The sequence below is a fragment of the Panthera pardus genome, unplaced genomic scaffold, assembly GCF_024362965.1.
Source record: "Panthera pardus isolate Hobbes unplaced genomic scaffold, ASM2436296v1 HiC_scaffold_17, whole genome shotgun sequence".
NCBI classification, from domain to species: domain Eukaryota; kingdom Metazoa; phylum Chordata; class Mammalia; order Carnivora; family Felidae; genus Panthera; species Panthera pardus.
In genome coordinates, this window is record NW_026526732.1 from 141976758 (window position 1) to 142553473 (window position 576716).

The 576716-nt window shown below is 43.8% G+C and overlaps 4 protein-coding genes across 6 annotated transcripts; all 4 read left to right on the top strand.

The window, feature by feature from the left end:
* Window positions 1-33384: 33384 nt before the first annotated feature.
* Window positions 33385-419300, top strand: KIF6 (kinesin family member 6). 3 transcript variants are annotated; one of them, XM_019457020.2, is made up of 22 exons: window positions 33386-33552; window positions 37719-37828; window positions 43900-43974; window positions 112480-112627; window positions 117396-117505; window positions 138287-138416; window positions 158909-159115; window positions 167028-167171; window positions 168118-168204; window positions 174252-174355; window positions 211929-212034; window positions 213136-213274; window positions 217865-218080; window positions 321736-321844; window positions 331120-331175; window positions 374525-374575; window positions 395998-396082; window positions 397730-397865; window positions 400705-400802; window positions 408253-408342; window positions 410767-410873; window positions 416420-419300. In XM_019457020.2, the coding sequence occupies exons 1-22, from the start codon at window positions 33487-33489 to the stop codon at window positions 416428-416430; spliced, it is 2385 nt and encodes a 794-aa protein (XP_019312565.2). In that variant the 5' UTR covers window positions 33386-33486; the 3' UTR covers window positions 416431-419300. The 3 variants fall into 3 exon arrangements, with proteins under 3 accessions (XP_019312566.2, XP_019312565.2, XP_053761032.1); XM_019457021.2 differs by lacking the exon at window positions 43900-43974 and having other exon boundaries at window positions 33385-33552; XM_053905057.1 differs by lacking the exons at window positions 33386-33552; window positions 37719-37828; window positions 43900-43974 and adding an exon at window positions 81437-81682.
* Window positions 419301-428795: 9495 nt separating this feature from the next.
* Window positions 428796-436427, top strand: KCNK16 (potassium two pore domain channel subfamily K member 16). Its single transcript, XM_019457019.2, has 5 exons — window positions 428796-429100; window positions 432155-432269; window positions 433095-433261; window positions 434113-434278; window positions 434553-436427. The coding sequence occupies exons 1-5, from the start codon at window positions 428888-428890 to the stop codon at window positions 434774-434776; spliced, it is 885 nt and encodes a 294-aa protein (XP_019312564.1). The 5' UTR covers window positions 428796-428887; the 3' UTR covers window positions 434777-436427.
* An 82-nt stretch (window positions 436428-436509) lies between these two features.
* Window positions 436510-450549, top strand: KCNK17 (potassium two pore domain channel subfamily K member 17). Its single transcript, XM_019457018.2, has 5 exons — window positions 436510-436884; window positions 440015-440129; window positions 444948-445108; window positions 445526-445700; window positions 449823-450549. Exons 1-5 carry the CDS (start codon window positions 436612-436614, stop codon window positions 450131-450133), a joined length of 1035 nt encoding a protein of 344 aa, XP_019312563.1. The 5' UTR covers window positions 436510-436611; the 3' UTR covers window positions 450134-450549.
* Window positions 450550-503542: 52993 nt separating this feature from the next.
* On the top strand, window positions 503543-541668 carry KCNK5 (potassium two pore domain channel subfamily K member 5). The gene is made up of 5 exons (XM_019457017.2): window positions 503543-504132; window positions 534900-535011; window positions 536194-536360; window positions 536630-536798; window positions 538959-541668. The coding sequence occupies exons 1-5, from the start codon at window positions 503947-503949 to the stop codon at window positions 539822-539824; spliced, it is 1500 nt and encodes a 499-aa protein (XP_019312562.1). The 5' UTR covers window positions 503543-503946; the 3' UTR covers window positions 539825-541668.
* Window positions 541669-576716: the final 35048 nt, after the last annotated feature.

Consider the following 576716-nt stretch of genomic DNA (forward strand, 5'->3'; position numbering starts at 1 on the left):
TGGGGCCACCTGGATAATCCTGGATACTCCATTTTAAAAGGGCCATGACTGGGGCGCCTGGGTGGTTCAGTCAGTTAGGCATCCAACTCTTGGTTCTGGCTCAGGTTGTGATCTCATGGTTCATGAGATCAAGCCCCATGATGGGCTCTGCACTGACACTTCCTCTCTCTGCACCTCCCCTGCTCACTCGCTCTCTCTCTTTCAATAAATAAACAAACAAACATACAAACAAACATTTTAAAGGGCCATGACCCTAATCACATCTGCAAAGCCCCTTTTGCTGTGTCAGTGTAAGATATTCACAGACCTCAGGGATTAGGGTGTGGTCATTTTGGGGGGACTGCTCTGCCTACCATACCACGCCTAGGACTGAAAATGCTAAAGGAGGGCACTGTTACCAGAATGCAGCAAAGACTGTAGCCCTGGTAGAGATAGGAGCTGGGGCCATACGTAGAGTGAACAACTATTGCCAAACTGCACCCCAGCAGGGGTGGGTGGGAGTAAGCACCCTGAGATCTCTCTCTGCTCACTCTCTGATGTCCTGTCACTACCTTTCATTGCCTAGGCCCAGCTGGCCTTCAGAGGGCAAGGAAACCCAGGTATTGGAGTTCACAGGGTTCAGTCTCCCCAGGTTCAGATTGGGACAGATAAGAGCAGCATGGGTCTCTAGAGACAAAGGTAGACTAGCCGGCATATAACGGTATCAAGTGAATCTAAGCTATATTCCCCTTGGGATCCAGACATTTCTAGGCAGGTCTGGAAGAACAGATAACAGGACAGCCAAACAGGGCACAGTTTACATGAGCAACCTGACTCCTGAGAAAGAACACTTTGCAGGGGAAGGATAAATACAGGTGGGGAAGTTGGCTTAAGGACAAGGGGCTAATGAACCAAAGGGAAGCCTGATTCTAAGATTGGTACATTATCTGTCACTCCGATTAAACCCAGAGCCATTCTACTGGGCTCATGCTAAAGTCTTTGGCCAAAAGGGCTCTGATAAAGATAAAGAATATCATCTTCATGGAACATTGAGAGGGTGAGGAGCAGAGCGTGGCTGTGGCAACCTGGATTGGTGCCGGCTGCTGCAGTCTGTAAGTCGCTATGTATTAATTGTGGAGGTGCTTTCAGTTTCCCTCCAGGGACCTTGGCCCAAACACTCTGCAGCAGCTGAACTAGGGAAACCATGAGGGATTTGCAGCTGGCACTGCTGCCTTTTGAGGTGGCTAGAGCTGTCAGCACACTGAGCTGGTGCAGGAAGGGAAGAAGGTAGTGCATCCAGTGGGTCACATCAAGGGAACTTGCTGTTGGGGCAAGGAGCGTTGGGGAGGGGAAACGAAAATAGTCTTTTGTGTCTCTTATTATAGTTTGGGAAATGTGGAGTTACATATAAAGAGGATGTGGAGAAAGTAAAACCCTGTTGCACTGCTGGTGGGAATGCAAACTGGTGCAGCCATTCTGGAAAACAGTATGGAGGTTCCTCAAAAAATTGAAAATGGAACTACCCTGTGACCCAGCAATTGCACTACTAGGTGTTTATCTGAAGGATGCAAAAAATGCTGATTCAAAGGGGCACATGCACCCCAATGTTTACAGCAGCACTATCAACAATAGCCAAATTATGGAAAGAGCCCAAATGTCCACTGACTAGTGAATGGATAAAGAAGATACACACACACACACACACACACACACACACACTGGAATATTACTCAGTGATCGAAAAGAATGAAATTGTGCCTCTTGCAACAACATGGATGGAACTAGAGTGTATTACGCTAAGCAAAATAAGTCAGGCAGAGAAAGACAAGTATCATATGATTTCTCTCATATGTGGAGTTTAAGAAACACAACAGATGAACATAGGGGAAGGGAAGGAAAAGTAAGATAAAAATAGAGAGGGAGGCAAACCATTAGAGACTCTTAACTACAGAGAACAAACTAAGGACTGCTAGATGGGAGGTGGGTGGGGGGATGGGCCAAATAGGTGATGGGCATTAAGGAGGGCATTTGTTGGGATGAGCACTGGGTGTTGTATGTAAGTGATGAGTCACTGGGGTCTACTCCTGAAACCAATACTGTACTGTATGTTCACTAACTTGAACTTAAATTAAAAAATAGTAAAAATAATAAAAAGAGAGATGGAGATAAGTCTGTGTGTTCGCCAGGGTTCCAGCAGGAAACAGGTTATCACACTCAAACCGAGTTATTTAAGGTTGGCTTAATGAAGAGGCTACTTCCAAAGGTGTGAGTGGGTGGAAGAATCCACAAAAGGTAGTGCTATATCCTGGGGGCTAGCCACAGCAGGGAGCTATCACAATTCCTTGGCCTGAAAGGTTGAAGCCAGAGAGTGGTTACCAGAAGCCAGAAGACAGAGTGAGCTGCAGACTTCAGTAAAGGGGAGTGGCTACCACAGGGTAGGAACCAGGGGTGGGAGGGGCAAATCTGATCTCCCTCGCTTTGAGTCTCCCAGTGCTGGTGCCCCTGCATGGGGCAAATCTAAGATCAGTCTCCCAGGGCATAGAGGAGAATGGAAGGGAGTAGGGAATGGATGTAAAGGGGAAAGTTAAAGGTATGCAGAGCAGTCACTACAGAGAAATATATTCTACCACCAGCTGCCTGGCACTCTATAGCCAGGAGATAAACTCAGTATGGTTTGGTCTATCACACAGATCCCTCCACTGGTCTTGGGAAATGGGTCAGAAAACACCCCATCCACCCCAATGTCATTAGCATTACCACCGTGGAGTTTTCCTAAGTTTTGGTGAGCTTCTTAGCATGACCCGATTTAGATATCTGCTTACCAAGGCAAATGATAGTATTAAAAGGTAGTGTCAGGTCACTGCATTCAGTGTAAAGGGTTATGATACCTGAACTGCATTTGAATTTGCCACAGAAAGATCAGGTATGATGTCCCATGTGCTGTAGGAGGTCCATGGGAACTGAATCAGTGCCATGAACTAAAAAGTCACTAAACAGTTCCCTAGTGACCTGAGTTAATCAGATTTCACCAAATGCTTAACCATATTGTGGAAAAGAGTTTACATATGGGAGATGCTGGCTTGTTGCATCAACATTTGATCTCTTTCTCCTTTGAAGCAACATAGTTCCTAAAGGGTGACTTTTTAAAACTCTAACCGTTTAATTTGGGGGAACAAAAAAAAATTTATAAAGGAAAAACTCAACTTTGTGTTTTCCTCCAGATCCCCTGACTTTCTGAGATTATGTATTTTGCTGTTGGGGAGCTTTTTCCTCCTCAGTTATACAATAAACTCTTTGTTGTTTAACATTCTATTAACCACAGCCCTCTAGTAACCAGCACATCTGTAAATCTCCAGTACAATAATTGTTGTTCATAATCATGACCCTGGGGCTCTGCATGGTCTCAAATGCCTTCCAAGCCATCAAAGAGAATGCACTAAAATGAGTTTGCGTTCCCAGAGCACACATCAACCAACCACAAAGGGCAAGAATCCAGATAAGTGCTAGGTAGAAGAAGAAATAAAGTGGGGATTTCAAATTTGTCACAGGTAATTCAATGTTCAGATAATAAAAATCTGTCCTACATCTGTTAGAGCTTCCCCCTCTCAGTGACTCTCTTCATGGTCAACATGAACTCAACTAAAATACTCAGGCACAACTTTCGGTCTGTAAAAGCAGATGTCAATGTACCCAATTAAATCACTGCTGTTTGTGCCTAATCTGTATTAGCCATTGACAAATTAGAAGAGGTTAAAAAGCTTTTAAAATTTAAAACTTTCTGAGCTTAAGAGTGGGTGAGACACACTCTCTCCTTTTGGCTGCTACTACATTATGATTCCCATCTGCTGACCACACAGCAGCAAACTCTTAAGCCATTTCCAGGCCTCAGGATGGACAATACCAAGCTTCACATGGAATGCTCCCCTGCCTCTGAGAAAATCTCTTCATTAGTCATGGCCACATACAAGAATTAAAGCATAAAAAGAAAGGAGAAGAAAGAGATTGAAGTTGGGATGGGGCAGTTTTCTGAGTAGACCGATTAGGACTCCCAAACTCCAGCTCACTCCTTAGATAGAGCACTGCAAGAGTATGTTTCTACAGCATGGAATGAATTTCATTCTGGAGAAGAACCAATTCATTGTACCCCATGTAAGGTTTTTGATATGTCAGGTTCAACTACCATCAAACATTGGATATGACAGACAATGCATAACTAGTTGATTTGTATAGAGGAAAACTCCAGTGCATCAGGGAAGAATAAAATGCGCTTCCATACATACTTTGCAGAAACTTCTCTTCAAAGCAAAATGAACATATTTGGTTTTAAACAAGACAGCAAAAATAGGACACCATGATTTCCACAAATGGAGAGAAGCCAATCCTTAGAAGGAAGTGTTCACAAGATTATGGTAGGTACAGTCTTATTTCCATAAAAAAATTAGAACCTTTCTTGATTCTCCATTTAACATTTCAGAAGGGTTGCAATAGTGGGAAAATGCATGTTTCCAATGGTGGCATGTTTTGGTATGTGACCTAAAGTTTGTATCTTCCATAGTCACCATACCTCTTATAATTTAGCATCATGCTTGACTCTGGTCTTACCAGAAGACAACAGCCTAATGGGATCTCACAGTCCTGGCATCTTCCAAACCCCATATTTTCCACCCAATTATTCCATATCAGCCCAGTTCTCTACGTCAGTGTTTCTCAACTGTGATGCTGCTGGCGTTTTGGCTGGAACAGTTCTCCCCAAGTGTGCGTTAAGCATATCTGGCCCTTATCCACCAAATGCCGGTAGCACGCTTACACCACCACCACCACCTTTAGGATGACTACATTTACAAGTACTCCCTAGGAGGGTACTTCTGTCTTCCTGATGAGAACAATTGGCTACCTCATGTGAAGGCTCAAAAGCAGCAATGAGGAGGTCAACTGCAACCAGGACAGAGCCAGGCAACTGATTGCTTCTCTGGCCCCATCTTTTCTGGCCTCATCTCCCTGTTCCTTGCCTAAAGTCACAAGCTGAGAGTCGTCGGTGATACAAAGATGATACAAAAGGGCCTGCATTTACATAGACATTTAACTTTTTTTTTAAGCCACGGTTTTATGGCAAATCTGATTCAAGTTAGTATAGTTTTCCTGGCTCCCTTTCTCCGGTCCCCTGGAATTCCTCTGAACTTCTACCTGAAGTTCGGTGCCAAACTTCCCAAGCTTTAAAAAGCTTCACATACCACCTTTGCCTCCAGATAGGGCTCTCCCCTGCTTAGCCTGATTTCATTCTCTCTCCAAAAACTGTTCACTGCCAGGCCCACCTTCCCAGACTATGGTAGAGACTCTCCCAAGAGAGCTGTCATCAATTCTTTCCTCCTTGTATGCACATGCTACTCCATCAAGATGAGGGATCTATTTCTCTTTCCTTTGAATTTGGGCTGGCCTTTTGTCTTGCTTTGACCAATAGAATGCAACAGGAATGATGAGTCGTAACTTCTGAGACCTTGCAAAACCATGTTAGAAGCTGGACTACTCTGAGACCACCATGCTGCAGGGAAGACCAAGCTAAGCACATGGAGAGGTGACCAGAAGGAGCACCAACTCAGCAGACCTGTGAGCATAGCTTTCCTAAACCTGCCAGCCCAAGCACCAGCTGGATGCTAAGTATCCCAGCTCACACCACATGGAGAAGAACACTGCTCAAGTGAGTCCAAAATCATGAAAAATAAATTGTTGTTTTTAGTCACTAAGTTTTGGGATAATTTGTTATGCAGCAATAAATAACTAAAACACAGACTGTGGTTAAAAAATGTCTCTGTCCCAGGCTGCATTTGGGGCTGTGCTTTTACCTCTTAATTTGGCCAGGATTCTGTTCAACAGCCTGGCAGCTCACACCAGGAAAGGAGAGGTCTTGCCGCTGCTATGCTAGCTGCGGCACTAGCCCTCAGCCACTGGCACTTCTTAAACTCCTTTTGGTAGGATTCTACTTACTGGCTGCGTTTCATCCAAGAAAGAAGTTTCTTCCTGTCAGCCCAACCCTTCTTTTTATACAAAGGACACAAGAATCAGCTGTTGCTAAGCTTCCTAGGAATTAGGAAGAGTGTTCCACTCTTATGGGTGTTACTCCATCCTAGTTTCATCTACTAGGTGCAATTTTTCTTCAAGGGTTGTCTTGGCAACCACATTGAGAATTCCATTCTATTCCTCCAGAAATCATTTTTCCCTGAAGTATAGACTCATGTTTAAATAAATCAATCATATAATTTGTATGATTTATTTCACCTTTGACCATAAATTGCTTATCTAGCAAATTTTTAGAATATTCCAGCATTTTCACTCTCTATGCCAAGAAGCTTTTGTTACATCTCTATTTCTATGTTTTATTAACTTGCAGGAGTTCACCATCACACTTAAAAAATTGCAGAAAGGTTATGAACTGCCTATTACTATCTCTGCATAATCCTGCCCTTCACCTCACAAAGCTTTCAAGTACTTTTCAATCCATTTTCAGGGACCAACTTTCTCTTTAAGTTTAGAAGTCTGTATGATGTAAATTTTGATTTGCAATCACTGTTATATAACCTTACTCCATAGCAAATCCCTTGAAAACCAGGATGGAAAGAACAATTCTAAATTAGGCACCACTTTGGCAACTATTTTAAGAAATGTTTTAATTTTTTAAAAAATAAAACTTATACTAACCAGTTTATACATTCCTTTGAAATTTGGACACATCAAAGTCGAAAACATATTAGCCTGCTTAAAAAAGATTATTTTACCAACGACTGCTGCTTTGGTAATATTCCTTACTGTCTTGTTCCAAAGTTCACTTTGGAAACTTTGAAAACACTTTGAAGACTTGTTTATAAGGCCATATGTGCTCAACATAGAGGCAGAGAGCAAGAATTCAAAATCATGTTGATGAAACCAAAGCCAATGTTTGGGGAAATAGTTGGGTCTGTTGAGCTGAGATGTATTTCTATCAGTATTTTTAAATGGCCCTGGAACTGCCACCCCAAGATTGTAGGAGTAAATGATAAGGCAATATTAGAATAAGGAGTAGGAAGTCCCACGTACCATAGGAACATCAGAAGTGAAGATGGATATTTGAGTTATAGATCTGGCAATTTGGGGAAGCCTTTTGGTTTTTTTTTTAACTCTGCCCTTACAGAGATACAGCTGGGCTCATCCAGGCTCTGGGGGGTGGGTTAGCTTAAAGAATAAAACAAGGTGGCACAGCTATTTCTCCAGCCCCTACCATGTGCTTCAAGTACAGACATCATCTCAGCTAAGCTTCCCAATAGCCCAGACATGTAGAAAACATTCAGAAATTAAGGAAACAAAAGCTCAGAGAGCTTAAACAATTTGCTCAAGGTCATTCCCTACTCTAATGAGATACCCTGGGATTTGAACTCTGATCTGATGACTCAGACACTCTTTCCTATACACATGAGAGTCTCTCTGAAGCCAAGATCAAAGACTATTAGTTTGTCTCTGCACCAACACAGACCCCACTTTTAATCTTGGTGGATTGCTGCCAAATGTGTGCCCTGGGTGATGGAAATGAGATAGAAGAAAGTGGATGGGTAAGAAAAAAACTTGTGAGTTGTAAGCAGATGGTAGGTCTTGTTTGTTTCTATATCCTAGCCCTACCCTCACAAAAACACAGTCTCTCTATACTGGAAACTCGCGTAAATACTGGCAGGTACTCATGATCTTTGCTGAATTCAATCTGTTACTAATGAGAATGATGATGACGATAAAAACAATAATAAAAAGTTAAATTTAATGAGTGTTTGCATGACAGACACTGTCCTATACACTCTGTAACCATTAACTGTTTGGGTGCTCATAGTCACCTACGCAGGAGGCAATATTCATTATCGCATTTTATAGGTAAGAAAACTAATGCACAGAAATGCTAAGGAACTTGCCCAAGACTACACAGCTAGCAAAGGTCAGAATCAAAACTCAAATTGAATTAGGCTGACTTTGTACACATCCATGTTCTTAATCATTCTAAAATTGTTTCTCAAACATCTCAAGAATTACTTGAAGCACTTGTTAAACATACTTTTCCCAGTGCCTTTCTCTGAAAAGTGTAGTCTAGAAGGTTTGAGTTGGGCCTCAGAGCCTTATAATTTAAGAATCCCATGAGATTTAGGGTGCCTGGGTGACTCAGTTGGTTAAGCGTCTGACTCTTTGTTTTGGCTCAGGTCATGATCTCCTGGTTCGTGGGATCAAGCTCCAAGTGGGGCTCCACACTTACAGCATGGGGCCTTCTTGGGAATCTCTCTCTCTCCTTCTTTTCCCCTCCCCCTGCACTCATGTGCATGCTCTCTCTCTCTCTCAAAATAAAGAAATAAACCTTAAAATAAAGAAGAGCCCCATGAGATTCTTACAATAATAAACACTTCACTTCCCTCTACTGTCTCTCAGTGCTGAAGAAACCCCTCCAACAGCACAGTTGAGCACTGACAGAAGCATCATTTTTGCAAGGAAGAGTGAATTTATCTAAGGGTATGGGGAGAAAAAAAATGACCTTTTTTTCCCTTCCAACACTCATGGCTCAAAGAAGGTGCTGGGGGTATAGATAAGGGAAGGGCCTGAGTTTTCCTTAGAGTCTCTGTTCTTCCTACTCACACAAGGCTTTCTTGGCACATTATTATAGCCTTTCCAATATTGCAGATTGATCTTTCCTCTGCTGCCTCAGGAGCTTGAGCAAAAGAGAGGGACTCTTGGATGAAGCAGAGGAAGCCCTTTTCCCTTCATGGCCATAGTATTTGGGAAGGGTAGACACGGATGACTGACAATTGAGGAGTCAGCAAGATTGCAGTGGGGGCTGGATCAAGAATGGCTCTACCTTTTGCGCCAGTTAGGGTCTTCTGAGAAGCAGATGTAGACATAAGATTAGACATGCAGAGATTTATTGGGTAAAACGCCTGTACGGATACAGGGAAAGGAAGTAGGCAAAGGCTAGGGGAGCCTGTGGATTGTAATGTAGGTTTGACACCCGTGAAAGGAAAGAGGGAGGAGGGATTGGGTCGGAAAGCCTTCTGACTGCAACAAAGTCCGAAGAAAGACTTGGAAAGGCTCATTAGGAGTTCCGGAGCAAAGGTTTCCTGCACTGTGTGGGCTGGCTTGGTTCTAGTCTTGCCACCATGCTCAGTCATTGCCTAGATGCAGTCTGGAGCAACAGCGGCCTTGGAGTGAGTACTATGGTTGACCCACAGCTGTGGTAGCTAGAGGTTCTCAGCCAGATATGTTCTCTGCAGCAGGTTCTTTGGGAAGAGATCTGAGGGTGCCCCTCCACAGATGTCACATATGCATGGCTAAGAAATTTATGTGTAATCGTGCAAGCAAAGGGCATCTTAGAAAATGCACTGTGGTGATAAAGAGACTAGTCAGTAGGCTACTGTAGAAATCCAGCCGAGAATGAAAAAGAGCTGAACTTGAAGTGACTGTGGGAAGGGAGGCATGAGCTAGATCCAAAAAAGCTAAGAAGTTTAAAAATTTTGACTCTTCAAAAGACAATATTCTGAAGATGAAAAGGCAAGTCAGAGACTGTGCAAAAATATTGCAAAACATGTATACCTGATAATTATACCCAGAAAATGTAACTCTTACAACTCTGTGATTAGAAACAAACAACTCAACAAAAAAGAGAAAAAAAATTATCAAATAGATACCACATCAAAAAAGATAAATGGATGGCAAATATCTTGAAAAGATAATCAACGTCATTAGTCATTAGAGAAATACAAATTCCATAATGAAATGCCCCATTATTCCTATTAGAATGGATACTATTAAAAGCTAGACTATGCCAAGTGTTGATGAGAATGTATAAAACCTGGAACCTAAATACACTGCTGGTCAGAATATAAAAGATAACCTTTCATTTGCAAAACAATTTGACAGTTTCTTAAAAAATTGGACCCACTTAGCACGTAAACCAGCAATTCCAGGCTTAGGTGCCTACTCAAGAGAAATGAAAACCTATATCCACACTAAGGTTTGTATGAGAATGTTCATAGCAAAATGAGTCATAACAGCCAAAAACTGGAAAGGCAACCCAAATATCCATAGATAAGCCAAGTGTGGTATACTCATATGATGGAATACTATCAATTATAAAAAGAAACTAACCATTGATACATACAAGATGGATGAATCTGAAAAATATCATGGTAAATGAAAGAAGCCAGACATGAAAGACTTCATATTATATGATTCCACGTATAGGAAATTTCTAGAGAAGCAAAACTGTAGAAACAAGTAAACGATTATTTGAGGCCAGGGTGGGAGTGCAAAAAGGTATAAAGATTTTTTTGGTGTAATGAGAGTATTATAATACTGGGTTGTGTTGATGGTCGCACAACTGTGTACATTTATTAAGACACCTTGAAGAACATATTTAACATGAGTGAATTTTATGGAATATAAATTAAATCTCAAATAACTTAAAAATAAAAAGAGCTAGGAAGGCAAACAAGATGGGATTTGGGAATTGATTGAATCACTGGAGAGTAAGATTGAAAGAAATGTCATGAACAATGACAAGATTTCATTGGCTAAAGTCCAGAAGGAAGAATAAAGTTATAAAATAATATTTGGAATATAAGGAGGAGCAGATTTGGAATTTAGCTTTGTACATACTAATTTGAGCTGGCTGTTGAACACTCAAGTGGAGATTTCCAATGAAGAGTTGGAATGAGTGGTGAAAAGGTCATGAAAGGGAGTTGCATAGTGATTTGAGAATCATATGGCTGAAGCTGTATGAGTGGCTGAGACCATATAGGGAGAATGTTTGGTGTGAGGGATCCTAGTTCAACTGAAATACATTTTCAACTAATTATGAGTAGTCCAATGAACGTTGGTTTCCCTAGAGAGTGTTTCACTAGTTATGTGCTGATAGGAAGGAATTTCCCTGTATTTCATATATTTTTCTGGTAGCTCAAGACCTTGGAAATTCTGCTTCTGAATGTCAGAACTATTATGCAGAGGTAATTTAATCCAGCCTGTGTTGTCAAATATTTATATTATGTCACATCACTAGAAACTGAACTATAGCAAATTAACAGTATCTGAGGATTTAACATCTGCATGACAACGGACTAAGCACTCTAAGCATTGTAAGGGAATTTAAGTCTCAGAAACTAATCTCAAGTTTACAGTCTGGTCCTGTAGATTCTACACTATTTCAGGGTGTGGATCCTAGGTTGGGCAGGGAATGGTGGAAAAGGGACTGGAGAACTCATTGCCCTACCAGGATAAAGAAAAGTCTACAAGGATCTGTTGGGTTGTTTGTCTCTAAAATCAGCCTTGACTGGATGTAAATTTGAGGAAGTTGCTCAGGCCAAAAGGGCTTCTGTTTTGTTTCAAAAAAGTCAGTTCTTGTGGGTTTCTTTTTTAAGCTCACATTGGTCATTTTATTTGAAGTGAATTTTATCCTGATTTTCCAAGAGGTATGGTAAGCATTATTTTCAGAAGCCATTAATATGTTGTGCAATTCCTTGCAAAATGGGTGTGTTCCAGACAACGGGAAAATGGGGCCTTGGCCCTTTCATAAACAACCTTCCTACATGGAAAGACATATTCAGGAGCTTGAGCTGAGTCCGACAAGTGAGTTGAGTTATGAAAGAGAAAGGCAGCTCTATAAAACTCTAGCCAGAGGGAAGCAGCTTATTGGCTGAGATTGACAAATGGGTAATGTAGCCTCTGAAAGCCATTGAGGAGGGAAAAAAAGAAGCAACCATTAAGAAGTGGGAACACAGAGAGAGAATATGTTCTGACAACTTTGGTTAGCATTCCCCTGCAGTACATTATGTGGACAGCTTCAGTCATGCTCACAATGACCCACTATGGCCAGGTGACAGAGGGCGGGTATGGAGCATTGGTTTCACGGTCAGACAAGAGAAGGAACCCACATACTGTGTTCGGTCCATGTCAACTCTGTGTAAGCTTGAAATAAAAGTCATCGAGCTTTCTTCCAAAGAATAGCATGTCCCTGCTGTTCTCCAATTGAGTATCAGCCAAGACCTCCAGGATGACCTGGAGTAAAGAACATGAAACCACATCAGTATCCACAGCTTGTGCTGCAGTGGGACCCAGGCCCAATGCCCCATTAAGCTAGATATGTCTCTGAACTGTCTCTGGCAATTGAATATCATTGTAAAACAGCAAAATGTATAAGCATCCTTTGGAAGTTTCTTTTTCCTTTTGCGTGAAAAATGTGGGGGTTTTCCTCCAAATCCAAGTTTTTCAGCTTAAGCTATATTTTTAAATTATTTAAAATCACTTCCAAGAGGAAAAATTTTATATAGTTACCCTCTATTGTTTTCTTTTTACTCACATGTAAATTTGGATTTACTTCTGGCTTACACAAGCTTTATTAAATTATATTCTCAGAATTTCTTTAATGCTTACAAATCTTTAATGGACTCCTCCCACCATAAAAGAAAACCTACATGACTTCAAAAAATAGGCAGATGATCATTGTATAATCTTGCCTAAATCTTGGAGAAATAACAGGGATGCACAGAGATTCTTACATAGTTATTGTAATCACCACATCAGTATTGTCATTGTTATTGTTCTTAAAGGTATTGCAACCATGATATAAGAGACAAAAAAAACTTGGTGTGAGGTGAAGGAGCTCACACTAGGGCTTGGGTTGACGTGAGCAGGGATCCAGCAAGAGGTCCCAAGTCTTCCTGGTCCTCCCTCCCACTCTCTAAGTTGTACATCTACTGAGGCTCCCATAAAGCATTCAGCCCCACCCACACAGTTACCTGCTCTGGATCAGACTTTACATTCTTGTGTCTATGTCTGGATTTGATACCTCTGAGTTCTATAATTATGATCGTTTTCTTCAAGAAGAATCTTGCTAGTGGCTCACAAGTGCTTTTGTACACCTGAGGACTTGGGTTTTATTTTTTAATACATATTGATTTTCTTCCTAAAAAACGTTTCTTGAGCCTGTTTGGTTTTTCTTTTTTTTTTATTTTTTAATTTTTTTTTTCAACGTTTTTTATTTATTTTTGGGACAGAGAGAGACAGAGCATGAACGGGGGAGGGGCAGAGAGAGAGGGAGACACAGAATCGGAAATAGGCTCCAGGCTCCGAGCCATCAGCCCAGAGCCTGACGCCGGGCTCCAACTCACGGACCGCGAGATCGTGACCTGGCTGAAGTCGGACGCTTAACCGACTGCGCCACCCAGGCGCCCCAGAGCCTGTTTGGTTTTTCAAAATTTGTACCGTCTTATCAGATACATAATAAGACAGAGATGATCTAAGAGTGGTGGCATCACCTTCTGAGACACGGTGGAGATTCACAGACAGGCTTCTTTTTAGCCATTCAGGCTTTACATTTGACCTTAAAACCAGAATCCTAAGGAAAGCCAGCAAGCACAGAATATTCTTTGATACTTCAGGCTTTTTCGATGCCATACCGAAAAGCCACAATATGTCATAATCTGTTGGTTTGTTATAGGTGTCAGTTTCATCTCATAAATAAAACACCTTACCTGGTCTTATTGACCACTTTTGTTGAAAGATCATATTTGTTTCTCTTAAATTTCATCTTTTGTTGCCCATTGCTTTTCAATGACACTGAAGACCCATTTTATGTTTTCCAAAGTGCCTGTCTGTGTCATAATTTACACTTGAGGACCATATTGCCACTGAAGATATGCCCTTGATATCAAATAATCTGCTTGCTTGATGAAAAACATTGTCCCACAACTGCACTCTGTTTGGTGCTTGGGTGGGAAGATCAGTCATTACATGTAAAATCACATTTTTTTCTTCCTTCAGAATGAGTGTCTTACTGTAACATATTGGAATGCATTTTATAAATTATTCAAGATATATTCATAAGGATTGTTAGTTTTCAGTCATTCGCATTTATGTAAATTAATATATTTATTTGCTATTTCTCTAGGTGAAGATGCATATTTTTGTTAACTGTATTTTTAAGTTAAAAAAGAATATCATTCACATTATATGAGTGCCTAAATCATCACTTTTATTTCTATTGGCTTCAGTGCAACACAGAAATGAACTTTTGTATGTTCCTTCTGAGGCATATTATATTTTCCAGTATATATTCCATCTTGTATTGTTTTCTTACGATGTGACTGTCCCTCCTTTGAACCTGCATGGGATCTTGTTATTGCTTCAATTAACATAAATATGGCAGAAAAGATGCTATAGGACTTCCCAGCTAGGTTGTAATCGTTTCAGCCTTATTCTTACTCTCTATCTCTTTATCTTTCTCTCTGTCTCTCTAAAAGTGTTGGCTCTGGAGGAAGCCAACTCTTGGCTATGAGAAAGCTCAAAGTACCCTATGAGGAAAGTCTCACAGGGAGGTCCTCATGGAGAGTTGCTGAGACTCCCAGCTAATGGTCATCATCAATGGCCAGACATGTGGATGAAAGAGAAAGAAGTAGCCTTCAGATGATTACATGATTTCTATCTCCAGCTCCAGGTTATCCCACTGAGATCCTAGACATCATGAAGCAGAGAAAAGCTCACTCTACCCTCTCTGAATTCCTGATTCACAGAATCCACGAGCAAATAAATGATTGGTTTATGCCAATAAGCCTTAGATGATTTGTTACACATCCATAGTACCTAGAACACCTTCTTTTTCTCTTCCCATCTTTCTTCTCCTAGTCCTCTAATGTTAGTAGAGAATGGCACTGGGAACATCAAGAAAGACGTGATAGTAAGACTGGTAGAGGTATACTTCTTAATACTTTTGTTTTATTTTTCTTTCCTGCTTCCTTTTTTTTCATAAAGCAATAGTTCAGAAAGTGAAGGCTGGAGCTACACTGCTTGTGTTAGAATCCTGTCCATGTGCCTTATTAATTGTGACCATAGAAAAGTTATTTAACACTTTGTATCTCAACTTTCTCATCTACAAAATAGTACTGATAATTATACCTATCAAAGAGGGTTGCTGAGATAGCTAAATGAACTAATACATTTGAAGAGCTTAGAATAGGACCTGGTACATAGTAAGAGCTCACTAAAATATTAGCTATCATTGGGGTGCCTGTGTGGCTCAGTAAGTTCAGCATCTCACTCTTGATTTCAACTCAAGTCATGATCTCACAGCGCATGAGATCAAGCCCCACGTGGGGCTCTGCACTGACAGCACAGAGCCTGCTTGGGATTGTCTCCCTCCCTCTCTCTCTGACCCTTCCCTGCTTGTGCATGCTGTCTCTCTCAAAATAAATAAATAAACTTAAAAATATATTAGCTATTGGGGCGCCTGGGTGGCTCAGTCGGTTGAGTGACCGACTTCGGCTCAGGTCATGATCTCACAGTTTGTGGGTTCAAGCCCCGCGTCGGGCTCTATGCTGACAGCTCAGAGCCTGGAGCCTGCTTCTGATTCTGTGTCTCCCTCTCTCTCTGCCCCTCCCCCACTCATGCTCTGTTTCTCTCTGTCTCAGAAATAAACATTAAAAAAATTAAAAAAATATATATTAGCTATTACCATTTTAGCTTTACCTTAATGCTTCATTTTGTTTTTTGTGATTTATATTTAAGGCACAAATATATTTCAATATAAATAGAAAATTTAAACACACACAATGCCAATACCCTATCAATTTATTTCATTTTTCCATGTTTTGTTCAAGAACCCATCTATACACAACATTATTTTTTAAAGTTAAAATCATTGCAAAGATGCAATAGGACAGATATAATTACTTAGGGTCCACTCTGTGAGATAACTATCATTGTGAGCCAGGCAGCTGTTCCAAGAGGTGGGACTATCCCATCTTACAGATGCTCCCATTCAAGGAGCTTACTGAATCAAGAACAAGGTAAATAAAGGAAATTCACACAGGAGTTAATTAGGGGAAACTATAGAAAACCAAGACAAATATATATAATATATATAACTGTGTATATACATATATATGTCTTAAAACTAGCCAGGGGAAAAAAAGAGATTACCTTCAAATGAGGTCTAGTTAGACTGACATCTGACTTCTCAACAGCAGCAATGGAAGCCAGAAGCCAATGGGTTGATGTCACTGGTGTGTTGAAAAAAATAAGTAACTGCTAACCTAGAGTTTTTCACCAAGAAAAATATTCTTCAGGAAAGATATTTTCTTGCAAACATTAAGATATGTCATCACTAATTGATCACAGTGAAGGATTTTCTAAAGTTTATCTGTAGATAGAAGGAAATAATCCAAAATTTCAAACTAAATAATCTGAATGGTCAAGTAAAATTTTAAATGTAGTCTTTTAATCTGATCTTTAGTTTTTTTAGGAAGAGAAGGAGGGAGAATTTTTCACTATATGCCATTTTTGTTCCTCTTGATTTTATTCCTGATTTAAGAAGCCTATACAGAAAGTATTTCTCTTAGTACACTCTGTATGTTAACATTAGATTAAAGGAAATTTAACCCAAAAGTTGCTGTGGTCAGACGATAGAAAAGGAAATATCAAGCACCTTTCAGGATCGCTATGGGAATTAGTACATTAACATCTCAGCTGTAAAGACATACATATGTTTGTCTCTAGACAGTGTAGATCAGGCTGTGAGTATAATGAAAAATTAGCCAACAGAATACAAAGAAGTGGAATGCTTTCTATCTTAAATATTATGTTTTAATTTGGAGTCCACAGAAGCTAGGGGTGTTCTGAAGGATGTACTGGGTTCAAGACTACAAATTCTGCTTGTCTTTTCCATTTGACCATAGAATCATAAAAATGTTATGGTCCATGTTATCCCACACTGTACAAACATTCATTATTAATGAAGTGCAGAGAGTCAAATAGATCAAATCAGGGTATTTTAGAGTTGGAAATCACTCAGAAACATTAAGTATTGTATCTTCATGATGCCTGAGAAACTTGAACATATCTACTGACAAGGAAGTCACTGCTTTCTGTTTTATTACTGGGCATTAGCAATTGTCTGAAAGATTTGTAATTAAGCCCAAATTTCCCTCTTACGACTTGTCCTTATTTGTGTACCCCTGTTCTTTCTAAGGCAACACAGGATGAACACACTCTCTCTTCCGCATGACAGACCACCAAATATTTTAAGGTGACTCTGATGTCCCCCTTTAGTATTTACTTTTGTAAAAGGCTAAACATCTCTCATGCATTTAAGCCTTGCCCAGTCTGCATGTGTTTGGCTAGTCAGAAGAGAAACAATCTGATTCAAGGAAGGGAGGCGATGAGAAAGAATGGTGGGATAAGAAGCAGAAAAGGTCAAGGCAGAGAGGGGGAGGTGAACTTTGAGAAAATGAATGAAGCCAACACATGTTCTATCATGCTAAATGTAACGTTTATGTTCTTGGCAAATTTTTTTGAAAATTCAGGGCTCCTCTTAAAAGTAGGAAGACTATTTTTGGCCATGTTGCAAAGATGCAAATCTGGGATTCAAGGTGGCCTGCAAACTTTCTGCTGGGAAGATGATGGCATGTTATTCTGAGCTATGCTTCTAAAGGGAGTATCAATCTATGGCCTTAAATTTTGAAACAGCACACTATAATAAAAGATTTCAATTAAAATTATCTAGCTAAATATCTAGGTGTAAAGAAATATACTTGTGAGGCCTGGCCAACCCCAGTAATATAACTGCAAAATGTACCAGTATCCATGGAGCAAGGAATTACAGAAAATGAGTTTCTTTGGGGATATAGGTAAAACAATGGACAGCCTGTCATTTCATGTCGATGCCCACTGAGCACTGCAATGGGCACTTTAACAATAACTAACGATCAGAGATTGTTAATGTTCTTGGGGAAATGCTGAATTTTAATGGCTTTTCCTGTTGCCAAGAAACTTGGCTGTTACAGCTCAAAACCCATGCCATCGCTCATGCATAAATCATAACATAACAACTTGATAGACACTGCAGTTGTTGGGACTTTGCACTGGTGAGGACAACTAACAACTGATAAGCTTTATATTCTATAATTCTATACAGACTGATCCTATTGAAGGATACTCAGAAAATCAGCTCAGAGCAGATGCTTGAAGAATGGGCTAAGCTGGAAAAAATCCATGAGAAGATGGTAACCTGTCTGATCCATGGCTGTAAATATTCCTTTATGTGTTCATCTTAGCAAATTAACAATTTGTGCTGGGTTTTACACTGACTCTACTATCCATGGGAAACGTGACTGAAAGATGGGTAACTTTATCAGCCAGCCATTGCTGTAATATGTCGTGTAACAAAACTCAGTGGCTTATAAACAATAAGCATTTTATTTTTTCTTACTCACTGGTCTTGGACTGGCCAGGACAGCTCTGCTTTATTTGCATGTTGGCTAGGGTAGGTTAGGTTTCGGGCAACTTAATGTGTTACATTCTGGGCCCAAACCGAAGGATTAGAAGCTAGCTGGGCCCTGCTCTTCCTATGGTTATCACAGGAGTGCAAGCATGTGATCCAATCCACGGAGGCACGCATAAAGCCTCTGGTCATGTCATTTCCACTCCATTCCATTGGTCAAGTCAATTGCCAACAAAGTGGAGTTTGGAGGGACCTCCCTCCACTGCTGCATTGTCCTGGGTGGGGGCAGTGCCAAGATGCAAGGGGTAGGCTGTAGATGTATAATCCTATTGCAGGGGGGTAAAGAGTTGGAGCAAATAGTCCAAACCTCCAGTGTGTGTGTGTGTGTGTGTGTGTGTGTGTGTGTGTGTGTCTGACTGTTTGGTGTATTTTTATAAAAGTTGGCCTAGATAACTGCTTTTTAAAAAATGTTTATTTATCTTTGAGAGAAAGAGAGATAGACAGAGCATGAGTGGGGCAGGGGCACAGAGAGAGACAGAGACACAGAGACGCAGGCTCCAGGCTCTGAGATGGCAGCACAGAGCCCAGTGCAGGGCTTGAACTCACAAACCATGAGATCAGGACCTAAACTGAAGTCGGACCCTTAACTGACAGAGTCACCCAGGCGCTCCTAGATAACTGCTTTTTTAACGCAAAGATAGCATTTTAGGCTAAATCCTGACAGTATTATATTAAGTGAGCCCTTAAACACCAAAGAATTGACAATGGTGAGAAAGTCATTAGTCCTAAATCCAAGAAATTTAAAATGCTCCCAGCTCTGTGTGAAGCTCTCATAATGCACAGAGGTGATGGGGATGCCTCAGGCCTCAAAACTCGGCAGGCTTAGCAGAGAAGTCACACTGTCATTCTGGCTGGTTCAGGGCAGGGCAATTGCACTCAAGCTTCTTAACACTGCCAGCAGCTCAAAAGAGATGTGCTGATTGCCAGCAAAAGTGCCATTAAAAAATGGAAGTGAAATATGAAACAAGGGTAAGTTGGGATAAAATGTCGAAGTGTGTTTATGGAAAGACCTATCCATTTCTGAGTGATGTAATGGAAAACCCATCTTTGGTCTACCCAAGTCAAGGACATTTTATAAACTGAATAATGTTTGTCACAGCTTGTGACAAACTCTAAAGCCACTAACCAAAATCTCCTGCCTCTGGGAAAAGAGTAGCTGGAATTACTGGATAAGTAAAATTATGGCTTAAAGCTCTAGGGAGAAGCAATGCCTCAGAAATATTTGAGACTGCATAGATGTGTGTGTGTGTGTGTGTGTGTGTGTGAATTAATTGATGCATACATATAAACGCACATACTGTATGTTGATTTTGCCAACCCATTCTTACCAAAGCAAGGACTAGATATCTCAGTATCTTTGCTGTTTATTCTTTTATATTAAGACTTGTTGTAGTCACCTTGTCTGATTAAAATTAAACTTTCTTCAGTTCAAAGTTGCCCAGCCTCAAAGATCCTCCTACAGTTATAACCTTGATGTAAGAAAATACATTTTAAGGCTTGCACTGGTCGAACTGAAAGCAGGGTGTTCTAAGGTAAAGGCAAATGTCTCCAAAGGCACCCAATTCAATTCAGTGTACTTCACACCTTATATAAAAATGCATTTAAATGTATCAGAACGCATGATAGGCTTAAACATAAAGCTATTGATGTAAAACTATAAAACTTGTCAGAAAAAAAAACAGGAGAAAAGTCTTCACGACCATGAATTAGAGAGAGTTCTTGGCTGTAACACCAAAAGAATGAGACATAAAAGAAAAACATGATAAGTTTGACTTCATTAACATCTCGAAAACTTTTGCTATGTGAAAGACCACTGTTCAGAGAATGAGAAGATAAGTTACAGGGGCACCTGGGTGGCTCAGTCAGTTGAGCGGCCAACTTCAGCTCAGGTCCTGATCTCACAGTTCATGAGTTCTAGCCCTGCGTCAGGGTCTGTGCTGACAGCTTGGAGCCTGGAGCCTGCTTCAGATTCTGTGTCTCCCTCTCTCTCTGCTCCTCCCCTGCCCACATCCTGTCTCTGTCTCTCAAAAACAAATAAATAAATAAGATTAAAAAAATAAAATAAAAATAAATTTTAAAAATTCAGTTCAAGAAACATTTAATGTTTGAGTATTATGTGCAAGTGACTCTGCTAATGTAGTATAGGATCCGAGAGAGAGAGTCTGAGCTCCTGTCCTGGAGGGAACTTAAATATTGAATAGCAAGAACTTCAGGCTAGGGTAGAGAATGACACATTGTCACTAAGAACTGTGCTGGAGAGAGGGCCATATAAAGAGCTTCAAGAGAAGTACACACAGGGACAAGGTGCTTCAACGCAGGAAAGTGGAGATAGCACTTTGTAGACATGGTGAGAAATGAAAACTTAGGGAAGTTAAGATGGACCTTAGAATACAAGCACCTTTTAGGAGACAGGGGTCAGAGATGGGATAGAAGAGAGTTCAGGTCAGAAGGAAGCACAAAAGCATGGGTATAGGTAGGTAAGCAGGCTGTGTGGAGGGAACAGTGAGTGACTCAGCGTGGAGAAAAAGTGGCAGGTGTTGGAGCTAATTTGTGGGATGTCTTGAATGGCTTGGTAACATGTTCTTAATTCAATAGACGGTGGAAAACCATCGAAACCTTTTTAGAGGGGTTGACTTCAGCATAAAATTTCCTCAGATTGTTTGACCATGGGGCACTTAAAATGTATACTGTATAGATGGAATACCAGCCTGGTGCTTGGAAGGGAAAGGTTAGCTTTTTGTTAAAAGACACTTGATTTAGCAACTGATCCATAGAAAAAATGTGTAGCACGGATGTTTAGCATACAAAACCATTGAATATTAGCCTAAGTGTATGTTGACTTATAAAACAGGTGCAGACAAAGACCAGAGATTATCAAGTAGGTGAGTAATACCAAGGGTATGATTGGTTGGTAAAGGTGACCTATAAGCATCTATTTATTTATTTATTTATTTATTTTTAATTTTTTTTCAACGTTTTTTACTTATTTTTGGGACAGAGAGAGACAGAGCATTAACGGGGGAGGGGCAGAGAGAGAGGGAGACACAGAATCGGAAACAGGCTCCAGGCTCCGAGCCATCAGCCCAGAGCCTGACGCGGAGCTCGAACTCACAGACCGCGAGATCGTGACCTGGCTGAAGTGGGACGCTTAACCGACTGTGCCACCCAGGCGCCCCTATAAGCATCTATTTAAAGATTGGACATCATGTGTTCCTATATAAGATGAATCTCATGTGGTCTCCTGTGACTCTGTAAGATACTGTATATACAGTAATACCTTGGTTTGTGAGCATAATTCATTCTGGAAACATGATTGTAATCCAAAGCACTTGTGTGTGTATCAAAGTTAATTTCCCCACAAGAAATAATGGAAACTCAAATCATTCATTCCACCACCCAAAAATATTCATATAAAAGTGATTACAATACTGTAGTATAATACAACATAATAAAGGAAATACAAAATATAATGAAAAATAAACAAATTAACCTGCACTTACCTTTGAAAACCTTTGAGGGAGACAAAAGAGAGGAGGGTTATTGTGCAGGATGACTTTCATTATCACTAATAGAATCACTACTATCTGTTGGCTCAGTGGAATCTTTCTCTGCTCAGAGGTCATTGTACATGCTTGCACGGATGTTGACTCTAGTACAGTGTTAATAAACTCTTGTCATATAGTGTATTTAATGTCACTGGTGATCAGGCAGCAGAGGAAAGTGTCTGTATCTGTAGGCAGCCTGATCTGGAATGAAACAAAGCATTCCTAAGCTTACTCTTGTATGGAAGAGCAAAGGACTGTCCATAGGTACTTTGAAGAGACAAAACATACACTAGTGCCAGTTGTGGGCACCTTCCAAATATTCTGGAAAATCACTGATTTCTGCCAAACACCATGGCTTGAGACTGAGCATCATCAGAGCATGGGAGACGATCACCCACAATCCCACAACGAGAGAGAGAGAGAGAGAGAGAGAGAGAACCATTGGCTCAGTTGTGATCATGTGACGTTCGGCGTCACATACTACTCATATTGCAAGACATCTCTTGTTTATCAAGTAAAAATTTATTAGAAATGTTTGCTCGTCTTGTGGAACACTCGCAGAACAAGTTACTTGCAATCCAAGGGTATACTGTGCTTTTAGAAGTAGATCCCGTTACTTGGTGGTAGGTAATTATGTGAGATTTAGAACTGTACGGACGTGTTTGGTAATTTTCTAATATACATTTTAAAAAATGAAATTTAGAAGAAAAACATTAATAGCGGAGCAGCCCCCCCCCCCCCCCCCCCCCAGAATAGGAACAAGAGCTGCAGGATAAATACTCAAGCTACCTCACCCCTCAGGGGAACAAGCCTGCCTTGTGTTATGCACAGCCTTTCAGAAGGTCCTGGGTGACATTGTGCCCTAGTGGTGACAATCCACCCATAACTGCACTTGCCATTGGTTTTCCTCCCTTCTCAAATGAACTTCTTACACTCAAATCCTTGTCTCACAGTCTGAGAGGTGAAGGCAGGTCTAAGACCATGTTGATTCCTTTCCCCTGCCAAGGCATCTTTTCATCAATTCTATAAATACATCACTTTATCAGCTATGTATTTATTAAGCACTTGCTCTGTACATAGACTGACAATCGGATGGTGAGTACGTAGAGTCTGTTGTAAGCAACAATGATAAAGTGGTGTATGTTTAACAATAGGGGTGGACATGGTGCTAACGAACATGGAGCTAGAGCTCTGGATATAGTCTGAGAAGATCAGGAGAAGCTTCTCAGAGAAAGAGATTTCCCCTGGGGCCTGAACAATGAGCAAGGACTGGGGAGAGAGGATGGAGTAAAGTGCAACAGGCTGTGTAATTTAGGAAACATTCTTTTAGTGTTTAGGGGAATAAAACTCATGGAAGAGGAAGAAGAACAGTTGATTGCTGTACCAAAGACTGCTTTGTCAAACTCGGGGGAAAAAGCCTTTTATAACGTGAAACAAAAGAAGGTGAGTAACATTTAATTGGTCGGTTGTAAATGGTGCATTCTTTTTAAGTGAAAAACAAGTTCATTCCTAGATTCATTAAATGGGTCCCAGACATCCTGGATGCAACTCACTAATTTAACAATGGGCCCCTTTGCCTCTATACTTATTCTGTTTCTGTTATCTTCCACTGATACAAATGTTAAGGTGGGGCTCCCTCTATCATCCTGGGAAATTTGTAGCCATCTTTTCGTGCCTAAAGAAAGAGAGTTCAGAAATTGAAACAATGATGCCGTATGTGTTTCCAACTCTTTCTCTTGTTCCTGTCTACTCAGTCCGTAAATGATCTTCGTTCTCTTGGGCCAGAGGAGAAAATAATTTTCACCATGGAAATAAGAACCTCACATACTTCATTGATTTCTCGCAACAAGTTATGAACCCACTCAGTCATTCACCAGACATGTAGAAATCTCTGGTATGAGCCCCCAAACCTTGTTAGTCCCTGGGGATACAGAGAGATAAACAGGAAAGAGCCAAAGACCTTAAATAAGTGATGGCCTGGTGGGGAGACAGATGCATACAGGAAACACTAACAGGACAATAAGTGCTATTACAAACGAACATGTAAGATGTAGCTGCAGAGAGGAATCGCTAACTCTGACTAGGGGACATGGGGTTTACGGTCTTTTCAGAACAAGTGACGTTTGATTTGGATCTTGAAAGGTGGGTTGAATTTTCCTAATGGACAATGTGGAAAATGGCACTGAACACATAAGGAACAGCATGGACAAAGGCATCGAGACGTGCAAACGCATGGCATGTGTAGGAACTGCAGAAAACCAGGGGCTGGAGTACAGGCTCAGGAAAGGTAGGGTGGAGAATGTGATAACGGCTATGAAATTGATGTAAAGACAGTTTGGGACCAGGTTGTGAAGGCTCTTTGGACTAGATTCTATTTGTAATGGGGGATGTTTTGGAGGTTCTCAAACAAGGAGTGACATAAACTGATTTGCACTGCATAAAGTAATCAAGAAACAGGTATAAAAGATGAGGTAAAGGGAAGGGCCAGCTAAGAGGAAAGGAAAGCAGTCAGGAGATGTTTGTTAGTGCTGGCAGACATGAAAAGCCAGACTCTGGCAATAAGCACTGGGCATGGAGTTGATGAGGAAGAGACAAAAACTATTTGGGAGACGAGATCCTCGGGACTTGGAAACTGAACACAGCTATCTAAGGGGCAGGAGGTAGCAAGGGGGCAGCTGTGAGGTCAAGCCTGGACGACTGGGTTGATCATGATGTCATTCCAGGGCATCCAGACAGAAGGTATCACTCTGGAGGTGCAAAGCTTAAACAGGTTCCATGGAGTGTGGGAGACAAAAGCCGGACCGCGGGAGGTTGAGAAGGGAACAGAAGTTGAGGAAGAGTCTGGTTGCTGAGTAGCCAGATTCAGGTTGGCTAAGATGTGGTTGGATTTTGCGGCAATAATAATGAGTTAGATAAGGGGACTCTGCTACGTGAGCCATTTTCTTTTATGTCTTAAGTTATGCTATTTGTTGGTAAGCGTTTCCTGTAATTGTGAAATATGCAGGGAAACACATTAAACACCCAGAGAAGATAGGACAGGGTGGGTAATTTACTTAGAAGAGAGGCACTCCGGATCTATTTTTAACTCAGCCCCTCCCTTGCTTCATTGGGATGTTGGTGAAACATTCAGGTTGTTTATGAGGAGCCTGTGTATAAATACACAAAGAGTCATATTTTCCATTCAAAACTGGAGGCCTTACCAGCCTTCCCTCTTTGCCATGGCACTGTCATTTGATTCATATGCTACACTCTGTAATCCGGCGAGAGCCTGGGCTGTAATTCCATATGGCTGGCCACCAGCTTCCAGCCATAAATGACTTTGATGTTGCTATTCACGAGGAGGCCCAGGAGGGCTGCAGGAAGAGGTTCAGACAAAGCCAGAAAGAAGGAGCCCCTGCCTCTCAGCCAAAGATGGGATGAACCCAAAGGAGAGAGAACCCGGTGTGGTGTGCAAAATCTGCATCCACCCTCTGATAGGAAAATGGGAGGTAGCGTGAGTTTACCAAAACCATTGGTTCCCACTGTGATCCTGTAAACCCAAATGCTGGTAAAGTTGTATGAATTCCACTCTGCTATGTGTGCAAAGATGGTTATGTTAATGAAATTATGCTTTAAATTAGCTGAACGTGTTCTCAAAAGAAAATTCTTTGCTGAAATTATACATTACAGATTTTGTGGTACCCTTGCTTTGCAATTTAACAGAATGTTGTTATTATTTAGCATTTAATGAGTACCAGAAAATGCTCTGTGTATTCTCCACTCAATTCAGAAACAATGGAATAAGTGTGTTTTTTTTTTTTTTTTGAGGAATAAGGGGATCCCTCTGGTACTGACCACTCATAAAACTGATGAAAAGGGACTCAGATGAGAAGGGGATTCCCAAGGAAGTCATCGTCCTCATCTTTTAAAATCCTCAATCAGGTGGGCGCCTGGATGGCTCAGTCAGTTGAATGTCTGGCTGTTGATTTCAGCTTAGGTCGTGATCTTGCAGTTTGGGGACTGAGTCCCACATGGGGCTCCACGCTGACAGCATGGAGCCTGCTTGGGATTCTCTCTCTCTCCCTCTCTTTCTCTCCACCCTTCCCCTGCTCATATGCTCTCTCCTTCTCTCTTTCTCTCAAAATAAATAAATAAACATGAAAAAAAAAATCCTCAATCAGGGACATTTAGGAGTCCTGCCTGATGTCCTATTGATTATCCCCAAACATATTCTTACTGTGGATCAGAACAGCTTTCATGAGAGTGCAGAGACAGTTTACATCAGTTGATTTTTATTCTACTAATATTGCTATTTGCCAATAAGCAGCAGAGTTCTGGTTACAGGTCTTGCTTCTTGGAGTAAACTAACTGGAGAAGACTGCAGTCAAATGCTTTCTGTCCTATTAGTGAGGGGTCTATGACCCCTGTCTGAACACACTTGTTCACCTGATAATAAGGTGGGGGGGGGGGAGTGTCATGTTATAGCAATGAAAGATTTTAGAACAAACTATCATAAATCCTCCAAAGCCAAGGATAAAATAGGGGAGGGGAAATATACTGCAATTAGGTAATTTTATGTACATATTCTATAATATCAAAATTACCAGCCCATAAAATTTAACTGGTCCCGTCAGACTTACAAAGAAAAAATATGCATTTTATAGTTGTAGCACCAACAGCTAAAGAGGTAATAGAAGACTAGTACTGGAGCACGGTTTCAATATTTCTTTAAAAACATGCAAACAAAACCCAACTAACTTGCCTATAGACTAATTCACTTCAGGCACAGCTTAATTTCTTTCAGATTTGAGGCCTTATAAACCCTGGCTAATTTGTGTGGTACAATTATACATTATTTTGGCAACTACAGAGCTCAGGAATCCTTTAAACAATTTAAAGGCATCTTAAGTCCCACACTTAAGCAAGTAGATAAGGCGTAAATAATAATACTGAATATATATCCAGTTATGGGAAAGACATTGTAACTTAGAGATTTAATCTCAGTACTTATTTAATACCCATTAGGGCCATCTGTTTGAGATTTAGGTAAACCTGTCAGAGGCATTGGCCTGGGAGTTACTGAAGTCGGCTTTACCAGGAACAGAAACAGAGGTTGTAAACCGGGGCTCACAAGTGTACTTTATTTAGGCAGCCTTGTGCTTTAACTGTTTCGAATGTGAATGCTTTTAGTTAAGGACACGCAGTCTCCAGTTCACAGTGTGACGACTCCCTATTGTCATAGACCTGCCTGTTTGACACACTTACACCATAAGTCTGGCCCCAGGAAATATTTGAGTTTGTAATCTTCAGTATGTCTTGTATACATATGCATGCCAGAGTTTCTGCCTCTGAGGAGGTGTTTAGAGGCAAAAGAATACAGTCCAGAGAGCAGAACCCTTTGGATACGGAGTATCTCTTATTCACCAGACAGCAGGGTAACATTTTTACATGCATGTCTGCAGATAACCTGCATGCAAACATTATGAGGTAGCTGCTGCCTATTCTCCTTCCCATGACTTGCCCAAGGTCACACCTTCAGGTGTGATACAAACAGGATTTGAAACCACATTTCCACCCCCTGAATGCCTTTGATCATATAACCTGGGGCTTAAGACAGGAAGTATAAAGTTCCCATATCCAGGCCCCACAGATTTCCCTCCTAACCTCACACCACACCTGCATGTCAAAGGCCTGCATGGTTAGGCAGCCTGGACCTCATGATGCAACACTTAAAATGGTCTTTTGCGAAGACCCATGGTCTTTTGCCTTCCCCATTGCATTCTCTTGATATAATGACGATTGTTTGAGACACACATCCATTCTCTTTTCCCTTTCCTGTACCTTCAGCCTCCCCTTAGATATGAACAAAAGACCCTTCCTTACCCTGGGCTCTTCAAGCTTTTACCCTGCATTTTGCTTCTTTGCAACTCTACTAACCCACCACTTCCTCCTTCTCCAATGGTCCCTTTCCCTTGGCTTCTATGACAACAGCATTCTCCTTCCTCCCTCCAACCTCTCCAGCTGTTCCTCTTTTTGTCCTTTTTGCTGCTTCTCCTCCACCTCCAAACATCAGCACTAGGACTGAGGGCTCATTCCTCATCAGGGACTTGATCACTTTCTGGGGAAAAAACTCTCTGATGACTCCCAAATCCGCATTTTCAGCCAGAGCTTTCTCCTAACCTTTATCCAACTACCCACCGAAGTCCCATAGGCACGTGACATCTAACGTGTCCCCAGCTCCTTGTTTCTCTCTCCACTCTTGGTATAATATTTACCTATCTGAGTAAATATCTCCACCGTATGCTCAACTCCCCAATCTTCCCCCCACCCAGCTTTAATTGAAAAATAAAATTGTATATATTTAAAGTGTACAGTGCGATGACTTAATATACACATACATTGTGAAATATTTACCACAGTCAGGCTAATTAACACATGCATTACCTCATGTAGTTACCTTTTACATTTTTTTGTGGTGAGAACACTTAAGATTGACTCTCCTGGCAGCTGTCAAATACAATACAGTATTATTAACTATAGTCTGCATGCTGTACTTCAGGTCCTCAGAATGTATTGTCTCATAACTGAACATTTGCACACTTTCATGAACATTTCCCCATTTTGCTCCACTCCCCAGTCCCTGGCAACCACCACTCCACTCTTTCTATAAGCTTGATTTTTTCTCCCTTGATTCTACCCATGAGTGAGATGCACAGCATTTTTCTTCTAACTTATGTCACTTAACATAATGGCCTAAAGTACATCTATATTGTCACAAATGGCAAGATTTTCTTCTTTTTATGGCTGAATACTAGTGTGTGTGTGTGTGTGTGTGTGTGTGTGTATGGGAGTATATATATATATATATATATATGGGAATATATATATACATATTCCACATTTTCTTTATCCATTCATCCATAGACATGTTGTCTCACTTCTGAGGGAAAAGAGATTAGTATCTTGAAGAGATTTCTGCACTCCCACATTCACTACACCATTACTCACAATAGCCAAGGAACGGATATTGCCCGATATATATATATATTTTAAATTAATATCTACTTATTTATTTTTGAGAGGGAGAGAGAGGGACAGAGTGAGAGCAGGGGAGGGTCAGAGAGAGAGGGAGAGACAGAATCCAAAGCAGGCTCCAGGCTCTGAGCCATCAGCACAGAGCCTGACGTGGGGCTCAAACTCATGGACCGCAAGATCATGACCTGAGCTAAAGTCGGCTGCTTAACTGACTGAGCCACCCAGGCACCCCTGGATATTGGCTGACCTTAAATCATCTCTTCCTCACCACCCAGGGCCAGGTGAAAAAGCCCTTAAAGTCTGTTTCATAAGTGCCTGGTTCTCCCCCCTTCTTCATACTTGCTACTGTAACATCTGTTCATACCCCATCCTCTTTTTTTTTTTTTTTGACCTTTCTTAGAATAGTATAATGTGCATACAGTGTAATTCACACTTGTAAGCATGCAGATAGTTCTATGGGTTTTGACAAATGCATATAGTCACATAGCCACAACTACAATGTAGATGTGAAACAGCCCTATCACATCCCCAAACTCTCCCATGCCCATTTGCAGTCAGCTCTTTCCCTATCCTCAGCCCTGGCAACCACTGATCTGTTTTTCTCTCTGTATAGTTTTGTCTTTTCTAGAATGTCATAGAAATGGAATTACACTGCGTGTAACTTTGAGTCTGACATCTTTCAAATAATAAATTTGAGATTCAACTATATTCTTGCAGGCATCAGCTGTCTATTCCTTTTTATCGTGTATATGATAAACTCTTGTTTATCTGTCCTGTTGAAGAACACTTACCTTGTTTCTAGTTTAGGGGCAAGTGTGAATAAACCCACAACAGTCGTTCATGTGTACCTCTTTGGGGGAACATTAGTTTTCATTGCACTGGGTACATGGAGGAGTGGGATTGCTGGGTGATATGGTAAGTGTATGTATAACTTTATATAATAAGCAACGATGACACTGTTTTTCAAAGTGACTGGTCCATCTCTGCGCATGTTTGAGAGTTCAAAATGCTCTCTATCTGTGCCAGCTTTTGGTATTGCCAGTCTCGTTTTCTTATTTTTAGCCATTCTAAGAGGTGTGTAGTAGTATCTCATTGTGGTTTTAATTTGCATTTTGTTAATAATGATTGTGTTAAAAATTATGTTAACATTTTATGCTAATTTTTTTAAATGTTTATTTTTGAGAGAGAGAGAGAGAGAGAGAGAGAGACAGAGTGTGAGCGAGGGAGGGTCTGAGAGAGAAGAGACACAAAATCAGAAGTAGGCTCCAGGCTCCAGCTATGAGCACAGAGCCCAACGTGAGGCTTGACCACACGAACCCGTGAGATCATGACCTGAGCTGATGTCGGACACTTAACTAACTGAGCCACCCAGGCGCCCTATGTTAACATCTTATGTTAAACGTGCTTATTTGCCATCCATATAGTGGGACGTGTCTGTTCAAATCTTTGATCCCCCTCTTTAAAAAAATAAATTGAGTTGTTTTCCTATTTTTTATTGGGTTTTAAGAGTTTTTAGGTGTTCTAGATACAAGTCCTTTACCAGATATGTGTTTTTGCAAAACTGTTCTCACAGTTTGCGGCTTGTCTTTTTATTCTCTAGGAGTTTCTTTTTAAAAACTTTGTGTTTTGAGATAATTGTAGATTCACACGCAGTTATAAGAAATAATACGGAGAGTTTTGCTTTCCCTTCCCCCAGTGTTCCCCAATGGTAACATGTTGTGTAACTATAGTGCAACACCACAACCAAGGAATGGACATTGATACAATCTATCCATCTTATTTACTCTTATTCAACTTCCACCAGCTTTATATGCATTCATTTGTGTGTGTGTGTGTGTGTGTGTGTGTGTGCATGTGTTTTGTTCTATGCAATTCTATCACATGTATAGATTTCTGTGACCACTGCCACAGTCAAGATACAAACAGTCCATCATCACCAGGATCCTTTTATAGCCATAGCCACCTCACCCCCTCCCTTCCTTCCTAACCCCTGGAAACCACTAATCTCCTCTTCATCTCTATAATTTTGTCATTTCAAGAATGTTATATAAATGGAATCATACAGTATTTGATTTCGAGTCTGGCTTCTTTCACTTAGCACAATTCCCTGGAAATTCATCCAAGTTGTTATATGTACTAGTAATCCTTTTCATTTTTATTGCTGAATACTATTCCACAGTTTTGTTTTGTTTTTTAATCCATTCAGCAGTTCAAGGACATCTGGGTTATTTTCAGCTTGGAGCTATTACAAACAAAGCTGCTATGTACATTTAAGTACAGATTTTTTGTGTGTGTGAGCACAAGTTTTCATTTCTCTGGGATAAATGCCCATGAGCATAATTGCTGGATGTTATAGTAGTTGCATCGTTAGTTTTGTAAAAAAAAAACCTGCCAAACTGGTTTCTAGAATACCACTATCCTTGATACGTTTCACATTGTATATTCTCACTAGTATATATGAGTGATTCAGTTTCTCTGTACCCCAGTCAGCACCTGGTTTTGTTGCTATTTTTTTATTTTAGCCATTCTGATAGACATGTGGTGACACCCCATTGTGGTTTTAATGTGTATTTTCCTGGTGGATAATGATGTTGAACATCTTTTCATGTGCTAACAGTGTCTTCTGAGGTACTCATCCTTCCTTATGTATGTATTTTCCATATTTATTGAGATATAATTGACATATAAGTTTAAGGTGTACAATTGATAATTTGATCCACATATATGAAGATCGTTCTCCACTAATGATTGGGTTATGTCTCAATAAACCTATCTTGAGGTGAAAATATCACATTGAAAATGCAGTCAATACACTTAACCTATCAATCAACCACAGGTTAGCCTAGCCTATCTTAAATGTGCTCAGAACACTTACATTGTATGCCTAGAGTTGGAAAAAATCACCTAACACAAAGCCTATTTTATAATAAAGTATTGACCAACTCATGTTAACTTATTGAATACTGTACTGAAAGTGAAAAATAAAATGGTTGTCTGGGTGAGTGTGTAGATTATTTAACCTTGTGATCACATGGATGATTGGGAGCCGTGGTTCCCTGCTACTGCCCAGCATTATAAGATAGTATGATATTGCGTATTGTCAGCCTGGGAAAAGATCAACATTCAGAATTCTAAGTACAGTTTTCTACTGAATGCATATTGCTTTTGCACCACGATAAAGTTGAAAAATTATTGGTCAAACCATCATAAGTCAGGGACCATCTGTATTATGAAGTGGTTATCACAGTAAGGTTAGTTAACACCTCCATCACTTTACATAATTGCCATTTATTTTTCTGGTGAGAATACTTAAGATTTACTGTCTATGTAATTTTCAAGTATATAATACAATATTGTTAACTATAGTCACTGTGCTGTACATTAGATTCCCGGAACTTATTTGTCTTATGACTGGAAGTTTGTGCCCTCTGACCACTATCTCCTCATTATCCCTACCCCCAGCCTCTGGAAACCTATTCTAGTCTCTGTTTCTGTGAGTTCAGTTCGTTTAGATTTTACAGATAAGTGAGATCATACACTATTTGCCTTTCTCCCTTTTAAGTTATTTCACTTAGCACAATGCCCTCCAGTTTCCTCTGTGTAGTTGCAAATGGTAGGATTTCTTTGTTACTTTTTTTATGGCAGAAAAATATTCTATTGTATATGTACATATTCCATTACATGTAGAAGATAAATAATATATAAAAATCATATATACACGTCACATTTTTCTTTATCCATTCATCCACTGATGAGTACATAAGTTGTTTCCATGTCTTGGCTGCAGAGAATGTGGGAGTGCAATGATCTCTTTGGCAACCAGATTTCAAATCTTTTGGATATATTTCCAGAGGAGGAGTTGCTGGATCATATGGCAGTTCTATTTTTAATTTTTTGAGAAACCTCCATCCTGTTTTCCATAGTGGCCGCACAAATTTACATTCCCACTAACAGTGCACAAGGAAGCCCATCCATTCTTGACAGGGCCATTGCATAGGAAATAGTCCCTCTCTCTTCCAGGCTTGGCCTCTTCCCAAACAGAGATAGAAGAGGTGCCTTCCACAGAATCCCATGCCCAACCCCGGGTAACTTGTAACTTCCTGCTGAAAAGCTGCCTCCTTCATCAGACCCTCATCTCTAAGTGGGCAGAGGCAGTTTTGCTCAGCTCGGAATCATCCCCAGCCAACATATTGCTTGTCACAGATCAAGTGACATTTCTTCAATGAATGAATAATAAAAAACAGAATACTTCAGTGTTAAAAAGAGGTGTTGGCACAGAGAAAGAATGGATTAAGGAACCGGGCGAGGCATGGTGGTTGTCACCCCATTAACCACTCTGTAGGCCAGCTGTGGAGCTAAACCTGGTGCCCAGAACTTGACCCGGCGCGTGCGCAGCGCTCTCCGCTCGGCCCCGCCCCAACCCCGCCCCTCAGTACTTCTCTTCAGGCCCCTCTACGGTCAGCAACCAATTAGGGAGAGGAGGCGGTCCCGGTTGGCGCGGTGCTCCTTGGGTAGTGTCCATAGTTACTGTTGCTAAGGCTCCCGCTCGCCGGAAGTGGTGGGATTCAGAAGTTTTGGGAACCTGAGCCTGAGAGAGGTCAAGGGTCAGTGCAGAGCCTGGAGGAGATGGTGAAGCAGACCATCCAGATTTTCGCGAGGGTGAAGCCTACTGTCCGGAAGCAGCAACAAGGGGTATGGGCAGCGAGGGCGCCGGCGCGGCGGGGCCTCCCAGGCAGGGGAGGGACGGCACGCGGGGCGCTAGGCTGGGGCGGGGGGGTCGCCTCAAGAGTCCTGCACACTCTGCCGAGGCGCCCGGGCCGCCAAGCAGACACCAGTGTCCCGCTGTCAGGGTAGACACCCAGGTCACTCTCGCCCAGCAGAGCACCCCCCCCCCCCCCCCACCTCGGGCGCGGACGCCGTGCACAGACCCCCTACGGGCCCCTGGGCACGTGTATTCACGCAGGGCCAACGAGTGCGTTTGCGTGTTCGTGCGCGCACACAGGGACCGCGCCTCAACCCGGTGGCCTTATCGCACCTTTCCTGGGAGCGGTGACGCAGCTCTGTATACTCTGCGCAAAGATGCGCCCAAACGTATGTTTCTCACCCGGGCAGAACGTGTCATCAAGAGATGCGTGTCCATACATGTCTGAGATGTTACAGATAATGTAGGTAGATACACACCAAAAACATATCTCTGTGGCCCTGCGCACAGTGGACCCTTAGGAATTTGTTGCCTAACTACATTGCATTGTGCAACACAATCATGAACCTGTGACGTATGCTTATTGCAGATGTAGATATTTTTGCATCCCTAAACAACGAATACACATACACTCTTCATTCTGAAAACGTTAACTGAGCATTTACTTGGTGCTTCCTCTAGTGTGCTAAACTCAGAGGTATGGAGAAGGTTAAGTCATTGCCCTTGCCATGAGCAGGGATGTTTGGTGTGCTTCTTAAATGCTTCAAAACCTGGTTTTTTTTCTCCCGAGAAAGAGCATGGTTGTTCTCACCACTCAGGTGTTTTGTCTACATTATCTCTGATTCTCAGGAGAATCCTGCAAGGTTGATGTCATTTTCCTCATTTTGTAGATGAGGAAAGAGAGTCTCAGGTAGATTAAATAATGTGGCCAAGCCATCCACTCAATGAGAGACAGAACACTGATTTTAATTAAGGACTTTTTATTCTAAAGTTCTTAGCTCTTCAGACAAAACTTTTTTTTGCCTCCCAAAGTGGAATAGGTAAGGGCAATCTGGGTCTTACTCATGAGTGCCTAGAATGGGTATATTATTAATAATATTTTATATCTACCCATATGTACAATGTGTATATGTGTAACAGTATATCATAATGTAGCATTTGCCTTGTGAAATTTATGTATTTAAAGCAAGAAATAGACATCTTTGTCATCATTGTCATGAACAGTTTTTCTACTCATAGAATACTTTAAGATGCATGAGAAAAGTCCAAAGAAAATACGTGGCTTTTTTTTTAAGGAATAAAACAGTGTAGAAAGAAACCATTGATATCTTCCCATTTTCTCTTCTATTATATTCACTTACAAGAAGGTTTTTAAAAGTGCATCATCCATACCAAGTGTTTTATATGTAAAGTCCCTATGTACTTCTTCAGACTCTTAGCCAAAAATATGGGGCTTGTCTACATAGATTCAGCAGTGGGAAGCAGGTGCTTCAAGATTGGGGGGAGGGGTGGGAGTGAAGGTGGGGAGGGGGTTGATAGAGAATCTTGGAGGTAACTTTGAACTTTCCCTTTTTTTAAAGTTCAGTGTTTGGGTATTTTACTGTGCCTTCTTTTGCATTTTTTTAAAAATGTTTATTTATTTATTTTGAGAGACAGAGACAGAGCATGAACAGGGGAGGAGCAGAGAGAGAGACACAGAATCCAAAACAGGCTCCAGGCTCCGACCTGTCAGCACAGAGCCCGACGCGGGGCTCGAACTCACAAACCGTGAGATCATGACCTGAGCCGAAGCCGGACGCTCAACCGACTGAGCCACCCAGGCGCCCCTCTTTTGCATTTTTTTAAGTTTATTTATTTATTTTGAGAGAGACCGAGAGCGTGAGTGGGGGAGGGGCAGGGAGAGAGGGAGAGGGAGAATCCCAAGCAGGCTCTGTGCTGTCAGCCCAGAGCCCGATGCAGGGTTCAAACTCAGGAAACTGTGAGATCATGACCTGAGCTGAAACCAAGGATGCCTAACTGACTGAGCCACCCAGGTGCCCCTTCTGCATTTCTTTGGTGAGGTCCTGTGGAGTGGATTGCTCAATACTCCAGGGAGTATTTGTGGGTCTCGTACTGTATTTTTATAATGGCATATTCTTACCAAGTTGCAACATTATGCACATACACAAAAATAAGAGAACACAGATGAATGCATTTTGAGTTAGTGTATCCCTGCTTTCCCTTAGACATCCCACTTTTTAGCACCCTTTTTGCTCCTGAGAGATGTATGGTTATGCAGCCTGTAACATTCACCCAAGAGAAATTCAAAGGTATTTTTCTTTCTTTCCTCTTCATTTTGGGGCTCCATGACTTCATTAGTCTTTTTCCTTCAGGCACTATAAAGTAAATGGTAATAATTTATGGAATGGTAACTTAGAAGCTACATTAGACAAACATCTGATAATTTTAGCAATCGCCATGCTTTTAATTTGTATAGTGCTTTTAATACATTTAAAAACATGGTTACATTTGTCCTTGCATTTCTTCTAATTGTCTTCTAGGTATAAAAATCCCACTGTGTCTCAAATTTAAGTATCGTTATGACTAAATGTAGAAAGTCCCTTTCTGGCTGAAAGGGACTTTTCTTTAATGCCTCAAAGAATGGCTTAATCAGAGAGGTAGAGGGTCACTCTTCTTATTGTAGTCGATGGTCCTTTCTGTCTTGTGAGCACTGAGTGTTACAGAATTTTTGAAAACGTGTGACTCACATTATAAGGAGTGCCTCACTCTTGTATGTTTCATGTCTTACACACCCCTTTCACTCACCTGTGTAGCCATTAACTTTTTTTTTCTTTAAGTGTAGTGCCCCACAGGATATAATTTTTAAGTGTCTCTTGAGAAAATCTAGCCATGGAAAGTCTCAGACCTGATGCCATTACTTTCTACAAATAATTTTATTTTACAGGATGACTTTTCTGCATGAATTCTTCACGTTTTAAGTGAGAGGGTTCAATAAAAATCTGCTTAGGAACATTATTTAGACTTTTGGGAGATTCAGGCAGGCTTTTACTTGTTTAAGAATATGACTTTTCCCCCATAATCAAGCATCTAAATGAGTCTTAAACAGGAAATATTGCCTGTCAGAAAGAATTTTATTTCCTGGTGAAAGACAAGAAGTCTTTTTTCAAAAAAAACGCTAAATCTAATGACTAACATTTTTTATGGTGCATTACAAAATGCTTCCATTTCCATGACATCATTTATCCCCACAGCAATCTTGTAAGGGAGGCAATTCTGTTTTCCTCATTTTATGAATAAAGGAACTGAGATTCGGAACGTGGTGGCTGGTCATGCAGCTGGTAAATTGAGCTCAGTGTTGGATGCAAGTCTGTGGGTACCAAATCTTACACTATTCTTTATTCCACATGACTTCTTTATAGGCTTGAGTCTTGATTTTCCTGGCCAGTAAATAAAGGAGTAGGTAACCAAGAAGAGAATCAGAGCATTTACGGTTGTAAGGGGGTTGGTGGAGACCCTTCATTTCCATATCACTTTAGAGAGGTTAAGTGATTCCTCCCAGGTCCCTTACTAATTAGTGGCTGAACTGGGAGGAGAACCTTGAAGGTGACATCAAAGACATGAATTACATATGTCTTTTGAAACCACATGTCTTTTATCAAATGCCTGAATATGTCTCACGGAAACTTGGGCTGCTTTGAATATAACTTGAATTAGAGCATTCTTGTGAGCTCCCTGAGAAGTCCCAGACCCAGTCCTTTGATCTGCCTCGGCCACTTTGTAAATGCTCAGAAATGCTTGTTGGTTGTAGTAAGATGTTAATTGCTGGCACATAATTCCAGAGCAGTACTTAGATTGATGTCCTGCTTTCAGAACTATTAGACAGAGACACTCAAATGCTCAAATTGGAATATTAGATCATTCAAAGGTGAGCTGAGCTTGGGTAGAGCACCAATTTAGGTTTTACTTCTTTTCCAGTTCTGTATATTTGTTTGAGTCTGCACACAATTCAGAGGCGAAGTATCCAAATTATACTATGCTATGGTCTATCTTGAAAGTATAATTTTTGTACAATCACAGTGCCTATCATGATAACATGTTCATAGTTCAAGCCTTAATTTTACCGTGATATGTTCATTGGTTGTCTTCATGTTTGCAGATTTATTCCATAGATGAAGATGAAAAATTAACACCTAGCTTGGAAATTATCGTACCTCACGATTTGGCAGATGGATTTGTGAATAATAAGCGAGAAAGCTACAAATTTAAGTAAGTTTATCGTTCTCTTTCATTTGTGTTTCACTATGGAACTCTTGTGGTGCATTAATATGCACCGTGAAAGCATTAGTACCATTTCTCAGGGGAGAGTGTAGTGTGGTTCTCGATCTCCTCCAGTAGGTAGATTTCAAATTGTCTTTTCATTGCTGTGCCTACAGTTGAAAAGAGGGTGTATTTCTCTATCCAAGATGCTGTCCCAAGATCCCAGCCTTTCTTTGCTGCATCTGCTTATCTAGTGTTGTCCTTTTCCTATGTGGCCTATTATGGTTTGACACTTACAGGAAGCTCAGTGTAGGACTAAACTTTATTAAAGTCAAGGACTTATGTGCCCTGTATAGATGAACCTTCTTCACAACATAAATGATATGTGGACCTCATATGCCCGTATGTATGCTCCATATCGGTATTGTCTAAGGTAGTGACCACTAGCCCACAGGTAGCTCTTAAGCACTTGAAATGTAGCTGTTGCCTGAATTGGGATGTGCTCTAAGTATAAAATAGATCAAGGAGTTTTGAAGGCTTAGTGTGAAAAAAAAAAAAAAAAGAAGAATGTAAAACATCTCAAGAATTTTTTCATATTGATTGCCTATTAAAATGATAACACTTTGGGAGGCGCCTGGGTAGCTCAGTCGGTTAAGCGTCAGACTTTGTCTCAGGTCATGATTTCGCGGTTTGTGGGTTCGAGCCCCGCATCAGGCTCTGTGCTGACAGCCCAGAGCCTGGAGCCTACTTCGGATTCTGTGTCTGTCTCTCTCTCTACCCCTCCCCACTTGTGCTCTGTGTCTCTCTCTCTCATGAAATGAATGAACATTAAAAAAAAATGGTAACGTTTTGGCATATATTGGATTCAAAGCAGATTATTAAAATTAACTTTACGTGTTTCTTTCTTAAGAAAACAGTGGCTACTGGAAAATTTTAAATTACATATATACTCACATTTATGGATTGCATGATATTTCTTTTGGACACTGCTGAACTGTAGGGATCAGGTGCAACGTACCCAACAGCCACCCCTAGATTGTCATCAGTGCCTTTGGTCCAGATTCTCTTTGAGTAGCCAGTCTTTGAATTGGGGCGGGGGGGGGCGGGGGGGTTGGTGTGGTTTGGGCTACTTCGTGCTGCCTTTATTCTGTAGTTTCAGATTGTGCTGGTTTCTTTCATGCCTACTTTTGACTTTTAAAGCAGTTTGAGCCCAAGTTAAAGCCATATTTGATCTCTGCCTGAATTTAGAGAGTGGATTTCTGGGTCCTGCTGAAAGAATCCTAATTGCTGTCTTGCATTTCTCTCCAGGCTGCTTTTTTTTTTTTTAATGTTTATTTATTTATTTTGAGAGACAAAGAGAGTGGGGGGAGGGGCAGAGAGAGAGGGAGAGAGAGAATCCTAAGCAGGCTCAGTGCTGTCAGCGCAGAGCCCAACATGGGGTTTGATCTCATGAACCATGAGATTATGACCTGAGCTGAAACCAAGAGTCAGACGCTTAACCAACTGAGCCCCCCAGGTGCCCCTCTTCCCAGGCTATTTGCACGGGCCCTGTTTTAATAGTTTCTGCTCCTGAGCTTTGCATAAAACCCATCCAGATATTGTTTATGGTTCTCTCTTTCTCTAATTCTTATTTATTCCTCTTTATTTATGTATGTCTCGTGTAAGTTCTCTTTGGTCTTGACAGCTTACCCTTTGTGCCTCATTTATATATTTCTCCTCCCACCTGTACCCCATCTGCTTGTGTCTCCTTGTATCATAAGCAAAGGTGGGATCACTAGCACGTGGTTGCAGAGTGAGGTGGTCCTCACCCTGTCTTTTTGGCTTCCTGTTGCCTTTCGTTGTCTTCTTTAAGGAGTAGGGTTATAAAACATGACTTATTTTTTGTGAAGCGGGCCATTTCCCACTGATGTAAGCATGCTGTAAGCCTACTTGGGCTTTCATGACAGCTGGGCAAAGACCGTCTCTAAAAAGCCACAGTTTGCTGAAACAGTTTATTCAGCATGATTCTATGTGATTGTTAGGAAGCGATTGGCCATGTCTCTATCTATGCGCCCTTTCCAAAGTATTTTTTATATTATGTAGGTACAAATAGTGCCTTTAAACATGTTCATTGAAAAAGTGTTATTTGCTGGGGCACCAGCTCAGGTCATGATCTCCTGGTTCATGAGTTTGAGCCCTGCATTGGGCTCTGTGTGGGACAGCATGGAGCCTGCTTGGGATTCTCTCTCTCCCTTTCTCTGCCCCTTCCCCACTTGCACACACTCACTTGCACTTTCTCTCAAAATAAATAACAAATAAGCTTTTTAAAAAAGAAAAAGTGGGGCACCTGGGTGGCTCAGTCGGTTAAGCGTCCGACTTCAACTCAGGTCACGATCTCGTGGTCTGTGAGTTCAAGCCCTGCGTCGGGGTCTGGGCTGATGGCTCAGAGCCTGGAACCTGCTTCGGATTCTGTGTCTCCCTCTCTTTCTGACCCTCCCCTGTTCATGCTCTGTCTCTGTCTGTCTCAAAAATAAATAAACGTTAAAAAAAATTAAAAAAAAAAACAAAAAAAGAAAAAGTGTTATTTGCTTATTTTTAAAGTTTATTTACTTCAAAGGAGAGAGTGAGAGAGAGCATGAGTGGGGGAGGGGCAGAGAGAGAGAGAGAGAGAGAGAGGGAGAGAGAGAGAATCCCAAGCAGGCTCCACAGTGTCAGTGCAGAGCCCAATGTGAGGCTCAAACTCACAACTGTGAGATCATGACCTGAGCTGAAATCAGAGTGAGGTGCTGAACTGACTAAGCCACCCAGATGTCCCTATTTGCTTATTTTTAATCCTCTTATTCATTCTTTCTAAGTCTCTAGATTAAAGATATTGGCTTTAGTATTTTAAATAAAGAGATTAATCAAGTATTTAACTTTAACCCATGTTCGGAGGTAAATATTTCAGCATTTTAAGGGTGTTTTTTCCCCAGAAAATTCATTCATTCAATCAACCAATATTTATTGACCCTCCACTGTATGCCTTATAATGGCTAGGAATACAGCAGGGAGCGCAGCAAAAGCCCTGCTCCCATGGTGCTTACATTTTAATGCGAGGAGATGGTTAGGCAGATCAGAAGTGCAGTATATATCAGAAAGTGTAAAGTGCCATGGAGAAAACGTATGTCAGGCTGGGGAATAAGGAGTGCCGGGAAGAGGGGCAGCAAAGGGGAGGGATGGTTCCAGTGTTCATAGGGCAGTCAGGGAAGGTGTTATAGGAAGCTGCTAGTTGAGCTTGAAGGAGGGGAGGAAGTCAGACATTCAGCTAACTGAGGGATTGGGATTCCAGGCAAAGGAGATGCGAAGAGTGAAGAGCGAGTCCCTGAGGTGGGAGAGTGCTGGCATGTCTGAGGCAGAGTAAAGGGATCTGTGTGGCTGCAGGAGAGTGAGCAAGGGGAAGAAAGGGGAAGAAGAAGGTTAAAGGGGCGACAGAGTGACCAGATCGTAGGGAGCCCTGTAAGTCACTGTAAGGATTCTTTTGGGGGAGAAGTCATCGTAAGCTTTTTCTTCCCAAAACGTTATGGGAAGGTAATGGAGGGTTTTGAGCAGAAGAATGAAATAATTTCACTTACATTTTAGCAGGATCATTTCTCCTGGCATGTGAAAATAGACCGTAAGATTCTACTCAGACAGCTGTTTCAAGAGAGACCAGGCAAGAAACTATGGTAGCTTGGGCTGGAGTAGTAGCAAGTGGAAATGTTGAGAAATAGGTGGATGCTAGATGTATTTTGAAGGTTAGAGCTGACAGAGTTGGCCGATGGGTTGGATATAGAGTGTAATGGAAGGAGAGGGGTCAAGGGTGCCCTAAGGGTTTTGGACTGAATTTTCGGAAGGATGGAGTTGTTGTTTGCTAGGATGAGGAGGGTCAGTAAGAGCAAGTTTGGGACGGGAAGAGATGAGCATGTGCCAGATTTGCCCTGAAATTTACAAAGAGCCTACGCAACTTCCTGGTAAGTGAAAGGACCTCCAAGGAATCAGGACACTTAAGGTTTGTCTCAGGGAGCATTATTGATTAGCTCCAGGGCCATGCGTAAATTGCTTTATCTCCCTGGGCCTCAGGTTCCTCCTCTGTAAAAGATTCCACCGAACTTCTTAAGCTCTGTGGTTCTATTTTGTTCTTCCGTGGTTTTCAGAAGCTAGTTGATCATAATGGCTCTTCAAATTACTATGTAACTACATTATATAAAATAAAATATTTTGGGATGATGATATTTGGTCTTTAATTAACATTGTATGATTTATTGAAATGCCTGCCATCTCTTTGCATGGCGGTGGATGTAATTCCTATTAGGGAGGTGGAGTTGGGAATGGCTGATTGATTCCCTCAGGCATCACCAGCCTGGTTAAAGAAGCAAATTGGCCTTATCATCATCATCCTCAAAAGCGCTGTTGGGTCTGTGCTCAGGTGAGCATTTGAACAGCCATGTCCCCGGTGTTAGGTCAGCATTCATATCCGAAGGGGTGCACCTCATGGGTTTTGAGTATTCTGGGCACAGTTGGTAAGTACTACTGTCTAAGATAAAATCTTGCCTGCAAAATGACATGGTAGCCAGAGGGTCTGACAGTCTCTCTTTGTATGGTTTCATTGTTTGCTTCTTCAAAAGGGAGGTTGAGAAGCTCTAAGGAACTTTTGAAGTTAACGTTGATTAAAGACAATGAATTTCATTCCATTTAGATTTCCCACCCATCTCCAGGCATCCTTCTGAACTCCTTCATAGTGCAAATAGTCCCACATTTCATGTAGTCTCTACTGTAATTGAACATGTGTCCGACTCACTTGTGAGTCACAAGTGAGACACGTAGACCAAAGGTTCCTAAGCCACTCTGAAAGCTGCTTCAGATGCCCTCAACATGTTTGTTTTACAGGTTTTGCTTAAAGCCACACCACCCCTAATTTTGATTTTGAACAAATTTAAATACGCAGGAGAGGTAGAAGAATAATGTGATTGCCTCTCCTCTACGCTTGGTGGAGGATTCACCAATTGTTAACATTTTGCCCTATTTGTTTATGCTTCTCTTCTTTCTCTCCCTTACTCCCCCTCCTCCTTTCCTTCCCCATTTCTCTCTCTCTTACTTTCTTTGTGATCTTTTTTTAATGTTTATTTATTTTTGAGAGAGAGAGTGCGAGTGGGAGAGGGACAAGAGAAAGAGGAAGAGAGAGAATCCCAAATGGGCTCCACGCTGACAGCAGAGAGCCTAATGCGGAGCTTGAACTCACAAACTGAGATCATGACCTGAGCCAAAATCAGGAGTCAGACGCTTAACCCACTGAGACACCCGGCACCCCTGTTCATGATCTTGTAATGAGGACCATACTTGCTGGTAGCACCTTCCCACACTATAAAAGAATATTGTGTGTCTCCTACCCAGGTTTCCCACTGTGCCTGTGCCCCTGTACCAAGCTCAGTGCCATTGGGAGAAGAGCAGCATTGACACCATTCTACCTCCCCGAGGCCCTGGCCTGGCCAATCTGATAAAGCCTTTTCTTTGCAGGACAGGTCTGTCTTCATTTACTTTTTGACTTTTGATTCACCATCAACCAAATGGGACAAAACTATCCTGCAAATTAAGTCACTGAGGCAGCGCCCATTAATGGAAAATCAACTTCAGTTCACGATTTTAAAACTAAGTTCTATAATCATACATTTCACAGCTGTGTTCTTCCCTTACAGGTCAGACATCAGAAGTTCTTTGGGTGTTTACATCCTGTTCTTGGGTTTCCATTTCACGCACTTATCTGGATTTGAATTTGATGCCAGTTGCAGACACTGTCCCTCTTGAGACCTAAAGAACACACAGTTTATTATTTGGTTCAAAGCTGCTGCAGTTTTTCAGAGGGATTTATTGTGCAGATCTTGTCAAAGCAATACTGTTTACCCACCATGTGTATACAGGGGTACAACAGTGCAGTGTAGTTGGGACTACAGGGCAAACATTGTGTTAGGTTAGGTAAGCCCAGTGATGTAAATATGGGGTCATTTACAAAGCTTTTGGGAAAAAAGTATTAATCCAATTGTGTTTGAAGCTCAGCCTTGAAATAATCACCACTCTCATATTTGCAGATTTCAAAGAATTTTTGATCAGGGTGCAAACCAGGAGACCATTTTTGAAAACATTGCCAAACCAGTTGCCGAGAGGTAGGATTTCCTATGTTTTGTTCGATGGGTTAGTGGTTTTCATCTTGTCTTCAATTTTCAGATAATTGTGGTAATGTCCTTTGGTGTATCAATTATATACTCAGGCTACAGGGCATGTCATGATGATAGTATTAATACCTTCTATCCATGTAGCTGTTTGTTTTAGATTTAGAAGCTGAGCCTCAAGACAAACCAGTGAGGTAGACAGAATAGCCATTATTACTCCCATTTTTTTTTTTTTTAACGTTTATTTATTTTTGAAACAGAGAGAGACAGAGTATGAACAGGGGAGGAGCAGAGAGAGAGGGAGACACAGAATCCGAAACAGGCTCCAGGCTCTGAGCGGTCAGCACAGAGCCTGACACGGGGCTTGAACTCACGGACCGTGAGATCATGACCTGAGCCAAAGTCGGACGCTTAACCGACCGAGCCACCCAGGTGCCCTTATTACTCCCATTTTAAAAGATACATACCTCTCTGAGGATTGGAGAGATTAAGTGACGTGCTCAGGATTGCATGGCTAGTGGTGGTGGACTCCTGGGTGGTTTTCTGTTAACTGCAGGGCTCTTTCATCAATACAGCATTTCAAACATATGGTTGGAGGGATGAAGGATGAGGTATGGGTGACACGTGGGAGGCCTACTAATGGTTGACCCAGCTGTACCTCAGTGTAATAACTACTTTTCAAAGCTTGGTCCTTAGTTCTTACATCCCTTGTGTTTCTACGTATTTAGACAGTTCTAGGCTACTGACCGTTGGAACCAAGCTCACATGAGAATACCCAATAAATCAGAATGCCATTGTATTAGTATATATTGGCAAAGTCTCTTTGGGACCAGACGCTCAAAGTCTCTTTGGGACCTTTGGTAAGCACGGTCTCCTCTTGTAGGGAATCTGTATGGGAAACTACTACTACTTAAGGTTATTTTCTGATCCTGACATTAGTTGGATAATTTTGATGATCTCATAATCCCCAAATACATCTGTCTTTATGCTTACAATAAAAAATGTACAGACAGTCCCCAACTTAGGATGGTTCAGTTAATGATTGGTCAACTTTAGGGTGGTGTGAAAGTGATAGGCATTCAGTAGAAATCCTATTCTGAATTTCGAATTTTGACCTTTTCCCGGGCTGGGGATACACAGCACAGTGCTCTCTCATGATGCTGGGCAGAGGCAGCGAGCAGAGCTCCCTGTCAGCCACATGATCACAAGGGTCAGCAACCAATGCTCTTACAACCATTCTGTCCCCATATAACCATTTTGTTTTTCACTTTCAGCACAGTATTGAATAAATTACATGAGGTGTTCAACACTTTAGTATAAAACAGGCTTTGTGGTAGATGTTTTTAGCCACCTGTAGGCTAATTAAGGTTCTGGGCACACTGAAGGTGGGCTAAGCTGAGCTATGATGCTCGGCAAGCTAGGTGTATTAAGTGCATCTTCAACTTAGGGTATTTTCAACTTACTGTGGGTTTATCGGATGGAACCTCATTGTAGGTGGAGGAAGATCTATACCTGCTAAATAGACCCATTTTTAATTCCACTAATCGGTGTACCCTCTCCCACAGACATTGCTGGAAACTCATTGTCACCTTTTGTCTTTCAAACTCCTTTGTTTTATGAATCTTAAACTAAGTCTGTCTCTTTTAATACAATCTTTCTCCACGGTGGGTGAAATACAGTTGAGTAGGCTTCGGCTATTTTAGTTGCAGTCACAGTTCAATAACCTCTTTAGGTTAAATTCAGATCTCCTTGGCGTGCCTGGGTGGCTCAGTTGGTTAAGCCTCTGACTCTTGATTTTGGCCCAGATTATGATCTCGTGGTTCAGGAGTTGAGCCCCACATTGGGGCTGTCAGTGCGGAACCTGCTTGGGTTTCTTCTCATCTCCTTTCTCTGCCCTTCCCCTGCTCATGCTTGTGCGCGCGCGCGCTCTCTCTCTCTCTCTCTCTCTCTCGCAAAACAAATAAACTTGAAAAAAAATTCAGGATGTCACACTTGTCTAAAATTCTCTTCCTTTTAGTCATCTTTTGGGTTATGTCATTTTTCAGATAGCTGACCTTATTTTGAAATTTCCTAAAATCATTCAGGGAGGGAGCCTTCATTTCGGTTTCCTGGATGTCTGGTATTTCTTCTCATTACTAATGAGCTCTTCCATCTTGAGCCCACCTCCCCTCCAGCTCTTGTTGGGTCTCTGGGCCTGGAATCATCTTCCTTCAGAGATCTGCATGGTTGTCCTTGAAGTCTTGCTCCTTTGTCAGCTTCTCAGGAAGGCCTTCCTTTATTAGCTGCATTTGAAATTGCACTCCCTTTCACCCTTCCCCATTTTATTTTTTTTAGCACTTATCACCATCTGACATACTACCTAGTTGGGTTGTTTATTAGTGTTCTGGTCCATCCTCCTCTAGAACAAAAGCTCCACAAAGGCTGGGATTTGTTTTGTTCACTGACTGGACAATGACACCCAATCCGATGATGATGAGATTTCAAGAATGACAGGCATTTTCATCCAGGCTGCCCAAGTTGTTCCTAGTGGAGCCTGTCTTTCAGCAATAGGAAACATTCCTCTTTGTCCTTTTTAGTACTTACCTCCTTGTATCCCATTTTTCCTGAAAATATTTTTGCTATTTTATTTTTTTCTGTTAGCCTTTATCTAGTTTATCTTTCTCGATCTCTTAATTCAACTTCCCTGTGACCTTTTGTTTTACTCTCTAAGTAAAAAATAGCTGGCCTTTGCTTTTCAGCCACACTCAGAGCCCCTGACCTGTACTTGGCTATTTGAACCTGTTTGTATCTGTTATGATTATGATAATGATGTTTGGAGCCATTCTTCCGATTTTAATTTATTTTTTCCACTTACCATACTTTCCATTTTTTCCTCTTTTGCTGTTTGCTGGTTTGACTGTACTTGCCACTGCTGCTGATATCCATTTTCTCCCTCAAGGTGTACGTTGTACTTCAGCCACTCCAGTGTTGTTGAAGTTCAGATATTTAAACTCATTCTTTTGTTTTGTTTTGTTTTTTGTTTTCCCCTCAATATCTAAAGTTTCTCCCCTTGTCTGTCTCTCACTTCGCACACTTTCACTTTGCCTTTCCTCCTTTTACAATCTCCAGTGTTGGGACCAGCTGGTAACTGCATTCTGGATTGTTGTTAATCATTTTTATCATCAGCCTTTATTCGTATTTATCTCTGAGTGAATATTTGTTTCTTTGCTTATCACTGTTTCTTATACTTATGTCTACTTCTTGGATTCCTTTTGAGTATGGCTGGTAATCATCCTCTAATAATTTCTTAGAGAGTTCAAGACTGGGGAACTTTTGGAAGCTTTTCATCCCCTTTCACAGTTAAAATGGAATTTGGGTATACAATAATTCTAGCTTAAACATTCCCTTCTCGTGGGGCGCCTGGGTGGCTCAGTCGGTTAAGCGTCCGACTTCAGCTCAGGTCATGATCTCATGGTTCATAGGTTTGAGATCCACGTCGGGCTCTGTGCTGACAGCACAGAGCCTGCTTGGGATGCTCTTTCTCCCTCTGTCTCTATCCTTCCCCCACTTGCTCGCTCTCTCTCAAAATAAATAAATAAACTTAAAAACAATTTCCTTTCTCTTGTAACTGTGAAGACACTGCTCTATTGCCTCTTTGCCAGCAGTGTTGCTGAAGAGATGTCAGTGTCAATCTGTATCTTAGTTCTTAGGAAATGCCTTTTTTTTTTTTTTTTTTTTTTTCCCTTTTCTGGAAGTTTTTAGGATGTTTGGATTTTGTTCTTTTTTTAATGGAATTTCATATCAGTGAATCCCTTGATAGTCTAGGTATGGCTCTTTTTTCATGTATTCATGTATTTTTGTCTCATTCAGCCATTTCTGTCTGAAAACTCTTTACATATTCAAGCTCGAGTGTTAGGTTATCACACTGTTAATATCTTTAATAATTAACACAATAATTCCCTTCCCTCCAACTTATTTTTGGAACTTGCTTCTATAACTAGCACTTCTCTCCTCCCAATATTATAACTGTCCATTCATAGTCCCCATCTCTTTGTTTTTTGGTTCTGAGTCCTGAAAGAATTTGTTAGCTCAGTGTTTTATCATGGTAATTTCCTTTTCAGCTGTGCTTTTCATTCTTTGTCACCTGCCTCTCACATTTTTAATTTTAGCAATTTTATTTTTCACTTCTAGGAGATAGAAACAAAGTCTGTTCTTGTTTATTGATATGATATCCTTCCTTTTCACTCTGAAGACAATTATTATCTTCCTTTGAATTGGCTTTTTTTCTATATACCTTTTTTTTTTAATGTTTATGCTCTACTATTGCTTTCCTCATATTTCATATTTCCCTCAGATACGTATTTCCCTCAGGTACATATTTCCCTCAGATATTTGATGCTTTTAAGAAATACTTGCTATTCCCCCATGAAGATTAGTCTTCAGGAATACATGCTCAACAAAAATCCAGCCACTCAACTCGGCCCTTTGAAGGCTGTTCTGTTGGGTTAACCCATTGTAGCTTAATCCTGGTACTGTATACAATTAAAGCTAAATAAAATTAGTGCTATTTCTTTCCAAAGTTGTGTAATTCAGGAGCCTTACTAATTTAGACTCATCTTTTCCTACTTAAGTCAAAAAGTGACGTGATTGCATGACTCCAGAACTGCATGCCAGTGGTGAGAAGTTATAAAACTTTACATTTGTGTCACTGGAAATTAAGTAAAAGAATCCTTGTGGTTAGTTGTTTATTATTTAGTACATCCCCCCTAGGAAGCATTTTATCATTCTTCCTCTTTTGAACTTTGATTTTTCTGAAATATATCCTATGCAAAATCAGCCTTTTATCATATTAATTCACTCATTGGTTTTGGACTAATTTTTTATAAAGATAAAATTTAGTAGGTGTGCAAGTGTGTGTAGTATATGGTATTGCACCATATGACAGAGCTTGTAGTTTTTTGTTTTTAATTTTATTATTGAAGTATAGTTGACATACAATATTATATTCATTTCAGGTGTAAGGAACTTGTGATTTTATTTGATATCTCACTCAGTGTTATTCTTCTCAAGCTGGGGTGCATCTATCTTGGGAGGATGTGGTGGTCTATCAGGGGATGCCTGAAGCCACAAGCCAAACCTGGCATATCATCCTGGAGGGTGAATCATCACCTGGAGGGTGAATTTTAGTGAAAAATTTAAGGAGAGAATGTTGAAGTCTAAACTTTTCTGAGGTCCCATCATATGCACTTGAAATTCAAAAGAATCCCAGGTCTTTGTGGTGCCTGGGTGGCTCAGTTGGTTAAGCGCCCGACTTCGGCTGGGGTCATGATCTCATAGTTCGTGGGTTCGAGCCCCATGTCAGGCTCTGTGCTGACAGCTCAGAGCCTGGAGCCTGTTTCAGATTCTGTGTCTCCCTCTCTCTCTCTGCCCCTCCCCTGTTCACTCTGTCTCAAAAATAAATAAACAGCAAAACAAAAACAAAAACACACAAACAAACAAACAAAAAGAATCCCAGGTCTTCAGCCAATCTTATGTGTTACCTAAAAGCTTGGGGTGTGGGAAATTTTATGTGCAGTGAGTGCTTTTGGAGCAATCTGGAAGTCTAGTGTTTTAGAGGAACGCGGTTTGACCAAAACGAATAGGGTGCACACCGTGAGGGGGACTGGTTGTACCAAAGACAGAGGGCCCCATAGCTGGGCCTGGATAGCCGTAGCACCTGCAGTGCAAAAAGTCCAGCCAGGCTCGTTTCGGAAACGCTATTAGTCACTCTGAACCAGTTCTTCTAACCTTTGATTTCACCAGGGTTGAACAACACCAAGTGCAGCCTTTCAGTTTGAGTAGAGGTTGAAGGGAAAAAGCAACCTCCCAGGGTTACAACCACAGACTTAGAGAAGGACTTTTGAGAGTACTTGAACCTGCTGGGGTTGGGGGGGGGGGGGGGGGTTGGGCGGGGCAGGGCTTGGGAGAGGGCATTTTCTTGTGGGAGGGACAGCCCACACTCCCTCCCAGTAGGGCCAGGGCCACGCCCCTCAGGGCTGTAGCTGTGGCTCTAAGAAATAGGTCCTGGTGCCGATGCTGTTGGTTGTATAGCTTGCCCAGTCCTGCTGCATGAGCAGAGGCAGGGAGGCCAGAATGGGGTAGAAGAGAAGGCGCAAAAGAGTACTTACACACACAAACTGAAATCTTATTGTGGACTCATGCTTCTTCCCCCTCTGGCTCAAACAATGTGGCATCAGTGGAATAATCTGATTCCGGCCTCAGCCCTGTGACAAACTTACCCTGAGACTCTGGGTCAGACCTGTCACTTCTGAATCAGTCATCCCTCGGAGAAAGGGAGTGCAGAACACTCAAGTTTACAGGATTATTTTGAGGCTGAAAGAAATATGTACTATGTGAACTTCGACACCTTCTTCAGTCTAAGTGTTGAAAAAATTAGACATATGTACTCTTCCACTTTAAAAATATGTCCAGTAGCTTATGGCTTCAGACCAAGATGAAGTAAACACACTTCTCTCTACTCCTTTCACTAAGTGTAAGTAAAAACTCTCGGCATTATATGTAAAAGAAATATAAGAAGATTCTGAGAAGGTAGACTGGCCAGGGGACCTCCAGACCTGAGGAATGACATGGGTGTGTGTGTGCGTGTGTGTGTGTGTGTGTTTTGCCTCATGTGTCCCAGACTAGATGCTGGCTAAACTGGCAACCCAGAAACACCAACAGGCTCAGACAAAAATGGAAAGAAGTCTGTTCTCTATACCCAGGGGACCAGGAAAGGGACAGCCTAGTGAGACAGAAACTTTTTGAGACTAGTTGCCCTGCTCCACCCAGATACCATGGAAAAATCCCGCCGCCCTACCCCAACAGCAAAGGCCTGGCTACTCGAGGCACCCCATCCCCCACTGTCAGGGTGGTATCAGAGGAGTGGGAAGACTCATCCCCATGTGGAGGTAACAGCTTCTCCCTCTCCCTCTCCCTCCCCCAAGTTGTCATTGGAAGACACATGAGATCCTGGGGTTCACCACCAACCAGCAGTAACAAGGCCTCCCTCACCCTGCTGTGGTATCAGTGAGCAGCAACCAGGTGCCCCTCCCTGTCCTATCCAGGGGCGTGACAGATGAGGCCTAGAAGGGAGCCTGAATTCTCGCCTCCACCCACAGGAATGAGGGCCCCCCACAAGTGTGAAGACTGGGTGGGGAGCCTGGGCCTTCACCCCTACCTGGCAGTGGTGAGGTAGCACCTTGCTGCTCCCACTATCATGTTGTCAGAGGAGGCATGCCAAAAGAAGATTTAAGTATATTCGGGAATCTCATTAACATCATACCTAAGCTACCCAGGATACGTCGAAAATCATTTATCAGATAGGAGATATCAGGAATCTGGAAAATATCAATTTGCATAAGAAGAAATAATCAACAGATGCCAGTATGTAGATAACATAGGTCTGGAATAATCTAGCAAGGATTTTAAGCAGCTATCACAAAAATGCTTCCATGAGCAGTTATAAACATGCTTGAAACACATGAAAAGATTTAAAATCTCAGCAAAAAAATAGAAGATCTAAAGGAGAACCAAATGGGAATTTAGAACTGAAAAGTACAATAACCGAAATAAAAAGTTTGATGGATAGCTAACCAGCAGGAGGGAGAGGTCAGAGAAAAGAATCAATGAATTTGAAGCGGTAACAATAGACATTACCCAATATGGACAATAGAAAGAAAATAGGCTGGAAAACAAAATGAAAAACCAAACCAAAGTGAACAAACCCTCAGGGACCCGTGAGAACTCTAGCAAAAATCTAATATTCATGTCATCAGAGTCCCCAAGGAGAGGAGAAAGAGAGCAGGGTTGAAAAGTATTCAAAGAAGCAATGGCTGAAAATTCCCCAAATTTGGCAAAAGGCCTAAATCTAGAGCTTTAAGAAACTGAGCAAATCCCAAACAGGATCAACTCAAATCCATTCTAGGACAAGTTATAGTTAAACTTCAGAACACTCAAGACAAAGGAAAAAAACCTGAAAGCAAAGAGAAAGAAATGATACCTTACCTATAGGGGGAAAAGTTGAATTATGGAGGCTTTCTCTCTCAAAATAAATAAACTTTATGTTTTTTAATTAAAAAAATTTTTTTAATGTTTAGTTTTGAGAGAGAGATACACACAGAGTGTGAGTGGGGGAGGGATAGAGAGAGAGGAGGACACAGAATCCAATGGAACTCAAGAGCGATGGGATCGTGACCTGCACCGAAGCTGGATGCTTAACGGACTGAGCCACCCAGGTGCCCCAAGTAAACTTTGATAAAAAGAGAAAACTTTAGTGTCATTTGTTCTTCTATTTAGTAGATTTGGTAATCTAAATCATTAGACTAGAACTTCTCCCCCAAGGGACTCAATAAAGTTAATTCCATTAGACATTCACCAAAACATCCCTGCCAGTAAACACTTTATTTTTCTCAATATTGGCTTTCAAGCAGCAAACATTGGTTACCACCAAATTAGACAAGAACCCACTGGCTCCCACAGATCTGTTCAACTTCTGGCCACAGTTTTACTTCACCAGATGTGTTGTTCACAAACACGTACCTGTGCTTGGTGCCATTTCTTGCTATGCTGAAATTTCCTGGTAACATTACGTTTCTAGCTTTTGTGATTTCACCATTATTCTTAAATTCAAACTTTTAGCTGTAGCACTTTTAAAATTTTATCCGCAACTGAGAACATGACTTTGTGCTTAAAACCAGGAACACGTGTCAGCTTTTAAAACCCACTGAAATTATAGAAGGTGATGATCTTGAGGTGCTCCACCGAAATCTTAATAAGGGAGAGGGTAATAGTGCCGTGCCACCTGCATTTAGTGAGCTTGCAGAGAGCATGGTAGTCCACCGGATAGGCATAGGTTATATACCAAAGATGCACGTTTAAAATAATGAAATTTACTACTGGAGGTAAAACAAATGAGTCTAAATCCGGATGTCTCTTCTTAGGAGTGACCATACAAGAAATTGCATGAAGCCATTATTTTGCACTGATGACTGTAAGTTAAAGCTATTTGTGATTCACTTGATATGATACCACTAAAAATGGTCTGAGAGTTATATGAAGCACTTTGGCTGTGGGGAGTCTGAGTTCTCTGACAGAGCAGAGACATGTGATGAAAATCACTGGGTCTGTGGTAAAATAAATAGCATTGCTTAAATTAAAAAGATGATAAAAGACACTGACCAGTGGATCAGAGGTGCTCTCGCAGTGATGTGTTTCCTTAGCTAGAAGATACGTGTCTTATGCTGGCAGGCCTCCTACTAACACAGATCTTGAGGGGCGCCTGGATGGCTCAGTTGGTTAAGCGACTGACTCTTGATTTCGGCTCAGGTCATGATCTCATGGTTCATGAGAGAGAGCCCCTTGGGCTCTGTGCTGACAGTGTGGAGCGTGCTTGGGATTCTGTCTCCCTCTCTGTCCCTCCTCTGCTTGTGCCTTCTCTAAACAAACAAACAAACAAATATTTAGAAAACTTAAAAAAAAAAAAAAAATAAAGCAGATCCTGAGGCTAAGATTCGTGTGAAGGTAGTGTATTTGGGAGGAGAGCCCAGGACACATGAGCAGGGGAGGAGGGAAGTGAGACAGTGAAGGAAAGGAAGCCATCATTAGGTATGTGAAAAGAGTAGGTGACCACTTTGGGCAGTGGGGACTCAAACCCACTGGTGTTCTCTGGGAGACTGCAAAGAACATGCTTCAGGGCTGTCCCACCCAAGAGCCAAAGCAGCTCCTCTGTGTGTAACCACGCCCATCCATTATTGGCTGAGGGCCACTTCCGGGGTGCTAACACCTCGGCCCTTGTAGCTTCACCCGTACATGAATTAAACAAGCATGGCACACAGGGTAAGTGTGTGGGCAGAGAGCCACAGGCTCTCGAGGTAAGAAGCCATTTGCGTGAATGGGCACAGGGAGCCTTGAGTAGATAAGGGTGCGGGTACTGCTAACTTCTGCACTGCCCACCCACATTTGTGCTCATCGTGGCCTGGAAATGTCTGGGCTGCTCTCCTCAGAAATCACCCGAACAGGGAAACAGATTAAAACGACACCCAAAAGGGACACAAAAACTGGTGTTAATTGTGACTACATTTTATGTAAGATTGAGTTCTGAAAACATTGTGGCACCAGAATGGAGAAATTACCTGTGTGTGTTCTTCCCAGGATTCCAAAGTTCACATACTCAGTATCATTTTGTGCATCAGTCCTTGAGGAGAGTAGAAAAATTGCCTTGTCCAGAAGTAATAAAAAACATTCTTTTTTATATTGTTCTTTCTCAGACACAAGCGTGTTCCTGGCTCAGGGCCTTTGCACTTGCTCCTCCCGCTGCCCGGAACTCTCAATCGCTCCTGTCTTTACCTCCCTGTCCTGCAGGTCTCTGCTCAAATGTCTTCTCAGTGAGGCCTTCAGTGACTACACTATGTAAGATGACAGCCCCAGCGGCCCCATGCTTACCCATCCTGTGCTCTCTTTTTCTTTGTAGCGTGTAACACCGACACAGACTAGACACAGTGTTTACTTGTTACATTTGTTTATTGCCTGCCTCTGCCCACTCAAATGTGAGCTTTGTAAAGGCGAGGACTCTTCGTCTATGTTTGCTGCTGTGTCCCTGGCTCCTAGCACACCATCAAGTATATATTGGATACTCAACGAATAATTGTTGAGTGAGAGGATCGGTATGTAGAGGATTATCCTTCAGGGGCTGTAGCCTTCCGTTTCTTGCTGAATATGATGTGATGAGCTTTGTTTCTTGTAAATGGGTTTTACTTTTGGTTCCTTCCTGCGGTGTTTCTTGGACAGAGGCCTTTTCAGTGAAATGAAAATAACCCGATGGATAACTGCTTTTTTCTTGAGTCTGGTGGTTCTCAAAGTGGCCCCTGGACCGGCAGCATCCATATCACCTAGGAACTTGTTAGGAATGCAGATTCTCCGGCCTCACCCAGACCTTCTGAATCAGAAGGTTTTGGTTTTTGTTTGTTTATAAAGGTTTGTTTATTTTTGAGAGAGACAAAGAGAGAAAAAGCGTGAGCAGGGGAGGGGCAGAGAGAGAGAAGGACAGAGGATACGAAGCAGGCTCTGCTCTGAGCGCAGAGCCTGGTGTGGGGCTCGAACTCACAAACCACAAGGATCATGACCTGAGCTGAAGTCAGACGCTTAACTGACCGAGCCCAGAGCATTCTGTTTTAACAAGGCCTCTAAGTGCTTCTGTTATACTAACTAAAACTCAGGTTGGAGATTTCATGACCTAAGGGTACTCATTGCTATCTTTCTTTAGTGGTATCTTTCTCAGACACCTGAGATGTACTCCAAACAACTTTACAGTTCTGAAATTTTGGCGTTTGTTTATAATTTAGACCCCACTTATTTCTAAAATAAGTGGAAGCACCTTATCCTAATGCCAGGGCAGGCTTCCTGGGTGTGAGCTCCCGGGGGCAGGGCCCCCTGCTTAGAAGGATGCCCGTCTTGGTTTAACACTCTGTTGTCAACACTTACAAGACAATTAAAAAGTAACAGGGAAATCAGAAACTATTTGGCTAAGGTAATTAATTAGTTATGATTAGTTTTCAGGAATTTAAACACTTTCTGTAAAGCAATAGTTGTGGGAGACTGTGTAACACATCAAGACTGGGGACTTTGTCTTCCAACTTTAATACTTGGTAGCTGTGTAGGTTTGGGCAACTTACTGATTCCGTGTCTGTTTTTCATCTGTACCTGGGGAAATGGCACCGTAATAGCTACTTCATTTGCCCTGATGATCAAATGAACTGGACACAAAAAACACATGCCCCAGGACACAGTGTGTGCTCAGGAAGTATTAACTATCATCCGTTTTTGGCTCCTCACCAGCATTTTTCTAGACAAAGATTTTTCATTCCAGTTCAGGATTTTACCAAGTTATGAAGCTTTTCTTTATGGATTTCCCCCCCCCTCCCCCGACTCTTGTTAGATTTGGTTTCTCCTGATCACAAATTGGCAATTTTCTCAGAGATCTTTACTTCAGGACTTGAGAATGCAGTCACAGATGATCCAAAGATATTTCTAGTTATTATTATTCACCTTCTTATCCTCCCAAAGAATGATCTACAAAGAACGCGAATGGAATGCAAAGCCTTCTGGAAAGTCCTGCCTACACAAATGTGTAGTGATTGATTACAGCTGGCAAGATCTTTACTGTAGTTATTTGAATTTACAATTGACTGTCAGAAAGCACAACCATAATTAAAATATGTTGTTTAAATTGTTGGGGAAAATAGGGCAATAAATTTATTCAGTGCATGATCTAAATATCTTCTTCATTTGAAAGTCGCTTTACTTGGAGTACAACTCTTTTAGCAGAAATGTCTGTCATTCTCAGTGAATTTGGCTACCCTTGTGCTTGGCCAGGTGTTTTTGGTCAGATTTTTAATGTACTTCTGGCTAAATAACATGAACAAACTTATTGTTATTTGATAACCACGAGAATACGCTTGATCCCATACAGAGATTTGCTAATCTTACAGCAGATGCACATGTATTCTCTCACTTAGTTTTTACAGCCCTCTGGGTGGACAGATCTGGTTATTCCCCTTTTAGATGAGAAAACTGGGGCTCAGAGCATTTAATTGACTTCTTCAGGGTCATCCAGTAGTAAGGTTGTGGAGCTGACACCAGAGTATGTCTTTCTTTCATAGTCTTTTGAGCCTCAGATTGCTGTATCTCAGAGCAATGGGTTTGTGTATTTCATTGCATTTCACTGAGATTACCCTTGCTAAATTCACCAGTGATGTTCGTGTCACTGAGTCAGTGGGCAGTTTTCAGTCCTCATCCTATTTGACTTTCATGAACATTGGACAGTGTTGACTCTTTCCTCCTGGTTGTTATAAACAGGCAGAACTGAGATGTCAATTCTGTCTCAGCCACTCTTAGGGTTGGAGGTAGGCAGGTGTGGGAAGTGAACTGTGCCTTCCCTTTTACTTCCCACCTCCTGGATTTTTTCTTACTGTACTCCAGAATCCATGATCTTTGTGTGGCCCTTTAACCACCACTGTGCCTTTTTCCTGTGCATTGTCAAATATTCACGTCCTCCAGATGACGTTTCTTTCTTTTGTCCATAAAATGTCTTCGCTCAATGTAGCTATTCTCCGAGGAAAACAATTATGTTAAATTAACCATTATTCATCACTCATTCAGCTAACATTTATTGAGTGCTAGCTATATATCAGGCACTACAAGTAAATCTTAACTGTCTTGGAGGAATTTTTGTTATACAAAAAGATCCTTGTTTACCAAAATCAGGCCAAGACTGATAGCATTTCAGGCATGGTGATATACTGAAATGAAAGATGTTAAGCTGTGTGTCAGAAGACATTTTCAGCAAGCGTTCAGTCATGTCGTTTCCAAGCCTGTCATCCCCACAGATGCTGATCAGGGAAGACTATCCTACCCATAGTTTCTTAATGGTTGTGACATTGTTCCTGGCAGCTGTGGCCGATGGGGTCAGAAGAAGGAATCTGAGTCAAGGGCCACGATGCAAGGCTTCCCATGGCTTAGCAGGTGGATCTAGGCTAAAAGTGTTACCCAAATAGAAATGGACTGGGGCTGTTTGAGTACCACTCTTGGCAGAATAAACTGGGCAAATATGGACAAAGCAGACTGCTGGAGCAGGAGCAGAAGCTGGAAGACTGAGGTAGAGAATGAGAGTCTGAAGGGGTCACTGTCGACCACACGTTGGTGACAGTTGTGGGTCATCATAGCCTCTGCCAATTTGTAACTGACACATAAGGAGAAGGTCCCAAGTGGTCTAGAGGCCTGGTGGAAATCCCTGCTTCTTTATGTTTTCATTCTCTCATAGTTACCCTGCTTCCCTTAGTTTTTGTTCATTGTGGCCAAATGTATCTAATTAAATCAAGGTCACATTTTATGAATAGACTTGATCTACTTTGTTTAGACCTAATGTTGGCCTGAATAAAAGATTTAGAAATTAGTTTTTCTTCTAGTTTCATTGAGATGTGACTGACAAAATAAAAACTATGTATATTTAGATTGTACAAGATAATGTTTTTTAAAAAATTACTTTTTGATGATACTGAATGTCAAAAGCAACATGATGGTTGTGTAAGTCACGTTTAATGCTTGAATCTGAGGAGTCGGAGTCCAGTTCTCTAGTGTGAAGTGCAAACTTATATTCTTCACTAGTAACTGCAAGGGAAATGTATCGTGTCATTTCTATGCTCAAAGCCCTTCAATGGCTCCCTCCTTCATTCGGAGAAAAAGCCCAACTCTTTATGACGGCCTAGAACCAGCTCTGGCTGGCTTCATGGACCTTGGCTTTGCAGTCAGTATGTCCTACGCTGAGAAGGGCCCCATGCTGGGTTTAACCCCCCACTGTTGCCATCTTGAAGTTCCTAATAATTTTATCTTTGAACTAGCATTTTGTAAGTGATGTCCAGTGGGAAAAGGAACACATACCTGAAGAGAGGAGGCCCCTGGAGCAGCATGATGTGCACGTGCTTGTGGTCCAGGTGACAGTTGGTATGCACATGGACTTGGGCGTAGCACGCAGCACCCACCCAGTAGCATTTGGCCAGCTGCACACCTGAGAGCAGTCCAGGGTGCTACAGGACCCCGAGGGGGTGGTCACGCTGGGATACGGACCTAGATGGCGGGAGTGACCACCGTAACATCAGCAGAACGGCATCATAGCAGAACAGCGGGGTCTTCCCAGGGGCTTCTCTGGGAGGCTGGCTGTCCTATGTGTCCCCAGAGCTGGCCCTGGCGGCGTCTGATATTTAACGCTCCGGCCTGAGCACCAGAACAGGAACTGCTGGCACTCAGCGTCCAAACTATATCAGTAAGCTATTACAAAATAAAAGTGGACATAAAGCATATCACAGAGTTGGTAGAATTCTTCAAATAGGTTAGAATTTTCAGCTTTGAAAATGCTGCAAGTAAAGCACATGTCCACAGCCTTAGAAACAAATTAAATTTAAGATCTATTCAACAGAAAAGGACGCTATTTGGTTATGAAGCTTCAGATGAATGAATTAATGAGGGAGATAGTTTTAAAATTAAATTCTTCCTTGTAATCAGAGATACAGAGATAAAACATATAAATAGGTGTTTGGGAGTATGCACAAATTATGAAGCTACTTTTAGTTTCTTGTTCTTACCTTCACTAGTTACAGGAGATGTCAGCAAATATTAAAATGCATTGGGTAGGGGCACCTGGGTGGCTCAGTTGGTTGAGCGTCCAACTTAGCTCAGGTCATGATCTCACTGTCCGTGAGTTCGAGCCCCATGTCGTGCTCTGTGCTGACAGCTCAGAGCCTGGAGCCTGCTTCAGATAGATTCTGTGTCTCACTCTCTCTCTGTTCCTCCCCCACTCAGGCTCTGTCTCTCAAAAATGAATAGACGTTAAAAAATAAAAATACAAAAAATAAATGCATTGAGTATATTTGCATTTAAAATTACATTCAAACTTACATGAGACTGATTTGTATGAAGAGGTCAGTCTTTTTAGAGACATATTTGTGAGATTTGTCAGCTTGGATGTACTAAAATTTGTATTTTGAAATAATTTATAAGAAATTTATTTCAGTGTTTTCATAGTCTGTAAAATACTCGTAATAGCTCCAGTAACAGTTGTATCAGCAGAAAGATCTTTCTCAAAAGTAAAAATCATCAAAAATTATTTGTATATTATACCTCCATGACTTACTTATTTTATAACTGGAAATTATTTTGACCGCCTCTGCCCACCATGGTGACGATAGTTAATGGTACTGTATTGTATATTTAAAAGTTGCTAAGAGAATAGATGCAAAAAGTCCTCATCGCAAGAAAAATAACTTTCAGAAAGAAAAACTATGATTTTGCATTTGCTAACAGCTTTCAGTTATATCAATTGAAAATGAAGTTGCTACAAATCAAAACCACACTGAGATACCACTTCACGCCGGTCAGAGTGGCTAAAATGAACAAATCAGGAGACTATAGATGCTGGAGAGGATGTGGAGAAACAGGAACTCTCTTGCACTGTTGGTGGGAATGCAAACTGGTGCAGCCACTCTGGAAAATGGTATGGAGGTTCCTCAAAAAATTAAAAATAGATCTACCCTATGACCCAGCAATAGCACTACTAGGAATTTACCCAAGGGATACAGGAGTGCTGATGCATAAGGGCACTAATACCCCAATGTTTACAGCAGCACTTTCGACAATAGCCAAATTATGGAAAGAGCCTAAATGTCCATCAACTGCCGAATGGATAAAGAAGATGTGGTTTATATATACAATGGAATACTACTTGGCAATGATAAAGAACGAAATATGGCCTTTTGTAGCAATGTGGATAGAACTGAAGAGTGTTATGCTAAGTGAAATAAGTCAGGCAGAGAAAGACAGATACCATATGTTTTCACTCATATGTGGATCCTGAGAAACTTAACAGAAGACCAGGCGGGGAGGGGAAGGGGGTTAAAAAAAAAAGTTACAGAGAGGCAACAAGGCAAACCATAAGAGACTCTTAAATACTGAGAACAAATTGAGGGTTGGGGGGCGGTGGGGGAGAGGGGAAGGTGGGTGATGGGCATTGAGGAGGGCTCCTGTTGGGATGAGCACTGGGTGTTGTATGGAAACCAACTTGACAATAAATTATATATAATAAAACATAAATAAATAAATAATCCTTAAAAAAAGAAAATGAGGTTGCTAAAGATATAAATTTTGATGACCTAATAAATGAATATGTAGTAAAAGCAAGCCAGGAAAATTATATGATCGATCAAGACATATTAATAAAGTATTATCATATAAATTATCTTATATAAACGTTATATAGTAAAGTGTTATATGTATAAAATTATAATGCCAATTTATTATTTTTTTTCAAGTTGAAAGTTTATCATTACTCGTGTAATACCATTCTCCCTTGAATTATAAATAATCCCTCTAAGTACTAAAATATTTTTGAGGAAAAAAGCTTTATATTTTAATACCCCTGACAGCACTTTTTCTCCTTTTGAACAAAGGGGCTCTGCATTTTCATTGTGCACTAGGCCTCACAAAGAATGTAATCAGCTCTACCCAAAACAGTCTTCCAAGATTTGTTTCTCCCTTGTAAGCAAAGGGGCACTTACCTTAAAGCGTTTTTCTTTTTTTGTTATATTCTCCCCTTTGCTGTTTCAGGTTTTAACCCTCCAGAAATCTTCAGCCTCAGATAGGGCTTTTGCTTTGGCTGTTTTTTTCTGCCTGGAATGATCTTCTCCCACATACCCATGTTTAGTTCACGCTGTCACCTTTTTAAAGTTTTTGCTCAAATGTCACCTTCTTATTGAGGCACATGCTGATGATCCTGATTAAAACTGCATCCCGTCCCTCTCCCCAGCTGTCACTGACCCTCTTATCTTACTCTGCTTTTTCCTTTTTTTTTTCTATAGAACTTACCACCTTCTGACATATATAATTTTCCAGTGTATTATGTCTGTTGTACATTATCCATCTACATTCTATCTGCTAGAATGTCAGAATTAGAATGTAGAATTTCTGTTCTGTTGATGACTCCCAAGCACTAGTAAGCTGTAGATACCCGGTGTTTGTGGAATGAGTGAAGTCTGAAATTGTTAGATAAATGTGCAGTCGCTCTGCAAGCCAAAATTATTCACATTACTGCAGTGCGTTTTTCTTTGTTGTGCAATAGGCAAATTAGATTCTTGATTCCTCAAATTGTTTACAGCAAATGCTTTTGTATTTCCAGCTATTTTAATTAATGAAAATCCCCATTATAGAATCATATACTCATGCATGCTAATTAAATTGTGTTGTTCATATAATTGTAGCCATAAAAGGCTTCCAGAACACTAAAAACTTTGTTATAAAAGCTTAAACAGTTGAAAATAAAGGAAAACCCCAGTGGCTGAATTCTTTATTTGCTTGTTAAGAATATTTATCTCCTGTGAGACCCTGTTTAGCCTCAATCTAAATGATAATAGAAGTACAGTATGTTTTCACTTAGGAGTGTCTGTATTTTCATTCTTAATTTAGGTGAGTAGGCAATTGTGTCAGGAATTACTCTTATTCAGAGATAAAATATTCTTCATAGCTCTGTAGAAATGCATTTACTAGCTTGTGCTCACTCTCAAGCACTAGGATCTTTGAAAACCAGTATTCCTTTTACTTCTGATTTAATTTCGGTTTATTGTGAGAACACTAAATTGTTTTCTCATTGAGACAAAGTCAGAGTTGTTATTAAACTAGGAAGTATCCTTTTTTTTTTTTTTAATAGCAAACTTGTGCTGCATGCTACCTTAAAAAATGGAATTGCTCCTTTAATGGGAGAAATTGTTACTCAAAGTTGCTGTGCTATCAGTATGTTTCTGGTAGAGGGAGTATTTATATCAGGACAATAAAATTTGAATTTCCAAAGAAGCCACCAGAATAACAAAATGCTTAAATAGCACACTGAAACTAATTTCTCAATGTTGATATGACATAAAAACTTGATTACTTCTTTTTTTTTATTTTTTATTTTTTATTTTTTAAATTTTTTTTTTTCAACGTTTATTTATTTTTGGGACAGAGAGAGACAGAGCATGAACGGGGGAGGGACAGAGAGAGAGGGAGACACAGAATCGGAAACAGGCTCCAGGCTCTGAGCCATCAGCCCAGAGCCTGACGCGGGGCTCGAACTCACGGACCGTGAGATCGTGACCTGGCTGAAGTCGGACGCTTAACCGACTGCGCCACCCAGGCGCCCAAAACTTGATTACTTCTTTAAGTACAATTAGAAGGTTGAAAATCATGACAGTAATTTCATATCTGTATTAGATGAAGACATGTCTCCAAAGATTTCTCAGTTTCCATGTGATACTCATAATATTATATGAGTAATGTGAATTAAAATTTCATGAAACTAGAAAGATCCTAAGATGGATACTAGAAAGTTTTTTCTTAAGTTTATTTATTTATTTTGAGAGAGTGACAGAGCAAGAGAGCACACATGCAGGTGTGGGGGAGGGGCAGAGAGAGATGGAGAGACAGAATCCTAGCACAGAGCCTGATGTGGGGCTTGAACTTGCAAACCATGAGAGCGTGACCTGAGCCGAAACCAAGATTTGGATGTTTAACGACTGAGCCACCCAGGTGCCCCTAAAAAGTTGTTGATTCCCAATCTATTTTATCTTTAATATCATTGAACCATGGAAAAATGACCAGTCTACTGTTAGTCTCCAGAACTTTCTCAATGACAAGACATATAAACCTACCTCAAATCCTAGAAAAAGGAATTTACGGGCTTATGTTACTAGTCTCAGTTTCCTCCTTGTGGCTGGCAGCTCCAAATTAACAGGCCTGGAGAACCCCAACCCTCAAAATAGGACACTGATCTTTCCTACTAGCTTCAGTAGAATGATCATGTGAAGGTCTGGAGTTGCATGGCCAGTCCCAGACAAATCACTATCACTAGATGATGGGGGTACTCTTTTTTACCCAGATCTCCCCAACCTGATTGGTAGCTCTACCCATAGCACTTGGAGATGGGGAGAAGTTCTGCCAAAGGACAGGATACTGGTGATCTGAGAATAAGGTAAGAAAACAAACTGGACAGATCAATCTCTGCCTTGAATAAACAGGCAAAGTAAACAAAACCATAAAAAAAACAAAGTAAAACAACAACAACAACAATGTGAAGATAGCTGTGAGACCTTTAAGGCTTGAGGACATTCAAGGGTAACTATAGAAAGTGAAGAACAAGAACGGGGCTTGTTTACATTTTGGCCCTGTCCTTCTATGGTATCTAACGATTAGTTCATCTGTCTAATAATGGATTTCTGGTATCTGTATGTTTGGGGTTGATTGTAGTTATACTAGATAAAGAAGAACTAACATGCAGTAGGTTTCTACTACGTGTTAGGCTGTAAACACTTTGTAATATTTTGCATATATATGCATGCATTCTAGTTGAATCATGAGGCATTGATACATCTGTGAGTAACAGAAAAACTTAATAGTGGTTTAAAGAGATGAGTGTTTATTATCTCACATAAAAGAAACCTGAATGTAGGCAGTCCAAGGCCGTCTTGGAAACTCCAGGACCACCGGAGACCCAGGCACCTTCTCTCTTGTCCTGCCATCCTTATTTTACACCACCCTGTGGCACAAGATGGCTGCTTGAGCTCCAGTGCAAAGATGTTCCTTGTAGACAGCAAGAAGGAGAGAGGAGAAGAGGGTTGTAGCTGTTCTTTAGTGAAGAGAATAATTGCCAGTCCCACACACCATTTCCACTCAGATCTCAAGCCTTAACTTAGTCACATGGCCACACCATGCGGGAAGTGAGGAAGGAAATGTCATTCTTGTAGTTGGCTATGTACCCAGCTAAAATCTGGGGTTTGCCTGCTAAGAAAGAAGGGGGGGGGAGTGACCACTAGGAGGCAACCAGGAGTCTCTGCCTCATACTTGATCTCCTAAGATGTACAGCAGACATTGGTTATGGAACCAGAAGACCACGTGATCCAACTTAGGAAGAGTCTTAATATTTCTGGATTTATGCTAGTTTGGTACCCTTAAGAGCTCCGTTCCTTCTCTTACATAAGGCCTCAGACATGCTATAAAGTGGCTCTTGGTAGATCTTCTCAGAGTCCTGTGTGTACTGACTTTCCAGGGGTCTGTGTGCATGTTGACTTGGGCAGTGTGGCTCTGCACTGATACCACGTGTGACCACTGTTCTCACAGATGCCATCTGTTACTTCTACCATTCTTCCCAAAATGAATTGGTGGGTGAGAGTTGATGATAGCCCTCCTGATGCTGACAGGCTGTTTCATTTCTGTCCTAACTAGCTGGTGCATTGTTGTGTCTCTTTTAAAAGTGAGGCTTACATATATTAAGTACAGCACACTCTTTTCTTATGAAAAGAAATTGTTGAGTATAACTCTTCTGTTTCACCTCACATACTGCAAATCCTTTAAGGAACAGTAAGAACACAATAGAGTTGTATATTAAGTAGCCTCAAGTAAATTTATTAAAGTGTGGCTATGGTAAAAATATTTCCCCTTAGAGATTACTTGACAAAATAATGAACAGAGGTTCAGAAATATCTCAGTGATATAACCATCAGTCTTCTTTGTTAGACATATAAAACCACATAACATGTTTTATTTGAACTGTAAACATGTTCAAATGTGGTTAAAGCCTCACGGTGATGAGTTGTATATCATAATTTTATATTGCAAAAGTTGTGTGGCAATTTACCTGATGTTTTCAACCTCTCTGAGATTAGAAGGACAGACAAGAAAGCAAGTGTGAAACTTCCTTAATAAAATTCTTCTAGAGCATGATTCTGAGTGGCCTAGTCCAGTGACCTTACATTAAACCAAAATGCCGCGTGTCTCCTTACGGCCATCATGTTATGAAAAGGATGGCAACGGCTACTTTGGGGAAATTAGGTGGTTTAAAAAAAAATCAAGCATAGAAAGTCTCATTTTCCTTAGTTTTAAGTTTGGGTTTCTCTTAACTAAATTTACCACACAGGCCTCTGTCTCTAGTTCAGTCTGCCTCTCGAAGAAGCTTGTCTCCTAATTCACATCCAACTAGCATTGCTGGATTTAGCAAATGAAAATACAAGGTGCCCAGTTAAATTTGAATTTCAGATAAGTAACGAATAAAGTTTTCATATATGTCCGAAATGTGGCATGGGTCATACTTATACTAAAAAAATTATTTGTACTTATCTAAATTCAAATTTAATGGGGTGTCCTCTATTTTAACTGGAAATCCTACTTCCAGCCCTTATCGCTATGATACTGTCTGTATATTTTCTTCGCTGAAGTTCACGTCTCCGTCTATGGATTAAACTATGCAGATGGCCTTCTGTCCCTGCGTCTTCTCCTGCTTATGGCCTTTTCCATCGGGATGGCCTTCTCTTCTCCCTTTGTTGGCTTATCACCTTAATGCAGTCATCCCCCACCTGCCCTTCCTCCTGATCTCTCTCCCAAATGTCATGGCATTGTTCATGCTTGACATCTTGAGGTCATCTCGAGCCACCTTTACCCTTGTCCTCCATATTCAGTCAGTCAGTCCTGTCCATTCTTCCTTCACAGTCTGTTTTTCCCTCCCTTCTTCCTGGCTTTCCCTGTGCCTCACTCACTCTCTCTTTCTGGTTGCCCTTGTCTGTCCACTCACCACGCTGGCTGCAGTTTAGGCCTGCCCTCCTGCTCCTCCAGCTGGCGTCCAGCCCTAACTCCTCCCTTCCCCTGGTCATTCTGCAGTTTGGGTTCACGGTCCAAACAATCAGAGCTGAAAACCTTCAGTGACTTGCTGTTGTCTACAGATTGAAGTTTAAGCCCCTTATTCGAGGCCTCCCATGTAAGACTTTCCAGAACTGCCTTCTGCCTATTTCCCTAGTCTTGGTTGTATCAGTACCTTATATCAGTGTTTACCACCTGTTTAGATTCACTTCTCTTTCACCATAATATAGCACTGAAACCCCCCTTAGAGATGCTTTTGTGTAATCATTTGGCATATAGATTAAAAGGAAGTATTATCTTAGTTTATATCAGTGTATTAGTAAATGTTACCTTATAAAGTACCTAATAAAAATTTAATAATATTCTAATTGTATAAATACAAAGATATGTTTTGACCTTTCCCCATTTGCTAAATGATGCATGCTGTCCTGTGGTTGGAATTAATTAGATAATAAAAATGTGATTTGTTAACATTTAAAATGGCACCTTATGTTTGGCTTTGTGACCAAAAGTATATGGAAATGTGTATTATTATTAAACTATGTGACAGCAGCATTTCATGACCTGATATTTAATTCTTACATTTTGCACTTAAAAATAAACTTTTTCATAATTTCAGTATTTTTATATCTTGTTTATAGTATATTTCTCAGTGATAAGAAAGTGTGTGTCAGGTTGCTATTTCCAAGCATTTCCTGCAGGGAATATATTTCAGAATTAGATAGTCTTTATTCATGATAAATAAAAAGCCCAATTATACAGTCGTTTGCTTTCTCATGACTCCATTTGTTCTGCTGGAGAAGCCCAAAGCTCTGGAGAATATATCTCAGACGTGGGTTTGGCTTGGTCATGAGATACTGTCGCAGCTTCCTGTGGGCGCAATCTGAGAAAGCCTACAACTAGTTCCTGTGATATTTCTTTTCTCATTCTGTTCTCCTGGGTCATAATAAGTTGAGTAAATAATGAGTTTCTGGTCTCTGGTCTATATCAAAATGAAAATAAGGTGATAGGAATCTTGAGCTGCAGTCTAGCTGGAATTAATCTTAGGATTGGTACTGATTGGTATGATATAATAAATTACAGTTAATGTGACTCGTAGAAGCAAAGAAGCATCAAATCATCAGATAGTTTTAGTACGTAGGAGTGCTTGAGCTAGATTTCTTCTTTTCCTCTCCCAGATCTCCTGTCTTCCCTTTCTCACCTGGTCTCGCCCCATCGTGGGGCCTGTGTGGTGGGCTCATCAACCTGCTTCCTGCCCTCCAGCTTCTGTGTGGTGTCAGCCAATGGAAAGGCCCAGCAAGAGATCAGAGGGGAAGGGACAGAGAGGTCAGACATTCCCCCCAGTACTTTCCTCCCTGCAAGCTCACCTTGGGTTGGCTGTTTTCTTTAGACTGAAGAAGATCAATTACTTCTCAAGGCAGCCTACTCTCTGTAACTCTCTTTCCTTCTGGGTTGCAGAATCTTTCTTTTCCTTTGTACTTGAAAGCCCGGAGGTGATGTCAGATACTTGACTACAAGTCCCACGTTTCAGTAACTCTTTCTTGTGCCCCACATCTCTTTAAACAGGACCTCAGTGAATGGAGTGTACCATCTATCTCCTGTTGGGATCCTCACTTACATGGACTAATTATTTTAATCCCTTCATGTATACAATTAAGTAATCACAAATGGTATCCTTATTCTAGAGGAAGAGAAAGTGAAACACAGAAACACTCAGTGACCTGCAAAGATGGCTAATATGTGATAGAGCCAGGATTAAAGCTTGGCCCCAGACTACACGATCTTAACCACCACGCTATACCCACGTATGATAATATGAGCAATAGTGATTTCATCAGTTTTGGAAGTATTCATAATAACAAAATATATTAACATTAACTCATGTTGTTGACACATATAGATTGATCAAATTACTGCCAGTGCTCTCTCCCCACCTGGAACTTTTATCTGACTACTTCAAAAGATAGTGATTTTTTTTTTTTTCTGTTACCCAGGAAAGATTGGAAGAATGATATCCTTTGATGTTAAGAAATAAGAAGTTCAAATTTTACTTATTATCCTCAGCCCTATTAGAAAAAAATTCTTTGCCCACAACTAAGTTGTCTCTTTAAAATAGGAACTCATCAAAGGCTCACATTTAGCTTCTTTTCTTCTTAAGAGCCTGACATTAGGAGTTAGTATTCATTTCTCACAGTGACCTAGTTTTTACATAATTTTGGTCCTGTCAGTTCGTTCCCAGAGCTGACATGGTCATCGTTTTATTGTCTGCTTTGTGCTGGGGATGTGTCTTCTTCTGCCCTGCCCCCTGCAGTCACCACCCATTATTCATTGTTCATTGTCCTCCAGCCTCTTCTGTGGTGTAACCTGTCACATTTTCCATCCTCTTGGCCTTGTGTTGTGGAGCTGCTATTGAGTGCAGCTGCAGTGTGTTGATTCTGGACTCTTAGGTACCCTCAGTTGCTACACTATGCTGCTTCTGGATTGACTTATTTGGCAGTTCACGTTTTTTCCAACACAGCAGCTTCCCAAAGTGTAGACTCATTTCTTCATGCTAAAATAGTGAGAATAAAGAAACAGCTCTCTTACAGTCTCTTTGGGATTCTTGGATCATTGAAACTTCACAGGACGATAGCCTGTAATTACGCTGGTCTCAGGTATATGCAAACTTGAAAAATGCATTTGGTTTTTAGGAGTCAAAGAAGAAAAACACACAATTTGTGATTCAGGTGCTCTTGTTAAAAATAGTGCTTTTGAATGAGTGGCTGTTTATAGTTCGGGTTTTGGGTGGTTATTCTGTAGTGAAGGTCCTGTTCTTGACAAATTTGCTTCCCAGTCATTTTTTCTAATGTGGGCGGTTGGGTCATGAGAGAAGGCCAGAGTTTCTTGGCAGTTTTCTCTTCTTGTTGCCTGGAACCCCATTATTATCGCGGACTTCAACTGCCAAACTAGGGAATTTGATCAGAAATTCAAATCTGTGAGCACAAGCAATCATTTATATTCTCTCCAACTGCTTACCTTGGTGTTGTATCTATTCTGAAACAAATTGTGGCTTTAAGACTGTGAGAGAGAGCTGCTTATTGAAAAATTTCAGATTGGCCACGTGACTGACTGGTGTAGGTAGCATCTTTCTGGTCAAATGTTTTTGTGTGAAGAGGGTGTATCTTTTTCTTTTTTTAATTTTTAAAAATGTTTCATTTATTCTTGAGATTGAGAGACAGAGACAGAGCACGAGCAGGGGAGGGGCAGAGCGAGAGAGGGACACAGAATTGGAAGCAGCTCTGAGCTGTCAGCACAGAGCCCGATACGGGGCTTGAACTCAGAAGCCATGAGATCATGACCTGAGCCAAAGTCGGATGCTTTACCGACCAAGCCACCCAGGCGCCCTGAAGAGGGTATATCTTCAGTGCATTTTCAAAGATTTGCTCAAATAGGGAAATTCTGGTTGCACCTACTTTTGGGGGCAAATTGCCAGGAAAAGATCAATGTGTGGTATCTTTTCTTTAAAAAAATTACCATTTTACGTACGTTTGAGATCTAGACAGAGCTGTTAAGCTAAACATCTTACCAAATATGATTTACTCCATTGTCCTGGCAAAGGCTTAAGAAGAAAATGTCATGTTGAGCTAATTTGTTTATTTTCATTGAAGGGCTCTTTTGTCTGCCATCCAAATGAGGGGTATTTAAATTCAGTGATGTTTTAGAACCCAACCCTCGTTCTAAAATAACAAAATTTCCAAAAAAAAAAAAGTCATTAAAATCAATTAAAACAAGCACTTATACAGCAGACTTTTGCATTACATTTTGTTATCTCTGAGTTCACTTAGCAACAAAGGAAGAGTAAGTACGGAGATTGCCGAAATGGAGGAGAAGAAAAGGAGTAGAAGTTTTTCTAAGGGTCTGGAAGGTTGAAAGAGCTATAGCCATTCAACCAGTATACCTGCCATCAGTTTTACCTGTTTACAACTGCTGAGCCCCGTGTAGGGTGGGGTCCATGGCCAAGAAACGCACTTATCTTTCCACCTCTTTCTCTGCCATGTACTCAGCAAAACCCCTTCTCTTGTTGAACCTAAACCATCTACCTACGCCATGCCTATGCTTAGGCCTCTGACACTGCTAGAGAAAAACATCGCAGTGGTTGGTCTCACCATAAACTCATGCCACACACCTCAAGTAGGCACTTGGTGTACCTGAGAGTCCTACTACACTTTCCTGGTACGTTAGCTTTCTCACTCTCAGAGATGACCGCTTCCCAGTTTAATTCTTCTCAAGCTTCCTATATTCCTTTCCCTCTTCCTTCTCTCAGCTTCTTCATACTTCACTGAGTAAATAGACCCAATGAGACACGCACTATCCTCCTACCACCATATCTACCAGCATCTGTAGCCAACTCTGTGACTTCCTTCCTGTTATGGTAGACAGAGCTCCCCTCTCCCTGCCAGAGGTCGGTCAGCCCTCCATTGGTTTCCTGAGGTCTTCTTCTCTTGTCTTCTCCAGCATATTGTATTCACAGCTTTCTTTTTTGTGCAGCATCGTTGATTTTTCAAATCTGTGGGATCATTCTCCTCAGTATTTTCTAGTATCTTCTATCTTAAAATAAAACAATGCCCTCACTTACCCATATCCCTTCTAGCCTTTTCTCATTTTTTCTGCTCTTTTTTCTCAGCATAACTACCTGAAAAGAGTTATCTGTCCTCTTGATTATACTCCTTCACTTTCTGTTCATTCTCTGACCCTCTGCAGATGGGCTTCTGTCTTCTCTGCCCTTCTGAGACTACTCTGGTCAAGGTCATTAGTGACCTCCGTGTTGTCAGAAACAATGACCATATGCCCATCCGTGTGTTATTTGATCTTTAAGCAGCATTTGACAGGGCAAACTTCTTCCTGCTCTTTGAAACACTCTTTTACTGTTGGTTTATCTAACGTCACACTGTGGTGGCTGTGGAGGCATATCATTTAGGTCTTCCTTCATGAGAATCTTCTACAGGGTTATAGCTGACTTGAAGCCTTCAGCTATCATACCCTTAGATCCAACACAGTGGAAACACAGTCCAGACTTCCTTGGAATGCTCCCAGAGAATAACTGAGCATGACAGGGGTACTAGAACTGGAACTGGAACATTCTTTTGCTACGTGAAATTCCTCCAGTAGATACATTGGATCAGAAAGTCCCCACTGGCCAGGCCAAATCTCTCTTAAAACTGAGCTGTGGTCTGAAGCACTTCCTCTGCAATTCTCCCATCCCTCTCCTGTTCATAGATGTCAAACCTACATAAGGTCTGAAACTCTCTTCATCTACTCCTGCCCCTCCTCCTTTATATTTCTCTTGTATGTCTAATCTCACCTTGGTATCACCTTCCCAGAGGGCCCAAATGGACTCACATACTATCCTGCTCCCTCACCCACTTGGCAGTTCCTTATCTTCTTCACCTCCTTTTCTCCGCCAGCCCTTAACACTGATGGGCTCCATCTTTGGACCAGTTCTTCTCTTGATTCCTTTAGAATCTCATTCGATTCCATGGCTTTGAATATAGTCTTTATATTTCTGACTATCAAATCTGTATCTCTAGCTCTGATCTTTCCTCAGAACTCCAGACTTTTATATCTGATCATGTTCTTGACATCTCCACTTGAATATTTAGTGGTCATCTGAAAGGTACCATGTTTTAGGGAAGTCTTGATCCTCATCCAGATCCATCCTCCTTCAGCTGCTCTTGTTTCAGTAAATGGCTCCAGTCATTCCCAATGGTTTCTTTTCCTCATGTCCCATCATCAAGCCCCAGCCACTGACCTTGAGAGTATCTCCCAGATCAATCGTTTTTCTTCGTCTTCACAGACGCTGCCCTAAGCACTGTTGCAGCAGCTCTCCGATTCTTTGCACTCTTGCTCACTCATAGTCCATTCACCACTCGGTAGCCAAAATGGACTTTTAAAGATGTGGATCAGGTCCAGCCAGTTCCCTGTTTACAGTACTACAAAGGCTCTTCATTGAACTTTGGACAAAACCCAGTTCCCTTACATTGCTTATAAAACCCTCCTTAATTGGCCTGTGCTGGCTCCCTCAGATCTACTTCCTTCTCCTTGCTTCAACCACAGTGGCCTTCTTTCTGTCCCTGGGATAAGTCAATGTCATTCTTGCCTTCGGACCCATTATCTCATGCCTCAGTGTTCTTCCTCCTTGTCACACGGATCTCAGCTTAAATGTTACCTCCTCTGAGAGGCCTCCCAACCTAAAGTTCTGTATCTAATTCCTTTCTAGTGTGTCGCCTTATTTTCATTCTCTTCATAGTGCTGACACTTTCTTAGCTTTTTTGTTTTACTTACTGTTGGTCTCCCCTCAACTGGAACGGAAGCTCCATGAGAACAGGGCCCCTTTCTCTTTTGTTCGTTGCTGCATTCCCTGTGCCTCAGGCAGTGTCAGGTATGTAGTAGGCATTCGTAAATGGCTGTGGAATGAGAGAATTGACAGAGCTTCATTAATTCACCTCTGTGAACATATTTTTTTCCCTTTGAAAGAAAAGAGGAGTGAATTTTCTTAACTCCATACTTCTAAATTGTAGCTTTTTCGATATTCACTGTTCCCCGGGATGTAGTTTTCCTTGAATTTATACATAATGCCAATACAGTTAAAATCCCATTATAGTGAATTCCATGGGGCATGCTATTGGCTTTGCTACAGTGGACTTTGTCACAGAGCCATAAATTGCATTTCCAGTCTACGGAACTGGGGATGAAACAGCTGATTGTCCATTTCTCTGCAGAACTGGGAAAGGAAGGGAGGGAGTGAGGTGTAGCAAATCTCCTGCCTGCCTTGCCCAGGCTCTCTGATATTCTACATGGAACATTGGCTTTGGGTGTTTTGTGTATTTCTTGCTGGGTGATTCAGGTGCTGGGAGAAGAAGGGGTAGTTGAGGAAGGGAGAAAAATGAAAAGACAATTACTCTTTGGGGATGGAAAGATTCTAGACTCACCTTTTTAAAGTTTTAGCTAAACAGTGTCCTCTCCTACTTTTTGTAGCATGAAAAGGTGCATCATCAGGGGCTGTTTTTACATGTGAGAAGATACGTGAACAAGGGCCAGGAAATGAAACAAGACAAAACAGAACACAGTTCCTAGGATGAAGTATTTAGTGTTGACAGTTTGTTGTAAACAGAGCAGTGAAGGTTTCTTTTTTTGTTTTTGTTTTTAATTGCATAGCCGTCTGAAATATGGCAACAGCTTAGTTACATTATGAAGATCTTTCTTCCGTTATTACGGTAATTGTGTTCAAATCAGATGATCAGATTTTTGTTTCAATGCTCAAATGTTATGAGCCATATAAATGTTATGTTATTTGAAAACGTCTTGAGTTACTTTTTAAAGTCATTTATTAAGAGCTTTTTCTTGCTCTCTCAGACAGCAGTATATATACCCTTTGCTTGCACCTGTGATACTTGATACATGGCACTTCTCATGTTGTAATTGTGTTTATCTGTCTGTGTCCTGTACAGCGAACGGAAATATGAAGGACAAGGTCTGTGTTTTACTCATTTGCGCATTCCTCATCTATAGTGTCCCCTGTCTTCCTCACCTTACCTGATGGAATGGTGCCGGCAAGAAATGGCTTTAAATACATGTTTATGGATTGGCAGTGTCTATTTCTATAGTTACCTCAGCCCGTTACTTATATCGGCCGTCTCTTCTTACCCTGCTCTTGTTAACAAAGCTGCTTGCCTAATGGGCAATTATTTCTAGACTTTGTCAAGGTATCAAGCAGGCTGGGACGTTTGCTTGTCCCCAGCCTGGTTTATTGCATTCTCCGTCTTTTAGTTTTTAGAGTAATGTCTTCTTTGGTAAGCCCATCTGGTCTTCCTCTACCAAGAACCACAATCTGCCCACTAAATAATACCTGACCGTTTCCTTTCTACGGTTTTACGTATGCTTCTATGGATCTTCTGTTGGTGTTATCTTATTCATCTTTTATCCCCAGTTATTTATCTTATTAAACTCTAAGTTTTTTGAAGGCCAGTCTACTAAACCAGTTAGTGCATACCCACTGAAAGCATTGTCACCCGTACAGTGGGGAAACGGACAAATATTCATATGCTATGTGTGCTCCCAAAGAACTGATGGTTTCCTTGGAGAATTAAAACCAACTATGTTTGCTTTATTTGAGATGCCAGAACTTCGTCAAATATACTATTATGTTATTAATAGCTTCCATGTAGGAGAAGAAACCCTGCCACGTGATACCTATAGAATGATTGTAAAACTAATCTCAAATTCACAAACGTGGGCATTCTGGATGGTATTCCAGAGAGACGACACAATGTATAAAAGCCTGAAGACATTTAAGATGTAGAAAGGATCTAGAAGCTCATGAGATAGATGATTCTTCTGTTAACTTTTCTTCCATCCTCCTTGCCTTCTTCCCACCATTGCCCTCTCCGCCCCCCACCCCTTGGTGGTAAGGTAAACATCAGTGAAGATAATACCTCCCTAATGCTTCCCTTAAAAATGATATAAGGTAAACAAACTAATTGGACTTTCTAAAAAGGGACACTGAGATATCATAAATTTGTAAATGTAAATTCATACATCAGCACACAGCACTATTTTCCACACAAGTAGGTACAGTATGAACCAATTAAATGATGGCTCCCTTTTGTCCTTATCTGTTTTTATAACAGTAGAACTATAATTGTATATACAGACTGATGTTTGGGCCAAGTCTGTCGTTACAAAGATGTTAGTTGTAAATTTAGCCCATTATATTATTTCAACATGTGCTTTGTTATTTATTTTTCCTTCTAGAATGCTGCTGTCATTTGTTTGTTGAACAGCAATACGCAAATTCTTTTTTGTTTCCCCATGGTGAATGCCTGAGAGGAAATATTGCTGCCTGGCAGAGGGGACTGGGGCCTTGTATGATTTATTTCTTCTAATTTTATTCCATTGTAAAAACTCCAAAATGATGTATTATAAAGACTCCAAAATGTTACAGAAACTTGAATAGTTTCAAGTTAATTCTTTTGAAATGTAGTTTTTTGCTCATCTTTCAAAATGAACAGTGCCTTGACATGTCTGAGGTTTAGGAAAATTTGGCTTCGGTTGATGAGGAGGGTCTAATGTAGGTCTTTGTTGCTGAGTGAAATTTGGTGGTTTGGCTCATGGGAATTTGTGCAGAATTGTTGGTTTGTTTGATTTGGTTCCCTTTGGACTACACCCCTGAAGTTTTCTTTGGGTTTAGCTTGGTGATCCCCACCCCACACCAAACTCAAAGTGGAAAACAGTGGGAATGTTGAGGTTTATACCTCAAGCTATAACTCATCCTAGAGCTTTACCCACTTCTGAAAAAAAAGAAACAAAAAGCCTCGATTTTAAATCTTTGAATGAAATATTTATTGAAACTAGACTAAACAATCCCAGAGTTAGTTGGGATCTTAGAGGTCGTTTGACCCGACTCTCCACCTGATGCACAATTCCAACGATCAATTTTAGATTGTTTAAAGTCTTAAAAGCTAATTAACTTCCATTCTGGAGTCCATATTTGCCCTTTGATTCAAGCTTGTTGACATTGTGGTCCAAGTTTGCTATATCTGTATGATTTTTTTTTTTCTTTTTGATCTATCAAGAACCAAGGGAAGTGTGTAAAAACTTCCAGATGTGTGTATTTCTACTTGTAATTCTGTCAATTTGTGCCTTATATATTTGGAGATTATGTTGTTTAGAATTGCTTCATTTTCCTGAGAAGCTTTCCTTTGATCCTATGTAGTGATTTATTTTATCTCTAACAATTCTTTATATCCTAAAGCCTATTTGAAAAACAAAACAAAACAAAACAAAACAACAACTCATCTGGGCCCATATTAAAAGCCCACAGTACATGTACAGAATATTATATAACAGCACCAAAGGATCTGGGCCGGCATGCAGTAATCAAGCACATTGATATAATAACAACAAAATGTGTGAATATTTACACTAAGTGGGATATATAAAAATATATTTTTCACCTTTTTACTTTCAAATTTTCTATGTTCTTATATCTCGGTTATGTTCCTTAATAAATGACATATGGATGACTTTTACTTTGTCATCCAAGTTGTAGTCAATTTAGTGATTACTGCTATTTGCAGTTGTGTCTGTCATCTTGACATTCTATTTATCTTGTCTTTTTTCTGTGCCTTTTTCTTTGTCCTCCTCTTTTTCTTTTTTTAATTAAAAATTTTTTTAATGTTTTTTTATTTATTTTTGAAGCAGAGAGAGAGAGAGACAGAGCATGAGTGGGGGGTGGGGGGAGCAGAGAGAGAGGGAGACACAGAATCTGAAACAGGCTCCAGGCCCTGAGCTGTCAGCACAGAGCCCGATGCAGGGCTTGAACCCATGGACCGTGAGATCATGACCTGAGCCGAAGTCAGACGCTTAACAACTAAGCCACCCAGACACACCTGTCCTCCTCTTTTTCTGACTTCTCTTTTGCTACTCAACTTGTCCTTACTCATTCTCTACTTCTTATCTGGAAATTTTATATTGTCTTTCTTTTCTTTTAGTAGTTATCAATAAAAGTTTATAAGCATACTTCATAAAGTCTGTAATTAATATTTCTCATCTCCTGATCTGCATGATTAACTTTAATCATATCTCCCCTCCATTTTATCTTCTCATTGTTAAATGTTTTAATTCTACCTTGTTTTTATATGATTCAAATTAGTCCTCATTAATGTTATTTATAAAAAAAAAATACAGAATTTCCCCATATTTTCCCAGTTTCTTTGCTCGGTGTTGTTTTCTTTCACTTCTTTCTGGTATGAATTTCCTTTTTCCTGAAGTACATCATTTGGTAATTCTTTCACAAGGGTCTATGAATGGTTCCCACTTTCAGTGTTAATTTCATTTGATTTGTGTAGTAGCTGAGTATGGAATTCTTGGTCAACAGCTCTGTTTCTCAGTATTTTGAAGATAATCATTCCATCACTTTTTAACTTTTGCTTTTCAGAAGTCTGTCTTAGTCTAACTGGTCTTTTTCAGGAAATGTCTTTTCTTGCATTGTTTTTGAGAGCTTTTCTTTGTATATATGTTCTGTGGTTTCATAATGGTGTCCCTCCATGTGGACATGGAGGACATGTGGAACCTCTTCACCCATGTGGAACCTGTTTAACCCTTCCACTGAGTTTTTAAAATTTCAATGATTATATCTTCATTTTTAGAAGTACTACACAGTCATCTTTTCCTATCTGTTCTTGCTTTTCATAGTGTCTTGCTATTTTAATATTTTTTATTACTTAAGTATTTAGTAGTTTGAACACATTTATTGCATAGTCTGTATGTCTAAAGCTCTTGTAGGTGGGGACCTGCCTTTTGGTACATCCACTGACTCTTTCCTGGCAGATTGTATTCTTGTGGGCTTTGTTGTTTTGGATTGTGAGCTCATATTCAGTGGAGTTTTGTTCATTGGAATCCTGTACTACAGTATGAAAGGCATGTCACTCTAGGTTAGATTTATTTTTGCCCCTTCCTGCTGCCCCGGGGCTATCATCAGTTTCAAACCACTTTTTGTGTTAGTTTCAGGAATTGAGATTTACAGACCAGTTGGGTAGTGTAAATTATACCTCTTTTATGTACATGAATAGGTCAGTGATTACAAATGTTGAAGGAAGACTTTTCTCTTCCTACTCATAGTTCAGGCAGAGATAGACAAGTTTCCTTACCATTTCCTATTCTGTTAGGTGAATATGAATTTTTTTTCTTGTTTGTTATTTTAGTGATGGGCCCAGGTTTATAAGGAATCTCATTTCCAAATACCCACTTCCTAGTGTTTGCCTAAACCCTGGTTACCGATACCAGCATTCTTTTCCTACCCCCACACTCCTGGGGTCACCCCAGCTCATGTACTTTTATTTTGTTTTTCATTTACTTTTTTGTTTTTGGTCCCTGGGGATATTTTCCTTACTTTTTTTTTTCTTTTTTGCAAATTTAGCTGTGCTTTTAAAAGGGTTTGTATTATATTTTATCCAAAATTTCTAAGTAGGTTTTAGAAGGAGCGATTTCAAGCACTCTGGGTAGCCATAATGGCAGAATTGGAGGTCTTAGTCCTTTTACATTTCCCTGTCCTGTACTAATACCAGGGGTTTGTTTGTTGTTATTATTGAACTGCAGGACTTCTATTGATCTCTGTTGTTTTTATAGTTATTGTCATTAAGTGTGGTCCCTCTTTTCAGCTTTTTTTTTTTTTTTTAAATCCTGACTCTGTTATCTAGTATGTTAGCTTTACTGCTCAGACCCAAGTCATTAGTGTGTTTCATGTACGTACCATCTTGATTTTCTGTATTTGGTAAAAATATTAAAACTGGAACAATCCATGCATATAGCCCAGGGATACACCACTAGAGGTCTGTGTGTCAGTGGATATTAAACACATCTCTTTGAAATTACTTACAGATATGTCCAACTCTGTTACTCAGTTCAGCTTACATTTCAACTTGGCTCACAAGGTTTGTTCCTAATGAGCTTGCTCAGTTCAGCTCAGTCTAATTTATTTCCACCAATATCTCTGAAGTACACCCTATGTGCCATTCTGTGTACTGTGTATACCATAGACATATGAAAGAATAAGTCGTAGCTCCTTCCTTCATGATGCTCATACCTGGTAGAGGAAAAAATTCAGGGAAGCAAATAACCAGCCATATGGTAATCTCTTTCTGCATTTTGCTCAGGATCAACCTCTTTCTCACTGATTGCTAGTTTATGACACCTACCCTCTTTGCTTTTTTGTTGTTCTTGTTGTGCCATAGGCATGTTGGTTGAGTTTATATTATTGATTTGTGGGAAAAATTTTATAGGCTAATTTCCACATTTCTTTTCTCTGTAATCTTTTGTGAATAAATTCATTTTGGTATATTCCTAAATTTTCAGAATATTAAATCAATAAAGAATTACTAAAACTATTGGACAAATGTTAAGTTAATTTCATATTTTATTTACTTTTTATTTTTATTCTATTTATCCCGTTGGTTAAAATTTTTCTCAAGTTTTCTTTTCTCCAAACTTCCTGTTTCCTAGAAAGACAGTGCATTATACATGTCTGATATCAATTTTATGTTTTTTGGCCTGGCCCCTTGTGTTGACTTTTTCACCCTGGCTTTCCTCCCTGGTCTAAGACTTCAGCTAACTTTTTATTGTTAGTCTTCGAAAATTTGTTAGGCAGACTAATGATGTAACCACATTTTCAGTGAAAGAGCTTAATTTAATTAAGGGATAAGTTTTTATCTGACTAGAAATTTTAGATTTGATCTTTATTCTTTTTTTTTCTCTGTAACCCCAATCAACATTCATTAAGCGGGAGGTCCTGTCCGTGTTTCCCTCTGAAGCATTTCATATCTGCTCCTGGTGTCTTAGTCCCACGTCTAGTGTCCTAGCTGACACTTTTATCCTTTCTCACTGATAATTGGGTCACTTCCTAAATGTTTTTCATTTCTCCTGACTGTAATTTTACTCCTGTGTTTTTCATCTGGCAATTCCTGATCTAGTAAGTTATAAAATCAATTTACTTGTGTATGATCAGAATTTTTTAAAGATGTAAAATAGAAGAGAGAGACAGTATTAGAGTCCATGGCTATAATCAAAATGTTTTTTCATTAAACTTTTGTTGAAAAAAATTTTTTTTAACGTTTAGTTATTTTTGAGAAGAGAGAGACAGAGCACAGGTGGGGGAGGGATAGAGAGATTGGGAGACACAGAATCTGAAGCAGGTTCCAGGCTCTGAGCTGTCAGCACAGAGCTCCACACGGGGCTGGAACTCACGGACCACGAGATCATGACCTGAGCCGAAGTCGGACGCTTAACCGACTGAGACACCCAGGCGCCCCTAAACTTTTGTTTTAATTATGTATATACTCCAACCATTAACTTACCATCTGTAATAGGAAATAATAATTGCTTGGGTTTTTGCCATTTGGAGGAGTGTTATTTGAACCTTTTCCTTACGTCTAGAGAACTGTGAATCATCTGAGTCTTGGTAGGAGGCAGGACCTGTGTTGTATTACAGATAAAGAAAAAATGCCACATCTTGCCTTTTCAGCATCCCTCTCAGCGAGGGTGCTGGCTTCTGACCTAGGCTTACTTAACCAGATATCTGGGATGTTGAACTGGGACTGACAGAGGCAGGAAAAGTGAGCACCGTGGCTGATGGTGGTGACAGTAGACACGACATCAGAATTTGGTTTTCTAGGCCACATAGGCCAATAACCCCAGCTGTGGCATCCGGTGGTAGCAGTGGGAACATCGTCAAAATGGTTTTGGGCGTAGTTTGGGAATGTTTCTGCATGTGTAGCTTCCGTTTACTTCTCTGCCTAGTTTGTCAGTCTGCTACTCCAAAATTTTTGGAGATTTTATGAGCTGCTTCATTTCCATTCAATCCATTTCTTGTCTACTGCGATGGACTGAATTGTGTACCCTTCCTTCATCTGTTGAGCCTTAACTGCCATGTGACTGTATCTAGAGATAGGGTTTGTAGGAGGAAAGTGAGCTTAAAGGAGGTCATAAGAGTGGGACCCTAATGTGATAGGACTCTGGCCTTGTCAGAAGAGGAGGAGAGGGAGATCTTTCTCTCTTGGCCATGTGAGGACATGGGGCAGAGGCAGAGAGATCTGCAAGCCAGGAAAAGAGCTTTCACCTGAAACCAAACCCTGTTGGACCTTGATCCTGCACTTTCAGCTTCCAGAACTGTGAGAAATAAATGTTTGTTGTGTAAGCCAACCAGTGTGTGGTATTTTGTTACGGTGGCCCGAGCTGACAAATACAGACTTGGGTGCAGGGAAGCGGGCAACAACCACACACTGTCATGAAAAGAGGGAGGCAGAGCCCCATGGACTTCCCAGAGCGTTGCCACGGAGTGGGACTTTCTTCCTGCCTAAGCTGGGGCCGGGGCTTGCTTTTTCCACTAAAGGACCCCTTCTCAGTGTCTCCAGGAGAGTGGCTCATCTGCTTTTCACCTCACTCCTGCCTGGGCTAGGCAGAAAGGCACTTTTAAGGGCAGAGAAGCAAACAACATGTAGTTTGCCATCAATGGCAATATTTGCACAAGTCTGAGTGTGCTGGGTCCGGGCCCAGGTGCCCAGGAGCCCGCTCAGCCGGCACCTGCCACCTATGCCCTGGCCTGGCCTGACCACCAGCTGCCCCTGCAGGCTCCCCGCTGCTTGGCCGGAGGGGGCCGGCACACCTCTGAGCACATCTAGTCTGTTCCTGGGAACTGTACCTCCTAACATCTTGTTTGAGGCACAGAGCCTGAGTGCCCCGCAGGACAGAGATAAGTCACGCTACAGAAGAAACTCCTGAGGGTTTATTGCTACAATTAAAGTTTTAAAAGCAGCTGACTAGGAATGAACAGCAACATTTTCAAACGAAAATAAACTGAGAATGGACCTGTGTGAGATGTGGAAAATATTTTAAAGCAAAGGAAATGATTCAGCACCTCCGCGATGTGGCACAGAGATGAATTACGCAGGTCAGTTTTAACTTCTGTGGAGAGCCTCTACGTCTCGGATAAATCTGTGCGGGGGTGCTTCGCAAAACGCTCACGGAGGAGTATTTAATGTTAGAATTCGGAAAGAGAGGAGCCCCTCCGAGTGATTTCAGCCTTTCCTCTCAGAATCAGAATGGTGGAAGGGGGCATACGTAGCATGTCTTGTGGGGCAGAGCTTTATTTACATAATGGACGCTTTGTAAAGTAATTTAAAAAGTGACCTTTGAAAGGTTTAACTCGGTTTGTTTTGTTAGATTTTCTCATTTATTTTTTTTTCCCCAGGTCTGTTTTCGCAACTTCTTGTAACATCTAAGCGAATGCTTTAAGAGAATATATTTCCCCTCTATTTCATAAATCAAACGTACAGGTGTTAAGTAAAAATAAATAAATTATTTTGAAAAGTAAATATTCAAGTTACTTTGTAGACATTAACTAAAATAAGGATTTTTATGGTGCAGTCCCAAGTGCTAAATGTTTAATCTTAGGAATAAATGTTTCAGTGTTTTTTTAATTTTAGGTATTTTTCCAAGCAAATTTGGTTTTTAGTAGATTCCATTTTTCATTACTGAAAAGGAGCTTAACTAATGTGTATTTCCAGAATTGTTTTACTACATTGAGATCAATATTAAATATTACCTAAGACTGTAGTGGAAGAGGGTTAGAACTGCATCTGTGTTTAAAAGAAAATTTTTTTTTAATGTTTATTTATTTTTGAGAGAGAGAGAGTGTGCGCACGCAAGTGAGCGAGCAGGGAGGGCAAAGAGAGAGGGAGACACAGAATCTGAAGCAGGCTCCAGGCTCTGAGCTGTCAGCACAGAGCCCCACGCAGGTTTCAAACTCACGAGCCAAGAGATCATGACCTGAGCCGAAGTCGGATGTTCAACCGACTGAGCCACCCAGGCGCCCCACATTTGTGTTTCTTATTTGAGAGATTTAAGGAATAATTACTTTAATTTGGAGGACCTGATGATTAGGGAGAGTTTCCAAGAGGTGTCCCTGCAGTTTTGGGTATGGAAGGCTTGTGTAGTGATGAAATTTGACACAAAGTGAAATGGATGTTTTGTGAGGTTATGAGCTTCTCATCGCAGGAAGTATTCAAGCAGAGGCTGAATGACTTACTGTCAGGGATCCTAGAGTTACTGGGTCTCTGCACTCTGTGGGAAGGTATGGTGTTCAGTAGGGAGAGACTTCTGAGGGCCCTTTGCATTCTAGAGCAAAAGTTCTAAATAGTTTAGTTTGTCAGAGTCACATGCTTTTGTTGGATGAGTCATTGTTTGAACTCATCCAGTGATCACTCAAAATTTGAAGACGCGACTTAAAGGAAATTGCTTTTGGTTATTTAAGATGCTGTTGAATGCTTAGCTTTTCTAATTTTCTAAGCTTAAAATAAATCACACAGGGGACAAAGGATTTATTCAGGTTTTGAAAGGCAATGCAAAAAGGTCTCTCTGATTAGTTACCCTCACAACTTCAACTCAAGCTAGAGAAGAGGAAAAGAAATGTGGTTTAGCTATTTTTTTTCCTTTAGATTTCTTGTGCTTGTAATTGATCTTGTTCCTAGCCAGCTCACGTTTCTTCTGTATATAACTAACCCACTGCCAAACATGTTTCACATACTTTTATGTGAAGTCGACTGGCATGAAAAACATGGTGCATTTGGGGTCCAGAGGACCCAGATTTATTTAAGAATGCCTGGAGAGGACCTGTAACGGTGGTTCTTTCCACATGCGACCATCTGAGATGCTAAGGGGGTAAAAAAGAAGCCGTTTAGTTTTTAGTCTCAGAATCAAGGCTGCCATCAAGTGGGGGAAATTAGAGGTAATTGTCATGCCATTGTCTGAGGCAGAGTGAGATTTCCAGAGACCATGATTTCCAGGATCCCCAGCATCCTCTCTCCTTTCTCAGCTTTCTGTCTCCCACTGCCCGAAATGCCAGCCGGACTCTCTGATCTGTTCCTCCTTGTCCCAACAATCTTAAGAAATCCTTTCATTCTTTGTCTCCTTCCTCTGCTTTATTATGTGTCTGTATCTCACCACATGGAATTATATTGTATACAGCACTTATTTTACTTTTTAAATTGGTGTTAGTTCTGATGCTAATCATTTCCTCTAGAACATAAGCCCCATGCAGACAGGGGACCTGTCTGTCTTGGTCACTGCTGTATCTTCAGCTCATAGAATAAGTAGTACCTAGTATATACCAGGTACCAGGGATGAATCTTTCAACATTTTTATTGGCTCATTTGTGGAAGTTTCTAGCAGCTTTCACTGAATTGACTTAGATTTCTTTTGTAAAACTGTGCTTCCTCATCTGATGTAATTTCCTCGCCTCCCCCTCATCCTCTTTTGCAGTCATTAGAAAATGTTCTCCTCAGTCTGCATCCTTAAGAGAAGCCAAATCTCACAACTTAAACAAGAAAATAAAAGGCAGTTACTTCTTCAGACTTTTGTCTCCAACTTTTTACTTACCATTCCTTGTCATTACTTCCCTTCCTGGTTCAGGTCTTGGAGGTGATGGTCTACTCTGCTGTCTCAGCCCCGTCCCCTTCAAAACCCTCTGCAGCTTGCTTTGTGCTATCTTTATATTTCATAAATTCCTCTCATCAGCGTACTTTTTCCTAGGGCTTCTCACAGCCATATCTAAAACTGACTATGTTGCACTCATTACGACCTTTTCTACGTGTCCAATGCCATGCAGCTGGCCACATTTCCGCTTTGGTGTCAGTCGCCCGTGGGCCATCCTTCCGGGAGAACCCTGAGGCTGGTTAGCTTTATTTCTGACTCTGCAATGTACAGCCCAGCTCCCTGCTTCTGTGTTTCCCCATCATCCATCTCCAGTCATTGGTCAGGGAACAAATTCTTACAGTCCCATACTCAGAGTCCTTATTTCCCCCAGCGTCCCTTGGCAATCTTGTTCCAACATTTGCATTTCCTTACATCTGCATATCCTAGAACACAGGCTTTGCCACCAGTGTCGGCATGACTGGTTGCTCTAATTGGATCTTCTGAGTGATACCAAGTTGAGGTTTAAGAAACTGCAGATGGATTCCCAGCTCAAATCCTACATGCATGTATTCATTTGACAAACATTTCCGACTGCCCGCTATTTGCAGACATTGGTTTAGGCTCTGAGGTCACCGGGGTAAACACGGCAGAGAAAATCCCTGCTCTCTTGGAGCTTACTTTCAGTTTGAGCCTTTTATTGTCCAAGAGGAATTTTTAAAAGGGACTTCTGACATTTAATTGGGTTTTAAATTAATTTTTAATTTATTAAAGCTGTGCATTCAGAAACCTACTTCAACCTACAAATCTTATGACTATTTTTAAATCAAGTCATTATTGTGTAAAAATAAGAACAGGCTCTTTCATATTGTATTTTACTAACATTTGGTTAATTCAAGTTTAAAAGTTGAAATTTCTCTCAACGATTAGTTCTGATCCCACTTTAGGTAACTCAGTTCCCTTCAACATTTTAAACCTCTTTTACACATTTAATCTTTCTGATTTCTCAAGTAGCTCAACTGCCTAGTGGGGCAGACTTTCAAACCTAACAAGCAAATCATTCTAAGAACATAAGCAGCTTAAAAAAAATAATGATCAAACATATACATGTAGAAACTCAACCTCTGTTAAACATTTCCACACTGTTTCCAAAATTAAATCAAATGTTCTTACACCTTCCAATTTAATATCACAAGTCTGAAATCAATTGCATGTGTCAAATTGAAATCATAATCTCTAAGTATTTCATACCCTTTAAATAAACATACCTAGAATAGCCCAGTGATGTGAAAATTACCTTTAAACATATTCCATAAAAAGTACAAAGAGTGTGGGTTTGATTTACTTTGTTATCTCTGCTCTTATTTATTAAATCTTTCCTGGGGTGGCAAAATCACCAACACAATTAAGGTAAGGAGTTGTACTATCTTTGGATGACTGGGGTTACTAGGTTGACAAATCAAAATACTCCTATGGTGAATGATTGCTAAGAGGTTGGCCTGATTTGTGTTTTTCAAAGATGGCTCCTGGTCTGTATGGTGAAGGATTGAGGGGGGTGGTCAGATGATATCAGTCTGTCAGTGACTCGTGGGTCTGTCTGACTCTTCATCAGCCTCTTCATGGGAGGGGACTTTATCTGTTAAGATACTCTTCTTAGTTTCCACATCTCTGCTGCCTCTTGTACCCTTCTCTTTTATTCTTTCCCCTGCTGCGTGTCTCTCTAATTCCTTTCCTGGTCCTTTAATTTTCACTTGCTCCCAGTTCTATTGGAGGTGAGGTGAGATGTTTTAGGTTCTAGGAAGGGAGGAAAATAAGGCCCCCCCACAGAAACGGGTTGGGGGTTGGACTTAGCAGAGGAAAAAAATAAGAAAGAAAACATTCCTGACACAGACACATAGTCAAAAATCTAGAGGTATACACAACATATGTCAACCTGGGTTATCTTTGTGGGACATGGTTATGGAGGACCCTGAGTTTCTACTCTCTTCCATGTTTTTGACAAGAAACATACTGTTTCTATAATCAGAGAAATTAAATAAATAAATAAGTAAGTAAATAAATAAATAAATAAAAAGTAGATGCAAATCAAGGGGATTAGCATGGCAATAGAATCACAAAAGGCTTTATAAAGAGGATGGAAGTGAATCTTGAAGAATTGAGGCTTCCCACTTAAAACAATCCTATTGTTATTAAATCTTCTTTCAGTATATCATTGTAGTGTAAGAATGGCTTTTGAAATGGCAGATTGTGATGTATCTTATCAGATGGAATGTGAACAAAAGTCACCATGTGTAGGTTCCTGTATTTATCAGCAATTTGGGGGTGATTGTTTTCATAGTTTAATAGTCGCAGTGAATATAAGACCACTTTGTATCTTGCAGCTCTCACTGACGGAGCAGCAGTACAAGAAACAAATATGTGAACACCAGCTTTATGTTTGAGGCACTACAAGGTGCCTTCATGGGATTTACAGGGAATGAAAAGGGAATTATCACTTGCCTTAGAAAACTTGATGTAATTATGGAATCATGCATAATGTCCTCTCTGACCAGAAAAACTATATTTTAATTTTGTACTTATTTGAAAAGATAATGGAAGCTTCTGATCATACTAACCTACTTTGATAATGTTATTATCTCATGCTAAGTGTTAGTATTTTGAAATTGCTGTAAAGTTCTTTTATGAGGGGCACAGTGCTGTGTATGTTTAGACTGATGACATTCATATAATTGAATAGAATAAACTGAATACTCGGGCTCCTTAGCTCAGTAAAATTTGGCTCTTTAAAGCCCGTTTTAGGAGTACCTGGGTGGTTCAGTTGGTTAAACATCCGACTCTTGATGTCGGCTCAGGTTGTGATCTCATGGTTGTGAGATCGAGCCCCACGTTGGGCTCTGTGTGGAGTGTGACACCTCCTTGGAATTCTCTCTCTCCCTTTCTCTCTGCCCTTGATCACATATGCGCTCTCTCTCTCAAAATAAGTAAACTTTAAAGCCTGTTTTAGAATTTTACTTATTTGTATTATATTGTACATAGAACACTGCAGTGGAAGAATGGAAATAATCAATGTTTGCTGGAATGAATGCACAAAAAAATGGATGAATGAAGGGATAGATAATAGGCCTTCAATACATTTTTGATTGTCAGTTTTGATGGCCATGCACATGAACTTATGGGCAAATATGATATGGCTAAGTTGGCCAGTTTCCAGCACAGCCAAGTTTAAGCCATTTCTTTGAGGCTAAGTCATACAAAATACAACTTTATTGACTCAGATCATTGTATAGTTGAGCTGATCAATAACCATGAAAATTGGCCAAAAAAAAAAAAAAAAAGCCAGTTTGCTGAATGACCAGTGCAGTAATAATGTATAGAACTGGTCTTTTTCTGTGATTAGCTGCTTTGTTGGCCTTAGACTTGTGGCCACATTTAAGGAGAAGGAAACCCAGATTAATGAGATGATATTCCAAATACTGAAACAAAATAGGACATATATTTTCTATATGTAACACTTTCTTGGCCCAGATATTCTTAAGTAACTGTTGGGAAATTGCTGTAAAATACATAGAGAATTGGTCCTATTGTGTGAGCCTTTATGGTACAATATAACCTCCAGCTTAAGGGACCACATGTTAAAGTCACATTGGGGCTGGTTTTCCGGTTTAGATTTCAGCACAAAGGATTTACTGGAGATACTGGGAAGATTTCTTGACAGAGCTATTTAATGCTAGAATGAGTTATTAGGAGCAATTGTGGATTCTCTTGGCGGCCTCTAAATATAGTTCCATTTCTCCTCTGTCCAGGATGGGGTAGGTAGGCCTACCTGAGAACAGAAGGACAAACCAGACTGGTCCTGCTAGCCCAAAGTTTTGGTAATTCATTACAACCCAAAAGGAAGCCGGCAGTTCTTAAATGATTTAGTGGTTCTGTTTCATGTATTCAAGTAAGAGCCACACACTATGTTGGATTTTTACGCTCTAGCTTGGCTGACTGCCCCTGTGTGAAGACCTTCATTATTGAGTTTTATTTTCATTCACTCTAAACTTTTCCCCTTGGGTGGAAATACGTGTGCTTGGCCTCAGCTCATAGGGAAATTATTTAATGTATAACTCTGAACTTAATATACTAAGTCAAGCAGTAGTAGAGCAAAATACGATTTTTTTTTTCTCATTTGTGAAACAAATTATGCTCTTCAAGAGCAGTAGATGCTTATTTCCAAACTGACAGAATTCTTTCCAAAAGTCCTGCTTAAAAAGAGTTTGGCGGGGTGGGGTGGGGGGGGCGGGAAACAAAATACTAAATGGAATAAAAAAGGTGTGGTAAGACCATCACGTATAATTTTTTTGCTCTTTCAACCATTACAGAATTTTCAAGATACCTAATAAGATCGTGTACTTCTCTTACTTTGTAGATAGGTGCTCTTTATATTTTTGTTTCAATTTTCTAAACTAAAAATATACTAAAAATGCATAGCATTTTTAAAATGCACTGTAGAGATGTTTTTAATGCAGTGTGAATATTCAACTTTAAACCTCCTGAATATTTTAATGAAATCGGCTCAGTTCCAACTCCTCTCTGCATGTATCCATTATGTATATGGAAAATAGATCATATCAGTGTGTAGTTCTCTGAAAATAAAAGTAGACATCCTAAGCAACATGAGAGTTTGGACTGTTTATTATGTATGTGTCCTTTTTGTGTTCCAGCTCAGTGCTTAACCTTTTAGTATCTAAACTTAACGCATGTAGAATATAGACGGTGGGTGAGTTAAAGTTGTTATGAGGGCCGTAACTTTTCAGTTTCCTGTATGCTTAAACTTGAAACCTTAATGTCGTATTAATGGAATTTTGAGTCTTATGTGTACATGCACAAATCTTCTAGACAGATGCTAAAAATGCCAAAATGAGATGAATACAACTAAGAATACAACTAAAAATGTTCTATAAATGTGATTATAGGGTTTAGGCATCTTGTTGAGATCACTTTTTTGTTTTCTGACAAAGCTGGCGTAGCTGATTGACCTTTAATGTGCGAGAAGAATGTGCCAATTATTTGTGTACAGGTTGTCTTAACTTGACAGACTGCTTAAGAACTGTGGGCAAAGCAAATATTTGTATATTTAATCATTTATTACCATCAAATTCCTTTATTATTTTAGACATAAAAATTTAAAAATATATTGGCTACAAGGCCAAATAACCTTAGGAACTTTCAATTTAGAGAGAATTTGTGGCATTGCACAATGAGTTTGCCAGAGAAATAATTATGTGATTGTGTCCACACTATTTGTTAGAATAGAGGACAAGGTTAATTCCACCCTCTCCTTGGGGATCGAGCTGATAGTCATGTGACAATGCTACTAATTTAAATAGTGATTAGACACATATGTGGCTCTAACCTCCCCAAGGTTAGTTAGAGGCAGTGATTGACTCATCAAACTCTCCCTCCCACCAACCCTCTCTCCAGTCTTTTCCTTCATTCCATAGGTGTTATTGAATGTTTGTAGACTTCTAGTTACCCTGCCCTAGGCTTAGGAGACAGTGACTTGATTAAGATAGGATTTCTGCCCGCAAGGAGAACACAGTCATGGGTCAAACAGACAAGAAAATCAGTCACTTAATTGACTCAGCGGAAGGTATAATGAGTAGAGAAGGGACACAGTAGAACCTCCGTTCTTCCCTTGGGATGGTGGTGGGAAGGTGAAAGTGCCAGTGGAGAAGCAGTCAGGAAGAACTATACAGAGCAGCTAGTAATGGAGTTGCGTCTGCGACTTGGAGATGTAGGTGTTATATAAGCAAATGCATGTGAGGAAAAAGAAATTTGATTGGGGCAGAGGGTTAGAGGGTGAAGTTTATGGCTGGTGGGTTCACTTGACCTTCCACACAGAAGAACTCAAATTCAAGTGGGAAATCTTTTGGGAACTGTAGACAGGTCCACAATGGCTAGAGAAAAGGAGAAATAATGGGAAATGACAGGTGAAAAATATTTCAGGTGATGACAAGCCTCATATGACCCACAGAGAAAACTGGATCTTGCCAAATAATTTAAATCAGAGCAGTGGCCCAGTTATATATGCTACAGAAAAATCATTCTGATGGCAATATAGAGAAAGGATGAATTGGAGGGACACAAGACTATTTAGGAAGGCATTACTGTAATGCAGGGTTCTCAGAGGCAAAAGCTGTCTAGAGTCTAGGCAGAGAACACAAATAAGTAAATGGGCCAAGTTCAGAAACTGGAGAACTTGGACATAGGGCCTAAGTAAATAAAAGGAGCCGTCACTACTTGGCTCCAGCCCGTTGTTGCCCTTTGGGAAAGCAAAGATACCCCACCACACACATGCACACACCCTGTTGCACATTCATTATTTACTTTTGGCTCTCAGATGGGTGTCAAACGTTTTTAAAAACATGAACAGGTCAACACTATACTGACCAAACAAAATAAATCATTGGGCCACATACAACCTAAGCCAATGTGTCACTGAAGTGTGTTCTTTTGAACACTGATCTTTGAAAAATGAGTTCTGTGGTCAAATAAATTAGAGGCAATTGGAACTTGACAAAACTGATTTTAAAATTCACAAGGAAAAGAAAGTGTGCAGGAATAGCCAAGATCATTCTGTAGAAGAACAAAGATGAGACGATGTCCTACCAGATATCAAACCATATTATAAATCTGTGATAATTAAAGGAGCATAGTTATCAGCACAAAGATGACAGATAAATTAAGATAGAATGAATATTTCAGAAACAGTCTCATGTATATATGAAAATTTAGTTTATGATAAGGGTAGCATTTTAAATGAGTCGAGGAACGATGGGTCATTTAAGAACTGATACTGGGGAAGCTAGCTATTAACTTAGCAAAAACAAAGTTAGGTTCTAACTCATGCCCTGAACAAAAAATAAACATAAGGTAAATTGAATAACTAGTTAAAAAAATAAAGCAATAAATATCAGGAAATGGAGGAAACATTTCTATGATGTTGGAAAATAGAAGGCCCGTTCAATGACATGAAATGCAGAAAACAAATTTGACTTGATCAAAAAACCCCCAAACATTTGGGCAATATAAGCCACCATAAACAATATTAAAAGGTAGGCTACTATCTGGAAAAAGATATACAAATATAACAGTAATATATATGCAATAATATACAATAATATATATCATGCTATCCATAACATGGAAATAACCCCTCCCAATTAAGAAAGAGACAAATAATTTATTACAAAATTATTCAAAGGACATGAACACAGTTAGTTCCCTGAAGAGGGGAGATAATTGGTCAGTAAACATATGAAAATATACTTAATCACATTGCAATCAGATACATGAAAATTAGAGATACGGGAGACTTCTTCCCCTCCCTAAATTGGCAAAATAAAAATTTGGTAATATCAAGAGTGAGAGTCTGGGAAAATAGGAAGGAACTCTTTCATTACAGATGAGCATAAACATTGGTATGGTCACTTTAGAGCACATCATTGTGAGTGTCAGAACTACTGCTCTGTGATCCAGAAATTTCACTTCAAAGCATCTACTGCGGAGAAATGGTAAAGGCTGTCATCCCTCCCAGCATTGTCTACAATGGCAAGCAATTGGAAAGAATCCAGCTGTTCATCTGTAGAGGACTGGTTAAGTCACATATTTACACTGTGACATGCTATACAGACTTAGGTTAAAAAATAATGAGGTGGATCGGCTGATGTGACAAGACCTACTGAGTAAACAGAACAAATTACCCCAAACAAAATACATATAGTATGAAACCAGTTCTTTAAAAAGGGAAAAAGACATAAAACAATGCTATGTGTTAAAAAAAGAGCAGAAGTGTGCATGCAAAAGAGATAACGGTAATTAATTAAGGTGAAAGTTTGAGGATGGGGAAGGGAATTATGTTCAAGTGGGACTCAACTTCATGGTAATTTAAAAATTTTTAACAAGCATGTATGCGTGCATTTATGAGCTACTTGTATAATCAAAGATAAATGAGGGGAACCTGGGTGGCTCAGTAAGTTGAGCGTGTGACTCCAGCTTAGGTCATGATCTCGAGGTTCATGAGTTTGAGCCCCACATTCGACTTCAGCTCAGGTCACGATCTCGAGGTTCATGAATTTGAGCCCCACATCAGGCTCGCTGCTGTCAGCCTGTCAGCGTGGAACCCACTTTGGATCCTCTAGTTCCCCTTTCTTTGTCCCTCCCCACTTGCACTCTCCCTAAAATAAATAAATAATAAAAAATTAAAATATTTTCCACGATGGGAGAAACTTGAGCCTGCTTATATTCTAAGGAGGAAGCAATCAATAGAAAGGAACAAGTCAGAAGTACAGGGGACAAGTTAATTGATGGAGAAAGGTCCCTAGGGAGGTTAACAGAAAGAACAGTCTAGAACTTAGTTGGAAAAGATTTGCTTTGGATAGAAGGACCAATCTCTAGGACCAGAGAGGAGGAAGTGATGGGGCTAATGGAGATAAATTTATATATGTGCAGGCGGAGGTCGGGGGTAGAGAGCTGAGGAATTTCCTGTATGATGGACCTCTGTTTTCTCTTTGAAGTAGCAACTTGTCCCTACCACCCTCATGTCCTGTTATCCTCACTGTGGATATCAGTAAATGTGACTGCCTGGCCTCCACCTGTTCGCCTCAAACACATTTAATGTTATTAGTATCTCATTGCTTTTGAACTCTATCCTCTTGTCATCTTTGTAAAGAACAGCTTGTTACTGCCATTGCATAGGCTCCCACAAGCCCTGCAAACCCTGAACACTAGGTCACAATAATGGGCCATATCAATGAACCAATTCCTGTTGTTGGAAAGAACCCGGGGGATTGTTTCAAAATGTCTTGCTTTAATTCCTAGTGTATCCCAAGAGTTTTTCTCTTTCCTGTGCATTCAGAGGACCATGTTCCCAGCTTTCTCCCCAGAGAAATCTGTGAAACCACCCCGCACCGAAATTCTCTGGAATTTCTTTTCTTGCAGCCTCACAAAGCCCTCTGTTGTTCCTCTGTAACAGTCAGCTAACTGTGAACTTGGGAAGAAGTGGCTCTGCCCTTCCCTCTCTTTTAGATTTTAAGAGCCTACCAACAGCCTGACCTTACCTTTTATGTAAAATATATTTAGCCACTCATTGCAAGTTTCAATTCCTTTGTGATCCTTGGGTTCCAGATAGGGAATTGAAAAGAGTTTTTAGATCAGGCCTCAAAAGACATTAAGGAAAATATCCAAGTCCTTTTTTCTGCTCTAAAACTTTTCTGCCTTTCCTAGAGGCTGTTCCCCAAGTTTCTGGTACTTTCTGTCTTTGATAGCTTCATCCAGGAGGGAAACCTTGAACAGATTAGCCATTCTGTTCTGTTTTCTATGCTATTATGAACATAAAAGCACATCTTTTGTTTCTCTCTCAAATGGGTGATACAGATTTTTTGCTGTTAATTTTCTGTCCTTACCTTTATCCATCCTAGTTACTAATAAGTGTTCTGAAATACTACTTTGCAGGATTTTGCTGTGTACTCAGGATACAAATCATGGTACTCAGGATGAAAGGATTGTAAATTTGCACTATATTCATACCTGTAAGATGCTCACTACATGTAGTGTGAGCATAAAGATGTGGCTTTAAGATGAGAACAAATGAAAAGTATTGGAAAGGATAATTTAATTGTATATAACTCAATCTGTTGTATTAATCTTTTTATTCTAATTAGCCCTCACATTTATTGTTTAAATGAAGTCAGTAGACTTAATCTCTATGACTTACATATTTGTATTTTTTCCTATGAACTTTTGAAGAAAGCAACTTTAAGATGAATATTTCACTGGATATGATTCTATCGAATGCACCGATTATTAAGTTTAGAGAAGAAGGTGGTCAGATTCATTGTATAATTTAATTAGGCAGTAGAAAAACTATTATATTTGGAATCAGACCTTGATTTTAGTCTTATTTACTAAGCGTGACCATGATGTACTTAACTTCTCTAAGGCTCTGTGTTGTTGTTTTGTTTTGTTTTGTTTTGTGTTCCATCTTAAAGTGGGGATAATAAAGAGAAGGCTCAGGAGAAGTTCCCTAGAGAATGAGGGAGGAGGACTGTGTTGGAGAGGAAAAAATAATGACTTCAGTTTTGATCAAACAGAGTTTGAAGTGCGGCAGAAAAATGTCGATACGTAAATTTTGATTGACTGCTTTAAGACTAGAGAGGCTTTAGTTTATTGAGACCATGCTGTTAATAGCATTTGATAAGATGGTATTTCAACTACTGTTCATAAACTAATAGTAGAAACTTTGTTTCTCACAAAAGTTTTTGAACTATTCCCTCGTGGTCTCTTCATGTCTCATCTCACAGCGTGCTCCTAGAAGGGCCCTGGTATGATGGCTTCCCAGCCTCTCGTATCTGCTCTCCTGCCACCGTAGTGACCACGAGTCACCAGTCGGCCACCTCTCACCTGTAGAAACCCTTCAACAGCTCTCCATGGCCTGCGGGATGAGCTTGACATTACTCATCACGACAGTCAGCTAAATAATGATCTGGCCCCCACATTCTGCCTCATGTTCTGCCCCTTCCCCTCCTTCCTCTGTGAGTGATCCCAATCAGCTCAAGTCTTTCTGCCTCAGACTCTTGGCTCTTAAATCTCATTAGACAATTGTGTATGCATGATATAACGAAAGCCACAGTGAAGGGTGATTAGCAACTTCGTGAGATGTATCTTTCTGTCCTTGACGGCATTCCCCCCCCCACCTTAATTATTGTCCATTGAAATCAAAGTGTGTTTAGATTTTCCCAAGAATGTGAAAGTTGTCTTCTGTTTCACACAAAATTGAAACCAAATTAGATGGTCTTATTTCAGAGACTCCACATATAAAGAAAAAGGCTTGTAACTCACGTATAAACTATAGCTCCATGTGGTCCAGTCTGTGTACACCTTCACCTTTGAAGAAACACCAAAGTCAGGCCTATTAAGGGCTCTCAAGGAAGTGCTCAAGGCAGTGGGGTCCGTTTGTAATGCCTTGCACTCATTTCTGTACCCGTTCTCCATTGCCGCTTCTCTTGGCATCTTCCACACCCATGGCCACCCCCTTGCCGCCTCCCCTGCTCTCTTGCAGCTCTGTTTCCCACCCTCCACCTCTTTCAGAACTGTTTAGACAACTCTTCCCAGAATGTAGGCCCCTGTGTCCCTTCTTTCCTGTGCCTATCTTCCCCATTTCTCGGGTTCCTGCATTTCTGTTGAGACCTGCTCATACAGCCTGTGAGCCCCAAAGCTCTATTCAGCCTAGTGAGGAAAAGAATAGAATCCCCAGGGAATCCTCACAGAGGACTCTTATCTCTCCACAGATATGTTTACAAATAAACCATGTGGGGTTTTTTTTTGTTAAAGATTAATGTGTAAATTAAAAGATTATGTAGGCATAATGTATGCACATCTTCATGTATTTAAAGATACTTATCTTGTTAATAATTTTCTTTTTACCTTGCATTGCCCCCCCCCCCCCCCCCCGCCATAAACTCCCACAGAACATAGTACCAGGCTTCTAATAGAGGATAATAGGTGCTTTAAAAATGTGGTTGATTAATTTACTGATGGAAAACCCAGTGCTACAATTTTAGGGAAAAGTGTTTTCTATTTTCTTTTGTCTCCCTACAAAGGAAACGTGAAATGAAAGTTCAGAATTTATGCAAGATTCTACTGAAATAAATTTCTGTAGACAGTGGATTTTTCCACATTACTGTATAAAAAAAAACTCTTGTTGCTTCGTTTGAGTTGCCTCCTTAGATGGTCATCTGAAAATGATTATGTATTTAATGAATCTAAGTGTTTATTCTCAAGGGTCACAAAAAAAAATCTGTCAGAAATGCTGTAGTAAATGCATTTTTCATAATGTAAATAAGATAAAAACGCAGCCCTTACTTTCTAATATAGTCTACTGGACTTCAGACTGAAACATTTCAGAGCTGGATCATGTTCAGAAGGGCTCATTTTCTTCTATTGAAGTTCCATGCATCTCTGTTATGTTTCCAGATTTAAGCTGCTTATTATTAATACTAAAACAAAATGGTTTCTTCTGGAACTTGGGAAATAATAAACAGCCTCATTTGGAGAGCACTTTGGCCTGGATTTGGTCCATGAACTTATGGATGTGAAGTTGTTTAGTGTGCTTAAGATCTCGAGGATCCTTTTAAGGGAGACTGTTTGGATTATGTACCCCATGATGTGTTTGCCTCTTGCAAAGTTTGGTTTGTAGCTGGGACAAGACTGTGAACAAATCCCTGAGAATCATAGAGCTGAAAGGAAACTCAGAAGGTCCTCTTTCTTAGCCCCTGTATCCAAGGAGGAGAATTTGCAAATCAGTCAAGACAGGCGGTTGCTGATCCTGTTTTTGTGACACATCCAAGAGGGGAAGTCTTGATTGTGCCAAAGTGACTGTTTGAGAAGAGTGCACCCCAAATTCCTGTGTTCCTATACCATTTTGAAACTTAGAAAATGTGAGCAGTGATGGGAGAGATACCTGAGCTGTCTCTTAGGCTCTGGACAGTATGAGGGGATTGCCTATGAGATTTTAAATGTGAACATCTGTCCTTATTCATATCATTCTTAGAGGTTAGCTTAGTTTCCTTTTTTTTTTTCTCTTAATCATTGTGTTACTCTCTTAGCGTTTATCTGAGGTACTTTCTCCCAGGGATTGCAAAACTCAAAATTCCATAGAAGGTGGGCAGCTAGTCTGTAGTAAGCCAGTGAGGGCAGTTGGGAGTAGTGGTGTCTGTGTCTGACTTGGGGAGCACAGGTCTTGGGGGCTAAGAGCATTCAGTTTTCATTTCTTTAAGCATGACAGTGCTGGGCAAACAAATGTTCTACTGGCTAAATTTGGTATGTGGGCCTCGGATTTGTGACCCTAGTCTGATAACCAGTTTGCCCATAGGCACTTACCAAAAAGCATTAAATGATGATCCCAAGTATATCAGTTACCACTTAACCTACATTTGCAGTTTCATTTTTCTGACAAAAACATATTTTGGATGTGTAGTAAATTGTTTCTAATCTGGATACCCTTGCGCTGGATATTCCCTTTCCCCAAATAGCTAATAATTTGAATTGGGCCAGCTGAGGTTAGCTATGTCACCTACTTTATTTCTGCATCAGGATTTACAACTCGATCAGTATATCATACAAGTGAAGCTCCCAAGACCTCAGAATGATATTGCCAGAACATACCTTTCGAAGGGAGATCTAAACCCCCTCCCAGGGGAACTATACTCAGGTGCCTTTAACCAGAACTCCCACCCTACCTACCTCAAGAGGGTGTGATTCACTGGAGCCTATGTGAATGACTAATCACTGCAGCTCTGGGGAGCAGTGGCGGCCATGTGGACTACACCGAGATTGGCACTTCCTCAGTGTGCAGCGATGCAGCCCCACCTTCAAGTCTAGACGGGTATCATGCGTTTGGGAAGCAAGTGAGTCTAAGACAATAGGGAGTTTGGAGGACAGTGGCCAATGGGGGAACACATGTCCCACTTAAAACCATTCACATTTAGGTAAGTTTAAACATTCCTATAGGCAAGATTCACTGCCAGCTTGAGACCTATGGTCTAAGCCAAGGTTCAAAAGATGTTTTGCAGAAACTTTGCATTAGTTACGACTTTTTTGGTTATATATAACAGAATTCCAACTCAAAGAAAAGAGAGGAGTTCTTGGCTCACATACCTGGGTGAGCTCAGAGAATTGGAGGTGCTTTCAGAATCAGGGTTGTTGCGACTTAAACTAAGTACCCGACACAGCCAAGATTTCTTCTCCACCCATCTGACCTTTGCTTGGCCCTGCTTCCTTGTACAGAAGGGCAGGAGACATGGCCTCTGGCAGCCTTAATTTAAAGACCCCCGCAAAAATCTATACAGGAAGGATTCTTATTTGCTCTGCTTGAGGCACATCATCTTGGAATAGCAGCTGTTCAGATGGGGACATGGTTGGCGGGGGGGGGGGGGGGGGGGGGACCATGGTGGAAGGAGGTAGCATGATTGACCATGTCTGAATCAGCACACATCAGTCTGCTCCTCAGGAGCTGAAAGAATGGAGTGGGGGCAGGACTGTTACTGGAAGAAGAAGGACTAAGAAAGCTTGGTGGACATAAGACTCCAGCTCTCCAAGTCTGCTGCCCTCTCTACCTCCCCAGAAGGGTAGGTTCCCCTCCTCCCGCCCATACTTCTTTTCTCCCTCCCTCTCCTTTATAGCAAAGGGAATGCCCCATGACCAAAATTTGCTGGAAATTTTCCAAGTTGCATGCTCATTTGGCTGAACGGGTGGGAAGATTATTTTTATATTTGGCAAAACTGAGTTGTAGTAATTGTGTTAATGATGAGTTGCTATTGTTTTGGGTTCAAATTCCTCTTAAAAAATTTAGGCTGGTGAATTATGTACTCCGAGATATTCTGAAAGTGAAATAATTAAGAGTCTCCTTTCCATATTCTCTATGAAAGATACTGGGCTACACCAAAGAACTGCTGAGGCTGTGTAAGAGGGATTTTATTCTAGGAATTGAGCAGCAGAGGAGAGCAATGAACTGTTCTGAGGATCAAAAAGAAATCAAACTAAGTGAATTTCAGCTACTTGGGCTTTTAGAACTGTCTGAAAGGCAAGATGGAGTAATAGGGTAATTATACATTTAAAATAGAGGGCTTGGGGCACCTGGGTGGCTCAGTTGGTTAAGCCTCCAGCTCTTGATTTGGGCTCAGGTCATGATCTCACAGTCCATGAGTTCGAGACCTGCATCAGGCCCTGCACTGGCAGCTCAGAGCCTGCTTGGGATTCTCTCTCTCTCTCTCTCTCTCTCTCTCTCTCCCTCTGTCCCTCTCTCCCTCTCTCTCCCTCTCTCTCCCTCTCTCTCCCTCTCTCTCCCTCTCTCTCTCTCCCTCTCTCTCCCTCCCCTGCTCGTGCTCTGTCTCTCTCAAAATAAATAAATAAACATTAAAAATAATAATAATAAAATAAAATAGAGGCCTTAATTTTGATAATTCTATTCCTGGTGAGTCTCGTTGACATTGGCAAAGATTTTTAGTCAAGGTGAATATAAATATAGTATAATTTCTATTAGCTTAAAAAATTCTGTTCTTCGTGTTGTTTGATTTATTTGCATTTTCTGAGTGAATAAATTTGTTCCAAAAAATGGCTTTTAAAAATATAGATATGTATTTTTTTCTGGGATTCTTAGTGTTTCTAGGGCTAAACTGCATTATCTTTTAAATAATTTTTTTTTAACGTTTATTTATTTTTGAGACAGAGAGAGACAAAGGATGAATGGGGGAGGGGCAGAGAGAGAGGGAGACACAGAATCGGAAGCAGCCTCCAGGCTCCGAGCCGTCAGCCCAGAGCCCGACGCAGGGCTTGAACTCATGGACCGTGAGATCGTGACCTGAGCTGAAGTCGGACGCTTAACCGACTGAGCCACCCAGGCGCCCCTGCATTATCTTTTAAAGTACCACCTCACCTCTTCCTCTTCCCTGAAAAATGAATCCACCTGGATTCTCCAATTCTATCCTGCTCCTGAATCTAACAGCTCTTTAAGCAGAGCTCATATATCTGGTTTTCAGAAATACCCTAGAAGGGAATCTTCTGTTGGACAAAAAGTGGTTAGAAGGCCCTCCATGATACCAGTTATAAAATCCATGATCCCATTGCTTTGCTGTCTTCAGCAATGCTGTCTTCAGATTTGAGAGACTAAAATATCATGTTTGTTTTTCAGTGAACTAAATTATCATCACAATAATAATTTTTTGCTGGTTACTTTGATTTAGACACTGTATATGGAGATTCTTAAAGCCTTCTCATCTGGGTAAACAAAATGAGGTCTCACTTTATTGCAGATACTTCTAGACAGCGTTCCTCTACTTGGAGTCTAGTTAAACAAACAAAGAGTAATAAAAGTGAAAAACTCAACTTAAATGGTTTGTATTTTTTCTGACATGCACGTGTGATGTTTGTGGAGTAAGACTTCAATTTATAATTTCCAAGAGGGTAGAAGCTTTTATTTTTGTTTTATTCATGCAAATATTAAGAGATAAGAAATGACAAAGTATCTCAGCTTTGTAATTTAAATTTCTAGGGAAAATGCATTTTGCAAAAGGAAGGAGAGGATTTCTACTCTGGAGATTTCATCTGATCATCAAACACTGGTTTATAAAACATTGATTTATTTACATATCAGAACTGCCTCTAGCTTGGGATGTATTAGGGAGTCGCCTGCACTGTTGATTTTAGAAAGTTGAGAAATATTGCTCACCAAAAATGTCCATCCCATTTTTCAGTGCTGAAATGTATCATTAGCTTTTCATTTCTTTTATTAATTACTATTCCATCTTTTACAAATGCTACTGCTAAGGTGTTGAAACACATCTAATTGTACCGATTTGGAATAGATTCTTTATTATGTTATTGTTACCACATTTTGTTGAGAGATTATTCACATATCAAAGAATTCACTTTAAAGTGTACATTTAGTAGTTTTTAGTACAAGTGTGCAACTATCAGTGACCATGATCTAATTTTAGAACATTTTCATCACCCCGAAAGAAGCCCTATACCATACCCATTAGCATTCATTCCTCTACTTTGCCCGTATCCCAACCTCTGGCAACCACTAATTGATTTTCCATTTCTATGGATTTGCTTTTACTAGACATTTCATATAAATGGAATCACACAGTATATGACCTTTTGTGACTGGCTTATTTCACTTAACATGCTGTGAAGATTGATCAGACACTGTAGCATGTATCAGCACTTTATTCTTTTTTCATTGCCAAATAGTATCCTATGGTATGGATATGACCCATTTTGTTTATCCACTCATCAGCTGATGAACATTTGGGTTGTTTTCACTTCTTGGCCATAACGAATGATGCTACTATGAGCATTCGTTACAAGTTTCTGTGTGGACACCTTTTCCATTCTACTGGGCATGTACTTAGGAGCTCTGGGTCTTCTGGTAACTCTGTGTTTACATTTTGAGGAGCTGCAAAACTGTTTTTAAGCAGCTGCACCATTTATATTCTCACCAGTAATGTATGAGGTTTCCAATTTTTTCAGATCCTCGGCAACACATGTAGTTATCTTTTTTTTTTTAAGGTATCTTAGAGTGAGTATAAAATGAGTATCCCATTGTGGTTTCGACTTACATTTCCCTAGTGACTAATGATGTTGAGTATCTTTTCATGTGCTATTGGCCATCTATATACTGTCTTTAGAGATATGTCTATTCAAATCCTTTGCCTACTTTTTACTCTCAGAATTTCTGATGTATTCTTTTTAATTTAAAATTTTATTGCAGTATAATCAGCATACAAAGTTCTATTAGTTTCAAAGTTGTATATTAGTATACAACACATCGATTTGTCAGCTCTACACATTACTCAGTGCTTGCCACAAGTGTAGCCACCATTTGTCACCATACAACATTATTACAGTGTTATTGACTACGTTTCCTTTGCTGTACTTATCATCTCTATGACTTACTTATTTTATGACTGGTAGTTTGTACCTCTCAATCAATCCCCTTAATCTCTTTTGCCCCATCCCATACCATCTCCCCTCTAGAAACCATCAGTTTGTTATCTGTATTTAAGAGTCTGTTTTTTTGTCTGTTTGTTCATTTCTTTTGTTTTGAGATTCTGCTTATAAGTGAAATCTTATGGTATTTATCTTGTGCTGTCTGACTTACTTCACTTAGTGTAATACCCACTATGTCCATCCATGTTGCAAATGGCAAGATCTCATTCCTTTTTAATGTCTAAGTAATATTCTGGTTGTGTGTGTGTGTGTGTGTGTGTGTGTGTGTGTGTGCGCGCGTGTGGTGTATATGTATTTGTCAGTAGCCAGCCTTGTCAAAAATCAACTGATTGTAAACATAAGGGTCTATTTCTAGACTCACAATTCTATTCCATTCATGCGTATGTTTATCCTTATGCCTGTATCCCACTGTCTTGGTTACTGTTACTGTAGTAGGTTTTGAATTAAGAAGCGTGAGTCCTCTACCTTTGTTATTGTTTAGGATGTTTTGTCTATTCTTGGTCCCTTGAATTTCCATATAAATTTCAGGAGAAATTGGTTGACTTTTGCAAAGAAGCCAGTTCTAATTTTGAGGGACTTTTCAGGAACCTACTGATGAGAGGGGAGAGTCCTGCCATTTCACATTAAGTCTTACACCCTACAACCTTGCTGAACTTGTTTATTATTTTTAATAGTTCTATAATAGATTCCTGGGAATTTCTGTATATGTACAAGACCATGCCACTTGCAAATAGAGTCTTCTGTATCTGTAAAAAGTCATTCTTCAAAAGTGAAGGAGAAATGGACATTCCTGGGTAAACAAAAGCTGAGAGAATTTGTCACTAGCCAGTGCATTAAAAAGACATCTAGATTAGAAAGGAAGAAGTAAAAGTATGCTTATTTACAGATGACATGATTTTGTGTATACAAATCTAAGGCAATCCACTGTTAGATGACAAGAGGTAATAAACAAGTTCAGCAAAAGTTTCAGGGTTCAAGATCAACATAGAAAAATCTATTATGTTTCTGCACAGTAACAATAAACACTGAAAACAAAATTAAAATATAAATTTTGGGAGCCTTGTTAATTTTTGCAAAGCAAGATCTCCCAACTAGTCTTCAAGCATTTTGAATATATTATTACATTATCTTCTGGCCTCCACGATTCCTCATGAGAAAGCCATTGTTGATCTTGTGGAAGATTCCTTGTGTGTGATCAGTCACTTATTTCTTGCTACTTCCATGATTTCTTTGTCTTTAGACAGTTTGATTATCATGTGTTTAGATTTGGATAACTTTGAGCTTATCAAGTTTCTTAGATATGTAGATTAATGTTTTTCATCAAATTGGGGAAGTCTTTGGGCATTATTTTTTTAAACATTCTCTCCCTTTACCATCTGGGACTTTATACACACGTTGATCTCCGAGTTCTCTGTTCATTTTTCTTCTTTCTTTATAATTTCTGTTGTGCAGACGGGATAATCTTAGTTGATCTGTCTTGAAATTTACTTTCTTCTACCAACTCAAATTGGCTATTGTAGTGAATTGTTTCTCAATTATCTTACCTTTCAACTCCGGAATTTCTGTTTTATTCTTTTTTTTAAATAATTTGTGTCTTTTTATTCATATTTCTTTTCTGTGAAACATCATCTTCGTACTTCCCTTTAATCCTTTAAACATGTTTTACATTTATTCTTCAAACCTATTTATAATACCTAACTTAAACTCTTTTTCTAGAAGTCAAAATCTAGGCTTCCTCAAGAGCTGTTTCTATTAATTTTTTAATTTCCTGTGCCTAGGAAATACTTTGCTGTTTGTGCATCTCATAATTTTTGTTGTTGTTGTTGTAGTACATTTTGAGTAATATAATATGACAGCTCTGAAAATCAGATTCCAGCCTTCCCCAAGGTTTGTTGTTGTTACCATTGGTGCAGCTGCTTGTTTGTTTAGTAAGTTTTGGGGACTCATTCTACAAAGCTTATATGGTTTGTTGTATGAGGCTTCTGAAATCTCTGTTCAGTAAGCTCAGTGGTCAGGTAGTGAGTGGACAGAGAGATTTTTTAAAATATGCCTTGAACCAGGGGCTCTTGGTACGTGTTGATCTCAGTGCTCCATAAATTTATAATTTTGTCTCAGCTTTCACTTCCTGCTTCTTTAGGCCTACAAGGTGAGCCAGAGGTGAGATATAAGGACCTTCTCTCATCTCTCTTGGGTATGCACATAGTCCTGTATATGTATGTGGTCTTCTAGAGTCCCCAAAATATGTCATAACTTTTCAACCCCTCTTATAGACGTCCTTTTCTGCAGGTTTTTATTTCAAGTTTTTGTTCACCCTCTTGCTGGCCTTCCTGGTACCGCATGCAGCCTAGGGCAACTGTGATGGTGAACACTTGCAACTGATCTGTTTTCAACAAACACCATGGGGATATGGCTTCTTTTCACTGAATAAACCAAGTCAGGTCACCAAAGCCAAGTACTGTGAGTGGGGCTTTTCCAGGGAGCTGTCAGACAGGTCAGAGAAGTACAATTCTGTGGACTTTTTGGGTTGCTCCCAACCTATCCTACCTCTTCCAGTGGTTGCTGTGCTTCTGTTTTTCGGTTTTGTGGTTGCAAGTCTGTTATTTTTCAAGGCCGTTATGGGACCGGGGAGAGGGAGGTGGGAATGGTCAAGTTAACATGTCACAAAGCTCACTGTTCTTACTGAGATTCAGCCATTTTACTTGAGTAAACACCCCTTGGATTGTTGTGAGCCTTTGGAGAACTTCCAGGATTTTGAAAAACTTGATTTTGACAATTTTTGTCCCTGTTCTCATTATTATTGTGGAGGAGTGGATTCTCAGAGGTCCTGACTCCACCATTTTTCTTTATTTTTCGTTAGTACTTTCTCTTAGGATGGATGAGACTACAAGCATATGAAATTGCCCAGTGTTCAATGGAGAGGAGGGACAAGATGGAATTGGGATGAGAATGCTCTACAGAAAAGAACTGGAGATAAATGTTTCCCATTTAATTTTTTATTGTAACTATGTAATAAATAGCCACAGAGTATGTATGGGTAGAACTGACATACTTTTTTTTTTTAATGTTTATTCATTTTTGAGAGACAGAGACAGAGTGTGAGTGGGGGAGAGGCAGAGAAAGAGAGAAAGACACAGCATCCGAAGAGGCTCCAGGCTCTGAACTGTCAGCACAGAGCCCAAGCCGTGAGATCATGACCTGAGCCGAAGTCGGATGCTTAACCGACTGAGCCACCCAGGCACTCTAAAGGTTTATTCTTAAAGTTATCAACTTCATATACCTAGAGCATTTGTGGTCAAGAGATATTATGGAATCAAATGATAATTGCTAATAGAACATTGCTATATCATTGGCAACAAATGTTGAGCAGGAAGATTCTGTTATCATCTAGCTAATTCATCATTGTAGTTCTAACTCCATGTGAAGACACATGGAGAAAACTTAACTGAGTGTCTCAGAAAGGGAAAGTTGAACCACACAGTAGTAATCCATTTTCATTCACTTAATGTGCTAAGTCCTTTAAGTTTGTAAGTACTGGTAACACCTTCTACCTACATAGCAAAAGATGCGTTGAATTGTTGCTATAGATGTTATTCTTAGCTTAATTAGTTGTATAAGGTGCCCACCCAGGACTTAACAGATTACTTCACAATAAACTCTAAGCAAAACCTGTGTGTTTAGAGAGGGCATGGAGATGATAAATCACTTAACATACAATCATGAAAGCATGGCGAAAGCATAGAACTGTGGGCAGTATCTCAACAGAAGTATTACAGCAGGAATACCAGCGTAAACAGTGAGGGGTGATTCTCGGAGGATCCTTCTATCAAACATCTGTTCACAATGAGGTTACCATTAGCTGACAACTTCATAATTCGTTGGATTAAAACATCTCCGAGATGAAGGGGCTACTTGTAACAAAAAAGAATGTAATGCTATAATAGTTTGCTATTCTGTACAGTGTAGAGGAAAGATCCATTTGTGAAAGTCTGAATCATGTCAGGTGTACTATGAAAAGCCTATATGGTGAGGAGAGAGATAGGGAGAAGGAAAAGGAGAGAAGGGGAGGGGAGGGGGCAAGAAGGGATGGGAGGAGAAGAGTAGAGAGAGACAGAAGAGAGTTGGTGGCTGAGAAGATCCAGTGTTCTTTTTTTTTTTCTTTTTAACATTCTTAAATTGTATTTTTTCATCATGATAAGTATGCTTTTTAATCCTCATCGTCTCTTTCACCCATCCCTTCTCCTACCTCCCCTCTGGTAACCATCAGTTTGTTCTCTGTAGTTAAGAATTTGTTTCTGGGGTGCCTAGGTGGCTCAGTCAGTTGAGTGTCCGACTTCGGCCCAGGTCATGATCTCGCCGTTCATGAGTTCAAGCCCCGCATCGGGCTCTGTGCTGACCACTCAGAACCTGGAGCCTGCTTCAGATTCTGTGTCTCCCTCTCTCTCTGTCCCTCCCCAGCCCATGCTCTGTCTCTCTATCTCTCAAAAATAAATAAAAACATTTATAAAATAAAAAAAAGAATTTGTTTCTTGGTTTTTCTTTCTCTCTTTCTTTTTCCTTTGCTTGTTTGTTTTGTATCTTAAATTCCACATAAGTGGAATCATATGGTATTTGTCTTTCTCTGACTGACTTATTTTATTCGGCATTATACTCTCTGGCTGCATCCATGTTGTCGCAAATGGCAAGGTTTCATTCTTTTTGATGGCTGAATAAAATTCCATTGTATGTATATGCCGCATCTTCTTTATCCATTTCTTTATTGTTGGATACTTGTGCTGCTTCCATAATTTGGCTATTATAAATACTGTTATAAACGTAGGGGTGCATGTATCTCTTTGAATCAGTGTTTTTGTGTTTTGGGGGTAAATACCCAATAGTACAATTACTGAATCATAGGGGAGTTCATTTTTTACTTTTTGAATAATCTCCATACCATTTTCCACAGTGGCTACATCAGTTTGCATTCTCACCAACAGTGCACAAGTGCTCCTTTTTCACCACATCCTTGCCAATACTTGTTTCTTATGTTATTGATTTTAACCATTCTGACAGATGGTTAGTGATATTTCATTGTAGTTTTGATCTGCATTTCCCTGATGATGAGTGATGTTGAGCATCTTTTCATGTGTCTGCTGCCATCTGTATGTCTCTTTTGGAGACATGTCTGTCATGCCTTCTGCCCATTTTTCAATCAGATTATTTGTTTTTTAGATGTTAAATTGTATCAGTTCTTTCTATATTTTGGATACTAAACCTTTATTGAATGTATCATTTGCAACCATCTTCTCTCATCCCATAGGTTGATTTTTAGTTTTGTTGATTGTTTCCTTCACTGTGCAAATGCTTTTTACTTTGATGTAGTCCTAATAGTTTATTTTTGCTTTTTTTGCCCTCCATCAGGAGACATATCCAGAAAAATGTTGCTATGGCTGATGTTGGAGAAATTGCTGCCTGTGTTGTCTTCAAGGATATTTGTGATTTCAGGTCTCACGTTTGGGTCCTTGATCCATTTTGAGTTTTTTTGTGTGTGTATGCCATAAGAAAGTGGCCTAGTTTCATTCTTTTGCATGTTATTGTCCAGTTTTCCCAACATCATTTGTTGAAGATACTGTCTTTTCCCCATTGCATATTCTTTCCCCCCTATTGTAGATTAATTGACCATATAAGTGTGGGTTAGTTCTTGGTTTTCTATTCTATCCCATTGATCTGTGTGCCTATTTTTGTGCCAGTACCATACTGTCTTGATCACTACAGCTTTGTAATATCACTTAAAATCTGGAAGACCCATGATTCTTAAGATCACCATTAAATCAAAAGCTGCTCTGTAGGACTAAAGAACACATATGGATTAGTATCTTCTACCAAAAAATCATTACAAGAAAATTGAAGAGGGAAATTCTTAGAGGATTTACAGTTGGTGCTGACTATTAAATTAGGGAATTACACTACAAGGTACGTAGTGGCAAACATTCTGTACCTGGTATTCTAGGAGGTGACCATGTGTTGTATTTGCCACATGAAGTGCCAGGTGTCGGGTTTGCAGTTTCCAAATTATACATATGCTTTCCTCAGAACTTTTATCTTCAACATATTATTTGATTCAAGCCCAGTATACCAAAGATGAAGAAAGTACTTAATTAGGAGAGCAACTTCAGCAGAATGGTAGTATAGAAATTTCTAGCACCTGTTCCCTCCCAGAAACATCAATTTGAATAACTACCAAGCCTGAAAATACCTTAGCAAAAGCTAAGGATTCCAGGTGAGGAATTACAGCATTGGGATGGGATAAAAAAAGAAGACACATTGAGGAGGGTAGGAAAGATAGTGCCATTACTGCATTAGAGGGTAGAAAAGATAGATTGACATTACCTCATTACTCCTCCCCCAAGCATGGGCATCCTAGCAGCTGAGAGAGACACCCTCCCCTTGGGAGGAGAATGACATGAGGAACTGACTTTATCGTGGTTACCAGTGCTGGCCTATCCCACCATCAGCTGACTCCAGTGGCCCCAGGCAGTTCCCATGGTCCCAGGTAACTTCCATAACACCAGGTGATTTCTTGGTCCTGGACTCTTGGCAGGCTATGAGAATCCAATCCCCCGGCCCACCCTAGCACCTTCCTGTTCCTGTAGCCCCAAGCAGCTCCTACAGCAGTAAGCTACCAACATGCTCCCATAAAACCAAGCTCCTGATTACCCTGGGGCTGGGTAGCTTCCATAGCCCCAGGCAGCTCCCATGACATCAGGCTCCCTGCAGACTCTAGCAAATTCAGGATCCCAACCCATCCCTGTTTGGCCAGCTTCCATGGCCTCAGGTGGCTCCTATAGTTCTAGTATCTGGTTGGTTCCCACCAAACCCACAAGGCCAGCCCTCTCCAATGCCAGCCCAAGCCGTGAAGCCTGAGCTTTGAGGCTGGCTTCCACAGACCCAGGTTCCTGACCTGCCCAGCATCACACTGGTCACTGCAGGCCAACTTGGCCCCTCATGCCCTATGGTGTAAGCCAACTCCCTTGGCCTAAGACTACAGGCTGGTCCTAATGCCAGGTTGGCCCCTGGACCCCAGCCTCCAGGCTGGCTCCCATGAAACCAGGCTCCCAGCCCATCCTCGCACTGGACTGGCCCCTGTAGATCCAGATGCTGGACCTACCCCAGTGATCCCCAGTACCTGGTCAGCCACTGTGGACCCAGTGTCCATATCCACCCATGTAGGCATGAGCTCACCAAAGGAAACTAATAAAGCTACAGTAACTGACCCTGAAGAAATGGAGATCTATGAGCTATCTGACAAAGAATTTAGAATAATCCTCTAAAGGAAATTCAGTGAATTACAAGAAAACACAACTAAATGAAATTAGGAAAAAAATACATGAACAAAATGAGAAGTTCAACAAAGGAATAGAAACCATTAAAAAAAAAACAACAAGCAAAGCCAATCCTAGAGTTAAAAAATACAGTGATTGAATTGACAATTCAATAGAAAGCTTCAAAGCAGACTCAATCAAGTAGAATAAAAAATTAGTTAACTAGAAACCATATCATTTGATATTATCTAGTCAGAGAAGCAAGGAACAAATGCAAAGAGTGAAGAGAACCTTTCTGAATTATGGGATACCATTAAAGGAAACAATCTCACATTATTAAAGTCTCAGGAGAAGAGAGGGATAAAGGGGCAGAAAGCATGTTTAAAGAAATGGTGGATTAGAATTCTCAATCTGGGGAGAGGTTTGGACATCCATGTTCATACAGCTAATAGGTGACCCTATAATTTCAAACCAAAATGATCTTTTATAAGACACATTAAAATAAAATTGGTAAAATCAAATACAAGGAGAGAATTTTAAAAGCAACAAGAGAAAAACATACCTGTATAATAAGGGTATCAGCAGATTTCTCAGCAGAAACCTTATAGGCCTGGAGAGAATGGGACAGTATACTCAGATTTCTGGAAAAAGAAAAAAAAGAAACTGCCAACAAAGAATACTTTACCCAGCATAGCTGTCTTTCGGAAATGAAGGAGAAACAAAGATTTTTTCCCAAACAAACAACACCTGAGGGAGTTCATCACCACTAGACCTGCTTTATAAGAACTACTGAAACATGAAAATATATGAAAATATAAAGCATACTGGTAAAGGCAAGTCTAAGCAATTCATAATACTCTAATACTATATAATATGGTGTTATGCTAATTACTTAATGTAGTATAAAGATTAAAGGACAAAAGTATTAACAATTATAGCTACAATAATTTGTTAATGAAGACATGATATTAAAAGAGGTAAATTGTGACGTCAAAGATACAAAAAATGGGACTAATAGTAAAAATGAATAGTAGATACACAAAAGATAAAGAGGAGGGAATCAAAGTATACCACAGGGAAAATCACTTCACAAAGAAAGACAAAAAAAGGGGCGCCTGGATGGCTGAGCCGGCTAAGTGTCCGTCTTTGGCTCAGGTCATGATCTCAGGGTCCATGAGTTCGAGCCCCACGTCAGGCTCTGTGCTGTCAGCTCAGAGCCTGGAACCTGCTTCAGGTTCTATGTCTCCGTCTCTCTCTGCTCTTCCCCCACCCGCTTGTGCTGTCTCTCTCTCTCTCAAAAATAAATAAACATTAAAAAAAAAAAAAAGACAATAAAATTGGAAGAAGGGAACAAAGGAACTACAAAGCTAGGAAACAATGAATAAGTTGGTATTAGTTAAGTCCTTACTTTGCCTTAGTTCTTTTTAATGTAAATGGATTAAATTCTCCAATCAAAAGGCATAGAGTGGCTAATGGATTAAAAACAAGACCCATCTATATGCTGCCTACAGGAGACTCACTTCAGCTTTAAGGGCACACAGAGACTTAAGGGAAAAGGATGCAAAAAGATACCCTATGCAAATGGAAACCAAAAGAAAGCAAGAGTAGCTATACTTCTATCACACAAAATAGACTTTAAGCCAAAACGATAATGAGACAAAGAAGGCCATTTTATAATGATAAAAGGGTCAATTTATCACAAGGGTATAACAATATATATGCATCCTAGATCACAGCACCTAAACATATTAGGCAAATATTTACAGATCTGAAGGGAGAAATAGACAACAATACAATAATAGTAGTGGAATCTGATACCCCACTTTCAACAATGGATGGATCATCCAGATAGAAAATCAATCAGGAAACGCTGGATGTGAACTATACCTTAAGCCAAATGGACCTACCAGACATATATGTAACATTTCACCCAACAGCAGCAGATTACAGACTCTACTCAAGCACACGTGAAACATTCTCCTGGATAGATCACATGTTAAGTCACAAATCTAATCAAGAAATGGGCAGAGGACTTGAATAGAAATTTCCCCAAAGAAGATATATAAATGGCCCAAACAGATACATGAAAGGGTGTTCAGTACTTCTAATCCTCTGGGGAATGCAAACCAAAGGCATGAGATATGTCCTCATATCTGTTAGAATGGCTATTATCTAAATGCCAAGAGACACCAAGTGCCGTCAAGGATGTGAAGAAAAGGGAATTCTTATGCACTAGTGGTGAGGATGTAAATTGGTACAGCCACTATGGAAAACGGTATGGAGTTTCCTTAAAAAAAAAAATTAAAGATAGAACGACCATATCCAGCAATGCCACTTCTGTGTATATGTCAAAGGAAATGAAATCTCTCAGAGATATCTGCATTCCCATGTTCATTGCAGCATGTTCCCAATAGCCAAGGCATGGAAAAACCTAAATGTCTACTGATGGATGAATGGATACAGAAGATGTGGTTTATGTACAATGGAATATTATTCAGCCATAGAAAGAAGAAAATTCTGCTGTTTGCAACAACATAGATGGGCCTTGAGAGCACAATGCTAAGTGAAATAGGACAGAGAAAGACAAATACTGTATGTTCTCCTTCACATGTGAAATCTGAAAAACTGAACTCACAGATATAAAGAAAGGAATGGTGGATGCCAGAGGCTAGTGGGTAGGGGAAAATGTGGAGATGTTGATCAAAGGGTAAAAACTTCCTGTTATTAGATGTGTAAGTTCCACAGATTAATGTATAGCACAGTGACTATATATTATATATTTGAAAGTTGTCAAGAGTATAGATCTTATATGTTCTCACCACCTACAAAAATGATAATTATGTGAGGTGATGGATGTCTTATCTAACCTTTTTGTGGGGCTCATTTCTTGGTATATTTGTGTATCACATAATCACATTTTACACCTTAAAGTTACATTTGTTATATGTCATTTATATCTCAGTAAAGCTGGAAAAAAATAAAAAGACATTATGTAAAAACAAAAGGCATTTTAATACAATTTATAATACATCAATATTGATTCTTTAGCTGTGGCAGATGTACAATACTAATGTAATAACAATAGGGGAAACTAGGTGTAGGGTATGTGTTAACTCTGTACTACCTTTGCAACTTTTCTGTAAATACAAAAGTATTCTAAATAAAAATTTTATTCAAATTAACAAAAGGAACTATTTAAGATGACTGGACTCCATTTGAGTTATAGGTCCTTTCTTAGAAAAAAGGATTGGTGTCTGATACTGTTGCCTGAAAAAACAGTCAGTTATTTCAGCTATATACTCATATATAGAAATTTCTATAAATGTCGTTTCAATCGTGTTGAATAAGATTGCTATTAGAATAGAAGCCATTTGATACAAGTGCAATTAGCCATTTGGATATTAAAAGTGTGCCATTTCTTTAGTGTCTTGGCAGGTTACAATGGTACCATCTTTGCATATGGGCAAACAGGCAGTGGTAAGACATTCACCATCACGGGTGGAGCAGAACGCTACAGTGACAGAGGCATTATCCCAAGGACACTGTCATACATTTTTGAGCAATTACAAAAGGTATGAAACTTTAACTTCATTTTCTGTTTGATATATTCAGCAGAAATTTACAGTGGGTAAAAAATTTATTGTGACATTTTATTATATTATATCTAAATGAGGAAGTATTATTGTGTAATAACTCTGGCCTTTATATTTAAGGAAAGTTTGGGATTTTGCTGAAGAAGTAGAAATTAAGGTGCTTCTCATTAAAGGGATGCTGTTTCAGCAAAGGCTGAAAGAGAGTTCCTTCTGATACATCCATGGAGGTTAAAAGAACAGAGAACACATTTTCCCAACTAACATCTTATATTTCCCATTAAGAAACTGGATGTCCTTTTACCAAGACATTTTTATTTCAGCTACTAAAGCACTGAGTAAGATGATATGCTTGTACCTTTTTCACAATTGTGACAGAAGCCCAGAAGAGTTTACCAGAGTAAATATCCTATTGCAATTAATATTATTATGAAGAGTTCTTTATATTATATGCATCATTTATGTGTGTGTCTAAGTGCCTGTTGCCTTATTAGTATTGAATACGACATATAATACAATTAACAAGGCAGGTATCTTTATCCCAATTTTATAGTTGGGAAAACTGAGTCTAAATATCTTTCCCTGGGTCCTTATAAGTAGCCGGTCTGGTGGTCCATCCCAGGTCTGTGTGATGTCAAACCCTGTGCTTTTCACCACTACATACACTGCCTCTGTATCTCAGACTGGCTTTATTTTGTTGGTTGTATTTAAACAATAATGAGTGAAGGAACTTCTCTGAACTTGGATTTCAGTTTTCCCTTAACTTTTCTAGGTTTCAGTTTTTCCCTCTGTGGAAGTAAGAATTGAATTGTACTAGAGGATCTCCAGCATCCCTACTCACTCCTACACTTACTTGGTTGTATTAATTCTGTATAACAAATGTCCTAACTAGGTCAGTGTAACAGCTATTCCAAATTTTCTTGACTGTATGCTTTTTGCATTTTGAGTTGCAAAGATGAGAAGAAATCGCTGAGATCTGCATAATTCTAATTTCCATCCATAAAGTAGCAATTACCCATTAGTTCAGCTCATCTCTCACTAGCTCAAACATGCCAACACTGCATGCCAGAAAATGTAGAAGAGAAAGAGTTGAGTATAGTGTGTATGTTGGATTCAGATCCTGTCTTTTCATTTACTCATTTATTTCTGACATTAGCTGCTTTGTTTTGCTCCCAGATTTCACAGACTGGGAACATAATTTCTAATAGTTTTTGCTGCTGTGGCCCAATGTGGAAGTATGTTGTCTTGGAAAGTTCATTGAAGTTGGTGCAGACCAACCTTGTTCTGAGAAAGTGTGCTACTTACAGCATGTGGCCTTGAGGTGGTTACTTAATGTCTCAGGCTTATGGAGTTGCTTCTGAGGGTTGAACATACTCTATCTATAAAGATATTGTCCTGGCACATAGTACATGGTCAATGTATGAGCTCAGTTACTATAGCCATTAATATTTATATCCATATATATGTGTGTGTGTGTGTGTATGTGTGTGTGTGTGTGTGTGTATGTATGTAGAGAGAGAGAGACAAATGATCCTGATTAATTTCAAAGAATCCTTTGAAACTTAGGACAAATGAAGCCAATTTCCCTGATTAAGTTAAACAGAATAAATAAATCCTTTCCTAATGGAAAATATATTTGTCCCTTTTAAAATTTTGTCTGTGAATACCAAAATGTAGTTCTAAAAGTCTAAATGTTTTCCAAGTACCTACCGTCTGCCCAGTTCATTGTTTTCATATCTGTTTGTCATTGACATTATTCTAAACCACATTTCAGTTTGAATTATCCTAAATCACTTCCTGGACTGGAGAGAACCCCTTGGACCAATTTATAGTCAGGACAGCTCTTTGTAAAAGGACAGATCTCCATGATGGGCACAACATATTCGTTCTAATCAAATTGAACTGCTGCAAAACTAGTAAGAGACAGCTTGAGGTTCATCATTAAGTTTGTCCACATTGTGTAGCTGAAAAATGCAGACAGGTACTCGGATACCCCCAGTCGATTGCTTGAGAGGGGCACATGGAGTTCTCTAGAATTCTTAAAGGACATACTTGACTTATGCAAAGTAATTATTTCAAGATAAACCAAGAGCAAGTGCATACTGGCTCCTAAAATGCCTGTGAGTGTGATAGGAGCACATTTGCAGTAATTTTAAAGGAAGACAATTGATTCCATTTATTTTAGAAATCATAGCTCATTATTTTTGAGTACTGTGAGGTTCAGACTTGTTTTGGGGCAAGAGAAAAGGCTGTCTGCAGGGAACATGTGTGTTACATTACAGTCTGGCAATCCTAGACACTAAAAAAGGAATAATAAGGAAAGGTAGCTTGCCACATTGCTCAGTGACTTTTAAGTGTGTATTCTAATAAAAGTCCAGAAAATGCAGAAACTGGAGGAGCCAAAGGCATTATCCCTATCATCTCAGGGGAGTAGTCTTGCCATTTTCCTGACTTATGATTCCTTCTACTTTCTGGAAGAAGAGAGTTTCTCCACTGCAGATGAACATACAAATTGGCTGTTGTTTTGCCTTTCTTTTACTTTCCTTTTATATTCTTGCTGAATTCTCTATTTGGGGGCTTTTAGAAATAATGGTAAAAACAATAACATTAGCAATAATAATAACAGTAGCAACAGCAACAACTTATTGGTCCTTACTACAGGGACACACATTTCTAGTCAGATTTTAAATACAGAACCCTATTTCTCTGTTACAACAGTTCTACAAGATAAGAGTTATCCACAATTTCATAATTAAACAGCTGACGATAGTGCAGGATCACTCAGTTATAAATGGCAGATCCCGTATTCAAACCCAGCTTTTTCTGATGCTAAGATGAGCTCAGAACTGTATGCTAAAATCTCAAACTATAACATATGGGATATTTCAGTTATGTTCAGATAAGTTTTAGAAGTATGTTGCTCTTAAACTTGCTGAGAGGTTGCTAAATGATCCCCCATGGCCTTCAACTTGGTCTGAGAATCTTGCTCTGAGAATCTTCTAGAGAGGACAGCATATATGTTCATTGTGGAACACTTTTTTCACAAGTATTTCATAGGATACTTGAGGGAAAACTGGATTAGACTAAAGACCACACAGAATCTGTCTAGAATATATGATCTCTGATACCTGTGCCATAACCGAAAGGATGATGTTGAATGATGCCTTTGCTAAACTAGGACACTAATCTAATCAGCAGGGGGTTTGTTAGGATAAACAGAGTCGCCTACATCAGCAGGACTTCAGCATTTGGTGGGGATAAATTTATTTAGTAGAGACTCAGTCCATGCTGTCACCTTCCCAGACCACCAAAACATGACATTTCAGGTGTAGCTTGAGAGTTTTGCTCTGGTCATGTGCTGCCTGAGAATTGCCTTAATTTTTCAGGTGTTATTTTGTTCTTATGAAATATTGGTGTTTTTATTTGGATAGTTTGAGCCACTTTAGAACCAGACAATCATATTAATTTTAATCTGAAGAACGCATTAGGAATTCATTATTCAATTTCCTCACTAATCAGTGTGGAAACTGAGGCCTGACACAGTAGGGTATTATAGCAAGTAGGACTAGGATTCCAGCCCTGGATATGCAGGCCTTTGTTCTCTCTTCCATCTCTGTGAACTTGATCGTCTCTCCCTTTAAATAGTATCTGTCAAATGGATTGTCTTGGATATGGGTAAGAATCAGTCAGGAAGGTCATCCTAAGGAAAATCTCTTTGTGAGTATTGACTCTGACAATCTGCTGACCTTCTTGCCATGAGACACAAATATATTCTGTTATGAGAAGTAGGACTCTTATTTGCTGAAATGCAAGCATCTGTATTTTGGGAGAAACAAGAAGAAAGTGCTATCAATTGATATTTGGTCTTGAAAACTGAAAAAAAAATTTCAGTTTTCTTGAGACCTGAAAAAATTCCATTTTATTCTATCTCAGAGGGAGTGGGTCCTTTTTATCTGCTAGCAGAACTGAGACAGGACCAGTTGCCTGGGCTTTTATCCTAATTGCATTGATGCCTGTGTCATTGCATTTCAGTATTAACCCCCACAAAGTACCTCTCTCAAATGAATAGCTCAATATCCCTGATTGCCACGTGGGCCAGGAAGATTAACCCAAGAGAGAAGTTATAGGCAGTGAGCTGTGAATGTCTACTCTTACTGTTACCTGATTGATCTAAACTATTTCTGTCCCCTGGGATTCATTTTACATTATCTACTATTGTCTGTTATCTATATCACCAGAAATTTTGCATATTGGAAAAATTTTTAAAAGAATTATGATGAAAGCTGGAAACTCTTTTGCTACTGAAGGTTTTAAACAGAAGTAATGATACTGTTTTCTTTTATGAATAGGCTATTCACAGAATGTAAGTTTATTTTTTCACAGTAACCTTTTTTTTTTTTTGGAGGGGGGTCTGGAAAGTAAAAACTGGTGTGTTATACATTTCTGCAACCAAGTTGGCTCATTTTAAGTGTATATTGACTCTTTATGTATAACGTGGAACCAATAAAAAAAACAACAGACTAAAGTTGCTTGTAATCATGGGTGTTGGCTATTAAAAAAAAAAAAAAGCTTCATGCATATGGTTACTGGCAACTTGAAAGTGTCACGAACTGAAAATGGAAACCATACAAAGTGAGGAGGGTAAAGAAGAGAAGCTGTGAGGAAACTATAATGATAAATGTGTTCATCCTCCTCTGAGCTGAATCGTTATTTATAGCCATTAAATAATGTCTTCCCCTTTTCCAATCAGGACAGCAGCACAATATATACAACACGCATTTCCTATTTGGAAATCTACAATGAATGTGGTTATGATCTGTTGGATCCAAGACATGAAGCCTCCAGTTTGGAAGATTTGCCGTGAGTAGCAGAACAACAAAGAATGGGGGAAATTACTTTCAGATGTTCCTTTCAATTGTTTTCTTTGAAACTTTGTATGTTTCTGGTCTCAGTCATAATTAACAAATACTGGATAACAGAATCTTTTTTGTAATATAATGGATATTTTTTTTCAGTTATGACAAATAGACAGCAATGATGGGAACTAAAATTGCTTGAAACCCATTTCTTGGGAAAATCTCTTTTGGAGTTGGTACAAGAGAGTGCACTGAATGTTCTCGGACCCGGGGTAGAGTGGACTAGTGGGATATGCTGGTACTGCTTTACCTCTGCGGAATCAGACCCTTTCCTCCTTCATTTGTGGCCTTTGTCTGAAGAGGGAGTTCAAATTAGGGCTCAAGCAGCAATGAGAGACTGAAAGAGAGAAAATAAAACTTTGTTTTCCCCGTTGCTTCTCTATTGTAAGACTGACACTGAAAATCATTTGGTCAGATTGGCACTGATTGCTGCATGACTGAAATATAAACAGAGTCTTCAGAGCTTACCTACTGAGTAAGTTACCCTGCCAGCATTTATTACTCACTGCTTATTTGAATATCTGCCTAAATTACATATTAATTGGTAATATTTCATATCCTTTTGTCCAGACATCTTCATATATCAGAAGTTGGTAGGGATGCCTGGGTGGTTCAGTTGGCTAAGCCTCCAACTTGTGATTTTGGCTCAGGTCTTGATCTCATGGTTCATGAAATCAACCCCCGCATCAGGCTCTGTGCTGACAATGCAGAGCCTGCTTGGGATTCTCTGTCCCCCTCTTTCTGCCCCTCTCCTTCTCTCTCTCTCTCTCTCTCTCTCTCTCTCAAAAATAAATAAATGAATAATAAAAATAAATAAAATAAATTTAAAAAGTTGGTACAGCCAAGAAAATGTATTTTAATTTTCTTAATATTCTAAAGCAATTTAAAAACACATATTAATCCTCTACCACAAAGATCAACAACCAATTGCTGGCTTGTTCTGGTTTGCAAAAGAAATAAGGAAATAATAAAGAAAATAAATTATACTCTTTACATCATCTTTATATGTATTCTTCCTTTAATATTGACAGGGAGTTTTTACGTATCTCTTTTATGCCAGTTGTATTCATTAGAGGGAGTTAGGAAAGGGGATTATTGTTGGTTTCTAAATATGTTAATTAAAGAATATAAGAAGAGAAAGGAAAGATCTGACTCCATGGAAGAAATTGGTCTTAAGGAAACTATTGGAATTAAGTTTACAGAGAGGTAAAATGTTCCTCAGAGGAAGGTTAGAAACAGCAACATTAAAAATATGAAGATGTAGTCAGAAAGGCCATGTGTTGAGGAGTCATGTGAGATAAAAGCAGAAAGGCTAACAGAAGCCAGCTTTTGAGGTACTTGAATGGTGGGCTTTTGCTGTGAGATTGATTATTACTCTAATAGGCTTTTAAATTAATTTTCTAGCCTCCAGTCTAACCTGTGTACCTCTAGGCTAAATCCGGATTAAAATTGCTTTAACAAGTCATATCTACACTGAAGAACTTGAAACCTGCTTAACAATATTCCAGAAATGAAAGTCTTGGCTATGACAAACATGGAGGAAGAGAAAGAAGTTTGAGAGATATGCATAAAAAAAATAAATAGATGATAACTAGCTAGCTAGTTAGATAGAAATCAAATAAATTGATTATGCCTCTTACCTTGGATTTGATTGGATTTGAAACAAAGGTGAATTACAGCAGGTTGGTTCTCTGTATTTTACTGATTGAGAAGAGTAAACTCAGAGAGGTATGACTTTTCCAGGGTGTCAAAACTAATCTGTTAATTGTAGAGCAAGAATTAAAAACCACAAAGGCGGGGCGCCTGGGTGGCTCAGTCGGTTGAGCGTCCGACTTCGGCTCAGGTCACAATCTCGCGGTCCCTGAGTTCGAGCCCCGAGTCGGGCTCTGGGCTGGTGGCTCAGAGCCTGGAGCCTGCTTCCGATTCTGTGTCTCCCTCTCTCTCTGCCCCTCCCCCGTTCATGCTCTGTCTCTCTCTGTCTCAAAAATAAATAAATGTTAAAAAAAAAAATTAAAAAAAAAAAAACAACACAAGGGCATCTGGGTGGCTCACTCAGTTGAGCATCCGACTTTGGCTCAAGTCATGATCTCACTTTTGGTGAGTTTGAGCCCTGTGTTGGGTTCTGTGCGGACAGCTTAGAGCCTGGAGCCTAGTTCAGATTCTCTCTCTCTCTCTCTCTCTCTCTGTCAATCTCTCACAAAAAATAAATAAACATTAAAAAAAATTGAAAACTACATACTCTGACTTTCATGCCAGAGTAGCAAAAATAGCTTCAGGATTTTACCATGGGGCCCAGAGAATTGGAGTCATTGACTAAAAAGGTGATTTCTGTTAGAACACTTGATTGGGTGGTGGTATTGAGTTTCATATACATAACTTTGGTGGCTAAGAGTACCTTACTAGATGTTTACAATAACTTCCTCAAAGGTAGGAAGTATGCCTTACCTGAGTTGGTAGTCTCTCTACCACTAGGCCAAAGTAAGTTCTCAAGATTTAAAAAAATTATCTATTAAATTGAAACTATAAAGTAGAATTTTTGAAGATGAGAGTATAAAGGAACAACAGCATGAGCTCTGTGAATCAGAGTCTAATGGACATAATTGGGTGCAACCTGACTATGAGAACTAGGAATGAGAAAAGTCGTTGACTTCTAAGAGAGGCAGTGTAATATATAGTCAAGAGCACTTGATTACAAGTCAGGACATTTGGGTTCTAGTCCCAACCCCTCAATCTTAGATACATTTTTTCACTTTTCTGGGTTTCTCATGGTCTGTAAAATGTGGGCATCGGGTTATATAATATTTAACAGCCTTTTAGAGGTCAAAGATTGACGACCTCACAGAATAGGACTTCTTTGGTGACTCTTTTCCCCTTCACAAAAAAATAAGAAGTGATGTAGATATCTTGTATTTTCCTCCTAGAAAGGAGCCTTCTGCCTCTTGAAAGCAAGGACAATGCTTTTAATTCACTCCATGTCTCTGTGTTTCCTGATATGCCTTGCATTTAGTGGTGGATCTCAAGGTCAATCAGATTGTCTCGGTAGATGTCACTAGCCTTCTACCTTAAACTACTGCTCTTCTTTGGTAACTTCATCCTCTTGTTGGAGAATGAGTTCACTGACTGAAGTCAGAAGTGACCTCAATTACAAAACCGATGTTTTCAGTGAACTACTGCCCTCCCCCATACAAAAGTGGACAGAAGGATGTTCTTCTTACATTTTGGAATATAATTACATGAAAACAAACCCATTAAAATAAAAATGAAAAGATTCTCATTATGAAAGAAGACTCCCATATCCCAGGAGTATAGCTTATTTACTTCAAATATATTCAGTACAATAGAATTCCAAAACAACTCAAGAACAGCATAGTCTTTTGGGGTAGGGATGATGGGATTTGACTGGTATTGAGTCTGCTGGTTTTCTGGGGATTTTAGAGAGTTTGCCTTTTACTAAGATTATCAAGTAATTATTTATAATGGAATGTGACTTTTGCTGTACCTGGATTAGATTAAGAGTATGTACTGTTAATCTGGTTTCATACACTCTTGAACTGGGACGAGGTCTAACCCCACAATCTTATCCATCTGATTGACTGGTTTCATTGTTGTGAGCTGGAATGTCCCAAATACTCTGACTGTGATCCAAAAATAATAGGCAAAGTGTCTGTTGACTTTGGTTCTCTGTTGTGGTCATCCATTTGAGGGACAATGGCAAGATACACATTGTATCCCTTTGACATTCTTATACGTGGCATAACCATGTCTAATCAAATTCAAGGTCAATTTGATGTTGCACAACAATAGCCATCAGTAACAGGTTTCTTACTACTGAGCAACACAGCTTCCTCCAAATCACCTGCTGGACGTTCTTCTCATGGGGCACTCTGTCTTTTCTGATCCTTGTTTTTTACACTCTAATGAGTTCCAACTCTGCTGTTACTGAAGCAATTGCCTATAGACTGCCTGTGGACTTTGTATATATAATGTCAGGGGATTGGACTAAAGTCAATTGCTTCTTTCAAATGTTGCTGTAGTCATTTGGCAAGGAGTTTTTAGATACAACATTAAAAGCATGATCTGTGAAAGAAGAAATAGATGCGCTGAGATTCATTAAAATTAAAAACTTCTGCTCTCTGAAAGACACTGTCAAGAGAATAAAAAGACAACCCAGAGACTGAGAGCAAATATTTACCAAACACATATCTGATAAAGGACTTACATCTAAAATATACAAAGAGCTCTTAAAACTCAGCAACTAGAAAACTAACAAGCCAATGAAGAAATGAGAAAAAGCTCTGAACAGACAGCTCACCAAAGAAGCTAAGCATCTGAGAAGATGCTCCACATCATCTGTCATTTGGGAATTGCTAATTAAAACTATGTACCTACTAGAATGGCAAAAATCTAAAAAACTGGCAATACCAAATGCTGACAAGAATGTAGAGCAGCTGGAATGCTCATTCATTGCTGGAGGAAATGCAGTATGCTACATTTTATTTATTTATTTATTTATTTATTTATTTATTTATTTATTTATTTGAGAGAGAGAGAGCGTGCACATGCATGCCCAAGTGAGGGAAGGGCAGAGGGAGAGGGAGAGAACCTCGAGCAGGCTCTACACTCCACGCAGAACCTGATGCAGGACTCAGTCCCATGGCCCTGGGGTCACTATCTGAGCTGAAATAAAGAGTCAGACAGATGCTCAACCAACTGACCCACCCAGGTGCCCTGGTATAGCTATTTTAAAAGATGACGTCAGTTTCTTAAAAAACAAACATAGTTCTTAGGATAGGATCCACCAGTTATACTTCTGGGTATTTAACCAAATAAATTGAAAACTTATGTCAGTACAGAAACCTGCCCATGAATGGATATATCAGCCTTATTCATAATTGCCAAGAGCTGGAAGCAACCAAGATGTCCTACATTAGGCGAATAGAAGAACAAACTGTGATACATCCATGCAGTGGAACATTATTTGGCAATAAAAGGAAAAGTGCTATTAAGCCACAGAAGACACACAAAGTCTATATACTGTATGATTCCAAGTATTTGACATTGTGGAAAAGGAAGAACTATAGATACAGTAGGAAGAGCACTAGTTGCTGGTGGTTGGGATGGGGAGAGAGAGATACAGGGATGAATAGGTGAAGCACAGGGGACTTTTTGGGCAGTGAAACTATTCTATCTGATAGTATAATGGTGGGTCACTTGTCCAAACTCGTAGAATATATACCACCTAGAGTGAACCCTAATAGAAGCTATGGGACTTTAGTTAACAAAACAACAGTAGCGAAAAGGAACGAACTATTCATACATTTAACAGCTTGGATGAATCTCCAGGGAATTGTACCGAGTGAAAAAAGCCAATCCCAAAAGGTCATATGATGTATGATTTATTTATATAATATTTTTTAAATGACAAAATTATAGAACTAGATAACAGATGAGTGGTTGACAGGAGTTAGGGAGGGAAGTGGGGATGGTTACACAAGGCCAGTGAGAGATCCTTATGGTCATGGACTGTTCTGTTTCTCAACTGTGACTGTGGATACACAAAACTACTCATGTGATTAAATCCCATAGAACTAAACACACACACACACACACACACACACACACACACACACAACTGGGACATCTGAATAAGATCAGTGGATTCTATCAATGTCAGTGTCCTAGTAGTGATATTTTAATATAGTTTTACATGATGTTATCATTGGGAAAAACTGGGTAATGGGTACATTATTTCTTATAGCTGCATGCAAATCTACAATTTTCACAAAACAAGTTTAATTAAAAAATTATTGTCTATATATTTGTGTGTATATATATATATATGCACACACACACATGTATTCAATGCATTCTGTATTTAGCAATTTAAATGAAAACAAAACATCTATTTTTGAAAGTCTTTATGTCATATGCTATAAAGAGAATATAGTTAGAATCTAAGTATGTCTTATGGAGTAAAACAGTATAACTACTGGTCTTAACCATAGGGAAAATAGTCACCTTACTTAAGTGTAATTTTAGTATTCCTAAATAGGGATGCATAATGCATTTAAGTTTCCAAAGATGGTCATGGTTATTACCGTTAGCAAAAAGTCAGTAAACTCCAGCATCCAGTATTGCAATCTTGGCTTTGTTGTAAAATAATTTGTTGCCAAAGGAAAACAAATAGATGGATGTTAAATTTAATTCACCAAATTGCTATGCCCACTGGATATGAAACACTCTTAAGTGTTGCAGGAGTTACAAAAAAAGATGAATGCAGTGTCTGCCCTCATGGCTTACATTCTAGTCATGTGGAATCATTCATTTATTCAACAAACATTTATAGAGATCCATCTTGATTCCACATACTGTGCTAGGTAGGCACTGACTTTACTGACATAGTCTTTACTTTTCCTGGACCTCACAGCAGAGTGGGGAAAACTAGTATAAAATAGCATAAGGTAGAATATGAAAAACATCATAAGAAAGGCACAAAGAATGACTAGGGCTTAAAGGAGGAAGAAATGACATCAGGTCAAGTGATACGGAAGAGATTCCCAGAGAAGGTGGTACATGAGATAGTCCTTGAGGGAAGGTGTAAGACTTGGGGCAGTGGAGTGTGGCCTTCATGTGGAAACAAAGGTAGGGAAGAGCACTGAGCTTGTTCTGTGACAGTTAGTAGACCTGTTTGACTGGACCCCAGGAAGGGAGTAGGTGAGAACATTGAGACAGAAAAGTAGGAATGCCAGGATTTGTCAGGAAGGTGTAGCCCTCAGAGATTTTTATTCAAGGGTAGAGCAGCTTGGAACTGCCTTTTAGGAAGAAAAATCACTCAGTAGCATGTAAGGCTAGAATGAGATGGATGGGAGTCAGACCGCAGAGCATTGTGGGAAGTTATTAGGATCATCCTGGTGGCAGTGGGAGTAAAAAGGAGGGACAGAATTGGAATACATAATCCAGTGGCTTGAAATTTAACTATGTGTGAGAATATAACTATGTAGGAGAATCACCTAGATGTTGTTTAAAAAAGCAGATTGTTGGCCCCCACCTCCAGAAAATTCAAATATGTTTGAATTAGCAGCCCAGGTGATTCCAGTGCAGGTGGTCTGTATTAATCCCTTCCTTCATCCACCTAGGAAAAGTTCTTTTTAGAGATACCAGAAAAAATCTCTCCATGAGGGAAATGGGCACCTCTTGTGTGCTGGTCCCTATCCTAGGGACTTTAAATGCAGTATCTCATTTGAGGAGGTAGGTATCATAATCTATGCTTTATGGATGACTAACCTGAGGTTCACTTAGATAGTGTGATATTTCCCTAAGATTCCACGTCTGCCAAGAGATGGACCAGGATATTTACCTCCGTCCATCAAACATCAGACCTGGGGGTTCTGGTGCTCTTGGCCAGGAGATCCATGTTGTATCCTGGCATTCCATCTGAGCTCTGAGAAGACTGTGTTTCTGGGCTTCTTCAGGGCTCTGGAACCTCTTGTGTGAGCCACAACTTTGAGTCCTTCTCAGCTCTGTCTGTTTTGTGTCGGACACTCTGCAAGGCTCTGAGAGTACCTCAAAGGGGGCTAGTTTAGTAGAACAGACTCATAAAATGATCATTTCAGACTTACATAGTAAGTGATAAGATGCCCTGGGTTCTTTAAGGGCATGAGGGAGGATACCGATTTCCACCTGGGAGTTCAGAGAAGGCTGGAGAAAAACTCTGCCTCATTATGGTCTTCAACCTCAGCTAAGCCCTCAGCCTGCTAAGCAGTGTCTTCATACACCCAGTGATTTTTCTCCCAGTCCCCACAATAGCTACATCAAATGTCCGTCTCTTTTGTCACACACTGTGTGCCCCAATCCTCTTCCACACCACTTGTATCCTCACCTCAGACAGACTATCGAAGCTGCCAAATAGGAATTACCCCAACTTGCTGCCTCCTACCCACCTCCTTCCCTCTAGCCCCAGGAAACTGTCCTTTTGAAAGCCAATCTTTCCACTTATGCCTAGGACTCTCCTTGGATTGGCCACAAATCTACTTTATTTGGCCTACACATTTCATGTTTAAAATTTTTGAATTTAGTGCCTTTAGCTGAAGCATATATCCTTCAGTTCTTATTCCTACCTGTTGTATTATGTTTTTTTCATTTGTGTTATTTTTCTGGTCCCATTGAGCATTTGAACAGATTCTGGACCTATAAGCATAGATCTCAAAGTTAAAACGAACTCCAGTCTTTTCTTCAGCTAATTTCATTACTGATACAGCTGGGAGGCAACTTCTTGAGAAGCAGCGGTGCTGTTCTCCGGGATGATCTGAGCAAGTGACCAGTGACTTATACTCTGTGTATAAGTCACTTATACTGTGTATGGTCACTTATACTCTGTGTCCTTCATGGATTGGCCAGGAACTGTGTTTCTTAGAGAAATGGGACATTGTCAGTGACCATAGCTAAGGAATAGAGAGCCTTTCCAGCCTGAAAATGACACACTTCTACCCAAAGCCTGTCCTTCTAGCGTAATCTCAAAAGGCAAGTTGACTTCCCCTACTGTGAATGGCTGGTTGAAAGAAATCATTCTCAACATCTGAAATGTCTTATATAGGAGGCTGTCTTTGTCAGCTCAGCTACGAGAACAATGTACCATAGACTAGGTGGCTTAAACAACAGACACTTATTTCTTACAGTTCTAGAGACTGGGAAGTCCCATATCAAGGAACTGGCAGATTTGGTTCCTGCTGAGAGCTGTCTTCCTGGGTAATAGTTTTCTTCTTGTTATGTCCTTACATGGTGGAGAGAGAGAGAGAGAGAGAGAGCACGCATGTGCTCTAGTCTCTTTCTCTTCTTATAAGGGCACTGATCCCATCATGGGAACCCCATCCTTGTGACCTTATCTAAACCTCATTTGGTGTAGTCTGATAATTTTCCAATCTGTTTTAAATTTTGAGTATAAAAGCAAAACCATAGGATTACCTAAAAAAGTGTTGAATAATTTTGGCTTGCTTGGTCACTCTGTTCCATCACTCTGAAGAACACACGGGGTTTGGAAACACATCTGACTATTACAGCTCAACTAATAGAGAAAAAGTAATTAAAATTATTTGAGATTGTCAATATCATATATACCGAGCATTTACTAGATGCCAGAAATCTCAGTGAGCTCTTTGAGGCATTATAAGGAATTTAAACTGTATGCTTACCCTCAACTTAACATTTAGTTGGAAAATGCAGCATGCACATGAAACACCTCAGGAAACTTTTACAAATACAACTGCTGTCAACTGTCCAGTTAATAATGTGTGTACATGCAAAAAAGGCATACAAGTCATTTAGAGTTACAGTAGTCTTATGAATAGAGCCGCGTCAACCAATAATCCCCTGTCATAGCCCACTTCCTCAGTGATTTCCTAATTTTATTGGCATAAGCCAAGACCAAAGTTCTGACTGCGCTAAGATCTGGCCGTGCTGCTGAGGTGGGAGTAGTGCTGAGTCAGCCTAGAGGGAGGACACATGGGGAAGAACCTTTTGAATGAAATCTAGGTGAGGGAGGGGAAGAGGTTCCATTAGAAAGCTAGAGGGCTCATCTGGACCAGATGATAAGTGTCGCAGGTAGTGTATTAATCTCCCAGCTCTGAAACTTCTATAGCAGTTAGCCTACATATTATAATTATTTTTTAATATAATTTATTGTCAAATTAGCTAACATACAGCGTATACAGTGTGCTCTTGGCTTCGAGAATAGATTCCCATGATTCATCGCTTACATACAACACCCAGTGCTCATCCCAACAAGTGCCCTCTCAATACCCATCACCTATTTTCCCCTCTCCCTCCCAGCCCATCAACCCTCAGTTTGCTGTCTGTATTTAAGAGTCTCTTGTGGTTTGCCTCCCTCCCTCTCTGTTTGAAACTAATTTTTCTCCTTGCCCCATGGTCCTCTGTTAAGTTTCTCAAATTACACGTAGGAGTAAAAACATATGATATCTGTCTTTCTCTGACTGACTTATTTCATTTAGCATAATACTCTTCAGTTCCATCCAGGTTGTTGCAAATGGCAGGATTTCATTCTTTGTCATTGCCAAGTAGTATTCCATTGTATATGTAAACCACATCTTCTTTATCCATTCATTGCTTGATGGGCATTAGAGCTCTTTCCATAATTTGGCTATTGTTGCTCTGGAAAGCAGTGTGAAGTTTCCTCAAAAAATTAAAATAGAATTACCCTATGACCCGACAATGGTACTACTAGGAATTTATCCAAAGCCTATGTATTGTTTGGCTAACTATAATTGACCTTGTGTCTTCAGATTGAGTTCTGGGACAGTTGAAGACATTTTTCAAAGTGAAAGTTACTGTGAACCAGAGATCAGACTGATGCTACTCAGGCTGGCTGATCACCTATTATCTTTGAGTACATATCTGACTTGATCTAAGAAGGAAGCCCTAGGAATAACCCAGTTACAATAGCAAAAGAAGGTAAAACACTCAGGAAATGTTCAGGGTCTTTGTGAAGACAATGCATTTTTTGGTGAGAAATGAAAGAAGTTTGAAGATAAATGGAGAGCTGTTAATCTGGTTCTGAAGGAGAAGTGTGAATACCTTGAAGAGGTCAGTTCTTCCCATAGGTAGAGGTTCAGTGAAATTGCGAGCAAAATCTTAAAGACTTGAAAAAACAGAAAGGAGTCCAGAGTTTATCTGAAAGGATAAACTACCAAGAAGAGCAAAGAAATGCCGGAAACATAGAGAAATAAAAGAGGACTAGTGATGCCATGTATTCAAATTAGGTAAAACTCTAATTAAATGAGATCGTGTTGTACCACTTTGGAATTAGATGAAGACGTGAGAACAGATAAACCACAATCAGATCCTGTACCATGTCACTATTTAATGTGGACAAAAGGAAGTTATTCAGTCACTGGTATTGAACATTTTTGTTAGTAAACTAACAACTGCTTATGACAACAGACCAATTTACAGTGGCTTAACCAAATTGTCTGTCTGCCCCCACCCTGCCCCAACCCTGCACACACACGTAAGGGTTCTCAAGTTTGGAGCCACAGCTGCTGTGGAAGCTCCAGGATGCACTAGGCCTTCCTTTTATCATTCAGCTGAGCCGTTCTCAGCAGTAACTCTAGTCCTGCTGCAGAATGACTACCGTGCTTCAGCATCACATCCACGTTTCTGGAAGAAAAAAATAAGGAAAAGGGCATGTGTTAGTTGAGGCTGCCCCTTTAAGAGTCTTCCCCAGAAGCTCTATCCTTTGACTTCATCTTTACTAGTCACTGACCAGAATTATGTTACATGGCCAGTTGTAGTTGCAAGGGAGTCTGGGAAAGTCTAGTCTTTTAAAATAATTCCCTGAACACAAATCAGAGCTTAATATTTACACAGAAGGGGAGGACAGATCCCATACAGTCAGCCTGCAATGTGAGTTGCAATTAGTTACCTGGAAGAAAAAAAAAATTCATGTGGATCCCTTATTTCTTTCTCTGCACCTGCATCCTAAAAAATAGAGGAAAATATATTCTTAATATTAAAGGATATAATATATGTGCACTTATACCACAAATCTGCAACATATGCATAAGAAAATAGCTTTAAAGAAATACATCAATGTATTATCATTATCCTTGTGATGGGACTCTGTTTTTGTCTTTTAAAACTCTACTTTTTAGAATTTTCAAACATTTTTACAGAAGCATGTATAACTTTTATAGTTGGAAAAATAATGAACTTTATGTTAAAATGAAAATAAATAATGATAAATAAACTCAGAACTGGTCAAATGCAATAGCATAATCTTAGAGGTGTATAAAGCTGTTTACCTGACAGAGGAAGTGCTATGGTTTTCCAAAATTAGAAATCCATGGCCTCTAAATCCATTTACTCCTATAATTTACCCAAATGTGGACAACTTGACCACATAATTTTGATGATACAACCATGCAATCTGAATGAGAAAGCAAGTATTAGGGAAAACGAGAGGAGAAATATCTTCTTTGGAAACAGAAAAAAGTTGGTAGCTCTGAAAAAGACACATTTTTTCGTGTGTGGCTCTACAGTAACTATACGGAATTAGGTCAAAGAAGACATTTATTAAGTGATGAGTTATTTGAGTCTGGAGCACCAGAAGGAACATGATATATATGACTGAATATAATTGGAAATTAGCAAAGGGTACTGGTGTAAGAAGGAGAATAGCAAGCATAGTATTTGACGCGTAAGATATTATCTTTTGTACAATTGTGCAAATGATGATTGCCTATAAGCAATAAAACACAGTAAACCCTGGTTATGTACATTAGATTTGGGGGCCATTGGTTTATTGGTGGTTGCACAGTGATATTGTTTGGGGGTGAGGAGAGTTTGGTTAGTTTAATAAAATACAGAAAAGTGACCTTATCAAGTTATTAACAGTCTAAAAATTTATCATATTTGGATACAATTTTGGAAAAAAAATAGAAATGAAAGAATGTTTCATGTATATACTAAATCTTAGTGAAATAGTTAAATGACAGTAACCAATAAATAAATGCATATAACCATCTGTGAGCAGAGTGTTGGTTCTCCCACACGGTAATTGTAGCTGGCATGATTCTGCCTTTGCCTATCATGGGTAATTCTCATTTTGGTCTTCCTTCTCCACAGCAGTGGCCAACAGCTTCCAGTTCTCTGTCTCGAGTTCTTTTGATGATATTTGTTTTCATAGCATTTGAAAGCACGAGCACAGTATTAGATTACATTAAATGACTTAATCCTTGCTCATTTTCAGACAGGGACTGAGTCATGTACAGGTGTTGGCATCTCAGAAATGGCAGACCTATGGAAGTAGAATAACATTAGGGTGTTGGTTAGGTTCTTTGGGAAATCAAATGGATAGGAGTTCAAATCTAATAATGTTACAATTTAACAACATGGGTAAATTAGAAACAGTAATAATAGGATTTAGGAGAGGATATGTACCAGCTGAAATAAAAGACATTGATATGGATAGAAAGCATTCATCACAACATTCACTCACAATACTTTGCAGCTTTGAATTTGGATTTATTCTTTTTCTGATAAAGCATTTCATTTGTTAGTATACCACGTGTCTCTTTTAAAAAGTTAAAACCAAGTTTTTTTTCTTAAAGACTTAATTTTTAAAAGCAGTTTCAAGTTTACAACAAAATTGAGAAGAAGGCACAGAAAATTTCCATACACCTCTGCCTTTACACATGCATCGCCTTCCCCACCACTCACCAGCATGATATATTTGTTACAAAGAATGAACTTAAATGGACACATCAAAATCACCCAAAGTCCATAGTTTACCTTAGGTTCCACTCTTGGTATTGTATGTTCTGAGAGTTTGGACAAATGTATAATGGCATATATCCATTATGATAATAACATACAGAGCATTGTCACTGCACTAAAAATCCTCTGTGCTCTGACTAGTTATCCTTCCCCTGCTACCTCTTACCCCTGGCAACCAATGACATTTTTACTGTCTCCATAGTTTTGCCTTTGCCAAAATGTCATATAGTTGGAATCATACAGAATGTAGCCTTTTCTTACTGATTCCTTTCACTTAGTAATATGTATTTAAGGTGCCTCCATGTGTTTTCATGACATGATGGCTCATTTCTTTTCAGTGCTTAATTATATTCCATTGTCTGGATGTACCAAAATTGATTTATCCCTTCATCTACTAAAGGACATTTTGGTGGCTTCCAAGTTTTGACAGTTATGAATAAAGCTGCTACAAACATCCATGTGCAGGTTTTTGTGTGAACATAAGTTTTCATCCCTTTGGAGTAAATACCAAGGAACATGATTGCTGGATTGGCGGTCATGATGCATATGGTAAGAGCATGTTTAATTTTATAAGAAATAGCCAAAGTGTCTTCCAAAGTGACTGTACCATTCTGCATCCCCACTAGCAGTGAATGAGATCACTGCACATTACTGATAAGGGCCAGCATTTGATGTTATTAATGTTCTAGATTTGGGCCATTCTGTTAGGTGTGTAGTGGTATCTCATTTTAATCTGTGTTTCTTTGATGAAATAAGATGTGGATCATGATTTCATATGCCTTATTTTCCATCTGTATATCTTGTTGGAGAAGGCATCTGTTAAGGTCTTTGGCCCATTTTTGAATTAGATTTTCTGTTTGCTTATTGCTGAGTTTTCAAAGTACTTTGTATATTTTGGATAACAGTTCTTTTTCAGACATTATCTTTTGTAGTGTAAAAGTTTTTAATTTTAATGAAGTCCAATTTATCAATTATTTCCTTCATGAATCATGCCTTTGGTGTTGCATATAAAAAAAAATCACCATACCGAAGGTCATCTAGGTTTTCTCCTATGTTATTTTTTAGGAGTTTTATAGTTTTGTATGTTACATTTAAGTACACGAACCATTTGGAGTTTACTTTTGTGAAGGGTGTAAAGTCTGTGTCTAGTTTCGTTTTTGTTTTCTTAGATGTGGATGTCCAATTGTTGCAGCACCATTTGTTAAAGAGACAATTTTTGCTCCATGGTATTGTCTTTCCTCCTTTGCCACACATCAACTTACTATATCCATGTGGGTCTATTTCTGGGCTCTCTATTTTGTTCCATTTATCTGTTTGTCTTTGCTTTTACCATATCACACTGTCCTGATTACTGTAGCTTTATAGTAAATCTTGAAATCAGGTAATATTGGTCATCCAACTTTGTTTTCCTTCAATATTATTTTTGCTATCTGGGGTCCTTTGTGTCTCCATATAAACTGTAGAATTACCTTTTTGATATCCACAAACAACTAGGATTTTATTGGGATTGCACTGAATCTATAGAATATTTGGGAAGAACTGACATCTGGACAATATTGAGTCTTCCTATCCATGAACATGGAATACCTCTTCTTTTATTTAGTTCTTTGGTTTCTTTCATCAAAGTTTTGTAGTTTTCCTCATATAGATCTTGAGTGCATTATTTTAGATTTGTACTTAAGTATTTTTTTTAGATGCTAAATGTAAATGGTATTGTATTTTCAATTTCAAATTCTCTTTATTCATTTCTGGTGTATAATAAAGGAACTGACTTTTGTATATTAACCTTATTAGTTTAGGAGTTGTTTTGTCAATTCTTTCACTATTCTACATAGATGATCATGTCATCTGTGAACAGAAATAGCTTTAGGTCTTTCTTCCCAATCTGTTTACCTTTTATTCCCTTTTCTTGCATTATTGCATTCACAAGGATTTCCAGTACAATATTGAAAAGCAGTGGTAAGAGGGACACCTTTGCCTTGTATCTGATCTTAGTGGAAATGCCTTGACTTTCTCACCATTAATTACGATGTTAGCTGTAAGTTTGGGGAAGTAGTCTTTATTAGTTGAGACGGTTCCCCTCTATTACTTGTTTATTGAGAGTTTTTATAGTAAATAGGTGTTGGATTTTGTCACTTTTTGTGTCCTGTTGATATGATCATGTGGTTTTTTGTTTTTAGCCTTTATATAATGGATTACATGAATTGACTTTTGAATGTTGAACTGACCATACATACTTGGGATATATGCCACTTGGTTGTGGCATATAATTCTTTTTACACTTTGTTGGATTTGATTTGCTAAAATTTTGTTGAGGATTTTTGCATCTGTGTTTATGAGAGATATTAGTCTATAGTTTTCTTGCAATGTTTTTGTATATTTTTGTTATTAGGTAATGCTGACCTCATAAAATGAGGTAGGAAATATTTCTTCTGCTTCTGTCCTCTGAAAGAGATTGTAGAAAATTGGTATAATTTCTTCCTTAAATATTTGCTAGAGAACCTGGTATTTTTAGTAGGTAGAATTAAAATAACTTAATTTCTAAAATGTCATGTGATTGGCTATATTCTTCATTATCAGTAAAAAAATATAATGTTAGATAAAACTATAAAGAAAAGATATATTTTTCAAGCTCCTAGAAAAAATTTTCAAATGTCTTAATAATGATTAAATATGAGAAATATCAATTACTTTTAGCCCATTCTGCCTAGGTTAAGACCTATGCAAAAATGAATTGAATGTTTCTGAAACTTTCTCCAGGGATATGTTTCAACTATTTTATGTAGCAACTATTTTATAACAGATGAAATCTTTTAGATTTATAATCAATCAATTTAAAATTGTTTAAATGCAGGAAGGACCACTCCCCTTACATATGTTTCCTAAAAATGTGCATCTTCTGTTTTTGTCAAATCTTTACCATAAAGAGCTTCTGAGAATGTGTATTGGGGTGGGGGGAAAAGGGAGGTTGAAAACCACTGAACTAGAGAGTAGTCTCTTCATTAAAATGAACAGTATAACTATGCTTATAACATGTGAAACATATCCATTTATTTAGAAGACCCTGACCGGATCCCCTTCCATTTTCATGAGGCCTGCCTGCTATCGACGTTTCTCTAAGTTAAGGTCACTAACTAGACAGGGCTGCTTCTTTTCGGGATAGCATCTTCATGTGAATTATTAAAAGGCACCCCTGCCATCTGTTGGAAAATTGTTATAATATGCTAATTTTGTTCGAAGATGCTCCATTGCCCTCTGACAGACATTTTTCATGATAAATACATAAACTCATGGTGTGAACTGCACCCTCTTGAACACGTTACCATCGTACAGTGCATGGCCTGCACAATCACATGGTGGATTTGCAAGTAGGAAAACATAGAAATCACCATGGCAACACTTGTTTGCAAAGTGAAAATGAGAAGCCAGATTCATTGCAGTAACTCCTGGAAAGTTCCTGTTCAGCAAGTTGGTGGTATTGGAATGTTGTGGAGGTAGGGTGTGGAGAGGGGACGGTTCTTTCATTGATGGCTCCCATTATTGAGAACAAGAGCTTGGCTATTGCTCTTCCTCTGTCTTCCAGCCAGTTAGAAAAAGCCTACAAATTCCAACTACTTAGCCAAATGGAAAAGATTCTCTGTTTACAGAGAAAACACAAAGCCTGCTTCTTCCCCATCATTAAGCAGGCCGAGTATACTTAGCAGAACTTTTCCACTTAGGTGTCCAAGTTAAGGCTATCAGTAACTTTTTGCTTGAAATCTAAACATTTTAGAAACATTTTGTAGGGAAAACTATTCACAGGCCCTTTCAAAAAAAATCAAATAAATAGTTTGGGGGGTTTCCATCTTGGAATTAGGATGTTTATTTAAGAAACTCTAATAAAGCCCTCTTTCAGGCCCATGAAAATTATAGTCAGAATTGAGTGGCAGACTAAGGATTCAGGGAATAGCTATTGATTTGTGAGAGAGAGAGAGAAAGAAAAGGCCGAGCAAGGAAGCAACTTGATGAGAAACTTTTGCTAATGGTTCTTATTTCCTCCAGCTTTGAAAACGCATTCTACCAGCAGCAAAGTCTAAAACATTCTCACTCCCTGATTAGTCCACCTAGGCAGGAGTTAGTTCCCAGGGCATGGCTCAGGCTGGGCTTCTGTGAGCAAAGGCATGAGAATGGGTGGGGCTGAGTGGACGCATTGCCTGTCAGACTGATTGCAAAAGGGATTTTCAGTGAGGGCAGGCAGGGCTAGGAAGGAAAATACAAAGCCTCATGCCCGAGGGATTGGGCAGAAACCGGGAAAGAATCTGAGGAGAAGAACTGGCAAAGGAGATCCTGACTGGAGAGAGCAAGTTGCACCGCAGAAGATTCCAGAAGGATGCCAGAGATAGAGCCTTTTATAGGGTGGCCACAGATGAGCCCTAAGTCGAGAGACAACCATGAAAGAAGCCAAACTAAATTGGACACCAACCTGCTATTTTATTTACTGTTCAAAATCTCCATGGGCAAGAAATCAGAGAGTTGTGAGGAAAACATAGTATCAGAAAAGCATGAGAGAGATGCATAGTGATGGGTCACAAAAGACAGCTGACAGTTCTATACAGAAAAACCGGGGGCACGTGCAAATTGCCATTTTGATCAAAGTGACAAAGCCGGGCAAGCACCTGGAAGTAAATATGGAAGTGTGATAATTCTGAAGTAGCCACGCTGGAGATCAAAGGCTCTGAATGATTTAGAAGAAAAAAGTAGCTTAGCCAAATCCCCCTGATGACATTTCACAAGCACTTCCTGTCTTATGCTTCTATTCTGTGTAAATACAATCCCAAATCAGTGACCCATTTAGGCTGTCTAACAAATTAACACTTTCAGAATTCCAACCTTGCTTGTTTTCTGCATTTCTTATTCCAGTGAAGTAATGGTGAGAGATGTATGTATGTTGAGTCCCTACCAGCACTTGGGTTTTTTGATTTGGCAATGTTGTAAGGCCTATGGGATGGGAGTTTAGGTAGATAATAATCCCCAGTTAAGTTATTGTTGTGGCTGATGAGTGGCTTAGCTTACCCATCAGCAGCATGGGAGGTCAGGGAGGTGGGCAAGAAACTTCCCGTGAAAAGACTAGCTTTTTAAAATTCACAGTGACCTCGCCTGTTAGTAGATGTAGCGCAAGAAGAACTTCAGCTGCAACCAGTAAAATGAGTAACTTTCCCCTTTGGGCACCGGGTGGAACTGGGTGGGAAGTAGAGATAAAGAAACCAGAAATCCCCACCCCATATATCTACCTTGTAGGATTATTCAAGATGAAGTCAATGGCTTTCCGCCTCGACCACACACTGGAATCACCTGGAGCTTTTACGAACTCCGATACCCAGACCGGGCCCCCAGCACACTGAAATCAAAACCTTTTAGGATGGGACCTGGCACCAGCATTTGCTGTTTTCTTTTAGTTCTACAGGTTGTTCCTTTGTGCGGTCAGGGTAAGAACAACTGGGTTAGGTGAAACAATGTGGGCGCCCGGCATGCTTTTGGTGCCCAGTGAGTGTGCGCGTCCTCCTCTTTGAATAAGTTCCTGCTCTTCGTCCCTCTCCCTTTTCTGCACGTGCACAAGGTCGTGCTGTATCTGGCTTGGCCCTTCAGTGTGTATCACAGATGACTGTGCCTCAGAGTTGGGGGATTTGTTTTTATCTTCATGTTGACAAAGAACTCTCTTCGATTTTCACTTTTAATGTACCATCTCGTCACTTGTTTCACGTTTTTATCTTCCTTCCAATGTTACTTAATTTCTTGCACCCTGAGGCCCCAGAATCTTTGGCTTCAGGAAGAATTCTGACTTCTGTGTCCCTTGTGATTGACTTTAGCTAAATCTTCTCAAGCACCCTAGAAGATCAGGGTGGCTATGAAGTTTAAGGAATAAAGAGGGTTCCTAAAAAGAGATAGAATTCATCCATTTCACTTAAAAATGCCTTCATGTTTTCCAAGCATTTTTGAACTCTTAAGCATTTTTAATAAGCTCACTTATGAGTCTTGTTGAAAAAGAAATAAAATAACACTTGTTTTCATTAAGGGAAAAGATCTTTTTCCATCTTAGTTGGTATTGTTGAAGGAGACAAAAAGGAGTCCAAAACTTGGCAACACAGTACATTATTAGTGACATATTGGTCACAGATGTGCTGGTAGAGTTACATTTTCTTCCGGCCATTAGTATTTTAAGTACCCACAAATTACATATGAAAGCCCAGATAACCTCCTTCCCAAAAGGGAAGGATGAAAAATTATGATATTTGCAAAATCTTCATTTTTAAGGTATTCTAAATATGTTATTATAAATAGGCAAGTGACACATGTCCAAGTAAAAACACATCACCAGTAACGCTAGATGATGCCAGCCTTTACTTACTACCTTCAATTCCAAATGCCTTAAACAAGTGCAGATACGCAGAGATACTTTTTGGCAATTCTTGTGAATTATAAGATTTTCTTTACTTAACAATTCTTGAAAAAAATTCAAGAAGGCAAAATTCAAGAGGCAGAAGGGAAATCTCTCTAGTAATTTTATTGCTTGAATCTGTAGGCCTTTGAAGCAGAGTATAAGGAGTTCACATTGCATTCAGTTGCAGAAAGTCCTAAAAGGACTCCAAGGAGAGTATTGATAAGCCAACTCTGGAAACAGGGTTAAGATTCACTTGGGGAGGAAATGGTGTTGGCATCCCATGAAGGCAGTTGTAATAGATGAACGTAATTCCAGACCTAAAGCTTTGACTGTAAGGATGTAATGGAATGAAAAGGTGTGTTGTTTAAAAAAAAAAAAAAAAGGATCAAGAAACACATTTGATGGACATGAAAATAATGACAAACTAAAACTATTATAAGACTTCTTGAGAATTTTAAAACTCACCTTGATAAGAAAACTAGACAAGGTAATAACTCCTGGAGGGATGACAGACACTTCAGTCTCCATCAGTCTCCATCGTGTTTAAATTGATGAGCTAACCAGTTTGAAAGGTCATGTAAATTGAAAGTGATATAAAATTGAACAAAGGGGAAAAATTAGGAGAAGAAGAATTAGTGCATTCCCTATGTAAGAAACTGAATTATGACATAGAAAAAATAATAGGGCCAGCTTTACTGATATATAGGTAGAAGGTTATCTATTTGCATTTTTAATTTAGTAAAAATACGTATGATTTAGTGATCTGATGATTGCAAAGACAGATGGCTTTAAATCAGGAGCTTGTGATATACTTTTCAGCCCCCGAACTATTTAATAGCACTGTCAAGGGAATGTCAGTGTTTGATGCGGATCCAGTACTGCCTCGTGTCTTGTGTATCATTTGATTTTGTAAGTTCAAGACGTAGTACTATACAGCTTTTTAAAAATAAACCCATAAGAAGACTAAACGTTCTTTTGATTCTCAAAGTATCTTGTTTTTGTTGCCTCCCATTTCCCTAGGAAAGTGACAGTGTTTGAGGACCCTGACCAGAATATTCACCTGAAAAACCTGTCTCTCCATCAGGCAGCCACAGAGGAGGAAGCTCTGAATCTGCTTTTCTTAGGAGACACCAACAGAATGATTGCAGAGGTAATGGACTCTCCTCCGTGAGCTGCTTTTTCCATATTATAAGATACAATAGAATTTTAGGGGCAGTAATGACCTTAAAAATAATCTCATCCAAATCTCATGGTATAGGTTAAAAAAAAAAAAAAAAAAAAAAGACCAGATTCAAAAAAAGAAAAGAGAGAAAGAAAACTTAGATTCAGAGAATTGAAGAGACTTTCCTAAGGTCATTCAGGTAGTTAATGGGCAGCAACTGAAATCTCGGCTTTTTTAACTTTTATGTTTTCAGTCTGATGCAAATTAGTTTGCAGATAATTGATGAAAACTCATGAAATATTTTAATTATAGGAATTTTTGCATCATTTTTGAAATTTAAAAATACACAGTTCATTATTCCTAACCTCAGATCATCCATGTGTCGGTGTATTGTTTTCATATCCATGTATTTAGGGAATTGTTACTTATAAGGCATTTAGAACAATCCACCGGACATAAGAAGTGCTCCGTGTATTTACAGCTCTTGTTGGCAGTGTCACAAACACTGCCATGGTGTGTAGTGTAAGCCTCAGTGCAATATTTTGGATATATTGACACTAAAACTTATTTATTGTTAATCTCACATTTGCACCTGTACAAATGGGTGTCTGTATTTCACCTGGGACCCCTAGGCAGGAGCCAGGACTGACTATGCTTGGTCAAAGGCCCTGACCTTAACCAGTTACTGACCGGAGACAGAGAGTCGCAAAGCTGTCATTCAGCGACGCTGCAGTAAAGGAATGGAGTGGCCGTAGTGGTGTGGGAACAGTTCCCCAAATGAACAGCTTGCTGCTATCACTGGCACTTCTGTTTTTGGTTTTGTTTTTAACTGAAGTATAAGTAACATCCAGTGTTATATTAGTTTCAGGCGTACAACACAGTGATTTGCCAAGTCTATACAATATTCAGGGCTTGCCTCAATAAGTATAGTCACCATTGTCACCAAGCAATGTTACCACAGTGCTATTCTCTATGCTGTACTTTCCATCTCCGTCACTTACTTATTTTATAACTCTAAGTTTATGCCTCTTAATCCCCTCTATCTACATTGTCCATCCTCCATCTGTGTCCTCTCTGGCAACCACTAGTTTGTTGTCCGTATTTAAGAGTCTGGTTTTGTTTGTTTTGTGTTTTATTTTCCACATGTAAGTGAGATCACATACTATTTGTCTTTCTCTGTCTGACTTATTTCGCTTAGCATGATCCCCTCTAGGTCCATCCATGTTGTCGCAAGTGGCAAAATCTCATTCTTTTTAATGACTTGAGTGATATTCCATTGCTTGTGTATACCACGTCTTCTTCATCCATTCATCTTCGGGTGGACATTTGGGTTGCTTCCATACCTTGGCTGTTATAAATAATGCTGCAAGAAACATATATCTTTTTGAATTAGTGTTTTCATGTTCTTTAGGGAAATACTCAGTAGTGGACTTACTGGATCATACGGTAATCCTGTTTAGAATTTTTCAAGGAACCTCCATATTGTTTTTCACAGTGGCTGCACCAATTTATGTTCCCACCAATAGTGCACGAAGGTTCCCTTTTCCCCATATCCTTGCTAACACTTGTTATTTCTTGTCTTTTTAATACTAGCTTTTCTGACTAGTATGAGTTGATATCTCATTGTGATTTTCATTTCCATTTCCCTGGTGATTAGTGATGTTGAGCATTTTTTCATGTGTCTGTTGGCCATCTGGATGTCTTATTTAAAAATATGTCTGTTCAGGTTGTCTGCTTATTTTTTAATCAGATTATTTGGGTTTTTTGGTGTTGACTTGTATAAGTTTTTATATATTTTAGATTTATCATTTACAAATATCTTCTCCCATTCACTAGATTGCCTTTTTGTTTTGTTGATGGTTTCTTTTGCTGTGCAAAAGCTTTTTTATTTTGGTGTAGTCCCAATAGTTTATTTTTGCTTTTGTTTCTCTGGCCGGAGAAGACATATCCATAAATATGTTGCTAAGGGCAATGTCCAAGAGATTACTGCCTGTGTTTTCTTTTAGGAGTTTTATGGTTTCAGGTCTCACATTTAGGTCTGTAATCCTTTTTGAGTTTATTTTTGTGTATGGTGTAAGAAAGGTGTCCAGTTTTGTCCTTTTGCGTGTACTGTCCAGTTTTCCCAGTACCATTTATTGAAGAAGAGACTGTCTTTTCCCCATTGCATAATCTTGGCACTTTCCTTTTTAAACCATGCTCCCAGAGTTCTGTGTTTTACCTTGTCTCTGATAACAGAGGTAAAGTAGGTGAAGATATTAAGCTGGCAGGGATAACTAGTCTGAGAAAATCCCTATCAAGTGACTTTTTTCTCTGCCCCATTTCTACTCTCCAGAATGTACCAACGCATGTTGCTGGTATCTGTTATTGTTCTGGGCCCTTACTTTTGTTGTTTTTTACCAGTTCTGTGTGATTGCTTTTCAGTAGACTAACATATAAGTTGAATTTATGTATGACATGAAACACGGATTTGAGAACCCTGGAATTATTATTTCCAGTAAAAGAAAGTTTTATGTAGTTCTTAATTTCTGAATATCTTGTTTGGCTTTCCAATGTTCTGCATTTGTGTTTTGCTTCCACAGTAATTGCTCATGTGATCATCCATGATGTTCTTATTTGTCATGATAGTTGAAGATTAAGAAATAAAGCAGATTAAGAATTAGGGAGTATAATGGCAAAAGATTCAGCATGCCCAACTAAAGATCCTTTTCTATACATAGTTTAATAAAGAGCAAACCTAGAGATGCAGGGTAGAGCTGAGTCCTGGCCACCAGTGGAATATGAAAGAGAGAAAAGTAGACTCATAAATGCTATTAGAAAACAAGTAGAGAAACCTGTCCCTGCCTCAATGCTAACCTTCCTCCAGAGGTGACTCATCTCTAGAGAAACCTTGCCCTCTAGGCCTTGCCCTCACAAATTATATTTCCTCATCTTGAATGGGTCATGGAGGGCTCCTGACCATGGTTCTCTATGACCTCTATTAGCTTAAAAGCTTGGTCATTTGATATTTCAAAGTTATGTGTTAACTTTAGCTGGGTGCATACTTTCACACTATTGTTTTGTAAAGTTTTGAGGAGTTTAAGCTTCTTTGTGCCAAAGTATCTGTCATGTTCTACCACCTCACAGAATTCCAACCGTCTTTTCCTATTACTACTGAGCATCTAATAATAGTATCATAAATAGCTAAAACCTGACAGGTTTCAATCCTAATAATGCTGGTTGTACATTATTTTTTTATTCATTTTTTTCTTTGTAAAGCCCAATTTCTTTTAAACCAAGTCTAACAGGTTTTTGGATGTTTCTCTGCTTGCTTTTGATTTTTTTCTTTGGTAGTAGCTACCATGTTATATTGAGAACCTGCTCAATAGACTTGGCATTGTTGCAGAGATTTTCTATGCACCTCTCTCTCTCTCTCTCTCTCGATATTATTTTTGATTCTTATTTTATAAATGGAAACTGAGGCTCAAAGAGTTGAACTACTTGCCCAAAGCCGCATAACTAACAAGTGGCAGAGCCAGGGTTCAGCTGCGAGATGACTGATTCAGAAGCTTGTGCTCTTTCTGTATATTACATTTCACGATTACAATAATCATGTCAGTAACATGTCAAATTTTTCAAGGGAGGATATATTTCTGAGTTACTTAAGAAGTATAGTAAGTATTTAGCACTTCAGTTTATCTCTTGAATTCATTGAAAGCAAATAAATACATCAGAGTATAAATGAAGACTAACTATCAATCCCTGGAAATACTTTATTATTTAGAGCCTCTAATAAGGTATGTTTTAGATTACAGCCTAGCTGTCAGAATGTAATTTGTCAGCACAGAACGAGCTAACCAGGATAAAAAGAACATACTAATCGTTTTTTAAAAAATGAGGTCCCCAATTTCCCATTTACATAGAGCTGTCCAGAAGTTGCCATGGTAACCAGAAAACATTTGCAAAACAGTCTGAATATGTGGGACACAAAGTGGAGCTCTCTTCCTTTTAGTGTTTTCTACCCAGAGCCAGCATTCTGAGGAAAATAAGAGTAGTTTCATCCTCTTCTTATTCATTCAGAAATCTTCAATAATTTCTGTGATCCTACTAATGCTTTGAATAAAACCTGATTATGTCCTTAGGGTAAGTTTTTTAAAACAGTTGAATTGCTGTGCCAAAGAGAATAAATTGTAAGAGCTCAACTGTGTGTGACCCAGGGTCAAAGCCCACCGGTAGCAAACATGACTTGATACTTCTCTATCTTATCATTGAAATGTTTCTCTCAATTAATCAAATCTAATTGACCAAGACATTCTGCATTCGACTGTGAGGCCCTGCAGTGTCCTGTTGCTGGGACCCTTTGCTTAGACCCACCCATGGTCTAGAACACTCTGTGCCCAAGTGTGGCCTGAGGGTATCTTGCATTAGAATATCCTGTGATAGTAAAGAGACAGTTTCCTGGATCCCACTTCTGATCGATGGATTCAGAACCTCTGTGGTGGAGCCCAGGAATATGCATTTTAGCATTTCATTTTATTCCTTTTGGTTAGAACATGTACGAAATGGTATTTTAAAAAATTACATTTGTCTCTCTGTCTAGAGTAAGCTCTTTCAGGGCCAGGATCTTACTGGATTTTCTTCATCTTGGGGTCCCTAGCACCTTGACCAGTGCCTGGCCCACAGTAAGCACCTGCAGAAATGCTTAATGAATGCAAAACCTACAAATCTAAATTTTTTAAATTAAATTAAATTAAATTAAATTAAGTTAAATTAAATTAAGTTAAATTAAATTTTGATTCCATTATAGTTACCACAGTGTTATATTAGTTTCAGGTGTACAATATAAGTGATTCAACACCTCCATACATCACCCAGTGCTGATAGTGACAAGTGCACTCCTTAATCCCCATCACCTGTTTCATCCATCACCACACTCACCTCCCCTCTGGTAACCATCAAATTCTTCTCTATAGTTAAGAGTTTGTTTCTTGGTTTGTCTCTCTCTTTTTTTTTTTCCCCTTGGCTCATTTGTTTTGTTTCTTAAATTTCACATTTGAATGCGATCGTATGGCATTTGTCTTTATCTGACTAACTTATTTCACTTAGCATAATACACTCTAAGTTCCATCCATGTCATTGCAGATGGCAAGATTTCATCCTCTTTTAGGGCTGAGTAATATTCCATTGTGTGTATATACCACATCTTCATCCATTCCTCAGTCAGTGGACTTTTGAGATCTCACCATAGGTTTGACTAATGTAAATAATGCTGCAGTAAACATAGGGGTGCATGTCTTATCCCTTTGAATTAGTGTTTTTGTATTTGGGGGTAAATACCCAGTAGTGCAATTACTGGTTGATATTGTAATTCTATTTTTAACTTTTTGAGGAACCCCTGTACTGTTTTCCACAGTGGCTGCACCAGTTTGCATTCCCACCAGCAGTGCGAGAGGGTTCCCCTTTCTCCACATCCTTGCCAATACCTGTTGTTTCTTGTGTTGTTGATTTTAACTATTCTGACAGGTGTAAGGTGGTATCTCATTGTGGTTTTTGATTTGTATTTCCCTGATGAGGAGTGACGTTGGGCATCTTTTCATGTGTCTGTTGGCCAATCTGGACATCTTCTTTGCAGTGTTGAGTTGTATCAATTCTTTATATATTTTGGATACCAGTCTTTTACTGGATACATCATTTGCCATTTTAGCATTTTAAATGTGCTTTGGCTAAACCTGAAGGCAGTTTGGTTTTTCATTAACATGCTGATTGAAACCCACTCACAGAGAAGTTTTTGAGCACATCCATATTCTGCACCCTGCACATATTCAGTACCACAAAATTTGAAAGTTCTGCTAATTTGGGAGGCAAAAAAATTGTTGTAATTTATTTACCATTTGCATTTCTGTTTTTGTTTATGTCTTCTAATTGTTTTTCTCCAGCAGTGTTAGGGTAGGTCCGGTTGATTTGTTGAGTGCATGAGGGCTGGGACTTGGTCTTGTTCATATCTGTCATACCTAGAAACAAAGCCTGACATATAGTAGGTGCTCAGTAAATAATTATTGAATGAATGAACATTAAAGATAAAAATTTTTGTTTTTGTCATGCATTTAGCAAATATTTTAAAATTTTATAGATTTTCTTTTCATTGTACTTTCTTTCCTTTAATATAGCTAAGTCAATTTTTTATTTTATGGTTTCTGCTTTGGATGCCATGCTTAGAGATGCAATAGCTCACTGATAAATAATCCTACATATTAGAAAGTGTTTTGTTTTTTTGAATTGAAATTTGATGCCCAGTAGCATCTACTTCATTATTCACACATTCACATGGAAAGGGACGGTCATCATCAGGTTGGGGTGGATCTTATCAGAGATTTCTGGGGCATGGGAATTTTACCTGAATCTTGAAAAAGGCTATCCTGAATTAACAAAATCAGGGTTCATTTTGAATCCTCCCTCTAGAAATAGCTTCCATTGGTAAAAGCTCAATTTAAATATTCATTTTAAGGAATTGTAGTGCTGCTCAGAGTGAATCATTAGACTAACACAAGCCTCTTTTACAAGCCAGTTTGGAAAAGAGAATAGTGTCTTCTCCAAAGACACTGGGGTGTCTTCTACCAAAACTTCATAGTAATGTCTGTTATGGGTTAAATTGTGTCTTTCCCCCTCCTCCTCATTCATAGGTTGAAGTCCTAACCCCTCAGTACCTCAGAATGTGACCTTCTTAATTAAGAAGTAGAGTCTTTATAGAAGCCACCAAGTTAAAATGAGGTCATAAGGGTGAGCCCTAATCCCATATGACTGGTGTCCTTATAAAATGAGGAAATTTGGAGACAGATACATACACATGGAAATGCTATATGAACACAAAAATGTTCATCTATAAGCCAAGGAGAGAGGCTTGGAACAGATCCCTCCCTCACAGCCCTCAGAGGGAAGAACCAACACCTTCATTTTGGATTTCTAGCCTTAAGGACTGTGAGATGATAAATTTCTGGTATTTAAGCCCCCCGGTTTGTTATACTTTGTTATGGCAACCCTGGAAAACTGATCCAGTGTCCAGATAACCTAGAATATAATTTCTCATATGATTGATACCAAGTGTAGCTCTTGACCTTGACGAGTTCAAGAGGAATAATATGCTTTAGCTAGTAGATAGCACTGGTTATGAAACTGGTTGAAGGGGACCTTTGGTGAGAACAGAACACTTTGTGCCAACATTGGGAGAGTCCAGGGTCCTTTTGGTGGGTGGTGTGCTTTCTTCCCACCTGTCTTCCTTTCCTGAGTGAACCATCAGGTGAGTTCTTCCAGTCAGTGTTGATGGCCACTCTGTGGCTTCCTCACCATCACTATGCATTCCTGCCAGGCAGAGGTGAAGAGCACGAGCTTTGGAGATGATCTCCTATTCTGCTCCTGGCTCCACCTTGAGAGGTGTATGTCCTTGGCCGAGTCACTGACCCAGTGTGAACCACACTTCTAACTTGTACGATGGGCAGAATGATACCTACTTTCCAGGGTTATAGTAAGAACTAAGTTAAGTGACATTTGGAAATACCCTAAAATTTTCGGCTAGCAATTATTTATTTAAAGATAAGACTATTGTCCTATTCAGCTCTGTTCTTTCAGCACCTGGCAACTAGTTGGCCAGTCATTAATTAATAATTTGGTCACATTGCTGGGGAGAGGAAGATTTGGAGAGAAGACCTACAATCTCAAGCCCAGAATCAAAAGTGGCCTTATGATACACTGTGCCTGTTGGTGACTCCAGAGTACATCCCAGACATTTTGACATTTTATTTTATTAAAAACATTTTTAAATGTTTATTTTTGAGAGAGAGAGAGCGAGCACATGAGTGGAGGAGGGGCAGAGAGAGGGAGACACAGAATCCAAAGCAGGCTCCAGGCTCTGAGCTGTCAGCACAGAGCCCGACGCAGGGCTCGAAAGCACGAGCTGTGAGATCATGACCTGAGTGGAAATCAGACATTTAACCAGATGAGCCACCCAGGCACCCCAACTTTGACATTTTAAAATTTGTGATACTCCATACATTTTGGAAGAGGTTACTTTCCAAATAATCAGTCTATCAACCTATTAGTTCTTTCTACCTGACTCTTTGCTTGAAATAAAAAACCTAGTAAGATTTATCTGAGTTGTGCTGATGTGTTTTGTAATTTCTTAGACTTGCACATTATCAAACTTATGGAGTGACGGTGTGGCCCTGTAGAAGTGCAAACACAGCTGGGAGACAGGGCATGAGTGGAGTTGGTAGGTTTATGCCACCTGTAGGAACAACTGTCATTGGACACGTGACCTAATAGCATAAGGACAACACAGGAAGGACAGAGCAGCTTTACTGTGTGACTATGTTTGTTAACAACACTAAGCCTTGATCTTGTGTGGTGTGTGTGGGAAACCAGAAGATTTGGGTAGCAGTTAGTATTCCAGGATCCTATTCCAGAAGACGATTAGAAGGACACTGAATAGGGGCGCCTGGGTGGCTCAGTCAGTTAAGTGTCTGACTCCTGATTTCAGCTCAGGTCATGATCCCAGAGTCGTGGGATCAAGCCCTGCATCAAGCTCCACACTGAGTGTGGAGCCTGCTTAGAATTCTCTCTCTCTCTCTCTCTCTCTCTCTCTCTCTCTCTCTGCCCCTCTCCCATGCTCGTGTACTCTCTTTCTCTCCCCCTCTCTTTCCCAAATAAAAAAAAATTGTTTTAAAGAGAGATATATTAATTGTATGTAATTAACAAGTTTATTCCAAGATTTTTGAGCCTGGGAAGAGCAAAATACACAGCACGCAAAATACATGTTGGCCCTGCTGTTATTACAATAAGAATAGTATCTTTTATTATTAGGTCTCAGTAGGCAGCTAGAATACTTAGCAGATGTGTTGACAATTCTAATCTCTTTTCTTAATCTACTGAAGGAAGGAAATTTCAATTTAAAAAAAAAAAATTTTTAACGTTTATTTATTTTTTTTGAGACAGAGAGACAGAGCATGAACAGGGGAGGAGCAGAGGGAGAGGGAGACACAGAATCTGAAACAGGCTCCAGGCTCTGAGCTGTCAGCACAGAGCCCAACACGGGGCTCGAACTCACGGACCGTGAGATCATGACTTGAGCCGAAGTCGGACGCTTAACCGACCAAGCCACCCAGGCGCCCCAGGAAATTTCAATTTTGAGCACTTACATATGTCAGGCATTTCTCTCTCCTTATATTTTATATATGAGATATAGGAAGAATATGTAACTTCTTAAAAATAGTGATTCTGTTATATCATGGTTTGCATTTTGCTCTCATCTAACCTGATTAGTGGTATTGCATGAACCATGAGTTTTGAGATCTAAAACATTTATTTATTAAAATAAATGAAGTGGCATAGTACAGCCATTATTAGAAAGTTAAAATATACCTATTCTATATCCGTGGTTAGAGAAACACAATTTTTTTTTTGGCTGTAAAAATTTAGCTCCAGAGTTTCTATTGATCTTTCAAATTCTCATTTCTGATTAAGCATAGAGAAAGAAATTTTTACTCCAGTCCCTGTTACTGAAATGCTCTAACAACAGCAACAAAATATAAAAAACAGAGGGAAAAAGAAGCCATCTTCAGTGAAACAAGGAAATAGCCATAACCTCAAACCATGAGAGAAACTGCCAAAGATTATGAAATTTGAGTTATGGGGAGGGAGGGTGCTGAGAGCCAACACATTCATCCTCCAGCCTCAGTTAGGATAGAGTTTCCCCTTAAAGAAAGGGTCACAATTCTGCAATGCAAATCCAGTCATCTTTTGGTTACAGCGATGAGGTCTAAGAACACAGGGAAGTATGGGGGGAGGGGTAGTATTAGATAGATACTCATTCTACACTATGAAAGATGGATCCAAAGACGGAACCTGTAAGACAAGTCATTTTTATGGTCAGCGGTCTCAGCTCGTGGCAAGAAAGGTGGTGTGTGGTGAGTGGAGTTCAGGGAGTTAGTGACTAAAATGTACCATCCCAGGCCTGTTGGGGTGGGGAGGGGGGGGATGAGGAAAGTATGTATATGTTCTTTGAGCTAAGAACATAACAGATATAAAGTAAAAGTATTCAGGGCACAAACTTGATTTGAATGCTGCACGCCCCCCCGCCCCAGACTGTTCTTTAGGAAAAAGACGGATATGTTCAGAGATAAAATTGTCAGAAAGAAAACAACTGAAGACTTACCATATATATGGAGTAGGGCGACGGGGGGTCGGGGGGGGGGGTTGGCTAAGTAACCCATATTTGAATGCTGATTATATCAGGGGGCAGAGGAAGTGTTCTTCACAGTCTTATGTTACCTCGATATAGTCTTTATTAAAAAAAAAAAATAGCTCCAAAATATAGAAGGGATTACAAGAGCAGAAGATGAAAATCAAGTTTGAGGACGCCAGAGAAGAAATGACAGAGAAAAAGAAAGCCATTGTAAAGATGAAAGTGCCATTGGAAGCAAAAAAGAAGGAGGAAGAAGGGGAGGAGGGAATGAGGAGGGGGGAAAGAGGGAGACATGTGGCTGAAAAATAACGAAGGATGCAAAAAGTGAGGAGAGAAAGTGCTGCTTAGAGAGAGAGAGATCAGCAGCGCCAGGAAGCTGCTTCACTCCGTAGGCAAGTCTCAGCCAGTAGAGGCACTGGCAGGAGATGGGAGGGCGTGAGGAGGGGAGAAGCCAGAGCATCCCCCCCCTTCCCAGTTGGGTGCCAGCTAAAAGGGGTCTGGGGAAGATGCTGCTTTTAGGACTCAGAGTCTCTGCTGTGGTATAGAAAACAAAAATAGAGAGAAGGGAGGAAATGGAACAGAGAGGAAAGAGGCCTAGGATTAGCCCCTGAGTAACAACATTTCTGCAAGAAACTGAGATAATAACTCAGATTGCTTTTGGCTTATCTAACAAGTCAGGAATACACAAGGGGGAAACTGGCAGGATGTCAATTTTGGCTGTAGCTTTAAGCACAGAAGCTATTCTTACAGCATTTCTCCCTGATAGGTTTTTTTTTTTTTTTTTTTTTTTCTGGCAAGCTAACTTTTGTATCCAATCCTTATAATGGTTCCAGCTAGGAGGGAGGAGACAGGGGTCTTACAAACCACCAAAAACCTTCAACAAGTACTTTTACTAGGTTGGGGTATGCCATTTGGAGTGTTGCCAGTTGTAACAGCAACTGAGATCTTCATGGCCATAGAAAGAACTGCAGAATCTTCAAAATACGGAAAAAATATGATTGGACTATAAAGCAGAGAGAAATAATGTTTCTAATAGTAGCTTTCTGTGCTTTTAGAGTTCTTCCTTCAGCATCTCTACCGTAAATGACATTGTCCCTGAATTCCTGTCTGTTTGATCTTGATGTCCGACCTGAAACGTTGCATTGAGAGTTATCACCATCAATCTGACGGGATAAACTTCTTTCATAAGAATAAAATTATATGAAAGTATATCTGAGTTCTGAGTTCAGTACTGATCTTGTCTGTACAGAGGATAGTGAAGGGTATTTTCAGCTTACCTATAATCTTGAGCTGTGTAATGTGTTCAGAATAGGTTTTCCCTAAAGACAAACCCTCTGAGCTGCTGTCAATTCATGAGATCACTAGACTTTTTAGCCCATAATATTGTTGTTCCAGTTCTGTGTATGGTCACATGTGGAAATTGTTAAGCCAGGCTGAATTTTAAAAGGAAAAAAGAAAAAAAAGTTAAACTCAATGTAAAAGGTGAAAAATGTGCTAGATAACGGCAATAAGTTACTTGTTGCCATTGAAGAATCAATTTTGTTATGATTCTTCTCACAGTCAAGTAAAAAAAAAATGGGGGAGGCCGGGGCAACATTTGGGGTCATATAATTTCCCTTGTTCAGAGAACAAACCTTTACTTTGGTGATTATGTGATGATAGCTCGTTCAAGGATGATAAACAGAGATGATAGTTGGACATAACTGATTGAAGATATGGGTAAAATTCCTTCTCAGTTTGCAAATGGGCCAATTTTAACATACTTAGCTTTTGATATAAATGCACTTGACTTTCATTTGTCAAATCCTGAAGAAGTGACCCGCAGAGAGGCAATCTTCTGAATTCTGACATCCAGCAGAAAAAGAGCCATCCCTAATTCTGACATTTAGTTTTCCTAAAATTAAGTCATCCTAGTAGATCTTACAGGATGTGAAAAAAAAAAAACAAAACAAAACAAAACAAAAAAAAAACACATCAAATTGATCACAGACTTGTTAGGAGAGATATATAATAAAATATAATAGGATATCAGAAAGGTGAATCATACTTGCTAGAAAATTCTTATTATATATTCCAGGTTACTCCAAAGCTTGCTTTTGAATTTTACACAAAACTGATGTACCTAATCTATTTTTCTCTTTTACAAAACTACCTTGACAATATGCTGGGCCTAGAAATCCTGCAACTAGAGAAAATGATTTTGACTACTTTTCTAAAAGCCACGTATCTTATAAAGAGAAAAATCAGAAAGAAAAACAAGGAGTTTAGAATTATTAATTCCAATTGAAGGTTATCTAATTGGGGATATTTTGCTGCTAAGCACTGTGTTCTGAAACAGCCTCAGGAAGAATCAAGGCAGGTGTTTTTAGTGTCACATGATCCACCACTCGGTTTGGTCAGTTCTCACTTCCAGGCTGGGTTGGTGTACATCAAGGGTGTGGTGGGCCTCCTGATAACCCATGTGCTACGGGAGGAATTGGATATGGAATCATTTAGCCAATGGTGGGAAGGTTAGGGAATCACTTAAGGGTGAGTTTTAACCTGAAGGCTGGGGTAGCCCAGAAAACACATAGAAGTTATTATTTTCAGTCTTCAATTCAGATAGAATAAATGAGCAGAGGAAGAAATCAGTTAGGCTATCGGGTTAGAAAGTGTTATCAGACCAGGAGAATTGGAGTGGAAATCTGGATTACGGCTTCTGTGGTGCTGTTTTTGTTCTTTGCTGGTTTATTTTAAAGAATCTCAAGAGTATACATTATACACTCTGTTCAGTCTAAGAGATTTTCTTCACCAGACCTAATCTAGTGTAGTGGAAATTCTTGTTGAGATATTTCACCCCAAAATAGGAGAGTCATTGAAAAAAAGAATTTGGTACACAGGAATGGACTATAAGATATGGCAAGAGATAACAAAGCATTCAAAGGATCCTAGAAAATGTTATATGTAATTTAAAGAGATTATTCAAATCATTGTGGGCTATATTATGTGTAGTTACTTTAAAATTGATTGAAAACATGAGATTGACTAAAAGAAAAAAATTTACCCAAAACGTAATAGTATATTATGTAAACACAAAAACCATTTTTCACTTATCAATTTTTGGCCCTAAAATCAAAATGTTCAATCTCGAAAATAGCCACACACACACACACACACACACACACACACACACACATACACACACACACACACACATAACTGCCCCTCCCACACACACCCTGTTGTGAAATAATGAAAAAAAAAAAAAAAAAAAGGTGAACATTTCAATTCACAGGGAATCCTTGTTGATCTGCCAATAAGACTCTGTATAACAACAACTGCAAAAGAATATGTGTTCTGAAATCATCGAGCACCAGGCTTGGTTGTTGTGTATCTGCAGAATCCATAAGGGAAGATGACTGAACAGCCTTTTGAAGATGTTCACCAATTCTTGCCACTATACCATCGCTTTGCAAAATTTTCTGTCAGCCTCCGAATATGTCCTGCTTTGTAGAAAATGATTCTTATGCAGTGAAATATGAGATTTTTAAACTTATGAAATAGTTTCTGAGAGTGGTAGGCCAGCCAGTGCCAGTAAATGGCTTGGAGGGCTGTAGGAGAAGGAATTTCAGTCTTCAGTGTAGGCATGTGGTGTTTTCTTGATTTGATGCTATATTATGTAAAGTGCTCTGCCAAAGCCGTTGCAAGTACCATCCACAGCCACGTTGCTGTTCCAAGCCCCTTTTGTATAGAAAGTTTGAAGTCACTATTGTCTGACAGGGTCACTTTTGAGTCACCTTTTATAATGTGTACCTTTTATAATTACATCATGCAAAGTGGGCTGGCCACCAAACACTCATCTGAGGCCTGATAGATCACACCATTACCCCTCTCTGCCCCTGTAGCAAATTTATTCATATTATGTCATAATTTTTAAAATGCTAAACATTTAAAAATCCATTTGGAAAAATCCATCATTTGGATTTTTCCAGAGTTTGAATATTAATGATCTTCTACTCTACGCACAAATGTTAAATGTCCTTTTTGAACACAATAGCTAATGCCATTTGTGAATCGTCCAAGAGAATTCGTGGAGGTAATTTAATTTTGAGTAGGTTTATTTTGGAGGAGGAAGAGGACATACATTTCCCAGTCAGAAATGATAGGCAATACTTGACCAGCAAGAGGACATTCTAGGTTAGAGAAAAGGCAGTTGAAGATGTAGAGGGTAGTGGGAGATCTCTGGAATCAGGCACAATGGGTAGGGAGACTTGAGTCGATCTTACTTTTTCAAATAATTCTAATTTTTAGACTTAAATGAATTCCATGGACTTAAAGAATTTGGGGGGAAAAAGGAGTTTGCAGATGTGGTCTTGGAATGATATGGAGATTTTTAGAAATTATGGAGCATGCCATAGAGCTTCCAGAAAGCTAGAAATGAATAAGGTCAGCAATTAAACAAGTATTTTTGAACACTATTATGCTGTATTATGTTAGGGTTACAATGATGAATAAGACAGCCTCAAGGAGCTCAGAATCTAGGTGGGAGGAAGAAGGAAGTGGAAAGCATTTGCTAGAGGATGTAACCTTCCCAATGGAACTTGTTATGATGAATCTATAAGGGACCAGTGATCCTGGGTTTTTAGACTTTTACCCCATTAAAGAAAGCCATATACTTTCTTATTTTCCAAGAAAGAAAATATATTTGGAAAATGGCAAGTTAATATTTTTGATACTAAGCCCTAAGACAAGAATCTGGTAAAGCATTCTTAAATAATGATCAGTAAGCAATTAGGAAAGAGTCAACATTGATTCATCTTAAACTAATTCTATTCACTTTTTTGATAAGGTTATAAAAACTCATAGATCAAATAGATCCAATTTATTTAATAAAGTCTCTCAAAAGTATCCTTGGGGATATACAGAGAAATTGAAGGTATATGAAAGTGCTTGGATTAAAGCCAATTGGAAAATACCCATAACTGTTTCCTAACAGAGTAGAGAGTAGGAGTGTTCATGGAATGTTGTTCTGCCTTATTAATTCTTACAAATTATTTGGATGAGGATACTTTCATTTGTAGATAGCAAAAAATTGAAAGAAAAAAGTTCCATAATTATCTCAAGTGATTGTAACTTGGGGTAAAAACTAATCAAATACAGGTCAGTCATCAAATAAATGTTTGTGTATGTGTGTGTGTTTCCCAAACAAATTTCATATCATGGGTAAAAGGGTGGAGCAAACATGATAGGACACTTCATGTGCTAGTTACGGGCAACTCTAGATTTAGATTGCCTGGATTCCAGTGTCCTCTGCTGTGGTTAGTCTACACTAGAAAGAATATATGCAATTCAGAGTGTCAGAGTGCCTGCCATATTAAAAAAAATATTTTGAGGAACACACTTGAAGGAACTAGAGATATTTAGTCTTAGTGATGTGATAGTTTAATTCAGAAATATAGGTAGAACTGAAGTAATCAAATATGTTTTTTAAAAATATTATTCTACAACGTGGAGAACAATTGGAGGAGACGAGTAAATTTGGGGAGACTAATAAGGAGAGAATGTCATGACCCAGAGGAGAGATCAAGGATATTTGGAGATAGAAGTAGAAGTAAATTCAAGAGGAATGGACTGGACGTCCATGTGTGGGACACAGAATGAGGGAAAGTGATGAGCTTATTTTGGGGAGCATTAGGTTTAAGATGCTGGCAAGGCATTTTAGTGGCAGTTATCAGTAGACATTCTAATCTAGTGCACAGAGAAACTGTGGTTGGAAATAAGGATATGGGAGGCATCTGAATAGAGTGAATATCAACAGGAATGGACATTTATATGACCTTTCACAGTTCATGGGCCACTTCCACACTCAGTATAGCTCTTTGCAGCAAAGCAAGCCTTATTATAGGGATTACAAAGACACAAGAACCAAAATTATGTCAATTTGCTTAATATTTCAACACCAGTAAGTGACGGAACCAGGACTTGAAACCGGGTGTTTCAATACCACATTCTAAGACCGTTGATCTGTGACTTTTAAACTACACTACAGTATCTATCTATTCAGTGATAATCAGACCTATCGACGAAGACCTTTCCAAGGGGAAGAAATATCATGACCATAGCTTGGGACCTGCGTGTTTTCGGGACTGGGGAGAAAAGCGTCCAGTAAAGGAAAAGGAGACAGAGCAGTTAGAGAGAAAGTGCCAGGACAGTGTAGATTCTAGAAACCCAGGAGGGGCAGGGTGGGTAGAGAGCCTCCAGGATGAGGGGATGATTAGTATTCTTAGGTATTACCTAGAGGGTCAGCATGCTCAGTTCTGAGAACAGACCCCTTTCTGTATTGCAAATTTGCCTTTTTCTCAGCATTCCCTCTCATTTCACTTGTTTCGTTTTTAGCTCTTGAGCTAGATTATAAATTTCTTGAGGGCAAGTTCCATGTCTTATTTTCCTTCTAGTCTTTGTGCTGCCTAACACAGAGCTGTATCCACAGACTGATATGAAATGTGAAAGCTCTCTGCATGCAGATGATTAATCATCACTAACATTTTTCCAAAGACATAGTCTCTAGTGCCAAGAGCACATTTGTTCAAAATGTGCACTTAAATTTGAATGAATCTGCCTAAATGGTGCCATCTGTTCTTAGGCAGTTTCAGAAATGTTTTAATACGATTTTACCTTTAAAAGGACAAATGTAGGGGCATGCCTGTGAGACATATAGACACCCTTAAATAAACAGAGCAGACACCAGCACATTCGATCACACTTAAACAGCTACACATAAAGAATGTTTTCTGAGGTTTAAGAAAATTTTAGCTAAGAGGACACCAACTACTACTTCATGCAGGAAATATTTATGGGAAGTTACAAAATTGTAGGCATGGACTCCTACAGCATATTACTGCATTTTAATTACAGACTCCAGAAATACAACTTAATTTGATGTAAATCTCACATTCCTTTGAAATCGGTACACTCTTCCATTATTCGCTAATGGGCCACATTTTATTGTGTCTGCAGTGGATCCATTTGGAAGCTGAAGACAGATGTCGGGGAGAGTCTCTGTGTTATTTATTTCTATCGATTGTCGATTTGACTTTTGTTCCAGTACTGTAGGATTTATTGTTGGGCGAATATAACAGTGACGTGAAACCCATGTTTAAGTTCTGCAAATAACTTCCAGTCACTTTCGAAACACCTCAACTTAGGTTCTAAATTTGAGTTTGCGGTTTTACAGGCACAGTTATTTGCTGGTCCACTTCAGCATGCAAAATCACACACTGGCCAGATCTGAGTATGGTTATTGTGGCAACGAGTAATGGGTCACATTTTCAGCCTATTTAACTCACTAGCTACATCATCATCACCAACACAATGCCAAGATTTTGACATCTGTGTATTTTGGTAGTTGGTGTAAATCAACAATGGTGGATATCAAGAACTCAGATTTGCAGAAGGAATTTCGGGTTAAAATAGCATCCGAGTGTGTTACCCTCTCTGAATACGTGTGCATCCATATGGAAATTCTTTTGTTAAATCCCATTTTGCAGGGGTGGGGAGCTGCACACACTTACTCACATGAACAGTCATTTGGAATACTGTTAGGTAAATTTTATTTTTAGGTATCAGAATTTGCTTCTGATAATTACAAAAAAATTTTTTAATGTTTATTTTTGAGAGAGAGAGAGAGCAAGCAGAGGAGGGGCAGAGAGAGAGGGAGACACAGAATCCGAAGCAGGCTCCATGCTCTGAGCTGTCAGTACAGAGCCCGATGCGGGGCTCAAACTCAGGGACCATGAAATCATGGTCTGAGCCAAAGTTGGATGCTTGACTGACTGAGCCACCCAAGAGCCCGCTTCTGCTAATTTTAAATAAATAGGGTATTACAGATACAACTGAAGTCCTCTTGTGGCCTTTTTGCTTTGTATCCCTCACAGAGGCAACCATTAGCATTAATTTGCTGTGTTCTTCCAGTCCATATTTTTATACTTTAATGACCTAAGTTCTAGAGCCATGAATGAAATTTTTAGGTGATACTTCTTTTTGAGCACCTGAGTTCTGTCATAGATATCATTTTGATCATCGAAGTTTACATCATTCTTTAACATGCTATTTCTCATCAGCAGTTCAGAAACCCATCTGTCAATCTATCCAAAAGGTGCTTCATTTTGACTTCCCTGTAGTTTGAATTATCCAAGTTCATTCATCTCTACTACCACAGATTTTCATTTAGGTTGTACATCTTGTGCCAATTTCTTGCTATACCCAAGCATGAATGCCCATATGTGTGCATACCAATCACCCCTTTTCACTCTCTCCCAGTGAGACTTGTTCCAGACTTCTCTCCAGGAATACACCTCGGAGTCTGTTGCTGGGTTGTGGGTTATATCCATCTGCAACCTTACCACATATTGTCAAATTGCTCTCATAAAGAGGTTCTTACTTTATATTCCTCCCAGCAGTATATAAATGTTCTTGTTTCCTTGTATCTTTACAAATCTTGTTTTGTTAGACTCCATTTTCTAAAAGTTTCCAGTCTGATAGAGGTGAGTGAAATACTTTATCATGATGGCTCTAATTGTTTGTCCTGGCTATTTGTGAGTTGGAGCATTTTTTTTCAAATACTAATTAACCATTTTTAGGTTTCCTCTCTATGGGTTGCCTGTTCATATCCTTTGCTCATTTTTTTTCGGAGTTGCCTTTTTCTTATCGATGTGTGGAGGTTCTTTATTTCAAGCATTAATCTTTTGTTAGCTATATGGATTGCAAACATCAACTCCCAGCCTTCCAACTCTGTGGTAGATTTTATCACCCAGAAGTTCTTTAATTTTGGATAATTTGGTCAAATACTTTCAATTAATTCATTTTTGTGTTTAATATCTTATCATAAAAGATCCATGACTGACTTGAATTGGTCCTGATATGCTTCCATATTTTCTTATATGAATGTTAAAATTGTGTTATTTTACACCTAAGTCTTTAATACATTTTGGAATTTATTTGTGTATCAAGTGTGAGAAGCAAACTAAATTTATTTTTTTCAAGATGGATAGCCAGTTATTCCAGCACCATTTGTTAATTAGTCTGTTCTTTCTCCATTATGGTGTGAGGTCACTTCTGTCCTATCCAGAGTTTCTAAATGAGCCCAGCATGTTTCCCTGATCTCATTATCTGTTCCTGCAGCAATACCACACTGTTTTAATTACTATGGCATTATGATATACCTTGATGTATAGCAGGACATGCTCCCCTCTCTTGTGCTTCTTTCACAGAATTGTTTCTGTTATTTTTTTATATTTGCTCCGTCTGTTTTTTAGAATTAATTTGCCCTGTTCCACAAACATAACATGTGGTATTTTTATTTCAATTGCATTGGTTATGTACGTTAATATAGAGAAATTAATATACAGATTCATTTTTAGTTTTCCCATCTATGACATGGTACATTAATATCTAGGACACCGTTTATTTAGGTTTTCTTTTTGTATCTCTTAATATTATTTTATCATTTTCCCTACAAATCACACTTTTTTATAAGATTAATCCCCCATTATTTCATTGTCTTTGTTACCATTATAAGTAATATTAGACTTCCTGATTAATTATTGCTGGTTATTAGAACTTCTCTAATTTGGCATGTTGATCTTTCATCCAGCAACCCTGCTAAACTTCTTAGTTTTTAACTTAGTTTTTAACAGTTTATAGATGTTCCTGCATTTTCTTTGTAGACTACCATATTTTCTGCAGATAATGATGTTTTCATCTCTTCTTTTCCTGTCACGATGACTTGTATTTCGTTTTCTTGTTTACTGCATTGGCTGGGACCCCCTGTTCACTGTTGGGTAGTAGCAGTGATACTGGGCATCCTTGTCTGTTGGTTGTGTTTATTACAAGTGTGTAATGAATTCTCCCAGTGCACCCATTCTCACCTTTTTCCCCATGATGTTCACATTGAGCATCTGCAGTATGGCTAGCCAAGATTAAGGTGGGAACTGTGGTCATGTAATGAAATTAAGTTATCATATTAGTAAGTAGACCCAAGCTTTACCTTATTCAAACTCTTTCCTCACTTTCTGAATCAACCCATCCACATCTGTTGTCAGTCTTTCCGGAAACAATACATTAAGTATAACTGACTTTAAGAGGTCTCGGCTACAAGTGTTTTTGTTGCATTGGACAGCACTGGCTTCATTGGAAGTGTCATACCATCAGAAACATAAATTTAAATTTTTTGAGATTCTGTGAAAATGCTCATTGTTCACATTGATTTTGTTTTGCAATTCCTTTTTTGTAGACTCCAATGAACCAAGCTTCAACTCGTTCCCACTGCATTTTCTCTATTCACTTATCAAGCAAGGAGCCAGGATCTGCGACCGTCCGCCATGCCAAACTTCACTTGGTTGACCTGGCTGGTTCAGAGCGAGTTGCAAAGACTGGAGTGGGAGGCCAACTTCTAACAGAGGCCAAGTACATCAACTTGTCCCTTCATTACTTAGAACAGGTAAAATGGGCACAACGGGATTAACTATATCTACCATTTGCTGACACACTTTACTAGGCACTCAGCTAACATTTTTGTTTTTTGTTTTCCTCTTTTATTGTGGTAAAATATACATAACATAAACTTCATAATTTTAATCATTTTAAGTATTCAATTCTGTGTCGTTATGTACATTCACAGTGTTGTGCATCCATCACCGCCATCCATTTCCAGAACTTTTTTCATGACCCCAAACAGAAACTCTGTACTTATTAAGTAGTAATTCTCCATTTCCTTATGCTTCCAGTATCTGGTAACCTCTGTTCTACTCCCTGTCTCTATGAACTTGCCTATTCTAGATACTCATATAAGTGGAATGTACAATATTTGTCCTTTTCTGCCTGGGTTTATTTCCCTTAGCATAATGTCTTCAAAGTCCCTCATATGCTGTAGCATGTATTTGAATTCTGTTCCTGTTCAAAGCTGAGAAATGTTTCATTGTATGTACATGCCATGTCTTGTTTATCTGTTCATCCATCGACGGATGCTTCAGTTGTTGCTACCTTTTGGCTATTGTGAATAATGCTGCTGTGAACATTGGGGTAGCATTTTGTATATACCATTTCATTTAAACCTTACAACAGCCCTACAATGTAAGGTATTAGTTATTTCCATCTTGTAGATTTTAAAACTCAGATCTTCCTGAGGCCTTCCCAAGGTTACCAGCTAGCAGTAAGATGAGGAGTAGAATCTTGAATTGCCTGGCTACAAGGCCCATGTGTTTTCTTACTATACCTTATTGTTTTTACTGTAAAGTTTGTAATGGGTGTGAAAATAGGTTATAAATGGCCTCCTGTGGCCTATCTTTTCAGGCTTGTGGCTTAGTTATAGGAACATAATTTAGAGATGACTGATATCTTTTTTGGCTTCTGGTGACTTGAGTTCGTGATTGTGATCCTGCAATGGTTCTCTTTGCTTTACCTGTCCTCCCGACCCCTACCCCAAGTTTACTACGATCTACCCCAGTGTGTGCTCTGTTTTTTATTTCTGATTTTGACTCCAGGTGATAAGAGAGCTCATCTGAATTTAGCCAAATAAATTTTCCAGAAAAAAATCCTCACCCCTTAAAATGAGCATATTGAATTGGATGATTTCTCAAGTTTCTTTCAGCTCTGTGAGTGAAGTGCTGTGAGTTGAATGTTAAAGATGGCAACTACTTCCAAATTCTCAGAAAAAAAAAAAAAAAAAGAGGAGCATGATTAAAACCTGGAGTAGAGAAGTGCAGACTATATTGGCAAGGCAGAAGGACTTGCTAATGAGTGTTGGAGGCTAAAAGATTTGAAAAAACAAACAGAAACACCCCCTCCCCCCTTTTTGAGACTGATATTGTCCTGATGGTAAATGCTTTCTAATGGTCAAGTTGGCTGAAAAAGCAGATTGAGAGAAACCTAAGGGAGTTGTATCTGAACAAGGTACATGCAGTTAGGCTCTAACCAAATAAACCCCCGTAATGCAGCACCCAGAGATTAATGACCTGCCCAGTGTTCAGATCAATTTTAGTGTTTCTGACAAGATTCAGGCTTCCCTAGCTCTTCCTTACTCAAATATTACACACTACTTTTACTTTAACAGAGCATTTACTTAATAGGACACTTACAAAACATTGATATAAAAACATAACGGACTATATTTAAAGTGCTTTATTTCAAAGAAATATACCTAGTTGTTTCAGTTGGTAGCACTGTTGGCTTTAATTCCCATTATGCCCATCTGTTCATACAAAATTATATTCATTAGTTGAATCAGAATTTCCACCAATTGTTACCACTCAACGAAAACATTCTGCCCCTAATCCTCTCTTCATTTTAGCACAACCTCTGTAAGCTGCTACTTGTCATTAGAACTATTTCTCTCCCCACATCTCTTCTCTTCAGGATTCTTATAACATCAGCCTCATGTGAGTGGTCTTGGTGGCTCTGTGCATTTGGTTTCCTGTATAACGAATTTATGTACTTAAACATTTACAAGGAGCAAGAGCATGCTGAGGACTGTGCCAGGCACTGGAGCATAGTGCCAAGCAAAGTAGAAACGGTCCTTGCCCCAGAGGTCTCATGGGCTGGTGCAGGGAGATGTGCGTGGAATAAATAGTCATTGAATACTTGGTTTTAGTCCAGGTGAGTTGTGCAGAAAAAGGCCAAGGGGTGAGGAAAGCTTGTAATGGGGGATCGGACTTCAACTGAGAAAGGTGGAGGGAATGAAAGTTCTTTCAGGGCTGATATTAAGCAAAGATTCAAAGAATGAGTAGGAGGGAACCAGGCAGGGCTGGGGTTAGTGTATGTCAGGCAGTGGGAACTTGGAGTCCGTTAGCCCTTTGCTCCAGTACAGGGGCTCGATTGACCCAGAGCTGCAGTGACATTCACATGTCGTTGACCTTTGGCTTTCAGAATGTAAATAATCTGTTTCATATTCACCCAATGCGTCACTCCAGCTGTTAACTGCTTACACTGATCCACAAGTGTCTTCGTGGAGGTTATAGCATAAGACAAGGGAGAGAGAAAAAGGGGAAGGTTAGCCCGAGAGTGAAGAGGGACACAAATGTAGGAAACTGGAGTATGTGGACATAGATGTGTGAAGTTGAATAAATGTAGGAGTTGCGGCTAGAGAAGAATAGGTGGGTAGTAGAGAAATTTTGGAATTTCACACAGAAAGAGATAAGTGAGAGAGATCCAAGGAGTACAGGGGAATAGGAATAATAAAAAGAGGCAGGCAGATACCATTAATGAAATAACAGGACTTTTGTACACAGGTTTTCTTTATGTTGGACTTGATTATGGGGCTAACGAGACCGGACGTGTAACACAATTTAGTTTAACTCACTTCATTCATTCATTCACTCATTCATTCAACAAACTATGATTAAATGTCCGTGAAGTGCTACAAGTTATGTTAGGCAATGGGGATAAATGCATGGGTGAGAAGATAGTCTATGCTATCGTGTTATCCAGTGAAGGAGCAAAGCAAATAAACAGATCCTTACAGGGTGCCTGGATGGCTCAGTCGGTTGAGTGTCTGACTCTTAATTTTGGCTTAGGTCATGATCCCAGGGTTGTGGGATAAAGCCCCACAGTTGGGCTCTGCGCTGGTTCCACAGTGGAACCTGCTTGAGATTCTCTCTTTCTCTTTCTGTCTCTGTCTCTCTGTCTCTCTGTCTCTCTGTCTCTCTCTCTCTCTCTCCCTGTGCCCCTCCCCCACTCACGTGTGCACACTCTCATTCTTTAAAAAAAAAAAAATCCTTACATATAGTCAGATAAATGCTCTATTAGAAATTCAGGTAAATGTTTGTAATTAATTACATCTTCTCCATCTTATTTTATATATATCTATATCTATATATATGGAGATGTCCTAGGACAATTCGGTAACCTCTCTTACATTTATTATCCCACACTACTTATAGAAATTCCATGAAGAACCGTCACTGCCCTTCTGGCCATAATTATGGACCTTACACCTGCTCGCAGGGCACAACCTTTCTGAGTTGAATGCACCTTATTGTGCTCATAAGTAAATAAATTTCTGTTTGTCAGAACATTGTTGGTTTTGGAAATTTCCTTGTGTATACAGTCCTCTTTCCAAAAAGTCTCCTCGAAAACATTTTAAGCCACAATAACAGGGTACATCTTGGCCCTAGAAATTAAGTCTGTGGAAGAGAAGGAAGGGGATATACGTATTTGTTCTAACCATAAGCCTCACCAAGTGCCCCTGGTGTGACCCTCGGTCTCTATCAGCCCAAACATCAAGTGAAAAACCACTGGGAACAGAGTGTTTGCTCTCTGCCTCTACAGAAATCAGAATCAGGGTCACCTTCAGCCAGTTACCCCCCATTAGTGGGACTTCCCCAGAGTTTTCGTTTCCATTTGGCTTCCACTAAATGTGTGTGTTCAGGAGGAAAACTAATGGTGCCAGTGCCAGTTGTAACCGCTCCAAATCATTGTCAGTTTTCAGAGGCTAATTTTCCATGTGCTTCTGAGCTCTTTAAAGGAAAATCTCTTTAACTCATTAAATAGCAATCTGAGTTATTGATTTTAGGCATAGTTTCAAGATAGTTGGAGATACTGTTAAATATAATGTGAGTTTCCACTCTTTGTTGCTTAAAGAATGCCTTCAGGAACATATTGTTGTATTTGTACATGAAATCCCAATGGAAGTAGACACTAAAAAAAAAAAAAAAAAAAAGAATCCAGGTTGTATACCACCTCCTTACCCTGTGCCATGCGGATCATTTGGTTCCTGCTGAATTCAGAGAGCCCAAAGCTGCCCCACAAAGAATAATCTACCTTTGCCTCTCTCCCAAATACCAGCCATTTCTGGGTCACTCTGAAGATCTGTATCTGCTCCAAGGGGTCTGGGCTTGTTATGGTATCCCCAAACTCCTTTAGAGCTGAGAAGATCCCTCTTGGAGAGAAATGGTCCAGAACTGGATTTATATGGCTGTAGCAAGTGTCCAAAGGGATCATAAGGAACATAGCCTGGACACCCCTGCAAACACGGGGTACTTTTTGTTTTACTATTCCAGAAACTATCTCTATGCATCTTTAAAACATTTTTGTGAGATAGGCAGGCATTCCAATCCCACTTTTACAAGTGAGGAAATAGAGACTAATAAAGGTAAGAGATTCGCCTAAAATCACACAAGTGTGCAGCTGGTTTCTGCCTCTGAGTCCTGGGTTCTTTCTTTTATTATGCACTGCTTTCATTTCCCCCATTTTTAAAGACCATGCTTTCCAATCCGTAATCCCATTTTGAATTTTAATTATTCTCTTGAACAATTTTAGAGCCCTTTCTGGAAAGGACATTGGGATTGCCTCTATAACACTCATTGCAGGAGTAGCAGCCAGGGGCCCATCCCAGCTCTAGGAGTAGACCTTGACTAGTGTAGGCTAGGTGGGACCTTGGCTAGAGTGATTGGTTCAGGGATGGGCCCGTGACCCATGTTTGTCCCTAGGAAAGCTCAGAATGTATGTTTAATAATTAGAGAACTTTATCACATCAGTTATAAATAAGAACATTGGTCAGCCATCTGGTGGCCATGAAGAGAGGCAGACTTCTATAACATAGAAGGTAGAGCAGATACTGGTGAAAACTAAGTCCTCGGTGGTAGCACTGCCCTTTCCTTAAAACTTTCCTATTGCACATGGGCCAATACATCTCCCTTAGGATTAAATCCAGTTTGTACATTTTCTGTCATTGCAACCAAAAGCAAGTTAAAAACTCCATTTACCTGAATACCAACAGGAAATTTAATAAGCGTATTCTCTTTCATATCATCTAAGTTTCATCAAGCTGTTGAATAGAAGAGATGTTATTTCCTGAAACAGGAAAAAAATAGTGACAGGAAAAAAATAGTGTTTTATGAAAAAATTTCAAAGTACTTACAATACTGTTAGATACTTAATTATGATTCATAATTAATAATGCCACCCTCTCCACACATCCGTCCCACCAACCCCTCCCTGTTTGGTCTGGTGTTTGATATTTGGGCCTGCCTTGCTTGTTATAGATATTTCATTTGTCCTCTTGGCTCTGAGGCTTTGGAGTTCTGCTCAGTGTCCCCTACTACCTACCGTCTTGCCACTCAGATTTGGGTCTGCCATGTTCCCCATTTCCTTTCCAATTATATCAAACTCAGTTCTGCCAAATCTCGTTGCATACTATTGACCCTCGCACTGTCTTCCTAGGTGAAGCTAATTAGTCTACTCATTTATTTGTTCATTTATTTCACGTAAATGCGTCAAGTGCATGTTGTATTAGTCAGATTTCTTAGTTGTGAACTGGAAAACCCACTGTAGCTAATTTAAGCAGTGTAGAGTTTATTAAACATAAAGAGTCTCAAGAAAAGTTGAGAGCTGGACTTGGATACTATCCAGCTAGGAGCAGAGCAAACAGGAGACACATCCAACCACGCCACTGAACTGCTCTGCAAAACATTACCATTACCCCAGTTGGCACTCAGGGCATTAAGTCCTGGATTCCAGAAAGTTCCTGCAGCTGCCTCAAAGAAACCAGATGCCTTTGCCACCACATTGTCCTACAAATCTGATCTTCCTCCTGTGGCCACCACCTCTCATGACTCACCTCCCAGTTCCACACTAGGGTGTCCTCTTGATGGAGCTAGGTCTCTTGTGGAAAGTTGAGTCGTAAGAGAGACTAGGTCCTTCTTTTTTTTTTTTTTTTTTTTTTCCAAGTTTATTTATTTATCTTGAGAGAAATAGAGACAGCATGCATGGGGAAGGGGCAGAATGAGAGAGGGAGAGAGAATCCCAAGCAGACTCTGTGCTGCCAGTGCAGAGCCTGATGTAGGGCTTGAATCCATAAAACCATGAGATCATGACCTGAGCAGAAACCAAGAGCTGGACTCTTTAACCAAGTGCGTTACCCAGGCGCCCTAGGCTGCTCACTTCTAATGGAAGGTGTGTGGCCATCAGCTCAGACTAAAGGCAGGGAGAGGAGGCCATGTGGAGGTTTGAAACAAAAGGATAAGATGTGAAGGCCTCATTTCTGAGGGTGGAGAAGTAATTATTGAGAGAAATATCACAGGATACCTGGTTTGCAGTAAAATGTGTGGTCAGCAAAATAAAGCGAGATCCAGTGGTCGTTTGTGTTTTTGCTCCAAACAGCCCTCAAAAACAATCTTGTTTTGTAAACCAAGGGAGTAGAAGAGGTTCTGTTGGTGGGAATTACACACCTGAGAGTGGGGAGGATCAGAACAGTGACAGGTGTTGGCAGAAGTATTTTCGAGAGTCAGGGCCTGGTGATGCCCTTCAAGTCACATCTGTGCGTGACTTATTCCTAATGCTTGGGATGGGCATCTAGCACTGGGTTCGTCTTTCCAGGAAAACCCCGAACCCCTGGTGGCTTCCTTTGGGAACCCCCACAGCAGCCTTTCATCCAGCTAGTTCCTTCTCATTAAGTACCTAACACACTTGCGAAAAGTAAGATGAACGAGACTCAGAACCAACATAAACTTCCCCCATCACTTACAATGGTAGCAAACACATATAGAGCACTTCTTATGAGCGGGGGGTACTTCTTAAAGCAGTTTGTACATTTTTACTCTAAATTGTACAGATTTTAACTCTAAATCATGCCAGCTTCCTATGAGGGAGATACTATCCTTTGTTTTATAGTTGAAGAGATTGAGGCAGAGATGTTGAGTGACCTGTCCTAGTAAGGCTAGGATGTCAGACCTGAACAATGTGGCACCCAATTCTCAGGTCTCTACCACTAACCCCTGCCGTCTCATAGTTCTTATATACTATTCTGCCTCTTCTACCTTGAAGATGGGTCATATCAATCGATTTTGGTAGGATTTTAAAAATCTGGCATGATCTACTCTTGAGGTTTTTTAAAAAAAATGTTTATTTAGTTTTTGAGAAAGAGTGAGAGAGCACGAGCAGGAGAGGGGCAGAGAGATAGGGAAAGAGAGAATCCCAAACAACCTTTGCACTATCAGCGTGCAGAGTCTGACACTGGGCTTGATCTCATGGAACCGTGAGATCTTGACCTGAGCTGGAATCAAGAGTCAGATGCTTAACCAACTGAGCCACCCAGGTGCCCCTACTCTTGAGTTTTTATATAAATTTTCCAATGGCTGAAAACAGGATAATAACATACCCTGTTCTGTACCAAGTTATATCATCTGTCCAAAAATTACAGCATTCACGGTGGGATGTTTTTGCTAAGTTTACTTCCCTCTGCTTCCACCATTATTATACCAAATATTGTAAAGATATTTATTCTGAGCCCAAGATTTAGATGTCACCCTGCATTGTTGTGATTTCTGTTTGTATTTTCACTGTAGTTGCGGCTTAGTTGACTGTCAAATGTGCATTTTCTGCTAATCTAATGCCATTATTTTTCTACTGTGCCACAGGTGATCATTGCTCTTTCAGAAAAACACCGTTCCCACATTCCCTACAGGAACTCCATGATGACCAGTGTCCTAAGAGACAGTCTGGGAGGGAACTGCATGACGACCATGATTGCAACACTCTCTTTAGAGAAAAGGAATATTGACGTATGTTGGTTCCTTCTGGGGATCTCAGTCTGAGTTTCTGTTGCTAGTTTATGAGATGGAGTTGAAGGTCCTGGGTGGGTTTCCATCTTTTCAGCTGCTTTCAGACACAAATACCCTGCAGAGTTCACAGCTTTGGTTTGTTTGCCGGCATTTTAATCATCCCCTTTGAGAATGGACTTCACACAGCACAGGATGGTGGGAAGAAGGCTCATACACAGGTTTTGGGAAGCCCCCTGGTGGGTTAGTAATGTTGGCTGGAAGACACGAGAGAAGAGACTCATTAGCTTCTGTTCCGTTTTGCTCCTGAAAACTGAGATACCTTGGAAGCACCTCCAAGAGGTGTCCCTGGACGTGTTGCTGAGCACATTGCACAGGCCGTTTTGTCAGGGGCTGGCTTCTGACTGGCTTTCCTGGGTTGCTTTAGAGTCAGCTTGGCATTTTACACATTTCAGTTGAATGCCCAGGGTCTAGATTTTTCTCCCAAAGAGGAAAGCAGGAAGTGGCAGGGTGTCTTTCAAAACAAGGCCAAGCCCTAAGTGCATTCTAAGATGCCTTGAAAAGCCTCTCTCTTTGGTCTGTTAACAAATGTTTATTTTATAGTCTTTCATGTTTGTGAATTATAATAGTACCTGCTATGATTATGATTTGTATATGTAGTTTTCTGGTTGAATAGATCAATAGTTGAAAAAAACATACCAGTTGCCACTCAGGACCTCACGATTTCCCACAGTTTGGGCATTGATCATATTATTAAGCCAAAATAAAATTTTTATTAAAGTTTTTATTAAAATAATGTTCTAAAGCAAAGCTTCCTAATTTAGAAGACTGATTCCTCATTGTGTTTTATACACATCACTCTTTAGGTGTGCGTCTTTCTTCTGTGAACAAAACTTAAGTTTTATCTCTCAAAGTCATAACATTTTAAGGAGTTATGTTGCTTCCTTAGGAGTCTATATCTACCTGCAGATTTGCACAACGAGTGGCTCTCATAAAGAATGAAGCTGTTCTCAATGAAGAAATCGATCCCAGATTGGTAAGCCACTTTTAACTTACTATGTTAAAAAAAAAGAAAAAAGTATATCATAGATGAGCAAAACTAGAGGAGCACGTACGTCCTCTGTTCCAGGCAGTGTTCTAAGTGTTGGAACTGTATTAATTTATTTAATTCTGATGACAACCTTACAAGTAGATGTTAACTCCATCCCCACTTGACGGATGACAAAACTGAGGCACAGAAATGGTAAATAACTTGTGTAGAGTCACAGCGCCATAAGCAGCAGAGCCAGGATTCAGGTGCAGATGGTCTGACTCAAGGGCCTGCCACCTGCAGTCCCATCAGTCTGCTCCCAAGATGTGCAGTGAGTCCCGAGGATGTGTATGATGCAGTCACATCCGCTTATATTTACATGCAGCTGGTGGCCTTTCAGAAAACATCAGTTTAACTTTCTAGAGATAATAATAATAGGCCATCTTTTATAAAAGCTAACAGAGAAGAAGTTCTAATGGTTATTAAGTAGAACCATATTTTGCATAACTGTCCTGTTATTTAGAGATTAAAAAAAAATTCATCGTGGGTTTGGTCTGTGGAAAAATAGCCAAGCTTCTAGTTTTATAGCAATGAGTCCTGCTTTATCAAAGTGCTTTTTTAAAGCAAAAATATTTGCAAGTTACATGACTCAGATCCTCATTTTAAATGCAGATGTTTTCTCTTTATTTTGTTAGTCTTCTCTGAACGAAATACAACATGGAATCAACTTATGCCAACATTGAAGATGTTGAAATAGAATATTTCAGTTTTGTACATTCCCAAATTAAGATTATATTACTTTTCAAATCACTCAGCTCTTAAAATTTTCTCTAGAACAGAAGCTGGCATAAGCTTAGCAGGATGCGTTATAAAAAGATGGTGAAATCTTACCAACAGCGCCTCATTTACAAATTTCTCAAATTCTAAAAAAAAAAAAAAAAAGCCCTTCTCAAATTCACTGTTACCCATATTAATTATTTCCTTTGGATTGTGCGCCCTGTCTCCCCTGAAGTCATTGCATTAAAGTGTAGAGGTAAAGAGGTAACAGAAATAATGAGGTTATTTGTTTTACTCTCCTCCCCTCAGGAACTTAAGCTGCCCTTATGGAAATCTCCTCTGGAGAAACCAAATGGGTGAGGTAGGGTCTCTTTCTAGCACAGGCCCTGGTGAAACAACAGCATAACACAAGACCCCCCCCCCCTCCCCCCGCTGAAAGAAGGAGTCAGAATTCAAAGGCATGAGTCAAGTGAAATGGAACTTGTAAGATGAATTCTTCTACCATCCCTCCTTCTCCAGCAAGCAGCCCGGTAGCATCACTGAGCAGCGTGAGAAAGACAGGAATGAGCTATTAGCCCAAAGACAAAAATTAGTGCATAATTGAAGGAAAATAAACACATTAGACACTAGAGGGTCTTTTTCTTTAAGTTTTTAAAAAACAAAGAGAGACTTTTCTTTGAAGGAACTTGAAGAATGTGAAAAAAAAGATGAACATTATCATGTGTTTGATGTAGGGCTTGTGAGAAGCTTAACGAAAAGAGAAACCCGAATCAAAGCTGATAGCTGATAATTGAACAAATGTTGAGGTCTTCCTGATGCAGAATTCATCTGGTAATTGACAAGTATTATCTCCTGGCCTCTTTAATGGCTTCTAGAACTGACATTACTGTTCATTACTTTATGTACAGAGCTTTTCTGAAGCACAAGTGACAATTACAAATTTGTCCTCAAAACCACCTAAAACACAACTTGGATGGGATTTCCAATATCTTACTGTCAAAATCCAATGGCACACAGGAAGCCAGCCCTCTGAGAGCAGGATCATCAAGGATTTGACTTGCTTTCTTTACAAGTATTAATACCTCAGGGAGACAATATGATAAAAGAATTGTAAGCAGGCCAGAGTCTGTGGTGACTGGGCATGGCCCCAAATCTTCTAAGGAAGGCTCTCATTCCAAAGTTTCTACACTAATTTGATGCGAGATGTGACTGTACTAATCTCAAAATCATGAAAAGTTGGCTTAGTTTTGAGATTTCTGTTCAGTAACAGAAGATAATTTGGTTGTTAGATTTGACTTTGAAAGCCTTAGCAGATGTAGAAAATATGGCATCAATATTAATTTAGTGGAGCAGGAGGTGGGGGGAGGGGAGGTTCGAATACAAATGAATGACTCACATAGTTCCTGTCTAAGGATTTTCACTCTGCAGAGCTTGATGATTCCAAGCATGTTTTTGAAAAGGAGCAAACAACCAAAACCCACTCAATCCTGTGCATTTAAATGAAATTCCAGGAGCACTGATGTGTTCAAAATACTCAGTCACCATGTTCTTTGGAACATCAGGTCTAGTTGATGTGGCAGAGATAATCTGAAACCCACTGATATAAAATTCGACAGGCACGTTTGACATATATGTCTGAAGTTGAATGAAGTAAATAAGGGGATTCTCCAGGGCCCAGAAACAAAGTTGAGGCTGCAGTTGTCCTGGAGTAGAAGAGGTGAAGGGGATTGTAAGAAAAGCATCAGAGTTGAAGCCCCGGAACCTTGGAAGACAGATGATGAACCCGTGACACACTGTCTGCTTCCCAACATAAAACAAGTGAAAAGGTGAACCAGAAAGGGGCAAAAAAATCTGTCCACTGACATAGGGAGATGCTAGTGAAGCTTGTCTGCCTTAGCCTGAACTTTAGGTGGAGCAAAATACGGTTTCTCTGAAAATTTGAAATCCTAATGCTCTGCTACACATGGGTTTGAAGTTCAAATTTACAAACTCCCTTGGTCTGGTAGACCCCAAGCCAAGAAGTCAGATAAATGAGTGAGAAAAATAAATCCAAAACAGTAGAAAGACAGAAATAAAAGTGTGGAAATGAGTGAAAACAAAACCCAAAGCGGAGATACAGTGGAGAAGAGCAACAAACCCCAGAAGTTGATTTTTAATCTAATAATAAAATGAACAAATCTCAGGAAAGATTAATGAAGACAGGAATAAAGAAGGCAGAAATCGATACAATATTTGCAATGAAAAGAGGACTTACCTATAGGCACAGTAGATATCTTAAAATAATAATAAAAGTATTTTGAGTGACTTTATGGCTGTAAATTTGGAAACAAACAAAATAGACAATGTCCTACAAAAATATCACACTGAAACTAATGCAAGAAGCATTAAAAAAGCATGAATAGATGTATGACTAATGACTAGATTCAATAATAACAAAGCTACCAAAAGGAGAGAAAGAAAAACAGAAAAAGAGAAAGAAGAAGGAGAGAAGTGATGGAGGAAGGGAGAAAAAAAAGACAGGAAGGAAAGAAGGATGGACCAGACTCGATGTTTTTTTAAGTTGGTCGAATATTGAAGGAAGAGTATAAATTGAATTCAGCCTGCTAATTTTTGTTTTAGGGAATTTGCATTACGACCATATATTATTAATATGATATATGGTATCATGAGCTAGTTGGGTTTATTTTGAGAATTTAAAGGTAATCTATCATTAGAAAACATGTTAATGTATAGTAAAAGAATAAGAGCCATGGGAAAAATAAACACCAAATTTCAGGTAATGGTAACAGGGAATTCATTTAGGGAAGGCTGTACAGAGACTTGGGCTTCAAAAGAGTAATGTTTTATTTCTTAAGCTAAGTAGTAGGTATATAGGTATTTACTTACGCTAACTAGTGGATTTATAAGGTATACTTTATGTCTTTTTGTACATTGGAAGTAGTTCATGCGGAAAAAAAAGTCACATGAATTAAGGTGACTTATCATTTTCACAGTTTAAAAGAGAAAAATTATATTATCACATTACTAGATGCAGAAAAAGTATTTGATAACATTAAACATTCATCCATAGTTTGAAAAGACTCGTCAAACTATGAATATCAGTGAACATCCTTCAAGTGATTAAGGGTATCAACCGAAAGCTAGAGCAAACATTTTAAAGGTGAAATGTTAGAAGGAATAAGATCAGCATATCGGAAGCATTATACTTGGAAGTCCTAGCTAGGACAGAGACATTAAAAAAATAATAATAATAGTGTATGAGGATTTGAAAAGAAGAAAACATCTGTCATTGCTTACAGATAATTTAGTTGCTTATATAGAACATCTAAGAATATGTAATGATTAATAGAAACAAAACAATGTTCAGAAAATTATGTGGCACATAATTCATACATAGAAATTGTCTTCCTATAAATCAAAGCCAACAACTAGAATATGTAATATTATAAAAATTTCATTTACAGCAGCAACAAAAACTTGAAAATTCTAGGAAAAAAACTCTAATTAAACATATTTATAGAAAACGTGATACATCTTTATTTAAAGGAACCGGTGGAACGCCATACTATATTCATGGATGAGAGGATTCAACATGACTAATTTGATAAGTCTTACCAAATTACTCCTTTAATCGAATTTATTTCTGGCTAAAAATTGAGGAGGACCTTTGGGGAAATTTTATAAGCTGCATCTCAAACTTATACGAAAGAACAAATGACCAAGAATAGCCATGTCTGTTTTGGAAAGGAATAAAATGAAAGTGGCTTGTTCTATCTAGCTGCCAAAGTTTCCTAAGATATAATCATTAAAATAGCGTAGTATTGCCGCACATATAGTCAAGTACATAAATGTTTTTAACCAATGGCCCAGAAAAGGACACATTTATATGTAGAAATATGTTATGTAACAAAATTATAATAGCAAATCTTGCATGGTTAGCTGCTGTATAAAAAATAAAATTAGATCCATATCTCATACTTTATCCAAAATAAAAGCCCACATGTGAAAAGCAAAGCTTTAAAACTTTTATAAGAATATATAGGAAAATATTCCTATGGTTTAAGGTAGAAAATGGATTTTGTTTACGAAGACACAAAACTACAACTCATAATGGAATAAGTCGATAATGAAATCATACTGAAATTTAAAACTTTCACTTAACACAAAGAACACCACAAAATGGCATAGATTGGGAGAAATCATATACATTACATAAAACTAATAATGGATTCATATATAAAGCAGCCTGCATAAGGCTTTCCATAAGGCTTTCCTTTTTCCATAAGGAAAAAAAAAAAAAAACACAACTCAGTGGAAACAAACAAGAATATAAATAAGTGATTTACAGAAGAGGAAACCAAACAGCCGATATACATATGCAGAGATGACCAACCTCCCTAGTAATCAGAAAATGCATATTTGAACTAAACAAGGTGCCATTTTACATCTTCCAGACCGGCAAAATTAAAGTGTCTGTCAGTACTCCATAAGCAGTGAAGTAAATGTGGGCAAACAGGAACTGTATATCATGGATGAAGAATCTAAGTTTATACAACTACTCTGAAGACCAACTTAGCAAGGCATACTGAAGAGGAGGGAGATGCACAGACTCTCCAACCATGCAGTTTTGTTTCTAAGTGCACACATCAGAGACACTCACATATGTGCCCAAGGAGGTGTTCATAGTGTTGATAGCCACATTGTTTATAAAAGCAAAAGTAAAAATCCTAAATGTCCATCAGCAGGAGACAGAGATAAATTGTGACATAGTCCTTTACTGAAGCAGTATATGCCCATGAAAATTAATGAACTAGAGCTACATGTAGCAGTATAAATAATCTCAAAAAAAGAAGTTATCATTCCATGCAGTATGGTAACATTTACATAAGGTTTAAAGCATGGAAAACGGTACCATATATGACTTACAGTGCCATCCATAGGTATAGATGGAGGAAACATATGAAAACATGCAGGGAGATGCTCTCCACTATATATAGTACAGTGATCACCCCGGGAAGGACAGAAAAGGAATAGGAATTAGGAGCTCCGGTTACATAAGTAATGTTTTATTTGTTAAAATAAATTCTAGAACTATTTTGACAAAATGTTGAGATTTAACAAAGCTGGGTGGTAGGGCCAGGGGTGGCTTTCCGATCATTCTCCGTATGTTTTTGTGTCCTTAAAATAATTCGTAATTTGCAAAGATGTATGTTCTCTGTCACCAAGTTCCCTTTAATGAGGAGGTGACGTTGATTCTCCCGCCTTGCCGTTTGTAGATGATTATACGCCTACAAAAAGAAATTCAGGAGCTGAAGGATGAACTGGCCATTGTCACTGGGGAGCAGAGGACAGAGGCGCTCACAGATGCAGAGCTCCTTGAGTAAGCCTGCAGACCTTTTTCTTTTTCTTTAACAGTGAAAGTTTGTGTTAACTTCTTTGTTGGCCCTAATGTTATGAATTCACCTCAAAGCACGAAGGTCTCCTGGGACAGTCTGAAATTGCATTTAGGCGCCAGTTAAGAGTGGCGGCTTTCCATGAAAAGTTGGATAAGGCTGGCAGTGTTTTTGCCGCCTCAGCTTTGAGGAAGTAAAGAACAGAGCATAGAAAGGATGGGAATATCCTTCTCATGCCAGCTGAAGAGAAGGGCTTGTGTAATAGTCGTGCAATTAAAAACATATACACCAACCCCTCATATGCTGTGGATCTTAGATCTGAAAGGAATTCAAGAAATGTCCTTTGTATTAAAAAGCATCTTGTTGCAAGCACCAATTTATCCCATGCCAAGGTAGGCTCTCTCCTTTAATAAGTAGATGGCCCATATATTATAGTTCAAATACTAGAAATGGGAATGAAAGCAGGTATTCAGGGCTTTATACAGCATGGCATCTGTCAGTGGCACAGTGTGGCTCTCATTCTCTCTCTGATCGTGAGCCACAGTGGTGGACTTTCTTGTTGTTTCTGTGTAACTTATAAAGCATCTGTGGAGTGATAATAGTGGGCTGGACTTAGAAGGCAGTGATATTCTCTATTTCCAAAGGAGAAATAGAGATACACAAGATTTTTCTAAGGGCTTACAATCATTTCATCTAACCCTCTCTCAACAGAGAAAATGGTAAGTAATAGAGTTGATGAAAATATTTTCTTTAAACTACTTCCTGGCTGTGCCGAAAGGTAGGTCTAAACATTGAGAAGCCTTAAGCAAGTTTTTTTTTTTTTAGAGTTTATTTATTTATTTTTGAGAGAGAGGGAGAGCGTGCACGAGTAGGGAGCAGCAGAGACAGAGGGACACAGGATCCCAAGCAGGCTCCTCGCCATCAGCGCAGAATTCAGTGTGGGGCTCACACTCAGGAACCGTGAGATCATGACCTGAGCTGAGATTAAGAGTTGTACACTTAACTGACTGGGCCACCCAAGTGTCCCAAAGAAGTTTCTGCTATAATCAAAGCTTCACTCTTCTGGGATAGCATCTAGAACACTCTGTTTAATAATAGGAGAGGCTCCTAAGGCTTTCCTTATAAATTTGCTCTGTGGCATATATGCAATTAATGCCACAGTGATATCTAATGATATCTTAGATGCTGAGAAAACCAAGCTGAGAATTCCCTCACTATGATGCTCCCTTCCCCTCAAAGAGAGGAATTACCAATTATTATCTTTGAAGATGCCTCTGCAGAATTTTGATCTTCAAGTCAGGGTTCAGCCAAGAAAAGAAAAACATTCTAGACCTCTCAACAGAAGGAATTTACCATGGGAAATTTGTTGCACGGGAGGTGGCATTGCAGGAAATACGCAGCACCCCAGACATCAGGAGCAGCAGGAGCCCTGACACCCTGGGATTGAAGGGATGATGGTAGAAGCTTATGTTACCAAAGTCTGAGACTGGAGCTGACCAGCCAGAGCTAACCCACAGTGATGCTGTCCCATGTAAACTGGGCCACCAAACAAAGAGCCACAGGTGCTATCAGAGACAGCATCCTGGCAGGGAGTCCTGGCTTCTCTCTCACACCACTTCCAGTCTTCTACCTGCACGTCCCACTGGCTGAACTTGCCCGGAAACCAGAAACATGCCCAGAATTTGCCCAGAAACCATGCTCTCCCTGTTGGGAGAGTCAGAGAATGTAGTTTCCTGTGATGCAGGGTAAAAGAGGGGAAAAGTAGAAATCGGATCCAAGAGCAAGAAGGCAAATGGCCAGTACGTGAAATAAGTACCAGAGTTTTTGCTAAGTCCGGCACATCCCAAATGTTGTTCAGGGGGCTCAGTTTAAGGATAAGATTTTGCATGTGGTGGTTTTAAGATGTCCGCTCCCTCCACTGCACCAAGTCTGAGGAATTGTAGAACTGAAACATCTGAATCTGTAGCCACACCCAAGAATAAGATGGAAACGTCTCAGGGGACTAGAGGCTTCAAGGAGTTCCAGGTAGATTGAAAGGTGGGGTTTAGATGGGTAAGAGGAAAGGGTAGACCAAGACTGGGCGCTGCACCGTAAAAGCTACAAGCCTTGACATGGTGGCTCCCTGGAGCGGGAGAGGGCTGGGAGCAGCCTGCGAGGATTTGGCAGAGCCATGGTAGTGAGTGCAGTCTGTCTTGTGAACCCCTGCGCGCTCCTTCTTCTCCGCTCCACCCAGTGTTTAGGTCAGCATTTAGGATGGAGAAATAGGGAAAGGCCCCAGGTAGCTGATGATATCCAGGACAAACTGGGGACCAGAGAAGCCCTGAAGGCCAGCCGCTGTCCTCGGCTCTGCCCAAGCCCTGTTCCCACTGAGAACAGTAAGGAGCATGGAGCATGAGCCCCCACAGCCGCTCGGCCCTCTTCCAGGACCACCTGCCCAGGGCTGAGAGTCTAGGAAAGATGAGTTCACAGTTGGGAACAACCAGAAACATGAGGACTGCCGACTTAAAGAAAGACCAGGACAAGGAGCCTTTACAGCTTGGAGGCTTCAGAACTAAATGTTATAAGAAGAGTGATTTAATATCTTTAGAGATGTACAAGACAGCATTATATCCACGAAACAACAGGACCTTTATTTTTATAAAACAGACTGAAGGAGATCTGAAAAATGAAGAAATGTAATTGTTGCCATTAAGAGCTTAATGGATGGCTCAGTGGCAGAATGAAAAAACAGAGGGGCAAATTAGTCAGCTAGGAAGATCAAGGCTAAGGAATTCTTCCAGAATAAAAGATGAAAGGAGAAAGGGAGAGACATTTAAAAGAAAGGAATCATAGAGATTAGCTCTAGATTTACTAATATCTAACAAATAAAAGTTTATAAAGGAGAAATAGAGATAAGGCAGAGGAGCCAATGGTTAAAGAAATATCTAAGGATTTCTTAGAACTAAAAAAAAAAAAAAAAAGACAGACTTCACAATGAGAGGGTTACCATGTGCTAAGCTGTATAAGAATGTAAAAAATTTTAGAACCTCAAAATATAAAAGAATCCCAAAAATTATCAGAGAAGAAAAATATAATTAACAATCAAGAATCTGATTTAGAGCAGACTTTTCAACCTCTCTGGAAACAGGAACCTATAGTACTGAAAAACAAAACAGAAGAAAACAAAATAGAAAACAGGACTTTGAATGGAGATTTCTGTATCTGGCCAAATTAGCATGCAAATGAACACGTGAAACAAAGGCATTTTTCAGACACAGAAACTTTGAGACAGACAGTTAACCACCCTAGTCCTTCTCTAGAAGAGACTACAGCAAGGCTATATTTCACGAAAAGAAACATGCTGTAAAGTGTGAAAAATAATAACGAACAGATATTATTTCTTTATGACACCTATTACTGTATTAAATTTACATTATATCTTTTACCAACTTGCCACTTCCCACATACACAGATGTTTCTGATTAAAAGTTATTGACAGAAGTCCAATTTGTCATTCGTAGGAGTTTTGGGGGGTCTACTGGAGAGAAATAAATTTGTGACAACCAATTTAAGATACCGATGGACTCTTAGAGCGTAGTTGGTGTCCTTTGAGCCACAGATAACAAGTGTATACATGCTAGTTGGAACAGATTCTATATAAGACAGTATGTAGGGTTGCCATTAGTTTTTCTGGGCACTTGGTTCATTCATTCATTCATTCATTCATTCAACATGTAGTCTTCATCTAGTATTTACAAAACTCTGCCCTAGACCTTCAGAGAAGAACAAAAGATGAACGAAACCTACATTCACCTCTCCAGGGGTTCACAATGTAGTGGCAGTGACAGACATAAGCACAAGTAATCACAATGCAAAATGTAAGTGTTATGAGAAGATAAAAATAAAACATGAGATTGCAGAGATAGTAATGATTAATTATGAGCTCAGGAATCATGTAAAATTAGTTCCTGTGCTGGTAAGTAAACTTCAGCAGCTCCCAGTGAATTACTTCTCTGCTGCCAAGTTAAGTATACTATATGGCACTACATCTTATTCATGATTTCTGATCAGCACAGAGGGAGAACGAATGCAAAATGTCACACCCACCCTGCCAAAACAAAGCACAGGGTTTCCCAAAATCCAGTACCTTGGGTGCTTGTTCATACTGACAGTGAGGATTATTCAGATAATGTGGGGTTTTGTTATGGTTTTTGTTATTTTGTTGTTACGGTTATGTTTTGCCATAATTAGCTAGAGTGAATATTGGCACAACTTAAAATTCATCAGATTTAAGCGTTCTTTATCCTCTTAAAGTAAAAGAGAGAAATTAAAATGTGCCTCGACTCTGGCACTGCTGTGTAATATCATGAGTCTGTGCTTTGTCTCCGGGGGCCCCTGGACATTTATTCAGGACTGTGAGTCAGATTCAGTCTCTCATGGTGCCAGGGCTCCCTGGATGGTCAAGGGGTGGGGGGTGGGGGGAGATAGTGGTGTTGGAGACAGGAAGAGTCCCATAGCTTGGCAGGACAGAATGGCAGAAATGCAGTGGCTTTGGCCTATTTCTCTGTCTTGCTGATTCCTGGCTTTATGCTGACTGGAATGGCATAAGGATATTCCTATCAGGGATTTTGTGAAGGATGTCAGAAAGCAGATATTTAATAGATAATGTATTCTGTATTCACTGTTATGTACAGTGGACAGTTTGGTGATGTCTGTTAATATCTGGCCCTATCAAATTTTTTTTGAACGATTTCCTAACATGTCATTTCTTAATGTAAATATTTGTTGCACTGACTTGGATGCCTCAACTGAAGAGGGTTGCAGATGTCAGCCTCCAGTTATTGTGATATTTTTAGTTTACATCTTTTTTTTTGCCTGTGTAAATTTGAAAAGAGACAGCTGGATGAAGGCTGTATAGCCAAGTTAATGTTTATACAGAACTTCTTGGGTGAAGATTTGATTCTGATTGATTCTCTAAACACATACCTCTTTCTTTCTGTGGTTAAAAAGAAAAGAAAAGAAAAAAGAAAAGAAAAAAAGCCTGTAGATCTCTGGCTAAGATGGAAGTATTCTATCCTGGCCCAAGTCTAAATGAGTAAAATATTTTCTGCATAGCAACACTTTACTTCTGAGATGGAATTGAATTGGATCTCATGGGCTCAAGCTTGCCCAGAGTAAACTTCCAAACATCTGGATCCCTTTCTTTTTTCTGTTTTCCCCTCAGCCTTATTGAGACATAATTGGCATAGAACATTGTGTGAGTTTAAGGTGTACAATGTGATGAGTTAATATATGTATATATTGTGAAACGATTACCACTATAAAGTTAGTTAACACATCTATTACCTCACATACTTGTGTGTGTGTGTGTGTGTGTGTGTGTGTGTGTGTGTGTGTGTGTTGAGAGCTTTAAGATCTACTCTCAGAAACTTCCAAGTATACAGTACGGTATTGTTAACTATAATCACCATGCTATAGATTAGATCCTCAGAACTTATTCATCTTATAATTGGAGGTATGTGCCCTTTGACCAACATCTTCCTCGTTTCCCCCACCCCCCAGCCCCTGGCAAATGCCCAGTTTATGCTCTGTTTCTCTGAGTCCAACTTTTTATTTTCCACACACAAGTGACTTCATATAGTATTTGTCTTCCCCTGGTTTATTTCTCTTAATTATTTTTTGCAAGTTACTTAATCCTTCATCCCAATGTATTGAGCACCTACTAGATGCTAATCATTTTAATATGTGCTTTTGGGTATTCAGAAATATAGGACATGGAAGATTATTCTAAGGAGTGACAGTTTTATTGGGAACATAACATGTATACAAAAATGTATACAAAATGTATACCAAAAAAGTGTGTACACATTTATACACACACGTGTGCATATAAAACCAGGAACAAGATAGCATATCAGTGGAAGGAAAAAATGAACACTGAGAATTGTAAAACCTTAATTATGATTCTAATTCTACTCATATTCAGTTTTTAATGGCTCTCTAGACTTGGGTTTCGTCATGTATAAAGTGAGAGAATTGTACTAAAGCTATCTGGGCACTCTTTCAGCTCCCTGTTTTTAAATCTAATATCAGCTTATTACACATGGTTTAATGTGGTTTTTACTCATTATCTATGATAATGAAAATCTGAATCATGGAGGAATTCAGAAATAGAAGTCACTGCAGATATCACCATCCAGTAAGCTAAATAAGCCATAAAAGATGTTAAGAGGAAGGCGTCTAGGGGCGCCTGGGTGGATCAGTTGGTTAGGCCTCCAACATCCGCTCAGGTCATGATCTCATGGTTCGTGAGTTCAAGCCCCTCATCAGGCTCTCTGCTGTCAGCACAGAACCTGCTTCAGATCCTCTGCCTCCCTCTCTCTCTCCCCCTACCCCCTCTCAAAACTATAAATAAACATTAAAAAAAAAAAAGGTACCACTCTAAGATAAAGATGAGAGGCCACATAAACGAAGGTGCCGAGAAGGAAAGAACACACTGCATATGTGCTGGGGGGCGGGGGGAGGGGCAAGAGACCAGTGTGGAGGTTTGCACGTAAGAGGCACTAACTAGCGAGGATCTAGGTTAAAACTGGCCTGGCAGGAGCCTGGCGTCGTCTTGGAAGAATTGAAGAATAGGATTAGACAGATAAACAGTGACCTCATGGTGGGTTATGAATACCATATGTAGAAGAGCTACTCTTTTGTTTTATTTAGTGGTGACTAGGAAACATTGTGCTTTGAGAGTATTGCAGTTCATTCATTTATAATGTTTATTGTGCTCGTCTTTGTGCTAGGCCCTGTTCTAAGGGCTAGAGATACAGAAATGAACAAAACAAAGTCCTTGCCCTTATGGAGCTTACATTCTAGTGGGGAGAGAGATAATACACAAGACAAATAACTAAAATACAGAGCATTTCAGAGAGCAGAAAGTACAAAGAGAAAAAATAAAACAGGAGTTGCAGTTTGATTAGGATGACCGTGGAAGAATTTATATGATAAAGACTTTTTTATGGTTACTACCCTGATAGCAATGAATAGAATGAGCAGGAGCGAGAGATCAGGATGATATTACCATCCAGTTTGGAGTGATGATGGGAAAGAAGTCTCCAGGAATGACAGTGAAAGCAGAAGAAGAGACAGATGTGAGACACTTAGTTGAGGAAGAATCAACAGAAGTGATGGCTACTAATATTAAAGATAAAGAAGGGAGGATGGTAAAAGTGCAAAGACTTAAGATGGATTATCAGAGGTTAGGAAAAGAAGCTGGTGGAGGGTAGGAAATGTTCAGTTCTTGACATGATGAAGGAATACACAATGTACAGGTTGGATTCTGGAACTTTAAAGAAGATTGAGGCTGAAGATTTAAATTTTGGAGCGATTGGCATTGAGTTGACCTAATACTGAAGTCAAGTCTGTAAGCCAGCTCAGAAATTCTCTGATCTGATTTGAAATAGGTGATAATTGGGATCACCAAGACCACACCTCCCTACAATCAAAGTTACCGTAGGCAGCTTGCCAACTGAATTTACCTGTTTACTTGGCCACATCATCCTCATTCCTTCCTTTATGTCTGTTTATATATAATTAAATATTCCATTCATTGGTTATTTTCCAGTGAGGAAAAAAAAAATCCCTTCCTGTATGACACACAGGGTTAATAGTAAGCAGTGTAGAAAGATTAAAAGACATTAAAGGATAACAAGGAAATATTATGAACAACTTATAACAATGTATTTACTAACATAGATAAATCTGACAAATTTTTGAAAGGGTTCAGACTTCTAAAGAGAAATCGAGAAACTGAATAGTCCTGTATCTACATAAGGAAATGAATTTGCAATAAAAACCTTCCAACCAAGAAAACTCAAGTCCCAGATAGCATCACTGCAAATTCTGCCAGACATTTAAGGAATAAATAATACCAATTCTACCCAAAAATTTCCAGAAAACAGAGGAGGGAGCAATTCCCAACTCATTTTACAAGGCCAGTGTTGCCCTAATATCAAAAACAGACAAATATATTTACAAGACAAGAAAACTAGAAACCAACATCCCCTATGAATAAAAATATTTAATAAAATATTTGCAAATTGAGTCCACCAAACATTAAAAAAATAATAAATCATGACCAAGTAGGGATTATTCCAGGAATGCAAGACTGTTTAACATTAAAAAATCGATGTAATTCACCATATCAACAAACTAAAAACAACACCAACCACAAATATTTGATCATCTCAATTGATGCAGGCAAGCTTTGGACAAAATTCGACATCTACTCATGGTGAAAACTCTCCAAGCAATAATATGGACAAAGTATTTGATCAGATTTATATCAGAAGATACACAGATGCCAAATAAGGACTTGAAAGGCCAACATCATTAGTCATTAGAGAAGCCAAATTAAAACCTTAGTGTAGTGATACTATGCAGTTATTGGAGTAGCTTTAGAAAAGTAACAATAAGAAGTGCTGGTAAAGGTGAGACACTGAAACTCTCATATGTTGCTGGTGGGGAAGTTATATGGAGCCCCCACTTTGGAAAAACAGTTTTAACAATTTCTGATAACATTGAACATAATACTTACCATAAACTTCAGGAATCCCATTACTAGGAATTTGTCTATGAGACACGAAAACATGTCTCCACACAAAGGCTTCTGCGTGAATATTTATAGCAGCTTTCCTCAAAATCTCCCAGAACTGGAAACAACCTAAACCAGGGAGGGGCTGAGCAAATGGTTGTACAGCCATACAATTGAATCCTACCCAGCAATAAAAATGGAGTGAACTATTGATACATTCAACGGCTTGGATAAATCTCAAACACGTCATGCTAAGTAACAACAGAAGCCAGATACAGAAGGCTACATACTATATGATTCTATTTATGTGACATTCTGTAAAAGGCAAAAGTATAGTAAGAGAAATCAGATTAGTGGTTGCCAAGGTTGCTGGTGGGGGGAGGAATTGATTACAGAGGAGGAAGAGGGAATTGTTTAGGGCAATTGAAATATTCCATACCTTGATTTTAGTGGTGGTTACAAAACTGTACATAGTTGTTTAAAAAAAATGCATAGTACTACACATCTAGAAAAGGTGCATTAAAAATTTTACTATCTGTAAATTTAACCTCAACTAACCTGACCTTTAAAGAACTTGAAAAATCTATATGACAAAAAGATAATATAAAATTTGAGGAACACTCATTCAATACAGCAAAGCAAAGGAAAACAAAACTGTACGGTGAGGAATTTTCCTGTAGGTAAAATTTTGCTGTAGTTTGTTTAATAATAGAAACTTATCTTTGACTACAAGCCCCCAGAGCACCCAGACATGTTTTTTTACAATTAATTACTGCCTGCACAAGTTGAAGAGAACTTCCTGTTTCCTGCTCTGCACCAAACCTGCATACAGACCTGCATCTGTCCCCACCTCCTCCTTCCTTTCTGTCGCAGTCATGTGTCCCGCCTCCTGTCTAAAGCTGGCCTGACCAACTGTACTCCCAGTCCCAATCCCTTCTGCCATCTCAGGAACCCTCCTTCCTTCTTGTCGCATTCATGTGTCCCGCCTCCTGTCTAGAGCTGACCTCACCAATTGTGCTCCCAGTCCCAATCCCTTCTGCCATCTCAGGAACCTCAATTATCTTTTTTTTTTTAATCTTCAAGTTTTTCCCATATTTAAAAACAACAACAACAACAACAACAACAACAACAACAACAACACGCACTCTTGGCACAACCTCCCCCTCTACCTACTATTCCTTTTCTTTAAGCTCAACTACTCCAAGATGTAGCTTTCACTTGTCTCCATTCCCTTCCATCCTCCTTGACACACCCAGATCACTCTGAACTGTCATTAAGTTATTGATGACCTACGTATAGATATATGTAATGGGTCTCTTTCAGTCCTCACCTTTCTTGACCTTTCAGCAGCATTCACCATTATTAACTGTCTTCTCACTGAATCATCCTCCTCTTGGGTCCTCTTCTGATTGCTCCTCAGCTTCCCAGACAGAGATTATCCTCCTTTTGTGGGGACATCCATCAAGGGGCTGTCCCAGGACCCCTCTTTCTCTTTTTACTTTATACTTCTCCTGGGTGATCTCATCAACACCCACACCCACGCTGATGACTCAGATTTATGTTACTAGCCCACATGTATTCTACTCTGAATGCCGTGCTTACTGATCTCACGGCCTACCTGCCAGCTCTCTCTGAACTCAACATGCCCCCAAATGAGCTCTTGTCCCTCTTTCTCCAGACCTGGTCTCTGCCACCATACCCCATCCATCAGTGTCACTCTGAGCCCCGTGGTTTCCCTGGCCAGAAATTTGGAAGTTACCCGTGGCTCTAGTTTCTTCTCACCCCCAGATCCAACCCATTTGGAAGTCTTGTTGACTCTGTCTTCAAAACATGTTCTGGATCAGACCACCTGGCACCACCACCAAACCTCTGTCACCTTCTTTTCACCACTCAAATGGTGTCATAATAGATCTTCCTGAGTGCACTTTGCTCTCTTTTTCTGTGCAGCCAGAATTTTTTTTTTAAAGTGCTGTTATCACTTTACTCTTCTTAAAACTCTTTGGTGACTTCTGATTTCCCTTGTTCTTGGGAAGAGACCAGATTCCTTCCTACAACCTTGGAGGTGTCTGCCCAATCTGACCCTTTTCTGACCCTTTCCTGTGTTGTCAGCCACATTTCACCTTCCTTTCCCCCCTTGCCCCTGTGCTTCAACAACACTGGCCTTCCAGTTCCTTAAACGTTTCATTGTGTCTCTCACTGTGAGGCCTTCGCACATGCAGTTGCTTCTGCCTTCTGACTAGGATGGTGTGTGCGTGGGTGGGGACACACACATACACATACACACACACACACACACACACACACACACACACACCTTGTTTTATCTGTTCTACTCCTTCAAACCTCAGTTTAAATTGTTCCTCTTCAGTTGATCTTTAATCCCAACTAAATCATGACAGGTTTTCATCTTTTCTGTACTCTTCAGAACTTTTATCTCTGTTTATAATCGTGTTCTTGCGGTATTGTTTGGTTGTTATTCGTATCTTCCGCCACACTGAAAGGCCTTCGAGGGCAGGAGCTGTGTCTGCTTTCAGTGAATGTGCACAACACCTTTATTTGTGTCATTTTGTGGCACATGATCAAAGAATGTGCAGGAATATTAATCCAGCAAAGAGTAAGCATGAACTACATTAAAATGCCAGCAGGAGGGGGGCTCAGTTGGTTAAGTGTCTGACTCTTGATTTCAGCTCAGGTCATGATCTCATGGTTCATGAGATCAAGCCCCACTTCTGCACTGACAGTGTAAAGCCTGCTTGGAATTCTCTCTCTCTGTCTCTTTCTGCTTTCTCCCAATCTCTCTCCCTCTCTCAAAAATAAATTAAACATTAAGAAAGGAAGGAAGGAAGGAAGGAAGGAAGGAAGGAAGGAAGGAAGGAAGGAAGGAACCCAGCAGGGAAAACTCGAGAGAGGTATGTGACCAGTTCATGAGCATGTAATCACACACTTTGAGATATTGAGCTACTGAAATCCGTCCATGAAGGCAGGTGTCAACCTCAGCAAATGACACCGAGTTTGGTCCACATTTTACCAAATAGGAAATGGTCCCCACAGTGACTGGGGCACTGGCCAGGGCAGCCTCTACCCCTGCTCCTTAGCAGTCCCCAGTTTTCGCTCACTGTGCATACTGCTCCTGGGGTAAACACCGCCACGATTCCAGACTGAAAACAGGTGGCAAAGCTGGCGGCTGTGCTGGAGTTGACCCTCAGGCCCTTCATCTGTGTGCCAGTAGAGACTAGGTCTTCACTTCCTATCCTTGGGGTTGTCTATACTCTATTTGGACTTATCTGGAAATTTTTATCTGATGGGATTGCTTTTTTTATTCTTTGTAAAGTTAAATCATTTAAGACTAAATATAGTTTAAAATCAAACACATTGTGTTTTCAGACTCACAAACACAGCATTTGTTTCAAAGGGACATATCTGTACAAATAAAAGCTTCATTGATGTCTAAGCTCTACTTAAATGCAAATAAATACACCTGAAGGAAGAGTGTAAAATCCCCATTTTCCCACCAAAGACATCTCACTTTGAAGTAATTTGTACTTTTATTCATTCTTTCTGGTGAACAAACACTAATTGAGTGCTGATGATACCACATCAGTGCTGGGTTAGGACCTGGGGGGCTGGCAGTGGGGAGCGAGGGGCAGATGTCCAGACATACATGCTTATTGGTGGTGCTGAACCGCTGTCAGAGACAGGGTGAGGGATTTTTGTAAAGGGCAGGGGAAGAGGGAGGAAAGAATTTATAGAGGAAGTGACATACAGAAAACCCATCAGTGCTTTCATCCTCTCGAAGTAAGCATTTCAAGGTGACTTCAGGAGAAGTCATTTCTACCATAGTTAACTCGAAGTTCAAATTTTTTTTATTAGACTAGTCTAATAAAAGTTTAATTGGGTTCAGTTCCTCAATATGTTTGAACTGGATTAGAACCATAAAACAGATTTCACTTTCAGATACAATGGCTCTCTTGAACCTAAAATTTGATAACTTGTTCCTAAAAGTATGGGATGGAATAATTAAGATCAAGACCATCTCATATAATTTGAGATCTACCATCACCGTGATTGTAAGTCCTGTTCTGTACCCTCAGACTGTTTCAGAAATGAGCTGAAGCAAACAAACAAATAAATAAACCCCTACAATAGTTGAGTTAATATAGTTCTAGCAAGAATAAGATACCAAACCAGTATTTTAGGGGGAGTCTCTCGTCAGTGCTTAACTCTGGATACTTCATCCTTTTTGTATGCAGTATATTGTCACTGGCCTCCGTACTGGTTTTATTTGTCAAACCACTATTAAAAATATATTTCAAAATTATGACTTAGGCTGTATAAGTTCTATGACATGATGAGTTCTCCTGATTGTTCTCTGGAAAGGTCTTCACTGTGGAGGCAGGGAGGAGTGGATTTCAGGAAACCATGCTCCTCAAGGGTGGAGAGGGAGAGAAAGAGAGAGAGAGGGAGAGAGAAGGAGATTGTGGGGACAGAGGGAGAGGGGGAGGCACAGGCAGGAGTCTGAACAATCTCTTGAAAATTGTTTGAAATATGACTGAACTCTTTCCTACACCAGATTGCTCATTAGAGAATGAAAAACCTCAAGAAAGTTTGTGCCTAATTTTTTTGTCGTTATGGATGAAATTGTCCCGGTGACAATGATATGGACTACCTCCGATTGTCCAGAATCTCTTTCTAGGATCTGCAGTGGCCACACATGGTCTGGCCCCTGGCAACCTCCAGGGCCCACTCCCCTCCCTCGTTTCTCCCTCCCCTGAAACACTCCTCCCTCCCCTGAAACATCCCTCCCTGAAACACTCCTCCCTCACTTCATTATTCAAGTGTCACATTATCAGAAAGACTTTCTTCCCAGGCCACCGTATCCAAAATACACCTTCCCCTGTTACTTTTTATCCCCTTTATGCTGAGTTATTTTTGTTCATAGCAGGAACATTATTTTTAATGTTTCACTGTCCATTGTCTATCTCTCCCTACTTCATGAAGACTTGGACTTCATCCGCGTTGTTTTCCATTATGTCCCTGTCACCTAAAACAGTACCTTGCACATGAATATAAATAATGTGTTGAATGAATTAGTGAACCCTCTGTCAGGGTCTTGGTTCCCTCTCTGGCTTTTTTCATGAGCCATTGTTTTACCTCTCTAGGACCTCTACTCAGAGCTGCCCCAGGGTGCTGGGCATGAATAAGGGCCCTCAGAACTAGTCTCTGCTGATAGAAAGCACTTCCCAACGTTCAGATTCAACATCACTGATACAGGATCCACTGTGTTCTAGGCCTTATGGATTTATGAGTGAATGATGAGGAATTATTTGCAATATTCAGAATTTTGCCCACAACTATTTTCTGAACTTCGTCCAGAGTCACTGAGATCATCTGTTGTGTGAGAGTAATAATGTTATCTAACCACAGTTCTTCTTGATGAAGAAATCCGTGTGATGCATTAAACACAATTATTATTATTATTATTATTATTATTATTAAAGATAATATTATGATTTTCCTGTGATTCTTTGATATAATTTATTTTGGTGCTGAAGGATCTATTTACTTATATAGATATTTGCCAGGCTTCTCTACTGAGCAATGATGGAACAAACCATGTTTTAATATCTCTCTTTAGAATACACACACACTCACACATTCACGCACAAAGGAAGAGTACCAGAAGGAAAACCACACAAATGTTATTGGAACTACCAGTGTTTTTTGCTTTTGTGTTCTAGTTCTTTTTACTTGGCTGCATTTCCTAAAGTTTCTATAGAAAATGCAGGTGTATTTTATTTTTTAATATAATTTATTGTCAGATTGGTTTCCATACAACACCCAGTGCTCATCCCAACAGTGCCCTCCTCAATACCCATCACCCACTTTCCCCTCTCCCCCACCACCCCCCAACCCTCAGTTTGTTCTCTGTATTCAAGAATCTCTTATGGTTTGCCTCCCTCCCTCTCTGTTTGTAACTTTTTTCCCCCTTCCCCTACCCCATGGTCTTCTGTTAAGTTTCTCAAGATCCACATATGAGTGAAAACATATGGTATCTGTCTTTCTCTGACTGACTTATTTCACTTCACATAATACCCTCCAGTTCCATCCACATTGCTGCAAATGGCATGATTTCATTCTTCCTCATTGCCAAGTAGTATTCCATTGTACATATAAACCACGTCTTCTTTATCCATTCATCACTTGATAGACATTTGGGCTCCTTCCATAATTTGGTTATTGTTGAAAATACTGCTATAAACATCGGGGTACATGTGCCCCTATGCATCAGCACTCCTGTATCCCTTGGGTAAATTCCTAGCAGTGCTATTGCTGGGTCATAAGGTAGTTCTATTTTTAATTTTTTGAGGAACCTCCACACTGTTTTCCAGAGCGGCTGCACCAGTTTACATTCCCACCAACAGTGCAAACAGTGCAAGAGGGTTCCCGTTTCTCCACATCCTTGCCAGCATCTATAGTCTCCTCATTTGTTCATTTTAGCCACTCTGACCGAAATGCAGGTTTATTTTTAAAAGAAGGAATGTTACCTGTTCTGTTTTACAACTCCAAGCAGGAAAACAGTCATTTCGCTTAATTAATGAACAGCAGGAAAAAAATGCCCTTCTTTGTTAACTCTCCTCTTACACTAAATTTCACAGCTGAATTAAAAGCAAATGTCCTCTCTTGGCATATAGCAGATTATTGCACAACACACATAGTTGATTCTGAGATCTAAATTACATCTGCTTCTGGAATTTTAACTTTATTTTTATAGTTAATATTTGTATTATTTTTTGTATATTTGGGCTATAATATTGTGTATTATTAATCAGTCACTTCAGAGTGGTGCTTTCCTTATACAGTTGATATAAGACTGTATATCTAAATGGCTAAATAAAACACAATCTATAAATGGCCAGAATGGAATGTTCATAAAATGCTCCCAAATTGGAGTTGTTTGCTTTGCATCTTACTATCCACTTCCTTAACCATAACAGTGCTCCACATACCCCCGAAGAGTGAAAAGTCTGTGGAAACTTTTAAGAGAATTTGGAAATTTAAAGATAAAGGAACAGCCCGAGTCCTAAAAAGAGCTGATGCGTAAAGTCGGTATTTGTGTTGAAAATACAATTATAAATTTAAATAAAATCCTGTAACTATGTATATGTTTGTTTACCTGATGTGGTATGTATAAGTGTATAAGGAACACATACTTACAGAGATTCTAAAAAATAGAGACAGACATAAAAAAGGAAATGATACATATAGGGACATGCCCAGATCTGCCTGAGTGAGAAATGTGCCTGTGGGAAAAGGCAGATGCTTTTTGCTTGGATGAGGTTGGTGAAGCCTTTGCCCTCAGGTGACTTCGCCAGGGACCTGTAGGTGTTTTATCCAATCTTAAGGTATATCCTGCCAGCCCCTGCCCTCTCTTCCCCCTGTTCTTCAGGATCCCCGCCAGCTGGAATTCTCTGCATCTCCCTGTGGAAGTTCAACGTGAATACTTTTAATTATTTTAATACCTTAATACTTCTTCCAGGTACTTCCCAGTTTTCATTTTGAATTCTCCATTTTTCCTTTCAAATGCTGGGTGGGTCAACAAAACCTTCTGTTTCCGTTTTCCAAATTTAGCATTTCAACATGTGTGTGATAGTTGGGCTAAAAATATACAAACATACAATTGTTAGTTAACATTGCCATATAAATGGGCAAGATGGGTTGAGTTGAGATTTCCTTGTCATTACTGAGAAGGATTTTATTTGATTACTTGTTTTTTAGGGGGAGAGGAGAGGGTAATGTTTTGTATGACCTTAGGAACCTAACCTTTGGGTATATCTTGTACTGTAGCTCATTTGCTTACAAATCTGTGGGCTACAGAGAGTTCCAAGAAAACAGTTTGTCTTGGCTTCGTCCCCTGAGGCTTGGGAGAGGACATTTTGAGATTTCTCTTTCTATTCCAATCCTTGGCCCTGCTGCAGCTGAAAATTGAGATTCAGTTCTATCCCGGGGCCTTCGTTTTCAGCCCCAGATGTTATTAAGCACATCACAGCACTGTGCTAGAAGCTGCTAAGACACAGAAGTATAAAGCATGGTGCCTGGCCAGAAGGAACTACACGAGGACATATGTCATCTGCTTTTGAAAAAAAAAATTAAAGATTAAGACAAGTAAATGATCATGTACAGAATAAGCAATAAAGACTAGAAGTATAAAGGACTTAATGAAAGAAAGATTAATTAATGACCCAAATAACTGTCTGTATAGATCAAGCATTCTTAATAAAATGCAAAAGTGGCCTGCTTCAAGAATTATCTATACACAATAAGAAAGGAAGCATTTAAGGGCTCTCAGAACTACTACCAACGTGCATGGAATCTAGAATTAGACAACTGGCTTTTGTTTTTCAGGTTCTCTGTACAGTGTGGATACCCATGCTTCTCTGTGTACTAGATGGATAGCCATCCCCCTGACATTCTGGTAAAGATCTGAGAACTTATGAGAAAATACAAAGATTTTTAATATTAAAGAACCCCAGTGTAGGACATCCTAATGCCAATAAAGCTAAGAATGCCCCCAAATGAAACAGGGGTAATTTGTGTCATTCACTGGGCTATGAGATGATGATTATCTTTGTATTCAGCTAAACATTGGTATAAATCCTACTTCTTTTTACTTTTGCACCTAGCAGAAATGGTACTTTGACAGACCCTTTTAGTCTGGCACAGCATAATGGAGAGTTATCTCCAAATAACATGTAAATCTGAGTTCACAGTATACATCCGATTCCCAGCAGAGGCACACCAAAGTAAAAGGTAAGATGCCTTGGGGCGCCTGGCTGGCTCAGTTGGTTAAGCCTCCGACTTTGGCTTAGGTCATGATCTCGCAGCTTGTGAGTTTGAGCCCCGTGCCGGGCTCTGTGCTGACAGCTCAGAGCCTGGAGCCTGCTTTGGATTCTGTGTCTCCCTCTCTGTCTGCCCCTCCCCCACTCGTGCTCGCTCTCTCTCTCTCTCTCAAAAATAAAATAGTAAAAAATTAAAAAAGGTAAGATGCCTCATGCAAGTACCCCCATTTCCTCCTCCAGCTGACCCTAGCTCAAGCATTCAGAGCCTTTCTAATCTGGCATTCACAGGCCCTCTTACAGAAGTGCCGCTTTATTGCCTGCCTTTAAATCCTTATAGGCAAAAGACAGACATCCCCCAAGACAACCCAACGACAGGCTGTTAGCCTGCCCTGATTGGCCTTGCAAACAACCAGCCCTAGTTCTAGTGACCTAACTGTAAGGAGCTAAGCTCAGTGACGCCTCAAGACTGGGTATTGTTGTACTCTGTTCCTCAGAGTAAAAACATACCTTGTTTCACTGCACTTCACTTTATTGCACTTTGCAGAGGTTGCATTTTTTACAAACTGAAGGTTCTGGATGACCCTTCATTGAGCAAGTCTATAGGCACCATTTTTCCAACAGCATTTGCTCACTTGCTATCCCTGTGTCACATTTTGGTAATTCTTGAACTATTTCAAATGTTTTCCTTATTATTTTATTTGTGATGGGAATGTGCGATTAGTGCTGTTGGATATTACTATTGAAATTGTTTTAGGGCACCGTGAATCACACCCATGTAAGATGGCAAACTTGATCGACAAATGTTGTAGGCGTTCTGAGCACTCTACCAACTGTCTCTCTTCCTCTCCTTGGGCCTCACTGTTCCCTGAGACACAACAATATTGAAATTAGGCCAGTGAATAACCCTACGGTGGCCTCTGAATGTTCAAGTGAAAGGAAAAGTCGCACATCTCTCACTTCATTTTTTAAAAATCTTTATTTATTTTTGAGAGAGAGAGTGAGCACACAGGGGAGGAACAGAGAGAGGGAGACACAGAATCCAAAGCAGGCTCCAGGCTCTGAGCTGTCAGCACAGAGCCCAATGCGGGGTTTGAAGCCACAAACCACAAGATCATGACCTGAGCCTAAACTGGAGGCTTAACCGACTGAACCACCCAGGCGCCCTGCACGTCTGTCACTTTAAATCAAAAGCTAGAAATGATTAATCTTAGTGAGGAAGGCATGCCAAAAGCCAAGACAGGCCAAAAGCTAGGCCTCTTGCATCCGTTAACCAAGTTGTGAATCCAAAGGTAACATTCTTGAAAGAAATTAAAATTGCTACTTCAGTGAACACACAAATGATAAGTGAAACAGCTTTATTGCTGATACGGAGAAGATTTTAGAAGACTAAGCTAGTCACAACATTTCTTTGAGACAAAGCCTAATCCAGAGTAAGGCTAACTCTCCATTTCTGCGAAGGCTGACAGAGGCGAGAAAGCTGCAGAAGAAAAGTTTGAAGGTGTGAGGTTGGTTCCTGAGGGCTAAGGAAAGAAGCTGTACCCACAACACAACAGTGTGAGGGGAAGCAGCGAGTGCTGGTGTAGAAGCTGCAGCGAGTTCTCCAGAAGGTCTAACTAAGATAATGATTGAAGGCAGCTACACTAAACAACAGATTGGAAGGGGATGCCACCTAGGACTTTCATAGGTAGAGAGGAGAAGTCAGTGCCTGGCTGCAAAGCTTCCAAGGACAGACCAGACCGACTCTCTCATTAGGGCCTAATGCAGCTGGTGACTTTAAGTTGAAGCCAGTGCACATTTACCATTCTGAAAATCCTAGGGCCCTTCAGAATTATGCTGACTCTACTCTGCCTGTGCTCTATAAATGGAAAAGCCTGCTTGACAGCACATCTGTTTACAACATGGTTTCCTGAATATTTTAAGCCCACTTTTGAGACCTTCTGCTCAGAAGAAAAGATTCCTTTCAAAATGTTACTGCTCATGGACAATGCCCCTGGTCACGCAGGGTCTCTGATGGAGATTCACAATGAGATTAATGTTTTCATGCCAGCTAATATACCATCCATTCTGCACCCCATGGATCAAGAAGTCATTTCGATTTTCAAGTCTTATTATTTAAGAAATACATTTCATAAAACTCTAGCTGCTGTGGATAGTGATTCCTCTGATGGATCTGGGCAAAGTCAATTGAAAACCTCCTGAAAAGGACTCACCATTTCTAGATGCCATTAAGAAACATTCGTGATTCATGGCAAGAGATCAGAATATCAACATGAACAGGAAGTTGGAAGAAGTTGATTCTACCCTTCATGGAGGACTTTGGAGGGTTCCAGACTTCAGTGGAGGAAGTAACTGCAGATGTGGTGTTAACAGGAAAGAGAATTAGAAGTGGAGTCTGAAGATGGGACTCACTGGCTGCAATCTCATGATGAGACTTGAATGGTTGAGGACTTACTTCTGACAGATGAGCAAAGAAAGTGGTTTCTTGAGATAGAGTCTACCGCTGGTGAAGATGCTGTGCAGAATGTTGAAATGACAACAAAGGATTTAGAATATTCCATAAACATAATTGATAAAGCAGAAACAGGGTTTGAGAGGATTGACTGCAGTTTTGAAAGACACTCTACTGTGGGTAAAATGCCATCAAACAGCATTTTGTTTTTTGTTTTTTGTTTTCTGTTTTTTTATAATATGATTTATTGTCAAATTGGTTTCTATACAACACCCAGTGCTCATCCCATCAAGTATTCTGTGATACACAGAAATTGGTCTTGAAAGGAAGAGTCATTCGATGTGGCAAGCTTAATTATTGTTTAAAGAAATTGGCATAGCCACCCCAACCTTCAGCAACCACCACGCTGATCAGTCAGGACCATCAGCATCGAGGGAAGATGCACTGGATTGCGACTCACTGAAAGCTCAGATGGCTAGCATTTGTAAGCAATAAGTATTTTTTAATTCAGGTATATGCATTGCTTTTTTAGACCTAATGCTGTTTAACACTTAAAGGACTATAATACAGTGTAAACGTAACTTACATACACTGGGAAACCAAAAAATTCGTTTGAGTCACTTTATGGTGGTATCCTCTTTATTCGGTGTTCTGGAACCAAACCCACACTATCTCCAAGGTATGCCTGTATTCCCCATTCTTACCCCCATCCTCTTGGCCTAATTTCCTGAGTGGTTCCCTCTGTGTTTATCATGAACTGATCATTGCCACAGCCTCAAGAACTTGGCACAATTAATGTCAAGGTAGCTATTGCCTGGTGTATAATTTCTTCAGTTTACTGGAGAAGTCAGATTTCCCCTTCTTGTTCACAAACCCACCTTTTACTGTCACTGCTTTTCAACTGCTTTCCTCATCAGTATGCTTTCCAGATCAGTCACCTAGCATGTGCGGGGCAGAGTTCCGTACTGTACATTTACTTTTCTATTTAATTGGAAACCCTAGTTGAAATTTCCAGGCACTTGTTTCCTCTTTATTTCTGCATCTCACTTTGTCTTGTGTTCCCTTGTTTGATAATCATAACTCTTCCTTTAAGTTTGGAAGAAGAAAGCAACCATCAGGAGACCAAGAAGTTGCTAATTATCAAAGAAATGCAGATGAAAATGAGATGCAGTTTTTTGCCAGTCTTATTGGTAAGAATAAAAAGATGATATCCCGTGTCGGCAAGGGCACAGGTGAGCTCTTACTCTGCAGGTAGAGTGGATGGGGCCAGTGGGGGCTGCCACACAGAGGAGCCTGGTCCTGAGGCCAGGGGTTAATCCCATGTGTAATTTTTAGCTTGTTCCCCCTTGCTGGACAGCCATAAAGAGCATTTGTACAGATTTTTCAATGGGTATGCTTTTTGGCTTAGCAATTTAATTTCTAGAAATTTGTTTTTAAAGATGAATGTACAAAAATGTATGTAAAAAGTTATTTTTTACATAATTTACAATAGGGAATTGAGTTGTGATACATTCATTTAATTGACTATAATGCAGCAATTGTCAATGTCAATGAAGACCTATTTATATATTGACCTGGGTACACTTCCAAAATATGTGTTCTGTTACCTTTGTGACAAAAAATGCATTTATATGTATACACTTACACACACACACACACACACACACACACACACACACACACACTTACAAACAAGTCTGGAAAGGTAAACACCAAAGTTTCACAGTGTTATCTCTGGGTTCTAAGACTGGAATAATCTTTTTCATTCTATATTTTCTAAACTTTTTGCATTGGGCATACATCACTTTAAGATCAGATGAAATAAAGGCATTTAAGTCATGTTCAAGATACAAAAGTGAAATACTCTCTAACTCATAACATTTTCCTTACGTTATAACCAAATCACTTGGCAAACATGCAATAATAATTATGACAAAAGTAAGTGCCATGTATTGAGTGTTTGCTGATAGGCATTGCATTAATTTTTTATATGCATCATCTAATAAAAACTCCACAATAATTGCATGAGGCAGATAACATGCAGCTAGCAAGATGAAATACAGAGTCAGAATGTGAATCCTGTTTTGTCTGTCTCCCGAGCTGTTCTTTTGTGGCCCTTGAGCCACAAAGAAGTGAGGTGTAATAATGACCCTCACCCGGATCCTGTTTCTGAGGAATTTACAGGGCAAACTGCAAGCTGTATTCTAGAATGGGCTTGCTCTTTCCACATTATTCACTGTCAGAAACTAAAGTCTACCTGGAATTCTGGATTGTCTTCACTGTTGTTCATTCACTCTGTTGTATAGAAATGATCTTATCCAGAATGTCTGATAAGAGACAAGGTGTGGAAATGTATCCCCCTTTGTACCCTAAGGGATTGGCTTCTGAACTAAGATGGAAAACAGGGCCATAAAGTAAATATCCACCCACTGCAATTGGCTCATTTTTGGTATGTTAGAAATAGATTAACCAGTGCTTGTTTTAATACTAGACAGTTTATGTACAAGTAACCACAGCTGATAAAACTCAAGAGTTCATGCCAATAATGAAATTCCTCATAGTTCAAGTAATCATGGGGCCACTAACCTATGAGGTAGTTGCTAAGAAACACAGGGACAGATCCTAATTATTCTTATTAGCCACCATTTGGGTCAAATGACTAACTTTTCCAAAGTTCATGCCTTCATTCTTCATTATTATCAGTCAAAGGGTAATAGCAGAAATGTATGGGATTTTTGTTTGTTTGTTTCAGTCAGTATCACTGATTTCACCGAAACATGTTCTCAGATGGCTTATGTTGAATATGTCACACAACTAGACATGTGGAGATGATGGCTCAGATGACTGGAAACAAACCCTGGGATCACCTCTTGCCCAACCTCATAAACACAGGATATTACTTACTCTTTGGGGACTCCCTGGGTGACCCTGTCCTGCCCATGGCTTCCCTGGGCATCCTTCCAGGTAGTGCACAGAATCTTCTTCCTTGGCTTAGCTGGGCTTGGAACCATTGTGTTTCCTCACTCAGTTAGGAAACTACAGTTTACACATATTTGTTTCTAAAAGATTTGAGTTTGATATTCATGTTTTAGCATTCTCGGTGTTCTTTTCTTGAAAAGCACTTTACGACTTTCATAAATATTCTTTGCAGATAGTTTGTAAGTTTGTAATAACTTATGATGTGGGTCTAGTCCAGCTGTCTGCCCTCTCCTAGGGTAGGGCTGCTTCTGATTCTAGCTTAGGTACCCTTCTCTCATGGTTCTGGTTCTGCCTTGGCTTCTGACTCAGGGGAGCTGTCCCTCTGCCCCCACACTGGCCACGCTTTCTGGTTCGAATGTTGATCCATCTTTTGTTGTTAAAGCAACTTCTCTGCTCAGTCCATAAGTGCCCCCAGTCAGCCTTTTAAAACGCAGACTTTTCTGCCGCAATCACACAACCTCAGCAGTGTGTGCAATAGTAAGTTCCTTGCTTTAGCTATTTTTATTTCTGCTTGCCACAGCTCAGCTCTTTACAAAGGCAGGACATTTTAGAGAGGCTGACTTGAATCAGAAAAATGCGTGGCCAACAACTTCTGCCTCTAAAAAGGCTGTTTCGGGGCGCCTGGGTGGCTCAGTCGGTTAAGCGGCTGACCGGCTCAGGTCATGATCTCGCGGTCCGTGAGTTCGAGCCCCGCGTCGGGCTCTGTGCTGACAGCTCAGAGCCTGGAGCCTGTTTCGGATTCTGTGTCTCCCTTTCTCTCTGACCCTCCCCCGTTCATGCTCTGTCTCTCTCTGTCTCCAAAATAAATAAACGTTAAAAAAAAAAAATATTTATAAAAAGGCTGTTTCCTCAGAGGCACAAAGAAAAGGCTGTGTCCTCAGCCCACAGCAGGGGCATTAAACAAAAGACGGTACTTTGTGCTGGAATGGCAGGGTGGGGACAACCAAGATGAAATTAGTGACAGACTCTGGCTTTAGGGAGCTTCAGCCTTGTAAGAGAGACAAGACAAATACATAAATATCGGTGATGTGAGGTAAAAGGTGGTATACCACACCTGATACAAAGTGTGGGATAGTTGGAAAGACAGAAGTTACTTTTTTTTTTTAATGTTCATTCATTTTTAAGAGAGAGAGAGAGCGCCTAAGTAGGGGAGGGGCAGAGAGATAGCACTGCACTGACAGCAGTGAGCCTGATGCGGGGCTCAAACTCATGAACTGTGAGATCATGACCTGAGCCCAAGTCAGATGTTCAACAAACTGAGCCATCCAGATGCCCCAGAGCGGAAATTATTTTTGAGTGGGAAGATCAGGGATGACTTTTGGCAGACCCGTGAATTGAGACAAAATTTAGAAAAGAAAGTTAGACAGGGAGAACATTTCAGATAGAGGAGGATCAATACGATCAGGGCTGTGTATGGTCTGGTTTCCTTATTTTATGGATTCATAAACAGATCCAGAGAAATGACGTGACTTCCAGAAGATTTCTACCAAATTGGGTTTTTTCCTGAGATCAGCCTTCACCAATGCTGGCTCCCCGAGAGTTCTAAACGGTTTTATCACTCTCTGAATTTTTAGCTTTAAAATCAATTGAAAGGGTAGTGTATTAGTAGTGGCGTGGAAATGTGTAGGTGCTGTGGACAGGACTTGTAGTACTTTTGATGCCCTGAGGAAAGAACAGCAGCATCAGGCCTCGCCTGTCTTTATTACTGGTGGGTGGGTTGGGAACCCGGCAGCAGTCGTGTGTGCCCTTCTGCATGCCCGGGGCCAGGCACCACAGCCATGCGCACCCCCAGGCCAGCTTGGCGCTGGATGGCCTGCGGACTTTCTGGCTTTCTGCTTAGGGTGGCCAGGTCTAGCAAATAAAAATGCAGGACATCCAGTTAAATTTGAATTTCATATAAACAACAGATTTTTAGTGTGTGTGTCCAGTACAATATTTGTAACCTGACTTCAGTTTTTTTTATATGATCGGAGTTTTTATTTGCATAATTTCCATGAGTCGTTTTGCCTTAAAAACAACTAATTGGCATTTGTGTTTGGCCCTTAAAAAAAAAAAAAGTACCACTGAACATGGCCTCAGAGATTTTTAAAGATCAAGATCCAGGGGAAGTTAAGGTGAATAGACTTCAATATGTCTTACTGTCTTTATATATCCAACACCTGCTTCATGGCCAGCAGGCAGTAAATGTTTTCTGAATAAACGTAAGAATGAAGAAGTTAGCACATTCCTGATTTTTATTCCCTATCATTTTAGAGTCTCCCTTTATGCAGTGACAAATTTAAGCCCTAAATGCAGTTCTTTCCTACCTGTGTTCAGTGGGGAGAGAATGAGAAACATCTCCTATCATGGTTAGTGTTTCCCTAAAGATTAATTCACACCTCCTGAATAGGAGTGACCCAAGTAATCAAGCATTGTTTACCAAAAAAAAAAAAAAAAAAAAAAAAAAAAAGAGGGATTATCTGCTAAGTGGTCCTGGGTTCACATCTCTTGGATCCTAGGCATCCTTACTCTGTCTTCTAATATGGCTGGCTATAAAGCAATAATCTAAACTTTGCGGATTAAATATCCCAGACGTCATTAACGGCTAATGCTCATTTTATAAGAGATCAGATGTCTGAAGTCATTCATGAGATATAATTCACTACAGATGAGGTCTCTCCACTTTGGTACAAAGTGTTTTTGGTCCTGACACTCCATTTTGAAGATATTAAAGCAAAAACTAAAAGCATGGCCTACAGCTTGTGTTAATTATCCTTGGGTAGTTTATGGAAGCATTTGAGTTCTTAAGACATAGTTATCTAATATGATTAAAAAGGCCTGTCTCCATGTTAGGGCTGTTTCTGTACTTTAATGCTCATTTTATTCTCCTATAGTTTAAGTGCTTTGGGTTCTAGTAGGCCAAGCGAATGAATATTTGAAGGCAGATAATGAAAAGGGGAACAAGGTGTGAATGGTGATTTTATTTGTTGGACTGTGGTTGACACACTGGATTCTTTTGGCCTGGACAGCTCTTTCATCAGAAGCCCAAGTACTTGATTCTAAATTAGAAAGTCTTGAGTGGGAAAGCATGAACATACTGTTTCATTCTTCCAGTTATTTAATGCTTTCTCCACTGCTAATGCTTTTTGCTCGTTGGGTTTTGTGAGCTCCAGGGAATTCTTGTCAAAGAAGGAATGAGCCCTTCATCACAACCAGCAATACTTGTATTTCTCTCTTGCTTTCCCCAATAACCTTTTCACAGGAAAAGTTTGCATATACATGGAGCTGGGTATTTTTAAAGACTTCCTGAAACAAATGTTTGTTCTAATTACAGTTTTATATAGTTTATGCCACTTGAAGAAAACCCACAGTGTGAAAATGTGCACTTATGGAAATAATAAATTATAGCAACGTCTAACACCTGGTTCCTGATAGCTTGCTCAAAGGATGGATAAACAAATGCAGAAATAGCCACCAACCACTGTAATCGAGGCCATAAAATAAGTAATTAGATCATATTAACAAATCAAACCCATCTGGAAGCAACACAGGAATGGCTTTGGGTTTTAACCAAAGGACCTAATTCATTCCAAGGACCCAATAATAGCAAATAAAGTGTATCTCTCTCCTATAGTATCAATTTCAAGGAAAGCAACACGAAATGCTGTAAATTAACTTTTTGAATTTCATCTGTTTTTTTTTTTTAATTTTGCTTTGAGAATGTAGGGGTTTTATAATTTTTTATTTTACTAACTCTTCATGTTCATTGTGGAAAAGTGCTAATGGACAAAAAAACAAAAAGAAAATAGAAACTACTGGTAATTCTGCCACTCAAAGATAACAATTGTTGGGGCGCATGGGTGGTTCAGTGGCTAAGTGTCCTACTTCAGGTCAGGTCATGATCTCATGGCTCCTGAATTCGGGCCGCATCAGGCTCTGTGCTGACGGCTCAGAGCCTGGAGCCTGTTTCAGATTCTGTGTCTCCCTGTCTCTCTGCTCCCCCCCTGCTTGTGCTCTGTCTCTCCCTCTCTCAAAAATAAATAAACATTAAAAAAATTTTTTTAAAGATAACAACTGTTATTATTTGGTTGTAATCCTTCAACATTTTCAATGAATACATATAAATATGTATTTTAATAAAAATGAACTCATGCTTTATTTACTGTTTTTAAACCTGTGTTTTCATTCAATTGTGACACCTCATATCAATATGTATGTACATCTTTAGCATGTGGGGACTATGTACAGATTTGGGGGGATTTGTGGACTCTTCACCCACAAAAATGTATACAAAATTTTGTGGGTTGTATGTGTATATGTATAACTTTAGGGAGAGATTACAGTCGTACATTTTCCAACTCAAGAGCATATTAAGACTCTCAGTGTGTTCTTGTCTTCTTCATTCTTTCTCTGTATTTTTCCTTTTCTTTTCTTTCTTTCTTTCTTTCTTTCTTTCTTTCTTTCTTTCTTTCTTTCTTTCTTTCTTTCTTTTTTTTGAGAAAGAGTGAGAGTGTACAGGAGAGAGAGAATCTTAAGTAGGCTTCATGCCCTGCACAGAGCCTGACGTGGGACTAAATCTCATGCCTGTGAGATCATGACCTGAGCTGAAATCAAGAGTCAGACACTTAACTGACTGAGCCACCCAGGTGCCCCTTCACTTTTCTTTATGTAGGTCCTACATCATTGTTTTTAACTGTTTAATGGTCATTTTTAAGAAGACATTTAATATTATTAAGTTTTCAATATTTCTTTGATTTTTATTGTGTCTTAGGGTCTCTTGTTAACTTTGTAAACCCATCTTTAATTTAATGTAGAACTGAGTGATAATGTATGGCTCAATTTACATAAATTTGTTCTAGATTTATATTACATGAACACATGTTTCATATACATGCCTCATACACATATGTTTCATATATGTTTCATACACATGTTTTATAAACAGCTGTATACCATTTTCCATATGATAGAATAATACTAATTATTTATTATGAAATGAAAACATATCCACAAGGATTTACTTTGTATTTTTACATAACAAAATCTTTTAAAATCTTTCAAAATTTTTACAACTTTTTCATTAAAATAATATATATGTTCTGCATTTTTGTATATAAATAAACCAAGGCTGTTTAAAATTTTTGCTAAAGGAACCAGCTGAGAAATGTTTATCTCTAAAGTTCAGTGTTATCTAAAAATATAACTTCATGCAAGACAGAATTATAGAAAAGGAATTCAGAGAGTTGGAGCAGGGGCGGATAAAGCTATCACTATGCCTTCAAATTAATGGACTGGCAGGAGAATCTGTCAATGGAAAACTAACCATGGAGACAGGTAACAGTGGGAAAGCCCAATCCATTTCCAAAGGCCCTATTCCTCCAAATTTCCCAGTCAACTTCTGTTCCATAGGTTTTATCCACTGAGGTCCCCATTCCTCTCCACCCCATTCCTCTCCTTGCCCCACCTTCCTATCCCTGTCCCCCCAAACCACCACCACCCCCCCACCTGCTCCCTTCCTGCCACTCTCCCTGTCTTTCCTCATTCCCCACACTTGATGTTCTCACCATCCAAAGTCCTCAGAGGGGCTTTCTTGGTAGCTTCTGCACACTGTAATCCAGTTGGCCTTTTCCCCCTTGCCTTAGGCATCTGTCTCTTTCTACTTGTTTTAACTTCTCTCTCAGCTCCTTCAGCCTCTGCTGCAATGGCAGGAAACATTTTCTACCGTGTTTCTGTTGACTGTTATTGCTGCCTTCCCAAATATGACTTGTCTTTTATAATATATTCCTACCTCGAGCAGTGCTGCTCGCTAACTAGCCTCTCTACCCCCATCCTACCATGCCACCATTCTCTTTCCTGCAAGTCAGTTTCTCATTTATTATGGATTTATGTAGATGAGATTCATGTTTGTAGGAAACACAAATCACATAGTGTTTGCCTATAGCAAACAAAGAGTTCAAAAGATTCATACAGAATTTAAAGAGGTGGTTATTAGTATCTGTAGATTGATGAGTTTATGTTATTTTCATTATTTACATTTGTGCTAAACCACTGAACCTTTCTGTGTCTACTTAAGGTAAAATGTTTGATCATTTCAAGAAATATGTGCCTTTAAATTGGGTATGTGAATATCTGGATTGACAAAATCAGAATCAATTTTTATAACTTCTCAAAAGCCTTCATCATTGCATTATAAAAGAGCTTTTAAAATATGCCTTTAACAAAATACTAAAGTGCTGGGGAAAAAAAAACAAAAAGCAACAACAAAAACAAAAATCAAAAGTCTTCAGTATCTTCAAAGTTGTTTTAGTTTATTTAAAAATTATTTCAGGGGCGCCTGGGTGGCTCAGTCTGTTAAGCGTCCGACTTCGGCTCAAGTCATGATCTCACGGTCCGTGAGTTCAAGCCCCGCGTCGGGCTCTGTGCTGACAGCTCAGAGCCTGGAGCCCACTTCAGATTCTGTGTCTCCCTCTCTCTCTGCCCCTCCCCCGTTCATGCTCTGTCTCTCTCTGTCTCAAAAATAAATAAACGTTAAAAAAAAAATAAAACTTATTTCAGGGGGCGCCTGGGTGGCTCAGTCGGTTAAGCGTCCGACTTCAGCTCAGGTCACGATCTCGCGGTCCGTGAGTTCGAGCCCCATGTCGGACTCTGGGCTGACGGCTGGGAGCCTGGAGGCTGCTTCCGATTCTGTGTCTCCCTCTCTCTCTGCCCCTCCCCCGTTCATGCTCTGTCTCTCTCTGTCTCAAAAATAAATAAACGTTAAAAAAATTTTTTTTAATTATTTCAAATTAGTGTTTGAAAATTCCATAAACTGAAGTACATGGCCTCAAATGCATTTTCCTGTAAATAGGCCATACATTCACCATTAAAGAGGCAAACGAGCGTGGGTTTTGATGTGGATTTTTCACAGTTGCCATTTGAAAACACTGGAGTCTCAAGCAGTTGTGCAACTATACACTTGAGGTGCCATAGAACTGAGCTTTTATAGAGGTCAAGGAAATACTCATTACTGAGACAAATCTTGAAGGTAAACTCTGCATAGGAATTTCCTCTGCAACACAGAAACCATGAATTTTCTGGCCGCCTACTGTTATTAAAAAGGGCTCATTCCAACAAAGTGGCTGACATTGAACTCAAATCCTTGCACATGAGGGTCCATGTCTTTCACTTACTGATTAGAGCTGGGGGAGTGTGTAATGTATATAATACTTGTCACAGACCAAAAGAAAAAACTCTTGAAGTAACCACCTTTAAGCCAATTGGGAATGCTGCTTTCAGCAGAATCTAACAAAAAATAAACATGAAACTAATGACCCTGAAAAATATTTGTATAGTTTCCTTTGGTCATGGTCCTGTTGGCACACTTTCAGCCTTCAGTTTTTCGTGTCCTGTGGATTGTAGTTAATCATAAATTGTGAAAGTTTTGTTCTTATCAGAACTTTCTTTTTGTAAATTACGTGCTATCCCAACACTGTATGTTTTAGAGGTCACACTGCAGAAAAGAGGCCTGTCATGTTAGCAAAGTCAAAATAAAGGCTTCCTTTGCCCCCCACCATTAGGTCTCAAGAACCTCACTGTCACATCCTGTTAAAAATTCTTTTCTTTGAGTTGCCAGACACAAAGTTGAGCTTGTGGTTTGCATCTTTATTTATTAAAAAATAAAAAAATCTATGAAAAAGTTTGAATGGCCAGTACAAACTTAGTATAACAGGGATTATGGCAAGTGCAAGGTGTTTTGCTGAATTGATTGAGAGGCTTTGTGATATGTGCAGAAAGAGTGGATATTTCTGATTCAAAAGTCCTGTTTTTAAATCCCGTTTTCTGAATTTGTAACAGGATGCGAGTTACTTGACTTCTGAGCTCTCCTGTCCTCATCTATGGAGGAGGGAAAATAATTTATAGGTTTATGGTACAGATCAATAACAAAAGGCATATGTGAGTTTCTGACGTGTAATGGATTTTCAATAAAAGTAGTAATAAAATAATTGGAGAAAGGCAGTTATAAAGAGAACCAGACTATGAGATTCTCTCTAATTCTTTTTCCAATTAAATTAAAAAACACATACACACACACAGTGGCCAGGACATAGTTGACCATCAAGAGATGTTACTCTTTAACATTGCAAGTCATTGTTTGGTTTCCAGGGCTGAAAAGACAACGTATATATTCTTGAGTCAACATTCAACAATAGATGGGATGCCTGGGTGGCTCAGTCGGTTAAGCACCCGACTTCAGCTCAGGTCATGATCTCACTGCTTGTGAGTTCAAACCCCACATCGAGCTCTGTACTGACAGTTCAGAGCCGGGAGACTGCTTCAGATTCTGTCTCCATCTCTCTGCCCCTCCCCTGCTTGCATGCTCTCTCTCTCTCTCTCTCTCTCTCTCATATAAAATTAAAGAAAAAAATTAAAAAAAATTTTTTAAAAACATTCAACAATAGATTGCCTCATTGTAATGCCTCTTAAATATTAGTGTGCATTTAGATGACCCAGGAATGTTGCTGAAGTGCAGATTCAGCAGGTCTGGTATGGGGCCTGAGTTCTTGTTCGGTAGGTCTCGGATGGAGCCTGTGACTCTGCATTTCCAAGAGGTTCCCAGGTGATGCCTTTAAGTTGACTTACTGTTCACACTTTGAATCTCAAGACATTGATGACAATAAATATCCTGTTTTTTCCTTGCAATATCTTATTTCATAGAGCATAAAGAGTTTAGAGATGATATTATTTCACACGTTTTCCAAATGAGAAATTTGTGACCAACAGAGGTTGATGAATTAATTAAAATTTGAGATCCTTCAAGCTAACAGTTCAGCTGCATTTCTTATCTACCATGGTCAATTTTTTAAATTGTGTAACTATTCTCCCATCCCTCCTATTTGGTTTTCATGTTCCTAGAAGTTAAGAATAATCAAGTTTCTTCTTAGATCTTTATCACTATTTTCCAGTTCTTTCTGAGATCGTTGCTCATGTTAGTATGTAACCATAGTTTGTCAGCATCCACACTACTTAAGCCCATCAAGAAACAGCCCATCTTTAAAAAAAATTTTTTATTTAATGTTTATTTTTGAGAGCGAGCAAGAGAGAGAGAGAGAGAGAGAAAAGGAGAGGGGCAGAGAGAGATGGAGACACAGAATCTGAAGCAGGCTCCAGGCTCTGAGCTGTGTACACAGAGCCTGACACAGGGCTTAAACCCATGAGCCGTGAGATTATGACCTGCGCCGATGTCAGACATTTGACCGACTGAGCCACCCAGGCACCCCAAGAAACAACCCATCCTTGATGGAGCCATCTTTAGTGGCAAAATGATTGGTAGAGGTCAGGCAGGTTTTGATGCTTTGGGGTATACTTAATATCAGATAGGTTTTTATATCAGAACGCCTCCCTAGTGGTTTGGAATAAGCTGCCTACTCCTGCCTCAGAACCCGTGAGAAGCCAGATGACCTAAGAGCCGTCAGCTCAGCGATACTAGGCATTTCCATGGTTCTACCACAAAATAGCCCTGACCCACCAATAGGGATATTTTTTATTGCCTTGTTCTTTCTACCTCAATATCAGAGGACAAGGTCCCATTGCTTTGGAATCCCTAGCCTTGTTTTTGTAAATTCCCTGGAATAAAATTGTGCTGTAGGACAATTCTGTTATCTTTGTCCCTCAATTATGAAGGCATGCTCCCTTGCCCCACCCCCCACCCCGGGACATAACTCCTTTAGTCGTTCCTGTGGTTGAGGACCCCAGGTTAGGTATGCTCTTAGGAATGCCCATTCCTCTTTTCTCCCAGGTGTCTCACAACCAGTACCATAGACATAGGGTTTCTAACCCATGTTTAGAAGCTAATACTGACGGGAACATGTTCATAGAATTTTTTTTAACAAAGATTAATTCAGAATAATGAGAACATCATAATCACCCTCAATGTATAAATGATTTTAATTTAATAAACAGTTAAATGTAACATAATCATAAGAATGTTGCAGAAGAGCAAGTTTAGTTTGGATCGCTGGTCTCTTTTCACAGTGAGATAATAAATGTTCTTGAGCCAAAGGCAACTGGACAGAAGTCTCAGGATTGCTGCTCTTTCTTTCCTTTTCTTTCTCTTTCTTTCTTTTGTTCTTTCGTTCTTTCTGTCTTCCTTCCTTCCTTCCTTCTTTCCTTTTTCTCTTTCTTTCTCTCTCTCCCTCCCTTCTTTCCTTCCTACCCTCCTTCCTTCCTTCCCTTTTTTTATTTCTTATCTTCTGTCTTTTTGGGTGTGTTATAGGGTACTGTAAAGGGATTCATTGTTTACCTATCATAATATAGCATAAATATTTTTAATGTCAATAAATATACATTTTCACCATTTTTTAAATAGTTGCTTAACTATGTACATAATGGTGCAATAATTAAATAATATGCTAATGTGGGGCATTCTGATTCTTTCTCAACTTCTCTTGTTTTTATTAACCAAGCTGGTCAGTGGCTTTGTTAAGATCGAAGCAACTGCTGCTCAGTTATTTCTTGCTTACCTATTCAACTATTTACCTCCTCAAAGAATTCTCATAAGTATGTTATTTCCCTTTAGATATACATTACCCAGCATGGTATTTAAATGAAGTTAGTAATTTTGCGATAGTATGGTAACTATAGGGATTAAAACCTCGGATTCTGACGTCAGCCTGCCTGAGTTTGAATGCCAGCTCTGCCATTTGCTAGCTGTGTGACCTTGGACAAGATATTCAACCCCTTTGTACCTTAGTTTCCTCACCTAAGGTAAGGGGATGATAATAGTACTTTTCTCACCTAGTTGTTGTGAAGATTAAGGAAATGATGTATTTAAAAGGTACAGAATAGTATCTAGCATTTAGTACTTGCTCAAGTAATATTAGCTACTTTTAATGATAATTAACTTGCTCTGCCTTTTTATTCACACTATTAAACCTAAATTCCCACCGAAATGTGGCTGCAGACAAACTTCATTTTTTGGCAAGAAATACTGGGAACAGAAAGAGAGGAATGAAGTGGTCTCAAGGAGGTAAAGCACATAGGAAATACGGTCAGTTCTTGTTATGTGTTCAGATACTGAATGTTTAGTACAGTCAAGTCGCTGGACTAGGCTACAGGTGTCAGAGGCATCTCGCATAGTCACCAGACACCTGTCAGTCACCTGCCATCAGCCAGGTTATGTGTTCCAACACAGGTAGATTATCTATGATCTTTCCTGTCCATATGGATGAGAACTGAATGGCATACATTTACTTTTACTTCTCCCCTAGGATTCTTTCTCCTAGCGAAAGCAGAGAAAAAGTAGTTTTTGGTTTACTTGGGCTTTTCCTAAAGAACGGACTTTATTATAATCATTTGACCTCCCTAAAGAGCCTTTTCTGCAAACAGTTCTTCACTATCCAGCAGTGTTCTGGCATCTGGGAGAGCCCTCAGCAGGGGCAGTGACTAGGTATGAACTTGGGAACTATTTTGGGAGATAGGAAAATGCAGGGAATTTGGGGTCAATCGTTCACTCTTAACTACTAGAGGAGTACATTAGGAACATTTGAATTAGGCATTTTTCTGCATTTTAATTGTTAGACCAAGTCCTTGGTTGTTAAGGAAATAAATTCTACAACAAATCAAAGGTATGAAGGAAAGCCCAAGCATTTTTCTTATCTAAAGAGGCTCTGTGGTCTGAAGCACTGAGAAAAAAAAAACTTGCATATCAAAAGGCCTGATCTTCATTTTTGGTTTTGTACCAGATTTAGTTTTGTACTAGAAAAGGTAGAGCAACCCAGTTCTTTCATTTAGGCGGAAGTTCCTAGTCCTCCTTGTAAGCCTATACTATTATTGTTCAGGATAAGAGTCTTGATGGAGTAGCCAAAGCCTAGCAGGATTGAATGATCTGTGTGTGGTCACTCAGCTAATCAGCAGGCTTATTTCTTACAGTGCTTTCTTGTGGACTAGGATTCCACTTTGGCCCTCCTTCATGGGATGTTTCCTAGAATATATGCTTTCTGAACAAACTATAGAGAAGAAATTGTCTTCTAAAGAAAAAGCCAAAAGGAAGAATAGATTAATCATTGCTTCTAACCTGAGAGTATCTGTTGAAAATTGTATATATACTGAAAATCACAAAATTTTTTTCTTTTACTCTAAAGAGTGGGTATATCCTAGAACTAATAGGGATTTTTAAGAGCTCCAGAATTTCTGAGAAACGTGTTCAGGGAAAATACAAGTAGGTAAACATTTGAAGCCTGGTTGGGTGGGAATTGTAGATCCAGTCCTCCTCATAGGTTACAGAGGAAAGTAGCAACTATGAATAGTCGAATGAGTGTTCATCATGAGAGGATCAGCACACCCATGCTATGGAATACTATGTAACTATTAAAATGAAGTATATAATAATGAAATATATTAATGCATTAAAAATGTTATGAAATGAGGACAAAAATGAAGTGAAATGGAAGATAATCTGTGATAAATTGTTTAGAAAAATCATGGTGCATAATACTATTCAGAATGTGATCTCTGTGTTGTAAAAAGCAACACAAAATCTGTAAACACATGGGTATAGGTAGACGCCTTGGTTAAGAGCTAGATGAACATATTTCAACTATTAGCAGTAGATTTCCCAAGGTATTGAGAGTGAATAAAGAAGGTGAAAATGATGGCAGGGTGTTGGGGAGAGGAAACCGGAGAGACACATTTGCTTTATTCATATCTGCATTGTTTGAAATTGTTCTCATAAACATGTATTTTTATAATATTTTATATAAAAAGCCGTAACAAATCTTTGTATCAGAAATGAATCTCTTCGTGTGTCTGGTAGTTTGAAGCTCTGTTCTACAAAGAAACATGTCAGTCAGCAAATAGTGCAAATGACAAGTATTCCTCCACCTGAAGAAACTCCATAAAAAAATTATAATATAAATTGTCTCACACCTGTAAATATCAGCTGTCACATGTCACAGATTATAGGAAGAAATAAAAATGAAATCCAAAGCTGCTGTAGATGGAAATCATTACATCTAGTTTGAGCGGGCTGATACTAACAGCAGAAGGGAAATGTATACAGGTAAAAAAAAAAAAAAAAGATGCCGATGGTATGCAAACGTTTTCATAATAATGTGAGAAAGATATGCTGCTGCTCTATTATGATACTTAGCATCTTAGATACTGATTGCCTTCCTTATACCTTCCTTATAAAGCATTCCATCCCAACACAGAGGAGAATAATTCCCCTGGAAATGAATCCGTTAACTAATGAACACATTTGTACTGAGAACTTCAAGTGTGCACGCTCTAGATACGGGTGGGGGAGGGGAGCACAAGGATGAATGAGAGCCAAGCACTGCTTCGTGGAGCTTATAAACTACTGGGGAGCTAAGGTGCTACACTGGCTCTGGAGTACAATGGGGACGGTAGTAAGCACACAAATGCATAAACTGAACTAGGACTTCACAATAGAGTGGTTGGATGGTCCCGCCAAGGACAGGTGTTTTGTTTTCTATTTTGTTTCATCTTAGAATAGAAAAAAATCTGACCATCATTATAAGCAGAGGGGAAAGAGTATGGAGAGGTGACAATGAGGTAAGAGAAAGGAGGTGATTAATAGGAGGTAACCCAGGGAGAAGCCTAAAGGGAGCCCAGGGGGCAAGAACTGCCAGGAGAAGGAAAGATATTACACAAAATATGTAAAAGAAAGAAGAGGGCCTGTGTAGTGAGGAAGAGATGCTCTGAGGTGACGGAAGAGCAAATCGGAGGAGTCCTCAGAACAGCCCTGACTTTCTCTGTCGAGCGGGAAGTTACAGTATTGACAGAATGAGAGTCTTGGTAGGCTTGAGGGCTGTGGAAGGTCTTGGAACAGCCTCTGTGAAGAGTATATGTCAACCAGGGATTAGAACTTTTAGGTAAATACCTTGTAGGGCAATTGTTGGATTGTAGGGTGGTTCTATTTTTAACTTTTTGAGGAACCTCCATATTGTTTTCCAGAGTGGCTGCGCCAGTTTGCGTTCTCACCAACAGTGCAAGAGGGTTCCTCTTTCACTGCATCCTTGCGAACATCTGTTGTTTCTTGTGTTGTGGATTTTAGCCATTCTGACGGTTGTGAGATAATATCTCACTGTAGTTTTGATTTGTATTTTCCTGATGATCAGTGATGTTGAGCATGTTTTCGTGTGTCTGTTGGCCATCTGTATGTCTTCTTTGGAAAAATGTCTATTCATGTCTTCTGCCTATTTTTTTAAGCACCGGGTGGTATATGGAAGTAAGGAATCACTACATTGTACACCTGTCGCTAGTATTACACTGTAGGTTAATTAACTTGAATTTAAATAAAAGCTTTTTAAAAAAATAAATAAGTCAACCAGGGAGGGTTAACAGGGTTGTGGAGCATCACTGAGGTCCCAGCTGAGGTGGAGTGCATTAATCTTTAATGAAACTAATAAAAAGAAAACTTTTGTATTACTTTCTCTGGCAATGTGGTAGCTAGGCATAGAGGCATGGAAATTCAGCTTGGCCAGAGGGCATGTTTTGTAGAAATCAAATGACTCAAATTGAAAGCCATGTATGAAAACTTAATGGAAATTAGTCAAATAATTGCATCATTTCAGATTTCACTTTGTCAATATGTTTCTTTCCCCTTAAATTTTATAGTTAAATCAGATAACTATATATTCATAAAGAAATGGGAACAGTATCCTGTACTTCAAATGTTAACCAACCAAGTAATACCATTAAAATTTCTAAAGTTTCTAGCTCATAGTTGCTTCTCATACATTATGTATTTTTAGGCTGGAAAAACTAATAACCTCCTTTTTGGAAGACCAAGATCCGGAGAGTAGACTAGAGGTTGGCACTGATATGCATAAAATTCATCACTGTTTCCATTATTTAAAGGTAAATTTAAACATTTCCTCTAGTAGAAGCCATTGTCTGCCATGTTGAAACTGCAATACAGTTTGCTAGTTGACCAACTCTTACAACCCTGAAAAGGTTAAGATCCAGCTTCTCATGTCCTGAATGGCATGATCTTCAAACAAAGCTGGGCTTATTGAACTTCTTCAGAGGTCATATCTTACCTGCCAGTGAATAACTTGTAGTTATTTTTCCAGGAATCTCTACCTTGTACACAGAATAATTCCATGTTCAAGAACCATTTCTTTTCAAGATACATCAAGAAAGTTGTGTCCTGCATTTTCCCCAGCAGATTAGATTTATCCATATAAACCCTCAGTTTTTCTCTGCCTTATGTTTTACCCTTTCATGATGACACAGTGGGAATATCATTAACCTTTATTTCTACCTCACTTGTGATTTGGGATTCTTCACTATGATGATAAGCATTTGTTGTGAGTCTTCTATGGGCCAAGCCCTGGGAAAGCAAAATTGAATAAGAAAGGTCACGAAGAGGACATCTATGGAAAGAATAATTATAACACATCATAAGTGCTATTGTTTAAAGTGTAAATCAAATGGTATGGGGTTAAGGAGAAGGAGAAAGAAGTTCAAGAGGAGATAATGTTTGAGTAAGAATTTCCAAGTTTAGGGAAGGAGAGAGATGATAGCAGAGAAGATGAAGGGGAGGGGAGAGAGGCAGGAAGAAGGAGAAGACACATGGAGCTAAGGCAGCTGCATTGGCAGAGACAAGGAGGCATGAAAGGACATTCATGCCTGATTTGTGCAAAGAATTGTCAAAGGGGAAAAGAGTCCAAGAAACTAAGAAATTTGGAAAAGACAGGATGCCTGGGGGGCTCAGTCATTTGAGCGGCCGACTTTGGCTCAGGTCATGACCTCACTGTATGGGTTTGGTCCCCATGTCAGGCTCTGTGCTGGCAGCTCAGAGCCTGGAGCCAGCTTCGGATTCTGTGTCTCCCTCTCTTTCTGCCCCTTTCCCACTCACGCTCTGTCTCTCTCTGTGTCTCAAAACTGAATAAAAGTTAAAAAAAAAAAAAAGAAAGAAAAGAGATACGGACTCTAAGCTCTTATTTCGTCTTACAGAAACTATTGAATGACAAGAAGATCCATGGAAAAAGCACAGTCTCTTCGGAAATCAAAGATCAAGACTGCCAAGAACCATTAAAAGAGGAAGAATATAAAAAGCTACGAGACCTTCTACAGCAGAGGAATAATGAAATCAGTATCCTTTCTGAAGTGATTAGGAACTTACCCTCTACTGGCTTAAAAGAGGAAGTGAGCACAATTCCATGTCTTCCCCTGGCCACATCACCTAGGTCCCCGCCCTGCTTCCGGTTCACACTGCTTCTTTTCATTTAGAAGAGGTCCCTTCCACAAACAAAATGTAGTGGCTAGTGAAAAACACAGTCGTTATAAAAGGAAAAAAAAAAATTACTTTGTTTTTAGCCAGATACATTTACATTATGGGGGAATATTTCAGTTTATTGAAAAGTGTGGTCTTTTTCACACCATCTCTTAACATTAAATTTTGTAGAAAATATATATTTTTGGACTATTCTGCTGTGTTCTTTCTGTTACAGTTCTGAGCCAAAAAGTTAGCGGGTTATCTTTAGCTAACTGACCGGACGCTGGGCTGACCACAGCCTCACCATGGCCCAGAATTTGTGGCTGGTGTGTGGGCGAAACTCAAATGGTGGCTGAAAACTGACAAATGGTATTTAGCTTATGAAGAGCAGAGATTGATTTAAATGTAACTTTTTATTTAAAAGCCAGATCTACTGCTTCGGGTTCTACTTACAGATGTTCCCAAATTTGGAAGTGAGTGAAGGGTGTTCAAGATAGAAACCTTTTTGGCTCTAGGAGGCAGTGTGTTTGGGGTCTGAGAGCAGGGAGCTGCCTCCAGTGGGACTGGGTGGTTACCTCTGAAGAGCCCCTGTTGGGTGGGTTAGACCTCAGGTCTCCGCAGCATTTCTTTGGTATTGTTTCTTGTCTTATCTTTCAAGCTTCTCGTACAAGATTTGACATTGTCGGTACATTTGCAGACTTGAAACATGCATAAGAAGTTATTTTGGTCAGTTCTTACAGACAGGTGTTTTTGTTTGTTCGTTTTTAAAAAGCACCAACGGGTCTTTTAGCTTCAGTCAATGTGAAAAATGCGTGAAAAGAACATACATGAAGGACATCCACTAATAAAGAGGTAAAAGCAGACCACATACAAGGTAGGCACACTGCCTGATTGACCTCAGTCTCTACTTTGAGCTGAGTATTAGCAGACCCCATATGCCTGATCCAAGTGAGTTTTAGCTCCTTTATCAGCCAGCCAGCAACAGTAGGGTCAGCCATGTATTACTCTGCTACACGAGGCCTTGTCTGTGAGCGCTGCCCACAGTCTCACCCTCCATTCCTTTTCTTCCCTCTTACCCCGTCCATCTCCAGGGATGCTCCCAGCCCAGGACTCAGCCTCAGCCCCAGTCCCAGTCTGAGCTCTGCTTCTTTTCCTAGCTTTGGTTGTCTTTAGGATCTGCTCCCGCTAAACACTCCGACCAATTCTTAATCCCCCTCTGGGCTTCTGAATGTGTGTGCCCATAGGAGGGGTGAGGTGAGATAGGACAGCCAGGGAACAGTCTGGGCTTGCACATGTATGTTTACTTAGACAAGAGAGTGACAGAGAGACTTACCTCATCTCCCTGACTGACTGCCAAATCCAGGTACCACTGCTCGTGTGGGGCTGCCCTCGGTCTTTGTTGACCAAGAACAACCTGAGCAGGGTCTCCTCCTTGTGAGACTCATATTCAAAGTGTTGGCATGTAGGAGCCATGGTGAAAAGATCGCTGAACCTGAAGTTCACACCTGGATTGACATCCTCGCTCTTCATGTATTCGCTCTACAGCTATTCCGCAAAACTCTTTCCTACCCCTCAGTAGTAGGACCGTGAAGCCGGCCCTGCCAACCTCACAGTGGTGGCCAAAGCCGGTAAGGTGAGTGACTAGCAGGTGCTTTGAGCACTGTGGTGTTACATGGTGGGAGGTGGGACTCTGTACACGGTGGGCAAACTCAGAAGGAAAAACAGCAGCTCAGATTTACTCATCACAAAGCTTATACTTATCAAACGGCTAATGACCAAGAAAGGCTGCTGAAATTTCAAAGCTTCTCATAGCCAGGTTGGAGGATATTTTCATATCCTGTCTGTAGAACCACCAAGGTGAAGACTGACAGGAGGAATGAGAAAGACCTGGTCTGTAGGAAAAACAGGTGGTAATACTTGAGCTCAGCAAAAGACAGTAATGCAACCAAAATGACAGTGAATGACACTGAACATTCTTCTTGGAAAGGGAGAGAAAATGGTGTCATTTCAGTGACATTATCAGTATGAATAAAGTTCAGACTGCCCTTCACTAAACATGTAACAAACAGCATGTCATTTAGTACCTCGCACAACGAAGGCCCAAGTTCAACGGAATGGGCAGGGGAAGAAGACAAAGGAAAGGTGGGGAAGAAGGAAGGCAGCCAAGAAGATAAATCCGTACTCTGATCTTTATGAAATGTATCTCAGAACACTGTCTGTCTCTGCTTAAATTCTGCCAGGGCCTGCTATACTTAGAATGAACCTCAACTCCTTACTCCGTCCGGATCACAGGGCCCTACGTGATTGTGTGTCTGCCAAGCCCCTGATTTCACATACTATGTCTCTATCCCAAATATGTTAGGCTTTGGTCATAGTGTCCTTCTTGTTGTTCTAACACCACGTTTCTCGTCCTTGGCACTATGGACACTTTGGGCTGTATAAATTTTCTGTTGTGGGGGCTGCTCTGTGCATCGTAGGATGTTTAGAAGCCTCTCTGGCCTCTACCCACTAGACTTCAGAAACAGCACCTGCCCCCCACTGCAGTATGACAACCAACATTGCTTCCAGACACAGCCAAATGTCCATTGGGTGGTAAAACTGCCAAGGCCCTTCTCCTTAGGGTTTAGCACTAGCCAGTAACTCTGCTGAGATACTCTTCCTCCAGCCACTGCTTCCTGTCATTCAGATCTCAGCCTAAATGTCATTAGAGAAGTCCTTTGTGAGCACCCAATGTAGAGTAGCCACTCAGTCATTCTTGACCTGTTATTTTTTTTTAATGTTTATTTATTTTGAGAGAGAGAGAGAGAGAGCAAGCACGAGTGGAGGAGGGGCAGAGAGAGAGGGAGAGAGAATCCCAAGCAGGCTGCACACTGTCAGCCCAGAGCCCAATGCAAGGGCTCCATCCCACAAACCATGAGGTCGTGACCTGAGCTGAAATCAAGAGTTGGTCGCTTAACCAACTGAGCCACCTGGCAGCCCTCTTGACCTTTTAAAAATTAGTTATCCAGCCCTTTCATTCTCTAATGTTTGGTACATGTGCGTGAAATCTGTCTTTCCCCAGTAGGACATCTGCTTTGTGAGAGCAAGAAGCCAATATACCTTTTCATTGTTCCATCCCTATGCCTAGAACAGTGCTTGGCACATAGTACAAGCTCCACTGAATACCATTGAAGGAGTGAGTGACTGGATGTTGCCACTGCAGCGTGTGAACCAGTGGAAGCCCCTGATGCTCTTGGTAATCAATTCCGTATGAAAAGGAGTGGAAGATGTGGGCAGATCCCTGTTCTTCTCTGCTAGGACAAGGCCCAGATACCACCTCTGGTAAGGGCATGGTTTTTTGAGGCAAAGAAGAAGCCATATCAAGGACTGTGAGAGAAAAAGTGATTGCACTTCCAGAAATCTCCCAAGAAGTTGGAGTCAAAGCTGAGGAGGAAAATGGAGTCTGAGCAGGCGTCTGAGTAGCAGTCTTCTCTCCCCACCACGTCCATATTTCCTCACTCCTATTTTAGTGAAGCCATCTCTGGGGATGGCGGAGTTCTGAGGTTCTCAAGTGGTGGCCGAGATTCTTCAGAGTTCTCAGCATCTTGAGCCCGAAAGAATAGCAAAGTGGGGTGGAATGCAGTGATGTTATCAGTGTACCTAGTATATTGAAATGGCCTGCAAGAGGGGCATTTTAAAGTAATGTATCTGTAATAAGAATTCATCTCTTTTCAGTTGCATTTGGGACCAAGATTTAGGGATTTTTTTAAGTGACTTCAAGTCCCATTTGAATCTATGCTATGCAAACATGTGTTGAATGTGGGGGTGCTCTGGCCACCAGAACCGATTTGGCTGGTCTGCCAGCTGGGCGGACTCTGGTGTTCTCCCTCTCTGCTCCTGCTGCCTCCTGAGCAGTTTCCTGGATTCAGGTCTTACTTACTCACAGATACATGCATAGCTCCACTGCCTGCTCCTACTAAGTGTTCATTTCTTATAAACCCTTTCATAAAAATTTTAAGTCTTTATATTTTAAACACCTTGGGATTGCTAATTTTTCATATAATGATGCCATATTGACTAGCTTCCTAAACTGTCTGTAACTGGATAAATGACTTCAGGAAGTTGAAGTCTTCCTTTAGTGGTCTCTTTACCATGTGAAAAATAGCAAATATTATTTGGAATATTAACCTCAATTGAGACATTAGTGGTTTCTTTTAGTGTTTATTTATATTTGAGAGAGAGAGAAAGAGACAGAGGGTGAGAGGGGGAGGGGCAGAGAGAGAGAGGGAGACACAAAATCCGAAGCAGTTTCCAGGCTCTGAGTTGTCAGCACAGAACCCCTACATAGGGTTCAGACCCACAAGTGGTGAGATCACGACCTGAGCCAAAGTTGGATGCTTAACCGACTGAGCCACCCAGGTGTCCCAGAAACAGTGTTTTGATCATTGCAACTTAGCACGAGTCACTAAATCCTTAATCAAGTTTCAGATATTCTGGTCAATATGCTAAAGAAGGAAAAGAAGAAAGCTCAGGATGCTCTCCACTCATCTGGCATGGATAGAAGTGAATGTGGACACTCACAGAGTTCACCTTTTCCACCTGGGAACCCAGAAGGTCTGAGGACTTTGCCATCCTCAGCTCCCACACAGGTCCAGGACGTCAACACTTTTGGGTACAGATCCAGTTTGCTCCACAGAAAAACAGGTCAGTTATATTTATTTATAAATATAAATTATATTATGTTAAATACAGAAAACCTAGGCTTAAATGAGAAAACATAGGCTATCATAAATTATATGTCTATAGAAAAAATAAATAAACATGGAAACGGTTATAATTTTATCATGCTGTTCTTCATCATTGTAATTCAATTGCTGTTATTATTACTAATATTTCTCGAGGTTTTAAAGTTGTACCAGCAGCAGCTTCAGCAGCAATAACAAAAATTCCCAGGTTAAGTTTATCCTCAAAAGGAAAAAAAAAAAAACAAAAAACAATCCTGGCATTCCTCATTCTCCATAATGGAATTCAGCATACCATTTTTTAGTTTTAAATATGCAAAGGTGAAGAAATGACAACTTATTTGTTAGAATTATTTTTTATAACTATCACAACTCTTAAATTAAATACTAATTTCCAAAATTGATGACTGAACTTAAAATACGAAGTATGAATTATCAAAGAGTTCAGAGGCAGAAATAGATGGGTCCAAGGCAACAGGAGAAAAGTTAACATTAGAGAAAGGAACACAATCTTTCCTCCACGGGAGGGAAAGAATAAGGACAGATGTTTCATTGCCAATGTGATGACACAGTGTTTGTTTCTAAATCTGAATAAGCTCTTTGTAGCAAAATAATTTAACAATATTATTACAGTCTGCCTTAATGGACAATAAACAAACAAAACTTTGTCAGATAGGATTTCACACAGCTGGATTGACAAGGAAGCACTTCTCCCAACTTGTAGCTTTTGATTGGTATGTCAGGCTTTCTTTAAAAATATTTTTTAATGTTTATTTATTTTTGAGATAGACAGAGCACAAGTGGTGGGGGTGGACAGTGGGGCACGGGCAGAGGGAGACACAGAATCCGAAGCAGGCTCCAGGTCCAAGCTGTCAGCACAGAGCCCGATGCGAGGCTCAAACCCACAAACCATGAGATCATGACCTCAACCGAAGTCAGACACTTAACCGACTGAGCCACCCAGGTGGCCATGATTGGTATGTCAATTCTACAACTACAGAACCATGCTAGAGGCCCAGGCTGGTTTGTGCTATTTTCTCTTTCTATTAGACCAGCAGAGTGCAATGTACCGTTGTGTGATTGATGTCTTTCTCTTGAAAACATTGAGAAATCTGAAACATGGAACATACCAGAACAAAGGGGTGAAAAGCTTCCCCTTTTGGCAATATAGTTTGAAAATCTCTCTATAGGAGTGCCTGGGTGGCTCAGTCAGTCAAGCATATGACTTCGGCTCAGGTCATGATCTCACAGTTTGTGAGTTCGAGCCCCCTGTTGGGCTCTGTGCTGACAGCTCAGAGCCTGGAGTGTATTTCGGATTCTGTGTCCCCCTCTCTCTCTGCCCATACCCTGCTTGTGCTGTCTCTCTGTCTTTCTCTCAAAAAATAAACATTAAACAAAATTAGGAAAAAAAAAAAACCAAGAAAATCTCTGTATAAATGTTTGTTGGGATGGGCGACCTGATATGCATGGTTTTCTAAAGGATTTAGCTTGTTAATAATGAGAGTATGGCGCTCATTAAGAAGGACACATTTTATTTAATAAAGACAAGATCAAGAAGCCTGGAAATATACTTTGTGATATTATATCCCTTTGTCTCTTAATTCTAAATCTCCTTGCTTTGACTATTTATTTAACAACATAGTAGAATAAATTAAAAATCAAAGGAAATCAAAAACGCTATTTTTACCATTTATCATGGTAAATGGCAGGAGGCAAAGAAAGCAATTATTCCTCTCTGTGAATGTTTTCCATACAGCATTCCTATACTCTGCTATTGGTAACAGCTGGTTCAAAAAAAAAGGAGGCCCTCTGCATTGGTGACTTCATTAGTTCATCCATCAATTTATTCATTCCTTTATGCATTCAACATATATTTATTGACTGCACACTTTGTTCTAGGTACTGTGACAATTATTACTATTATGACTATAGCTTACACAGCCCTATATATATGTCAGGTACTCTTCACAGTTGTCTGCTTGAATTAACTCATCTAATCCTTATTCTATAGGTTCTTGTTTTAGCCCCATATTATACAAGAACATACAAGGACAAACCCAACCTCTGATCTCAGAGCACTTAGAAACTGACAGAGAGGAGAGCTTTGAACAATTAATTACAAAAGTGCACCTCTGTATTACTGATGGGGCACATACCAGGGAACCCTGCCTCAAGTTAAGATCAGAAAGATCCAACAGGGGGCATTGGGTGGGAGTGTGGCTGGAAGGAATATCGCAGGCAAAAGGAATTATTTAAATAGCTTTCAGGGCCTTTGTGGTGGAAAGGAGCATTTTGGAAAGTGAAAAGGTCAGGATGGTTGGCATGTGGGGAGTTGAAAAGCTAGGAAGACAGGTTGAGTATCCTGTGCAGAACAGATTGCATGACTAATTAGAAGGCCATTATGGTATAGTAGTCTAGGCCAGAGGATGGAAATAATGAGAGAGAGATGAGGGAATCAGAAGCATTTAGGAGGGAGAGTGGGCAGGGCTTGGTGACTAATGGAGGTAGCAGGTAATGGTGAAGATGGCCCCCAGGTCTGTGGGTGGCTTGTGAGGCTCTTCATGGAGGTAAGGAACAGTGCTCCCCCTGGCCGTGCCACAGTTGGCATTGTTGGTTATAGAGAACAGAGCTTGGCATCTCTGCTGACATGGAAAGTCATGGTCAGTACGAATGTTAGAACTCCATGCTTATGGACCGTTCACTGGCCTTCTCCAAAGACACACACCATTATGCCTGTGCAGAAATGGCCTCAGATATCACTGCCCCACCCTCGCAGTGTGCCAGACCTTTTCTGTTTCTATTTTCTCTTGCCCACACCATCTCCCTTCTCATAATTCTTCTTCCCCACAGCATCTCATAATCTCTCTCCTAACTCATAATTATAGTCAACTTTTTCAGTAACCCTTCTCCTCCCTTGATACTACTATCAAGACAGACTAGTTTTGTTTGGAGAATGAATTAAGTTTACTTGAATAGAAAATCACTGAAAAATAATGGAAATTGTTTGTAAAGTCCAAGTACAAATGAGGTAAAAGAGTTTTGGAGAAAAGCCTTATAGTTTAAAGAGTTTTTGAGTTGTTTTAACTGTCATTGGATGTAGCTCTAGCAATAACTTTAAATAGGAGTAGGTTCACAAATGGATTGATAATGATCTAACCATTTGGAAGAGGGACTGATGGGAGATTGATTTTATTTTTTTGGCAAAACTACAGATAGGATGAAAATTGCTGTGGATGAATCCATGCTGCACAGCAACAGGTAATGGGATAGTTTGTTATAATATTTAAGATCCTAGGAGCTGATTAGGCTTTTATTATTGCATTATTTTATACAAGAACCTGCGTAAACTAAGCCAAATACAAAAAATTAATAAGCATGTGGTTTCGGAAGGATTTCTGCCCTATGTAGGTATGGTCAATTTCTATTAACCATCCTTTGGACTGCTTTTAATGCAGAAAGCAAGTAGATTTGACATCCTCCGCTCGGAGACCATTGTCTCCCCTCTGATGACCCTCCCCCTTGTTCCTTTCACCCCCACTTCATGCCGGAAATAACTTCTTTCAAATTTCTTGTGCTAAAAGAAAATGAAACCAAACTCATGATTCACTAGAGAGCCCTACACAGTCATTGTGCAAGCAGCCTGCCAAGGCAGAGGAAGGAAGGTTAGGGGCTTTGGGGCTTCTTGTTTTTTTGGAAGTTAAATGTCTGTTTTGGTTTCATTGAAGTAATGAGAGGGATTGTTCAGCTCCACATTTTGAAAAGAGTCATATGGTTCTCTTTAAAATAGCAGGAGTTTGATACTTTGGTTTTCTTGTTTGGTTTTGGGGGTTTGTTGTTTTTGTTGTTGTTTATTTTTTTCATGCTCTGACTGTGTGTTCCAGAGGGTCACCTGGAACCAGTGTTCCAAAAGCCCCTGATGACTCACCACATCCTTTAACTGAGATGCTAACAGAACCCACTCATCACAGGTGATGTCACCGGCATTTTAAAAGGTGAACTGAAAGCCAAAGCCACAGCCTGGAGGCTCCAGGCTCTTTTCTCATACTCCTGAGAATTTATTGAATCCCCACTATGTGCACAGAAGGTCCAAGGTTATAGGGGGCACCAGCGGAAACTGAGAAATGGTCTCTACCTCTGGGAGCTCACGTTTAAATAGCGGAGTCTGGCTTGGCACCCAAAAAGCAGAGAATAAAATAACAGGTGCTATAGCAGGAGCTAGAAGAAACACTATGGGAAGGCAAAGGAGAAGGCAGGGACCTTTACAAATAGATTGGGAAAAGCATTACAAAACAAGTGACACAGAAGTTAGGTCTCAAAGGATCAGTAGAATTTGGATAAAGATGGAGGGAAGAACATTCTATTACATTCCACGTTTAAAGAATATTATGAGTAAAGGCTTGGGAACAGGAAGGCAAGTAAAAATATGTAGAGTTGGCAGGGGTACTTGTTTAGCTAGGGCCCTGGAGAGGTACAGGAAGTCCGAAGAAACAAGGCTAGAAAAATGAGTGGGAAGTTGTTGGGATGGCTGCTTCAGAGGGAGGGGGTAGAGGAATAGATGGGAACGTCCCCTTTTAACTTTATATGCTTTCATGTTGTTTTCATTTCTCACATTTAATTTCTTACCCATGTTACGAAAACCCTTGAATACCAAGCTGGGGAATTTTCTTCATCTGGTTGCAGGGAACCAACAAAACAGAGGCGGAATGGTGATAGTTGTGCTCTGGGAAGGCATTTGTGGAAAAAATCTTTAGTGTTTTGAAGACGAGATGCCTGGAGACGTGGTAAATGGTTGAGGAAATAGAATAGTCTGAGTTCGGAGTGATGGAAACAAAGAGGCAAAGAGCATGAAGAGATATAACAGAGGGAGCCTACAGCAGTTCTCCATGGCATAAACAACTCTGGTTCTTGTCCCTCTTATTGGTTTTCCCAGTTCTTCTGGCACTGAGAATGCAGGTACAGGCATCGACAGGAGGACAGGGCAGCCGGTGCTTCTCTGGCATGCTGCTTCAAACCTGGAGTCTGTTCCTTGAGTTTGCTCTACTCATGCTCAAAGGATTGCTCTCTGGACCAAAAGCTACTGTTACAAAGGTTTAATATACCCAAATCATCCATTAAGTTGAAGAGCTCAAAGAGAAATCCATAGAGCAAAACTCACCCATAAAACCAGAGAAAAAGTATAGAGATTAGGTTTTCTAAGATCCTTTCCAACTTGCTTTGTAGTAAGCCTCAGGCACAAATGTTCACCTCTTGCTTTTCAAACCTCTCATGATCCATCTTAGCCTCTCTTTTGGAACTGACCATGCTTTCATCCTTGCATTTCCCTATAAATTCAATTAAAGAGACAGTGAGTAAGTGGATCATTGCCTTCTCTGTAGCTCCATGGCCATCCTCACTTCCGCAGTGCAGAGTATTGAGGCTACTCCGAACACTGCCTCTGAGAAATGCATCTTTGTAACCCTCCTATTCGAAGGGTCCATAGATTAGATGAAATGAATAAATGATGCTCAAAAAAGAGAAAGGGGAGAGAGAGAAGTTGAGAACAGACTCTGCTTTAGGTTTAAAATCAAGCCTTACCCCCATTTCCATTTGTTTTATCTGATAATCTTTATGATTCCACCACTAAGGTCTTCAAACCTAAGAAGTGAACAAACAAGTAGAAGCCAATGTGTTTTCTAAAGGAAGGCAGTGTGGTGCTGGATGGGACTCAACTTCTGACATTTGTTGGATTCAGCAGACACCCATGAGCTCCCATGTGCCTCTATCTATCTATCTACCTATCCATCCATCCATCCATCCATCCATCCATCCATCTTAGAAGTTATCATCTATGAGCATCTCAGGAATTTTTAATCTAGTCAGGGAGCTAAGTAGGTAGCTAGAGCTGTCTTTTAGCATAATGAGAATGCTGAACAAAGGGGCCTGGGTACTTGAGGATTCCACCAAAACTGTAGCCTAGTCAATCACCAATTCCATATTCTTTGGGGAAACAGTATGGTCAGGAAGGGGAACACAGATTCTGAATATGGGGTGGATTCAAAGAACTAGAGGTATCAAAGAGGCAGTGTCCTATTGCCTATGGACATTAAAAATTGCTGAGTTAGATGTATAAAGGAAGACCATGACTCTGGTACCCAAGTACTCAGTGAAAAATGACAAAAGCAGAAGACTGCTGATGACAGTGAGGAGGACAGGGTAGAAGATACAGCCAGGTGGAATGAACCTGAATGGATAAAAGGTTTGCCTATGTTGTATTGTTTGCTTGTGTCTTTATTTTCAGCAGCATGAATGGGTATTGTTCCAGAATCACAGAGACAAGACAGGTAAAATTATGGCCAACAACCTCATTTCCCTACCTCGTTGTAGGAAGAATCTTATTCTGAAATAATGCCATTTTTTTCACCTGGAGTTCAGGGTGAAAGGCTATATTTTTATTCTGTTATGTTCATAAAGTAGATGGGATATTGTCTGCTCAAGAAAATTGATTCTTCTAATAGGAGGGATATCCTCAAATCTCCTTCAAAACTTGCTGGGAGAAGGCACAGCACTCAGGTCTGGTAGAGGACACTAACCAAACAATCACGGAAAACCAGTTGCCCGAAGTGATATACTTACATGTGACAGAAAGTTAGCGATAGTTCTGGGCGTGGGAACCCTTTCTTTTGGCTTTAGGATAAAGGATCCCAAATATGAAGATTGTGTCAGAACACAGGTAATTAATTTTCATTTTATTAAACTTTGCATTCAAAATTAATTTTTCAGTTCATTATTTGGAGCTCAGGTTTCATTCTCTCGCATATGGGTAGGTTAGGTTTCCTGGAAAGCAAAGTCTCAGCCAGGTGTTTATTCGGGAGGGCCCTTGGAACCAACAGTTGTGGAAGTGAGAGGAAGGGTGCAGGACTTAGCAGAGGGAGAGCTGAGCTGTGACGCAGTCCTGACAGAGGCCTCAGGGGCTCTGAAGCTGAGCAGGCCTGTCAGAGTTGTCCCAAGTTGAGGCAACAGAGCAGGGCCTTTCTACCTTCATGACGATTGTTGGATACAGGCCTGCCCCTGAAAGAGGGGTGGCTTTAAATGAGGCAGTTTTCTTGAGCTGAGAAAATTCCAAAGAGGGTTGATAACTGAGGACTTGCTGCTAATGTACTCTTAGCAGCTGGAGGAATAAGTCCTTCATTCTTCTTTTTAACCCTAAATTTTATTTTTGTCACCCCCAATCCCCCACCTCTGGTAACCATCAATCTATTCTCTGTATCTATGGGTTTGTTTTTTTTTTTAGATCCCACATATAAGAGCAATCCTACAGTATTTGTCTTTCTCTGTCTGAATTATGTCATTTAGCATAATGCCCTTGAAGCCCATCCATATTATCACAAGTAGCAAGATTTAATTCTTTTTGTGACTGAATAATATTATCTGTATCTATATCTATATCTGTATCTATATCTATATCTATGTCTATGTATCTGTGTCTACATCTATATCTATAAAAGTATCACATTTTCTTTATCCATTCATAATCAATGGACACAAGGTAATTTCCATATGTTGGCATTGTAAATGATGCCGCAGTAAACATGGGGATGCTTTTCAAGTTAGTGTTTTCCTTTTCTTTCGATCAATACCTGGAAGTAGAATTCCTGGGCCCTATGGTAGTTCTATTTTTAGTTTTTTGAGGAACCTCTATACTATTTTCCACAGTGGCTACACCAATTTACATTGACACCAACAGTGCACAAGGGGTCCCCTTTCTCCACATTCTTGCCAACGCTTGTTACTTCTTGTCTTTTTTTTTAATAGCTATTCTCACAAATGTAAGGGGATATCTCACTGTGCTTTTGATTTGCATTTCCCTAATGATTAAAGATGTCAAGCGTCTTTTCATGTGCCTGTTGGCCCTCTGTGTGTCTTCCTTGGAAAAATGTCTATTCACACATCCCCAAAGGCAAGGGAATTAAAAGCAAAAATGAACTACTGGGACCTTATGAAGATAAAAAGCTTCTGCACAGCAAAGGAAACAACCAACAAAACTAAAAGGCAACCAATGGAATGGGAAAAGATATTTGCAAATGACGTATCGGACAAAGGACTAGTATCCAAAATCTATAAAGAGCTCACCAAACTCCACATCCGAAAAACAAATAACCCAGTGAAGAAATGGGCAGAAAGCATGGATAGACAGTTCTCTAAAGAAGACATCCGGATGGCCAACAGGCACATGAAAAGATGCTCAACGTCACTCCTCATCAGGGAAATAGAAATCAAAACCACACTCAGGTATCACCTCACGCCAGTCAGAGTGGCCAAAATGAACAAATCAGGAGACTATAGATGCTGGAGAGGATGCAGAGAAACGGGAACCCTCTTGCACTGTTGGTGGGAATGCAAATTGGTGCAGCCACTCTGGAAAACAGTGTGGAGGTTCCTCAAAAAATTAAAAATAGACCTACCCTATGACCCAGCAATAGCACTGCTAGGAATTTACCCAAGGGATACAGGAGTACTGATGCATAGGGGCACTTCTACCCCAATGTTTATAGCAGCACTCTCAACAATAGCCAAATTATGGAAAGAGCCTAAATGTCCATCAACTGATGAATGGATAAAGAAATTGTGGTTTATATACACAATGGAGTACTACGTGGCGATGAGAAAGAATGAAATATGGCCCTTTGTAGCAACGTGGATGGAACTGGAGAGTGTTATGCTAAGTGAAATAAGCCATACAGAGAAAGACAGATACCATATGGTTTCACTCTTATGTGGATCCTGAGAAACTTAACAGAAACCCATGGCGGAGAGGAAGGAAAAAAAAAAAAGAGGTTAGAGTGGGAGAGAGCCAAAGCATAAGAGACTCTTAAAAACTGAGAACAAACTGAGGGTTGATGGGGGGTGGGAGGGAGGAGAGGGTGGGTGATGGGTAGTGAGGAGGGCACCTTTTGGGATGAGCACTGGATGTTGTATGGAAACCAATTTGAAAATAAATTTCATATATTGAAAAAAAAAAGAAAAATGTCTATTCAGATCTTCTGCCCATTATTTAAAAAAAATTTTTTTAACATGTATCTATTTTTTGAGAGACAGAGAGAGACAAAGTTCGAGTGGGGGAGGGGCAGAGAGAAGGAAACACAGAATCCAAAGCAGGCTGCAGGCCCTGAGCTGTCAGCACAGAGCCCGACGTGGGGCTCGAACCCACAAACTGCAAGATATGACCTGAGCCAAAGTCGGATGCTTAACCAACTGAGCCACCCAGGAGCCCTACTTCTACCCATTATAAATCAGATTGTTGGGGGTTTTTTGTTGTTTTTTGTTTTTTGCTTTGCTTTGATTTGCTTTGCTTTTAAGCTGTGTGGGTTCTTTATATTTTGGATATTAGCCCCTTGTCGTCAGATATTTGATTTGCAAATATCTTCTCCCATTCAGTAGTTTGCTTTTTCATTTTGCCAATGGTTTCTTTTACTGTGCATAAAAAACTATATCACACCTTTCAGTATGATGTAGTCCCACATGTTTATTTTTGCTTTTGGTGTCAGATTCAAAAATTCTTACTACCTTTGTTTTCTTCTAAGAGTTTATGATTTCAGGTCTTATGTTAAAATCTTTAATCCATTTTGAGTTAGTTTTTGTGTACATTGTAAGATAGTGATCCAGTTCATTCTATTGCATGTGACTGTCCAGTTTTCCCAGCACCATTTGTTGATGTGGAAAATATAGGATATTCTACTAGAGAGACTCTGGGAAGCATGAAAGACTATTCTTAGCTGCAGGAGCAGTGACTCTTATTAATTCATTTAAAAAGCACTGAATTGAATCTATGTACTGACTGTTATGCTAGGTGACTGAGACCCAGTACTTATTGAAGCAGTTATGATCTAGAAGAGGACCTATAGTGCCTCCAGTTTTCCACATCATCTAGAATAGCACAGTACTTCGTGTGTTCTATAAAGCGAATAAACAATTGGTGAAAAAGTAACGTTTTATTGCCAAAGCCTGGGCAAGACTCTGCATGGATGTGTGTGTGTGTGTGTGTGTGCGTGTGTGTGTGTGTTTGTGTGTGAGAGAGAGAGAGAGAGAGAGAGAGAGAGAATGCTTCTGTTCTTCCGTTGCCAGAGTGCAAGGGCATGTGTTCTTGACATCCCGAGTTGGAATGCAGAATATATTTCATCAAGAAAACAATGCTAAAAATAGTGATTCGATCACATAATTCCTATATTTATTCAGCTTTATGGGTCATATTACCATAGAGTGACATTATGAGCTGTAAGTTACATAATTCAGCTAAGGTAACCATTGCACTGGTATTTTGGACATCCTGAAAAACTTATCATCTGTGGTGGATACTATGATGTGCCATCCAGATAACCCTTCAAGAATAAAGGATTCCAAGAATAAAATATCTAGAAACAAATTTAACCAAGGAGGTGAAAGATTTATATGTAGAAAACTGAAGATATTCTGTGTTCATGGACTGAAAGAATCAGTATTGTTAAAATGTCCATACTACTCAAAGCAATCTACAGATTCAATGCAATTCCCATCAAATTTGCTTTGAACATACCCATTGGAATTTTGATGGACCTATAGTGGACATGCACAGAGAGTGCCATACAAATCTTATGACTATCTGTGTATTTGCTTTGAACATACCCATTGGAATTTTGATGGACCTATAGTGGACATGCACAGAGAGTGCCATACAAATCTTATGACTATCTGTGTATTTGCTTTGAACATACCCATTGGAATTTTGATGGACCTATAGTGGACATGCACAGAGAGTGCCATACAAATCTTATGACTATCTGTGTATTTGCTTTGAACATACCCATTGGAATTTTGATGGGAATTGCATTGAATCTGTAGATTGCTTTGAGTAGTATGGACATTTTAACAATACTGATTCTTTCAGTCCATGAACACAGAATATCTTCAGTTTTCTACATATAAATCTTTCACCTCCTTGGTTAAATTTGTTTCTAGATATTTTATTCTTGGAATCCTTTATTCTTGAAGGGTTATCTGGATGGCACATCATAGTATCCACCACAGATGATAAGTTTTCCAGGATGTCCAAAATACCAGTGCAATGGTTACCTTAGCTGAATTATGTAACTTACAGCTCATAATGTCACTCTATGGTAATATGACCCATAAAGCTGAATAAATATAGGAATTATGTGATCGAATCACTATTTTTAGCATTGTTTTCTTGATGAAATATATTCTGCATTCCAACTCGGGATGTCAAGAACACATGCCCTTGCACTCTGGCAACGGAAGAACAGAAGCATTCTCTCTCTCTCTCTCTCTCTCTCTCTCTCACACACAAACACACACACACACACACACACACACACACACACACACATCCATGCAGAGTCTTGCCCAGGCTTTGGCAATAAAACGTTACTTTTTCACCAATTGTTTATTCGCTTTATAGAACACACGAAGTACTGTGCTATTCTAGATGATGTGGAAAATATAGGATATTCTACTAGAGAGACTCTGGGAAGCATGAAAGACTATTCTTAGCTGCAGGAGCAGTGACTCTTATTAATTCATTTAAAAAGCACTGAATTGAATCTATGTACTGACTGTTATGCTAGGTGACTGAGACCCAGTACTTATTGAAGCAGTTATGATCTAGAAGAGGACCTATAGTGGACATGCACAGAGAGTGCCATGGGACATGGATGGGGAATGGTCAACTCCTTCTGGGTAGGTTTAGGAAAACTTGCATGCAGGAAGTGATACTTGAACAAAATCTTCAAAGAGTAATCAAATTTACGTCTGACAAAATAAATAGATGAAGGAAGCAAAAGACAGAGCACCTAGGAAACTTCTCAAGCAATAGCATGGAGATATGGAACATGGAATTTTTGTGATGTTTCAAGTCTTCGGTTTGGCTGGACTATAGCATTTGTGTGGATTGGATAGTATTTCCCAAGAAATAAAGCTAAAGAGGGCCAGACTCATGAGAAGCCTAAAAGCCATGCTTCCTAATTTAGAACTTAATTTTCCTAGCAATTAGGAGCCATTATAACTTTTTAATAGGAGAGTAACATGGTCGGATTTCTGGTAAAAAAAGATCACTGATAAGCAATGTGCCGAGTAACCAGGGACCTGGGGGGGAGGTAGAATGGATGCTGTAGTACTAGTCAAGGTCAGAAATTATGAGAGCTTGGATAAATGAGCCACAGTCAGGATTGAAAAGATTAGAAATATGTTAGGGGTAACTAGGAAGGAGAACTGATTGCAACTGGTTAGGATGGGTGGGGGGTGAATTGACAATCTGGGATGACTCCCAGGTTAGCAAGACTGAATCCATGAAGAGAAGCAGGTCTGGAAGGAGAGTGTATTGGTTTAATTATGGATATACTGAGAATGAATATGATATTGGTGTCTAAGCTAGTAAATATATAGCTTTAGGGCTCAAGGCAAGGGGTTAATTAGGGACAACGATCACTGACTTATAGCCGTGAGAGTGGATTAGGTGGTCCAGTGAAATGGGTAGCAAGGCAAAAGAGGGAAAAAGGACCAGAGGCAGAATGCTTAGGCTCCCCAATATTAGTGGGGTGATCTGGGGCAGAAGGGCCAGCAAAACAAAGCTGTGAAAGGCAAGAGAGAGTCAAGAGTAAGATCTCAGAAGCCCTGCTAAAAGTTGTGTTTTGAGGAGATGGATGCGATTAACAGTATTGGAAGTTGCCGAGTGGTCAGCTTAGGTGAGAATTGCGGAGTCTATCAGATTTGGATGGGAAGTGAACAGTGACTTTTGCCAAAGCAATTTTAAAGAGCGAAGGAGCAGAAAGCTCACTGTACCAGGTTGAAGAGTGGGAGGAGAGGAAGTGAGGCAGAAATAGTCACAGAGATCATGGGAGGTTAAAGAATTTCGAGGCTAGTGTTGTTAAATGGAGTTTCTTTGTGGGTGTTGAAGTCATTAGGATATTGGCAGGAAATGGGGCAGAAAGGAAAACTGTGAGCCAGGAGCCCAAATCTGCTTAGGTAGCTGGGTGGTTTGTTCACTCCTTGAACCAATATATACTTTAAGTTACAGCATCAGAGAGAGTGGGTAGCAGGACCAAAGGGCACAAATCTCAAAGGAGGAAAGGTTTGGGCCTTGATGTTAAAAACGGTGATATTGAAATGGTACTGGTGACTCCGAAGAAAACCACAATGACCCTGGCCCTTCTAGTATTTGCACATAGGAGAGTGAACATCCTCCACTTGAGAGGGCTCCAGATAAGTCAGTATCCTTGAAGGAAAAGTCAGATTTCAGTGAAGAGAAAGAGCTGAAGGGGGTGTTCCAATAAAAATGTTGAGCATGTGGGAGAGCTTAATTAACAGCGAATGTGGGGTCCAGAGAGCAGCATAGGACAGGTTCTCAGGGAGGCCAGCAGTGGAAGGAGGAGTGGGTAGAATGACATGGCAATAGGGCAAGGAAGTAAAGAATAATATGTGAGATGACAGTTGCCTGCAGGGGCTTGCATTTTGTGGGTGGCCAAAGATGATAGGGATAGAAGTCATGGTAGGATTGATTATCCTTGAGGCTACAGGCCTGGTAAGTGTGGCACATTCAGTCTCTTACTGGCTTTTAAATGATATGCTTCTGATGATTTCCTTTGACATGAACTCTCCCTAGATGATGCTTTGGAATGAGAGTGGGGGGAAAGGTCAACCGGCTTCTGGAATGTTCCACTTGCAGTGAAATCACAGGACCCTGTGAGCTTGGGACAAAGGTACAGCATGGAAAAGCTCAAAAAGGGTGCTGGAAATTGTTGGGTAGAGTTTTCCTCACATTGTGGGGAGCAGTTTGTATGTCTCCCACATGCTCTTCTCTTGACAGGGTCCTAGTCGATTCTAACAGTAGCAGCCGCTCTCCTAGTGATGGGGACACTTGATCAGTGGTAGTAGTTTTGTGGCTTTGTAGATATGGGTCATTCCTAAGTCAGATACTTAGAATTTTGGTATTGCGTTTCCTAAATTGTAAGCTCCTATATAAGTCTTCAGTGTTCAGAGGCCTCCTCAGAGCCCCCTCTGGAGGTAACATAGAGACACTAAAGCAAGAGAAATAGAATTGAATCAAGGAGATTTTTTTTTCTGGTCTTTTTGATTTGGGTCAAGAACAGAGCTGAGAATCTTTAAACCTCCTATATGACAAGTTTAACTCTGTCATTTCCCCCTGGCCATCATATAATCAGATTTCACCCTGCGATGAGAGACAACAATTGCACTGAGTTATAGCATTTGCCTTCACCCTGGAGTTTGGGAATCCATCAGCACTTCCTTTTTCAGATATGATATTCTGGGATTTATACCAACAAAGATGAAAATAGTTTCCGTCACTGTGTTCAGTTGGGACTGTATTTTGGAAGGATGATAGATGAACTCTGACTTTATTTGTAGCATAAGACATGATCTTTGCACAACGTCTATCAGTTGCTGTGACAATCCAAGCCAGAATTTACCATTCTGCTTCTACTGCAGTTAAGTTCAGCTGGTTATGTCATTGAAATTACCATAACCAGTATATATGTTGGGGGGTGGATTGGGTGGGACTGAAAAAGGCCACCTGGGAAACAATACGCCTTTCTCCACCATACACATGTCAAACGCACGTCAAGTTTGTCTTTCGATTAGACCCTCCATCATTGTTTGAAAAGCTTTGTGCCACCTGTCACTCTACCTCTTAAGCTCCCTCAGTCAGAAAGCTTTGCTCAGAAATACTAGTTCACTCCCTCTAGCTGCATTTCAGGCTGATCTCTCTTCTCATCTTCTGGTTCCCTTAATTTCTAGTTATGCTTCCCTGAATCTGTTCAGTTCTTTGCTTTTGGTTATTCTACTTCATTTTGATGAACAGAGATTTCTTGGGAATCCTACAGCAATCTGTTCTCTGAATGTCTTGAGCCTCATAAACTTGTGCTGAGTTGAGCGCTGTTCCAAAACTGATAGAAGAGGTGTGCCTCGTGGCTGGGATTACCAGATGTAGAAAATAAAAACAGAAGATAAATCACGCACAACTCTTTAGTATAACTGGGTCCCAAATATTGAACAGAAGCCACTTATACTAGAAAATAAAGTTTGTTGTTTATCTTACATTCAGATTTCACTGGGAAATCTTATATTTTACCTGACAACACTACCCCTGGCCCTTTTCTTTGTTGTGATGGTTCCCTTGTATGAGGGTTCCCAGACAGCCTTTAAGGAACTGCTCCAGAGGAGGAATAGTGGGGACTGTGTGGGTTCATTAGCAGGCAGGGCTGCCTCAGGGCTCTTGTATTGGTGGGGTATGGGGGCGGGGAGGGGAGGAGGTGGGGTTGATCTTCGCGCTAGCACCAAACGCTGCAGTTGTTTCGTCCTTTGTCCTACACCTGTCTCTTTCTAGACTGGTGTAATTCCAAGTTGCTGATCCTAGGAGGGGGACAGGAGGGTTACAGTGCACAGCATGCCTCAAACTTCCACCTCAGAGTGCCCATCAGTATCTCACAGGATGCTTGTGCTCGATAGAACACTGTTTATGGGAAAGCCTGCTGTGCAGTGTCCCCATGAACATGTTCTGCTGCATGTAGAGTTCAGCCAGTGCTACTGTGTCCAGCTATTTATATCTCAGTTTTATCGTCAGTGATCAGTACTGGCTCAAACCATGGCTTGATAAACTGCATCTTGTTGTGTGTTCCTAGAGCCCAGTCACTTGTATACAGTTATTTTTGGAAATAAGTTTTGTAACCAATACTTTCATTAATAATGTAGATCATTCTATTGGAGGTTTTTCAGATGTCCAGACATACTCTGAACCTGGTTTCCTCAAGCTGACAGACCAAAGTAGAACTATTATATATAGTACTTTCTTCCATTGAAGTACTCCCCACTCTAATTTGACCAATTATACATTCAGGATAGCCTATGGATATTTATGAACTTCCCAAGGCAGCTAGACTTAGACGCTTCCGAGCTCAGTTCTGTGTATGATGTCATATGCCTTCGTGAATTTGGCAGATACAATAAGAGATATTAACATTCAACTCTATACTTTTCCCATCTTTACTGCATGATGAAAATCAGCTCAACGTTACCCTGAGTTTTTAGATGGTGGGTTCCCCTCTCCAGCTGTGCTGTTGAGATGTGTTTACAAATCTCTTCTTAGGAGTTTTATTTCTCTTAGAAGCTCAACATTTACCTTTGGATGGCTTGAGTGAAACTTTGAAACATATGGATGACTTCACCCACAAGAGTTTAATGGGAATCAGGCAATGGCTATTCCAAGAAGTGCCATGTAGCAGTGGGCTGGCCCTCTAGGTCTCATTACTAAACGTGATCAAATTGAGTATTCGATTCGATCGAATTGAGCACCATCTGGATTTTGAGTGTATGCACGGTTATCTTTTTCTTTCACTAGAAATTTATATTAGTGATCACAAGCAAATGCCTGGCATATTCCTTTTACAAGACTGTAGTATAGTGCCTCATATTTCAAGTCCTATGTTGCTCATTCTCCCATATTGCAGTGAAACAGTGAGATATGTCACCTTAGAATTTTACAGTCCACTGATATGAGAGAGAGCAATTGAGGCTTTTAAACCATTAGTCTGCAATGCTCATCACTTAACTCAGATAATGCTGGGTGACTAAATCATTTCCATCAGTCACAGCTGTGCCAATATAAGTGTGCACACATGTACTTCCATACACACACACACCACATAATCACACAACACCTTGCACATGCACACTCCACACTCACACACAAGACACATGTGTGCACACCAACCCTTTCGTCTTTTGTGCTTTTATCCCGTCCTTTTCTAGTCTTCTTAGTCTACACTAAATTAAACAAAAGTCCCACCATACTTACTGGTCCAGAACTATCTAAATGGTTGATTTACTGACTCGTAGGTTAAATTCCAATTTTGTGCCACTCCATTAAGTCTGGCAGTTCCTGGGTTGCTGTCCTCTAGCATTTATCTGGCCCTTATGATCTCAGTGAATATCTGTGACCCACTTTATTCTGTGAACACAAGCAGGATCAGCATTTGATATGTATGAGATCATGGAAAAGTGATGCTCTGCCTAATGTGGGGTGTGTGTGCGTGCGTGTGCACGCGTGTGTGTGTGTGTATGTGTGTGTGTGTGTGTGATTTTTCTCACCGAGGCCCAAGATGTTTTTTTGATAATGCCCTGCAGGGAGATAGACAGGATTTAGTGGTCTATTGCTCTCTCCGAACTCATTAAGTTTTGTTAAGCTGATTATGTTGGCTTGGATATACAATAGATAGGCTCTTTAAAAAAATTTTTAAGCGGAAGTGAAAACCTAATTGGTTAGCATATTCATTTCATAACTTTATTGCTCATTACCCCTTCCATTTTAATTACATATGCTGTGTGAAATAATTGGTTTTTGCCATTAGCAAACAGAGCCCACAGGGCCTTATTATCCCCAGACTCATTGCTTCTGTGTTCAATTAACCATTTTTCTGGAATAGTTTTGTTTGACAGAAGATTGACTCCAGGGTTTAAAACCCCATTTTTCACCAAGTGCGGTAGGTGACAGTGCCGTAGATGGTATCTAAGGTATCCACAGAAAGGAACACCCGTCAGTCTCTGTCATTCACCGTCGCACACCAAATCTGCCAGAGGTTGAGATGCAAGATGGTCAGCCTGTCCCTGCTGCAGCCTGGATTCTCCATATAACTCTCTCCTTCCCCCCCGCCCCCCTTCCAGGTCCCTAACAGTAGAGACCTCTGGTGGGGCTAGGGATGCTCCGCCCCAAATATCCTCCTTCTCTCCTAAGCTTGAAATCCCCTCAGTTTGTTTCATTTGGATAAATGGGATAACAACCTTAAGAAGGTTAAGCTAGAAATATCTATCATTCAACCCTAGTGTGTTTCATTTGGTCAACTGCTTTCTTAGGTAAGGTAAACGCAGGTAATCTGAGGACATGGCACACTTCGGCCCGGTACTACAGCAGTGAAGGACCGTTTTCCAGAAGCCTGGAGAGCAGCATTTTGGCCAGTGGGCAAAGGACAGGGGCACAGTAAGAGAGAAAGGAGAATGAAGTGTACCACTCTGAAATGTGGCCTCTCCTACCTTTCCTCCTCCCAGGGTTCACTCCTTATCAGGAACGAGGAGGAAAGGGGTTGGGGAACCAACCACAGCTGGCTTCCTGGTAACAGGTGCAGAAATCTGGGAAGTGTATTACCAAGACAGACCCAAAATTTGCTGTGTGCAGCCTGTAGAGGGATTTCCTAAGTTTATTCTATGTTGCATGTGGCTATAAGATCCACATAGCTTAGCCAGAATTATGCCACAGCACTTTTAATTTTAATTTTTAATTTTTACAATACTTGTATGTATTTTCCTTTAATATAATTAAAACCTTACAAGTAGCACTAACTTCCCTTTGACAACCCACTCCAATCTCTCAATCCCTACCACCCCAGTTAAAATTGTGTGTATGAGATGTTTTTAACTTTTTCTTTATATATATGTACATATATATATATAATTACATATAATTATATATATATATATAATTTCCCTTTTTCTATATATGTGTTTGTATACTTACATATATGTATATATTTATATTTGTATAAAATAATACATAGCTTAAAATAGATACATAAATTTTATTTATATATGTTATTATTTATATATTACTAGAAATACATAAATAATACAAAATTTTACTTATATATTTCTGGTTACTATATATAAATGCATATTTTTATGTATATACATAGTAAATTCACACAGAATCTATAATGTTATTTCATGTGAATATATTTGTATTTTGCTCCATAAATAGTCATTCAATATGCAGCAAATGTTAAGTGGCTGCTCTGTACTGGAGCTGTTCTGGACACTGGCAATTAAATCCAAAATAAAACAAAGATCCTTGCCCTCATCAAACTAACATTGTAGTAAATGCCATCATTCTGAAGCTTCTTTTTTCACTAAATAATCTGTCTCGGCGGCTTATCCATCTTCATACATGTATATCCACCTCAGCTGTTTTAACTAATGCATAAAATGTGGTCATATCACAGGTGACTTTGACATTCCCCATATTGATGGAATCATTGTCATGAAATTTTGACCTAGCAATCTGCTCTTCTAGAGATTTCTTTATAGTCGTCTGGCAGTGGAAAAGGCCCCCTTTCAGCTTTTCCTTCCCTGTCTCTGGTGGAAGAGATAAGGAAACTGCATCTCCTACATCACTTTGTGATGATGATTTTGTCAGTTGCATCCTGGGCTGTCAGACCAGAGGTACAGTGCAAGGGAAATATTTGAGAGAGTTGGTGAGAGAAAATTTCTTTTTCTCCTTGGGATAATGCATCAAAGCTTTAATGACAGGAATCAAAGTGGAGGTGGCAGTGGGGGGTGGGGGGGCGGATTGTGACCAGGGGAGTGGAAATGGAAGAGCTGAGGGCAGGAAGCCACTGGTGCAGGATGGCCAAGGGAGGACCCTGGGGGATGGGCCTGGACCGCAGCAGCAGATGACCGTGATCCCCAGAGGCAAGGGGAGTGGGTCAGCTTTATCTGAGTCCACATCAAATATGGGGAAGGCCTGTGTTGGTGTTCAACTCCTATTTTTCATCTTCCAATGTGGTTCTTATTCATGACATCATGTAGGTTCTCTTCTTAAATCCCCCTGAACTATGAAAGCCTGCATTCCTGCTTCTAGACATTCGGGTTTGATAAAGATGTGAAAAAGCCCTTGTGTCTGGAACAAACAGAATGAGGCTTATAAGAAGAGCCCCAAGTATAGAATGAAATCCAGTCCTCCTATGTGAAATATTTTCCTTACCTCATTCTGAGCCACATGAGTTTAATGTGCATAATATGGGAAAACTTTTTTCATACAGTAAAAAAAAAATTAGTAGATTTCATAGTTTCCTTCTTTACAGTTGCAGCTTTACAGCATTTATTTTATGATAGATCTTCTTCATCACAATGTAACATAAAAACATGATTTAAGCTTTTCTTTGGTTTGTTCAGTTTAATCATCAGTGAAAATAATGCTGATTTTTCTATCAGTAGTCAAGTTTTAATCTTCAAATTAGGGTTATTACTTTTCATTTGTCCATCCATTCATTTAACCTGAAAATAGTTAAGCCAAGTGGTAGGGGAAATTATCTCCAGATAAGGTCTTGAGTGTGGATGATTATTTTTGGAAACTTCATCCAAGTGGTTGAGATAATCAAATGCGTTTCATGACATCTTTTTCTATGTGAACATGATATGTGGCTTCTCTGTGTTTTTATTAGTAAGGCAAACAGTGGACTTAATTGAAGTTTGAACGGTTTCACTTCTTTGTATTCCAGGGTTATCGTAAGGAATGCAAAAATAATACCTCACACATTTTATATTTATGTATACATCTAATGAATAGACTTTTAGTAAACAAATTTGGGTTCTTTTCCAACTCTGTGCCCTCCATGAAAGAGGGTTTTCTGACCCTTCAATCGCTCATGTCATTCTATGCCTACATGCTAATGTCTGGGTGAAGATGCTGGTTCACAGTTGGTACCAGGAAGGCAAAGGACAGAGATTTGCTCCTCAGGTGAGCCATTTAATTTCCAAAAAGAAACACAAAGACAACATTTTTAAAAAGTCTGCTGACTCTTTCATGTTGTATCCCTAGATCTAGATAGCCCTTTTTTAAATGCCACTATCAGAGAAGGATCTCTGGGATCCTTCATGGGACCTGAAGCTTATGCATTAGGAGGGAGGGGGGTAATTAAAAAAAATTCAAAATTAATTATTCAAAAGTAGATATGAAATTGAATATTTGCGACGTAACGAGAAAATAACCGCATCGTGGCGCATTACAAACTTAAAAAGCTAACAAATAACCAAATCTATGAAACTCCAATAATTTAATTAACTGCTTGACACACTTCTATGATACTTCTTCTCTACATTTTTTGCTCCATAATCTTTGATTGCTACTTCACATAACCATTTTGTTATATCATTTTCTATAGAGAGGATACAAAGATTACTCAATTTCTCTTCTAAACATGGTTGGCTGAAACTTATTTCTATTTTTGGCAGTTTAGAAAAGATTCTTCCATCGTTGCAATTTGTCATTCTTAATGTCATGTAAATTGTTAGAATTTTCAAATATGGGAAGACTCCATCATGTTTCTTTCATATGAGAGCTGTCAGATTTGGAGGAAGTGTCCACCTGTGCAGAGCCATCTCTGTGTTCCTACATTTCAACCTTGTTTCTATTCCATTGCCAAAATCTGACAGTGCTGGGTGCCACAGAGCATGTGCAAATCATAGAATAACCTCCAGAGCCATATCTTCCTGCCAAAGTGCCGAGTATGTTGGTGTAATGAGTGGACAACATATTGCTGGAAACCGTTCCTACCCCAGGGCCACTAGCAATAACTTCAGCATAAACAGAAGCAACTAACAACCATGCAGCTATATTGCTCTAAAACCAGATCAAATGTTCTTCTTTGTCAGACCCTAAAGTACCAATGGTCGCTCCACTGTTCCACACTCCTAGACTAGATGGGAGGTGCAATGGAGGGGAAGTCCAAGTGGGGAAATCCAGTGGTCTGGACTGACTGCAATTAAAATATCTAGTTTTGAAAAGTACTAACACCCCATGACCATGTGCCCATACTACCAAGATTCTCTCAGGGGCTTGTGCAAGTGAGGGTCCTAAAGCTTGAGCTTCCTCAGCTTTATGACAATGATGCTGCAGCATATTTTGGATCATGGTGAGGAGGGACTGGGAGGGTAAAACAGTCAGCTTGTGAGTGCTTGCTGCTTGCAGGACTTGGATGGGCTTAGGCAGCCACGAGTCTGGTAGGGAGGGAGGAAGAGGAGCAAACCCAATGCAGATGCTACAGGCACTTGGGGAAGCAAACCTAACTGCAGGTTGGCTGACCCAATAAAAGGCAGCCAGATCACTTGCTGTGGGAGCTCAAGTGTCATGGTAATCTCAGGTGGGAACACCAGGAGGAGACCTCCCCTTGCAGTATAGAAGAAAGGACATGAATTCTGGAGTCATGAAGATCAGGACTAGAATCTTCATGTATACACTCTTAGTAGCTGTGTCACTGTGGACAAGTTCCTTAACCTCCCTGAGCCCTACTTCCCTTATCTGTATAAAACCGAGGATGATACTGGAGCGCCTCAGTGGCTTCGTCGTTAAGCATCCGACTCTTGATTTCAGCTCAGGTCACAATCTCACAGTTTGGTGAGATCAAGCCCCAAGTTGGGCTCTGCACTGACAGCATGGAGCCTGCTTGGGATTCACGCTCCCTCCCTCCCCTGCTTGTTCACATGCCCTCACTCTTGCTCTCTTTCTATTAAAATAAATTTAAGATTTTAAATAAATTATATATATAATATAATATGTATTATATTATATATAATATCATTTATATATTTTATTATAATATGTATAATATAATTTATATATAATAATATATATACATGATGACATAAGAGGGTGATAACCTACTTTTTTGGGTTGTCAAAGAACTAATTGGGAAATGTAAACAAAAACATATAGATATGCCATATAGATATGGTTCGTATACCAACCAGACTTCTTTCTTAGAGGCAGGCAAAACTCAAAGTCAGGTCAGAAACATTCCTGTCAACCGTCATCAGCAGTCAATTTGTAATCAGATCTTAGCCTGCAGTTGGAGATAGAAGAAATAGAAGCTAGTCCTTTAGGTTGAAAGGATCTGCAGGGGGCGGAAATGGACATCAGGGTCCCAGCCAAGGTGAATGAAGCTCCGGATGGAACTGCATTCTGGCGGGGAACTGAAGTAGCAACAAAGAAGCTGAGGCAAAATGCTTTCACATAACCTGTGTCCACATGGAGGCAGGAAAGGAAAGAGTGCCCAGGCTCACCACCAGGAACGTCAGAACACTGACAGTGGGTAGTGAGACTCACGCCAGAGCTCCGCAACTAAGGCTTCCAATGTGCAAACTACCAAAGCCAAGACAGACGTGGGCTGCAGGTGCGAGGCCACAGAGGCCCCAGACCCCAGAGGGCTAGAAAGGAGTGAATGGGCAACTTTGAGAAAACTTCGCTTCTTCATGGCCCACCAGCATCACAAGGACGTGAACAAAGGGTGGCAATTAAAACGTCCACAAAATCTTGTATTACACAACAAAAAATCCTAGGATGAAAGAAAAGAATATAGTTTAAAAAATAATATTTCTAAACACCACCACCCCTTCCATCTCTCTGTGGAGAAGAAGGGTTCTTTTCTTTCTGATTCTTTATACAGGCTTCTCTGTTAGTGCTTGTAGCATCTGGAACCCATCCCTTCAGTTCACTGGTTAAACTTCCTTGCACGTAGGAACCACCTGTTGGATCTTTGTGGCTGGGGCCTGGGAACCTGCCTTGCTAACCCATGGCCCGCACTGTGCAAGACTGCTCCAGCCTATACTAGAACTCTCCTGACCCCAATCCTTGACTTTGTTCCAGAGTTTTGTTTCTTATTGTCTCCAAGCCCAGGCTGCTAGAACTAAGTTATTATACAAAAGGTATGTCATACCTGGAGAAGGTAACTAAGATATTTGTCAAAAACATGAGGATTTTCACGGCATCTGGATGCACAAAGAGCAGAACGACTTTTATAAAGAAATTGAAGAGTCCAGTGGTAGGATGTGGCCTCATTGGGGGGAAAAAACACTTCTGGATCTGCTTATAACAAATTCACAAATCCTTGGCTCCCAGACCTTTGTCTACTTCCTTCCACTCTTCTCCCAAATGGATTTCAGCCCATCTCAGAGCCCAACTACTTTCTCTACAGAGACAACTTCCAGGTCTCTATGTAGCTCTGGCTCTGCCCTTCTCTTCAACTCCACACTCCCATCTCTGCTGCGATGACCCTGTCACAATAACAGTGACATTTGTCGATTACTTTTATGTACCAGACTCTTTGCTAGCTTTGCTTGCCTTATCATGTAATCCTCACAGAACCCCATGAGGTAAGTAAATGTTGCCCATTTCATAGATGAGAGAACTGAGGGGAAAGGTTAAGAAACTTGCCTCAAATCATAATGCTGGTGAGTACCAAGCCAAAACCCCCAGGATGCCTCAGTGCACACCCGTAGGGAAATGTGCCTCAGTTTAACTAATTATAATTCCTTAACTCCCCCTCCTGTATTTTTCTACTACCTCAGTTAATGACATCAGCAGTTGTCATGGTGGGAAAGCTTCATCCAATTTCATATTCTTTCATCCCCTTTTTCCCCACAACCGAGTTGGTTATTCTGACTAGTTCTCCCTCAGAACTCTGGAAACTGCCCCTTCTTTCCCATTTCCTCATCTCTCACCTGTATTGTGGCATCTGGCTTCTTTGTCTATATTCATATGGTTTCCAATCACTTTCATGCCACTACTGGGTGAACCTCCCATAGGACTGCCTGGATGTCCCTCACCTGCTCAGCTACCTTCAACTGTCTTCCTGTCCCTGATGCATTAGAGTCCATACTTTAAGCGCAGCACAGCCCCAAACTCACTTTCTAGCCTCATCTTCCATGTGTGCCACACTCTGCCTTTCCATGACTGAAGTCACCCTAGATGTTATGCCCCATCCCAAACATGCATCCACACATCAGCCACCTCTCCCTAGGTGGGGGGCGGGACATCGCCAGCCAGTGTTCGCCACCGTCTCCCTCGTGAATCCATGGTATGCTTCCTGTACCTCTGTCGAGCAGTTTCTCATCCTTTCTTGTGAGAATTATTTCACATGTCTAGTTCCCAAACTAAATCATGAGCACTTTCCAGAAAAGCTGAAACCAATTTTTTTTGTTTGTTCATTTTTGAGAGAGAGAGAGAGAGAGAGAGAGAGAGAGAGAGAGAGACAAGAGTTTGAGCAGGGGAGAGGCAGAGAGAGAGGGAGACACAGAATCCAAAGCAGGCTCCAGGCTCTGAGCTGTCATCACAGAGCCCAACGTGGGGCTCACACTCACGGACCATGAGATCATGACCTGAGCCAAAGTCAGACACTTAACAGACTGAGCCACCCAGGAGCCCCAAGCTGAAACCAATTTTGCTACCTGGAGCTTATTCCCACCCACTTTGCAGCTATTTAAGGATGCTGAGGAGGCTAGCAGTGAGGATTTCCTTTGAGAAAAACTGATTTTCCTAATGCTGGCCCAAGGGGGGGGGGGTGCTTACCCATCTCCATCCAAACTTTTCAGTCCCAGCAAGAATGAGAGATGACACCCTTAGCTGGGATATTTGCAGAGGTTGTTAAGGGGAGGGACTATTTATAGAGGTGTGTACAGGGGACAGACCAACAGGGGCTGTTGGGCTGTTGGGGAACTGTGACCCAGTTGGCAATAAACCAGATATGCCAAGCTCCTGAAGTGGGACACAACCCCCATTTCCTGAGCCTGCTCTCTTCCCAGGCTTGAGGTCACCATTTTGCCATTTCTCACCTGCATACTTTTGCTCATGTTTTTGCCTCTTCTTGTAATGCCCTTTCTTTTTCCCCTTTATTTTAAAAAATCGGGCCAACTTCTCTCTAATTTTCAAGATTCTGTTTGTGTCACCCCCTCCAGCAAGCCCTCCCGCACCTCCAGGCTGAGATAGATCATCCTCTCCTGGGTCTCCGCTACTTTTACACATGCAGTTCCAACCGTCTGGTTAGGAACCTGTGCCCCATGAGATTCAGTATTTCCAAGGGCAGAATCTCAGCCACACTCAGTGCCCAGCACACTTGGATGAATTAAATAAAGTTCTTTTGGCCCCAAATTCTTTGTTCTTTCTATAGCTTCTCTAGATCAGTCTTTGTGGTGGTAAGTGATTGCTTATTATTTCCAGAGCATTTATCAACTATTTTTTTTTCCTCCCTTTCTCTTTATTTCTTCTCCTTTATGCTCATAGGAGAAGCCAGAGGGCTTGAACATTCCAGTAACGCTTATCTGTAGAGAAGTCTGCTTTCAGCAAGTGTGCCAGTCAGCTTTTCTCTTTCCTGTTGTTTTTAAAACAATTTCCAAAAGTGCAGTTAGAACTCAACACCCCAACGTCTCTTCTCCTGGAATTTTTTTTCTTTTTCTTTTTCTTTTTTTTTCTTCAAATTTTTACTTAAATTCTAGTATGGTTAACATATAGTGTAATATTGGTTTCAGGAGTAGAATTTAGTGATTCATCACTTACATATAACACCCAGTGCTCGTCCCAACAAGTGCCCTCCTTTTTTTATATATTTTTAAAAAAAATTTTTTTAATGTTTTTATTTATTTTTGAAAGCAAGAGAGAGACAGAGCATGAGTGGGCGAGGAGCAGAGAGAGAGAGGGAGATGCAGAATCTGAAGCAGGCTCTAGGCTCTAAGCTGTCAGCATAGAACCCGATGCGGGGCTCAAACTCACGAACTGTGAGATCATGACCTGAGCCAAAGTCGGACACCCAACTGACTGAGCCACCCAGGCGGCCCACAACAAGTGCCCTCCTTAATGCCCATCATCCATGTAACCCATTTCCTGCCTACCTCCCATCCATCAACCCTTAGTTTGTTCTCCATAGTTAAGAGTCTCTTATGGTTTGCTTCTCTCTCTCTCTCTCTCTCTTTTCCCCCTTTCCCTATGTTCCTCTGTTTTGTTTCTTAAATTCCACATAGGAGTGTAATCATATGGTATTTGTCTTTCTCTGACTGACTTATTTCACTTAGCATAATACGTTGTAGTTCCATCCACATTATTGCAAATGGCAAGATTTCATTCTTTTTGATAGCTGAGTAATATTCCATTGAATATATATGTGTGTGTATGTATATATATATATATATATACATACACACACATATATACCCCACAATTCTTTACCCATTTATCACTTGATGGACAGTTGGGCTCTTTCCATAGTTTGGCTATTGTTGATAATACTGCTATAAATATCAGGTGCATGTGCCCCTTTGAATCTGTATTTTTTTGTGTGTCCTTTGGGCAAATGCCTAGTAGTGCAATTGTTAGGTCATAGGGTAGTACTAGTTTTAACTCTTTGAGGATGCTCCATAGTGTTTTCCAGAATGACCACACCAGTTTGCATTCTCACCAACAGTGTGAGAGGGTTCCTCTTTTTCTGCATCCTTACCAGTGCTTGTTGTTTATCATGTTGTTAATTTTAGCTGTTTCGACAGGTGTGAGGTGGTATCTCAATGTGGTTTTGATTTGTATTTCTCTTATGATGAGTGATGTTTAGTATCTTTTCATGTGTCTGTTAGCCATCTGGATGTCTTCTTTGGAAAAATGTCTATTTGTGTCTTCTGCCCATTTCTTAACTGGACTATTTGTTTTGGGGGTATTGAGCTTGATAAGTTCCTTATAGATTTTGGATACTAACCCTTCATCAAATACGTCATTTGCAAATATCTTCTCCCATTCTATAGGCTGCTTTTTAGTTCTGTTCATTGTTTCCTTTGCTGGGCAGAAACTATCTTGATGAAGTCCCAATAGTTCATTTTTGCATATGTTTCCCTTGCCTCCAGAAACATGTCTAATAAGAAGTTGCTCTAGCTGAGGTTGAAGAGATTTTGATGGTTTCCTGTCTTACATTTAGGTCTTCTCCTAAAATTTTGCTTGAAGTTATTTGTTATAATATTGACTCTAAAACAGGCATAAATAAACTATGGTTCACACCCCATGGCCAGCACACCATTTTTGTAAATAAAGTTTTACTGGAGGATATCATGTTTATATGTTTACATGTTGTCTGTATCCCCTTTCGTACTACAACAACAGATTGAATATGTAACAGAGACCATATGGTCCACAAAGGAAAATCTGGCCTTTTCCAGAAGAGATTTGCTGACCCTTGCTCTAAAAGAATTTGTTAAGAAGTCAAAGTTTGTCTGTGGTTATCCAACCTTCTCTTTTCTGTTATAGCCTCAATTGCTCCAACACTCATCATTCTGTCTCTTTTTTCACTTTCTAAACAGCCAGCTCTCCCCACCCTCAACTTTGCATCCGCTGAGGAAGAAAGGAATATGTGCCCTGATGGGCTTTGGAATTGTCAAGATATCTTGGAGGAAGATGAGGGAAGATGTGTGGGCCAGTGTTTTTTAAGTGAGGTCTGTGGCTCAGCTGCATCAGAATCATTTGAGGAACTTTTGAAAATGTAGACTCTGAAGGGCCCAGGAATTGAGAGGGAGGGAAGATCTTAGACTCTGTCTATGCCAGGGTTTGTTAAAGTGCCAAATCTAAATCCTGAGCTCCGTGCAGGCATTTGGTGAATGTGGGCCCCACCATGGGCAAACTGCATTTTTTATGAGTTCCTTGTATAATTCTGGTGCAGCCTGAAGTTTGAGAATCACAGAATTCTCCTCTGTAAGACATGCTAGATTCCTAGTTATAGGATGGAAGCTTCCTTTAAAGATGAACAACCAAGAACGAGTTTCCAAAATAATTAAGTCGACTCTGTAGACCACAATCATTTACAGTCTGCTAGATGTTCACTTACAGAAATGTGGAGAGGAACAGAACAATGAGGGGGCCGCCTGGTAAAGAGAGCAGGGAGAAGGAATCTGTATGAATATTAAGGAAAAGTTAGGAAACATGCGTTTGGGGCAAGGAGGGGAATGACAGGAGAGTGAACAATTTTCAAAAGTGACTTCAGTATGGCTCTGTCTGGAGCTCTGGTCCCATCGGGCCATGCAGAAGCTGTCACTATGGTTGTAATTTCTTACTTTTTAATGTATGGAACAAAGTTTGGTTCTAGCCTGCCTTAGGCTGGTGGACAAGCTCCCTGAACACTGTGCTTTGTGCTAAAATTGACTGGTAAACAGATCAAATAATCCCTTCCTCTCCACACAGACTCATCTGCCTGAGATATGGTAAGGTGAAAAATAAGGTTGGGTGAGCCCAAGCACGGGGCTTGCGGTTCTTCAGGTCTTCCTCAGACTTGGCTGATGACAATGAATTTGAATGGCATTGACTTCTCTGTTTGACTCCTATACCAATTTTCATGCTGACAGATCTGTTTTTCTTGGATCTGGAAAGTCGTCTCTGAGTAAGGAGTGGTAGGGTAGCAGCATAACTCTAATTCAGTGCATTAGCCACACAATGCCGGGTGTTTGTGTTGGACCAGATCCTGATGCTGACTTTTGGCAGCCTGGCTCCTGTCACTGAGGAACTTACTGAGATTGCAAAAGGGAGTTGATGTAGAATGAGTTTTCATGTGTAGTGTAGTCCAGCTGCTGCCCTGCAGAGGAGGCACTTAGAACTCCAGTTTGCAATCTTCGTTTTGTGACCTTGGCAATTACTTTAGCATGATGATGGTTTTACAAATTTGGTACAGGAGTTAGACTTTTTAAGCAATTTGATTAGTACTGTAAGTCAAAGTAGAATTCCTAAATGTGCTAACTTTCTGAAAAAGCTGAGTTCCTAAAACATAGACCTATATTAACCCAAGCTCTGGCTCATTTTGGTCATGTAGTAACTAAATGTATACTCATCACTCTGGGCTCAATGTGAAATGTTAATAATTTACCACTGTTAAGTGGCTTCTGTTGATATTAGGCATTGAGCGTAGTTTCTCCATAAACAAGATTTTCACATAGAAATAGACTGCTACCCTATTAGTATGTCAGGGTTGAAAATGGAGGGGGGCACTTTTATCTAAACTTCATTCTCTCAAGTGAGTGTGAGCAGAGGGGATGGGTTAGGAGTGTGGGCTCTGCCACTTACAAGGAAAGAGGAAGTTTCTTAACCTTCAGTGGGTTACTGTGAATCTTAAAGATATATACATATAAGTATATATATATATATATATATATATATATATATATATACACACACACACACACATATACATATATGTATGTATACATAATGTTTAAAATCATGACTGAGCAGAGTAAGCAGTTAAGAAATTAAGCAATACTATCACTGTTATTATGGGAGGCAATTATGCCATTTGAGTACACAATCCAGATATGGAAGGCTCCAACTCCCCTTATGACTTCTGTCCATCCTTTGGTCATGTGGCAAATGAAGTGTGATGTGACAGTGAGATCTGAGGGACTTTAGGTAGATTTCTTTCAGTACATGGTGGATATTGAAGCCAAAATTTAGTGGGCTATAGGTTATATGGGATTTGAAGAAGCAAAGCAGGCAGCTTATGGGTGTACAATTAAAGGAAAGAAGAAAAATGAATTGGCATTTCAAAGGGAAGGTAGAACCAAAGAAATAATTTGTGATAGAGACCTTTGCATATGGAGCTCAAGTTTTCCCACACCACAGGACCCTGAGAGAAAATGATTGACATTTGGCTCTCATTCCTTCTTATTCTGGGGTCCGCAGCCCACTGAGAGTATTCTCCATTACTTGTAAGAGTCCATGGAGAGCATTTCACATTTGCACATGACCAAGGTCTCTCCTCCCAGACCCTGCCCATATTATGACAGCTGTTTTCCTCCTCTCCCGCTCTAGCATCTTTGGTGCCATCTGCTACCCAGGCCATGTGAGGATTCCTCACTTTTATCCTCTGGTGTTAGAGTCCTCAAGGCCAGGGCCAATGTCTGGTCCAGTGGTGATGTCATTGCTTCTCTTTTTTTCATTTTTAAAATTTTTTCAGCTTTATTGACATATAATTGACAAAACACAATCTGTATATTTAAGGTACACAACATGATGTTTTCCTGTTTGCATACATTGTGACATGTATAAAACAAATTAACACATCCATCACTTCACATAGCTACCTTTTTATTGTGTGTGGTGAAACATTTAAGATCTACTCTCGTAGCGAACATCAAGAATGCAAGAGAGTATTATTAACTGCAGTCACCATGCTGTACATTAGATCTCCAGAACTTATTCATTCTGCATAATTGAAATTTTTAACCCTTTGACTAACATCCTGCCAGCTCCCTAACCCCTAGCAACTGCTATTCTCCTTTCTGCTTCTATGAGTTTGACTCTTTTAGATCCTGGCCACTTTGGGCATCACCATATCTACTCTGAGTCTGAAGTCCCTGGGAATGGGCTCTCCTGGCTGTTAGGATGGTCTTAGCCAAGATACTTCCCTCTTCCACCAGCTGAGATAAGCAATTTCCTCACCATGATACAATCCATCCATGAAAACATTCCTCATGTAAGTGAGATGATGATATATTTCTCTTTCTCTTCCTGAATGTTTTCACATTATTAGCATAATGTCCTCCAGGTTCATCAATGTTCTGGTAAATGATGGATTTCCTTCTTTTTTAAGACTAAATAATATTTCAGTGTGTGTATATGTGTATCTCTGTATGTGTGTTCGTTTTCTTTATCCATTCATCTAGGGGTGGACACTTGGGTTGTTTCCATATCTTAGCCATTGTGAACAATGTTGCACTGAGTGTAGGAGTGCAGATATTTTTTTGAAATACTGATTTCATTTTCTTTGGATATATACCCAAGAGTAGGATTCCTAAATTTTATTTTATTTTTTATTTAAATTCTAGTTAATATATAGTGTAATATTGGTTTCAGAAGTAGAAAATTTAGTGAGTCACCACTTACATGTAACTACCCAGTGCTCATTATAACAAGTGCCCTCCTTAATATCCATCACCCATCTACCCATTCCCCCACCCACCTCCCTCTGTCCACCCTCAGTTTATTCTCTATAATTAAGAATCTCTTATGATTTGCTTCCCTCTCTTTTTTTCCCCTTCTCCTATGTTGCTCTGTTTTCTTTCTTAAATTCCACATAAGAGTGAAGTCGTATGGTATTGGTATTTCTCTGACTGACTTATTTCGCTTTGCATAATACAGTCTACCTCCATTCATGTCATTGCAAATGGCAAGATTTCATTCTTTTTGATGGCTGAGTAATATTCCATTGAATATGTATACCACAATCTTTATCCATACATCACTTGATGGACATTTGTGGGCTCTTTCCATAGTTTGGCTATTGTTGATAATGTTGCTATAAATAACAGAGTGCATGTGCCCCTTCGAATCTGTATTTTTGTATCTTTTGGGTCAATACCTGGTAGTGCAATTTCTGGGTCATAGGGTAGTACTATTTTTAACTTTTCGAGGAACCTCCATACAGTTCTCTAGAATGGCTGCACCAGTTTACATTCCCACCAACAATGTAAAAGCGTTCCCCTTTCTCCACCTCGCCAACATCTGTTGTTTCCCATGCTGTTAATTTTGGCCATTCTGACAGGTGTGAGGTGGTATCTCAATGTGGTTTGATTTGCATTTCCCTGATGATGAGTGACGTTCAGTATCTTTTCACGTGTCTGTTAGCCATCTGGATGTCTTCTTTGGAAAAATGTCTATTCATGTCTTCTACCCATTTCTTAATTGGGATTATGTTTTTTGAGTGTTGAGTTTGATAAGTGCCTTATAGATTTTAGATGCTAACCTTTATCAGATATGTCATTTGTCAGACATCCTCTCTCATTCCATAGGCTGCCTTTTAGTTTTGTTGTTTGTTTCCTTTGCTGGAAAGCTCCTTTGCAGAAGCTTTCTGTCTTGATGGAGTCCCAGTAGTTCATGTTTGCTTTCGTTTCTCTTGCCTTAAGCAACATGTCTAGTAAGAAGTTGCTCCAGCCAAGGTCAAAGAGGTTACTGCCCATGTTCTCCTCTAGGATTTTAATGATTTCCTGTCTCATATTTAGGTCTTTCAAACATTTTGAATTTATTTTTGAGTATGGCATAAGAAAGTGGTCCAGTTTCATTCTTCTTCATGTTGCTGTCCAGTTTTCACAACATCATTTGTTGAAGAGACTGTCTTTTCAACATTGGATATTCTTTTTTTTAAAGTTTATTTATTTATTTTGAGAGAAAGAGAAAGAGAGAGCACGTACACCTGTGCACAAGTGGGGGAGGGACAGAGAGAGAGGGAGAAAATCCCAAGCAGGCTTTGCACTCTCAGCACAGAGCCCAGTGCAGGGCTCAGTCTCATGAACTGTGAGATCATGACCTGAGCCGTATTCAAGTTTGGATGCTTAACCGATTGAACCACCCAGGCACCTCTCCATTGGATATTCTTTCCTGCTTTGTCAAAGATTAGTTGACCATACACCTGTGGGTCAATTTCTGGGTTTTCTTTTCTGTTCCACTGATTGATGTGTCTGTTTTTCTGCCATTACCATACTGTCTTGATGACTACAGCTTTATAATCTAGCTTGAAGTCTGGGATTGTGATGCCTCCAGATTTGGTTTTCTTTTTCAGGATTGTTTTGGCTATTCAGAGTCTTTTGTGGTTCCATACAAATTTTAGGACTGCTTGTTCTAGCTCTGTGAAAAATGCTGGTGGTATATTCATAGAGATTACATTATATGTTTAGAATGCTTTGGGTAGTATAAACATTTTAACAATGTTTGTTCTTCCAGTCCATGAGCATGGGATGTTTTTCCATTTCTTTGGGTCCTCTTCAATTTCTTTTATTAAGTGTTCTATAGTTTTCAGAGTACAGATCTTTTATCTCTTTGGTTAGGTTTATTCCTAAGTATCTTATGGTTTTGGTGCAATTATAATTGGGATCGATGCCTTGATTTCTTCTGCTGCTTCTTTATTGGTGTACAGAAATGTAACAGATTTCTGTATGTTGATTTTATATCCCGTGACTTCGCTGAATTCATGTATTAGTTCTAGCAATTTTTTGGTGGAGTCTTTCATGTTGTCTACATAGAGTATCCTGTCATCTGCGAATAGTGAAAATTTGACTTATTCCTTGCCAATTTGGATGCCTTTTATTTCTTTTTGCTGTCTTATTGTGGAGCCTAAGACTTCCAGTACTGTGTTAAATAACAATCCCTGCTTTGTTCCTGACCATAGAGGAAAAGCTTTCAGTTTTTCCCCATTGAGGATGATACTAGCTGTGGGTCTTTCACATATGGCCTTTATGATGTTGAAATATGTTCCATCTATCCCTTCTTTGTTGAGGGTTTTTATCAAGAATGGATGCTATTTTTTGGCAAATGTTTTTTATGCATCTGTTGATAGTATCATATGGTTCTTATCCTTTCTGTTATTAATGTACAGCAAAAAGCTGGCACCAGGGTTGGCTGCCCTCAGCAGGTGTCTCTGTTCCTATGCTAATGAACAGGGCAGCATGTTGGTACCTGCACCTCTTCCCACATACACTTCAGGAAGGGGAACTGTTTCCCCCTGTATGACCTCACTGCCCCCAGGCCTCCGCTCTCCTTCCCCACAGGAATACTGCTAAGCCCGCCAGACATGGCTCCAGTTATGGCATGGACTTCTAAAACTTCAGACTTTGAGCTCTGTCTGCTACTTATAAAAGCTTGTAGTCATCAGCCCCTCTCCTTTCCCCGTCAATAATTTTGAGAACGAATTTTTCTTGTGCAAACCCCTGAACTTGCTTTCTCTCTTTCTCTCTCCTCTCTTCATGATCAGGTCTCCCTCCCCTCCACGGCACCTTCAGTTCTTTTCTCCCCCAAATCAACTCTCCACATCTCCTAGCTTCCATGATGTGGCCGTTTTTCTCCCTCTAGATGTGCAGTGTGTTCTCTCAGTCCTTAGATCAATTTCGCGGGTGTTCAGAATGATTTGATATTTATCTGGTTGTGTTTGAGGGACAAGGCAAGCGTAGGGTCCCCCTACTACTCCTCCATCTTCTCACTCGGATTGCTGGATTTTATATGGTTCTATTTTTAACTTTTTGAGAACCTTCATCATTTTTTTTACATAATGGCTGTACTTCCGTTGCTTTTTCAGGCTGCATCTCTTGCCTCTGGGGTAGCCTCTGGGTACTGTGAAAGGGCAGGTGTTGGGTGTCACTGCCACTACATTGATATCTTTGGGCTCTAGAAATTTTATTGGCACCCAGGTTGCTTAACGTTTTTATTAATGAAAGACATGTAACATAACTAGATTGCCAAAATTACAGATTCATACCATAATCATAATTTATTTAAACATTTATGGAATGCAAAACACCAGACACTGTGCCAAATTCTGGGGATTAAAAGATGAATTTCAAACAGAACCCTCTAGAAGACCATCCAAATTAAAAGAACTGAACTATGGGTTAAAGCAAGCAAAATTAAATGGGATAGAAATAAATGTAAAGTTCTGCTCTTAGTATTAAAATGTCAACATTAGAAAAGGCATTTAGTTTGGAAAGCAAGAAGTAAAACCGCTTCCATTCAGACATGACATGATTGTGTATATAGATAATTCTAAAGAATACACTAAAAAAACTATTAGAACTAATAAAAGAGTTAATCAAGATTGAAAAGTGCAAGATTAACATGTGAAAAACTATTGTATTTTTACACATTTTGCAATGAACAGTCTGAGAATAGAATTAAGAAAACAATTCCATTTATAATACTGTCAAGGACAATAAAATATTTAGGAATAAATTTAATAAGGGGAATACAAAACTTATGTTTTGAAGATTATAAAACATTTTTGAAAGAAATTAAAGAAGATTTAAATAAATGGAAAGTTACCCCATGTTCATGGATCAGAAGACTTAATATTGTTAAGATGGTAATGCTCCCTGAACTGATCTACAGAGGTCATGCAATTTCTATCATAATCTCAGCTAGCTATCTGTAGAAATGAAAAGCTCATCCTCAAATTCATATGGAAATTCAAGAACCCAGAATAGCCAAAATGTTCTGGAAAAAACAAAAACAAAAACAAAAAAACAAAGTTGGAGGAGTCACCACTTCCCAATTTCAAAAATTACTACAAAGCAATAGTTATCAGGACAGAATGGTATTGGTATAAAGATAGACATATACACCAATGGAATAGAATTAAAAGTCTAGAAATAAACCCAAATATCTGGGGTCAATTGATTTTTCAGCAAGGATTTTTCACTCAATGGGGAAAAGAAAAGTCTCTTCAATAATTGACACTGGGACAAATGGATATCCACATTCAACAGAATGAATTTGAACCCCTATCTCACACAACATGCAAAATTTAGCTCAAAATGAATCAAAGAGCTAAAATGATAAAATGCTTAGAAGAAAACAGTGTAAATCTCTGTGACCTTGGATTTGGCGGTGGCTTTCTGGATACAACACCAAAAATGTAAGCAACAAAAGAGAAAATAGGTATATCAGACTTCACCAGCATTCAAAACTTTTGTGCTTTAAAGGATATCATCAAGAAAGTGAAAAGACAATGTACAACATAGGAGAAAATATTTGCAAATACTATATCTGATAAGGATCTGGTATCCAGAATATATGAAGAATACTTTAACTGGACAGTAAAAAGTCAAATAACCCAATTAAGAACTGAATTTAAACAGACATTCCTCCAAAGAAAATATACAAAGGACCAATAGGTAGGTGAAAAGATACTCAACATCATTAGTCATCAGGGAAAAGCAAATCAAAACTATAGTAAGTTACCATATCACACCTCCTACAACAGCTTTTCTCCAAAAAGTCAAGTGTTGAAGAGGATGTAGAGGAATTGGAACTCTGGTACACTGCTGGAAGGAATGTAATACGGAACAGTTTGGAAAACAGTCTAGCAATTCTTCAAAAATTAAACATAGAGTGACCACATGACCCAAAAATTTCATTCCCAGGTGTATACCCAAGAGAATTAAAAAGATATGTTCACACAAAACTTGCACACAAACGTTCACAGCACCATTCTTCAAAATAGTTGAAAGGTGGAAACAACCCAAATGTCCATCAATTGGTGAATACATACACAAATTGTGCTCTATCTATATAATGTAATATTACTCAGCTTCAAAAAGGCATGAATTAGTGATACATGCTACAACATGGATGAGCCTAGAAAACTTCCACATCAGTGAAAGATGCCAGTCACAAAAGACCACATATGATTCTATTCATATGACATATCCAAAAAAGGCAAATCTATAAAGACAGAAAGTAGATTAGTGATTGCCTAGGTCCAGAGGAGTTGGGGGGGACCAGAAGGTAATAACTAAAGGGTACAGTGCATGTTTCTTTTTTGGCAGGATGGAAATGTTCTGAAATTAATTGTGGCAATAGTTGCACAACTGTGAATATATCAAAACCCACTGGATTATACACTTTAAGTGGGTGAATTTTATACTATATGAATTATATCTCAATAAAGCTGTTTTAAACAAACAAGCAAATAAAAAGAAACTGGCAAAAGTAGTGTATCAGGAGAAGCAGCTCCTTATGTGGAAGGGCCAGGGGTCTCAATTGGCTGCTAGCTTTATGTAAGTCAGCAGCATCATGTGATGGCTGCCAGCAAAGCCAGTGTGATCCTGGGCAGATGGAGAGAGCCAGTGTCTAAACCACAGCTAGTGACATTTTCACCCACTGAATTGCCTTGGTTGGATTGCCTCTGACATGGCAGGTTTATTCTGGACACCCCATTTTATTTGTTTAATTCCAGTATAGTTAACATACAGTGTTATATTAGGTTCAGGTACACAATATAGTGATTCAACACTTCCATACATCACCTGGTTGGTGCTCAGCACAACAGGTGCCCCCCTTAATCCCCATCACCTATTTCACCCATCCCCCACCCACATCCCCTCTAGTAACCATCAGTTTGTTCTCAATAATTAAGAGTCTGTCTCTTGGCTTAGACACCCCATTCTTGACGGTTGTTAATGAACATGCCCAAAGAGGGAGTTCATGGGGATAAGTAGCAAAAACCTGCATTCCTAGGTCTTACAGTGTAGAAAGCAGAAAGACTTAATAAAATAATGATAAGAAAGGATGGTGACAATTAGAGGGGAAGAAAGTCTAAAGAGAGTAGCTAATATGGAAATGAAAAATCAAGGTGAAATACGGTGTCTTCAGATATATGGAAGAATAACAAATGAAATGGGAAAAACTTATCCTATGTCAATTCAGTTCAAAATTGTAGAGGTTCCTCAAAAAATTAAAAATAGATCTACCCTATGACCCAGCAATAGGACTGCAAGGAATTTATCTAAGGGATACAGGAGTGCTGATGCATGGGGGCACTTGTACCCCAATGTTTATAGCAGCACTTTCAACAATAGCCAAATTATGGAAAGAGCCTAAATGTCCATCAACTGACAAATGGATAAAGAAGATGTGGTTTATGTATACAATGGAATACTACTTAGCAATGAGAAAGAATGAAATCTGGCCATTTGTAGCAATGTGGATGGAACTGGAGGGTATTATGCTAAGTGAAATAAGTCGGGCAGAGAAAGACAGATACCATATGTTTTCACTCATATGTGGATCTTGAGAAACTTAACAGAAGACCATGGGGTAGGGGAAGGGGGAAAAAAGTTACAGAGAGTGATGGAGGCAAACCATAAGAGACTCTTAAATACTGAGAATAAACTGAGGGTTGATGGGCGGTGGGAGGGAGGGGAAAGAGGGTGATGGGCATTGAGGAAGGCACCTGTTGGGATGAGCACTGGGTGTTGTATGGAAACCAATTTGACAATAAATTATATTTAATATTAAAATGAATAAATAAATAAATGAAGAAACTTTAAAAAAATAAATAAAATTTTTAAAAATGTGGAGCATGTACCACATAGAAGGCAGCCTTCTACAAAGCATAGTCCTGGGACTATGAACAAGGAGTTCTCTGATCAGAAAGCTTGAGAGATGCTAAATAGTCTGCCTACACCTTTAAAGAGTCATGGTGTACATCAATTTACTCAAGGTCTCTCTGGGAAATCTACCTATCAACTGTTTTGTTTAATCCATCATTTTTTAGATTTGATCATTACACTGTCTCACCCCTTTTATATGCATAAAACCTTTAACACAGCAGAGATTCACTGTTGCTTGCAGTATGCTGCAGTGAATGCTGGTAGAAGGCACCAAGGTGGCCACTGAAGGGAGAGATACAAAGTATGCAGATTATGTTCACTTCGCCTGCTGTCAGGAAGCTTACATCTTGGTCTGGGTTAGGGCTGGGGGGTACAGGATGCTGCTTACCACCCACTGAGCCCATTCCTGCTTCCCTGTTTGTATTAAGCGCTTTCTTGTCCACTTGACCTAGAGGTTGTTGCTCTGTCTTGCTGCTGCAGATTGCTAAATCTTGTGTGTCTTCCCTGTTCTGGTTTCACTTAAGGGTAGAGACACGGGGAGCAGAGCCCAGACAGAGCCTTGCAGTTATTACTTCACTAGTGTCTTAAAAGAACCAGGACTCTGGAAATGTGTCCATTTTGTGGCTGCTTCAGAATGCAGCTGTCTTATCTACTGAGAGTGTCATTGGTGACTAGTTAGCTGGAAGTGACCACCAACATAGGGTGTAGGAGCTATAGATACACATTGTTTCCACTTTTATTTCCTTTCCGTCAATATATTTGGCCGTTCTGAGGCCTGTGGTGTCCCAATCTCCACTTCCCCTGAGAAACTCCCCTGATGCAAAAACTATTTTTGGAAGCTGGTTAAAAATGATCCTGGAAACTAATATTCATGTAGTTTTTCTTATCCTTTTTTGTCTACAAAGTCATTAGAGGCATTTCTTATAGATTTTAACTGTTTGCTTTTGGGTAACTCACCATTGACCTTAATTTTTTTTTTCATACAAAATGGACAAGGATTGAGAACAAGAAAATATCACCATAGTTTTTCTGCTCATAAATAAAATACCCCATTATTTTACATCGGAATATTAGACTTTCTTTCAAACTTCAGAATCATAAAAACATCAATTTGTTACCAAGTTTACCATAAGCTGTTGTTTGAATAATATCGTTCTCCATATTTCTTTTACAAAAATACTATTTCAAGTGTCTGCCCCTTCTCTAGTACTCCCTAAATGCCTATTATTATTTAACCTTAAAAAACCCACAATATTTTCTTATTTGGTATTGAGTATTAATTTGTTAGTTTGTCGCTTCACTATAAACTTTTCTTTTAGAAACTTCTTAAGGAAGAGGCTGTATCTGCTTCTTAATATATAAATATCCAAGTGATAAAAACCACGCAATGTTTCCAGAACTTAGTCAATTGAATGAGTGTGCACTCTCATACTAAAAGTAATATTAAATTCTCCTGAGTGCGTGATGATAAAGCAGGATTACCCAGAGTCACTCAACAGATAATCCCTCTTACCTTCTAAGCTATGTATCAAGTCAGTAATAAACTCTGGACAAGAACGAACGAGGTAAGGATGGGAGAATCCACATTCCACACTTAAAAATCCTAAAGGATTAAAAAGATAGTGGGTTCTTTAGTGAAATTTTCCTAAGAAATCAAGAAAGTTCTTACTGTTCTTGGAAACAGAGATTATTCCTCATGTAGGGAGTTGTGCAATAAGATGTTTGGTGCCAAGGGTGGAGAAAATGTTGATGAAATATGCCAAGACCTCACCAAGCTGTATGTAGAAAAAGATCAAAAGAAGGTTCTGCAAGCCAGGAGGAGCTCTAAGTCGAACTTCATCTTGCTGAGAGGCAGTGATGGGTTTGGGGAAAGGCCAGGGAATAGGCCAAAGCACTGGTAAGAAGCGTTGCTTTAAAACTTTGAATTAAGCACAATTTGAAGGTGGCCACCTGAGCAAGAAAAATATTCTATTTGGAAAATAGTCAATTTACTTAGATTTTGATGATCTGTGGTAAGGTGGTACACAAACGCTCTGGCTTAGATAATACAAAATCACAGGCAATACCATGTAAAAGGCATATTTTAACATCCCCACCCATCAAAGTTTTTCTAGAAGAATTAAAAGGGGATTCAGTAGACTGGCTTGAATGCCTCTCTACTTCCTGATTCTGTTTAACATCATCTAGTGCATATCAAAGGGAAACAGAAGGAAAGAATCTTAACACATGCCTTACAAATAGCTAGTTCTCAGAAAAGTTTGTTGAATACAGGAATGGAATGACAGGAGAAATTTCTAGTCTAGGCTCGGTCATTAATTACGTGACCTTCAGCAGGTCACTTAACCACATCCCACTGACCAATAAAACCTCAATGTCCTCATCTGTAAAATGAGGGGGTTGAACTCTTGGATCTCCCAGTTCCCTTCCAGTTCCAAAATTCCAGAATATACAAGAATTGTCTTGCATAAATAGTTTCTGAGTCATCCAGGATTGAACTAAGAATTCTGCAGCAAGTCAAAGTATATCCCCTTAGGTTCTGTAGAAGGAGAAGGAAGGGCACAAGACTTTCCTCACTATTTTCTTTATCATCAAGCATTTAATAAATGCCTAATAAATGTAAATCCCTGAGCTGCATGCTAGGTGAATTTAAGCTTCACTCCTGTTCCAAAGGAGCTTATTTTCAGTTAGGAAGCAGTCATAGGTAATAGTTTAGATAAGTTAATAGTTTATATGTCAAGGAGAAAAGGAAATCTAGACATTAAGTGTGACAGTTTCTATGCTTTGAGCTATAATATTTCCTATAAAAATCAAGAGCCTGAAGAAAGCATTAGGCTCAAGGTCTGGGCTCTAAATCTAGAGTGTGCTTCCTTGAGTAGTTCTCTGTGAGTGCCATACTTATCCAGCTGAGGACCAGTAGAGACAAGTTGCCTGTTCCCCACATATAATATATAATGGATATGCTAAGCTTAGTGCCAAACTCAGATAAGTGAAATAGATATGCCTTAAAAAAGAAAAAAAAAGTATTCCCCTCCCCTTCATAAAATCTATCCAGGCACCTAGTTTCAGGTCCCTCGTTAGAATCTAAATTTGACTGCCTGAGAGTTGTGTTCCATAGCTTTGGCTCTGCCCTTGGTTCTAATCTCTGGATCATCCTTTTTCCCCGAAAGAAGAAGACAGTATTTGCAATTGAGCAACTGCTCATCTTTCTTCCTATACACAAAAGGTTGGGAATCCAAAGGCTTCTTTATATTTTGTACTATCTCTGTGCCCTTTAGCCCAAACGGATACAATTTCCTCAAAACCTTTATGGGCTGCTTGCATTTCAATTTATAATCTACTCTGTTAGACAAAACCCAAACTATGAATCTCTTCAAGAAGAGCCCCTCTCTACTTTGGGCTCCTGTGCGGCTATTATGGGACAATGCCCTTAAAATCAGTAGAAGCCCTATTATTTAACTATAAGAATGTGTAAGACATGCTCTTAAAATCCTTAGGAGAGGGACACCTGGGTGGCTCAGTCGGTTAAGTGTGAGACTTATGATCTCATGGTTCGTGAGTTCAAGCCCTGCGTCAGTCTCTGTGCTGACCATGCAGAGCCTGGAGCCTGCTTCAAGTTCTATGTCTCCCTCTTTCCCTGCCCCCTCCACCTCTCACACCCTGTCTCTCTCTCTCTCTTTTTCAAAAATAAATAAACATTTAAAAAAATCCTTAGGAGAACTTTTGTGTGTCTAAGAGGGTCAAAGAGATACTGCACTAGATCTTTGTGAGGCTTTAACAAAGGATCTTACCATCCCACCATGGATGTCATCTTTTCCAGGAAACCATTCCCTAAGAACCCTTTACTGGCTGAAAAGACTCTTCTGGATTCTTTCAAATTCTTCCAAATTTTACTCAAAACCTGAATAGCTTGTTCCTTATTTAGTTTTTCTATTTTCTCACTTTAATATAGGCAGCTAGAAGAAACGAGGCATCACCCTTATCACTCTTCCTGGAAATCTCCCTAGCTAAATCATTGAATTCATTAGGTATAATCTCTATTTACCACATTATGGCTGTTGACAATTTTGCAAAACTTCCCCCACTACATGAGTCGCTTTTCCTCCTGCTCAAATAGTATCTCTCTCACTTTCCAGGATACCCCTTACCAATAACTTCCTCAAGCCTTCTGCTAACCCTCTCTTTAAAACTCTTGAAGAGCATTGAGGAGGGCACTTGTTGGGATGAACACTGGGTGTTGTATGGAAACCAATTTGACAATAAATTTCATTTTAAAAAATTAAAAAAAAAAAAAACTCTTTAGGCTTTCACTAGCAGACTCTTCAAGTCCTCTCTGGCTTCCTACTGCTGTCTAGACCCAAAACCAATGCCATGTGTTACAGGTTTTTGTTTACAGCAATACCACAATTTCAGGTACCAACATTACTAAAACCTACTGGTTAGCTATTGCTGGCAATGGCTGCCACTCCAAGCTTAGTGGCTTAACGCAACCATTATTTTATTAGCGCTCATGGTTTCTCTGGATCAGGACTTTGGTAAGGGCTTGACTGGGTAGTCCTGGTTTAGGGCTTCTTATGTGGTTTGCACTCAGATGGTGGGAGGAACTAGAACAGTGGGGAGAAGGGATGCTGGAGAAGCTGAGAGCTGTCCAGGCCTCTCTTCACATTGTCTCAGGACCTCTTCATGTGGTCTCTGGGTGGGATTTCTCAGGACATGGCAGCCCCCAGCATATAAGCAGCCAGATTGCTTATTTGGCAATTAACGTCTCCAAGCATGAGAATTCCAGCTAACAAGTCAGAAGCTGCATTGCCTTGTATGATTTGGCCCCAGGAGCCATCCAGAATCAATTCTCCTCATTCTGTTGGTTACAAATGAGTCACAAGTCCATCCAGATTCAAGGACAAGCAAACTAGACTCTATCTCTTGATGGCAAAGGGACAGAATTCCATGTGAGATGGAAGATAGCACTGTGGCCATCTTTGGAAAATACAATCTACCACACATAGCGTGCAGACTGTGGTGAGGGTTAGGGGTGGCAAATGCAGCACAGCACAGCCACGCAGCCCGGTAGCTGCTAAATAAGTTATTGTTACTATTACTCACATCATCTTCATTCTTAAATTATTCTTACTATTACTCTTATTATTCAGTATGGATTTTCTTCCTGAATGTTGTGAGAATCTTCTCAAAGTATTGTTTTAACTTCCTTTCCTCCCCCTTTATAACTTTTATCATTGCCTTTAACTGCCAGTAGAACACTTTTATAGGTAATTTTATGTCTCATAAAATCACAGAATATTAGAGCTACAGATATCTTATGTACCCTCTCAAGCAACCATTTTCAGTTACAGATGACAAACCCAAAGCCTAACACAGCAAAGTCACTTGCTGTGCACGCAAAGTCAGGCAAGTTATTGGGAACAGACACCAGACTCAAAAACCACTTGTTTACATCCTCGAACGCATACTTTCCCCCCCATTTAACATTCCTACTTCTCTCATCAAGAAAGATATGATGACTCACTTCTCCTCCTTTGAAAAAAAGCTTCTGTTTTCCCTAACTGAATGTCTTCACGAGCCTTTCTGCTTTCACATTGTCTAGAAGCCTCCTGCTGCAGGGGATCAGAAGGTTTACTTGGAACCCACAATGCTTCTGTGGACACAGTTAAGTGTTAGTGAGAATGCACTGACATCAGGGAGAACAGAGACGGAGTCTCTCCAGAGGAGAACATAATGTAATGCTTCCTCCCTGTGCTGGCATTTCCTCATCTGAAACAAGAACTCTGGTGGCCCAACACTCATGTTCGCTTCTCCTGCTTTACTAATATCTTTGGAAAGATACTTCAGGCCAAATTTGCCCTTCGAGCATGCACATTTAACTTCCATTTAATTTAGGAAGAACTTTTACATATATCCAAGAGTGAAATTTGGCCAGAGGATAAAAAGAACAAAAATGTCACGGGTCACCACCAGTGTGACACCACCAGTAGTTCATTTCTGAATGTCTTTTCCGCCTTCTGTTTTCTTCATCGTTCCCTGGACCCTGTATCCTGCACTAAAGAAGACCTTAATTTTTCCTTTGGAAATGACTGATAACAATATAAAGTCGCAGTGCCTCTAGGTTTATATTAAGTAGTTTTGTAAGGTTTGGTTTGCTCATTTGTAAGACTTTATCCTTCCATCCTATTCTCATATGGTTCTCCCTGGCAGCTATTTTCTTGGTTCTATTAAGCCAGCCACTGGGAGAAATTCTCCATCCCGGAACAGTGTCACTACTTGAAGGCACTGAAATACTACTGCCCTTGTCACACTTTTCATTTCTTTTTTTTTTTTAAATGTTTTTAATGTTTATTTATTTTTGAGAGAGAGAGAGAGAGAAGAGCATGAGCTGAGGAGGGACAGAGAGAGGGAGACATAGAATCTGAAGCAGGCTCCAGGCTCTGAGCTGTCAGCACAGAGCCAGATGCGGGGCTGGAACCCACAAGCCAAAGTCAGACACCTAACCCACTGAGCCACCCAGGCACCCCATATCCCTTTATGTTCTTCACATTTCCTTTTGGAGAATTTTGCTCAGGTGTTAGTATTGTTCATTTTCTATCCTGGCAACAAGAAACAATCTAAGGTTATTTTTAATGATAATATTAATTATGTAAGTCTGTGCAGACCTCAGTTCCAGATAAGATTTCTCTCAAGTCTACTGCCGTGACCACCCCAGATTTTTAAACTAACAGATGTAATCAATAGGCACCAGTTTATGTGATTTGGGGCAAAAACAATTTGGAAAATTGTCAGTAGCCTTCCTTAGGAAACCACAACAACAACAACAGCAGCAGCAGCAACTGAGCCTCAGAAAGGAAAAATAAATCCTACAAGAGAAATTCAGATAATTAAAGGCCAAGAACCTCAGATTTCAGATATTGGCCATGAACTTAAAATAGATGTCAGGGAGCAAGGTAAAACTATCAGAATCAGACATCAGATGACTGCTGTCAAGACTTTAGAACATGATATTAACTTGGTGAAATCATAAAAGTCTGGTAGTTAGCTCTACAATTCTAGAAACTTAATCTATGATTCCTCCTGGAGTTTATGAAATTAATGAGGACCGACTCTTATATAAAACTAAACCCACAGAGATAGAGCTGTCAGTTGACAAGAATTTACAATATTGTTTAGGTTTGCCAAGCAAGACAGAATTCTAGTGTCTGGTTAAGGAATAGCCAGTCAGGACAGTCTCTCTAGTAAGAACATGTACATGGTTAAACAGATATTTGCTTATTCAACAGATATTTACAAAATGCCTACTCAGTGCCAAGCACTATGTCAGGTTTTAGGGAGTCATAGCTAAGTAAGATATTAAGATAAGATGTAGGGACTGGCTATAGTCCCTAAGCTCTTAGAGTCCACCCCTTAGTAAACAGGCAGGGTAGTCGTCAGCTTCAGATACACAGAAAGAAGACCTAACCCAGCCCTAGAGAGTCAAGGGAGGCATCTGAGAAAAGGGACGTCTCTGTTGAGTCCTGAAGTATGAGCATGAGCGGCAGGTGTTCACCAGGCAATGGTGGGCAGGGCGAAAGGAGCTATATATAAGTGTCAGCTCTTCCTTTTACCATTCTTTCTTGTGTTGGCACACTCTTTCTAAAAATGTGTCCATACCCTTCCCTTGTTCAGGCTAGATAGCAGTGGCTTGCCCCTCTGTTATGCTCTGACACACCTGAGGGGCCTGCCCACTCCTTTTGTGACAGTTGTTCTTTGGGAACTGATTATCAATGCGACAGATGAGATCAGAATCTCCTACTGGGAGGCGGCAGTGTGGGTGGTGCCTTTTCAAGTTCTTCCCTTGAGAATTGGGAAACTATAGGATGTATTAACCCATCATGTACTGTGTGCCAAGCCCTGTTCAGAGTGCTGGGGATTTGAGTCTGGTTAAGACACAAGGTTCCAGTCTTCAAGGGACTCCTATTCAACTGAGTGCAACAGTTAGCAATCAGGTAAGCTGAGATGTCATAGGCGCTCTGAAGAAAATCAAACGTAGTAAGAGCACTAAGAGCTGAGGAGGATGGGGGCGATGATTTTAGATAAAGTGTCAGGGATGATCTCTTTGATAAGGAGACAAGTAAGTATTTCCACATTTTATCATACCTTGATTAAGTTTCTAGAGCTTTTCTTTCCTCCTCAATTTTTTGAGACATCCTATCTTTGAAGTGGCTCTGTAGGTGGTTAATCCCACCCACTATGTGGAGACTGTGTCAGGGTCACTGCTGGAAAATGACCGAGTGTCCAGCCCTGGGGGCACCACTGCAGGTCCTTTTGCACCAACTGTACTTCTAGTGGAAGTTCCTTCCTTGCGACAGTGGGCAAGTCGCTTAACCTCACAAAGGTTTAATTAATTTAATTAAATAATATTTTTTTATTAATAATTAATTAATTAATTTCCTTCTCTGCAAAGTGGAGAAGTCTTCAGGCCAAGGGCAGAGCCCTGGGAGTGAGGGGTGACAGTGAATTGCTAGGGAAGAGGGCAGCTGATAAAGGATGTGGTCAGAGTGGAGAGAAGAGGCCAGAGAAAGGGGTCCATGTTGTGTGGTCTTGGTAAGAGAGGCCCTGGGAGAGTCAGACACCAGATTGAGGAGGGGGAGAAATGATGGCAGCCACAGCAGCAGGCTGACCACCTGTGGCCTGGTCTGCGAATGAGGGAATGGCATTACCTTTATATATAAAGGCCCAGTCCAGGAGCAGAGGGGATGTTACTTAATGAATGGAACAGTCCCACCACGGTTCACAGTAACTCCAGTAATCCTGCCAGGTTGGCACACATCTGGGACTCCTGAAATTAATCACTTCCATCAGTCAATCAACCATAGACTCTGTGTTGCTGGGAAAATAAAGTTCGAGGTCCTCCACATGGCATCAGCCTCTCTGTGTTTGCCTCTTCTTCTGCCACTCTGTCTCCCACCACTTTCTTACCGGTGGTTCCTGTCCATTCCTGCACCTCATACCTTCCTGTTCATCTGAGCGGACGGATCTCCCCCCCGCCCTGCATTCCCACAGCACTTCTGTTTGTGTTGCTTTTATGACCCTTCATTATGCCATGTTTCCCGTTTTCACTGCCTGTGGGAATGAATGTGTTCATCATAGTAAGCCTCCCCTACTTCTTGTCTTACACCAGGTACCAGCTGCTCAATAAATAATTACGGATCTAATTAAATAATTATTAAGCATCTGCTGTAGAGCAGACCCTGCAAACAAAATGAGCAAGTTGAAAGTGCGGGCCCTATAACATACTAGGGAGATGAAGTAGAAACGCGCAGGCGCGCACGTAGAGGGGTGTATAATGAGCACAAAACAAATGGTAGTGGCAGTAAGTCCTTTTAAGTCATTTCTGAAAGCATTCCCACAGCTCCATGCCCTCATCCTCATTACCGTTTGTCACACTGTGCTGAAATCACCTGTTTACATGCGTGTGGGCCTCCCCCACACAGTGAATTGAAGAGCATGGGATATGACTGATACATTTTTTTTATCCCTGGTTCCTGGCTCTTGGTCAGAACTCAGTAAATGTTTTTGGAATGAATAGGGCAGCTAGTCACCAAGAAATGTCACTTTTAAATACCTTGTCTTCCATCAGAGCCTGTCTCATTGCATTTATTGATCCTGAAATGCTGGTAGGCTTTTTTTCCACTTCCTTTTTCTCTTAGGGCTAATATCCTGGATATTACAGTAACAGTGCTCAAGTTTTTCCTTTGAATCCTGGATAAAGGCCCGGAAGAGCAGTGAAACATTTAAGTGCCTGTGCCCTTAATGTTAGGGTCAAACCTTAGATCTCTTTCAGATGCTTGAAATGCACAAGTTTAAAACCTGCTCTGTATCAGTGGATTTCGAATTGTTATCGTGAGTGAAAGACTGCCTTTTAGAATGAATGCTAGCAGAGAAAACTTGGCACATCAGCCAAAGGTACACCCCAGTGTGATGACTCATAATGTGATGTGGCAGGTGGGAAATCTTAAAAAAAATCACTGTTTCCTCGTAAACTCAGCTGCAGAAATCAGATGTGGAGCTGGGTGGGGGTTGTACGTGGTGGAGATGGAGGAAGGAGCTTCAGGAAAACAGTTGTGCAGGGAAAGGACGTTGGTACACACAAGAAAGGCTTGTGGATGCCATTGACTCTAGATTATTCACTCAGCCTGTGTACTAGCCAAATATTTTCCTACTTGCCTCTCCTTCAGACTGCCTATATTTTGCCTATTCACTTCCATTTAGTTTTTCCCCCAAAAGCGTTAGCAGAGAGCCAGATAGAAAGGAGAAAAATATCTCAAATCCGTGGACTATTTTATGAAGCACTCATAATTTCTTAGGTAGAGAGTCAGAGGGAAGGGGTGGAAGGATAAAGCTGTTAACTAAAATCAAGGTTTTTGATAACTTGTTATTTGGGTTATCCTTACTTTTCCTTTTCTAGGAAGGAAGGGAGAGAGGGAGGAAGGGAGGGAGGAAGGACCACCCAAAACAATAAAAAGAAAACCTTACAAGGTAACGGAGAAGCCAAGATAGGGAAAGAAGGGACCTGGGTTCTTGTTCTAACTTGGTAAGGAGACCTTGAACAAGCCACTTCCCTTCTCTAGGGCTCGGTTTCCCTGTCTGTAATATAGGATCGAGGATGACAAATCCACAAAAAAAAGTGCCTTCCCACTCTGAGCCCAAGGCAGATATCTAATGGACTATGGTACTCTCTCCCAAAGAGCCAGACTGGGCTTCAAAATCCTTCTCAGCAGGACTCCAAGCTGCCACTACCAGTTGATGGGAGGCAGTCAGCACTCAGCACTCAGGATGAAACCTGCTGGCCGTTCCTACCACTAGCTCTAAAATTCTGTCACACAGAGGATGTGCTCAATGTCGGTGAGATGATGGTCTCCACCCTGTGGGAGGAGCTATTTGATGAATATCAAGTATAAGCTGAAGTTCTCAAGGTGTCACCTACTTGGGGTGTGGTTGAGCTAACACCAGCAGAACTAATTCAGATGTTTCTGGCTCTTGTCACTACCCACTTCCATCCAGAATCCCCTCACCACCCAGAGACTTCTGACATCCTCTGTGGTTATCTTACATTGCTCAAGAACTGGTATTTTCTCTCATAGTGGTACCCCCCTGACATCCATGGCTTGAGAAGTCACTTGTCCTGCCCTCACCAGGTTACCTTGCTCAGGCTCTCACTTCTAGTGCTCCTCAAAGCTGTAAAAACTTAAAAAAAAAAAAAAAAAGAAAGAAAGAAAAGAAAAAAAAGAAAAAAGAAGAGACAGCTGCTTTCATTCTTCCCATTTCTCACTGTCCCAGAGTCACACTGGCATGAATAGATGGCCCTTGCAGGCTCCCAGTTGTACATTGTGGTTCCCGGCATTCCTCATGGAAATGGACCCTTTGGGTCACACCTTCTGTTTCTCACTCAGTGGTGTTCAGACATGGGCTCAAAGGGATTGGGAACAGAAGCTCTACCCTCTTCTCTCTTACCTCATATGCCTCCTCCCCTTTCTCTCATCTGCTGGTGATGGTAGTAGTGCTGAGGGGCCCCAAAGCAAACAGTCTCCACATGGGATCACCCTCCAGTTCAGTAGACACAACCAGTAATGTTTGGATTTCAGTTTGGCCCCAAGGCTGGGTGCCTGTTATGCAAGTAACAGTTAATAGGAACCTAGAGAATTTGGCTTAGGGTCCCTAAACCCCCATCTGAAGCAGCAAGTAGAGGTTGGGTTGAGGTCTAGCCAGTTCTTACAGCCGTGACCTGGACAACGTCTTCTTGGTAGGACCTAGAAAACTGGAGATGTGTGTGGTTGACATTGCTGCCTGCCAAGGGTCCCAGGGAGTGTGTATGCATACGTGTGTGTGGGTCCCATTGGCTTTAAGGACCTAACAATCTCGCCACAGAATTAGAGTTACTTACTGATGGTAAGTATCATGTAGGTTACATAGGGATAGATAAGTAAGGGTTCAAAGCACAGCCTTTAGGGAAGGGGGCGGCCTTGGAAGACACTGAGGCTCAGGATAAACCGAGGACAGTGGAAGGCATGCCCAGACAGAAACAGCTCAAGCAAAGGCACAGGGATGGAAATGTTCAAGAACATTAACGTTAGCTGATGGCAAACTCCGCCTAATGGGGGCACAGTTATTGTTGGTGGTCTTAATAGTGGTCATTAGACTGCATCAGTTGGGTGGGTGGGTTTGTGGAGAACCTCAGAAGTCAAACGGAGACATTTGAATTTGACGCAGAGACCATAAGGAAACGTTTCTGGCAATCTATCTAAAGGGGTATTTGGGAAAATTAATCTGGCGAGGGTTTATAACAGAAATCGGAGAGGGAGAAACTGTCTGAGAGATTAGTTTAAAAGACTCTTATGTGATTCATCCCTCAAGGAGTTTTAAATTTAATTAGAGAATAAGGCAGCAGTGTGTATTGTACATGTTCTTGGAACATGTGTGTGTCTTCCTTTAAAAATTGTAAAAACATTCTTATTTTATTTTTTGAAGAGGCCGTACATCCATATGGTTCTGAAATCCAAACAATGTAAGGACGTATACGGTGAAGAGTTTTGCTCCCACCTCTGTCCCAATTGGTCTCATTCCTGCCTGGGACCTGCCCCACCCCCCACAACACCACCACTCCAAACCACTTTCATGGCTTCCTTAAGTATGCTTCCAGAGTTTCTTTATGCAAACTAGAGCAAATATTAATGTATGTTCTCATCTTTCTTCTTTTTACACAAAAGATAATAGGCTATATATACTTCTTTGGATTTTGCTCTTCTCGCTTAAAAATAGATCTTGAAGATTTTTCCACATCATTCTTCTTGTCAGCTTCATAGTATTACATTATGTGAAGAACCAGACCCTTACTGATGGATGTGTTCTCTAATAATCTTTTGCTATTATATATGGTGCTGCAAAAAATAACTTGCCCTTATACCATTTTGTATGCATGTATGTATATATCCACAGAATAAATTTCCCCAAGCGGGCTCATTGTATCAAAGTCTACATATATTTATAATTTTAATAGAGATTTGCAAATTGCCCTCTTGAGGGAGTTGTACTAATTTGCATTCTCGCCAGTAATATCTGGGATTGCCTGCTTTCCCACAGCCTTGCCAACACAGTGGGTTATCACTTTGGGGACTTTTCCGCTCTGTTAGGTGAAATCTTCATGCAGCTCTAATTTGCTTTTCTCTTATTATGAGTGAAGTTGAGCATTTTTTCATATGTTTATGGGCCCAGTGGATTTTAAAAAGCTCCTTCTTAGGGGGCTGACTTCATCATTTCTGTACCCCTCCCAAAGCCTCCCCAAATGCCTTGCCACAGAGCAGGTTTTCAGTCAAGATTTGTAAAGCCAAGAAATGTTTGCATGAATGAGTAGATAAGCCATTGAATACATGGTCATGCTGTCAGAGCTATAAATCTTCAATTAGATATGATTCTTCCCTCAAGCAGCATAAGATAGGATAAGCTTACAGGGAAGATATGAAAGCAACATGTATATGTATGTTTGAAGATTGCATGCTGTATTCTAAGAGTGAATAATTTTTGCCTTAGGCTAAAAAATGGGGAAACTAAATACCTTGTTCATCCCCAGAAAGGAAAGCAGGAGTCCCATAGCTCTTTTCCATGATTTCTTGTTCATTTAAAGAGTGGTTTGGAGCTGGTATGATTAAGTGGTTTCCATAGAACTAGTAGCAAATCAGAAGGATAGAGAAAATAAGGCCCCAGCACGTGGGTTCCTTAGGATCCTTCCACCTTCATTTCTCCTCAGAATCCACCCGCAACTCAGATCCTGTGGCAGTGTAAACTGTCATCGGCTGGAGTTTGAAGCCTGAGTGTCTTTGTTCCTCTGTTGTTCCTATATGCTCTCACATCAAAATACTGTGAGCCGCATCACAGCATATTTGATTGTTTGCTAGTTTCATGAACTGTACAGAATTCCATTCTCTGGCAGCACATTTGCCAACTGTTTGTTTTATTCTATCTCCGAAGAGAAACCCCTGCTAGACAGGTGGAGGGTGAGAGCTGAGAGCAGTTGTCAGCAAGAACGGGGCAGAACTCCCATGGTGCACTCTTACCTGAAGTGATTTATCTAACAGCTGTGCCTGAACTGAATCGTGGCCCCTAAAGGAAAGCCTACCCCCAAAGAAGCATGAAGCCCTCCACCTGATTGTAAGGCTCCCCCTTCCTCCTTAGAGAACGAGAGCTGCCTTCACAATCATGGTCCAGAATATAAGATCACATAAAGCCAGTGGCTTGGTCAGCTGTGACAGCCACCTAAAGAGCAGGGAGGTGGAAAGGGGACAGGAAAAGAAGAAAGAGAAGGTAGTTCTGAAATTCAGGTTAGAATCCTGATTCCAGACCCTCTGTAACCAAAAATAACTAAGGAATATTGTCAGGAGCCTAGGAAAATAATGTGAGTGGGGACTCCATATTTTAAATAGATCTGTTGATAGAGATTAGCTGCTTAAAATAATGATACTTGGAAAATTAAGATACTTGCAACCTTTCTATTATTGGTTCTTTTCCTTTCTGTTGTTACTTTTGGGGTGTGTGTGTGTGTGTGTGTGTGTGTGTGTTAAAATGGCAGATCAAGAAGAAACAACTTTAACATATGTTTAGCATTTAGTAATCTTTAATACATCTGTGTCTGTGGTGTCACTTCCTCCTCTAAACACCGTGTGTATTGTTTCCATCTCTACTACTCACCTGTTTTGTAGACAAAGAGGAGCAAGAAGAGGTTGACTTACTTGCACAAGGTCACATACTTCATAAAGAGAAGCCCAGACCTCAACTTGGGTCTTATGAACCCCAAACTGGAGCTCTTTCCAGGATTTGTTTCTTAGCTTGTTGCAAAATTAGTTTCAGGGAAGAAATCCTAGCACTGGGAAGTGCCAGAAAAGAAGCATTATCTTCACTTTCAGCAACAGAACCATCCTAAAGTTATTTTGTGATGATCTGAAGCTATAGCAGCTGTGCTGTATCCAAACAGGGATAAGTGAGTGGTGGATGTCCTGGATGATTTCCCTGGTGATTATGCCACAAGGCAACAGTTCTACCACAAGGCAGTCCAGCTACAAGTCAGAATTGGAACTACTCTTTAAGAGATGCCACTTATCTAAAAGATACACTCGCTAGGTCATAGTGCATAATCCACAACATGAAAACACACAGTTCTCATCAAGGATTTATTTTGTTCTATCACGTGACCACAGAACCTTCAGAGGAGCAACTTATCAGTGCCAGCCCATTTATTAGCATGTTTTTGTGATCAGTGATTATCCCCATGGAAATATGAAGATAATGAAGAGTCTAGCTTTGTGCGATGAAGCGTAACATTTGTAAGATGTACTTCATTCATGAAGTAAAGAACAACTTATTAAGCACTTATTATGTGCCAGTTACCTTAGTTATGAGATGCCTACAATTAAAGAGACCTCTTAAAGAAAGAAAGAAATTTGCTTTGAGAATAAATAGGTTAACTGCAAAATAGGTAATATATTTATTAATTATTTTACTTACTATTTAGTCACACATCACAGTTTACATGTAATCAAAGATTTATAAATATCCCAAACTCTTAAAAATAACTTCCCCTTTAAACATTCCCTTATCAAAGATATCACTCAGTCGTTACCTGTTTTCAAATAAAAGCTTTTCTACAGAGTCACACAGAAATAATACGAAACCTCTTTGGAAGTACACATCTATTATTTCCAAGGATTGGTTTTTCCAAAGGCCAAATAAAGAACAGAGAACAGAAGTGGGTGATATTGTCATGGTCAGAATCACAGCCGTGCATCAAAACTCAAATGAATTTTCCACAAAGAAAATTATTCATTGAAAAGGATGTATCCTGAGTTTTCTACAATACTCAAGTTACCAAATTAATCAGTGAAGCTCTTCAGCAGAAGGGAAAATAAAGCTGAAAGTCAAAGTTAGAGATAAATACACCCAGTGTTTTAACCCTGATTTCTGTTCAGTTTTCGACCTTATATCAAGTAGAGTCATTTATTTTGTACCGGTGGTAAACAGAGTTTTTCAGAAAAGGTAAATTTGCAAAAAACTGAAGCTTATCTCTTTATTTTTCATTTTAACCAATTTTATGTTTTGATAAATATCCTAAAAATCAATTGCATTGTTCTGTCAGTGTGAGGAAAGTATGTTATACAACATTTAGTCTCTTCCTCATACATAAGGACCTGGCTTCTTAAACTCCATATCCATAGGTAAGCGGCAGTGGGTCTGGAGAACTCAAAGCACCTAAATAAATACAAAGCAAGTCTTCCTGTACATTTATTAAACTGGAGACTGTGTGAACTTCGACACTCTTAAGAGATTTTTGTCACACATACTTCCGGAAATGTTAACATCTTTTCTACACAAATCAATTTTATTTCCTTTTTCTTTTTAGGTAAATGTCTAGAAAGTAGAAATTTTTATGCTCAGTAAGTGATTAGAAAATGTGCAACTTTTTTATTATTGGAGAATCTTGTGGTATTGGTATTACATTAAGACAAAAAGAGAGTGATGAATTTATCAGAGGCAGTGTGAATCGCACAGGCCAGGGCTCATCTGTAGGAGAGAAACTCTAGAGTGTTTGATTTTTCAGCAAGACCAAGAAAGCCCAGGCAGCTACATTTTTAAAAACTAGAGTGTTACATTAGAATGTGTGTGTGTGTGTGTGTGTGTGTGTATGTGTGTGTGTATGTGTGTGTAATAGTGTTATTAGCTGTTTTATTTTTTACTTTGCATTATGGAAAAGTCTTAGAAATCTGTTTGATTTCTTTCTACAACGGAGACCAACCATTTGTTTTTAATATGGGGCTATGTTTAGTTTCCCAATAATGTACAGGCAAAAACATCAACAGTTAATCTTTTGGGGTCATTCATTATTTGTCATTTTAAGAGTAACAGTTTCTGAATTACATTTTCACCCAGGGACGTGAGAGTTTCTAGCTAGAGGGGAAGAAAGAAATAAACACCAGTGTTTAAGGAGAGCGGGAGTCTGCTGTGCAAACTAAGCAGCCCTAGACAGGGAGAGGGGAGGACAGGCCACCACTGTGGAGTCGTGGGAACCAAGAGAACAGAATTGGGCTGAGTTGATGGAATCAGATGACATGGGGACCACAAAGAGACCATTGGGGCTTCCGGGCCAGCACGTAAGAAGCTTACAGGTCATCACTGTCTCCTAATGGCAAGTAAAAACTGAGCAAACTAAAAAATCAACAGTTCTTTTTAGATCCATAAAATAAATGAGGTCACAGGACTCTGACTCTTCAAAATTGGAGAGACAGGTGAATGCAGAGAGTGTGATTTACTGGAACAGAGATCCATATGCACAAATCTTTATAGGAACCAGTGGTGAGGTAGGAAACCTGAACTATAATTACCAAATTGTTGAAGGCCCCCACACTTTTGTGGGTGTTACCTTCAAGAGCTCTACTGTATCCTTACTGTGAATATTGGAGAAAAATCTCGTAATGCTTTTGGCAGAGGCAAGAGGACAGAAACATATTGAAAAATATGCCAGAGCACTCTGTTCTTCTTTACAAGGTCTGCCATTAGGAGAAACTCTCTCTCTCTCTCTCTCTCTCTCTCTCTCTCTTTTGAAAGAAAGAGAGAGAGCAAGGGAGGGACACAGGGAGAGGAAGAGAGAGAGAATCTTAACCAGACCCCATGCTGAGCATGGTGCCCTACACAGGGCTGGATCCCACCACTCTGAGATCATGACCTGAGCCAAAATCAAGAGTCAGGTGCTCAACCAACTGAGCCACCCAGGCGTCCCAGGAAGTAACTCTTTAATGTAAGCCCAACCTGCTGGGGTTTTATCAGACCCTAACTGACCTGGGGGAAGGTAAATGCTGAACTGCAGCCCCCTCTAGCTTTCTATGTGGGAAAAAGGAAATACCCAACTCTAGCCCACCCATGCAATCCTATTCCACCTAAGTGGGGGTGAGGTTGGGGGGAGAGACTGAGAAGCATGTGTGAAGCATGTGTGAAGCTCATGGTCCAGGAGCATAGACTCATTAAAAGACTGAGACCTAAACATTGTCGTATAGAATGCTTCCCCTCTTGTTGCACCTTACCACCACATTACTAAAGGCTATTTATTTTACTCCGCACATCATGTCTGGCTATCAATAAAAAGTTACAAGACATACTAAAAGGCAAAACAAAACAACAGCAATGAAAAAAACACAGAATCCCCCAAACCAAAAATCAAACAAAAAAACCCACACCATAAAACAATTCAGAGACATAGAGCAAGCATTAAAACTAGACATGATATGGCAAGGGTGTTGGAATTATTAAACCAGGACTTTAAAACAACAATGATGAATACCCTGAGGGCTTTATCTTAATGGCTAAAGCAGACAGTATACAAGAGAAGGTGGGAAATGTAAGCAGATTGATGGAAATTCTAAGAATTTAAAAAATGCTAGAGATCAAAAATGGTACAACAGAAATGAACAATGCCCTTCATGAGCTTATTAGAAGACTGTATATGACTGAAGAATCTCTGAGTTTGAGGATATCTCAACAGAAACCTCTAAAGCTGAAAAGAAAAAAAGTGAAAAAACAGAACAAAATATTCAAGAACTGTAGGACAGCTACAAAGGGTGTCACATATGTGTAATGGGTATACAAAAGCAGAAAAAAAGGAACAGAAGAAATGTTTGAAACAATAATGACTGAGAATTTCTCCAAAATTACTTTCAAACCCCAAACCACAGATCCAGGAAGCCTAGAGAATACCAAGTAAGAAAATGCCTGAAAAACTACACCTAGGCATATCATTTTCAAACTATAATCAAAGATAGAGAAGAAAATCCTGAAAGAATCCAGAGGGGGAAAATACCTTACCTAAAAAGGAGCAAAGAGAAAAATTATACCCAATTTCTCTTCAGAAAACATGCAAGCAAGAAGAGAGTGGAGTGACACATTTAAAGTTTTGAAAGAGAAAAAGCCACCAAACTAGAATTCTGTGCCTTGCAAAATTACCCTTCAAAACTGAAAGAGAAATAAAGACTTGCTTAGACAAACAAAAATTGAGGGAATTTGTTATAGATTGCCTTGCAAGAAATATTAAAAGAAGTTCTTTAGAAAGAAGGAAAGTAATATAGGTCAGAAATTTGGATGTACGTAAAGAAAGGGCATTGAAGAAGGAATTAATAAATGTAAAAGAAAAACTTTCATTTCTCTTATTCTTTAATTTTTTTTAGTGTTTATTTTTGAGAGAGACAGACAGACAGAATGTGAGCCGGGGAGAGTCAGAGAGAGAGGGAGACACAGAATCCGAAGCAGGCTCCAGGCTTCAAGCAGTCAGCACAGAGCCTGATGCGGGGCTCCAACTCACAAACTGTGAGATCATGACCTGAGCCAAAGTTGGACATTCAACTGACTGAGCCACCCAGGCGCCCCTGTCTTATTCTTAATTGATCTAACAGATAACAGTTTGTTCAAAATAATAATAGCAACAATGTATTTGATTATGCATGTTTATGTATATATATTCATGTATGTGTATGTATATATGTGCTTATACATGTCAGTGCATGTGTGCGTATAAACATATATATATGCTTATGTATAAGTGAAAAGAATGACAGCAATGATACAAAGGAGGGGAGGGAAGAATTATGATTATTTTGTTATTGTAAATTACGCTACTGATGAAATGGTATATTGTTATTTGCAAGTGGATTTGGGTTCGTTGTAAATGTATATTGGAAACCTAGGCCAACTACTGAAAAATGTGTAAAAAGAAATACAGTTGATATACTAAGAAAGGAGAGAAAATGGAATCATGTAAAATGCTCAATTAAAACAGACAGACAATGCTCAATTAAAAGGCAGACAGTAGAAAACAGAAACAGGAACAAAGAAGAAAGGCAACAAATAAAAAACAGTAACAAATATGGGAGATATTAATCCAACTATACCAGTAATCAAATTGAATGTTGTTTAAATGCACCAATTAAAGAAAGACATTGTCAGCAGGATCACATTAAGTACAAAGACACATATGGTTTTAAAAGTAAAAGAATGGAGAAAGATATGCCATGCTAACACTAATCAAAGGAAAGTGGGAATAGCTGTATTAATTTCAGACACAGCAGACTTCACAGCAAGGGTAGTTACCAAGGATAAAAAAGAGCATCACATAATGATAAAGGGGTCAGTTCTCCAAAAAGATGTAACAATCCTTAATGTGTCTGCATATAACAACAGAGGATCAAAGTACATGAGGCAAAACTGGATAGAACTACAAGGAAAAATAGATGAATCCACTATTGTAGTTGGGGAATTCTAACATCTCTGTGTCAGAAATAGAAAATCCAGCAGGCAGAAAATCAGTAAGGACACAGTTGAACTTGACAATACATTCATTCAACTGGACATATTGGACATCCATAGACCACTTCATCCAAGAACAGCAGAATACATATTCTTCTTGAGCCCACATGGAACATTTACCAAGATAGACACATTCTGGTTTATAAAGCACACCTTAACAAATTTAAAAGAATAGAAATCACACAGTGTCTGCTCTCAGACCACAGTTGAATTAAACTAGAAATCAGTAACAAAAAGATAACTGGAAAATCCCCCCAAAACTTGGAGATTGAACAACACACTTCTAAATAATACGTGGGTCAAAGAAGAAATCTCAAGAGAAATTTAACAATACTTTGAACTAAATGAAATGAAAATATGACATCAGATTGTGATGCAGCAAAAGCAGAGCTTGGAAGAAAATGTATAGCATTGAATGCAGTATTAGACAAGAGAAGAGATCTAAAATCAGTCATCTAAGCTTCTATATTAGTAAACTAGAAAAGGAAGAGCAATTTCATCCAAAGTAAGCAGAAGGAAAGAAATAATAAAAGTTAAAACAGTAATCAATGGCATTGAAAACAGGAAATCAATAGAGAGAGTTAATGAAACCAAAAGCTGGTTCTGTGAAAAGATCAATAGAATCAATAAGCCTGTTTGAAACTGGACCACTTTCTTAACACCATACACAAAAATAAATTCAAACTGGATGAAAGACCTGAATGTGAGACAGGAAACCATCAAAATCATAGAGGAGAAAACAAGCAGCAACCACTTTGACCTAGACCACAGCAACTTCTTCCTTGATATGTCTCTGGAGGCAAGGGAAATAAAGGCAAAAATTAACTATTGGGACCTCATTATGATAAAAAGCTTCTGCACAGCAAAGGAAACAATCAACAAAACTAAATGGCAATCAATGGAATGGGAGAAAATATTTGCAAATGACATATCAGATAAGGGATTAGTATCCAAAATCTGTAAAGAACTTACCAAACTCAGCACCCAAAAACAAATAATCCAGTAGGAAAAAAATGGGCAGAAGACACAAGTACACGTTTTTCCAATGAAGACATCCAGATGGCTAATAGACATAGGAAAAGATGCTCAACATCACTCATTATCAGGGAAATACAAATTAAAACCACAATAAGATACCACTTCACACCTGTCAGAATGACTAAAATTAACAACTCAGGAAACTACAGATGTTGGCGAGGATGCAGGGAAAGAGGAACCCTCTTGTACTGTGAGTGGGAATGCAAACTGGTTAGCCACTCTAGAAAACACTATGGAGGTTCCTCAAAAAATTAAAAATAGAACTTTCCTATGACCCAGCAATTGCACTACTAGGACATTCGTCCAAAAGACACAAAAATGTGTCTTTTATTTGAAGGGGCACATACACCCCAATGTTTATGGGGTGTATTATGAAGAGAGCCCAAAGGTCTATCAACTGATGAATGGATAAAGAAGATGTGGTATGTACTATATCTATATATCTACCTATCTCTATCTCTATCTCTTATCTCTGTCTCTACCTATATATCTACCTATCTCTATCTCTATCTCTGTCTCTATCTCTATCTTTATCTTTATCTTTATCTCTATCTCTATGTCTATATTTGCATTTGCAACGACATGGCTGGAACTAGAGGCTATTTTGCTAAGTGAAATAAGTCATTCAGAGAAAGACAAATATATATCATATGATTTCACTCATGTGGAATTTGAGAAACACAACAGATGAACATGGGGGAAGGGAAGGAAAAATAAGATTAAAACAGAGAGGGAGGCAAACCATTAGAGACTCTTAAATACAGAGAACAGACTGAGGGTTGCTGGAAGGGAGATGGGTGGGGTAATGGGTTAAATGGGTGATAGGCATTAAGGAAGATACTTTTTGGGATGAGCACTGGGTGTCATATGTAAGAGACGAATCACTGGGTTCTACTCCTGAAACCAAGCCTATGTATATTTAACTAACTTGAATTTAAACTAAAAACAAACAAACAAACAAACAAACAAAAAACAACAACAACAAAAAAAAAACCAGTAAGTCTGTAGCCCAGCTAAGAAAAAAAGAGAGAGGACAAATTATTAATATCAGTAATGAAAGAGGAGACCTCACTATAGACCCCATGAATATTAAAAGCTAATATAGGAATACTATGAACAACTCTATGCTCATGAATTTGATAACCTAGATGAAATAAATGGATCAATTCCTTGAAAGACACAATCTGCCAAAACTCACAGAAGAAACAATAGACAATCTGAATAAACCTATATATATTAAATAAGTCAATAATTAATGACCTTCTAAAACAATGGACCCAGGTGGGTTCACTGGAATTTCATCAAACATGTAAGGAAGGAATTATACCAGTTTTCCACAGTTTTTTTAAATTATTTTTTATGTTTATTTTTGAGAGAGAGGAGAGAGAGAGAGAGAGAGAGAGTGAGTGTGAGCAGGAGAGGGGCAGAGAGAAAGAGGGAGACACAGAATCTGAAGCAGGCTCCAGGCTCTGAACTGTCAGCACAGAGCCTGACATAGGGCTAGAATTCATGAGCCATGAGATCATGACCTGAGCCGAAGTCAGACACTCAACCAACTGAGCCACCCAGGCACCCTGGGAATGCTTTTTAACTCATTCTATGAGGCCAAGAATACCTTAATATCAAAACAGATAAAAGCATTGCAAGAAAATGCAGAATGGTATCTCTCATTAACATCAATGCAAAAATCCTCAATACTTGTCTATTTTTGTTTTTGTTTTGTCTGTGCTTTTGGTGTCATATCTATAAAATCATTGCCAAGATCAATGTCATGAAGCTTTTTCCCTGTTTTCTTCCAAGAGTTTTATAGTTTCAGATTTTATGTTTAAGTCTTTAATACATTTTGAGTTAATTTTTACGTATGGCATAAGACAAGGGCCTAGATTCTTTCTTTTGTATGTTGTTACTCAATTTTCCTAACACTGTTTATTGAAGAAATTATTCATTCTTTCCCTATTGTGTGTTCTTGATGCCCAAAGATCAGTTGCCTGTATATACATGAGTTTATATCTGGTTTCTATTTTGTTCCATTGGTCTATATGTTTGTTTTTATACCTGTACCATATTGTTTTTGTTATTGTAGCTTTGTAATATATTTTGAAATCAGAACGTGTAATGCCTCCAGCTTTGCTCCTCTTTCTAAGGATTGCTTTAGATATTTTGGGTCTTTTGTGGTTCCATATGAATTTTAGGACTTTTTTTTTTCTATTTCTATAAAAACTTCCATTGTTTTTGATAGGGATTTCAATGATTCTGTAGATTGCTTTGGATAGCATGGACATTTGAATGATATTAAGACTTCCAATCCATGAAGAGAGTATGTCTTTCTGTTTCTGTTTTTTTTAAATTCTATTTTATTTTATCAATGTATTATAGTTTGCAGTGTAAAAACATTTCAACTCCTTGGTGAAATTTATTTCTAAGTATTTTATTATTTTAAATACTGTTAAAAATGTTTTTTTTTCTTAATTTCCTTTTTGTTTAATTTGTTATTAGTTGCTCTAGTTTGATTTTCTACCCAACAACTTTACTGAATTTATTAGTTTTAATAGATTTTTTTTGTGGAGCCTTTAAAGTTTTCTACATCATATGACTTGCAAACAGAGAAAATTTGACTTTTTTTTTCTAATTTGGATTCTTTTTATTTCTCTTTATTGCCTAATTGCTCTCGCTAGGATTTCCAGTCTGTGTTGAATAGAAGTGATGAGAGTGGACATCCTTGTTTTGTTCCTGATCATAGAGGAAAAGATTTCAGTTTTTCACCATTAAATATGTTGTTAGCTCTGGGCTTGTCATATATGACCTTTAGTATGCTGAAATACATTCCTTATATATGGAATTTATTCAGCATTTTTACCATATAAAGATGTTGAATTTTGTCAAATGCTTTTTCTCTATTTATTGAAGTGGTCATATGACTTTTATCCTTTATTCTGTTAATGTGGTGTATTACATTTATTTGCATATGTTGAACCATCCTTGCATCTCAGGAATAAATATCCCTTGTTCATGATGTATGATCATTTTAATGTACTGTTGAATTTGATTTGCTAGAATTTGTTCAGGAATTTTGCATGTGTGTTCACCATGAATATTGGCCTATAATTTTCTTTTCTTGTACTGTCTTTGAGTGGCTTTGGTACCAGAGTGCTGTTGGCCTCATAAAATGAGTTTGGAAGTGTTCCCTTTTATCAAACATCTGTCCAGTAAACAAAACAATCAACTGACTAGAAAAGCAACCTGTGGAATGAGGGAAAATATTTGCAAACTATTTCATTGAGGATTGGGGGTAGCTTCCACAATATATAGGAGTTTCTGCAGGTCAGTAGCAATAAATAAATAACCTGATTTTAAAATGGGCAGAAGACTTGGATAGGCATTTCTCCAAGGGAGATATACAAATGGCCAGCAGGTATATGAAGATGTGCTCAATATCACTAATCATCATAGAAATGCAAATCAAAACCACAATGAGATATCACTTCACATCTGTTAAAATGGCTATTATCAGAAAGAAAAAGGATGATAAATGTTAGCAAGGATGTAAACTTTGTGTACTATTGGCAGGAATGTGAGATGATACAGCCACTATGGAAAACAGTATGGAGGTTTCTCAAAAAACTAAAAGTAGAATTGTGTCATTCATCAATTCACTTCTGAGTATATATCCAAAAGAATTGAGATCAGTATCTCAAAGAGGTATCTGTACTCCCATGCTTATTATCCATAATAGCCTAGATATGGAAATAACCCAAATGTCTCTTAACAGAAAATGGATAAAGGAAATGTGGCATATAAATACAATGGAATATTATTTAGCCTATAAAAGAAGTAAATCCTATTTTCAACAATATAGATAGATTTGGAAAACATTATACTAAGTGAAATAAGTCAGTCACAGGAGGACAAACGCTCCATGATTTCATTTATATGAAGTAATAAATAGTCAAACTCATGGAAGCAGAGACTAGAATGGTGGTTTCCAGGGCATGTGGGGAGGGAGAAGTGGGGAATTGTTGTTCAATGGGTTTAAGTTACATTTGTATAAGATGAATACGTTCTAGAGATCTGTACAACATAGTGCCTATAGCTGACAACATAGTGTACGATTGAAAACTTTAGAGAGTAGATTTCATGCTAAGTGTTCTTCCCACAAAAAAAAAAAAAAAAAAAGCAAAGGGACATAAGAAATCTTTTGGAAGTGTTGGTTATGTTTATTACCTCGGTTGTTGTAATGATATCACAGGTGTGTGTGTATGTCCAAACTCATCAAAATAAACACATTAGATATGTGCAATATTTTGTATATTAAGTATACTTTAGTAAGCTAAAAAAATTTTCAAAAAATCCTCAACAAAATGTTAGCAAATTTAATCCAACAATATATAAAATGAATAATACACCACAACCAAGTAAGATTTTTTCCAAATATGCAAGGCTAGTTCAACATTCAAAAACCAACTAATGCAATCCATCAGCAGGCCAAAAAAATCATTATATTATCATATTAATAGATGTCAAAAAGCATTTGACAAAATATAATACCCATTCATGATAAAAACCCTCAGCAAACTAGGAATAGAGGGAAACTTCCTCAACTTAGTAAAGAATATCTACAAACAAAATAAAATAAAACACCTTTAGCCAACATCACATTTAATTGTGAGAAAATCAATGCTTTCCCACTAAGGTCAGGTACAAGGCAAGGATATCTATTTCTCTATTGTACAGAAATTCCTAGCTAATGCAATAAGATAAGGAAGTAAAAAGTATACAAATTGAGAACGAAGACATAAAACTCTCTTTGGGGGCACCTGGGTGGCTCAGTCAGTTAAGCAGCTGACTTTTGGTTTCGGCTCATGTCATGATCTTGCAGTCATGAGATCAAGCCCCATGTCAGACTCTGTGCTGACAGTGTGGAGCCTGCTTAGGATTCTCTCCCTCTTTCTACCCCTCCCCAGCTCGTGCATGTGTGCACTCTCTCTCTCTCCCTCTCTCTCGCTGTCTCAAAAAATGGATAAATAAAACTTTAAAACAAAAACCTCCCTTTGTTCACAGATGACATGATTGTCTACATAGAAAATTTTAAAAGAATCAACAAAATAACTCCTGAAACTAATAATAGATTATAACGCTGTTGCAGGATACAAAATTAACATAGAAAAGCCAATCACTTTCCTATATATCATCAATGAACAAGTGAAATTTGACATTAAAAACACAATACCACTTACATTAGCACCCAAAAAAGAGATATACTTAGTTATAAATCTAATAAAATATGTACAAGATCTATATGAAGAAAACTGTAAAATTGCAATGAAAGAAATCAATGAACTAAATAAATGGAAAGGCATTTATGTTCATGGGTAGGAATACTCAATATTGTCCAGATGTCAGTTATCCAAACCTGAGCTATACATTGAAAGCAATCCCAATCAAAATCCCCAAATTATATTTTAATTCTAAAGTTTATATGGAGAGGCAAAGCTAATTCTAAAGTTTATTGGAGTATGGAAACCAACTTGACAATAAATTCCATATTTAAAAAAATAAGATAAATAAAGTTTATTGGAGAGGCAAAAGACTCAAAATAGCCAACATAATATTAAAGGAGAAGAACAAAGTTGGAAGACTGACACTACCCAACATCAAGACTTACTATAAATCTACAGTAATCAAGACAGTGTAGTATTAGCAAAATGACAGATAGATAATTGGAAAAGAACAGAGAACCCATAAATAAACCCACTTAAATACAGTCAACTGATGTTTGACAAAGGAGCACAGGCAATACATTGGGGAAAAGATAGTCTGTTCAACATGCTTCTGCCATGGTGCTAGAACAATTGGACATACGCATGTGAAAAAGTGAATCTAGACACAAACCTTACACCTCTCATGAAAATAACTCAAGGTGGATCACAGATTTAAATGTAAAACAAACAAACAAACAAAACCTATAAACTCCTAGAAGATAACATAGAGGAAATCTGGATGACTAGATTTTGGCAATGATTTTTAGATACAATATCAAAGGAATAAACTATGGAAGGTAGAATTAATGAACTGTACTTTTAAGTTAAAAACTTCTGCTCTCAGAAACACACTGTAAAAAGAATTTTTAAAAGCCCCCAACTGGGAGAAGATATTTGTAAAAGGTACATTTGGTATGGGACTATTATCCAAAATATACAAAGAACACTTAAAACTTAATAAGAAAACAAACAACCCAATTAACAAAATGAGCCTAAGTCTTTAATAAACACCTCACCAAAGAAGATATACAGATGGCAAATAAACATATGAGAAGATGCTCCACATCATATGTATTCAGAGAAATGCAAATTAAAACAATGAGATAACACTATATACCTATTAGAATAACCAAAATCCAGAATACTGACAACACTAAATGCTGGGATGATGTGAAGCAACAGGAACTCTTATTCATTGCTGGTGGGAATGCAAGATGGTACAGCCACTTTGGAAGACAGTTTAGCAGTTTCTTACAAAACTAAATATTGTCTTATACAACCCACCAATTGTGCTCCTTGGTATTTACCCAAAAGAGTTGAAAACTTATGTCCACACAAAAAACCTACACATGGATGTTTATAGCAGCTTTATTTATAATTTGCCAAAACTTGGAAGCAACCAAGATGTCCTTCAGAAGGTGAATGGATAAATAAGAAGATAATCCAGATAATGGAATATTATGCAGGGCTAAAATGACGTGAACTATCAAGCTATGAAAATACATGGAGAAAACTTAAGTGCAGATTGCTAAGTGAAAAAAGCCACTCTGAAAGGTTACATGTATAATTCTATACGTTCTGGAAATGTGTAATTATACATGTATAATTATGTACCTTCTGGAAAAGGCAAAACTATGGAAGCAGTGAAAGATCAGTGGTTACCAGAGGTTGGATGGAGAGAGGTATAAATAAGGAGAACACGGATGATATTGGGGATAATGAAACTACTATGTATGATACCATAATGGTCTATATGTGTCATTATACATTTGTCCAAACCCATTGAATGTACAACACCAAGAGCAAACCCCAAGGTAAATTAATGAATTTCGGGTGATCATGATATGTCCATATGATGATAGGTTCATCAATTGTAACAAATGTACCATCTGGTAGGGGAAGCTATGCATGTATGGGGCAGAGGGTATTTGGAAAATATCTATTACTATACCTTCTGCTCAGTTTTTCTGTGAGGCTAAAAGTGCTCTAAAAAATAAAATCTATTAAAAAAAAAGTCTGTTGGGTGTGGCAATGAGGAGGTGGTAGGTGACCTTGAAATAGCAGTTTAAATGAGGTGCTGAATACAGAAACCAGAAACCAACCAGTGAAATGAGGTGTGAATAGTTGAAGAAATGGAGCCAGGGAACACTGACAGCTCTTCCAGGAGTTTGCTTGTGAAGGGGAAGAAGACAAGTTAGTAGAGGATTGGAGAAGAAGGGTCCAGGGAGGGGCTTACTGCTGCTTGTGTTAGGATACAGTGCTCTCAGACATAAATTCTAAGTACCATATGTGCTAGGATTCTTTGGTTTTGTGATACAGTTGGAAGTCCTTGGTGTGTCAGCAGTGTCAATGGCTTTATTAAATAGTGGAATAAGTACAGGGCAATGTATTCACAATTTACTCCACTTTCTATGAGTTTCTTCAGGTTTGTTCATTGCTTGGAAAGGCCATATGTGCATCCCCTCAGTTTAGATGCTCAGCAAATAGCTCTATCAAGATCAAGGTACATATATAGGAAGAACGTACCTTTCCTAGAGATAAAGTAGTTCCATTGGGAGAAATACAATGACCTGAATCACTGAAACCTTTTCCGCCTTGCACTGGTCTCCAGATGTGCTGGGAGAGGATGTTTACTACTTTTACCCTCTCCTGAAGACATTCAGACTCAGGACACCTGAGGGCCTCTGGATAGCCATCACAGGTACACTTTGCTGAACACATGTGGCTTTGTGAATGGAGGACCTAAAAATGACCCCAGATAAGTAAAACCTAAGACATGGAGTGCCCAATCTCATCGCTAGGCAAGAAGGCAATACGATGGCTGGGTGTGGCCCACCAAGACATAATGGAAAGAAAGTTCTGGCAGTTAGAGGAGGAAGCAAAAATAGATGAGCAGCAAACGCAGCTGCTCTGCACACAGAAGAGCCTTCCTGGGGAAGAGGTTGGTCCATGTGCTGGAGAGACTGCTGCAAGGAGGAAACATGGAGACTATAAAAGATACCAAGGGAAAAGAAGGATAGGAGAAAAGGAAATGAAAACAGAAGAGAGGGGTGTCACGTTTCTCTCGGCATTTAAAACACTTCCAGATTGCATCCTGAGATCTTGCTGGACCAAGAATTGCAATGTTCTGGCAAACCCAAGGCCTTCGCTTGGCATCCCTGGCGTTGTAATATCAAATCACAGCTCAATGTTAGGTTTTGTTATTCAACATGAATTAAAAGGTCAAGGGGAAAAAGAGCTCTGTGGTGTTCCATTAGAGGAAAAATCTGATCATCTTAAAGCAATATGATCTTAAAGGAGCCCACATTAAATAGGGCAGTGTATAAAAGAACATGGACAGTGACTGCCTGTTGCTCCCTTTTGTGTGCTGGGAAGGGTACTTATGGACAGAGTTAATGCTTCTCTGCAAACGTTTCACTTACAGGAATAGTGGAAACATCTGTCCGTAGATGGTTACCCATGTAGGTGAAAAAGGTGACATACTCCTCCTCTCTCCTTCCCCCAAATATGTTGTTTTCTAAACCTAACCCTGTGAATATGCAAAATCTTCCACATCACCTGGGGATCATGAAAGGAGATTTCTCCTAACCATTCTCCTGGTGTCACAGGTATCATCCTTAGGTAATCTCCAGAGCAGTCATCTGGTAGATTCCAGTTTGCAGTACTTAAAGACAAGTCCATTAGGGAATATCATTGGATATTCTGCTGTGACCAATCCAAATGCTCCTACAGAGAAGTCTGTGACCTCCTGTGTAATTGGCAGGAGCTACCAGACAGGTGTTTGTGTTTTACTTACCTACATTGTATAGCTCAGCTACTTGTCAGACTGTAAGCTGCTGTTACTGCATTGATATTTCATCCATATAAAATTGCTCATAGACCTCTGAACTGTGAACCTCAAACCCGGAAGTTCCCTCCTCTACCTCCTTACCTGCTCCTCTATTGGCCCTGCTATGCCAACTCCTGGTCCTTCCCTACGCTTTGTTCTGTGATCCCCTTTGTCCTTCTCTGCTATTGGTTTGTGGTTGGAGAACACACTTGGTGTGATTTCAATCCTTTTAAAGCTATTGAGGCTTGTTTTAGGGTCTATCGTGGAGAATACTGCGTGTACACTTGAGAAGAATGTGTATTTTGCTGTTGTCAGGTAGAGTATTCTGCAGATGTCTGTTAGGTCTAGCTGGTTTATAGTGTAGTTCAAGTCTTCTACGTCTTTGTTGATCTTTTCCGTACTTGTTCCGTCCATTATTGAGTGTGGGGTACTGAAATCTTCAAATAGTATTGTTAAATTTTCTATTTCTCTCTTCAATTCTGTCAGTTTGCTTCATCTTTCTTGGGGCTCTGTGTTAGCGTTTACATGTAATTATTATGTCTTCTTGCTTAATTAACCCTATTATAGTTATAGAGTGCTCCTCTTTATCTCTAGTAATTTTTTTTTTGTTTAAAGTCTATTTTACCTCACATTAGTATAGCTCCTTTAGCTTTCTTATGGATGCTGTTTGTGTGATATATCCTTTTTGTCCTTTTACTTTCAACATATTTGTATCTTTGCATATGAAATGTCTCTTCTTTTTGGGGGGGGGAGGGGCAGATGGACAGGGAGGAAGAGAATCTTCAGCAGCCTCCACTGCTCAGTATGGAGCCCAATGCGGGGCTCAATCTCACAACCATGAGATCATGACGTGAGCTGAAATCAAGAATCAGATGCTTAACCGACTGAGCCACCCAAGTGCCCCTAGAAGTGTGTCTCCTATAGAATATAGTTGGATCATGTTTTTTATCCATCTGATCACCTTCAGTTTTTCATTGGATTATTTTATTCATTCACATTTAATGCTGTTCTCGTTGTAGTTGAATATATATCTGCCATTTTACTCTTTATTTTCTGTCTTCATCGTTCCTCTCCTCCTCCTTAACTACTTTATTTTGCATTAAGTGAATATTTTTCTAGTTTTGCAGCTTAATTCCTTTAATCATTTTATTATTATTTATTTTTGATTTATTTTCTCAGTGGTTGCTTGAGTTTAAAACATATATTTTACAGGGGCTTCTACCTAGCTGTGCCTGCAACTCGATCTTGAGGTCATGAGTTTGAGCCTCACGTTAAGCCTAGAGCTTACTAAAAAAAAGATAGATGGATAGATAGATAAGATAGATAGACAGACATATTACATAAATAATCTCAAAATGGATGAAAGACCTAAACTTGAGACCTGAAACCATAAAAATTCCTAGAAGACAACATGGGCAGTAAACTCTTTGACATCAGCCTTGGCAACATTTTTCTAGATATGTTTCCTCAGGCAAGGGAAGAAAAAGCAAAAATAAACTATTTGAGACTATGCCAAACTAAAAAGGTTTTGCACAGTGAAGGAAATTATCAACAAAATGAAAAGGCAACCTGCTGAATAAGAGAAAATGTTTGCAAATGGCATGTCTAATAAGGGGTTAATATCCAAAATATATAAAGAACTTATATAGCTCAACACCAAAGTAATAAAAATAACCTGATTAAAAATAGAGGAACTGAACAGACATCTTTCTAAAGAAGATATACAGATGGCAAACAGATATATGAAAAGATGCTCAACATCGCTGATCGTCAGGGAAATCCAAACCAAAACCACAATGAGGTATCACTTAACACCTGTCAGAGTGGCTAGAATAAAGAAGACAAAAAAATAACACATGTTGGCGAGGATGTGAAGAAAAAGGAACACTTGTGCACTGCTGGTGGAATGTATTTTGGTTTAGCCACTGTGGAAAATAGTGTGGAGTACTTCTAAAATTTAAAAATAAAAATACCATATAATCCAATAATTCCACTACTAGGTATTTACTCAAAGAAAACAAAAATAGTAATTCAAATAGGTATGTTGCACCCCTATGTTTATTGCAGCATTATTTACAATAGCCAAGTTGTGGAAGCAATCTAAATGTCTATTTATAGATTAATGGATAAAGATATACATAATGGAATATTAGCCATTTTTAAAAAAAGAATGAGATCTTGCCGTTTGCAACAGCATGGGTGAACCTAGAAGGTATTGGGCTAAGTGAAATAAGACAGAGAAAGACAAATACCATATGATTTCATTTGTATGTGGAATCTAAAAAACAACAAAACAAAACAAAACAAAACAAAACAAAACAAAACAAAACAAAAGCAGAAATGGACCCATAAATACATAGGAAATGGGCAAATGGGGGATGGGCAAAATGGGTGAAGAGGACCATCATCATTTCTGGTGATGGAATGAATGATTCACCAGGATGAAAGATACAGCATAGGCAGTATAGTCAAGGATATTGTAATAGTGTTGTATGGTGACAGATGGTAGCTATACTTCTGGTGAGTATAGGATAAGCAGTTGTTGAACTGCTATGTTGTGCACCTGATATAAATGTAACATTGTGTGTCAACTATACTTCAACAAGATACACACACACACACACACACACACACACACAATTTTAACTTTATCAGAATCTAATTCAGATTAATACTATTTAATTCCATGAGATATAAAAAATGTTAATCCTATATAGCTCTATTCCATCCTTCCTTTTTTATGCTACTATTAATACACATACTACATCTTTATGTATTACAAACCAGTGATACATTGTTATAATTATTCCTTTATAAATTTGTGTGTTTTAAAGAAACTGAGAGAAGAAAAGAGAGCAATTATACATTTATAGACTTTTGTTTTATATTTCTGATTTACCATTTCTGGTTCTCTTAATTCATTCCTGTGGATTCAAGTTACAATCTCGTATAACCTGGTAATTTCCTTACTCCCATACAGTTTTACTCCCACCCACCTCTTTTGTGCTGTTATTGTCAATCATATTAAATTTCTATATGTTATAAGCCATATAATACAATTACATTCATATTGTTTCATGCAATTACTTTTGAAACCAGTTAAAAGAAGAAATACGCAGTATATTGTCTTTTGTAAACATCTACATAATTACCTTTCCTGGTGCTCTTTGTTTTCTCTTGTGGATTTAAATTAATGTCTGGAGCCACTTGTGTTTAGCCTGAAGAAATTCCTTTAGTATTTCTTGTAAGGCAGATCTGCTAGCAATGAATTCTTTCTGTTTTTATCTAAGAATGTCTTTATTTCATCTTAATTTTTGAAAAATAGTTTTGCTGGCTTTAAGTTCTTGTTAACAGGTGGTTGAGTTGTGAGGTTTTTTGCTGGTTTTTTTTTTTTTCCCCTTACAGGACTTTGAATATATCATCCCATTGCCTTCTGGCCTCCATCATTTCTGAGAAGTCAGTTCTTAATCTTGCTGGGGTTCCCTTGTCCATGACAAGTTATTTTTCCCCTACTGCTTTAAAAATTTTCTCTGTCTTCAGCTTTTAGCATTTTAACTATGATGTTGCTGGGTGTGGATCTCTTTTGTATTTATCCCACTTAGAATTCACTGAGCTTCTTTGATGTGTAGGTTAATATTTTTAAATCAAATTTGGGGAGTTGTCAGCATTAGTATTTCTTTAAATATTTTTTTCTGCTCTTCTCTCTCTCCTCTCCTAGCATTTCTATTATTGTATGTTGATGTGCTAACAGTGTCCATATTTCTCGGAGGTTCTATTATTTTTTTATTCTTTTTTCTCTCTGTTCTTCAGATTGCATGATCTCTAATGATCTTTCTTCAAATCTGTTAATTACTTTTTTCTGCCAGTTCAGATCTACTGTTGAGATCCTCTAGTAAATTTTTTATTTTGGGTTTTTGTGCTTTTCAACCTCAGACTTTCCATCTTGGTTCTTTTTTTTTTTTCTTTTAATAATACCTATCTCTTCATTGTTACCTCTATTTCATAGGGCATTACATTATATCTTCCTTTAATTCTTGAAGTATGGTTTCCTTTGGTTTTTTATAATAGCAGGTTTGAAGTCTTCATTTACTAAGCTGACATATGTACCCTCTAATAGGCAATTTCTGTTGCTTACTTTTTTTCCTGTGTATGGTTCACACTTTCCTGTTTCTTTGCATTTCTCATAATTCTTTGTTGAAAAATGGACACTTTAGATAATATATATTGTAGCGACTCTAGACAGTGATCCCTGTCCCTCCCCCAGGGCATGTTGTTATTTGGTTATTTGCTTAGTGATTTGGCTGGACTGTCTCTGCCGCGTGCAAGCTCTAGTGATGCTCCTCAGAGGGGACAGTCCTAGGCATGTGCATAGTCATCTGGGGTGACGGTGCTTTTAGCAGGCCTCTCTTTAGTGGCCTCTTTCTCTGATTTCTCTGTTAAGTTGTCTGCCTCTCTTGATATCACACCTAGCTGTTAGCCTCCACTAATTAATTAATTAGCTGATTTCTCTGTTGTTTACAGTGATACCTTGGAATACATTGCTCAAGATTTTTATGCAATTAAATCCAGCCCCTCTGTAGTCGTCTTTGAAGCCAATCTTCAAGGCTTGTTCTAACCCCAGGAGGGTTCTTATGAGCAGTCTCTTTCCTTGCTTCTCTGTAAACTTCTGTCTCATCTCTGGTAAACTTAAGCTTGTTTAGTTTGTTGCCTTCATGGAGCTACCAGTCTCCTTTTCATTACCTACCAACAAAATCTCCATTGTTTCAATAGCATCCTTAGACTTGACCTTCTCCATACTTTCTGTTCTAAATAAGGCATTTACCCTGGGAGAAGTTCTCTGTTGTTACACCTGCCTCTTCCCTTGAGCCAAGCCTCTGAGCCACTTCTCTGGAGCTAGGGATGGGATCAGTGGTCTGGTTTCTCTTGAAGCAATATTCTTGCTTTATGAGAAAGCTGCTGGCCAGGAGCAGTAGCTTGCCTCTTGCCTCATCACCTTGTCTTTTCCAGCATGGAACACCATCATTTTATGAGCAAACTGGGGCAGAGACAATGAGGGCCCAGTATTCTTGATCCACTACTCTTGGGGTAGAGCTTCTTCCTTACAAGTGGGGGGTAAGTAGAGAAAGGGAGCCCTAGACATCTATCTGCTCTCACCTGGAATAACTTCCATCACCCTGCAAAAGAGGATGGGGAGGAAGAGAGTCATGGCTCAAATGTCACAAACTCTTGCTATTCTTAGGAAAATTTAGTGGATATTTTCAAATAAATACTTCTCCATTTGCTCTGTGCCCTTAGGATAATTTCCAGAGATTTAAAATGTGTGTGTGTGTGTGTGTGTGTGTGTGTGTATGTGTGTGTGTGTGTAAATAATTTTCACTAGCTGTGGTTGTTTTGCTGGTGAGAGGACCCTCTGAGCTCCTCACACGACCATTTTGGATATACCAACTCTCTTGTCTTTGATTTTTAACTGAGGAACCATTACTCTGTGTTCTTCCAGAAAGTCCAAAAGAGTTCTGGTACCAGTGTTTGTTGGTAGGAATGAAGGAAACAAACAAGCTGGTCTTATTGTCACACAAAACTGTTTATCATACTAACTTACCCCACTACCATATTTATATATTCAACAAACATGAATGAGAACTATACATATGTGCCAGTTCCTGGAGCACAATGTCCTGAAGTCAAGGAGCTCACAGAGAAGCCAAAGAGGTAGATAAAAGTAAAGGAGCCTTTACCACGTAATGTGGCAGGGATGAGGGAGACATACGGAGAGTGCTGTGCCACGGAGAGGAGGGAGGGACGTTCTGCCTGGAGGTACTAGGGCAGACTTCAGGGACAGCAACATCTTTGCTGCCTCTTGAAATACATCCCATAGAAGTGGTGGAGAAGAACATTTGAGGAATAGGGAATAGCGTGGGCAAAAAGAACAGAGGCATAAGAGAACATGATATGTGAAACAGTGAGAGGACTTGAAGCACTTGATGGAACCCAAGTCAGAATACGAGATGTACCATATGGGGGGAGTGGCCGAAGAAGAAGCTTAGGTTGGGGCCCAGTTGCTAAATCCATAAAACTTAGAAATGGTGATATAAACATAAACACCATGGAACCTCTGAAAGTGCTGAAGCATCATAGGGAAACTATCAGATTTATTTTAGAAGGCTGCTCCTGACAAGCACGAGGAGAGAGTAAGAACGGAGTCAGAGAGAAAATGTGGAAGGTCTGAGATGCAGTCATTCAGGCATGAGAGGATGAAGGTTTAAACCCAGACAGTGGTATTGGGGATGAAAAAGAGATGGGTAGGAGGGACCCATATGAGAGGAAATCAAAAGGTTTTTGTAACCAATTAAATGCCAATGCCAAGGGAAGAAGGAGTCAAGGATGATTCAGAAGTTTCACATATGGTGACTGTTTCTGTTACCTACTATTTATTGCCTCTTGATGACAAAATCATTGCTTCAGTTTTTGGAGAGATGAGAATTACTAATCCAAAATTCTTCATTTGCCAAAGAAATGTCTATGTCATGCTATATGGTAACATCTGACCTTCTTCCTTGCCCTCCCTTCATAACGTCATGGCCAGTGGTGCCAGCAACCAGATAATAGGGGTGCCTCCTTCAAGGCTTATGCATACCTAGGGTATAACATTCCTGCCCACCTACGAAAACAGCAGAATTAGTCTATAGCCTATTCTGGAAATGAGAAATACACTGCCATCTGGTGATGCCAGACATATTTAGAGTAATCGGTTACTAGGAAGGAGTCCTGACCAATTAAAATTTACAGATATATCTTAAAGCTGCTAACTCCCATCCAACCTTTTGCTCAAGTGGCTAACAAGCACAAAACCTGGTTTAAGTGTAGCTTTCTTTTGCCATAAACTAGGATAGTCATGCTTTTAGTAACCCAAAGTTTGTTGTACATTAACAAGGATAAAAAAAATGACCAATTTTACAGGACAGTTTGTGAAGGTCCTTTAATCCATCGGAGGTGTATCATGGCACTGAATTCAACAAGCTGTAATGATTGCCCACAATCAGGAGACCAGTGGGCTCCTTTGGGGTCTTGTTAGCACAAGCTCTGCTCCACTGAGTGGTGCTCGTAAACATTCCACCTGGCCTGGCCTGGCCTGGCCACCTCAGCCTGCTGGCATCCAGGCTGTTGAGGCAAGCTGCCAAATGATGGCCTGATGAGACTGAGGTGGAGGAGGCTAGTGGCTGTTTTGCATTTCAGATTCAACTTGTAACCAGATGCTCACAATTTTCAATTATAAAAGAATAGCTGTGTAAGATAAAGAAACATTAGATGCAAAAGTAGGGAAACTTCACTGGGGCCCTTAAGTTAGTGCACAAGTTTATGCTTAACACACTGGCTAATCTAAAGCAGATATTGAATTTAATTGAGATCATTTTTTCCAAAAGGAGGGTAAGCCTCCCATATGCTCAGAGGTTCCCTCATCCTCCAGATACTCAGCAGCCAAAATAAATATGTTTTCATTTAGACTGGAAATGCAGATGGTATCCAAATGCCTGATAGTCTATCTTGTTAATCAAAGCCGGGCCAACATTAACCACTCCCTGCTGCTCAGCTCTGAACATGAGTATAGTCCTACCTCATACTTCCCTTCCAAAGCAACCAGACCTCATAAAGTGCATCTGGGAGTCAAGGAGAAGTAGCCCCTGACCTGCTAGCCCTGATCCTCCTGTGCTTGGCCCAGTGTGCAGGTCTCTGCCACCCTATCAGCCCATGCACATGTGGTAGAAACATAAATACAAGCAATAACCATGTGCACTAGATAAACCAGGATATGTGAGATATAATGGAGATAGTGGGAGATTTTGGAACGACACCCACAATAAATTTTAAGAAGAGCAATGATTTGCTGGAGATGTAAGAGGAAGAAAATGAATGATGGCTCAGAAGGAGAGAAGGAAGTTGTATATGGGAAGGAGTGAGCTGATTTATTTGGCCAGAACATGAAACACCAGCTGGAGGGTAGAGGCAGATGTAGAATGATGGCACCTGACAGGATCCAAGAGCGGGAGTTTTTATTTAATACAAAAGACAGTTGTCAGTCCCTGTGGGGACTCAGAAAAGAGAAATAATGACATAAAAATATGGTTAAATAAGTTCCAGAATAGCCATCTAATGGTATCATACAATTATTTTTTTAAATGCTTTTGAAGAATTTTAAAGTACACAAGAAATGTTTTATGATATAATGAGAAATAAAAAAGATGAATGCAAAGTTTTGTTTATAATATTTCAATTATGTTACATAGATCTAAACCTGCATAGAAAAAATTCAGGAAAACACACTAAAATATAATTACCATCTCTACCTTATTGCTATCTTATTTTACTCTTATTTTTTCTTTTCTTTTTAAAAGTTCATTCCAAATATTCTACAAAATCTGAAAAAAATGACATGTTTTTTGAAAAATAGTATCAGAAAAATTTGATTGGATTGTAGGTTGCGGTTGATGAGGCTGGTGGCAGATTAGCCCATCGAGGTTTTCACATGATTCAAGCAGTGAGTTGGAGGCCTGGTTTCACACCATGGGAGTGAGATAAAGGTGAGAAAATAGGGGAGCTCAGTTAGGAGTACTAACAGAAAGGATGTCACGAGGTTAAGCATTACCTGTTCAAAGAGATGAAAATAGAAGCCAAATGTCAGAGGAAGGATAAAGGTTCTGCCTAGTAATTAAGTCGAAAGTAGAAAGGGTTAGGCAAAATTCAATTTAATGTGGTCCTTTTTGTTTTAGGTGTTTATGGGACATAAAAGTTAGACCAAAGACTTTCTATTTGACATATTAATACAGGAACCCTTAATAGGTTTCCGCACTGAGGGCTTTCTTTGTTGGGTTTTCTTTAATGTTAAACATTTGATCTATGCTGAAAACCCAGTCTCGATACCTCTAGCTCTGTAGCTAATCATTCAGCTAATGAATATTTACTGAACTTTCTCTGTAAAAGTTCCCAGCCCTTATAATTTAGTAACCCCCCAAAAAAAAAATGACATATGTACGAACTACTATAGAAAAGACAGAATATGATAAGGTCCAAATGACAGGGATGTCACTCTGGACTTCTCAGTTGATACACCTTTTGGGCCCTCCATGATCTGGCTCTGCCCAGTCTCTGCCAACTTATTATTATTATTCTTCAACATACACCTCTATCCTAGTCATGCTGCCTATTGTCTCTTTTCTCAGTGTACCATATACATTGTATGAATGCTTTCAGCCACAAGTATTATCTGATTATTTTTTTAAATTTAAGTTCAAGTTAGTTAACATACAGTGTAGTCTTGGTTTCAGGAGTAGAACCCAGTGATTCATCACTTACGTACATCAACCAGCGCTCATCCCAACAAGTGCCCTCCTTAATGCCCATCACCCATTTAACCCATCCCCCCACCCACCTCCCCTCTAGCAACGCTCAGTTTGTTCTCTGTATTTAAGAATCTCTTAATGGTTTGCCTCCCTCTATATTTTTATCTTATTTTTCCTTCCCTTCCCTTAGGTTCATCTGTTGAGTTTCTCAACTTCCACATACGAGTGAAATCAATATGATCTCTGTCTTTCTCTGACTGCCTTGTTTCACTTAGCATAATACCCTCTAGTTCCATCCACATTGTTGCAAATAGCAAGATTTCATTCTTTGTCATCACTTAGTAGTATTCCATTGTATATATATTCCACATCTTCTTTATCCATTCATCAGTCAATGGACATATCTGATTATTAATGACTTAAGTTATAAGGACAGACATGTTTTTCTAATTCTTTTTTTACATTATTATTTATTTTTGAGAAGCCAAGAAAGAGCACAATGGGGGAGGGACAGAGAGAGAGGGAGACACAGAATCCAAAGCAGGCTCCAAGCTCTGAGCTGTCAACACAGAGCCCAACGCGGGGCTCGAACTCACAAACCACGAGATCATGACCTGAGCCAAAGTCAGATAGTCAACCGACTGAACCACCCAGGCGCCCTGACATGGTTTTCTTATGAAGAAATTTAATGGTAGGGAATCTCAGAGTAGGTCCAGCAGTTCAGTGATTATCGTCAGGGTCTCAAGTTATTGCCTCATCATTCTTAGTGTATTGATTTTTTATCCTTCTGGGTTGCCTCATGGTGACAAGATGGCTTCTATAGCCTAGGAATCGCATAATGTTCACGTTAAAAACAAGAAGAAGGAAGGAATAGTGCTAGCAAATTCTCTTCTTGAGTTTTTCCCTTTTTCAGAAAACAAGGATCTGAAGATCATTCCAAACTTTCTCACACATTTTCTTTGGTCAAAAATACATCACACAGCCATCCTACTTTGCAAGGAAGGCTGTAAACATGGGTATATGGCTTTTCCAGCCTCTATCACTGCACTATCCAATACAGCCATTAACCTCATGTGAGTACGAGTACTTGAAATGTGGTTAGTGCAGCTGAGACTCTGAATTTCTAGTTTTATTTATTTTAATTTAATGTAACTATCCAATGGATGTGGTAAAAAACACTTCTATTAGAGACAGCTTTATTGTTTTGGTAGGATTATATTTCACTTTAATCATTGCATCGCACAAGATATTATTGTATTATAGTACACATGTCAACAGGCACATAAATTGTTTCTAGTATTACACATAAACATTTCCTTGACCAGTTTTGTCAATATGGATGCAAATATTAAAGGACAATACTTTCACTCTCACTTTAGTTATTGGAAAATCTTTAAGGTTGTTTGGAACAATTGGAAACTTTATGAAACATAAATATAGATGGTGTTTCCAATATGAACTCAGTGTCTGTGCTATAAGTATAAAATATGCAAAGGATTCCAAAGATTTAATGTAAAAAGCAAATGGAAAATATCTCGATAATTTTGTAAATCTTGATTACATATTAAAGTGATAATATTTTAAGTCTACTGGGTTAAAAAATTTATTATCAAAATTAATTTCACCTGTTTATTTTCATGTTTTCTACTAGAAAACTTAAAATTATGTATATGACTTGCATTATTTTTTTTTTTTTAATTTATTTTTGGGACAGAGAGAGACAGAGCATGAATGGGGGAGGGGCAGAGAGAGAGGGAGACACAGAATCGGAAACAGGCTCCAGGCTCCGAGCTATCAGCCCAGAGCCTGACGCGGGGCTCGAACTCACGGACAGCCCAGAGCCTGACGCGGGGCTCGAACTCACGGACCGCGAGATCGTGACCTGGCTGAAGTCGGACGCTCAACCGACTGCGCCACCCAGGCGCCCCTGACTTGCATTATATTTTTATTGAGCAGTGCTTGTCTACAGCAAGAGGAAGACAAAAGTTAGGAGGACTGGGGATAGTTTTTAGGTTAGCCAGCAGTAGGACTGGCCTCACTCATAATGCCTGTGTTATCTGTACATGAAGAATATACCTCTTATTTCACCTGTTAACTGGTACAGAGAAGTGCTCAGTAAATCTTAACTATGATTTACTGTTACTCCTATTTCTATTAAATTGGGCCTTAAACAATATCTAGCTGGGCTTTAAGTAAATTCTAGCTTCAGGCTGACCTCTTCCAAAAATTCATCTTTGATCACCCAGTTTAACACTCTTACTCTGTGTGCATGCTCACTTTCGTATAACAGAAATTTTTTGTATATTGAAACAAATGGTAAAGAATGCAATAATAAAGTTAATTCTGCCAGGAAGAGTCATGAAAGGTTTCCCAGAAGAAAAGTAGCACTTTAACTGAAATCAAAAGAACGAGCTGGAGCCTGCCATATGAGAATGGGTCTCCCAAAATGAGGAGGTAGTATTGCAAAAGCATGAAAACACATAGTGCAATTGGATACTGTTGAAAATTTTGTGTAGCTGGAGTAAAGATTGCTTGGAATTAAGGCTAGAATTTGGACTTTCTATAAGGGTAAAGTGAAGAATAAGCAGCATATTTCTCTACACAGGTGAATGACGCAAGTAGATTATATCCTTTCTCCTTGTAAGGGATTTATTCTAATTTTGTTTCTCTACCTTCTCAAAGTATATGCTTATTTCATTAACTTACAGTCTTCTTTATTTCATAATATAACGCTTAAGCTATATAATTGCCACTAATTACTTATTTCACTGCATTCCACCAGATTTGATAAGAAAACACTGTTATAAATAGTGTCTACTTTCCTTTTTAGTTTTTCTTTGACCCACAAGTAATTTTGAGATGTTCTATAACTGTTCAAACATATGGACTTTTTAAAGGTGTCTTTATGTTATTTTCTAATTTTATTGCACTATGGTCAAAGAACATGGTTTATATGACTACATCTTTTATACTTGTTGAGACCTGATTTGGGATCTAGTACGTGTTTGGTTTTGTCAATTTTCCACATATGCTTTAAAGGAATGTATATTTTCTTTCTTATTTGTGGGTATAGGATTTTTTTTTTGTTCTTTGGATTAAGCTCATTAACCATATTTCAAATTCTCAAAATTTGTACTCATTTTTTTTTTCTGGTTGATCTTTCAATTATTGAGAGGGTATATTTAGCTGAGTATAGAATTCTAAGTTGATATATATTTTCTCTTAATGTTTTAAAGATACTATCTTATTGTCTTTTTGCTTTCATTGTTATTATTGAGAAGTATACCGTCAACCTAACCATCATTTCTTAATAAATAATATGCCCTTTAAACCGCTGGCTACTTTTAAGATCTTGTCTTTGGTGCTCTTGGTATCAATGTTATTCCTAGAGAATGAGTTTTGTTTTTATATTTCTTGCCCAGAATTTATTTTACTTCCCAAGTACCAGGATTTACATATTTACTTTTTCAGGAGAATACAAAGCCATTATCTTTTTAAATATTGAGTCTACTCCATTTTCTCTATTCTCATCATTAGAAACTCCTATTAGACATGTGTTGGACCTTATTATTCTATCTCCCACATCTCAGCCTTTCATATTTTCTATCTCTTTAGATGCCTGTGCTGTTTTTTGATTGATTTCCTTAGATCAATCGTTTTCTTTTTCTTTTTGAATCTTTGTCTCATAGAGGGCCTGAAACTGGCATTGCCTTTGCATTTCTCAATTACATGATACAATCCATTTTTTCAAAAATGGATTTTTCAGCCAGCTTAAAGTTTAGGTTTCCATTATTTGCAACACAGGAGTTCTAATGTGTACTCACACAGCTAGCTAGTCATTGTTTTCCATAAGAAGCATGTACTGAATTCAACACTTCGTTTCTATCCCCACTGACCTCCTTGTTGTCAGCTATATTTCTTAGATAGTTAGACAGTAAAGGAGGCTCAGAACAAACAGAATCATAGAAGGACAATAATGAAGGACCTGTGCCAAGGTGCCAGAGAATGAAATTTTAGTAGTTAAGGAATATTCAGATACTGCAGAGTGGCCAAGGAGTATGAGAACTGAAAAATTAGCCCTGGAATTGCCGCCAATGGAGAGATGATAGCTGACTCTTATATTCTGCCTTTACTTGTTTTGGCTTTCATGGAATTTTTATTAATCACAGTGATTAGCAGAAAGCATAGAAGGTGGATATTGAAAACACATTAAGTTATTGATTAATGGATTTTTTCTGGGGGTTTGGGACCATACAAAAACAGCCATTTGATAACCATGGTTTCTGTGTAAGGGACAAGAGATGATAGACTCAAAAAACAAGAAAGGCAGTTTTAAATTGAAAGTCATTTGGAAAGGATGTAAAATTTGTAAGTCAATTTTTTTTGCATTTTATAATAAAAAATTTATATTTATTTCCCATCATGTCTTAGAGTCTTTCTTCGTAGTGGGGTCGCTCCAGGTTTGGGAGGGGGTGGTGGTAGTAAGTGCCTATACAGGCTGTCAATGAGGTGTAGTTCATTTTTTTTCTTGTGATGAGGACTTTTAATATTTACTTTCTCAGCAAATTTCAACTTTGCCCTACAATGTTAATGACTACAGATCTCATGTTGTACATCATATCCCCATGACTGATTTTATAACTGGAAGTTACTACTTCTTGAACTCCTTAACACTTTGACCCACCCCTACCACAATTCCCCTCCTCTCTGACAACCAACAAACTGTTCTCTGTATCTGCAATTTCTCTTTGTTTGTTCATTTGTTTTGTTTTTTAGATTCCAGATACAAGTGGAATCATTTGGGATTTGTCTTTCTTTAACTTATTTCACTTAGCATAATATTCTCAAGGCCCATCCATCTTGCAAATAACAAGATTTTATTTTTTATAACTAAATATTCCATAATACACACACACACACACACACACACACACACACCACGTCTTTATCCATTCATCCATAAATGGACATTTAGGTTGTTTCCATATTTTGCCTATTTTAAATAATGCTTCAGTGAATCTAGGGATGCATATAACTTTTTGAATTAGTGTTTTCATTTTCTTCAGATAAATACCCAGAAGTAGAATTGCTGGATCATATGCTAGTTCTATTTTTAATATTTTGAGAAACCCCCATGCTGTTTTCCATAGTGCCTGCACCAATTTCCATTCCCACCCCATGAGGTTTCCCTTTTCTTCACATCTTTGCCAATACTTGTTATTTTTTTTTTATTTTAGCCATTCTGACTAGTGTGAATTGATATCTCATTGTGGTTTTGATTTGCATTTCCCTGATGATTAGTGATGTGTTCTACATCTTTTCATGTGTCTGTTGGCTATCTGTAGGTCTTCTTTGGAAAAAAATCAGTTTAGATCCTCTGCCCATTATCTGATCAGATTTTTTTTGTTACTTACTTGTATGAGTTTTTATTTTGGATGTTAACCCCTTATTGCATATATGATTTTGCATATATCTTATTCCATTTAGTAGGTTGCTTTTTAAATTTTGTTGATGGTTTCCTTTGCTGTGCAGAAAATTTTTAGTTTTATATAGTCCCATTTGTTTATTTTTGCTTTGGTTGCATTATTTCTTCAGTCAAGTCCAAAAAGATGCTGCCCTTCATTGTTTCTGTAGTCAGGTCGAAAAACATGTTGTTAAGACCAATGTCAGGGAGCTTACTATCTACATTTTCTTCTAGAAGTTTTATGGTTTCTGTTCTTGCATTTAAATCGTTAATCCACTTTGAGTCCATTCTTGTGTATGGTTTAAGATAGTAGTCCAGTTTCATTCTGTTGCATATGGCTGTCTGGTTTTCCCAACACCATTTATTGAAGGGACTGTCCTTTTCCCCATTGTCTTTTCTTGCCTCCTGTGTCATAAATTAATTGACCATATATGTGTGGGTTTGTTTCTGGGCTGTCTGTTCTGTTCCACTGATCTATGTATCTCTTTTTATGCCAATATCATACTATTGATTATGATAGCTTTGTAGTATAGTTTGAAATCATGGAGCATGATGCCTTCAGTTTTATCCATTCTCAGGATTGCTTTGGCCTTTCAGGATCTTTTCTGGCACCACACAAATTTTAGGATTGTTTGTTATATTTCTGTGAAAAATGCTGTTGGAATTTTGATAAGAGTTACATTGAATCTTAGATTGCTTTGGGTAGTATGGAAATTTTAACAATGTTATTCTTTAAACCCATGAACATAGAATATCTTTCCATTTATTTGTGTCTTCTTTAATTTCTTTCATCAGTGTCTTATAGTTTTCAGTGTACAGGTCTCTCACCTCATTAGTTAAATTTATTTCTAGGTATTTTATTCTTTTTGATGCAATTTTAAAGGGGATTTTAAAAATTTCTCTTTTTGATAGTTTTAGTGTATAAAAACACAACAGATTTTTGTAAATTGATTTTATATTCTGCAATTTTACTGAATTTGTTTATTAGTTCTAACAGGTTTTTGGTGAAGTCTTTAGGATTTTCTACATATAATAGCATGTATTCCATAAATAATGGCAGTTTTACTTCTTCCTTTCTAATTTGGATGCTTTTTATTTCTTTTTCCTGCCTAATTGCTCTGGCTAAGATTTGTAATACTATGTTGAATGAAAGTGGTGAAAGTGGACATCCCTGTCTTGTTCCTGATCTTAAGGAAAAAGCTTTTAGCTTTTCACCATTGAGGATGATGTTAGCTGTGGGCTTGACATATATAGCCTATATTATGCTAGTGTATGTTCCATCTATACCCACTTTGTTGAGAGTTTTTATCTTAGTAGGTCAGACAATTTAACCCAGAACCAAGTTCCCCATGTAGGTTGTGGTATCTTCTACAGTGGTATAAATGAATGGGCAGCTATTTAAAAGGATTAATTAGAAATTTCAAACCATTCTTCATAAAAATACACACTTGGACTACATGGCCGTCCAGTTCACTCTCAATCCTTTTCTCAGTGTTGTTTTAGGTAAGTGTTAATCATACCCAAGGTATCAGAGAAGAAAAATTATATTTTCAGATCAGTTACTGTTCTTGCAACTGACAAAGAAGTAATGATCATCTCAAATGTTTCCTCAACAAAAGTCCATTAATGTAGCAGATATCCTCAGGAGAGGGCTCTATAACAGAAGACCTTGGAATTCTCCTTCTACCACAGACTCATTGCTAGATCACATGTATTTACTATGATTGCTCTGTCAGTCCATCTGTCTAAGTAACTAGCTTTGGGCAGCTCAGAAGCATCTATCATCACTGACTCTTTAACAAAATTGTGGGTTAAATCAATCCAAAGAAAGATATTTCTTCCTTGACCTCAATTCCAGTAGGTCCAAGTGAATTGGAAGCCAGGCAGGGGAGGATGTCCAGGAATCATAGCATTATAGGAATCGTATGCTGTTGGCTGCAAAAGTTGGTTTTGCATCTGTTCCGAAATGAATTTTCCTGATCGTTTGCTTTCTGTGCCATTTTTACTATTTATTTTGTTGCTTGGCTTACGCTGGGCCTGAGTTTGACTTTGGTCCATACGTCTGGAAAGCATAGTACAGTTCATTCTCCATCCACACATCCTGCTCTTTTAATAAAACTGTTCCTTTATATATATATATATATATATATATATATATATATATATATATATATATGTATACACACACACACACACACACACACACACAGGATGGCTGATCACAGGATTTGGTAACAGGGCAAAAACTGATAATTTGCTTAAAATGAGTCACTTTTGCGCCAGACTGGGAGCCCCATGACTCATAATTACAAGTTCAAAGACTGGCTGTTTGTAAGAAGAGGAAGCCCAGCCAGAGGGGCTTTCAGTCTGTTCACTCTTTGCATTCTTTTTATCCAGAGAGCAAATTACTGCCTAAGGCAACCCAAAGCTCATTAATGAACCCAGTGAAGACAGACACCTTCTTAGGCTTGGACAGAGAGGAGTCTTTCCCCAGCCACGTGAACCATAAACAGTTAACCAGCTCCTAAAGCATCTGCCAGTGAGCATTTTCTACCACAGATGAATGCCAATCTGAGAAGTTTTTAAGCAAATTAAATTTAGATTCCTCTTCATGGACTAACTACTTCATCTACTTAACTTTTAGTGCCCTCTCCTTCTTCCTCCTCTTCCTGCCATTATCGCAGATGGTGGTAGTCAGGGCCCCATGCCCTTGGCGTTGTTTTCCACAATCCAGTTCAGCTTCTGGCTTATAGAAAAGACAGGATTAAAAAAACAAAAACAAAAAAAACTAAACTAAACAGTGGGGAAAGAAGTCAGACAAAGCTATTACTACAAATACTGAGTGAAGAGCTGCTCATGTGCTGCTACCACGTGAAGATGGGCAATGAGTGGAAGACAGGCATAGTAGGAGCTAGGAGCCCAGCAATAGATGGAGCAGATCTGTGGCCGCAACTGGCTGCCTTAAGACTCAGGAACCCTGGGGGCACCTGGGTGGCTCAGTCAGTTAAGCGTTCGACCTTGGCTTAGGTCATAATCTCAAGCTTTGTGAGTTCGAGCCCCATGTGGAGCTCTGTGTTGACAGTTCAGAGCCTGGAGGCTGCTTCAGATTCTTCTTTCTCTGCCCCTCCCCCACTTGTGCTCTGTCTCTCTCTCTCTCTCAAAAATGAATAAACATTAAAAAATTAAAAAAAAAAAGACTCAGGAACCCTGGACATCACTGAATTTTGAAAAGGAAGGATGATACTTGAGGGTATGTTTAATATGTCCTACCCTGTACATATAAGCATTACCCTAACAGGGTGTGCCTGGTGCCCAGTCTGGCACACCTTACAGAGAACCTCTGCCAGGATCAGAAAGATAGGATGGAGGGAGTGAGCCAAAGAAGAGGGCTGAAGGGTGGAGGTGGAGGGACCTTAAAATGAGGGAGAAACTCTGCTGGAAGGACCAGGAGGAAATAAGGGGATGTGATTCCAGCTGTTTTCCAAATCAAGTGGATCATTTTAAATGAGGAGAGCATTTAAGTCTGATGCTCAAATACATGCCTTTGATAACTTTGCTTACAATCAGCCATAAACCAGGGCCTTGAACCGCCTTCCTTGGAGTTTGTTATCAGTAGCAGCACACATTAATTATCTTATATGCAACAAAATGTTTTTATTAGCATAGATCTGAGAACTCAAAAGAATACAACCCAATTGCAGGTGCGTAATCAAACACTCTATCCAGTTCCAGGGTTGCAGAGATGCAATTTACTTAAAATCCCACTGTCCTACCTCTTCCCATCCCAGATCCTTTTCTACCTAATTCATCTACAAGACGAAGTAGAGAGACACACATTTATTGAGGGCCTACTATTACCAAGGCACAGTGTTGTGTTCTTTCCATATTTCAATCCTTTTCAATTCTCAAAATAGCCCTATGAGGTCAATGTTACTAGCCCCATTTTCTGATTGAGTAAACTGAGGATACCACCTATTTGCGGGCTTATGGATGAAAAGGAACTTGTCTGATTGACAGATCACGAGCCACACTGCACTGCTATGTGGTGACCAGTCATCTAAGACCTTCCCTTTTCAGCTTCCCAGTGTCAGTAAGTTCTTCCCAAGGGGTTAGGTTCTTTCTTTAATTTGCATTACTGACCACTTACTACGTGCCAGGTACAGTAAGTGTTCATGTCACACCTTCCAGAACCCTCTTTCAATGAAGTTTCCATCTACTGGAATGCCCTGCATACATTTCACAGCCTGATAATTCCCTTTCCACAGACATGTGTTAGCTCCCTAACGTAGTTCTTCTGGAGATACAAGAACCTTAGCATCCCATCCCCACGGCTACCCCCAGCCCTCCTCCCTCCACCACGTACACACACATGTGCACACATGTACACATACAGGTATAATCATTTCCACCTCACACAGGAAAACTGAGGAATACAGGAATTAACTTGTTCAAGATCATACCCGAGTAGGGTACATTTTTATAACAGTTGTTTCTTCCAGGCACTGCTGACAACTGCTGTCATTCCTAGAAAGCAAGAACTTTAATTCAGAAATACCCTCTAGGAATCTAGCCTACAGAAATAATCCAAAGTGCCTTTTTGCAAATACCACTTCCTCAGAGAGACCTTCCTCTAACCCCCTAAGGAAAACAGTGTCCCGCATCAGCTGGTTGTCTCAACCCCCTACTTGGCATTACCTCTCTTCACAGAGCTAACTGATAATATGTATTTATCTGTTTTCCTTGTCTGTCACCGTCAGTAAAATGTCATCACTCCAAGGAAATAAGATTTTGTTGACCAGCTCCCAGAACAGTAACTGGGATATAGTGGGCACTCAGTAAATATTTGTTATGTTAATTAGCTAACTAATTAAGTACTTAAATGTTGAATAACATTTACACACCAAAATGCTCACTGCAGCAGTATTTACATAACATATATATAGAATGTAAATATATATATATGTAATGTAAAATTCCAATTCTAGAGAACAGATTATAATGAGAAAATATTACATAGCCACAAAAAGTAATATTTATGAAAAATTTAATGAGTTAGAAAAAAAGGATTATGAGATAATGTTAAGTGAAATAAGCAAGCTATAAAATTGTATATACATTATTATCTTAACTATGTAATAAAACAAAGCATAGAAAAAATTGGAAGGAAGGAAGGTAGAGGGATTGTGAGTTATTTTTTTTCTTTCTCCTTTATGCCATTCTTTCTTTCCCAATTTTTTTTTGCAAGTGATGAGCTATACCTTGATAATTAGGAAAACTAAAATAATACCTTTTAGATGTTCCTACCTCATCAGGCAAAGCTATGTGGCTTACATCTTTAGGACTTGCTCTCTGCATGAACTGTATTCCTCTCTGAATTCCTGTAAGATAATGCATCTGTGAAAGAAAAGTTCCTCAGAAACCCTCCTGAATGGCTTAATATAAATGGTTCATAATGGAAAATTACTTCTCTCTGTTGAGGATGTACAAAAGCTAGGTGCAGATACATACTGGCCGACCCTATAGTGTTCTGAAATAATGATAGATGTCTTCAAAGATTCTCATTTCTGTGTCTCAGAAATGGACGCTCTTGCCAGGAAATGGAAGGGGAGCTGTTCTCACAAGCCCAGTCACCATTTAGGTGTGGAGTTTAGTTTGGCTCCCTTTAGAAATAATTATTTATAGGTTTAATATGCATAAGACAGACACAAAACAACCAAAAAAAGTGAAAGACAAAGGAAGAGAGAGAGAGGAAGAGTGAGGTGGTGAGGTTAATCAGAGGATGGGTTCGCAAGGAGCTGTGGAAGTCAACCCAGGCTAGTTACTGAGAAAGAAGAGCACTTTGAAAATTCTAACTGTGGGTGCGGAAGGGAGAGAGAGCTGAAACTCAGGCATCAGGATTCTCATAGGAGAGTAGTTGGGGCTTGATGTAGAGGGGTACAAATCTGGTACGTATTAGGGACACCTATTTCCTTTTTTTTTAAAGTTTATTTACTTATTTATTTTGAGAGACAGAGACAGCACAAGTGGGGGAGGGACAGAGAGAGAGAGAGAGAGAGAGAGAGAGAATCCCAAGCAGCCTCCATGCCACCAGTGTAGTGCGCAATGCAGGGCTCAAACCCATGAAGCCGAGAGCTCATGAACTGTGCCGAAACCAAGAGTCAGTAGCTTAACTGACCCACACAGGCACCCCTAGGGGCACCTATTTCCAATAGGACTGTTGACCTCCCTCCTTCCCTTTATTCCTCTCTTCCTCCCTCCCTCCCTTCCTTCCTTTCCTTCTTCGCTTCCTTCCTTCCTTCCTTCCTTCCTCCCCTCCTTGCTTCTTTCCCTCTTCCTTCCCTCCTAGCATTGGAGAAGGAGAAATAAACAAGATAGATACACCTTTGTGGAGTTTTCAATCTATACAATACATATTTATGTAGTTTCTGATGATGACAAAAGCTATGAAGGATATAAAATAAAATAATAGGTGAGAAACAGTTGGGGTGGGTTGGAGACCAAAGGAGGTGATATGTGAGCTGAGAACTGAATAATAAATTGATAGTCATAAAGATTCAGGGAAAGAACATTCCAGACAGAAGAAATAACAGCAAGTATAAAGGCCCAGAGGTAGGAATATGATTGACATATATGAGGAACTGAAGGAAGGCCAGGGGGCTCAGACAGAGTAAGCAAAGGATATCTGGGAGGGGCATGAGGAGGGAGACATGTAGGCAGATGTAGTCATATGATGTGAGGCTTGCCACGCTGAGGAATTTGGTGTTTGTTCAGGAGCCATGGGAAGCCACTAGAGAGTTGAAAGCAGAGGAGTGACATCATGCTCTTAAAAAATCACTCAGGTCGCTATGTGGAGAATGTGTCCTAGGAGGGCAAGATGGACACTGACAAAGCAGTTCGGGGACAGTCCAGGTGAAAAATGGTAGTGACTTTGGTCGGGATAAAAAAGGAGACAGGGAAGCAAAGAGGTCTGAGGCTTTCTTTTAAAAGATTTCAGACAGAATCTGCGGGTGGAGCTGTTGTGAGATCTGAGGAACCATGAACAAGCCCTACGATTTTTTGCTTGAGCAAGTGGTACCATTTATTGATATGGAAACAATTAGGTGAAACATCTTGGGGTAGATTTTGGCATGGAGCATGAAATTAAGGGTTCTGTTTGGAACATGTTAAGTTTGAGATGCCAATTAGACATTTAAGTAGAGATTTCAAGTGGGCTGTTAAGTGTCTCAATCTGGCCCTCAATGGAGGGATCAGAGCTAAATATATAAAATTTGGAGCCATTGGTGTATAATACATTTTAAAGCCATGAAACTAACTGAAATCACCTGGTGGAAGAGAAGAGTGCCCACGACTGAGCCCTAGTACACTACAACATCTGGAGGTTGGAAGAAGCCAGAAAGGTGGGAGAAAAATCAGGAGGGAGTGATGTCTCAGAAGGCCAAGGAAAGAGGTGCTTCAGGCAAAAGGGAGGAGTCACCTCTAAGGGAGGTGTGAGTTGGTCGGAATATCCTAGGCTATGCTCTGGTAATAAATGAGCACTCCTTCTCAGTAGCTTTTCATAACAAGATGCATTTCTCGTTCACCTGTGTGAATACTGTGGGTCAGAAGAGCAGAAGCTCTGCTCCACAATCACCAGGGACCCAGGCTGACACAGATCCCCAGAGTGAGAGGAGGGAGAGCATGGAAAACTGCACAGCGAGTCTACAGTGCTTCAGCCAGGGGGTAACACATATCATGGTGGCTCACAGCACACTGGCCAGAACCACCCATGGGCACCTCCCCACCTGCAGGGGTTCTAGGAACTGGGTGCTGGCATGTGGAATAGTTGGTGACTTGACTGCCCTACCATTTGCTGAGAGGTCAGCTGAAATAAGAGCAGAAAACTGATACCTGGTTTTAGCAATGCTTAGGTCACTAATGATGCTTAAAAGGCAGTTTCAGTGGAGGAGACAGAATTAAACTCCATTGGACTGGATTGAGGAGACAATGGGAGGTGAGGGAATAGAGACGGTAAAGATAGACAGTCCTGATGAGGCATTTTTTAGGAAAAGGGACCAGAGAAATAGATTACCTGAAGGTTAGTGGGTAGAAAGAAAATTCTGGTAAGACAGTATTTTTTCCTTCTTCTAGGTATCTAAATGTCCCTGTGTCTCTTACTCTGCCATCCCCCTATAAACAGATGACCTTGTCCTTTATTTCACTAATGAAATCAAGGCCAGTGAACATTGAATGTTTTAACCTTCCACTTTGTGTCTGCAAATTCAGATATATCTACATCTAACTATAACCAAGTCAACATGGATTTTAAAATATGGTTTTGTGCTTTGGAAATAATCCAAGGAAGAGGGGGAGATTGCTCAAGCAAGAGAGAAGGGTTAAGGGAAGAAGGCCAGGAGAGTTTGGGAACCACAGCCTGGCAGAGGGGTTGGCCTTTGATAAGATGGCTTGGTCCCACTGTCGCCTGGATTGCAGTGAGTCCACTGGTAGACTTGGTGTTGGGAAGACAAGGAAGCCCTTGTCCTGTTGTGTTTATTTCCCCAATGAGATGAGGTTGTCACTGTGGAATGAGTCTGGCTGAGGTGGTCCAGAAGCAGAGCACAGGGACAGTGGAACCTGCCCGACAGTTTAAACCACAGTCGTCTCCCTCCATTGCCAGCCCATACCTTGCAACTACGTTCAGAATTCTCCTCCTGTATTCAAGTAGTTCTTGCGCTCTAAACAGCTTGTGGTGGGAAGGTTGTTAGATGACTCATTATTACTTATGATGACAATAATAACTCAGTTTTACACTTTTACTTTTTGTAGTATATGCCATATTTATTCATTCATTCCATCAGAAACTTTTAAATAAATGATTCATAGCTGCCATGTTCAGCTTTATTATTGTAAAATATATACATAAAACTGAATTAGAGATGCATGTACAGTTTAACGAATAATGCTTTTAAGAAAAAAACAAGTTAACTAGAGATACCTCATCCTTGCTCATTCATTCAGTTGACAAAGCTTGTTTGGAGTATATACTACATTTGGCACTGAGCTTGAAGCTGGGGCTGCAAATGCATAAGGCAGAGTCACATGCCTTTTGGAACTCATGGCCTGAGGGATGGAGGAGGCGTGTGGATGAAGTAGTCATGCAAATAGCTCCCTGCAAAGGCATTCAGCAGTTCCAAAATGGAGACACACATAAGTGCCACCATCTCTTAGTAACCCTTCACAGTAACATTAAGAGACAGGAGTTCTTACTAGCTTCATTTGATAGATGAAAAGCATGAGACTCGAAGCATAGGTCATACAGCTAGTAAGTGAAACCAGCACTCAAACCCACATGTTCCTGGGTGCCTGGGTGGCTCAGTCGGCTAAGCTCTTGACTTCAGCTCAGGTCATGATCCCCCTAGTTTGTGAGTTTGAGCTCTGCATCGGGCTCAGCACTCACAGTGGGGAGCCCGCTTGGGATTCTCTCTCTCTCTCTGTCTGTCTCTCTCTCTGCCACTCCCTCACTAATGCTCACTCTCTCCATCTGTCAAAAGTAAATAAACTTAAAAAAAAAAAACCACATCTTCCTACTTTAAATGTTATCGCCTTTCTCCAACCACAGCACAAGAGTAGTAGAAGAATAGCCCAGTGTTCCCCTCTAAAGCAGATATTCTCCAATCATTTGAGGGAGGGGGAATTGCCTGACAAGCCTGTGAAAAACTCAAGGCACCTCTGCCCAGGGATGCAGGGGACGAGTTAAGGGTGTGACATCAAGACCCAGAGGTCACTTGGGCCCCAATTCCCACTGCAGTCAAAGGAAGCCCTAAGATCCTCCCAATCTCCATTCCAGTCCCTGAACACCGTGGGCCCCTCCCCACACCATGGCTTTCCTCTCTGTTCCCTATGCAGGGAGCAACACCAGCCTCCATTTCTCCAGCCCCTGCTCCTCAGTTTCTTTAAAACCGCCTTAGGAGGAATGTTTCTTGAAAAGCTCTCAGCAATCTGACCACACCCCTTCTTTCGCTTTCTTGCAACCATCTACACCATCTGCACCATATTACCACCCAACACACTGTCTATGAGTATTCACCTGCTTTATAAAGTAAGCTTTGACCTTCCCATACCCCCCCCCCAGTGCTTTCTATCATAAGGTCAAGAATAATAATTTTTTCATTCATCTGTAACAGTCACCAATAGAAGAGGGTTGTCAATAGAGCAGATACTCAGTACTTGTTGACAGATGGTCTACTTCTCCAGTTGACTCACTGCCTAAGTGGATAAACAAATGTTACATTTAAACAATGAAATTCTTTCCAGAGAAAAAGCAGTCAGGATATAGAGGGGTCAAAGGGAAAATAATGGCCTCTTGGATCCTTTTCACCTCTTTCTCCTGGCTATTGCTCATTTAGGGATGGGAGATTATTCTCTGCCAAAGTATACACTCTTAGAACCTGGACCCTGCCCCTTATCTCTAGAGTATCCCCCTGCTTCAGTCCAACACCGCCATTTTAAGTGCATAAACTCTTGGATTGTGGAGTCTCTTCAGGGTACAAGCTCCATGTAGATTAGGTAAAAATAAGTACTTAACTGGACCTGACCTAGTTGGCTAACTAATAAAGTCCTCCTGACAGAGAACCGAGGCTCCCCTACAACCCTCCCTTTACCTCTGATCCTTACCCAGCCCCTGGGATTCTGGGTAAAGCAGCTCCTCCCGGCCATCTGGTGCCTGCCCCAGCTTCCCATTCATGAACGTCTCCAGCTCTTCTGAGCTGCCATGTGCATTCATGGTTTTCAGTGCACATCCCAAGTCATGAGTCTCCCCAACTGCCTTTTTCTCTTGACCTCCTGAGCCCATAGGTCTGACATCAGTGGTTTGCTGGTATTCATGAGATCATTTCCACTTGGCAAATGATTTTCACTTAGCAACACAGCATGCAGAAGGAGGTTTCTGGAGTGGGACAAACCTGGGATCAAGTTATGGCTTTGCCATTTTGCTACCTGTTGTCTTGGGGTCACTTTTAACCACTTTCAATTACCTTACCCATAGAATGGGCCCAATACTACCTAGTTGACAGGGTCACTGTGAGAATCAAGAGAGACAACCGATGTAATCCCTCCAGCACATACAAAGTTCTCAATAAGCATTAGCTTCCTTCCTCCACCATCACCACCAATGGCAGTGTTGTGAAGATTAGTTAATATCTGTGAGTTCATATTTATGAAGCATTAAAAGTGCCTATCACATAGAAGACACACAAAAAATAATTTTTCCCTTCTTTTTTTGCCCCCAAGGAATGAATATGAGCATATCCAAACTTCATTTCACTTTTTGCTTATTTCCAAGCCAGAGAAACAGAATCTTATTTAAATATACATGCATCTCATGGAAGGTGCTACTAGGCTAGAATGGATTCTTTTTAATCCTCTTTTAAGAATATATCAAAATAAATTTGAGACGACAGTAGAATCCATTTCTAATTTAGGCACAGATAGAAAACCTGCCTCATTTTTCAGACATAGGGCATGTGAGCAGTGCTCTAGCCATTGCCCCCAAATCACAGACTGACATGAGAACTGAACTCATCAGGGTGGAAGCCAGTCAATAGGACCCTGTTAACCGTGGCCTTTGGAAATGGTCAGGACACCTCAAACTCAGGGAATCCTGTGTTTTTCAAATTCTGCAGAATTTGGAGCCTCTTATTAAGCTGAAGAGGAATGCTACCTTTCTGTTCAGTGGTCCTCTCAGTCAACTGCCCTTTAACTCAAAGGGCTAGAGCACACATGTCCTTCTACCCAGATTTCCAGTGTTGGCCCAAATATTGGGCATGGAATTGGACACCAAGGCTGCCACATCTATGGACTGAAATCGATGGAAAAGACTCCATAGATCCAGTTTCGCCTGGCAGCAGGAGCCACAGCATGCTGTCTTATTTAATGGAAACGTTGCTGGCCTCCAGATTCCTGAGTTAACTCCAAAACACAGAAATGCCAACATGACCCAGGCTGTTCTCCAAGCTCCATGCCTGTGTCTGTCCATGAGTTTTTCTAAGCAACCCACATGGGCACTTTGTCCTGAATGAGAACACTCACAAAACAAAAACCCCAGAGAGGCTGGGTTAGGAAAATGAAGGTCTTCTGCAGATGATCTTCAGGACCGTTGTTTAAAGGCTTTATGTTCCTGCTGGAAATGGGCCACTGCCCTCAAGCAGCTGCCATTCTTTCAGAGCCTCCAAGCCTGTCCACTTGGTTGGCACACTGGGCCTTTCTGCACCCCCTCAGGCTAATGTCCAGGATGCAGCTGAAGCAGGGGGGTGAATCAGACATGGTTACCAAGACGAAAGAGAAACACAACCGGCCTCGAACACTGCCCCTTAATTCCACCCAGCCCACATGGTCTGCACTTCTGGGCCGGTGAGGATTGCTGGTGGGATGTGTGATTTCTGGCACCAGGAGTCAGGAACCCATTTGATTTATTTAGATGTGGTGCCACTATTGGGTGGGTCTCCTAAGGTTTCCGTGGCTTTCCACTTCAGATTTTCCCTTTACTCCACTCCCTAGAGCCCCTGCCAAGCCTACCATGCTTCAGCCTGGTCCAAGCCAGCCCTAAGAATCTACTAATTAAAGGTTCTCCTTTGACAGCTTTCATGTGGCAATTTAGGAAACTCCAAGGCAAGTCCTCATCTGAGGACTTTAGCCCAGGTGGTATCTTCTGGTTTGAACATAGGCCTTTAACCCCAAGGCCTTGGGCACCAACTCATTTCAGAAGTGTCAGTCAAAAGCGGGAAGTAGGTTGGGCAAGTGTCCTTGGTCACCCCAAAAGATCTACTCTTGGTCTTCACATCTGCAGTCACTTTGGCCGTGGCTAAGTGGTTTCGTCTTCCCCTCATCCTCAGATTCCATACCCTGCTGTACCCGCCCAGCAACCCCTCAAATTGTAGCTGAGCTGCTCCTGACCCTTAATGTAAACAGAGCCATGGCACATGGAACTGCTTGCTGTGGTGACCTCCATCACCCAGGCAGTGGGGAAACATGGACAACAGGCTTCTTGGCATCTGTTCCCAGACAGCCACTCTCAGTGATTCTGGCACTTGAGGGCATGACATGGCTCCCTGGGGAAAGTTACCTGCATGTCCACTCCTAAGGTGGTAGAACTGGGCTGTTACTTTTACCTGGAAGCATAGGAAGGATGAAAGTAACAGCAGTTGTCATTTGATTGGGTAATCATCCGAGAGCCACCTGTTATAGGAGATGAGTGACTTCGGCTGTCTGACAATGTCTTCAGTGAGGGTGAGGAAGGAAGGTGGTTCCCACTTCCCCCACGCAGGAGCTACATATGCTCCATCTTCCACATAACTTCCAGAAACCTCTTCCTTCCTAAATGACAGTGTCTTCCCCACAATGACAGGGAGGAAGGTAAAGGCAATATCTCAAATGCCCCTTCTAATCTTTCTGGGAGATTCTGGGAGATGATGGTCCATTTCTCTTTATAAAGATCTTCTAGCACCTCCCCATCTCATGAATTTATTCAGTCCAGTATCAGTGGGCCCTTTGCTTTTCATTCTAGAAGCTGCTGACTTGTCTCTTCACCCCAGAGTTTCTGGCTGTAGCCACCATTTCCTTTCAATGGCCCTTGGGACATCCTTGTTCCAGGCACCATTCCCAAGAGGGCTGGACCACTGACCTTTCCTTCATTTCCCTCCTGACCTTTATGTTTCATGCTGCCTTGATAGATTATCCCTTTTTCTCATCAAAATTCTTCCTCTCTCTCCCTCATACTGGTCCATTCATTCTAACTTCTCTACACACCAAAGGATGGAATTCTCTTCTATTTATATGGGGATGTTTTTGTGTATTTCACCTCCGTCAACATTTACTGAGAAATTTCAATGCGTATAGAACCTTAGATCAGATATTCTACAAAACCACACTGTATCCCTGCCTGTTGCTTCTCATTACTAGATGCATTCCCATGTTCTACATATTGTAGGCATTCATCATATCACTATCTTAAAGCCAGGTCCCTCACCTTCTGTTTCGAAAGCTTCCTCTCCCAAGCCACAGATTGTGTAATTATCCCCCACATCCAGCTTCCACCTTGTCTCAGCCTTGAATGTCCCCCACCCAGCTCTGAGCCTTCTTTTGCTTTCAGTCCCAAACACTGTGATCTAAGCCCCCTTCCCCTCAGAATCCACCCCATTGCTCACTTTTCCTCATTCCCTGGTGGTTCTTCTTTTCTCCCCTTCCTTCTTCAGTCAGAGGGAACTGAGGCATCCCAGGAATAGGTGTCTTTCCAAAGGAAAATATATTTTTGGCTCTGACCAGGAAATCATTTTTCAGCATGAATAACACAACTCTCCATCATTTTACTTTTGTCCATTTTTAAGCAATAGCTTAAGCAGCAGTAGGTTGTTTGGGGCAGCCAGGAAAATGAGCTCTGGCCCATGTGCTCCAGACTAAAGGAAATCAGACAGCAGGCCCAAAGGCAGTAGCATAAACTCTCCACTTCCGATGTTTTTCCTTTCCATTTGGTTTCCATGGGACCCTGTGTTGGGGGCGGGGAGGGCTTCCAAAAGTACGGATGTGTAACCTTTAGCAAAATAAGGAGCCAGGTTTCAGGATGGCAAAAGAGAGAATATTAAGAAATGGGTGAGGGACCAGTACCTAAGCATTTTGTATGCCTAACATTTTCAGAAGCCCCACTCCAAGGCTAATTTTGAGAGTGCCTTATTGTCTGCCATTTCTACCTAAGTGCTGTTCATAATAAGTATCAAAACCCACAAGAGGTTGTACCTTTAGGGTTTGGAAGTGTTTCCCATCCCACTCACACCCTGGAATTGTAATGTCGTGTTTTGGGGACTGAGACTGAGAAACTCCTCTTCTTTAGGGTTGTGTTTTGTTTTTTTTTTTGTCTGTTTGTTTGTTGGTTTTGCTTTGTTTTGTTTGAAATTTTATACTGCCCCATAATGTTTTATTTGCTCTCCTCGGGGTCTGAAGCAGTCCTGTGACTCAGCAAGCCAGCAGGCTTCTCTGAGTCATCCCTATTTTCTGGGATTCGACACAGGGACCTATGATTGAAATTTGCTAAAAGAAACAACTAAGAGCTAGACATGGTCACGGCAAATGGAAACTTGTAAGGTCCAAAGCTTCAATGAGCAGCTGAGTCTGACAGACTAAACAAAGCTGGGGAGAAGGCACAATTTATCTTTTGCCATCACGCCTTCCTTTTCAAGCTCATATTTCCCCCATTTTGGCACCAGCCTGAGACACCATCTTATGTCTCATCTTTGCAGGACCTGTTAGCTAATTGTCAACAAGTCATGGAGTTTTTCTTTGCTAGCCCTAAAATGGGGATGCCTTCAAGAGTATTTACATTTTTATTAAAACTTCTTGGAGTTGGAATCTCTAAGGGTGGGCTGTGAAGCATAGTGACATGTAGTGGGAGAAGGTGGTGTTGAATTTCTTTTTTTTATAATTTTTTTTAATGTTTATTTATTTTTGAGACAGAGAAAGACAGAGTGTGAGCAGGGGAGGGGCAGAGAGAGAGGGAGACACAGAATCCAAAGCAGCTCCAGGGTCCGAGCTGCATAGAGCCTGATGTGGGGCTCGAACCTGAAACCACAAGATTGTGACCTGAGCTGAAGTCGGACACTTAACCGATTGAGCCACCCAGGCGCCCCAGTGGTGTTGAATTTCTAAAATCACACCGTAGAGGGGATATACCCACCCAGAAGAATGGTGGTGGAGGGAGGAAGAGCAGTGAATGCACTTCCCCCATCATATCACAATATGCTATACCAGAAGGAAGAACATTAAGCATCTAAAACATTCATCCATCCATCCATCCATCCATCCATCCATCCATCCATCCATCTATCCATCCATCCATTCATTCAAAAGAACTGGAGTTCAGCCTACATGCCAGGTACCACCCAGGTGCTAGGAATACTGCAGAAAACAAAACTGCCTAAAACCCCTTGCCCCACAAAGTGCACAAATTCTAGAAATAATAATAGAACATATGAAGTAGGGACACCTGGGTGGCTCAGTCAGTTAAGCGTCCAACTCTTGATTTCAGCTCAGGTCATGATCTCATCATTCATAGGTTCGAGCCCCATGTCAGATTCTGTGCTGACAGCAAGGAGCCTGCCTGGGATTCATTCTCTCTCCCTCTCTCTCTCTACCCCTCTCCTGGTCTCAGTCTCTCTCTCTCTCTCTGTCTCCCTCAAACAAAATAAAATAAAATAAATACATAAACATTAAAAAAATAACATATGAAGTAAACTATGTAAATAGTAAAACAAAATTCATGATTCTCTTTTTTCAGTGATACTGTAAAGAAAATTCCAAGTTTTGGACAAGAGAAAACACTAATGAGAGTATAATCTCATAAGCAGACCTACTCCTACCAGCTCATTTTGAGACCCAGCCCCCACCTCCTCCCTCAGATAGACTTCCCCTGGAAAAACTGATCTAAGAGCAGAATTGACTCTCTCTAAAAGCTGGACCATCCTTACCCCTTTACAACCATTTCTTTAACCAAGCCTCGGTTTCCTCATCTATAAAATGATATTTGACCAGGGATCCTGGAGAAGGTTAACTAAAACAATATGGAAGGAAGCACTTGATACAGTGGTTAGCATAAAGCATGTAGGAAACTCATTTTATTCTCCCAAAGGTCATTCATTCCTATTGGGTGGCAGAACCATGCATATCAATGAAGTTGCCCTTTTAATGCACCCTCCTCCTCTGCCCCCTCCACCTGGGATCTTCTGCCCCCTCTTTCCCACCTGGCAGGTGCTGCCGGTCCCTCAGAATCCCTCCGAGTCTCCCTGATGGAGCTGACCCTCTTTGCTGTTTTCCAGCGCTGGGCACATGTCTCTCTCGTGGCAGGCAGCAGCTTCCGCTGTGGTTGTTCTTGTTCCTTTCCCCTTCACGAGGCTTTGAATTCTTTAAGGGAAAAGATCAAAGCTTTAACCGTCTTGCCCAAGTGTGTATCTCGTACACAACCACAGTGTGTGGTACGTGTGTCACGTACCTACCACAGTGCCTTAGATAAAGAAATGCTGGTGGAGAGAATAAATAAATGGATTATTATCTCATTAGCTTGTAGTCACCCTGGTGCTCCAACTGCCTTCACTCTTTCTTACGCGTACATTGTGCACTTCAGGGCCAGATCCTGCCATCTGGGAAAGCTGTTCTCTAAATCCTGAGAGGGGACACGAGGTGGAGACAAGTCTTCAGTAGGCGTCCAGGCCTCACGCTGCCTCTCTGCCTTCAGACCACAGGCATCCTCTGCCACAGCACCCTGGCCTCTCCCTGAGCGGACATTTAGGCATTTAGGATGCTAGCTGCCAGAATGATAGCCGTCCCGTGAATGTCCACTCACCTGAGCTCGCCGCCAGCAGAGAACTCCAGTTCCGGAATACTTTCTCCGTTGTAGCAGGGGCAGGGGTGGGGGAGTCTGATAGCGCATTCCTGACCATAAGCCCACGACCCTGCAGGACCCCAAGCACCTCTTAAATCACCAAAAGATTGAAGTTCTTCCAGGGTAACTTTGTCGTAATGTGTACATCACCTGAATTTTAAGTCTTTGGAAACTGGTGACTCGTATATACCCTGAGATGACGTTGGTCCCAAATTTTTTAGCAAGACTTTTGAGATGCTCTGTAAAGTAATGGCAAGCAACCTACCTGGGCTTATCTCCTCTTGAGCTCCATGTCCTTTCTGCTCCCACCGCCCAGGCCCCGGCATATCTCTTGGAGGATGCAGTGGGGTTTGCACGTGGTTCTAAGTTCATCCAGGACCTACTGCTGTAACAGTTCTATGAGCACTGCAAAACCTCAGCATGGTCAACCCACCCAGCTGTCAAGTTGGACTGTCAGCTCCAAAAGAAGGCAGAGCCGGGAGAGAAGAGGCCATGAACCCATCTCTTTCACTGCAGCTTTTCGAACAACCCTCCGCCCCACGCTCCCTCCCTGCTACTGCCAGTTGGTGGAAGCCTTCTCATCACCTCCTCTGTGGGAGGCAATTTGGGGGATCCCGTAGGCAGGCTCCCATGTGGTCTCCGCAGGGCTTTCCTCCTCCGCAACCCCATTCCAGAGAGACTCACTCCCTCTCCTCTCCGTTCCCGTTTAATTTGCAGTGAAAAGCATACACTGCCAGAACTGGCACAGACCAGGGGCCGGGGAGAGGTATGGCGTGAGTCCCTTGGCTCCTGGTGGGCTCCACTGGATAAAAAGTGCCCTCCAGTTAATGTCTCTCATGCATCGAGGGCTCCTCTCTCCGAGTCTCCTACAAACCCATTCCCAGGCCCACTCGATTCTGGAGTGTGCAGGGCAGATGTGGAGACAAAACTGAGACGTGCCCATTTGCTTCTGATTGGAAAAGGGTGGGGTGTCTTGTGTGCCTCACCATTCGGACATTCTTCACGGTGCTATTTTTATCAACAGTAATCATTAAATTGGTGTCAGATGGGCTGGTCCCGTTCCTCACCCCGAGGCTGGGTGATGAGACTCAGCAGGGTTTTTCCAGGCAAGAGGAGATGTGGTATGTGGCCCATATGAATGCATCTCCAGAACCGGGGGCCTCATCGCGAACCCCTCTCACCCTGGAGCATGTTCATGTGGCAATTAGAACAAGGCTCATTGTCACTCCTGGCTCATTCCTGACCTGATTCACTTAACAGAAATATGATGAGCACCTTCTAAATGCCAGACATTGAACAAGGCACCGGGGATCTGCAAAAATGTAATCTGTACCTCCTAGAAATGTGCATGTCCCCAGAAAGGATTGTCATGTAAAGTGACAACTTCTACTGGGCAGTGCGTGTCACAGCTACATTGATAGGTAGATAGTGGAAAGAGGATTCTTGCTGCCTGGGCCTCAGGGAAAGCTTCGTGGGGTTGGTAACACTCAGCCAGGCTTTCAAGGGTACATAGAATTAACCAGATGAAAACATGGGGAACAGGAACCAATGTTTTTAAAAGAGGCATCAAACAAACAAACAAACAAACAAACAAACAAAAAACCTCCGTAGATTCATCCCAAATCCAGCTGTGAATTCAGCTGTCACCCAGGGAGTCCCAGGCACATACCTGCACTGCCTCTTGCTCTGGGAGGCTAGGAGGAAGAGGGCTGCAATGCAGGAATGTCACCTGCTCACTCCAAGGTCCCTGGCCATTCTGACTCTGGCTTTCAGAATCTGGCCCCCGAGCAGGGCCTAACAGTGAAGGGCTGGCCCATAGTGGTGATGGTGACACAGGATGCAGGAGTTAGATATGGGCTAGGGGCCTCCATCACCATCTATTCCTGGATCTTGCAATGGAGAACCTCACCTCTGAGTAAGAGCTGAGGCCCCTCTCTAGGGGCTTCAATGATGCATCGTTATATGAACACCAAGAGCGGAATTTTCTAGATTCTGTATCTTTCAGTCTGTATTGTACTTCTTTTAACTAAATGCCTGGAAATTCAACGTGAAATTTAACAGAAAACCAAAACGGGGCATAACAGGAAAACGGGGAGAAATGTGGCACTGAATGATGGCAGAAAGTGCATTCACAGATGTTCTCAGCAATCCAGGGCTTGGTGCTCTGGTTTTCATTTCCTCTGACCCGACATTCCAAACTCCACCCCCTACAAGTCACATGCATGTGCAGGCACAGCCCTGCAGGGTGCAGGGTGTCCCTGGAAGGGCCTCCTCGGTGGGTCGCTGGCCAGCTGGAAGAGCCTGGGGCCACCTGTCTGGTCAGGAGCCTCTCTGCCGTGAGCCTCTTGGAGCCTGGGCTGGCTTTGTGGTCTAACTAAAGTGACAGTGAAATTAATGGGATCCTGATGCTGTGACTGAGGCCATTTCCCTGTGTCTCTAAACAGTGATGAGAGAGGAAATGTCATTAGGACGACAAGAAGCTTTTGAAATCTTCAAGAGGGACCACGCTGACAGCGTTACCATCGAAGACAACAAACAGATTTTGAAGCAGAGGTAAGGCTGGCTCAGGGAGCTGCTGGTCCCCCGAGGCTTCGCCAGGCGAGCCTCAAAGAAACTTGCTACTACTCTGTCCTCCTTAATCTGTCCAACCTAACTCTGGAAGAGAGGCAAGACATGTATTAAGTTTCACATTGAGTTGTGTCCATGACTTTCCTACGCATGAGCCTCACCATCCCTGTACTGTTGGGGTAAGTCAAGGCCAGGGTCTGTGAGTGACGGAACTAACTTTGTATACCATTCTCACATCTTACATTAATTCTCATCTGCCTGTGACTCTGTCGATATCATACTGTTCCAAAGACGAGGAGAAAAGTCTGTAGATCAAATTATAGTCTTAGAACTCTAGACCCTCCAGCAGGTCTGGGGACGGTGGGGGGAGGGAGGAAGTCCTGCACTTGATAGTCAAAGGAAGTGTACATGCACAGCAGAGGCTTCTGGTATGTTCTCTCCAGCCGGAAGCAGAGCAGGCAGCAGCATCTGCTGACATATTGTCAAGCTGGCCTCTGGACCCTTTAAAAAATAAACTTAATGGTATATAACTTGTTTCACCTAATCTGTGAATTAGATGCATATCCTCAAACTGTAGCAAACAGAAAGACTGCCAGGTGCATGGGTCTAGAGTTCAGAAGAAGGAGTTGACAGTGAACTTTTAAATTAAGTCACATGACTCTGGATCTTAGCACACAGTAAATTTTCAAAAATGATTCTTTGAATTAAAATGAGATCCAGGGGCACCTGGGTAGCTCAGTCAGTTAAGCATCCGACTTCAGCTCAGGTCAAGATCTCATGGCTCATGGGTTTGAGCCCCACATGGGGCTCTCTGCTGACAGCTCAGAGCCTGGAGCCTGCTTCCGATTCTGTGTCTCCCTCTCTCTCTGCCCCTCCCCTATTTGTTCTCTCTCTCTCTCAAAAAAATAAACATAAATAAATAAATAAATAAATAAATAAATAAATAAATAAATAAAATAAAATGAGATCCAGGTTTGAGAGTTACATGCTTGTAAATGCTTCGAGGAAGCCTAAGAAGTGGCCGAGCTCAGGAAAACATGTGGAGGCATAAGGGCCTAGAGGGTAGAAGCAGCAGGAAATCTCTAAAGGGCAAGGAGGGAGAGCAGGTGGTGGGGGAGGAAGGCTGAGAAGAAGCAGATAGAGAAGCAGGGGAGAACTGGGAGAATATATTGTCCTGAAAGCCGAGAGAGGAGGCGGCTCCATAAAGCGTGTTGTGGGTGGTGTCAGCCGCGACAGAGACAGAGGCAGGGGAGGCTGGACCGAGCGCACGGAGCAAGCAGGTGACTGAAGACCACGTGTTGGAGGGCTGGGAGTGAGCAAATAGAGCACGAGCGAACACGTGTTCAAAAAGTTTGTGATAGGTAACAAACATTCGAAGGAGGATAAGGGGAGTCACCTAAGGAGAAGGGAAGTTTGTTTCAGAGTGGGAGAGAATTGGCCAACATTGTAGGCCGTGGAAGCAAACCCGTGAAGACAAAGACAGACAGACAGACAGACCAGGGGAAGAACTGACACAGCAAGCCTTCAGGGAGATGGTCTGGGGAGGGAGACATCAAAGCTCTGGGTGAGGTGAGCCCGGAGAGAAAAATGAAGCAGAACGGGGCTGACGCTGATGCATTTAGAAAGGAAGGGAGAAAATTAAATATGGCCTGTATTTGGGGCTGGAACATATCCAGTCATGTAGGATGGGCTGGTTATCCTGGTGGTCCCATCTTCCTTGTGGCCATAGAGCAAGGGAATTAATGAAACTCGCACAAAGCTTGCTTCTGAAAAGGGCTTTTCCCAGCACTAAATCAGTCCTTTTAAAATCAAGTGAAAAGTCAAGAGACCAGTCCACATGTTAAAAATGTCTGCGTCTGTTTAATGTTACTGTAATAACAATCATTAAAGGAATATTTGGCACTGGGGGGGTGTAACCCAGGATCTACCCCTTTCCCAGGATTGGAGCTTTTGTTTGCATTCATGGAGAGCATTCCATTACTAGGTATTACATGCTCGTAACTGCTTGAGACAGAGGACTAAGAGAAAATGTTTTTCTGTGAAAACGAGTAACTATAAAGCAGGGCCCCTACAGCAGACATTGAAATAGGGCCCCACAGGTGCTGATGAGGGTGACTTCCATGCCGCCCTGCAGACTGCTTCCTATAGTCACCCTGATCCCCTCCAATGCATTTGCTGCCATTCCCTCTGTTGACTGGGAGCCCCATGCGAACCATCTGCAGGAGGGCTGGCCACGTCCTAGGAATGCAGACACGCGCCACAGGGTTTTAGTCACTCTGCTTCTAGACTTCCTCTGAGCAAGTCTCATTCTCAGGTAGCCCCCGGCAACAAGGACCCAGTGACCTGGCCTGACTGGGACTTCTCCACTCTCCACATCACGCAGCTGCCATCAGTGGTTCCGATGTTGGGAGGTCACCTTGGCAAAGTCCAGAAAGGCTTGGGACTGATTGCCCCCACGTATGAGCCTCGCGCCGGCTCAGCCTCTCTAACCCATGGCAGCGAGTTTCTGAGCCCAAATGAAGGGACTGTTGGATCCTTTCTGATCCCTCATCACCCAGAATGCGAGTTGAGCTGGAGCTGAAGGAGGAGTGGAGCAGTAGCTGTCACATACATGTCCTTGTTACTCCATAGAAAGATTTTCTTCCCCATCTTACCTAGACCCTTTGCTGTCCTCCCAGGCAATTTCTAGCATCTCTCAGCCCTAGCCCCCGGTCTGCAGGGGGCAGTTCTGCTGCCTGTCTGTGACAACAGAAACAAGACATTGGCACATTAATAGGATGTTTACCCTTTGCTGAACTAGAGCATGCGAGCCAACTCTTAAGCTGGATTTTTCAGTGGAGGACAACTACAATTGAAAATCACAACATTTTTCAGGCATGACTCATCCTCATAGTATATAATTATATGAAGAGAGGCTGGAGACCCCATGGTCAGCAAACACCAGCACCCAGGCATCACACAGCTGACTTTCTTTTGTGGCAGATCTTGGAGACAAACTGAATCCCTCAGTCACAGAGTTCCATTAAATAACAAAAGAAGAAATAAATGGGGAGATTAACTGCAATTGGAAACAAAGGCAATGATAATGTGAACTCAACCAAGAAAAGCGCCCCTTCACTCAGTTGGATCCTTCAGGCACAGAATAGAACCAATAGGAAAACTAGACCCAGGCTGGAGAGAAATCTCGTGGCACCATCTGGAAATAACATCCATGACAAATAGGAGTTCCCTGGTTCCTATTAGACTTCAATTTTAACCTTTATTATTTTTCCATTTGTTTTTTATATTTACACCTTGTCTCCTGAGCTAGAATTATGAACCCTGAGAGCAGAGATTAGAGTCGAATCTTCTCAGCCTTCCCACAGTTTTTAAAATGGTGCTGGCCACAAAAACAGTACTCAAAAATACTTCTTTGGCTTGAGAATGCACTTTGAAATGGACTTTGGGAAGTCTTAGCAGGTAAGCAAACTGCTCGAGAACTCCTTCCTAGAAGCAGGAGAAGCTAGACAACAGGCTTCTCTAGACTCAGGGAAGGAATAGCTCCATGAAGATGGGAAGGGACCGCCATCTTGATGGGAAACAAGATGGAATAAGAAAAAGAAATATTGTTGTTTTTTTGTTTTGTTTTGTTTTGTTTTGTTTTGTTTTGTTTTGTTTTGTTTTGTTAAAGCCTAAGGGAAATGAAAGGTGGATATTCATGGCAACGTACCAGAGGCAGCCAAAGTACCATGTCAGGGACAGGTCTACAGAGGAGGGAAATGGCGTAGATGCAGGCCTATTCTTCCTTTCTGGCAGGGAAGAGTGTTGGATATTCACTCTGTGAATAATCAACATATTAAGTTAATTGCCCTAGACAAAAAAACTAGGAAAGGTGTCATAGGAACCCCTTGTCCTCCAGTGACATATTTTCCACACTGACCTGAAGAAACCAGCCCAGCTGACGTGACAGACAATAGACAGTGGAGGCTCATGGAGACCGAGTGGCTTATGAACACCAGCTTCTCCCCTTAGCCCATAAGTTAAAGCAGCTACTGCCCATGGTCCCCAGCAAATTATCTGTGGTTCTGACTGCCTGGGGCAGAGCCAGGTGCCAGGCCTCCTCAGCTGCTCCCCCAGCAATGATGTATGTGTGTCTGACACACACCAAGGGCAGGATAGAATTCTCCCAGGAGCTGGTCTTGGAAGTTACATAAGATTGTACCTCATCCCCGATACTTTTCATTCCCCCTAAAGATGAGAAACTTAGCAACTGTCTTAGGTGTCCTTGACCATGGACTTGAAAGGATCCCTTCTCTGACCCTTTGATTTGCTGAGAAGATGATACCCATCATTACTGTCTGTAGTTGCTGCTTCCAATATGCAATCCCACCTCACAGTCGATCCCGCAACAGGAGGGTGCCTACACTGCCAGGCAGTGGTCCTAATTCAGTTACAAAGGACGTTTGTATGCATGTACTTTCCACATCAAGCCATCCCTGAGAGGCATCTCATCCTAATCTTGCAAACAAGAAACTTGAGATCCAGCAGGGCATTCGAGTCCTAGTCTCTGATCCCCAGCCCAGTGCTCTCCACATTGCACACAGTGCCTGTGTGTGACGTGTTGCTCACATGCTGCTCCTTGTATTTTACAGCTAGGTCTAGAGTGCTTACTAAGTACGTGCCCTGTTCTATGCTCCAGTGATAGAAGTATGTGTTAAATAGATGTGATCACTATCCTCAGGGAGCTTACAATATTGAAAAAGGGAACAAAACAAGCAAACAGGCAATTCTGATCCAGTGCACCTGTGATGACAGAAGTTCAAGGTGCTGTGGAACATGTAGGGTGACATTGTTGCAGACTTGCATGGCCCTCAAAAGCTGTCCAGAGGAAGAGACGTCTCCAGCGAATCTGCGTGATTAGGCAGAAACTAGCCAGATGAAGAGAGATGTTCCAAGCAAAGGGAGGAGCCCTGAGGTGAGCCCACGTGACACTTGATGGAACTGAGGCCATTTGGACCAGCCTAGGAAGGCAAGGGGATGTGAGAGAAGATTCTGGAGGAGTCCGCACCAACCTGAGCATGAAGAGTCTAGTTAGCGCTGTTAAGGAATTTGGATTTTGTCCTGAGATCACTGGGGAGCCCTTGAAGAGTTGTAAGCCGGACAAATAATAACAAGGTCAGGCTTGCATTTAAGAAGACTCACTCAGGCTTAAATTTGGGAAATGACCGGAAGGCAGGTAGCATGAATGCAGGGAACCACACAAGCCTGTGGAGGTAATATGGTGATGTGACCACCCCTTCTCTGAGGCAGGGAGAGTAGGAATGAAGCTGGATGGAATACTGTGGGGAATAGATGGGAATGGGTGGGACTCCGGGATTGTGTGAAGGTGCTTATAGAGGTGGCGGGGGGCAGCGCAGGGGGTCCAGGTCCCTGGCTGGGAGCCCTTGGGTGAGTGTCAGTACTTGGCAGTGAGATGAGGAAAGGTGGGAGGAAGGGGAGGGGTTTTCGTTGGGGGTGATCAGTTCCTGGAATGCATTTGTCAGGAAATAAAGCAGGCTGGGGTGTAGATATGGGAGCTGTCTGTGGGGATGACAAGAGAAGACACTGGTGTGGTGGAGTGCCCTGGGAGAAGAGGTAATGTGGGGAGAGGGTCAAGACAAAACCCTGACAATTCCCAGCATCTAAGGAACAGCTGCAGAAGAGGACAGAGAAGGAACAGCTGGGGGCTGATGGCTGACATGGAAGCCAGGAAGGAGAATGGTTTGTACGCTGCGGACAGTGTCCAGCACGGTGCCAGGCGCATGGTAGCTGCTGTGGGATTGGTGAAGGCTGGGCATCACGGGAAGCCAGGCTTGTGAATGAGCAGTCGGAGGACTGCATTCCTTCCCCTTCCAAGCCCAGGCCTTGCCCCGAGGTAGAGATTTTTCTACACAGCAAATAGAACAGCCTGCCAGCCTCCACACTGGAATGGCCCCCAGCGACGCTGCCCTTGCACAATGGACCGTGCAGCCAGCGACTCCTGGATAGGAATGCCTCCAGCCAGGAGGAGGAGACCCTCAGGGGCTCACAGGTTGAGTCACCGAGCCTTCTCCCTGGCCCTGCCCAAGGCGCAGCCTCCCTGACATAGGCCAGGCCTCCTCTCCAGTGAGCAGGAGCTTAGGATGTTGTCCAGAGGTGCAGCGTGCCCTGGGGAAGGTCACCACAGCTCCAGCCGCCTTGGACACAGGCTGGTTCCCTGAGCCACATCATTAATGGGAATGTGCCTCTTTGGGGTCAGGAGGGAGTCGGGAGCTCCTTTTCCTGCTGATCAGCATTTAGTCTGGGGCCAGAGGAAAGGGAGGCAGTGGGGCTGTGGGAGGCTTGGGCTGAGAAGGTGTGGAGATGCGGGTGGGCAAGGAAGAACTTGGCAGAAATGGGGTGTCACCTTCTTTCTCATCTCTCTTGCCTCTCGTGTACTCCCCCCACCCCCGCTTCTTCTCAGGGTTGGGCTTTCTTAGTCAAGAGTTTGTCTTGACAACTGGAGATCAGGAACACATGTGGGTGGGTGGGGTGGCCTGGAGCAGTGACAACTGCAGAGTGGAAGGAAAATGGCCTCATGCAGACAGGACAGCCCTCAGCCCACACCTCTTCAGTGGGAAAGTCCTTATTAGCTCTGCGCTGGGCTGCAGGGGAGAGACTGGAACAGCTCGTGGCTTCCCCCACAGTGTCTGCCAAGCCCTGGCACAGGGCCGCTCTTTGGAGTGGGTTGACCACAGCACGAAGCAGCCCCCCCCATGCCCTCCTGGACAAATGTGGGCACTGTTGAGGCCAGGGGGCTCCATCCCAGGCCCTTCAGGGCTCCTCTGAACAGCTGCTGTGGAGATTGCCTGTTTGCCTGGATATCTTCCCCTTTTTCTACTCCCGTTTCCTCCAGAACTGACATGGATTTCATCAGCTTCCCAGCCCTCCTCTCGCATCTTCCTTATTCTCGATACTCTTCTAAATGGGTGAGTGAACTCTGGAACAGGCACTAAGAGGAATCACTCACTGAGCAGTGAAGGATTATCAAACCCTGTGGAATCCTAGGAGCTGGGGATGGACACAGCCAACAGTCAAACAATTATAGGCCCTCCACTTGGCAGAATTTGAAGGATGAAAATAGCCTTCCTCTTCTGAGCAGCCTGGACCACACCTCAGATTCTGTCTGCCCAGTGGGCACAGGCCAGTGCAAGCCTACAGGGCCCAGCACGGTGACTTCTATGAATGTTTGCTGACCCGAACTCCATCTGAATGGCATCAAAAGGGACTGCACTTCTCTCCAGAAGGTGACAGGCCCTAGCTGAAAAGAGCACATGCATAATCTATGATGAGCCTAAACACCATAACGAGGGAGCTGGGGCGGAGTCCCAAGAAACCTAACATTGAGAGACAATTTAGTTCCCTTCCGTGGAAACTTCCTGTCTGCAGTCACAGGCCAAGCAGCCAGACTTGGAAAATAGCAGTGACATAATTCATACTTTTCCATCAAGCACAGAGCCGCCGTGGCACTCTAGCCTCTGCTTGCATTGTTCCCCGCCTTGAATGTCCTCTTCTTCCCACTTCCTCTAACAAAATCCTATGCAACCAAATATTTACACACAAAATAACATGATATCTGGGATTTCCTAGGATCCAGGAAGACTTGCGGGGTGAGGAGAGAATGAGGAGAGAGGAGATAGTTAAAATCAAGTTGACCCAGTGTTGACAATTAATGTAGCATGATGGTGGGTAGCATCTATAAAAGCCAGGTCAATCCTACCTTGTACATTAAGCTTTCCTGACTACTCTCCACTCATAGACAGGCCCCACCACTGGCTTGGCCAGTGTCATCCACAATAGCATAATGATTTACTGTAGCCACATATTGCAGATTTGTTTCGTAGACTTTCCGTTGCCCCCCTAAATTTCATTGCAGAAAGGAAAAGAAGGGAAAGACTGACATTTCTTAAGGGTCCGCCATGGGGGACCAGCCTGCATATTTCTCACATAGGCCAGCCATGTCCTATACCACTTCCCCAGCACAAAGTCGGGCTCTCAGTAGCATCTCATGCATATTTGTTGGAAAATATGTAGGAACCATTAAGTAAAACATCACAACCACCTGGTAGACTAGTAGACAGCCATCAAAGATAATGGACAAGTTTCTAATATCAGGAGGAAGGACTTATATTATACTGCTAAGTGAAAAATAACTAAAGCACAAAATCATATACATGGTATGATCTTAACTATATCAAAACTGAGTATAAAAAAGACTGGGTGGAGGGGCACGTGTTGGTTCAATCGGCTGGGCATCCAACTTCGGCTCAGGTCATGAACTCATGGTTCTTGAGTTTGAACCCTACATCAGGCGTTGTGCTGACAGCTCAGATCCTGGAGTCTGCTTCAGATTCTCTGTCTCCCTCTCTCTCTCTGCCCCTAACCGTCTCTCTCTCTCTCTCTCTCTCTCTCTCTCTCTCTCTCTCTCTCTCAAAAATAAATAAACATTAAAAAATATTTTTTTTAACTGGCTGGAGCTCAAAATGTGCTAATTTCTGGGTAGGGGCTATTAGGGATTTTTTTCTTCTTTTCATATTTTCAAAAGCTGATTAAACATCACATATAACAGGAGTCAGAAACCTTTCTCTGTAAAGGACCAGCTAGTAAATATTTTTAGCTTTGCAGGCTGTACAGTCTTTGTCACATCTACTCAACTCTGCCAATGCAACATGAAGTCATCCATAGACAATATATAAATGAATGCTGGTGGCTGTGTTCCAGTACAACTTTATTTACAGAAATAGGCGGTAGGCTGGATGTGTCTCGTGATCAGCTATAGTTTTGCCAGCCTCTGATCTATTACTTTACACTCAGAAAAAAAAAATGTAATTTAAGTTATAGTAAGTATGCATTCTCGACTACAACTATAGGATCTTGGTACTATGATTAATAGAACACAGCAGCATACAAAAGTCTTATAGCCATGCTTTATTCTGGTTCCCTTGCATCATAAAACACTCAAAATTGCAAGTCATAAATTACAGAATATGAAAATGAAAATTCCGTGGTGGATAGAGAAGTAAAAATTCATGATACCAGTAATTAATATGAATTTTATCTCTATTTTTAATGCTAATATATATCATTTATTTAAATTCTATTTTATATCTTTCCATAACATTTTAAATTATTTTAGAGAGTTCTTGGGAATCTATTATTTTTAAAGCATAATTTGAAATGAACAGAAAAAGTTAAATTCTTTTTTTTTTTTTTGTCCTCTCCAGATTTTCTGAAGCAAAGGCCCTGGGAGAAAGTATAAATGAAACAAGAAGTAAAATTGGTAAGCAGATGATATTGTGTAAGCCTCTTTCACAGACCATTTTCCTGGTGAAAATCAGGTCATGATGTGCCTCCAAATAACCATGAAGCTTAGCTTCAAGAGACCCCTGCCAAGGAAGCCGCTCTGAAAGTGCCTTTCCTTGGAAGTTTGTCATCTCTCCTACCATCCATCAGGAAAAGTGTTTTCTTTCATCTTGAACTTGAATGTTTCATCCTCATGCAGGCCTGAGCTCTAGCATCCCAATGAGAAAGTTTTGCTTTTCCTTAGTGTTCCTTAACAATAGCTCAACTAGTCATAATGGCAAGATTACAGTAATGTTTTGTATTTTCAAGTGCTGTGAAACACTTTTACACCCCTTGCCCCAAGCTTAGACTTAGTGTTTTTGGCACAGGTGTGCATTTTTCGGCACCATTCAGTAAGCCAGTAGGAAGAGGAGAAGGAAAATGAGTCTCTGTGCCTTCCCAGGGCACAAGCAGCCCAGCAGGGCTCCCCACTTAGGTGAGAATTCCTGGAAAGATGAGGTTATGGCAGGAGGCAAACTCAATAAAAGTGTGCCCTGTATTTTTATCAAAATGATAGGAAAATATTTCCTTCATCCCAAGCTAGAAGATACCCAGGGACCCATCTCCTTGGCTGAGACAGCTTTGGAGAGGGACCCCTTGTGCCTTTGCCTCCTGCTTGAGAAAGCAGAAGTTACCTCCCTGATCACAGCTGACTTACTGCATCTCTCTTGTCTCCACCTCCCTTCCCCCATAAGTGAGGACAGAAGCTGCCGTGAGTGTCCCCTTTGGCTTTTCCTACAGAATATGGAAAATTACAATGGCCTTGGGCACTCAGTCACCAAACAGGAGGCTTATGTTCTCCTCTGCAACCTGAGGCAGCCAGGCCCTGAGCCATGCCCAGCACCATGCAGAAAATCTCTAGAGTCTCAGGAGTTCTCAACCTAAGTTCTAGGAACTAGGATGGGGGAGGGAGATGAGGCGGAATGAGCCTTTGCTTTCACCAAACTCTAACTGCAATTTAGGTATACCTTCAGTGACAGTGATGTCGTAGGCAGCCAAGCCCAGTAGGACCAGCAACACCTACTACCAGTAAAATTGCAATGTGGCAGATATCATAAAATATCTTTTATGCTCATCAGTACTTCAAAATTATGGTAGTTATTAGACTCACCATTAGATCTTTTAATTCCATGCATTTATATAAAAGCATATCATATTGATATTTTTGTATCACAAAAATTTAAAAAATTTTGATAACTATTTCAGTATAACTGATTTCTCTTAAAATCCAAAGTTTTTTATTTTATGCACCCTAAAAATTATCATTCTGAAAGAGGGTCCATAGCTTCATCAGACTGCCAGAAGGATCCCTGGCAAGAAAAAAAGGTTACACACTTCTTTCTTGACCTGGATTCCCAAATGCCTGAAACTACATGAAAAAACTGGGCATTAAGGGTACGTACATTTTTCTGGAGAAAATATCCCTAGTTTGTCTGATTCTCAGAGGGGTCAGTGGCCAAAACAATAAGGAAATTGGTTCTAGATAAGTACCCCATCAACAGGGCCAGGACTTCAAGCAAAGCAGACCCTGCTGGGGCACAGCCTGGTCCCAGAAGCAGGGCTGTGCTGGCCCACCCAGCTGGGTGGCCTGAAAGGAAGGGAGGGGGAGCAGGCCTCAGCATATCCAGGGCCAACTCGTCAGTCTTGTGGGACTCAAAGAACCCAGTGGTCTGTTTTTATCCCTGGAGAGATAAGAGGGAAAGACCTTTTATAAACTGCTTCTTCCCCCAAAAGTAATACAAAGTTTTGCTCTTGAAAAATATCTAACTCACTAAACCAAAGTAAAACCAAAGCGTTCATTCCAACACTAATGAAATAGACTCATGATGAAAGACACCAATGACCTACACTAATATAATTTTTCACTCTGAGTACAGGTTGTTATCACAAATAATTCTGAATTCTCCATAATTTTGGTCCAGTATCATATGTTCATGGATCCAGTTTGCCTCTCAAGAGGAGGCAAGTCAGAGGCTGCCCTATGGCTGTAATTCATCTCTCAGAGAGGATGATCTGCACACACAAAGGGTCCAGATATGCTAGCAGAAACCTTGGGCAAGTGGACCTTTGTTTTTTTCTGGATCATAACAAGCAGAGCTCATACCAATGTTGCGATTCAAGTATTCGCTGCTACCAATAAAGTGGTAGTTTAGTGGTCCTAATAAAGCCAGTGTCACTCTTACTTTACTTTATGCAAAGAGCAGACTAAGACCCATCCCCCGGCCACCCATCTTCCAAATGTGTTCTTGATCCAAGGGGGCCCCAGTGAGTAGATCACTGAGACTCAGCCTCATTACTGAACCAGCTCTCATGGTGCTTAACCCAAAAAGTAGCCCACCATGGGGTCATTACTGCATGTTCTGACAAGGTTAAGATTAAGGAAGTATAACGTGGAAATTGTACACACATTTAAATTTAAAATCTCCAAGGCAGTATTGAAGGAAACATTTCAGGATATTAATGACCTTTCTAAGTGGATTTTTCCTAGGGAGAAATTAAATCAAGTGGAGTTTTCAGTCCCCAGTGACTGGAATCTTAGACTTAGTGAATGTAAGAGTCAGGAGGTGGGAGCTTGGCACAGATGTACCATCACATGTGTGGGATGGTGACTCAGCTCCACACCCAAACTGTGCCACATCCTGCTTCTGGACCCCAGGGCAGGAATGGGATGCTGTGGAGTGCACATGGAATTGGCCTGCAGAGAGGAAATGAAAGCTGTATTTGTGAACTACAGATCGACCAGCCCACGTGTCACGATTAGGTTGTCTTCCTGGGTAATCTGGTTTTCTCTGACATTGTGATTAAGAACTACCACTCAAGTTTCATCATCAAAATTCTTGGAGGCTAGCAATTCAGGTGTAAACACATAATATCCAATTTTTACATGGCATAAGTCAACCAAAACCTCCATATTATTTCCTTTTCTTATAATAAGCCACCCCAAACTAGGTAGATACACTCTTGCCACCAAGTCCTTTTCTGTCCTTCTCTGTACACCATTTGCATCAATTCTGATGTTGAATCAGTTGAAATCAGAAATGGAAGAAATAGCCAATTTAAGATCTCCCTGAAAAAAGGTAGAGTCTTTGTTGGTGTAGGAGAGCTATCTTCACTGTATTTCCCTGTCCCATACACAAGAGCATTAGACTGCTTTTCATCACATGGGCTGTGCATTTAAACATTCACATACACCCTGCTTCCATTCATCCTATCTCTAAAAATGCTACTGAGCCCAAACTGTGGGGAAAGAATGAGACTGTGTTAGAAGCAGTGGCATCAACCAGGCCATTTCTCACTTACTAGAATTCTGGAATTCGTTCTTTTATGTCAGTGTTCTATGATTGGCAGCATTGTCTCTGGCAACAAGAAACAATTGAAGGGCTGTTCTTTGGCATAAGTCCCACTCCTAGACCAGTCTAGGAACCAGCTGCTTTGGAGGCAGGTGAAAGAATTTGACTGGCACCTCTTGGCACCTCTTCGCACCTCTTCATCCTCTACTGACCTCTCCAGGCCTAAATGAAAACTAATGTCACCGGATGCTGCACAGAAGGGTTTTCACTAGTAAGCCAATCAGTAGTCAATTCAGAAATCATAGGAAATGTAATAGAAGTAGCTATAGCGGGAGGTAAGGGGGAAAACCAAACACTAGAAAACTAACAAAACACTCTGGAAGGTTTTTCTTGTACTACAAATTCAAAGGACCCCAACCCACCATTTGAACAATACTCTTAAAAAAAACATTTCTCAGGGCACCTGAGTGGCTCAGTCAGTTAAGCACCTGACTTCAGCCCAGGTCATGATCTCACAACTTGTGGGTTCAAGCCCCAAGTCAGGCTCTGTGCTGACAGCTCAGAGCCTGGAGCCTGCTTCAGATTCTGTGTCTCCCTGTCTCTCTGCTCCTCCCCTGCTCTTTCTCTCTCTCTTTTAAGCATAAATAAACATTTAAAAAAATTTTAAACATTTCTCTTATACATTTGGGCATTGGGAAAATCATTCCTCAGATCTGGGTCTCCATCAGCAGAACAAATAGGAAGATTTTCAGTTGTGTGCATTTTCTGTGCTTTGATCTTCTCTTGAGGTTTACTTCTAGACCTATTGGTGCATGTTGGCTTCTAGTATCTTATCTGGAAGTAGGGGAAAGATGACATCCAGGTCATTCTGCTAGATTCTGAAGACCTGAATTAAGTGTATTCTTTTGTTACTCATTGACACTAGCTCCGATTAACAACCACCCCAACAACAGCTTCCACCTTTTGTTGAGCACTGACTGTGCTATGCCGAGAACATGACATATGCTATCTCCTTTAATCCTTTCAAAGAAGAGCCATTACCCATAAGGGGGGCAGGGGTATTACCATATATTGTATATTCTAGATCACAGTTTTTAGTCTTAACACCTCTGAAATCAAGATACATTTGGCCATCCCACCTGGCCTTTTTTTTCACATTTTACAAACTTCTGGAATGAAGATGAGTCTTAATATTGAGGTAGTCTAGAGTCTGTGAAATTCTAGTGAATTATCATTATTTTGTGGATTTTAGAAATTGGAGTTTCAGTGAGGTTGCCTGCTAAGTGACCAAGTTGGAATTAAATTCCATTTCTGTCCAACTTCAAAACTTTTATTTAACTTTTTAAAGTGTATTTATTTATTTATTTTAAGAAAGTGATAGCAGGGGAGGGGCAAAGAGAGAGGGAGAGAGAGAATCCCAAACAGGTTCTGCACTGTTAGCACAGACCCTGACATGGGGCTCAAACTCATGAACTCCAAGATCATGACCTGAGCCAAAACCAAGAGTTGAATGTTAACCAACTGCGTCACCCAGGCACTCCCCACTCAAAAACCTTTAAATACAGTTTCATATTTCCATAAATTCAGATTTCTCTGACTTTGAATTTTTCTTCCACATTTGAAATTTCACTCAGCTGTTACTCAGTTTTCCTGAATCTTTGGTCTTTATCCAGTGTGCCCAATGAAAGGTTCAAACAACATCCTAGCTCATGCACACACAGCCCAACAAGATTAAAAGGGTCTTTGTAACATGATTAATGATAGGTCATCTAGTACATATTGGGGCTTAGTTGCAGGGGCCAGTGGGGTGAAACCCAGCCTTGCTCTCATTTCCATATGCACCAGCCCAGGGTTATGTCTGCCCTTAGGAAGGGATGATTTTTTCTGGTTTGAAGAAAGATACACTGTGGACTTGAAGCAGCTCTGGTAGGATTCAGTGTCCCACATGGGTTTCAACCATCATCTTCAATGGTTCGGAAAATAGAATAGCAGGATTGTATTTTCAGGCTCCGTACAATTCCAACTGAGTGGGTTTAGAGATGCTTCAGAAAACATGAGAGAATTCAAATCATTAACTTAGATGAGGTTTAGTAGGAATGGGGGTCACGAAGCACTTATGCCTAAGTACCAAAACCCGCACCAATAAGGACTATAGAAAGCCCAATTAAGGGCAGGCATAGGAGTCATCAGTGACCACAAAATAAAAACGTGTTACCATAAAGTGGAAAAATACTATATTCTCAAAGCTAAGAAATGCAGAAGCCAAGACTCACTCTGCCCAGTATTTCCATATGCACACTGCCTTTTCTGTATGAGAAGAGAGATGGTTCAGAAAAAGCAGCTAAAGTAATGACTAAAAAGTTACAGAGTAGATTTTTGGCTTTATTAAACAATTCACCGCATGTTTATTTTATAATTTTTTTAAGTTTATTTATTTATTTTGAGAGAGAGAGCTTTCGAGCAGGAGAGGGGCACAGAGAGAGGGAGAGAGAGAGATGTCTAAGCAGGCTCCGCAGAGCGCAGTGCGGGGCTCAAACTCAGGAACTGTGAGATCATGACCCAAGCCAAAATCAAGAGTCAGATGCTTAACCGACTGAACCACCCAGGTGCCCCCACCACATGTTTATTTTAAATAACAAGCTCTGTGCATTCAAGTATTCATGTGATTTTTTTAACACGCTTATCAAAAAAATTCAGTTAATCTGTGCTCAGTTTGTATTGGCCAGTATGTTTGGCTATAAGCATAAAAGGAAATTTACTGTCTTGTGTAACCCAGAAGTCGAAGGAGTGCAGCTGGTTTCACATGTACCCTTTTCTCCCTCCTCCTCGTCCTCCTCGTCCTCCTCGTCCTCGTCCTCCCTGTCCTCATCCTCCTCCTCCCCCTCCTCTTGCTCCTCCTCCTCCTCTTTTTCCTTTTTCTCCTCCTCTCCCTACCCCTCCTTCCATCTCTCAGTGCTACTTGACTAAGTTCCCCGACGGCCTCACCCCATTTAGTGACAAAGTACCTCTGAAAGCTCTCAGTTTACGTGGTCTGTGGAATTCATAATCCCAGTAAATGGGATCTTTCCCCACAAGGCTGGCAAAAGTCCCTGAAGGGAGGATGCTTAGCCTGGCTTAAGCCATGTGCCCATCTCTAAAGCAATCCCTCTGTCCAAGGGGAATGAAACACTTTGGCTGGGCCTAGATGCTGTGCCCATTCCTCAGGCTGGGGCTTACTCCGCTGCCTGCACCACATAAACTGAACCCAATTTGTAAGCAATTGAAGAGTTATCTTTCCAAAGGGAGAAATGCAGGGCACTCAACAACCACGTTCATTACAGACCTTTTCAGAAATTTGTCTGTGGGTTGAAACAAAAAGACATCTGTAAAGGAATGAATTGGAGGTCCTATGAGAAAAGATAACAGTTAAAGTAATTTATCCTACAAAACAGAAAGCTGTGCATGGGGAATTTAAAAACTGGTTTTAAGTTTTGGGTGCTTCTGCTATAATGGAAGAAATGCACAATTACATTCTAAAAAATAATAGGGATAGTAAGAAAATTGAGATTGGGAAGCTCTCTCAAAACCCATGCAACTCTATAACTGTAGCTCTAACAAAACCAATTACAATCCTAATTTTAAAAAATGATATAAATAGGAAGAAATTTTAAATTCCTAACACATACAGGGAAACACTCTCTAAAACATCAGATTTTGGGGGCACCTGGGTGGCTCAGTCCATTAAGTGTGTGACTTCGGCCAAGGTCACGGTCTCAACGGTTCCTGAATTCAAGGTTCTCTGCTGTCAGCACTGAACCTGCTTCGGATCCTCTGTCTCCCTCTCTCTGTGCCCCTTCCCCACTCGTGGGAAAAAAAAACAAAAAAAGAAAACATCAAATATTTTTTTGCTAATTTGAGGCTTCGTGATAGAAGCATAAGGAAGTGTTGAGGCGCTGAGTTACAGAAATGCGAATAACACGCTCAAGGATGAGAAGAGCCATACAATAAACCCCTTTCTTCTACCCAGGAGCACTGGCCACACTGGACCAAGAGAAGGAATGTGGGGAGAAGGGGACTGTGTACAGCCCTCTGCTTCTCTCTACAGCCAACTGGGCTCAGCTCTGCAAGCTGACATTATATTTGGTGACTTCTTCTTGGGGGTGCAAAACTTTAACTTACTAGAGAAAATATCCTTTGTGAGCAAATGCAGCTGCCGCATGACACTGGTTTCTGCCAAGGGAACACATTTATAAGCAGACTGACTGTATATGACGTGATGTCATGCACAGTGACCGATAAATTGTAATTCATCTTTAAAGAGACTCAAAAACGGAAAAAATAGTTTTCAGGTGTATTGCAAATACTGCTAATCACGTGCAAAAACATTGTGTCCAAAAGGTAATTAAATGGAAAGGGACCCTAGGAATCTTTCAAAGCAGGATTGATAGGCATCTCTGTGAGATAACTCTTGGCATCTAGAAACAAAAAGAGCAAAGCTGAGTTCTCAAGGTCCCTTCTGTCACAATTTGGAGCATTGAAACTCCAAGACATGCAGTTATCTGAGTGACAGCCCATAACCAGTATGTATGATGGCTTCACAGAATTGATTGAGTGCTTTGCTGTCAGAGTTTGGAGATCAAACAAACAAAAAATGATTTGAGCAATTCAGAAGGCTGTAGAGTGTATTAAATGACAAGAGGTGACACTAATAATTGTCATGTATAAGAAGGAAGCCATGATTTGTTTGGACTGACAGCCAAAAAAGATGGATGGCTGCTTTCCCAGAGTCCTGACAAGGTGGTCTCACCTTGGTAAATGAACCAGGGTCCAGGATCTGGCTCTGTCTGGATGGATTCAGGAAAAAACATGCCAGTCAAACTCACTGTAAACCAGAGAAGCAATTTTTAAATTTATCATGGAGGATGTTCCTTTATAGACAGGAACTCTTTTTCCCTTTAAATGCATTGATTTATTTTTGAGAGAGAGAGAGCACACGAGCAGAGGAGAGGAAGAGAGAGAGAGGAGAGAGAGAATCTCAAGCAGGCTCCGCATTGTCAGCACAGAGCCCAATGCAGGGCTTGATCTTACAAACCATGAGATCATGACCTAAGCTGAATCAAGACTCAGAAACTTAACCAACTGAGCCACCCGGGAGCCCCTCTAGATAGGAACTCTTAAACTGCCTCCATCTGGGGTATCTTCTCTTAAGAAACAAAATAGATTAGTTATTGGAAGGTTGGCAAATAGGCATCCCTAAGCACAAAGAGAATCACAACGAAGAAAAGAGCTTTGAAAGATAGGTTCTCACAGCAGTGCCAAAGCCTTGTAGGGTGTCCATTGCCCACAGGAGCAAATATCCCTGCAGCCATTACAGTTGGTCTCCAGGATGACCAACCCCCTTCTGTGCATTATAGCCTTTTCTTCACAAACCATAAGATACCATTCGTTAGGTTTCTACTTACTGAAATGATTTCCCATTCCTGCCTCTCAATGATGAAGCCCACATCACTTTGAATAGTGTTTTAGGTCATAGAAATAATCACATTTAGTTTGGCTCTTTCTATTTTCAGAAATAGAAACCCAGTTGAGCTAGCTCAGGCTTAGGATGCAAAACTCTCATCAATATACAGTGACGATATCTGAGACCCCCCAAGCTGAAATGAGAGCCAGAGCCAGGACCCGGGGGACCATCAGGAGTCACGGTGTCTCCAAAGCCCAGGGCCCCTTCCTCCTGCCTCCCTCAGGGCCTCTGGCCCCCTCTGTGCATGCTTGCTCTTGTAAGCTGCTCATCCTGCTGAGCCTAGGACCCCCTTGCCCATGCCTTTGGTTTGCTCTGGCCCCAGCTATTCCTGAAAGCATCCTTTAACTCTCTGTCCTCAAGGTTAATGAGCTACTTATTTGCTTATTTCTGAGCTCAAAGTTACAAGAAAGAAAACTGGAGTGACCCAATATATCTTTTCTAGGCCTCAAGGACAGCAGATGCTGGCCAGCTTAAGAATGTGCTGTCTTTAGGTCAGAAACCTGCCCCTGGTTCAGGCAGGCAGGGAGGAAAAGGTCTTGTGTTTCAGAAAGTGGCCACCTGGGCAGCAGTGTGACAGGAGGGGTTTCTCTTTTAAAAGGAGGACGGGTAGAACAGGTGCAGTGATTGACATCCTGTATCCCCTTGGCTTTATCTCACAGAGAGCTGTGTAAAGATTGTTGCTAGTTCCAACTCTTATAAGGTTATATCAATTCCTTTATTTCCAGTTTCTAAAGAAAGCAATGTGCCATTTTGCGTGTGTTTTACCAACAGAAACAGTGACTAATCTTTGTAAAGTGTGTTATAATATTTAGGGTTTTATTTTGTTATTTTTATGTAGTCAAAGCCACTGATATTTCCTTTTATGACTTCCTTCATTGCTTTTGTACTTGGAAAGGGTCATTGGAACAATGATAACGATGAGTTGTTCATTCCCGAGTATTTGTTTAAAGCTTTCTAAATTTTCTTATAGTTTTTATTGTCTATTTTTCATACTGAACTCAATTAGGATTTATTGTGGAATATGACATCAGCTGAGGCTGTAAGTTGAATCTTTTGCAAAGAGCCAATTTTCCCAACACCTATTTGGTTTAATGAAATGCCTTAGAATAAAATTTCTTCCCTTCATAGAAGAGTCATTTCAGATTTTCAGAAGGCAGCTAATGCATCTAATCTCATCATAGCTGCGATGTACATCCTGGACATGATAATTTCCGTACAAGTATTTCAGAAATAACTTTGCCAGCAGATACTGTTATCTGGATATCAGAAGAACCCTGCAGAAAAGTACCAACTTTTATGTAAACCCGGAAGCTAATGGATGAGGAATAACAGATGCATGTCTGTAAGTGGGTGGTCCCGGCAGGCTGAGGGCCCTCTCCACACTCTGTGAAGGGAAGGAGACGGTCTTGTCTTTCGACACAGCAGCATGAGCTGGTTCACCTTCCTGATCCACCAGGGAAAGATAGATGGTACTGTGTTGTTTCACCTCTAAGGAGGAAAAGCATATTTCATTATCTTATACTGATTCAAAAGGAGGAATCACACTGTAGCTGGGGTAGAAGTGGATAGGGGCTTTGTCAATGAGGCTGCGCAGGGAAGAGCTGAAAATAGCAGAGAATTTGCTGTGTCTACTGCCAACGACCCCGAAAATGCTGATGAGTTCCCCACTGAAAACGAGCAATAGCTTTCAAAAGCAGAGGACACACAAGGGTGTGAATATCCCTCTCCCACAATGGTCATTCCGTTCAGGGTGGAGATAGCCTGGGTTTGCTTTTGGCTTCATGTAGTCACCCAACCCTGCGGGCCAGCCCCACTCCCTAACAGTCTGACCACAAGTTACCTGATGGGGACCAACAATTGCATGTGCAGCTCCACGGCAATATGTGCCCATTAAAGCACAGACCTGCAGAGGAGGGGGGATCAGATACCATGCAGAGACATCTGCCCCTCCACAGGGACTCAACATTCCCCTTCCAGTGGGCAGATGTCCGCTGCTGGACAACATTTAAAAAGCAGAGATGTTCCCAAGCACAGTTCAGACCACGTCACTAATCGGGCATTTCATGAACAAAAGCCCAGCCCCGGCAGTCTGTGTGGGGAAAATGGTAACTGCAGGACTCTGGGCAGCTGCCTGAGCAAAGCTGAAAAGACAGCCACAGGCAGGGTGAGTGGGAGCACCACCAGGACTCCCCAAAGTTTGGTGTCAATGTTTGACAGATTGGGTTTGCCTGAAAGGACTGGGAGTAAACAGAGAAGCTCAAGGTCAGCCATTGTGTGTCCAAGCACAGACTCTGGGCCAGCAAGAGTCAAAGAGGTGGAGTCCTCACTATAATAATAATAATAATAATAATAATAATAATAATAACAACTAACTTTGGTAGAGATACTATTTTTGTCCTGTTGATATAGATAAGAAGCCGAGGCCTGGGGAAGTTACTAAACATGCTGAACAGTACACCACTAGCAAAGGGTAAAGCCCAGGCTGGAACCAGTTTCTGTTGCGCTCCAAGGTCAATGCCCTTGGATGGCAGGAGAATTCACAACTCAACTAAGTAGGTGTTAGGACCCTGCTGTGTAAGTGCCTGGGAAGGTCACGTGTTCTGTCTGAGTCCAAGATGATGATAAAAAGAAGGAAAAGGAGCCAGTGAAGAAAGCCTTTACCCGTCTCTTTACTTCCAGCAATGTAATAAAGGTAGGAGGCCGAGAGGTTGGCAGGAAGCGGAAAAGGGCTAAGTCAGCCAAGAGAGGACAGGTCTGCCTTCCTAGGCTCTCTCTCCTGATCTGGAGTTTAGAAAATTATAAGTTTGGGGCACCTGGGTGTCTCAGTCGGTTAAGTATCTGACTCTTGGTTTTGGCTCAGGTCTTGATCTCACAGTTTCGTGGGTTTGAGCCCCATGTTGGGCTCTGCACTGGCAACTTGGAAGGAAGGAAGGAAGGAAGGAAGGAAGGAAGGAAGGAAGGAAGGAAGGAAGGAAGGAAGGAAATAAATGTTTTGGATGCTTAATTTCTGCCTCTCTTTAACTGCACATGTGATTCCTGGGTGCAGTTTCATTGTAGAATTTCAAACACAACATTATTTAAATATACATATCAAAATGTAAGAGTCTCTTAATTTCCTCTCCCTGTACCAATTATGCTCCCTTCCCAGAAAGGAGTAACCACTTTCAACAATTTGATGCATGTTCTTCCCCTACTTCTGTGCATTTTTAGATAGATAGAGATATATAGACAGATAGATACATACATACATGCATACATACATACATACACACACACACACAGCCAGCCAGCCAGCAGACACATAAGAAGATACCCTGCTTGTTGCATAAATGAGACCATAACGTACATGTTATTCGGCACCTTGCTTTTCTCATGTCACAGTGAGTATGCATCTACTGTTCACCACTGTTGATAGGCATTTTAAAGTATCAATAAACCATGATCTATTTAACCACTTCCTTGTAACAGACATTTCATTTTTTTCCCCCTGCCACAAGCAATGCATGCATTTTTGTGTACAAATGTGAGTGTTTCTTTGAGTTAGATGCCTAGAAGTAGAATTGGGGGAAACAACAGTTGATGTGTATATTTAATTTTAGTGAGTACTCCCCAGTTGCCTTCCCAAAAGGGTTTCATTAGTTTGTATTCCCATCCATGTGCAACAGCACCCATTCCCTGCACCCTTGCTTATTCCATGATAATATCAGTCATTTTAGGTTTTGCCAGTTGGAGAGCAAAAAAATGCTCTTTCATTATCATAATTTGCTTTTCCCTGACAGCTGGTGGGATTGAATGCTTTTTCATGTGTTTCGCATCTTTTGCCCATTGGTTGGTTTGAATTGCTCTTTTTGATTTGTAGGAGTTCTTTGTGTCCTCTGGATATCGGGCCTTTGTCTATTCAGTACGTAGCAGATGTTTTCTTCCAGTCTGCCACTTGGTTTTCATTTTCTCTTAAGATTTTTGGAAGAAGAACTCTAGGACAGTTGCTTTTCTCTAATTTTTAAAAATTGCCTTGGATAAGACTGGTTTGTCTGCTCTTCTTTTTTTGGAAGTTGTCTATAAGTGGGAGTTATCCACCCTGCTTCACTATACCACTGCCCCCAAAGAAGATATCCAGGGTAACCGTGGTCGCACTGCACAGCCCTCACCAAACATATATGGACCAAAACTGGATATGATAATTTCAGATCATTTGTCTTGTAGCCACTGGCTACTACGTGAGTACATGACTCCTGCACACAGATGGTTAAATCTTTTACCAGACCACAAGTCTGGTGATTTTACTGCTGAAGACATAAGCTTTGTAATGAGGCAAAGACTGATTTTATTAATTTAATCTTTACTGGAGACATCTTTAATGATGCCTGAATATCTTTAAAATTTAATTGTATTTTGCAAAACAACTTATAAACACATGTTGAGATGATGCTGAAGTCCAGAAAACCTCCTAATAAATAATTGGAATGTAGCAGTACCTAGCAACTCATTAGCAAATACTAGGCTCGTTGGGTACTCCCTTCTGTTGGAAGACAAGAGCACATAGTTAAGGAATGACTACAGAAATGGGTAATGTACCAAGTAAACTTTATAGAAAAGGGACATCAAAGACATGAATTTTATTAATTGTCTGTACCAATAACCTAAAGCAAGGTCAAGTCTATGTTTGAAAGTTATGAAATGATATATTCCTGCAAAAGTAAATACACCCTTGGAGAAAGGGGAAAATATGTCATGGAGAGGAGTCAGGAAGGGTTTAGCTTTACTTCACCCCAGAGAAATAACTAGAACAAAAGCCTTATTAGGTCCCATGAGGGAGGCAATGTCATATGCAAAACGGGATCCAACATCCAGGAGGCTATATACCATATCCACAGGGGGGCAGAGCTGAATTGGAGAGGCCTTTGGCCTAACAGCCACTAATCAGTGAGTGATGGGGACCTCCCCGGCAGGCAGTCATCAACAGGACAGTAATGGCAGTACCTTTCTGCTATTGTCACTTGGAGGGGAGAGGATGGGTTGCAGCAGAGGGAGGAGTTGATAGTCAGGGTTGAGTCAAACTGCTGCCAAAGCCACAAAGCTGTTCAAATGCTAAAGAACAACCCACAGACACTGATTCTAAACAAGAAATTCACTGGGGGAAGGTTTGGTGGTGAGACAAAGAGCAGATTTGGCAGTCTTCTACCAATAGGAAGTTGGTCACCTTTATATTAGAATTCCAGGCAATAAGTAGTAAAGATTGCATTATAAAGATTCATATCCCTAAACCACAGCTCCAGACCATCTCTCTCCTCCTCACTCCTACTCATAAACCTCTGAGGCCTGCCATTGCCAAACAAAAAAATGTTCATGCCCCTTAATCTAACATTCAGAATTCTTTCTCCATATTCGTATAATTATATTAACATTCACTTATTTATATGGGGGATTGGGTTGCTTGTCTTACAAAAAAAAGATAAAAATAATCATATACAATTTCTCTGTATCCCACTTTTTACTGCATATTGAATTTCACATATATAAATTTCATATATGGCTATATTTTATTCCTTTTAATGGCCGCCTAATATTCTACAGAATGGCTGAAGCTTAATATATTCCATCATTCTCCAGTTGACAGGTATTCCTTTATTTCCATTTTTCTGCTGCATAAAATATGCTGCAGTATGCATGTATATCCTTATACATTGGGGCTTTTACTTCTATGGAAACTTCCTGTAAGGGACCAGATAGTAAATATTTTAGGTTTTGTGGGCTTTGCATGGTCTTTGTTGCTGCTTCTTCTTCTTCTTCTTCTTCTTCTTCTTCTTCTTCTTCTTCCTCTTCTTCACAATCCTATAAAAATCTAAAAATCATTCTTATCTCTCAGTCCAAAGCCATACAAAAACAGACCTCAGGACAGATTGGCCTTCCAGCCCAGTTTGCCAGTCCTTGGAATAAGAGTCCAAGGAGGAGGATTTCTTCCTAAGTATATTATATTCTTTGTTGCTTTTGTGAATGGAGTATTCTTCTATTTCCTGGGGTAGAAAAATCTATTTTTAAAAAATATTTTCCTATACTTAATCATCTTACCAAATTCTCATTTTAATTTTAATGGGCTTTTTCTTGCTATAGTTTCTTGAGTCTTCTAGAAATGCAATCACATTTATCACAAAAGAAAAATTGTTTTCCAGTATTTGCACTTAGTATTTTATTGTCTTATTGTATTCATTAGAGCCTCTGAATCACTATTAGCTAGCACTAACACCCTCTCTGATCTTGTTCCTGAGTTTAATGAAAATGGCTTAAGATTACACAATTTAGAATGACAAAGACATCAGATGAATATAGTAAGTATTGTGTACGTCACCCAATTCAGGCTATTAGAATTTCTGTAATGTGAATTTGATGTGAGACAGATCTATAGTGCTCCAGAGGTGGGAAAGGTAATGGAAAGATTCTGTGTTTGAGAATTGGCCTAGTGGGTAGGTCCAAGGATCATGGAGGCACAAATGTCTGAGGAGTGATAAAGAATTAAGTACAATATAAATAGACTTGGCTAATGAACTGGGTGAAAGAGGAAGATTGAGTCTGCCCATATGATGAGAAAGGGAAATGAAGCAGATGTTATAGCTGAGACTTTTCAGACCTAACTGTTCAACTGGCCAGTGAGATGAACACTTGCCTAGAATAAAACATAGTGTGAGGTTCCAGTTCTGGGGAAGGTGGAATAACCACACTCTGTCTTGTCTTTCCCACTGGAAGCAACTGTAAACCATGGACAGAATGCATGGAGCAGCTAGCTAAGAACTCTGAAAAATAAGTGGTAGAAAGCAACTTAGGGAAGCAGACCAGAATCCAAAGTACCATCAAGTTGTCACCCCCAGAAAATCCTCTGGTGGCAGTGACAGCAGAAGCAGACAAACAGAAGCCTAAAATTCTGGTGGAGAGAGACTCCTTTGCTTTGAACACAGGAACTGTGGTACCAAAAAATGAAAAGACTCCCCATTGCTTTTTCCTCTCTCCATCCTCCCACCACTTGGTCCCAAGTGTAGACATAATCATGAGAATTGCATGGCAGAATTGAGGAGTCCAGGAGTGGGCCTCAAGGAGTCATACTGTGTCAGGCAGATCCCAGAGAGGAAGGAGATCAAGACAGGGATTCCATTAAGTTGTTTACACAAGCCCCTTACTTTCAAGCTGATGGTGCATGATTCCGAAGAACATATCAAAGGCTCTGCCAATCCTGCCATAAGGTAGACCCATACCCAGGTCCTATACTGGCCACTGAGTGGCACATACATGGGCCAAATGGACTTTCAAAAACACTGCTGACACTGGTACCACAGCCCAAAGAAGACATTGGAATTGGTGACCTGACCCTAACCAGGCTGATTGTCTGCTAAAACAAATAAACAACCAAAGACTAGTAGTCTTCTTAGAATTTAAACAAGACCCTGAAAATGTTAAGGATAATATTGAAAATTCCTTGGCATAGGTAAAAACCAAAAAAATTTCAACTCAAAGAAGAAAAGACAATTAATGGAAACCAGCCCCCAACTTGACACTGTTGGAATTAAAAGACTTTAAGCAGCTACATACTTCAGGAATTAAGGAAGACCCCACGGAAACAAACTGAAAGAAAGTCTCGATAAAAATATAGAAAACATAAAAATAACCAAATGGAAATTCCAGGACTGAAAAATAAAATAGCCAATGGACTCAAGAGAAGAATGGAGAAAACAGAGGGAGGAGTTAGTGAACTTAAAGGGAGAAAAATAGAAATTATCTAATCTGAACAGAGAGAAAAAAATATTTTCAAAAAAAAACCCAACGCATCAATTGATTGTGATAGGAGAGTGGAATCTGAGGAGCTGTAGGCAAATCTAGTAGGTGGGAGGTACTGAAGCCAGCCGTAATGTGTTATGGACTGCATGGGATTTGAAGAAGCAGAGCAGGCCGTTTAGGGGATTAATGTTAAGGGAAAGAAGAAAATTAGGTTAGCATTTTGAAGGGAAGGAAGAATCAAAGAAATAATTGGTGACAGAGAGACTTTTGCTCGTGTAGCTCAAGTTTTCCCATACCACAGCAGCCTGAAATGAAATGACTCACATTTGGCTCTTACCCTTACTTCTTATTCTGGGGTCCCCAGACCCCTGAGAATATTCTCTTCATTAATTTTAAGGGCCCATAGAAAGCATTTCACATTGGCACATCACAAAAACTTCTCCCCCCACCCATATCATGGCAGCTGTTTCCTCTTCTCCTGCTCTGGCCTCTTTGGTGCCATTTGCTGCCCAAGTCAAGTGAGAATGCCTTACCTTTCTCCTCTGGACTTCATGCCCACAAGGCCAATGCAGATGTCTCCATTGTTTCTTGAAGCTGCTATCTCCTACTTCTGGTGTGGCTTCTGTGTACTGTGAAAGGGCAGGTTCTGGTGCCACTACTACCATGTTGATATCCTGGGACCCCAGAAATTTTAATGGCACCCCTATTATTTAACATTTGTAGCAATAAAAAACACAGAAAAGACATGCTTGCCAAAACTGCAGAATCACACCATAATCTTAATCTTGCAAACATTTATTTAATGCAAAACACTAGACACTGTGCCAACTGCTGGGGATAAATAGATGAATTGCAAATAAAATGTGTTGGAAGACTATCCAAATTAAAAGAACTGAACGATGGTTAAAACAAACAAAATTAAATGTGATAGAAATAAATGTAAAGTTCTGCTCTTAGTATTATGAAGTCAAAGTCCTAAAAGTTATCCGGATTGGAAAGGAAGAAGGAAAACTATCTTTATTCATAGATAAAATGTCTTATATATAGAAAATTGTAAAACATTCACTAAAAATAAATAAATAAATAAATAACAATAAAGACTATTAGAACTAATAGAGTTCATTAAGGCTACAGGGTACAAGATTACGTACAAAATTCAAATTGTATTTCTATACACTTTGCAATGGACAACTGAAAAAAAAAAAAGAAACTAATGCATCAACCAGAATAAAATACTTGGGAATAAATTTAACAAAAAAAAACCTACAAAACCTATACTCTGAAGACTACAAAACATTGTTGAAAGAAATTAAAGATTTAAATAAATGGAAAGGTAGCCTGTATTTATGAATCAGAAGACTTAATACTGTTAAAATGGTTAATACTCGCTGGACTGATCTTCAGAAGCAATTCAATCCCTATTAGAATCCCAGCTGGCTTCTTTGTAGAAATTACAAGCTCATCCTAAAATTCAAAGGGAATGCAAGGGATGAAGTTAGCCAAAACAATCTTTAAAAAGAAAAACAAAGTTGGGAGAACTCACATTTCCCAATTTCAAAACTTACTACAATGCAACAGTGATCAGGGCAGTGTGGTACTGCCATAAAGATAGACATATAGACCAATGGAATAGAATTAAAAGTCCAGAAATAAACCCATGTAACTCTGGTCAATTGATTTTCAACAAGGATGTTGAGACCATTAAAGCGCGGGGGGGGGGGGGGGGGGAGATAGTCTTTTCAACAAATGGCACTGGCACAAGTGAATTCCAAAGAATTAAGTTAGAACTCTACCTCACACCATATTGAAAAATTAGCTCATAATGGATCAAAGAACTAAAATTACAAAATACTTAAAAGAAAACATAGGGATAAATCTCCACGACCCTGGATTTGGCAATGGTTTGGGGGATATGACATGAAAAACATAAGCAGAAAAAGAGAAACCAGATAAACTGGACTTCAACCAGCATTCAAAACTTTTGTGCTTGAAAGGATACCATCAAGAAAGTGAAAAGACAATGTACAAAATGGGAGAAAATATTTGCAAATAATATATCTGATAAGGGTATGTTATCCAAAATGGAAAAGGAATACCTTAACTCAACAATAAAGAGTCAAATAACTCTGAGCAATGGATTTGAATAAACATTTCTCTAAAGATGATCCATAAGTGACCAATAGGTAGATCAGAAGATACTCAATATCATTAGTCATCAGAGAAAAGCAAATCAAAACCACAATGAGATACCATATCACATCCCCTATGACAGTTTTTCTCCAAAAAGTCAAGTGTTGGAGAGGATGTAGAGGAATTGGAACTCTGGTATACTGCTGGTGGAAATGTAAAATGGAGCAGTCACTTTGGAAAACAGTCTTGCAGCTCCTCAAAAAGGTAAACATAAGTGCCACATGACCCAGAAATTCCATTCCCAGGTATATACCCAAAGGAATTGAAAACATATGTTCACACAAAAACTTGTGCACAAATGTTCATAGCACCATTCTTCCCAATAGCTGAAAGGTGGAAACAACCCAAATGTCCATCAGTTGATCAGTATATAAACAAATTATGCTCTATCCATACAATGGAATATTATTTTTAAAAGCATGAATTAGTGACACATGCTACTATGTGGATGAGCCTGGAAAACATTATGCTCAGTGAAAGATGCCAGTCACAAAAGACCACACATGATTCTATTTATATGACATGTCCAAAATAGGCAAATCTATAAAGACAGAAAGTAGATTAATGGTAGCCTAGCTCCAGAGGGTTGGGGGAGACCAAGAAGTAATAACTAAAGGGCAGAGCGTTTCTTCTGGGCATCATGGAAATGTTCTAAAATTAATTGTGGCAATTGTTGCACAGCTGTGAATATACCAAAACCTATTGGATTGTACACTTTAAGTGGGTGAATTTTATGCTATGTGAATTATATCTCAATAAAGCTATTTTAAACACACAAACAAAAAGAAAATGGCAAAACTAGAAGTATCAGGAGTATCAGGAGAAACAGCTCCCTGTGTAGAAGGTCTAGGGATCTCAATTGGCTGCTAGCTTTATGTGAATCAGCAGGATCATGAGATGGCTGCCAACACAGTCAATGTGATCCTGAGCACATAAAGAGAGGCAGTGTCCAAAACATGGCAGTAGTGACATTCTCACACATTGGATTACCTTGGTTGGGTTGCCTCCGACATGGCAGGTTCATTCTGGACACCCCATTCCTGAAGGTTGTTAATGAACATGCCCACAAGTGGGAGCTCATGGGGATAAATGGCAAACCTGTATGCCAAAGAGAGTAGTTAATGTGGGGGAAAAAAGGAGAAATATGCTGTCCTCAAATATGTGGAGGAATAACAAACGAAAAGGGTAAGACTTACCTTATGCCAATTCAGTTTTTAAAATGTGGGGCATGTACCACATAGAAGGCAGCCTTCCATAAAGCATAGTCCTGGGAAAAATCCATGAACAAGGGGTTCTCTGATCAGAAAGTTTGAGAGATGCTAAATAGCCTACCTTTGCCTTTAAAGAGCCATAGTGTGCATTAATTTAGTCAAGGTCTCTCTGGGAAGTCTCCCCCATACAACTGTTTTGTTTAACCCATCATTTTCCAGGCTTGTTTGATCACTGCACTGCCCCACCCCTTTTATTTGCATAAAGCCTTTAGCATAGCAGAGATTCACTGCTCCTTGCAGTTGATAAGGTTTCTACATGCCCCTTGAACTGGTTAAGTATTAATTCTAAGTATACTCTGAAAAGTGAAGGGTATATAGTGTAACCCCTAACTAGTCACTTAAAAAACTATGCAAGAAATATAATTAAAAATTGAATTAATTAATTAAGATGGAATTCTAAAAACACTCAAATAAATTAAAAGAAGATGGGAAAGGGAAGAGACAATGAATAACAGAGAGAACAAACAGAAAACAAGTAAGACAATGGTATACCTAAATATAAACACACCAATAGTTACATTGAATATAAACAGTCCAAACATACCAATTAAAAGGGAGAATCTGGCAAAATTGATTTAAAAAAAAAAAAAGATCCAAGCACATGCTATTTGCAAGAACTCTAACTTAAATATAATGATATAAATAAAGGATGCAAACACGAATCAAAAGAAATCTTGCATGGCTCTATTAAATTCAGACAGAGTATACTACAAAGCAAGGAAATTACTTAGAATTAATTACCAATATAAAGAGGAACATGACATAGGATAAAAGGGCCAATCCACCAAGAAGTCCTAGCAGTCCTGAATGTGTATGTGTTAAAAACAGAACTTCAAAATACATGAAGCAAAAACTGAAGGGAGAATTGGACAAATTCACAGTTATAGCTGGAGATATCAATACTCTTCTCTCAGTAATCAATAGAACAAATAAACTTAAAATTAACAGGGATATAGAAGAACTGAACAGCTAGATCAACCAACCAGATGTAATTGGCATTTACAGAATACTCTATAAATAGTAGAACATACATTGTTTTCAGGTGTGCATGAAGCATTCACCAAGACAGACCATAGTCTAGATTATAAAACAAACATTAACAAATTTAAAACAATTGAAAAAAATATGACATATGTTCCCTTACAATAATGGAACTAAACTTGAAGGCAATAGTAAAAACCTAATGGAAAATTTCTGGAAACTTGGAAATTAAACAATACATTTTCCCCAAGACCCCTATGAATCAGAAAGAAAGTCTCGAGAGAAACTGGAAACATTTTCAACTGATGGAAAATGAAAATAAACCAAATCAAAATCTGTGGGTTGCAGTTGCAGCAGTAGTTAGGAGGAAATTTATACCATTGAACACATATATTGGCCCCCCCATCAAAAAAAAAAAAGCTCTAAATCAACCACCTTAGCTACCACTTTAAGAAACTAGAAAGAGCAAAATAATTCAAAAGCAAAAGGAAGGAAATAATAAAGATAAGACCAAAAATCAATGAAAAGAGAAAAACAATTAAGAAAACCAATGAAACTAAAACTGGTTCTTCGAAAACATCAATAACGTTGATAAACATCTAGCTAGATTGACAAAGAAATAAATACACATATAGCCAATAACAAGAATGAAAGAGGGATATCATTACATTCATTGAAAGGATAAGGGACTGTTGCAAACAATCTATACAAATTTTACAATTTAGATAAGATGGACAGATTTTACAATTAGATAAATTGGACAAATTTTTTGAAAGACACAAACTACTAAAACTGACTCAAGGAGAATCAGGTAACCTAAATGCTACTATATCTATTTTAAAAATTGAATTCATAGTTGAAAGTATTCCAAAAATAGAAATTTCCTAGCCCAGGTAGTTTCGCTCTAGAATTCTGCCCAACATTTACAACAATAAATAATACCAATTCCATACTATCTTTTCCAAAAAAACAAGAAGGAACATTCCCAACACATTTTATGAGGACAGTATTATCTTGATACCAAATCAAATGAAGACCTCACAAGAAAACTATAGACTAATATCCTCTATAAAAATACATTAAAAATACTAGCATATTGAGGCACCTGGGTGGGTCAGTCAGTTAAGCATCCGACTCTTGATCTCAGCTCAGGTCTTGATCTCAGGGTCATGAGTTCAAGCCCCATATTAGGCTCTGTGCTGGGCATGGAGCCTATTAGAAAAAAAAAAACAAAAAAATGGCTAGCATATTGAATCCAGCAATATATAAAAAGAATAATGCACCAGTCGCTCTGGAAAACAGTGTGAAAGTTCCTCAAAAAATTAAAAATAGATCTACCCTATGACCCAGCAATAGCACTGCTAAGAATTTACCCAAGGGATACAGGAGTGCTGATGCATAGGGGCACTTGTACTCCAATGTTTATAGCAGCACTCTCAACAATAGCCAAATTATGGAAAGAGCCTAAATGTCTATCATCTGATGAATGGATAAAGAAATTGTGGTTTATATATACAATTGAATACTACTTGCAATGAGAAAGAATGAAATCTGGCCACTTGTAGCAACGTGGATGGAACTGGAGAGTATTATGCTAAGTGACATAAGTCAGGCAGAGAGACAGATACCATATGTTTTCACTCTTATGTGCATCCTGAGAAACTTAACAGAAGACCATGGAGGAGGGGAAGGGGAAAAAAAAAGTTAGAGAGGGAGGGAGGCAAACCATAAGAGACTCTTAAATACTGAGAATAAACTGAGGGTTGATGGGTGGTGGGAGGGAGGGGAAAGTGGGTGATGGGCATTGAGGAGGGCACCTGTTGGGATGAGCACTGGGTGTTGTATGGAAACCAATTTGACAGTAAATTTCATATTAAAAAAAAAAGATGACCAGAATGGCCAGTTGTAGAATATATGCAGTATATTATGTATATGTCATTTAAAATATACAGAACAATATTTTATATTAAGTATATACATATATAGTAAAAGTACAAAAATATAGATAAGCATGATCAAAAAAAAAAAGCACCACAGCTAAATGAGGTTTAACCTCAGGAAAACAATTCTGGGTCAGTATTCAAAAATCAGCCAATACAAGTGACCATATTAACAGGGTAAGGAAGAAAAACACATGATCATACCAATTGAAGCAGAAAAATATTTGGTAAAATTTCACATTCATTCACAACAAAAACTCTAGTGAACTAGAAGTAGAAGGGAGCTTCCTCAACCTGATGAAGGGCAGCTATTAAAAACTCACAGCTAACATCACACTTACTGGATGGTGGATGACTTAATGCTTTCCTCTCTAAAATAGGCAACAATTGAAATTATTAACTCTTACTACTCCTGTTTAACACAATGCCAGAAGTTCTAGCCAGTGCAATATATAAAAGGCACAGAGGGGCACCTTGGTGGCTCAGGTCATGATCTCCCAATTCGTGAGTTGTGAGCCCCACATCGGGTTTGCACTGACAGCGCAGACCCTGCTTTGGATTCTCTGTCTCTGTCTCTGTCTCTGTCTCTCTCTCTCTCTCTCTCTCTCTCTCTCTCTCTGCGCCTCCCCAATTCATGCTATCTCACTCTCAAAAATAAATGAACATTTTCAAAAAAAAATTTTAGAGGCAGAGAATTTGAAAAGAAGTAACGAAACTGTCCCTATTTACACATGATATATTTGTCTATTCAGAGAATTCCAAGAATCTATAAGAATTCCTAGAAGCAATAAAGGAGTTTAGCAAGGTTCCATGATATAAGGTCCATACACAAAAGTTAATCAGACTTTACATACTAATAATGAACAATTGACAATCAAAACTAAATATTTATCATTTTATACTTTTATGTATCAGATAGTTATATAACATATATACCAATTAATACATAATTTAAAGTAGTTCAAAAATAAAGAAATAGGTATAAACCTAATAAAGCATATGGAAGATTTCCATGCCAAAAGCTACCAAACTCTAATGAAAGGAATAAAAAAGGACCCAAGTAAATGGAGACATGCTGTGTGCATAAATTATAAGAATCAATATAGAAAAGATGTCAGGTCTCTCTAACTGATCATTAGATTTAATATAATTCTGATCAAACCCAAACAGAACTGTTTGTAGTTATAGAGATGGTGATTCCAAAATGTATATGAAAAGGCAATGGAATTAGAACTGTCAGAACAATTTTTTAAAAGAATAATGCTGGAGGACTCGCACCACCCAATTTTAAGACTTACTAGAAGCTGCTGTGATCAAGACAGTTTTGACATTGGCAAAAAGTTGGACATGCAGAAACTGACCCCACACGCTGATGGTCCATTGACTTTCAATAAAGGTGCTAACATAACAGGGAAGAATCATCTTTTTAACATCTGATATTAGTACAGTCGGACATCTGCATGCACAACAAAAGCCTGTTCTTATACCATATACAAAATTTAAGTCAAAATAGATGAGAGATCCAAGTGTAAAATGTAAAACAATAAAATTTTGGAAGAAAACATTAGGGGAGCTCTTTGTGGCCAGGATTCTTGGGTACCACACCAAAAGCACAGTCCACTGAAGAAAACCAGCGATAAATTGCACTTGGCACCATTAAAACTTTTGCTCCGTGAAAGACGTTATTAGGAGAATGAAAAAACAAGTGGCAGACTGGAAGAAAATATTTTCAGATACCATCTCTGACAAAGAACTTGGATGCAGCATATAATAAATAAATAAATAAGTATAAACTCGCCAAAGTCAATACTTAGAAAACAAACAGCTCACTTATTTAAAAAAAAAAAAAAAAAAAAAGAAGGGGTAATGGCGGGGGGGTCCAAGTTTCTGGTGAACAGACACTTCACTCAAGAGCACGTACAAATGGCAAGAGAGCACATACAAAGATGTTCCACATGATTAGCCAGTAGAGAAATGTAATTTAAAACAATGCTGGGGCGCCTGGGTGGCTCAGTCGGTTAAGCATCTGACTCTTGATTTTGGCCCAGGTCCTGATCGTTCAGTCGTGAGATCGAGTCCCACGTCAGGCTCTGCACTAAGCATGGAGCCTGCTTAAGATTCCCTCTCCCCCACTCTGCCCCTCACTGACTCACGCTCTCTTGAAGAAAAGAAAAATGAAAAGAAAAAGATTTAAAAAAAAATCAATGCTGAGCTATCACTACATCCCTATTAAAATAGCTTAAACAATTTTTTTTTTCTAAACTGACAGTACCAAATGCTAGCAAGGGTGTGGAGCATCTGGAACCCAGATATTACTAGTGAGGATGCAAAATGGTACAGACACTTGGGAAAACAATTGGCAGTTTCTTATAAAGTTAAGCATAGACCTATCGTACAACCCAGTATTTAGCCTAGAGAAATGAAAATTTATGTTAACCCAAAAGCCTATAGATGTTTATAGCAGTTCTCTTCTTAATGGCCAACAATGAGAAATAACCCAAGTGTCCGTCAACAAGTGAATGGATAAACTGTGTACATACAACGGAATACTACTGGGCAATAAAAAGAACAAATTGCTGACACATATAACCACACACAAAACCACAGAGGCATTGTAAGGAGTAAAAGAAGCCAGCCTCATAAAGCTTTATAGTCTCTTACTCCATTTATATGACATTCTGAGAAAGACAAAACTATAGTGATGGCAAGCAGGGGTGGAGGAGGGTATGACTCCAACAGGGCAGGATGAGGGGACTTTGGGGAGCACAGAACTTGGGGGAATCTTGATTGAGATAATGGTTAGGCAAATCTGTATATGTGTTAAATCTCATAGAACGGCCCAGTAATACACACACACACACACACACACCCAAGTCAATTTTACACTATATTAATTTAATATAAAAATAAAATTAAAAAATATGGGGCACCAGGGTGGCTCAGTGGGTTAAGCATCCAACTGTTGATTTTAGCTCAGGTCATGATTTCATAGTTTGTGAGACTCAGCCCTGCGTCGGGCTCTGCACTGACAGTGTGGGGCCTGCTTGGGATTCTCTGTCTTCCTCTTTCTCTGCCTCTCCCTGGCTCGCACACATGTGCATGCTTTTTCTAAAAATAAAGCCACCTGGGTGACTTGGTTAAATGTCCTGAACTTCTGTTCAGGTCATGATCTCAAAGTTCATGAGTTTGAGCCCCACGTTGGGCTCTGTGCTGACAGCTCAGAGCCTGGAACCTGCTTTGTATTCCGTGTCTCCCTCTCTCTCTGCCCCTCCCCCACTCTCTCTCTCTCTCTCTCTCTCTCTCTCTCTCTCTCTCTCAAAAATAAATAAACATTAAAAATAAATAAAAAAATAATAATAATAAAATAAAAGTATGAGTCCACCAAAGAAAGAAGACAGGAGGCAATATAAACAGTGTACCTCAGCTATAATTTTGAAATGAATCTTATGCAGAGAACAGAATTATTTTTTTTTAATTTCTAGAGAAAGGGTGCCTGAGGCGATTGTGTGTGGGTTGAGGATACAGGGTTGGTGAACTATTCACGCTGAACAGAGTAACCAGTCTTTACCACAGTTTTTCCTGAGTTTGGGCAGTTTGGCATTAGAAGTGAAAGAGTAGGACACTGAGGACTTCTCTGATCAGGAATATCAGTGGAAACTCTAGGTCCTGTGATTTATTTATTTGACAATGGTCGTGCATCTGTGAAGTTCAAGGCTGTGTGGGGGGCACACAAATCCCAAGAGTCCCAGCCTTATAAGGTTTGGGGTGCTTATAGAACAGCTGAGAAGTAGGACAAGGAAGACTCCTATGGTTGAGCCCTGGGGTTACTGTGTCGAGCCCCGTAAAATACCACACGGTGAGGACTTCTCAGCCTGGCTCTGTTGGTGGAGTAGCAGGTGACCACAAATGAGTGTCCTGTGAAAGATTGGGAGACATCTTATCAGAGATAATCATCTAAAAACAATTTCTCCTTGTATGCTCAACCCAGCAAATTCTATGGGTTTCTTAAACACGTGTCAGGAGATTTTTTGGTCTCTGTCTCACTTAAAGGCAGTTTGCTTATTTTTTAGTAGTTCTGCACATAGCAGCATTTCATGGAGCACTGCCCCCTACCCACCCCGCAGCCAGACATGTCTTTCCCTGACTTCCTACATAGCTGCCAGTTTCTATCGGGCATATCACAGAGCGAGTAAAACAGGCCCAGGGACCCAGGCCGAGGAGGATGCATTGTTTGTGTTGTTCTAAGGTGAGTCCTCGAAATGGCTCGAGTCCCTCATGCCCCCAGATGGAGACCACCTCTGCTGGGGAAGTGGCATTTACCCCCATGGCAGCATGTCACTGCCTTCCTTCCACTGTATCACGTGAAAGCTGATCTCCCAGGAAAAGCGTTAAGGAGCTTCTGTTGTCAGAGCTTCATTTCCAAGGTGTCCCCCGAAAAGGGAAACAGAGGCAGCAAGAGAGATATAGTAACTTACCCCAGCATGCAGAATGGGAGCCAAGGTTCTGGAAGTCTGTTTTCTATTAAAATATGGTCAGTAGAAAACTAGTAGCTGCTACAGGCATTCCTATCTGCTAGGTCAGAAAATCTAGCCCCCATAATACTAGCCAGGCCTATAAGAAATCAGGCAGCAGACTGGCTGGAATATTTAATTTCTTCTGCCTCTCTCTCTCTCTGCTGGCTTGGTTGCCAGAGAATTAAGCTCTATTTTTAAGAGACTACATTAGCCGTAGGAGGTACTGATCTTTCTCAGACAAGGAGACTGAAGAACAGGAAATACAGGATAGGGCAGATGCTGTCAGAGCCTCACCCTTGAGTACTATATGTGTGCACACTAGCATGTAGAGTGGGCTAGTTGCAGGGAATTAACACCTCTCCCTGCCCCAGGAGTCCTCAACTGATGTCTATTGGAAGTTGGTGTATATACACCCCACCTCCCTCACCCCAAGGGGGCACAACTTGGAGGTTTTGTCCTCCACTGTCCCCAGAGGTGCCCAGTGCCATTGAACTGGACTTTGGCCACAGTGACTGCTGGGTTGCCATTGCCCCCCTTACTGGCTGCTTTCTCCCCCTGTCTCACTTCCCCACCTTCTTATCAGTTTGTCCAGGGATCACTTCCCAAATAAGCTCCTTGTCCTGGAAGATGCCACATTAAGATAGGGTGTCACCACAACTGAAATGGCACAGGGAATATGGAGAACACTGTGAGCGGGGTTATGCAGGCTGGATCTGAGAGGGCTGAAGTGGGTTGGGAAACTGCAGGAAGCCCTGAGGCCCCTTCGAGAGCTTCCTAGATGTCACCATCAGTATTGACAATGTCACACTGATAGGAATCAGGGGTGCTCTGTTTGTATCTGTAGCTGTCACTTTCTTGCTGTATATGCAAGATCTTAACTCACCCATCATTCATCTATTGTATTAGCACAGTTGATGATTTCCTGAGATCCAGGTAAAAGCTACCAATTCCAGGAAACGCCCCCTCCTTGTTAAAATAACAGCCCCCAAAGGATCATTCACACCAGTCTGCTAACACGTAATTCTGCAGAAAACAGATCTTTGCAATTCTGTGGTACAGAAAATTATTACCTCAAGCATATCGTCTGCAACAGACAGCATTCTAAGGCCCAGAGTGAAGTTCTCACCAAAAACTGCATGTCACATGTATTCACTCTTCATTGACACCCTGGACTATGAGGAGAAAAGATTATAAATATTCATCACCATGAAGAAGGAGTCAGATCTGTTTCCAGTGACAGATCAGCATCAAAATCCTTTTATAGGAACCTGAGTGGATTCATAAGCTTCTTCCCCACAGCCCTGCTCCCCCTCCTTGCCACACTCACACAAGTTCTGCAAAGCAAGAACTATTTCAGGTTGAGGCCTTCTGGGATAAGGAACAATCCTTGGATTCCTCTGTTAATTCCTTGGCCTTCTAGGGCCTCCCAATGCTGACCAAATGTAGATCAGGTATGTTTGTTTTGGACCCCACGAAGCTTGGCCAGCGTGGCCAGCATAAAGCCGTCTGCAAAATATTAGCTTTTGATATTTTTTTAACTTTTTTTTTTTTGAGAAAGAGAGTGAGGACTGGGAGGGGCATAGGGAGAAGAAGAGAGAGAATCCCAAGCAGGCTCCATGCTGAGCATGTGGGATTCAGTCCTACAACCGTGAGGTTATGACCTGAAGCAAAATCAAGAGTTGGACGCTTAACCAACTGAGCTACCCAGACACCCCATTTGATATTTTTAAGAAGGGCAAAAAAGAACAAATTTAACCAGATCTCATTTCTTGAGAAATTTGGGAGTTCGGATTGGCATGAGTTAGGAATAGACTCATCCAGGCTATGTTTGAAAGATGCTTTCCTTTTCCAGTTGCAAGGCCTTCTTACCTCTCACGTGCCCCTAAAGGCCCTCCATTCTTGTTCTTGGACTGGGGACAGCATCAGAGGAAGATCCTCCCAGTGAGTCTCACATGTGTATCCTTGGCCTCACCAGCCAGTGACAGCCAAACACGGCTGGTTCTCTGTTTTTATTCCCAGATTATTATGGCTGAAGTCCCTACTGGCTTTCCTGATAAAAATTAGTCCATTCATCTCAAAACAAGTCCCCAGACTGATCCTGAGAGGATCCCCAAGGACGGCCTCTTAGATGCTCTGTCATCTGTACATGCCTAGGATCCCTCATCTTCCCTGGCTTCCTCATCTTTGTCCACACTGCAGAGGCTGCCATATGCTGGGCCTGCTGTCCATTGATGGTGGCATTGCTTGCAGCCACTGCTCCAGCCCCAGGGATCCTGCTTCCCTGGCTGTCACATTTGACTAGGCCAGGCGGACTTTTCTAAGAACTTACCAAAGGCTCGGGCTAATGGAAATGCCTGTGGGAGAATAGCTAACTGCTACTTCTGGAAGTGGAGCTCTTGGAGGGCTTTCACCCGGTGGTTCTGGGCCTCAGCCAGGCATTCCAAGGCCTGCTTTATATATTCTCCAGGTCCAACGTCCCCTTTATATATTCACTCTCTCTAAGTCCACTGTCTGAACTCTTAGCGCTGACAAATAGTTCACAGCACTTTGTTTTCCCAAACTCTGGGCTATTCAGTCTTAAATGACACAAGCAAGTCGCTAGTCTGGGTAGGCTGCACCCGGTGACCAGCTCTTTGCCATTCCTTCCTCAATGGGGATGCCATTGGCCTGTTGAGTTGGAGAGTTCTTTATTGTGCAGGACCAGATGCAGCTCACTAAATACCAGTAGTGTCTTTCCCGTGTTTTGATGATTACCCTTCAGTACCTAAATGAGAAATTTCGTTTATGTGCAAGGTGAAGACCGGACTAGACCTGCACATTTATGCCACTCTGGTCTGTCCTGCTTGAAAAGCACCAGAACAAGTTCTTGAACAGGAACATGTACCTGTGCCATCTGTACTAGGCTTCTCCAGAGACAGAGAGCCAGTAGTGTGTGTGTGTGTGTGTGTGTGTGTGTGTGTGTGTGTGTGTGTGTGTGTGTGGAGAGAGAGAGAGAGAGAACTGATTCATTTAAGGAATTTACTCATGTAATTGTAGAGGATGGCAAGTGCAAATTCTGCAGGCTAAGTCTATAGCTGGAGACCCAGGGAAGAGTTGAGTTACAACATCAACTTAATTGGATAAGGCCCATCCACATGATGGGCAGTAGTAGTCTGCTTTATTCAAAATCGGCTGATATAAATGTTAACCACATGTAAACGTAACATCCACACTGGTATTTCACCAAACATCTGGACACCATACCTCAGCCAAGTTGACCCATAGAATTAACCATCATACCATCTAAGCACAAATCCTAGATTTAGGGAAAAAAATTATCAAGATGCACGGGCACATAGCTCTGCTAGAAAAAATACAGCCAGTGTGTGTTTCTGAACACAGAACACCTAACTCTTACACTGAAACACCTGCATTTGGGTTATCTCGTTTTTAGAGCTTCTTCAAGAAGAGTGGAACTTAGCCTTATATATATGGACCTCAAGTGGTCCATTAAATGATTAGATTATCTCAAACACAGCTGTTTGCCTTGATGATAATATCTAGACTCTTCTGTAGGAGGCAGAATCTGTTCCTAATTCTGAAAATTCTAATCTCCCTAAGTTCAAAGAATGTGAAGGTCTGCTGTCCTGGCCCCTGTTAGGCCTCCAAAGCAGCTGATGATCAACACACTCCATGAGCTGAACGGAAAGCAGCTTCTGCCGTAATGAGAGTTCTCAACAATTGCTGTGCCCTAGGACGTACGCTGTCTAATTTGTAGAGTACAGTTGTCCATCCATCCCCAGCCCTGAGGGACCCGAACATCCCTGTGATAAGAAAATCCACAATTAAGTATTAAACCTTTATATGAAAAACTAAATTAAGTTTGCAAGTCAACCTCTGACAGGCCCTACAAATATTTGTATATTCACCAGAACAAAGCACTAAAGCCAAGAAGATGCTAAAGAACATACAACAGCATCTAATTCATCTTCAGTTTGTCATAATGAGTTGTGTATATTTAACTTCCACTTACCATTCCTTAATATGCTGAAATTTTTTCAGGAACTGTCCTCCCAAAAGTTTCAACATGAAGCTTGTAAGTTATTTTTATCTTTGCATTTTATGACAATTCCGTCTCTTTGTCTACTTTTCTTCTGAGTGTTCACTGCCTGATCTTACCACTTGGGAGTAGTTGACTCTCCAGAGACACAGCACCAAAACCTGTGCCATCAGCCCTGCTTACACACGTTCCAACTCCCCAGTCCCCTCCACCCTGCTCCTTCTGATGAATGAAGAAGGTGCTTCTCAGGCCGTATGTACTTCCCCCTTCAACTGGCTTCATCTCTCCCAGGGCTTCATTGCAGAAACCTCCCTTCCAGTTTTGCTATCTGCTTTGCCTCCTTCTTCTGACCCTAACTCCCTGGATTTCCTTATTCTCCACTTCTCCCCCCAAAATGAGCAGCAGGGATGAAAATCCTTACAGAAATAGAGCCACACATACTAGCATTTCATATAGGCAGAACTCACGTTCAGGGAGGGGAAACCATATTCTCCCTGAACCATGTCATTTCCGTAAAGCATCCTCTGCAAAATGGTCAGCAAGTCTTTGCCTCTCTCTTTCTTCCCCTCTCCTCTTCAATAATGTGTAGCCATAACAGAAACAAAAAGAGAAGAAGTCCTGGAGCACCTGGGTGGCTCATTCAGTTAAGCATCTGACTTTGACTCAGGTTATGATCTCACAGTTTGTGGGTTTCAGCCCCATGTAGGACTCTGTGCTGACAGCTCAGAGCCCGGAGCCTGCATTCTGTATCTCCTTCCTTTCTGCCCTTCCCCACCCCTCTCTCTCAAAAATAAACATTAAAAACTTTTTTTAATAAAAAAAAAAGAGAAAAGAGTTCTAGTGCTATTTTCTGGAAGAAGAAAAAAAGAAAAACAATAAAAAGATGAGGGTAGTAATCATCCCAGGCCCTGAAAACAGAGGACTATTACTACCAGCATTTCAAGCAAGCTTATTAAAAAGTCATTTACTTCCAATTACAGAAATCAATCATATTTGACTACGTAAAGGAATATGAAAGACCCAGCTACTAATGAGAGTAATGGTGAATTTGAGGGTAATGATCAGAAGGCAGAGGTTTTGTATGTGGGGTCCCACATTTATAAAATGTTTTTATGTTTAAATTCATCTAAAAACTAGATACACTGCCAAATCAAACATCTTAGTGCCTGGGGTTTACTTTACACCCTTTAAGTGAGCTCTGTCCCCTACCTCCATGGTTCATGAGGGGCTAGTACAAACTAGCCTCCAGGGTAAGCTAGGGGCACTGGGAAGAAGTAGACTATGCCTGACCCACCCACACTGGAGCCTGAATGTGCCCAGGTTCCTCTGGGAGTGTCCCCTGTGCTACCTCTGGAGCTTCAGGATAAAAACCAGAGGCCATGCTGTATGGACCCTCCCTGTGCCCCCTAGAGCAACCCTAGAAACCAGAGCCACGTCTTCAAATGGAAAAAAGGATTGTGGTCTATAGTTACTCCTCCAGGGCGGGTCTTGAAAGCTGGTTATATCCTTCCCTTGCTGAGATAAGACTTTCCAAGCATCGAAAGTAACATCTTTTGAATGGATGCCAACACAATCATGAGCCCTCAGCTCCCTGAGATGGTTAGTATTTAACAATTCATGCTGGTTGCTGAGCTGAAAATTTTCCTTATGCTTACCTACTTGCACATTTATTTGAGCTTTTAACAAATGCACTAATTTACTTAATTCTCTGAATATGTTTATGGAATATTATCACATACTGGAATAGTGATATCAATAAACTCCTTAGCTTAATTAAGTGTATATAATAGCCAAATGCCTAAGCTTCAGACAGAATGTGCTAATCTCCTATGATTATTATGATTACTTGGGTAGCTGGAATGAATATCCCATAGGAAAAGAATCAGGTCTCCCAGACATGGTATAATTTGGTCATTTTTTATAAATGAGAGCATTCCCCCAAAATGTGATCATCATGTACTGTCCTGGTGATAAGAAAGGAGCTGTCTTGAAGCCCAGACTGCTGTCTGGTGTTTTCATCCCAAGCTGAAATACTCATCAATTATGGGGCACATCCTCCTTTGCAAGATAGGGCCAAGGTGACGGGGTGCTCTTGAGAAAATCCCAGTGGGGAAAATCAAGGCAAGTTACCATGTGTTTTTCTTGAAATTATTGATATTAAGAATGAGCTATGTTTTTCCTCTCTCTGCAACTTAATAATGTTACCAAGGGGAAGAAAAGTCTTGAAATCTGGAGAATTGAAATGTCATGTTGGAACGAGAAGGCTTAAAAACATTTGCCCGGCATTTAGACCATTCATGGCCTCCCACTCAGTGCCCCGTCACTGAACCTTTCTCTTTGGGGAATCCAGGAAAGGACCCATCTTCCCTATTCCAAGGGAGGGCTGAGGGCTTCTCAGGGGCCTCCCCCAGCCCAGGCTGGTGGAGATTCCTTGGTTTACTGCAGCAGCCAAAGGCTTCCTTGACTTGGGAAGGGCTGGGCTTCCTCTGATTGTTCATCTTCTGCCCTCACCTTTCTTGTACGTGGTCTAGGACGATAACAGAGGACTGACAAGTGAGCTGGGATTCCTCATCACCCCCCGTCCTGGCACTGGGACCCGGGCTGTGAACATTTTCAGTCAGCACCCATGACAGATGACATGACTGTGCAGCAGAGACCCAAACACGGTTGTCAGCATGCTGTAGTAACATCCTGTTCCCTCTCAAGGAAGCAAATTGCAGTGGGTTTTTAAATTTTAATTTCTTTTTATAAATATACACAGACTTTTATATAAATCATAAATCATACGTACCCTTCTTTTTTCCTCTTGTTGGCTCCTACCTCCCTTGCCCAATTCATTCTCCACCCTCCGGTAACCCATCCTAACAGCTTTGTGGGTGTCCGTCCACATGACCTCCATGCTCATATGGCCACATACATGCATGTGTGCACACAGTTATATACACATGTATGTAAGGCTCTTGCCATTGTTTGACCACAGGATCATTTACGTCCTTTGTTCCCCATTGTCTTCTTTGCTTGCTTTTTCTCCTTTTCTGCTCTATTGAATTATTAAAATCTTGGCATTCCCTCCCTGTAGCCCTCCTGCTGCCTTTTTTTTGATCCTCTATTGATTTGGCTGTTATAGTATGTATTTTTGTTCTTCTAGAGTTAAAAAGTAACTATAACAATGCCTGTAGTTATTCCAGATATACCCTCCACCCACCCACATCCAGGGCTATAGCTTGTTTTAACTCCCCCATTGAACATCCTCTCACCTTATCTCCATCGTGTTATTGTTGCTTAAAGTTTCAGTTTTCACACAACACATGCGTGCGCACACACACACACACAGTTTTCATGGTCAGTGGTTAAGTATTTTTCCTTAAATATTTAGTACTTTTTATGTTTATCACTGTTCCTTTCTCCTACATATTCTCTGTATTAATTTTTCTTCTTGCTGATCATCATAATAACTTTCTACACTTACACAGTTCTTATATATCCTAGGCACTCTTCTGAGCACATTGCGTATGTGACCTAATTCACTCCTCACAGCAGATACCAGTACTATCCCTGTTTCGTAGAGGAGGAAACTGAAGCACACGGCCATTCAGTAGCTAGCACGACGGTGCCCAGTAGGTAGCCCAGCTGGTGTGCCAACTAGGGCACCTGGCTCCAGAGTCCATATACTCCATGCTTGGTTGCCTCTCACTTGACTCCCTTTTGGGGAGCAGTCATCTGTGAGTGGTAAATGCTCTTAATCCTCTTATGACAGAAAATGTCTTTGGTGTGCCCTCATCAAGGAATGAACGTTGGACTGTGTGTAAAATTCAGGTTGACAGTTTACTTCCCTCCATTGTCCCCATCACCCCTTGCTGTGGTTGAGACGTGGGCTGTTGTCTAAGGAGTTCTGCCACAGGTCCACTGGCAGCTGGGAACAGTGGCTCTTCTTCCCCGAAGGTCAGCACTTGCACTGTGATGTGTCCAGGGCAGGTCTGTCTTCATTTGCACTGCTCCGTGTTCAGAGTGCACCTGCAACCCTCTGGCTCACGTCTTTCTTCAGTTCTGGAAAAACACACCTGGGGTCTCCTTCAATGCTGCCCCTTTACCGTGCCCCCTTCCCTCCTTCTAGAACTCTCCTCAGACACCTGGTGATGCCTGTCCGTCTCCCCTCTGGGACTTTTAACTCCCTTTTCCCATTTCCTGTCTTGCTCTCCATTCCATGTTTGGGGTGGGTTTGGGGTGTCTTTTTCCATATTATCTTTCCAATCACGAATTCACCTTTAAAATTGTCCTGCTTGGGGTTTATCCCCTTGTTCCCTCTATTGTTTTTGGTTGTTTATGTCATGACTCTATCTTTCATCTCAAAACGTCTTTCCACTCCACCTATTCTTATTCATACCTATTTGTTGTATGATTTCTTACTCTTTTTTAAAGAAAACTTAAGCTGTCATCAGTCTCCTGGAGTATGCTCAACATACTTATTTTGAAGTCTGTCTTGGAAGTGCTGAGTGGCACCATCATTATGGAGGCAGCACCTCAAATTAATACAGATCAGCTGAAAGCCGGCAGGGCGTTCTCTTGCAGACGTGCAAGATTCCATGTTCCAGCATGGCCATCACAGCACCGTTTGTGTTAGTGGGAGTGGGAGGCAGTCTCGTTGTTCTCCCCTCGGGGAGGGGAAGTTAAAAGGTTGGAGTACACTCTGCAATGTATGTAGTAGTTAGAAACTGAGGACTAGATGCGCATACAGCAACGTGGGTGGATGTCAAAAACACAGTACCGATAAATCAGTAGGAAAGAGAATGAGATCTGTAGCACAATATTACTTTCATAGCTTAAAAATTGCACAGAAAACTTGAACACAAATTGTAATGGCCACCTATTAGAGGCATAGGGGGATCGGAATTAGGGATGGGGCCTAAGGCACGGAGATAAACACACATGTACACACGTATGTATACACACACATGTGCATACCTACACATACTTACATACGTACATACGTACATGTAGGGCTTTGCTCATACTGACAAGATAATATGCTGTAATCTAAAGAGTAAGACTAATTCAGCCCTTTGTGGGTGTGCATTAATAAATGTCTGTATCTGTCTCTCCAGAAAATTACTTTCATCTGTAATGAATTCATGTTCCAGCTATTAATTTTACTATCATTTTTAGCATTAGATTTATTCATACATTTTGGCATTTTTGTGGGCAGGTCCATTTTTAATGAAACACATTTGATTTCTTTCTCTTTCTCTCCCTTTGTGCTCATCCCTCTCTGTCTCACAGACCCTCCAGCCCCCTCCCCCCGCCGAGTCTGGAAGACAATTCGGAGTCACTGCTCCACAGGGATACTGGGATGTGGCCCATCTGGTCAGAGCGTCAGTGGGCAGCTTGGTGTAGCAACGGAGAGAGGCTGAATGTGTTCCTTTCTTCCTCCATGGGCTTGCAGTAGGAAGGGAACCACAGCCCTAGGCAGCACCTAGGAGCACTCTGTTTTCCTCGGTCCCCTTGCAGCCACAGGTGTGGGGGCAGGGGACCCTCACCCCACCCTGCAGCTTCAGTCTGTGTCTTGCCCTTTTAGTCATCTTCCTGCTTCCGAACCTGGAGCCCTGCCAGCTAAAAGCCCAGACTCCACTTACCATTTTGCATTTCTGGACCACTTCTGGTCTTCAGAGATCTCTCTTGAAATCTAATCTAGCAAAGTCTTATTAGTCTCCTGTTTGATTTTATTCCCCATTGCTATGCCTCAGTCGATTTTCAAATTATACAAACAAGTTTAGATACAACCTGATGAAATAGATATTAGCAAGGAGGAGATGCCTGCACTTGATTTGAAGGCTTCAAAGGATTTACATAGTCCTGTTTGTTGGAAATTCATCTAAGGATTAAACACATAATTTGTGCTAGGCCCATTAATTTTACAAATAGCCTTACAAACAGTCTTTAGGGAATCTAACCTTTTGGTAATCACAGTCCCCTGTGTTAGAGTACAAAGAAACCGGCATCCCACGCCACAGCTGAAATCAACACTCTGAATTCAGACGCACTAACTAGACCTTCCCCCTCAAAAAGGCCCCTCAGGCAGGCAACATAATTCTGTGTATTCTCCCCTCACCCCAATCCTGCTACTGAAGTTTGTTTTGTTTTTACCCAGATGTTATATAGTAGTATAGTCAAGTAGAAGAACAGATTTTTACTTAGGTCCAGAGCCCCTAATGGGGCTCCTGGGTGGCTCAGTCGGTTAAGTACCTAACTCTTGATTTCAACTCAGATCATGATCTCAGGGTTTGTGAGTTCGAGCCCCGCATTGGGCTCTGCACTGACAGCACGGAGCCTACTTGGGATTCTCTCTCCCCACTTCTCTCTACCTCTCCCCCACTTGTGCTTGCTCACTCTCTCTCTCTCTCTCTTTCTCTCTCTCTCAAAATAAATAAACATTAAAAAAAATAATGACCGAGGATCCTGCCAGTAGCCTCCCCCCGCCCAGCCCTGCTTCTCCACTCAAACCCTCCCTTCCAAATCCCTGCCCCAAACGAGCTATGCCTGGCCTTCTCCTCCCTGTTGCCCCCACGGTTCTCTTTGCCTGCAATCCTTTCCCATCCCCACTTTAACACCTCTGCCCGCTTAAGGATACATCCAAGGCTCACCTGTGGTGATGATGCCTTTCCTAATGCCACTAACCTGCCTTTCCTCCTCTAAATTTACGTCTACCATTGATTTGACATTTTGCCACTTGCCCTTCAGGCTGGCATCTTATGAATATAGTATCCTTTCCATATGTCTGAAAGTGCCTTCGTCCCTAAGTCTGGCATGTCACATAGGTTGATACGTTATCCCTTCATCCTCCCGAGAGTCTTGAGATATGGTAAAACACATATTATCCCAGTTGTTCTATTACAACCCATTTTTCAAATGATAAAATTGAGGCTTAGAGATGTTACGTAACCTAACAGGAACCTACTTCCTACTAGAAGTAGCAGAGTTGGGATTTGAACCTAACTCTATGTACCGACAAGATTGTAATTATCTTCAGTTTAACCAAAATGGCAAAGAGGTTTGCTTCATCTGGAGTCCAACTCCCAGTGACTGGAGATAGCTGCGCAAAGTGCTGTGCTGAAGAGCCAGACCCAGGCTCAGTGGGAAAGCAAACCATCCATGAGGGAAGAGCAAGATCTGCCATGAGAATCCGAAGTAGGCTCCAGGCTCTGAGCTGTCAGCACAGAGCACCACGCGGGGCTCAAACCCACGGACCATGAGATCATGCCTGGGCCAAAGTCGGACACTTACCCGACTGAGCCACCCAGGCGCCACTCGTGCTGGCTTCCTTGAACTAGAAGAGACTTCTTAACTAGTTTGTGTATTCCACAGCACTTAGTGCTTAGTGCTTAATATAGTGCGTGAGCGATAAATATTTACTGTTTGATAGTGATGTCAGCATCCTCAGTAAAGCACTGCATCACAGAAACTGCACGAGCAGCCTGCAGACGGCCATACTGGGAAAGTCAGAAGTGAAGAGCTCTGCTCTGGACCAGCTACACAGCTTTCACTTGGCGACCAAGTTCAAACTAACCAGCATGCAAAATAAAATGTGAATTTTAAGGAAAATGGTTCTATCCAAAAGACGATCACTGTAAAAAAAAAAAAAAAAGTGTTGCTTCTGCATGATGCTAATACTTTTCATATGAACTACTTGGTACAGAAAAACCATACACCATGCTGCCCTGCACGTGGTGGTTTCTAAGGTCATGTGTCTCCTCTGGAGCTCCCCATGGGTCGTTGCAGGCTCCAGGTACCCCACCACCCCCCTGCTAACATCCCCACTCTGGCGATCAATGAACCAGAAAGGGAGAGAAGGTGTTTGTGGCACTGTTGTAAATTATTGGAGACAAGATTACTAATTACCACCATGTTCCTACAAGTGGAGCCTTCCCTCCTTCTCCTCCCACCGCCCCCCTGCCCCCCACCACTGCCGCCCCAGCTTCCTCCCTGACCATCTCCTGCCTCAGGCTGGGAGTTCTCTGTTTCATCTCTTTTCCATACTTCGGCATGAAGATGTGTCCAGGAACCCAGGCCAAAACCAGCAAATTTATCATCATGCTAATGACAGCAAGCTGCATGCTGAGTGAATTCTGCAATCCCCCTCAACTCCTTCTTTTGCCAAAACCTGCGGAAATGCAAGATCCAGCCGATTCCAGAGACTGTTATCTTCACATGAAGAATGACTCTGTTAGAAAATGCAATTAGGTATCAGCCATAAGGCTATTTTTAGAAGCTTGTTTGGGAAGATCTCAAAAACAAAAACCGCCATGTGGTAGGTGATGTTAACCATTCCACCCAAATTGAGCATTGCTACATACATTTAAAACCTACCTTTATCAATATGTAGCATTATCAAGGGGATGGCTCATTGTTCTGGGAGTAGACGTTTCTGTTTGTGGAGGTTACAGAACTGACAGTCCTCAGTGGCAAATCCTCCTCTTTATTTACATGAGCAACTGTTCCCAGGCTGGAAGCTATGGAAGATCCTTAACCCTGTCATTGCAAAATAGCTTCCCCCGGGTTTGGGGAAGGGAGCCCGTCATTCCAATGGGAGCAGGGGAAGTTGTGACATAGGAGGCTGAGCACCTACAGGGGTGAGGCATGAGGTTAGGAGCATGTCGTTGAGAAGGCATGTCATTGGGTAGGCCCGTGGTCAAGGAGACAAGATGGCAGGAGTCTCATTGGGGAGGTAGTTTCTCAAGGAGGAATGCGACCCAGTGTGTCCTCCAAAGCAGCAAGACACTGTCCAGTCTCCCCAGGAAGGAGGTAGCCAGGCACGGAAGGCACTCGTGGAGTAAGTCACCTGCGCCAGATACCCAGGCCAGAGTCCGGGCACCACAGCAGCATGAGAAGGCCCTTAATGACCTACTCCAAGACGAGAGCTGTTTTTAAGTGGTATGTTGTATTTGTCACAGTTGTGCCTCCTTTTATTTGAGGAATGCATGTGCTGTGTCTCAGCCCAGCACCACCCCTGTGCTCCCAACTCCTCTCCCCTGCTGATGTGGACAGTAAATATCATGTTGCTCAGAGTGGGGGACAAGATCCCATCTGTGGCTGTGGCTGGCCTGGGTTTCAGGTCATTTTCCTGCTGGCACCAGGCTGGTCTGGTTCTCACCCTAGAGCCATATTTGCACTTCTCCACCTCCCGCTCAACACATTCCCTAAATTCTTACCCTCTCCCACTTGGAATTAGGGTGCAATCACTGCTTATGCCCAATCCTTGGCTTCCTATCTGGGCACAATCCTCTCCATTGGGGACACATGGAAACCAAGGCACAGACTTGCTCTATGACACACCTGGAGACAGTGGTCTCCAAGAGGAGCTGAAGGAACTGATGACATTGAACGTAGAGAGGACAAGTCCAAGTGGAGAAATCATGGCCTCCTCAGTTCCTCACTGCCAGTGAGAGAGGACCCCTCCTGTATGCTGTCCCAGAGAGCTGACCACGTCCAAATCTGGAAGGTAGAGGGAAGCAGGTGTCAATATCACATCAGTAATTCCTTCTATACAATTTAATCAGTGGGACAGCCTGGATACATACAAGTCATACAAGTAGAAGGGATTCCTGAATTGGGTGCGACGTTGAAGTGAATGACCTCTGCCGTCCCTCCCAGTCATAACATTCTAGAAGTGCCCTTAATCTTCCAATGAGTGATGGGGTCTCCTGTGACTGCTTCATCATCTACTCATCTTTTGAAAACTTTGAGGTATTGAATATATTCTACATGAAGAAAGGAATACATTAGACAAAGGAGCAGTGAAGTTCCCAGGCCTTCTCAGAGTCCACAGTGGCCCAATCACATCTCCCAAATGGGACATGTAATGCAGACAGCACTGACATTTTAACAAGTGTGCTGAGCCCTTGGATATAAACAAACTCCCAGGCGGCTGCTTCACCCCTCTTTCCAGCACGAAGTCATAGAATTGCAGTAGACATGGAGGAACCCTGGAGGTCACTTTGCCCCAACTCCTACCCAGGGCAAGAGTTCTTGCTTTAATGCCCCATAGATTGTCTAGCCTCTGCTAGAGCACTGTCAGGAAGGGACCCACTGCTCTGCCAGGAAATGTAGTCCAGTTTGAGACAACTTAATCCACATTGAGACAGTCTTCACTGTGAACTTCATTGTGAACTTTATTGAGCCCCTAGTCTGTTTTTATTCAACTTGACTTCTCCCCTCAAGAGTAGAACAAAAATAAATCTGTTTTGTTGTCCAAATGACAATTCAGATTTTTTTTAAGTTTATTTTTTTTATTTTGAGAGGAAGAGAGAGAGAGAGAGCAGGGGAGGAGCAGAGAGGGAGAGAATCCTAAGCAGGCTCTGTGCTGTCAATACAGAGCCTCAAGTGGGACTCAATCTCATGGTTCTTGAGATCATGACCTTAGCCAAAATCAAGAGTCGGACACTCAACCAGCTGAGCCACCCAGGTGCCCCAGTGTCCAGATTCTTAAAGACAGTCATGATCTCTGATCCTCCTCTCCCTCCAAGTCTTTTCTTCTCGATCTAAACATCTCACATGGCCTTGAGTATTTCTCATATGCCATAGTTTTAGATCCTTCACCATCCTAAACAGAATTTTCTGTAAATATTTTCTAACATTCCTTATGAAGAGTAGCCCCTAGAACAAATACCAAATGTGGTCTGACCACTACAAAGTACATATGCAGAGTATACCACTATCACGTCTCTTCAACTACACACTATACCTTTAATAATGCAATGTGGAATAACATATGTCTCATACCCAATGATCAGTTGCTGTGTTCCTATTAAGGTTATCATCCACTAAATACACCATCTTTTTTACTTGACACAATTTCATACAGCGTCAAAGAAAAAAGTAGATTTATTTTTTTAATGAAATTTATTGTCAAATTGGTTTCCATACAACACCCAGTGCTCACCCCAACAGATGCCCTCCTCAGTGCCCATCACCCACTTTCCCCTCCCTCCCACCCCCCATCAACCCTCAGTTTATTCTCAGTTTTTAAGAGTCTCTTATGGTTTGCCTCCCTCCCTCTCTAACTTTTTTTTCCCCTTCCCCTCCCCCATGGTCTTCTGTTAAGTTTCCAGGATCCACATAAGAGTGAAAACATACAGTATCTTTCTCTGTATGACTTATTTCACTTAGCATAATACTCTCCAGTTCTATCCACGTTGCTACAAAAGGCCATATTTCATTCTTTCTCATTGCCAAGTAGTATTCCATTATATATATAAACCACAACTTCTTTATCCATTCATCAGTTGATGGACTGGTGCTGTCACTCTGGGAAATGGTGTGGAGGTTCCTCAAAAAATTAAAAATAGATCTACCCTATGACCCAGCAGTAGAACTGCTAGGAATTTACCCAAGGGATACAGGAGTGCTGATGCATAGGGGCACTTGTACCCCAATGTTTATAAAAAAGTAGATTTAAAAGTGTCCCTATAAATTATTAAAAGATCAAGTCCTGCCTCCCCCTTCATTAATAGTAGACAGAAATACTGAAGAGAATAGGGCCCAACAAAGGTTATGAGTGACAGACAAAGATCATTGAACCCAAAGGTGAAATGCATATCTGCAATGATGAGCCAAGGCCCCAGCATGGCAGTCTGTTCTTCCAACACCATCCAGTGCATCAAAGGAAGGGGTCTTCTTGAAGCCATGTCCACCCTTGTCTTCCTTGCTCTATCTATTTAATTTTTGCTTGCAACATGGTTCTGAGGCAAAGTCTTCCTGCAGCCTGTAGGAAACTCACCAGTGGTTTTCCTTTGTGTCTTTGACAGGTCGCTTGAAAGAAGAAATCACCCAGCGCCATATGCAGCAAGTAGCTCTAGGTGAGTACAACATGAAGTCTGTAGGAAGAAGGTGAAGGTAATACAAGCTGTAGGGTCTTGGAAACCTAGACCCAGCTCAAAGATAATCCATCTGGAACCCTCAAGAAGGTTAAGCAAGGCAAGGTTTGCAGTTAGTGCAGCTTCCTTTGGATGCCCCTCCTCTCTAGGACCAGTTACCCCATCCTGTGTGGCTGCTCTCAGCTGTCAGGACCTGGCACCCCACCTTCTCAGCTGCTGCCTCATCCCCCTAACCCTTCCACCCCACACCCTAACCTAAGTTCACTCTGTGTCCCAGCTCCTCAGGGCTCTACTCTGAGCTTTCCAGAGTTACTACTAACTAATCCTAACAGCAACAATTGGTGGTGAAAATAGCTACTGTTTTCTGAACCACCCCTGTGCACTGCCATTTGTGCATGGTCTCCTTTCTCCTTCACGATAGTCCTAAGAAGTCAGTGCATTTTCTAGATGATGGAGATCCAGTGACTTGCCCAAGGTCACATGGCTAGGAAGTGTTGAAAAGGATTTGAACCCAAGTCTCCGAGTCCACACCTGGGGCTCTCAGCACCCATGCTCTTCACTGCCAGCAGTGATGGGCCCACTTAATACAGTAATAATATAAACACTGACAAACACAGTGATAGTGTAAGAGGACCTTGGCACCTTTTAAGCAGTAGACAGCTTCAGCAAATGCCTCCTTTGATATGTGACCCAAGGAAGTCACTTGGGAGGAAAGTTCAGCTCCCAGAAAGGCTGGGGGAGCAGGTATCCCGGGCAGGGCCACGTTGTTTCCTCTGCAGTGGGTCTGGGACCAAACACTTACAGAGCTCTGATTAAATAAGCAAATCATGTATTCCAAGCAAAGGGTTCCCCTTCACATAGCCTGGCCCTTTGAATTTCCTACAGTTCGAGAAATCCATGACCTCTAAAGGGCAGATGGAAGAGCGCCCCAGTGTCATAAAGATGACCCATTGGACCCCAGGAATTTGGACTGTTAGGAAGTGGGTTGTTTAGTTTCAGTAATAATAATGATCTCATCAAATAGCCAATGGTTACATCAGAAACACAGAATAAGGAAGCCTGAGGCACACTGACTAGAGCTTGAACTTCCCACTGTTGGCCTCGCCGCTAGGAGGTCTGGGCCTCCCTTTGCCAGAGATGCAGGCAGGGAGTCAGAGCTGAGCGCCTCCTCCAGCAAGCATCCAGGGCTCCCTGGCTGGGCTAGGGAAGGGCATGGGGACCTCTATTGGGAAGCGGTGCCAAGGTGACCTTCAGGCCTCACGGGTAGGTCACCGGATGAGGAGTCATCCCTGAGGAGTGTCGCTGGGCCCCACATCTCAGGGCTGCCATCTGGCCCTTTCTCCAGTCTGCACGATGCCGAGCAACTAAAAACAATGACTGGAAAATACCAGTCAAATAATTGGGGCTTTCAGGGCAGAGGTGCTCTATCCTCTCTGGGCCCCCACCCCTCCCAGCCCCAGACAGGCCTGGGCCTTTGGGAAATGACTGCACATCTTTAACCACAGGCTTCTCCTTAATTCCTCTGCTCATCTCTCTGGGAGCCTTCTTCTGAATTACAGCAGGTGTCAGGTTCAACAGGGCCCAGCTTTGCCTGAAGTAATCAGCAGACTTCAAAGAGAAAGCACTTTGGATGGAAGTCTAATTAAGAGCATTTGAAATACCTATTTATTTTAAAAGCATACTATCCCAATTAGAGAAGAAGTGTTAACATCTCCCAGCTGCCATTTTGAGGTTAAATGCCATGTTTTCAGTCCAAACTTCTCAGGAGCTTGTCTGACAGAGCTTCAGAACCACCCGCGCTCACGTGTCCCCAGTGACCACGTGCCAGAATTCTTCTCATGGAGAGAAACCTCTCATTGCAACAGATTGTTTATAAAGCCGTTTCTTGCTTAACCCTCACCCTCCAGGCTAGTGTCGGGGCCAAGGGCGAGGACCCACAGCTCCGCTCTGGTGAGAATCAAAACAGCTCAGTGTCCTTGGTTTCCTGGTGTTCTTGAGTTGAGGCTTCCATTGGAGGAACGGGGCAGTGACTACATCTGCTCTTGCCCTCCCCCTCTCTGTTCTCCTTCCTTTGTCTACTTCTCTCTACTTTCCCTCTCCCTCCATTTTAAGTATTCCCTTTGGTATTGTTTCTTTCTTGTGCCTCCATATTCCTAGATTTCTATGAAAGCATAGGTCAGGTTGGTTGGTTGTTCTGGGGTGGGGAGGCGAGAGGGGGTCAAGAGCTAGGCTGAGCAGGAGAGGTTTTCTCACGTATTTTGCGTAAGAATAGGTCTGTGTATGGAAGAGGAGGTGTATGTCCAAGAAAATTCGTATAAAGGCAATCTCATATCTCAGAGGAGCAAGGATTTAATGGTGATGTGAAAGGTGCCATGTGGAAGACTGTAGATTGGTGGAGGGAAGCCAGATTCAGTGGTGTGCTGGAACCAGCTCCATACCCATCAGATGAGTGACCGTTACCATTTTGGAAATTTGGGGATCCCTGGTAAAACATAGCTGTTGTTAAAAATTAAATGATACAGGGTGCCTGGGTGGCTCAGTCGGTTGAGCGTCCAACTTTGGCTGAGGTCATGACCTCACAGTTCGTGAGTTCAAGCCCCACATTGGGCTCTCTGTTGTCAGCACAGAGCCTGCTTCAGATCCTTTGTCCCCCTCTCTCTCTGCTCCTCCCCAGCTCGTTCTTTCTCTTTCTCTCTCAAAATAAATAATTTAAAAAAATTAAATTATAGAAACTTACAATTAAATAAGTTATATTAAAAAACAAAGTCAACAAATACTCAAAACTGATCACTTCCTAACTACAGATCTTCCTTGACCTACAGTGGAGTTACATCCTGATAACCCCGTCATCAGTTGAAAATATCGTCAAGTCAAAAATGCATTTAATACACCTAACCTATCAAACACCTAGCTTAGCTTAGCCTACTTTATTTTTTTATTTATTTAAAAAAATTTTTTTTAACGTTTATTTATTTTTGAGACAGAGAGAGACAGAGCATGAATGGGAGAGGGTCAGAGAGAGGGAGACACAGAATCTGAAACAGGCTCCAGGCTCTAAGCTGTCAGCACAGAGCCCGACGCGGGGCTCGAACTCACGGACTGTGAGATCATGACCTGAGCCGAAGCCGGCCGCTCAACCGACTGAGCCACCCAGGCGCCCCAGCTTAGCCTACTTTAAACGTGCTCAGAACACTTACATTAGCCTACAGTTGGGCAAAATCATCTAACCCAAAGCCCATTTTATAATGAAGTGTTGAGTATCCCGTGTAATTGATTGAAGTCTGTGTTGAAAGGGAAAAACAGAACAGTTGTGCGGGTGCAGAATGGTTGTCTGTGTTCACGTGGCCGGGCAGGAGCTGGGGCACCCGAAGTATGGTTCCTCCTGAATGGGTGTCACTCGTGCACCATCCTAAAGCCAACAGATCCTACGTTGAACCATCATAGGTCGGGGACCATCTGTCATTTACTACATTTTACTATTATCTCTGCCCTTGAGGTTATTTAGCACTACCGTGTCTATATCATGGAACTGTTGTCTTAGGGTGTGCTACTGTGCATCTCTTCCCAGTTTCACATGCAGTGACATCACACTGGCAGCTTGAAATCAGCCTACTGGGACTGTTTATGCCATGGAAATTGACAAACGTTATTGTAAACTGGGGCGCTTTTCCCCCAGAGAGCTAGTTGTTCAACGTTTACCACAACAGCAGGGGCATACAGATGAACGCCCATTGAGAGGCCAGTTCTGTGCACGTGTGTGTGCTCTTAGGAGGACTTCTCCTCCTCTTCCTCATTGAATATCTAGATCCTGGTTCTCTCTTCGTTTACTGCCTACCTGATGAACCCTGGTCCTTTTGAAAGTGAGTGGACAGGGAAAACAGGGAAGACAGACGTGGGGCAAGGGAGGCATTGGCCAAGGGGGCCTCTTGATGTAACAACAGCCAGAGCTTGGGTCCTTTAAGAGAAACGGCAGTGACCAGTTCTATGAATATGATCAACAAATAAATGTTCCTCCCGACTTAAAGGAGGGCCTACTGCTCACACCACTTCAGGAAACAAGAAAACAATGCTATTTTTTAAAAGTTTTTTGGGGGGGCACCTGGGTGGCTCAGTGGGTTAAGCGTCTGACTTCAGCTTAGGTCACGATCTCACGGTTTGTGAGTTTGAGCTCCACGTAGGGCTGTGTGCTGACATCTCAGAGCCTGGAGCCCGCTTCAGAGTCTGTGTCTCCCTTTGTCTCTTCCCTTCTCCTGCTCGTGCTCTGTCTCTTTCTCTCTCTCTGTCTCTAAAAATAAACAAACATTAAAAAATTTAAAAATAAATAAAATAATAAATAATAAAAGCTTTTTTTTTTACATTTATTTATTTTGAGAGAGAGACAGAGAGAAAGCGTGAGTTGGGGAGGGGCAGAGAGAGAGGGACAGAGAAATCCCAAGCAGGCTCTGCACTGTCCACGGAGAGGCCAATGTGGGGCTCGAACCCACAAACCGTGAAATTATGACCTGAGCCCAATTCAAGAATCAGACGATTAACTGACTGAGCCACCCAGTGCTATTTTTAATTGGGCATCATTTGGAAATGATATTAATTGAACTAGATTCAGCTAGTTGAGAGTGCTTTGCAGAATTTAGTTATGTGCAGTTTTCCCTCTTTATTGTACTTGCCACCCTGAATGGTATACTATTGTTGGTAATGCAGATGAGGCTGGTCGGCAAACATTTCTTTAGAACTTAGCCTGTGCCCGGCATGGGTCTAAGCTCTCTGCATGTAGTCTCTTCTTTAATGCTCCTAAAATCCCCATGAGGGAGATACTGCTATTACCCTCACCTTACAGTTAAATCCCAAAGGGGATAAGTGAACCTGCCTTACTTTGCTCAGCTAAGGGACACAAATGCACACGCGTGTCCAGAGCGTATACTGTAACCCCCATGCTGCACTGCCCTCTGCCCTGTTCAGGGCATGGTGGAGTTCACAGAGGGACCAAGATCTGATGCCTGCCTTCAAAGGGTTTCTACTCCAGCCAGTGTAAAGGGGAAATACATGAAAAGGTGACTCTTTATCTAATTTCAGATTTAGATACATATATTATCCTATTCTCTGTACCCCAAACCAATTCAACCTTGGCCTCCTCCATGAAGCCTTGCCTGGTCCCTTCTCCCCAAGCCTTGTTTGTCCCCCAGCCTCACACACCTTGTCTTAGAATGTGTATTTCCATAGCTATATTCTCCACGCTGAAATGTGAGCTCCTGGAAAGCTGGGTGCAGTCAAATGAATCTTTGTACCCCTAGCAGCCAGCACGGGCAATAAATAGGCCAAATCAATACCTCCCCAGATGACTTCCAGACTCACACATCTTGCAAAAGTATAATAAGACATCTGAGCATAAAATAAAATCAGTCCATTTAAAAGAAGTAGAAGGAGTAAGTGCTTTTGGACCCCACGGCTGAGCCTATTACTATACAGAGGCAATAAATTTGACCCTGTCTTATCTAGCCACTGAGCAAAACGAGAAGCACCCAGAGCCACATAGGTTTCATTTTCCAACAACAGGAAGCGGACTAATTTATCTGCAGAAATAGAATTTCTTTTGGAACTAAACACAAACCAGAATTTATTGTGCAGACCCTTATTAAAGGACACTGAGTGACACGGTGAACGATATTCTTCAACTGCAGTTTTACAAAAGATACCGAAATGTTGTTCAAGCAGATGATTCTTATATCGACCCTCTGTTAGAGCAGGAGGCCTGACATTAAAGCATAACTCATTGAAAACGTTTATGTGAGCGGCCGAGATAATCTGCTCCAGGTACTCTGCTCTCTGATGGTTGCACAGAGCAGGAATAAAACCAGGCGAAGCCAGCCCCAGCAACATGGGCTGTGGCTTCTCTCTGAAGTGTCTCTCTTGAGCAATATTGGGTCAGTGCCAGGCTCTCGTTCTGCTCGCCATCGAAACTCTACCAAATGCCTGTGATTAAAATTTGAAAGACATGTGGCACTACCAGTAGGTGAAATGCGTCAGATGAGAGGGACAGGCCATGAGAGCTTTGGGGACTCAGCAGAGGAAGTGGCCCCTGGCAGTTGTCACCAAGGCCACGGGCCTGGGCTGAACCATGAGGAATGGGCAGGATTCAGAACCTCAGAGAACTCAAGAGAAGAGTGCGGAGGTAGTTGTTCTATGGAGGGTGTGTGGGGGGGAGGGGGTGTATGTGGAGGTTTGTGTATATTGTGTGTATGGTATGAGTATGTGGTATGCGTGGGGGGGTGTATGTGGGGGCTGATGTGTGATGTGTGTGTGTGTGTGTGTGTGTGTGTGTATGGGGTATATATATTTGGTGTGTGTTGTAGGAGGTGGTGTATGTGGGGTGTGTGTGTGGGTATGTGTGTGTGTAGTATATGTGGGCGGTGGGGATGTGGGGGTATGTGTGGGGGGTGTGGGATGTGGGGTGTGTGTGTGTATGTGGTGTGTGTGTAGGAGGTGGTGTATGTAGGGTTTGAGTGTGGGATGTATGTGAAATGGGGGGGTGAGGGAGCGATGTGTGTGTGTGTGTGTGTGTGTGTGTGTGTGTGTGGTATGTGTTTGTTTTGTGTGTGGAGGGTGGAGGGAGAGGACTTTGTCGGGGAGTGATTTGAAGTAGTCAAGGGAAAGTCTAAAATGGTGAGTTGGGCTAGTTCACTGAGAGCCTTGAATCTGAGCATTTATCTTACAGGCAGTTGAGCCACTGAATATTTTTGAACAAGGAAGTTTTGGTCAAAGAGGCCTTTAAGGAAAAGGAAGCCCCAGGCAGACATTCATTCCAATTCCTCAGCATTTCTAACTGACCTAGGAGTAAATAATCTGTACCGCCCCAGCCCCATCCCCTTGCCCACCTTGCCCTGCACTGGACTGGCCCTCTGGGGATGCACGCTTCCAGCCCAAGTTCAGGAAGGGCCTCCAGTACTTCCAGCTGTCTCTGAGGAAATCTGCTGCAGACATTGCCCACTTAGATACAGCGCTGCCCTGGGGAGCTGCACGCTGATCACAAGCCATGCAGACTGGCCTGGCCCCTTGTGGGTAGGTGGTCAGTCAATTATCTTACCTGTGGTAGATGGAGGTGGGGACATCGCTGCCCTTGAGGAGCTCACAGATACGCCCAACACAAGCTATCCTTGTTGGCTGACACCACACCTTTCTCTCCATTTATCCCTTGACCTACCGGAACATTCCATTGCTTCTATTTGTAGGCACGTTTTTCATATACTGTCACAGATGATAGAAATAATAATCATTAATAAATAAAAATCCATGAATATGACATTGGCAGGTTCCAAGTGGCATCTGAGATCCCCCCCCCCACCACCAGATACTAGCCTCTTGAATAGTAGTCCTCGCCTCCTCTCCCTGGCCCCATCCCTCTCCCCACCCAAGCAGCAGAGATCCTTTGAACAAAAGCCCCTGAGAACAGTCTATTGTGGCTGCAGTATCACATGGGCCCTTGATTGCCACTGGGTGGTATGCACTACCTGACCCTGAGAGTGGGGCAGGGACAGCTCTCAGTGCCCAGCAGGGGCCTTGAGGAGGGTTGGGAGAGGCACTGAGGCCACAGGCTGCCTAGTCTACTGCCTTGTTCTAGCTTAGAGTCCGCTGCCGAGTTCTCTTCTCCCAAGCAGAATTCCTGCAGTGGCCTGCTGCTTTCCAGAGGCCTCTGCCATTGTCACTTTCTCCCCTTTGGTGTAAAACTGTTTTTTGAAGACTGAATCTTGAAATGCTTTGTGGAATTCTGCTGCTGGGGATGACAAGCCTGAGAGAAAGCAAAAGGCCGGAGCATCATCTCTTTATTGATCAGACTTCACTGAGCACCTAGTCTGACCCAGACGGTATGTGCAACCAGGAAGTGCAGGCTGTGGAGAGGAGCCACTGACTGAGACAGAACTGGAGGGGACCTTCCTGCATTATCTACCTCAGCAGCTTTCACAGTGGGTGCTCTGGGGCCCAGGTGTTCTTAGGGAGTGCCAGTGGCAAGGCCCCAGGATTTTTGCCCACCCTGATTCAACCGAGGCAACTTCTGTTTCTCTTTTTGCCATTAAGCCTTTGTTTGAAGAAAATGATCTGCAGTTTTGTAACACATCTTCTTTCAGACCTTATGACCCTGTTTAAGACATTTCCAGAGGCAGATTCCCAGCTTCCCTCCCCAGAGCTACCTCTGTTTCCTCTGGACTCCCACAGGACTCTGCTTATACCTCTAGGAGAGGACTTATCACACTGTGTGATCATTATTCAGTCTTTCATCCATTTCCACTCCTTGACAGAGGATATTGATTTCTCCAGCACCGAGATTTCTCGAGATCCTGTGCCCAGCACATCCTGAAGCGGAGCCGGCATTCACTGGTTGCCTGTTGAATGAACAAATGAATCTGACACACCTCAGCCCTCAGGTGCCACGATTTTACCTCTTTGTGATTACAGAATTCCTTAAGACATGCCGGAAACATTAGCCTTGGTGAGGGGACGCATGAGGGCTTGGATTAGAGGTGACTTCATCTTCTCAGAAAGGAATGATCAAAATGTGACCACTGGAGGAAGGCAGAATGTAAAGGAAGCAGCTGCCCCCAAAGCTGAGATAGCATCTCAGTTGGTTCCAGAAGAACTCAGGTGGCTCCGTAAGACCAGTGGTAAAGTCTCACCACCTGAGTCGATTCCATCCACAGTTGCTTGTGAATATAGGGCCAGCTTCTATGACATGAAGCCAAACGTGGCCAGATTCCCAAACTCAAGATGGAGGCTGGGAGTGAGGAGTCCCCACACCATTTCCCTGCCAAGTTCCCAATTGCCAAGGCTCTACTCCCTCTGGGTAGTTCCAGACTGCCTTGCTAGCGATTCTGGAGAACAGAAGGAGGCTCTGGGCATCAGCCTTGAACTGCAGTTGTGGTTTAGTAAAAAGAACACTCACCTTAGAATCAGGAGGGCCCTGCTTGAATCATGCCTCTACCATTTGCTAGTCACGTGACCTTGGTCCATTTACCTTCACGAATTTCCATTTCCCTGTCCATGAGAGAAGAACATCTACTCCCCAGGGTGTGAGTACCTAAGTGAGGCATGTAAGTGATGGAGCCAAGGACCGCATAGATGCTCAGCAGATCATCATGGCCCCTGAGTCTGAGTGCCAGGAGCCACACAACCAGACGCCCAGGCAGCGGACACAGCCCCCTGCCACAGAACCTACACAGCTCTGGGCCAACAGCACCAGTCGGCCTAACTGGTGGAGGTCACCACATTTCCGCATTCACGTCTCTCTACCCACTTGTGTTCACAGGCAGCATTAATCACTCAACCTTGCAAAGATACAGTCTCTGTCTCTCCCACTGAGCAGTGATGAAGGATGATCCAGTTGCCAGGGCCATTTTATTCATCATGCAAATGTGCAGGAACCATGTATGCTACTTTGAATGCATTAGGCATTTGACCAATGTCTTAGTCAGCTGGGGCTGCCAGAACAAAAGTACCATAGACTGGCTGAGTGATAAACAACAGAAATTAATTTTTTTCACAGTTCCAGAGGCTGGACACTGGAGATTAGGGTGACAGCATGATGGTTCTGGTGAGGACCAGATGGTTCTGGATCTTCCTCTGGATCACAGACTTCCAGCTTCTCATTGTGTTCTCACACAGGAGAAAAGGAGTAAGCTAGCTCTCTGACCTCTTCTTATAAGGGCACTAATCCCCTTCATGAGGATTCCACCCTGTGACCTAATTACCTTCCAAAGGCCTCACCTCCAAATACCATCACACTGGGGATTTGATTTCAACATATGAATTTGGGGGGGACACAAACAAACATAGACAATAATATACAAACATAGAATATATAACAAACATATACAACATATGTATATATATGTTGTATATGTTTGTTATATATATATATGTTATATATATATACATATATACATATATATACATATACATATATACATATATATGTTAAACATATATATGTTTGTTATATATATGTTGTGTGTATATATATATATATATATATATATATGGTATATATATATATATATATAACATAATAAACGTATAAAATATATGAACATATAAACAGTCAGAAGACAAAATTCTAGCCTCTTGATGTCATCTGCTAGGCTAAAATGTATTGTGGCTGGCCCCTTACAAGTGATAAAAATCACCACTTGTGCTTGGTGAGTCCAGCCCAGGGAAGGTCTTAGTGTTCCCCAGGAACAATTCTGTTACATAATGGAGCTAAATAAGACTCATTGCCCCAAAAGCTCATTTCCCCAAAGAAGTTGATGATGAGTTTGAGGAAGACCTATCAACAGGAAACCAGCATTGTTCTTATCATAGCAAACAGCCAAACAAATAAACAAAAATAAAAACAGAAGATAACCCAAAGGTTCCCTAGTAGGCAGGTAGAGAAATGAGCTATAGCTGTGATATATTCATATTGTATGATATATCCATATGATATATTCATATAATTCATATTCATATAATGGAACACCATAGAGAATTAAAAATGAATAAACTAGAACTCCATGTAGCAATGTGAATAAATCCCAAAAACACGATGATTGCAAGAAAGACAATTGCAGAAGGATATATGTGGAATGATACCATTCATGTAAATTCCAAAATGGTCATCATTGTGTATCAGGGGAGAGGAATGGGAGCCTTGTGTTATGGTGAAAGATAACATAAGTAGAGAAGCACCTGGGTAGCTCAGTCAGTTAAGCATCCAACTCTTGATCTCAGCTCAAGTTAGGAGCTCACGGTTCATGAGTTGGAGCCCTGAGTCAGGCTCTGCTCTGACAGCTCAGAGCCTGCTTGGGATTTCTCTCTTTCTCCCTCTGTCTCTTCACCTCCCTCTCTCACTCCCTCTCTGTTTCTCTGTCTCTCTCTCTCTCTCAATAGCCAATTAAACTTTAAAAAGATGGCATAAGAACAGAAAAATGCATAAAACATATGTACAGATACATAGGCCAACAAATACTTACAAACAGAACATCTTTGCAACCTCCTCTTAGGTCAAGAAGTAGCTAAGTAATGAAGTAATTTTAAGGGACATTAGAAATGCAGGGTGAGAGTGTGCAACAGGAAGGGAAGGTGTGCAGCACCAACAGGACAGTGTTATCTTTGGGGTAGGGGGGGTGGTAGTGGATTGGAGAGGGCCCTACGGAGGCACTCACCACTCCCCTGACATCGCAATGTTCTCATTCAAACACACACACACACACACACACACACACACACACACACACACACACCGGAACAACTGTGGCACACTATCTAGATTTTTCCAAATACAGATGTGATATGTGGGTGTTATTTGTATCACTCTCTGAACTTTTTTGAAATGGTTTATAATAACTTCCAGAACTCGATGAAGGCTTAGATTCCAAGGAATCAGAGATCAAACAAAATTTATTGTTCAGTGGAATCCCTGTGATAGAAGTGGTAGTAAAACACAAATCCAGATTCGATTCTGATTAACCTTAATTTCCTCACTACTGTTTGTGTCGGGATCGTTTTGCTTAAAGATGAGAACAGAGAATTTACCACTTCTCATTTCCTTCTCCAGGCACTTGTATCCTCTAGGAGGGGCTTAATAGCTAAAGACCAGTCAGTGTGCCTGACATGCTGAGCAATGCAGGGGAGGCACTCATAAGACCACCTCTTGTTCTTCCACCATCTCTTTCAGTCCCCTTGGTAGGGACAGTTCTGCCTCCGTGCTGGATGGAAGTTGGACAGCCCAGTAACTCAGTTGCTCATTCATTGTTAATTACAAACAAAACAAACAAGAACCAAAAACATTAGTCATTTTATACTGTAACTACCACCTCAACGGTTCAAATTTCACTCAAAGCTAAGACTTCTCTCCTTTTCCCCAGCTAAGACCAACAGCCAGGGGGGAAAGGCAATGCACTCAGCCCCTTCTCTAAGTCACTTCCTCCCTCAGCCTGCTAAGCTCGATTTCCCAAGACTCTAAGAGGGAGTTAGAGAGAAGGAGGAAAGGCAGTTGGTAAAGATCTCACTTGACTGGTACTTTGTAACGTGGCTTTGTGCTCTCTGGGCCTGACAGATGTTCCAAGCTGGCTCTTCCTCAGTTGGGGTACTTTTATGGGTCCCTGGAGGTCCTTTGACCTGACGCAAGCTACCTTATTTGGACAATTCCTTACCCACTTTGAGCCTTTATGGGTCAGGATCCAAACACGAAGCAGATTATTCAAGTTAATAATCAAGTCAGGTATTAGAAAGACTGTTGAAGAAAAGCCTATTGGCAAAGGTGTTAGCAGAGTGCAGAGAAACGCAGAGGTTGTAACAACAGCAGGGTAGGAAGCATTGCTGCCCCTAGACCTGAGGGAGCAAGAAGAGTGAGCACTTCCTAGAACCTGAAGACAGAAAGGGCTGTGCAGAAAGGCTCAGTCCTTCTGATAGGAGCTATGACCTTCAGTCAAGCAATGCATCCAGCTCATAGCACCTGCAGCAACATCTGAGGGAATAAATACCTCAACCTCTCTCCTCTGACCCCTCCAGTCACTTGTCCATGCTCACCATTGTCTGAGCCCAGCCAGAAGGCAAGGGGTAGGAACCCCATTGTTCCAGCGGCAGCCACAGGGTGGGGGGGATGGTGGAGGTGGGGAGTGGCAGAAGAGTAGATGGTGGAGGGGGGACTTAGGGGAGCAAAAGAGATAGGTGCAGGGCTCAGCCCCTATGCATCCTGTAGTCCACCGCCAGGTTTCTTTCTACGTATGCCATCACCCCTCTGGGTGGCCCCACTAAAAAGGATGTGAGTTTTAAGTGTGTGCTGAAGGGTGTAAGTGACGTGCCGGAGCCAGCTCGAAGTGGCTCACGAGAGCTCACCGTGTGCATCTCTTCCCAAATCCACATGCAGGAACATCACGCTGGTAGCCTGAAATCAGCCATGATGGGAGTAGCTGCACCACAAAAATTCACAAGTGCTGCGACACTGTAGGACTTTTTTTTTTTTCTCCCAGCGAACTTGTTAAACATTTACCAGCACAGCACTGATCTAAGGTGGCCTTAACTGGACTCTGTTCCAAGCTTATACCCCACATTGTTTCCACAGGAGCACAGCAGCAACTCTCTGGCCTTGCTCCTGGCACACCAGCCTGGGCCCTGCTGGAGAGTTCTCTGGTGGGAATCAGATTTCTGTCTGCTGCGTGCACATACACACATGCGTGCACACACGACACCACCCCACCCCACACACACACACACACATGCACAGATTCCTAAGGATTCTTACCAAGCTTTCTGAGTGGTCTTCAAACCTCCTCATGACCTTTGAGGGAAGGGGAAGGTCTTCCACACACATCACCTCCAGTGAAGACGATAAGGCAGGCTTAACACAAACCGCGAGCTTTCTTTAAAGAAATTGTCTTCAAACATTTCTTTCGGCCCCTTTCTTTCTTTCTTTTTTAATGTGCATTTATTTTTGAGAGAGAGAGAGCACATGTGAGTGGGGGAGGGGGGAGAGAGGGGGACAGAGGATCTGAAGCAGGCTCCATGCTGACAACAGAGAGTCTGACGTGGAGCTTGAACCCACGAACCGTGAGATCACGACCTGAGCCAAAGTCAGATGCTTAACCGACTGAGCCACCCAGGTGCCTTGGCCCTTTTCTTGATGTGGGGTATTTTGGTTGTCTAGCAAGCACTTACCATCATGTTTGAAAATATGCCAGCTCTACTGCGTGGTCTGTCTCAGAAGTCACTTTTGACTCTAGTATGTAATAAATTTTTTTGAAACAAACAGATTGATTTACAAATTGGCTAGTAGCAGATAAGTTTTCCAAAAGTGGCAGGAGACAGTTTTATTAAGGATCCTCAATTCAATTTCTAAAAGTTCTGAAATGTCTCTCATAAGCCAATCAAGAGGATTGACCAAATGCCACTAACCATCATCATTAGGGGTTTTTATAGGAGGAAGGCCCGTGCTCCCTTTTACCAGCATGAGAAAAACTGCCCTCCTGAGAGGTCGTAAGTGTCCTGAGAACACTCCAGACTGGCTGGTTCCAGTGTGACAAACATGGAACTGGGTTTTAGGTTTGCTAAGGTTCTTGCTAATTTCCTTCTGAAAAGCCACTCAGAATGAAGCCTCTGGTCACCACCAGTCAGTGAGGCCGGAGTGGCAGACAGCAGACTCACCAAGGGACTCGGGCTTTGAGAGAAGTCCTGTGTTCAGAAATGTGAGTTGGCTGAGGAGTGAGGGAGCCTCAGTGGGCTGGAGAGCCGGCAGGAGCAGCATCTGGACCCTTGGAAGAAGGGCCGCCGAGCCAGGCTCTGAGTGGCTGCACCAGAGAACGCTGACGGCAAACCAAAGATGGATCTGGGGCTCCAGCAGAAAGGACCGCAGAGAGAGAGGAGAGTTCCTATTTGAACAGAAGCAACCATGGAAGGGAACCTGTGCCGAGCTGAAGCGAGGAATGGCACTAGAAATGTCTTTTCCTGTGTCTGCAGTATGCTCCTGGGGTATGCTTGTGAGTCCACATGGACCCTGGAGCATGCTGACCCTCTGTGCAGTCCACATCCTCCACAAGGAACACGGGGGGAGAGAGGCAGCAAATGACAAAGGAGAGGCCACCATCCAGGGGCATGATCTTGGGCAGAGAATCCCAAAGTAGAACAGGGGAGGTTACTCTGGTGGGAGGAGACGGCAGACAGCCTTCTACGGGGGTGCCTGGGATTGCGTTTTGCTCTAAAAAAGCATACCAAGCAGTTCTCTTTTTTGTTTTTATTGCCTATTTATTTTGAGATAGAGAAAGAGAGCATACGAGTATGTGAGTGGGGGAGGGGCAGAGAGAGAGGGAGAGAGAGAGAATCCCAAGCAGGCTCCACATCCTGAGCGCAGAGCCCAATGCAGCGCTTAAACTCACGAACCCGTGAGATCACGACCTGAGCCAAAAGCAAGAGTCAAGATGCTCACCCGACTGAGCCACCCAGGCACCCCCAAAAAGGCATACCAACGAGTACTGATTGTACTGAAGCATGGCGGCTCCCTGGGGGGAAGATGGCTGCAGTGCCTGTGGGCCTGTGGCTGTTGGGTGTGAGTGCACCCCAGAGATTATCAGTCACAGCCATGTGTCTGCAGGGCATTCATCACACCCTTAAGTCTGACCCGCCACGGGCAGGGAAGGTGTTAAAAAACCAACACCAAGATGGATGGTGGCACTGAGCACCTGTCAGTGTGTGATTGCTCCGACCGACAATAAATTTGAGCCATTAAACAGGAAATGGTCTGATTGGAAAGCCAGGATCTTTGCCTCTGAGCTGCTGACCATTGTGGTAATTGAGCCCCTGACACCATCAGTCTCCATAAGAATAGACCCTTTGACCTCTCAAACAGGTGAGGCTGAGTGATTCTATGAGATAGTTTAGCCCCCAAAGGCCCAGAGTCGGTGTTCAACAAGTGAATCATTATTGGATAGCCGAGGAGGCCAGGCTGGAATGTCTCCCTGGCCCTGAGGTATTGTCTGCCATGGTAGAGCCGTATAACTCATGGCTTCCTCCCACGTAGGGCACTGGACCAGCAGCTGCCATGTTGGGCCCCGTAGCCTTTGCTCTATGGAAGCCTTCAGAGGCCCACAGGGGCCCTTTTGGCGCTGGTGCCTGGTTGGAGATTTCAGTATTTCCTTCCTTAGGACTCCTAGGACAAAACCAAGGAGACAAGCAGGCTGGCTCTGGGTATTCCGGCGGCTAAACTTGGGAAAGGCGCAGACTCCTCACAAGCCAGCAGGCGAGCTGCAAATACCAAGTGGGAACAGGCTGCGGGCCATGGTTTCGGTTAGTAAAGGGCAGTCTTCACAGGCCAGCACTCGAGAAGCAGCTGAGGCTTTCTCTCGGCCCCGGCCCCAGATCTGAAAGGCATTCATGGAAAAGGGCAGTGCCTTCAAATACCAAGGACAAGTCAATACCGACTTCAATGATCTACCCCATGGCTTCCTTCATTATCAGACTCACTTCCAGAGGAAAAAAGCGCCAGCTTTGAAGTGAGACAGAACTGAGTCCTGACCCCAGCTCTGCTTACTAACAGTGCGATCCTGGGCAGATTCGTTCCCCTGGCAGAGCTCAGTTTCCCCCATCTGTAGTGGGGGTTATGAAGATTATATAAGATAAGACACAGGAAATCCCTGATCCATGGAGCAGCCTGGTGGTGGATATCTTTACTCAGATTTTGCCTACCTCCTACAAGGGCCAAGTTCAGGCAGCCCCAGGCCTACAAAGAGTGTGTTTTCCTTGCTGCAAACCCCTGGGTCCCTTTCCCCACTATGGCTCCCAAAAGTCTGGAAGGTGGACAGGGACAAAGGGACACGCTAGCCCCATATACCATCCTATCCAAACCTCTGCAGAGTCTTCATTCCTTGTAACTCCTGCATGGAGTACTTGTATTGAACCTGGGCTCAAAATCTTGAGCAGTGTTTCTTAACAAGGGCTGAACAGATCAGAGTTACCAAGGAACCTACTGGAAAATTCTAAGTCAGTCTAGAGCAGGGCCCGGTTGCCTCTGTGCTTTGACCGGCTGTACACCCAGTAGAGACTCACTGAACCAAAGAAATGAAAGTCTGAGCATTTCAGACACTGAATAGCAAATAGGAGTTTTGGGGTGTGTGTGTGTGTGTGTGTGTGTGTGTGTGTGTGTGTGTGTGTGTGTTTGAGAGGAGGGTATAGGGAAGCAGGAAGAGGAGTTACAATGATCTTTTCAGTGCCCCCAAATCCTGCCAGGCAGGAGGGGCCCACAGGAGGCCAGCCTTCCCAGCAAGAGCCCCTCTTGCCCTGGGACTGCTAACCCCTGAACACACTGCCACTTCAGAGGTAGGGTCAGCCTGGGACTGTGGGTACCCCGTTTGAAGTTTCAGATACTATCTGACCACTCAGGGCTTCCTGCTCGTGTGACATTCAGATCTACGGCTGCTGGAATAAAACCCTTCTTTCTCGCCTTTGTATTGCTTTGGAACCGGCTGCTCGAGCCAATTCACAGTGTCACCTCAGAGGCCATTCCAGGCTGTGACCCCCTGTGCTCCTGTCGCAGCCAGAATCCTGTGCTTGAAAGGAGGGCCCCCTGGGCCTCCTGTCAGGTGACTGGAGGCTCTGTCCCTGGCCACAGTCCCAGTGGGCACAGAGACCTACAAAGCCCGAATGGCCTTCAGTTACTCCCTCTTCCTCTGTTCTTGTTCAGCCGCTTTTGTTCCCTTTGCTTTCAGTTCCCAGCACCCCTTTCTCTTCGGGGAAGACTGATAAGCCCAACCTCAGGAAGCATCAGAAGCAGCCAGGGGCTGTCTCCTGGTGGGGTTACAATGCATTTCACTAAGCAGGCATCACCTTTGGCAAGAGCCCACTGGTTGCCATGACAACATGGACAGTTTGTGTCCTGGGGATATGTTGTGCCCTCGTTCTGGCTGCCCTGGGGTCCCTTGCCCCAGCTTTCTTTCCCACATCCTTTCAATAGGCTTACAGCATCCTGGCGCCAACTCACATGAGCCATTCTTTAGTTGGGAACAGCTTTGTCTCCATCAGCAAAACACTGCTGAACTTAGCTATCAAAGGAATAGATCAAGCTATTTCTCTCCTCAAAAGGCTCCAGGCTCTGTCTCTCTCAAAGCTAAGGTCCTTAGCATGGCCCACAAGGTCCTACGCCATCTGGCCTCAGCTCCCACCACTCTGCCTTACCAACTTGGCCAGACACACTGGCCTTCTCGCTCTTCCTCAGAAGTACCCTGCAGATGTACCTCAGGCCCTTGGCACTCACCGCTGTACTCTCTGTCCTGATTTCTGCATGCTCGTTCCCTCCCTTCATTCAGGTCTCTGCTGCCTCCTCAGAGACATCTTCCCGGCCACTCTACCTAACATAGCAGCCCTCCACCTCTTTATCCAGCTTTCTCTCCTCAAGGTGCCCTTCAGCCCCTGGCATTATATCAACTCAATTTTGGGTTGGTTTAATGTCCACCTTCCCCAGAAGACTGCCCCTTGAATGGGGAAAGCTCATTTGTTCCATCAGCGAATGAATGACCGGCCATGGATTCGAAGCTGCCTTTTCTATCTGGTAGCTTTATGGCATTGTGCAAGCTACCTGGTCACACAAGCCTTGGTCTCCTTGTCTGAAAAACACAGGTGATAATATCTGCTAGCTAGAATGACAGAAATAAATGAAGCAGCACAGAGAATAGAACCAAGTGCTTGCCCCGCAAACGGTAGCTGACATCGTCTCCCATCTTTGTGTCAGCTGCTTTCAGAGTAATGGTGTCCTTGCCCCAGGCTCCCGGACACCCACACACCTCCAAGGCACCTGCCACTGATCTGCCACGGGAGTCTGCAACATGCCCAGGGAAAAAACAGCCAGCAACGGGGCGAGGCGAGAGCCCTCTCCTGCAGATGGGCTCTGCATTCATGCCAGGGCAGCCATAGCCTTTATATGGGAGACCAAGTCCTCTTGGCCTCCACCAGGCTGGGTGAGACGCCCCTGGGTGGATCCAGTAGCCCTGCCTTCACCCGCCTCCAGAGACCTCTCACGGAGTGCGGCTGAAGGCTGCCCAGCCCGCCACTATAGAGGAGGGTCTTCACGGATTTTCTCAGGGGTTTCCTTGGTGTGGAGCCAAAAAGTGTTGCAAGGAGGAAGAAGATTCACAGCTCTTCTTTTTCGACAGGCTGGAAGATATGTTTGCTCATTTCTGAAGCTGTTACGAGACGACAAAACATTGTGTCCATTTCAAGTCCTACCGTTAACAGTGTGATGGGAAGATACTATCTTCAGTTGATCACATCTGACGTTTTTCAGAGGGCAAGGGCCGGTACACACGTATGGCATTGAGTGTGTGCTACAGGCGGAGCCTAAACAAAGCACAGGGGAGATACAAAGAACAGAGGGACCAATCCCCACCCTCCAGGGGCTTCCGGGCCTCTGCCTGGGGGAGCGTGGCCAACGCGCGAACGGGCAGCCAGCTCCTCAGGGCTGGAGGGCACTGCACCAGCAGGGGTGATAGGTCATCTTCAGTTGGCGAGCCTAATGGTATCTGCATCTCCTGTGTTTAGGTGATGGAGTAAGACCCTTGTCCGGTGGGTTTACAAGAGACAGTTGTCACCTGACACAAGGGAGAGGGGGTATCAGGTGCCTGGAAGATAAAGGACAGACTCCTGATCTGCTTAGCATATTTATCAAGGAGTTAGATAGTGACATAAAAGGCAGCCAAAAGGGAAAGAATAAAGGCATGGCGGAATGAGGACCTCTCAGAAGGCTAACCCCCCAATAGATGGGAAGTGTTGCGTTTAGGATCAAAAGGACAGTCACGCTGAAATAGGAGGTGTTTTGACAACTACTCACAAAAAATGTGAGTCTTTAATCACAAGCTTAATAGAGGCCGGTGACAAACTGACATGGCCATGACAATGACAGAGCTGCTGAAGAACAAAAACGGCGCTGGGGAGGCTGCCTGATGTAAGCATTCAGCTCTTGAGAACCAGAAAAATTTGAGTTCAGATCCCATCTCTGCTTCTTAGTAGCTGTGTGACTTTGGGTTACGCACAGCCCTCTCTGAGCCTCAGAATCTAACTGAAATGAGACGGTAAGACCCTCCTGGTTATATTGAGAATTCATAATCAGGTGAGCAGGGCACCAGCCCAGTGCCGGAGAGAACTTGGCAGCACTTAGCATAAAGCAGGCATTCGATAAATGGTCACTGTTAGTAATTTACCTGCTATAGAAATATAGAATGTACATTTTTCACAGCTTGGAGGGCCATTCTGTACCATGTCCCTTTCAGACCTATCTAGAGTATTATGTCCAGATTTAGACTGTGATCCTTAAGATTAGTTAGAAAGCAACCGTGTCACTGAGTCCTTAGGTGAGGGAACTGGGCAGAGTCCGCCTGTGAATAAAGCTCCCGATACATGGTTTTTACGTAATGTTGTTGTTGTTGTTGCTGTTGTTAAAATCTCTAAAGAACCGTCAAATTAAGAAGGGAGACATGCTATGCTGCTCCAAAGATCCAAAGTAGGGGGAAAAAGAAGTTAGAGGGGCAGGTCTCAGCTCAAAGTAAGAGGAAACAGTGCTGCACACAATGAAATGGGTTACCGTGCAAAGCGGTAAGCTCCCCACCACCGGAAGTGTTTGGGCAGAAAGCAGATGACCATCTGTCAGAAATGTTAACAGAAGGAATTTCTGAATCCACGGCCCTTCCAAACAAACAAAACTGGATTTGGATCCAGGTTCCTGAAGTTAGCCTGGCCAAGTCAACCTCTTTGAACCTCTGTGCCCTTCTCTCTGCAAAATGGAAGCAATAATGCTTCAAATGAGTACTAGAAGGATTCAGTCTGGAGCGCCTGGGTGGCTCAGTCAATTGAGCATCTGACTTTGGCTCAGGGTCATGATCTCACGGTTCGTGGTTTCGAGCCCCGAGTCGGGCTCTGTGCTGACAGCTCAGAGCCTGGAGCCTGCTTCAGACTCTGTGTGTGAGTTTTTCTGTCTGCCCCTCTCCCGCTCGCACTCTCTCTCTGTCTCTCAAAAATAAACATTTAAAAAAAATTAGAAGGATTCAGTCTGATCATGTCCAGAAAGCACCCAGCCCAAAATAGATTCTCCCCTACGTGGAGTAAGAAGCAGAGTGGTCCGACTTCCAAGACACCTTCCGTGAGGCTAGGAAGTACAGAGCAGCCGCAGAGACCCCTGGGAGGGTGAACAGACCCCACCCACCAGGCTAGAAGAGGCCGGGCTCCAGAGGAGCACACTAGCCAGAGCGGGCAACTCTGTAGCAGTGGTCGGCATGCATAGGAACACAACCGTCACCAAGGCCTCGGTAGGGTCCTGTTGCCCCGGCTCATGGGCAGGGCATCCGAGCCTGTTCTCAGCTCTGGCTGCATGTCAGCACTGCTTGGGCGAATCAGGCTTGGGAACCTCGGCTTTGGAGGGAAATCCAACACAGGGGACATGATTTGAGGCTATGAGATCCTCAGCACCTCAATTGGTGTGAAGACAGATGTGACAGATGTGAGACAGTTTAGTGATGTCTTCTTGGTTTCTGAGGGGCTCTCTAGCAGAGGATGGGAAAATGCTATTTTGCATCTTCCCTGGGGATTCAAGAGGAAACAAGTGAACTCAATAGTAAAACGATTAGTAGCAATGTAAGGCCCAATTGTCTTCCAGTGACAGATGTTGGACTGTGGGAGGGACAGCTGAAATAGTCATGGAAACCTCTCCTCCGAGGCTTTCGCCAAGCAGATATTGCCACTGAAAGGAGGGGGCTGCAGCAGACTCCCATCCAAAGGCCCCAGAAAGTACTCACAGAGGTACTTTCACCTTGAGATGCACTTTACTTTGTCCTCTGCCCTAAATATCACACTCCTCCTTTTACATTTCTTCCTTGTTGGAGTAACCCATTGGCATCTCTCTTCCACAGGCATCTCAGAAAACGTAGCCATGCCTTCTATGCCAGACTTGCTGGAAGAAAAGCTTCGATCACAACTGGAGGAAGAAAAGATAAGGTACCCACTTTTTCGCCCCCACACACCCTGACCCCAGCCTCCTAAAGCTCTCGGGGACAACCCATGTGCCGCCCGGGGCCAGGCCGAGTGGCCACTCCCCAGCCCAGGTCTGGAGCTGCTCTGGGAAGTGGGTCCAGTAGTTGAGTCCTCAAATAGCTGGAGGGAGTGCTGCCTTTGAGCAGACAGATGTGGGATGCAGAAACCACAGGCAGGATGAGGTTGGAATCGGGAGCAGAAAGCCTAGCTGGGCCCTGGAGCCAGTAGAGAGGTTGACTTGGCACCTTGACCAGCCTGAGGTCCCAGACTGCATGCAGCTCACTAGTCTTATCTGCTGCTGCCATCTAGGGGAGTCAGGAAGTATGACCACGGAGGTCTTCCACAGGCCGATCTACCCCTCTTTCCTCCTGAGGCTCCTTATCTGCGGGGCGTCCTGAGAACATCACACCCTCTTGCAGCCATTTAGGGTACCAAAATGATCTCACTAACAGAGGAAGGAACCTCCAGCATAAACAGACGCGTGGCCGTCACTGATACTTAGCATGGCCACAGAATGTCATGCAACACTCCAGTCCAACGTTGTAGTTCATGCATTCATTTACACGTTCGACAGATGCTTGCTCTCTCCTCCCTGCCATGGGGAGGCCCTGGGGAGAGCAAACAAGGCACTTTCCCAGCCCTCGAGGAGCCTATGGTGTCATTATGACATGCCACCCGGCCACTCTGGCCTCCCCACCCCCGACACATCCCTGCCACCCAAGACTTGGGGAGGACAAAGCCCCACTCTGAGCCCCCAGACTACTCCTCATGACTGCACTGTGTGTCCTGCCAGCATCCTCCCTCCCGAAAGCCTTGTGCTGCCCTCCCACACCTGCCAGTGTGGATTTGCCCCTGGGTTATCCTCTTTCTCCCTCACTCTGTTTATTTTTCCCAGTTTCTTCCCAACCCACTCTCCTGGTGGCTTTACTCCACTCTGTGTTGTCCCCTTAGTCCACATTTCCTGCCTCAGGGTCATCTCAGGAGCCAAGATATGTTGGCAGTTGGGCTATTTCCTGTTGGACAACTTCTGATTCGTTGTTGCATGCCCCAAACTTATATACGCAGTGACGAATGTATTGTAACTTTCACACTTCAGCGTGAAGGTGAACCAGCGCAAGAGTGTGGTGGTTGAGACTGTGGTTTCCAGAGCCAGAAGGCCTGGATTCAAATCCTGGCCCTCTGTTTATTAGCCCCCTGCCACAGAGCAAGTTATGTAACCTCTCCTTGCCTCAGGTTCCAAATCTATAAAGTGGAGCATCTTCTTCATGGGACCAAGACGAGGTCTGAATGTGTTTATATGTCGAGTGCCTAGAGGAATGCCTGCCCCTTAGTAAGTGCTCAGTAATGGTAGATATCCTTCTGGAAGCAGGGGGTATTCATCTCATACACAGAGCCCGTGGGCCCGCTGGACAAAAACACCTGGCTGTGCTTCTCTCTGATGGACTCAAGCCCTGGCCCTGGGCCCCGGCCTCCGTGGGCTCCTCTGGGTCCCGGCTCCTGGCACCAGAGCGGCACCGCCAGATCCTCAGGCTCAGGCCCTGCAGCAACACTCCGTGGGCGGCCCTTCCTCCTGCCAGTGTCTGTCAAGGCTCTTCCCTGATTCCACTGTAGGTATAAAATGATGTTCACACGCCTGAAGGCCCTGAAGGTGGAGATCGAGCACTTGCAGCTGCTCATGGACAAAGCCAAGGTGAAGTTGCAGAAGGAGTTTGAAGCCTGGTGGGCCGAGGAAGCCACCAGCCTGCAGGTATTAGCAGCGCCCCCCACCACCGCCCCAGAGCCTGCCCCACTCCTGTGGCCTGGGGAATGTTAGGGCCGCTGGGGAGGGGTTGTCGGAGGCAGGCCCACGTGCTCTCAGCCTTGGCTCAGGAGACAGGTGCTCATCTTAGTAAGGAGGAGTGCATATGGTCAGGGGCCCACCGTCCCTGTGCCCTGATGCCTGCCACATAGAAAGGTGGGCCATGGAAAGCGAGCCCAAACCGGTGGACCTGCCACTGTCACTTTGTGTAATGTTACCCCACGACACCATATTGACAGCGTTGACTGTTTTTTATTACAGTCATATGCAGGAAAGCCTTGGTTTGCGAGCAAAATTCATTCTGGAAACATGCTTGTAATCCAAAAGCACTCGTATATCAAAGCAAATTTCAAGAACCACTGGCTCAGTTGTGATCATGTGACATTCGGCTTACGTACTACATGTATTACAAGACACCGCTTGTCAAGTTAAAATTTATTAGGAATGTTTGCTAGGCTTGTGGAACCCTAGCAGAACAAGTTACTCTCAATCCAAGGTTTTATTGTATATATGTATGTGTTTATACATACATGTGTATATGTAAACACATATTTCTATAATTTATGTGGAAGTTATAGAAATTTTGGAAAATAGAGAAAAGCACAAAGAGATAAAAATCACCATAACCCCACCATTTAAGGATAACCAATATTATCATGTTGGATTATATTACTTTTTTCTCCTATGCATATATTTCCATATGTTTTTTTTTTAAGTTAATTTATTTACCTTGAGTCTGGGAAGGGGCAGAGAAAGAGAGAGAGAGAGAGAGAGAGAGAGAGAGAATCCCAAGCAGGCTCCATGCTGTCAGCACAGAGCCCAATGCAGGGCTGGATCCCACGAACCATGAGATCATGACCTGAGCTGAAATCAAGAGTCAGACGCTTAACAGACTGAGCCACCCAGGCGCCCCTCCATATGTTTTTATAAAAATAGAATCATACTGGTCTTCAAGTGTCACAAACACCTTTTGTTCTGGGACTTCACGGCACAGCATGACTGCTCTTTCACACTCTTGTTCTACATCATTCTAATGGCTGTCACGGTTCCATCATATGAATTTATTTTAATCCACTTAATCTTTGATCGTTTAGTGTTTAGGTTGTGTCTAGTTTTGCACTGGAAGCCTGTTTGTAGATAAATGTTTGCATATTTGCTAGACAGATTCCTGGAAGCTCCCTATAATATTGTGAAGGCCAAGATAACAAGTTAGGAAGCGTTAATACAAACGCCCAGTTCCAGTTGTCCTCCTGTAAGTCCTCAGCTCTGGTATAACGGAGGCGGCTGGCGGATCTCTCAGAGATCATCTAACAGCTGACCCCTTCATTTCAAGGACAAGGAAACTGAGAGCCTGAGAAGTTATTTGGTCAAAGACACACGGCCAAGTAGCCATGTTACCACACAATAGAGAAGAATATTTGGATAAAACTTAATATACAAGATGACAAAGAAAACCAGTAAGACTAAAATAAAGTTGTCAAAATATTTTTAAAGCAAAGTTATGGTATAAAAACATGTATACCACTTTACGAATGTATTAATAAGGTACATTTATTAATATTTAACATAATTTCAAAGTAGTGATGAACACAGTATTTCAGTATTTCTGCCACAGTGTAATATGATATGAAAATATCTTGTGATTTCTAACCGGTGATGAAGTCACTGATGTTACATATACTACTATGGTTTGTTGCCTACATTGTATCATTGAAAGACATGCTAGATTTCAGGTAGAAGTTAGGAAAAATAAAAATGTCATTGATTCCCATCCACGTTCGCAGTACCCCTGGGTCCTGTCTGTTCTCCAGTTAAGACCCCTTCGTGGCGAGGCCATCAGCCACTGCTGGTGCCCAAGGGAGGTTAGCCACTGAACGGATGGTGAGGGTGATCCCGTGTGACTCAGGAAGTGTCCGGGCAAGGCTGATGGATTCAGACATCGTATTTTGTTCACATAGGCAGCAAAAGCCGGAGTAGCCAAAGATGTCAGCTCAGTGTATCCTCTGCCCCACAGGGTGTCACTGAAACACAATGGACCAGATGACTGCAGTAGGGCTGATGGGGCACCCTGTTGCTGAGGAGTTAATTCTATGCTGCCGTTAGGCAGTTTTATAGCCTGCAGATGTACGCTGAGTGGAGCAAGGCAGAAAGCCTTAAACCTCATCAGAACATGGGAGGTGATGAGAAACGGTCCCATGACCACCCCCCAGGGAGATAGGAAGGCAAGTGGGAAATAGCCTTGTAGCAGCTGCTCATGAACCTGCTATGCTGTCAGGTTCTGGAAGAATCACGGGGCATTCTGCCAAGATTCAGAGAAGCCACAGTTGAGGCCTTGCTCTCCAGCCCTGTGTGGAGACATGCAAGGTTGCCAGGGCACCATGGTGGAGCCGTTCCTCTACAGGAGGTGCTCAGTGGATTTCTCCTGCCTTTGCGAGCATCTCTTTGGGACAAGGGGAAGCAAAACCAGAGAGGACTTCTGGAGAATTGTCAGATTGCATGTTAAACACTTTTTCCTGACTACAAGTAAATAATACAGGCTCAAAGTGGAAGGCTTAGCACAGAAAAGGACAAAGAATAAATCAGACATTACCCATAATCCTGCCACCCAGAGATAATATTTTGATGCCCATCAGTATAGTGATCACAATGTCTAGATTAATTGTTTCCCCCACACATGTTGTATATAGAAACTTATAGAACTAGCTTTTTCACCTTAAGAAATACATCAAAGACATTTTCCCATGTCATCAGCTTCAAGCTAATACTGTGAAACTCCTTGGGCCAACAGGTAAATTCTCCAGCAGTGAATTCCCTCAATCACATGAAGCCCTTTCCCCAGACACCTGAGTCCCAGCGTGAAAGGTTTCAGCTTCTCTGTAACCAAAGGTAAGGAGTGAAGCTGAAGAAAAGTTTCCCTGCCTCTCCTCAACCTGTTCTTGCTCCCCTGCGTAGGGGTCTCTAGAGGCTGCCTGATTCGCCATGGTGAATCCTCGTACTGTTACACTAGCTGCAGATACTCAAGCCAGTGGTTCCAGGAGTGTGTGACCAAAGCCTGTTGAGCACACCTCCTCAGTCCTTTTCCCCTGACCTGGCAGCCAGCAGACCTACTGCCATGGTGACAAGAGACAAGCGCTTTCATTGTACGAGCCCTGGTCCTGCCCCCTGAGTAGGAAGAAGGGGTTGGAAGTAGGTGGAAGGGAGAGTTTGGGAGAGAGTGGGGGGGGACTGGAAAGGAGGGGGATATTGGTGGTAGGCCAGTCAGGATACAGAGGAGCTCTGCTAAAAGACTGTCCTTGCACAGATTCAGGAGAGAGGTGGGCGGCCTCCCAGGAGGATGGCCTGCACATGAGGACAACCAGGAGCCAGTTTCCCTGAATGCCGGCATGATCCAGCAGGGACTCCACTTCCCCCCACACCACCTTCTGAAGGCAGCTTCCTTCTCATGCCACCCACGTTATTATCTCTTTGCAACCACACAACTCAGGGGGTAGAGCCAGTGACGCATGCCTCGGCCATCCTCTGTCCCCCAGAGAGATCTGCTGTCAGGACAGAGGCCAGGGCAGCCTGCGTGGGGTGTCGGCCTGTGCCACCAAGGAGCAGTCCTGTGACTCAGATTGAATAGGAGCTGAGCTCTTAGGTTGGGAAATGTGAAATAGAGCTTTCACTCTACTTGACTGGGGTGGGAGGGGCGTTATGCCAGACATTACCCTTAATATGATGTTATGAGAATGGCATTTTACCTCTGTGGTCTTCTCGAAATCCCATCGCCCCAGTCCAGTCATGAGGAAAACATCATGTAAGTCTCGACTGGGGGACACGCTGCAGAATACCCAACCAGTCCTCCTCAAAACTGTCAAGGTCATCAAAAACAAGAAAAATGTAAGACACTGTCACAGGCAAGGGGAGCCTAAGGAGGCATGACAGCAAAATGTAATATGCTAGCCTGGATGGGATCCTAGGTCCAAAAAAACACACTAGGTAAAAATTAAGAAAACGCAAATAAAGTATGGACTTTAATTAATGATAATTATCAGCATTATTTCATTAGTGTGATAAGTATCAGCATTGTTTCACTAGTTGTGACAAATGTACCATACCAGTGTAAGATTGTATAATAAGGGCAAGTGGGTGTGAGGTACATGGTAACTCTTTGTACTATCTTTGCAGATTTTCTGTAAGCCTAAAACTATTCTTTTGTTGTTGTTTTCAAGTATGGTTGACACACATTATTACATTACTTCATGGCTATTGAGCCAGGAAACCACATAAAGGGAACTTAAATGTGTATTACTAAGTGAAAGAAGCAATCTGAAAAGGCTACCTAATGTGCAATTCCAATGTGACATTCTGGAAAGGGCAAGACTATGGAGACAGTAAAAGAACTAGTAATTGTCAGGGTGAGAGGGGAGAGGTGGAAAGGATGAATGGGGGAACACTAGAGATTTTTAAGGCAGCAAAACATATGGGAATATGATATTATGCATTTGTTAAAATCTGTAGAACTGTACAACAGAAAGAGTGAACCCCCTGGTAAACAAACTGTGGCCTTGAGTTAATAACATTGTATCTATATTGGTTCATCAGTTGTAACAGATGTCCAACACTCATACAAGACGTTAATAATACAGGAAACTACAAGATGGGAGAAGGGGGGCTATATGGGAAGTCTGCACCATCTGCTCAATTCTCTGTAAACCTAAAACTTCTCCAAAAACCTGCCCATTAATTTAATATCCTTTAAAAAGGCAGCATAGATAGACTTGCTCTACAGCAATACAGACAGCTTAGCATTAGCGTCCTATACTGGCCCTCTCTGCATTCACTTGGGTACCTGCCAAACTCTGGAGCACTTGAGTTTGCAACCCCTGTATAGCTGTCTCCTTCTCCTGAAACTTCTGGATTCCACAGAGCATGTTGGAAAAACATTGGCCCATCCAAGAGGACAGGGCTTTCCCTGGTTAATGCTCTGGCTCAGTCCTGAGTCTGTCATGTATCCCACACAACACCAAGCTCTCGTCCCAGTGATGAGGCTCAGAACCCCTTGTTGTTTCCCCAGCCTCTTTTCTAGATCTCTTGCATAGTTCCTTACTGGTAGAAATACCCTGCCTAGCAAGTAGGAAGCTCCATCTCTAAGTTTTCTTTTGTTTCAAAGACAATGAAGTGTGTGTGTGTGTGTGTGTGTGTGTGTGTGTGTGTGTGTGTGTGTGTGAAGGCCCAATACACACACTCCAAGGGCTATACAGTAGAAATAGACCATGCCTGCCAAATGAAATTCACAACTCTGAATTTCAAAGTAAAGTTCACCCATGGAAGCTTTTCTCAAAATCTTGTTCGCAGAACTCTACCCCAGGCCCCTTTGATGACTGCTCACAGGAGGGTCTTTGGGGAGATGGCCCAGGTAGGCCTTGCAATATCAGGCCCTGTCATCTCTGGTGGCAGCCAGTGCTCTGGTTTGACCTCTAAACCTCAGCAGAAATAACCAAATATCCTGAACAGAATTTGCTAAGACACCTCAACTGTGAGTGGTTGGCACCCCTAAATTCCCTCCCACACTGCAGTTCAGATACCAAAAATTGTAGGCAGAAAGTTTCCAATAGGTGAGAGGAAAGGTCCCTGTTATTGACTGGAAAGGGAGCGGTCTGGGGGCTCCACCTTTGACAAGGAAATCACTGCCACATGCTTTCTAATGCTGACAGAAAGAGCTCACAGGCTCTAGCAGGGGTGAGGTGGGGAGGAGACCCTGTGCCCGGGTCATGGTTCCTCAGATATTCTCTGCAAACCTCCAGCAGTGCAGGATTAGTCGTTGATGTCCTTAAGTTCTCTGAGGAGACAGCATTAGCTTTCTTCTCTCACAGGAATAATATCCTGTCGTTTCCAGGAACCCTGTAGGCCAGGCACTGAGCAAATGTGCCACATACATACTATCATTGTCCCCATTTTACAGATGAGAACACCCGGGCTCTGAGAGCTCAGTTCACTTGCTCAGGGTCGCCCAGCTAGTCAGTGGTAAGGCAGGATTGGAACCCAGGCCTGTCGGCGTCCAGCCACCCTGCTCACTCCTCACATCAATGACTGCCCTTGAGGGGCACTCGCAGGAGGTGGCAGTTTCCAGCCCATATGCTGTGCTATTTCATTCAACCGTGCTTTCTTTAGGTTCTGCGAAATGCCAGGTCCTCCTCCTTGGGCTCTCCCCTCTTTGTGTGCCTATGGCCTGATCTGCCCAAGGGGCCAGGATTTTCAAAAGGCAAATGTACACTTGCTCACAAAGCCAACCTCTGACTGGAAAACCAGAACTCCCTGCCGTCTGCCTTCACCATTTCTGTCGAGAAACCCTGAATTCAACCCCTCGTTTAACTAGCAGGCACAGAAAGGGAAAGGGGTTGTTTAACTCTGTGGTTGGCAACACGAAGATTACCCAGTAGTCCTGAACTCCAGGCTCCGTTCCTCCCACCTCCCTCCCCCCCGCTCTCTCCCCACCTCCTCTCCCCTCTCTGCTTCACTCCTGCACTGCATTCTTCTCCATCCCTTTCTTCCACTTTCTCTCCCTGCCCACCTGTATCCCCACCCTACATTCCCCTTCTCCCTCTTTTTTTCTTTTTGCCTTCCTGTCTACGCTGCTTTCCCCTTCTCCCTTGGTCTCCATCAGCCAAGGCTGCCTCTCTGTATTGCTTGTCCATTTGTCCCCCTGCCACCAGCCTTTACCTCCCAGCTTCTGTGAGAGAGTGCCCGCCATGGAAGAAGTCTAAGAATCAGCCACTGGGCAGGGCTTCCTAGAATCTTCTTGGGGAACCACTATAAGAATCATGCCCCCCTTCCAGTAGTAGGGCCTTGGCATCCCTGGATATTCCTTTTCCTTAGGTGTTCCAATTGAAGATGATCCCTGGATGTGCCTGCCAAGACACCCTTAGCCCTGAAGCTGCAACCCGTAATTTCAGAGGTGTGCATCAGATGAGACCGCTGGTCACCTGCAAGGAGTCCCTTCGGTGTAGACTTTCACAAAGGATGTCTGAGAGAAATCCTCCTTGTACTTCTTCCAATCAGCAGGACCTTGAGCAAGCAAGGCAGCTCCCCCTTGGGTATCTCCTCATCTCATCTATAAGATGCGCCGAGGTCCCTCTGACACTATCGTTCCATGCAGATAAATGCACCAGTGCCATTGAGCAGCTGCTGGGGCGAGAGCGTGAGAGTCCAGCAGGCAGTTTCCACCCGAGCTCCAGAGAGGCTGCTGTCCATGGACTCACTGCAGGCCTGGTGGGCAGTCCTCTGTTCCTCGGGTTCCGAAAGAAACTTGACCTCATCACTTCCCCAGGGATGCCCCGTGCCTGCAGGCCGATCACGCTAAATGCACAACACTCTGATTGGCAACCCAGGAGGCTTGTTATTACTACCACTTATTAATCCTTATTAGGAAAGAGGTAGTTAATTCTGATGGCTGGTGTGTTCTGTCTCCGGAAGGAATGTCAATATGAGAAACGAATGCAGTGTCAGAGGCTGGTTGGTCAGGGAAGAAAACAAAAATAACTTGCAGTGTGATCCTAAGGGTCCAGAAACTTAGCTGCGGCATCCGGGGGCCCTCGAGCAGCTTCGGGACTGGAGGAGTCCTCTCCCTCAGGAGCCCCAAGCCTTCACATTATGCCACCCTCCTGAATGGTCGAGGCAGCAGGCTGGGCGACTGGGCCTCTGCAGAGGGTCCTGGATACCCCCATCTTTCCACAGTATGATCCTGACCCCTTTCTGCCCTGTCCGTTGTCCACCTCTGCCCCTCTTCCACATGCTACCAGCCCTCAACAGTTTGTACCTGGATGTTCCCTGGAATCTTAAGCAAGGATCTACTGGGAATCCGTTGGGAATCCATTGAGTTAATGAGCCATTTGAGTGCCAGTGACCTGATCTGGCAAGACTGGCTACAATTTCCAAACTGACTTTGACCTGGTGTAGTCGAAGCACCTACAAAACGGAAAGCCCTCTCTCCCCTTCCGGAGGCCTGCACCAGGAACCGTTCAGAAGGAGCCCGGATCACTGGCCACTTTCTCCAAAGAAAAGCACGCAGAGCCTCTGCCACCTCATGGCTGCCTCTGGTTCTACAGTTTCTCTGACCAGACAGCACAGATCCCCATCTCTCCCCACCGCCATTGCAGTCTGGGATGCAGGGAAACAGGCATGGGGGTGGGAGGGATTCCCAGGCTCTGATTTCCTTCCCTGTTTGTTTGACCCACAGTTTCGAACCTGTGGAGGCAGGCCCAGGGAGGACTGAGATGGGAGAGGGCTGAAGGCCGGAGCTGGGGAAGGGGCTGTACCCATGGGTGGGGCAGCAGGTTGCAGGGCCTGTGGAGTGCCTCGGACTGATGGTGCAGGCTAGGCAAAGCCAGTGGCCCTGTCTAACCCTAGCCCACCTCTCAGCCCGAGTGCCCCCATCTGTAAAGGAGAGTTCCAGCCAGAGGAATTTTGAGGCCTCTCCCAGGTTGGATATGGTGTCTATGCAGGACCATCCCAGACCAGGGAGAGAATCCCATCATGCCACTGGCATCTTGGGACAGCTTTGGTGGCCGGCCTCTTCACCTCCCAAGGAGCACTGTTGGGTTCCGCTGTTTGCAACCAGGAATCCAAGGCAAGGTGCGCACATTAGGCAAGCTAGTTAAATGGGCCAAACCGCACCTGCCTGAGTGGGTCAGACACCTGTTGGGTCTGACTTATCATTTGGAACCAGGGGCTGTTCAGTCGGTGTGGCCAGGAGTGAGCCATGCATCCCCAGCATGTGCTTCCTCAGAACCCCACAGAGCCGGGTCCAGTTAATAAAGGATCATGGCTGAGAAACAGATTCTGATGCCTCACAGAGTCATGGGTTAGATTCATATTCTGCCACTAGCCAGCCGGTAACTTTTAGAATTTCTTTAACCTCCCTAAGCTTCCATTTCCTCATCTATATAATGAGGATAATGAGACAATTGAGAGGATTAAATGCACAGGTCTTGTGCTACGAATGTGCACTATTCTTCCAAGTTAAGGGAAGAGCGACCCTGAAGGCAAATGAGAGACCATCCTGGCTGCCTCTTCCGTTTCAAAAGTGGGAGTGGGCACTGCCCCCTCAAAAGCTGTGGGGGCAGGTCCTCCTAGCAGAACCATGAGGGCACGACCCCTGCCCAGCAGAGCCCAGCAGGACCTTTACCCAGTGGGTCCAGAAGACGGGACTGTCACCCCAGTGAATCCAGAAGGCAGAACATTGGACCCGAGAGGATTATTCTCAAGCCTTAAGTTCTCACAGAGTTTGCATTGCTAGGTTTCGAACTTGCCTGGGACCCATCACCCCTCCCTTCCTTCCTTCCTTCCTTCCTTCCTTCCTTCCTTCCTTCCTTTCCCCCTCCCTCCCTTCCTTTTCTCCCTCCCTCCCTCCTTTCCTCTCTCTCCCTTGTGGAATGGGAATGTCTAACCTATGCCTGTCCACCATTGTAGTTTGGAAACACATAACTTGTCTGCTCTCACATGTTCACAGCCAGTGAGAAATTCCACCTCAGGGTGATTCGACTTCCAGTCTCACCCGTCTCTGATTTACATGAGACTTTGGACTTTAGAGTTGATACCAGGATGAGTTAAGCCTTTGGGGGCTGCTGGGATGGAGGGAACGTGTTTCACATGTGAGAAGGACGTGAATTTGTTGGGGGTGAAGGGATGGGGGGCAGGGACAGAATGTTATAAACTGAACGCATCCTCCAAAAATTCATGTGTTGAAACCTAATCCCAGATACGATGGTATTTGGAGGTGCCTCTTTAAGTCACAAGGGTAGAGCCCTCATTGATGGGATTAGTGCCTTCGTAAGAAGAGGCCAGAGAGCTAGCTCACTCTTTTTCTGCCCTGTGAGCACACAATGAGAATTTGGCAGTCTGCCAGAAGAGGACCCTTGTGAGAACGTGACCATGCCGCACCCTGATCCCAGACTCCCAGCCTCCAGAACTGTGAGAAACAAATCCCTGTTATCTCGTCACACCACCCTGACTAGGGTGTTCTGTGGCTGGTAAGGACCCTCTTGCTGGCTTGCAGATGGCCATGTTCTTGCCGTGTCCTCACACGGTAGAGAGAGAGATGGAGCTCTGATCTCTCTTCCTCTTCTTGTGAGGGTACCAGTACCATCATGGGGGCCCCACCCTCAGGACCTCCTCAAAACCTCATTACCTCCCAAAGGCGTCACCTCCAAATACCATCACATTGGGTGCTTGGGCTTCAACGTATGGATTTGGGGGACACAAACATTCAGTCCCTATGGCTCCTAAATACAAACCTAAATTTCTCTTCTGGAAACCTCCTCTCATACCTCTTCCTTTTGTCATTTTCCTTTTGCAGTGATGTGAACGCCAGGAAAATCTTGCCCTCGCCTTGTCCCATTCCGCACAGCCGGGAGCCCAGCAGCACCAGCGCCTCCCTGGAAGACAGGTCTGTCGTCTCCCTCTGATGCCTGTGACAGCCCCTGCCATGAGTGGAATGGGTCAAAATTGCCAGTGCTCTTCTCTCACATCCTGAAGAGCTCCGCATCCAATGGCTGCACAGACACAGCCCAGGGCTGGCCTCCACCCTGACACCCCAGGAATACCCTGGAGTCTCTCACAGATACCAAGTCCCAAGGCAGAGAAATTTTCTCCCAGGGGCCTCTGCTGCCCTGCGTGGGCAGAATTGCTCCAAGTGTCTGTGTAAATAGATATACCCAGCGCCATTGAAGGAAAGAAGAGCCAGCCCACTGGCCATTCCAACATAGCCCTGCCACAGGGTCCCCAGGCCGGGAAGGGCAGAGAGTTGACAAGCCCAGCTAGCCTCGGCCTTGTGAGCCGTTCACTCCAGACCGAACAAAGCTGTCAAGGCCTCTCCTCAGCAGTGCCCTTTATGCCTTCTGACTAGAACACCTGAGCACCCTTCTTCACCTGGCAGACCCTACTCTCCCCCCAAGCAGTCTAAGGGGTGAGGTCCAGCCATGCCCCTCCCCGAGCCCAGACAGAAGGAACAGCTCCGTGCAGCCCCACGGGAGCCCTTGTCACTGACTGCAGCTGGATGCCAACACAACTACTTGTGATGGGGAACAGCCCCTTATTGTGGACAGTCCTCACTGGCTTCTGACAGAGTGGATACTATCACCTGCTGTATGAGGAAGAGGCTTGCAAGCCAGGAGGGCACTGCTTAGAATTTTCTTGTGGGGGCAGGCTGGTTATTAAATGGAAAAAGAGGAGGGAGAAAGGCACATACATTCTTACTTTTTTAAAAGGATTTTTTGGAAATCCCACACTTCTTATAAATCTCATTGGCTGGGACCTGGTCACCTGACCACACATAGCAGCAAAGGAGGCTGGGAAATGTAGTATTTCTTTTCAGCCATGGCAACTTACTCAGCTAACTGTTTTTACAGAGAGAAGGGAGAATACTTATCTGCCCCAGGAACTAGCTAAGCCATGGTGGGGGGGGGGGGGGGGGGTGTAAGGATGCACTGGATAGATGTCCTAAAGGATGTGCCATCTAAGTTGGGTGCTGAAGGAGACAGTGACACCTCAGGTGGAATGGGGCTGGTTTAGGGAAGGCGAGGGGCGGGGGCTGCACCAGAGATGGGGAAGATGCAGAGACAAAGCATATTCAACCATGCAAAGGTCTTGGGGGGAGAGCAGGCTGGGGAAAGGAGACCGCCAAAGCAAAGCCATTGAGTAAGAGAATAACACTGGTACAGCCACTCTGGAAAACAGTGTGGAGTTTCCTCAAAAAATTAAAAATAGACCTACCCTATGACTCAGCAATAGCACTGCTAGGAATTTACCCAAGGGATACAGGAGTGCCGATGCATAGGAGCACTTGTACCCCAATGTTGATAGCAGCACTTTCACCAATAGCCAAATTATGGAAAGAGCTTAAATGTCCATCAACTGATGAATGGATAAAGAAGTTGTGGTTTACATATACAATGGAATACTACCTGGCAATGAGAAAGAATGAAATATGGCCTTTTGTAGCAACGTGGATGGAACTGGAGAGTGTGATGCTAAGTGAAATAAGCCATACAGAGAAAGATACTGTATGTTTTCACTCTTATGTGGATCCTGAGAAACTTAACAGAAGACCATGGGGGGAGGGGAAGGGGAAAAAAAAGTTAGAGAGGGAGGGAGGCAAACCATTAAGAGACTCTTAAAAACTGAGAATAAACTGAGGGTTGATGTGGGGTGGGAGGGAGGGGAAAGTGGGTGATGGGCATTGAGGAGGGCACCTGTTGGGATGAGCACTGGGTGTTGTATGGAAACCAATTTGACAATAAATTTCATATTAAAAAAAAGAGAGAGAAAGAATAACAGAAAGAAGGGCAGGGCTGAGGCGCCTGGGTGGCTTAGTCAGTTAAGCATCTGACTTTGGCTCGGGTCACGATCTCACTGTTTGTGAGTTTGAGCCCCGCGTTGGGCTGTGCTGACAGCTCAGAGCCTGGAGCCTGCTTCATGTTCTGTGTCTCCCTCTTTCTCTACCCCTCCCCCATCTGCACTGTGTCTCTCCCTCTTCTCAAACAAACATTAAAAAAAATTTTTTTTTTTTAAAGAAAGAAGGGCAGGGCGGCTGGAGCGGAGTAGTAGCCCAGGGCCCAGATCACACATGAAGAGAGTCTGAATTTCACTCTGAGAGTGAGGAGAATCCACCAACAGGGTTAAGCCAGAGGAGGAGGATGTGATGAAAGGGTCACTGTGGCTCCTGCACAGACTGGGTGGAGGGGTCAGGAGGCAGACTGCCAGGCAGCCTCCTGGGTGAGATCCGGTTACTGAACATGGAAAGCACTTCAGAAAGGTAAGCATGGAGTTCAAATGTAAGGTGCAGTGATGTGTGACATGTGCTTGTCCTCAGCATCCCTGAGAAGCCAGCATCATCTATCCCTCTCACTGGGGACAGCCAGACTGACTCTGACATCCTGGCATTCATCAAGGCCAGACAGAGCATTCTGCAGAAGAAATGTAAGTGCACCTTCCTCCTCCTCCAGGGTCACAGGTCACCCAGCTCTGCTCACCAACCCTTGAGGGAGGTAAGGGGGAAGGCCAGAGTGAGACGTGAGCTTCCTGAATATTCCTGAAACCACAGGACTGAACTTGTGGTCCCTTCACATGTGCCTGGCCTCTGCTTCCTCCTGGAAAAAAGCTCCAGAAGACAGCATCACGAACATCAAGACAGACCCAAGGGGGTGGCGGGCCCAGGTGCTCTTGCCTTGCTTGGCAAAGCTTCCCTCCGTCCTCCGGATCTTCAGCTCCCTTTGTTCTGTGTCCCCAAAGCCATCTCTCCTTTGTCCAGCCTTCTCCATACGGGAAGGGGCTGAGTGATGGTTTGGTAACTTGAATTCCTAGCTAGAAATATCACTCTCCTATTGGAGCATGGTTCTTGCCAATGAGTTGTAGACGTAAACACCACTTGAAAGCTCACGCCTGAGGACCCCTTTAACAGTTACAGAAGGAATACTGGTGGTGTTCCAGACAACAGGAAGAAGCAGAGAAGGCCCTTCCTGGCCTTTGTCACCCACCTCCCCCATCTTCCTCCTGGAAGCTGCCCCCTGCTATGGACAGGCCTTCTCTTCTCCTGCCTCCTTCTCCCCCAGAGACCCACAGCGATAAGACCCAAGACCCCTAATGCTGGCCCCTCGCATTTAGCCTCGTCCCAGTAAGCCAAAGGCTACCAGGCAGGTTGAGTGTTGCTTTCCCATGTCAACGCCTTGGTGGATGAAATGGCAGACTCAGATCCTATAATGACTGACACCTGCTGCAGGAAGCCCACAGTCAGTTTCATGGCCAACTGTCTGCAGCTGAGACACTAGGGGTTCTGCACACGGGGATGGAACATCCCAAGTAAAGGATGGCCTTCCATGGAGTTCCGGAGGTGGGGGAGAGACAGAGAACACACCCACAAATAGAGACCATTTGAGGTGCTGGTAAGCACTATGAAATAGCTAAAATCTATAATGTGGTAGAGAGCCGCAGGGAAGACTGCCATTAACTGGGGCGGGGGCGGGGGCTCCCTGGGGAGGGGAACCTTGAACTAGTAGCTGAATAGTGAGAATGGAGTGTCCATGCAGTGTCCTGTGAGCATTCCAAGCGGAAGGAGTAGAAAGTGAACAGCCCTGGAGGGAGCTTTGCTTGGTCACAGGGTGGGAAGGAGGCCAGAGTCACTTAAGGGCTCAGCTCGAGAACAGGAGCCAAATGAACAGGCCTTGTGGGCGAGGGTAAGGGGCTTGGCTTCTATTCCTGATGTAGTGGGAAACTCACTGAAGAATTTAAGCCATGGTGCGATGTGGTCTGACCGAAACTTTGGCAAGCTGACTCTGGCCATTGTACACAGCAGAGGTTGTAGAGGCCCTGGATTAGCACAGTCATCTGGCTCCTGGGGAGGTCCAGGCAAGGGGTGAGGGTAGCCTGGACCTAGTGGCAGATCGGACGTGAGTCGTGAGGGCAAAGAGAGCCAGAAGGGCTCATGGGCACCTGTTCTGAGCAGCTAACAGGATGGGGATGCCATCAGCAGGAAGGCAGGGCGGAGTGGACACCAGAGGGAAGTTGCTAGGGGAATTCAGATTTCCGGCTGGCCCATTCAAGTTTCAGTAGCCCTTTGAGATCTCAGAGGAGATAAGTACGCCCCTGAACACGAGTCTGGAGCTCAGCGGCAAGGTCTGAATGCACTGGGTGGAATCCCTGTTGAGGAGAGTAAATAGGGTTATTCTAATCGCTGACACAGACCCTTGGGGCACTCTGACATTTGGGGGTAAGCAGGAAGATCTCACCAAAGCTACTGAGAAGGCTCAGCCAGGGCGAGAGAAGAGACAGCAGGGGAGCGAGTGTGGCCTCAGGCAGGCCTGCAGAGGAACGTGGTCCAGGGGAGAGGGGTGGTAGAGCCCAGGGCTGCTGGAAGGCTAAGCAAGAATGGGATGCTGCCTGGTGGCCACTTTGCATGTCATGATGGCCCTGGACAAGTGCCCTGTGGACGGGGACCTGGGAGAATAAAGGGGCCATTGCGGTGGGTGAGGAAAGAAAACAAGGAGCAAAAGTAGAGATAGTGAGTGGGGACAGCTGACCCAAGGGCTTGGCTGGGAGGAGGGGCAATCGGGAGGCTGGGGCTGAAGGGAGGCAGTGGTTGTGAAGACGCACTTACGTGCTGAGAGGAATGGTCCGGGAGAAGAAAGGAGGCTGATGGTAGGGAAAAGAGGGCCAAGCCTGCAGGGGAAACTCTTGGAGGAAGGAGAGGGCATGGTGTCCAGAACATATGTGGAGGAAGAAACCCTCCCCTGGAACAAATGCATTGAAATCAGCCATCATCCATCCCTTTAAAGAAGTCTACACGTCAGCAACGTTGTTCGGTTGTGTTTACCCAGGTTTTGCCCACATGAAGACACTATTTCCAACCCTCTCTGACAAGAAGAGGCATAAACCCAAGGTCTGTGTCAAGATGGCGTCCTCCTGCTAATGCCATTGCCCAGATGGTACAGAAAACTGTACTGAAAGGTGGGGTGCTCTGAGTGTACAGAGCCAAGAGTCTGATCCCCCTTTTGACAGGAGGGGAAACTGAGGCACACAGAGGCTGAATAACTTGCCCAGCTAACAAATGGCAGAGCTAGGATAACCCAGCTTTTCTGTGCTCTCCAGTTGGCCATGCTGTCTTGAAAAGTCACTCTGTGGTCGGTCGGGTGTTTGTCTCTTGGCCTCTACCCGCCCTGCAGCTGGGAGCTTTGTTCTCCAAACAAATAGCAGCCTGGAAGTAATTCATCAAAACAAAAGTTCAAGGGTTCAATTTTTATTCTCAAGGGGAGAAAAAATATTCTTGGGTTCTTAGTGGTTGTGTGGCTGCAAAGGAAGCTGAAGAAGGGTGACAAGGGTTCCACCAGGTCAGGACCAGAGGGCCAGCAGGTGCGGCCTCCCCCAACGTGCGGCAGATGGCCAGGCCCCACCACGCAGCACTTTCCACACAGCCCACTTATCAGGCCTCCCTGTCAGGCAAACATGCAGGCCGGGCCCCAGGCACCTTCCCCAGCCAAAGCAAACACTTCCCTCTCCCCTGCCCTGGGCTCCCTCTGCTCTTAATTTAGTGGCGCTGTCTGTCTGGGCTTCTTCAGGAGTGCTCATTATGGGGAATTTGTGACTATCAGCCTAAGAGCAGGAGCCCAGAGAGGGTGATTTAACGTAAGCCTCGCCCGCCACCTCACACACTTCACCAAGGGCCAGGATGAATCTAGTTGATTTAGGATTCATGGAAAAGCTGTGGAACGTTTAAATCCCTGCCAGGGGCACGTGTGGACAGGTATATATCCCCCGTATGGGGCGTTCGTCATCCACTGTGTCAAATCTGCTGTTTCCAACTGCCAAGGATGGCTTTAAAATCTGAGAAAATGAGGTTAACCCCTTTCTAGAGTGCTTTTTAATAAAACCTTCCTTAATCCCTGAGTTTGGAAGTGTTTCCATCTGGACAGGAACCTTGGTGTGACCCCCTTGCTCTCTTCTCCAGCCGGGGCCAGGCGGAGCCTCTGCGGAGTGCCTCAGAGGCTCCTGCCAGCCTGGACTCCGCCGTCCCCACTGCGAGAAACCCTCCAGCTCCCCACCGGGCAGTATCCATCCCAGGAAAATGGAAAGGCCCCAGAACTGGGAGGAAGGAGGCCTAAACGCGGGCCTCCTTGACTCAGCGCTGTGGGCCTTAGGCAGGTCACTGCCCCCGCCTTCACACATCTGCCACGTTCAGATTCCCCCTTCGTCAAGGTGGCCAGCCTCTCCTGAGATAATGTCCATAAAGGTCCCTCATAAACAGCCAAGCGCCAGGGAGCTGTTAGCAGGGAAACTGGCCTCTGGTGGGAACTGGCCCAACAGGGTGAGGAGTGATTTCCTTTCAATGGTTTCTCTGTATAGCCGTACCCTCCAGTCTGGGAACCTACAGTCACAAAATCCCAGTACAGACTGACAGCTCCATTGCTTCACTGGGGTTCGTCAAGTAAAGAAATGGCACCTTTTCTGTGGGGTTGAGGTCTGGGTCTGCGTGGCACTCAGCCCTGCTCTGTGGCGCTCCTTCCCAGCCCCGCCCCTGCCCCGGTCACCACTGCAGGCAAGCGTATGTGGGATGCAGTGACAGTCCAGGGCGGGAGCCGGCTCAGACCCTCTGCTCCTCACCACTGGCAGTGCTAACCCATCCTGGCCCAGGCTGCGCATCAGCGGTGCAGGGGAAACACCGGAGCCAGGACATGCTCAGCGGCCCCATGCCTGCTGGTCCCCAGGACCTGCCCTCACCATCCTTGGAACAGAGAGCCCACAAAGCAGTGGGTTTCAGCCCTGCTCTTCATTGGTGTCACCTGGTCCCCTACCACCACCACGAGATTCTGATTTAATCTGTCCTGGGAGTGGCCTGCAATTTCTAAAGGTCCCCCCACCCCCAGGGGTTTCCAGTGCTCAGCAGAGCTGGGAACCGTGGGTCCAGAGTGACTGGAACACATCCCCTTCACATGCACCGGTGTGCCTGGTGTCCTTCCTTCCCGCTCTAAGATTCATCTAGAACAGCTAGGAATGTCTGAAAAGTAAGGACCATCTTCACTTAATTAAACAGCCTGGGGTCTTGCACTCAGAGTTAGATCTGAAGGACCAAGGGCTCGTAGACTTGAATCGTTTTCAACCTCTCCCTCGCTGCCACCTCCCACATTCAGTGCAGCACAGAGATTTACTGGTTCTCCCTCAGCGACGTCAGGCAGACCATGCCCACACTCCCCACCCGCTGCCAGGTCCCCGTGCCCACACGCAGATGGCCGCGGCCACCCCACTCCTCAATCTCTCTGCCCCCTGCAGGTGTCTTAAACAGTGTTCCCAAGCCCTTCTGCTCTAATTATGAGAGCCAGACTTTAAGCAAATTAACTATGTCACTCATACCATTTCTTCTCACACGTTAATGTGCCAGTAAATCTAGGGGTTTTGTTAAAGTGCAGATTCTGGTCCTGGAAGTCTGGGTGGGGTCTTAGATTCAGCACTTCTTAACAAGCTCCCTGGAGATGCCAATGCTGCTGATCCACGGAGCACACTCGGAGAAGCAAGGAGCCCTGCCAGCCACCTTTCTTCTACCAGACACCTCATCTGCTCCGTCCACCTGGGTATTTGGAAAGTAAGGCCCAGAGAACCAACACGATTTGCCCAGTCGCACCACAGGTTGGGGACCGTGCTGGCTAGTCCTCAGGGGCCCTTCTCCCTCCCTGTCCAGCCGTGGGAGGTGACAGGATGGGCCATGGTGGTCAGGCGGAATATAATGAATAGAAGGACCAAAAAGAGAATCTCTTGGAGAATTTGGTGTCAGTGGGGCTGGACAATGACTGTTGGTCCTGGCTCAGGGAGACGGCAAAGGAGGCTGCGTCCTTCATTGCTGGGGGAATAAATGCAACCCCCAGGAGTCCGGGCACTGAGACCCAAGGGGAGTGGCCCGCCGCCACCTCCCATGCGCTTCAATCAGGGACAAATCAGTGCCCCCACGCACAGCCTAACCAAGACATCCTGTCTCCTTTCAGGTTTCCAGTAAGCATCCGGCCGTGCACTGTGGCAGCAAGAATAGAGTACAGATGAAGGAAGGCATCTCGTCTCACTCGCCCTGACTTCAGATGTGATCTGTGGGCTGCTGGGAGCAACTAGTGATTTGGGTTCCCATAGAGGGGGCTGTGTTTCCTTAAGGATGGTGTCCTGGAGGCTGCCAGTGAGGCTGGGGCCAGGGCTTCTGGCACCATCCTTGCTGTGGGTACTGGGGCTGTTGGCCGGACCAGGGAATGCCGGGGTGCTAGTGGTTATATAAGGGCTTCTGCTCACTCTTGTAGTGGCCGATTTTAAACCTTGGAGATTATGAAATAGTACCATCATAATGCAGTGGCAGGGGAGGCTCATGCTGGTAGAATACGGGAGAAATGATCATCTGTTATTTTTAGCTACCTACCAGCCCGCTCTCTGCCCTACCCCCTGGTTTAGGAGCCCAGGAATGGCTGGGGCAAGCCAGGCAGGACGTTGGAGCCAAAGACCAAGCAGTGGAATGCAAAGCATCTTGATGGCCAGTCCTGATCTCCCAAACCAAACCTTCTGCCATCGCCCTCATGGCCCAGATGACCCATAGGCAGTGCCTGAATCAGCCGTATTTCTAAAGAGTCACCCACCCTGCAGGGTCCAAGGACATCGTTGCATCCTAGGAGCTGTGGATGGCTCCCAGGAGCTCTGCAGAGAGCTTGAGAGGCGCGGTGTGGGCACCTTGGGCTTCACACCCTCACCCAGCCTCTTGGGGCTCTGCATGACTTGGGCCCAAACTCCCCGTTCCCACCGGGAAAACAGAGCTGCCAGGGGCTTGCCTCAGTGAGCCCTTGCAGCACTCTGGGGCCTGGCTGCATGATACAGACCCAAGGGAGGGTGGGCCAGCCCTCAGGAGGCCCTCAGAGGGCAGGGGCAGCAAGGTCCCAAGCCAGCAGTAGGTAGGGAGAGGTGTGGAGTGGGGAGAGGATGGACATCTGAAATGAAGCTGAGTAAAAGTGTTTGTCTACCATTCCTGCTATCTCTGTCCTATGAATACAGGACCTGCCGCCCTGGAAAGAGAGCAGAGAGAAAAATACATTGAATTGGCTTGCTGTCCCCCCTGCCCAGGACTGGGTAAAAGGATCATGCGAGAGAAGGTAGATGGTCCCATTTCAAAGCCAGGCAGGCCATACAGCCCCTCCAATCCACACCCTCACTGATAATATTAGAAACCCTGAAGCAAAGGGGAGGGGCTGGCTTCTAAGGGCTTGTTAGTGGCAAATGTCCCCTCCTTGGGGGCTTTCCCTGACCGCCCAACTAGAGCCACCCCCTAGTTACTCTCTATCCCATTTCTCTGTTTTATTTTCCTCATCACCGCCTGACATATCATCTCTCTTTATTTGCTTATTTTTTTATGGCCTGCAACCCCTCCCCCAAGACTAGAAGCTCCATGACAACAAGGACCTACATGTCTTGCTCATCACTATGTCCCCAGCACAAGTTGGCACTGAGTAAAATACCCTTTCAGTTAATGAGTGGCAGAGACAGAACCCAGACTTCTTGGGCTGGCATCTGGCCCATGCCTTTACTCTGGCTCTGTGACTGAGGCCCATCGGGCAGGGTCCAGCCTCCCTGGCCCTCACAGTCCTGTGGCACATAGTAAGTCCTCAATAAAGTCTGTAGAACCCAGGAAGACCAAAACAGAGCCCTTACAGCCAGATCCTAGAAGCCTCCCCGAGTGCCCAGGGCACACGTGTAACACAGACACCCAGTCTCAAGAGCCCTGAGGCAGCATGGAGTTGGCCAGAGTCTTTGGAGACAGCCTCAGTGTGCCTGGCACACCTTAGTGCCCTCGGCCCTCTAGAGCTGGTTAGAGTCTATTGACTTTAGATCTCCTGCTGAGAACTTATCTCCTGGATCCAAAGGCCTTATTGACAGAGATGTGTGGTGTGGGCCCATGCAGGGTGTGAACCCACCTCCTGCAGCAATCACTGAAGGCAGGAGAGGAAATGAAGAAGAGAGAAAAACAGACAGCTGGGCCATGGTGTCTTGCCGAGAGAGCTGTATACCAAGTGTGTACAGCAACTGGAGAGGGACACCCCCCCCAAATGTCCCTTCCCAATGGAAGCTGGGCCTTTGATGTGGACACATGCTTGACCACAGTGCATCTTCCACAAAGTTCACTGGCCTTTAAAATGGGAGAAATGGATGCAATGCTCTGAAAAGACTCTCCAGCAATCCTGAGCTCAGTGGGGCATGTGAGTTCACTCCAGGCCAAACTGTAGAGCTTTCCAAAACATCTTCTGGAAAGCAGCCTGGCCGGTGACTCCAGCCCAGTCCCTACTAGAATTCAATTTGCTCTGCTATTCACTTGACAGGAGATGTTAGGAGGACAGTTTAGAATGTGGCTTGCTCAGATCCTGCTACAAGGGATTTTTAGGAAGCAGATACAGAAACTGTGGTAGATTGAATAACCAGTCTTGAGACTTTGCCCCCTAAAATAGAATTATACATCCAAAGCTTTGCCACAGCCTCATGGCGGCAGGGTATTCTTTCCTACCCCTTAAATTTGGGCTTGGCTCTGTGACTTGCCTTGGTCAATGGGATGTTAGCAGACGTGCTACAAGCGGAGGCTTGACATGAGCGTGCAGGCTCGGGCTCTCCTCTCACACTCCAGGGATCTGCCTTGAGAAGAACATGCCCTGGATAGGTGTGCCCCTTCAGCCTAGATCCCAGAACATACAGAGAGCAGATCTGAGCCCAGCCTACAGCCTGGAGCCAAGGCCAGTGAACCTGTAGCCTGGAGCAGAGCCGTCCCATCAAGTCCAGCCCAGACCAGCTGAACCCTGGCTGATCCAAAGACCCAAAATCATGAGAATAAATGTTTGTTGTCATAAGCCACTAAGCCTTGGGGTGATTTGTCATGAAGCATTAACTGTAGCCATAGCTAACAGACACAGATATTGAAACCCAGGGATGATATATGACTAGATGCAGAATTTCTCAGAGTTCACTCTTTCCATCCACGCTGCCTACTGAAAGGGCACTTGAGAGAACACTGTATATGAAAAAGTAGGACCACCACTTACGGCCATGATAGAGCAACAGGGACACGATTTACCCTCCTGCTTTAAATAACTGAAAATTAGACAAAATGTATAAGACAATAAAACACTGGGAAAAGGCAGTACAGGACACTAACCCCCAAGAGAAGGGAAACAAGTGAGGTGAGCCCTATGATTGCCCCAACTTACAGCTCCTCACAGTACTTAGGCTGCAGTCCTGGAAGCAGGCACCAGGTGGCGCCCAGTGGTTTCCCTAGTTAAGGAATTGGAGCCTATAGTCCAGGGAGGCCAAGGGGGCTTCCATTGGCAAGGCCAAGTACAAGAGGTGAGTGAGCTGCAGACAGAGAGTGCGGACACACTGCGGAGATCTCCAGAGGGTTCTCTCAAGTCTTCAGCCAACTGCTGGGCGAGGCACGTGGGTGAGGAAATCACTCAAGGCTGGAGAAAGAACCACCAGAAAGGAGCTAGTAGAAATTTTCCAGAAATAACACAGGGTTGGGAGTACTCCCAACAGCCACAGTGGAGAAACCGTCTCACAAAAAAAGTCACTGAACAGAAAACACATAAGGTATTTATGTGTGGCATACATTTGGAAGTGGCACCAAATTAGCCAGAGATCAAAGCTATTCCGGTCCTGCCTAACAAAATCTAAAAAGTAAGCATCAAAAGAGTCAAACTGCTTTCAGTGAGTTTCCAAACAGAGCTCAAAAACATTTAAAGGAGTAAAAAAAGAATCTAACACCTAACAATATAGAAGGGGCACCCAGTAGAAGTTACCAAGGATGCAAAGAAGCAGGAAAACATGGTTTGTAGGAGAAAAACCAATTGATAGAAATAGAAACAAATAGAAACAGATGATTGAATAAGTAGACAGGGACTGTTTTTTAATGCAATGGGTGTATGTTTAAAATACAGGCAAGGGGTGCATGGGTGACTCAGGTACGTGGGTGACTCAGTCCGCTAAGCGTCTGACTCTTGATTTTGGCTCAGGTCATGATCTCAAGGTTCGTGAGATCCTGAGATCGAGCCCCGTGGGCTCTGCGCTGACAGCACAGAATTCTCTCTCTCCCTCTCTCTCTGCCCCTTCCCCTCTCTGTTTCAAAATAAATAAACTTTTAAAATATATGTATAGGCAGAAATATTCCCCTTGTAATTCCTTAAATGTAAACATGCCTCATCCATCTGGTCATTCTTTTAACAAGGATGTACCATCCACTGTGGTAAGTTCTGGTGACTCAGAGGTGACCAAGACAGAGAAAGTGCCAATCGTCTCATTCTAGGGGTGCCTGGGTGGCTCAGTCAGTTGGGAGTCCATCTTGGGCTCAAGTCCTGATCTTGTGGTTCATGAGTTTGAGCCCCGCATCTGTCTCTGTGCTGACAGCTCAGAGCCTGGAGCCTGCTTCAGATTCTGTGTCTCCCTCTCTCTCTGTCCCTCCCCTGCTCACACTCTGTCTCTCTTTCTCTGAAAAATAAATAAACATTAAAAAATTTTTTTAAAAAAAGAACTTACATTCTAATTGGGGAGATGGACAAAAAACAAATAAACAAGGGAATCTGAGCTAAGATGGAGTTGGGGTGGGATAGGATGGGCCTGGGCTCACTGTGGGATAGGATAAGAGTGTGAGAGCCGGGACATGGCACAGAGAGGAAGTGGGGAGAGGCAGGTTTACAGCTAGAATGGTGGGCCAGGGATTCAATAACATGAAGAGGCGTGGGGCTGAGAGGTCGAATAGGAACATGGAGTACAGCAAATAGGAGACTTGGGGGATGTGAGTCATCTAAGAATATGGGGGGAGAGAGTATTTCAAGACATGTGTCCAAGGGTCTGCCGGGGTGATAAGGCAGAGGAGATGTTGGCCGTGAATGTTGGAAGTTGACAATGTATGGGTAAAATGTGGGAGGAGGAAAATAGCATTTCCTTTAACACAGGTTCCTTCTCCTGTGTGGAAAATGGCTTCTGGCTATGTGGCCCCGGATGCTTCTGTCAGGACAAGGAGGGAGGCAGCAAGCTTTTTTAGGATCAACTGCTTTATTTGGGTTTCTATCGCCAACTGCCAGTAAGCAGGGCTGAGCCCATTTTATGCACATTGAGGGGGAACTCAGAGCAAGGAGCAAACAGAAAGCTGGTTAGGGATCCCTCCCTCTCACTTGCCTCAACTCCTCAGCTTGAGAAGGCAGCCCTTCCCCAGACCAGCCCCCTCCCCCCTGCACTCCCAGTTCCAGGTGTGATGATCAATGCACGATCAATGCACCGACCGGTGCAGCATTTCCTTCATGACATCGCTCGGGACTGGACCACCAGAATGGTGCTGACCTGCTGACTTAAGTGACTCTCACATAGGAAAAGTACCAGACATAGGACAAAGAGTCTTCGCACGTACTGAATGGACAACAAACAAATCCACAAGTACCTGTTGTCTACAACATTCTAAATCTTCACCAGTAACCATTATTACACCTCAGATGGACTCATGAATTTGGTGCAGTTTTAATCAAATTGCTTATATAGACAGGAGCTCGCAAAAAATGTTTGCCAGGATCCCACACACTCAGCAGCAGCCCTGGCCTTTTCTACACTCTCAGTTTCTCTGTTCACTTCATCTCCCAGGCCCTGGGAAGGCTCTGCTCCTCCCTGGGGCCAAGATGGACTGTATCCTGATCAACACCCCACATCTACATCCTGGTCCATGTGTTCCCAAGTTTATTGCTGCTTTTGCCCCAGTGCATCTTGCAGCTCTGGGTTTTTCCATAGTCTGCACACATAAGGAGGCATAAGGGCTTCTTTAACAAAGGGTGTCTAATGGATCCTTTAACAATCCCCTTGCCTTTTTCAAATTTAGTGGCCATCACAAGAGAGAGGCATGATCTTCCCACTCCTATTGTCTCCCAAAGGTATTTGTCTGACAAGCTGAACGATTCCTTCATTAACCTCCACAGATGAGCTCTTTCCCTGCAGGATTTACAAACCACAATGACACAAAAAACTACTAATGACTTAGTTATAGAACAAAGAGTCTGACAGACACTGGCTGTGTCCTGCCCATGTTCCCCAACCCACCTGGAGGTCCCACGTAGCTTTGGTGAACAGTTGTCATCCACACCAACAGCCTCCTGTCTCAAGTATCCGTCTGTCTCTACCCGAAGGTCCTCTTCCTCCATAGGAACACTCTGGGTCCATTGGCAGGGCAGGCCAGCAGCGCAAGAGTTAAGCTCTCCTGGAGCAAATCCTCAACTAATGAGGGGCAGGCGCTGGTGGACAAACACCCCCAGCTTCCTTGCCCCCCCCCCAGGACAACTCTGAGGTGTGCCCCACAGCCTCCCAGAGGTCCTGGCGGGGCTGAGACCCAGGTGCCCATGGCAGATACCTGTTCAAAAACTCACCTTGTATTGACTGCCCCCCTACCCTGTCTCTCCTCCCCACTCTCTTGGGATGGGTTCCTGGGACCACTTCCCACATGAACTAGTCACGCCCAAATTTTGCCTCAGAGTCCATTCTGAGGTAAATCCGATTTAAGCGAGGGCATCTATTTCAGAATCACGAGTCGGGGGTGGGGGGGGACTCTTGCATCCAAGCCCTCAAAGTGGGAGCCCCATCCCCCACTTCAACGAGAGCCCTTCTCTTCACAGTGCCCATCCTGGAGTGCAGGGAAAGAGTTCACGTGAGAAACGAATCCTACTGCTCAAAAAACAACAACAACAGAAAAAACAATGGAAAATCTGAACAAGGTCAATACCAGGTGTGTTTGTTTGTTTAAAGCCTTTCCCTCAAATCACCCCTCAGCCTTCTCCCTCCTCTCTTCTGGCCACACAGTTGAGGTCACACTCCTCTCTGGCCACGAGGACAGAGACCTATACAAACCCGTGCCACCCCTGCCTCCACACAGGATGCTCTCCCGCACGCTTCACTGTGGGGACACGTCCAGGAGCTTCACTGTGGGGACACGTCCAGGAGCCCAGACGACCATATGCAGAACTTGTCGCTTGGGTCCGTGGTGCTGCCAATCATTGGGGCTCAGGGCAGCAGGGTCTGAAACCACGGCTCCTTTTTTCCACTTGCCCTTTTCCCTGCAAGGGATGTACCCGGGGCAGGTGGGCCTTATCTTCTCCCTTTGGTTCCGGTTTGGAACGTGCCCTTTTTCATTTGTGCGGATATGTGTCTATTGAGTGACTCCCTAAGCGAATACCGATGTTGGTTGGTGGGGTGGCAACCTGTCCTTTTCCTTATCTCAGGGCTCATCCAGATGGAAAGAGGCCCGTGCCCAGCTGCTCTGTTTACTCTGCATTCTCTCCCCATTGTACACGAAATTGATCTGAGAGGGGTTTTGTTTTTCTTCTTTTTCCTCCAATCTCCTTATTAGTTCAGCCTCAGAAAGTCCCTTATCACTTGCCGGATGTCAGGCCACACTCTGCCATCAGGCCTGGCCATGTTAGACTCTCCATTAATTGATTTTGCCCTCCCCACTTGGAAGCACAAATTGGCTCTGCCCATTAGCAGCAATAATTCCCTAAAAGGGATTATAAATCATGCCCCGTGTCCATCAGTCACTCACAGCGGAGCAGTGCCCCCGTGGGGTGGGAGATGGAGTGTTTGATGGACAGGGGAGGTCCCCACAGTCAAGCAGATTCTCTCCTAAACCTGACCAAATGAGGCCACAGCCGACTGCAGTCACTACAATAGGCCCCAGCACAGAGGGTTCCACTGGCATGTATTGAATGAGTCAAGGTGGAGAGAAAGAGGGCTGCCTCTGTGGTGCAGGATGACCTTGTGATTTGACCCTCACCCACCAATTCCACCATTATGTTACCACTCTCTGGCTCTGTGGGCTTGGGGTTTCCATAAGTACACCCCCCCCCCCGCCCACACATACACACACACACTAAAATGGAAGTGCTCCTGAGAAGGACTCATCCTAAACTCTAGTCAAGTCTTTGGGGGTCCATGAAAAGTGAACGTGAGAACAGGAGACGAGGGGCACAACCAGAGGAGAGCTGAGGAAGGAGCCTCAGAGGGGAGAGTGAGCAGCGAGGACAGGGGGAGGACAACAGGCACACAGGAGGTTCTCAATAGGTAGGCCATAAGTGAAGGCAGTGTCTTGACCCTAGAGAACCTGCCAGGACCTGGGCGGGGGGCTCCAGTTAAGGGCTAACCCAGCGCTCCTTCCACCTCAACATGTCAGAGACAGAGCTCTGGCCCCCAGCGCCCACCCCTTTCTCCCATACAGACAGTCCATACTCTTCCCTTGATTTCCTTCCACCTTGGAACCACCACCATTGCCTGTGGACAATGTCCAGACCCGTGGAGGATACTTGGGCTGAAGAAGTTACTAAGACCTGCCTGAGATTCCCCCAGATGTCAACAGACGAGCTTTCTAAATGATACACAAGAGAACTCTTCGCACATTGAGCTTCTCTAGGGCAATAAAATAGGATTTGATTATTACGCGGCCCTGCAGGTGTAACTACAAACCCAAGCTTAAAGCCAGGAAGTAGCAAGTCTGTGATGATATGATGTTAGTCAACCTGTGTGGTCCCATCTCTCCAGACCATAAAGAAAAACCGGTCAGGGGTGAGTCTGGGGAGTCTTGATGCTTCCTTCCTCCTCCGAGACAAGCCCACATCCCAGCCACGGTGCTGTCTGGGAAAGCTCTGGGTATAGAAGAGCCTTGTAAGGGGTAGCTTGAGATCCACAGGTGACTTCAGGGAACCCAGAACCAGCAGGACTGCAGAGAAGGCAGCTGCCACACCCAGGCAGGGCTCCCCTCAACCATGGGATGGATGAGGTGCTTCGGAGCGGAGACACCTTGGCTGCCTTCGGCACTGGTTACGGTGCCGGGATGTTCCCCAGGGGTGGCCTCCACATCCTGCCTACACCTCCACCCCCTGTTATTTATCGTTCTGGTTCTGGCCTTACAGCAGGTTAAGAATCCTATGACACTACCAGTGTCTTGATCATTCACATACTTGAAGAGGTAAAATGGAAAAAAAATCTCCCCCTGGCTTTTATTTTCTATAATCTCTCCCTCCCTCTCTCTCTCTCTCTCTCTCATTACCGAAACCATCATGGCCTGTCCTGGACACAGAGGCCACAGTATCTGCCTCCCCATACCCCTTTCCAAGTGACACCTGTACAGGTGATGCCCCCACCCCCTGGCTGGGGCAGAGCAGCTGAAGGTATTGCTTGACTCAAGGCCGTCCAGACACCTGTGAAGTGGCCCACGTGAAAAGGTGCTCTTGACATCGGCCTCACCTTGGAGACAAGAAGTACAAGAGAAAGAAGAGAAGGGCAGCAGCTGATGCTGACGGGATGCCCGCAGGGCAGCCTGGAGCAGAATCCGAGGCAGAGAGACAGGACAGAGCACAGGGAGGGAATGGCCGGCTGGCTGGGGCGAGTGGAGGGGTGCACCCCGCGAGGAGAGGGAACAGAGCCTGTTAATGGCCAAGAGTGAGGACACAGGCCCAGTTGCTCCAGAAGCCTGGCGGCTCCTGGCTTCCCTTCACAAATTATTTCAATTACTTCAGATAGCTGGAGTGTGTTGCTATTTCTTCCAACTCAAATAAGCCTTGAACAATTAAAACAACGACAAAAATTTGTGTAGCCATTGGGAAGTAACAGAATACCTAACAGTGGCTTAAATAAATAGGGTTTATGTTCCCAACATTTTTGAAATCTAGAGATAGGTGTGTGCAAGAATCAGCTGAGCATCAGTGGCGCCCGAGTGGCTCAGTCAGTTGAGCGTCCGACTTTGGTTCAGGTCATGATCTCACGGTCTGTGAGTTCAAGCCCCGCGTCGGGCTCTGTACTGACAGCCCCGGAGCCTGGAGCCTGCTTGGGATTCTCTGTCTCCTTATCTCTCTCTACCCCTCCCCTGCTCATCTGCCTCTCTCTCTTTCTCTCTTTCAAAAATAAAAAATAAACATAAAAAAAAAAAAAGAATCAGCTGAGCGTCTTTGCAACCCTCTTGACCTTTCCCTCAATGAGGCCAGCCATCTGTGCATTCAGGGCACACAGAGGGGGAACGGTGGGCCCAGCCACAGCTGAGCCCTTTGCGGGGACAGCACAGCCTGGCCCCACACGTCCACAACCGGCTCTGCACACACCCAGTTGGCCAGAACTGGGTCACAGGGCCACCCGAGCTGCCAGAGAGCCGGGAAAGTGGGTGCGAGGGATGCTGTCCATCCTCTGATGTCCTCCCCATTTCTGTGCCCTCTTTAATGTGGTTCTGCTTCCAATGGCCTGGCCTACCGATCACTTGGGACTCCAGTGGACCATCCCCAGGTTACCGGAGCCGTTTGCCAGCTGTGTGCCAGAGATGGCTCAACGACTGGCTGGTGTGGGATTGTGAAAGCCCAGCTCCCCTGCCTCCACCTGGGACTAACGGTGTGCATCACCCACCAGGGCTCTCCACGAACCAGGCTGAGCTGGGACTATGGTCTCCTGTTTGACCCTGCTTGCCCCACATCCGTATCACTCTTCGCTTACCCCGCTGCTCACACACAAATCCCCCTCTCGGGGCTGCTCCCGGGAACCCGGCCCAGAGCACAGGGAGCAGGACTATCATGATGGGTTAGACCGATCACGCTCCGTTGCCTGGGGCTCACAAGCACACGGTTTGGGCTCTGCTAGCTGGGAAGGAGGGAGAGGATGTAGACAGGCAGCTCGTGTTGTCTGCAGCCACAGCCCATCACAGAAAACGTGAGCAGAGAACTTGGAAGACACACACACTGCAGGTGCGAACGTACATTGGTGCAGCCCCTTTGGAAAACAGCCAGGCAGCTCCTCAAAAAGTTAAACATAGAATGACCACGTGACCAGCAACTCCACTCCCAGAGACATGAAAACATACATCCTCACCAAAGCCTGTAAGTGAATATTTGTAGTAGCATTATTCCTGATAGCCAAAAAGTGGAAACAACCTGAATATCTATCAACCGATGAACGGATAAATAAAATGTTGGTATACCCACGCAATGAAATATGATTCAGCCATAAACAAGAATAAAGTAGAGGCACCTGGGTGGCTCAGTCGGTTAAGCAGCAAGACTTCGGCTCAGGTCATGATCTCGTGGTTTGTGAGTTCAAGCCCCATGTCGGGCTCTGTGCTGACAGCTCAGAGCCTGGAGCCTGCTTCGGATTCTGTGTCTCCCTCTCTCTCTGCCCCTCCCTTACTTGTTCTCTCTCTCTCCCTCTCTCTCTCTCTCTCTTTTCCTCTCTCAAAAATAAACATTAAAAAAAAAAATAAACTACTGACAAATGCCACAACATGGATGAACCTTAAATACATTACACAGAGGCCAGACACAAAAGGCCACAAACGGTCAGACTGAATCTCTATGACATGTCCAGTATAGAGAAATCCAGAGAGAGAAAGCAGATTAATGGTTTTGCCAGAGGCTGAGGGGGCAGACTGGATGCTCAGGGGTTTCTTTCAGAACTGATGAAAATGTTCTAGAAAAGATTGTGGAGATAGCTGCATGATTCTGAAAATACTAAAAACCCTTCAACCGTATACTTTAAATGTGTGAATGAAATGGTATGTGAATTATATCTCAATAAAGCTATTGCAAATTCACACACAAGCAAAGAAGAGAAAGACAGGAAAACACCCTCCATTCCACTCCCCAGAGCGAAGCCACTGTTAACATCTCAGGCCAGGATATAATTTTAGCTTCTTTTTTACTCACACATACATCTCACCAATATTGTATTGGAGGAAACCTGATAAGGATTTCAAGCCAAAAAACAAAAAACAAACAAAAAACAAACAAACAAAAACTTTCAGCAAAAGCTATGAAGCAAATGCATACAACTTGTTGGGAGCATCAACCCTATTCCTGTTCTTGGTCAAGGCTGTTCTCTATTTGCTTTGCCCTGATTTGTTACCCAGTTTATTATCTTCAGGGCCCTCAGTAGGCAGGCCATCCTCCCAGCCCCATTCTGTAGCCAAGGCAACTGAGCACAAGGCATTTTCACACCCATCCTGATTCCTTCCCAGCGTGGGGACCCGAAGCCATCCATCACGGGTGAAAAGCTGGGGCTGTGGAGGGCACCCACTCAGGCCTGGGCAGAATGAAGGGGAAAGCATCTGATTTGGTCCAGAAACACCCATCCAACTTGTAGGCAGAGGGTAAGACAAGACGACCGCAGGAGGATCCGGTAGGTCTCTTTGAGGGGTCCATGCCACCGACCTGTGCTCTCCAGGGTCCAAAAGGCTAGTGGGGGGTGGCTGGCCTGTTTGCGCTGGAGGCACTTAGTGCAGCCACGCTGAGCCGCACTGTTCAAACAGACTCCCCGGCCTCCAGACACCTGTGCCGAGGAGGACGAGGAGGGCGAGGCAGGCAGGAGGCTGGGCACGGGTCCCCGGGCGCTTCCCCCCTCTCCTCCCGGAGGCAGCCCCGTAGCCCCGGCAGATTCCCGGCCACACCATGCCCCAAGCCAGGCTCTGCAGCTGCTGGGGTGGCCGGGTGCTGCCCCTGCTGCTGGCCTACGTCTGCTACCTGCTGCTTGGTGCCACTGTCTTCCAGCTGCTGGAGAAGCAGGCGGAGGCTCAGTCCAGGGACCAGTTCCAGTTTGAGAAGCTGCGCTTCCTGGAGAACTACACGTGCCTGGACCAGCGGGCCCTGGAGCAGTTTGTGCAGGTGAGAGGGAGGTGCTGGTGTGGGATGGTGGGCAGAGTGGGGGTTCTCGTGGCAGATCCAGGGCGATCAGTCCGGGGAGGGGTGGTTAATGCTTGTTTGGAAGCAGTGTAGAGCGGGAACAGAGACCTAGGGAGACCTAGGGCTGGTTTCTGGCCCCAGGTCTAGAACCAGATTGCTGTGTGACACTGAGCGGGTCACTCAAACTCACTGATCCCAAATTTCCTCATCTAAAAGGTGAGCCGAATGATCTCAGAGGTGCTGCAGACATTTACAGCGGATCAAAAGCACTTTTTAAGCAGCCACTTGCTGCATAAATGTGAACTGTGTGTCAGTGTTAGCAACGCTGTGCAAATTTCCTTCTCCCATGCGCCATACTTCCCCTACCCCAACCCCGGGGCTGCTAATCCTTCTGTCCTCACCCCCCTCACTTCCCTCTGCTGACCACACTCGAGGGCTGTGGGTGGGACACACAAATTACGGTCAGGAGCAGCTGCCATGCTGGTCTTCCCCGGCCCAGTGAGCAGGATGAGCAGGATGATGGCTACACAGCAAGGCGTCCACAGGGGGCTCTCTCTGGGGCAGAGCATGTCCCCCTATGTCTGGGCCCCTCCTACTTCTCTGCACAGACTCTGGAGCCCCAGCACCCTCTCTCCAAGAAGCATGGCAAAACTGGGGTGTTGTGAATGCCTTGGAGACCAGGGGGCCCAGTGAAAGACAACAGCCACCACAAAGGAACAAGCCAAGTGCAGAGTCATCAGAGTGATAATTGGCACTTAGTGAGCATTTACAAGGTGCCTAAAACAGTGGGGAACAGGGTCATCATGCTGGGGTTAGACCGGTCATGATCCATCCTCTGGAGCCAAGAATTTTATACGTGTTTCCTCATAATGACCTATGGCTATCACTGTCTCCAGTTGGTAGGTGGAAACTGGGCCACAGAGAGGGGGAGTGTGGGCAAGACTGCAGGCTTAAGTACTGGGGACAGAACTCACCCCTCAGCTGGCTGCTCTTCACCATACGAATTAGCATAAGTGTAAGGCCTTGGGGTGGGCAGGATACAGCCTAGAGCAGCAGTCCTCAAAGTGCGGCCCCTGGACTGGCTGCATCAGCATCACCAGGGAGTCCTTTAGAAATGCCGACATCGCACCCCACCCCAGGCGCTCCAAATCAGGAGCTCTGGGGGCAGGACCAGCAGCCTATTGTTAACAAGCCCTCCAGGCCATGCCCATGCCCTCAAGATGGAGAACAGCTGACCTAGAAGATGATAGTTGGGTGGGGTGGACAGAGAGAACTTTCCAGAGATGTGAGAGACCAGTCCAGGCCCTTTCTTCCAGGAAACGAGGCCTCCTTGCTCTCCAGCAGTACAGGGCTGGCACCATAGCACCCCTATTAAGACTGAGAAGGGCTCTGGCGCCTCCCAAGACCCTCGTGGGCCCTGGAGCCCATGGCACCTCCTCCTCCCTCAGCCTAGGACTAGACGCAAAACCCAGGAGCCTGAGGGTGTGGGAAGGATTGGTGGCTGGGATCTAACTAGCTCTGTAAACAGAGCTAAAAAACAAGCCTAAAAAATAGGCTTGACTGCAGCCCCAGCCACTGAATAACAACACCCTGGCTCTGGCCTCCCCAGGGGAGCCAAGACACCTCCGTCCTCAGTCTCCTTGGGAGGGACCCTCACTTGCCAGGGGATGCCTGGCTGACAGGAATAGGATTCCAGAAGAGCACACATTACTGGTAAAATTCACAAGAGGAAAAGCCATTAACAGTACCAGAAGCAGTGTTAGAGACGCCTCCACAGGAAAAAGGCCTTGCCCCGGTTCACAGGATTCGTGTCTGGCTTTTTCTACATGTGTGGATTCTTACAGAAAAATGGAGGGTCACACTGGGGGCCCCACATTCAGTACCCTCGCTGAATCAATGCCCCTCCTCAGCAGGATGGAGTGCTTCAGGTTGGCTGTGGGAGACAGCTGGGCCTAGAGCAAGAGCTGCTCCCAAGGGTGAGGGTCTCCAGGGAGTGAGCGTGTTCTGGAATGTTCCATCCTGGCCTCTCTGGGTGTGTGGGAACGGGAGGGAGACCAAAGTCCACATGTGAAGAGACCAGTTCTGCCAAAGTGAAGAAAAGCAGACAGCCTGTGTCAGGACTCCCAGACTGGCCCAGCCTACCAAGGCCACCCCCACCCTGGCCAGGAGCACACACACCCAGCCAGTGGGGAAAAGGTTCCCACAGGAACTGGAGGCCGGAGTGGCCCCCTCCCCCACTGCCCTCTTCCAGCTTTGGGGGCTCTATCAAGTGGCAAGATTGTGCTGTTGCCTGGGACAAGGCATGGTCACAGGGGAGGGAACTGGGGAGGGATCACTAACCATCTCCAAGAGGGCTGGGCCTCGGGACAGAGGGGCTTACGCTTGAGCCTTCCAGGGTTCAGATTCCGTAAACACACACTCAACACACATGCACATGTATGCGTATAACACACCACACAGAAACACCACTACATACACGACCTTTGCCCTGGTGTCTGATGGAATTTCTCTTGTAGGCATGGGCTGGGCCTCATGAGGGGGCAGCAAAGAGCAAGGCTGCCCGCTCCCCGGGAATACCTAGAACGGGGTTCTCTGTCCCCACCATCAGCCCTGCGGGAGGGCAGCCCCATGGCTTCCCTGTGGCCCCCCAAATCTACGTTCCCCAGTAAGCTCTTCCGGGAACATCCGACCTGGAATCTTCCTATTGTCCTCACAACACATCTACGTCTCACCCTCTTGGCCACAGACAGCACCTCCCACCTGGACCACTCATTAAGCACCCTCCTCTGCCTCCTTACACCCGTTCCCCTCCACCAGCCCATGTTTACAGCCCACACCTCAGTAGCCCTGGTCCGTGGAACAAGCAGTGGACTTGGGCAAGGCATTTAGCTACTTGGACAGAGCCTACATTTCCACAAAATGGAAACAAGACCATCTAAGAATATCATTAAGTGAGATGACAGCAGAGAGCTTGGCCACCAGCAGGGGCCATCAGCTGCCTCTTTCTCCCACCCCACACCACCCCCCCCCCAACAGGTGATCATGGAAGCCTGGGTGAAGGGTGTGAACCCCAAAGGCAACTCCACCAACCCCAGCAACTGGGACTTCGGCAGCAGTTTCTTCTTTGCGGGCACGGTTGTCACCACCATAGGTAAAGTGTCTGGGTGGGGAAGGGCTTCCCCAAAGTCCCTGTTTTGGTTGCGGTTGCTGAGAGCAGATGCTGAGACCAGGACTGTGGTTTATTTAGGAGATGATTCCAGGAAGCACAAGTAGAGAAGTGGGGAGGTAAAGCAAGAGAGGAGAAAGGGCAGCAACGTTTGCATGGGTGAACAGGGTCCCAGTTAGGACAACTGGCCTCGCTCCCACGGGAGCCCTCTGAGAGCACAGGCAGAGCACAGCCTCCGAACATTGCCTGTGAGGGGGGAGGAAATGAGGCTATTTATCTACCAACTCCTGCCCTCGATGGTTGAGAACTGACCCCGGATGTGTTAACTCTAGTATTTTGAACCTGCCCATAGACTACGCACGTTCTCAGGTACAGAGAGATGCAGGGACTTGGAGTAGAGAGCCATCTGGGTGGACAGGAACTGTCCCCCAGGCTGCAGGTGATGCCCCAGCTGTTCTGAGGGGACAGCACACCAATAGCATCTGCTGTGTTCCCTCACCTCCCCCAGGGAAAAACTAGACAGGAATGACACAAAGCAGTATGAGGAATCACTCCACGTAGGCAGGAGGAGGGTGGCAGTCAGGAGGGCTTCCTAGAGGCAGTGCCATTGGAGATGGGCCTTTCAAAGACAAGCAGGATTCTTACAAATAGAGATCATTCTAGCAGGGGCTGGGGAGAATGTTCTTGGGAAGAGAGGAGCTTCTCCTCTCCTCCAGGAGGTGATGGAAGATGACTACCTAGAGTCTGTGGGGGAGGCAGCTCTGAACTCTCTCTTTCCCATATTTGCACACTCCTCCCCTCCCCCCGCAGGATACGGCAACCTGGCGCCCAGCACGGAGGCAGGCCAGGTCTTCTGTGTCTTCTATGCCTTGGTGGGCATCCCGCTCAACGTGGTCTTCCTCAACCACCTGGGTGCAGGCCTGCACGCCCACCTGGCCGCCCTCGAGAGGTGGGAGGAGCAGCCCAGGCGCTCCCAGGTAAGGCCCCCTCTTCATTATGGCCCTGTGGCGGGGTGAAAACAGAAACTGATACTGAGACTCGGTTTGGCAGGCAGGGTCTTAGGGGTAGAAACTCATGGAAGAAAGGGCGGGGCAGAGGGAGAAGTTGAATTGTGATCAGGCTGGACAAAGACTTGGCCAGCCCCTCGAGGAGCTCTCCCGCGTGTGTGGCCATGGGAGTTGTCCCACAGGGTGCTGAATCAGCCAGGGCTATATACCCTGGCCTCAATCAGACACAGGGTGGCCTTCTTGGGAAGGGTGTGCCCGTGGGCCCGGCGGTTCTCTGTAGCTGACATACGCCTCAAAGAAGACAGGAGCCAGAGGCCGCTGGCTGACTGCTGATCAACAAGGTCTCCTTTGAAAGGGAATCTGGACAGCACATCTCTGTGGCCATCACAGAACTCCAGCACCCCTTCCTGCGGTTGAAAGTAAACTTTGGGCCACCCAGCACACCCCCATTGCCCACCCGCTTGGCTAGCCCTTTGCAAAGCCAGCACACTAAGGAGGGCTGGGGTGCAGAAGAATCTGGGGCAGTTCAGTGGCTGTCCTCTGTCCCAGCTCTGAGTCTCTGACAGGTCTATCCAAGCGTGATCCTCAGACCCAAAGGAGTCTCCAAATTCCAAACTGACCCACTAATGAAATCCCTCTGACTAGATATTCCCCTGGCCTGGGCAAAAGCACACACACAGAATACAAACACCACCCCAAAGGTGTGCAGGGCAAGGAAGGGACATAGCTACGGCCCAGCTGCACTCCCAGATTTGCGCACTCCCCCTGCCCAATCCTGGGGCCTTCCAAGTGGACTCAGAGACAGACTCTCTCACTCCCAGCTGCTGCAGATCCTGGGCCTGGCTCTGTTCCTGACCCTGGGGACGCTGGTCATTCTCATCTTCCCGCCAATGGTCTTCAGCCACGTGGAGGGCTGGAGCTTCGGTGAAGGCTTCTACTTTGCCTTCATCACTCTCAGCACCATTGGCTTCGGGGACTATGTTGTCGGTGAGAACAAGGCAGTCACACTTCTCCGAGTGGGGGCCATGAGGGTTAGGGAATGGGGAAATAGTCCCTGGTTGTTTGGGGGAGACAAATAATTTGTAAGGCTTCTGAGGATTCTCACAACATCCTTAGACGTCTGTGGCCTGGGACCCATCACCCTTTCCCTCCACTGCAGATCCTTGTTATGGGGAGGCTGGTGAAGACCCCTATGAAACCTGGGAGGGGGTGTGGCTGTGCCCTCAGATGCCGGGCATTTATCATGTCCCTTCCCTGCCAGGTACAGACCCCAGCAAGCATTACATCTCGGTGTACCGGAGCCTGGCAGCCATCTGGATCCTCCTGGGCCTGGCCTGGCTGGCTCTGGTCCTCCCACTGGGTCCTCTGCTTCTGCACAGGTGCTCCCAGCTCTGGCTACTCAGCAGGGGACTTGGCCTCAAGGAAGGGGGAGCCCCCGAGATGGAAGGGGTCCCCAGGCCTCAGAAGACCCCTATCTCTGCATGAGGCCTCCAGCAACCCCAGGAGCCCCTCCTGCTTCCCCTACCCCTTCTAGACTTCTATATGCCTTCTAGACTTCCTGTTCAAGATCCTCCCCCTCCCCTTCCCAGCCAGGGTTGATCTCAGGATCTCTCCAGAGAGTAAAGGAGACAGGAATGTTCAAGCAAGTAACTGAAAGGAGATGTAGGACAGGATGAGAGACATGTGTGGAGTGAGATGCACGCTGTTGTCCCAAAGCCCCTCCCCCAAATGTGACCTGGAAAAGTTGAATCCAGACATGGATCACCGTAGCCAAATCTCCATCATGCCCTCCCCGCATTCCCCCCAACCCAGGAGACTTTATGCAGTACAGTAAACATAGGTTGACTTTATTTTCACCTCATTTGATATGTGCACGAGGGGCATTTGTCAGGCCCCCACTGTGTGTCAGGCAGAGGGCCAGGCTCTGGGGACACACAGTGAAAGATCCTGTTCTCCATGTGCGTTTAGTCCACTAGAAGCACTAAATAAGCAGAGAGGCCCCTACCCAGTGCCCAAAATGCTACAATGGGGCAGAGCAGGCCTGACAAGAGCCCATAGGGGTGGCTGGTGGGGAGGGTCAAGGAGAGAGGAGGGCTGGGGAGGGACTTTTGGAGCATCTTCATGCAAACAGGATATCTACCCTCAGGAATCTGGCAGCTGCCTCTCAAAGCCTGCCAGTTCCCCTTGCCTAGAGGTCTAGAACTGTCAGTGAACAAGGCTTAGGAGCTCTTGTGTATCCCATACCTTCCTGAGTGTGGCCTCCCCTGACTCCCCAGGGCACCCCTTGACCTCATCACCCCCTCTGGGTGCCTGTCTTAAGAGCCTTTCCAAACACACCCAGAGACGAGCTCCGTGGAGGCCTGGCCTCCTTTAGGAACATTCTCTGCAACCCCGGCCCTTCTCCTGCCAGACTGTGACGTCTCTGGCCAGAAGGAGAGGAGAGATTTAGACCAGTCCATCCACAGCCCAACTTCATCAAGGACTTCAAAGCTCTGCCCCTACCTCTGCCATCAAGGCAGGCCGGTAAGTGGCTGGGTGGCTCCGGACTCGACTGAGGCAAGGCTGTGAAGCAGAGAAGGCTCCAGATGGGACACATAGGGAAGGATCTACAGCATCAAGAGAGACCCAGGTTACACCCAGGACTTCCTCATATGGAGAAGAGGTCTGGGAAACTGAAGACCCCTGAGGGACTCCTTATATGCCCTGGATCCTTCCTCCTCCAGGAAGGAAGTTACCGGGCTTCTTCAGAAGCAGGAAATGGACAAGCCCACTGGTCAAGAATCCTCTCGCTTCCCAAGTTCATAGACAAGTGGTGATCAGCTGGGGTCCCTCATCTTTGGGAAAAGAAAGGGTGGTGTTGCAAGAGATCCAGGAAGGACTTGACAGGAGGCAAGGGTCCCAGGGTCCAAGAGCTTAGGCTGGGGCCCTAAGACAATAAACTTGGCTTCTACTTTCTCTTCCCCCTTGAGTGCGGTCTCCAGGAGTCCCTCCCACTGTTTGCTACAGTAGGACACGCTGGGGGGCTCTGGGCCCCTTCCACCTCAGAGCCTGCGGTCTCCCAGCACCCCTCCCCTTCCCCTGAGCTAGGCCTGGGGGGTGAGCACTCCACACACATTCTAGGCGGGGCCAGGTGCCCACAGCTTGGGGCTCGTTTTGTCCCTGGGATTGGATCCCGGTGCAGGGTGGGGCAGGGCTGTCCCATTCTCCCGCAAGCCTCCTGGGCACAGGAGAAAACTGAGAAAACTGGGCACAGGCAGGCGCTGGCTGGGGAGGGCACCCGCCGAGCTCCTAGCCCCTTCCTTACGCCTCTGCCCTAGGCCATGGCTCCAGGCCCAGGCCTCCCTGCCTCTCTGGCTCTGTGCAGACCCCGAGCCCCGGCGGCGCCCGACGACAGGGCTCCACACTGCGCCGTGCCGGGCACCGTGCTCCTGCTGCTCGCCTACCTGGCTTACCTGGCGCTGGGCACCGGCGTGTTCTGGGTGCTGGAGAGCCCCGCGGCGCGTGACTCCAGCGCGAGGTTCCAGCGCGAGAAATGGGCGCTGCTGCAGAACTTCACGTGTCTGGATGGCCCGGCGCTGGACTCGTTGATCCGGGTCAGGGGCGAGCGGAGGCACGGGCGGGGGGCGGGAGGGCACGCCCCGGATCGGGAGAGAGGAGGTGGGGATCGACGCGGGACGACTGGAGCGGGCGGGGGATGGGAGGGTTGGGCTGGACGGCCGCGGACCGGCTCCGGGGGGGCTAGAGGGAAGCGCACCTTAGCGCCCTGTCCTCCTTTAGGGCGGAGAGGGCACAACCCGCCCGGTCCGGACGGTTGCTGGGCGCAAACACCCTACTTTGAGCACGGGACGACAGGGGGCGCACCTAGCCGGGTCGGGCCGAATGGGGGCAGGGCGCGCTGGACAGGCCTGGGAGGTGGCGGGGCAAGTGTCCCACTAGGACCGCGCGGCGCTGCGTCGGGGTCGCCCCGCGGGCGAAGGACGAAAGGGCACGCCCGACCCCTTCCAGAGAGAGTGCAAACAGGAGAACTGGGGGCGAGGAGCAGTGTCAGAGGAGGAGCAAGACTGAGGGCAAGGTTGGAGTCTTGGGGGCAAAGGGTACAGGACACGCTCGTCCCAGCGGGTGAGTGGAGGGGAGCTCGGAGCTCCCAGGGCGCAGACCCGATCGGGAACTAGCGGGGGCAGGCACAGGGGCGCTCTTCGGCTGAACCCGTTTTAGTCCTGTCTTCCGACTCAGGGGCTAGACGCGGAGGGGAGGTGCAGAGGTCTCCGAGCACGGAGACTGCTCTGGGGGGGTGGGGACCCAGAGGGGCGGGGGGAAGGGAAAGGCTGAGGAGGCTCTTAGGGGCGGGTCATCGCAGCTGGGTGTAGGTGTCCTTCGACTCGGGGCGGGGCCGCACCGGACTGGGACCTGCGGGATTTGGCGGATGCTTGATCGGCAGACAGGCTGCTGTGCCCCTAGCCCCGAGTCCGCGTCCCGTAGTCCCGGTGCCGCCTCCATCGAGGAGGGCAGGGCCTGAGTGCAGGGTCGCCAACCCAAAGCCAGTCCCCAGAAGGTAGCAGGGAAATGTCCCTGGGTGGGAAGTGACATGGCACTGCGGCAGTGGTAGAGTCCTGAGCCCTTGGACCGGGCTGATGGTGTAGGGCCTGGAGCTGGGCTGGGGAAGGACGGTCTCCGCTAAGGACCTCATGTAGCACCTCCACCGCCCCCACCTCTAAACTTTTACAAACACCGCGGGCTGCCTGGTCCTGGAGGCTGGGTGACACCCCCTTTGCAAAGGTGGAGAATTTCAATTCCCGGCAGCCTAGGCCCAGGGAAGAGGACAGTGATGGCAGTGATAATGGTAAATGCTTCTGTGTAGCACTTACTGTGTGTGGAACCTTGTTCCTAGACTATTAACTTGTATTAACTCCTTTCCTCCTCACCTACCTCACAGGTAGGTACCATTTTATCATCCCCATTTGCGAGATGAAGAAACTGAGGCTCAGAGACGTTAAATACAAATACATGAATGGCTGCACAGCCAGGGATGGGCCTGTTAACCGCCAAGATGGATCTCAGTGCAGATGTGTGTATGTGGGTGTTTCCCACCTTTCCTCACAGGGCTTTCATTTCTGTACACTTCCCCCACAACCCCCTTCAGCTGCCCCTGCACTTTTTTTAAGTGCTTCTTTATTTCTTTTTGAGAGAGAGACAGAGAGAGACAGAGAGAGAGAGACAGAGAGACAGAGAGGGGGGGGCAGAGAGGGAGGGAGAGAGAAAATGCCCAACGGTCTCTACTCTATCAGCTCAGAGCCCGATGTGGGGCTCAAACCCACAAACTGTGAGATCATGACCTGAGCTGAAGTCAGACACAACTGAATGAGCCACCCAGGTGCCCCTCCTCCTGCACTTTACCCCTTCTTCAACCATCCTGTGGCTTTCACCATCCCCAAAATAAGAATGTGGTGTCTCCAACCCAGATCCCCCCCTGAGGGTAGACACGTGTGTGCAACTTCCTCAGATCCCCCCAAAGCAACAACCCTCCTCCTCCCAGCTGGGCCCTTCCACCTATTCTAAAAGTCTGTCATCCAGCCCGCATCCCCACACCCTTACAGGGGTTTCGATGCTTCCCTGACTACCCACACCAAATAGGACCAGAGTCCTAGGTTTCTGAGTGTCTCCTCTCTGTTCCTCCTGGCCCACTCTGTGCTGGATGCAGGCCAGGCCCTCTCCATCACTCACCCCTCAAGAGTCTCTCCTCTTCTGGTGTGCTAACACCTATGCTGCCAGCTTCCAGGGAACACACAGACTTGCTCTTGCCTCCTCTTTGCTCACTGACCTTGGAAGAGGCCTGCTGTTCCATCCCTGGCATGGCAGAGCCAAGCGTGGCCTGGCTCCCAGCTGCCTCTCCGTCTCCCTGTACTAGATCCCAGGCACAGTCCTGTCTCCCAGGCTTTGCTCCTGCTGTCCCATCTACCTAAATGTCCCTTCTACCAGGAGCAGTCCTTTTTGACCCTCAAAGAAAGCCCAACTAAAACATCACCCCCTCTGTGCAGCTTCTGCTTCTACCCCCGTCAGAATAAACATCCTTCCTCTCAGTATTCCTACAGCATTATATTGGTAATAATATTGATGATGGCAACCACTGCCACTTACTACGTCCCACGTACTGTTCTAAGTCTACACCAAACACCTCACTGTACCTTCACAAACAATTCTATGAAGCAGGTGCTATTACTATTCCCATTTTGCAGGTAAGGAAACTGAGGCACAGAGAAGTTGGGTATCTTGTCCAGGACCATGCGGCCGCACTGCCTTAATGCCCAAACCTGCACTGACTGTGCTGTATTGGTTAAATCTGTCTCTGACCCACTGAGGACTGACACCCCATGTCCTGCCTGGCCAGTGTCTGTTGCAAGAATGGGAGGGAGCAAGAGAAGGGGGAAAAATGGTGTTCTTCCAGCTGGTGAGACATCCTGAGCTGACCTGGGCTCTGGGGTAGAGAAGGAAAGGAGCTCTCTCCATGGTCCCTGCCCCTGGGGAGGCCCTGATTGGACAGGAAAAGAGCCTGCTTGCCCTGGAAGGGCTGAGATCAAAGAGTGGTTGTGACGATTGTCCATGAGTGTGTGTGTGTGTGTGTATGCACCCCCATGCATGTGTATTCATGCACACATGTGTATGTGTTTGAGTGCAGGGGCCCAGTTGCCCCACAGACCATGGTGGTCACTGCAGCCTCTCCCCCAGGGCATCGTCCAAGCGTACCAAAGTGGGGACATCGTCCTTGGCAACACCACCAGCATGGGGCGCTGGGAGCTCGTGGGCTCCTTCTTCTTTTCTGTGTCCACGGTCACCACGATTGGTAAGAGCAGGATGGGGCCAGAGTGGGGTGGGGAGTGTGACCCCGCCCCCCGAAAGACAGGGGTCAGGGGACCGGTGCCTTTTGGAAGAGTTACTAGGCCACTAGACTCCAAGTGCACTCAGGCCCAACAGCGTGGCCACCATCTGTGGGCAGAATCTGGGGCCGACCTGGGATTTGCTGAATCCAGTTCTGCATTTTACTGAGGTCTCCAAGAGATTTGTGTGCAACACGACATTTGAGTAGGGCTGCTCTTGGGGGATTTCTGCCCCACACAACCTTTCAGGACATAGAGAGCCCCCGTGTAGCAGTAAGATGTGTTTCAGCTCTCTAAGTCTCCTGGTCCCCTGAGCCAAGCCCACCCAACACTGGGGATGTGGAGGGCAAGGGAAAATTGGGAAGGAAAGAGGGGCAGAAATCCAAAAAGACCCTTTCCATCCCCTGTTCTCAGTGTTGGGGAAAGGTGGCCATTCCTGGAGGCCTCTCCCCAGCTCACTAAGGCACCCCTCGCACCCCATCGCCATTCTCTCCAAGCCCCCTTCCTCCCTCACACAGAGAGCCCTGGGACCAGATCTCCCTCCCTTTTCCTTAGCCCAGCCTTCAGGAGAGTGAAGGTGGAACCAGCCCTGGGAGGGTGCCTGGGGGCTGTTGGAAGGGGAAGGAGGAGAGCAGCCTAGGTCCCTCCAGCTCTGAAACCCAGGAAATAACTCAAGTCCAAAGCCCCATCCCCCTTCTCTGGCGGAGGCCCCGCTCCTGCATGACCCTGGAGTTACCACCAGGTGGCAGGCGGACACCACTGCTGGCCAGGGCGACCTCTACCAGCTCTTGGCCAGCCAGGATCCTCTCCCAGGCAACCAGTGTCCCAGTCTCTGTCCCCACCCACAGGGGAGCCAGGCAGGAGCTCCCAGCGGACTCTGCTTAGCTTTAAATCAACCAATACTTCTTGGAAGCGGGTCTCAGGGCTACACAGGGGCTTGGGTAGTCCTCCACCTTGAGGCAAGCATGCTTGGGAGGCCCCTGAGACTCCATGGACCCTGTGGCCATGGAAGAACTAGCCAGGATGGTATTTATTCACCTTTACACCCCCTGGGTCTACAGGGCCAGCATACAGTGGGCACTCAAATTCCCAAAACACCCATCCCCTCCAGCCCTTAGTGATTTCCGGGGCAGGGGGGATGTTCGATGCAGAGTCACTGTGGGGAGGCGTCCTAGCTGTGTGGGGGGTCTGTAATCTCTAAAGCCCATACCTCCTACACCCTTGGTCCATTGAATTCCGAGTTTGGCAGCCCGTCCCTTTGTCTTTACTCGGTTCTGCCCTAAAGCTATCTGAGACAGCTCTGAAGGGAAGGAGGGCAGAGGAAGGGGGAGCCCAGCCCTCCCTGCACACGTGGTCTACTTGTACTAGGCACCGTGAGCGGCACTTCTACAATTGAGATTTCATTTTGTCTGTATGGTCCAACTTCCAAAATAGGGCTTATTATTTTCATGTCACGGAGGAGGAAACTGAGGCACACAGAAGTTGCCCTTTCCCCAAGGAAAGTAAGCAGCTATGGGGTTTGAAACCCAGCTGGGGGACTACCTTGCTCTTTCCAATAGTGCCTGCCTTTAGAAGGTTTACAAATACAGTGGAAATTCTAAGCAACAGGAAGAAGGAGAGAGCCATTCTAGGGTGAACAGGGGGGAAGTTCATGAGCTGGTGATTCTGACCACACACACATGCACGCACACACACGTGTGCGCAGAGGGCATGCAGAGAGAGGAGGAGAGGAAGGGAGAGGAAGATGGGGTACACGTGGAACACTCCATGAAGGAAGGAAGGGGTACCCTGAGGGGCACAGCAGAGGACTGCCTCCTTGGCGTCCCTGTCATCCTGGGTCTAGTACCCTGTAAGGGTTGTACTTTCCAAGCCCCAAAATGAAATAATGTCTGACCGGCCCATGAACACCTCTAGACCAGCTGGACAGGCCTGAGCCCTGCCCCCCCCCCCAAATTGTCCATCATCTATGAACTCCATCCATGGCTTGTTCATTTGTTCACTCCTCTAGCCATCCATTCATTCAACAAATAGACTTAGTAGCTGGGGGAGTCAGAAAATTCTAGTGAGACAATGGTGAGCAAAACTGGCAAGTCCCTGCCCTTGGGGGAGCTGATGTTCTAGTGCAAGAGGACACCCAACAAGCAAACAGATACATAGGCAATATTCAGGTGGTGGGAGGTGCGTAGAGAGAAATAATGCCAGGGAAGGGAGTCTCATAGTGATGGGGAACTATTGTATATAAAGTGGCCTTTGAAAGCCTTGCTGTAATGGTAACACTGATGCAGAGACATGAACGGAATAAGGTAGAAAGCTGTGTAAGTATCTGGGGAAGCAAGTGCAAAGGCCCTGAGCGAGGAGTGTTGCTGATGGGCTTGGGGAACAGTAAAGAGGACCAGGTGATTGGAAAGGGTTGGAAATGAAGGCTGACTTCAGAGGAGGTACAAGGCAGCCCAACCACACAAGGCTTTCCTGGGATGTCCTAGGGGTTGACTAGCAAAGTGAAAGAGGTGACAGGAGACCTGCTGAAGGGAGAGGTGGCTTAGATGGAGCCATGGTCACCGAGAATTGAGCAGGCAAATGAGGGCTTCACTGATATCCACTGACGGCGCTGAGCTAGGGCTGGCTGAGAATGATGGGGAGAAGAAAAACTCACTTAATGCCAGCCTGAGAAAGGGAAAAGCTTCACGGGGGTCCTCCCAGACTTGGAATCTAAGTGCTACCATTCCACAGGTTAGAAAAGACCCCGAGGGACAAAGGATAGCACTGGGAGGACCCACAGTTAGAAGAGGAGGGGTCAGTGAGGAGTCAGGCATCCCTGGATACCAATAGAGTTCCCTCCTCTAAATGAACCTGTAAAAGCCAATTAGGCGAAGAATGGATGAGGCTCTAGAAGAGGTTGCTGAGGGACTCAGACCACAAGCTGGTGGAGTGGAGTTCAATCATTCATCCATTCATTCATGCGGCAAACATTCCTTCCACACCTTCTGTCTATTACAGGCTTGAGGGCTCACATTCCCATCTATGGCACACTGCAATTGCCTCCTTTTGTCCCGCATGCAAACACTATGAGGTAGATGTCAACATCTCCATCTCACAGACAGGGAAACAGAAGCTCAGAGAAGCCAAGCCACTTCCCCAAGGTCCCACAGCCTTCAAGGGGCAGAGCTGGGATCCAAACCCAGGAAGCACTTTTGATTCCAAAGCCCATGCTCTAAATTGTGCATGCTTTGGCCTCTCTTGGGACCATCCCCTCTGAGACCCCTCAGTAAGGCGAGGGTCAGTGTAAACCACCAATTTCAATCCAGTACAAGTAAGCGTGGAGTATGTGGGAGTGCTGACCAGTCTGGGCAGGGGGACAGGGTGCAAGGCATCCATTCATCTATTTACACATTCATTCCCGCATTTCACATTCATTCATTCATTCATTCTTAAACTCATTCAACACACATTTGGTGAGCACCTAATTAGGTATCAGATCCTGTGCCAGTTGCTGAGAATATAAAGCTGATTATGACCCCCTGCTTTTGAGGGGCTCATGACTCTCGAGGATGGCAGACTTGGAACAGATCATTCTTATACAGTGGGTTACCCTCAAAGATGGCCAAGTGCTGGGGGAGCTGCTGTACTGGGGCTGCCATTTATAGGCAAGCAAGGAGGGAAGCATGCTCTTGGTAGAGGGAGAGTCATGTTCAAAGGCACAGAGGCAGGAGGGGGCCTGGGGATTCGCAGGGCAGGAGTGTGGCCAGAACTGGGAAAGTAGGGGACCAGATGGGCTCAGAGATGGGCTGGGTGAGACTTTGGACCTTCCAAAGGAATAATGACGGGTCATAATCTGGGAGACGATATAGTCAGGCTTGCATTTAGCACAAGACAGGAATGTGGGGGGGGGGGTGACCCAAAAGTGGGGAGACAGAAACGGAGGAGAATGAAAGAGGAAAGGATGTCCAGGCTAACTGAATCTGTGGAGGAATGCCTCATCGTCCCCTAGCCTCCCCCATCCCTTATCTTCATGACAGAGAAGATAGCCAACCTCCACCTGGTCCTCCATCAGGTCACCTGATTGCCCATCCACGGCCCCTCGCTCCTGAGGGGTTTGGGAGGGAGCCCGGGTGTGTTAGTTAGGGCATTCTGCAAATCAGGCATCAAGGCAGAATCAGATGTACAAGAGGCATATGGGGGGGAGGGGAGGGAGGCCTTTGAAGGCTGAAGAAGGAGCAGGAGAGATGGTGACAGCCGGATTGCAAAGTAGGCATGATGCCTGAGAAAGGAGAGAGAGGATGGGAAGGGCCTGAGTAGGCCCAGCCTCAGACTGCAGGTGGCTCTGAGGAAGGCCTGGCCAGGCCGGGCAGTGGGAGCCCCAGGCAAGACTGCCTGCCGGGGATGCTGCATTGGCTTGGGGGCCGTGCCCAGAGACAGGAGCCTGGAGGCCGCAGGGCCCTGGCTCAAACGGTGCAGCTGATCCCGGAGATGCAGCACCTAGAGGCTCCACGCCCTTCCATGCCCCTCTCCCATGTCCACCCAGAAAGGGGGAAATGAGGGAAAGAACGGAGTCTTACCCTTTGTGGGTTTGAGCTCACACACACTGCCGAGCCTCCTGGAGCTGTAAAATACAGAGCGGAGTCCCCAGCTGGAGTAGAGGGTGTTCTGAGGGAGTGAAGGTATAGGGACCCCTGCAGTCCTGGTTTGGGAAAGGAAGGCCTCGGGTAAATGCCAGCTGGAGGGGTTTAGGAATGAGGATCCCTGGGGATGGAAAGGTCCCCTGATGTGCCTCTGTCTTGCCTCAGGCTATGGCAACCTGAGCCCCCATACGATGGCCGCCCGCCTCTTCTGCATCTTCTTTGCTCTTGTGGGGATCCCACTCAACCTCGTGGTGCTCAACCGACTGGGGCATCTCATGCAGCAGGGAGTGCATCACTGTGCCCGCAGCCTGGGGGGCGCCTGGCAGGTGCATGGGCTGTGGGAGTGAGGGGGGGCTGGGTTACTTCTAGGATGAGTGGGGTAGTGGGAATCAGGAGGCCCAGGGGGGCGGGTCACTGGAAGGAGCAGGGGTTACCTCTGGGAATCAGGGTTACTAGTGGGGATGTGGTGGGACTGGAGGCCACTGCCCAGAATGGAGGTCATTAGTGATAAAGGGGCATCAGTAGAGAGCACGGGGTAGCAGCTGGCCGACTGGAAGGGTATCAGCCAGCCAAGGTCTTGCCCAGGAACCTGGAGAACACAGAAAAGGTGGAGGGGCCCCAACAGCCCCTTCTTGCCAGGAGGGAGCGTATCCCTGTCTCCTGCTCAGGATCCCCCGAGGCTGTCTGTTCCCCAAGCACTGGGCAGAAGCCACATGGGGCCTGGGTACTGCATGCACCCACAGGACCCGGCCAAGGCTCGGTGGCTGGCGGGCTCCGGTGCCCTCCTCTCGGGCCTCCTGCTCTTCCTGCTGCTGCCCCCACTGCTCTTCTGCCACATGGAGGGCTGGAGCTATGTAGAGAGCTTCTACTTCGCCTTCATCACCCTCAGCACCGTGGGCTTCGGCGACTACGTGATCGGTGAGAGATCCCTGCAGGCAGTAGGAGGGCGGCTGGGCACTCAGCTGCCTGGCCTCCACTCGCCTGCTCCATTGGCTGGCACCTGTTGTGCGCCAGGCCCTGCAGGGTTGGGGGGGGGGCGGCGCTCGGAGGCCCAGAGTCCAGAGGACACAGTCCTGGGAAGGTTCAACCTGCTTTGTTGTGTGATGGGGCTAAAGTCACCCAGGTAAAAAGTGACAATTGGAATTTGAACCCAGCGCTTGGGGCTGGCTATAAGTCACAGCCCTGGTTCTCTTGACAAGCGCTGAAAATGTCCACAGGCTCAACTGTTGTTATGAGAGCTCACCAAATTAAGAGAGTCCCTGACCCTCCCTCCCTGGTCCTTCCTTGTCCCAGGGTCTCTCCTCCCCACTTCACCCCACCTCATGAAACGCCAAGCTTCCCACTGTCCCTGGGCTGAGGACCATATGTTCCACACCACAGGCCACAGGGACCAGGCTGGAGAGTCTGGGAGACTCAGGAAAACCCGCCTCCCCTGACCCCCGTTGGCAGATGAACTCTGAGTGCCAGTAAAGAAGGGCTGTGTGGTCCAGAAGGCCCAACATGAGGTTTAATCAGCCATCACTACCCAGTGTGGGCAAGACAGGGGTCCCAGAAGCCACTGACCTTGCATGATAAAGCTGAGGCAGGTGCCCAGCAGGTGGCAGTGGAGGGACATTCTGTGGGGCCGCAGGGGTGGCTGGGACCTCAGCTCAGCCTCATTATCCCCCTGTGCTGCCCTCCCCTGAAGGTTCACCACATGAGCAGTGGCCCCTGGCACCACCACCACACTGGTCTCAAGGACCCCTGGCCCTAAATTAGGGAGGAGGCCCTGTCCTTCTTCACATCTATGGAGACAGAACCCAGCCTGGGATATTGAAATGAGGTCTTACCAAAGTAACAAACAGCTAGCTAGCACCTCAAGCCACCTAGAGTGACAACTGTCACCCCCATTTTACTGAGGAGAAAGCTGAAGCTCAGAGAGGCCAAGCCATTTGCCCGAGATTGCACAGCTAGCTAGAATTCTGATCGGCTGACTCCCAGACTCATACTCTTTCCAGACCCCGTCACGCACCCCCTCTGGGGCCTCAGTGTTCCTATATATAAAATGAGCGGTCAGGGCTAGGTGATGGCTGAGACCCCCTCCGTGCCTTCTCACCTGTGTTCAGTGTCCCCCCCTTCCCTGAACCTCTCTTTCCTTAAGAAGAAGCATCCTGTGTCAGGGGCCTCATGCTGTCCCTTCCCAATATCTTCAATCCTGGAGGGAGGCTGTTGCTCTGAAAAGAAATTTTTGAGAAGGTTTCTTCCAACTGGGAACATTCCCACACCTACCTTCAAAGTGGTGAGACAGGTCTGAGGAGAGCTTAGCCCAGCGGCTCCAAGGGCCACATCTGTCCCCGTCACAGATCAGAGAATGATTCTTGGATCTGTCCTCTCCTCTCTGTTCCCACTGCCATCTTCTTAGTCCAGCCAGGCCTGTTGTACATGGCTGGTTATGTAGGTTGGGCACTATACAACCCTAAAGTGTTGCCATTCACATAAAGCACATGGAATGGCACCCATAGATTTGTGAGGCCTGTATCTCTGTCCCTGCCTTGGCTTTTAGGACCTTTAAAAAATTACAAGTGTTATCACGTCACCTGCCTAGGTCCTGCGAAAACCTTCAGTGTTTTCCCATAGTCTTAGGATGGAGTCCCAAATCCATGGGTAGGCTGGTGAGGGCTACTCTATGGCTGAGCCCTGCCTCCTTCTCCACTCTGAGCTCTCCCTCTTCCACCCTGTATCGGGGCCACCAGGGGCTCAGCCATAGCAACCTCAATCCAGGGCTATGTGATGTGATGGGTCCTGCACCACCAGGGCTCAGGGCGTGAAACTTGGGATTTGCCCCAATGGTAGTCCTGAACCCAGAAGACCTGGTACTCTGAGGGTGTCCAGTGCAAGGAGAGGGGAGGAAAAGTGGGAACAAGGCTCTCAACAACAGTCTCCTGGTGCCTACTGATCACCAGGTCCCCCAAAGTTTGGTCCTGGGTGGGAAGAGCTGACAGCAGGCTCCCCTGGAATCCTGCCTGGAGAAGCCTACACGAGGAATCTTCGTAAGGATGTCCTGAGGCTCCACATTCCTCCGAGGCAGGGCAGATACAGGTCTAGACACAGACACCCAGGGAATGGCAGGAAAGGCCTCCACCAGCATCAAGGGAGGGCCTGCGACATCCACGCAGCAGTCTCTACTGGAGCAAGGAGGGCTGATCAGGGTCCCTGCTTCCTGCCAGCCACCCTGTGGGGAGTGGCAGGGCCAGGAAGGCTGGAGGATGGGGCCAAGGCCTCCCAGAGTCAGTCCCCTTCCACCGAACATCCTGACTGAGGAGACGTGGTTCAAACCCATGAGGCCCCCCCCAAAGACTGCTCCCACCCATGTCTCTCCACCTTCTTTGTCCTCCAAGGACAAGGTCAAACCCTTTTCTTGGATGGGAATGCTGAGGTCTACCACCTGGTCTCAGGGCGCCCATTGTCCCTGTCATAGCAGCCCCGCGGGTGTTGTCTTCATAGCTGCTCCTTTTCCCGAAGGCCATGGCCAGAGCAGCACCCCGGTCCCAGCCTCCTGCTCCTCCCTGGCCTCATCCCCCACTTCCCCCAATTGCATTTGCAACACAGTTGAGCGCCTTGCCAGCTGCCAGATCACCCGCCACTTATGATTTCGGCTAAAAAATGAAATAAAATGAGAGAAGGACACCCCCTCCCCTCCGCTGCCAGGAGCAAGCCGAACTGGTGGGTGGCAGGGGCCAAGAGCTGGCTCACCGCTGATCTCATTTGGGACTGCCAGCGGAATCTTGGCCCCATAACTCAATCAGCCTAATCCAATCCCGGCTCCTGCCAGGCAGTGAGGTGGGGTCCAGGGCTGCAGGCTCATTCCCGAGCTGGGGCCCAGGAAAGGGACCCAGGCCTGAATGACAGGGAACAGAGGTTGTCTTGGGGGCAGGAGACAGAGGGATGGGTGGGACAGAACACCAAGACAGAAAAAGATGTTGAGAGAATAAGAGGACAGACCTCGCCCTTGAACAATCCCGATTTGATGAGGGTGACAAGACAGACCCCTAGGAAAGAAGGAAGAATTGAGTTATGGAGTAGGCTCTTGAAATGACTTATCTAAGCCCTCCAATGACCTCCATCTGTCCCTTCCCTCTGCCATTACTCACCCAGTCCTGATTATGTTTGGGGTGCCGGTGTGGGGATCCCAGAGAGAATAAGTAACTTAACCCAGCAGAAGCACATGGGCTGAGGTCTATCTTCTGGATTAGGGGACGTTCACTAGGCCATGAGGAAGTGGAAATGAAGAGCATTCTGAGCTGGAAGGACAGCAAATACAAAGGCCCTGGGGCAGGACTGGAGATAGATGGGAGAACAAGAGAAAGCCCAGAGTGACAAGCACAGCACTCAGCAGGGAAAAGGTATGCAAATCAAGGCTGGGGGAGTAGATAAGGGCCTTAGGACTTCATCCCAAAAGCCAAGGGCTTGGGAAGAAAGTATTCTCCTCATTCACAGGTGAGGGATATTCAGACAGATGAAGGTCACACAGCCAGGGAGAACTGGGGCAGGATACAAACTCCAGTGGTTCCACCTGTTGTCCCCAAAGCTCTTGGCAAGTTGCCTCTGTTCAGATATGAGGAAACCAAACACAGAGACAGGCAAACAACAGAGCGGGCATCAGAATCTCTTGGGAGGCTTGTTAAAACAGATTGCTGGGCCCACCCCAGGGTTTGCATTCAGTAGGTCTGGAGGGGGACCCGACCATTTACACTTCTAGCAAACTCTCAGGTGATGCTGATGCTGCTGGTCCAGGGTCCCCACTTTGAAGCACTGGGATAGAGCACAGAGTCCATCAGAAGGACAAAGAGGAAATGTAGCTTCCAAACTCAACTCAGAGTGGCAATCCAGGGAGGCTTCCTAGCATCCTATAGCAGTGACCACAAGGCTAGCGATCTCAGACCAGTTTGAACTTCCCATATTCTGCTCATATACATCAAGCCATGTGTGGCTGTTTCTGTTTGGGAATGTGGCCTTGACTTTGCCAGACCTCTTTCCTCTGACTTTGCCTCTCCCCGCCAGGGATGGACCCCTCCCGGAGGTACCCGCTGTGGTACAAGAATACAGTGTCCCTATGGATCCTCTTTGGGATGGCGTGGCTGGCCTTGATCATCAAACTCATCCTCTCCCTGCTGGAGACCCCGGGGAGATCATATTCCTGCTACCACCACAGCTCCAAAGAGAACTTCAAGCCCCAAAGCTGGAGGCAGAGCCCCGATGGGGAGGCAGAACCCCGTTTGCCACAGTCAGGCTGCTGTCCAGAGGGGCCTGTGAGAATCATGCAGCATCCAGAACCCTCTACTCAGGTCTCATGTTGTGGAAAGGGCAACTAGTTATACTCCCGTATGCATTCCATCTTCCTCAGTAACAAGAGCCCTGGCTTTAAGTTTGGCACGTAACCACCCAGACTAAAGACTACTTTTTTATCTTCCCTTGAGGCTATTTGCAGCTATATGGTTAAATTCAGCCCAATTGAATACACGGAGAAGAATCCTGTGGGACTTATGACTGACTTTTTGTGGCAGGTAGTGTGCTCCTCTTCACTACTTCCTTTTTCTAGCTGGCTGCAATACTGATATAGTGGCGGGAGCTCTGGCAACCATATTGCACCATGAGGTAGAAGCCATGTTTGAGATCGGTGACACAGTAAGACAGAAGAGCCTGGGTTCCTGATGGTTGAAGAGCTTCCATAACAATCTGAACCGAATACCTTCAGACTTCATTTGTGTGAGTGAAAAATAAATGTCGATCTCGTTTACTACAGTTTTATTTGGGGTTTTCTGTCACTCACAACCACAACTAATTCTAACTGACCTACGTACCCAGAGACAAAGGCAGCATCTGAGACTGGAACATACACAGAATCCACTCCTTTCCCAGGTGAGTTTGCCCAGGACTGGTAGAAGGAATGGATTAAGGGCTGAAGTTCAAGGCCCCCTTCACGTCCAGAGACCTTCCAGGTAAACTCCCAACGGTCAGGGTTGATACAGCTAATAGGCAGCTGGCCCCAGTTTGGCTGCTGAATCCTTGCTCTGTGTCTCCCTCACACCAGGGAAAAGCCAGGGGCAGGCCAGTGGGCTCCTCCTGCCTCACCCTGCCCCGCTGCGTTTGAAGACGGCAATCACAGTTTGCTAGGCCAGGTAGGGTTTGCAGAGATTCCTTCTTTTTGCAGAGTCTCACCCTGAGCATTTCTGTCTCTCACTTAGGGCTGCTACTAAGGCGGTATACCCCCTACCACACTCAGGTCCCCAAGCCCAGCCAGGAGCCCCTGGCAGTACCAGCTGCACCTGAGGGTCACCAACGGCAGCTGGGTTCTCCACCTCGGTGGATACCTGTGACTTGGCTTCCCTCCACCACATTGCAGGTAGTGGCACAGGGACCCAGGGGGCTCCATGTGGCCCCTCCCTGTGGAGCCTCAGAGCCCTCCTAAAATTGGATCAAGGGCAGCCTTTTGGCCAAGGAAGAAGGAAGGGTTGTTACGCCATCCAACTTGCGCCATCCGGCCTGGCCCTAAGTGGACCAAGGCCAGACCCAGGAACAAATACCAGCGAGTGAACAACAGGGTCTGTGCCCTCTTCCTAAGGCCCACAGGGCAGGCAGAGGAAAACGGAGGTGAGGAAGAGATTGCTGGAGGCCTAGAACTGGCATCCTTGTACTTTGCACACTCCAGAGAGAGGACCCAGAACTCAAACCTGGGAGAGACAGAGAGGCCAGAGTGCTGGGTTGGTTTCCATGGTTCCCACACTGCCTCGCGTTGAGCCCCTTTCTCCCCCTGCCTGGCCTCCTAGAGTCCCTCTCACCTCCATCAAGCCATCTACCCCATGCACACCCCTACCCATGTTCACAATGCCTGCCCCAGAGAGCACCAGCCTGTGGTGCTGCCCATGGCGCAGAGGAAGGCTTCTGATTGGCCAATTGCCTGCAGATGTCTGCTCCATGGCCAATGAGAGGAGTCGCTGCAACCCTGAAGCACCAATCCAGGAAGTGAGAGGGGTAATATGATGGGAAAAGATAGGATTCAGCAGGCAGAGAGGGAAAGGTTAGGACCTGAGGTCCCTGGGTGGGGAAAAACACGTAGTTCAGAACAATGCTGGGAGCGTCTGACCACAGCAAACCCCCTTGGGCGTAAGTTCCCTCTTAAGAATGTAATAGACACCACCTACTCCCCTTCAGGTTCCCTCAGGAATTTGACAAAAGACCTGGCTAAAAATAAGTAGTGGGCCATAAAGCCCATGACCCACAAGGAACGGTATGGCCAAAGACCTCCCTCATACAATGGATCGAGCCGATCAGGAATGGACAACCCAGCACCTAGAGTTGTCGAGCCAGTGAGGGTAGAACCTGAGAAGGAACGAGGGGGAAGGGAAGGGAGAGCTGACCAGAACCTTATAAAACAAGGACCCTTGCCTACAGTCAAGGTCATTCTCTTTCCAATGTCCCCTCCCTGTAAACAGAGCTTTCCTACCAGTCTTCCTTTCTGATCTTCTCCTCTCCTAAACTTCTGCCTGCCGCTCATTTTGTGTCCACCTCTTCGGAAACTATGGCCTAAGGATGGGCAGCGAGGTCTTTCAGAGGAGAGGGAGGGGAGGTGGGAATGACAGCGGCATGAGAAAGTGGGCGGGCGAGGAAGCAAGTCACTCATTCACTCACACCACCTAGGCCAGGCCACCGAGGCCCTGAAGGCGGGGGCCAGGGGGCCCCTCAGAGCAGCACAGCATAGCTGCTGAGGGCGTGGAGCTTGGAGGCAGCCTACCTGGCTCACCATCTCTGTGACTTGTGCAAATCACTTAACATCTCCCTGCACGGCTTTCTTCCTCTGCAGATGGAGATAAGAGCAGGGCTGATCTCCCGGGATCAAATGACTGCGTAACATCCCAGCAGGGCGTACATCAGACCGGAGCATGATGCGCCACTCAGCTGATGGCGTTCCACGGCAGGCGCCTGTGGACAAGGCAGGACGCCGGCACTGCGCAGGCTGGTGGCTACGTGGAGGGCAGGGCCTCTGCTGACCCGTCTCGGGGCTCGGGGCCGGCCAGGCAGGCCTGACTGAGCAAGTGGTGATGCAGGACTGAGCCCTGCCCTTTTGGGGGCTCCCAGGCTAATAGCATCACACTGCTGGCCGGGATGAGGGGTCTGCACACGCATGGGTCCCAGGGGAACCTCCTGGCAGAGACCAGGAAGTGCACGTCGAGCGTGCAAATGCAGGGCCAGGGGACCGACCACAGCTGCTGCCACAACGCTGAAGGGCAGGCAGACCCCTCACACCAGCGGCTGCCCTGCCTTCTCCCTTGGACAGGCTGTCCGGTTCTGTGGCTTCAGCACAGCCAGGGCAGGATCAGACTCACTGTCACATGGTGCTTCCTTCTAAAACAGTGACACCCTTCATCACCACGTCATCATCACGGTCGTCATCATTATTTCCTAACATTTATTGGGTGCTTATTATGTGCAGGCACTGTTGTAAGCTTTCTGCTTGTACTAAGTTATTTATTTCTCCCCTCAGTGCTGGGAAAAAGAGCTGTTCTTTTTAATGCTGTTTCAAGAGGGGGGAAATGAGATTTTCAGTGGATGCTGAGCAAAGGTAGCCACCCGTCCTGGTGGGTGAGAGTGAGAGGTAAGGGAGACTTCCTTTAAGCCCTGTGTGATCTTGACCAGCCACTCCCCCTTTCTATGCCTCAGTTTCCTCATCTGTAAAAGAGGAGGCTGGCTTCAGAGAGTCTGCATCTTACTGCCTCTATTCCCTCAGATTTTGTCTGGATTGTTCTATTGACCACATTTCAGGGAGGGCAGTTCCTGACCCCACCCATCTCCTGGGCTATCATAAGCATTTGGATCCAAGGAAATCTCTCCCTGTTTCTGTCTCTCCTCTCTCTGTCTCTGTCTCTCTTTCTCTCTGTCTGTCTGTCTCTCTCTCTCTCTCTCACACACACACACACACACACACACAGACACACACACACAAAGTTCCAAGGTCCTTCCCTCACGGTCCCTCCAATGCTGGAGGCCTGGCTGGGGGAGGGGTGTCCACTCATGTTAGGAGCTGGCTCAGAGAAGGACTTGACTCAGTAGGAGCCAGAGGACCCCCATAGTTTGGGCAATAGCTATGCTGAGACTCCCCCCATCCCCAGTTCCCTCTACCCTTACTTCACTAGGAACCCACCCCTGGGCTCCAGGCCCAGAGAACACTGGCCTGAAATCGGCCCCCTGACCGCCCCCCGCTGCTCACCCCAAACCACCCACACAGCTGGTCACTGGACCTCTCACCCCCACCCCCCATACACTCTCCATGCTGGGCCCTGGGCCCTGGCCCCTCTGACCCTCCCTCCTTCTCCCCCCAATACTGTGCTATACACTCTGCTATGTCCTGCCCCCTTGCCCTTTGCTGACCAAAACCCATCTCCAGTTCCTTGAATCCAAGGAGACAGCAATCCCCCTGCCCCTCAGCCCATCCCTAGGGTCTTTGCCCAAGATTCCTAGCCCACCCCCACTCCAATCACAAAACCTCTCCCAATCCCTCAGGGACCCATGGCAGCCGAAGGCTCGAAGGCAGGAAGGGCAGCCAGAACTGGACACCTCCCACCTCAGTTACGGCTCTTGTGGGGAGCCAGGGACGCTCCCCCCACCCCACCAGCATGTTCTATAGAAGCGTAAAAGCAAAACCATTCAGACTCACTCCCCACCAGCCACTATGCCTCAGTTTCCTCATCTGTAAAAGAGGAGGCTGGCTTCAGAGAGTCTGCATCTTACTGCCTCTATTCCCTCAGATTTTGTCTGGGCAAAATCTGACTGAGCTCCCTGCCCCTGTCTGAACTAGACAGGGTTCAGGATCCTGGGATTGGGATCCTGTTCAACCTTTGCCCACATTCCAACCTTTCCACATTTTGTCTCATTTATTCTTCCCTGGATTCAGAGAATTTATACCCTGACCCTACCAATTTCCTGCTTGCTGTGCAACATTTGAGAAGTCACCTAACCTCTCTGAGCCTAAAATGGAAATGCTGATAGCATGCTCAGGAATGTTTTGATGAATGCAGGGGAGTGAGTAATGAATGAGAAAGCACCGTGTTGGATCTGGTACATCACAGGGCTCAGAAATATTTGTTCCCCTCCCTTTCTCTTCTTCTTGGACTGAAGCTCTCCCTGACCCCACCCTCTTTCATCAGGCAGCTCCTGGAGCCCTTCTGCACCCCTTCCTTTCAGAAGACCTCTTAGACCCGCCTACCCCTTGGCCTCCAGTGGGCTGGGGAGGGGCAGGAAGTGAGGTGGGAATGGAGGAAATAAATTTGCCAAAGACAGACTGTAAAGTGAGAGGGTTAGTGTGTGTGTTGGAGGCGTGGCTCCCAGTCCGCCCACTGGCCGACCTCGCGGGTCAGGAAGCTTCCCTGGGGGGTGGGTGTGTGCCTTCCGCAGCGCTCCTTGATAATCTGTCTTGGCTCCTTCTCCCCATCCACTCTCAGACTTTCTCTGAACCCCTGAACCTCCCCGGGGGTCGGGGGGGGGGGGGGGACGGGGTTTGACCCCTGTGGGCTAAGTCACCCAGGCTCCTGTGGGCTTTGGCTTCTGATATGATGAGGCCTGTGAGGGAAAGTGGTGGGAGAGGAGGAGGGGAGAGAAGTCGGGGTGTTTGCCCCCTCTCCCAGCAGGCCCCGCTTTTGGCAGTGCTGTTCTTGCCCAAGGGGCACAGTGCCTGTCCTGTTGGCCCTTTTCCCAGAGTAGCAATACTGACTGGGTTCTAGTGAGAGGCCGCCCCCGCCCCGCCCTTTCAGGACCAGGGGTGGTAATGACTCCCCATGGGGCCCAGTCCTAGGAGCTGCACCGTCACCTGGACTTGCCCTCACCCTCCCTTCATTACACTCTCTGCAAGGAGCCCTCGGGAAATGCAGCCTGCTTCCTGCAAAGACCCCGCTGATCCAAGCACGCAGTTCATCAGTCCCCCAAGCCCCCACTCCCTGAGCCGAACCCCAGCCCAGCGGGGGTCTGGAGGCTCAGAACACTGCATTAAAATCACAGAGGAATCAACCCGGCCTCCCTGATCCAGGAGAGGCTCCAGCTCTTGCTCAAGGGAGACCCAGTTCAGGCACCGGGTATACTCGGTCAGTCACCCTTGCCTGCCTCTGCCTGGCTGGGGAAGGCCGAATGAAGGAAGAGAGCAATGCCTTCCCCCAACCGCGTTCTGGGCCCTGCAGAGAAGTCAGGGAGGAAGGGACAGACCCTGTCCCCACAGGAAGCTCCGCATCACACTGGAAGCTCCATGTCTCCCCCATCGGACTAGGTGCTCCCTGGGTAGGGCGGTGGGGGCGGGCTGGTCTCACCCATGTGTTTTCTTATTATCCCCAGCATCTAACTCCAAAAAGAAACAACTCCTCAGTGCAAAACTTAGAGACACAGGAAAAGTACAAAGTGCCAACACTGCCCTCTGGTAGGGGAGGTGTCTCCAAAAGGCCTACGGAGCAGCAGCAGCACAGCTCATGCTATATGATTGGTCCGGAGCTTGTCCCCAGGAGCACTCGCCTGGCTTCAATCCTATGTTGCCAACTCCCCCCCCCCCCCCCCCCCCCCCCCCCCCCCCCGCCCCATATCCTTGGGCAAGTCACTTCGCCTTGGGGTGGCCAACTGGTCCCAGTTCTCCAGAGACTGTCCTGGGCAGGGGCCACTTCCATGGACATCCCTTAGTCCCAGGAAAAGCAGGACAGTTGTTTGCTCTCCCTGAGCTCCCCATGCCTCAGTTTCCTCATATGTGAAATGCAAATAATAGCAATGTGATAATAACAGCAACATCTGCCTCACGAGGAAGGCTGTGGTAGAGATGAAATTACTTCATACAAATTCAGAACTTAGAAAGTACCCAGCACAGAGTTAAGTTCTGGATGATTTACTTTCTTTAGCTGAGTTCCCCGGCAGCTGATCACGGGACAGGATTTGCCTGCAAGCAGTTTATTTAGGAAGTGGCTCCAAAAAGCCCCAGTCAAGAGGTAAACCAGGGGAAGAAAAGGAAAGCAGCGGGGAGTTGAGGGGCAGCGGAGGGCTCCATAAAGCCTGGGTGGAGCATGCCTCCTGGCTGCCTGTCCTGAGGGGTAAGGAAGCTGAGGTATAGGACCCCCCCCAATCCCATTTCTCGCCGCTTGAGGGCTGCTGCGTAGGGAGGTGCTTACTCCCCAGCACATGTAGCACAGAAGCTGGCAGAGTACGTAGGAAGGGTAAGAGCAGAGCGGGCAGGGCCCCGTCACCACGTATGTGTTAACCACACTTAAAATATGCAGGAGAGAGGGGAGCAGAGGGGACACCTGCCCAGCGGCAGGAAAGGGGCTCAAGGCAGGAGGAGGTCGTTTCTGGGTGAGCTTCGAAGCATGAATACAAGTTTTCCAGGTAAAGGAGGAAGTAAGCCTTGCACATGGTGGGCTCGCAATACATATTTAAATGAATGCCAAACAAGTGGAGAGAGAGTCAAATGCTTGCGCTTGTGGGGCTGATTAAGATGGTGGAGAGGCATGGACAGTCAGAGGAAGAGGTGACGCAGTCAGACCTGGGGGCATCAGGAAAGGCTGGATCAAGGCAAAATGACCTGAGCTGGTCCCCGTTAACAGGTGAGGAGGAGGGAAGGTAGACCACGTGGAAGAACCCCAAGAGCCCAGGCAGAGAAGCAGGAATAGGCAGGGCTAGAAAGGGATGCCAAAGAAAGGGAGGGAAGGGGAAGGAAGGGAAGGGGAGATAAGGGAAAGGAAGGAAGAAAAAGGGAAGAATTGAACTAAGGGGAGGAGAAAAAGAGACATAGAAAGCTCTGGCCCAGGAGCAGAGTCCCGCCCAGAGTGGAGGTAATCCAGGAAGACTTCCCAGAGGAGATGAGCCCTGAACCCAAGCTGCTGTGAGCCCAAGAACAGGAGCTTCATGGAAAGAAGGCCGCAGGCATCCTGTGAGTAGAGGGAGCCGAGGGCCAGGCGCTGCCAGCCAGCCAGAAGGAGGGTGGGTTCCAGTGGTTATTACCGGAGCTGTACAAATATTGTTGTTTTGACTGGTAGCGGGGATTGGTTTATTTTTCCCCGGGAACCACAAGTGTGATGTGCAGGTTCATTTTAGAACATGACACCACGGGAAGAGCAACAATCTCTGGCCTCGCCTTTCCCACTTCTGGTAAGATGCACACACACACACACACACACACACACATACAAGTCATAAAAAATAACCCAAACCACAAATGTTTAATCCACCAACGCCAAATGTCTGCTGGAAATATCTCCGTTGTCGCAATGGTAAGAGCGTCCCACTTTTTTATATGCAAAGCACTTGCAACAGTGCCTAGAATATAAAATGCCCCATAAACATCTTCACTATTATCTGGAGGTTGAAGAGCTCAGCAGCTAAGAGCGTGGACATGTAGCCACATCATCTGAGTTCAGACGGCTCGGCTCCCAGCACTTACCAGCTGTGTGACAGTGGACATGTTGCTTAATCTCTCAGTTTCTTCGTCCAACATGGGGATAATAATAGTGCCTCACTCAAAGGGTTGTAAGAGTAAGTGAATTAATAACATACAGAGAGCTCAGAAAACGGCCTGGCTCAGAGTAAATACGTTATAGACACGACAGTCATTATCATCACCATCACTGTCACGTCCTGCTCCACTCCCTGGAGCCTATGCCATAGACTCCCAGCCACCCCCCCCCCCCGCCCCGACCCCTCAACTTCCCACTGAAAACCAACCGCGCCCTGGCCAACAGTGCCCCGGGACGAGGAGGAACAGAGACAGAGAGAGAGGGTGATCCTGTGTGTTCAACAGGAAGTGTCAGATGCCCGGAAGCTTTGACTCCAAGATTGTGCGAACCTCCCCCTTCCACCCCAAAACTACATCGCTGCATCCAGGGCCCGACACCATGGCTAGACCTCTCTCCGCCCACCCCCTTCAGGAAGCGGAGTCTCGTAGGGAGAAGGCAGAGTCATTTCCCCTCTGGTAGAGACGCTGCCTTCATCGCTAAGTTCCATGAGTGGGGATGGCAGGGGAACTGAAGCTTGGATCTGCTCAGGGTTAGATCTCTCTTGGTGGCTGGGTGTGTCTGGGGAGAGAGGAGGTGAGGGCGGTGAGCCCTGTTTCCAGGCTTGGCTTGGAGAAGGAGCTCTCAGACTTGAGTGTGCATCCACACCCCCTGGAGGGCTTTTTCAGACACAGGTTGCTGGCCAGAGCCCCAGAGTGTGTGATTGCTCAGTCAATTTGCTTTTCTAAGGAGTTCTTGTGTGAAGCTGCTGAAGAAACTTGAAGAAACACAGGCTTGGGCACTCCGGTCTAGTCCAGCCTAGACAGAACTTTGTCTGAATCCCAGTTCTACCCCTAAGAGCTGTGTGACCTTGGTCAGGTCACTTAACTTCTTGGGCCTCAATCTTCCCACTTCTAAACCCAGGGCTCTAGGGGTGCCTGGGTGGCTCAGTCAGTTAAACATCAGCACGGTTAAACAATAGCATTCGACTTTTGATTTTGGCTCAGGCCACGATCTCAAGGTTCGTGGGATCGAGCCCCTCATGGGGCTCTGCACTGACAGTGTGGAGCCTGCTTGGGATTCTCTCTTTCTATCTCTCTCTCCCTCTCTCTTTGTCTCTCCCCCTTTAGTGTGTGCACTAAGTGCACTCTCTCTCTCTCTCTCTGTCTCAAAACTAAATAAATAAAAACACTAAAAAAATAAAATAAAACCAGGACTCTAATACCTGTCCTCAGGACAGCTGTGAGGATTCCAGAAGGACATGGAGTCAAAGTGGCCAGCACGGTGCCTGGCTCCCAATAGATAGACACACTGTGACTGTTGCCATTATTCTTCCAGCATCTGGGACTAATGGTTTTCCTCGGTACCTGCTCTTTCCCAGTAACACATCCCTAACTATTACATGGGCACGCAGCTGCCCAGAAGAAAGACCTCATTTCCCAAGCTCCCTGGACACAGTGCAGCCTTATGGTAAGAACTGAGTAGGGGCGCCTGGATGGCTCAGTCGGTTAAACATCAGACTCTTGATTTCAGCTCAGGTCATGACCTCACGGTTCGTGGGTTTGAGCCCAACATCAGGCTCTGCACTGACAGAGTGGAGCCTGCCTGGGATCCTCTCTCTGTCTCTCTCTCTCTCTGTCCCTCCCAGCTCGCGTGCATGTGCACGCACTCTCGCTCTTTCTCAAAATAAATAAACATTAAAAAAAAGAAAAGAAAAGAAAAGAAAAGAAAAGAAAAGAAAAGAAAAGAGCTGACTTTTGTATACTAGATGGGATATTGTTTTACTACTAAAACAGAGACTCAAAATGGCAGTTACCTAACTAATGGAGAAATTTTTTTTTTGTATGTGTTTTTTAAAAATTCATTTTAGGGACAGAAAGAGTGAGCAAGTGTGAGCCAGGAAGAGGGGCAGAGGGAGACAGGAAGAATCTTAAGCAGGCTCCACACTCAGTGTGGAGCCCAGCGTGGGGATCCTACGATCCTGGGATCATGACCTGAGCCAAAATCAAAAGTCAGAACCTCAACCAACAAAGCCGCCCAGGTGCTGCTGTATTTATTTTTCATATAAAGGCCTAGTAGATGGTCTATGACCCTTCTATTTTGTTGCTCTATCATTCTCAATATAAGACCTTCATCTCATCACATAACATGGCTGCTCCAGCTCCTGCCATCCCATCCACATCCCAGCCAGTGGGAAGGAGAGAAAGGAGAAAGAAAGGTCATCCTTGTTCCCTTTCTGGTCACAACTAGTAGCTGTAAATATCATTTCTACTCACACTATTGTTTGGAAGTCAGTCACATCACCACATCTAACTGCAGAAGCCCGGGCAATGTACTTTTCAGCCGACCAGGTATATCACCAGTTAAAAATGCCATTACTATGTCAGAAGGGTTGAATGGCCACAGTGTTTGCAACAGGATAGAGTCAGTTTGTGTGCACAGCCTCTAGGAACTGTCCTTAAAGGAAGGGAGTACTTGCTTTTTCAGCCCTTACTTCTTCCCGTTGCTGGAATATTATAGATGTGATGGTAGAACCTTAAATGGCCCCTTTGGACCATGAGGTGAAAGTTGTGTTCAGGAAGTGGATCAACTGTGTAGGAAGGCTCGTGTCCCTGACCATTGTGGTGCTGCCATACCAGCCCTGACCTGCTTCTTTCTGGGCTTGGTTTACATGAGAGAGAAATACGTCTTTACCTCATTTAGCCCACTGCTATTTGGGATTTTCTGCCCCTGGCAGCTAAACTTAATCTTAGCTGACAGTCTTCTTCCCAGCTACCTGAGCTGCTCCTCTCCTGGCACTCCAGCTCAGTTTCCCCAAATTATCAGGTGTCACATGTTCTGGGAAACGGGAGGGAAGACAGAGATTCATGGGACGTTCTCATATTTTACTCAGCTTTTAGCAGTGCACCCCCAGCCCTGGGTTGCTTGCCATTGTAGACTGAAAAATGGCCCCCATTCTTCATCTTGCCCTGGATCCCTGCCTTTTGCCCTGTGACTCTGCAATGCCTGCCCACTCTCTGTGTGGACTGGTCATGTGACTTGCTTTGGCCAATGGGGTGTCAGCAAATGAGATGCCAGCAAAAGCTCAAACAGTGCTTATGAATCTGAGCTTGTCTCTCTCACCCTCCCTCTTTCTCTATCTCCCCCTCTCTCTATATGTGTGGCTCTGGCTCTGTCTGCCATACCCATGAGAATATTTCTAGACTAACCTGCTAGAGGAAGAGAGGCAATGGAGCTGGGCATTTCTTTCTTTCTTTCTTTTTAAGTTTATTTATTTTTGAGAGAGCACGGGAGAGGCAGAGAGAGAAGGAGACAGAAAGCCCCAAGCAGGCTCTGCTCTATCAGCACAAAACCCAATGTGGGGCTTGAACTCGTGAATGGTGAGATCATGACCTAAGCCGAAATCAAGAGCCGGTCGCTGAACCAGCTGGGCCACCCAGGTGCCCCGAGGTGGTCATTTCATTTCAGAAGCAGGAACCAAGGCTCAGAGAACGTGAACTGCCCGCGGGCACCTCTAGGAGAAAAAGGGGGAAGGAAGGAAATGACAATATCCTCCATTCCTGCTATGTGCCTGGACTCATCAGTTCATTTCATGAGGTGGTAATGCCAGGGCCAGGCTTCCATCCAGCCTCCGGCCTGGTGTTAGAGCCCTGGGTGTCCACACTACCCCACAGTGCCCCCAGAGACAGCCCCTGACCCTGCTTCCCCTCACCCATTCCAGTGCACAATCTGACCCTGAAGTGTTCCCCCGGGAGGACAGACCTCCATGTTGGTAAGTCCAGGCATGTCTGTCAGCTCAGGTGACCGTAACAATACCATAGACCGGGTGACTTATGAACAACAGAAGTTTATGTCTCACAGTTCTGGAGGCTGGCAGTCTGCGATCAAGGTGCCGGTGTTCAGTGAGTGTCCTCTCCTGGTTCAGAGATGGCCATCTTCTCACAGCACCCTCACGTGGCGGATGGGGACAGGGAACTTTCCGGGCCTCCTTTATAAGGGCACTAATCCCATTCACACAGCACTCCCCAAGCCCTGACCTCCTGATACTATCACGTTGGGGGATAGGATTTCAACATGCGAATTTTGAGGGGAAACAGATAGCCGGCCCTCAGCATCAACTCCACTTTCCAGCCTCACCTTACCTGCCGCTCTCAGCACGTTGGCACGCACATGGCTTCGCTCTCCTGGATTTCCTCCTGCTCACCAGGCCACGCTTTTCAGGTGTAGCAGGGTAGTCTGTCTGTCTTTATTTCTGTCCATCTTTTATACTTTCTTCTTCCCTCCTTCCTTCCTAGCTTCCTTCCTTCCTTCCTTCCTTCCTTCCTTCCTTCCTTCCTTATCTCCTTCCTTCCTTTCTAAAATGGAGAACAACTGACCTTCTTCCTCTGGGGTCACATCTGGGGACACTTAGCTGCTCAAATGCAGGGCAACCACGCATCCATTGTTCTGAGCTTAGGGGAGCAGGTGGATAATTTGCAAAATCCTTAAAGACATTCCGGGAGAGGAATGTGCTGTACCAGCTACGATAGTGTCCCTCTGGCCATGAGATTTGTGGATGGATTAGACTACAAGCCTCCAGTCCTCTCTCACCCCATGGTTAACCTCAGGACCTGGCCCTTGGGGACAAGTAGACCCCTGAGAGTATTGTCAGTTGCAGATAACAGAGTGCCAGAGGGAGATACTGGAGCTTCCGCAGCAGGACCTGTGGAGCCTGGAACCTTTAACTGGAGTCCTATCTGCTATCCCGGACCCCGTGGCCAGCTCTATGTTCTGTAAGCGTTGGTTTTCTCCCAAGTTTCATCCTTAGGCCATCTTTTTTCTCATTCCATATTTTCCCCCTAGGCCATCAAGTGCCTGCCAAGATTTCAACAACCAACCACAGCTTGACCTCTCTCAAATTTTCATCTCTAAACCAGAATTTCTCCTTTGAGCTCCTGAAGCTAAGCAGTCAACATTATCATCTTCCAATCATCTCCTGACTCAAGATGGCTGCTTGAGCTCCAGCCATGTTGTCCCCATTCACTCAGGAAGGAGGAAGGGAAGAAGAGATGTTCCACATTCTTTACCACTTTCAGGGAGATTTCTTAAAGAGCCAGGAACACATTTGCTTATATGTCATGGGCTAGAAGTTAGTCACAAGATCACATCTCACTTCAAGGGAACCTGGGAGATGTCATCTTTGTCTGGTGTCTGCCTACCTCATCAGCCTCGTTTTCTGTGTCACTGTCACACTCTGCCTTCCTCTCTCTGCAATGGTCACATTGACGTATTCTTGGTTCCTCAGACAAGCTCAGTTCTCTGCCACCTTGAGGCTTTTGTATAAAGCGTTTTCTTTGCCTAGAACACCATGCGGGCTGTCCCCTCTTTCCATCCCACGTGCTCAACTCTTTCTTACTAGTCAGTGCTCAGCTCAGATGCCATCTCCTCAGAGGCCTTACCAGAAGGAAGTCATGACCCCACTTGAAAGCCCTCACATATCCCTGAAATCTTTCATAGCACTTACCATATAAGTTTGTAATTCTATATTTATTTTGGTGCTTAGTTCAATTCAATTCAATTCAATTCATTCAATGCAACAGATATTTATGGAGTATCCATTGTATGTCAGATACTCTTGCATAGCACCTCCTCCTGGTCCCAATCACCACAAGGGGTACCTTTCTTTTTCTTTCTTCCTTCCTTCCTTCCTTCCTTCCTTCCTTCCTTCCTTCTTTCCTTTCTTCTTTCTTTCCTTTTTTCTTTCTTTCTTTTATTTTTTAGCAGGATTCTCACCCAGTGAGAGCCCAATGTGGGGCTTGAACTCACGACCCTGAGATCAAGTCCTGAGCTGAGATCAAGACCTGAGCTGAAATCAAGAGTCTGACAAGTCTGACACTTAACGGACTGAGCCACCCAGGTGCCCCAAGGGCTCCTTTTCTGGTAATTTTTCTGTATCTGCTGTTTGCCCTTGAGGGACTGGGACCAGACCAGCCAGTAGACTTTGGCAGATCATGACTTGAGATAGTGAAGACTCCCTCCCAGTCTACCCTTTCCAGGGTCTGTCTGGCCTGGTTGTAGTCAGGGCCAGTGGAGGGGGTATGGAGCATGAGCTGGGCTCCTGGAAACTGAGTTCTGGGTCAGATCTGCTGCCCTTGGGACATGAGGCCTTAGGACAGTCACTGTGTCCTCATTTATAAAAGGAAGCCTGACTTTGGGTGAATATTCTCTATATAAGTGACCAAGACTTTTCTGAAAAATCCATGATGGGCTTTGGGTTTCGTTCATTCACCATTAATTCATAGATTCATTGACCCATATTTATTGACCGTCTCCTCAGGGGACCCAGAAAATGACAGGAATGGGGTCAAGGATGCAAATATGTCAACAGGCAATCCCCATTCTGTGTGGAGAGATTTCCACCTACAATTTCTTGTATTGGCAAGAAATATAGTGTTCTTTATAACTCAATGTCTATTTCAAGTACCTCCTGAAATGGGATAAAAAGACAATGTATTCATTCTCTATTGCTCCTGCCTTCTCTTCTTCCATCAACTCCTTTCAATCTCTCCTCCTTTCTTCTAGCCCAGGAGAAGTATTTTTCAAGTCAAGGAAAGGATGAGGCTGGGGCAGTCTAGTTACTTTGGTTGTATAACAAAATAGTCCCCAAATTTAGCAGCTTAAAATGACCACATTTATTTCACTCACAGAGCTGCAATTCAGGCAGGGCCCAGGGGGACACCTCTACTCTACCCCACATTAGGTAGGGTGGCATAAAGGCTGAGTGGATCACCTGCAGGGTCACTCGCTCGCTCACACCTGGAATGTGATGTTGGCTGTTGGCTGAGACCTAGCACACCTACATGTGGTCTGTGCTTTCTCACAACATGCAGGCTGCTTGTCAAGGGTGAGCACTGAGAGGGAGAAAAGTTGTACTGCGTGGGACCAGCTAGCCTGGAAAGCTACACAGAGACACTTGCACCACATTCTCTCCATCCAGGCAGTCACCAAATCCCACCCAGTTTCAATGGGATGAGAGAATAGACTCTACCTCTTTGGGAAGAGCATGTGGGGAAGAAATAGGGCTGTGACCATTTTTGGAAAGTACCATCTACCATGAAAGTGGAGGGGGGTCCTCTTTACGTTTTTCCTCTATTTTTTCTATTGTGGTAAAATGCACATAACATAAAAATTTACCATCTTACCCATTTTGAAGTGTACAACTCAGTGGTATTAAATACATCACATCCTTGTGTACCATCCCCGTCATCCATTGTCTTAACTCTTCATCTTGTAAATCTGAAACGCAGTCCCCATGAAACAATAATTCCCCACTCTCTCCTCACCCCAGCCCCTGACTACCAACATTTTACTTTAATTATTTAGTTATTTATTTTTTATTTTAGAAAGAGTGTGTGTGAACAGTAGAAGGGACAGAGAGACAGAGGAGAGAGAATCTTAACCAGGCTCCATGCTCAGCACAGAGCCCGATGTGGGGCTCGATCCCACGATCCTGGGATCATGACCTGAGCCAAATTCAAGAGTTGGATGCTCAACCAGCCAAACTACCCAGGCACCCCACCAAATTTTGTCTCCATGATTTGACTGCTCTAAGCCTTTCATGTAATTGGAATCATACAGTATTTATTTATTTTTTTGTGAGTGGTTTATTAGCATCCTCAAGATTCATCCATGTTATAGTGTATGCATAATTTCCTTCAAATTTTTAAGGCTGAATGATATACCACTGTGAGTATAGACCACATTTTGCTTATCCAGTCATCCATCAATGGACACTTAGGTTGTTTCCCCTCTGTGGCTATTGTAAATAATGCTGCTATGAGAACGGGTGTACAAATACCAGTTTGAGACCTCACTTTTAGTTCTTCGGGGTTTATACCCAGAAATGAAATTGCTCTTTCCAGCAATTCTATTTTGAAATTTTAGAAGAACTGCAGTATTGTTTTCCGCAGCTACTACACCATTTTATACTCCCACCAGCAGTGCACGAGGGTCTCGGTTTCTCTACAGCCTCGCCAACACTTGTTGTTGTCTGTTTGTGTTTTGATGGTAGCCATCCTAATGGGTATAAGGTGGTATTTCATTGTAGTGTAAGGTTTGCATTTCCTAATGATTCTAATAATTAAGGATGTCGAACATCTTTTTGTGTGCTTGTTTTGTTTTGTTGTTGTCGTTTTTTAACGTTTCTCCTACTTTTTAGGCCCACATCCTTGTAGTTCCCTTAAGAGCCTGGGGTTTAGACACAAAAGGCCAGAGATTTTTCTGCTTCCTGTTTTGTCATGGCCCACCCCTGAGAAAATAGGACACCAGATAACATCATCCAGCTGCTGTAAGGGGAGGTACCCGGAGAGCCTGAGGAGGAATGTTTCCCCCAGGCCTGGGGCCCTGGGAAGCTGAGTGGAGGAAACAGAAATGTGCATGATGAGTAAGAGTCAGATTGGTTGGGGGAGGAGTGTGGGACAGAAGGTTGGGATGAGGGGATAAGAGTTCTCCACTGAGAGGGAACAGTATGTGCAAAGCCTCTGAAGGAAGATAGAAAAGGGATGTCAGACTTGAGAGACAGGAAAGAGATGAGGATAGAGATAGTCATACAGGTTGGACTTTATCTGGAATCTAGGGAGAGGCCTTTAAAGGGTTTTAAGCAAAAGAATGAGATAAGGGGCACCTGAGTGGCTCAGTCAATTGAGCTATCAGCACAGAGCCCATTTAGGATCCCTGGATCCTTTGTCTCCCCACCCTTGCTGTCTGCCCCTCCCCCACTTGTACTCTCTTGCTCAAAAATAAATAAACATTAAAAAAAAGAATGAGATAAGATTTTGTGATAATATTCAAATATTATTTTTTTAATGTTTATTTATTTTGAGAGAGCAAGTGGGGCAGAGAAAGAGAATCCCAAGTAGGCTCCAAGCTGTCAACACAGAGCCCAACCCAGGGCTTGATCTCACAAATGGTGAGATCATGACCTGAGCCAAACTCAAGGGTCAGATGCTTAACCAACTGAGCCTCCCAGGTGTCCTAGATTCAAAGATTATTTTGAAGAAAATGTCAACAAAATGAAAACACAACCTACAGGGATGGGAAAAAAAAATCCTCAAACCAAATATCCAATAGGGGGCTAATATCCAAAATGTATCAAGAACTTACACGCTTCAATAAACGCACAAATTAAAAAATTCAGAAAAACCCACAAATTAGAAAATAGGCAAAGGACCTGAATAGACATTTTCCCAAAGAATACACATGAATGGCCAACAGGTGCATGAAAAGGTGCTCAACATCACTCATCACCAGGGAAATGCAAATCAAAACCACAAGGAGACATCGCCTCACGCCTGTTAGAATGGCTGTCATTGAAACAGCAAGAGATTAATGCTGACGAGGATGCGGAGAAAAGGGAGCCCTTGTGCCCCGCTGGTAGGATTATAAACGGCTGCAGCCGCTCTGTTTCCATGCTGTTTTCACACTATGACAGTTCCTCAAAAAATCAAAAATAGAAATACCATCTGACCCAGCAACCCCACTTCTGAGAATATATCTGAGTATATGAGATATCCGCATTCCCAAGTGGTTGCAGCGTTGTGTACTAGCCAAGATATGGCAATAACGTGAGAGTCCACTGACGGAGGAATGGGTAAAGGAAATGTGATGTATAGCTACAACAGAATATTATTCAGCCACAAAAAAAATTCTGCCATTTGTGACAGCCTAGATGAAACTGAAGGGCATCATGCTAAGTGCGATAACTCGGACAGAAAGACGAACACTGTGTGGTCTCACATGTGGAAATCTTTAAGAAGAAGAAGAAGAAGAAGAAGAAGAAGAAGAAGAAGAAGAAGAAGAAGAAGAAGAGGAGTAAGAAAAGCACTCAGAAAGAGGACAGATTTGTGGTTACCAGAGGCGTGGTGGGGGAGGGGGAATTAGAGGAGGGTGGTTGAAAGGTTGTGAGGTAAGTAAGCCATGAGGATGGAATGAGCAGCATGGCGACTACAGTTGACCACTGCCTTATGCTATGTTTGAAAGCTCCTAAAAGAGTGGATCCCAAGAATTCTCATCACAAGGAAAAGACCTTTTTTTTTCTTTTTTTCTGATTTTATATATCCACAGGAGATGACGGATGTTAACTAGACTTACTGTGGAAATCACTTCACGATGTATGTGAGTCCAGTTGCTATAGTTGGCCACCTAAAATTTACACAGTGCTGTCCATCAGTTATACCTCAATAAAACTGGCGGGGGGGGGGGAAATTAAGTGAAACAGATTTGAGAAGCATTTGGAGGACAGAAATAGTGGGTCTTGGGACCGAGTGGACACAGGGGAGCAGGAAGGGGCAGCTCCCTAGGCTCACAGGACCTCCTCCTCCTCAGGGCTTATATACCCTCAGAGTCTCTGATGAGAGCTGCCATGTCCCATGCCCACGCCTGCCAAGTGGCTGGGTTTGTGGGCATGAGAAGGCCTTCTGGAGCCCGATGTGGCACACATCCCCAAATGTCCATGGATTCATTAACTGCCTAAATCCACTAATGAGGTTCCTCTCAGGTCTCTCCAAGGAAACAGAGCCAAGTAGTTCTCTGGAAGACAGAGCCTCAGAACCCTGCACACAGCGGGGCACGTCCCCCACCCTTCACCCAACCCTGTTCACACCCTCAGGTAGTCAAGTGACCACTGCCCTTCGACTGGAATACCTGGGTAAGGGGGACAGGAAGGAGGGAGAGCCTTCTTGCACAGCTGAGGCTGGGGGCCAAGTTTGCACTAGGACTGAATCTGAGGCTGCCTGGGCCCTACGCCACTTGTTCTAGGCTCCCACTGCTGGCCCCGTTGTGCCCACCATTTTGCTTTGGCACCAAAGGCAAAGGATAAACGTGCCCCCATCTTCCCGCACAAAGAATGTGAGGGAAATATTATTTTTTGTATTAAACACAGATATGATGGAATAGAATGCAAAATTTATGTGTGGGTCTTAGAAAAACAGGACACTTGAGATCCAACAAGGGCTTTGAGTTGGCTGTTTTGAGCCAAGGCCCTTGGGGGAATGTGGTCTGGCCCCTTTAGGCACCATTCTGGTGGAAAAGTTTGAGAAAAATCAGCGTTCTTTAACACCCACGGTCCAAAGGACGGACTCTGCAAATAGTGGCCGCTGCCGCCAGGGACAGCTGTGTGCGGAAGGGGCTGCCAGGTCCCACAGGAGTCACCCTGGCTGGCCTAGGGCAGTGACCTCAGAGTCACTGACAACGTAAGGGGTGGCCAATGTTGGCAGAATCTCCCACAGCTGGTTGCTGTGCACCTCTCCTGGCCCCTGCCAGGTATCAGCTGTTATCTCCCACTGGACACAGGACAAGCCAGTTCGCTGGCCCCCGGATCCCGCTGCAGATGGAGCCGAAGTGAGCCCACTGGACTTCAATCAGCCATCCGCAGGACGAGACAAGAGGGAAGACAGCCAGTCCTTCTGCTGTCTGTTTGGTCCCTGGTTCCACCGGCACTGTCCCGTTCTGCCACCTTTGCCCCCTGGTCAATGAGTACCAGACTGGTTCCACGCCAGAACAGGGGACCAAAGGGCTGAGTAGAAATGGATTCAATGTGGGGTGGGTGGGAGAAGATGAAGAAAGGGTTGCGACCCTGTGTGGTTGGACTGGGAGAGGGAAAAGGCAAGAGGAAAAAGGAAGGCAAAAGAGAAATGAGAGGTTTTTTGTCGCGGTATCTTCCTCTGATGTCAGAGGAAGCCCAGGAGGCCACCTAGTCTGTTCCTGTGAGTCCAGCAGTTCCCCTGAAGAGGTACACAGTGACCCTTGGCCACGGGGGCTTGGTACGGAAACATGAGAGCTGACCACACCCCTCAGGAAGCCCCTGAGGGGGGAGTACACAAGCCCTGCCCTCAGGGACCCCAGTCTGAGGGGGGAGACAGACCTGCCCTCAGGGACCCCAGTCTGAGGGGGGAGACAGACCTGCCCTCAGGGACCCCAGTCTGAGAGGGAGACACAGTTCTGCCCTCAGGGAGCCATAGTCTGAAGGAGGAGACACAGCCCTGCCCTCAGGAAGTCCAGTCTGACGGGGGAGACACAGCCCTGCTTAGGGACCTGCTGTCAGGGGGCCCTTGGTCTGTCGGGGAGACCCTGGCTGTGCCCTTGGAGAGTCCTGGTCTAGTGGGGGGGTCCCAATAGGGTGGTGCAGAGGCGCTTGTCTAGCTTGCCACAGGTACTGTGTGGTTCTGTTTTGAATTCCTGTAAACAGAAATGGGAAATCCCAGGAACTGAAACACTTTTAATCACCCTCCTTTATTGCCCTTCCCTGGGTGACTCAGCGGTAGGAAAATCACAGCTCCCGAGAGAGAACCGAGAATGAAAACCGAAGGGAGAGTGATGAGAGAGGCAGTTAGTGACACAACCTCCGCAGCTGGCCCATGTCATCCCTACAGCGGCTGCTCTCAGTGGGTCCCCAGCAGCCACTGAAGCTGCTGACAGAGCCATTGGTGGTGGTGGGGTGGGCGGGGGGGGGGGGTACACAACGCGACACACCCAGCCCTCAGGGATCCCCCACTCGCAGGGGCCAGTGCACAGAAGTGAACATCTGGATGTGCTGAGAGGTGGTCACTCCCTGTCCAGGGCTTTTGACCCCTGACCTTTCAGGCACATACCATGCCCCCCAGCTGGAATGTGCTTCCTTTCCCTCTGGTGTGCAACATTCTGCTCTCCTTCGGTCCCATGTGACCCGTCAGAGCTGCCATCATACCCTCTGAGCCCCTCTGGGCACGGCGGTCATCTGACTCTTTTGGGGTATGTAGGGGCTTGCGACCTTTCTTCTCCTCTAGACCTTCAAGCCTCAAGAGTAGGTGTTGGATAGAATGGGCCCCGTGCTTAGGAAAACATGAGTGAGTGAGGAAGTGAGTGAGTGAGTGAATGAATGAATGAAAGAAACTAGAACCCAGACCCAGTTTTCTTGACAGACACAAGAGGTCGGGAGACATCCAGCCCCACTGCCTTTTCCTGGGAGAATGGGAAGGAGATACCTCCCTGAGCTGAAAGGGGTTTTAGAAATTTCCCCAAACTGAGGCCTAGCAAAAGGAAGGGACCTACCCAAAGTCACACAGTTTGCCAGAAACAGGGCCGGGACTTGAACCAGGGTCCACTGTTTCCCTCTCTCTGCCTGACCTTCCACCCTTGTACCCGGACCCTGGCCTCTGGGTCAGGCCGACACCCAGAGGGAGACACACTGTTCTGTCCTCACTCCAGCAGGGCGAGGCAGTACGGCCATGGCCATGGTTGGCTCCACCCAGAGTGGGCACATTTCATCACCAAGAAAGTCTGGCTCAAGCTTGCAGCCTCTGAGCCCAGGGGAAACTGTGCTTTGCAAACAATGAACCACTTGGATCCCCCATGCCCAATTTTAAGCAGGCATCCAGGACATCCCAGCCCTGGCCAGCAGGGAATGCGTGGCTGCCTGGGTACTGGTCATCTGCCAGGGCAGCCCCTGGGCTCACTCTAGGCTGGGAGTCCTGGCATAGGCTGGGGTCCTGCCTCCCACCTGTCAATGGCAACCGTGTTTGGAGATGATCATGAAAATGACTGTTCTAACTTCTCCCTGTCACTTCACAAGTATTTCCTGGCCCAAGCCTCTTTCCACCCCAACGAAGAAGTACTGCTATTCCTCCCATTTCACAGAATGAGGACACTGGTGCCCTGCGGGGTGCAGTGACTTGCCCAGGGGCTCCAAATCATTGCTCTTTATCACCACACTGCCAGTGCCCCACCTGCTGCCGCACCCGTCAAATTCCTCCCAAGGAGAAGGCCGCCTAGAACCCCTGAGACCTGGAAACAGACTCTGGAGACGTTACACGGCGGCCGCAGGTGCTGGGGGAGTGGGTGGTGGTAGGACCCCTTTACTGGGCTGAAATAAAGCTGTAAACTGGAAACCCATTTGGAGTCTCCCCTTCGCTGACCTTCAGCTGCTAGGGAAGGGAGGGGGCGGGAACCAGCATTTGACATTAGGGAAGCACCTACTGGGTGCCAGCCCTGGGCCGGGCACTTGTGAGGTGATATTTGGCCCAGGGCAGGGCAGGTAATTTCAAAGTTCTTTGGTGTTTTTGAACCAGCTGTTTGTAGGACTGGTTTCCTGAGGGTGACGCCCTCTACAGAGCGCACCCAGGGCTCTGCTCTTGGATCTTTCCCGGCCAGTACTGTCGCTAGAGACGAGGATGAAGACACAACTGCCCACCTCTTAAGCTTCTGGAGAAAAGCGTGCAGAGTGGACTTACCAACACCGTGGAAGACAGAATCCACATGGTGGTCTGTCCCGTGAATGATAACTTTGGTGTTCCTAGAACAGCCGCCAGGCCCTGGGGAACCAAAGGGACAATGAGGGGTCAGTGCCCTTGATGCAAGGTGGTGAGTTGAGTGTAACTGCAGGAGCCAAAGCCAGATTCAGAGGCTGCCCAGCCCCCATGATGGAATGATTAACCTGGGGGTGGGGTAGTCTTGGGGAGGGGGGGAAGGAAGAAAAGGGGAAGGGAGAAGCATTTATTGAAGAAGGGCTTATCTGCGCTGGCTTTGAAAGGCAAATCAGAATAATAGGGATTCCTGCCCAGGTAGCCACAAGAGTAGTGTGCAAATCAAATGAGGGGCGCCTGGGCAGCTCGGCTGAGTGTCTGACTTCAGCTCAGGTCATGATCTCAAAATTTGTGAGTTTGAGCCCCACATGGGGCTCTGTGCTGACACCTCAGAGCCTGGAGCCTGCTTTGGATTCTGTGTCTCCCTCTCTCTCTGTCTGCCCCTTCCCCACTCACGCTCTGTCTCTGTCTCTCTCTCAAAAAATAAATAATCATTAAAAATTAAAAAAAAAAAAGAAAAGAAAAGAAAATGAGATAATGGAGGGGGAGGTCTCTTGTGACCTGATTTTTAAAACCCAGGCTCTAGGGCCTGTTATGCTTCCACAGGCGAGGAAACTGAGGCTCAGAGATGTGAGATGATTTGCCTGAGGATAGATACCTCGTATGACAGTCCAAAGCCACGGACCTTCCCATTCCTTACTTCCGCCTCCACTCTGCCCAGTGAAAAACATGTTTATACATAGTTGCCAGTGGGAACTACTGCTCACCCCAAGATAACCTCTTGTTACCACACTGTTCTGATATCATTCCTGCCAAAACAAAAGATCAGTCCTTTTAGTTAACCTGAGTGGCCTTATCTCATCTAAAAGCATATATTCCATGAGACTGGGGTTCCATGGAAACAGCTCTTTCACCTCCATTGTTGCCTTCCAGGGTGCCTTGGGAACCCCCGCTTAGGGACATCTAGCTGGGTCAACATATCCAGTCCCCAGCCTCCCACTAGGTGTTCAGACAACTTGGGGGTCTCCTCCCCATCCAGGAGCAGGTGACAGTGGGGAGGGTTCATGCAATCCTGGGCTGGGAGTTGGGCTCCGGGCCAGGAAGGACTTTATGGAGCATTTAGTATAGACGGGGCACTGGGTTCAGGACTGAGCAAGAGGTGCTCACAGGGGCGTGTGTGTATTTCTTCGTCATCTATATGTACCTGTTCCTCAGGCCAGGTTCTCTAGGAAGCACCCACGGAGATAAAAGTGGGCATGGGGAAGGGTCACTGGGGAGTGACTTCTGTGAAAGGAAACAGGCTGAGGCAGGATTGGGCAACCTGACAGTTGTCAACTAAGCCCATCGGGGAGCTTGGGAGCAGAGACTGCCCATCACAGGAACCCTGACTGCACTGGGCAGAAATGACCCATCCCTAGAACCGCTGCTGTGTTCAGCCGTTGGCCCTCCAGGTCAAGACCGGAGAGGTGAGGCAGTGCCTAGAGCACACGCAAGGTGCTCACACGACCTTGACAGCACGTCTCTACATTTTGTGTCCTAGGTACCTAGCTCTCTGCGCCCTAGTCGCAGCCCCGGTGTTCTGCAAGAAGCTAACACCTGGAATCCTCAGCTCATTACACTCCTTGCAACTGGGCAGCAAGTCCTCTCTTGAAGGGAGGTCTGCACAGCACGTGTCCGAATCTGCCACATTCTTCCATTCAACAAACATTTACTGAGTACCTCCCGGGTGCTGGGCTTTGGGGATGTGAAACAAATAAATCAGACCTGCTCTGCCCTGGGGAGCTTCCAGTCTGGCACATCTCCCTGCACACACCTGGGTATGTGCCTCAATATCTGTGTGTCAGGGCCGGGGTGACCAGTTGCCTGGGATGGAGCATATGGACCTGTAGTTCTGGTTGTGTCTGCCTGTGTGCGTGCACGTGTGAGGAACACACACTCACGCACCATCAAGGGGGTCCTTGAAGGGTTGGGAAGATTTTCAAAGAAGCTGCAGCTTCATTTGAAAGGTGTAGAGAACCAAAGCTGGAGGAAGGGGCAGACCAACAGGCTAGCAGAGAACCCCAGGCGGAAGAAAGGGAAAGCGAGTCAGAGTGGCCAAGCCTGTCTCTGGTGGGGCATTTCTGTGCAGGCATGAGCAAAGAGCAGGTGACAGCGGGCAGGGTTCACGCAATCCTGGACTGGCAGTTGGGCTCTGGGCCAGGGAGGAAAATTTTCTGCTTTCTTAAGAACTAGGGAGTAGAGGGAGGAGAAGGGACCGTGAAGAAAGTCCAAAGACCAAGAACCAGAGCTGGGGTGGGCCCTTCAGACAGGAAGGAGCAGGCTGGCAAGGAGAGGGCTGGGTGGTGGTGAGAGCCAGCTGAGCACCAGAACAAGCCACCTGTCACTTCTGTCAGTCACCATCTACTGTGAACCACAAGCAAACTATGCATTTGAATAAGAAGAAGTGGCAGGAACTTTGTTTATTGTTTGCATAACGTCAGGGTCCTCGGCCCCAAACTGAGTCCATTGTCCAGGCCAGAAACCTGCAGTCATTCTAGACTCTTCTCTCTCCTTCACCCCCTCAGGTCTTCTGTCCCCAAGACCAGTCTACCTTTTGAGGACTACCAGAATCCTGTTCTTTGGCCCATCCTTGCCATGGCCTCTGCCCTTGCCTAAACCACCCTCCCCTCTGTCCTCTGGTGTTAACAGTCTCTTGTCTGCCTGCCTCCCATCTCCTTGTTCCTTCTGTTCCTTCTTCTACGGTACAAAATATACCACAGCAGGGGCACCTGGGTGGCTCAGTCGGTTAAGCATCTGACTTCAGCTCAGGTCATGATCTCTCAGTTTGTGAGTTGGAGTCCTGCATTGGGATCTCTGCTGTCAGCACAGAGCTCATTTCAGATCCTGTCTCCTTGTCTCTCTCTGCTCCTCTCCCACTCATGTGAGATCTCTCTCTCAAAAACAAATAAACGAACAAATATATATATATATATATATATATATATATACATACCAAGTCACTCTCTTGCCTAAACCCCATTGTCCTCAAGACAAAAAAAAAGCTCTTCACAATTCCAGACCCTGCCCTGTCCAAATACCTTGCCTCACTTCTTTTTACTTTGGTGCACAAATTTTATGCTCCAGAGAAAATGCAGTTCCCCAATGCACCATGCTCTTTCCTACCTTTGAGCTTTTTTACACATGCCATGGCCCTGCCTAGGATAGCTTCGCTGCCTTTGTGGCTCCTGGTTGCCCTTGGGGACTCAGCCGTCATGTGCCATCTCCTGGCTCAAGTCACATACTTCCTTCTCAGGGCTCCTGTGAATATACCTCCCTGGCACTTGTCCTGTTGTATGCTAACTATTCATCTATATGCTGCATCTTCCTCCCGCCGGACTGTGAGCTCCATGAGAGCAGAAACCAAGTCTTACTCATCTCCGGTCCCTAGAGAACCTAGGTCTGGCCCAGGGCAGGCACTTTCATATCTGTTGAACTGAATGGGAAGGTTTTTGACTCAAATCCTATACTTTATTCACCACCTCATTTGCCTCCCAGCCATGCTCAGGCCAACGTGCTGCCAAGACTAAGCGGAGGGCTGACTGTCCAGTTTGCTCGGCCCCTGTGGGCCTTACCACATTTCTCAGACGTGATGCTTTTCCTCCCTCATGATGTCACGCCCATCCTTATTTTCTTGGGGGTCCTCAAGTCCAGTGCACTGTGGGCCCTGGACAGGTACAAGGTCTTCAGGGTCCCGAGCCCAAGCAGGTACCTCTTTCCCGGTGGCCCCGTCATGTACCCTCTCTTCCCCCAGAGGTAACCACTATCCTGATACCTAATGCTAAGATTCATTGTTGCCGTGTTTATGTAAACAGAATCACCCAATACGCCCCTTTCTGAATCTGGCTTCTTTCACTCAGCATCATGTTTATGAGACATGTCCGCATTGTCACACATGGCAACCGTGTGTTCATGTTCATTGCTGCGTAATATCCCATTATAAGAATATTTCCTACTTTATTTATCCAGTCCACCTTTGATGGGTATTTTGGATGTTTCCAATGTTTGTTTTTGTATACATGAGGCTGTTATGAACATTTGGATGGTCTCATAGTGAGCAGGCAGGTGCATTTCTTTGGGGAGAAACCTAGGAAAGACATTACCGAGTCATAGGATATGCATGTTGTCAGGTTTAAAGATGCTGCCACTTTTCCAAAGTGGTTGCACACCATTTTTTTTTTATTAAAGAGAAAGTCTGAGCCTACATGAACATATTTCATTCATAGTGGTGACTGATAATAGCATTTGAGGGCAAGAAGCGTGTATAGAAGACAGGGCTGGGAGGGGCTTAAGTTTCACTTGGCACTCCTAATACATTTGGAATTTGGAAGTTAAAGTCAAACCTAGTGCCATTTTTTTTTTTTTTAATTAAAAAAGAAGGAAAAAGAGAAAAGTCCATGTGTTTTTCAAACACCTTCTTCTTGGGGTCTTTGTAACAGACCCCTTGGTTTCCACTCACCTCCAGATCCCTGTCTGAGGGTCACCCGCCGTACTCCACTCCTTCATTCTTAACCTTTACATAAATGGAACAGAAAGTTCCTAGTCTGAGGAGGGAGGCTGTCCCCACCAGGAAGGAGGCCACAGCAGGACGTGAAGAGCAGGAATTACAGAAGCTTGGAGAGAGCAGAGGAGACAGAACAATAGGTGTAGATGAACAAACAGAGCTAATCACGTCCAAAATTGTCCAAAATTCCCAAGGAAACACAGAAGTCAGGTGTGGTTTGGATTCATTGGAGATCACCTGGAAAGACTTGCCAGTTAGGACGGGTTTGAAAAGCAGGGGCGGGGCGCCTGGGTCTGACTTCCGGCTCAGGTCATGATTTCAGGGTTCGGATGGTGAGTTTCAGCCCCACATCGGGCTCTATGCTGGCAGCTCGGAGCCTAGAGCCTCTTTCGTATTCTGTGTCTCCCTCTCTCTCTGCCCCTCTCCTAATCACACTCTGTCTGTCTCACTCTCTCTCAAGAATAAATAAACATTAAAAATATTAAAGAGAAAAGGAAAGGCAAGGGTGACAGAGGGAGAGAGAAGAAGGGGACACCACCCAAAAGCGTGGGGGGGACGCGGGAGGTGAGTACATGTGGACTGTGGGACATTGCTCCCCTTCTCCTTCCCACTCAGAAACTTCCACTCACACTTCAACACACACACCACTGACCAGGGAGAACGCTGAACACTTCTCCTTCAAGGGCACCCCATCACCACCTTCTTCCCCATCCTGCAATCAAGAGGCCATCTGCAATTCTAGCTGCAGCCAAGAGGAAGTGGTTGCTGAGCTGGGCCTGGGAAGGAGCCAGTGCTTTCTGGCTGCATCTGCTTCTCTCAGTCCCATCCTCTGAGCAGGGCTGAGTAGGGGAAGGCAACCAGTAAAGGGTGGCTGTTAACACCAGGCACAGCTGGGGCGTGAGGTTCCCTCATCCACTCGCTCACCCCTTCTGTGCTATGGGGCCAGACTCCCCACGAAGGACTGGTGACACGGCGGTGAGGAAGAAGGAGTGCTCTGTGAGCCACTCCCAGAGATGGCTTCACTGGCTTGACGGGACTGTAGAGAGAGCAGGAAGATTCCCCCCCTCCCAAAGAAAGCATTTCCTTTAGCTTGTCTGAGCTCCCGCCATTACAGCTGCTTAAAGGTAGAGCCACTGTGGATTGTGAGGCCCGAAGCCCCAACAATTTGGGAGGGGGCACTCCTAGGAAAATCATTCAAAATGACACATTTTACAAAAAACCTGTGACCACGGAAACACATGGTTGGGCCCACGCAAGTGAGACAGACCCCACAGCTTGAGTCTTGCGAGCTTTTCTTCTTGGTAAACCCAACTCACTTTAAACTCACTTTAAACTAAGCCACTGCTTCTTAGAAGTACAGATATTAGTGAAAGGAACCAGTCCTCAGGCTGTGGCTCTAGGGAAGGGCGCTGGGCACTGAGGGCAGGCATTCTGACTGGACAGGAAGTGGTTTCGGGAGGGGGAGGGCCAGAGAAGACAGTGGGAAGGGGAGGTAGCTGAGGCTCCTCCCCAACCTGTCTGACAACCCCCTCCCTTCCCCCAGAGCAAGGTACCCTTTAGTCACGGAGAATATGACCCCCTCCTTGGAGCCAGTAGGATCCTCTCTGTCTCCACTTTCCCAGCAGAGTCAGGAATAGGGTGCATGCAGAAATGTGGCCCATTTTGAACTTTCCCTCCACCTGGAGGTGCCTTAGGAGGAGACAGCAAAGTCCCCAAAGGGAAAGTGAGCAGACTGGTTCTACACCAACTCTGTGTTGACTTTCCTGCTCTGGGTTTCAGCCTTTGCTCTGATTCAGTGCAGTGATTGGAGTAAATCAGCTTAGTACCAACTAAAGGGTTAGGAAAGCCCAGAGTCTCCCAAAGTCTTCCTAACCAGGGACTTTTAGTTAAAAGAGATGATGGTGTCTATTTCTGTGTCAGTGCCTTATAATTTCAATAAATTAAATAATCACTTTTCTCACCTTGAGGCCTTCCTAATTATGATACCAAACCTAGATATCCTAAAATAGAAGCTTGATAAATTTAACGCCAAAAAAAGTTTTTTTTTCAAATTTCTGCATGGTAGATGCTATCATAAACAAATCCAAAGGACAAGCAACAAACTTGGCAAAGTATTTGTGGTTAATATCATAAACAGTTAATTTCTCTAATATATATAAAGAGCTCCTACAAATCACCAAGAAAAAACCAACAATCTTCAACAGAAAAAAGTGAGCAAGGGAAATCAACACACAAGCCACTGGCGGGGCGGGGGGGGGGGGGGGGGGTTGGTGCGGAATTTGAATGACTCAAACATTTGGAAAGATGCCCAAGTTCACCTGCGTATTTAAACTAGCACTAGCATAGGATTTCCACCTACAAAGATCAAACATTTGTCAGTATACTGAGTTGGCAAAGCTATGTAGAAGCAGCATAGAGATCTTTCTACTGAGCATGTAAACTAGAAGAAATCTTCTGGAGAACAATTTGGCAACAGCTATTGAAATTATGAATGCATAGTCATTTGACCCAGCAATTCCACTTTGCTTTTGTAGTTTTTGCATTTGAAACCACCTAACCATATCAGCTATTCAAAAGTAGATGAAAACGAATTGACAACTTCTCCCCAGGGAGTTGTGAGAGCTTTCTAGGGGAGCCTTTGGTCCTTCTGACTCAGTGGTGTGCAGCTTCCTACTCAGCCACACAGGATAGTCAATATCTGGTTTTTGACCATCAAGCAACCATAAATAGTTTTCAGATACTGTCATTGTTTTTGTTAATGTTTATTTATTTTTGAGAGAGAGAGAGCAACAGAGTGTGCATGCACACAGTGGCGGGAGTGCAGGGGGCAGGGGCAGAGAGAGGTAAACACAGAATCTGAAGCAGGCTCCAGGCTCTGAGCTATTAGCCCAGAGCCTGACACGGGGCTCGAACTCAAGAGATCATGACCTGAGCCAAAGTTGGACGCTTAACCGACTGAGCTACCGGGCCCCCCGTCATATGTCGTTTTATGTCTATCTACGGCGGATGGTTGGTTAGGTAGGGAAAGTAGAAAAAAAATGCTGATACTGAAGCATAACCACCCAATAAGGAGTTTGGCAATTTGGCTCCCAGAGCTCCTCAGCAGGTCCATATTTGGCATTCATCTGATCAAAATTATTTTTAAAGCACAACAAGATGTCCTGGGTTCTAATTATTGAACGATATTAAAATGAAAGAAGAGATGGCCGGATCTTCACAATTTGGCTTTGCTTTTATTGGAAATGGAGGCTATGCATGGCCATGGTGTGTTATGTGGGCAGACACACTTAGGAAAAGCAGTCTGGAACCCTCTCTCCCATCCTGTGGAAACCAGACTTGAAATGTATGGTGAGGAACCAGACGATTTTTCATGATGTGCAATGCAAGCATTCCACACATCGTGTCCTGAAATAGTTCTTGGCAATTATTGATGCTGTAACCTGGAAAATTGTATCAAATCCACTTTTAAATACATTAATCCCTAATCTACGCATAATATAACTTGTCATTTTGAATTTGTCCAACAAAGCATGCTTTTCCTTCGTCAGTGGCAGTGACCTTAGAAAAACTCAAAATTAGTCTTTATACATTATAAGTATTTAATTAAAATGAACTCTATAATATAATTGTAATAATACATTTCAAAGATGTAATTTTTTGAAAAAAAATCTTTAATGTTTATTTCTTTTGAGAGAGAAAGAGAGCAGGGTAGGGGCAGAGAGAATGGGAGACAGAGAATCCCAAGCAGGCTCCATGCTGTCAGCACAGAGCCCGATGCCAGGCTCGAACCCAAGAACTGTGAGACCATGATCTGAGCCAAAATCAAGAGTCAGACACTTAACCGACTGAGCCACCCAGGGGCCCCTCAAAAATGAAAATTTTTAAGCTTATTTATTATTTATTTTGAGGGGGGAAGAGAAGAGGAAGGGGGGACTGAGGATCCAAAGTGGGCTTTGTGTTGACAGCAGAGAACCCAATGTGGGATTTGAACTCACGGACCGTGAGATCATGGCCTGAGCCGAGGTCAGGCACTTAACCGACTGAGCCACTCAGGCGCCCCAAAGATGTAATTTTTAAACTGAAAACAATGTTGATACAAAAAACGTGCTGAAATGACCATTTAAAAATATTTCAGGCAATTTCCAATAATACAAATTAGTGTTGGAATGTCAGAGACTTTGTTTGTTTCAAGTTTTTATTTACATTCTGGTTAGTTGATATATAGGAAAGTGTCAGAGATTTTTGAATAATTGAGAGACACTATCTAAGCTATGACATTAGCTATGACTCCCTTGGCTTCCAAGATTGAACAGCCAGATGTGTCACCCCTCAGTGTCTAGGGCTGCCCGAAAGCTGACCCCTCGGGAAGTACCTGAAGGAAGACAGACTGGAGTCAAACATTTCCTTGTAGATATTCCCTATCTTCAGCAATTTATAACTACTCATGATCTCACTTGAGCCTTGTAAAACTTCTAGTATCTGTATTTACCTATTATCTATCTATCTTTCTATTATCTATCTACCTATCATCTGTTTGTCTACCTACCTAGTTATTCCCGCTTTACTGAGGAAAATACTGAGGCCCAGAGAAGTTTACAGCACTTGCCTGAAGTCACAAGGGAGTCAAAGCCGGGTTTACAGCTCTCCTTGACCTGTCACTTAGAGGTGACTTAACAGTCCCCAGCTCCCCCGCCCCCCCATCCTCCACCGCCTGGCCACCAAACACACGTACTTCCCACCCCCTTTACATTCTGAGGACAAACTTGGTGCTTTTGTGATCAAAGTAGCTCAGAGCAATGGTGAGTGGGGTCTGGGAGGCAGTCCAAGGCTGAATGGTTGTTGGCCTATAGCTGCCTTAGTGGGGGGCGTGGGGCAGAGGGCACTGAGGTCAGCATCTGCAGTTCCACTCTGTGAACAAATGGGTGACATTCAGTGGTCATCCATGCTTGACGGGGGGCCAAAGCCCCTGGAAAACCACATGACCAGGCTGTGGTAAATGTTTAAGCACTGAGGTGAAGGTAAGGAGTGAGTCTTGGGGTGGGGGTGTTTAGGTGCAGGAAGCGTGGAAAGGGAGACTTTAACCCTAGGAGTGGGTAGTCCCCGCCCCACCTCTATCATGTGCCTCAGAGGCCACTAAAGGGCTGCCTGGGTCAGGCTGACAAGGCCCCAGCTCAGGAGCCCTGCTCTGACCTTTCAAGCGAGGGGGAGGGGTGAGAGACCTTTGAGTCCAGGAGCCCCTCTCCCCTCTCTCATTTAATCGAGGTCAGTTCAGTTGGTCCTAGGCATTGAACTGGGGGCTTAGACAGTTCCTTTCAGGGGCTCAGATTCTTCTGAATATGAAGCTGTCTGAGTTTATTCCTCCTCATCCCTTCACCACCTCCTCACAGGACCACTCCACAGGCCTCTGCTTTCCCAGTCCACCTCAGATTCCCCCAGGCATGGAACCACTGATCCCTGAAGGTTCTAATGTCCCCTGGCCCAGGCAAGTGGAAAATAAGAGTGAGTGTGGCTGAGTCACGGAGAGGGCATCCAAGCAGGGCCAATGTCCCAGGCCTGCTCTCCCCTTGGTAGTGAATACTGGGCTTCCCAAATGGGGTTGCTGTCATCTTGGAGCACTTGTCTTAAACCACCAGGACCCTTCATCACCTTCAGCTTTATCACCACCATTTGAAGACTGGGCAGGGTATTGTACAAGTGGAATTTCTTTCCAGGTTTTCTGCCCATCCTGGATTTGAACCAGTTCCTTTGAAGGCCAGGAGAGTTCTTAGCCCGAAGTTGAGACTGCTGGTTGCCCTCTCATACCTACCCTCACTTTCTTTCTTGTTATACTATGTATTGTTGGAAGTGATGAGGTACCCAGTTTAAAACAGACAAATAAATATTTCCCAGACTCCCTTCCACAGCAGGAGGGCTGATGATACAGTGATGATGGGGGTGGGGGGAGGTTTCAGGGCAAATGCATTAAGGATCCTAACTGAGCTGACAGGTGCCTTTTGCCCTATCTCCCACACCCCTTCCTTCCTCAAACTTGGATGCACTGGCTGGAGCTCCAGCTGCCATCTTGGCCTATGACGTGACCCTAAAGATAAAAATCCATGCAAAGGATTTAAAGACAGAAAGCTGGAAGGAATCTGGGACCTCACAACACCACAGAGCTGACACTGAAACTCTAGACTAGCTTATCTATGACTTCTTTTACTTGAGAGAAAATAAAACTCTATCTTATTAAGCCACTATCACTTGGAATCTCTCTTACTAGAACCAAATGCCATTCCTAACTGAAACACTGAGCTTCCCTAAAATTCCCTCCGAATGGACACAGGGTCCCACTCTCTGAAGATCTCAGCCAAGAGGGGATGATGTCACACACTGTTGTCTTTGGGCAGTGGGCGGGCTGGACTTGGGGTCCATGGACAGGGGAGAAATACAGAGTGTGCTCTACATTCTCAAACCTGAGACATCACCTACCATCATAGCATCACCATCAACACATAGGGACAGGGGATGTCCTCGTCACTGTGTTATCAGAAACAAAAGCCCTTAGAGTCAAGGTTGACTTCCAGTCTTGAATCTATAAGCATCATCCACCCAGCCCCCCCGCCTCCACACTTGCTCACCCTTTCAGAACGTTCTGGGCTGAACAGCAAAAAGCCAGCAACTCTCCCAGGTATCACCACTCTCTGACGTCTGTTTGAAGCAGATGCCCTTGCAAGACCATCACATCTCCTGGGCACGTGTCTGGTTTCAGCCACAGCGGTGGTGTACAATTCCATGTAAGCTCAGACTCATGCCTCCTCAAGGAGGCTGCTTTCTGCCCCAGGACCTTCCCCAACATCTCAGCAGGGCTGCTGGAGACTTGTTCAGGCGACACAATGAGGATTTGATCCGGACTCATGTGGCCCTAAAGCAGTGGCTCTTAGCCCTGGCCGTATCAGATGCCCTGGAAAGCTTTGAAGAAACACTGCCGCATCCCATCCTCAGTTTCCTTTCTCATTGCCCGCGGTGGTGTTTGAGCCTTAGTCTTTTTGAATAGTTTCCCGGGGAATCTTAAGTGCAGGCAGGACTGAGAGCCACTGTTCTAAGGCCCAGCATACTTGATTCTCTCAGCTCTTGGGGTTACTCACTATCGACCTTGGTAAGATGGCCAGTTTGAGCCTCATCTGTAAAGTGGGTTAAAAAAAATACTTACTCTGCCTACCTCACCACGCCAGTATGATATTAATGGTTGCCTAAGCTTCCCCTTCCCACCCTTCTCCTATGTCTCTTCTCTTTCCAGGAGGGTCAGCTGAGGGAGTGAGGCCATGAGGGGCTAGAGCTACACAGAAGCACTGTGTCTGACTGGTAGGGACTCAGCTCAGAGGCTGCAGGCACGGGAAGTAAACTTATTGGTGATACGGAGAGCTAAGTTTCTCACTGTCAGAAAGGTGCTTTACACACGTGGAAAGAGGGACAGCCAGAAGGATCTGGAGCTTTGGGATTGCAATAGGAACTATTGGTATGAACTCATGGTTTTAATGGGATGCCAGGGTGACTCAATCAGTTAAGCGCCCAATTCTTGCTTTCAGCTCAGGTCATGATCTCACGGTTTGTGGGTGGGTTCGAACCTCACGTTGGGCTTTGCGCTAACAGTGTGGATCCTGCTTGAGATTCTTCTCTCGCTCTTTTTCTCTCTCTGCTCCTTCCCCACTCTCTCTCTCTCAAAATAAATAAATAAACTTTAAAAATAAAATAAAATACAGGGGCGCCTGGGTGGCTCAGTCGGTTAAGCGTCCAACTTCGGCTCAGGTCATGATCTCGCGGTCCGTGAGTTCGAGCCCCGCGTAGGGCTCTGTGCTGACAGCTCAGAGCCTGGAGCCTGTTTCAGATTCTGTGTCTCCCTCTCTCTGACCCTCCCCCGTTCATGCTCTGTCTCTCTCTGTCTCAAAAATAAAATAAACGTTAAAAATAAATAAATAAATAAATAAAATAAAATAAAATAAAATACATTTACACAGATAGACACTGAAATAGTTATGGCTGTCTCTGTGTGGTATATCACGTATTATGTGTGTATGTATGCATGGTATGTATACACAGTCAATACTCATTTTTTAAAATTTAGATATAATTGACATACAACATTATATTAATTTCAGGTGTACAACATAATGACTTGATATTTGTACATATTGTGAAATAATCACCACAATAAGTCAACATCTGTCACCACACATAGTTAACAAATGTTTTTTTCTTGTGACAAAAACTTATAAGATCTTCCCTCTTGGCAACTTTCAAATATACAATACAGTGTTATTAACTGTAGTTACCACATGGCACATTACATCCCTGCCACTTATTTATTTTATAGCTGGAAGCTTAATACTCTCTAACCCTCTTCACCCATTTTGTCTACCCCTTAATGCCTGCCTTTAGCAACAACCAATCTCTTTATCCATGAATGTGGGGGTTTTGTTTTTTAAGATGCCCCACTTAAATGAGATCATACAGGGGTGCTTGGGTGGCTCAGTCGGTGAGTGTCTGACTTCTGTTCAGGTCATGATCTCACAATCCTTGAATTCAAGCCCCACGTCCAGCTCTGTGCTGGCAGCTCACAGCCTGAAGCCTGCTTTGGATTCTGTGTCTCTTTCTCTCTCTGCCCGTACCCCACTCACACTCTGTCTCTCTTTCTCTCTCTCTCTCTCTCAAAAATAAATAGACATAAAAAAAATGAGACAATACAGTATTTGTCTTTCTCTGTTTGACTTATTTCATTCAGCATAATGACCTCAAGGTCCATCCATGTTATCACAAATGGCAAGATTTCCATCCTTTTTACAGGTGATAATAGTTCAATATCTTGCATATATATGAAATAACTCTTTATCCATTCATCCATCATCGATGGATACTTGGGTTGCTTCCATATCTCAACTATTGTAAATAATGCTCCAATAAACATGGGGCTGCAGATATCTTTATGAGTTAGTGTTTTCATTTTCTATGGCTAAATACCTAGAGGTGAGATCGCTGGATCATAGGGTTGTTCTATTTGTACCTTTCTGAGGAACCTCTATACTATTTTCTATAGTGGCTGTACTAATTTATGTTCCCTCCAACAATGCATAAAGCATTCGCTTTTCTCCACAGCTTTGCCAACCCTTGTTTCTTGTCTTTTTGGTAAGAGTCACTCTAACTGCTATGAAAGGATATCTTATTGTGGTTTTGATTTCCATTTCCCATTTCCCTGATGATTAGTGATGTTGAGCACCTTTTCATGTACCCGTTGGCCATCTGTATATCTTCTTTGCAAATATGTCTATTCATATCCTCTGCCTACTTTTAATCAGATTGGTTTTTTGCTATTGAGTTGTTTGAGTTTTGATCCTTATTATTCACAGATTCCATATTTGCAAATTCACCTACTCACTAAAATGTATTTGCAACCCCAAAGTAAACAGTTCCAGCACTTTTGAAGTTACTCACAGACATGCACGGAGAGGTGAAAATTTTTGGTTCACCCATGGGCATGTTCTCAGCTGAAGTCAAACCAGGGAGGCTTCACCTCCTTGGTTCAACTCTCATACTGTAAATGAGTATCCTTTTCATCATCTATTTAGTGCTACCTTGTTCTCATTTTTGCACTTTTCGTTGGTGATTTTGTCGTTTAAAATTGACCCCAAGCATAGCGCTGAAGTGCTATCTAGTGTTGCGAGACCAAGAAAGTATGATGTGCCCTATGGAGAAAGTACGTGTTAGACGAGCTCTGTTTGGGCATGAGTTATAGAGCTGATGCCAGGGAGTTCAATGTTCATAAGTCAACAATATATATTAAATAAGATGTCTTTAAACAGAAACACGCATAAAACAAGATTATATATTGATTGCTTGGTGAAAATGTTGTGACCAGAAGCTCACAGGAACCTAACCTTGTATTTCCTCTAAGAACAATGGTTCAGTGCTGGCTAACTCAGTGTTGGTGAACTTTATAAAACACCATCACTGTGAATGAGAGTGGCTGTATAAACATGTGTGTCCTAGCTCTATCTTTTCAGAGGGTCTAGAAGTAATGACGCTCCTGTAACAACTCAGTGAGCACCCAGATCTTAGTTTCTAAATACCATCCTCCGCTAAAAGGAACCAGGACTCCTTGTGAAAGTGGCTGATTCCAGGGCTGGAGCAGGGGGATCCTGGAATGCTTTATTGTACTAGAAATTAAGGAAATGCTCAAAGAGTGATGGGGACATGGCAAAGGACACGAGGAGCCAACTTGAAGAAGGTCTATCTGGTCCAAGTTGGGATAATTTGAACATCAAAATAAATAATAATATTAATGCATTTCAACAAATTAAATAGGAATCCATGAGTCCATTCTGACAGGAATAAACCAACAAATGGGGGAAGAGAGGAAGTTTTTCCTTGCAGTCAAATGCCAACTAATAAATGGTGGCATGAGGGCCGCCTGGGTGGTGCAGTCAGTTAATTGTCAGACTCGGTTCAGGTCACATTCTCACAGTTCGTGAGATCGAGCTCGGCATCAGGCTCCACACTGACAGCACAGAACCTGCTTGGGATTCTGTCTCTTGTGCGTGCACACACGTTTTCTCTCTCTCTCTCTCTCTCTCTCTCTCTCTCTCTCTCTCTCTCAAAATAAATAAATAGGGGCGCCTGGGTGGCTCAGTCGGTTAAGCGTCCGACTTCGGCTCAGGTCATGATCTCGCGGTCCGTGAGTTCGAGCCCCGCGTCGGGCTCTGTGCTGACCGCTCAGAGCCTGGAGCCTGTTTCAGATTCTGTGTCTCCCTCTCGCTGACCCGCCCCTGTTCATGCTCTGTCTCTCTCTGTCTCAAAAATAAATAAATCGTTAAAAAAAATTTAAAAAAAAAAATAATAAAAATAAATAAATAAATAAATAAATAAACTTAAAACATGGTAGAAGGAATGCTGAAAATAGAAAGATTCCCATTTGGCAACTACACCAGTAGTGTTTGATTCAGGAGATGTCAACAGATGTTAAAGCCAGTGGGCAGAGGTTCAGTGAGGATCAGGATGTTGGTGTAATTTCATAATTCACAAAGCAGAGATGGTGACTTTTTGGAGTGGAAGCCTAACAGACACCAACTCGACCAAGGGATAGAGGCACAGCATCGTATCTGTGGCGTTCTGGTTCAGAATGCGTGCATGGCCTGGGGCTGCTGGAAAGAAAACATCTGATGAATCCAAATTGAAGGGCATCCTGCAGAATAGAAGGCCTGAACTCTTTAGGTCTGCTAAGGATGCAGAAGGAGGGAATGGAGATGGATGGGAACTGACAATGAAATGTAGTGCAAAAGGAGAAAGGAAAGGAAAAGGAAAAAGGAAAAAAAGGAAAAAGACAGTTGGGACAGTGGGCAACATTTGAACAGGATCTGTGGACTGAATGACAGTCTTTACCAATGTCAATTCCCTTACCTGGGTAGCTGTTGAGTGATTCATACAGGAGATTATTCTTGTATTTAAGAGTGATGGACATTGTAATCTGCAGCTTGTTCTTAAATCCAGAAAAAGATTAATGGGTATACATAAAGAGAGAGGGCGTCACAGCAAATGTGGCGAAATGTTAAAGAATCTGGGTGAAGGGATAAGGGAATTCTTAGTATTGTTCTTGCGACATTCCCGTAAATCTTAAATGATTTCAAAATAATTTTTTTTTAAAGCGTTCACCCAAATGCTCTGGAAAATGCAGAGAAGGTAAGAAAGGGACTGTTGTTATGCTTTTTTTTAGAATGTGGGATTATTCCAAAAGAGTGTGCTGTGTGTGGGGGTGGGGGGGGGGGTTGTCAGGGAGTGTGTGCTTATTTATTTTCCAGCCTCCAGATTAACCCCTTCTCCCCCAGGGCAACAGGTGATGCAATCTGCACTGTGAAGAGGCAAGGGCCACACCTGGGCAAACACTAAGCCTGGGTTCAGCTGGGATGAAGCCTGCGCCCAAGTGTTTATGACTCTTCATGCCTTATCACCCTTTCCTGTCATGACTGAGTGCCCCCCTGCCATCTGTTTATACAGACACTAATAAAACAATACAGCCTCATGCCTTGCCTGCTCAGAGCTTTGGGAATATCAATACAGTGACGCTGGCTAAAGCAACTTGCTTTCTGTCTCCTCAGCTGAATATTTCCATGCCTCTGTCTCAGATGAGGTGGAAGAGACCCAAAACAGATAGTAAGTTTGTGGCAGGGTGGGGTTGACTGCAATTCAACATTATAGGGATTTATTATGGGACTAAAATGGGCAAGATCTGATGCTAGACATTGAACAGGAATTTCTTTAACCTCTGCTGTGCAGGGAGTCTGCTGTCAGGCTCAGAGAGATGAGCAAAAGGAAGGGCACCACCCTACCACCGCCATTGGCATCATCATCATTATCATCATCACCATTGTCACTGTTATGGGTTGACTTGTGTCCTCCCCAAAATGCTGAAGCCCTAGCTTCCAGTACTCAGAAATATGACTTTGCCTGAAAATAAGGTCTTTGTAGATGATCAAGATGAGGTCATTAGGGTGGGGCCTAATTCAATGTAATTGGTGTCCTTGGGAAATCTGGACACAAAGGGAGAGAAACACACACTGGGAGAATGCCACGTGAATATGGAAGCATATCCATGTGTCAACGAGCCAAAGAACGCCAAAGATTGCCAGCAAACCACTGGAAGCTAGGAAAGAGACGTGGAACTGATTCTTTCTCCTACTTTCAGAAGGGCCCGACCTTGCCAACACCTTGATCCGAGGCTTCCACGGACTGTGACACAATGAATTTCTGTTGTGTAAGCCACCCTGTTTGTGTTGCTTTGTTATGGCAGCCCCAGGAAATGAACACAATCTCCATCACCAGGAACAGCAGCGGGACCACCACCACTACCCTCATCTTCCTCATCATCCTTGCCGTCATCATCACCATCACAATCTCGTCATCACCGTTATCTAACTGACTTCGATGAAGCTAACCGTGTGCCATCACTGTTCTGAGCACTCTGTTGAGTGCTCATCCAGTCCTCACAGCAACAGTATGAAGTGGGTACTATTACTATCCCCGTTTCCCATGGGATATGAAAAGGAAGCTCAGAAAGGTTAAATCATCTTCCCAAGGCCACACAGCCAGAAAGTGTCTATGCAGTGGTTTCAACATTGCCCTGGGCCTATTCTTGATCTCTCGTGTCAACTGCCACATTCCTCTCCATCCATAAGCTGGTGCTCATCTCCTCCTGCCAGAAGACTTTAGTTGAGCAAATGCTTCAACATTATTCCCATGCTTCTCAGGTCTTGAAGGACACATATAGGAGCACATGGGCATCATGTACTGGGGGCATGGCATGCATGGAGTCCTGCCCCCAGTCCTGGTCTGCTCTTTGCCCTTAGAGTGCCTATGTCCCCACAGACAAGATTGTTCCAGTACTGAGGCCAGCAGCCAACAGCAGAGGTGTTAATCACCTTTGGATAGAGTATTCAGGTAGATTATGATGGTTTTTTTTATTGCTTCAGTTGATAACCGGGGGTATTAGCCAGGTATATGTAATCATGACTCAGAAGGAAATCAATCTGAGCTGTGTACAGGTATTCTCAATGACTATGAGAAATGGTGCAGGGTGTTTGAACCTCCACGAGCAAAATGAGTGTGTATGATTCTCCACACTTCCCATCGTGCCTAGCACCATTCTTTGCACATAAAAATGATTCCATCAATGTTTTGTTGAATTATTTTGATGCATTTCCACTCCAACCAGAGCCCATGATCTTCTTTATTTATCAAAGTTACTTGTCCTTCTCCCATCCCTTCCCATCTGTTTCCTAACATTTATTCCTTTTGGAAAGGGTCAGTAATGATCAGTTTCAAAGATTGTAATAGTGTTCTTGGGTTTGCGCCTATAGTTGATACTTTTATAGCCTATTGCCCAAATGTTGTAGAACCTCTACTGTCTGCAGTGTGCGGAACCTGCAGGTGTTTGCAGAGCTTGTCACTTTTTGCAAAGCCCGCAGCTGTTCACACATCCCATGGATGTTTGCAGAGCCTGTCCCTGGTTGGAGAGGCTCTAGTTTGTAAATGTTAAAAATTTTTAAAACATAATTTAAACTTGTAATTGCTTTAAATACACAGTTGTTTCAAGAACTTGAAGGTGTTTTACAGAGCCTACTGCTGTTCGTAGAGACTGTAGCTCTTTGTGGAGCTCTTCATTATTTGTAGATCTGTAGTTTGAAGAACTTACTGAGGGCGATCAGAATTGGATGCCTGGCTTCTGGCTGAGCTTTCTTCCCTGAGCTAACAATGGACATACCTTGTTAAAGCACAAACTACGTGTCCAGTGTGATGCCAAGAGATTCGAAGGATACAGAGGTTTGGAGAAAGGTCCCTGGCAGAAGAGGTTTTCCATACATTCAGGGAACAATCACAGAGCATACATGGACATAAGAACAATCCACAAAAGGGGCATGGGGTTGGGTAGATGTGAGCTACTCCAGAATCAGCCCAGTTGGTCTCTACATACCACTGGAACAGCACAGCTACAATTCATGCAGACCCCTCCCATGCCATACTCTATCCCCATCCCATGCCCACAGCCTTTAAGCCACACCCCACCCTCTGCATCACACCGAATAACACAATTATCTCATCCCTTTTCATTCTCTCATTGAAACTCCTTTCTCTCAGAGTTCTAATCCTAGCTAACCCTCAAGGAGAAATAGGAACAGATTTGCTACGAGTTCTTTAACCCCTGGGATGTGCTACCGTGAAGGGACACTTGCATTTTGAAATAAGAACCATGGAGGCTGCCGTGCCTTCACCCAGTGGTGTGCCCCCTGATGGTGAGATGTGGGGCACAGTGGCAGGCAGCAGGCATGAATGGAGTGCACGGCAATCTGGCTGCCCGCGGGGAAGGCTTGCCCTGCAGGCGCGCCCCACTTTTTGGCCACAGCTGTAGTCTGATTGAATCTTTGCTAATCAAATCCTCTTTTCCAAGTGACTCATATGCCCATTTCAAAGCAAGGACGCACCTGGAATGAGAAGTGGTTCCAGTCGAGGCGTGAGCTGAAGGACGTTTCGGTTGGGCGAAGGCAGTGATTTTGATCAAATGGAGTAGGTCTGCCTCTTGACGTGTTTCTGTGTGTTTGTTCTCTTCAATGGCAGCCTGGACTCTGACTCAGTGGGTGTAATTGATAGCTGTCTCAGTTCCAGTGCTCCATTCAGAGGTTCCCCCAGATCTCCCCAGTTTCTGTCTGGTGCCTAGGATCCTTTGCTCCCTTATCTCAGCAAAGCTTCCTCTTCCTCTCCAAGCGCTCTGAAGCAAGCCATGCTGCTAACGTCTTGGGTTTCCAGCCTGGGAACAGGAGTGGGCCACTTGGGAGAAGATCAAATGGCCCACTTCTGCTCCCCTGGCTGTCCCTTTTCCACCTTATTTCCTACTTTCCAACCCATCTAGTTGTCCAGGTAAAATGAATTCTTTCTTTCTGAGTCTCATAACCCTGCCTGCAGAAAGTCCCTTACTCTCCACCTTCTCATCCGTCTCATTCTTAAGAGGCAAGGCAGCAGCCCCTCCCGCAGTCACCACCTTCCATGATGACCTCAAGGATCGGCATCCTGTCTGTCAACAAATACTCACCGAGCACCTATAATGTGCCCATCACGAGGGACAACTGAGAACAAGATAGACCTGGCCATGTTTCAAGGAGCTTGTGGCCAGTAGGGTCCTTCTTTCAGTACTTGTCTGGAAGGAGTGCTTCTTGCTGTTTGGTTTAACATTTTTAATACAGAAGCAACAGATGTTCATTGAGAAAGAACTAGAAAATGCACTTAAGCATAACCAAGGAAATAAAAACCACTCTTTTCTATTGAGATGGAACTGACATATAACATTGAATAAGTTTAAGGTGTACTACCCATCAACTTGATACATTTATATACTGCAGTAATGTGATTACCACCACAGGGTAGTGAACACATGATTATGGTTTCTTTTTTAAGGTGAGAACATTCAAGAGCAGTCTCTTAGCAGTTTTGTAAAAATCACTCTTAAACCCACCACTCTTTCTGCCTCCTACTACCCACCTCCCCCAATTACAGTTACCCTTCGAGTGTGTTTCTTTCCAGGCCTTTTTCTTCTTCCTATTTGAATGTCTTGTAAACGCCACTGATGTCTCTTTACATTTTGAATGCATTTATTTATTCCGCAAACATTTATTAGGAAGCGCCACGATAGGCCAGGCACTGGGCTAGGTGCTGGGGATACAAAGATGCACAATCCAGTGGGGGGTCGGAGGGAGACAGACATCAAGGAAGGAATCACACAAATCAATATATGATTCTCAGCTGTGGTGCTTCTCATGAAGCAAGAGGGTGCAGGACACATAAGTGCATATGATGGGGCCCCCAAGCTCTCTTGGGGACTTGGGGAGTTCAGGGAAGCCTTCTCCAAGGAAAAGTAGGGCTTGCCAGGACGAAGGGGTAGAGAGGAGTGTTCGGGGAGGTAGAGACTGAATAATTCTGGAAGAGGGCTGACTTATCCATTAGCTGTAGTTGGGAAAGTGTCCCAGGCCCATCAGACTAAAAGGAGCCCATGAAAATATTTTATTTTAAAATCAGAAGAAAAAAACCCAAACTTTTTGGTGGAAGAAAATGTTTTAAATGTGATATTCACGTGTTGGTCTTTATATTAATATATTTGTAAAATATCACTTGTAGAGGAAGGAACCCACACAGGCTAAACCTTCCACAAAAGTCACAATGTGATCCTGGCATGAGGCCCACGTGGGTGGGCTGGGAAGACAGTGGGAGATGTGACCCGAGAGGCAGGTGAAGGCTGGATTTATAGAGGCCATGGTAAGAACGCAGGACTTTATCTCAAGCATCGGGAAAACAGAGAAGTGACAAGATTCTTTCAGCATTTGATTTAATCTCTAAAAAGAAAATGTTTCTTTTTAAACCACAATATCATATTACACCTTGAAAATTACTAACATTGGCACTGGGGGTGCGCCTGGGTGGCTCGCTCAGTTGGTTAAGCATCCAATACTTGATTTCGGCTCAGATCATGATCTCACAGTTCGTGGGATTGAGGCCAGTGTCAGGCTCTGTGCTGAGAGTGTGGACTCTGCTTGAGAGTCTCTCTTTGCCCCTCCCCCTGATCTCTTGCTGGCTTTCTCTCAAAATAAATAAACATTTTTTTTTTTAATGCTGACATCTGGGAACAAATAATAGTGATGATTGCACAACATGGTGAATGCATTTAATGCCACTGAATTGTACATTTAAAAATGGTTAAAGCAGTCAGTTTTATGTTATGTATATTTTACTACAATTAAAAACAAAATAGAGGCAGAGGATAGCCAAAGGGGTGGGGAGGATTAACAAATGAACATTGCTATGCCCCTGCAGGTAAAAGCCTGGCTCTGGGGGTTGACAAGGTATGGGGTGCTAAAGGAGTAAAGTTCCCTCAGGCCCCGCCCTAAGTGCTCAGAGGCCTCTGCCATCAGACCAGTCTGGGATCCTATCCCGGCTTCCCCACACGCCAGATTGGACAAATTACTTCCCTCCTTTGAGCCTCAGTTTCCTTATGAATAAAGTGGGGATAATGACCAGGTTTCCCTTAGAAGGTCATTGTGAGGTAAACGCAGTGATGTGTATCAAGGGCTGAGGGCAATGCCTGGCATGTAAGAAGTACATAGAGAGGGTGACTCATATCATGGTATCCCTTATGACTAGTCTCTTCCTTGCCCTGACAGTGAGGTGGTACAAGGGAAGGAAAGGGGCTAGACCATTCATCCCAATCCGTTTATCTGCAGTAAAGGTCCCTGAGCTGGACCCCAATCAATGGGTTTTCCAGAGCAGGTCGGCTTTGCATCCCTGACACAAGGTTAAGAGGATTTGGTGACTGGTTTGAGGAGGGAGGTGCTTTTGTGACTGGGGGACAGGGATTCCAGTTCCTCACGATAGGCAGCAAATAGTAACTTAGGTATTAGGAGTCCCATCATAAGGTACGGGGAGCCCTCATTAGGTACCTGAAGCCCCAGCCCCTGGTGAGCCATTGCTCAGAAACACACATCCCAGGACTCAAAGGCCAAAGTCCTGTGTGTGCTCAAGTTCTGTTTATTGCCCAGATCATTCTTGATACTGGCTCAGAAGGCAGAAATTCCAGGAATCCCAGTTCCTCCTTCCCCTTGACATCCCCCTCCTCCTCCTCCCCTCCCCACCCCCCTCTCATCCAAGCCTCAGGCCCCACTTTCATTTGGTAGACAAGCAGCCAATTGTCTCTGGGATCTTTACAGCCCTTGGGAGCAGCCACACTGGGGCCAGATGGGGCTGTGGTAGGCATTGAACAGTGGGCCTGAATGAGGCCTTCTGGGGATGCTGAGAGCAGGCAGGGGCTAAAAGAGGCTAGGGGAGGCAGGCTTGGAGAGAGGCTCCTGTGAGAGCTACATGTCCAGGCAATGGGGGATGGGAAGCAGCTTAGCATGGGTACCAAACTCCAGAATGTAGCAGGTCCTACGCACAGCTGCAGAAAGTAGGGGAGTTCCAAAAACTGTGACAAGCCCCCTAATCACAAAGCTCCCAACCCCTTAACATCTCCTGAGTCCTCCTTGCCTCTCACTACCACTGTTCTCACCTTCCTTCTGGTCACCATTGTCTCACCACTATACTGTTGTCATCACCAACTTCTAAAGGACACAACTGCCTGGGTGAACTCTTGAAAATCCTACGGGCACTTGCCTGCTCGAAACCCTTGCAGGTCGAATGCTTAAACTTATTTTAGTTCTGTACATTCCTCTGACTGTCCCGTGAAGCCTGTGGACTTCTTCCTAAGGAAAATGTTTTTCTGGTATTTGTTTGTTCGAGAGAGAGAGAGAGAGGAGCAGAGAGAGAGAGAGAGGGAGAGAGAGAATCTTAAGCAGACTCCATGCCCAGTGCGGAGTCCGACGTGGAGCTGGATCCCACGATCCTGGGATCATGACCTAAGCCGAAATCAAGAGTCGGACACTTAACTGACTGAGCCACCCAGGCGCCCCAGTAAAATGTATTTAAATGCATAAAATACAATGTGCTGTATTACAAAGGCAACCAGTTGCATAGAAACACAATTATCAAAATATTCCTTAAAAATAAAAATTGTGTATAGAAACACATGTGCTTTTTCATTAACATGTTGTAAGTGACAGCAATGGGTCTAATAATGACATAATTTTGAAACAATGTTTTAAGATATTTACTGCCATTTCATGGGATTTTGAAAGAGCTGTGATATCTGTTGGTGACAAAGTCTCAGGTGCTGCTCATGCTACTGTGGTTTGCTGCCTGCAGTTGTTATTGAAGGTGATGCTACATTTCAGATAGAGATTAGTGCAAATAAAGATGTGAACTTGATATCCAAGTTCACGGAGGCTCTGAGCTTTATCCACAGACCTCTTGATGACTACAGGTTAGAACCCTTTGTCATTGCGCCCCAAACCCTCCCCCGTGCTCCCAAGCGTACAGACACACACACACACACACACACACACACACACACACACACACACTTTGTAGCTCTGGGACTTGGTCGCTGGCTGCCCCTCCCCCCACTGCGCCTCTCTCTGACAGCTGCTCAGCTCACCTCCCTGCTTTCTGCCTTCATGACATTTCATACTGCTCTCCCCACCCAGTCCACCTGATGAACTCTCACCTAGCTTCGAAAATGACTATCAAGATCAGCTTCTCTTTGAAGTCACTCTTGACTCTACCCACATGGAACGGATTCCCACCCCCACTTCTGTAATCCCTGGCTTCCAACCCCAGATAGACTTTTATGGCCCTTTTGTCTCCTGGTCATTCAAAGACCCTTTAGGACAAAGACCCTTTAGGACAAAGACAGGGCCGTCCACAGTGCTTCACATGGAGCCCGACACATAGTATTTGCTCAAAAAAAACATTGAAGAATGGATGAATAAATAAATTAATTAATTAATGCATGAATATAAGACATTATGAGCGGCCGCCCAAAGGCACTGGCAGAGTCAGTATGGTACTGTCATCTCTACATGCAAAGAACAATTGACCCCACTGACAATTTCTTCTTCTTTCCAAAGCCCCTTTCTGTGTTAAGGGTGACCGGCAAAGGGAGCAGGCTGTATGAGACCAGCAGGGACAGGCCACAACGTCCAGAAGAAATACCCCAGGCTACAGAGGACGTTGCTCACTGTAGGACAGAGAGACAAGGGGCTATCAGGTGCACCCAGTCACTCCCACAATGAGTTGGGGAGGGCCTAGGCCAACAGGGCGAAGATTCTCAGCACAGAAGGAAAACAAGAGGCTTCAGGAGGAGCCAGAGGAGGCCATGGGACGGGGAGTGGTGACCGCTCGTGCTCATGTCAATGAGGACAGTCACAGACTCTGGACTCAGGTCACCCTGAGCAAGGTACCTTGGGCAAGTTACTTAACCTCTCTGAGCCTCATATATAAAACGGGCTCATAAAAAAATGGGGCTCCCGGGTGGCTCACTCAGTTAAGCGTCCAACTCTTGATTTTAGCTCAGGTCATGATCCCAGGGTTGTGGGATCAAGCCCCGCATTGAGCTCTGTGTTGAGTGTGGAGCCTGCTTAAGATTCTCTCTCTCTCCCTCAGCCTCTCTCCCCCCAGTCTACAATTTAAAAAAAGGGGGGGGGGGCTAATAACCCCCTGTGGTGTTATTGCAACCATTAAACAAGATAATAATGATAATTAATAATAATATGCTTTATCTATCTGCATTATCTCATTTAGTGTTTAGTAAATGGCACATAGTGAACACATAACACTGCCTTGCTTTTATTGTTCTAGGCAAATTCCTAAAGATAGTCAAATTTGTCCTGGTGCCCTCCCACCCTTTCCATTCACCTTTTTCTTCTTCCATTCTCTTTATCAAGCACTCTGCTCAATCACCCCAAACCTCCCTGCCCAAGGAGCCTATGCAGCCAGCTAGCCAGGAACAACCTTAGTGGGAGGTGAGGATGGGTGTTCCTCTGAAACCATCAGAACTTGTGTACAAATTTTGGTGTGTCTGTGCATGGGTGCATTTTTTCCAGAAACATTCATAGATACTCAAAGTCGTGACCAAAGCAACAAAAGGTTAAGACCTAACACCATACCCCTTTCCTGGGTGTTAAAAAGAGGTCTTAGGAAGAAGGCAATGTTTAACACAAAGGAATGACTCTCAAATATGGGATTTCAGGAATCAGTTGGAGAGAAAGATCTGGGGGTAAGTCCCATAACTCACGCCCTGCTGTGTTAACTCTAAAAATGACCCTGTCTAAAAAATAACTTTGGGTGACCTCTGAACTGGTCAGAGTGGGGACTTCTCTTGTTACTGGGCAGTTTTTCCTGGTAACAGAAGTTTTAGATGCTGTTCCACAGCAGTGAAATTCTAATATTGTCACGCTCCCTTTTTAAGGGAAAGACTTTGAAATGGCAACAGGGCTCTATCTGAAATCTTCACCAAAAAACTCAGAGTCTGTGCGTGAGTGCTGTTCTTAACCTACAAGGACACATTTCTCCACAGCTTAACTAGCTCTCAGGATGAAGGACATGTAGCTCTGGTATTAAGAGTAACAAACCCTGCTAAAGGTTAATTACTGACTTAATTACTGTCACTTAGCCACATCTCTCTCCTCAATGCCTGGCTAATTGTTGTAACTTCAAACACCTTATCTTGCATTTACAAGTTCAATTTTCACTAATGTGTGTGTGTGTGTGTGTGTGTGTGTGTGTGTGTGTGTGTTTACTTTAAACCTTACATATAACATAAACTTTATCATCTTTACCATTTTTAAGTGGATAGCACAGTAGTGTTAATTACATGCACCTTGTTCTACAGAAAATTCTTTAGAAGTTTTTCATCTTATGAAAGAAACTGAAACTCTATATCCATTGCGCAGCCCGTTTCCCTCCTCCCCACCCCCCCCCCCCACCTCCACTCCCTGGCAACTACTATTCTATTTTCTAAAAGCTGTCCACTTTAGATGCCTCAAATAAATGGAATCATGCAGTAATTGTCTTCTTTGAGACTGGCTTATATCACTTAGCATTATGTCCTCAAGGTCCATCCATGTTGTAAGCATGTGCAGAATTTCCTTCTTTTTAAAGGCCGAATAATATTCCATTATATGTATATACCATTTTCACTACATTTTTTTCCACTACAACTTTATTGCTCTGTGATTTTATTTTGTTTTTCCTAGTATAAAACATGAAGGCTATCTTATCAGATCCACTGAATTTACTATTCAGAACCTTTCTAACTGAAAAACCAGAGGATTAGTAGACATGAAAATTTAACAGATATTTTCCCCAGATTTCTAAATGACCCGTATGAAATAGAGCAAGTTTATAAAGTAATTGACAATCTTCCATAATGCAATTAATTTTATAAGGCATTTAAAACTGTCTATCCTTCAAGCAAATGACAAGAACAAAAATGAAAATAAAACCTTTTAGATTTTTGAAATGAGAGCTGCAAAGCTTTTTCTAAGGAAACAAGGTTTTCAAGTGATTGTAATGTTGAACCACTTTATGTTCTTAATGGCTTTTTATACGTCTCCTTAGATCATACATGAATTTTAGAGGGGGAACTATTCCCCTTGAAATCCCTAAACAGTATAAACAGAAATATTCCTAAACAGAAATAAAACAATAAGTATCTTAGCATTATGAAAGGATTATCAAAGATTCATTCACCAAGAGGATAACCCTTTCACCTAACTGAACCAAGGAAGAACCAAGGGTAAGTGTGGATCCTTTTGTGGCCAGAGCCTGGGAACATGACTTGGGGGAAAACAACTGATCTGCTCTGTCAATTTCTCCTAGGGGGACCCAGGTAAGTCTAGTGATCTGTTTCTATCAAGGTGAAATTAAACTCCATTCTCAAAGCTGATTGCCTTGCAAAAGATGGCACTCTGAAATGATTATCAGCCATAAGCTGATAAATGAGACTGGCTAAATAAGCCCACATCACTGTAGGGGGAAGGGCAGGCCAGTCCAAGATGGGCCACTTTGGCATTAAGATGATTTTGAGTTAAGCAATTAAAACCCAGCAGATTTAGGCAAGGCTCTTTACCTTCTCCCTCAACTGCCTACAAAGAATTTAGATAGAGAATCTGCTCCAGGAAGAGAGCTATCGCCACAGATATCTACATTATAGAATGAACTAGTTATGGTAGAGGAATCTGGCAAGGCTTGTTTGATCAAAGTCCTCTATGTTTCTGAGTGACCTCGCAAACATTTGTTTACCAACCATTTACTCTTTTTCATCTTCCTGTGAATTACGTTCCTTCCCTTTGAAGTCCCAGACCATTACCTCCTTCTCCTTAGTTCATGTACACCTTGTTTCGCCTGTCTTTGGAATTTCCATGTCTGTGTGGATTCCCTGTGCATAGGAAATTCAATTTGGTTTTCTCTTGCTAATCTGTCCCCTGTCGATTTGGTTTTCTTAGTCCAGCTAGAAGGACCCAGAAGGGCACAGGAAATTCTTGCTTCCCAACATCAGCTGTATAAGAAGATACACTCCCCGCACCCCCACCTTCCACCTACTTTTATTTTTCCATCCTCGAGGCACAAGTAGTCTAGACATTCATTGGTTCCAGCACAGTTTATATTTCCAAAATCCCCCACTGGCTTCTGTGCAGAGAATAGGCCTAGCTCCTGATCTCTATCAGATATTCTTGACCCAAATGTGTGGACGGGGTCCAGGAAGGTCGAAGAGGTAAGGGAGAAGAGGGGAAGCACATTCACTCTGGAAGGGACCAGAGGAAGGGGAGAGAGGCATGAGAATGGAGAGCTGGGTCAAGAGGTTTGAGAAAATACAGGAAGTTAAGGAATGGGGCCACAGAAGGAGAGATGAGGAGAAAGTGAACACCACATTGAGGGCAAGAAAGAAAGGAGTTGGGAAATGGAGAAATAGGCAAAGTGGAAAGATAGAGAAACTAGAAATTATAAAGCTTTTGAATAAAACCCAATTCACCCCAAAGTATTCTGCAGTGTTTTTGTGAGACAGCGAGACTGAAATAGGAAGAGGCCCTTTATTTTCTTAGGAAAAGAACGCAGACCGGAGGTGGGAGAGGAATGGTGGAGAATTTTCCAAACAGAAAGAGAGCCTGTGGCCTCTCAAACTGCCCCCACCACCGCTGAATGAACTGTTCACACCAAGTCCCTTCCTTTCTCCCTCCAGAGAGAGGGGATCTGGGACAGAAGCCTGGACTCTTCATGGGCTAAGGGCTGGAGCGTGAGACTGCAGAGTGTGGTGCAGGGTGGGTAGGAGGCAGGCAGGAATTAAAGAGAAGGGTCTTTCTGGGGCGGAGCAGAAGCCTGGCTGGGGAGTGGGTGGGCTCTAGAGGGGGCCACCTAAAGACCTTGTTGAAAAGGCTTGGCTCCCTAAGTCTTCAGGGAACATGGGGCTTCCTGCTCTGGCCTCCTGGGGACACACACAGGTTGCCATAAAGGAGAGACAGAAACATCCATAAACTTGGATCAGTCCTTCAAACCTGTATCCCTAGACCCTCTCCTGCCCAATTTGGAGATACCACACATACCTCCTTGTCCTCTCAGTAAAAACTTCCCTCTTTTTTTTCTTTAGATATAATTTATTGTCACGTTAGCTAGCATACAGTGTATACAGTATGCTCTTGGCTTCGGGACTAGATTCCCGTGATTCGTCACTTACATACCCACCCAGTGCCCATCCTGAGTGCCCTCCTCAATGCCCATCACCCATTTTCCCCACCCCCCCAACCCCTTCCACCCTGTTTGTTCTCTGTATTTGAGTCTCTTATGACTTGCCTCCCTCTTTGTTTATAACTATTTTTTTTTTCTTTCCCTTCCCCCATGGTCTTCTGTTAAGTTTCTCAACTTCCACGTATGAGTGAAGTCATATGATATCTGTCTTTCTCTAAGTGACATATTTCACTTAGCATAATACCCTCCAGTTCCATCCACGTTGTTACAAATGGCCAAATGACAAGATTTCATTCCTTTTCATTGCTGAGTGGTATTCCATTGTAGATATAAACCACATCTTCTTTATCCATTCATCAGTTGATGGACACTTGGGCTCTGTCCATAATTTGGCTATTGTTGAAAGTGCTGCTATAAACTTTGGGGTCCATGTACTCCTATGAATCAGTACTCCTGTATCCTTTGGATAAATTCCCAGTAGTGCTATTGCTGGGTCATGGGGTAATTCCTTTTTTTAATTTTTTGAGGAACCTCCACACTGCCCTAACTCTTGACACCTGACCAAAGCCCCCCACATTCCCCACAGGGGGAAAAAAAAGGCCTGGACCAGGGGCAGTGCACCAATTTGGCCCACTACTGCACTGGCCCCCTCAGAGGCCCCGAGAGGGTCAGGGCCAGCCCTTAGTACCAAGTGCTGGAGTGTGCCACTCCAGCTTCTGGCTGTTGCTGGTTAGAGATTTTGAACAAACTAACCTAACACAGCTTCCTTTTCCTCCCTGCAAGGTTGGTATAATTACAGGCTGTTCTTGGGATGCATGGGAAGGTTGGAGTATTGCCTCGGTAAATGGTAGCAAGGCGAGTGAGATGTATCCTCAGTGTGTGTGTTTGACACAAATGCATTCACTCCTTCGTTGCACAAATATTTACTGAGTGTCTCCTATGGAACAGTCTGGAATATGTCATTGAACAATCCAGATTCCCCACAGGGCCAGCTGTCATTTTACTGTTCTATAGTATATTGGTTACATAGTACATTAGAAGGAATTTAGGAAGAAAGTATCTTCCAACAAGGGGATGAGCGCATGTGTGTGGGTGTGGATGAGGGTTGCAGAGTAGGCTTCGGAATAAGGAGGGGTTAAGTGTTTCCTGGAGAGTTACAGTGCGTGGGGCTGGGAGGTGTCTCCAACAGCACAGCTCCTTCTAAATGTGGGCGTCTCACCAGGGCAGGTGAGAATGGGGTAAAAGAGGAGAGTCTCACCTTTGTGGCTGGATTAGTCCCTGATATCCTGATTCTCTACAGCTTCTCCAGTACCTTTCTAACCTTACACTTACCCTTGGTTTACAGGAGGGGGTGAGAGAAAGAGACTGAGAATCAAGCTTTCTTGGCAGAAACGGCAGTGGACGAAAATTGAGTTACAACGAAAATAGCAATAGTAATAACTTCCTTGACTTGAGTGTGATAGGTACACACTCATCTTAGTTAATACCACGGGCACTAACAACAAACGCGAGCCCCAGAGACCCCAACCTCTCCGGCACCGCGGGGCATGCAGCCTCCCCTGGCGGCAGCCCCCGGCAGCGCACGGAGCACCGAATCCCGTGCGCACCTCGCGGTGACTTCTCGGGCCGGCCAGCCGCGGGGCCTGCGCGGGGCGGGCCTGAGCGGGGGCGGTGCAGACGAGGGGCGGGACCTGCACGGGTACCACCCCCGGGATCAGGCTCGGGAGGGCGCGCGCGCTGGGCGCTGGTTAAAGAGGCGCGTGGAGGCGGGTGCGGCGCACACTGCTGCGGCTCGCGGAGGACGGCCCACGTGTCTCCCTAGACTCTGGCCTTGAGTTCCCCGGCTCCCTTTACCCCAGCGAGCCAGGGCGCCCCCTTGCCCCGCTTTGTGTCCACCCACCAGCCTCCCCCCCGCCCCCCCGCGCGGAAGCAAGTCCTCGTACAGTTCCCCGCGCTTGGTGGGCCAACTTGGCAGAGCAACTTTGTCCGGAGAGCGGCGCCGGGGGCGGGAGGGGGGGGGAACAGGGCACTGCGCATGCGGAGCTCCAAATTCAAACAGCTGTTTCCAGAGGCTGTAGGGCGCGTGGACCCGGAGCCGCAGGGGCTAGGGGAGCCTTTCTCCAGGAGGCGGCCGCTTGGGAGCCATGGTGGACCGGGGCCCACTACTCACCTCGGCCATCATCTTCTACCTGGCCATCGGGGCGGCGATCTTCGAGGTGCTCGAGGAGCCACACTGGAAAGAGGCCAAGAAAAACTACTATACACAGAAACTGCATCTGCTCAAGGAGTTCCCGTGCCTGGGCCAGGAGGGCCTGGATAAGATCCTGCAGGTGAGCCGCCGTCTGTGCCCTTACAGACACTGGAAGCCGGCCGGAGCTTTAGGAGTGCCGAAGGGAAACCCTTCACAGCTTTGGATAACCCTCAGTCCCTGCGGGCAGCCCTGGGGGTGGCAGGAAAGGCTGTCTCACATGGGTCTGGCTGCTGAGGTCTGTCGTTTACCCGTAGACACGGGAGTCACCCACGCGCGGAGACTCTTTGGGAACCCCGTTTGTCCAGAGAGACGTTGGGGTTGACCTCTGGGTGAACCGGCCCCGCGATGGCTCCCTGTGAGTGTGCGAGTACCTCCCTCGTTGGAGGGGGGCTGTAGGACGGATAAAGGCGGTTATCTGCACTTTGAGAAGCTCCCGCTCCCGGAGTTCGGGAGTGGAGCCGGGTGCCACCCCTTCGCATCTCCACCTCCCAGCTCCGGGCCAGTGCCGCGCCCGCCCTGTGTTTCTTCTGGAACGTGAGCCGGCAGTAGTGGCGGGAGGGTCCCACAGCCCCAAGCTATGCAAAGGCTCCTCCGCACCCGGATCCGCACCCGCAGGGATCGGGAAGTGGGTAGGGGGCTCCGTACCGCCCGAGCGTCACCTCCCCCCCCCCCCCAACCCGGGATGGGGTGCTGATGGCCGCAGTGCCTGGGACGCGCTCAAGCTTCCGGCAGGGCTTATCTCATGGAGACACCTCCCCTCCTCCCCCAGGGCTTGGAGTTAAAGTTGGTGAAAGTAGCAGGTTGAACAAAAGAACAAAACCCCGGGAATCCTTTTTAGGGGAAAGGAGAGGTTGAGCAAAAGGGGACGCGTGGGGGGTAGTTTCTTCTCCGTGTTGACATTGCGAACCTCTTATCTTCTGGTACGTGCTCTATGGATGGCTTTGACCTCACTAGAATAAACTGGGGCTGACCATGGCGGCTGGGATCTTGGGGCTGTTTGGGGCCCAGGGTCCTCCACGCCAGTTTCTCAGAGGCTCTTAGCCTTAAGCACCCACCCTCCCTGGCCTGCACTAATGGCTTCTCTCCGGTGGAAGGACCAGGACCTGGGTGTAAAGAGCTGGTGACGGCTCTAGATTGTGGAGTGGGGTAGGGGTAGATTGTCCAAGGTGTTATTTTTCTCTTGGGGTGGAAGATGCGAGAAAGGAGGTTTGATGAGGAACAACATTTAATCTACGGCAGCCGCCCAACATTTTATGATTGTCTAGTTGTCTCTCATTTTCCTGGTCTCAGTTTCCCCGTATGTGAAATGAGAATGCACCCGTCTTCATCTGTCTTCCCTGCCCTGGACTGTTGGGAGGTTGAAAGCTGTGGAAAACATGAGCATGTCTTGCTTGTGCTGCCCCCTCATTGTCCTTAAATCGATGGACATTCACACACCCGAGCATATAGGTACCTACCAGCATCTGGGCAGGTGAAGACTTGTCCTCCCAGGAGCCAGTGAGAGGGGAGGTTTAGGGGTGTTGCATTTTAGCGGGGAGAGCCTCTGGGCCCTTAGCAGTCCCCAGAGTGGGTGACCGTGGGAGGTGAGGTTGATGGGGAGGAGGAATTCAGCCGGTAATTGGGGTGGTTTGGCTGCTAATAGCAGGAACTTCTGTGGATGAGTGTCTGCCCTGTGTGTGTGCGTTGGGGAGGGGTCACTTTATAATTTCCCTTGAGGAAACAATTCCCCGGGAGAGCAGTTGTTGTTTAGTTTGTTCCAGGGCTTTGTTTAGAGGGGGAAGAGGGCAGGCGGGGATGATAAAGAATCAAGCTGCCCTCGAAGTGTTTCCCTCTTCGCCACAGCAGGGGAAGGAAGGAAAGAATTCAAGGCTGAATGTGGGAAAATAAACTTCAAAACCCATGGAGAAGGGAAGAGGGGGGTGGTCAGGGTAAGGCAGCCGGGTGCAGCTGGTGGTGGTAGCTTTGGAAGTTAGCTTTCTTAAGGGGTTCGAGTCAACAAAAAGCCTCTTATTTGGGGGTCCTCTTAAACCCGCTGATGATTGCCCCCCAAAAGCAGGCAGGTAACTTTTAGATGTGGGCATCGGGCCAATCTGATTTGGAGAGGATCATGGACAGCCCTGTTCCCCATCCCTGGCCAAAAAACTCTCCAACCTTCTCCAACTTCCCCTCCCATCATAGGAAAAAACCCAAGAAGTGAACACTGACCAGCGGAAGCATTCTGCTAGCATCACTTTTTAGTCTGCAGAAATCTGCCTGGCTCTGCTTTCTGTTATGTGACTTGAGGCATTACCTTCAGCCCCAGGAAATTGGTTTAAGGAAAAAAGAAGACTCCGTTGTGGAAAACTCTAACTTCTTTCCCATCTGGCCTGGGGCATTTCCACCTGAGGTTCTGTGTTTTGTCAGGTTCTGAGTCACCTTTGTAATCCTAGAGAAGTCCCAAGCTAGAAATTCCTGGGGTAGGGGCAGGCTCTTGGGAGGGGTTGTTAGAAGTAGGGGGTGCAGACTGAGTAGGGTTTTTTTTTTTTACACTGGAAACTGCATGTGCTTTCAAATGTGTGCAAAGGGAGTTAACACAACACACTGCTCACTTTTCATTAGGTCTTATAGGCACCCCGCCCGAACCGAGTTGTCTGGTTCTTCCTGCCCGACTTTCAAATGCTTACCCTCCCTGCTTCTACCGCAGCAGCCTCAGACCCTGTGGTTGTCCTCCTTCCTGCCTTCAGAACCATCTTGAACCCTTGCCTCCCCAGCCTCTTCCCTGAATTGCATGCAGAGGTTTCCACCAGGGCAGTTAGCATGGATTTGAGCACCCTGTGTGTTGGGCACTGGGAGTGGTATGTGCATTTTATAAAAGAGAGTGGGCACAGGCCTGTTTTGACATCTGCATTGGCCATTTTACCCATCAAGCCATTTGACTTTGCCTCTTTCCTCAGTGCAAAGTGAGGGTCCAGTGAGGATCAGGGCAAGTAGAAGCGTTATGCAAGATGCCTACAGATGTCACTTAAAGCGAGCATGTCTCCCCCTGTCTGTTTGTGTTTATTGAGCACACGTTGACCTAGTGCTTTACCTGCGTTAGTTCAGGTACTTTTTACAGCAACCTTATGAATTCAGATAAGGAAACTGAAGCTCAGGGAAGTTGAAGTGGCCTTGGTGACACAGCAGGAGGGCACAGCCTGGGGTGGGAACCTGGCTCGCCTACTCCTTGTACACCTTTGCCCTGCTTCTTAGGCCTGTGAAGCTGTTGAATGGGTAGTCTGTAAGTGAGCTTAGTGGGGTGGTTCAGCTGGACTTCGGTCTGCTGGGAAATTTTATTTTCTATTTCCCCTAGAACAGGCGTTGGCATGCTGGCCTCCTGTGTTGGGCCTGGCCAAGCCAGCACCTCCTCTGTTACTGCGGTAAGCATCGGTCCACCCCTCCCTTGGCAGCACAAAAGAGCAAAGGGTTGGGATGCAGTGAAGGGGGGCAGTCTCAACCTTCACCTCCAGTATGCAATGATCATAAACAGGAAGGATTTGAGAACTCCCTGTGCACCAGAGCTTTGAATAAGCACGTTCTATACATTCTTACTTTAATTTAATCTTGGTGACCACCCCCTTTTATAGATGAGGACAATGATATAACTTGCCCAGGATTATATGGTATAGAATCAGGTTTCACACTGAAGCGGGTTGATCCCAGAGTACATGAGAACATTCATCAACGAACATTTATTAAGTGTCCACTATGTGCCAGGCACTAGGCGAGGATCTGGGAGTGCAAAGATGGATTAAGACATTAAGACACCACGAGGCTCAGACTGGCTGCTGGGGAGAAGGATGAATAAACCCACTATGATGTGATGGTTCCTGAGGGCCTCCAGAACCAGCCTGAGGGGTCAGGGAGGACTCTCAGGAGGTGATGACTTTAAGTGGGGTCTTGGATGTAGGAGGGTTTAAGAGGGAGAAGGAGGGAGAGAGTGAGGTGTTCCTGCTGTGGCTCTTGAGATTCCCATGTCTCCCAGGGGTGTGGTAGGGGTCGCCTCATGCCCTGCCTTCCACTGGAGCATCCCATCCCTAACTGGTTTTTCCTAGACTGCTCACATAGCTGACCAATCCCCAGAAGCCTCTTGGATCCTACTGGCCTCCTTGCCAGCTTCAAACTGCATTATCCTATTTGGAGGTTTTCCGTGGGTGCCAGATCCCGCTTCTTTTATTTTCTGGACCCTTCCTATTCTCTACATGTTCCAGTCTACAGTAGTCAAGCTGATTCCAGTTTTGAGGTTCTGACATCGTGTTTCTAACGCCAATCCTCCTCCTAAAATTTGAAAATATAACCATGGGTTATGTGCTAAAGTTACATCTGACCAAATGATGTAATGATCTGACCAAATGATGCCCTTAGAATGGGCACATTCATTGAATTTTTTTGAGAATTGAGGGTTAACATGAAAACCTCTTTTGTTTCAAGCCTCGTTGGAAATTGTAAAGCACACTGGTCCACTTAACTGCCTTTGTAAGTAAAGGGAACACAATAGATCTTTTGATTATCCAAGATCACGGAGGCCTCCACGTCATTAGTTCAAACTTGGATCCTCACTGTCTAGAACTGCAGAAGTGGAAAGTAGGGAAGTTGGGGTTTTGAGAGGAAATGGAAGAAAGAGGTCCCCTCCTAATGACCTGTTTGTTTATGTTCCGATCAAAGTTGAGGGCAGCCAAGATAATAATAATTCTTAAATCGGTAAATATGCCTCAGTTAACTGCTCTAGTTAGAGTTTAACAGTTAAAGTGGATTTTTATTGAATCGTTTTGAGAGTTTTACTAGAGCCCTTAGGATGATTGCAGATGGCATGGTATTAGAGAATTATTGAGGGTGGGAATTAGCAAGTGTTGAAAGGTTCTAGTGGGGTGGGGGGAGCCCTATAGGAGGGGGTGCAAGGGAGGTGATGACTGTTGCTTCTAAGTGTTTTCCTGGGGCTTTGCCCTATTTATAGTCCTACATTTAAAAGAAACAGTCCTTTGGTTTTGGGCGCTGTGCTTGGCCGCCTCTGACCTCAGGCCAAGGGCTTTCATCTTGAAGTTGGCTGTTTGCTGTCAGATTGTGCTCAGCTTCTGAACTCTCTGTGGGGTGGGGGCAGGGAAGTATAAGGCTTTGGGGAGCAGAGGAGCCATGGTCCTGACATAGTACCCCCAAGATAGTCTTTATACATGGGGCGCCTGGGTGGCTCAGTCGGTTAAGTGTCCGACTTCAGCTGGGGTCATGATCTCACGGTCTGTGAGTTCGAGCCCCGCGTCGGGCTCTGTGCTGTCAGTTCAGAAGCCTGGAGCTTGCTTCCGATTCTGTGTCTCCCTCTCTCTCACTGCCCCTCCCCCACTCACACTCTGTCTCTATCAAAAAATGAATAAATATTAAAAAAAGAAAGATAGTCTTTGTACAAATTGGGGTGCAAGAACTACTAGGCCAGAACTGGGTGATTCAGAGAGGCCACGTGTGCTGGGTACTATAAGAAAGCATGTGAAATAGGCTTGCCTCCTTCCCGGTTCCCTCTGGGGGAATGCAGAGGGTCACGGCGAGTCTCCTTGGAGATTTCACCGATAGTTGCCAGGGACTCTTAGAATAGGGCAGACGAGGCCTGACCTGGCCATCCTCCCCAAGGATGGGTTTGACATGGATAGAGGACATGCTTTCCTCCAAGTGCCACTCGCCCCACCACCTAACTGCAGGCTCCTTGCTGTTGTTGAAAGAGTCACCATGCAAGCAGTATGTCTGATGGTTATGGGCTGGCCTCTGAAGGCATGCCGCAAATATCACCCTCACTGTTTGCATAGACGAGCGCTTGGCACATAGTGCTCATTAAGTGTTAGCTGCCGCTGTCGCTGCTACTGTTCCTAAGACAACCCTGCTATGTGAAGGGACTGCCCCCACACAAGTGTGGTTCACACAGTAGCAGGAAGACCTTCCTGAAGCAGAGGAAAGGTCAACCGACTTTTTTTAAATTGTAGTAAAAAACACATAACAAAGTTTACCATCTTAACCATTTTGAAGAGTCCGTTCATTCTTGTTAAGTATATTCACACTGCTGGGAAACAGCTCTAAAGAACTTTTTCATCTTGCGAAGCAGATTCTGTCGCCCTTAAACAACTCCCTTTTCCCCTCTCCCCCTGGTTCCTGGTAACGAGTAATCTACATTCTGTTCCTGTGAATGTGACTACTTTAAATGCCTTCCAAGTGGAATCATTTGTCTTTTTGAGTAAAATGGTGCCACCACTATGGAAAACAGTGTAGAGGCTCCTTAGGAAATTAAAAATGGAAATGTATGATCGAGCAATCCCTCTTCTGGGTATATATCAACCACATTTTTAAAGAGCTAGACAAAGAAGGGGGGATGGTGGGTCCTTCTTGCCCACAGCCCTCAGGGAGGAGTAAAAGTGCGTGATGGTTCTGGGCTGCAGCCACAGGGCCGAGAGGTAAGGGTCAGATGACAAAGCCCTCTGGGTTTAGCCAAGGAATTTGAACTGACCAAATTTTTGCAATTTTTAAGTCGGGGAGTGAACAGCATTTCAGAAAGTTCCCTCTTCCTTCACAGGCGTGGCAACTTAAAAGAAGTAGAATCTTCAACTCTAAATTAACAGCATTTCTGTGGGCTGATCCCTTCACCCCATGGGTGTTCTGATAAGGATGCTTCCTCCCTTGAACTTTCTGATGTGATGGAGTGTGGGTTTTTCCACCAAAGCCCACAGAGCCCACTCCCCCCGCCCCCACATCCACCCCAATGCACACACAACACAGCCCATCCACCCTCCCTCACACCCCAGCTTTCAGTTAGGGCACCTTTTCCTCTTACCATGAACCCCTTGGGAGGTTCAAGTGTGGGTTCCTGTCCCAGCCAAAGCCCCCCCCCAATTTGATGACCTTCCAGATAATACCTTAGTTGCCCCTTTATGTAAAAAAGTGGGGGGGGGGGCAGTGGGATATTCCAGCTCGGTACAGCTGCCTGGGCCCTCTGGGCTTTTGGTGAGGAGTTAATCTGATCCCTAAATTTTAGAGATCTGGACAAAGGAAGGGTGGGCTCACGGAGGGGCCTCCCTCCTGGCCAGCATTTTTGTGTGTACTGAAGCCTCAGAAACCATACTGGGCCGTAGACCTTGGGGGCTCAGCCTCGCTGGGCAGAGAAACAAGGCCACAGTGGCGAAACTGAGGGGAAATGCGGTCCTGGTGCTGAGTGATGGGTTGCAGATGGTAGAGGTTGGAGAGATGGGACAAGAGTCACCGGGCCTCAGGATTCAGTTCCTGTTTGCTGAGGCCTGTGGAACCCCTTGGCCTGCAGGGGATCTGGCTCTGAATAAAACATAGCCCCTGCCCTCAGGGAGCCCCCAGTCTAGAGAAAGAAAGGTAAGGAGCTCTCACCTCGCTGACATTGGTAAGGGCACCTGGGGGTTCTAAGTGTGAACCAGTGAGAGATTAATTTCTACTCTTGAATTTAAAGAAGCAGGTATTTGAGGCAGGCTGGAAGGATGAGTGGTATGGGTAGCACTCTGCTGAATTCCTACTGGGTGCTGGGCATTGGGCTCCTACTTTAACTGTCTCATTAAACCAGTCCAGTGGATTCAGTATTACTGCTATGCCCATTAGCCAGGCACATGGAGGCCAAGGGATTTGCTCAGGTCTACATGGCTACCTGGAGGCTCAGACTCATCCCCACCTTGCTGACTTCAGAGCCAGGAATGGAGGAGGATCCAGGAGGTTCCCTTATCAGCACTCCCTTCTAGTAGGAGCACCAGAATGGACCACAGAGTTTCAATACCATGCCCAAGGTTGTCCTAGTGGAGTTGTCCAGCATTCTCCATTTCTTTCAACTTCACCCACAGCCCTCTCCTCCAAAGAGTTCATGGTCCACACCTGAAAGTATGGAAGGTTGATACCCTCTTCCCTTCCCGAGCAGGGGCCCTGCTCCTTGCTCTGGGGAAAGGTGGCAAGGCTTTCTCTGCTCAATCCTGGCTCATCCCGGGCTTTGTCAAACCTTTTCCATTCTGGAGGATTCCAGGGGCAGATGGCCTCATGGGTGTCTTCCCTGGGTGGTGGTCACTCGGGACCTGGGATCAGAGTTGTTTCCTCGTTGGGGGCAGACTCCACCCACTTGCCCTCTCACAGTGCTCTTGGCAGACAGGTCCCTGTGATTGGCTTTGAAATGTGCATTCTGTTTTTCCTCCCCTCCATCTAAATATTTGGGTTTCCTGCTGAAATATTTAATCAGGATTGCGTACTGTGGCTGTTGTCACCTCCCATGGCCCAGTGTAATCTGGCTGCAGCTGCTTAGCTGGGTCCCTCCTAGGAGGGGGAGACTTGCTCCCCAACCCCAGGAGAAAAGCCCTGCAGTGTGCTTGATGGCCCAGCCAGCACAGGGTTGAGCCCCTCCCTTTGTGTGGACCTGTGCTTGGGGCTGGGGCTGGGGCTGACGGACTCAGATCTGAGCCACTGTAGGAAATAGAGGATTTGGACCTGGGTTCCAATTCTCCCTATGGTACTGGTGTGTGCTGTGCGACCCTGGCTGGATTTCACTTCTCTTGGACTCTACTTCCTTCAAGTAAATTCATCCATTCACTCAGGAAGGCTTGAAGTGACGGTTAAATTAGGCCCAGGTAGGCAGTAGGAGCCCTACGTGGGCAGGGACATGTGTCCCCACCCTTGGCCCTAATCCACAGACCTGTGCAATAAGCATGTGGGGGTATAGCCAGCCACTGATGTGCCCACAGTGTCTGCTGGGCCCCCGGTGCCCAGTGCTGTGCCCAGCTCTGAGGGGGGATGTGGAGATGCATGTGGACCTTCAGTACTATGGCCAGTCTGGAGGACCTAGGCCTCCTCAAGATGAAAGCACTTTTCCTTTTTTTTTTTTTTTTTTTTACTGTTTATTTATTTTTGAGAGGGAGGGAGAGAGAGACAGAGTGCCAGTGGGGGAGGGGCAGAGAGAGAGGGAGATACAGAATCTGAAGCAGGCTCCAGGCTCTGAGCCGTCAGCACAGAACCCAACGCAGGGCTCAAACCCATGAACTGTGAGATCATGACCTGAACTGAAGTTGGACACTTAACCAACTGAGCCACCCAGGTGCCCCAGAAGGCACTTTTCTAGGTGAACTGAGCCAGGCCCAGACTCTGGCCCCTGGTCTCATAGTCTCCACACCCTGAAGAGGAGGAAGGGAGAGTGCCATTATCAAAATGTGCTCCCACTTTCCCCTTCAAGCCTCATGAGGTGGGGCCATGTTGCCTAGTGGTTAAGGACAGGCTTTCAAGTCACAGTGGCCTTTGCAAGCTGAGTGGCCCTGAGCACACGACTCGTGTCTGAAAGGGACAGTGATGTTACCCATCTCGGTGGGACGAAGATAACAGGAGAACATGGAGAAAACGTATGTGATGTTCACTCCCTGTAGCTGCCAGCTCCAAGTTCACCTTTAAATTCAGTTTATTGCCATCTCTTCTCCGGGGGACTTGACGGAATAAACTGCTCTCCCTCTCTGGGTCATTCTCTCCAGGAACCCCTTCTCAGCTTCCCTGCCCCCATCCCTTTTTTATAAACTTTTCCTGAACTCCTCTCTCCTGGGATTAGCAAAACCAATCAGTGTGAGCATTTAACAGGTCTCTTTCCCCCACCCCCTGGCCCAGCTAGATGCTAGATGGGGAGCCGTGGATTCTGCCTTCAAGGAACTGGAGACAGCAAATATCCAGTCCTTCATTCAGCAGATATTTACTAAGCACATACTGTGTGCCCAAACCTGTTTGAGACCTGCTGCAAAGGGAAGCAGCCCCGTCCGTCCCTGCCTTTTGGGGAATGTCTTCAGACCATGTACTACGGAAACCAGGAAGGCAGGTGGACCCGTCGGGGGGAGGGAAACAACACTCCCTGCCCCTTCCTTGTGGAAACCGTTTGATCTTCAGAGCGAGCAGGAGGAAGGCCCGGCTGTTTGCAGGGGAGAAGGGCATGCCTTGAGCAGGTAACTCCGGCCTGACTGGCGCCTGCATTAGGCTTTTGCTACCCCGTGGCCCACCCTGCAGGGTACCCCCTCCACAGCTGGCCAAGGATGTTGGCCCCAGGGGATGGAGCAGGAGTGTTGGGTTGTGTCGCCTGCAGTACCTGGGTGACCCCCTGAGAAACCTTCAGATACACAGGCTTTGCACCCTTCCCAGATTCTCACCCTTGGCCTTACCATGGGTCTCTGCAGACCCATTCCTCCAGGGTGCCTCCCTGTGACCTCTCCGGGCCTGACTGAGGTGTGGCATTTCCATCCCATCTGCTAGATAGGAAAACCAAGGCCTGGTGAGGAGCTGGGGACAAACTGTCTGTAGAACTAAGCTCAGGTTAAACTAGCTCAGCTTGCCCAGGTCGAGAGCCTTTTTCCACTGACCCATTTGTCACCCTGCCTCTAATCCTCTTTTAAATGGCCTTTAAGTCAGAACCTTGACCGTGTTTTGGGGTACAGAGGACTTAATGTTACTTAAGCTAAATTGGCCTGCCTTGATTTCCTAACCTGCCCAGCACACCCCTTTCTGTGATCTTGAGGGCCAACTTCCCCACCCACGAGTGAGTTTTTCTGGAACAAGAGGCAAAAGTTGAGATTGTGGTAACTGTAGGCTCAGAAAGAAGCAGAAATGATCTCATGCTTCCCCAGGGAGCTTCCCCATCACAGGACTCTGCACCCCAAGTGTTTGCACCCAAGGAACTGTCTCGTTGGCTGGTTTCTCCTCACCCCCCACGCCCCCCTCCCCCGGAGGCTGGCAAGAGTGGCTGATGGGGGAGGAGGGTCAGGCTCCGGGCACATCTCCTGGCGGCAAATCATAAATTGTGAGGCTGAAGGGAGCTTAGTGGTTACCTAACTGGCCTCCCTGTACAGCCCCAGAGCCAAGGCCCAGACCTTCGGAGGTTATGTAACTTTCCCAAGGTTACTGCGCAGGGAAGTACAATAAAGGAGTAATTAGAGCTAAGTGGGGCAATTAGGGAAGGCTTCTTGGAAGCCGTGGCCCCAAGACATAGGTTGAAAGGTGACTGCCACACCTCCTGAGAGCTCTTCTGCCACTCTTAAAGCCATCAGGGGTCCTCAGAGACTCAGATCACGACCACACCCCTCCCCAAACTCAGAAAACCCTCAGTGGCTTCTCCCTCAGACTAAGCCAACATTCTTGCGGTGTGATTTGGACTCTGCTACCCACGTGGTCTCCCCTCTTTCTGGACCGCAACCCTTGATTGCATTCGGCCTTGATATAGGTGGGAGGCTGTCTCCTGAGGGTGGAGAGGTGGTCTAAAATGCTGTACGCTCATAGCAGGTTTTCAGTTTTTATGGAGACCTGGAGGTCTGTGTCCACCAGTAACGTGAGCTGCTGTGGGGAGGGGTGGCAGAGGGGCGGAACCACAGTGCTACAGTAGTAACGGTAGCTGGCACTTGGTGGGGGAAAAGGTGCCATGGGCCAGGCGAGGGCCACTGTCACGTTGCACCGACTGCCCAGCAGTGGTAAGATAGCTGCTGTGGGGAACTTCATTTGCAGATAATGCATCTGAAGCAGAGAGATTAAATAACATAACCAAGGTCATACAGCTAGTTAGTGGCCTGAACCCAGGCCTTCAGAGTCCAGAGCCAGGGCTCTGCAGAGTGGCCTCTCATGGTGTCCTAAATTAGCACCAGTCCTACTGATCTTTCTAGGCTACCAGCCACTCCTTGGGGCTGGATTTTCTGTTCGGGGCCCATTGGTTCCTAGCACCCCAAAAGCTCCCCATGCATGCTTGCTTGGCCTTTGCTGAACGCTGTGTTCTGTAGCCTTCAGGGTTCTGACACCACCGTTTCCTGACCACATTGACCACATATAGGTTTATTTGCCACTTGCAGCATGAAAACATTTAAAGCAGGAAAGCTTGGGTTATGTAAGTGGGTGCCACAGTTCAGAGTCGGGTCTGTCAACTCCTTTCCTGCCTTCAGCCCCTTTTCTCCATTGTCCTTACAGACCCAACAGGCCCCTACCCTTCATGACAGAATTTGTGGGTCAGGGGACCCAGAGACCGAGGCTTTGAGAAAAAAAATCAAGGAGCCGACGGGGGAGGTGTAGCTGTGAGCTGTGAGATTTCCACCTGAGTCCCCATATTACTGCCACCTCCTCAGCAGCTAAACCTGTACTTGTGACGTGTGCCCCCATTTGGCTTCCCCAGGGGAAGGCCCCCAGCAGGACTCTGGGCTACACCTTGGTAGGGAATAGCTTTAGTCTTGCCATCCTCCTGCAGTGGAAATACCACCCCGATGCTGCTCACATGGCTGAGGATAGAGGTCGGTGACTGCAGCATGCTGAGGACCCCAGGACGGACCCCTTGTGTCTAAGTGCAAGTTTCTTGACCCTCCCACGTCCCAGGCGCAGGGTGGCACCTGTTCACAGACCCTCTGGAGGAGAAAGAACAGCAGCCCCGTACCTTCCCCATTTCTGCTGTTCAAATAAAACTCTGGCCTCCTGGGTCGTGGAATGCATCCTGACAGTGTTAGCTTTGGAAGCACGCCCTTCCCTTGTCAGCATCCCGGCCCCCCAGAGCAGTGCCTCTCACTGAGGGTAAGTGAGTGCTGAGTGGGCTAAGTGGAGCAAGCTGATGCAGTAGTGTCTTGTCAGCACCCCCTGGGGAGCAGGAAAAGGGAGGGTGTCCTGATTATCAGCTTTTCAACACCCCGTCTCTCCCATCCCCCAGACTCTAGCCGCAGCCCAGAGATCTACTTATGAGTGGCCCAGGGAGTGGGGGCCTAGGGCTTACTCAGCTGACTTGCTGTGTGACTGGGCCAGGTGGCTGCCCCCTTCGGAACCAAGGACTTGCTCCCTAAGGCCAATTAGACACTTGGCTGAGCACCTGCCGTATGCCCAGTACATATGCTGGTTTAAGGACTGTGGAGATTCTGGGAAGAATTAGACATTAGCTCTGCTTTTGAGGTTGGCGTGGGGCTATGCAATGTGTATGGAGAATTACTGAGTAGGGAGCTGGCATGTTGTGGGAGCCTCGGGTGCGCCAGGGGAGAAAAGTTGCGTTGGGCCAGGGGTGTCAGGGAAGGCTCCCCTGAGCCTGGGGTCACCTTCCTTTGAGCCTCCTCCTTCTCTGGGCACGTCTTCCCCACCCTGGGGGTCTGCACTGCCCCCCCTCCTCCGTGAGGCCCTCAACCTGTGCCCCAGTGGATCACAAGTCTAGCACTGAGTAAGGGGTAATTATTAATGAATACCCCGAACCACGAGCTGTATTTCTCTTTCCTTCAGCCTCTCTTCCACCAGTCCTCAAATTTCAGAGGCAGGACCCTCACAGCCCTCCTTTGCCTTTTAGGTGGAAAACTAATCTGGAAAACTGTCCCTGGCCCTCCCAATGGAGGTCTTGGCCAGCCAGACTCTATGTCTACCTAGCAAGCTCTCCGGGACTGCCCCACCTCTCTGAACCTCACCTGCGCACCGCCCTCTTGGGACAGGTCTATAAGTTGCCTGGCAAAGTGTCAACACCTCCCTGGGTTAGGTGTGCATTGGGTCTAGACCCAGGGCAGGCACCACGGTGCTGGGGCAGGGCAACTTTGGAGACATGGGGGGCACTTCTGGGTCCTGCTCCAGAAGTTTCCCATCTGCATCAAGCCTGCTGAGGACTCAGGTTCACTGATCTCAGTTTTTGGCACAACCTCTCTTTTTGGAACGTTCCAGGGCTGCGAGCTGCATGTGGTCAAACCCCCTGGCTCTTCCGCCTGCTCTGTGTTGGGGTCACTGTGTACAGGCCTTAAAACCTCCCCTTCCTGAAGCTGGTCTTGTGTCTGTGGACACACTCCTCCGCCCCTCTCCCCCACTGCTCTGCACACACAGGTTAGTCCTTCCTTCTTGACTGTCTGGGGCTGTGTGGCCAGTGGATGGGAAACCCTCACACAGACTACCACAGGGACACCTGATGCTTGAGCTACCCAGGCCCTGGGGGTGGGGGTGGTTTCTTGGGGGTGGTGCTTCGGTTGGTGTTTCTCAAAGTGGGACTGAGCTAGAAGCCAGGCTTCAAGTTAAACGAAAACAAGACTGGGGGTGAGGGCAGCTGGGACTCTGAAGTTAGTGTGGGGGTTCTGTTAGCGTTGAGTCATAGAAATTTGATGTAAAAACAGAAGGCGTGAGTACTGAGTTGGAGGCAGGATTATTGATGGTTCTTTCTTTCTCTGCCTCCCCAGTTTTCTGAAATGCTGTTGTCAAGCCTTTAAAACAGAGAAATTTAATTTTCTTAAAGGGTAAGATATATGCTTATGTCATCAGCCACTTCTGTGCTAGCTGTTTTCATTTTTAATGTTTGAGGTGCACAAAGCAAAAACACGGTTTTAACAGAACGTACTCTAAAACCTGGTGTCAGTTCTGTGATTGCTAAACAGTGTGTTGCTATTGTTTTTCAATGTAGCTGCCAAAGTTGTGACTTCCTGGGCAGCCGTGCTGTTGAACACTTGGAGGCGTAGGGGCTCAATGTCTGGGTAAATGAGGGGGGGCCTTTGGTCTGCAGACCAAGGTGTTTGAGACTAGACACACAAGTCGGCGGTCACCAAGGAGAGGGTGCGGTTCCCTGAGAGGTCCCTGGCAGAGCCAGGGAGCCCCAGCGGCTGTACCCAGTGCTGCGCCCAGTGTCCCCTACAAGGGACGGTGTCTTCCAGCGGCCCACGGACAAGTGTTATGTTGCATCCAGCTCTGCCAAGTCTCACAGGGGCACAGGGAGACCTTGCCCTGCCTTTTGGATGAACACAGAGCACAAGCGAGATTTGGGTCAGCCCGGGACCATGCATGTAACTCAGAGTCAGGAGCGTGCTGCGGTTTACCTCCGGAGGCTTGGGTGAACGTGAGGGACCAGGGAAAGGCGGACTCTGTCTGGGAGAGAGAGTCTGGGTAGGATGTGTTGTGTTTCACTCTGCATCCGATCGGTAATCACCACCCACCTGTTGCCAATTAATTTTATTTTAACGTGATAATGACTAAATATCGTGGCTGTTTAATTTTAAATTAAAATTTAGTTCCTCAGTCACACATTTCAAAGGCTTGGTAGCCACATGGGACTGCTCAGATATAGAACATTCCATCAGCACAGAGAGTTCTCTTGGACAGCACTGGAGTGTTGATAGGAATCTGTTGAGGTTTCTAATGGCCCACTGGCTTCTCGCGGTGTCTAGTCAAATTCCATTCCTGCTCTGGGGTGGGAGAGGGGAGAGCTGGCCCAGCCTGGCAAGCTTGGAGATGGGACGGTGGTGTGCCAGGAACCTGTAGGGGGTGGCCTCCCCACCCCCGCCCCCGACCGGAAACTTGCAAGCCCTTCTGAGGTGAGCACACCCACCCTCACACCCCAGAAAGCGTGAGATTGCAGAGGGCTGTGGACCGCCTTGCCCGCTCAGCCACATCAGACTCAGATGAGTGTGTATTTGATGGGAGGGTCATTCCTGGTGTCACCATCAGTCCACCTTGGCTCCATTGGAGGTGGGCCCAGGCTGAGGTAGACAGTGAGTCATCTTCCACGGACCTCCAGTTGTTGTCCAGGGTGTCATTTCCTTCTGATTGCCTGCTCCGCCCTGTTCCTCAGCCCAGTCTGCAGTGAAGGGCAGCTCTTTCCCGGCCCTGGGGAGGAAAGCCTGCATTTAAGGTCCAGGCTCGCTGGCTGGGTGGATCTGCGGCCACCCCGAACACATCTTCCCCTTGGGATGAGAACATGAACATCTCTTCCACCCCAAATCTGGAAAGAATAGAAGAAGGGGTGGCCGATGGAACCTGCAGGGCGAGTTTTCCAGGTTCCTTCTGGGGTACATGATATGGGTCCTGGGCCAGGAAAGGTGGAGGACCCAAGGGTGGGGCTGGGGAGGAGGGCCCGGCGCTTTTCAGAGCTTGCGGAAGCATCTGACCGGGAGATGGCTCTGCTCTAGTCGTTTGTGTCTTGTGAGCCTCCGTTTCCCCATCTGGGTTTGGGCTTCTTGTCCTGCTTTGTGGCCAGTTGCTGGGACTTTGACAGAGGCATAGCTCAAGCCCTGGGGCTTGTCCTGACCTCGACGTTTATCCCGCTGCTTTGTTGTGGTGTCTTCCACCGTCCTGTAACTTCCTGTGTGCCTGCCCGTATCTGGACAGAACTGCGAGTCCTTCTAGGCAGAGCCTGTCTTGCACTTCCCTTGTTTGGCTCACAGCATCAGAGCATATGGCCAGTGCTCAGTAAATACTTAATCAGTAGATCCAGCTTTGAGCTGCACAGTGCAAGGGAAGGTCGTCCAGAACTCTGGTCCCTTCTTTCTTTGGGTTAAATTAGGTTGGATGCGTTCTGTACAGGGCTTGGGGCTGATGCCTGGCCAGATATGGCATTTGTAACAGGCAGGCACAGCTGCACTCTTGCCCCCCCGAAGAGGGGAATACCCTAGGGCCCCAAGGTGGGAGTAAGGGTGAAGGGAACCCTCTTCCCATCTTGCCATCTGGTCTCACCACTCTTCCTGGGAGGTGGCAGGCTGTGTCCTGGAAGCCCACTGATGGGTCACTTGTTTGGCCCTCAGGACAGACAGCCACTTTCAGCAGGCTGGAAGGGTAAATGGACCTCCCAGGACGAGCCTGAGAAGTGGCCGTCCCAGCTGCCATGTAGTGTTCTCGTGGGAAACTGAGTTCCGCAGGGGGACAGGATGCGGCCACGTGAGGAGCGGATTTCGCTCTCCTGCATGACCCCTGGGTGACTTGGAAATCTCGTGCCATGCACCTTCCTGTCCTTGAGCCTTCCCTGGCCACACACAATGCACCAGGAGGCTGAAAGAAAGCCTATCCCAACAGCACGAGGCGTTTAGAAACCACAAGTTTTAAGTCAGGGGCATCTCTGGCTTTGCCTGTGCCCCTGCTTCATGTCCTTCACGTTCACATCCATCGAGCCTTTGGATCCATAGCCCTGAGAGTTGGGGGTGTGGGGGGAGGGGGAGGCAGTGTTCTTCCTGTTTTACAAGTGAAGAAATGGAGGTCATGACTTCTGGGGCTGGAGAATAGCTGACCCTGTGTGGGCCCATGCACTGACAGTTCCTGCTCTCTGCTAAGAAGATTGAGAGCCGCCAGCCCTTGGGTGGGAGTTAGGGGGTTAAGCAGACTTGAAAAATGCTGTTGCTTAAAATCCCAGCCCTCGTAAAGAAGAGAGAGAGAGAGAGAGTGAGTGAGCCATGGTACTGATACTTTCTGCTTCGTGGGGTTTGCAACGGGGCTGTCTTACAGACATGACTCTCCTCCTGTGCCATCCAGAGAGTTTCCATTTCCTGTCACCAGGCCTGTCCCTGGTCCCGGGCCCCAGGTCTGGGGATGGGAGGTTTTTCTAACTCCCACACCACCCCTCACCTCAGCCCAGCCTCTCTGTGCTAGGAGGGCCTGGCTGTACTTTTCCATACCTTCAGCACAAAATGCCTCAGTGTTTCTTCACCCTGGTCACGTCCACGCCCCAGTTGGCTGGGGATGGGAGGTGGGCCAGGGACCGTCCCTGCGTGATGGAAAAGGCTGAGGTGGCTGTGCCTGTTCTGCCCTTCTCCTGTCATGACCTACCTGGGTAAGGGTGGTATTAGCAGCCCGTGACCGGGGGGCCCTGGTTACATATATCTGGCTCCCATTTCCTTTCCCAAACTGGGGAGCCTGTTTGTGTCTTATTTCTGTGATCTCCAAATGGGGCCTTGGGGGCCAGCGCCCCTGGTGGAATGACCAGTGAAATCTGTGGCAGTCTGGAGAGTGGGGGATCTGCCCTTCAGGATGGGACTCCCTTTGCATCCGGCCCAGGGATTTTCACGACCGTCGGGCATTGTGGTCTTGACCCTTGTCTCTGATCATGACTCAGCCTTCTGGTGGGATTTGATCTGGGCTTTGGGGGCCCATAAGGCAGAAGCACCCCCCCCCCCCCCCGGGCAAAGAGTACCATCCATCCCAAAATGCCTGTGCTACTTTGCCGGTAGTTTCTTGTACAATTTATTCCAGGGAGGATGGAAGCCAGCTGTTGTCCGTCTCCAGCTGGAGACTGAACCAAAGGAAATGGGCTTGGAGTGCAGCCGGAGGGATTTAGGCTAGAGTCAGACAATAAGGAAGGATTTTATGACAGGTGGTTGGCCTGCAGGAGAATCCTGCAGGGGGCTTTGTGGAGAGGTATGGGGTGGGATCATGCTTGGACACAGCGGGGCCAGGATTGGGTGCAGGGTGGGGGGTTGCAATAAACAGGTGGGAGGGTTACTCCACAGGAGTCGAGAAACTCAGCTGTCTACCCCTCATGCAGAATTAATACCACTCCCTACGACCCCTGTGGGCTTCTTTTTTTTGTTGGTTTTTTTTGTTTGTTTGTTTTTAAATTAATGAAGGGGTTTACAGTTTAACCATCTAGTCATCTTAAACAAATTGCAGTAAATGGGTAAGCTTAATAATTCCTTATCATCAGAACCCCAGCCTTCAAGGATGGGTAGTTACTTATTACCCAGAGCCACCAACCGGGGGTGAAGCGAGAGGGAAAGGAGGAAGGAGCAGGTGGAGGGGCCGCTCTCGAGGCCCCTAGGTGGGGGAGAGTTTGCCTATGGTCTGGGGTGCTCTGCAAGACAGGAGGTGGGCGATGTCAGCCACAGCCCTCCTCTCAAGGGGTATGGGTGTAACCAGAAGGCATGACCGAGGCAGGGATCAGGGACAGGTTTTATGGAGGCAGGAGTGTGGGGGTGTCGGCGGAGGGGAACCATGTCCTCAGGATCCCAGCAAGGGAGCCCAGGGCTGTCCAGAGGAACACGACCAGCAGCCTCCAGGGTTTAAGAGAGCTTCTTGGAACAGAGTGTCCTTCCAACTGCTGGGGGAGCAGGAAAGCAAGGACATGCATGGGAAGACCTGGGGCTCTCAACCCTGACGAGCCTCCTGGGCTCCCCCCCTTCCCCACCCACGTGCCTCCTTCCTCTGAAATCCTGATGGTTCCAAAGTCTGCAGGGAAGCTGACTCATCGGGGCTAGGACCTCTGGGGGCTTTGGCCTTGCAGACAGGTGGGGTGGGGTGGGGCCGGGTGAGGCAGGGGAGAGGCACTGGGGCAGAGAAACAACAGAGCCATCAATGCGAGCTGCCCTCACCTACCAGGACTGCCCACCTTACCCAGCGGAGCCAGAACCCACATCAACTGCACTGGCACCCAACTTTGTGTACTGGAAGGTGTGATTAGGAAAGGCATCTGTCTTGAAGACTCAGTTATTCATTAATACTGAGTATTTACTGGTGCCAGTTTCCGTTCTAGGAATAAGGGATGAGTGAAGTCTGCCTTCTATCTTGGGGGAGATAAACAGGCTGTGACCATAAGTAGTGTCCCCAGCCCTGGTCTTCCAGGCGGTGGTAGCCGGAAAGGAGGGCACTGCTGTTGGCAGCCAGCCCAGCTCTCCCGTTGCAGCTCTGGAGGTTCCGTCCAGCAGGCATCCCCCCCCGCCCCCCCCCCCATCAGCCTTGTGTTTCCCATGTTCACTTTTCTACCCAGTATCTGTTTCGGGGGCACACCATGTATGCCCAACACCGAGCCGTGCATTGTTTCATGTAAGGTGCACCCCAACCCGATGCAGTCTTGGTACCGCCGCTTGCCAGGTGCGGAAAGTGAAGCTCGGAGAGGGGAGAGGACTTGTCCCCGGTGACCTGCTGGTGAGTGGTGGACACCCAGGCACGTCTGTTTCAGAGCCCAGGCCTTTCCTGCTCATCCCCGGGCTGCTTGTGGAGGGTCCCAAACATGACGTTTGTGATTTTGAAGTGGCTTGGCCATCCCGGTTTGTGTTGTGCAGGCCAGCGTGCAGACCTGAGCTCTGGAGGACTGGAAGCAAGGTGGCTGGAGTGGGGCAGCCGGGCTGATGGTGAATCAGGTCAGGTCGTCAGCCCTGGACGGGGAGATAGCAGGTCAGCGGTCCCTGTGGCCTCCTTTGTGGCTGCTCGAGGGCTGTTTTTAGAAACCTTGCGTGGAGGGTGACTTCCGAGTTTGCACCTTTCACCCCACTGCAAGGTCCGGGTGGATCTAAGAAGCATTCCGGGAGTTGGAGATGGGGAGTGTAAGCGTAGGCTCATCCCCTAAATAATATCAAAACTAGATCTGCACAACGCTTTCATAGCTCTGTGTCATCTGTTACCTTTGCCTACCTGTCTGTTGTCCCCTTCCCTGCTCCGCTGTGGTTGGCATTTGTCAACCCAGTCCCGGGATGGGCAATGGATGGTCTGGTTGTTTGGCGGAAAGGAGCCTCAACGGAGAGTCAGGGGCTTCTGGCCGGTTCTCCTCTGTGCTTTGCAATCAGCTTGCTGTGTGACTTCGACCATGTCACTAGCTCCCTCTGATTGATTTTCTCACCTACAAAATGGGAATAGGAATATCCATTTTGCCTCCCTTCCCTCCAGGGTCTTGGCCTTGAATGAGATTAGGGCCACAGGAGTTCTAGGTGTGAGAGGTGCCTGATGATCGTGGGTTCGAGTGAGAAGGAGGGGAGTGCCAGCTCCATGCTCTTCCTGGGCCTTGTTGTTAGAGCTGCTGGCTGGGGCCCAGAGAGGTTTGCTGGCTTGTATGGAAAGGACGAGCCAGAAGCTGAACCCTGTGTGGGGCACTTTCACTCCCAAGTGTCCCCATCCCAGAACAGGGGACTGTTCTGCCCACCTGGCATGCTTGAGGGGTCCTGGCCGAACAATTTTCTCTACATCTGGGAAGGCAGAGAGATGTCTGACACTCCCAGAATTTGGATTCTGGGGGCAGGGAAGAGGCCAAGTCATGAACCCAGGCCCCAGGCCCCAGCATCCCAGATCAGGAATTGATGGTAGCAGCACAGGACATGACATGGCCAGGCCATGGTCACCCCGGGCAGGGCAGTGGGTGTGAATTGTTGGGCAGAGAAGCTGAGGTGGATAAAGGATATCCCTCTTGTCATTTAGGTGTCCCTGGACATCCCACCTGCCCTGGGTCCTTAAGAAGATGAAGCAGGAGGTGGATTTGGGGAACATGGCTCCAGAGGATCACCTTGTGTGTGTGTTCGGGTGGGAGGAAGTGCTCTCAGGCAGCAGTGCCGGGAGACCCCGAGCTGGGCTGGCGAGGTCCCCTATGTCTGCACACACCGGGATTTCCAGTCCAGTGCATCTGCTGAGCCTTCCAGGTGCCTGAGAACACTTGCTGACGCCCCATCCTGAGCCCAGACCCCAGCAGCCCTCACTGTTTGCTTTAGCCAAGCCTGCAGCCTTCCCAGGTCAGCCAGTCCCTGCAAAGCTCTGCCCTGGGCTCAGCTCTCACGGGAGGGGGCCCCCAGCTGCTGGGGGGTTACCAGAACAATGGGGGCAGGGTCACCTGCCTTGTTTTTATTGTCCCTCCCGAGTACAAACAGGGCTCCCGGGCCTGAGAAAATCGGAAACCCAGAGATTTCTGTTGAAAACGTACTCCCCTCTGGCATGGGCTTGCCCCTTGGAGCGTGAGATCCAGTGGTGCTTCTGAGCTCCGCAGAGGCTGCTGAGAGATGGCCTGGGAGGGTGCAGGAGGGGAAGCCCAAAGGTGGGCTGGAGGACAGCCATGCTTCCACGGCCTGCTGCACTGGCTCAAGGGGCGGGGCTGGCCTCGGGAGGGAGGACAGTTTAGGTCTGGGGCAGTGGCTTTGAAATTGGCCGCTTATAATAGTAGAGTCACCCGGGGCAGATTTAATCATCTTAGTTCCGTGCCCCAGACCATTGCTGGCTGATTCCCCAAGGGCAGGACCCCGGCAGGAGTACTTTCCCAATCCCTCCCCCGGGACCATCTCTACGCACAGTCCCGGTTAAGCAGTAGTATGGTGACCCCTGAAGTGTGCCTTGAGGACATGGTGGTGTACCACTTCCCACTTTGCCTAGTGAGGTTGTGTGGGTTTCTGTAGGTGTGACCAACACTGCAGGGGACTGTGCTGTGTTCTGTACACAGCCCCGCCCGAGACACCTGGGCTGAGGGAGGGCAGCCCAGACCAGCACCGGCACATTACTTTAAGGACCAAAGAGAAGTAGACGCAGTGAGGTGCCTTCTCCGTCCTGCAGTCCTGCATCCTCCAGGGGACACGAGGAAGAGGAAGCGTGATCGAGGAGCAGGGCTCACTCCTGACGTGGGTGACCTGACTTGCTGGGGGCTCAGGAGGAGCTGGAGCTGGTGGCCAGTGAACTGAGTCTCGAGAATGAAAATGTATCTTCTCAAATGTGCTGTGGATTGGGGATTTGGGAAGTGCTGAACTGGGCCCAGAAGTCATGATTCTGGGCAGAGGAAATTATGCATTGTACAGGCAGGGGGACTCCGGGAGTCCTAGACCAACCTCTTCATTTTACAGAGAAGGAAGTGGACAGAGGTCCAGGGTTCCAGGAGGATCTCAGCAAGTGGCTGGCAGAGTAGAGCTGGACCTGGGTCCTCAGCCCTATTGCCTAGCTTACCAACCTAGCATTCCAGCCACGTGTCCAACAATTCATCTTTCCTTCTTTCCTCTAAAAACATAATAAATACTCCATGGGTGGGCACTGGCACAAATCTGAAAGTTACAGATAAGCAAAAAAGAAGTTAACAAAGTCCATACCGCAATAGCTGAGGTCTGGTCTCAACTGAGATGCGGTGTGGCCCTGCCCCCTTGGGTCCCTGCACCTGCCACAGACACCTGCTTCTTCCCCGGGAGCGATAGGGCCTGCAGCTGGCACAGGTATCAGGGTGGCACCGCCTGGCCCTCGCCAGTACCCCGTTCATAAGGTGCGCCTGCCTTCCCAGCCACACCCTGGTCACCTGGGCTGAGGGGAGAGGCCAGTGAGAATGCCCAGGGGCAGGGAGGTGGAGGCTTGGAGCCTGGCGTCCACGCCCATCACCCCACACTAGGCAGTGAGTGTCTGCACGTCAGAATCCCCCTTGGGGTTTGTTCACTACCCAGGTCAACTACACAGAACACTTGTGGGGGGGCCCAGGCACTGTAGTTGTTTAACGTCCCCTCCCCCCACCCCCCCCCCCCCGCCCCCACCCTGCCCCGGGAAGGGGTTGTGTTGGGCAGCCTGGACTGAGAGCCACTGCCTCAATGACTGTGTGGTATCTAAGGCCCCTGAGCCTCAGTTTCCTCATCTAAAAACAAGTCCAGCACCCTCTCCGCCATCCCCAGTTAGGGAAAGCTTGAGAAGTCAAGTCAGTCTGAGTGGTGCAGAGGGACAGAGCATGGAGATAATCGAGGGCTTAACTTTAGTCTTCCACTCTCTAATTGGTTTTAGGAATAAGATAGTTAACAGATGCTCACCTTCCAGCCAAGGCACTTTACTCTGCCAGTAGTCCCAGAAAGGACTGTCTGATGGAGGACTGGCCCGCAGCTGGACAGACTAGCTGTTCCCCACTAGCCCCCCACATCCCCACTCTCAAACTGCTCTAGGGAGTCCTCACGCAGGCTCTGGGCTCCCCCTCCCCTCCTCCCTTTATCTGTTCATTAGTTCAGGTGTTAAAGGATTTGATAAACATTGTTGTAAACAAGTCCATACTGCAAATACTTGCTTGGAAAGTGCCTGAGATAGGTTTACTAATCTCCACTTGATGTCAGTCCTGTTCACAACACTCCCCCTGGGCCTCCACCCCTCCCCCCCCACCCCCGGCCCCCTGTTCAGAGGGGTTCTTTGTTAGACTAGATGGACATATGGACAGACAGGGACACGCGGGGAGAGTCCAGCAGGGGCTGGGTGGTAGGTGGGTGCTGTGAGTCTGGGGGCAGCTGGGTGGGGAGCTGGGGCCAGGGTTCAGACAGGCTACCTAGGCCCCAGCCTCAGTCCCTCCTGGCGGGCACAGTGGGGGTCGCAGTGTGTGGCATGTTTCTCACCCCCAACTCACACCTTCCCACAGTCTGCCTGCCTTGCTTGGCTGCTTAGGAAACTGGCCAGGATGACTGGGAGCCTCTGGGTGGCAGAGATCAGGAGAGATGAGCTTTCTGAGGGATGGAACAGGGCATCTTGGGCGAGCCTCTGTTTCCCCTGCCAGGGAGAGCTTTAACACACACCCGCGTTCCCAAGGTTCTTTGACTCCAGCTGATCCCGTCCCCCTTGTGAGTTGTTTTGGTCCCCCTTGGTGTTGGAGAAGTCCCCCTGTGCCCTGAGGAAGCCGACTGACTGCTCAGACTAACAAAGGAAGCTTTCACTGTTAGAATAGGAAGAGGTGGGAAAAGGCTGCAGGTGTGAGGGAGCTTGGGGTCAGTGTCGCCTGTTCTCACCCAGGCCTGTCCTCCAGGTGCAGGGAAGTTAACCCCTTGCCCTTTGATTTAACCTTGGGGACGAGGGGTCTTTCCCCCTGGGTCTCAGATCCTCTTAGGGTTTGGTTTCCTGATGGACCCATATGACAAGTCACAGTGCAGATTGCAGGTGTGTTTATTCAGTGCTTACAATGACGTCCTGCACGCAAAAAGTGTATGTTCAGGAGACGGGTTATTCTTAGCACATGGAGAAACTGAGGCTGATAGGCTAAGTTATTTACCAAGAGACTTGATGTCAGCCATTGGGAGCCCTCTGCCTCCCGACATGAAGACTGAGCCACAGAGAGCCTGCTAGTAAGTGTTTCTACCAGGGTTCACTTCTATCTTCCCTCTCCTCTCTCTGCTCACCTCCTGCCCCCAGGACAGTTTCCAAAGGGGACTCCCTCCCCTTCCTGCAGAAAGGACAGTCCTTCAGTCTCCCCAGGGACTCTCCCACCTCTGTCATCCTGGCCTTGGCCGAGGGGGCTTTCATCTGTCTCCCGCACCTCACCCCTTCCCCAGCCCTCTGCCCCCTCTCAGAGTCTAGCAATCACTCCCCTTCACCCCACCCTCAGTGCCAGCTGGAGGCTGGTGGTTTCAGTGGTGTCTGCAGCCAGCCCTTGGCCCTGCCAGCCCCCACTCTTGCTGGGGTCTGACTCTGCTTCCCTCTCTCTTGCTGGGTTCAGGCCTCCACCTTGTTGCTGCTGAATTTAGTTGAAACCCAGCTGCAGAGCAATACTGGGAAGGTGTTGAAGGGAGACCCCTGGGGGATGAGTCAGTCCAGGCCAGAGAGTATACACTCATTGAAGATCATTTACTCACCCATGTAACCAGCACCTTCGACGTGCCAGGCAGTGTCCTAGGTTCTGGGAATACAACAGTAGAAAAGAAAACAAAAGTCCTGTCCTCATGGAGCTTATGTTCTAGGGGAGTCTGCATTCCTGCAGATTTCTCTCGAATTTGCTTGGGAAGTTGTGTTTCAGAGACCTGGTTCCAGTCCTTGTAGCTAAGAAACCCACCCTGAATCCCCTGCTCCCCTCTCCACATCTGTAGGTAGCACGGGGTGGGGGCGTTAAGAGCCAGACCTCCTGAGTTCACTCCTCAGCTCCACCACAGACTAGCTGTGTGACCTTGGGCCACTTACTTAATTAGCCTCATTGTCCTCATCTGTAATTGGGGGCAACAGCACCTGCGCTTTAGGCTTGTAAAGATTCAGGGAGCTGAGTGATTTAAAGGGCTTGGTTGGTGTCAGTCATATAACCGCTCAAAATCCACTGCTATCCAGATATCAACTGTTCTAATCTGTTAAATAAGGATTAACAAACCGTGCCCCCCTCACAAGGGGGCTGGGAGGGCCAGGCGGGTGATAAAAGTCCTTTCTACCCTGTGCTGAGCACCATGCCTGTGTGGCCGGCAGCTTTATTTCACCTTCCAGGCCAGAGGCCCCCAGCGCCTGAAATGGAACCGCAGCCAGGGTCTGGTAAAGGACTCTCGGCCTGCGGGCCTCCAGCGGTGTGTGGGTCCAGTGGAGGCTGGCCTCAGCGGGGAGCCTTAAGGCTGCGTCCTGCATAGTGGGAAAGAGCTCTGTGATCCACCCCTGAGTCTGCCTGGGAGCTGGAGGCCAGGTGGGGAGTAGCTCCGTGAGCGGCAGATAGCTGCCATCCCCACCCCACCGCAGGAGGTTGCGCCAGGGGCAAGCCGGCTGGCTCTCAGCCCCACCTGCCTGTGTGTGAAGGTGGGCATCGTGTCCTGAGCCCTGGAACTGGCCCGCTCAGCAGGATGAATCTCTCCAGGAAGGGGAGGCCTGGCAGCTGCCTCTGCCTGGGAAACCCCAGATCCCGGGGGATGAGGAGCTGTACGGGAACCGTATTTCTCGGACAGTGAGAGCTCAGGAGGGTGGGGTCAGGGCAGCTGGTTGCCTGAAGCCAAAGCAAGGGCATGTGGCCTCCCTGGAGGCCGGGTTAGAATGCTGAGCTCGGGTCAGAGTGGATGGACTGGTTTTAGGGCACTGTTTTTTCAGCTGGTGCGAAGGGGTGGAAGTATGCACTGGCCTCCTTCCTGTGGCCTCTGTGGGAAGGGGGGCAGGATAACCACGTCTAGCCAGGGCTCTCCTGGCTTCGTGCTTTTAGCATTCTGACCTTAGGCTACTTAGTTAACCTCTCCAAGCCTTACACTTTCATTTGCAAAATGGAAAAAATTACGTATCTTCCCAGCAGGATTCTGTCCTCATTAAGTAAGCTAAAGGCAGTAAAGTGTTAGCACAATACTCAGTGCATCAGTGCATAGTAAGCCCTCAGTAAATCACAGCTGCTTTGTTAGAGGGGAGACCCAGAAGGGAGCTCGATCCCTTCCCCAAACAAGAGCTAGGCACGGGCTGTGTGCAGTATCCCTTCTCCCATCACTCTCCAGGGTCATGTGGAAAATGAAAATATTGTCTTGTGTGAATTAGGGAGCCAAGTTAAAGAATCCTGTGAGTGAACAGGGGCCACCTCCTCCTGCTAGAGCTGTTTGCCTAACCCTGGGGACAGTACGCCACGTCCATCGTGGTGTCAGCCTGGCTCCCCCGTGCCACTCTCCCTAACCCAGGGATGGCCTGGATCTTGGGTCAGGCCCTTTGTTCTGGGAGACTGCCCCCTGCGTTCGGTATGACCCTGAACATCACCATGGAGTCGCCCCTGCCAGAGCCACAGCTGTACATGGTGGGAACAGGAAGCAGGCCCCCAAGTCCACATCTGGACTTCTGCCCCTCCCCCAAGCCTCACTTCCCCCACCTGTCGAGGGACACCTGGCAGGGTCACAGGAACAACCAGTTAGGTAATATGTGTATATACACCCCAGCAAGGGGTGTTTGCCACTCAGCAGCACTAATAGCCTTCTTCCCACTCCAGCATTGTGATGGAGCCAAGCTGATTCTCAGGCCAGCTGCTTGGTGGCCGTAGGCAGAGAGGAGGCAACAGCAAGGAGTGCTGGGGGTGCCTAGGGGCCGGTAGAGCAGAGAAGAGGGGAGGGGGAGTCCCACTGACTTGTAACCAGAACCTAGCCCAGCCACGCGTAACCTCTCTCAGCCTGTTTCGTGACCTCACCAGTGGGCAGAACTGCCACCATTGGATTGCTGTAAGGGCTAGTGGTGCTTCTAGCCCTGGGGACATTGGGAGCCTCAGAATGCCCCCTTCGCTGCCCCTCTCTAGGTGACCATGGAGAGATAACGGAGGTCTTGGGGAAAGTGCTTGGGGCTGTGGCTCCCTGATAACCCAGGGCTGGAGGCCGAGGCTGCAAGGCTGTGCCCCAAAGGGCATAGGATTGGCAGAGGGAAAGCAGGAAACCCAGTTTTTCTGCTGCAGAGCTCCCAACCATAATGCCCTCTTTGGTTACCCTGTTTGACACTTTGTTTTTTTTTTTTTAATTAATTTTTTTTTTTTTTTTTGAGAGAGAGAGGGAGAGGGAGAGAGCATGAGTAAAGGAGAGGGGCAGAGAGAGAGAAAGAGAATCTCAAGCAGGCTCTACAAAGCATGGAACCCAATGTGTGGGGCTCCATCCCATGACCTTAGATGACCTGAGCCGAAACTAAGAGTTGGATGCTCAACCGACTGAGCCACTCAGACACCCCTGTTTTGCCACTCTTATGTTTGGTGTCTCCTTAGTACTTACTAATGATTCCCAAATCACAGATTGCCTTCGGAAAGCCAGTGTTCCTCAGGGGAAGCAGTGTTGGCATTGTGGGTTGGGCTGTCTTGTGAGTCGCTGGACATCTAGCCCCATCCCCCACTAGAATAGATGGGGGGGCCAACAGGGACTCTGTCTCCTCAATGTGCTGTCCGTGGTGCCTGGAACAGTGGCTGGCAAGATAACACTCCCCACTTAGGCAGCATTTCCAGACACTTCCAGAAGGTGCTCCCGCCCAGTTGGGAACCCTTGTTTCCAGTCACACCGTCAGCATCCCTGATGTGCTGTGGTCACCCTTGCTCTCAACACTTTCTATTATCAGAAGTGGATTACTGCCAAGAGCAGTCCATTCTGAGGTAGCTCACTATCCAAAAAAGCCACTCTCCTCTTCCTTGGGTAATAGATCATGTGAGGTCAGGCACCCACAGTGGAACAGAGTTCCCCATGTGTGACCCAGCCCTCGACAGATAAGATGTTGACACTGTCTGAGATTGTGTTGACTTTTCTTTCAGCAGCCACCCTCGTGTTTGTTAGTTTGTGGTCAGCTGAAACCCAAGGACTTCTCATTTCACACCTATACTGGCCTTTTCTAACCCAAAGTGTATGACATGAAAAACGTAAAAGATGGTCATATCTTGTTAGTTTGGGCCCATTTTTCCAGTCCAGATGATTTTTGAGTTCCAGACTGCCATTGCAGTGTGTTAATAACTATCTTCCCACCCTGGCCTTGTCCGCAATTTTGCATCCTTTGCAGAGGAGACTGGGCAGCCATCTATGTATGTCTTTTCTGTGTTGTTGATTAAAATATCGAAGAGTCCAGGCCTTTGGCATGATCATGGAGACCTCAGGCCAGGTCGATAAAGATCAAGACCTCTTGGCTGTCTATCTGCCTTTAAAGGGATCCAAATTAATCCCAGCTTTGCCCTACATTTCTCTGTCTTGTCCACATGAATATCTTTAAGCTCATCTGTTCGGCTGCCTTGTTGAAATCTAGATTTACTGCATTCCACCCAACTTCAAGGGTTTGCAACCCCTTTGGAGCGGGAGATGCACTTAGCTGAGCGTGACTCATTCTTGATGAACCTGCGCTAGCTTCTGGTACCCACCGGTTCCTCTTCTGATTGTGCCAAACTTGCTGCTGTCCCCGTTTAGACATCTGTAAGAGTTCTGGTTTGAGTGTCTAGAACCCACCCCTTTTGTTTGTGCGAGAATAGGGACAGCTTCCATGTTCCCAAGACTCCACGGGGATGAGCAGAGATGGCGCCCTGATGGCATCGCTCCCTGCCAGTGGTGCAATTCCTACTTAAGCGTTCTTTTCATCTGTCAGGCTGAGCTCCCCGGCAATTACGCTTTGCCCTTTCCGCTCTACAACAAAGGCTGGGGCCAAAGGGAGCCGCCATCTGTTTGACATTAAGACACGGGACCCTGCTACATTCTCCTGCTTCGGACGTAGGTTTAATTTCTGAGAAAACCGTTCGGATGGACCTGTTGGCCCCTTAGGATCTGAATGTGCTCGTACTCTCACGTGGAGGGGGCCCTGCTGGCTAGACAGCCAGCTCTCTAAGCGAAGGGTTGCAGGCAGCCTGCGGCCTTTCTGCTTTGCCACTGCACGGCCTGCAGAGAGATGCTCTGGAAGCGCCGTGAGGAGGCAGGGCAGCGAGTGGTGTGGTTTGATGGCCTGTCAGACGGGCATGTCATCATGGAAAATTCTTCATGGGATCTGCAGATCCGTTTACATGGGCCTGCTGCTGCTCCCAACTGCTCATTCCTTCTCAACAGCCCCAGCCCCTCCCTTGTTTCCCACCGGACTTCAGTCACACTGTGGTGGGTTACAACTCTGGGCTTTCCATCTGCCTCGCTCTTCTTCTGCCTCCCCCTTCTTCTGCCTCCCCTCGGTCCCAGGCTTGAGGTTTATAGGGAATTTGGCTGAGTTCCCGGTCTCTGGATTGGGTGGCCCACCTGGGGCCCTCTTTGGGGGCAGAACTGGAATCTCCCAGGTTTAAATGCTGGGCCCTTCTGTGAGCCTCCTTTTGGGGTCCACACCCTGTCATCTGCAAGTTGGGGTGAATGGTGGCAGGACTGAAGGAAGGGCTAGAGGCAGTCTGTGGTCGGCCAGAACAGGTTTGGCAGCTATTAGTGTTCCTGGAATAGATAAGACTTCTTCTGGGGCCACCAGTGGACTTCCCCAGGTGGCCTCTCACCTGCTGCCCACAGTTGCTGGGAGCCCTGTGGGGACTGGTAGCAGGATTTTGAGTCGCCTTGAAATGTGCACACCACCTTTGATGATCTGTCCTGGACCAGATCTTGAAATTGCTTGGCCCAGGGCAGAGAGAGGGAGCCAGAGAAGGGAAGGAATGGGGAGTCTGTAGGGGAAGAGGGTAGAGTCCCAAGCGTGGGGAAAAGGAAGCTAGCTGATTCGTACACCCTAAGACAACAGATCCAAGAGAGCCCTGAGCTGAGGTGAAGGGTATATGGGGGTCCTTCCCAGGTCTATCCTGTAGTAGAACGCTTCTCTGTGGAGGGCTGGGTAGGGTGTAGGCATCCTTCTGTGTGTCTGAATCACATGTGCCTTCTTCGAGGCAGAATAGCCTAGCACAGTAGCTCTCTAAGTGTGGACTCTGGACCACTACCACCAGCATCACCTGGAAACTCATTTGAAATGCAGATTCTCAGACCCCCTTCCCAGACCCACTGAATCAAACTCTGGAGGTGGGGCCCAGCAGTCTGTATTTGACAAGCTCTCCGGGTGATGCTGGTGCACACTAGTAAGGTTGAGAAGCACTGGCTCAGTGAGAGAATGGACTTTAGAGACAGACTGCTTGACCAGCTGTGTGACCATGGGCACATCACTTAACCTCTCTGATCCTCTATAAGATATTTCATCACCTAATAAATTGGAGACAGTAACTGCCCCCTTATTATTGTGATGATTACGAATGCTTACAGAGTTATGTACAGTGCTGTCACTTAGAAAGCATTAAGAGTCAGTCTGTGTCTCTCTTTTTAGGTAGTATCTGATGCTGCAGGACAAGGCGTGGCCATTACAGGGAATCAGACCTTCAACAACTGGAATTGGCCCAATGCAATGATTTTTGCAGCTACAGTCATCACTACCATTGGTAAGTCTTCTGGGACCTTCAGGATAGCCACTGCCATGCCCTAGCTCCACGGAACCTTGTAAAAATCCAGCTCTGGTCCCATGGCCTTGTTGCATTGTGCTCTTTTAACACTTTTCCTAGGGATTTAGTCAGTCGTTGGTGATGGGCCACGCTTGGGAGATTGTTTTCCAGGAGTCCTCACCTGGGCTCTTGGAGCAGAAACGACACAGCCCAATAGCCAGGGCCATGCAGGAGGTTGAACAGGTTGCTCACTGCACAAACCCAGCCCATGCTTGCCTGCCGGGCTGGGTATTTTGATATTCTGTGGCTTCATAACCAACTACCCCAGAGGTTAGTGGCTTAAAACACAACTTATTATTCGCTTTTTCCATTCTGTGCGTTGCCTGGGTTCAGCTGGTTGGTTCTTGCTTGAGGTAGGTAATGGCGGAGGCAGTCTTTGTGAGACTGGAGTCAGCCAAAAGCACTACTGGCTAGACATCCAGGATGGCTTCGTCCACTGCACATTTGATAGTTGACACTGGCTGCTGGCTGAGAGCACGGCTGGGGGTGAAAATGTACTGGCTTGGGCAGCTCAGAGTATGGCAGCTGGGTTCCAAGAAGGAGAATCCCCAAAGTGAGCATTGTAGGATATCACGGGGAGAAGTAAGAGGGCTTCTTAGACCTAGCCCACTGGGCATCACCTGCGCTGCATTCTCCGGTCAAGCCAGACACTGATGTCCAGATTCCAAGGGAGGGGATTAGATGCCAGCCTGCCGTGAGCAGCGGCACAGGCTTGCACAGGAAAGGGAGGGATTAAGAATGGCCATCTTTATAGACCGTCTACCACGGTGCCCCCGGGGTGTCTCCCCAGACAAGGCTGTTTGTAATTTGCACAGTGGTGCCATATGGACTAGTGGAAGGTTTACTAATGGTGAAAGCTTTGTCCACCAGGGAGCTCCCAATCTGATGGAGGAGACATAGCCCATGCTATCACACTTGCTCTGTAAATGGTCATGACTGTAGTGTGATCAAGTGAAGTTTCATTTCTTAAGTCCTGATGTTAGATCAATATCAAGTGATCTTAGGGAATGTGGGTGTGTGGATGTGGGTATGGGTACGTGATAGAGGCAGGGGCCAATGCTGGATCTGTGTCTGTCACCCCTGCTGTGGCTCTCTGTGCCTCACTCTCCTCTCCTTCCTCAGGCTATGGCAATGTGGCCCCCAAGACCCCTGCTGGGCGCCTCTTCTGTGTCTTCTATGGTCTCTTCGGGGTGCCGCTCTGCCTGACGTGGATCAGCGCCCTGGGCAAGTTCTTCGGGGGACGTGCCAAGAGGCTGGGCCAGTTCCTCACCAGGAGAGGCGTGAGCCTGGTATGTCTCTAAACCCTAGGTGCCGGGCAGCACTGGGGGGACCCTGGCAGGGGACGGACGGGAGGATGGGGAAGACCAAGAATGAGCAGAGGTGCCAGGGCAGATGGCAAGAGGGCAGTCCCAGGGCCCCCTGTCCTGTGAGTGAGGCCGGGAGCGATGCTGCTTGCCCTCCCCTGGGTGGTGAGCCTGCTCCGTGGCCTCCTGGGTGCCCCTGCTGGGCTTCCCCATCTCCGCCATCGTCTGACTTGGTCTCCCCACCACCCTGTCAGCGGAAGGCGCAGATCACTTGCACAGCCATCTTCATTGTATGGGGCGTCCTGGTCCACCTGGTGATCCCGCCCTTCGTGTTCATGGTGACTGAGGAGTGGGACTACATCGAGGGCCTCTACTACTCCTTCATCACCATCTCCACCATTGGCTTTGGTGACTTCGTGGCCGGTGAGTCCTGCCCTTTTCCCCTTGCGTCTGCCTCCTTGCCTTCTCTTTCTCTGCTTCTCCTCCACCTGCAATTCAGCTGATCTTTACTGGGGCCCCAGTAGGTGTTCAGTGTCCTGGGCAGCCCCCCACCCCCCAGAAAGGGGTCCTTATCCCTCCCTGCCTGATGCAAGAGGAGTAAATGCAGAAGCCTCTTCTGTTTCCCTGTCTTTCTTGGGTCCTGGCTTTTGCTGTTTCCTCTCCCTCTGTTCTCCCCTGTTTCCTAAGCCTAGGTTCACTAGGGGCTCCGAGTAGGGCCTGGCCCCTGCGGGGTTTGTGCCTGTGACCAGAAAGCCCTAAAGCCAAGCCAGGAACCCCCTTCCTGTTACAGAGCTGCCGGCTTCCATCTGTCAGAGGAGCGGAGGGTGCTGTTCTAGAGGCTTGGCTCAGAGGCCCGAAACTTTGCTCTTGCCACAGGCAGTTTAAAGACAAGAGAGGCCTTCTCCTAAGCTGCCCCACCCCCTGGGGCCGGGACATTCCCCTCCCACTCCTCCCCTACTTAATCCAGCAGGTGATAAAATTCTTTGGCTCCAACCTCTCACGGACTTGTGCTTGTGGCCTGCACAGCATCTTGGCCCTTCACCTTCTTGTCCCTGTTTGGCTGTATTGACCCAGCGTTTCTTCCCTTGATGCCTGCTGCCCTGCCCAGCTGACCCCAACCTTGCTCCAGGGGCCTCTGGTCTCCCCCCGCCCCCTTCCTAGGGGGCAGGAGCAGGTCACTTACCCTTCTGCTTCATTGTAAAGGGAGACTCAGAATGCTAGGGCGGGGGCGGGGCAGGGGTGGGTGGCTGAGTGGTGGGAGGAACAGGAAAGATGCCTGAACACTCTACTGACCTCAGCAGATCAGGGCCTGCTGTCTTGGTAGATAAATTTAGATGGAGGCACAGTCCTGTCATTGTCTAAGGGACCCTGGACAGGCAAGAGAAGCCTTTGTCCTTGGAAAGTAGGGTGTATTTAGTCATCCTTTCTCAGCTCCAGCATGATTCCAAACCTCTGCCTCAGTTTCCTTATCTGTAAAATGGATTTAAAAAAATAGCACCTACCTAATAGGGTGGTAGAAAATCATATGTGTGCGGAGGCTAGGACCCAGCAATGTTAGCATGTCCCTGGTTGTCATCTTGTGACCAAGAGCCCTGAGCAAGGTTGATAGCATCCCTCAAAAACACCTCTTATCTGCCAGGCAGACACAGCACCTGTCTTCAGGGACCTGATTTGATGAGGGTAGTATAGGCCTTGCCCTGCAGGAGCCCCACTCTGGAGGAAGCCCCCTTCCCCTAGCCCCTTTTCCAAGTTGCTCCCAATTGGGGGGGGGGGAGTGGCAAGATACCTAATAATACAGATCAATATGCCTGGAAGCGAAAGTTGAAAATCTCAGATAATCCTGGAGTGTAGGAACTCAATCAGAGCTGTGTAGGATGACCCGGGAGGACTGCCTGGAGCAGGTGTCAAGAGCCTGGCTTCTGAGGAGGAGGATGTGGAGTAGGCAGAGCCCTCCAGACCATGGGAAGAGCCAGTCTGAAGAGGGCAGAAACAGGAAGTCAGGGGGCAGCCAGACTCCCCTGAAGGAGAATCAGGCTGTCCAGAATAGTTCCTGCTGAGGCCAGTGCATATGGACCTCTTGGCCCGACCCCCAGCCCCATGCATATTAAGCCAGTGGGTCCATCCCCAGCAGTGGAGATGCCAGCTACTGTCTCATGTAATTTCCATCCTGGTTTTAACTGAAGCAGAACATACACACCCCCAGAAGTGTGCAGAACCGCTAGATGTGGTACAACGGATCATCGAATGGCAAACCTTCACGAACTCTCTCCTGATCTGTATGTTGGCTGTGTTAATAGCCTCCCCAATACCTTGGCCTTTGAACCTACCTTGCCCTAGGGAACCACTCTCCCGACTTTCGACAGTTGAATTGAGGCTCAGGCAGATTAGGGACTAAGATGGGGACATGAGTGACTGAACCATCAGGACAACAGGACAGTCCAGTTTCTAGTCCTTCCTCTCACTGTGCCTCTCATTCTGTGTTCTGACACTGTGCCTGCTCTCAGAGAACACGGCTTTGGCCTTAACGTGTCTCCAGGTCCCTGCCGACGCTCTTCTGACCTGGGTTTCCTGTCCTGTCCGCAGGTGTGAACCCCAGCGCCAACTACCATGCCCTGTACCGCTACTTTGTGGAGCTCTGGATCTACCTGGGGCTGGCCTGGCTGTCCCTCTTTGTCAACTGGAAGGTGAGCATGTTTGTGGAGGTCCATAAGGCCATCAAGAAACGGCGGCGGCGGAGGAAGGAGTCCTTTGAGAGCTCTCCACACTCCAAAAAGGCCCTACAGATAGCCGGGAGCACGGCGTCCAAAGACATCAACATCTTCAGTTTTCTGTCCAAAAAGGAGGAGACCTACAATGACCTCATCAAGCAGATCGGGAAGAAGGGAATGAAGACGAACGGGACTGGGGAGAGGGTCCCAGCAGTGGGGCTGGGGCCTCAGGGGGGTGGGCTGCCAGCCCTCCCCACCTCCCTGGCCCCCCTGGTGGTCTACTCCAAGAACCGGGTGCCCAGCTTAGAAGAGGTGTCTCAGACGCTAAGGAACAAAGGCCATGTGTCACGGCCCCTCAGCGAGGAGGTTGGGGCGGGACCCCCCAAGGATGGCTCCCTGACCCCTGAAGTGTTCATTAACCAGTTGGATCGAATCAGCGAGGAGGGGGAGCCATGGGATGCCCAGGACTACCACCCACTCATCTTCCAGAATGTCAACATCACCTTTACAAATGAGGAAGCCGGCCTCTCAGATGAAGAGACGTCCAAGTCCTCGATAGAGGACAACCTGGCAGGGGAGGAGAGGCCCCAGGAGGAGGCCGAGGCCGAAGTGCCCCTGAACCTGGGCGAGTTCCCCTCGTCTGATGAGTCCACCTTCACCAGCACCGAGTCTGAACTCTCTGTGCCTTACGAACAGCTTGTGAACGAGTATAATAAGTCAGACTGCCCCAGAGGCACGTGAGGCAGGGCCGGCTCCCCACCCCACCTTCGATGGCTTCCGTTTCCCTCATCCTAGGGCGTCCTACTCTGGCCCCTGGTGGGGGGCAGCCCTGGAACTGGGAGTGGGGGGCCAGGGGCCTTCCTCACCTTCCATCCCCTGCAGCTAGATGCTACTGGCAAACATAGCATGTGCCCAGGACAGGGCCTCTGTTCTCCGGTTGAATGGGCACCCTGGCAGTGGGAGGCATCTGTCCTGAGCATGGCTGGTAATTTTGATGGTTCAGTGACCTGTGTGGGCTGGCAGGTGACCCTCAAGGAGGCCTGCACCTGCATGGGTCTTCGTGCGTCATTCGGTTGAAAATGTCACACGGTTCTCTTAGGCCGGGGGCCTCGGCTGTTTGAGTTCACCAGCGTTAATGAGCTCCTGTGAGCCCAGCACTGAGTCAGGTATTTCAGAAAGAGGCAGGGGAGGGCATTGTGAGACCCGGGTCCTGCCTTTGAAGGAGGGACGGCTGTGGTGTTGGGGGTGCTGAGCATTTCAGCTCTTCAGCAGTAGCGGGGCCCTGTGTGGGGCACATGTGTGACCATCCCCCAGGCCCTTCTCGTCTGCCTGTCAGGCCTCTACTGCAATCTCAGTAGGGAAGAGGCACCCAGGGGAAGGGAGAGAGGAGATACTGGGCAGGTGCTGAAACACTCCTCTGATATAAGGGCCTGGGAGCAAGCTCTGAGTGTGGCCCAGGGTCTTGTCACTGTGCTCGGACCAAGCCCCACCCCCCCCAACCCAGAGCCCAGTTCCCTGATGCAGACAACTTTTGGCCAAGCAGTGACAGACGTCGCCTTTCTCTCTCCCCAGGAACGTTGGGGGAAGAGGGTGGCAGTAGCCAGGGAGCTGCAGGAGTAAGCTCACCTCTGGCCCCAGCCTCCCCGTCTGGCTGGCTCCTCATCCCCTGTGCCCAGAACAAGGACCTCATGGCTCCCTGGCCCTCCTGGCCCCGTGGTGGTGGGGGGGAGGGGGGGGCGGGGGGGGGGGAGGTAAGTTGCTCTTGGCTTACAAGCGGGAATGGCCAAATATGTGAATCGGCTCCTTCCTACAGCCACGGTTTACCATTTGTGTGTGCGTGTGTGTAAGTGTGTTTAAGAAAGAAAGGACTGGGGACAGGGGGAGCAAAAGATAATGTGAAACTGTGCACAGACCCTCTCTGATGAGGGGCCGGCAAAGTTCTCTGTGATGCACACCTGAGGGCCGGCCCTCTCTGCCCTGCGCATTCTGTTATTTTTAAATAAACTGCTGTTTTTATATACCTGGCACCTGTTGGCTTCAGAGCCAGAGGGGAGAGGAGGTGAATGAGCAGGGTCCCAATGACTGGGATGTTACATGTTCACCCTTCTACCCCCAACTCAGCTGGGCCTTTCTTGGTGGCCTCAGCCAAGGTCATGCTGTCAAGAGTCCCCACGTGGAGAGGGCGCCAAGGCACCCATAAGCGCGTGAGCAGCACATTTGGGGGAGAGGCATCTGTCACAGGCGCCTGAGGCCGGCCAGGAGGTGAGTGATCACCCTTGGCCCAAACACTCTCCCAGCCCCCCGCCCAGTATTGTGGGGCTGGACCCCACCCCCCAACATGTGAAGATGGTGATGGGCCTGCGTGTCCACACCCGCATTCATCCCGTGACCCAGGGCTATGCTGGCTGGGTGAGAAGGAGTGGCCTTCGGTGTTTCTGTGAATGTGTTAATGAGTTCATCTTCGTTTCCTTGCCCCACCTTGCCGGGGTGTCCCTGGCTGTCCTGGAATCACACTGTGTGTACATACTGGCAATGATGTCAAATGTAATTTATTTTAACCTTTTTACAATAAAGCCTGAGATCGACGGGCCAGTCTGGTGTGTGCTATGTCAGAGGTGGGGTGGGAGCGGGTGCTGGGCAGGGGCAAGGTGTGGGGGCAGTCTGGGAGGATTGGGGGCTCGGTGAACTGAGGACAGTGGGAGGGTCTCGTTGACTACTGGGGGGAGTGTTCTGGAAGGGAGAGGAAAAGGAAAGAGGTGGGGGGGGGGTGGAGGGGCAGCTTACTTAAGATGGGGTAGTCAGGGCAGGCTTGTAGGAGGAGGTGACAGTTAACAGGTCTGAATGAGGATTGGAGAGGAGCCTTGCAGAAAGTGTCCTAGAACCAGGAAGGAGTCAGGAGCCAGGGGAGAGAGGTGGGGGGATCTTGGCAAACTGTCAGCAGTCTGCCAGGCACTGTTCTGGTGCTTTATACCCCTCTGTGAATGAGCTCCTTTGATGGTGCAGCAGCCCTGTGCGGTAGGTGTACATGCTATTTTACCGGCGAGGAAACAGGTACAGAGAGGTGACTCGGGCAAGATCTCAATGGATGGTGAGCCTGGATTCAAACCCATGCAGCCGCGCTCCTGGGTCTGTTCCCCAGCCACCGCGATGGGAGGAGGAAGCAAGCCTGTGCTTTTGTGGCGACTGACATCCCTGAAAGGGCTCCTGTCTCAGGAAGGTGGGACCAGCCTGGAGTTCGAGGGGTGGGCACCGGGGGCTGGAAAGAACGTGGAGGAAGGACTGACCAGGCTCAGCTGGGCATGTCTGAACCCATTTAACGAAAGGATCTGTCAGGCTTCTATGGTTCTGGGGCCCCCTAAAGCAGCACCACACAGGACATTAAACATTTGCGTCTGTTGGGAAACATAAAGTTCTGTGGTTTCAGGGTGAGCCACATTTTTCACGAAGGCATGGATGTGTTCACAGAGGGTCATAGGTGTTTACAATACCACCGGTTCTAGAACTACTTGATAGCATCCCTACCTCTGCCAAAACATCTCTCCACCCCTCTCCCTCTCCTTGCCTGCACCGCCCCAACCCCCACACACAGGTCCAAGAGTCTCTGGCTTTGCTTAACACCGTTCAGCTTCAAGGTAACAATTCCATCACGCTAAGTGCTACCTTTATATCCCTCGGAGCATCCCCGTGGCACAGGTTATTTGACCCCTCTTGCAGCTAAGCAGATGAAGGCTCAGAGTCTGACTTTACCCGGCACAGCTTCGCACAAACAGAAGCACAAATGGAAGCCTGGGGTGGAGGTGTGGCCTTGGGCCACTGTGGCTAAGATTAGTCAGGAGCTTTCTGAGCAAAAGGTCTAGAAACAGGAAGGTGGCAACAGCTGGAGCAGAGGGAGGGGCCTGGGAGGCCCCAAGTTGCTGAGGGATCAAGAGCAGAGGCAGGGTGCCACGTGGGGAGTAGGAGTGTGGTGAGGTTTCCTGTCACCCTGTCATTGTGAGCTGCCTGGGATGGTCGGGAGAAGGCCCTGACAGGGAAATCCCTTGTTGACACCAGATGTAGAACCTGGGTCAGTGAGACCCTGATAAAGAGGCCAGTACGTTCATGGGGTGCACTGCTCAACCCTGGAGGTCCACGGGGTTCTGAGGCAGACCCTCCCACTCAGTGGACCCACTCCCAGCAGCCCCAACCCCTGGCCCTCTCCTGCTCCCTCCCAGAAGCCCTCCTGCCCTAGTAGTGAACTGGCACTGTGCTCTCCACCTTCATTGCCTGGACTCACATTCATCTGAATGTTTATTGAGCACCTACTGTGTACCAGACACTTAGAAAACTACAGTGTATAAAATGGACAAGATCCCCCCTCCCCCCTTGCATTCATGGAGCCTATAGACTCATTCCCTTTGCTCTAATTTCTGGCTATTTTTCACGGCCTGTGCTTGGTACTGACGTCCATATCCCTCAAGGCTCTTTTCATCTTGCCTCTAATACAGACCCTCTTCCACCCGGCTGGCACTGCCACCAGCAGGGAGAACCCTGAAGTCAAATCTGACCCCCTTTCTGTCCTGTCTGAAACTCCTCTGGGCTCCCACTCCTCTTTCGTGCACCTCTCTCTCCAGCCTCCTCCTCCTCCACCCACCCCCACCTCTTTCTGGGCTCCAGCCATAGAACAGTTTCTCAAATGAGCCAGACCTCCCCCCCCGCCCCCCCCCCCGTCTCTGTCCACACTGTTTCAGGGATATGCCCTTCCTCTCTCCTGACTGAGTCCTAAGGTCTGGATTAAAGGGGGACATCAGTTTCTCGGGGAAGTGTTCCGCAGTTACTTGCCCCCCTTCTTGGTTCTGGCTCAGATGTTTTTCCTCTGTGCCCAGAGCACCTCTCTCGACAAGCCCACTCTCAGGGCCTGTCTCCTAGTCTCCCGCACCCGGCCCCTGACAGGGAGCCCAGAGACAGCCAGGAGTGGCTTGTACACCTTTGGATCCTTACCGCAGGACCCGGCACAAAGAAGGGCTCAGTTTTTCTGGCGTTTACTGCAAGGAGGGGTGAATGAACCAGGGTGCTGAACCCTCCCAGTGGTAATTCAGTTCCTCCTCCTGGGGTAGAAGCCAAATCAGGAGGCAGGTCTTTTCCCACAAGGGCGAGTCTCGGCTTGTCGGTGGATGATCTTGAGGGACCTTGTCCCAGGCTGTGGTGGCCCGGTGAGTCACTCAACTGTGCCAGGTCACCTCAGTCTGGCACGCAGGATGCGGACACAACACCCCTTATTTGTCCATACCCCCGTTTTGCATTTCCCCACACCTGTCTGCCCTCATGCCTCGTCATCCCCACGGCGGCCCCAGCCACCACTCATTGATGACCCGGGGGACTGGGCCTTCGCCCCAGCAGCCCCCAAGTCCCTGTGCTTCCCGGGGGAATGCCTCTGCTCACAGTGACCCCTCACCTCGGTTGCCAGCTGCCTAGTTTACAAAGCCCTTTCACATGGGTTCCTGTGGGATTGTGCAACAGCCCTGGGAGCCAGGTGCGATATTTTACAGCCCAATTTAAGGGGCTTTTTTCAAGTGAGGAAACGGAGAATCTTGGTTTGGTTTCCCAGAGGCCTCAGAGCAGAACCGGGACATGGTTGGAGGAAGCAGCAGAAAGGGAGGGGAGATGAAGATGGGGAAAGAGCAAAAGGCAATAAAGAGGGCATTGTTGAGTGGTTCAGCTAGTTCTACTGTGGGAGACTGGGGTTCAAACCTGCTGGGATCTCCTGAAAAACCTGTCCAATACACCTCAGAACTGTCCCTCTGAACGGGGGACATGTATCCACCCATGTATCCACCCATTCCCACCCCCTTTGCTTGAGGCTGACCCCAGGGGCATTAACCCCCACCTTCCTCCCACACAGGCTGGATGTGGCAGACCGCACTGTCCAAAGATCGCCGGGACAGTGTCTCCCATCCCATACACCGGTTGGCAAAGGGACCTGGCCGCTCCCCCAGCAAGAGGTGGAGTCTATTCCCTTTGCACGTGGTTGGGACGATTTTGACCAATGGAACACTGAGGAAACGACCTTCTGTGCTTTCTGAACCTACCTGTTAAGAGGCCCGGCAGCTTCCACTTTGTGCTCTTGGAGAAGCCAGCCGAAATGTTAGAAATCTAACTACCTGGAGACCCGGTGCTGTGAAGAACCAAACTAGCCATGTGGAGAAGCCACGGGGACAGAGAATCTGCCCAGCTGAGGGGCCATCTTGGACACTCCAGCCCCTGCTGGGGCCACGTGGAACAGAGCCCAGCCATCCCCCCACACTGCATAATCACAAGCAAATAAATGGTGGTGTTTTAAGCCTCTAAGTGTTAGGGTGGTTTGTCACACAGCAGTAGATAATGGGGACACAGGGTGGGCTTGCCCTGAGCTATGCTTCTGCCAGGCTTTAGAGAAAGCTCTGAGGTGGAAAAGCAGAGGAGCAGCAAGGCATGCTGAGGAAACACTTGGGCCGTGTGCATGGGGCTGTGCACTACGGCTGCGCCGACACCCGAGGTGGGCAGAGGGGTTGGGAAGTGGGGTACAGACAATAATCTGCTACCATGAATCTAAAACTCTTTGAGGAAGTAGCACAGCTAAGACCAAACGCCCTCAGGTTTTGTAATTCCTAACCTAAGATCAAAGTTTTTTACTTTCAGGATATCAAAGCACCTTCTATTTTGGGGTCTCTAGCTATGTTCGGATCCTCTCTGCTATGTTTAAACAGTACCGGGACGCCTGGGGTCTGGGTCTGCTACCATCTAGCAGTGTGACCTAAATAGTCACACCTGCCATTTTTGGGATCCTCACCACATACGGGCACTGACCAGGACACTTTATGCCCATGGTCTCATTTAATCCCCGCAATATTATCTGCATTTGGAAGCTGAGGCTCAGAGCAGTTATGTAACTTCCCCAAAGTCACACAGCTAGACGCACAGCCTAAGTCCTAACCTGAAGACCCCCCAGCCTGAGCTACTAACTACCACACCAGTCTGCTTTCCTGCAAAACTCACCAGGCAATTCCTGAGCTCTGCCTTGGGAGATTCTGAATCAGAAGGTCAGGGGTAAAACCTTGGAAATACCCAGGTTCTGGAAACACCTGGCTGGAGACCTCAGAGGTCAGGTCCCTCTGCATTTCTGGCATCCCCTGCCAATGAATCCCTGCCTGTGTTTTCACTCTGCATTGAAATCTGTGTTTACCTCCAGTTATGGAAAACTTCCTCCTCATTCTTTGATTCCTTCACCTGCAGTCCCGGCCAGCTGAGCAGCTCTGTCTGGGGTGTTGACATCACAGTCCATTCAATTCAAATGACCTGTATTTGTGGCATCTCTCTTAGGTTACCTAGAACACCTGATGTTGGTTGAGGGCAGGAGGAAGCAAAATGAGGAACAGATAATTGCCTACCGGGCAGTCAGCAACCCCCCTCCACCCCATCTCTTTACTCAAATTCCCACCCTCAATTGTTCACTCCAGAGGAAAGTTCTGACCCAGTGTCCTGGAGCCTGTTCATACTGGCTCATGAGACCCAATGGTTATAGTTTCAGAAATTTTGCAAGCTGATTGCATTAAAAAATTAAAAATTAAATTATATAAATATGCAAATTATATTAAGAACAAACACAATGCTCAAAACTCATCCTTTCCTAATTCCATGCCACTGCTATTCATGTTTTGGAGGAAATTTGCATATTTGTAGGTATGTAGTGGGATTATTATATAATGGTATTGCTACTGTGTTTCTCTCCTCAACTTCATGTTTTGTGACATCGTGTTGGTAGCTTAAAATCAGCCATGATGGGGGTGCCTGGGTGGCTCAGTCGGTGAAGCGTCCAACTTCAGCTCAAGTCATGATTTTGCAGCTCATGAGTTCAAGCCCCACATGGGGCTCTGTGCTGACAGCTCAGAGCCTGGAGCCTGTTTCAAATTCTGTGTCTCCTCTCTCTGCTCCTCCCCCACTCATACTGTCTCTCTCTCTCTCTCTCTCTCTCTCTCTCAAAATAAATAAACATTGAAAAAAATATATTTTTTTAAAATCAGCCATAATGGTTAAGCGTCCGACTTCGGCTCAGGTCAAGATCTTGCATTTTGTGAGTTCGAGCCCCACATAGGGCTCTGCATTAACAGCTCGGAGCCTAGAGCCTACCTCAGTTCTGTGTCTCCCTCTCTCTGTGCCTCCTCTGCTTGTGCTCTCTCTTTCTCTCAAAAATAAATAAACATTAAGATTTTTTTCTTTTAAATCAGCCATCATGGGAGTATCTACACCATGGAAATGGGCGGACACTACAAATTAGGGCTCTCCCCTCCTCAGAGAGCCAGATATTCAACATTTACCAGCACACTGTTGCACTGACCTCCTTCTGTACTGGCTGTGTGGACTGGGTGGGGTGGGGGGCAGTGAAGTTTGCCTATCCTGGAAAGGAGCAGGCACGTCTGGGTTTCAGGGAGAGCATAGCTCATGAAGAGTCACTTTATCCCCCCTGACCCCTCAGACCATTGCTTACTAGCTGTGAACCATGTAACCCACATTGGTAAAGCTGATTGGACTAGGAGAGGAAACCTGAACCAAGATGGACCAATGAGATGAGCTCGCTAGGCATTTGAAATTAGGGTGTCGAGAGACTGAGCCAGTGAACCATGAGGAGCAGAGCAATGAGGTCATGGAGGCTCGGGAGTGGTGGCAGACATTTGGGGTTATGTGGGAGCCAGAGGACAGAGGTGTGCAGAGAGAAGCAGGAAGAGAGAGAAGACACATAGTAAGAGAGGCAGAGACAAGGGACCTGGACAGGCCTTGAGAGCTGTATCCTTATGTGGAATCTCACCTTTTATAAGAAATGGGCCTTGATCCATATAATGGGCCTTGAGTATCCCATACGAAAGCCAATAAGCACGAAAGACCCTTATGTGCCCCTCACTTTGTCCCCAAGCCCCCACATTGTCCTGCTAAGACACTGAGCTCCCTGTCATTCAGAGTGCTCAGGGAAAGGCTTGGTGTCTACTTCTTATAGATGTTGGCAGGTTGACCTCATAGGTCCTGCTCAAACACATGATTCTGAATTTCCACAATGGGAAGGCATAGGGGTATTTTAAGATTGTTTTTTCTCCTTCTTGGCGCCCAGTGCCCCATGCCTAACACCTGGTCCCTGGCAAGGAAGCCTGTACCCCTGGGGATGGGGGTGGGGCACACAGTGAACAAAGAGCACAAGAAAGTCTCTTCTGTCCCTGCCCCCCACACACATCAGCACACACATCTCCATGGTGGGAGAATGGCAGGGGGGGTGGAAACAATGGGAACCTATGAGTCATGGGGGTAGGCAGGATAATGTTTCTCCAAAAAAGCTCCTCTAGCCATGTCCGGAGTTGCTGACGTAGGCAGCTGCCAGGCAGTGGCACCTGGAATGACCCTCAGTTCTGGGCATTCACGTGCCCTGCCCTGGATGACCTGGGTTTTCTTTTTATCTTTTAATTCAGTTTTTATTTTTAGCAAAGTGATATATATATAAATACTTTCAAAAAGTCAAATAATACTACTCAAACGGTAACGGAAAACAGCAATTGCCTGCCTCACCCTTCCCCAGCCCCAGCCCCCAGAGGCAGCCTCTTTTAGACTTCTCAACTATTTCTTATTTTTCTTCCACTTCTTTAAATAACATCTAGATATTTTGGCACCCCATTATTATTTTTTGTTAACCTACTTTAACAATGATTATCTCTCTACTGGAAAAGATGAGGATTAGCTCCATTTTACCTCCCAACATGCATACTTCTTCCTCATCCCTCTACCATAGTTAGATTTCAATTTATGGTTGGATACCAATTCTGTGTTCATGTTATTATGACTGTGTAAATACTACCTAATGTACTTGGGTACCCTTTCTTTCCTGCATTCATTTTGTTTTCCATGGGTTTTGTTTGTTTGCTTAATTTTGCATGTTCCTGTCACTAGTTAATTTCCAAACTCCCTGCTACAATTGTAAAACTCCTCTTGGGATCATAGATCAGTCCCATTTGTTTATTTCTTGGTGAATTTCTTTCAGCACCAAACATTTTTCTGCCCCTGGGTGCTCTCCAGGCCTGCTACAGAGCTAGCTTCCCCAAGGGTCTCTTCACCCCTCACTGGGGATTCCCCTTGCGTCCTTTCTGCATTGGAGCCCCCTTTGTTTTTCTAGATCCGATGCCTTCTGTCTTTCTTTGTTTACTTCCTCGTTTGATGGAGCACTTCCGTCAGTGGGTTTCTGAGAAATGGTACAAGGGAGGTAAAATGTTTGAGATCTTGTCTGTCTAAAAATATCTTTATCCAACCTTCAGCTTGACTGATAGCTTGGCTGGGTATCTAACCCTAGGTTGGAAATGGCTTCCTTCAGAATTGTGAGAGGGTTTTTTCCCCCTTTGTTTTCTAGCTTCCTGTGTGGTTGTAGTGAAGTTCAGTGAAATCCTAATTCCTGGGCGTTTGTGTGAGACCTGTTTTATTGTTTCTGTTTTTTCACCTTGGAAAATTTTCATAATCTCTTTATCTACCAGTGCACTGGTTTGTATATTCTTTAGTTCACTGTGTCAGGCCCTCAGGCTTCCATTCAATCTAGAAGCTCACACCATTTGGCTCCTTTCTGTGCTTAGTATGTTCTACATTTTTGAGTTAGAACTCTTGGGTTGGTTCTCTGATTTTCTAACCTATACTTTTTGTCTTCTTGTCCAACTTTCGAGAGGATTTTCCAAACTTTATCTTCAATACTCTTATTGATTAAAAAGAAACTCTTCTACTTTATTTTTATTGTTTATCTTTTTCTTTCTAACCTTCTATTCAGACAGATGCAGGGGTGCCTGGGTGGCTCATTTGGTTAAGCGTCTGACTTCAGCTCAGGTCATGATCTCGAGGTCCGTGAGTTCAAGCCCCATGTCGGGCTCTGTACTGACAGCTCAGAGCCTGGAGCCTGCTTCAGATTCTGTGTTTCCCTCTCTCTCTGCCCCCTCCCACTCACACTCTGTCTCTTTCTCTAAATAAACATTAAAAAATACTTTTTAATAAAAAAAAAAAGACAATTGCAAATATGCAGAAAAGTTGAAAAAAATAATATAGTTAACATTCTTTTCCTGACATTTAGGTCAGGGCTGTTTTAATAGACATGGGATGTGAGCCACATATGTAATTTTAAACTTTCTAGTAGCCACATTAAAAAGGTAAAAAGAAACAGGTAAAATTAACTTTAATATTTTATTTATTTCAAAATATACTTTAATAAATAATTATTTATTATTTATTAAAATAATTGTTGGACTGCCTGGGTGGTTCAGTTAGTTAAGTGTCCAACTTTTGATTTCAGCTCAGGTCCCACATCAGGCTCCAGATCTCAGGGTCCCACATCAGGCTCCATGCTTTCTTCCTTTCTCTCCCTTTCTCTATGCCCCTCCTCTGCTCTCTCTTTCACTAAAAAAAATTATTATTATTATTATTATTATTAAGATATTTTACATTCCTTTTCTTTGTACTAAGTCTTTGAAATCCAGTGTACTTTATAATCACAGAGTATCTCAATTCAGATGATGTCAAGCACTTAGTAGCCATATATGGCTAGTAGTTACTATATTAGACAGCACAGGACTAGACTGAACATTGTTCTTACATATCTATCTATGAATTACCTATTTTGGTAGAGCCATTTGAAAGAAATTAGCAGTCCATATAACACTCACTTTTAAACACTTTAGCCTCCCTATCCTAAAATTAAAAGCATTCTGCTACACAATCACACCCCTGTTTTCAGACCTAAGAAAATTAACAACCATTCCATAATATCTTTAATATTCCGTCCATATCCAAGTTTTCCCCCATCATGTTCACAGTTTCTTTCATAGCTAGTCTATTTGAACTGAGATCCTATCTAGTTTTATTTGGCTGTTGGGTCTCCTTAGTCTTTTTAAAATCTATGATTTCTCTTTTTGTTTCTTCTACAACAGACATTTGAAGAGCCTAGGCAAGTCTTACAGAATGTTCTACATTCTGGATTTGTCTGATTGTTTCCTCACGACGTCATTTAACTCTTCCCTCTACCCCCTATATTTACCGGAGACTAGAAGTAAGGTCATGGTGAGATTCAGGTTAAATATTTTTAGCAAGGATGCACATAGATTGCTGTCATATTTTTAATTTTCAAGAGGTATTTTTTATTCTGTGAATGTTACTTTTTTATAGTGTCCTATTCTTGTTTCAAAGGTAACAGCATTTTTCTTATCACAAAGACTATTATCTCAAAGAGACAAAAAAGGATTCTGATTTCTGCATCCTCTCTGAGTTATGTTTTTTTATTTGCTTCTTTTGGTTTCCTTTTTCATGGTGATGCCTCTCTTCCATTACACAGTGACCCCCCATTGTCTATCCATATTTAAGGCTGAATCTCTGATTGTACGAGCAGGGCTTGTGCCCAGGGGACCTGGTGGCAAGCTGACCTTTTCACTGAGAACTACCCCCTTAAATGTCAGTATCTGCAGGGTTTTTCTCTCAGGCCAATGTTCCTAAAGAGAATCCCCAGAATGTGCCAGGATCTACACACGTGTTTCCAATGTTCTGATGCTGAGTGGGGAAGGGCATCTGGGAACTTACTGCTCCCTCCACATTCAGGACTGCACTTAATTCCCTGCCTCAGCTGTGTAAACTTCCCCAATGGCAAGCAAGCCCATTTTCCGCTAAGGTGGGGAAGGCTATGCAAGAAGTGGGAGGGGACCTGGTGCTATCACTGCTCCTTCACCCCTTTCCCACCAGTCCTCTTCAGCCCCACCTGCACCCCCTTTCAGAGGGATCTCGTGTGGCCACGTGCTGAACTGTTCAAGGCACTGGAGGCTCAAAGCAGCTTCTTGTCACCTTCCTGCCCATCCTTCCGTCCCCCACCCAGGCAGTGAGGGTGCAGCTTCTGCTGGGCTAAGTAACTGTCCATCCCTTTTCAGCTTCCAGCATTTTGCTGCCTCCTATCCAGCTCCAATCTTCTCGTCCTTGTGGGCGATGCTTTATCGTGATCGTCTTAGTGGGGCTCTAGGAGAGAGCAGACATAAAAAGCAGGCGACCTCCATGCTTTCTCTCCAGCAATGGCCCATTCTCTGGAGGCGAAGCTGAGGCTTAGAGAAACTTTGAGGCAATCCTACATCCGAATTCCAACCCCACTAAGAAAGCAGCATGTCCAGAGACCCAAGAGAAGCTTGACCCCTAAAATCTCTGCTCTGCAGCCTGGCTACTGGGGAGTAGGGTGCCAGGGCCTCGATTTTGACCTTGACACTAGAGTGCTGAGACGGCCCCTGTGCCCCAAAGCCAGCTCCTGCATGGCCCCATTACGTCCCCAGACTCAGGAACAATCCTTGGGGCCTGCTTGCCCTCCCTGCCTTCTAGGGCCTGGCCCTCTACACCCACTTCTTTCTTTGCTCCTCTTATTTCTTTTTTCTCTCTTTTTTTAAGTTTATTTATGTATTTTGAGGGAGAGAGAGTGGGGGACAGAGAATCCCAAGCACGCTCCTGCACTGTAAGCACAGAGCCCAATGTTGGGCTCTAACTCACAAACCGTGAGACCATGACCTGAGCCGAAACCATGAGTCAGACACTTAATCAACTGAGGCACCCAGGCACCCCTCTTTTCTTTTTTTAATTTTTAATTTTTTTTAATTTTTAAAAAAATATTTTTTTAATGTTTATATTTATTTTTGAGACCGTGAAAGACAGAGCATGAGCAGGGGAGGGGCAGAGAGAGAGGGAGACACAGAATCTGAAGCAGGCTCCAGGCTCTGAGCTGTCAGCACAGAGCCTGACACGGGGCTGGAACTTGTCAACCGCAAGATCATGACCTGAACCGAAGTCTGACACTCAAGAAACTGAGCCACCTAGGCGCCTCTCTTTTCTTTATCTCATTTTCTCACTCTTAGTATTTCTTCTTCCTTCTTTTTTCTCTCTCCACCTATTTCTCTCTTTTCCTCCCCCACCTCCATTCTTCTCTCCTCTCTTTTTCTCCACCCATCCTTGATGTTTCCCTTCAGTAAATCAGGACTTTTAAATCTACACCAGTGGCTCTCAGCCAGGGTTGATTTCCCCTGTTCCCCCAGGAAACATTTGGCCCCTGGGGAGGGGGTTGACCCTACTGATACCTAGTGGGAAGAGACCGGGGAAGTTGCTAAACATCACTGGATGCACAGGGCAGCCCCCACGACAAAGAACTATCCAGCCCCAAATAGTACCGAGGTTGAGAAACCCTGATCTCCTATAACCCCTCCTTCATACACACTCCCTAGCTCCTCTCCGAGAAAACAAGAGTGGAGAGCAGAGGCCCAGAAAGGGAGCCATTGCCAGCGGCACCCAGCTGTGATGAGTAGCCCAGACAGTGGGTGGGACGCAGCCCCAGGAATCGCTGGTGTTGGCTTTGGCCTTCTCAGGGTCAGACAATCTGGTGGGAAAGTGCTCCTTAGCCACTCCAGCTGCTGCTGCCAGCTGTTTGCCTGGCTTTTAGGACCACCCCTGGTCCTGGCTCAGAAGCAGGTAATGAAAACACAGCCAGCCCACTCCCCACCCCAGACTGGTCTCTCCCACCACTCTGAGGACAGAAGCCTCTGACAAGTGTGAGCAGTGGAAGCCTACCTCTTCCTGAGCCTGTCTGGCCAACCTACCAGAAAACCCCCTAAGACCCGGGGTGTGGCGTAATGAAGGGCCAGGCAAGAGCTGGGGCAACGTTCCATGACTAACCGTATACTACCGATGCCTCCACAGGCTGCGTCAACTTCCTGACGTTGGTAGGAATGGGGGCAGGTTGTGGGGCAGGACAGAGCCCAGCCCTGGTGAGCTCAGTAAAGGGGGTCAGGGCAGCTCAAAGCCAAGAAGCGAATCTTAGAGACACTTGGTTGGGTGTCCTGACTCCAACAGTACCTTCAGACTCTGTGTCGCCTTCTGTGCCCCCCCCACCCAACATTCCATTCTCCCATTTTCGCATTGGAATAGAATTTCCAACTGGACACACGCTGGCCCCAGCTGCAGACTTCATTTCCCAGACTCTCTTGCTGACAGGTGTGGCCACAAAACCTAAGTTCTGGCCAATGAGATATGAGCAGAAGGGCTGGGTACAACATCTAGATGGCACCTCTAAAAGGAAGGAGGGTCCAGATGTGATGGCAGGAGCCGCAGCCTCCATTTGGGATCCTTTGAGGCTATATGTTGAAGATGGCAGAGCAAAAAGGTTGAAGCCACTGCCTGCCCATCACCATTGATGGAGCTGCCCTACCAACTCTGCACCATCTACTTAGATTTTTACCTGAGAGACAAAGGAAACTTTCTTGTTTAAGTCAGTCTATTTTAGGGTCTCTTTTTCAGTAGCAACCTAAATGTGTCCTAATTCCTAGTTCCTCGCTGGAGTCTCACACGAGATACTCCCAGCCTGGGCAAAGCAGGTGTCACTTCCCGCAGTGCACCCGCAATACTTTTCAGATGAGAAACTCCTGACCCATGGTCACAGTTACAGTTAATTTATGATGGAGCTGAGGCTTGAAGACAGGTTCAAAGCATTGGAATGAAGCCCAAAGTTCTTCCCATTTCTGGCATTCTAGGATTCTCTGAAACTTATGAATCGACAGGTGTGGCAGGTACCAGGGAGCTCTGACTTCCTGGAGACTTTCACATGCAGTGTCATTTGATACAGTGGTCTTGCCCACTCTCTGCCCTCCAGCCACACTGATCTGTACTGTCTACTCAGACTTTTACCTGAGGGAGAAAGGAAACTGTTTCTGGTTTACGTCAGTCTATTTTGGAGGCTGGTCTCTTTCCAATATCAGCTTAAATGTGTCCCAACTACCACCAGCCATGTTCTGTCTTACCTCAGGGCCTTTGCTTGTGCTGCTCCCTCTGCCTGGAATATGCTTCTCTCCCCTTTTCACCAAAGTAACTTCTTCAAATGCAGCCCAAGTGACACTTCAGGAAATATCTGTCCCACTAGGCTGGAAACTCCAAGAGAGCAGGGACCAGGTCTGTTTTCTGCTTATTATTGTATCTCCCACGCATAGCATGGTGCTACACAAACACTCGTGAGGTGAGCGAATGAATCCATCTGGGAAGCCAGATACGTAGGCATGGCCTGGGGGCTGGGAAACGGCTGGGCCGACTTCACAAGGTGACTTCCAGACTCCAGTGAAGTCTACTGAGATGGTGTTGTCATCCAAGCCTTGCTCACAGGGAAGCTGTCATCCAAGGCCCAGGAAGCTCCTAGAGAAGTCCCTCCAGAAGCTGAATATGTGCATAGATAACCAGGCTCTGATTCAGTGCACCCGGGTTTGACCCGAGACTCTGCATTTCTGAGAGGCTCCCACGTCATGGTGCTGTCCATGGATTACCCTTTGAGTGGCAAGGCCTGAGGGGCCTCAGATTCCCTCTAGGGGTCCATCTGCCCATCCGTCCACTGTCCTGCTCTGTCTCTGCATGGGGCTGCAGAGTCTGGATCCTTAGTCCAGGGAGGCAGGTCCTTTGTCCTCTCAGCCTCCCAGGACAGCATTCAAGATCAAAGCCCAGTCTGTTTACCTCAGAGGTGCCACACCGCAGACCGGGCGACCGCGGCCAGCATGCCCTGTCCCTGCCGCCAGCTACTACCTCCTTCCCTCTCCAGGCCCGTTCTTCTCCATTTTGACACTGGCAGCTGCTGCAATACCCTGAGACCAGAGCCGCCCCTTTAAAACACAAAGGCTGTGTCTATGTTTGTGTCTGTGTGTATATGCACATGTGTGTTTAGGAAGGTTATATCAGAAAAGTGCATTGCCTGGTCCGCAGGTGTCCCCTGGCTGTATGGTGTGTGTGTGTGTGTGTGTGTGTGTTCCTGTCCTGTCTACCCATGGATCTTTTGGTGTGACTGGCCGGGCCTCTGACCCTAGGGCAGTGGTTTGAGTGTGTGTGGCACGGGGAGGGGAAGGCAGGAAGGAAGGGCTGAGGCCCCAGCAGCTCCATCCCTGGACCTCCCCTTTCACCTTCACCGAACAAACATCTTATTTGTTTACCAGACAGCAGCCCTAAGGCTTATACCCTACCTCTTGCCCCCCAGGGCTCGGGACTGGCTAGACCTGCACAGGAAGTCCACTGGTTGGACCATAATCCAGTGTGGGAGATGCCAGGGCGGGGAGGCGCCATGCCAGGCCTGTCGATAGGACCAGGCAGCGCCGAGGCCAGAGGTACCTGCATCACACCGTGGCTCAGAATACAGCCTTCTCACCTCGCCACTCTCACCTCCCTGGCGCCACCCAAGAGCACAATGGGGCCACTCATCTGTGACAGCTGTTTGCCCAGGAGGAGTTCCCCGAGGCAGCCAGGAAGGCTCTGGGACGCCCTGTAAAATGGATTGCAAGCTCCCATCTTCTTTGCCAGGGTCTGCTATTGACCAGGTGGAGGGCAGGGGACCCAGCAGCCTCGCAATCCAAATCCCCCCTGCAGAGGCGTCTGGTGAAGGCAAAGGCAGCTTTGAAAGAGAGTGAGCTCCCTGTCACTGGAGATGTGACCTCCTGGGAGATGGGCGGTCTTCCCAGTTCGGGCCCTGCAGTTAGAGATGTCGATTCTTCATTTTTCGGCCTCCAGCCTGATCGAACTGCAAGGAAGACAACTGGTCCTGAGTGCACAGAGTCCTAGGAAGGCTGACTCCACCGATTCTCTGCATCCCCAGATCACTCTGACTTCCTTTCCCCCATCTCTCATTCGGACAGTGTTACTTCTGGGGCACAGACTCTGTGTTCTATGTTTATAAATGAATTGCAGTGGTCCTTTTCTCAGAAAGTGACTAAGGTCATGCAAGTGACAGAAAGGTGTTTTCTTTAAAAAAATTTTTTTTTTAAACATTTATTTATTTTTGAGAGACAGAAAGAGACAGAGCATGAGCAGGGGAAGGGAAAGAGAGAGAGGGAGATACAGAATCCAAAGCAGGCTCCAAGCTCTGAGCTGTCAGCGCAGAGCCCCACGTGGGGCTCAAACCCACGAACTGTGAGATCATGACCTGAATTGAAGTCAGACGCTTACTTTACTGAACCACCCAGGTGCCCCAAGAAAGGTGTTTTCTAAACATTATTGGAACTGAACCCCATATAGGGTCCCTTCCTTCCCACCTCTTGGCCCTTCCCAGCATAGAGCCCCAAATGAGGGCAATGGAACACATCCCTGGAAGATGCCAAGGCCTGCTCTCTCCTCTGTGGGCTCTGGAAGTCAAGACAGGTGTGTGTGATGAAAAGATGCTCAGCATGACTCATCATTAGGGAAATACAAATCAAAACCACAATGAGGTACCACCTCACACCTATCAGAATGACTAAAATCAACAGCACAAGAAACAACAGATGTTGGCGAGGATGCACAGAAAGGGGAACCCTCTTGCACTGCTGGTGGGAATGCAAACTGGTGCAGCCACTCTGGAGAACAGTATGGAGGTTCCTCAAAAGGTTAAAAATAGAACTACCCTACGACCCAGCAATTGCACTAATAGGTATTTATCCAAAGGATACAAAAAATGATGCTTCGAAGGGGAATATGCACCCCCAATGTTTATAGCAGCACTATCAACAGTAGCCAAAGTTGCCCAAATGTCCATTGACTGATGAATGGATAAAGAACGTGTGGTATGTACATGCAATGAAATATCACTAGGCAATCAAAAAGAATGAAATCTTGCCATTTGCAACAACATGGATAGAACTAGACTGTATTATGCTAAGCAAAATAAGTCAATCAGAGAAAGTTAAATACCATATGATTTCACTCATACGTGGAATTTAAGAAACAAAACAGATGAACATAAGGGAAGGGAAGGAAAAATAAAATAAGATAAAAACAGAAAGGGAGGCAAACCACAAGCAACTCTTAAATATAGAGAACAAACTGAGGGTTGCTGGAGGGGAGGAGGGTGCGGGATGGGCTAAATGGATGATGGGCATTAAGGAGACCAGTTGTCGGGAGGAGCACTGGGTGATGCATGTAAGTGATGAATCACTGAGTTCTACTCCTGAAACCAAGACTACACGGTATGTTAACTAACTTACAGACAGGTATGTGTGTGCGTGTGTATAGCGGGGATTCCACTTTCTTGGCCTGGCCTCATGGGGAGCTTGGACCGCTAGTGGTCAGCTCCACCTCTCCCATCCCAACCTGCCCCTGTGATGTCTTCAGTCACTGCACATGCTCCCTGTCCTTCTAGGTTCTGCTTCATTAGCAGCCAGACCGTGTAACAGGCCAGATGGAGGAAACATGTCCAAGACGGTGAGGCTCACACCCCATTCCAGTGACCACAGAGGACACCTCTACTGGAGACAGAAGTCATGCTCAGAGCCTCAGGGGCATTCAAAGCCCCTGAGTTCAGGTGACCTCTGGAGCCTCACCCCTAGCAGCCCGACCTCGAGACTTTCCCTAACTTACCACTGAACCTGGGTCTCCTTAGTTCTTGGAGTCGGGGCTGTGTTTTGGCATCTACTGAGATTTGGTCTTGAGTGTTTTTAAGACTTCTTATGAATGTCTGCATGTGGGTGTGTACACGTGTGGGTTTCTGCATGTGCACACACATGGCGAAGGGAAAGATGCAGAGAGACAGAAATAGAGGCAAGACAATGGCAGGGAGACAGAGGATATCCTATCAGAGACCTTTCGAGATCAGAAAGTGCTTCTCTCCCCTCAGACTGTCTCTTCCCTCATCAGGATGTGTCTCCCCACTTCGGATAGAAGCCATGTCTCCTCTCAGATTGGAACTTCTGAGGACAGGACCATGTCTCCTCCTTAGACAGGGGCTCTTAGGACAGGGTTGTGTCTTCCCTCAGACCATTGCTCCCTGCTCCCTGCAGCAGGGCTATGTCTCCCTCTCAGACTAGGACTCCCTGAGAGCAGGACTGTGTCTCCCCTCAGAATGGGGGTCCCTGGGGTAGGACTGCTTCTTTCCCTTCAGACAAGGTCTCCCTGAGAAGCTGATCTACCTGGGAATGAAGAACCACAAGTACTCTGTGTGCGTAGCATGAGTTGTGTGACTGGTATACTTATGTCTTCAGAAGTTTCTGTAGAAACACTCAGGAAAGGTACTCTGTTTCTGCACTCGTGTTTAGGGAGGTCAGCCTGGATGTCCTCATCACAGAGATGACTTGGATGAACTTTAAGACCTGGAACATCCCCACAGGGCTGCCTGACCCCTGCCCAGGGAGTCCTGCCCCTCCCTCCTATTCCTTCTCTTTTCCCTTCTCCCTGCTGTGGGGCATGGAGGCTTGAGTCTGAGATCTGTGGGCATGGCAGTCCCTGACGCAGCGGTCCTTCTCAGGGAGTGCCAGTAAACTCGACTCATGGACACCAGTGATGGGCCTCGGGCAGCCTGCTCCGGACTCAGCTCAGCAGGGCCTCTGGCTTCCTGCCTTCCGCCTGGCCACCCGCATGAATGGCCCTTCCAGTGTTCATCCTTTGGCCCTGTGTGGATCCAGAAGGGCAGGCCTCTTCTTGTCTGCCATGATGCCTCTTTGGAGGAGGAAAAAGATGGATCCAGGGACTAGGAAAGGTATGGAAGAGATGGATGAGGGGTACTAGGAAAACAGGACAAATCATGAGGGTGGCATACATGTGCAGCAACTACAAAATTGGTTAAGGTAGGGGTGAGCTTTTTTTTTTTAAGTTTACTTATTTTGAGAGAGAGAGAGAGAACAAGTTGGAGAGGGACAGAGAGAGAGAGAATCCCAAGCAAGCTCCTCACTGCCGGCACAGTGCCCAGGGTGGGGCTCAAACTCATGAACTGTGAGATCATGACTTGAGCTGAAATCAAGAATCAGAGGCTCAACTGACTGAGCCACCCAGGCACCCCTATGGGTGAGCTTTTAATCCTCTACCCTGACATCTGTTTTTTTACGCCCAGCACAGGGCTTGAACTCACAACCCTGAGATCAAGACCTGAGCTGAAATCAAGAGTCGAACACTTAACCGACTGAGCCACCAAGGCACCCCGTCTTGCCGTTTTTGCTTGGTCACAGAACAAACAGAACACCCACTAGAATGTAAGCTTCTTGAAGGCTGGGATCTTTGTTTTCTTCACTGTTGTTTTGTTCACTATGCCTGGTACATAGTAGGTGCTCAATTAATATTTGTCCAGCGAGTGACAGATTCTTAACTAGTATGGTTTCATGGACCTCTAGACCGTTCTATCATGTTCCTGACAGTTACAGGGGTTTCCTCTGCTCTACCCTTAGCCCACTCATACACCCCATATGCCCTTCTCCGGGAGCTGCTTGGGGTGGGCCTGGTGGCCAGGAGACCTGGGGTTCAGGGTTGACTCTGCTCTTCTTGAGGTGTGTGTTTCAGCAAGTCTCTCTGTCCTTGGGTCTCAGTGTTTCCAACAAAAGGAGGATGGATTAGCTGAGAGATTTGCAAAGGCTTCTTCTCTGCCCCATCAATCATGCAGCCCTTTCTTCAAAAGAAATCCTAAGAAAATGTCCAAAATACAAAATAGCAGATACTAGAAGGTCCCAAAAGGGAGTGGCTAGACTCTAGTCCACTCCCTCCCACTCTCCCTTCCCCTCAGATTCCCTGGAGCAGCTCTAGGGATCCAATAAGACCTGTTGAGCCCAGTGTGAGAATCCCTGGAGGGGCTGCTCTCTCAGAATTGTAAGATCCCGAGGAAGGGGAGAGAAGCGGGGAGCACACAGGGATGGAGCCGACCCTCTCTGCCCACAGCGCCCCGGGAGCGAGGAGGTAGCTGATGTGGACTTCATCCTAACGGAGTCCCCGTGGAGGCCCGGGGGGAGGGGCTCCAAAGATTCTGAGAAGATTCTGAGTTGGGGCTTAAAGTGTGTGTTTGTGGTGGGAGATGGGGTACTCCTCCGGCACCAAAGCCAGCCGCAGCTCAGGAAACTCTGGAAAGATCACTCCAGTCCAAGTTATGTAACCTGAAAGCCGATGAGTCTCTCCGCGGAGGAGGGGGGTCTGGGAAGGGTCCCGGCAGCGGGAGCTCTGAACATCCGGGGAAGCAGAGCCCCTCCCCACTCCTGCAGACCTCAGGCTCCCACCAGCCGGCGTTCATCACGTGGGCGCTACTGCCCCCTTGTGGTCACTCTGACCACAATGCCAAGGCTTCTGTCCCTCTGGGATGCTCCAAGTGCCTGGGGAGGAAGACCTCCCAAGAGCCAGACTTTCTGGCTGGGGTCAGGACTGGGAAACTCAGGTGACTCTGCCTCTGGCTTCCCTTTCTCTCTCTTAGGCCAAGACTCCCAGGACAGCAACCACCAGAAACTGAAGCCATGTGGTGTGGTGGACCCAGCTCTGGGCTGAAGTCTGGACACCAGGGGCTTAAACGCTGCTGCCTTCAACATGCTGTGTGTCCTGGATAAGTCTGATAACCACTCTGAGCCTCCACATCCTTATTATAAAATGGAACTAACCATTTCTGCCCTGCCGGCCTCACCACCTGTGGTGGGGGCTTGTGAAACGCCCTTTGCATAAAGAAAGCCCAGGGTCCCAAACAAGAGTCACTGTCAAGAGGGGAGCAGGAAGGAGAAGCCTGGAGAAGGCAGTGCCAGGGAATTTGCAGGAGACTATGTAAAACATCAAGCAGGAAGGAGGAACTCTGGGCAACCGCAGAGTCAGGCCCCAGGATTCCTCGCCCCTTGCCTCGAAAAAACTCTGCTCTCTCCAGAACTTGTTACCCCCCTGCATTTCCCCACCAGGAGCTGCGGCCTGTCCCTCCAGGCCTCCCCTGTTGAGCCTCACGCTGACCCCATGGCAGGACACCGTAATGGGACATCAGAGCCCTCACGTTTGCCGCACACTTGACGCCCAGGGACCATTGCCTTTATTCTCCCCAGCCCTGAAGAGCACAGAGCAGGGGCCGCCCTTCCTCCAGTTTCCAGCAACAGGCTCCTCATTTCCATCCAAGACCTCACCTTTAACACATGGATTTTTAGCAAGTCTCTTTCACCGCAATCTAGGCTTTTCTATCAGCCACCTTCAAACTCCTCCAGCCTCCATCTGTTACCCAGTCACAAAGCCACTTGCACATTTTTAGGTATTTGTTACAGCAGCCCCTCAGACTCCCCCAGGAGCTAGGAGAGAGGTGTGGATAGATGGGTTCTGCCTCTCTGCCCTCAGAAGGAAACAACCCCACCAACCCCTTATCTCGAACTTCTGGCCTCCAGGACTGAGACAATATGCGTCCTTGTTTTCAGCCAGCCGCTTGGTGGTCACCGTGTTCCGGAAGCCCTTGCAAACTAACACACACCACCTCGTCCTCCTTCAGCTACTTGCTCTGCTCCTGTACCCCCCGACAGCCCCTCTTCTTCGGTCCCTCCAGCCGGCCGCATTTTCCTAAATGAGATTCTCAGTGCCCTTGTGGTTCCACGTGTTGGGTCCCCATCACTCTGGCGACAACAATCGTTAATAGCTCACATTTCCAGCCCTGATCATGTGCCGGGCTTGGGGTCCGATGCTTTCACTTGCTTGCTCTCATTGAGTCCTCACGTGACGGAAGTGCCCACGTTATCCCAGTTTCCCAGACGAAAGTGAGGTTCAGAGAGGCTAAGTAACTTGCCAGAGTCACACAGCTGGAATACACCCGCAGGTTCCTGTTGGTTGAAAGTCTGCTCCTAACTGCCTGTGCCCTCCAACCTCCCACACCGCCCTCTCTCAGAGTCACCATTTCTACCACCGGCTGCACATTTCTGCCTAGACAGCCTGAAGTCTCCTCAAGTTCAGAGTGTCTGCAACAAGCTTGATGGTGTCACTCCCTTCATCCCCCTAACCCCCTCCACCCCTCACACACAGCAGCTTCCCCTGCCACTTCCTGTAATGGCCTCACGGTCACCTGGGTTGGACACCTGGCTTCCCTTCAGCTGTGCTCCCTTCAGAGTTTGGAAGAGACTGGGACCCACTTCTCCTATTTGAGATCACGGTATTTTTTTTTAATTAAAAAATTTTTATCAACTTTTAAAAATTTAAATACAGTAGTATTCACTGTTTTTGGTGTGCAATTTTCTGAATTTTAACACGCCTAAATTACTGGTTTTTTATTGAGGTATAATCGACACACAACATTATATGTGTTTCAGGTGTACAACATAGTGATTCAGTATTTGATATATTGCAAAAGGATCACCACCACATAGTTACAAAATTTTTTCTTGGGATGAGAACTTTTAAGATCTGCTCTCTTAGTAACTTACAAATAGGCAATACAATATAATTAGCTATAGTCACCATGCTGTCTATTACATCCTGAGGGCTTATTTCATGACTGGAAGTTTGTGCCATTTGAGCCCCTTTTATTCATTTTGCCCACCCCCACCCCTACCTCTGGCAACCATCGATTTGTTCTCTGTACCTATGAGCCCCCCCCCTTTTAAATTTGTTTCCTTGTTTGTTTTAGATCCCACACATAAGTAAGATGACACATTATTTTTCTTCTATATCTAACTTATCTCACTTGGCATAATGCCCTCAAAGTCCATTCATGTTGTCACAAATGGCAAGACTTCTTTCTTTTTTATGGCTGAATAATATGCCATTTATATATACATTCAATTATATATATCATATATATATTCCATATATATATTCCATTGATTTTATCCATTCATCCACTGATGGACAATTAGATTGTTCCCATATCTTGGCTTTTTAAATAATGCTGCAATGAACATGGGGGTGCACGTATCTTTTCAAATTAGTGTTTTCACTTCCTTCAGAAAATACCCAGAAATAGAATGGCTGGATCATATGGTAGTTCTATTTTTAATTTTTGAAGAACACCCATACTGTTTTGCATAGTGACTGCACCAATGTACATTCCCACCAACAAAGTTTCCCTTTTCTCCGCATCTTTGCCAACTCCTGTTATTTCTTGTCTTTTTGATCATAACTTTCTAACAGGTGAGGTGATATCTCACTGTGGTTTTAATTTGCATTTCCCTGATTAGTGATGCTGAGCACTTTCACATGTACCTGTTGGCCATCTGTCCATGTCTTTTTTAGAATAATGTTTATTCAGATACTCTGCTCATATTTTAATCAGATTATTTGTTTTTATGTTACTGACTTGTATGAGTTCATTGTATATTTTAATACTAAGTCCTTATCAGAGATAAGATTTGCAAATATCTTCTCCCATTCAGTGGGTTGCCTTTTCATTTTGTTGAAGGTTTCCTTTGCTGTGCAGAAGCATTTTAGTTTGATGTAGTCCCTTTTGTTTATTTTTGCTTTTGTTTCCTTTGTTTTTTATGTCAACTCCAAAAAATTGTCACTGGATGTCAAGGAGTTCACTGCCTATGTTTTCTTCTATGAGTTTTATGGTTTCAGATCAAGTTTTTAATCCATTTCGAGTTAATTTTTGTACATGGTATAGGGTCCAGTTTCAGTCCTTTGCATGTAGCTGTCCAGTTTTCCCAGCACCATTTATTAAAGATATTGTCCTTTCCCCATTGTATACTCATGGCTCCTTTGTTGTAAATTAATTGACCATTTATGTTTGAGTTTATTTCTGGGCCCTCTATTCTTTTCCATCAATCTGTGGGTCTGTTTTTATGCCAATACTAGTTTGATCACTATAGCTTTTTAATATAGTTGGAAATCAGGGTGTGTGATGCCTCCAGCTTTGTTCTTTCTTAAGATTGCTTTGGGTATTTGTGTGTGTGGTTTCGTGCAAATTTTAGGACTGCTTGTTCTATTTCTGTGAAAAAATGCCACTGCAATTTTGATAGAGATTGCATGATAGCTGTAGATTGCAGGGGGTAGTATGAACACTTTAACAATATTAATTTTTCCAATCAATGAACGTGGAATATCTTTCCCTTTATTTATGTCTTCTTTAATTTATTTCATTAATGTCTTAGAATTTTCAGTGCACAGGCCTTTCACCATCTCAGTTCAATTTCTTTCTAGGTATTTTATTCTTTCTGATGCAACTGTCAATGGGATTGTTTTCTTAATTTCTCTTTCTGATAGTTCATCATTAATGTATATAAGTGATTTTTGTATATTGATTTTGTATTCTTTAACTTTACTGAATTCACTTATTCTAACAGTCTCTTGGTGGAGTTTTCTATACATAATATGTCTTTGGCAAAACAACAGTTTTACCTCTTCCCGACTGATTTGAATGCCTTTTATTTCTTTTTCTTGCCTAATTGCTGTGGCTAGGACTTTCCAAATTATGTTGTTTTCTTTCTGGTCTTAGAGGAAATGTTTTCATACTGTCAAGTATGTTATTTGTGAGCTTGTCATATATGGACTTTATTATGTTGAGGCACATTCCCTCTATACCCACTTCATTGGAGTTTTTATCATAGATGCTGAATTGCATCAAATGCCTTTTCTGCATTTATTGAGATGATCATATTAATGTCTACATTCTTTTTTTAAGTTTATTTATTTTGAGAGAGACAGAGACAGCTTGAGTGGGGAAAGGACAGAGAGAGAGAGGATGAAAGAGAGACAGAATCCCAAGCAGGCTCTGCACCTACCTGTGCAGAACACAATGAGGGGCTTGAACTCATGAAACCATGAGATCATGACCCGAGCCAAAACCAAGAGTCAGACCCTTAACCAACCGAGCCACCCAGGTGCCCCAGTGTCCACATTCTTGTAACCACCACCACATATACAAAACAATTTCAACATAAGGAATGTTAATCTCTGAAAACCATTGATCTGTTTTCTGTCCTGTATTAGTTTCTCATGGCAGCTATGACAAGTTCCCATAAACTTGGTGCCTTAGAATAATGGAGATTTATTCTCTCACAGTTCTGGAGGCCAGAAGTCCAAAATAAGTATCACTGGATTCAAATCAAGGTGTAGGCAGAGCTCCAGTCCTTCTGGAGACTCCAGGAGAGAATCTGCTCTTTGCACCTTCAAGCTTCTGCTGGCTGACAGCATTCTTTGGGTGTGGCCACATTAACCCAAACTTCAAGGCCAGCATCCTCAAAATTCCCTGTCTGTTCCACCTTCATATGACCTTTTCCTGTGAGAAAACTCTTTCTGTATCCCTCTTGTAAGGACACTTATGAGTGCATTTGGAGCCCACTTGGATAATTCAGGGTTATCACCCCATCTCGAGAATCTTAAATTAATCACACCTGCAAAACACTTTTTTTTTTTTGCTAGATGAATTAATATCTGAAGGTACCAGGAAATAAGTTGTGGATACTTTTTTTTGGTGTGCGGGTGGGGGGATAGCTTAGTCTACCACGGGTCCCTATCACCTTTTTGGAAAGTCATATAAATGAAATCATGTAATATTTGAGACTCGTTTCTAAAACTGATCACAATGTATTTGAGACCTGTCTAATTTGTTGCATTCATCAATTGTTTATTCTTTCTTGTTGATGAGTAGTATTTCTTTGCATGGATATATCACAAGTTATTTATCCGTTCACTAGTTGAAGAATATTTGGATTATTTTCGATTTGGGTAATTATGAATTTGTGCTGCTATAAACATTCGTGCACAGGCTTTGTATGAATATAAGTTTTCATTTCTCTAAGGTAAATACCAGGAGTAGAATAAGTAGGTTGTGTGGTAAGTGTATGTATAGCTGTGAGACACCGACAAACCATTTTCCAGAGTCACTGTACCACTTGGCATTCCCACCGCAATGCAGAAGACTTCCAGTTGCCCCATATCCTTGCCAGCACTTGGTATTCTCAGTATTTTTAAAAATGTAGCCATTTTAATAGTTATAAAATGACATTTCATTGTGGTTTTAATTTTGTGTTTCTTTTTAAAAATTTTTTTAAAGGTTTACTTATTTTTGAGAGAGAGAGAAAGATGGAGTTCAAGTGGAGAAGCCACAGAGAGAGAGGGAGACACAGAATCTGAAACAGCCTCCAGGCTCTGAGCTGTCAGCACAGAGCCCGACGTGGGGCTCGAACTCACTGACCACAAGACCATGACCTGAGCCAAAGTCAGACGCTTAACCGACTGAGCCACCCAGGTGCCCCCATTTTTGGGTTTCTTTAATGACAGAGAATGTTGGACATCTTTTCATGTGTGTGTTTGCTATCTCTATATCTTCTTTTGGTGAAGTATCTGCTTAAATTTTTTGTCTTTTTTTTTAAAATTAGGTTGTTTTCTTGTTGTTAAGTGTTGAGTGTTCTTTATATATTATAGATATATTTGTCAGATATATGATTGGCAAATATTTCTCCCATCCTATGACTTGAATTTACATTCTCTTTTCTGTGTCCTTAGCAGAGCAAAAGTTCTAAAGTTTAACAAAGTTAAATTTATTTTCTTTTTCTTTTATGAATCATCATTTTGGCGTCATATCTAAGAACTCTTTGCCAAACTCAAGGTCACAAAGATTTTATAATGTTTTCTTATAAGAATTGTATTGCCTTACATTTTATATTTGGATCCATGGTTCACGTAGGTCAATTTTTTGCATCTGGTGTGAAGTGGGTTGAGGTTGAGGTTTAATATATGGAGATCCAGTTGTCCCAGGACCAACTGTTGAAAACATGCACTGAATTGCCTAAGCACCTTTGTCAAAACTTAGTTGATCATATTTGTGTGAGTCTGTTCCTGGGCTCTATTTTTCTCCACTGAACTGTATGCCTGTTCTTTCCCTAATACCACATTGTCCTGATTACTGTAGTGTATAGTATGTTTTAAGATCAGGTAGTGCAAATACTTCAATTTTGATTTCCTATTTCAAAATTATTTCGACTATTCAAGTTTCTTTACCTTTCCATATAATTTTTGGGCTCAGCCTGTCTTAAATCTGCAAATAATCTTGTTTGTGTGCGTCTTTGTAATTGTATATTCAAATCCATTTGGTGATAACACCGAAAGTTTATATTTGATTCTCTTTTGAATAATCGTGGCCTCAAATCTAGCACATCATTCCCCTTTAGGTGCCAGGTCACTCTTTTTGGCCATCCCACATGCAGTCACCAGGTTCCATTAATTCCTTCTTCCATTAACTGTCTCACTTCAGTGCACCCTTCCCTGTCACCGTCAAGGGTGTCGCAGAGGCGAGCTCAGTCCCTTAAGATCTCACCCCTGAATGTGTGTAGTGGATTCCCACCTGTCCTTTCTTAGCCCATACTGCTCTTCCTGCATCTGGCTGAAATCCTCCTCACTTGTAACTCTTCACCGGCTCCCCTGTGCCTACTGCACTAAGCCTAGATTCCTTAGGTTAACATTTAAGGTCTGCTCCTTGCCCACCCCCGTCTTCTGTCTTCCTCCATGCTTGTGACACCTTCTCCCTGGTCATGTTTGGAGGCATCACCTTCTCCTGTGAGGACCTTGACATTTCCTACCCTGGTGTCTTTGCTCTTGCCATTTCTTCTGCCCAGTATACCCCCTTCCCTACAACTCCTGTCTTATTGTTTATACCCTGCTGACTGAGATATTCAACCAATGTTACTTGTTGGGCATTTTACTAAATATGCCCTGGCAGATGGAAACACATCCCTGTCCTGCAGGATGTGACTGGCACACACATAGCTGAAAGTCTAGGTAATTTATGCTAAATTCCAGATCACAAGAACTTGGGAATTCAGACAAAACAAATACTTTGAACAATAATCAGAGAAAGCTTCCTTCAAGGCCTAATGCAAACTCAGCTTCCTTATAGAAGCCCACCTACCTACCAACAGCCTAAAGAATGGCTGTGTGTGTGTGTGTGTGTGTGTGTGTACATGTGTATGTGTTAGAAGTGTGGGCCAGGGGCATTTAAGAACAATGCCTCTAGTTTATGAAGAGAGCTTAGTGAGCTCTTTGGTGACTAGTAATACTTCTTCATCTGTATAATAGTTAGCTAGTTTAATAAATAATTCTTGTTTTATTATTCAGAGAAAAGAGGCTACATCATCTCAGAGTTAAGGAAATTCACAGGGAAGAAAATACCAGGTATAGCTCACACAGATTTTGTGAAATTAAAGGGCAAGTTATGTATGTACTATTTGACTCTGAAAGGGAAAATGGTTGAAAGAATTTCAGGAATGAAAATCTAGCCCCATGATGGCTAACTATTGCTGCAGGAAATAAAAAGAATGGATTGTAAAGATACCAATGTATTTTCTTTATCTTTGTACCCCTGATACCTAAACCAGCTGTAGGTTGTTGGTAGGCAAGTATTTGGCTCTCTGTATTTGTCCTTCAGTTACTGAACAAGTTGAACGAAAAAACACTGATTTGATTTTGGGACCCAGATATATGCACAGGCAGGCTTACTTGGAAGAAAAGCCATATGGCTGCAGCACCGCCACCTTGTGGCAGCATTGATAAATTGTAGGCTAAACTTCCAAGAAGATACACCTTTTTGAATGGTTAGTGTTCCTTAGTAAAGACTGTGCTAGCACATCCCTGCCAATGTCTCCCTTTTTCCCCAAGGTCTCAGCTAGCAGTGTCCTCATTAATGCTTCTAAGGTAGGTGATTTCCAAGTTGCTCCCTCATAATGCAATCAAGGCCTTCAAACACTCTTTAAAATGCAAAAAGGACAGCATTAGGTGTTATCATTTAAGTTTCTAGGGTCCTCTCCAAAATGACTTCCATTCCAGGCTCTAAAGCAGGTGTGTTTTTTTATTTAAAAAAATTTTGTTACTTGAAAGAGAGGGGGGGGGATGGGGAGAGGGGCAGAGGAGACACAGAGAATCTTAAGCAGACTCCACACTCAGTGCGGAGCCCGATGTAGGGCTCCATCTCACGACCCTGGGATCATGACCTGAGCTGTATTTAGCAGTCAGATGCTCACTGACTGAGCCATCCAGGCACCCCTAAAACAAGTGTTTTAAACTTGGGATCCAAGGATGGACTTCTGTATGAATCCTCTGAAACTATTTATCAAAGTGAGTGAGCATATGCATATGTGCATCTTTTCTGAGGTGGCGGTCCCTATCCTTTGACCAGATTTTCCAAAAGCATCCGTGACTCTGAAAAGTTATAAAATCCCTGCTCTGGGGTGACACAGGTCACACTGACTCTTAAAAGGAAGACAGGGACTTTTGTTTAAATAAATGAGAGAAACAGAAGACATTACTGAACTTCTGAACATAATGAAAGATTTGATCTCTCCTCCTCTTTTTCCTCTCTGCTCTTGACTTGCCCTCTTCCCAGACCCCATCCCTCCCCCCACCCTCATGTCCCCTATTTCCCACCCCCCCACCATGGGGAGTAAGGAGGGAAATCAAATTTCACTTGCAGTTGAATGACCATCTGTCCTTCCAAAGGTTTATGAAGGAAAGGAAGAATTTTATAGCCTCCTGGGGAGATAGATTAATCCAAATTAGCTTGAGGCAAAGGAATCAGGCTATTCAAGATAACACCATTTTAAAAAACAGCCCTCTTATTTGTCTCCAGATCAGGTGCCTGGGCCCTGCATAGGAAGTTGATAAATGACTTAGTTATGTTTTCTGTTTGGGGCAAGGGCCTGCTTTTATCTCTGTGATTGCTTCTTTATTTGGTAACTCACAAACTTATCTGTTTTCCCTAATATAATTGCCTGGCCCTTCTCCACAGCTTAAAGTAATGTCAGCAGGGCTATCTTTCCATTTTCCTCTGGAGTTTAATATTGTTTAAGCAAACGAATTGGACTCTATTTCACTTTGCTTATTTTCCTGTACCAGACCCAGTGATCGGTTATTTGGATTTTGCTTATTTTGTTCCTTCACCAAATTTCACTTGTGAAGTTCCCAAGTATATTGGTATTGCCCCTTCCCCCGGCTCCCTTATTTCCTTCTGTAAACATTTCTCTTCCTCCCCTACTGGGATAGGCACAGGTCTAGATGAGGCAGAATTTATGGGAGTAAATAAGGCTCAGGACCTGTCTTCAGGGATAAACTTTGCATTTCCGTAGCCAGAGCTACGGAAATCATGAAGATGGTTCACTGGACAAGGGTGCCCTGCCCAAGAGCCAGCAGGAGCTGAAAATCCAGCTGCCTCTCTGCTTGTCAAGCCATGCACCCTGGAGCAGAGCTGTGTCACCGGGAAGAAGGGATCCCTTTTCTTACTTGCAAAAAGGCATCCTGTGGGCTAGAAGTAGTCCTTCCTCTAATAGATAGTTGTTTTTTACTAGAATGAAGGCACGTTAACATAGGGACATCCAGTCAGAAGTCTTGAAACCCAGAACCTTCTCCTCTCTGAGCCTCAGTTTCTTCATCTGTATAATGAGGGTGTTGGATTCAAAGATCTGTGGGGAGATCTTCACTTCCGACTCAATACTTGTCATATTTAACTGAAGTGATTCCATTCACCCATCTATTCATTCCATCCCTTTCAAGAATATGGGCATCCAGGGGGAGGAATGGGGTTAGGCCATTGTAGGAAAGAGATGAGACCTGATGAGCCCTTTTCAAGTAAAGTGTACTCTCAGGATCTCTGAGGACACATTTCTGCCTTTGACAAAGATCCTTTCCCTCCCATCTGAGAGTCAAGGTATTTACATGTCCCACTCCAGAGAGCAGCCATCATGTCATTATAGATGCAATCAATACCATCAGTGCCCGCAGCCAGCCATGCAGAGCAGAGAGGCTGGAGCATGCGTGGGCTGAGCCACCCTCTACCTTGACATAAAATATTATCATGGCTGTAAAGACTAATGAACTTCTCCCTCCCAGCCCCTGATCCCATGAGGGGTGGTGGGTGTTTTTACAATCAAAGCACCAACAGCCCTAATGAGAGGCAACAAACAATTATAAATACTGGATTAAATTGACCTTGGGTGTCTGGGGAGGGCATAGAGCATAAGCAAGCATTAAAGCATGGAGGGTGTAGGTGGCAGGCTGATGTAGGAAGTGAGAGATGGCTCTGCCGTGGCAGTCATTCTTCCGGAAGCCCCATCCTGGGCACTAGAGCAGGCAGGCCAGGAGTTTTCTATTCTGTCGGGACCGTTTGCTTTCATCTGCCTGATTTACTTTTTCTTTTAAATATTTATTTTACTTCTGAGAAGGCATGCGAGCAGGGGAGGGGCAGAGAGAGGGGGGGGATAGAGGATCCAAAGCAGTCTCCGTGCTGACAGCAGGGGCTTGATGCAGGGCTTCAACTCACAAACTGAGATCATGACCTGAGCCCAAGCCCTCAGTTGGATGCTTAAGTGACTGAGCCACCCAGGGACCCTGATTTATTTTCTCTTTTATTTTTTTTTTAATGTTTATTTATTTTTGAGAGAGAGAGAGCCACAGTGCAAGTCGGGGAGGGGCAGAAAGAGAGAGGGGGACACAGAATCTGAAGCAGGCTCCAGGCTCCAAGCTGTTAGCACAGAGCCTGATGCGAGGCTTGAACTCACGAATGGTGAGATCGTGACCTGAGCTGAAGTCAGATGCTTAATTGACTGAGCCACCCAGGTGCCCCTTTTTCTCTTTTAAACCCAGCCCTCTGCCAAAGAGGATTTGCAATGGCTACCAATAAAGACACCTAAAAGTGAATTTAAAATGGGTCGGGAAACTTCAAAGCCTCACTGTAGGGAATCATTCATTCATTCATTCATGGATCTACCTGTTGAAATAGCAATTCACTATGTCACACCAGCCTTGTGCTGGGTACACAGCTTGATTCACGTGTTCCTTGTCATTTAGGAATTTATATGATTGAGGCTTGCATTGTCTACTAGGAAACTGGGGGTGGGGGGCACTAGGCACCCTGGTATAGAGACGCAGGATGGGCTAAAAGAGAACAACCTGGCTTTTAGTCCCTACCTCACTGCTTCGGACGTAGGTGACCTCAGGGCCTTAATTTCCTCAAATGTATAATGGGTGGTGGGACCAGGTCAGTGGGCATTTGATTCTCTAGGGAACTTGTTAAAGCTGAAGATTCCTTAGATTCCCAGAGATTCTGCTTTCAAATGTCTGCAAAGGAGGCTGAAGTCTCTAATAGTCCCCTGACCTCCACCCCTGGAGGGATTCTGATGTTGGGGTCTCCGGATATACTTTGAAAACCTCTGGGCCAAATACTCTAAATAAAGGATATTTGCTGAAAAAAAAAAAAGTCAATAGTTCACTGGTAGGCAGAGGTGATCAGATGGGAAAATGAAGGAGCCAAGAGGGCTCAGAGAAGGGTGATTTCAATGTGTGGGGTAGACCGGGATCTGAGGGCCCCTTAGAGGAGCTGACAAACTACCCCTTATAAGATGTGTGAGGCTTGGCTGTGGCCTTTCTTCATCTTCTACGGTTAGGATGGGGCCAGTTTGTTGGAATTTGGAAAAGAAAAAGTACTTAAATACATTACATTTTCATAACACTTAAAAACATTTATCAGGGTGCCTGGGTGGCTCAATTGGTTAAGTGTCTAACTTCGACTCAGGTCATGATCTCATAGTTTGTGAGTTCGAGCCCCACGTCGGGCTCTGTGCTGACAGCGTGGAGCCTGGAGCCTGCTTCAGATTCTGTGTGTGTGTGTGTGTGTGTGTCTCTCTCTCTGCCCCTCCCCTGCTCATGCTCTGTCTCTCTTAAAAATAAATAAACATTAAAAATATAAAATAAAAAAATGAAATAAAAACATTTATCAAGTACCCAAACTTTAGGAACTAAGACTAAAACAGATAGGTAGCAGGATAATGCTTAAGAGGTGATCTTTATTTGAATAAGTACAATTTTTTTTCCCAACTACAAAACTCAGGGATGACTTTCTTAGCCAGGCTAAGGCACAAAGGAAAGGAACTTTTAAAATGGAAAACACAAGTCCAGTACTCAAAGCAAATGCATATTTCATTCTGAAATATGAAATGTTCCAAAAATTCCTTTCACTGGCTCAGGCTGAAAGGCCAAGAGAAGCCTCTGGATTTTCCTGTGTGTGACACTGAAGGCAAGTGTGTGCATGGGGCAGTGCATATGCTAAAATGTGGAGGCCACCCTTGGACGGCAGTGAGGGTGGGAGTGGTTAAATGGGAACCAGAAGGAAGGTATAATTTTACACTGAGAAACTAAGGACCTAGAAGGTGGATATCTGTGAAGTACTTGAAGGACCTTTATTCCTGGTGACAGTCCAGGAACTTGGTCTCCTGGTCTGGAAGGGCTCTGACAAGGAAAATGGGTGGAGGCCCCTAAGGTAAGTTGGCCACAGGTTAGGAGGTGGTCCGATCACCCAGGGTGGTGGCATCCTCTTACTGGCAAGATCATGCTAGTACTCCTAGGACAGCATCAAATATGTCATCCATCACGGTTAAGGAGAGAGGCTGCTAGAGCTGGGTAGAGGCTGGTTGACAGCCACATGTTCCCTTCTAGATCCAGATCTTAAAGATCTTCCCCCAGGAAGCATATCATGGTTTGGGGGGTAAGAGTCAGGGCTGTCTCTGTGGGCATGCAGCTTAGACAGGCCCCATGTTTGGTTCAACGTTCTGCTGTTGCCATTTTGAAATTCCTAATAATTTTCTCTTTGAACTTGTGTTTTAGCTTCATGAGCACAGAATTCCGGGGGACCCACAATGTGTGGGAGTTGAGTGAGGCAAGGTAGAAAGCAAGGACAAGTTAAGCAGCGATTTAGGACTAAGCAGAGCTGCTGACAGCCTGGAGAGTCCACACTTTCCATTAGAACCAGAACCTGCTTTGAACACAGAAAGAAGGCCGTGATGTTCTAAGAAACATGAATGACTAAGGAACTCTGTCGTATCTGCATTCGCCAATCACTTGATGCCCAAAATGGTAGCACAGAAGGTGAAGGCAAAGACATGGTGAAAACAGCTCCCTTTCCTTCAGTCCTTCCTCCTTGGTCAGCCGAAGGTAGCGGGTAGGTAGAACGCACATGAATCAAGAAGTGAAGTTTAAAAGTTTAGTTTTGTGCAGTGTTTCCACTATTCTGGTAAGAACTAAACACATACACATGTATAAGCTACAAAATGAGAACCGTATAATTCTGGTGACTCTGCATATGACATAAAGTCTCTTTTATCTACTCTTGGGTTCGGCTCAGGTCAAGATCTTGTGGTTCATGAGATCAAGCACTGCACTGGGCTCTGCACTGTCAGTGCAGAGCCTGCTTGGGATTCTCCCTCTCTCCTCTCTCTCTGTTGCTTACCCGCTTATGCTGTCTCACTCTCAAAATAAATAAACTTTAAAAATTAAATGCCAGAGGACAATATAAAGATGAATGGTAAAATTCATGCTTAATGAAAAAAGTCTAAAGTTTCGTTACTTACATTGATGTTAAATAACAAGTGAAAAACACCATGCCACGTCAAGAGACCCCAGGAAAAAAAGAAAGAGCATGTGTTTTAGTACCTTCAATGGTATTTTCCCATTGGCAAGTGCTTTTTCATCAAGGGACCTGAAATTTCATTTTGCATGAAGCCAGCCAATTATGTAGTTGGCCCTGGGTAGAGGACAGCTCCAGTTCTGGAAGAAGCTGAGAGGATCTCTCTGTAGTAGGATTTGATGATCACGTCTTCCTGGAGTTAAAGCCACAAGTGTTTGAGGCCCTGGTGCCTCGGTTTTACTTGTATTCGTTTCTGTCCCCAGCTGGCAGCCTGCCTTTCCCTCCAGCAAGAGCTCTTTCTGCAGCACCTGCTGTCACTGATTTTCTGATCCCAAAGAGCAATTTAGGCTTTATTGCAATAAAGCCTCATCCCCTCCTCCCCCCCCCCCTTTCTCCTAATTCATCCTCCTGCTCCTAAGTTCTCTACTTATAAGCTTTTACTTCCTCTGCAGCAAAGAGCACCTGCTCTCCATCGTCCCACCCATGCTCCTGCAGAGTCAATGCCTCTCCACCTGCCAGGTCATTAAGAACTTGGGCTTTGGCTGCGAGGCTGTGCATCTATTTTCCAGGAGAGCTTTGATGGAATGCTGTGCCCTAGAGTCAGGGTCCAATTTCTCTGTGCCTCTCTGACATCTCATCACTCAGTTTAGACTGGAAACGAACTCTCCTTTTTCAACCATTCTTCATTTTGTCTCAGAGGGAGACCTGTCTACCGCCTGTCTCCATGGACCATGTATCTTCTCACCCAGGTCACTGGGTGTTTCAGCATCCCAGTGCAATTATTCAGAATGGGAGTTTCATGCTCTTGGTGCAATAGAGCTTCTTGTAGGACTTTCTGAGATTTCTGATAATATTTGATTCATTTACTGAGCTCAGTATTTCATTCATTCTAATCTTCTCCAGAATAGTTCCACGCCAACCCCAAGCCTGACATTTTCTTTTCTGGAACTGAATAGCACACAGACATCATCTTCACTTTACTTAGCTTATCTTTATTACAGATTCTTTGGCTCTCTGGAAGTTTTTATAAAATCGCTTGTAAAATTGTGTGACCTTTCCACAGAGTGCCAGCTTTCCAGTGAATTCTTCATATTCTGCTCTTCCTCAGTTCTCCAAGCAGCCAGCACATTTCCTGTGCATCTGAATAATTTCTTCAAGTCATCTGATTATATCTTTGAGCCCAGATACTTCCTTAGGGAGATGTTTTTTTTAGGTCTTGATTTTCCTAAAAGATAATCTTTGCTGTTTTGATATTCTGTTTTAAATTTTTTTAAGTTTTATTTATTTATTCTGAGAGAGAGCGAGACAGAGTGAGCAGGAAATGGGGCAGAAAGAGAGGGAAAGAGAATTCCAAGCAGGGTCTGCACTGACATGGAGCTTGGACCCACGAACCCTGAGACCATGAGCTGAGCCACAACCAAGAGGTGGACATTCAACCAACTGAGCCACCCAAGAGCCCCTGATATTCTGTTTTTAACTGGAAACTTTTTACTTTGGAAATTTCATACCTACAGAAAGGTCAAG

Excerpts from the sequence above, each read along its gene's own strand:
- KIF6 (XM_019457020.2), top strand. The coding sequence starts at position 33,487 with ATGGTGAAGCAGACCATCCAGATTTTCGCGAGGGTGAAGCCTACTGTC. Across the intron at positions 117,506-138,286 it reads TCCAGTTTGGAAGATTTGCC|GAAAGTGACAGTGTTTGAGG; the intron begins GTGAGTAGCAGA and ends CCATTTCCCTAG. Across the intron at positions 174,356-211,928 it reads ACAGATGCAGAGCTCCTTGA|GCTGGAAAAACTAATAACCT; the intron begins GTAAGCCTGCAG and ends ATGTATTTTTAG.
- KCNK16 (XM_019457019.2), top strand. The coding sequence starts at position 428,888 with ATGCCCCAAGCCAGGCTCTGCAGCTGCTGGGGTGGCCGGGTGCTGCCC. Across the intron at positions 429,101-432,154 it reads CCCTGGAGCAGTTTGTGCAG|GTGATCATGGAAGCCTGGGT; the intron begins GTGAGAGGGAGG and ends CCCCCCCAACAG. Across the intron at positions 433,262-434,112 it reads AGCAGCCCAGGCGCTCCCAG|CTGCTGCAGATCCTGGGCCT; the intron begins GTAAGGCCCCCT and ends TCTCACTCCCAG.
- KCNK17 (XM_019457018.2), top strand. The coding sequence starts at position 436,612 with ATGGCTCCAGGCCCAGGCCTCCCTGCCTCTCTGGCTCTGTGCAGACCC. Across the intron at positions 436,885-440,014 it reads CGCTGGACTCGTTGATCCGG|GGCATCGTCCAAGCGTACCA; the intron begins GTCAGGGGCGAG and ends CCTCTCCCCCAG. Across the intron at positions 440,130-444,947 it reads GTCCACGGTCACCACGATTG|GCTATGGCAACCTGAGCCCC; the intron begins GTAAGAGCAGGA and ends GTCTTGCCTCAG.
- KCNK5 (XM_019457017.2), top strand. The coding sequence starts at position 503,947 with ATGGTGGACCGGGGCCCACTACTCACCTCGGCCATCATCTTCTACCTG. Across the intron at positions 535,012-536,193 it reads TACAGTCATCACTACCATTG|GCTATGGCAATGTGGCCCCC; the intron begins GTAAGTCTTCTG and ends CTCCTTCCTCAG. Across the intron at positions 536,361-536,629 it reads CCAGGAGAGGCGTGAGCCTG|CGGAAGGCGCAGATCACTTG; the intron begins GTATGTCTCTAA and ends CCACCCTGTCAG.